Source organism: Rhinoderma darwinii, assembly GCF_050947455.1.
Source record: "Rhinoderma darwinii isolate aRhiDar2 chromosome 2 unlocalized genomic scaffold, aRhiDar2.hap1 SUPER_2_unloc_23, whole genome shotgun sequence".
NCBI lineage: Eukaryota > Metazoa > Chordata > Amphibia > Anura > Rhinodermatidae > Rhinoderma > Rhinoderma darwinii.
Window position 1 is genome coordinate 7,599 of NW_027461689.1, and position 576,716 is coordinate 584,314.

The 576,716-nt window shown below is 40.4% G+C and overlaps 1 long non-coding RNA gene across 1 annotated transcript; it reads left to right on the plus strand.

The window, feature by feature from the left end:
• The first annotated feature begins 201,248 nt into the window (after positions 1 to 201,248).
• Positions 201,249 to 201,960, plus strand: LOC142674970 (uncharacterized). Its single transcript, XR_012852024.1, has 3 exons — positions 201,249 to 201,338; positions 201,527 to 201,618; positions 201,842 to 201,960. It is a non-coding gene; the product is annotated as an uncharacterized LOC142674970 (long non-coding RNA).
• The last annotated feature ends 374,756 nt before the right edge of the window (positions 201,961 to 576,716 follow it).

Below are 576,716 nucleotides of genomic sequence, written 5' to 3' on the forward strand. Positions count from 1 at the left end.
TAGTGGGTACATGAAGAATTTGGAAAAAAAGATAGCGAGCTATGGGAAACTTACTAGATAAGACTTTTGAACATAACAACACAAGAATTGTTATCTTCAAATAAAGGCCTCCTCCTCCCCTTCAGCCTTTCCTCTCCATCTCCAAAATTGGTGTCTTTACCAATTCTTTACGTTACTTATTATAAAAATCAGCAGACAGTAAAGTTCCCATAGCCTAAGACCTCATCATCCAGGAAACCAGTCAGTCCAGAATTCTTAAAAAAATAGTTTCAAATCCCTGCCTATGAGATATCACATACTACTCTGGGACAAATAAGTAGAGACTGGTGGCAAATTTAATCAAAAAACAAGTCCCTATGGAGTCACTGGCTTCAAAGACTAAAATAACATAATGAACACCATCATGTAAAATAAACTCATATGACTTCCTAACAAGCAAATGGTGCAATACCACGACACCTACATGGAATTTTGAAAAAAAAATATGTCTCTATTCCCAATACCTTCCTATGGGAAACTTACTAGATAAGACTTTTGAACATAACAACACAAGAATTGTTATCTTCAAATAAAGGCCTCCTCCTCCCCTTCAGCCTTGCCTCTCCATCTCCAAAATTGGTGTCTTTACCAATCTTATGTGTCACTTATTGTAAATAGCAGCAAATACTAAAGTTCCTATAGCCTAGGACCTCATAATCCGGAAATCCAGTCAGTACAGAATTCTTAAAAAAATAGTTTCAAACCCCTGGCTATCAGATATCACATACTACTCTGGTACACAGAAGTAGAGACTGGTGACAAATTTACCAAAACCAAGTCCCTGTGGAGTCACTGGTTTCAAAGACTAAAAAAACACAGTGAACATCATCACTAAAATCAAATCAGATGACTTCCTAACCAGCAAATGGCGCCATACTATGACACCTACACAGAATTTTGAAAAAAGCAGACCTCTTTATTCCCAATACCTTTCAAGGTTATTGGTCTGTGGTATTTCTCCAAAACAAACATGATACCATCTCAGACCACACAATTTTACCTTGAGAGAGAGGAGCAATAACATAAGCATTACATCTCTCTTTATTGCCCTCACCAAATCCAGCAAAAGGGACCTACCCTAAGTAATTCCACATCACATGAAGCACCAATATCCAAGGAGGGCCCAGCAACTGAACCAAACAAACCACTTCTGACCAGACATCTCCATTGGAAATTAGATGAACATAATGGAAATGACACAGTGATATGATAGCAATCTCACCATATTACCAATGTAACTATAATGATTTGAGGTACATCTAACTTCAATGTAACAGAATAACATATAAAATATATTAAAAGAATCTAGATAAAATCTCCATGATTATACACAGCCAATCAAAATCAAATGAGAGTACAACATTAACATGAAATGTGTGCAAGTATAAAACAAAATTGAAAACTATACCAAAAAATCCCAACTTTTTTACAGTAAACAGGAAAACACAGAATTAATTCACCCAGAAGTGTATACCCCTTTACAAGCACTTTTTTTTTACAAAATGTATCGATTCTATAGTACAACACATGATAGCTATGCATTGGAAAACGTACAAGGTCTGGATATCCTAAGTCTACACAATTTATCATCACACAAAAGCTCTCAAAATCTGCTTCAGTCCTGGTTCTTTATCTAAACCTATGGCACCACTACAGGCATTGGCTTTAAGCCCAATATACATATGAGTCTCCAAACATTTGTAAAACAGCTCTTGGTATATTAGGTGAGTAAATAATGCTACTTCTATTATATTTGTCAGATAGTGGGTACATGAAGAATTTGGAAAAAAAGATAGCGAGCTATGGGAAACTTACTAGATAAGACTTTTGAACATAACAGCACAAGAATTGTTATCTTCAAATAAAGGCCTCCTCCTCCCCTTCAGCCTTTCCTCTCCATCTCCAAAATTGGTGTCTTTACCAATTCTTTGCGTTACTTATTATAAAAATCAGCAGACAGTAAAGTTCCCATAGCCTAAGACCTCATCATCCAGGAAACCAGTCAGTCCAGAATTCTTAAAAAAATAGTTTCAAATCCCTGCCTATGAGATATCACATACTACTCTGGGACAAATAAGTAGAGACTGGTGGCAAATTTAATAAAAAAACAAGTCCCTATGGAGTCACTGGCTTCAAAGACTAAAATAACATAATGAACACCATCATGTAAAATAAACTCATATGACTTCCTAACAAGCAAATGGTGCCATACCACGACACCTACATGGAATTTTGAAAATAAAAATATGTCTCTATTGCCAATACCTTCCTATGGGAAACTTACTAGATAAGACTTTTGAACATAACAACACAAGAATTGTTATCTTCAAATAAAGGCCTCCTCCTCCCCTTCAGCCTTGCCTCTCCATCTCCAAAATTGGTGTCTTTACCAATCTTATGTGTCACTTATTGTAAATAGCAGCAAATACTAAAGTTCCTATAGCCTAGGACCTCATAATCCGGAAATCCAGTCAGTACAGAATTCTTAAAAAAATAGTTTCAAACCCTTGGCTATCAGATATCACATACTACTCTGGTACACAGAAGTAGAGACTGGTGACAAATTTACCAAAACCAAGTCCCTGTGGAGTCACTAGTTTCAAAGACTAAAAAAAAACAGTGAACACCATCACTAAAATAAAATCAGATGACTTCCTAACCAGCAAATGGCGCCATACTATGACACCTACACAGAATTTTGAAAAAAGCAGACCTCTTTATTCCCAATACCTTTTAAGGTTATTGGTCTGTGGTATTTCTCCAAAACAAACATGATACCATCTCAGACCACACAATTTTACCTTGAGAGAGAGGAGCAATAACATAAGCATTACATCTCTCTTTATTGCCTTGACCAAATCCAGCAAAAGGGACCTACCCTAAGTTATTCCACTTCACATGAAGCACCAATATCCAAGGAGGGCCCAGCAACTGAACCAAACAAACCACTTCTGACCAGACATCTCCATTGGAAATTAGATGAACATAATGGAAATGACACAGCGATATGATAGCAATCTCACCATATTACCAATGTAACTATAATGATTTGAGGTACATCTAACTTCAATGTAACAGAATAACATATAAAATATAGTAAAAGAATCTAGATAAAATCTCCATGATTATACACAGCCAATCAAAATCAAATTAGAGTACAACATTAACATGAAATGTGTGCAAGCATAAAACAAAATTGAAAACTATACCAAAAAATGTCCAACTTTTTTACAATAAACAGGAAAACACAGAATTAATTCACCCAGAAGTGTATACCCCTTTACAAGCACTTTTTTTTTAACAAAATGTATTGATTCTATAGTACAACACATGATAGCTACGCATTGGAAAACGTACAAGGTCTGGATATCCTAAGTCTACACAATTTATCATCACACAAAAGCTCTCAAAATCTGCTTCAGTCCTGGTTCTTTATCTAAACCTATGGCACCACTACAGGCATTGGCTTTAAGCTCAATATACATATGAGTCTCCAACCATTTGTAAAACAGCTCTTGGAATATTAGGTGAGTAAATAATGCTACTTCTATTATATTTGTCAGATAGTGGGTACATGAAGAATTTGGAAAAAAAGATAGCGAGCTATGGGAAACTTACTAGATAAGACTTTTGAACATAACAACACTAGAATTGTTATCTTCAAATAAAGGCCTCCTCCTCCCCTTCAGCCTTTCCTCTCCATCTCCAAAATTGGTGTCTTTACCAATTCTTTGCGTTACTTATTATAAAAATCAGCAGACAGTAAAGTTCCCATATCCTAAGACCTCATCATCCAGGAAACCAGTCAGTCCAGAATTCTTAAAAAAATAGTTTCAAATCCCTGCCTATGAGATATCACATACTACTCTGGGACAAATAAGTAGAGACTGGTGGCAAATTTAATCAAAAAACAAGTCCCTATGGAGTCACTGGCTTCAAAGACTAAAATAACATAATGAACACCATCATGTAAAATAAACTTATATGACTTCCTAACAAGCAAATGGTGCCATACCACGACACCTACATGGAATTTTGAAAAAAAAATATGTCTCTATTCCCAATACCTTCCTATGGGAAACTTACTAGATGAGACTTTTGAACATAACAACACAAGAATTGTTATCTTCAAATAAAGGCCTCCTCCTCCCCTTCAGCCTTTCCTCTCCATCTCCAAAATTGGTGTCTTTACCAATTCTTTGCGTTAATTATTATAAAAATCAGCAGACAGTAAATTTCCCATAGCCTAAGACCTCATCATCCAGGAAACCAGTCAGTCCAGAATTCTTAAAAAAATAGTTTCAAATCCCTGCCTATGAGATATCACATACTACTCTGGGACAAATAAGTAGAGACTGGTGGCAAATTTAATCAAAAAACAAGTCCCTGTGGAGTCACTGGCTTCAAAGACTAAAATAACATAATGAACACAATCATGTAAAATAAACTCATATGACTTCCTAACAAGCAAATGGTGCCATACCACGACACCTACATGGAATTTTGAAAAAAAAATATGTCTCTATTCCCAATACCTTCCTATGGGAAACTTACTAGATAAGACTTTTGAACATAACAACACAAGAATTGTTATCTTCAAATAAAGGCCTCCTCCTCCCCTTCAGCCTTGCCTCTCCATCTCCAAAATTGGTGTCTTTACCAATCTTATGTGTCACTTATTGTAAATAGCAGCAAATACTAAAGTTCCTATAGCCTAGGACCTCATAATCCGGAAATCCAGTCAGTACAGAATTCTTAAATAAATAGTTTCAAACCCCTGGCTATCAGATATCACATACTACTCTGGTACACAGAAGTAGAGACTGGTGACAAATTTACCAAAACCAATTCCCTGTGGAGTCACTGGTTTCAAAGACTAAAAAAAAAACAGTTAACACCATCACTAAAATAAAATCAGATGACTTCCTAACCAGCAAATGGTGCCATACTATGACACCTACACAGAATTTTGAAAAAAGCAGACCACTTTATTCCCAATACCTTTTAAGGTTATTGGTCTGTGGTATTTCTCCAAAACAAACATGATACCATCTCAGACCACACAATTTTACCTTGAGAGAGAGGAGCAATAACATAAGCATTACATCTCTCTTTATTGCCCTGACCAAATCCAGCTAAAGGGACCTACCCTAAGTTATTCCACTTCACATGAAGCACCAATATCCAAGGAGGGCCCAGCAACTGAACCAAACAAACCACTTCTGACCAGACATCTCCATTGGAAATTAGATGAACATAATGGAAATGACACAGTGATATGATAGCAATCTCACCATATTACCAATGTAACTATAATGATTTGAGGTACATCTAACTTCAATGTAACAGAATAACATATAAAATATAGTAAAAGAATCTAGATAAAATCTCCATGATTATACACAGCCAATCAAAATCAAATGAGAGTACAACATTAACATGAAATGTGTGCAAGTATAAAACAAAATTGAAAACTATACCAAAAAATGTCCAACTTTTTTTACAATAAACAGGAAAACACAGAATTAATTCACCCAGAAGTGTATACCCCTTTACAAGCACTTTTTTTTACAAAATGTATTGATTCTATAGTACAACACATGATAGCTACGCATTGGAAAACGTACAAGGTCTGGATATCCTAAGTCTACACAATTTATCATCACACAAAAGCTCTCAAAATCTGCTTCAGTCCTGGTTCTTTATCTAAACCTATGGCACCACTACAGGCATTGGCTTTAAGCCCAATATACATATGAGTCTCCAACCATTTGTAAAACAGCTCTTGGAATATTAGGTGAGTAAATAATGCTACTTCTATTATATTTGTCAGATAGTGGGTACATGAAGAATTTGGAAAAAAAGATAGCGAGCTATGGGAAACTTACTAGATAAGACTTTTGAACATAACAACACAAGAATTGTTATCTTCAAATAAAGGCCTCCTCCTCCCCTTCAGCCTTTCCTCTCCATCTCCAAAATTGGTGTCTTTACCAATTCTTTGCGTTACTTATTATAAAAATCAGCAGACAGTAAAGTTCCCATAGCCTAAGACCTCATCATCCAGGAAACCAGTCAGTCCAGAATACTTAAAAAAATAGTTTCAAATCCCTGCCTATGAGATATCACATACTACTCTGGGACAAATAAGTAGAGACTGGTGGCAAATTTAATCAAAAAACAAGTCCCTATGGAGTCACTGGCTTTAAAGTCTAAAATAACATAATGAACACCATCATGTAAAATAAATTAATATGACTTCCTAACATGCAAATGGTGCCATACCACGACACCTACATGGAATTTTGAAAAAAAAATATGTCTCTATTCCCAATACATTCCTATGGGAAACTTACTAGATAAGACTTTTGAACATAACAACACAAGAATTGTTATCTTCAAATGAAGGCCTCCTCCTCCCCTTCAGCCTTGCCTCTCCATCTCCAAAATTGGTGTCTTTACCAATCTTATGTGTCACTTATTGTAAATAGCAGCAAATACTAAAGTTCCTATAGTCTAGGACCTCATAATCCGGAAATCCAGTCAGTACAGAATTCTTAAAAAAATAGTTTCAAACCCCTGGCTATCAGATATCACATACTACTCTGGTACACAGAAGTAGAGACTGGTGACAAATTTACCAAAACCAAGTCCCTGTGGAGTCACTGGTTTCAAAGACTAAAAAAACACAGTGAACACCATCACTAAAATCAAATCAGATGACTTCCTAACCAGCAAATGGCGCCATACTATGACACCTACACAGAATTTTGAAAAAAGCAGACCTCTTTATTCCCAATACCTTTCAAGGTTATTGGTCTGTAGTATTTCTCCAAAACAAACATGATACCATCTCAGACCACACAATTTTACCATGAAAAAGAGGAGCAATAACATAAGCATTACATCTCTCTGTATTGCCCTGACCAAATCTAGCTAAAGGGACCTACCCTAAGTTAATCCACTTCACATGAAGCACCAATATCCAAGGAGGGCCCAGCAACTGAACCAAACAAACCACTTCTGACCAGACATCTCCATTGGAAATTAGATGAACATAATGGAAATGACACAGTGATATGATAGCAATCTCACCATATTACCAATGTAACTATAATGATTTGAGGTACATCTAACTTCAATGTAACAGAATAACATATAAAATATAGTAAAAGAATCTAGATAAAATCTCCATGATTATACACAGCCAATCAAAATCAAATGAGAGTACAACATTAACATGAAATGTGTGCAAGTATAAAACAAAATTGAAAACTATACCAACAAATCCCAACTTTTTTACAGTAAACAGGAAAACACAGAATTAATTCACCCAGAAGTGTATACCCCTTTACAAGCACTTTTTTTTCCAAAATGTATTGATTCTATAGTACAACACATGATAGCTACGCATTGGAAAACGCACAAGAACTGGATATCCTAAGTCTACACAATTTATCATCACACAAAAGCTCTCAAAATCTGCTTCAGTCCTGGTTCTTTATCTAAACCTATGGCACCACTACAGGCATTGGCTTTAAGCCCAATATACATATGAGTCTCCAACCATTTGTAAAACAGCTCTTGGTATATTAGGTGAGTAAATAATGCTACTTCTATTATATTTGTCAGATAGTGGGTACATGAAGAATTTGGAAAAAAAGATAGCGAGCTATGGGAAACTTACTAGATAAGACTTTTGAACATAACAACACAAGAATTGTTATCTTCAAATAAAGGCCTCCTCTTCCCCTTCAGCCTTTCCTCTCCATCTCCAAAATTGGTGTCTTTACCAATTCTTTGCGTTACTTATTATAAAAATCAGTAGACAGTAAAGTTCCCATAGCCTAAGACCTCATCATCCAGGAAACCAGTCAGTCCAGAATTCTTAAAAAAATAGTTTCAAATCCCTGCCTATGAGATATCACATACTACTCTGGGAAAAATAAGTAGAGACTGGTGGCAAATTTAATCAAAAAACAAGTCCCTATGGAGTCACTGGCTTCAAAGACTAAAATAACATAATGAACACCATCATGTAAAATAAACTCATATGACTTCCTAACAAGAAAAGGGTGCCATACCACGACACCTACATGGAATTTTGAAAAAAAAATATGTCTCTATTTCCAATACCTTCGTATGGGAAACTTACTAGATAAGACTTTTGAACATAACAACACAAGAATTGTTATCTTCAAATAAAGGCCTCCTCCTCCCCTTCAGCCTTGCCTCTCCATCTCCAAAATTGGTGTCTTTACCAATCTTATGTGTCACTTATTGTAAATAGCAGCAAATACTAAAGTTCCTATAGCCTAGGACCTCATAATCCGGAAATCCAGTCAGTACAGAATTCTTAAATAAATAGTTTCAAACCCCTGGCTATCAGATATCACATACTACTCTGGTACACAGAAGTAGAGACTGGTGACAAATTTACCAAAACCAAGTCCCTGTGGAGTCACTGGTTTCAAAGACTAAAAAAACACAGTGAACACCATCGCTAAAATCAAATCAGATGACTTCCTAACCAGCAAATGGCGCCATACTATGACACCTACACAGAATTTTGAAAAAAGCAGACCTCTTTATTCCCAATTCCTTTCAAGGTTATTATTCTGTGGTATTTCTCCAAAACAAACATGATACCATCTCAGACCACACAATTTTACCTTGAGAGAGAGGAGCAATAACATAAGCATTACATCTCTCTTTATTGCCCTGACCAAATCCAGCTAAAGGGACCTACCCTAAGTTATTCCACTTCACATGAAGCACCAATATCCAAGGAGGGCCCAGCAACTGAACCAAACAAACCACTTCTGACCAGACATCTCCATTGGAAATTAGATGAACATAATGGAAATGACACAGTGATATGATAGCAATCTCACCATATTACCAATGTAACTATAATGATTTGAGGTACATTTAACTTCAATGTAACAGAATAACATATAAAATATAGTAAAAGAATCTAGATAAAATCTCCATGATTATACACAGCCAATCAAAATCAAATGAGAGTACAACATTAACATGAAATGTGTGTAAGTATAAAACAAAATTGAAAACTATACCAAAAAATCCCAACTTTTTTACAGTAAACAGGAAAACACAGAATAAATTCACCCAGAAGTGTATACCCCTTTACAAGCACTTTTTTTTACAAAATGTATTGATTCTATAGTACAACACATGATAGCTATGCATTGGAAAACGTACAAGGTCTGGATATCCTAAGTCTACACAATTTATCATCACACAAAAGCTCTCAAAATCTGCTTCAGTCCTGGTTCTTTATCTAAACCTATGGCACCACTACAGGCATTGGCTTTAAGCCCAATATACATATGAGTCTCCAACCATTTGTAAAACAGCTCTTGGTATATTAGGTGAGTAAATAATGCTACTTCTATTATATTTGTCAGATAGTGGGTACATGAAAAATTTGGAAAAAAAGATAGCGAGCTATGGGAAACTTACTAGATAAGACTTTTGAACATAACAACACAAGAATTGTTATCTTCAAATAAAATCCTCCTCCTCCCCTTCAGCCTTTCCTCTCCATCTCAAAAATTGGTGTCTTTACCAATTCTTTGCGTTACTTATTATAAAAATCAGCAGACAGTAAAGTTCCCATAGCCTAAGACCTCATCATCCAGGAAACCAGTCAGTCCAGAATTCTTAAAAAAATAGTTTCAAATCCCTGCCTATGAGATATCACATACTACTCTGGGAAAAATAAGTAGAGACTGGTGGCAAATTTAATCAAAAAACAAGTCCCTATGGAGTCACTCGCTTCAAAGACTAAAATAACATAATGAACACCATCATGTAAAATAAACTCATATGACTTCCTAACAAGCAAATGGTGCCATACCACGACACCTACATGGAATTTTGAAAAAAAAATATTTCCCTATTCCCAATACCTTCCTATGGGAAACTTACTAGATAAGACTTTTGAACATAACAACACAAGAATTGTTATCTTCAAATAAAGGCCTCCTCCTCCCCTTCAGCCTTGCCTCTCCATCTCCAAAATTTGTGTCTTTACCAATCTTATGTGTCACTTATTGTAAATAGCAGCAAATACTAAAGTTCCTATAGCCTATGACCTCATAATGCGGAAATCCAGTCAGTACAGAATTCTTAAAAAAATAGTTTCAAACCCCTGGCTATCAGATATCACATACTACTCTGGTACACAGAAGTAGAGACTGGTGACAAATTTACCAAAACCAAGTCGCTGTGGAGTCACTGGTTTCAAAGACTAAAAAAACACAGTGAACACAATCACTAAAATCAAATCAGGTGACTTCCTAACCAGCAAATGGCGCCATACTATGACACCTACACAGAATTTTGAAAAAAGCAGACCTCTTTATTCCCAATACCTTTCAAGGTTATTGGTCTGTGGTATTTCTCCAAAACAAACATGATACCATCTCAGACCACACAATTTTACCTTGAGAGAGAGGAGCAATAACATAAGCATTACATCTCTCTTTATTGCCCTGACCAAATCCAGTTAAAGGGACCTACCCTAAGTTATTCCACTTCACATGAAGCACCAATATCCAAGGAGGGCCCAGCAACTGAACCAAACAAACCACTTCTGACCAGACATCTCCATTGGAAATTAGATGAACATAATGGAAATGACACAGTGATATGACAGCAATCTCACCATATTACCAATGTAACTATAATGATTTGAGGTACATCTAACTTCAATGTAACAGAATAACATATAAAATATAGTAAAGTAATCTAGATAAAATCTCCATGATTATACACAGCCAATCAAAATCAAATGAGAGTACAACATTAACATGAAATGTGTGCAAGTATAAAACAAAATTGAAAACTATACCAAAAAAATCCCAACTATTTTACAGTAAACAGGAAAACACAGAATTAATTCACCCAGAAGTGTATACCCCTTTACAAGCACTTTTTTTTTTACAAAATGTATTGATTCTATAGTACAACACATGATAGCTATGCATTGGAAAACGTACAAGGTCTGGATATCCTAAGTCTACACAATTTATCATCACATAAAAGCTCTCAAAATCTGCTTCAGTCCTGGTTCTTTATCTAAACATATGGCACCACTACAGGCATTGGCTTTAAGCCCAATATACATATGAGTCTCCAACCATTTGTAAAACAGCTCTTGGTATATTAGGTGAGTAAATAATGCTACTTCTATTATATTTGTCAGATAGTGGGTACATGAAGAATTTGGAAAAAAAAGATAGCGAGCTTTGGGAAACTTACTAGATAAGACTTTTGAAAATAACAACACAAGAATTTTTATCTTCAAATAAAGGCCTCCTCCTCCCCTTCAGCCTTCCCTCTCCATCTCCAAAATTGGTGTCTTTACCAATTCTTTGCGTTACTTATTATAAAAATCAGCAGACAGTAAAGTTCCCATAGCCTAAGACCTCATCATCCAGGAAACCAGTCAGTCCAGAATTCTTAAAAAAATTGTTTCAAATCCCTGCCTATGAGATATCACATACTACTCTGGGACAAATAAGTAGAGACTGGTGGCAAATTTAATCAAAAAACAAGTCCCTATGGAGTCACTGGCTTCAAAGACTAAAATAACATAATGAGCACCATCATGTAAAATAAACTTATATAACTTCCTAACAAGCAAATGGTGCCATACCACGACACCTACATGGAATTTTGAAAAAAAAATATGTCTCTATTCCCAATACCTTCCTATGGGAAACTTACTAGATAAGACTTTTGAACATAACAACACAAGAATTGTTATCTTCAAATAAAGGCCTCCTCCTCCCCTTCAGCTTTGCCTCTCCATCACCAAAATTGGTGTCTTTACCAATCTTATGTATCACGTATTCTAAATAGCAGCAAATACTAAAGTTCCTATAGCCTAGGACCTCATAATCCGGAAATCCAGTCAGTACAGAATTCTTAAAAAAATAAACCCCTGGCTATCAGATATCACACACTACTCTGGTACACAGAAGTAGAGACTGGTGACAAATTTACCAAAACCAAGTCCCTGTGGAGTCACTGGTTTCAAAGACTAAAAAAACACAGTGAACACCATCACTAAAATCAAATCAGATGACTTCCTAACCAGCAAATGGCGCCATACTATGACACCTACACAGAATTTTGAAAAAAGCAGACCTCTTTATTCCCAATACCTTTCAAGGTTATTGGTCTGTGGTATTTCTCCAAAACAAACATGATACCATCTCAGACCACACAATTTTACCTTGAGAGAGAGGAGCAATAACATAAGCATTACATCTCTCTGTATTGCCCTGACCAAATCCAGCTAAAGGGACCTACCCTAAGTTATTCCACTTCACATGAAGCACCAATATCCAAGGAGGGCCCAGCAACTGAACCAAACAAACCACTTCTGACCAGACATCTCCATTGGAAATTAGATGAACATAATGGAAATGACACAGTGATATGATAGCAATCTCACCATATTACCAATGTAACTATAATGATTTGAGGTACATCTAAATTCAATGTAACAGAATAACATATAAAATATAGTAAAAGAATCTAGATAAAATCTCCATGATTATACACAGCCAATCAAAATCAAATGACAGTACAACATTAACATGAAATGTGTGCAAGTATAAAACAAAATTGAAAACTATACCAAAAAATTTCCAACTTTTTTACAATAAACAGGAAAACACGGAATTAATTCACCCAGAAGTGTATACCCCTTTACAAGCACTTTTTTTTTTACAAAATGTATTGATTCTATAGTACAACACATGATAGCTACGCATTGGAAAACGTACAAGGTCTGGATATCCTAAGTCTACACGATTTATCATCACACAAAAGCTCTCAAAATCTGCTTCAGTCCTGGTTCTTTATCTAAACCTATGGCACCACTACAGGCATTGGCTTTAAGTCCAATATACATATGAGTCTCCAACCATTTGTAAAACAGCTCTTGGTATATTAGGTGAGTAAATAATGCTACTTCTATTATATTTGTCAGATAGTGGGTACATGAAGAATTTGGAAAAAAAGATAGCGAGCTATGGGAAACTTACTAGATAAGATTTTTGAACATAACAACACAAGAATTGTTATCTTCAAATAAAGGCCTCCTCCTCCCCTTCAGCCTTTCCTCTCCATCTCCAAAATTGGTGTCTTTACCAATTCTTTGCGTTACTTATTATAAAAATCAGCAGACAGTAAAGTTCCCATAGCCTAAGACCTCATCATCCAGGAAACCAGTCAGTCCAGAATTCTTAAAAAAATAGTTTCAAATCCCTGCCTATGAGATATCACATACTACTCTGGGACAAATAAGTAGAGACTGGTGGCAAATTTAATCAAAAAACAAGTCCCTATGGAGTCACTGGCTTCAAAGACTAAAATAACATAATGAACACCATCATGTAAAATAAACTCATATGACTTCCTAACAAGCAAATGGTGCCATACCACCACACCTACATGGAATTTTGAAAAATAAATATGTCTCTATTCCCAATACCTTCCTATGTGAAACTTACTAGATAAGAATTTTGAACATAACAACACAAGAATTGTTATCTTCAAATATAGGCCTCCTCCTCCCCTTCAGCCTTTCCTCTCCATCTCCAAAATTGGTGTCTTTACCAATCCTATGTGTCACTTATTGTAAATAGCAGCAAATACTAAAGTTCCTATAGCCTAGGACCTCATAATGCGGAAATCCAGTCAGTACAGAATTCTTAAAAAAATTGTTTCAAACCCCTGGCTATCAGATATCACATACTACTCTGGTACACAGAAGTAGAGACTGGTGACAAATTTACCAAAACCAAGTCCCTGTGGAGTCACTGGTTTCAAAGACTAAAAAAACACAGTGAACACCATCACTAAAATCAAATCAGATGACTTCCTAACCAGCAAATGGCGCCATACTATGACACCTACACAGAATTTTGAAAAAAGCAGACCTCTTTATTCCCAATTCCTTTCAAGGTTATTATTCTGTGGTATTTCTCCAAAACAAACATGATACCATCTCAGACCACACAATTTTACCTTGAGAGAGAGGAGCAATAACATAAGCATTACATCTCTCTTTATTGCCCTGACCAAATCCAGCTAAAGGGACCTACCCTAAGTTATTCCACTTCACATGAAGCACCAATATCCAAGGAGGGCCCAGCAACTGAACCAAACAAACCACTTCTGACCAGACATCTCCATTGGAAATTAGATGAACATAATGGAAATGACACAGTGATATGATAGCAATCTCACCATATTACCAATGTAACTATAATGATTTGAGGTACATTTAACTTCAATGTAACAGAATAACATATAAAATATAGTAAAAGAATCTAGATAAAATCTCCATGATTATACACAGCCAATCAAAATCAAATGAGAGTACAACATTAAAGGGGTTGTCCGAGATATATTTTTATTTAAAAGTTAAACACACAATACACACATTAACTATTCCCTAATATACTTACCTGTGCAATCTTGCTTCTGTTCTCCGTTCTGGCAGCTCTTTTCTGCCGATCACATGTCTTCTGACGTCACGTTTTCTTCCTCCTCCACTGTCGTGTCGTGTCCCGATCACATGGTCTCGCCCCAGCGAGACCTCGGATGGGACACGACACGTCACTGGAGATGTGTCGTTTCTGCGGGTGCCCGCCCAGCCTATGCAGCTTTTTTTCACTGTGAGCGCGCCTATGCGTGTTCACAGTGAAAAAAGTGAAGAGGGACGGCACCCGCGGACTAGAGAGGTACAGTGACCTCTGTACTTTTAGTTCTTCCCCTATCAAAGTCTACACATAGTAGGCTTTGATAGGGGATCAGACAACTCGATGCAGTACACGGGTCGCATGCAGCCCTTGAGGCTGTTATCTGCGGCCCGCGGGACACCGTTGCGCCGTAGCACCGAGCAGGCCCAAGGAGGAGCCGCACTACGCTATTATAGGCTCTGCTACGATGTCAGGAGTCCCGGAGCAGAGCGTATAATATTAAACTGTAAAAGATCTTCTGGGGTCCTGTATCTAAGCCTACATTGTTAGGCTTAGATACAGTGGCTAAAAAAAATTGTCACACATGGAGCCTGTATCTAAGCCTAACACAATGTATGCTTAGATACAGGACCCCAGATGACATTCTTTTTATTCCTGTATAAGATTTGTGTTTTGGGGCCCTGTATCTAAGCCTAACATGTATTCTTAGATACATGGCCCATGTGTGACACTGTCTGCTTGGGTAATGTATCTAAGGCTACCTTGTGGTAGGCTTAGATACATGGTCAAACAGACAGTATCACACATGAGCAGTGTATCTAAGCATCACTTTTTTTTTCTTAGTTATGTGTTTTTTACAGTTCAAGGACTACTTCAATGACACCCTTTTTTATTTTTAATAAAATCGTTAACCAGTGTTGTGTGTGTTATTTCATTACAATATTTTTTCTATGTCCTCATTTATTTTAAAATGTATTACTAGTTCATTACTGTCTAACAGCGTCCATTAGTAAGGCTTCATGCACACGAGCGTGTGTATTTTACACGCGTGAAAAACTTGCGTCAATCATGTCTGTGTGTGCGTTACGGCGGATTTACACGAACGTGCTATACGTCCGTGCAACCCGCGTGGTTTTCACGCGGGTCGCACGGACCTATGCAAGTCTACGGGGGCATGCAGACTGTCCGTGAGTTTTGCCCAGCGTAAGTCCGCTGCGTAAAACTCGCGACATGTTCTATATTTCTGCGTTTTTCGAGCATCACGCACCCATTGAAGTCAATGGGTGCGTAAAAATCACGCGCACCACACAGAAGCACTTCCGTGGGACGTGCGTGATTCGCGCAACAGCAGTAAAAAGTATGAATGTAAACAGGAAAGCACCACATGCTTTTCTGTTTACAAACATCCAAACGTAGTGTCATAATGATGGTGGCTGCGCGAAAAGCACGCAGCTGCGCACCATATGAACATGACACGGAGCTGTCAAGTGCATTTTGTGCACGCAAAACGCCACTGTATTTGCGTGCGCAAAACGCACACGCTCGTGTAAATCCGCCCTTATGCATCAGTGTGCTTTTCGATTGTCATGTGTTATTCACGCACTCACAAAGCCAGCACATTTTTTTCATCTAACAAATTGTGTAAATCACGCACCAAACACGTGTGTGCGGTGCGTGGTTTTCACGCATGCATTGACTTCAATGTGAGTGTAGGTGCAGGATAACGCACCAATAGAGGACATGCAGTATGTTTCACGCAGCGGACTCTCGCTGCGTGAAAAGTCACGCATGTGTCAACGGCCCCATTGAAATAAATGGGTCGCGTGTGTTGTGCGTTTTTTCAAAGCACAGCACACGGACGTGATTCACGCTTGTGTAAATCGTGCCTAAGGCCCCATTCTCAACAGGGTGAATCTCGCCCGTGTGCTGATTGTGAAAACCACGCACAGCACACGCGACCCATTATTTTAAATTGGCCTGTTTTCATATGCGTTTCTCACGGGCGTCAATCTTACACGCAAGTGTGCATGAGGCATAAGACGGGGCTGGACGAACGCAAAAAAAGCCGCAAACAACGCCGCAAAAAACAATAAAAAAACAACGCCAAAAAGGCTACGATAAACGCGGGGAAAAACATTAAAAAAAAAACGTGAAAAAAACAGCAAACAAAGAGGCAAAGAACGCCACGAAAAACGACAGGGAAAACGCCACGAAAGACGCAACGAAAAACGCAGAAATGAAAAACCCCCCAAAAATACGCGAAAAGCGTAGAAAAAAAGGCTATGATAAACGACACGCAAAACGACGAAAAAAATATAGTGGAAAATGACGCGAAAAAAGCCGCAAACAAAGAGGCAAAGAAGGCTGCGAAAAAAAACGGGGAAAACCACACGAAAGACGCAACGAAAAACGCATAAAAAATTTCCGACAACAACGACGCAAAAAAAGAAACGATAAACGACGCGAAAAAAAGGATACGATAAACGAAACGGAAAACACATTCAAAAACATCGCAAAAAAAGACGCAAACAAACAAGCAAAAAACGCCAAGATAAAGTAAGCGAACAACGCCCCGAAAAAAATCGGCAAAGAAAAACGCAAACAGCGCACAAAAAACGCCGGGAAAAACGACGCAAAAAACAGCGTGCAGGGAGAGGTAAATCTGCCGCAATCTTCAAGACGGAATTTTGAGGCAGATATTGTTCCTGCCAAAAAACTCTGTGTGAACATAGCCTTAGTGGAGAGAGACATGAGATAGAGGAGGGCGGACAAGGGTTAGGGTATGTTCACACGAGGGCGTCCGTAACGGCTGAAATTACGGGGATGTTTCAGCCTGAAAACATCACCGTAATTTCAGCCATAACGGCATGTGCAGGCGCTTGAACGCCGCGTCCATTAGGGGCGTAATTGGCGCTGCTATTCATTGGAGTCAATGAGTAATGGCTCCAATTATGCCCAAAGAAGTGACAGGTCACTTCTTTGACGCGGGCGTCTATTTACGCGCCGTCATTTGACAGCGGCGCATAAATATACGCCTCGTGTGAACAGACAAACGTCTGCCCATTGCTTTCAATGGGCAGATGTTTGTCAACGCTATTGAGGCGCTATTTTCGGACGTAATTCGGGGCAAAAACGCCCGAATTATGTCCGTAATTAGTGCGTGTGAACATACCCTTAGGGTAGACACGAAGAGGTGAAAAGAGAAATAAAACATAAATGTGAAAAACATAATGGGGGGGAGAACATTTGCTCATCATCCTTCAAGAATGTCATCAAGAAGACAAGTGCAGTGAAGGAGGTCAGCGGGAGGAGCAAGGACAGCTCACGTGAACTCTTGGAAGGTACGTGCACGCTCATTGCAGCCTGCAATGAGCGTGCACGTGAAAAAAGTTTCATCACAAGGAAAGATCAACAAACCAGAGCTGAACTGCATGTAAACAAACTGTGCTGAATTCAAAGAAGAAATGTGTTAAGTAGAATTTTTTTAAAAAATAATGCTTTATTTAGGTTGTCTGTATAAGGGGTAATGTATGACAGAGTTTTTGAAAAAATGTTGGGATCTCGGACAACCCCTTTAACATGAAATGTGTGTAAGTATAAAACAAAATTGAAAACTATACCAAAAAATCCCAACTTTTTTACAGTAAACAGGAAAACACAGAATAAATTCACCCAGAAGTGTATACCCCTTTACAAGCACTAAAAAATTTATTGATTCTATAGTACAACACATGATAGCTATGCATTGGAAAACGTACAAGGTCTGGATATCCTAAGTCTACACAATTTATCATCACACAAAAGCTCTCAAAATCTGCTTCAGTCCTGGTTCTTTATCTAAACCTATGGCACCACTACAGGCATTGGCTTTAAGCCCAATATACATATGAGTCTCCAACCATTTGTAAAACAGCTCTTGGTATATTAGGTGAGTAAATAATGCTACTTCTATTATATTTGTCAGATAGAGGGTACATGAAAAATTTGGAAAAAAAGATAGCGAGCTATGGGAAACTTACTAGATAAGACTTTTGAACATAACAACACAAGAATTGTTATCTTCAAATAAAATCCTCCTCCTCCCCTTCAGCCTTTCCTCTCCATCTCCAAAATTGGTGTCTTTACCAATTCTTTGCGTTACTTATTATAAAAATCAGCAGACAGTAAAGTTCCCATAGCCTAAGACCTCATCATCCAGGAAACCAGTCAGTCCAGAATTCTTAAAAAAATAGTTTCAAATCCCTGCCTATGAGATATCACATACTACTCTGGGAAAAATAAGTAGAGACTGGTGGCAAATTTAATCAAAAAACAAGTCCCTATGGAGTCACTCGCTTCAAAGACTAAAATAACATAATGAACACCATCATGTAAAATAAACTCATATGACTTCCTAACAAGCAAATGGTGCCATACCACGACACCTACATGGGATTTTGAAAAAAAAATATTTCCCTATTCCCAATACCTTCCTATGGGAAACTTACTAGATAAGACTTTTGAACATAACAACACAAGAATTGTTATCTTCAAATAAAGGCCTCCTCCTCCCCTTCAGCCTTGCCTCTCCATCTCCAAAATTGGTGTCTTTACCAATCTTATGTGTCACTTATTGTAAATAGCAGCAAATACTAAAGTTCCTATAGCCTAGGACCTCATAATCCGGAAATCCAGTCAGTACAGAATTCTTAAAAAAATAGTTTCAAACCCCTGGCTATCAGATATCACATACTACTCTGGTACACAGAAGTAGAGACTGGTGACAAATTTACCAAAACCAAGTCCCTGTGGAGTCACTGGTTTCAAAGACTAAAAAAACACAGTGAACACCATCACTAAAATCAAATCAGATGACTTCCTAACCAGCAAATGGCGCCATACTATGACACCTACACAGAATTTTGAAAAAAGCAGACCTCTTTATTCCCAATACCTTTCAAGGTTATTGGTCTGTGGTATTTCTCCAAAACAAACATGATACCATCTCAGACCACACAATTTTACCTTGAGAGAGAGGAGCAATAACATAAGCATTACATCTCTCTGTATTGCCCTGACCAAATCCAGCTAAAGGGACCTACCCTAAGTTATTCCACTTCACATGAAGCACCAATATCCAAGGAGGGCCCAGCAACTGAACCAAACAAACCACTTCTGACCAGACATCTCCATTGGAAATTAGATGAACATAATGGAAATGACACAGTGATATGATAGCAATCTCACCATATTACCAATGTAACTATAATGATTTGAGGTACATCTAAATTCAATGTAACAGAATAACATATAAAATATAGTAAAAGAATCTAGATAAAATCTCCATGATTATACACAGCCAATCAAAATCAAATGACAGTACAACATTAACATGAAATGTGTGCAAGTATAAAACAAAATTGAAAACTATACCAAAAAATTTCCAACTTTTTTACAATAAACAGGAAAACACGGAATTAATTCACCCAGAAGTGTATACCCCTTTACAAGCACTTTTTTTTTTACAAAATGTATTGATTCTATAGTACAACACATGATAGCTACGCATTGGAAAACGTACAAGGTCTGGATATCCTAAGTCTACACGATTTATCATCACACAAAAGCTCTCAAAATCTGCTTCAGTCCTGGTTCTTTATCTAAACCTATGGCACCACTACAGGCATTGGCTTTAAGTCCAATATACATATGAGTCTCCAACCATTTGTAAAACAGCTCTTGGTATATTAGGTGAGTAAATAATGCTACTTCTATTATATTTGTCAGATAGTGGGTACATGAAGAATTTGGAAAAAAAGATAGCGAGCTATGGGAAACTTACTAGATAAGACTTTTGAACATAACAACACAAGAATTGTTATCTTCAAATAAAGGCCTCCTCCTCCCCTTCAGCCTTTCCTCTCCATCTCCAAAATTGGTGTCTTTACCAATTCTTTGCGTTACTTATTATAAAAATCAGCAGACAGTAAAGTTCCCATAGCCTAAGACCTCATCATCCAGGAAACCAGTCAGTCCAGAATTCTTAAAAAAATAGTTTCAAATCCCTGCCTATGAGATATCACATACTACTCTGGGACAAATAAGTAGAGACTGGTGGCAAATTTAATAAAAAAACAAGTCCCTATGGAGTCACTGGCTTCAAAGACTAAAATAACATAATGAACACCATCATGTAAAATAAACTCATATGACTTCCTAACAAGCAAATGGTGCCATACCACGACACCTACATGGAATTTTGAAAAAAAAATATGTCTCTATTCCCAATTCCTTCCTATGGGAAACTTACTAGATAAGACTTTTGAACATAACAACACAAGAATTGTTATCTTCAAATAAAGGCCTCCTCCTCCCCTTCAGCCTTGCCTCTCCATCTCCAAAATTGGTGTCTTTACCAATCTTATGTGTCACTTATTGTAAATAGCAGCAAATACTAAAGTTCCTATAGCCTATGACCTCATAATGCGGAAATCCAGTCAGTACAGAATTCTTAAAAAAATAGTTTCAAACCCCTGGCTATCAGATATCTCATACTACTCTGGTACACAGAAGTAGAGACTGGTGACAAATTTACCAAAACCAAGTCCCTGTGGAGTCACTGGTTTCAAAGACTAAAAAAACACAGTGAACACCATCACTAAAATCAAATCAGATGACTTCCTAACCAGCAAATGGCGCCATACTATGACACCTACACAGAATTTTGAAAAAAAGCAGACCTCTTTATTCCCAATACCTTTCAAGGTTATTGGTCTGTGGTATTTCTCCAAAACAAACATGATACCATCTCAGACCACACAATTTTACCTTGAGAGAGAGGAGCAATAACATAAGCATTACATCTCTCTTTATTGCCCTGATCAAATCCAGCTAAAGGGACCTACCCTAAGTTATTCCACTTCACATGAAGCACCAATATCCAAGGAGGGCCCAGCAACTGAACCAAACAAAGCACTTCTGACCAGACATCTCCATTGGAAATTAGATGAACATAATGGAAATGACACAGTGATATGATAGCAATCTCACCATATTACCAATTTAACTATAATGATTTGAGGTACATCTAACTTCAATGTAACAGAATAACATATAAAATATAGTAAAAGAATCTAGATAAAATCTCCATGATTATACACAGCCAATCAAAATCAAATGAGAGTACAACATTAACATGAAATGTGTGCAAGTATAAAACAAAATTGAAAACTATACCAAAAAATTTCCAACTTTTTTACAATAAACAGGAAAACACAGAATTAATTTACCCAGAAGTGTATACCCCTTTACAAGCACTTTTTTTTTTACAAAATGTATTGATTCTATAGTACAACACATGATAGCTATGCATTGGAAAATATACAAGGTCTGGATATCCTAAGTCTACACAATTTATCATCACACAAAAGCTCTCAAAATCTGCTTCAGTCCTGGTTCTTTATCTAAACCTATGGCACCACTACAGGCATTGGCTTTAAGCCCAATATACATATGAGTCTCCAACCATTTGTAAAACAGCTCTTGGTATATTAGGTGAGTAAATAATGCTACTTATATTATATTTGTCAGATAGTGGGTACATGAAGAATTTGGAAAAAAAGATAGCGAGCTATGGGAAACTTACTAGATAAGACTTTTGAACATAACAACACAAGAATTGTTATCTTCAAATAAAGGCCTCCTCTTCCCCTTCAGCCTTTCCTCTCCATCTCCAAAATTGGTGTCTTTACAAATTCTTTGCGTTACTTATTATAAAAATCAGTAGACAGTAAAGTTCCCATAGCCTAAGACCTCATCATCCAGGAAACCAGTCAGTCCAGAATTCTTAAAAAAATAGTTTCAAATCCCTGCCTATGAGATATCACATACTACTCTGGGAAAAATAAGTAGAGACTGGTTTATAATTTAATCAAAAAACAAGTCCCTATGGAGTCACTCGCTTCAAAGACTAAAATAACATAATGAACACCATCATGTAAAATAAACTCATATGACTTCCTAACAAGCAAATGGTGCCATACCACGACACCTACATGGAATTTTGAAAAAAAAATATTTCTCTATTCCCAATACCTTCATATGGGAAACTTACTAGATAAGACTTTTGAACATAACAACACAAGAATTGTTATGTTCAAATAAAGGCCTCCTCCTCCCCTTCAGCCTTGCCTCTCCATCTCCAAAATTGGTGTCTTTACCAATCTTATGTGTCACTTATTGTAAATAGCAGCAAATACTAAAGTTCCTATAGCCTATGACCTCATAATGCGGAAATCCAGTCAGTACAGAATTCTTATAAAAATAGTTTCAAACCCCTGGCTATCAGATATCACATACTACTCTGGTACACAGAAGTAGAGACTGGTGACAAATTTACCAAAACCAAGTCGCTGTGGAGTCACTGGTTTCAAAGACTAAAATAACACAGTGAACACCATCACTAAAATCAAATCAGGTGACTTCCTAACCAGCAAATGGCGCCATACTATGACACCTACACAGAATTTTGAAAAAAGCAGACCTCTTTATTCCCAATACCTTTCAAGGTTATTGGTCTGTGGTATTTCTCCAAAACAAACATGATACCATCTCAGACCACACAATTTTACCTTGAGAGAGAGGAGCAATAACATAGGCATTACATCTCTCTTTATTGCCCTGACCAAATCCAGCTAAAGGGACCTACCCTAAGTTATTCCACTTCACATGAAGCACCAATATCCAAGGAGGGCCCAGCAACTGAACCAAACAAACCACTTCTGACCAGACATCTCCATTGGAAATTAGATGAACATAATGGAAATGACACAGTGATATGATAGCAATCTCACCATATTACCAATGTAACTATAATGATTTGAGGTACATCTAACTTCAATGTAACAGAATAACATATAAAATATAGTAAAAGAATCTAGATAAAATCTCCATGATTATACACAGCCAATCAAAATCAAATGAGAGTACAACATTAACATGAAATGTGTGCAAGTATAAAACAAAATTGAAAACTATACCAAAAAATTTCCAACTTTTTTACAATAAACAGGAAAACACAGAATTAATTCACCCAGAAGTGTATACCCCTTTACAAACACTTTTTTTTTTACAAAATGTATTGATTCTATAGTACAACACATGATAGCTACGCATTGGAAAACGTACAAGGTCTGGATATCCTAAGTCTACACAATTTATCATCACATAAAAGCTCTCTAAATCTGCTTCAGTCCTGGTTCTTTATCTAAACATATGGCACCACTACAGGCATTGGCTTTAAGCCCAATATACATATGAGTCTCCAACCATTTGTAAAACAGCTCTTGGTATATTAGGTGAGTAAATAATGCTACTTCTATTATATTTGTCAGATAGTGGGTACATGAAGAATTTGGAAAAAAAGATAGCGAGCTATGGGAAACTTACTAGATAAGACTTTTGAACATAACAACACAAGAATTGTTATCTTCAAATAAAGGCCTCCTCCTCCCCTTCAGCCTTTCCTCTCCATCTCAAAAATTGGTGTCTTTACCAATTCTTTGCGTTACTTATTATAAAAATCAGCAGACAGTAAAGTTCCCATAGCCTAAGACCTCATCATCCAGGAAACCAGTCAGTCCAGAATTCTTAAAAAAATAGTTTCAAATCCCTGCCTATGAGATATCACATACTACTCTGGGACAAATAAGTAGAGACTGGTGGCAAATTTAATCAAAAAACAAGTCCCTATGGAGTCACTGGCTTCAAAGACTAAAATAACATAATGAGCACCATCATGTAAAATAAACTCATATGACTTCCTAACAAGCAAATGGTGCCATACCACGACACCTACATGGAATTTTGAAAAAAAAATATGTCTCTATTCCCAATACCTTCCTATGGGAAACTTACTAGATAAGACTTTTGAACATAACAACACAAGAATTGTTATCTTCAAATAAAGGCCTCCTCCTCCCCTTCAGCCTTTCCTCTCCATCTCCAAAATTGGTGTCTTTACCAATCTTATGTGTCACTTATTGTAAATAGCAGCAAATACTAAAGTTCCTATAGCCTAGGACCTCATAATGCGGAAATCCAGTCAGTACAGAATTCTTAAAAAAATTGTTTCAAACCCCTGGCTATCAGATATCACATACTACTCTGGTACACAGAAGTAGAGACTGGTGACAAATTTACCAAAACCAAGTCCCTGTGGAGTCACTGGTTTCAAAGACTAAAAAAACACAGTGAACACCATCACTAAAATCAAATCAGGTGACTTCCTAACCAGCAAATGGCGCCATACTATGACACCTACACAGAATTTTGAAAAAAGCAGACCTCTTTATTCCCAATACCTTTCAAGGTTATTGGTCTGTGGTATTTCTCCAAAACAAACATGATACCATCTCAGACCACACAATTTTACCTTGAGAGAGAGGAGCAATAACATAGGCATTACATCTCTCTTTATTGCCCTGACCAAATCCAGCTAAAGGGACATACCCTAAGTTAATCCACTTCACATGAAGCACCAATATCCAAGGAGGGCCCAGCAACTGAACCAAACAAACCACTTCTGACCAGACATCTCCATTGGAAATTAGATGAACATAATAGAAATGACACAGTGATATGATAGCAATCTCACCATATTACCAATGTAACTATAATGATTTGAGGTACATCTAACTTCAATGTAACAGAATAACATATAAAATATAGTAAAATAATCTAGATAAAATCTCCATGATTATACACAGCCAATCAAAATCAAATGAGAGTACAACATTAACATGAAATGTGTGCAAGTATAAAACAAAATTGAAAACTATACCAAAAAATCCCAACTTTTTTACAGTAAACAGGAAAACACAGAATTAATTCACCCAGAAGTGTATACCCCTTTACAAGCACTTTTTTTTTTACAAAATGTATTGATTCTATAGTACAACACATGATGGCTATGCATTGGAAAACGTACAAGGTCTGGATATCCTAAGTCTACACAATTTATCATCACATAAAAGCTCTCTAAATCTGCTTCAGTCCTGGTTCTTTATCTAAACATATGGCACCACTACAGGCATTGGCTTTAAGCCCAATATACATATGAGTCTCCAACCATTTGTAAAACAGCTCTTGGTATATTAGGTGAGTAAATAATGCTACTTCTATTATATTTGTCAGATAGTGGGTACATGAAGAATTTGGAAAAAAAGATAGCGAGCTATGGGAAACTTACTAGATAAGACTTTTGAAGATAACAACACAAGAATTGTTATCTTCAAATAAAGGCCTCCTCCTCCCCTTCAGCCTTTCCTCTCCATCTCCAAAATTGGTGTCTTTACCAATTCTTTGCGTTACTTATTATAAAAATTAGCAGACAGTAAAGTTCCCATAGCCTAAGACCTCATCATCCAGGAAACCAGTCAGTCCAGAATTCTTAAAAAAATAGTTTCAAATCCCTGCCTATGAGATATCACAAACTACTCTGGGACAAATAAGTAGAGACTGGTGGCAAATTTAATCAAAAAACAAGTCCCTATGGAGTCACTGGCTTCAAAGACTAAAATAACATAATGAACACCATCATGTAAAATAAACTCATATGACTTCCTAACAAGCAAATGGTGCCATACCACGACACCTACATGGAATTTTGAAAAAAAAATATGTCTCTATTCCCAATACCTTCCTATGGGAAACTTACTAGATAAGACTTTTGAACATAACAACACAAGAATTGTTATCTTCAAATAAAGGCCTCCTCCTCCCCTTCAGCCTTTCCTCTCCATCTCCAAAATTGGTGTCTTTACCAATCTTATGTGTCACTTATTGTAAATAGCAGCAAATACTAAAGTTCCTATAGCCTAGGACCTCATAATGCGGAAATCCAGTCAGTACAGAATTCTTAAAAAAATAGTTTCAAACCCCTGGCTATCAGATATCACATACTACTCTGGTACACAGAAGTAGAGACTGGTGACAAATTTACCAAAACCAAGTCCCTGTGGAGTCACTGGTTTCAAAGACTAAAAAAACACAGTGAACACCATCACTAAAATCAAATCAGGTGACTTCCTAACCAGCAAATGGCGCCATACTATGACACCTACACAGAATTTTGAAAAAAGCAGACCTCTTTATTCCCAATACCTTTCAAGGTTATTGGTCTGTGGTATTTCTCCAAAACAAACATGATACCATCTCAGACCACACATTTTTACCTTGAGAGAGAGAGAGGAGCAATAACATAAGCATTACATCTCTCTTTATTGCCCTGACCAAATCCAGCTAAAGGGACCTACCCTAAGTTATTCCACTTCACATGAAGCACCAATATCCAAGGAGGGCCCAACAACTGAACCAAACAAACCACTTCTGACCAGACATCTCCATTGGAAATTAGATGAACATAATGGAAATGACACAGTGATATGATAGCAATCTCACCATATTACCAATGTAACTATAATGATTTGAGGTACATCTAACTTCAATGTAACAGAATAACATATAAAATATAGTAAAAGAATCTAGATAAAATCTCCATGATTATACACAGCCAATCAAAATCAAATGAGAGTACAACATTAACATGAAATGTGTGCAAGTATAAAACAAAATTGAAAACTATACCAAAAAATGTCCAACTTTTTTACAATAAACAGGAAAACACAGAATTAATTCACCCAGAAGTGTATACCCCTTTACAAGCACTTTTTTTTTTACAAAATGTATTGATTCTATAGTACAACACATGATAGCTACGCATTGGAAAACGTACAAGGTCTGGATATCCAAAGTCTACACAATTTATCATCACACAAAAGCTCTCAAAATCTGCTTCAGTCCTGGTTCTTTATCGAAACATATGGCACCACTACAGGCATTGGCTTTAAGCCCAATATACATATGAGTCTCCAACCATTTGTAAAACAGCTCTTGGTATATTAGGTGAGTAAATAATGCTACTTCTATTATATTTGTCAGATAGTGGGTACATGAAGAATTTAGAAAAAAAGATAGCGAGCTATGGGAAACTTACTAGATAAGACTTTTGAACATAACAACACAAGAATTGCTATCTTCAAATAAAGGCCTCCTCCTCCCCTTCAGCCTTTCCTCTCCATCTCCAAAATTGGTGTCTTTACCAATTCTTTGCGTTACTTATTATAAAAATCAGCAGACAGTAAAGTTCCCATAGCCTAAGACCTCATCATCCAGGAAACCAGTCAGTCCAGAATTCTTAAAAAAATAGTTTCAAATCCCTGCCTATGAGATATCACATACTACTCTGGGACAAATAAGTAGAGACTGGTGCAAATTTAATCAAAAAACAAGTCCCTATAGAGTCACTGGCTTCAAAGACTAAAATAACATAATGAACACCATCATGTAAAATAAACTCATATGACTTCCTAACAAGCAAATGGTGCCATACCACGACACCTACATGGAATTTTGAAAAAAAAATATGTCTCTATTCCCAATTCCTTCCTATGGGAAACTTACTAGATAAGACTTTTGAACATAACAACACAAGAATTGTTATCTTCAAATAAAGGCCTCCTCCTCCCCTTCAGCCTTGCCTCTCCATCTCCAAAATTGGTGTATTTACCAATCTTATGTGTCACTTATTGTAAATAGCAGCAAATACTAAAGTTCCTATAGCCTAGGACCTCATAATCCGGAAATCCAGTCAGTACAGAATTCTTAAAAAAATAGTTTCAAACCCCTGGCTATCAGATATCACATACTACTCTGGTACACAGAAGTAGAGACTGGTGACAAATTTACCAAAACCAAGTCCCTGTGGAGTCACTGGTTTCAAAGACTAAAAAAACACAGTGAACACCATCACTAAAATCAAATCAGGTGACTTCCTAACCAGCAAATGGCGCCATACTATGACACCTACACAGAATTTTGAAAAAAGCAGACCTCTTTATTCCCAATACCTTTCAAGGTTATTGGTCTGTGGTATTTCTCCAAAACAAACATGATACCATCTCAGACCACACAATTTTACCTTGAGAGAGAGAGGAGCAATAACATAAGCATTACATCTCTCTTTATTGCCCTGACCAAATCCAGCTAAAGGGACCTACCCTAAGTTATTCCACTTCACATGAAGCACCAATATCCAAGGAGGGCCCAGCAACTGAACCAAACAAACCACTTCTGACCAGACATCTCCATTGGAAATTAGATGAACATAATGGAAATGACACAGTGATATGATAGCAATCTCACCATATTACCAATGTAACTATAATGATTTGAGGTACATCTAACTTCAATGTAACAGAATAACATATAAAATATAGTAAAATAATCTAGATAAAATCTCCATGATTATACACAGCCAATCAAAATCAAATGAGAGTACAACATTAACATGAAATGTGTGCAAGTATAAAACAAAATTGAAAACTATACCAAAAAATTCCCAACTTTTTTACAGTAAACAGGAAAACACAGAATTAATTCACCCAGAAGTGTATACCCCTTTACAAGCACTTTTTTTTTTACAAAATGTATTGATTCTATAGTACAACACATGATGGCTACGCATTGGAAAACGTACAAGGTCTGGATATCCTAAGTCTACACAATTTATCATCACATAAAAGCTCTCTAAATCTGCTTCAGTCCTGGTTCTTTATCTAAACATATGGCACCACTACAGGCATTGGCTTTAAGCCCAATATACATATGAGTCTCCAACCATTTGTAAAACAGCTCTTGGTATATTAGGTGAGTAAATAATGCTACTTCTATTATATTTGTCAGATAGTGGGTACATGAAGAATTTGGAAAAAAAGATAGCGAGCTATGGGAAACTTACTAGATAAGACTTTTGAACATAACAACACAAGAATTGTTATCTTCAAATAAAGGCCTCCTCCTCCCCTTCAGCCTTTCCTCTCCATCTCCAAAATTGGTGTCTTTACCAATTCTTTGCGTTACTTATTATAAAAATCAGCAGACAGTAAAGTTCCCATAGCCTAAGACCTCATCATCCAGGAAACCAGTCAGTCCAGAATTCTTAAAAAAATAGTTTCAAATCCCTGCCTATGAGATATCACATACTACTCTGGGACAAATAAGTAGAGACTGGTGGCAAATTTAATCAAAAAACAAGCCCCTATGGAGTCACTGGCTTCAAAGACTAAAATAACATAATGAACACCATCATGTAAAATAAACCCATATGACTTCCTAACAAGCAAATGGTGCCATACCACGACATCTACATGGAATTTTGAAAAAAAATATGTCTCTATTCCCAATACCTTCCTATGGGAAACTTACTAGATAAGACTTTTGAACATAACACAAGAATTGTTATCTTCAAATAAAGGCCTCCTCCTCCCCTTCAGCCTTTCCTCTCCATCTCCAAAATTGGTGTCTTTACCAATCTTATGTGTCACTTATTGAAAATAGCAGCAAATACTAAAGTTCCTATAGCCTATGACCTCATAATGCGGAAATCCAGTCAGTACAGAATTCTTAAAAAAATAGTTTCAAACCCCTGGCTATCAGCTATCACATACTACTCTGGTACACAGAAGTAGAGACTGGTGACAAATTTACCAAAACCAAGTCCCTGTGGAGTCACTGGTTTCAAAGACTAAAAAAACACAGTGAACACCATCACTAAAATCAAATCAGGTGACTTCCTAACCAGCAAATGGCGCCATACTATGACACCTACACAGAATTTTGAAAAAAGCAGACCTCTTTATTCCCAATACCTTTCAAGGTTATTGGTCTGTGGTATTTCTCCAAAACAAACATGATACCATCTCAGACCACACAATTTTACCTTGAGAGAGAGAGAGGAGCAATAACATAAGCATTACATCTCTCTTTATTGCCCTGACCAAATCCAGCTAAAGGGACCTACCCTAAGTTATTCCACTTCACATGAAGCACCAATATCCAAGGAGGGCCCAGCAACTGAACCAAACAAACCACTTCTGACCAGACATCTCCATTGGAAATTAGATGAACATAATGGAAATGACACAGTGATATGATAGCAATCTCACCATATTACCAATGTAACTATAATGATTTGAGGTACATCTAACTTCAATGTAACAGAATAACATTTTAAAATATAGTAAAATAATCTAGATAAAATCTCCATGATTATACACAGCCAATCAAAATCAAATGAGAGTACAACATTAACATGAAATGTGTGCAAGTATAAAACAAAATTGAAAACTATACCAAAAAAATCCCAACTTTTTTACAGTAAACAGGAAAACACAGAATTAATTCACCCAGAAGTGTATACCCCTTTACAAGCACTTTTTTTTTACAAAATGTATTGATTCTATAGTACAACACATGATAGCTATGCATTGGAAAACGTACAAGGTCTGGATATCCTAAGTCTACACAATTTATCATCACACAAAAGCTTTCAAAATCTGCTTCAGTCCTGGTTCTTTATCTAAACCTATGGCACCACTACAGGCATTGGCTTTAAGCCCAATATACATATGAGTCTCCAACCATTTGTAAAACAGCTCTTGGAATATTAGGTGAGTAAATAATGCTACTTCTATTATATTTGTCAGATAGTGGGTACATGAAGAATTTGGAAAAAAAGATAGCGAGCTATGGGAAACTTACTAGATAAGACTTTTGAACATAACAACACAAGAATTGTTATCTTCAAATAAAGGCCTCCTCCTCCCCTTCAGCCTTGCCTCTCCATCTCCAAAATTGGTGTCTTTACCAATCTTATGTGTCACTTATTGTAAATAGCAGCAAATACTAAAGTTCCTATAGCCTAGGACCTCATAATCCGGAAATCCAGTCAGTACAGAATTCTTAAAAAAATAGTTTCAAACCCCTGGCTATCAGATATTACATACTACTCTGGTACACAGAAGTAGAGACTGGTGACAAATTTACCAAAACCAAGTCCCTGTGGAGTCACTGGTTTCAAAGACTAAAAAAACACAGTGAACACCATCACTAAAATCAAATCAGATGACTTCCTAACCAGCAAATGGCGCCATACCATGACACCTACTCAGAATTTTGAAAAAAGCAGACCTCTTTATTCCCAATACCTTTCAAGGTTATTGGTCTGTTGTATTTCTCCAAAATAAACATGATACCATCTCAGGCCACACAATTTTACCTTGAGAGAGAGGAGCAATAACATAAGCATTACATCTCTCTTTATTGCCCTGATCAAATCCAGCTACAGGGACCTACCCTAAGTTATTCCACTTCACATGAAGCACCAATATCCAAGGAGGGCCCAGCAACTGAACCAAACAAACCACTTCTGACCAGACATCTCCATTGGAAATTAGATGAACATAATGGAAATGACACAGTGATATGATAGCAATCTCACCATATTACCAATGTAACTATAATGATTTGAGGTACATCTAACTTCAATGTAACAGAATAACATATAAAATATAGTAAAATAATCTAGATAAAATCTCCATGATTATACACAGCCAATCAAAATCAAATGAGAGTACAACATTAACATGAAATGTGTGCAAGTATAAAACAAAATTGAAAACTATACCAAAAAATCCCAACTTTTTTACAGTAAACAGAAAAACACAGAATTAATTCACCCAGAAGTGTATACCCCTTTACAAGCACTTTTATTTTCACAAAATGTATTGATTCTATAGTACAACACATGATAGCTACGCATTGGAAAACGTACAAGGTCTGGATATCCTAAGTCTACACAATTTATCATCACACAAAAGCTCTCAAAATCTGCTTCAGTCCTGGTTCTTTATCTAAACCTATGGCACCACTACAGGCATTGGCTTTAAGCCCAATATACATATGAGTCTCCAACCATTTGTAAAACAGCTCTTGGAATATTAGGTGAGTAAATAATGCTACTTCTATTATATTTGTCAGATAGTGGGTACATGAAGAATTTGGAAAAAAAGATAGCGAGCTATGGGAAACTTACTAGATAAGACTTTTGAACATAACAACACATAAATTGTTATCTTCAAATAAAGGCCTCCTCCTCCCCTTCAGCCTTTCCTCTCCATCTCCAAAATTGGTGTATTTACCAATTCTTTGCGTTACTTATTATAAAAATCAGCAGACAGTAAAGTTCCCATAGCCTAAGACCTCATCATCCAGGAAACCAGTCAGTCCAGAATTCTTAAAAAAATAGTTTCAAATCCCTGCCTATGAGATATCACATACTACTCTGGGACAAATAAGTAGAGACTGGTGGCAAATTTAATAAAAAAACAAGTCCCTATGGAGTCACTGGCTTCAAAGACTAAAATAACATAATGAACACCATCATGTAAAATAAACTCATATGACTTTCTAACAAGCAAATGGTGCCATACCACGACACCTGTATGGAATTTTGAAAATAAAAAAGAGTGTCTCTATTCCCAATACCTTCCTATGGGAAAATTACTAGATAAGACTTTTGAACATAACAACACAAGAATTGTTATCTTAAAATAAAGGCCTCCTCCTCCCCTTCAGCCTTGCCTCTCCATCTCCAAAATTGGTGTCTTTACCAATCTTATGTGTCACTTATTTTAAATAGCAGCAAATACTAAAGTTCCTATAGCCTAGGATCTCATAATCCGGAAATCCAGTCAGTACAGAATTCTTAAAAAAAACAGTTTCAAACCCCTGGCTATCAGATATCACATACTACTCTGGTACACAGAAGTAGGGACTGGTGACAAATTTACCAAAACCAAGTCCCTGTGGAGTCACTGGTTTCAAAGACTAAAAAAACACAGTGAACACCATCACTAAAATCAAATCAGATGACTTCCTAACCAGCAAATGGTGCCATACTATGACACCTATACAGAATTTTGAAAAAAGCAGAACTCTTTATTCCCAATACCTTTCAAGGTTATTGGTCTGTGGTATTTCTCCAAAACAAACCTGATACCATCTCAGACCACACAATTTTACCTTGAGAGAGAGAGGAGCAATAACATAAGCATTACATCTCTCTTTATTGCCCTGATCAAATCCAGCTAAAGGGACCTACCCTAAGTTATTCCACTTCACATGAAGCACCAATATCCAAGGAGGGCCCAGCAACTGAACCAAACAAACCACTTCTGACCAGACATCTCCATTGGAAATTAGATGAACATAATGGAAATGACACAGTGATATGATAGCAATCTCACCATATTACCAATGTAACTATAATGATTTGAGGTACATCTAACTTCAATGTAACAGAATAACATATAAAATATAGTAAAATAATCTAGATAAAATCTCCATGATTATACACAGCCAATCAAAATCAAATGAGAGTACAACTTTAACATGAAATGTGTGCAAGTATAAAACAAAATTGAAAACTATACCAAAAAATCCCAACTTTTTTACAATAAACAGGAAAACACAGAATAAATTCACCCCGAAGTGTATACCCCTTTACAAGCACTTTTTTTTTACAAAATGTATTAATTCTATAGTGCAACACATGATAGCTATGCATTGGAAAACATACAAGGTCTGGATATCCTAAGTCTACACAATTTATCATCACACAAAAGCTCTCAAAATCTGCTTCAGTCCTGGTTCTTTATCAAAACCTATGGCACCACTACAGGCATTGGCTTTAAGCCCAATATACATATGAGTCTCCAACCATTTGTAAAACAGCTCTTGGAATATTAGGTGGGTAAATTATGCTACTTCTATTATATTTGTCAGATAGTGGGTACATGAAGAAATTGGAAAAAAAGATAGCGAGCTATGGGAAACTTACTAGATAAGACTTTTGAACATAACAACACAAGAATTGTTATCTTCAAATAAAGGCCTCCTCCTCCCCTTCAGCCTTTCCTCTCCATCTCCAAAATTGGTGTCTTTACCAATTCTTTGCGTTACTTATTATAAAAATCAGCAGACAGTAAAGTTCCCATAGCCTAAGACCTCATCATCCAGGAAACCAGTCAGTCCAGAATTCTTATAAAAATAGTTTCAAATCCCTGCCTATGAGATATCACATACTACTCTGGGACAAATAAGTAGAGACTGGTGGCAAATTTAATCAAAAAACAAGTCCCTATGGAGTCACTGGCTTCAAAGACTAAAATAACATAATGAACACCATCATTAACTATTTCATAACTCTATAGGTAGAAAATGTATAGATTCTCTAGTAACACAGATGATAGCTACACATTGGAAAACAAACAAGCCCTGGATATCCTAAATCTACACAATTTATCATCACACAAAAGCTCTACTTATCTGCTTCAGTCCTGGCTCTTTATCTCTAAACCCATGGCACCACTACAGGAATTGGCTTTTAGTACAATATACATATGAGTCTCCAAACATTTGTAAAACAGCTCTTGGAATATTAGGTGATTAAATAATGCTTTTTCTATTATATTATTTAGATAGTGGGTAATTAAAGAATTTGGACAAAAAGATAGCGAGCTATCAAAAACCTTTGTTAGGGCCTATTCACATCACCGTTCATTTCCGTGCCGGGGTTCCATCGGAGGGTTCCGTCGGGTGAACCCCGCAACGGAAAGTGAAACTGACAGCACAGCTTCCGTTTCACTTTCCGTTGCGGGGTTCACCCGACGGAACCCTCTGACGGAACCCCGGAACGGAAATGAACGGTGATGTGAACAGGCCCTTAATAAGACTTTTGAACATAACAACACAAGTATTGTTATGTTCAAATAAAGGCCTCCTCCTCCCCTTCAGCCTTTCCTCTCCATCTCCAAAATTGGTGTCTTTACAAATGTTTCGTGCCACTTATTGTAAATAGTAGAAAATAGTAGAAAATAGTAACGTTCCCATAGTACAGTGGTACTCAGAAGTAGTCTGGTCGCAAATTTACTAAAACCAAGTAACTGTTGATTCACTGGATTGAAAGACTAAAAGAAACTTACTGAACACCATCACATAAAATAAACTCATATGACTTCCTAACCAGCAAATGGTGCCATACCACGACAGCTACATGGTATTTTGAAAAAAGAAGATATCTGTAAAGGGAATTGTTTTATATATTTATATCTATGTACATGTAGTATAGATATATATATATATATATGTATTTGTCACTCCAGAAAGGTATCATCTAATCAGACACCCTGGATGTAAAACAAACAATGAACTAATCCAGGAAGCAGGAAGTTCCAACTGCCCTTCCATCCCCCTACTAGATAATGGAATTCCATGAGGCCCAGGCTCCCTCCCTTTCACGTGCATGAGCCTGTGAGGTCACACAGATGTGCACGGGGGGTGGGGGTTTAAAAGGACAAACAGTCTCAAAGTTCTCGCTCTTGTTCCTGCTCCCTGGCTCCACTAAGGGTCTCCTCTTCCCTCCTGGCCTGCTCTTGCCTCATGGCCCTTCCTGAGAGACCACACCAACTTGTACCACATGAAGCGCTAGTTAGTGTATAAGTGATTAAACATTGTTCTAATTTTTTTAATTTTTTTCACGAGTCAGGAAATATTATAAATTAGATTCTAATTTATAACATTTCCCAGTGCTGGTCACTAGATGGAGCAATTCCCAAAATTGAAGCATTGGCATGTGGTAAAGCAACCACATTGCTTTATGCTGCAAAATTTGAGAATACTCACTCGCTCTAGTGAGCTCACAGAATCCCCCCTCTTTTATCCTGGCTAGTGCCAGGAGAAAGGAGGGGATTGAACGGTCAAACCTCCTACACTGTGTGTCGCCATTTTTTGAGCTAACACACAGTGTAGTAGGTTTACATACAGTAGTAATCACACACTAAAACACCTGCATACACAGACCTAACTTACCTGCTCCTGCCGCCGCCGCTCCCTCTGGTCCGTCCGCTCCGTCTGCTCCCTCCGCTCCAAGTGCACAAGTCCGGAAGCCGCGACCGGAAGTAGTAATCTTACTGTCCGGCCGCGGCTTCCGGTCCACAAGAAAATGGCGCCGGACATCTTTTGGCCGAAAACCTTCAATTTGGACTGTGTGGCATGCGCCGCTCCCACACAGACGGCGTACAGCATAGTGGATGGAACGGGCCCTGTTCGCATTCACTATGGGGCTGTATGTGCCGTATTCCATGTCTGTATGTGTCGTTAATCGACACATACAGAGATGGAAAAAAAAATGGCTGCACCCATAGACAAGAAAAAGTTACAAAATAAAAAAAAGTAAAACACAAACACACAAATAAATAAAACATTTTTTAATAAAACATTAAAAGCAAATTGATATAAAAAAATTTTTTTTCGCGACACTCGTCCTTTAAAAGGATATTCTCATCTTAGATATTTATGGCATATCCAGAGTATGTGTCTCATGGATGTGGATAATAGCTGTAGGACCCGCACTTATTTTGAGGATGGGAGATCCCTGATAGCATACCTGTCGCCTAATATATGTCATAAATATACAAATAAACCATCATCCATTTCTCAAACAGAATTGCTGTCATTATTAAGTCTTTTCAAACAGTAAATTTGCAATAGCCTAGAATCAAAACTCAGTAATTCTGTTAATCCATAATTGAAACAGGCTAAAAAAAAAATTCAAACAACTTGCATAGGTATAACAAAATAAATGTAGCAACACTCACCTTACCAATAAAATTGAAAAAATATAATAATACTCACCTTACCAATAATAAAAAAAACAGTAATCCAAATTTTTTTGATCCCTTTTTCTCCCATGCTAGCGTGTCCCTGGTTGCCTGCTACTCCCTGTTCTTCTGACCTCAGCAATGATGTGTCGACACGACATGTGACCGCTGTAGTCAATTACTGGCTGTAGTGGTGATATGTCCACACCACTGGGTTTACCTTTGCAGTCAGTGATTGTCTGCAGCAGCCACATGTCTTGTCAACACATTAATGACACGAGCGCTGTGTGCGTAGTTTTTCACGTCCGAGGTGCATCTGTGCTCTGCGCTGTGGGACGTGATGTCACGCATCCCCCATAGATTAGGCCTTATTCACATGAATGTGATAAACGTCCGTGTGTCGGCCGTTGAAACAACGGCCGTCACACGGACCTATATAATTCAATGTGGCCGTTCACACGTCAGTTGTTTCAACAGACCATGTGAAGGGTCAGTGAGAAAATAGGACATGTCCTATTTTTTCACGCTTCACGCATCCCTCCATAGGCTCTAATCTATGGGGGATGCGTGACATCGCATCCCGCACCGCAGAACTGTAGTTTTTCACGTCCGAGATGCGCATTGCTCGTGTGAATAATGCCTTAGAGTCTATGGAGGGATGCGTGAAGTGTGAAAAAATAGGTCATGTCCTATTTTCTCATGGACCCTTACCACGGTCCGTTTAAACAACTGACGTGTGAACGGCCACATTGAATTATATAGGTCCGTGTGACGGCCATTGTTTTAACGGCCGACACACGGACGTTTATCACGTTCGTGTGAATAAGGCCTAAAGCTAAACAGATATCAGCGGGGGACAATGAAAGTGTCGGAACAGGAGTGGCAGGGTATTGGTAAGGTGAGTATTACTTCTTTTGTTATTGTAAACACATGTAAGCTATTTGGAAAAATTGTCATTGGGTTGGACGACCACATTATTATTACAGTGTAACCTCTACATTGTTACATGTAATGGTTGTTTACCTATCATAATTACTGGCATATCTCTAGGACATGCCAACAAATATAATGTCTGACCGCCTAAACTAATACTGATCAAGAGATGCCAGACATAGCGGAAGGAGCAGCGTCAATCCAACCAGTGCCGATACAGCATTATTCTCTTCACAGGCGGCAGTCCTAGCAGTCACACCGGCACTAAGTACATCTTCACGACATGATGTAGCAATATCAATCAATCCTGATACGTTGTTTTTTTTTTACTTTTCATCGAACACAGAATAATTGAGGGAACAAGGATTTGTTGACTTAAAACTCAAAGGAAGTAGATTAAAGGGAATGTGTTGCCAGAAAAACATGTTTTTTTTTTTAAAAATTAAACATTTAGTGTGTGGGTGATTAAACATTGTTCAAATTTTTTTTATTTTTTTCGCGAGTCAGGAAATATTATAAATTTTTTCTAATTTATAATACTACCCATTTTTGGTCACTAGATGGAGCTAGTTCCCAAAATTGCAGCATTGCAACATTGGGTTAAAAGCCCTCGCTCTAGTGAGCTCTCAGCATCCCCCCCTCCTTTATCCTGGCTAGTGCCGGGATAAACGAGGGGTTTGAAAGGTTTAACCTCCTACACTGTGTGTCGCCATTTTTTGAGGTAACCCACAGTGTAGTAGGTTTACATACAGTAGTAAACACACACAAACACTAACATACATTGAAATCTCTTACCTGCTCCTGCCGCCGCGGCTCCCTCCGGCCCGTCCACTCCCTTTGCTGCCGCTGTTCCATGTGCACAAGTCCGGAAGCCGCGACCGGAAGTAGTAATATTACTGTCCGGCCGCGACTTCCGGTCCACAGGAAAATGGCGCCGGACGGCGCCAATTTCGAATAGGACTGTGTGGGAGCGGCGCATGCGCAGTTCCCACACAGACGCCGTACACGGCAGTCAATGGGACGGGAGCCGTTCGCAGTCCCTATGGGACTGTGGCTGCCGTATTCCATGTCTGTGTGTGTCGTTAATCGACACACACAGAAATGGAACAAAAAATGGCAGCCCCCATAGGGAAGAAAAAGTGTAAAAATAAGAAACAGTAAAACACAAACACACAAATGAATATAAACGTTTTTATTAAAGCACTAACATCTTTAACATATAAAAAATTTATTTGTGATGACACTGTTCCTTTAAGGTTATTCTGTTCTTTTTGTAGCTGCTATATGGAGCAAAATTTCAATACGATGTATATTACAAAGTAACTTTAATTTATATTATTACAAAATTCATTTAGCTGGGCGGTATTACAGCACTTCCTTGTGGCTTTATTTGGGCATTTTGAGTTGGTTTTACTCTAGAAATGTAAGGCCTTACTATAAAGTGCCCATTTTTGGCCTTCTATAGCAGTATCATTTTGGCATGGGATGGTGATATTATTTGATTTCTGAGTTGAGGTGTTACAAAATGCAGTCCTAGTAAGTGACTAGGACACTGCTGCTTGGTTACTGAATGGCAGTATTAGTTGAAGTGGTTCTGTACTAATGCTAAATAAATGTTAAAAAGTGTCAGCACCTAAAGTGATAAGTAATATACAATGTATTAAAATTCTGCCTCTGTAAATAGATACTCTACTGAGATACCAATGAGCTACAAGCATCTTCTTTCTAGGGAATGGTGGGTGGTATCAGAGACTACACCCCAGTGATGAAAACCTCTGATATGTCTACATATAGGTTTTCTATACTGGACGTGTTGTTTAAAGGGGTTGTCTTATGAAGACATGTATATGAAGAAGATATAGAAGGTGATTAGACGCTCAGGAACCCCCAGTCTATGAGCCAAAATGGAGAGACAATATGTTAAAGCGGTTCCTGTTCTGGAGGACTGGAGTCGTCTATACATAACATAAATAGCCATTCATTTGACTTGTCACTATGTAATATTACATTTCCCTTCCTCCTTTCTCGTCTCTGATGGGACAATCCTTTAATGAACTTGTGTTGGCTGATGTTCTTCTCTCTTACATGCAGTTGAGGATCGCAGTTATAAATGATTTCTACTTTTCAGTTTTACGCTACAGTACATTTACATAAAAAGGTTTTTCCATTGATGTTTTACTAAATTACATTTCTAGATTATATACAAATGGACTGGCCATTTCCAATTATACCATAGACTGGCCAAATAAAGAGATATAAAGGGCATCATCACAATGCAGACCAGGCATATCATAATGATTATAATATTGATCATGTGAAGGGAAAGGCACAGTAAAACAATAAATATAAAAACATTAAAGGGGCTGTCTGGGCATGGGACGGTTTTCCATACTGATGACCTATCCACAAGATAGGTTATCAGTATGTGATGGGTGGGGGACCGACACCCAGACCCCGAACGAGGCATCGGATGTTATGCAGTTTCCGGTGTTGGAAGCAGATGGCTTGTACACTGTATTGCAGCTGTGCTATAGTACTGCAGCTCTGCTCCTATTCACTTGAATAAGAGCAGAGCTGCAGTTCTGCAGCATGGCCGTTATCCTGTGAATGAAGCCATCTGCTTCTGGCACTGACCACTGCATAACTTCCAGAGGCAGCCAAAACAGCTGATCGTTGTGGGGTCTGGGTGTTGGGCCCCCGCCGATCATATGCTGATAACCAATCTTGTGGATAGGTCGTTAGTATAAAAAAATGCATACGGACAACTCCTTTAAATCCAGTGACTTACGGCTGAGGTGGTTCGCTTTACTTTTCATTTTTGTCAGGGCTAGACCATTGTGAAGTGTTCTTACAGCTACGACTTTACTCTTCAGCAAATGAAAGTCTCGGCTCTAGCAGGGCACAAAAAAATAAATTTTTTAGATGCCATAGTAACCCAGTTGCATTACCATGGTATACATTGTCTACCACATTGCCTACCAGCTGCCACATAAAAAGTGGCTGTTAACCCCATAAACAGTGTCAGCCCTGCTGCTACTTTAAAAAAAAAAAATGGCCAGCTGGGCCGATGCATAGTGCCAGCCATGGTGCTCAAATGCTGTGAAACAAAAATATCATGCCATTTCCTAACAGCATTGTCTGGCCTAATTCTACCTTAATTTCATGATTTGCACACAGATTCATGGCGCTGAGGTTCATACATTGGTGTAACTATAGCCGTAACAGCCATAGCAGCTGCAATAGGGCCCAGAGGTCTAGAGGGCTCAATCAGGTGCAAGAACATTGTTCCTTTTTGTGGAGATTACAAAGTTGGTGGCTTTCTGCTATCTAGCACCACTATGTGGGTTCTCTGATATACGGGACTATTATCCATTTCTTCAAGTCTCGCTACTTATGCTGCTTTGTTCGCTCTCAGCCATATCCATCACTCAGCTGAACTGACGGTTTGGCTGAGAGTGGGTCCTGTGTGTCTCTAACAACTTAGATGTGATCAACACCCGCTCTTAGCTGAGCCATCATTTCAGCTGAGTGACAGATTTGGGTGTTAGTGAATGATGCAGCTTCTAAGTATAGAGGATATATGAAGGCCGCATCTGAAAAATTATAGAACCTTTTTTTAATAAAAGTCAATATAAAATAACAGCTAAAACATACATTTAATAAAAATAAATAAAGTTGCAACACAAGGATGTCACAAGAGGGAGCAAACTGAATACAGATTTATACAAGCTCACTGGGCAATGTAAAGTGGAGCAGTTGTCCATAGTAACCAATGAGGTCATTGCTTTCATTTTATAAAGAGCCACTGAGAAATGGCAGCTGGAATTTTGATTGGTTGCCATGGGCAACTGCTTCACATTTCCCTTGCACTAGTCTTAATAAATCTCAGTGATCCTGTATAAATCATTACTCACTTTGCTCCCTCTAATTATAAATGATCTCCGAATTTTATCTCTGGCGGTTCTGCGGTGGTCTTTCCCTATTGAAGATGAGCAGTCAGTGACCGGCATTATAACCATAACATTTCTGTTTTTATATGAAAATGAAAGTAGAGCAATGAGGGTGATAAAAAACATGTTTAAAAAAAAAAAGGTTTTGTTTTTATTTCTGAAAAAAGACATACAAAATATGAGCTATAGGGAATCACATGAGACCTTATAAATGTTTTCTTTTCCTGTGAAGGACATTTAAGGGAGATTAATTTGATATGTGTTTCATTGGTGGGAGTCTGACCAATGGGACCCCACTGGTCCCTAGGATGGAGCATGCTCAGCTGTTGCCGTTTCTCCCATAGACATTAATGGAGGGTGACTTCCCATGCTTGGCCACTTTTACACTGGATGACGGGGTCTGGAATATTTAGTAGTGAAATGAGGGCACTTACCTCTGTACCAACACTTTTAGTAGACATGCTGGTGTCTGGGTGGCATCTGTATTCACCTTACAGTCCAGAAACAGGGTAGAGTGAGAAACAGCATCATCTCCATACAATTCGTGGGGCCACAGCACTGGTCTTGCAATGGTCTTCAAGCGGTCTGTAGGGTGGCAGTTGAACTGACCAGTGCTGCAGCATAACAGTTGTCATAGCAACTGAGCCCAACTCTGCCAACAAACAGTGGAATGTACCACTACAAAAACAGGTAAGAGTCACCAAAATGAAAAATATGATATAGAAAGGCAGCCATACAATTAAAAACATGAAAAAGTGAAAGTTCTGCGTCTCACTGCTGTCTTCTCTTTTTTTTTTAAGCATATTGCTGCAGTTTACCTGCTCTTTTATTTTATCCACCCATCTATGGTTCAGTCCGTTGTTTGATTACCGACGAGTTGCTTTAAAATAAAAAATTGTACCTATAAAAGTATAATTAAAGGGCAAGTTACGATTTATTTTTCAAGACTGTTTTTAAAAACGCAATAGTTACTTATGCTGTTTACATGTAATGAAATTGCTGCAGATTTTCCTTCTGGATTTGTGGGCGGAAAATCTGCAGAGTATTACAGTAGCAGCAAAGTGGATGAGATTCAACAAATCTCATCTACATGCTGCAGAAAATGTATGTGCAGAAATTGAACTGCGGTGCAGAATTTTTAATCTGCAACATGTCAATTTATGCTGCATAATGGTTGCGCATTTGTTTCAGATTTCTCCATTGAGTTCAATGAGAAAGGAAAAATCTGCAGCAAATGATCAGTGTCGGGAGTTTCCCTGCAGAAAAGCTGAGACGTCGCAGGAAAAATAACAAGCAAGAAAAAGGATTTTTTTTTACTCTAAAATAAAAACAAAACAGACTTCTCCCCCTGGCGCTCTAGTAGCAATGCCTCACTGCTCTCCTGGGTTCTTCTCTGTACAGCCAGCCTCCTGGGATGACAGGAGTAGGTGAGTATGGACTTTTTTTTTTAATCCCCTATTCCCCCCTGATCTTCTCTGCAGCGGCAAATCTGGTCAAAAATCTGCACCAAATCAAACACGATTTGGAGTGGATTTACAGTATCTAAATCGGATTTACTGCATTGTTTTCCGCAGCAAATCCAACCTGTGTAAACTTACTATAAAAATGGACAATATACAATCAACTGTCTGATGAGAGTAATAATTAATTAATAATTTTATCATACTTTGTCAACTACACCCAAAGTTATGGTAAATATTTTAGTAGAGAATGTCCTAAATTCAACATAATGTAAAACACTAAATAAAGAATGTATTCACTTGTGGACTCACAAGATTGTCCAAATAAAAGATATACAATGCATATGGTTGTATGGTTTATACAACATTTATTTGCAAATAACATTTATAACATTTATTTGCAAATAACAGCTCAGGTGTGACTTGTGTGTTCAGTGCGGATATGGAAACAATAATCTCAAGAATATTTTGTGCCCCTCAAAAAACTACCCAATGCTAAGACGTTAGCTACCTTGTTTGTCAAACACATCCTGCGTCTCCATGGGGTCCCTGTCAATATTGTTTCGGACAGAGGGGTACAATTTGTTTCATTGTTTTGGAGAGCCTTCTGTAAAAAGTTGGAGATTAATCTGTCCTTCTCCTCTGCCTTCCATCCTGAAACTAATGGTCAAACTGAGAGGACTAATCAATCTCTAGAACAATATTTAAGGTGTTTTATCTCTGACTGTCAATATAATTTGGTCTCATTCATTCCCCTTGCCGAATTTTCCCTTAATAACCGGGTCAGTAACTCGTCAGGGGTCTCACCCTTTTTCTGTAATTTTGGGTTTAATCCACGGTTCTCCTCCGTCTCACCTGGTAGTTCCAACAATCCCGAGGTAGAGGTCGTTCATCGAGAACTGTGCACAGTCTGGGCCCAGGTTCAGAAGAACCTAGAGGCGTCCCAGAGCGTACAAAAAACTCAGGCTGATAGAAGACGTTCTGCTAACCCCTTGTTTATGGTCGGGGATCTGGTGTGGTTATCGTCTAGGAACTTGCGCCTTAAGGTCCCGTCCAAGAAGTTTGCTCCCCGGTTTATTGGGCCGTATAAGGTCATTGAAGTCCTCAATCCTGTCTCCTTCCGACTGGAGTTGCCCCATCTTTTCGAATACACGACGTGTTTCATGCCTCCCTCCTTAAACGATGCTCCTCATCCTTGGCTCCCTCGAGGAAACCTCCTGTTCCCGTTCTCACCCCTGAGGGGGTGGAATTCGAGGTGGCCAAGATTGTGGACAGCAAGATGGTCCAAGGCTCCCTCCAGTACCTGGTCCATTGGCGAGGATACGGGCCTGAGGAGAGGACTTGGGTACCCGCCCGGGATGTTCACGCTGGGGTATTGGTCAGGAGGTTCCACCTTCGTTTCCCCAATAAACCAGGTCCACTTAGAAAGGGTCCGGTGGCCCCTCATAAAAAGGGGGGGGTACTGTAAAGGATCTGCCAGGCACAACTTCTGTGTATACGCCCATAGGTAATCAGTCTGCACCTGAGTCTATGTCTCTGAGACTGACTCCAGCTTCCACCACTCAGGATGGCAGGCTGAGGAGTGGGAGAGCCTATCGCAGCCTGGCCAGACGGAGCTAGCTCCCGCCCTCTGTCTATTTATACCTGCCTTTCCTGTTCCTCCTTTGCTTGTGATTCTTCTCGTGTGGTTTCCTGGCCCAGCTACAGCTTCTGACTATTTGATCCTGCTCCATACTGACCCTGGCTTTCTGACTACTCTCCTGCTCTGCGTGTGGTTACTCGTGCACTCCTGGTTTGACTCGACTCGTTCACCACTCTTGTTGCTCACGTTGTTGCCGTGGGCAACTGCCCCATTTCCCTTTGCTTTGTGTTCCCTTGTCTGTTTGTCTCTTGCACTTACTGAGCGTACCGCCGACCTGTTGTACCCCGTCGCCTAGGGCGGGTCGTTGCAAGTAGGCAGGGACAGAGTGGCGGGTAGATTAGGGCTCACTTGTCCGTTTCCCTACCCCCGTCATTACATATATATATATATTGTAGCAGTGCAGCTAATGACAGTACAGAAACTGTCCGGTTTTAAGCGACCAGGGAATATGTACAGCAGAGAGGGTTTTCTCTGCTGTTGCTTGGGTATAAAACTCAGAATAGGGCCTGGTTTGCTGGAGTGTGAAGGAGAAGGGCGGGCTTCCACTTCATACAGACTGTCCGTGTCTTGGGCTGTCTGATGAGCCTACTAAGGCTTCTCCTGCGGCGGCTCTTTAACCCCTTCCCTCTTTGGCCACTTTTGATTTTCCTGACAGAGCCTCATTTTTCAAATCTGACATGTTTCACTTTATGTGGTAATAACTTCGGAATGCTTTTACCTATCCAAGCGATTCTGAGATTGTTTTCTTGTGACACATTGGACTTTATGTTACTGACAAAATTTGCTCGATACATTCCGTATTTAATTGTGAAAAACACCAAAATTTAGTGAAAAATTGCGAAAATTCAAAGTTTTTCTAAATTTTAATGTATCTGCTTGTAAGACAGGCAGTTATACCACACAAAATAGTTTCTAATTAACATCCCCCATATGTCTACTTTAGATTGACATAGTTTTTTGAACATCCTTTCATTTTTCTAGGACGTTACAAGGCTTTGAACTTTAGCAGCAATTTCTCACATTTTCAAGAAAATTTCAAAAGGCTATTTTTTCAGGGACCAGTTCAGTTGTGAAGTGGCTTTGAGGGCCTTATATATTAGAAACCCCCAATAAGTCACCCCATTTTAAAAACTTGACCCCTCAAAGTATTCAAAAAAGCATTTAGAAAGTTTTGTTTTTTGTTTTTTTAAATGCTTTATTTGGTTTTTTATCTATATAAAAAAACAACTCAACTCGCGGGTGGAATTTTGTATAAACATACATTTATATTGACAAAAGAGATATTTGAAATATACTTTACCCCCCCCCCCCTATCCATGATCCGTGCTCATCCACTTTCCTTTCTTTTTATTTTAATTTATGTGCATCTCTTTAAACTCTGCTCTAGATAATATTCTATTAACAATTGGCTCCCATTTTGTTTTCCATCTAGCTGGATTATTCTCTCTTTTTAATTTTTTTTTGTCGATCCACTGCTAATATAATATTTTTTTCCATAATCTCTTAACCTGCAGAAATGACGGAATGTGCTTTGATACCCACTCTGATAGAATAACTTTTTTCACTGAAAGTGTCATTAAATGAATTAGATCAGAAAGATAGTCATCGTTTTCACCCGGTTTAAACTGGACCAAAACACATCCATTCGTCTAGTTTTACCTCTTTATTTAGTACATAGCTAATATATTTTTCTGCCAAAACCCACAACCTTCTGATTGCCGGGCATAGCCAGAAACAATGGATCAATCCTGCGTTAATCTCCCCGCATTTTGAGCATCGTCGTGTATAATTAGACAGATGCAGATCAGCAGCACAGGACAATTTTTCTAAAGCGGGTGCACGCCTCCTAGGTCACAGTCCAAGAGTGACCCCTCAATCAGGACAAAAAGAAATTGAGGCAGCACTACCAAATATTTGGATAAAAATCCTTTTATTCCACGTGTGTGCAACGTTTCAGCTTGTTGTGCTTGAGAAAGGCTCACACCGAGCTGAAACGTTGCACACACGTGGAATAAAAGGATCTTCATCCAAATATTTGGTAGTGCTGCCTCAATTTCTTTTTGTCGTGTATAATTAGGTACATATTTTTCGTAAAGCAGATTAAATGAATTATAAAGTCTAGCCCCTACCTTCCACTGCATCTCCATTAAATTTTCAGATGACGTTGCCCTCCTAACCCAGGCCCATCCTTTTACCAGGCGTTCTTCTACTTCTTCATCCGAGATATGTGTATCCAGATCTCATTTGCATTTTTTTATTATATTTTTTATACCTTTCCTATCCTCCTTAACTGAGATATTTATTCTAATAAATGCAATCGATGGACTCCCCTGCATACCTCTCATCATATCTCCGAATTCTTTTTGTTTGATACCCAGTCATTTTTTTTAAATCCCCTTGTTTTTGTATTATGTGGCATATTTGAATTTGTTGCAAGAAAAACCCTTGCTCAAGACAACATTTTTCTTTTATTTGGCCAAAGGTTTTAAGTTTTCTATTTTGTTCATCCATCAAATCAGAGATTCTGCATATACCTTTTTTAGCCCATTTTTTTTCCATTCTATATAATTCTGATAGCCTTTAGATTGTAAATATTCCCTAATGGTCAGAAACCCTGACAAGCTATAGGATAAATCAAAGCTTTTTCTTAGCATTCTCCATATTATTTTAGAGTCTCTCAACAAAACCGAAGATCCTGTCCTCAAGGGACCCCCACCCGGTGATTGATGGAGATATGAATGGAAAGAAGTTTGAAACTGTTTATTGTTTTTCGATTTTAGAAATAACAAATATATTATTATCATTAACCTCTTAACGACGAAGGACGGATATATCCGTCCTCAGCAGCTGCTAGTTCGCGCAGGAGGACGGATATATCCGTCCTGTGATGGCGTGGGTACTGTCACTGTAGCCACGCGATCAGCAGCAGGAGCACGGCTGTTATACACAGCCTGGCTCCTGCTGCAACTGCCGGAATCGAAGCGCGCTCCGATTCCGGCAGTTTAACCCATTAAATGCCGCTGTCAATAGTGACAGCGGCATCTAATGTGTTTGACAGAGGGAGGGAGCTCCCTCTGTCACCCGATCGGCGCCCCCGCAAACAAATCGCGGGTCGCCGTCGGGTTTCCATGGCAGCCGGTGGTCTAACAAAGAACCCCAGGTCTGTCTTCCGCAACTGCCTGTTAGGCGATGCCGGAGGCATGTCCTAACAGGTTGCCTGTCAGTTTTACACTGACAGGCAATAATGCTTTGGTATACTAAGTATACCAAAGCATTATATATGCGATCGGCACATCGCATAGTGAAGTCCCCTAGTGGGACTAAAAAAAAATATGTCAATCAGTTAAATAAAGTTTGTGAAAGAAAAAAATAAAATAAAAATTACAGTGAAAATCAAATAAAACTACTTTTTTTGCCCAAAAAGTGGTTTTATTTAGTAAAAGTGTCAAAACAAATCACACATACACATACAGTGAAGGAAATACGTATTTGATCCCTTGCTGATTTAGTAAGTTTGCCCACTGTCAAAGACATGAACAGTCTCGAATTTTTAGGCTAGGTTAATTTTACCAGTGAGAGATAGATTATATAAAAAAAAAAAAAAAGAAAATCAAATTGTCAAAATTATATATATTTATTTGCAATGTGCACAGAGAAATAAGTATTTGATCCCCTACCAACCATTAAGAGTTCAGCCTCCTCCAGACCAGTTACACGCTCCAAATCAACTTGGTGCCTGCATTAAAGACAGCTGTCTTAAATGGTCACCTGTATAAAAGACTCCTGTCCACAGACTCAATTAATCAGTCTGACTCTAAGGGTATGTTCACACGGCCAAATTTCAGACGTATACGAGGCGTATTATGCCTCGTTTTACGTCTGAAAATAGGGCTGCAATACGTCGGCAAACATCTGCCCATTCATTTGAATGGGTTTGCCGACGTACTGTGCAGACGACCTGTAATTTACGCGTCGTCGTTTGACAGCTGTCAAACGACGACACGTAAATTTACTGCCTCGGCAAAGAAGTGCAGGGCACTTCTTTGCCACGTAATTTGAGCCGTTCTTCATTGAAATCAATGAAGCACGGCTCAAGGTTTACGAGCGTCTCAGACGCCTCGTAAATTACGAGGAGGAGCTTTTACGTGTGAAACGAGGCAGCTGTTAACAGTCTGTCTTTTCACACGTAACTGCCTCTCAGCGTGTGAACATACCCTAACCTCTACAACATGGGCAAGACCAAAGAGCTTTCTAAGGGTATGTGCACACGTAGTGACCAAAAACGTCTGAAAATCCAGAGCTGTTTTCAAGGGAAAACAGACCCTGCTTTTCAGACGTTTTTTTACCAACTCGCATTTTTCGCTGCGTTTTCACGCCGTTTTCGCTGCGTTTTTTACGTCCGTTTTTGGAGCTGTTTTCATTGGAGTCTATGAGAAAACAGCTCCAAAAACGTCCAAAGAAGTGTCCTGCACTTCTTTTGACGAGGCTGTATTTTTACGCGTCGTCGTTTGACAGCTGTCAAACGACGACGCGTAAATAACAGGTCGTCTGCACAGTACGTCGGCAAACCCATTCAAATGAATGGGCAGATGTTTGCCGACGTATTTGAGACGTATTTCCAGACGAAAAACGAGGCAAAATACGCCTCGTATACGTCTGAAATTTGGCCGTGTGAACATACCCTAAGGCTGGGTTCACACGACCATGTTACGTCCGTAATGTACGAAACGTATTTCGGCCGGAAGACCCGGACCGAACACAGTGCAGGGAGCCGGGCTCCTAGCATTATAGTGATGTACGATGCTAGGAGTCCCTGCCTCGCTGCAGGACAACTGTCCCGTACTGTAATCATGATTACAGCACAGGACAGTAGTTCCACGCAGAGGCAGGGACTCCTAGCATGGTACATCACTATGATGCTAGGAGCCCGGCTCCCTGCACTGTGTTCGGTCCGGGTCTTCCGGCCGAAATACGTTCCGTACATTACGGACGTAACATGGTCGTGTGAACCCAGCCTTAGGATGTCAGGGACAAGATCATAGACCTGCACAAGGCTGGAATGGGCTACAAAACCATAAGTAAGACGCTGGGTGAGAAGGAGACAACTGTTGGTGCAATAGTAAGAAAATGGAAGACATACAAAATGACTGTCAATCGACATAGATCTCGGGCTCCATGCAAAATCTCACCTCGTGGGGTATCCTTGATCCTGAGGAAGGTGAGAGCTCAGCCGAAAACTACACGGGGGGAACTTGTTAATGATCTCAAGGCAGCTGGGACCACAGTCACCAAGCAAACCATTGTTAACACATTACGTCGTAATGGATTCAAATCCTGCAGTGCCCGCAAGGTCCCCCTGCTCAAGAAGGCACATGTACAGGCCCATCTGAAGTTTGCAAATGAACATCTGGATGATTCTAAGAGTGATTGGGAGAAGGTGCTGTGGTCAGATGACACTAAAATTGAGCTCTTTAGCATTAACTAAACTCGCCATGTTTGGAGGAAAAGAAATGCTGCCTATGACCCAAAGAACACCGTCCCCACTGTCAAGCATGGAGGTGGAAACATTATGTTTTGGGGGTGTTTCTCTGCTAAGGGCACAGGACTACTTCACCGCATCAATGGGAGAATGGATGGAGCCATGTACCGTCAAATCCTGAGTGACAACCTCCTTCCCTCCACCAGGACATTAAAAATGGCTCGTGGCTGGGTCTTCCAGCACGACAATGACCCGAAACATACAGCCAAGGCAACAAAGGAGTGGCTCAAAAGGAAGCACATTAAGGTCATGGAGTGGCCTAGCCAGTCTCCAGACCTTAATCCCATCGAAAACTTATGGAGGGAGCTGAAGATCTGAGTTGCCAAGCGACAGCCTCGAAATCTTAATGATTCTCAGATGATCTGCAAAGAGGAGTGGGCCAAAATTCCATCTAACATGTGTGCAAACCTTATCATCAACTACCAAAAATGTCTGACTGTTGTGCTTGCCAACAAGGGTTTTGCCACCAAGTATTAAGTCTTGTTTGCCAAAGGGATCAAATACTTATTTCTCTGTGCACAATGCAAATAAATATATATAATTTTTATAATGTGATTTTCTTTTTTTTTTTATATATATAATCTATCTCTCACTGGTAAAATTAACCTAGCCTAAAAATTCTAGACTGTTCATGACTTTGACAGTGGGCAAACTTACAAAATCAGCGAGGGATCAAACACTTATTTCCTCCACTGTATATGGTATCCCCGCGTTCGTAACAACTTGACCAATAAAATGAACACATTAATTAAACCGCCGGATGAACGGTGTCCAAAAAAACCTCAAAAAACAACGGCAAAATTCGCTCTTTTCTCCCATTCCCCCCATAAAAAATTAAATAAAAATTAATCTATAAGTCCTATGTACCCCAAAATAGTACTAATGAAAACATAAATGATCGCTTTCGATCGCTGCATCTAAGGGGTTAATGGCAGGGATCGGAGCTAGCTCCAGTTCCTGCCATTACAGGTGGATTGTCAGCTGTAACATACGGCTGACATCCACTGCTGATAACGCCGGCTCAGCTCCAGAGCCAGCGCCATCTTGCCGTCAGCTACGAAAGCCTTTCAAGCTCCGCCTCTGGGCGGGGCCTGGAAGATTTCTGTGCTAGGCAGACCGAGAGGCCTGTATTAGGCCTCCGGTTGCCATTGCAATCACTGGAACCCCTGCAATTTAATTCGCTTTTGACAGCTAGCTGCATTTAAGGGGTTAATGGTGGGGATCGAAGCTCATTTTGGTCCCCGCCATTACAGCTGGATGTTAGCTGTAATGCACCGCTGACATCCGGCGATGATGACACCGCTTCTGAGACGGCGCCATGCATTTGTCGTATAGATACGGAAAAATGCGGGAAGCACTAGCATTCCATGACATATCCATTAGGCAAATGTCGGGAATGGGTTAATGATTCATGATTAAAAAAATTAATAACTCATGATACATGATTCATGATAAACGATTAATGAATTATGATGCATGATTCATGATTACTGGTTATCCACAAGATAGGGGATACATGTGTGATCGCTGGCACTGATAAGGAGAACGGGGGACCGAAAGTCCCTCGAAGTTCTCCATGACTAACCTCTGACTTCCGGAGTCTGCACAGCTCAATAAAAATGAAAGGAGCGCTGGTCACGCATGCGCACAAGCGCGACCGGCGCTCCATTCATTTCTACGGAGCTGCTGACACAGACCCCGGAAGTCCGAGGTTTGTGATGGAGAACTTCAGGGGACTTTCGGTCCCCCGTTCTCCCTGTCGATGCCAGCAATCACACATGTATCCCCTATCCTGTGGATAGGGGATACATGTCTTATGTAGGAACAACCCCTTTAATGGCAGAGCGGGGAGATACCTCCCTGCTCTGCCATAGTGTATAGTGGTGTCGCGCTGTAGCAGCCATAGCGGCAGCTAGCGAAGCCTCCGGCCATGGAGGGGGCCCGTGCCGGCAGGCGACTCGGGCCCCCTCATGCCGCGGGCCCCGTAGCAGCCGTTACGGCTGCTATAGAGGTAGTTACGCCACTGGAATCATTTATCATGAATCATGAATCATAAATCAAATCATGAATCATAAATCATGTATCATTAATCATGAATTATACATCTTAAATCATAAATCATGAATTATTAATCATGAATTATTCATCATGAATAATGTATCATGAATCATGTATTATGAATTATTAATAATAAATCATTTATTATGTATCATTAATCGGAAATCATGAATAATGTATCATCAATCATTAAACATGTATTATGAATAATAAATCATGAATCATTTATCATGAATCATGTATTATGAATCATGTTACATGATTCATGATTAATTATTCATGATTAAATGATTCATGTTTAATGATTCATTATATATTATTCATAATTAATGATTAATGTTTCATGATTCATGATTCATAATACATGATTCACGATTCACGATTATTGATTCATAATACATGATTCATAATACAATATTAGTGATTCATGACACATTATTCATGATTAATAATTCATGATCAATAACTCGTGATTAATGATTAAGGATACACGATTTATGATTCAAGATTCATGATACATAATACATTATTAATTATTCATAATACATGTTTAATGATACACAATTCATATAACTTTTTATTTTTTTTAAATGAACATTTTTATTCAACACAGTGTAAAAATTTGACAGGAATAGAATAAATTTTAACAGAATATTGCAATACACACTTTATAATACAAAATTACTTTTAAAACTTTTACCATAACCCTTGACAACCCCCCACCCCCCATAATGCCCCTCCGCCCTTATCCACCTTTAGAAAGGCATAGAATCAGACTACTTGAAAATTACTAGAAATTACACAGGAATAGGATCACTACCATTGACCCCAGTAGCAATTTTTAAGGTTACTCCAGGAGGTACTATTGTTGTTTATTTTTTCATAACTTATGATTTTTTCACATTATGGATCCATGCTTTTACACCTTAGGAGTGTTAGAGATCCATTTTCTAATGATCTGAAGTTTGGCGATAAACAATAACTTTATTACACCATTTTTCCAGTGTCTAGGTACATTTAAGGCAGAATCATCTCCCTGTAATACTAATTGGGGAGAGAAAAGAATATCCACTTCCTGACGGTCCAACATTTCTTTAGAAATTGCTACCAAAAATGTTATAACTGTCGGACAGCACCATAGGATGTGCAAATAGTCGGCCTTCACTACCATACATCTGGGACAGTTAGATGACTTTTTTTTAATAGATTCTGTTCAGGAACACTGGAGTGTAATAAAGTCTTTGAACTATATTGAATTGTATCAATTGGTGATTCCTGTTTAATGAGGCTCTACTAATGTTTTTATATATAATATCCCATTTTAACTTGCCTACACATTTCAAATAATTTTCCCATTTTTCAATATTCCTAAATTGAAATTGATCTGAATTAACCTCTAACAATGTTTTATAGATATTAGAGCCTTGACCCCTACTTCTTGGATGAAAAATCTTGAATAGAAGCCATTCGTAACATCCTTGTAAAGGAGCAATTTATTGTCCAAGTGATTAAGGGCAGGTTTTAATTGAGCAAAGGAGAACCTTTCCTTTGAGGATAGACCAAAAACTGCAGAAAGTTGCTGCCATGATTTAATTTTTCCCTCCTCCCCTACGTCTAGTATACGCCTTATTTCTTTTTGTCTTAGGAGAGGATGCTCTGAGATATCCTTGAGCTGCTTGAACCATGAATTATGCCATAAAGGCGAGAATTATATTGAACTTTTCCTTCCTATAATTTTACCCATGAGAGTACAACAGTCATGTAGATGACGGGCTGTTGGCACAATTGCTAGTACACCGGATAGTAATTGGCCTGACTCTAACACTTAAAAAAAATTGGAGTATTAACCTTTGGTCTTAGACATAACCCACAGCAAATCCTTGTTCCATTCCTTAATGTAAAGTAGTTGGGCTGCTAAAAAATACAAGCGGATCTCAGCGAATGCCAAACCTCCACTTGTCTTTGGAAGGCATAAAAAGTCTAATTTTATCCGAACCCTTTTCCTCCCCCATATAAGTTCATTGGACATAATAATTATTATTTTGAAGTGCTTATCATGGATCCCGACTGGGCATACTCCAAAAATAAACAATAATTTAGGTAATAAACTGCTTTTATCAGAATAATTCTGTCAGCTTTTGATATAAGTAGTTTACACCAAATTTTTGTTTTTTCCCCAGTTATTTTATCATACAGGTAAGGTTAAGAGCCCCAAAATATTCTATCTTATTGTAGATTTAAACTCCTAGGTATTAAAATGTTTGACCCGGGTAAAATCACTTATTTTATTTTGTAGTATTACATTTCTTTTATGAAGGGACAACAACGTGGCTTTCGCCCAATTAATTTCAAGACCAGAGAAAAAAAAAAACTTCTGAATTTTGGCTATTACATACTGCAATTTACCCTCTGGATCTTTCACAAACAGGAGTAAGTAATCCGTGTAGAGGCCAATTTTGTCCTCTCTCTCCCCCGCACCAAATCCCTCAATGTACTGGCCTGTCCTGACTAGATTGGCCAAGGGTTCAACCGCCAAGGTAAATAACAGGGTGAGGGAGGGGACAGCCTTGCCTCATACCCCGCTTTAAGAAAAAAACTCTGAATTCTTCCCATTGACCCGGATTTTAGCTCTGGGAGCGGTATATAGTAATCTAAAAAATCCAATAAAAAAATAGCCAAATCCTATTTTCCTCAACACTGCCCAAAGGTATCCCCACTCCACCCTGTTGAACGCTTTAACTGCGACAAAAGACCGGATGGAGCGGGGATCCCACCCAGATGTCACTTGAATATTACCAAACACTCGTCAGACACTTTGCCGCACCGTTCTGCCTGGAATAAAACCTTTTTGATCCTCATGAATTACCGTTGTGATTATTTTTGCCAATCTAATTGCCAAGACTTTTGCAAAAAGTTTAACGCTTGTATTTAACAGTGAGCTTGGTCTTAATGAGTCCACCTTTACTAAGCACTTATCTTTTTTTAATATTAAAATAATTTTTGCTTCTGTCATGGTAGTTGGCAGTTTACATGCCTTTTGTCACGTTGGGTATGTGGACCCACTGGACCGTACCGCCTTGACGGTATGGCAGCTGGCCAACAGGACACGGGTCACAGTCTATAGTTCGTATAGTGTACCTGTGGTAGCTCAGACAGTAGCAAGACAGGCTCGGCTGGGACTAGGCAGCAGGCAGGCTCCAGGCGTGGTGTAGCAGGACAGGCGTGGTACACAGCACATCACAACTTCAGCTCAACCTGGTGGGTTGCAGGGCAGGGCACAGCCCTTCTTATAGCCCAGGGTGGACTGGGAAAAATCAGCTCAATCTCCCACCTGTGTGCGCTTTGGCTCTTTAAATCAGGACTGAGCTTGCGAGCACACCCTGGTGATCACTGTGGAACAGGACGGCCGCATGTGCAGACATCTCTGGAGAGAAGGGCGTCGACTGGATGGAAGGAGATCGTGGTCAGTGACCACAGACGTTACAGTATCCCCCCTCTTACGCCCCCTCCTCTTGTGGCCAGAGCGAGAGAGAAACCTCTTAATGAGGGTAGGAGAATTAAGATTCTCTTCTGGCTCCCAGGACCTCTCTTCAAGACCAAACCCCTTCCAATCAACTTTTTTAGTGTCCAGGATCTCCTTAACCTCAAAAGTCTCTGATGTACCACTGGGAGCCACTGCAGGAGTGGAAGTCTTGGAGTAGCGGTTCAAGATCACCGGCTTCAGCAGGGAGATATGTAAGGAGTTGGGGATCTTGAGGGCATGAGGCAGCCGAAGCTTGTAGGAAACAGGGTTGATTTGTTGCAAAATCTCGAAGGGTCCAAGGAACCTGGGAGCAAACTGGTACGATGGCATCCTCAGCTGGATATTCCTAGAGGACAGCCAGATCTTAGTACCTGGAAGGAACTGGGGAGGCTCTCGTCTTCTTGTGTCTGCCTTTCTCTTCATGTGGTCGACTGCCAGAAGAAAAGAAGATCGAGTCTGCTGCCAGATTTGTAGAAAGTCTCTGTATGCAGGGTCAGCTGCAGGCACATGGGACGTAGTGGAAACAGGAAGAGGTATACGAGGGTATTGCACCCAGTATTCATGCTGCCTGAAGACAAAGTGTCGTAGATAGTTCTCCATAATCTGGTTTATTCTCTAAAATTGACCATTGGACTGGGGATGGTAGACATAGGAAAAGTCCAACTTCACACCGAGAAGTAGGCAGAGGGCTCTCCAGAACTTAGAGGTGAACTGAACCCCCTGATCCGACACAATATGTAGAGGCAAGCCGTGCAGACGGAACATGTGTTGGACAAAGAGATTGGCCAGTTGGGAAGCGGACGGTAGGCCGGTCAGTGGAATGAAATTAGCCATTTTGGAGAATCGGACAACCACCACCCAGACCGTACTGCAACCAGCAGAGAGAGGCAGGTCCGTGACAAAGTCCATAGCAATATGTTGCCAGGGGGCATCGGGCACAGGCAACAGCTGGAGCAGGCCTGCCAGTTTGGAGTGGGCAACCTTATTTGCTGCTCACACCGTGCAGGAGACAAAGACCATGATGTCTTTGGGCAAGGTGGGCCACCAGAACTGACGAGCAATCAGGTCTCGGGTCTTACGGGCGCCCGCGTGACCTGCCCATTTGGAACGGTGTTCCCAGTGGAGGATTCTTCTTCTGTCCGACAGACGCACAAAAGTCCTCCCTAGGGGAATGTCTCTAACTCGCAGAGGGTTAACAGGGATGATGCAGGATGGGTTAATGATACTCTGTGGAGACTCCATAGTGTCCTCTGTCTTAAATGACCTGGACAAGGCATCGGCTGGATGGTAGTGGAGCTCAAATTAGAACCGGGTAAAGAACAGCAACCACCTGGCCTGACCAGGATTCAGTCGTTGGGCCGTCTGGAGATAAGTGAGGTTCTTGTGGTCCGTAAATATCAAGATAGGATGAACTGCACCCTCTAATAGATGTCTCCACTCCTCCAGAGCCAATTTGATGGCCAGTAACTCCCGATCCCCAATCGAGTAGTTGCGTTCTGCGGAAGAGAAGAGCTTATAGTAATAGCCACATACCATTGACTTGCCCTTGGAACCTTTTTGGAACAGGAGTGCTCCAGCACCAACAGAGTAGGCGTCCACCTCCAACGAGAACTGTCGAGAAACATTTGGATGATGGATGATACAGCTTGACGTGAAGTCACTCTTCAGACTATTAAATGTGAACTCTGCTTCTGGAGTCCACAACTTGGCGTTCATGCCTTTCTTGGTGAGGTTAGAGATAGGAAATGTCAGTGAGGAGAAGTTTGGAATGAACGGTCTGTAGAAATTGGCGAAGCGCTCTATGGCCCTCAAGCCTTGAGGGCGTGGCCATTCCAGAACAGACTTTACCTTTTCAAGATCCATCTTGAGACCTTGATTCGAGATGATGTAGCCCAGGAAGGGTAGAGCATCTTTCTCAAACATGCACTTCAACTTGGCATACAGGCGATTCTCCCTCAACCGCAGCAAAACTTGACGGACATGTCTCTGATGAGTCATTGGATCAGGAAAAAAAAAATCAAGATGTCATCAAGATAGACCACAACACAAACATTGGAGGAGGTCGCGGAAGACGTCATTAACGAACTCCTGGAAGACCGCAGGAGCACTACACAGGCTGAAGGGCATTACTAGATATTCATAGTGTCCGTCACGGGTGTTAAATGCAGTCTTCCATTCCTCACCCCGGCTAATCCGAATTAGGTTGTAAGCCCCATGCAGGTCTAGTTTAGAAAAAATCTTGGCACCACGTATACGATCAAACAGTTCAGAGATCAATGGCAACGGATACCTATTTTTCACCGTGATCTGGTTGAGACCCTGGTAGTCGATGCAAGGACGAAGAGAACCATCCTTTTTCTTGACGAAGAAGAACCCGGCTTCTGCCGGGGTGGAACACTTCCGTGTGAAGCCCCTCTCTAAGTTCTCTTTAACATAGGCGGACATGGACAGAGTCTCTGGCAAAAGAGAGGATATACCCTACCATGGGGAAGGGAAGCACCAGGAACTAGGTTGATAGGAAAGTCATACGCACGGTGTGGGGGCAGCATCTCAGCCCCTTTCTTGCTGAAGACGTCCAAAAATGCAAAATAATGACCAGGCAATCCTGCCAAGGACCGAGGCAGAGGAGGCTGAATTGAACTAATCTGTACCAGGCAACGATTGAGACACTCAGGCCCCACTGGAAAACCTCTCCAGAATTCCAGTCCAGGACTGGGGCATGCAGTCAGAAACCAAGGGAGACCCAACAGCACGGGTTGACGGCCTTAGGCAGGACAAAGAACCAGAGGAGCTCGGAGTGGAGGGCTCCCACTTGGAGCCTCAGCAGCTTGGTCACAGCTATAATTGGGTCTGGCAGAGGTAGTCGATTTACAGAAGCAACCATCAACGGCCTCTCCAGAGGGGTAGTGGGCAATTGGAGAAGATCCACCAGGTCTCTACGAATGAAATTAGCGGTGGATCCAGAGTCCAGATACGCAGAGACCTGATGCGTTTTCTCGTCGGACACTATGGTCACGGGAATGCACAATTTAGATGAAAGTCCTTCTTTACCCAAGGTTGTCTCTCCCACCAACCCTAGGCTCTGGGGCTTTTGGGGACACAGACGCACAAGATGGGCTCCGAGGCAGCAATATAGACAGAGTCCCGAGATGCGTCTGTGTTGTCTCTCCTGGATAGATAGCTTAAACTGGTCCGTTCCCACAGATATCTTAGGAGAATCGGCATCTGAGGACAGCAGGGGTTGCTGCAAAGTAGGGACCGGACTAGGGAGTCCTTTCTCCCAACGACCTACTTGGAGCTGTTCTCGGATCCTTATATCAATCTGGGTGGCCAGAAGGATGAGGTCATCTAGGGTAGATGGTAGATCTCGGGCGGCAAGCTCGTCCTTAATCTCAGGAGACAGTCTCTGCCAGAATGTAGCAACCAGGGCCTCATTGTTCCACAACAGTTCTCCCGCCAGGGTGCGGAAGCGGATGGCATACTCGACCACGGAGGTGTCTCCCTGGCGTAGGTTCAGCAGGCGGCGGCTGCAGACAAGACTCATCCAGGCTACTCAAACACTGTGCAAAATGTCTGGAGGAACCCTTGGAAGTCACGTGTCTCTGGTCCTTGTCTCTCCTAGATAGGATTCGCCCATGCAAGGGCCCTGCCAGTGAGGAGAGAGACGATGAAAGCGACCCTTGCGCCATCAGACATATATGCCCTTGCATACAGGCTAAAGTGGATCTGGCACTGGTTCAAAAATCCATGGCAGGTCCTTGCGTCTCCATCATAGTGGTCAGGTAGTGGCAAAGAAAATCTGGGATCAGCACTGCCAGGAGGTGTTAGTCAGACGATCGGCAGCTTGCACCTCCAGCCGACGTGCAATAATGTTCAAGGTCTGGAGGAGTTGGTCCTGTTGAGACTGGAGGTCTAGCATATCCGCCCCCATCTCTTGTGACGTCATCATGGTCTTGTATTGACCAGCGGGGTCCATGTCCTGAGCCTACTGTCACGTTGGGTACGTGGACCCACTGGACCGTAACGCCTTGACAGCTGTCAAACTTCAGCTCAACCTGGTACTTGACCAGGACAGCACGGGATACAGGTTACAGGTGGCAGGAACGGGAAGCACTGGGAACTGGGAAACACTAGGAGACCATTTGCTTAGACAGACTAGGGTAGACAAAAAGGCTCAAGCACTGCAGGGAGGGGCACAGCCCTTCTTATAGCCCAGGGTGATCTGGGAAAAAGCAACTCAATCTCCCACCTGTGTGCGCTTTGGCTCCTTAAGTCTGGACTGAGCTCGCGAGCACACCCTGGTGTTCACCATGGAACAGGACGGCCGCATGTGCAGACATCTCTAGAGAAAAGGGCATCGACTGGATGGAAGGAGTTCGTGGTCAGTGACCATGGACATTACACCTTTATTGATGAGCACAGTGTCCTATATAGTGCTGTAAGCAATTCCTCCTTGTATTTTCTGTACAGCTCAAAGGGAAACCCATCCAAACCTGGGGCTGAATTACCCTTTCCCCCTTTAAAGCACTGGGAGTAACTGGGAGGTCTAAATGTTCCCTTTGAGTGCATGATATTTGAGTCCAGGGGATAGAGTCCAAATGCTCCTCTAACTGTACCTTGCTATACTTTACCTTGGACTTATATAAATTTGAATAGTATTCAAAGAATTAATCTCTAATCATAGAGTCATCTATAATTATTAAGCATGCCCTGTTCCTCAACGCTGAAACATTATTACCCTTATTTTGATTTTTAATAATGTTTATTAACATCTTATTCGGGCTACCTGCTTCACAGAAACTTTTTTTCCTTAACCCCTTAGTGACCAAGCTTGTTTGGACCTTAATGACCAAGCCAAATTTGTCAAATCTGGTATGTGTGACTTTATCAGAGAATAACTCTGTGAAAGTTTTGAATATCCAAGTAATTCTGACAATGTTTTTTCGTCACATGTTGTACTTTATTTTAGTGGTAAAAGTAGACTGATACGATTTGCGGAAATAACTTAAAAAATAGAAAAATTTAAGAAATTTTGTAAAAATTATCATTTTCCCCTATTTTTAACTGCAATATGTCACATATGTACACACATACTGTACAATTTTTTTTATTAAATATATATTTCCATCTCTTTACTCTATTTTGGCAGCACTTTTGAATAAAAAAAAATATTTTTTGAGCAATTTAGAAGACTTACAAGTTAAGTAATAATTGTATCAATTTTGTAGTACATTTTGTTTTCCTGCACCAAGCCAGGTTTTCATAGGCTCATAGGTGTCAGAATGGTGGAAACCCCCACAAGTGACCCCATTTTGAAAACTAGACCCCTTAAGGTATTTATTAAGGGGTGTTGTAAGTATTTTGACCCCACAGTTTTTTTGTAAGAATTCATGCAAAGCAGGCATAAAAAAATATAATTTAACTTTTTTCATAAAAGTATCACTTTGGGGGGGCGTGGCTTGGCAGCCGAGAGACATGGCAGCTTAAATCCAGAGCTCCGGCAACATCAAAGCTACTTGCAAAGCTAAGCTCTTTTAAAAAGTGATTTCGGCACCAGAAAAGTAGTTATAACTACTCATGATGACGAGGGGCAAGAGAAGCCTTAAACAACAAGGCAAATTAGACTTCTACTTTGAGAAAGACCGGGAGGGAGAAGACGGGGCTGCTGGCCTCACCTCACATCCCTCTCCTTCAAGCCCGGGAAACCCAGCTTCACCTCACACTGCCAGCTCTTCCCAGGGTATGAGAAGATCCATACTAACCTCAACGGAAACCAGGAGGCAGACGCAGAAGAGAATTCCGGGATCCCGATACAGTCCTTTGGCAGCGGAGTCTCTGGAAGAGGTTAGTGATGAGGGCGCCACGAGGTCGACGCCATCTTCCCCTTCACTAAGCCCAGAGAAACAGCGCTTCAAACTACAGGCGCAGTCAGGCCAAGACAATGAGGTAAAGGAGAGAGACTCCCACTCCCGGGGTTCATCGACGGGAATAAAAACATTCAGAGACATCCCCACTAATGATAGCCCAGCATCGGGCACTCTGATAAAGGAGATGCTGACGGTGTTTAGCACCTCTATACATTCAGAATTCACCGCCTTACTAGCCCCCATTACTGCTACATTGCAGGGACTGGGACAGAGAACACAACATATGGAGCACAAAATGGGGGAGTTTGCAACGTCCCATAACAACTTAGTGGACTCACATTCAGACATGGCGGCAGAAATTGAAAGCTTACAAGCTAAAGTAATAGATCTGGAAGATCGTTCTAGACGGAACAATGTGAAGATTAGAGGAGTATCAGAAGACATTCAAAATGCAGATCTCACCAAATATGTACAAGCACTCATGATGGCAGTACTACCAACAAGCTCAGCTATTGACATCATAATTGATAGGGCACATAGAGTGCCAAAGCCGAAACACCTACCAGAAACCTTGCCTAGGGATGTCCTCATAAGGATTCACTACTATCACGTCAAAGACGCATTGATGGCCGCGGTACGGTCGATGGGAGATATACCAGCACCATATCAGCATATTAAACTATATGCGGACCTATCCTTAGCAACCCTTCGCATGCGTAAAAGCTTGTCACCAATAACAGCAACTTTACGTGATCATAACATCGCTTATAGATGGGGTTTCCCTGTTAAAATTCTGATACGCCACAATGGAACATTTCATGCTATTTCGAACCTGGTAGAAGGAAGAAAGTTTTTACAATCCAGGAACCTTCCTTGCCCGGAGATGATGGAGGATCAAGAGCTGTTACAGAACCGCATAGGACAAGAATGGCAGGTGGTGCCACCTCGGAAGAGACTTCCTCGCTAAAGAGTCACTGATACAGCGTGATATAGTTGCCGTTCAGAGTTCTGGCATGTCTCTGGGATTTGAGCCCTGAGAAATTGTCCCGGTATCCATCAACAGCTTATTTAGCTGTATATGTGTTTAAAATGTATGTGTGGTTGGTGCGACTCTACTTGGGTCATGAGGCACCTCAATATGTTGGTTTGTTACCTATGCCTTTTGAACAGTGAAATGCTAAAGCTAGAAGATGTAACATTGGATATATCTATGCATAAACTAAGAAATATAATGTCACCTTTTGCAAGTCTGGGAACATACATCGTTCCCCGCAGATTAGATAAACATATAGGTTCCAAAGGGACACGGGAATATCAAGTGATATCTCAGTTCCATACTCTCGTTGCTATACTATTTAGTAATGGTTAAGTTTGTTTCTATAAATGTGAAAGGCTTGAACAGCCCTCACAAAAGAGCGTTTATGTGGAAAGAAGCTCTGACCCTGAAAGGGGATATACTGTGTGCACAAGAGACTCATATAGTAGAACAGGATGCTCATAGAATAAAACACCCCCAATTCCCTAACATCATCCTTTCTCATTATACTAAAAAGCAGAGAGGGGTACTCCTAGCAATACGAAACACAGTTGCTTTTACTCCAATATCGTCCTTATCGGATCCAGGAGGGAGATATATTATCCAGATAGGAGAACTTAATAATATGTTATTTACAATAGTGGTAGCTTACGCCCCAAATACACACCAAATTCGCTTCATTAATAAATTATTTAACAAGATTAACAAGGTTAGACGGGGAGAACTAGTGGTATGTGGGGACTTCAATACCATCCATGACCCCATAATGGACTCCACGAGCGATAATAAAACCCACTACCAATCTTTAGCTCCTGTCCTACTCCGAGAAGACATATATGACATATGGCGTATTCAACACGACATAGAAAGGGATTATTCCTTTTATTCTCTGGTACACAAGTCTTATTCTCGTATAGATTTATTTTTAGTTGGTCGTTCTTTGATACAAAAAGTAGAAAAGTCGTCTATTGAACTGATTAAATGGTCAGATCATGCCGCTATAACTATGTGTGTTAAGGATGTTCATAACACAACTTCTCATTTTTTATGGAGAAATAATGTATATTTGATGTCCCATCCTAAGTATAAAGAAGAGTTGCGTAAAGGTATAGATGAATATTTTCTGCTGAATGTTAATTCTGTAAATGACCCCTTTGTGTTGTGGAACGCACATAAAGCGTATATAAGAGGTCTTTTTATAAAGTGGGGACATAGAGCAAAGAAGGAAAGGGAGAGTCAAGTTGAGGAAACAATAACACAATTGCGTCAAGTAGAAACTCAGAACAAAATGAATGTATCCCAGGCCAACACTGAGAAGATAAGAAATCTTCGGATTAAATTAAAAGATTGTTTAATGTATAAATATGAAAAAAACCTGCAATCTATTAAGGCACAATACTATTCTCAGGATAATAAAGCTAGTAAGCTTTTGGCGCATAGATTGAAAGTGAGGGCGGTGAAGAGTAAGATACCATTCCTAAAAGAACCCCTAAGTAATACTAAAACATACTCACCTGAAGGTATAGCACAGAAATTTAAAGAATACTACGAATCCCTATACAATTTAAAGTCACATACGGCCAATCCGCAATCAACCCAACAAGTCATCAAAGATTTCTTGACTGACTTAAAACTGCCACGTTTATCACCACATCAATTAGAAGATCTCAATCTTCCCCTGTCCATGATAGAGGTCTCCAAAATAATCAAGGCTCTCCCGCTTCATAAAGCTCCTGGCCCTGATGGCTTATCTGGAGCCACTTGTTTGAAGTCTTGAAGCACGCGTTGAAGAAAGGATCTTTCCCGAAAGAAATGCTAAGTGCAGTAATAGTGACACTCCCGAAACCAGGGAAGACACCTGATTCACCGCAAAATTTCAGGCCCATATCCCTCCTTAATTCTGACCTAAAAATATACGCCAAAATCTTGGCAAACCGTCTGACAGATGTGATCCCATTCTTGGTCAATAGGGACCAGGTGGGTTTTGTTAAAGGGAGGCAGGCAACAGAAAATACCAGGAGGGTACTTAATATTTTAGATTATGTAGATAGGAAAGGGACTAAAGCAGTTATGGTAACTCTAGACGCTGAAAAAGCCTTCGATAGGGTTAATTGGTCATTTGTCTTTACAGTCCTAGAGGAAATGGGATTTGAAGGTCCTATTACAAATGCAATCAAGGCTTTATATACTGTTCCGTCGGCAAGAGTTTTTGTCAATGGGGCTATATCTAAGGAATTTGAGATAACAAACGGGACAAGGCAAGGATGTCCATTGTCACCTCTGATTTTTGTCCTATCAATAGAACCATTAGCACAAGCTATCAGACTTCACCAAGAGATTCAAGGGATAAAAATAGGAGGCCGTGAGCATTGCATATCCCTATATGCAGATGACATAATATTAACTTTAGGAAAACCAGAAAAGTCATTAGCAGCTGCATTTCAGATCATACAGAAATTTGGACAAATGGCGTTTTACAAAGTTAATATGGGTAAATCCCAAGCTATAGCCTTGAATTGCTCATCGTTGGACATCAGATCTATGAGGGGGAAATTCCAGTTGGATTGGCAACAATCACACATAAAATACTTGGGGATTAATATCACCTCTAAAATGTCACAGTTATATCAAGTCAATTACTATACTATGTTATCTCAAATAGAAATAGAATTGAAACAATTAGCAGCACATGAAGTCTCGTGGATAGGCCGCATAGCCGCTTTTAAAATGTTAGTACTTCCGAAATTATTATACTTGTTCCGAACATTGCCGATAAAAATGCCCCTTTCCTTTTTCAATAAGGCAAATAAATTGGTAAACACATATATCTGGCAGAAGAGAAGACCGCGAATAGCAGCTAGAATACTGAATAAAGGGAAAAAACACGGGGGCTTGAGTTTACCAAATATTCAACATTACTACCTAGCTACCCAGGTATCTCAATTGAAAGATTGGTGGGAGGGAGACATCTCCAAAAATTGGGTACACATTGAAACATCAATATCCCCTATTCATAATCTAAAAGCTCTTCTAATAGTAAAATTACATTCCAAAACCCATGACTCTCATCTGCCATATTTCCTAGATACTTCCCTACAGAATTGGGCAAAATTCCATACGTTAAGTGGTACATCTGCATTCTCTATACTCCCAATATCACCGGTAGACGCTTTAGAGTTCCTTATACCTGACCTGGACCTCAGGTCTTGGAAGAAGCAGGGTCTGACACAGATGTCTTCCTTGATAGAGCACAGCCATTTGGTACAATTTAATTCCTTACATACCAAATATGGTATCCCGAACAATGAATTTTACAAATTTCTAAGAATCAGACATTTTTTGCAAGCGGAGGGTCAGTTTGAGGTTACAGCTAATGCGGACATATTCCGATTGTGGACCCAAACGGGGTTACATTCTAGAGGATTACGGCCTTTATATGATCTCTTGGGATCCAAAAACACATTTGCAAAGTCTTCATCTTTTCTGGCATGGGAGAAGGAACTCACGAAAGAATATACTGAGCAGGATTGGACAAATGCACTTACTTTCATAGCAAAAAATTTGAAATGCACTCTGCATTATGAATCAGTGATAAAAACGATGCTTCGTTGGTATTACACGCCGGATAAACTTCAACGCATATACCCAAATGCCTCTCACTATTGCTGGAGGAACTGCGGAGGTAGAGGAACCTTGATTCATATTTTATGGAAATGTCCACTACTCAAAAATCTGTGGAAAGCCACATTCCTTCTATTGTCAGACATCATAGGGATTACAATAGTCCCCTCCCCTTCACTTGCTTTACTTTTTCTAAACATTGAAGAGATTCCGAGGGAATTTAGAATAATAACGGCGCATATACTTCTTGCGACCAAAATAACCATAACTAGGTACTGGAAAAGTCCAACAATCCCCGCACTAACGGAAATTATTGCACATGTTAACAGCACATGCTCGCATGAAAAAATGATGGCACATAAGAACCATTCAATACCTAAATATGAGACAGAATGGGATACATGGTTGAGTAGCGCCCATAACCTTAAGTTTTGAGGGGAAACAAAAAGGACAGGGGAGTATAGTAAGAAGGAGACAAAGTAGTCATATTCCAAGAGGAATGACAAGATAGTAATCTATAAGTAAGGGAATTTATCATATGTATGGTGTTATTTTAACTGAAGATTCTATTTCATAGGTACTGTTTTATTTTTGGTTTTATTTCTTTGTACTACATGTTTGTATTAGGTTTGTCTGATAATGCAAGTATTACATATCCTATGCAACGGAAAGCAAATGTATGTTAATTCTGTGTTGAAAAAAATATCAATAAAAACTTATTGAGTTAAAAAAAAAAAGTATCACTTTGAAGACCGATTTCTTTGTAAAGCGACCATGAGAATGAAGAAATACACCCCAAAATCTATCACCCTGTTTCTCCTGTTTTCAAAAATACCCCCATTGTGACACAAATGCGTTGCCTGGACACACGGTAGGGCCCGAAAGGGAGGGAGCACCCGGAAGCTTTCAGGACTCATATTTTGCTTGAAAATGTTTTAGGCCCCACTGTACATTTGGAGAGGTTTTGAACTACCAGAACGATAGAAACTCCCCATAAACGACCCCATTTAGAAAACTAGACCCCTTAAGGTATTTATCTAGGGGTGTAGTGAGTATTTCGACCCCACAGTTTTTTGCTAAATTGAATGCATAGCTGGTGAAATTTAAAAAAAAAACACTTTTTATATAAAAGTATCACTTTGAAGACCGATTTCTTTGTAAAGCGACCATGAGAATGAAGAAACACACCCCAAAATCTATCACCCTGTTTCTCCTGTTTTAAAAAATGCCCCCATTGTGACCCTAATGCGTTGCCTGGACACACGGCAGGGCCCGAAAGGGAGGGAGCACCCGGAGGCTTTCATGACTCATATTTTGCTTGAAAATGTTTTAGGCCCCACTGTTAATTTGGAGAGGTTTTGAACTACCAGAACTATAGAAACTCCCCATAAACGACCCCATTTAGAAAACTAGACCCCTTAAGGTATTTATCTAGGGGTGTAGTGAGTATTTTGACCCCACAGTTTTTTGCTAAATTTAATGCATAGCTGGTGAAATTTAAAAAAAAATCACTTTTTATATAAAAGTATCACTTTGAAGACCGATTTCTTTGTAAAGCGACCATGAGAATGAAGAAACACACCCCAAAATCTATCACCCGGTTTATCCTGTTTTCAAAAATACTCCCATTGTTGCCCCAATCTGCTTATTAGACGTGTGGCTGGGCCAAAAAGAGAGGGAGCACCCTTTGGCTTTCAGGGCACAATTGAATAAATTCTAGGCCCCATATCATGCATTTAGAGGCTTTGAGCTGCCTGAACAAAAAAAAAAACACGCAGAAATGACCCCATTTTAAAAACTAAACCCCTAAAGGTATTCATCTAGTGGTGTAGTGGGCATGCGGACCAAAAATTTTTTAAAGGAGGAAATAATGGGTATCATTTCAGACACTATGGGTATATAATGTTTTCTTCAAGCTTTTATTACGTTTCCACATGAAATAGAGGAGACGTGGTAGAAGGTTATTTTGTTAGAAATATGCCACATTAATAAATTTGTGCGGCACAGAATAGAAGTGAAGCCGTGTATTCATAATGGATACATGTTGCTATAGGCGTATTTGCCTGTACTTATGACTATGTCTTGCTGAAGAAGCAGTTGGTGCCATTATGATGTCATTGTGGACAGAATTCTGTCCTAATATAAAATCAGTCAGAGAGGAAAAAATAAACTGTACTGGAGTGACGGGCAATATCTTCAAACAAATGGAGGAAAATGTATCCAACTATGTTGCAAACTCGAGTCTGTTCACTAGATAGAAGAACACCTGCAGGGCTGTCATGACAAGGATTTTTTTTTTCAGTGACTGGTTGTACAACGTCTCTTTAGCTCCATCAATCCTTATGAGGGACGAATGTGCCAAGTGACGCGGTACACCATAACAGACCCCTGCCCGGCAAGGTAGGAACTGCTATGTGCACAAAACAACCAATCACCTACAGAATATATAAAAGGACAGTGTCCAAAACCATCTATAGGAACAGTAAAGGATCACTAATCCCCAAAATGATCTCAGTATTTCCAGAAGAACCGTAACAAAGCCCATGGTGTATTGATAAGGAACAGCTCAATTATTAGAGATCCTCCAAATAAAAAAAAAAGATCATGCCCGTATCACGGTACAGAATTAGGAATGTAACAGCTGTATGTGGCAGGACATAGTCATAAGAACAGTCAAAATAAAAAAATTGTGGATGTGGGATTTTGTACTGGACAATTAATTCCAGCACTTGATCACCCACAAATAAATAAAAAAAATCATAAGGGGTAAAATTAGTTTCACGGTCTGAAAAAAATGTGCTCTACAACCTCTCCCACAAGAAATAATCCCTACTTGGAAAGCCCACAAACTAAAAAGAAAATATAAAGAAATTGACTCCCTAAAAAGGCCCCCAACCCATTTTTTTTTTTTTTGTGTTAAATTCTAGTAATTTGCAACCATGTGAAAGGTTTCGAAACAGGGGTAGTTACAAAGGGCTGGTTTTGATGGACACATGGGGCAATAAAAGTGGGTATCCCTCCTCCTGCCATGCTTGCTACATACCCGACACCTTTTTTGGGGATATTTTTGGGTCTCAGAGGAAGGAATAGGGTGTAAAAAGTGGCGCTCTGAAAGCCTGCGCACATCCTCAGATTCGCAGGATTGTGCCGGTATAGTGGACTCAAAAAGGAGATGCTCAATGACCTTCTCCTGAAATTGAAGGAAAGTGAGCGTTCCTTGGGCTTTTTTGAAAATAACAAAACTGTTATAGGTAGCAACCTGGATGAGGTAGATTGCTACCTTTTTGTACCAGGCATGATTTTTGCGCTTCACCAGGTAAGGCTGAAGCACCTGGTCGGAAAGGTCTACACCCCCCATAAATTTGTTGTAGTCTGTTACACAGACAGGTTTCTGCTTTGCAGTGGTAGCCCCCCTCTCCGTAATTGCCACAGTGGTGTCCGTGTGTACGGTGGACAGCATGTAGACATCCTTCTTGTCGGCCCACTTCACTGCAAGCAATTCCTGACTTGCAAGGGCCATGGATGTTCCTTTTCCCAAACGCCTGGACACCAACTGTTGTGGGAGTCCCACTCTGTTCTTCCGTACTCTCCCACAGGCCCCTGTATTTGCAGCATGGAGGGCTTTATAAAGGGCAACGCTGGTATAAAAATTGTCTGTATAGAAGTAATTTGCAACCATGTGAAAGGTTTCGAAACAGGGGTAGTTACAAAGGGCTGGTTTTGATGGACACATGGGGCAATAAAAGTGGGTATCCCTCCTCCTGCCATGCTTGCTACATACCCGACACCTTTTTTGGGGATATTTTTGGGTCTCAGAGGAAGGAATAGGGTGTAAAAAGTGGCGCTCTGAAAGCCTGCGCACATCCTCAGATTCGCAGGATTGTGCCGGTATAGTGGACTCAAAAAGGAGATGCTCAATGACCTTCTCCTGAAATTGAAGGAAAGTGAGCGTTCCTTGGGCTTTTTTGAAAATAACAAAACTGTTATAGGTAGCAACCTGGATGAGGTAGATTGCTACCTTTTTGTACCAGGCATGATTTTTGCGCTTCACCAGGTAAGGCTGAAGCACCTGGTCGGAAAGGTCTACACCCCCCATAAATTTGTTGTAGTCTGTTACACAGACAGGTTTCTGCTTTGCAGTGGTAGCCCCCCTCTCCGTAATTGCCACAGTGGTGTCCGTGTGTACGGTGGACAGCATGTAGACATCCTTCTTGTCGGCCCACTTCACTGCAAGCAATTCCTGACTTGCAAGGGCCATGGATGTTCCTTTTCCCAAACGCCTGGACACCAACTGTTGTGGGAGTCCCACTCTGTTCTTCCGTACTCTCCCACAGGCCCCTGTATTTGCAGCATGGAGGGCTTTATAAAGGGCAACGCTGGTATAAAAATTGTCTGTATAGAAGTGGTACCCCTTGTGCAGAAATGGCTCCATTAGGTTCCACACAATTTTGCCAGAGGTGCCAATAGTTTCTGGGCAGCCTGGGGTATGAATTTGGCAGTCCCTGCCTTCATAGATTTTGAAACCGCAGGTGTAACCCGTTGTGCTCTCGCACACTTTGTACAATTTCACCCCATATCTGGCTCGTTTAAAAGGGATGAATTGACGAAAGGAAAGACGCCCTTTGAAGCTCATGAGCGATTCATCTGCAGACAAATTTTTGTCAGGGGTGTACAACTTTAAAAATAAATCATTTAGAAGGGTGATTAATGGCCTTAATTTATTAAGCCGATCATAGGCTGGGTCGCTTCTTGGGGGGACTTGGGAATTGTCAGTAAAATGCATGAATCGCATTAGGGCCTCATAGCGGTTTCTGGACATCACTGCTGCAAATACAGGGGTAGCGTGGACAGCACTACAAGTCCAGTAGGACCGGACAGAGGGTTTTTTAACCAAACCCATATTGAGGGTAATGCCTAAAAACTTTTTTATTTCTGGGACACTTGTGGGTCTCCACATTCTGGAGTACATAGACGCAGGCTTTTGTAGAACAAACTGCCTAGAATACAGATTAGTCTGCTGGACTATCAAGTCTAGGACCGTATCACATATAAATAAATTAAAAAAATTATAGGGGGTAAAATTTTGGATGTCGACACTAATTCCTGGGGTCGCTTCAAATTGGGGTACTTGGGGGGAAAATGATAGTGCAGGATCCCACATCACGGGAGGGACTGCAACACTCGGCCCTGCACTTGACACCTCTACAGCGACTGACGTATCCACCACCATAGGACTATGGGGTTCAGCGGTGGAATTAGAATCATCACTGTCACTGTCTGGAACAAATTCTGAAGCGGTGTCTGTTTCGCTTTCAGGAGTGTTGGAACATAGCAAGGCGTAGGCTTGCTCCGCGCTGTACATACGCTGAGACATATTTTATAGATGTGTATGTATATATATATATATATATATATATATATATATATATATGCCCTATAAGTCCTAACCCTAAAGTAAACCTAAAATCCTAAAAACGACACAAATTATTATTATTTTTTTTTATATATATATATTTTTTTATATATATATTTTTTTTTATATAACAGACGTAAAATTAATTCTAAACGGCCCTAAACACGAACGCTAAACTAGCCCTAACCCTAAAGTAACGCTAAACTAGCACTAAACCTAAACTAACGCTAAACTAGCACTAACGCTAAACTAGAACTAACGCTAAACTAGCACTAACGCTAAACTAGCGCTGACGCTAATCTAGCGCTGACGATAATATAGATTTGATATATTATATATATATATATGTGTGTGTATAAGAACGATGATTTTTTTTCACTTTTTCTTTCTTCACAGCACAGGACTTAGACTGATTTCTCTCTCCTCTCAGAACAACTACAATGGGAGGAGAGAGAAACACAGCCCATGTCCTGGCTGTGTTATGAAAATAACTGTCAGTGATCTCTGTGATAGGTTTTATCACAGAGATCACCTGATCAGGGACCAGTCACAACGGTCCCTGATTGTTGCTGTGCCAGATGACGACACAGGTAAGATATGCAAAGCGCACTCGGGCGCAATTTTGGGGGGGGAATCGGACCGTGGGGGCGGATCTGACCGGGGGGGGGGAATCGGACATGAAGGGGAATCGGACGGGGGGGATCGGACGTGGGAGGGGGGGCGCACTAATTACCCATTCTCTCTCCTCTCTAAGGAGTTATTCCATGAGAGGAGAGAGAAATGGCGATTATCTGCCGCTTTAGCGTGAACGCCGTGAAATAGCGATTCACGGCGATCACTTGACCAGAGACCACTCGTTATGGTCTCTGGTCGTTGCCCCGAACTCTCAGCTACCTCCGGTAGCTGAGAGAACGGAGCTCCGATCTTTAATTTCGGCGCTACTTTAGGCTAATGCGATCACGTTAAAAGGCGTCGCATTAGCCTAAAGCCCATTAGTGAGGAACGTAAAAAGGCGTACTGTTGGTCACTAAGGGGTTAATAATTATGTATATAATAATAATAATAATAATAATAATAATAACAATAAAAAAGATAACAATAAAAAGTATTTATTACTAACTCCAATTACTTAGGTTCTAAATTCTGGTTATCAATTAATATAAAAAAAAATTCAACCCTTTAAAATGCCATATGGTCAATTTAACAACCAATACATTGTTTCAGCTTCCAAACCTAATGCAATGTTATCAACAGGGGCTCCCAGGTCATGTGATCCTCTGACACTTATGATTGACAATATTCTGTTATAGGAATACCCTATTTAATAACTAATTTTTCCAGCTAGTTTCATCACAAGTAACGACTCCCTTATAGTTTTCTGGTCTTTCTAGGTCTTGCTGTTGGATTGACACTGTGTTACTTACTGTGTTGCTTATACGGTTAGCGATTTGTCCTATTTTCGGAGAACTAGAGGCGATTAGTCAAATTCTATCTTGACTGTCTCCTGGTTTTCTACCAAGGACATTGGTGCAGTTTTGCACCCGGGCATTAAACAACCATGCCTTTTTGGAAAAAATCTAAGAAATATCATGTCTCCCAAATTCCTGATGAAGGAAATCTGATGGGAGACATACCAACTATGGAGGAGCCTAACATCTTGCTCCAGAAGTTTTCTGTCATCAAAGATATGGCAGATGAAAAATCCAGCGATCTTAGTCACAGCAAATATTGTGACATTACGTCAAAGAACACCAAGAAGAGCGCATTCAGCCTGCTGACCCGCCTGCGCTCCAAAAATATCCGTAAAAGGTATGTAACTAATAATTCTCATACATTGCTCAGATATCCAGAGCTGTGGTATAACAGTCACTAGATCTTTAATTCTCCCCATATCTTCACAGAAACTTTGGCAGCAGCGCTGTGATCGGCGCTAGAGAACTGGATCGCTATTTCCCAGATAGACGGTTGAGACTATATGTTGCCACCTGGAATATGGAGGGAAAGGTGAGAAGTAATGTACAATATTTATTGTGACCCATCAGTATGCCCGAGCTCAAGTTGGATGAAATGGGCCAGTAACCATGTCTCTTTAGTTTGTAGTTGAATATCACATAGACAGGTTATATTCTACCCTATGTCAGTTGAGTTGGCGCTCTTTGTATACAATATTAATGTTTGTATATTTTGAACAGGATTACCCGCAAAATGTGGAGGATCTGCTGTTACCATCAGATGATACGAAAGACATTTATGTTATTGGCGTTCAGGAAGGATGTCCAAACAGGTAAGTCTTCTCAGGTTGTCTTACACCAGCCTATGACTGCAGATGGACAGCAGGTCGGCTGATACAAATTCTCTCTCAATGCTCTACTTATTATATTATCACTCCTTAATTTTCAAAATTCAACACCAGAGGTTATTATATTGAGTGTTGATACAGATGAGTTGAGTATCTTAATCTTGTGTCATTTATTAATATGTAAATCTGAAATTGTGTCTTCTTGTAGACGGGAATGGGAGATAAAATTACAGGAGACCCTTGGACCACACTATGTATTATACCACTCCTCCGGGCTCGGAGTCCTGTATCTCACCATCTTTGTTCGACGGGAACTAATCTGGTTCTGCTCAGGTAAGATTCACATTCCTACATCTACATAAGAAGTCTTGAATGTAGTCATTAGCTGGAACATCTTATTTAGTTATTAGAATTAGATGCCTAAGAGCTTGGCTCTCAGATTCTTGACTTCTGAGTATTGGAGATCTAAAAGTTCACACCACAGTTACAAAGTATGAAATTATGTTCTAGTAATATTTCCATAGTTTAATTGGAAATAATTTCTATTCCATTGTTGCATGTAGTACTCTTAACCACTGACCCGTCTTTTTGTGTTTAATTTCTTATACAGAGGTAGAGCACACCCATGTAACAACCAGGCTATTCCACCATGTGAAAACTAAAGGAGCCTTGGGTGTTGCCTTCACCGTCTTTGGAACATCTTTCCTTTTTATTAATTCACATCTGAGATGTAAGTATTTACAATATTAATATATGACCATGTACAGTTTTACTTTGTATAAAATTGCTGCTATTTAATAATTAACTGAAATATATGGGATGATATGAAGAGATCTGTACTTATAATGTTTTGGTAAAAATAAAAGGTTTGTTCCAGTTTGATCAAACTTTTTCTAATCTATCAATCTCATTCTATGTTGTGAGTGGCCAGTAATACAGATACACGCAGGTACAATTAGTGCAGGAGGGGGTGGCGGCGGCTGGTTTCAGTTGCGCCGCCTCCCCCTCAGAGAGGCAGCAGGGCGGACGGTGCGGCTGTATAATCCCTCACACCCACCCCTCCTCTCCATTAGCGGCAGTGGCACGCTGCAATGTGTTTTTTTGAAAATAATATGCGATTCGGGCCGCCCATATGATCATCTGCCACTGCTAATATGTATTTTTTTGTTGGCAGTTGGGGCAGTCAACAAGAGGATCCAGGACTATAAAACCATCACTGAGGGTCTGCGTCTGCCTCAAATTATTCCGGAAAGAATCAACTCCAATGCCTGTGAGTATTACTTATGTGGTTGAACCTATGGATCCTTTTATCTCTAAATTTGTCTCAGTTCAGTCTAATGCAGTCATGTGCTATAATTTTTTTATTTTTTTTTATTCTACAGTGGACGTCACCAGCCGCTTTGATCGGGTGTTTTGGTTTGGAGACCTCAATTTTCAGCTTAAAGAGGACAGAAAAAATGTGGAATCTCTTCTGCAGAAGATCGAAGGAAAAGATATATCCAGTCTCCTCAAACACGACCATCTGAATGAAGCCAAGAACAATGGTATATTTACTAGTAGACAGATCTCTATCACTCCTCAACCTTCATTAAAGGGGTTCTCCACCTTCTGACAACTGATGACCTATCCACCGGATAGCTCATCAGTATATCATCGGTGCGGGTCCGACACCTGGACGCTGCACCGTTAAGCTGCTCCAGTGGCCTGCGGGCACCGGATGTTATGGCACACAATGCTATTTACGGAGCCAGAAGCAGTTGGCTCCTTACATAGCATAGCTGCCATGATGCATAACTGCGGGTCTGCCTCCTATTCACTTGAATAGGAGCAGAGTTGCAGTACTGCAGCTCGGTAGCAATTCCGTGGCCGGTGCCAACTGCATCCGGCATGTACGTCCAGTGCTCAAAGGCACCGGACCAGCTGATTAGTGCAGGGTCCGGGTGTCGGACCACCACAGATCATGTACTGATGACCTATCTGGTGAGTATGTCATTAGTTGTTAGAAGTTGGAAAACCCCTTTAATACCACAACCACTTCCACAGATTAATACAAATCACTGACATGATGGTTGATATGTTCCCCAAATTCTTATATAGTGCTAAAATTATCAATTGCTCCTTTTTTTTTTTAATACTGACAACTTTTTTTTCTTTCAACTTAAGGGTCCATATTTCTAGGGTTCAAGGAGCACACCATTGATTTCCTTCCTACATATAAGTTTGACATTGGCACAGACACCTATGATACATCAGCAAAGCAGAGAATTCCATCATATACGGTAAGATATCTTATTTCCAGGTCTACAGAGCTTGAGAGACAATAGAATCCATGGGCCAGAGCACCCATTATATAATGAATCCCCTCCCCCAATGTAATGAATTGTTATTATTATAGCTGGAAGAGTAATTTCTTATGAACAAAGCTTTCAGTTAATTTTACTTTTATGTAGTGAGTTTGTCATCACAGTTTCCCAGTGTAATATGTCGTTGCCCAGCATGGGTCAAGGATACTTATTTAATGAAATCTGTGTGACCAAGTCAAACCTAAAATACAATAAAGTCTCAATATTCTGCAATATAAATAAAGTAGGCCCAACATTTAGGTCTGTGTTGTTTTGCAGTTTAATAATATATTATAATATGATTTCACTAATGATATTTGTTATTTTCATGACCTCTACAGGACAGGGTGTTGTTTAAAAGCCAATGTGAGGGAGATGTGCGAGTCCTGAGATACGACTCTTGCCCTGTTTTGAAGACCTCAGACCACCGACCTGTTTTTGGCATCTTTGAAGTAAAGATCAGGCCCGGTTCAGATGAGTAAGTCATGTTTTCCTCCATGTTGTTGGTATGATATTTTCAGTAGCCGTCATTACTACATGGTCCTTATAGCCAGAGCTCACACTTTGGGGAAGGTGGCTGTACACCTTGGTGACAGTACTGGAGGATTATAGGATGTGAAACTAAGCAAAGTGTGGTTACCTGCTAACATTATCATATGTCTTACATAAATATATTTCTCATTCCAGCATCCCCTTGGCTGGTGGACGCTTTGATCGTAAAATCTATGTAACGGGCATTAGGAGGAAAGGACAAAAAAAGTAGCTGCATCTGTTCATGTCCTTACAGGTAAGAGCTTTGTAGTTGTCTATTATGTTTGCGGTGAAAATGTTCTTCCATCTCTTAGGTTTTCCTCTGTATCTGTAATTTATTTTATCAACTAATTTAACTAAAGTGTAAATAAGTATTTTCAATCTTAAAATTCCAACTCCTTGTATTCAGACACGTTTTCATTTCTGAATGAAGGTTGTGGGCTTTGAGGAACAACTTCCCCAACTGTAAGCATGTATGTAGTATAGTACAATGAGTTTCCTAAAGGAACCTGTCATCTGAATGGATGGAACAACTGGATTTTATGATGCATTAGCTTCTAAGCAAAAATGATGGATACAAGGAACATTGCTATTGATGGAAGACATTACTTGGCATCTTGCAGGACTCCTAAGGAACAGTTACAATCTCCGGGGCATAAAACATCGGAACATTAGAAAGTTCCCGTAACATGCTGAAGAACGCAGCTCTAGGTCAGACCCACTGCTTGCATCAACCATCTTCAAGGTTTGTAGTGTGACGCCAAGGATCAATTAAGAAATGTATTTACCTCAAATCACCTTAAAAAGTCTTCTAGATTTTGTGTCTGCTAAGAAACACACATTATAGAACATTAATAGCAAATATTTGTCTTGCAGCATAAACATCAATTCCGCAGTACATCTGGCGAGAATAGCGCTCCCTGTCACCGGAGGAGCCACCATCAATGCTGATAGAAAGGTAAGTTCCTCTGGATGTGTCCCCTCTCTATATTTATCAAGCAGCCTGAATGATCAATATTTAATAGGGTTGTGTGCTTCTCCCCCCAGAACAAGTCAGCAGATATCAACAGAACATCAACACTAATAACAACCAAGGGCAGAATCCGCCATCTTACAAGAATTCCAATGGCGAGACTTAACATTTCTACAACATCTGTCACAGAAGAGACATCAATGTGGTCACCAGGGCATCAATATCACCCAGAAGACCAGGTTCAGAACAGGACAATATGTCATCTCTTCTTGTGTCTGTGGAATCCAGATTTTCCACCCCTTACTGATACTACAGTATATACTGTGACATATTCCGTCGTTTTTGCTGGATCTTGTATTACCATCATCTTTACCATTATATATTTTGATCTACAAAAACCTTAAATAAATCTTTAACATCAATCCATAAGTGTGACTGGTAATTGTTATGTGCGCGGCTGCAACTTACCACAGTGTATACATTTCACCTAACCGACCCTTCACAGCGCTATTTGTGTGACATCGCGTTTAATCCAGTGGTAGGTGACAGGACATTGTATCATATGTACACAATACAGAGTGTATGGAACGTGCCGCCATATGTACTGGATTATATACTGTAGGACAAAGAGTGACAGGAGAAGTAAAACATTGATATATTTGATAGTTGCTTAACCCCTTAAGGACGCAGCCTAGTTTGGGCCTTAGGGCTCAGAGCTCATTTTTCAAATCTCATTGGTGTGCAAGAGCAGTAATGATCCCAATTTCCCAGCTGCTATTGAGTTGTTGAATTTATTAAAATGTAACTTTTATTATTTTAATTTAGAAATGAAGCGCAGCAGAGAGAAGAAAGACGTACAACATTGAGGTGAGTTAAAATGGTTCCAAGTCGGTTAGCGTAACGTTTGAGATCCAATGTGTATTAGGGTCTCATAAGAATAAAGTGGCAGGCGCAGTCAGCAGCTGCAGACTGCTAGAGAGCCTCTTTGTCACACAGAGAATTGAAAGAGAAAAGCACGGCGCCACATAGTGTGAGTAAGCCCAGGAAAAAACAAACTATGTTTGACAGATGGAGGCTTACCACAGGTGGAAAGGTCAGGAGCGTGTAGTAGGTAGATAAGTATTGGATGAGTGCTGCTGCCGAGATCCCAGCCGGTCAATCCTGAAGGACCACCGCAATAGATAATGTGTAAATTCTTTGAAAAAACGGGACCCCATACGGCGCTGCTACTCAGGAAGGATACAGTGGTAGTTATAAATGATACTTTATTGTAGGCTACGCGTTTCAATGCCGCACCGGCATCTTCCTCAGGCCACACACATTGCAGTCTGAACAACAGCCCTTTAAATACACCACGCGGGAGAAAAAACCGCCAATGTAAACAGGGTTAAAGTGCAAGGTGATGTAATCACCGGGAGAAGTTCAAACTTAACAGATACAAGAAGGACATTCAATTGTATATACTGCTAATTTAAACTAAAATCGGCAGAGTTGAATTAAAATGCGGTATGGGATCTTAACATAAAAAAGGGGACAATTGCAGACAATCTATAAAACATTAATATCCATATCGATGAATTTAAACAGTTGCTAAAACATAATAAAATATACAGAAGTTTAGCGATGTATCGTACTTGCAATATTTTGTGGTAATTCACCAATTAATTAAAATGAAAACGAATTAAAGGAAAATAAACTGAATGGGTGAAAATAATAAAAACTGCTATGGAACCCATATTACTGGGAACTCAACTGAACGTGACCCTTTGGCCAATTCAGGAGAGTGAGGAAGAATTGCTCGTCTGAAATTAATTTTTTAAGGGAATGTGAGACTTTAGAAAGTAGATTTAAGGTGAAAAATTTCCCTACACAACTGATTAAAGGTGCACGTTTAAAAGCAGCAGAATTGACCCAAAAGTCCTGTGTTAACCAAACAAAAAAGACAGAGGATACTACCGATTGCACTAATAAAAATGGAAAAACTAATACCAACAAGATTAAGTTTACAAATAATTTTATTACATCATATAACAGTGGACATAAATTGGTGAGATCTATTTTGTCCAAACATTGGCATATCTTGAAAAATGATCCTTTCCTCAAAAATTCTCTACCCGACAAACCAAATATCACCTTTAGACGGTCAGCTAATTTGAAGATTATATTGGCCCCTAGTCTTATCAATAACCTTAAACCTTCTATTCCAAGAGTTTTACCAGTTTTGAATGGATCCTATAAGTGTAGCCAAGGACGTTGTCTGTGTTGTAACAATATCTCACACAAAAAACTGACCTTCTGTTCCAATACAACCAAAGAAATTTTCCCAATTAAGGCTTTCCTTAATTGTGGTAGTAATTTTGTAATTTACCTCCTTGAGTGTTCGTGCCGCTTACAGTACATTGGGAGGACCATCCAATGTTTGAGAAGCAGAATCAACAAACATAGATATAATGTTCTAAAGGGGTTTTTAAAACACAGTGTTTCGAGACACTGTGCTTCTTCCCATAACTGCCAGTTTAATAGAATTACCATTACGCCTATTGAACAAATTCCTTGTGACGTTCCCAACCGGTTCCAAAAACTCAAGCAAAGAGAAAATGTTTGGATTTTTAAACTATTGACCCTACATCCAAACGGTTTGAATGACATCACGGAAACTAGTCTTGATTAATGCTTCTTTTATTACAGATGAATTTGTGTTTTTTTAGCATATAGTACTCACTTTTGACTTATACATGTATACCTAATACTTATATATATTTGTTCATGTTAGAAATCTTTAGTGAATTTTCCACAATTTATTAAAAAGGTTAACCACTGTTAATAATATCAAGATCATCGTAAAGGATGAGCAGTGGTTCTATTAAAATCAACATCATTGGGTGGAATTTCCCTGATTAGTTGAGTTCTGGCCGTTATGGGTTTTATGGTATTTTTAATCATTTTCTCTTCCTGAATCCATTTTTCTCTAAATTCGTTTTGATTGCAAATCATTGGTGAATTACCGCAAAATATCGCTGTTTTGATACAGCATAAACTTCTGTATATTCTTTTGAGCTTTTAAACTTTTATCTTAATTCATAGATAAATATTTGAGATTGTCTTAAATAGTCCTCTCTTTTATTCAAATTAATTTTACTCAACACCCATACTCTTTTATGATGGAATGTCCTCACTTTATTCCAAAGGATAACTACTGAAAATGAAAATATAAATGACATTTAGATCAACTTAATGGTTGATTGTTGTTTTTTTACCAAAATATACATCATTTTATATGTTTTCCACGTTCAGTTGAGTTCCCAGTAATATGGGTTCCATAGCAGTTTTTATTATTTTCACCCATTCAGTTTATTTTCCTTTAATTCGTTTTCATTTTAATTAATTGGTGAATTACCGCAAAATATTGCAAGTACGATACATCGCTAAACTTCTGTATATTTTATTATGTTTTAGCAACTGTTTAAATTCATCGATATGGTTATTAATGTTTTATAGATTGTCTGCAATTGTCCCCTTTTTTATGTTAAGATCCCATACCCCATTTTAATTCAACTCTGCCGATTTTAGTTTAAATTAGCAGTATATACAATTGAATGTCCTTCTTGTATCTGTTAAGTTTGAACTTCTCCCGGTGATTACGTAACCTTGCACTTTAACCCTGTTTACATTGGCGGATTTTTCTCCCGCGTGGTGTATTTAAAGGGCTGTTGTTCAGACTGCAATGTGTGTGGCCTGAGGAAGATGCCGGTGCGGCATTGAAACGCGTAGCCTACAATAAAGTATCATTTATAACTACCACTGTATCCTTCCTGAGTAGCAGCGCCGTATGGGGTCCCGTCTTTGTCACACAGGGTAAGATGCAGTAGCTTGTGCCGACTAGGATTATTAAAAGAGCGCTAGCCCCCCCGACATGTTTCGCTGCTTCAGCAGCATCCTCAGGGGATAAATTCGGGGCTAATGGTCTGAAGCAGCGAAACATGTCGGGGGGGGGGGTAGCGCTCTTTTAATAATCCTTTTAACTCACCTCAATGTTGTACGTCTTTCTTCTCTCTGCTGCGCTTCATTTCTAAATTCAAATAATAAGGGTATGTGCACACACACTGATTACGTCCGTAATTGACGGACGTATTTCGGCCGCAAGTACAGGACCGAACACAGTGCAGGGAGCCGGGCTCCTAGCATCATACTTATGTACGATGCTAGGAGTCCCTGCCTCGCTGCAGGACAACTGTCCCGTACTGTAATCATGTTTTCAGTATGGGACAGTTGTCCTGCAGCGAGGCAGGGACTCCTAGCATCGTACATAAGTATGATGCTAGGAGCCCGGCTCCCTGCACTGCGTTCGGTCCGGTACTTGCGGCCGAAATACGTCCGTCAATTACGGACGTAATTAGTGTGTGTGCACATACCCTAAAAGTTACATTTTAATAAGTTCAACAACTTAATAGCAGCTGGGAAATTGGGATCATTACTGCTCTTGCACACCAATTTGCTTTTGTATATAATCCATTCCTGCCAGCTACTAGGGTCTGCGCTATTTCTTTTGACATTTTTTAACGTCGGAATGCTTAAACCTATCCAAGCGATTCTGAGACTGTTTTCTCGTGAGACATTGGGCTTTATATTAGCTGTAGAATTTTGTTGATATGTTCAATGTTTATTAGTGAAAAATTGCAAAATTTAGAGAAAATTTAGAAAAGATAGAATTTTTCTAAAGTAAAAAATGCATCTGCTTGTAAAACAGATGGTTATACCACCCAAAATAGTTACTAGTTCACATTTCCCATAATTCTACTTTAGATTGGCATCATTTTTTGAACATTCTTTGATTTTTCTTGGACGTTACAAGGCTTAGAACATAAACAGCAATTTCTCATATTTTTAAGAAAATTTCAAAAGCCTTTTTTTTAAGGTACCTGTTCAGTTCTGAAGTGGCTTTGAGGCACCTATGTATTAGAAACACCCACAAAACTCCCCATTTTAAAAACTAGACCCCTCAAAGTATTCAAAACAGCATTTAGAAAGTTTTTTTTAACCCTTTAGGCATTTCACAGGAATTAAAGCAAAGTGGAGGTGAAATTTGCAAATTTCATTTTTCTTGCTGAATTTAACTTTATTCTATTTTTTTCTGTAACACAGAAGGTTTTACCAGAGAAACACTACTAAATATGTATTTTACAGATTCTGCCGTTTTTAGAAATGTCCCACATGTGGCTCTAGTGTGCTCTTGGACTAAAACTCAAGCCCCAGAAGCAAAGAAGCACCTAGTGCATTTTGGGGCCTCATTTTTATTAGAATATATTTTAGGCAGCATGCCAGGTTTGAAGAGGTGTTGAGGTGGCAAAAAAGTAGGAATCCCTTAAAAGTGACCCCATTTTGGAAACTGCACCCCTCAAGGAATTCACTAATGGTTGTTGTTACCATTTTCACCCCACAGTTTCTTCACAGAGCGTCTTTGAATTGGGCTGTGAAATTAAAAAGATGACATTTTTTCCAATAAGATGTCATTTTGATCAAAATTTCTTATTTTCGCATGGAACAAAATGCCCCATTTTGTTGCCCAATTTGTCCTGAGTGCGGTAATATCCCATTTGTGGTGATAAAATGCCGTTTGGGCCCATGGGAGGTCTCAGAAGGAAAGAAGCGCTATGTGTTCTTTGGAGTCCAGATTTTGCTGGATTGGTTTTCGGGTGCCATGTCAAATTTGCAGAGCCCCAGACAGTGGCGTAGCTATAGGGTTTGCAGCGGTCGCAATTGCGACCGGGCCCCTAAGCCTGGGGGGCCCACGGGCCCCCGTTGCCATACGGCATGTTTTCTAACTGAATCTTCTGTCCGTGAAGCCGGCACTTCCTGGTTACGGTCACATGGTACACTTAGTGTACCATGTGACCGTGTTGTCACGTGACACGGCTTCCAGACAGAGCAGAAGAGGCGGTGCGGAGGACTCCAGGTAAGCTGCAGTGTAATGTAATGTATATTGTAATGTAATGTATTGTGTTGTAACGTTATGTATTGTAATGTAATGTGTTGTGATGCCTTGTAATGTATTGTGTTGTTTGCAGTGGAGAGGGGGGGGCGTTAAGTCACAGCCCCCCCCTCCTCCACCGCAAACTGCACAATACAACACAATACAGTATAGTACGAGTGTATGAGAGCGGGGCTGCGGCTGTGTAATACAGTCACTGCCCCGCTCCTGAGTCCTGACATCTGCGCGCCGTCAAGATGATGTGATGCGGCCGGCGCTGCACTAATGAGCGTCGGCACTGAAGACAGAACATGGTGGGCGCGCTACAAAACACCCCCATGTTCTGTCCTCAATGCCTGAACCGCCGCTCATTAGTAGGAGCAGGGGCAATGGCTGTATTACACAGCCGCAGCCCTGCTCTATAACGGCGGAGATCAGAGAAACCGCTCATCTCCGCCGCTATTCTCCTGAATGCTGCGATCAAAGCTGACAGCAGCATTCAGGGGAAAATGAGAAGGGGGGATGCCCCTGGATCGCGTCACAGGGAATTCCTGTGACGCGATTAAGGGACATCCCATATATGGGCAGACAGCCCAGGGTCTATTGAAGGACCCCAGGGCTGTCCTACCATATTTCCTGTTGTTAGGGCATACTGAGGTATGTCCTAACAACTGCCTGTGTACTATCAGTACACAGGCTAATGTACTAGCATATAGCTATATGCCAGTACATTGAAGTTTTAAAATAAAGTAAAAACAAAGTAATGTTAAATAAAAAAAATACACATACACCTTTTTTATAATAAACATTAAAATAAGTCTCAATACATAAAACATACACATAATCGGTATTGGCGCAGCCGTAATAACCTGCACAACAATTTTTTTGCATCATTTATGATGTGTACTCTGTAAAAAAATAAAATAAAAATTGCTTTCTATCACTTAGGCCCCATTCACACGACCGTGCCCGCAATCACGGCCCGCGATTGCGGGCACGGCCGGCCGCCCACTGCCACCCGCATTTTCGGGCCGTGCTCCCATACAAAGTATGTGAGAACGGCCCGCAAAATGCAAAAGGACGGACATCTTCCATAATTTTCGGAACATTTCTACGGCACGGACAACCATCCGTAGCGCTACGGAAATGTGTCCGCGCTCAATGAAAGTGAACGGAGGTTATTTACGGTCGTGTGCATGGGGCCTAATTATGAGGCACAAGGTGCGATGATGAATTTAACCTCCATGTGCCTCACATTAATAGTAATTAACTCCATCATGTACCTTACATATTAACCCATTATGACTGAGAAACATAATGGGGTTAATTACTATTAATGTGAGGCACATTCAAAATTCATAATCACACCTCCTGCCTCACATCAGAAAATGGAAGAACTTTTTTTTATTTTTATTACTGTTGGCAAAGTAAACGAAATATCGGTATCGAAGTTCAAATTTTGGTATCGTGACATCCCTACACTGTGGGTCGCGTCCCCCTGGGGGTTCGTGAGTCACTCACCGAGGTCCCGGTTCCAATCAATGCTGGAGCAAGGAGCTGACATCTCCTTGATCCAGCATTCCCTGTGCCGTGAGTGGCTCGACACAGGCAGGCGGGATGTAGCGACATCATCGCGCCTGCCTGCGCTGAGTCACTCATAGTACACACCGGAGGAGGCGAAGGATCCTCCACTCAACGTGGGAATGGGGATAGGTAAGTAATTATGCACATATGGGGGCATTATACTGTATGGGGGGGCTGATATTGTGGGGGGGCATTATACTGTATGGGGGGCTGATATGGGGAGCATTATACGGTATGGGGCTATTATGGGGGGGCAGTATACGTTATGGGGCATTATACTGTGTGGGGGCAGCTATGGGAGCATTAACTGTGTGGGGGCATTATACTATGGGGGCTGTTGGGCAAGGCATCTGGGCATAGGAGCGCGCAGGGGTCTGATGATGATGGTGGTGCTGGGGAGGAGTAGGGGGGCCCAAGCTGAATTCTTGCACCCGGGCCCATGAGCCTTTAGCTACGCCCCTGGCCCCAGAGGTATCAAAGCAATGGAAACCCACCAGAGGTGACCCCATTTTGGAAACTAAACCCCTCAAGGAATTCATTTATGGGTTTTGTGACCATTTAGACCCCACAGTTTATTCTCTGAATTTATTTGAAATGGGCTGTGAATTAAAAAAAATGTGTGATAAACTGGGCCCATGGGAGGGCTAAGAAGGAAAGGACTACCATTTGGCCTACTGGGGATTCTCTGGTACTAAGTCATGTATGCAGAAGCCCCTGAGGTACCAGTACAGTTGAAACCCCCGAGAAGTGACCCCGTTTTAAAAACTACACCCCTTAAGGCATTCATCTAGAGGTGTAGTGAGCATTTTGACCCCACAGGTATTGTGTAAAAGATAATGCGCAGCAGATAGTGCAGAGTGAGATTTGCAATTTTCTATACATATATGCCATTTCAGTGTCCGCTATATTGTGCCCAGCATGCGCCACCGGAGACATACATCCCATAAACTGTAATGTGGGTTCTCACGGGTACGGCAATACCCTACATGTGGATGTTAACAGCTGCCTGGGCACACAGCAGGGCCCAGAGTGTAAAGATGAGGGGGATAAGCTGTGCGGCGTGCATCATGGTAAGTAAAACTGGGGTAGATTGAAAATCAAGGGATGTATGATAAATTTTAAAACACTTTCATACAGAGCCCTGGTTTTTCGGGACACGTGTCATATTGATATATTGTGTCTTACCTTATCCCCCTCTTATAGCAGACTTTGCACTTCTTTTGACTTTTTCCCTTCTTGCCAGTTTGGGGAACTTCTCCTGGAAAGTGTTGCCCTGGTACGATGCGTGTGGGCTCGCTTCCAGAAGTACTTGGTGCCCCCCCTTCATGGTCCCTAAAGATTAGGTTCTTGATAACCACCTCTTGAAATTCCAGGAAAGTTCCCGTCTGGCCTTTACATCGATGTAATACGTACGCATTGTACAATGCAATCTGAATGATGTGCGCGGCCAGCTTCTTATACCACACCGCATGGCACTGTAGGGCTTCAGGACTTGATCTGACAAATCCACCCCTCCTATGTACCTATTGTAGTCCAGGATGCAGTCTGGTTTGGGGTTCTCTGTACTGGTACCTCGTACAGGTACATGGGCACTGGTGTGGCCATGTATTGTTGTCAATACAACGACATCTCTCTTGTCCTTGTACTTAACACACAATATGTTGCTGCTAGAATGTGCCCTGCTTCCACCCCTTCTTGTTTGCCCAAGCAGTGTCTTAGGGAGTTGTAATGTCAGGATAGGGAGACAGACAGGTGAGCCCTAATCTACCCGCCACTCAGACCCTGCCTACTTTCACAGCCCGTCCTAGGCGACGGCGTACAAATGGGCGACGGTCCATACGCTCAATATATGCACGACAGACAAACAAGACAAGGGTACACAAAAGCAAAGGGAAGTGGGGCAGTTGCCCACGGCAAAACCGTGAGCAACAAAGTAGTGGATGAGCCGAGTCAAACCAGGAGGGTACGTGGTAACAATTGCAGAGCAGGAGAATAGTCAGTCAAGCCAGGGTCAATATGAAGCAGAGGTCAATGGTAACAGCAGGAACAGCAGAGCCAGGAAACAAGAGAATCACAGGCAAAGGACAAGCATCAAATGAAGTTATAAGTAGACCAAGGGCGGGAGCTAGAACCGTCTGGCCAGGCTGCGATAGGCTCTCCCACTCCTCAGCCTACCAGCCAGAGTTGTAGCAGATCGAGTCACTCTAGCAGACCTAGACACAGATGCAGGCTTATTAACCACGGGCGTTGACACAGAAGCTGTGTCAGGCAAATCCTTCACAGGAGGCCTCTGCGATTTCTTCTAGCAGTGCCGCATGCCACAGTACTTCTGGAAGCGAGGCACTTGAAGAGTAGGATGCTGGTATAAAAATTATCCAGTTAGAGGTGGTAAACCTGGTCCAGCAGTGGGTGCACCAAATCCCACCCAATTTTTGCGTTAACTCCCAGTAAGGGGGGGGCATTCTAAGGGCTGAATACTGCTGTCCTTGTAAGTATACCCTGATGCACTCTCACACAACTTATACATCTTCACGCCATACCTTGCCCTCTTACACGGCAGGTACTGGTGGAATTGAAGCCTCCCTTTAAAATGGACCAGGGACTCATCAATAGAAATACAATTCTCGGGGGTGTATGCTTTGGAAAACCGGGCACTAAAATGGTCTAATAGGGGTCTCCGTTTATACAAACGGTCAAAACTGGGGTCATCTCAGGTGGGCGCTGCTCATTATCAGTATAATGTAAGAAGCGAAGTATTGCCTCATAACGCATCCTGGACACGGCCATACGGTACATCGGGGTGTGGTATAAGAAAAAGCCTCTTTTTTTTTTAGTTACCAGTTTAGTTCTGAAGTGGCTTTGGGGGGGCCTATATATTAGAAACCCCTATAAAACACCCCATTTTAGAAACTAGGCCCCTCAAAATATTCAAAACAGCATTCAGAAAGTTTATTAACCTTTTAGGTGTTTCACAGGAATTTAAAGCAAAGTAGAGGTGCAATTTACATATTTCAGTTTTTTTGTAAGAAAATTGTTTTTATTCCTTTTTTTTTTCTGTAAAACAGAAGGTTTTACCCCGAGAAACACTACTCAATACTTATTGCCCAGATTCTGCAGTTTTGAGAAATATCCCAGATGTGGTCCTAGTGTGGTAATGGACTGAAGCACCGGCCTCCGAAGCAAAGGAGCACCTAGAGGATTATGAGGCCTCCTTTTTATTAGGCACCATGTCCGGTTTGAAGAGGTCTTGTGGTGCCAAAACAGTGGAAAGCCCCCAAAAGTGACACTATTTTGGAAACTAGACCCCTTGAGGAATTCATTGTAGTTTTCATGGGGTGCATGTGACTTTTTGATCAGTTTTTGTTCTACTTTTAAGAGGCGTGGTGACTAAAAAACAGCAATTCTTCTATTGTTTTTTATTCTATTTTTTTTACAGCGTTCACCGTGCGCTATAAACGACATATTCACTTTATTCAGCATGGCGATACGATTACGGCGATACCAAATGTTTATAGGTTTTTTTTATGCCTTATGGTGTTTGCACAATAAAATAATTTTTATTAACAATCATTTACTTTTTGTGTTGCCTTATTCTAGGAGCCATACAGTTTTTGTCTTTTTTTCCATCAGGAAAGCCGTGTGAGGACTTGTTTTTGCGTAACGAACGGTAGTTTAGATCAGTACCATTTTTAGGTACATGCGACTTTTTGATCTCTTTTTATTCCATTTTTTGAGAAGTGAAGTGACCAAAAAACTGTGATTCTGGTATGGTTTATTATTATTTTCTTTTACGGCGTTCACCGCGCGGGATAAATAACTAAATACTTTTGTAGTTCAGGCCGTTACGGATGCGGCGATATCAATTATGTATAGTTTATTTGTTTATTTATTTATTTTTATTAATAATAAAAGACTGATAAGGGAAAAAGGGGGATTTTTACTTTTGTTACTTTTAAAACGTTTATTTTCTTATTTTTACAAAACCTTTTTTTAACTTTTTTTAACTTTATTACTTTGTCCCACTAGTGTACTTGAGGGCAGGAGGCCCTGATCCCTATTCTAATACACTGCACTATATGCGGAGTTCAGTGTATTACAGCTGTTAGCTACTCACTGACAGCAAGGCTTCCATAAATGGCATAGCTGGATGCCATTGTTAGGTGTCCGGTTGCTATAGCCACCATCGCCGGCCGCTATCGTGTAGCGGGCCGATGTAGCAGCTTAACCCCTAAGAAGCCGCTATCGCTATTGAAAGCGGCTTTCAAGGGGTTAATCAGCGGGGACACAGCGATCAGTCTCCGCAGAAGGAGCTGCGGCGACTGCTGTACGAGAAAGCAGCTGTTACAGCTCCTGTATGTGTCGGGAAGACGGCCGAAATGGCCGTTCCTCCCGTGACATACTATTCCAGCGCTGAGCGCGAACGATGCACTTAGCACGAAGGAATAGTACGTCGCTGAGCGCGAAGGGGTTAAGCATCAGTTTCCTAAAATGTAATATTAGACTCCCTTTACAAGCGGAGACAATACGATTAAGCAAATATTTTCTTTACGTTTCCCAGTATATAATATGGTACAATAAATGGTGCCGTGAAAAAGTACAACTTGTCCTTCAAAAAACAATCCCTCATACGTTTTTTTTGGACCAAAAAATAAAAACTTATGGCTTCTGGAAGTTGGGGAGGAAAGAGCGAAAATGAAAAACCAAAAATAACTGTAAAAGTCAGGGGTTAAATATGAGGTTATAGGTAACATAAGTAATAATTCATGGCGTGATATATTTAGTAAAGTCCAGTTCATCTCATTCCACTATTGGACAGGAATAGTTGGTACACTGAAACTTGTAGAATTTCTAATTCTCTTGATGTAGGGATAGGAATCTTGGACAATATGGGTGTAAGTATTAAAGGGGTTCTCTGCAAATAAACCTTGATCACTGTAAAATAAAAAATGTTATACAACTTTATAATATCCTTTGTGCTAAAATTTCTGTTTTAACTTTTGCTGTAATGGGATGAAAACACGGAGTGAAAACCCAAAGAAGCCAAATACTTCTCATGGATAGTAATATGCTACAATTGTATCCAGCCTAAGCAATCATCTGTAAACTAAACAGCATGGACTCTAAGGCCTCATGCACACGACTGTAATGGCTTTTATTCTACTCAAATACGGATCCCTAGTCATCCAAACTCATCTGCGACTCATTCGCATATAGGCACGCTGTCCGCAAATACGTACCGTCATGCATCCTTAGTACATCCGCATTTACGGATCCGCAAAAAAAAGAAATGGGAGTCTACAAATGATGTCACCACTATGTCGCAACCCCTTGAAAAGGTCACATGATCGCTCTGGCACCATTTTCTCTGGCATTTGTGCTTTGTGAGAGCTCTGTTGGAATCCTCGGCTGATATAACTTTGGTTTCTGGCATTTCTTTCGTTGCAAGGATGCACTACCCACGTGTGGTTCATGCTCTCATGCTCTTCTGGACTGGCTCGTCTCTCGGCGATTCGGACAGTAAGCTATGCTGGAAGAAGAACCGAAGAGGAGGAGGAGGTACTGGGTTCACCCCATTGTCTCCCAACAGCCCAGAAAGGTGCATTTCCATACCCTGTATGCAGACCTGCGGCAGCACCCGGACAAGTTTCACAACTTCTGCTACATGTCGATTTCCAGCTTTGACCGACGGTGCATCTCGGAGGAACGGCTCATCGTTTCTCTCAGGTAAGAACACCAAATGTCCCTTTTGTCCATTGCTGCCATGTCACCTTGCTACAGGTAGTATAACCGTAGTTGTCCCCTGTGCCCATTGCCGCCATGTCTCCCTGCTACAAGTAGTATGTATATAATTGTAGTTGTCCCCTGTGCACATTGCCGCCATGTCATAATGCTACAAGTAGTATATAACCGTAGTTGCCCCTGTGCCCATTGCCGCCATGTCACTCTGCTACAAGTACTATATAACCCTGGTTGTAGCCTTTGCCCATTGCCACCATGTCACCCTGGTACTGCTAGCACTAATTATTCGAAATATTTTTTTCACAGATTCCTGGCAACAGGGAACTAATTTGCATCACTGCATTTTGAATTTCTACTTGGGTGTTCCACCATTTCACAGATCATCTGTCTGACCTGCGAAGTCATCTGGCAGCGACTGAGAGCGACGATGATGCCACAGCCCAAGGCACAAGACTGGTTTCGGATTGCCGTGGGCTTTTACCAACAATCACAGTTTGCCAACTGTGTTGGCGCACTGGATGGTAAACACATTAGTGTGAAGAAGCCACCTCACTCATGGTACCTAGATTTCAATTACAAGCAGTATTTATTGGTGATGCTGTTCGCCTTGGCTGACAGCAACTACCAGTTTGTAATTGTAGATATAGGGGCCTATGGGAGCTCTACAGATGCTGGCATCTTCAGGGCTTCCAGAATGGGTGAACGGCTTCAGTCCAAACAGCTCTCCGTTCCAGAACCGAGACAACTGCCTGGATCTACTGGACCTCCTGCCCCATTTCTCATCGTGGCAGATGAAGGATTTGGACCATAAATTCTACGTACAGCACACATCGAGCTGAGCCTGCACCATAACCAATGGGCTGAAACTCTCCTGTAGCGGCAGGGACCAGACTGAGGTCTGATCTCCGCCGATTAACTCCCTAAATGGTGCGGTCAATTGCAACCGCAGCATTTGGTTGGTTTGTACGCTATCTGGATCCCTGTGACGCAATTGCGGGGGTGGCGATGTTTGCTATGGCAACTGTAGGCCTAACAATAGCCTACTGCTTGCCAAGTACAGAAGCCTATTAGGACCAGCTTAGATGCGGGACCTAATAAGCTTGCTGTCAGTTTATGACGGACAGGTCTAATACACTGCACTATGTATGTAGTGCAGTGTATTAGAATAGCGATCAGGTCTTCAGGCTTTCAAGTCCCCTAGTAGAAAGAAATATTTGAAAAAGTTATTAAAAATGTTGAATAAAAAAAAAAATAGTTTCACGTTACATAAACAAAAAAAAGCCTTTTTTCCCATAATAAAAGTTTTATTATAGGAAAAAATTTAATACATTAACCCCTTCCCGCTCCTTGACGTACTATTACGTCATGGCAGCTGTATCGTTCGCGCTCCATGCCGTAATAGTACGTCACGGGAGTAACGGCCGTTTCGGCCGTCCTCCCGACACATACAGGAGCTGTGCCGCTGCTGTCTTGTTCAGCAGCTGTCACAGCTCCTGCAGCGGGGACCGATCGCTGTGTCCCCGCTGATTAACCCCTTAAAAGCCGCGTTCTATAGAGATCGCGGCTTTTTAGGGGTTAAGCTGCCATCGCCGGCCTGCTACGCGATAGCGGCCGGCGATGGTGACTATGGCAACCGGACACCAAACAATGGCGTCCGGCTATGCCATAGACGGAAGCCTAGTGGGTCCTGACATCGTCAGGACCCACTATGCTTGCTGTCAGTGAGTAGCTGACAGTTCTAATACACTGCACTACGCATGTAGTGCAGTGTATTAGAATAGCGATCAGGGCCTCCTGCCCTCATGTCCCCTAGTGGGACAAAGTAATACAGTAAAAAAAAAGTTAAAAAAAGATGTGTAAAAATAAGAAAATAAAAGATTTAAAAGTAATAAAAGTAAAAATCCCCCTATTTCCCTTATCAGTCATTTATTATTAATAAAAATATATAAACAAACAAATAAACTATACATAATTGGTATCGCCGCGTCCGTAACGACCTGAACTACAAAATTATTTCGTTATTTATCCCGCGCGGTGAACGCCGTAAAATAAAATAATAATAAACCGAACCACAATCACAATTCTTTGGTCACTTCACCTCCCAAAAAATGGAATAAAAAGAGATCAAAAAGTCGCATGTACCTAAAAATGGTACTGATGGAAACTACAGTTCGTTACGCAAAAAAAAAGTCCTTGCACGGCTTTATTGATTGAAAAATAAAAACGTTCTGGCTCTTAGAATAAGGTAACACAAAAAGTGAATGATTGTTTACAAAACGTATTTTATTGTGCAAACGCCATAAGACATAAAAAAAATCTATAAACATCTGGTATCGCCGTAATCGTATCGCCGCGCAGAATAAAGTGAATGTGTCATTTATAGCGCACGGTGAACGCTGTAAAAAAAATAGAATAAAAAAACAATAGTAGAATTGCTGTTTTTTAGTCACCACGCCACCTAAAAATAGAATAAAAACTGATCAAAAAGCCGCATGCACCCCAAGAAAACTACAATGCATTCCTCAAGGGGTCTAGTTTCCAAATTGGGGTCACTTTTGGGGGGTTTCCAATGTTTTGGCACCACAAGACCTCTTCAAACCGGACATGGTGCCTAATAAAAAAGAGGCCTCAAAATCCACTGGGTGCTCCTTTGCTTCGGAGGCCGGCGCTTCCGTCCATTACCGCCCGAGGGCCACACGTGGGATATTTCTCTAAACTGCAGAATCTGGGCAATAAATATTGAGTTGCGTTTCTCTGATAAATCCTTTTGTGTTATAAAAAAAATGGTATAAAAAGGATTTTCTGACAAAAAAAAAAATGTAAACTTCACCTCTACTTTGCTCTAAATTTTTGTGAAACACCTAAAGGGTTCATAAAATTTCTAAATGCTGTTGTGAATACTTTGAGGGGTCTAGTTTCTAAAATGGGGTATTTCATAGGGGTTTCTAATATATGGGCCCCTCAAAGCAACTTCAGAACTGAACTGGAACCTAAAACAATAAATAAATGAGGCAATACTTCGCTTCTTACATTATACTGATAATGAGCCGTGCCCACCCCGAGATGACCCCAGTTTTGACCGTTTGTATAAACGGAGACCCCTATTAGACCGTTCCAGTGCCCGGTTTTCCCAAGCATACACCCCCGAGAAGTGTATTTCTATTGAGGAGTCCCTGGTACATTTTAAAGGGAGGGTTCAATTCCGCGAGTACCTGCCGGGTAAGAGGGCAAGGTATGGCGTGAAGATGTATAAGCTGCGAGAGTGCATCAGGGTATACCTACAGTTTTAGGATATATGAAGGAAAGGCCACCCCCAAACCAGACTGCATCCTGGGCTACAATAGGTACATGGGAGGGATGGACTTGTAAGATAAAGCCCTGAAGCCCTACAGCGCCATGCGGTGTGGTATAAGAAGCTGGCCGGGCACATCATACAGATGGCATTGTACAATGCGTACGTGCTACGTCGATGTGCAGGCCAGACGGGAACTTTCCTGGAATTTCAAGAGGTGATTATCAAGAACCTAATCTTTAGGGATCAAGAAGGGGGGGCACCCAGTACTTCTGGAAGCGAGGCCACACGCATCGTACCAGGGCAACACTTTCCAGAAGTTCCCCAAACTGGCAAGAAGGGAAAAAGTCAAAAGAGGTGCAAAGTCTGCTATAAGAGGGCGATAACGGATGACACAATATATCAATATGACGCATGTCCCGAATAACCAGAGCTCTGTATGAAAGAGTGTTTTAAAATTTATCATCCATCCCTTGGTTTATAATTTACCCCAATTTTACATACCCTGATGCACTCCGCACATCTTATCCCCCCTCGTCTTTCCCCTCTGAGCCCTGCTGTGTGCCCAGGCAGCTGATAACAGCCACATGTAGGGTATTGCCGTACCCGGGAGAACCCACATTACAGTTTATGGGGTGTAGGTCTCCGGTCAAAATGCTCACTACACCTCTAGATGAATGCCTTAAGGGTGTCGTTTTTAAAACGGGGACACTTCTTGCGGGTTTCAACTGTACTGGTACCTCAGGGGCTTCTGCATACATGACTTCGCACTAGAAAATCCCCAGTAGGCCAAATGGTGGTCCTTTCCTTCTGAGCCCTCCCATGGGCCCAAACGGCAGTTTATCACAACAAATGGGGTATTGCGGCACTCAGAACAAATTGCGCAACAGAATGGGGTATTTTGTTTCTTGTGAAAATAAGAAATTTTCAGCCAAAACTACATATTATTTGAAAAAAATAATTTTGTTTTCATTCCCAGCCCAATTCAAATAAGTTCTGTGAAAAAACTATGGGGTCAAAATGGTCACAACACCCATAAATGAATTACTTGAGGGGTGTAGTTTCCAAAATGGGGTCATTTGTGGTTGGTTTCTATTGCTTTGATACCTCTGTGGCTCTGCAAATGCGACATGGCACCCGAAAACCAAACCAGCAAAATCTGTACTCCAACAAACACATAGCGCCCCTTTCCTTCTGAGCCCTCCCATGGGCCCAAACGGCAGTTTATCACCACAAATGGGGTATTGCCGCACTCAGGACAAATTGGGCAACAAAATGGAGTATTTTATTTCTTGTGAAAATAAGAATTTTTGAGCTAAAATGACATATTATTGGAAAAAATATATATTTTTTTTAATTCCCAGCCCAATTCAAATAAGTTCTGTGAAGAAACTATGGAGTCTAAATTGTCACATTACCCATAAATGAATTCCTTGAGGGGTGTAGTTTCCAAAATGGGGTCACTTCTGGTGGGTTTCCATTGCTTTGATACCTCTGGGGCTCTGCAAATGCGACATGGCACCCGAAAACCAAACCAGCAAAATCTGTACTCCAAAGAACACACAGCGCTCCTTCCCTTCTGAGGCCTCCCATGGGCCCAAACGGCAGTTTATTGCCACAAATGGGGTATTGATGCACTCAGGAGAAATTGGGCAACAAAATTGAGTATTTTGTTCCCTGTGAAAATAAGAAATTTTGGTAAAAAATTACATCTTATTGGAAAAAATGTCATTTTTTTAATGTCACAGCCCAATTGAAATAGGTGCTGTGAAAAAACTGTGTGGTCAAAATGCTAACAACAACCATAAATGAATTCCTTGAGGGGTGTAGTTTCCAAAATGGGGTCACTTTTGGTGGGTTTCCATTGCTTTGATACCTCTGAGGCTCTGCAAATGCGACATGGCACCCGAAAACCAATCCAACAAAATCTGGACTCCAACAAACATATAGCGCTCCTTTCCTTCTGAGCCCTCCCATGGGCCCAAACGGCAGTTTATCACCACAAATGGGGTATTGCCACACTAAGGACAAATTGGGCAACAAAATGGGGTATTTTGTTCCCTGTGAAAATAAGAAATTTTGATCACAAATGACATTTTATTGGAGAAAATTACATTTTTTTCATTTCAGTGCCCAATTCAAATACGTGCTGTGAAAAAACTGTGCGGTCAAAATGGTAACAACAACCCTAAATGAATTCCTTGAGGGGTGTAGTTTCCAAAATGGGGTCACTATTGGGGGATTCCTACTGTTTTGACACCTCAACACCTCTTCAAACCTGGCATGCTGCCTAAAATATATTCTAATAAAAAAGAGAACTCAAAATGCACTAGGTGCTTCTTTGCTTCTAGGGCTTGTGTTTTAGTCCACGAGCGCACTAGAGACACATGTGGGACATTTCTAAAAACTGCAGAATCTGGACAATACATATTTAGTAGTGTTTCTCTGGTAAAACCTTCTGTGTTACAGGAAAAAAAATGAATAAAATTGAAATTCAGCAAGAAAAATGAAATTTGCAAATTTCACCTCCACTTTGCTTTAATTCCTGTGAAATGCCTGAAGGGTTAAAAAACTTTCTAAATGCTGTTTTGAATACTTTGAGGGGTCTAGTTTTTAAAATGGGGTGTTTTATCAGGGTTTATAATACATAGGCCCCTCAAAGCCACTTCAGAACTGAACAGGTACCTTAAAAAAAAGGCTTTTGAAATTTTCTTAAAAATATGAGAAATTGCTGTTTATGTTCTAAGCGTTGTAACGTCCAAGAAAAATAAAAGAATGTTCAAAAAACACTGCCAATCTAAAGTAGACATATGGGAAATGTGAACTAGTGACTATTTTGGGTGGTATAACCGTCTGTTTTACAAGCAGATGCATTTAAATTCTGAAAAATGCAATTTTTTCAAAATTTTCTCTAAATTTTGCAATTTTTCACCAATAAACACTGAATATATCGACCAAATTTTACCACGAACATGAAGCCCAATGTGTCACGAGAAAACAATCTCAGAATCGCTTGGGTAGGTTTAAGCATTCCGACGTTATTACCACATAAAGTGAAATATGTCAGATTTGAAAAATGGGCTCTGAGCCTTAAGGCCAAAACAAGGCTGCGTCCTTAAGGGGTTAAAAAAGTACACGTATTTGGTATCGCCGCTTCCTTAACGTCCCCAACTATAAAGCTTTAACTTTAACTGATTGTGACTAGAGATGAGCGAACCGGGACAACCGAACCCGGTTTCCGTCCGAACTTCCCGAAAAGTTCGGTTCGCAGCGAATCCGAACTTCACCGGGTTCGGCCGAACCCGTTTTGACCGAACCCGGCTACGTTTTGGCACCTGCCACATGTTACATCTAAAATGGAGGATTTCACAAGATCACCTGACATCAGGCTACCCCATAATGCCTTGCAAACGGCTCTCCCAGCAAATCGGGAGGCAGCATAGGGGCGGGCTCAAGCCTGCAATAAAAGTCTATGCACGGAGCTCAGCGGCCATTTTACAGACAGGAGCTGTAGCGATAGCATCTCTGTGCAGTAAGGGAAAGCTTTAGGAATCTAAAAGGCAGGAATCCAGAAATCTAAGGGGCTCATCCACTACTCACTACTCAGCCAGTGTGTGAATACGCTTTTATAAGGGGCTCATCCCCATTGCATCCAACTTGCAATACAGGCAGGCTTTGTAGTACTACAACACCCAGCATTCCCTGAGTCAGTGCACAGTGGCTAATAGAAATTCTCATTCATTGCCATTTGCCAAGCCAGTGTCAGTGTGTGAATACGCTTTTAGAAGGGGCTCATCCCCGGCCGTTAACATAACAAACAATCCAACTTGCAATACAGGCAGCCTAGTAGTACTACAACGCCCAGCATTCCCTGAGTGCACTGCAGCGAGGCTGATAGAAATTCTCATTCATTGCCATTTGCCAAGCCAGTGTAAGTGTGTGAATACGCTTTTAGAAGGGGCTCATCCCCGGGCGTTAACATAACAAACAATCCAACTTGCAATACAGGCAGCCTAGTAGTACTACAAGGCCCAGCATTTCCTGAGTGCACTGCAGCGAGGCTGATAGAAATTCTCATTCATTGCCATTTGCCAAGCCAGTGTCAGTGTGTGAATACGCTTTTAGAAGGGGCTCATCCCCGGCCGTTAACATAACAAACAATCCAACTTGCAATACAGGCAGCCTAGTAGTACTACAAGGCCCAGCATTCCCTGAGTGCACTGCAGCGAGGCTGATAGAAATTCTCATTCATTGCCATTTGCCAAGCCAGTGTCAGTGTGTGAATACGCTTTTAGAAGGGGCTCTGATATGTCTGGGAAAAAAAAGGTTGTGAAAGGACGGGGTAGAGGAAAACACCCATGCCGTCTCCTCTTCCAGTTGTTGGATCTGTTGGTGCCAGACCCAGTACCAGCATTTGTGGCACAATACATGTGCCCAGTTCCACTAGTAGCAGCTGCCATGTGCCTGCTGGTAGTAGTAGCACCAAGTCAGACTTGTCCATCTCCTCCGGTGGGCGGGTTTCTTTAGACAATACGGCCATTGTGGACTGGTTGGCTGGCTCGCGGTCATCTCAGCAGGCAGACTCTGACGATCTGGCTTCAAGCCAGGTTTCGTTGGATTCCAGATCCTCTACAGTTCCTTGGCACAGTGACAGTAGTAATATAGGTATTTCTAGTGTTTCCATTCCATCATCTATGTCTTCGCTCCCCCTTCCTAGCGGGAAGCCATCTTTCCTGAGAGTCCTAAGAGACATCTCCTCGGGTGCGAAGGAAGATACTGAACAACATAGTGATGATGATGATTTGTTTTCCACGAGTCAGCCAACGGAGTGTGTTGCGGCGGTGGTGGAGGTGGAAGCGGTGTCCGAGACACATAGCTGCGGTAGTGGGGGTGTTGGTGGTGGTAGCCGTGGTGGCAGACGCAGTAATGAGGGGGGGCATGGAGCCCGCCATGATGTCACATCACATTCACAACACAGTGACAGAAGTGGCGGGGATGATGAGGAAGGCTATGATGATGATGTTGTTTTAGACAGGACGTGGGAACCAGGTGACGAGGTGATGACGGCGTCAGAGGAGGAGGGTAGTAGCGGCGACACTGGCCATGATAAACAGCCAAGCCGAGGTAAGGGCAGAAGTCAATCTGCAAAACGTTGCAGCGGTAGGGTCAGCTCAGGAGCCGGTGACGGCGACACTGATGCTGGTGTAGGCTCCCGAAAAAAGCCTGCCAGACAAGGGGCAAGCTCGGGTGGTGGTGGTGGTTGTGGTGGTGGTGGTGGACATGGTACTACCTCTTTACGGTACTCTGCATTGTGGCAATTTTTCTGTACCTTCCCGGAGGACGAAAACATGGCACAGTGCCGTATCTGCAAGCAGAAAGTAAGGCGTGGGCAGGGCAGCAATGTAGGAACTACCGCTCTACGTAAACACATGGAGCGGCATCACAAGGCCATGTGGGACAATCGACATGCCCCACCATTATCATGTACATCTAATGAAGACCCCTCTGCCGCTGCTGCTCCGAGTCCCTGTCATCTAAGTAGCAGCCAGGCCTTATCCACCATGTCGTTGTCATCATCATCATCACTGTCATCTAGTGCTCCTCCTACGTCCCGTCAGTTATCCATTACGGAATCGTTGTCCAATAAGCAACAATATATACCCAGTCATCCACTTGTCGTGTGGCTTAATTCACACCTGGCTAAGTTGTTGGTGGTGCAGTCGCTGCCATACCACCTGGTCGACTCCACCGGCTTCAAGCAATTGATGGCGTGCGCTCAGCCTAGGTGGCGAATACCTAGCCGACATTACTTCTCCAAAACAGCTGTCCCTGCCTTGCACAAGCATGTGGAGGAAAAGGTGTGCCAGTCCTTCCAATTATCTGTGTGCAGCAGGGTACATGCCACCGTCGACACGTGGAGCAGCAACTATGCACAGGGACAGTACATGTCTTTCACGGCCCACTGGGTCAATATTTTGCAGTCCGATGCACCACCGCAGCAATGCCAGGCATTACCACCTCCACGCTTGTATCTTTCTGGTTCAACTCCGGACACCAGGCGCCTACCATCCTCCTCCTCCTACTCCTCCTCCTTGCCTTCCTCCTTGGAGGTCTTCCCGTCCCCGACAGGACACAGCGTATCTTCCACTCCTCCTCCCTCCTCTTTTCATAGGTGCAAGGTGAAGCGCCACAACGCTGTCTTACACCTGCTGAGCCTGGGCGAGAAAAGCCACACAGGGCAGGAGCTGCTGCTGTGCATCAAGGAGGAAATCGCACGCTGGCTGTCTCCTCTGAAACTCACAATGGGCAATGTTGTCTCTGATAACGGCAAGAACGTTGTGGCTGCACTGCGTCTAGGTCACCTGACACACGCTCCTTGCATGGCACATGTGATCAATCTGGTCATAACACGCTTCTTAAAGTCATATGTTGGTTTGAAGGGTGTGCTGGCCATGTCCAGGAGGGTTTGCGTTCGCTTTAGATGTTCGTATGCATTTAAGCACGCCCTCCTGGACTTGCAGCGTCAAAACAATCTCCCAGAACACAGCCTGATTTGCGACGTTCCAACACGCTGGAATTCCACCCTGCACATGTTGGACCGTCTGTACGAACAGCGGAAAGCCGTGAATGATTTCCTGATGCAGCAGACGGGCAGCGTTTGGAGCCAGTGTAATTTCGAGCTCAGGCACTGGCAGCTGGTTAGAGACGCATGTCGCGTTTTGAGGCCCTTTGAAGAGGCCACACGATTTGTGAGCCGCGACGCTAGCGGAATGAACGATGTTATGCCGCTGATATTCATTATGGAGCAAACGCTCACAGCGATGATTCAGCAAAGGATGGAGGAAGGATCACATCTGGCTATGGATGTTGAGGAGGAGGAGGAGGAGGATGAGGATGAGGAAACAGGACCTGAAGAGGAGCTGGATTTGGAGATGGAATCACAGGAAGGGATAGGGGACGAGGCAGCCGCACAACATGACAGTGATGGTGGTGATGACGAGTCTGACGACGACCTTGATGATGGACAACCATGGCAGTATGGGGCGGAGATGGAACCAACCGGGCCCTCTGAAACGCTGGCCAGGATGGCGAGCTGTATGCTTCGTTACTTGTGCGCTGACTGTCGTATTGTTAGCATGAAGCAAAGAGATGAGTACTGGATAGGCACACTTTTAGACCCTTGTTATAATCCAGAATGGGGGAGTTTTTTGCGCCTTCCGAGAGGGAGGCAAAATTGGCTTATTATCGAGAGAAGCTATGCAGCCAGCTTGTCACGGCTTTCAAACGGCAAACACCTGCTGCAAGCATGTCTGACCGGGGGGCCACTCTCCGCTCCCCACTGTCTCATCGTTCCACCGCCTCTGGCAGAGCTACCTCTGCAATAGGCGGCAGCCGCGGCAGCAGCGGCAGCAGCAGCAGCAGTAGCAGCCAATTCAGTTTGGAAAATATGATGACAACATTTTTACATCCAATACCCCGACCTGACACACATCGTAGTCACCAAAGGGATGTTCACCATCACCAGGTGCAGCACCTAAACAACCAGGTTCACTTGTACCTGGACTGTGCCCTTTCTCCGTCAGAAATGCTGATCCCAGACCCCATGGACTTCTGGGTCAGCAGATTGGATCATTGGCAAGAACTGGCCCAGTTTGCCATGGGTGTACTGTCTTGTCCACACTCCAGTGTAGCGTCAGAGAGGGTATTCAGCGCGGCAGGGGGCTTCGTCACCCCTAAGCGAACATGACTTGGATAAGTAGAGTCGAGTGCTCCATAAAACTTCCTTACTCTTTTAGGGATAAACACACCACACCAGATTGGATTTTAATGGCCACAGCAGCTGTTTATTAATACAAATTTTATGAAAATAAAATTTTTATAACCAAACATTAAATAACCCAGAATTCCCCAAAATTGGAATTCTTCCGAAATACACATAACAGACCCTTAACAGGGTCAATATAAATAACATCAATAACATGACGAGGGGAAGCCCTTGAGGTTACCGCCACTTAGAAAAATAGCCATCTGCCACCACCACTTGCTTTTACCTCCAGCCGTAACTCGGCTCGAAGGCACCGCTCTCTCCTGCAGATGGCTTTGCCCATAAAGCGCTTCAAAGGGGTAACACCCTAAGAAGCCTTCCACATATTTTGGGGGACGCATACCCCTGATGCGACCCCCCCACCAGTTTTACTGACCAACCTCAAGGACTCCCCCCCGCCACTGCGACATGTGCCTTGACCACCTCAAGCCCATGAGCTCCTCCACACCAACACATCTCTTTCAATCCCGTCTGCCAGGGCCAAACTCCACAAATCCATCCCCACCTCATTCAAATGCACCCCATCCTGCCTCCAGTAACACCCCACACCAGGTCCCTGTGCCTGACCACCACACCTCCATTTTTTGCCACAAATGCCGACACCGCCCTATTGACCTTTATCCTGGCTTTATTCAGCCTCTCCACGGATCGGGCCAAACGCCAGGTCCTTCTGGGCACAATATCCGACCAAACTATAAGAATCCTCGGGTGTAATGCCCATAAGCACAACAAATCGTGCTTAATGTCCCTAACTAAATCCCGAAAAGGGCGAACACCTAAATCGTTCCCCCCAACATGCAACACTAATATCTCAGGAACCCTATCTAGCTGTGTGTACACCTGAAATTCCTGCAACACCCTAGACCAAACCATCCCTCGAAAACCTAACCAATGCAGCACAGCATCATCCCGCGGAATCCTCAGTTGGCGTCCATCCGGGCGAACGTCCGCCCTCAGTGCGCCCCAATAAACAAAGGAATGCCCCAAGATCCAAACCAGACACGGGCGTGAACCTGTAAAAGAAAACACATACCACTTACCACCACCTATCACACTTCATCAACCCAGGCAGAACATACCCAAGCCATCTTCTAACAGACTTACAGCAATTGAGGCCGAACGTAAGAGCGGAAACGGTTAGACTCCCATCTCCCAATGCGCCTAACCCCCGCCTCATCCAACTCCCATCTCACCTCTTCAGTCGCTGCGCCAATGCGAAAAGAATGGGAAGAGTAATCCGTCGCCCGTATCCCACTTGCCAGTAGACAGCGCTTGAACACCGCCCCAAACTGAAACCTAGATAAAAAAGACCCATCCTCATGTCTCAATAAGGGAACCCCCGGTACCCCCACCCGTATCCCCAAGGCAGAAATGCAAAGTACCGGACACATCACCGAACCCTCAGTTGCAAACAAGACCACCCGCCTTCCCCTGCCTGTCTGGTCAGTTTTAGACCTGCGCAGCACGATCTCCGCAAAAAGCTCCACATCATCCTGACAAATGCCTCCCGCACGCGACACGCTCGGCGACACAAATTCACCCACTCTGAAAGCCCCAAAAAAAGCTAACGAAAAAGCTAAGCGAAACAATCGAGCCTCGAAACCCGAAGTACACACCCCCTCCACCGCCGTACCCAACAAACAAAGAATCCGTAACGAAACTGGCCGCCGCCTGTCAACCGACGCTCTCCCCCTTCGCAACCCTTTTAACGCTTGCACCGCTAGAAATTCTTTTGTCACATCCGAGAACCCATTCAACTTCAGACCGAACGCCACTGCAGACACAAACTTGTTCACTTTAGCCACTGACACACCTGAGTCATACGCGTCCCCCAGCCAATACAACAAAGCCACCAATCTGTCCCAGTCAGACCGGACGTCACCTAGTGCCCCCAACCAACGCTCCCATTGAGCCCAGCCAGCCCGATATGCTGCCCACGTAGAACTCGTCAAAGATCGCTCAATCAATGTTTCGGCTGCAGAGAGACCAAATCCCACAGATGATCCGGGCACACCTTGCCGATCCGATCTGCTGCCGGCGCCAGCTGGCGAAAACGATCCCACTGCGAGCGAGAAAGGGCATCAGCAACACAATTGTCCACCCCCGGCACATGCACCGCCACCACCCAAGCATTCAATGATAAACAAACGAACACAAAATGCCGCAACAGTTGAACCACCGGAGGAGACGACGCCGAGATATTATTGATAGCCAAAACAACCCCCATATTATCACAGTGGAAACGGATGTTCTTGTCCCTGAGCCTATCCCCCCAAATGGTCACAGCGACCACGATGGGAAATAGCTTTTTGTCAGACCGTGCTCCACCCAGCTATCAGGCCACCCCCTAGCACACCACTGTCCTCCACAATAGGCCCCAAAGCCGCCCCCTCCCGCGGCGTCCGTAAACAAATCCAAGTCCACGGAATCCAGAGCCCCAGCCATCCAAAGAGACCGACCGTTGTATTGCCCCAAAAACCGATGCCATACTAACAAATAAGCCCGATGTTCACCGCTCAACCTCACAAAATGATGTGGGGCCACCACCCCCGCAGTTGCCGCCGCCAAACGCCTACTAAAAACCCTGCCCATGGGCAATATCCGGCACACGAAATTCAACTTCCCCAAAACCGACTGCAAACTGCGTAACGTAACCTTCTTAAGCCGAGACAACGCCTGAACCTCCGCCCGCAGAGCCGTCAATTTGTCCTCCGGGAGCCTACATTCCATCAACACCAAGTCAATTTCAATGCCCAAAAAACGAATAACCGTGACCGGCCCCTCTGTTTTTTCCGGAGCCAAAGGGACACCAAACTCTCGCATCACGCCCTGCAAAGCATACAAAACATTAGCGCACACACCAGAATCACCCGGGCCAACACACAGAAAATCATCCAGGTAATGAATGACAGATCGTACACATGCAACTTCCCGAACTACCCACTCTAAAAACGAACTGAAAGCCTCAAAATAGGCGCAAGATAGGGAGCAACCCATAGGCAGACAACGATCCACAAAAAATTCCCCTTCCCAAAAACAGCCCAACAACCTTTGACTCTTGGCATGAACCGGCAATAGCCGAAACGCTGCCTCAATGTCTGTTTTAGCTAACAAGGCACCTTCCCCCGCCTCCCGAACCAAAAGTACCGCCTTATCAAACGACGCATACACATCTGAACACAACTCCGGATCAATCCCATCGTTCACTGAAGCCCCCCGGGGAAAAGAAAGATGATGTATTAAGCGAAACTTGTTCGGCTCACGCTTAGCCACCACACCCAACGGGGAAACAACAAGATCCAGTACCGGGAGTTCTACAAAAGGTCCCGCCATGCGGCCCAAAATCACTTCTTTACGCAGCTTATCCGACACCACCCTAGAGTGTTGATAAGCAGACCGAAGATTGCGACGAGTGACCGGAACAACATAAGGAGGGGGAGGAATCACAAAACCCACACTAAAACCGTCTGCAAGCAACTGCGCCCCAGCCCTATCCGGATACCTACTTAGAAAGGGGGCCAGCTTTTCCAACTTCACCGGCATCACCCCCTTGACCAGCTGTACCCCCTGTTCCACTTCCCTTTTTTCCTTTTCGCATACATTTTGACGCGCCACGGGACGACCCGCTGCAATGGGAACACACGTGTTTAAACTTGCATGTTGCCCCAAATTTACATTGGCCGTCGTTGAACTGCCAGCAAAAACCGAGCTTAGAACCAGCCCCTTGACCGGACTGACCGACCTGCCCTGCAGACCCCCCGCTCCCTGGAAAGGATTGTCCCGTCTTAACTGGAGCCGTCACCCTTAACCACAAACGCAATGTCTTTTTGATCCCATCTAATGCTGGGCCGCACCGCCTTCCTCTGCCGGAATTGCTCATCATACCGCAGCCAAGCCACCCCGCCGTACACCCGATGCGCCTCACCGATGGCATCCATATAGCAAAAAAGAGCAGGACAATGCTCCGTAGCCTTCTCCCCCACAACGCTAGCCAATATCGCAAAAGCCTGCAACCAATTCACAAACGTTTGCGGAATGAGCCTATATCGCCGCCGTTCCTCCTCCTCTTTCTTACTCTCATCCCTTTTTCCTTTATCCAAATTAAATTTTGCCAAAGGAAGAAGAGAAAAAATCTCCACATATTCATCCTTCCATATACGCTCGAGGCACCTCCTGTTTCAAATGCGCCCCCAACGGGCCCTCAAAGCATACATAAACCTCCCCCCTTGCCCTATCATCCAACCGCACCCTGTCACCCTCTTGCGACCCATCCGTTTGCACCGACACCGCCACAGCCCCCCCTGAACTACCTACAGGCACCCTGTCTTGAGGCTGTCCGATAACCGCCGGCGCCGCCACCCCCCCCAAACCGCGACCGGAGCCACTCCCGCCGCCCCCGGGGCCCGCGACCCGTACAATTTATTTACCAGCTCGCGCAAGCAACCCACTAGATCCCTGAAACTACTACCACTTACCCCGGCCGACCCGCCGACATCCCTATTGCCCGACGCACCCCCCGCCATGTAAGTATTAGCAAAAGAGACAGAAGAGAAACACCCACCTGGCTGCTCAGGCGCTGTGATCCCGCCAGCCGGACGAACTTGAACACGCTGAAGCTCCTCCACCGCTCCTTCTTCAAACGCAACCACCGTCTGCGACCGCTGCCCACATCCACAATTTGAGCACGGAGATCCTTGCACAGATTGTCACGAAGGGCCGTCTTCCCTCTAGGCCCTGTTGCTGAAAGGGCCAGCCGCCTGCTGCCCGGTCCACGGTATCCAAACTTCGGACTGCACGCCACGGCCCACCGGACTCACCGTCCCCCTTGTAGAAGACCCAGCAACAGCCAGCCCCCTGATTGGCGCATCACCAGGCGGGGCTGCCGACATCCCAGGTACCTGCAATACGCCAGACGGCGGGGGGTATTTGGGAAGCCAGGAGCCAACCCCCCCTTACCGCCAAGCACCGCCGCGGCTGGGGATTTCTGCCAGACCGGGGTCCTTTAGGGGATGCAGCTCTCCCTGGAGACCGGCCTGCAGTGACCCTGGAGGGGCTTCCCCTGCGGCGCCGTGCCCGCCGGATTTCCTCAGGGCTTAATCTAGCTGGAGGGCGGGCATGCCGTGACCTGTGAGCAGGCACGGCATCAGACTGACCAGACTCAGGGATAATCCCCCCACTAGCCGGGGGGCTGAACAGCAGAGGGCTGCCCAGTGCTAACTCTATCACAGCAGGGGATGACATTGCAGGGGACGACAGTGCAGAAGCCACCCCTCCCCTCTCCCCGGACACCGCGCTATGTGAGCGCCGGAGCCCAGATGTCGGCGGCACAGCCATCCCTAATAGGCTCATCACTGCCTCTTCAAACCACCCTGCCTCCTGACCATCAGCCGCCACCCGGAGCCGCTCCACGAGTCCCTCAAAGGAAGACATCAGCCAGGTAAGATTGCAGCCGACTTCTGCTGCTGTTGCTTCCTACGCTGTCTGTCTCGATCTGAGGAAAACAGCTGGAAGCCGCGCTACTCACTCCCCCCTCCCCTCCCAGTCACTCCTCTTCCCTCCCCTAACAACCGTTTACTACCACCTATTAACTCCTTCCTGACACTCCCTCCTATCCCGTCATGGCGGCCTCCCTTTAGTCTTTCAGGGCGGCAGTGCGGCCGCTCCTAGATTGTCCGCCAACAGCTTGGAAAATCTCACGTTTCTGAAAATGAATCAAGCGTGGATGGGTGAGGATTTTAAAACCCCTGTTCCTGATGCCACTGATTAGATCTGACATTGCTGCTGCTGCCGCTGCCGCCTATTACTGCCGCCTGCTACTACGGGATTCTGTCCTGTCCACTCTTTTTTTAATGTTTCGCTGTTGGTGCTGCTACTACTTCTACCACCAATCCACCCCCAGTGCCGTCTGCTACAAGCAGGCCTGCCCCACCACAGGGCTTTGTCCTGTGACTGTTGTCCAGTCTCTTTTTTTAATGTGCTGCTACTACTACTACCACCCTTGCTGTCTGTGTTGGCTACCTCTACTTCCACCAATACACCTCCACTGCCGTCTGCTACAAGCAGGCCTGAGGCCTGCCCCACCACAGGGCTTTGTCCTCCTGTGACTGTCCAGTCTCTTTTTTTAATGTGCTGCTGCTACTACCAGTCTACCACCCTTGCTGTCTGTGTTGGCTACCTCTACTACCACCAATACACCTCCACTGCCGCCCGTCTGCTACAAGCAGGCCTGCCCCACCACAGGGCTTTGTCCTGTGACTGTTGTCCAGTGTCTTTTAATGTGCTGCTACTACTCACCCTTGCCAATAAAAAGGGTCAATTTTTGGAGGGCTTGTGAAAAGCCATTGCTTGTTACTTTTACATTCATGTATGGAAGAACCCCGGCAGGCATCTGCCAATAAAAAGGGTCAAGTTTTGGAGGGCTTGTCAAAAGCCATTGCTTGTTGCTTTTACATTCATGTATGGAAGAACACCGGCAGGCATCTGCCAATAAAAAGGGTCAATTTTTGAAGGGCTTGTCAAAAGCCATTGCTTGTTGCTTTTACATCTATGTATGGAAGAACCCCGGCAGGCATCTGCCAATAAAAAGGGTCAAGTTTTGGAGGGCTTGTCAAAAGCCATTGCTTGTTGCTTTTACATTCATGTATGGAAGAACACCGGCAGGCATCTGCCAATAAAAAGGGTCAATTTTTGAAGGGCTTGTCAAAAGCCATTGCTTGTTGCTTTTACATCTATGTATGGAAGAACCCCGGCAGGCATCTGCCAAAAAAAAGGATCAATTTTTGGAGGGCTTGTCAAAAGCCATTGCTTGTTGCTTTTACATCTATGTATGGAAGAACTCCGGCAGGCATCTGCCAATAAAAAGGGTCAATTTTTGGAGGGCTTGTCAAAAGCCATTGCTTGTTGCTTTTACATTCATGTATGGAAGAACCCCGGCAGGCATCTGCCAATAAAAAGGGTAAATTTTTGGAGGGCTTGTCAAAAGCCATTGCTTGTTGCTTTTACATCTATGTATGGAAGAACCCCGGCAGGCATCTGCCAATAAAAAGGGTCAATTTTTGGAGGGCTTGTCAAAAGCCATTGCTTTTTGCTTTTACATCTATGTATGGAAGAACCCCGGCAGGCATCTGCCAAAAAAAAGGGTACATTTTTGGAGGGCTTGTCAAAAGCCATTGCTTGTTGCTTTTACATCCATGTATGGAAGAACCCCGGCAGGCATCTGCCACTAAAAAGGGTCAATTTTTGGAGGGCTTGTCAAAAGTCATTGCTTGTTGCTTTTACATCTATGTATGGAAGAACCCCGGCAGGCATCTGCCAAAAAAAGGGTCAATTTTTGGAGGGCTTGTCAAAAGCCATTGCTTGTTGCTTTTACATCTATGTATGGAAGAACCCCGGCAGGCATCTGCCAAAAAAAGGGTCAATTTTTGGAGAGCTTGTCAAAAGCCATTGCTTGTTGCTTTTACATTCATGTATGGAAGAACCCCGGCAGGCATCTGGCAAAAAAAAGGGTCAATTTTTGGAGGGCTTGTCAAAAGCCATTGCTTGTTGCTTTTACATCTATGTATGGAAGAACCCCGGCAGGCATCTGCCAAAAAAAAGGGTCAATTTTTGGATGGCTTGTCAAAAGCCATTGCTTGTTGCTTTTACATCCATGTATGAAAGAACCCCGGCAGGCATCTGCCAATAAAAAGGGTAAATTTTTGGAGGGCTTGTCAAAAGCCATTGCTTTTTGCTTTTACATCTATGTATGGAAGAACCCCGGCAGGCATCTGCCAAAAAAAAGGATACATTTTTGGAGGGCTTGTCAAAAGCCATTGCTTGTTGCTTTTACATCCATGTATGGAAGAACCCCGGCAGGCATCTGCCACTAAAAAGGGTCAATTTTTGGAGGGCTTGTCAAAAGTCATTGCTTGTTGCTTTTACATCTATGTATGGAAGAACCCCGGCAGGCATCTGCCAAAAAAAGGGTCAATTTTTGGAGGGCTTGTCAAAAGCCATTGCTTGTTGCTTTTACATCTATGTATGGAACAACCCCGACAGGCATCTGCCAATAAAAAGGGTCAATTTTTGGAGGGCTTGTCAAAAGCCATTGCTTGTTGCTTTTACATCTATGTATGGAAGAACCCCGGCAGGCATCTGCCAAAAAAAGGGTCAATTTTTGGAGGGCTTGTCAAAAGCCATTGCTTGTTGCTTTTACATCCATGTATGGAAGAACCCCAGCAGGCATCTGCCAATAAAAAGGGTCAATTTTTGGAGGGCTTGTCAAAAGCCATTGCTTGTTGCTTTTACATCCATGTATGGAAGAACCCCGGCAGGCATCTGCCAATAAAAAGGGTGAATTTTTGGAGGGCTTGTCAAAAGCCATTGCTTGTTGCTTTTACATCCATGTATGGAAGGACCCCGGCAGGCATCTGCCAAAAAAAAGGGTCAATTTTTGGAGGGCTTGTCAAAAGCCATTGCTTGTTGCTTTTACATTCATGTATGGAAGAACGCCGGCAGGCATCTGCCATTAAAAAGGGTCAATTTTTGGAGGGCTTGTCAAAAGCCATTGCTTGTTGCTTTTACATCCATGTATGGAAGAACCCCGGCAGGCATATGCCAATAAAAAGGGTCAATTTTTGGAGGGCTTGTCAAAAGCCATTGCTTGTTGCTTTTACATCCATGTATGGAAGAACCACGGCAGGCATCTGCCAAAAAAAAGGGTCAATTTTTGGAGGGCTTGTCAAAAGCCATTGCTTGTTGCTTTTACATTCATGTATGGAAGAACCCCGGCAGGCATCTGCCAAAAAAAGGGTCAATTTTTGGAGGGCTTGTCAAAAGCCATTGCTTGTTGCTTTTACATCTATGTATGGAAGAACCCCGGCAGGCATCTGCCAATAAAAAGGGTCAATTTTTGGAGGGCTTGTCAAAAGCCATTGCTTGTTGCTTTTACATCTATGTATGGAAGAACCCCGGCAGGCATCTGCCAATAAAAAGGGTCAATTTTTGGAGGGCTTGTCAAAAGCCATTGCTTGTTGCTTTTACATCCATGTATGGAAGAACCCCGGCAGGCATCTGCCAATAAAAAGGGTCAATTTTTGGAGGGCTTGTCAAAAGCCATTGCTTGTTGCTTTTACATCCATGTATGGAAGAACCCCGGCAGGCATCTGCCAATAAAAAGGGTCAATTTTTGGAGGGCTTGTCAAAAGCCATTGCTTGTTGCTTTTACATCCATGTATGGAAGAACCCCGGCAGGCATCTGCCAATAAAAAGGGTCAATTTTTGGAGGGCTTGTCAAAAGCCATTGCTTGTTGCTTTTACATTCATGTATGGAAGAACCCCGGCAGGCATCTGCCATTAAAAAGGGTCAATTTTTGGAGGGCTTGTCAAAAGCCATTGCTTGTTGCTTTTACATCCATGTATGGAAGAACCCCGGCAGGCATATGCCAATAAAAAGGGTCAATTTTTGGAGGGCTTGTCAAAAGCCATTGCTTGTTGCTTTTACATCCATGTATGGAAGAACCCCGGCAGGCATCTGCCAATAAAAAGGGTCAATTTTTGGAGGGCTTGTCAAAAGCCATTGCTTGTTGCTTTTACATCCATGTATGGAAGAACCCCGGCAGGCATCTGCCAAAAACAGGGTAAATTTTTGGAGGGCTTGTCAAAAGCCATTGCTAGTTGCTTTTACATTCATGTATGGAAGAACCCCGGCAGGCATCTGCCAATAAAAAGGGTACATTTTTGGAGGGCTTGTCAAAAGCCATTGCTTGTGGCTTTTACATTCATGTATGGAAGAACCCCGGCAGGCATCTGCCACTAAAAAGGGTACATTTTTGGAGGGCTTGTCAAAAGCCATTGCTTGTTGCTTTTACATCTATGTATGGAAGAACCCCGGCAGGCATCTACCAATAAAAAGGGTACATTTTTGGAGGGCTTGTGAAAAGCCATTGCTTGTTGCTTTTACATCCATGTATGGAAGAACCCCGGCAGGCATCTGCCAATAAAAAGGGTAAATTTTTGGAGGGCTTGTCAAAAGCCATTGCTTGTTGCTTTTACATCTATGTATGGAAGAACCCCGGCAGGCATCTGCCAATAAAAAGGGTCAATTTTTGGAGGGCTTGTCAAAAGCCATTGCTTTTTGCTTTTACATCTATGTATGGAAGAACCCCGGCAGGCATCTGCCAAAAAAAAGGATACATTTTTGGAGGGCTTGTCAAAAGCCATTGCTTGTTGCTTTTACATCCATGTATGGAAGAACCCCGGCAGGCATCTGCCACTAAAAAGGGTCAATTTTTGGAGGGCTTGTCAAAAGTCATTGCTTGTTGCTTTTACATCTATGTATGGAAGAACCCCGGCAGGCATCTGCCAAAAAAAGGGTCAATTTTTGGAGGGCTTGTCAAAAGCCATTGCTTGTTGCTTTTACATCTATGTATGGAACAACCCCGACAGGCATCTGCCAATAAAAAGGGTCAATTTTTGGAGGGCTTGTCAAAAGCCATTGCTTGTTGCTTTTACATCTATGTATGGAAGAACCCCGGCAGGCATCTGCCAAAAAAAGGGTCAATTTTTGGAGGGCTTGTCAAAAGCCATTGCTTGTTGCTTTTACATCCATGTATGGAAGAACCCCGGCAGGCATCTGCCAATAAAAAGGGTCAATTTTTGGAGGGCTTGTCAAAAGCCATTGCTTGTTGCTTTTACATCCATGTATGGAAGAACCCCGGCAGGCATCTGCCAATAAAAAGGGTCAATTTTTGGAGGGCTTGTCAAAAGCCATTGCTTGTTGCTTTTACCTCCATGTATGGAAGAACCCCGGCAGGCATCTGCCATTAAAAAGGGTCAATTTTTGGAGGGCTTGTCAAAAGCCATTGCTTGTTGCTTTTACATCCATGTATGGAAGAACCCCGGCAGGCATATGCCAATAAAAAGGGTCAATTTTTGGAGGGCTTGTCAAAAGCCATTGCTTGTTGCTTTTACATCCATGTATGGAAGAACCCAGGCAGGCATCTGCCAATAAAAAGGGTCAATTTTTGGAGGGCTTGTCAAAAGCCATTGCTTGTTGCTTTTACATCCATGTATGGAAGAACCCCGGCAGGCATCTGCCAAAAACAGGGTAAATTTTTGGAGGGCTTGTCAAAAGCCATTGCTAGTTGCTTTTACATTCATGTATGGAAGAACCCCGGCAGGCATCTGCCAATAAAAAGGGTACATTTTTGGAGGGCTTGTCAAAAGCCATTGCTTGTGGCTTTTACATTCATGTATGGAAGAACCCCGGCAGGCATCTGCCACTAAAAAGGGTACATTTTTGGAGGGCTTGTCAAAAGCCATTGCTTGTTGCTTTTACATCTATGTATGGAAGAACCCCGGCAGGCATCTACCAATAAAAAGGGTAAATTTTTGGAGGGCTTGTGAAAAGCCATTGCTTGTTGCTTTTACATCCATGTATGGAAGAACCCCGGCAGGCATCTGCCAATAAAAAGGGTAAATTTTTGGAGGGCTTGTCAAAAGCCATTGCTTGTTGCTTTTACATCTATGTATGGAAGAACCCCGGCAGGCATCTGCCAATAAAAAGGGTCAATTTTTGGAGGGCTTGTCAAAAGCCATTGCTTGTTGCTTTTACATCTATGTATGGAAGAACCCCGGCAGGCATCTGCCAAAAAAAGGGTCAATTTTTGGGGGGCTTGTCAAAAGCCATTGCTTGTTGCTTTTACATCCATGTATGGAAGAACCCCGGCAGGCATCTGCCAATAAAAAGGGTCAATTTTTGGAGGGCTTGTCAAAAGCCATTGCTTGTTGCTTTTACATCCATGTATGGAAGAACCCCGGCAGGCATCTGCCAATAAAAAGGGTCAATTTTTGGAGGGCTTGTCAAAAGCCATTGCTTGTTGCTTTTACATCCATGTATGGAAGAACCCCGGCAGGCATCTGCCAATAAAAAGGGTCAATTTTTGGAGGGCTTGTCAAAAGCCATTGCTTGTTGCTTTTACATTCATGTATGGAAGAACCCCGGCAGGCATCTGCCATTAAAAAGGGTCAAATTTTGGAGGGCTTGTCAAAAGCCATTGCTTGTTGCTTTTACATCCATGTATGGAAGAACCCCGGCAGGCATATGCCAATAAAAAGGGTCAATTTTTGGAGGGCTTGTCAAAAGCCATTGCTTGTTGCTTTTACATCCATGTATGGAAGAACCCCGGCAGGCATCTGCCAATAAAAAGGGTCAATTTTTGGAGGGCTTGTCAAAAGCCATTGCTTGTTGCTTTTACATCCATGTATGGAAGAACCCCGGCAGGCATCTGCCAAAAACAGGGTAAATTTTTGGAGGGCTTGTCAAAAGCCATTGCTTGTTGCTTTTACATTCATGTATGGAAGAACCCCGGCAGGCATCTGCCAATAAAAAGGGTCAATTTTTGGAGGGCTTGTCAAAAGCCATTGCTTGTTGCTTTTACATCTATGTATGGAAGAACCCCGGCAGGCATCTGCCAAAAAAAGGGTCAATTTTTTGGGGGCTTGTCAAAAGCCATTGCTTGTTGCTTTTACATCCATGTATGGAAGAACCCCGGCAGGCATCTGCCAATAAAAAGGGTCAATTTTTGGAGGGCTTGTCAAAAGCCATTGCTTGTTGCTTTTACATCCATGTATGGAAGAACCCCGGCAGGCATCTGCCAATAAAAAGGGTCAATTTTTGGAGGGCTTGTCAAAAGCCATTGCTTGTTGCTTTTACATCCATGTATGGAAGAACCCCGGCAGGCATCTGCCAATAAAAAGGGTCAATTTTTGGAGGGCTTGTCAAAAGCCATTGCTTGTTGCTTTTACATTCATGTATGGAAGAACCCCGGCAGGCATCTGCCATTAAAAAGGGTCAAATTTTGGAGGGCTTGTCAAAAGCCATTGCTTGTTGCTTTTACATCCATGTATGGAAGAACCCCGGCAGGCATATGCCAATAAAAAGGGTCAATTTTTGGAGGGCTTGTCAAAAGCCATTGCTTGTTGCTTTTACATCCATGTATGGAAGAACCCCGGCAGGCATCTGCCAATAAAAAGGGTCAATTTTTGGAGGGCTTGTCAAAAGCCATTGCTTGTTGCTTTTACATCCATGTATGGAAGAACCCCGGCAGGCATCTGCCAAAAACAGGGTAAATTTTTGGAGGGCTTGTCAAAAGCCATTGCTAGTTGCTTTTACATTCATGTATGGAAGAACCCCGGCAGGCATCTGCCAATAAAAAGGGTACATTTTTGGATGGCTTGTCAAAAGCCATTGCTTGTGGCTTTTACATTTATGTATGGAAGAACCCCGGCAGGCATCTGCCAAAAAAAAGGGTCAATTTTTGGAGGGCTTGTCAAAAGCCATTGCTTGTTGCTTTTACATCTATGTATGGAAGAACCCCGGCACACATCTGCCAAAAAAAGGGTCAATTTTTGGAAGGCTTGTCAAAAGCCATTGCTTGTTGCTTTTACATCTATGTATGGAAGAACCCCGGCAGGCATCTGCCAAAAAAAAGGGTCAATTTTTGGAGGGCTTGTCAAAAGCCATTGCTTGTTGCTTTTACATTACATCCATGTATGGAAGAACCCCGGCAGGCATCTGCCAAAAAAAAGGGTACATTTTTGGAGGGCTTGTCAAAAGCCATTGCTTGTTGCTTTTACCTCCATGTATGGAAGAACCCCGGCAGGCATCTACCAATAAAAAGGGTAAATTTTTGGAGGGCTTGTCAAAAGCCATTGCTTTTTGCTTTTACATCCATGTATGGAAGAACCCCGGCAGGCATCTGCCAAAAAAAAGGGTCAATTTTTGGAGGGCTTGTCAAAAGCCATTGCTTGTTGCTTTTACCTCCATGTATGGAAGAACCCCGGCAGGCATCTACCAATAAAAAGGGTAAATTTTTGGAGGGCTTGTCAAAAGCCATTGCTTGTTGCTTTTACCTCCATGTATGGAAGAACCCCGGCAGGCATCTACCAATAAAAAGGGTAAATTTTTGGAGGGCTTGTCAAAAGCCATTGCTTTTTGCTTTTACATCTATGTATGGAAGAACCCCGGCACACATCTGCCAAAAAAAGGGTCAATTTTTGGAGGGCTTGTCAAAAGCCATTGCTTGTTGCTTTTACATCTATGTATGGAAGAACCCCGGCAGGCATCTGCCATTAGAAAGGGTCAATTTTTGGAGGCCTTGTCAAAAGCCATTGCTTGTTGCTTTTACATCCATGTATGGAAGAACCCCGGCAGGCATATGCCAATAAAAAGGGTCAAATTTTGGAGGGCTTGTCAAAAGCCATTGCTTGTTGCTTTTACATCTATGTATGGAAGAACCCCGGCAGGCATCTGCCAAAAACAGGGTCAATTTTTGGAGGGCTTGTCAAAAGCCATTGCTTGTTGCTTTTACATCTATGTATGGTAGAACCCCGGCAGGCATCTGCCAATAAAAAGGGTCAATTTTTGGAGGGCTTGTCAAAAGCCATTGCTTGTTGCTTTTACATCTATGTATGGAAGAACCCCGGCAGGCATCTGCCAATAAAAAGGGTACATTTTTGGAGGGCTTGTCAAAAGCCATTGCTTGTGGCTTTTACATTCATGTATGGAAGAACCCCGGCAGGCATCTGCCAAAAAAAAGGGTCAATTTTTGGAGGGCTTGTCAAAAGCCATTGCTTGTTGCTTTTACATCTATGTATGGAAGAACCCCGGCACACATCTGCCAAAAAAAGGGTCAATTTTTGGAGGGCTTGTCAAAAGCCATTGCTTGTTGCTTTTACATCTATGTATGGAAGAACCCCGGCAGGCATCTGCCAAAAAAAAGGGTCAATTTTTGGAGGGCTTGTCAAAAGCCATTGCTTGTTGCTTTTACCTCCATGTATGGAAGAACCCCGGCAGGCATCTACCAATAAAAAGGGTAAATTTTTGGAGGGCTTGTCAAAAGCCATTGCTTTTTGCTTTTACATCTATGTATGGAAGAACCCCGGCAGGCATCTGCCAATAAAAAGGGTCAATTTTTGGAGGGCTTGTCAAAAGCCATTGCTTGTTGCTTTTACCTCCATGTATGGAAGAACCCCGGCATGCATCTGCCAAAAAAAAGGGTAAATTTTTGGAGGGCTTGTCAAAAGCCATTGCTTGTTGCTTTTACCTCCATGTATGGAAGAACCCCGGCAGGCATCTACCAATAAAAAGGGTAAATTTTTGGAGGGCTTGTGAAAAGCCATTGCTTGTTGCTTTTACATCCATGTATGGAAGAACCCCGGCAGGCATCTGCCAAAAAAAGGGTCAATTTTTGGAGGGCTTGTCAAATGCCATTGCTTGTTGCTTTTACATCCATGTATGGAAGAACCCCGGCAGGCATCTGCCAATAAAAAGGGTCAATTTTTGGAGGGCTTGTCAAAAGCCATTGCTTGTTGCTTTTACATCTATGTATGGAAGAACCCCGGCAGGCATCTGCCAAAAACAGGGTCAATTTTTGGAGGGCTTGTCAAAAGCCATTGCTTGTTGCTTTTACATCCATGTATGGAAGAACCCCGGCAGGCATCTGCCAATAAAAAGGGTCAATTTTTGGAGGGCTTGTCAAAAGCCATTGCTTGTTGCTTTTACATTCATGTATGGAAGAACCCCGGCAGGCATCTGCCATTAAAAAGGGTCAATTTTTGGAGGGCTTGTCAAAAGCCATTGCTTGTTGCTTTTACATCCATGTATGGAAGAACCCCGGCAGGCATCTGCCAAAAACAGGGTCAATTTTTGGAGGGCTTGTCAAAAGCCATTGCTTGTTGCTTTTACATCCATGTATGGAAGAACCCCGGCAGGCATCTGCCAATAAAAAGGGTACATTTTTGGAGGGCTTGTCAAAAGCCATTGCTAGTTGCTTTTACAGTCATGTATGGAAGAACCCCGGCAGGCATCTGCCAATAAAAAGGGTACATTTTTGGAGGGTTTGTCAAAAGCCATTGCTTATGGCTTTTACATTCATGTATGGAAGAACCCCGGCACACATCTGCCAAAAAAAGGGTCAATTTTTGGAGGGCTTGTCAAAAGCTATTGCTTGTTGCTTTTACATCCATGTATGGAAGAACCCCGGCAGGCATCTGCCAACAAAAAGGGTCAATTTTTGGAGGGCTTGTCAAAAGCCATTGCTTGTTGCTTTTACATCTATGTATGGAAGAACCCCGGCAGGCATCTGCCAATAAAAAGGGTCAATTTTTGGAGGGCTTGTCAAAAGCCATTACTTGTTGCTTTTACCTCCATGTATGGAAGAACCCCGGCAGGCATCTACCAATAAAAAGGGTAAATTTTAGGAGGGCTTGTGAAAAGCCATTGCTTGTTGCTTTTACATCCATGTATGGAAGAACCCCGGCAGGCATCTGCCAAAAAAAAGGGTCAATTTTTGGAGGGCTTGTCAAAAGCCATTGCTTGTTGCTTTTACATCTATGTATGGAAGAACCCCGGCACACATCTGCCAAAAAAAGGGTCAATTTTTGGAGGGCTTGTCAAAAGCCATTGCTTGTTGCTTTTACATCCATGTATGGAAGAACCCCGACAGGCACCTGCCAATAAAAAGGGTCAATTTTTGGAGGGCTTGTCAAAAGCCATTGCTTGTTGCTTTTAAATCTATGTATGGAAGAACCCCGGCAGGCATCTGCCAAAAAAAAGGGTCAATTTTTGGAGGGCTTGTCAAAAGCCATTGCTTGTTGCTTTTACATTCATGTATGGAAGAACCCCGGCAGGCATCTGCCAAAAAAAAGGGTCAATTTTTGGAGGGCTTGTCAAAAGACATTGCTTGTTGCTTTTACATCTATGTATGGAAGAACCCCGGCAGGCATCTGCCAAAAAAAAGGGTCAATTTTTGGATGGCTTGTCAAAAGCCATTGCTTGTTGCTTTTACATTCATGTATGGAAGAACCCCGGCAGGCATCTGCCAAAAAAAGGGTCAATTTTTGGAGGGCTTGTCAAAAGCCATTGCTTGTTGCTTTTACATCCATGTATGGAAGAACCCCGGCAGGCATCTGCCAATAAAAAGGGTCAATTTTTGGAGGGCTTGTCAAAAGCCATTGCTTGTTGCTTTTACATTCATGTATGGAAGAACCCCGGCAGGCATCTGCCAAAAAAAGGGTCAATTTTTGGAGGGCTTGTCAAAAGCCATTGCTTGTTGCTTTTACATCCATGTATGGAAGAACCCCGGCAGGCATCTGCCAATAAAAAGGGTCAATTTTTGGAGGGCTTGTCAAAAGCCATTGCTTGTTGCTTTTACATTCATGTATGGAAGAACCCCGGCAGGCATCTGCCAATAAAAAGGGTCAATTTTTGGAGGGCTTGTCAAAAGCCATTGCTTGTTGCTTTTACATCCATGTATGGAAGAACCCCCGGCAGGCATCTGCCAAAAAAAGGGTCAATTTTTGGAGGGCTTGTCAAAAGCCATTGCTTGTTGCTTTTACATCTATGTATGGAAGAACCCCGGCAGGCATCTGCCAAAAAAAGGGTCAATTTTTGGAGGGCTTGTCAAAAGCCATTGCTTGTTGCTTTTACATCTATGTATGGAAGAACCCCGGCAGGCATCTGCCAAAAAAAAGGGTCAATTTTTGGAGGGCTTGTCAAAAGCCATTGCTTGTTGCTTTTACATTCATGTATGGAAGAACCCCGGCAGGCATCTGCCCAAAAAAGGGTCAATTTTTGGAGGGCTTGTCAAAAGCCATTGCTTGTTGCTTTTACATTCATGTATGGAAGAACCCTGGCAGGCATCTGCCAAAAAAAAGGGTCAAATTTTGGAGGGCTTGTCAAAAGCCATTGCTTGTTGCTTTTACATCTATGTATGGAAGAACCCCGGCAGGCATCTGCCAAAAAAAAGGGTAAATTTTTGGATGGCTTGTCAAAAGCCATTGCTTGTTGCTTTTACATCCATGTATGGAAGAACCCCGGCAGGCATCTGCCAATAAAAAGGGTCAATTTTTGGAGGGCTTGTCAAAAGCCATTGCTTGTTGCTTTTACATCTATGTATGTAAGAACCCCGGCAGGCATCTGCCAATAAAAAGGGTCAATTTTTGGAGGGCTTGTCAAAAGCCATTGCTTGTTGCTTTTACATCAATGTATGGAAGAACCCCGGCAGGCATCTGCCAATAAAAAGGGTCAATTTTTGGAGGGCTTGTCAAAAGCCATTGCTTGTTGCTTTTACATCTATGTATGGAAGAACCCCGGCAGGCATCTGCCAAAAAAAGGGTCAATTTTTGGAGGGCTTGTCAAAAGCCATTGCTTGTTGCTTTTACATCCATGTATGGAAGAACCCCGGCAGGCATCTGCCAATAAAAAGGGTCAATTTTTGGAGGGCTTGTCAAAAGCCATTGCTTGTTGCTTTTACATCCATGTACGGAAGAACCCCCGGCAGGCATCTGCCAATAAAAAGGGTCAATTTTTGGAGGGCTTGTCAAAAGCCATTGCTTGTTGCTTTTACATCCATGTATGGAAGAACCCCGGCAGGCATCTGCCAATAAAAAGGGTCAATTTTTGGAGGGCTTGTCAAAAGCCATTGCTTGTTGCTTTTACATCCATGTATGGAAGAACCCCCGGCAGGCATCTGCCAATAAAAAGGGTCAATTTTTGGAGGGCTTGTCAATAGCCATTGCTTGTTGCTTTTACGTTCATGTATGGAAGAACCCCGGCAGGCATCTGCCATTAAAAACGGTCAATTTTTGGAGGGCTTGTCAAAAGCCATTGCTTGTTGCTTTTACATCCATGTATGGAAGAACCCCGGCAGGCATATGCCAATAAAAAGGGTCAATTTTTGGAGGGCTTGTCAAAAGCCATTGCTTGTTGCTTTTACATCCATGTATGGAAGAACCCCGGCAGGCATATGCCAATAAAAAGGGTCAATTTTTGGAGGGCTTGTCAAAAGCCATTGCTTGTTGCTTTTACATCCATGTATGGAAGAACCCCGGCAGGCATCTGCCAAAAACAGGGTCAATTTTTGGAGGGCTTGTCAAAAGCCATTGCTTGTTGCTTTTACATCTATGTATGGAAGAACCCCGGCACACATCTGCCAAAAAAAGGGTCAATTTTTGGAGGGCTTGTCAAAAGCCATTGCTTGTTGCTTTTACATCCATGTATGGAAGAACCCCGACAGGCACCTGCCAATAAAAAGGGTCAATTTTTGGAGGGCTTGTCAAAAGCCATTGCTTGTTGCTTTTAAATCTATGTATGGAAGAACCCCGGCAGGCATCTGCCAAAAAAAAGGGTCAATTTTTGGAGGGCTTGTCAAAAGCCATTGCTTGTTGCTTTTACATTCATGTATGGAAGAACCCCGGCAGGCATCTGCCAAAAAAAAGGGTCAATTTTTGGAGGGCTTGTCAAAAGCCATTGCTTGTTGCTTTTACATCTATGTATGGAAGAACCCCGGCAGGCATCTGCCAAAAAAAAGGGTCAATTTTTGGATGGCTTGTCAAAAGCCATTGCTTGTTGCTTTTACATCCATGTATGGAAGAACCCCGGCAGGCATCTGCCAATAAAAAGGGTCAATTTTTGGAGGGCTTGTCAAAAGCCATTGCTTTTTGCTTTTACATCTATGTATGGAAGAACCCCGGCAGGCATCTGCCAAAAAAAAGGGTAAATTTTTGGAGGGCTTGTCAAAAGCCATTGCTTGTTGCTTTTACATCCATGTATGGAAGAACCCCGGCAGGCATCTGCCACTAAAAAGGGTCAATTTTTGGAGGGCTTGTCAAAAGTCATTGCTTGTTGCTTTTACATCCATGTATGGAAGAACCCCCGGCAGGCATCTGCCACTAAAAAGGGTCAATTTTTGGAGGGCTTGTCAAAAGTCATTGCTTTTTGCTTTTACATCTATGTATGGAAGAACCCCGGCAGGCATCTGCCAAAAAAAGGGTCAATTTTTGGAGGGCTTGTCAAAAGCCATTGCTTGTTGCTTTTACATCTATGTATGGAAGAACCCCGACAGGCATCTGCCAATAAAAAGGGTCAATTTTTGGAGGGCTTGTCAAAAGCCATTGCTTGTTGCTTTTACATTCATGTATGGAAGAACCCCGGCAGGCATCTGCCAAAAAAAGGGTCAATTTTTGGAGGGCTTGTCAAAAGCCATTGCTTGTTGCTTTTACATCCATGTATGGAAGAACCCCCGGCAGGCATCTGCCAATAAAAAGGGTCAATTTTTGGAGGGCTTGTCAAAAGCCATTGCTTGTTGCTTTTACATCTATGTATGGAAGAACCCCGGCACACATCTGCCAAAAAAAGGGTCAATTTTTGGAGGGCTTGTCAAAAGCCATTGCTTGTTGCTTTTACATCCATGTATGGAAGAACCCCGACAGGCACCTGCCAATAAAAAGGGTCAATTTTTGGAGGGCTTGTCAAAAGCCATTGCTTGTTGCTTTTAAATCTATGTATGGAAGAACCCCGGCAGGCATCTGCCAAAAAAAAGGGTCAATTTTTGGAGGGCTTGTCAAAAGCCATTGCTTGTTGCTTTTACATTCATGTATGGAAGAACCCCGGCAGGCATCTGCCAAAAAAAAGGGTCAATTTTTGGAGGGCTTGTCAAAAGCCATTGCTTGTTGCTTTTACATCTATGTATGGAAGAACCCCGGCAGGCATCTGCCAAAAAAAAGGGTCAATTTTTGGATGGCTTGTCAAAAGCCATTGCTTGTTGCTTTTACATCCATGTATGGAAGAACCCCGGCAGGCATCTGCCAATAAAAAGGGTCAATTTTTGGAGGGCTTGTCAAAAGCCATTGCTTTTTGCTTTTACATCTATGTATGGAAGAACCCCGGCAGGCATCTGCCAAAAAAAAGGGTAAATTTTTGGAGGGCTTGTCAAAAGCCATTGCTTGTTGCTTTTACATCCATGTATGGAAGAACCCCGGCAGGCATCTGCCACTAAAAAGGGTCAATTTTTGGAGGGCTTGTCAAAAGTCATTGCTTGTTGCTTTTACATCCATGTATGGAAGAACCCCCGGCAGGCATCTGCCACTAAAAAGGGTCAATTTTTGGAGGGCTTGTCAAAAGTCATTGCTTTTTGCTTTTACATCTATGTATGGAAGAACCCCGGCAGGCATCTGCCAAAAAAAGGGTCAATTTTTGGAGGGCTTGTCAAAAGCCATTGCTTGTTGCTTTTACATCTATGTATGGAAGAACCCCGACAGGCATCTGCCAATAAAAAGGGTCAATTTTTGGAGGGCTTGTCAAAAGCCATTGCTTGTTGCTTTTACATTCATGTATGGAAGAACCCCGGCAGGCATCTGCCAAAAAAAGGGTCAATTTTTGGAGGGCTTGTCAAAAGCCATTGCTTGTTGCTTTTACATCCATGTATGGAAGAACCCCCGGCAGGCATCTGCCAATAAAAAGGGTCAATTTTTGGAGGGCTTGTCAAAAGCCATTGCTTGTTGCTTTTACATTCATGTATGGAAGAACCCCGGCAGGCATCTGCCAAAAAAAAGGGTACATTTTTGGAGGGCTTGTCAAAAGCCATTGCTTGTTGCTTTTACATCCATGTATGGAAGAACCCCGGCCGGCATCTGCCACTAAAAAGGGTCAATTTTTGGAGGGCTTGTCAAAAGTCATTGCTTGTTGCTTTTACATCTATGTATGGAAGAACCCCGGCAGGCATCTGCCAAAAAAAGGGTCAATTTTTGGAGGGCTTGTCAAAAGCCATTGCTTGTTGCTTTTACATCTATGTATGGAAGAACCCCGGCAGGCATCTGCCAAAAAAAAGGGTCAATTTTTGGAGGGCTTGTCAAAAGCCATTGCTTGTTGCTTTTACATTCATGTATGGAAGAACCCCGGCAGGCATCTGCCAATAAAAAGGGTCAATTTTTGGAGGGCTTGTCAAAAGTCATTGCTTGTTGCTTTTACATCTATGTATGGAAGAACCCCGGCAGGCATCTGCCAAAAAAAGGGTCAATTTTTGGAGGGCTTGTCAAAAGCCATTGCTTGTTGCTTTTACATCTATGTATGGAAGAACCCCGGCAGGCATCTGCCAAAAAAAAGGGTACATTTTTGGAGGGCTTGTCAAAAGCCATTGCTTGTCGCTTTTACATCTATGTATGGAAGAACCCCGGCAGGCATCTGCCCAAAAAAGGGTCAATTTTTGGAGGGCTTGTCAAAAGCCATTGCTTGTTGCTTTTACATTCATGTATGGAAGAACCCCGGCAGGCATCTGCCAAAAAAAAGGGTCAATTTTTGGAGGGCTTGTCAAAAGCCATTGCTTGTTGCTTTTACATCTATGTATGGAAGAACCCCGGCAGGCAATTGCCAAAAAAAAGGGTAAATTTTTGGATGGCTTGTCAAAAGCCATTGCTTGTTGCTTTTACATCCATGTATGGAAGAACCCCGGCAGGCATCTGCCAAAAAAAGGGTCAATTTTTGGAGGGCTTGTCAAAAGCCATTGCTTTTTGCTTTTACATCTATGTATGGAAGAACCCCGACAGGCATCTGCCAATAAAAAGGGTCAATTTTTGGAGGGCTTGTCAAAAGCCATTGCTTGTTGCTTTTACATCCATGTATGGAAGAACCCCGACAGGAATCTGCCAATAAAAAGGGTCAATTTTTGGAGGGCTTGTCAAAAGCCATTGCTTGTTGCTTTTACATCTATGTATGGAAGAACCCCGGCAGGCATCTGCCAATAAAAAGGGTAAATTTTTGGAGGGCTTGTCAAAAGTCATTGCTTGTTGCTTTTACATCTATGTATGGAAGAACCCCGGCAGGCATCTGCCACTAAAAAGGGTCAATTTTTGGAGGGCTTGTGAAAAGCCATTGCTTGTTGCTTTTACATCTATGTATGGAAGAACCCCGGCAGGCATCTGCCCAAAAAAAGTGTCCATTTTTGGAGGGCTTGTCAAAAGCCATTGCTTGTTGCATTTACATCCATGTATGGAAGAACCCCGGCAGGCATCTGCCAATAAAAAGGGTCAATTTTTGGAGGGCTTGTCAAAAGCCATTGCTTGTTGCTTTTACATTCATGTATGGAAGAACCCCGGCAGGCATCTGCCAAAAAAAAGGGTCAATTTTTGGAGGGCTTGTCAAAAGTCATTGCTTGTTGCTTTTACATCTATGTATGGAAGAACCCCGGCAGGCATCTGCCAAAAAAAAGGGTCAATTTTTGGAGGGCTTGTCAAAAGCCATTGCTTGTTGCTTTTACATCCATGTATGGAAGAACCCCGGCAGGCATCTGCCAATAAAAAGGGTCAATTTTTGGAGGGCTTGTCAAAAGCCATTGCTTGTTGCTTTTACATCCATGTATGGAAGAACCCCGGCCGGCATCTGCCACTAAAAAGGGTCAATTTTTGGAGGGCTTGTCAAAAGTCATTGCTTGTTGCTTTTACATCTATGTATGGAAGAACCCCGGCAGGCATCTGCCAAAAAAAGGGTCAATTTTTGGAGGGCTTGTCAAAAGCCATTGCTTGTTGCTTTTACATCTATGTATGGAAGAACCCCGGCAGGCATCTGCCAAAAAAAAGGGTCAATTTTTGGAGGGCTTGTCAAAAGCCATTGCTTGTTGCTTTTACATTCATGTATGGAAGAACCCCGGCAGGCATCTGCCAATAAAAAGGGTCAATTTTTGGAGGGCTTGTCAAAAGTCATTGCTTGTTGCTTTTACATCTATGTATGGAAGAACCCCGGCAGGCATCTGCCAAAAAAAGGGTCAATTTTTGGAGGGCTTGTCAAAAGCCATTGCTTGTTGCTTTTACATCTATGTATGGAAGAACCCCGGCAGGCATCTGCCAAAAAAAAGGGTACATTTTTGGAGGGCTTGTCAAAAGCCATTGCTTGTCGCTTTTACATCTATGTATGGAAGAACCCCGGCAGGCATCTGCCCAAAAAAGGGTCAATTTTTGGAGGGCTTGTCAAAAGCCATTGCTTGTTGCTTTTACATTCATGTATGGAAGAACCCCGGCAGGCATCTGCCAAAAAAAAGGGTCAATTTTTGGAGGGCTTGTCAAAAGCCATTGCTTGTTGCTTTTACATCTATGTATGGAAGAACCCCGGCAGGCAATTGCCAAAAAAAAGGGTAAATTTTTGGATGGCTTGTCAAAAGCCATTGCTTGTTGCTTTTACATCCATGTATGGAAGAACCCCGGCAGGCATCTGCCAAAAAAAGGGTCAATTTTTGGAGGGCTTGTCAAAAGCCATTGCTTTTTGCTTTTACATCTATGTATGGAAGAACCCCGACAGGCATCTGCCAATAAAAAGGGTCAATTTTTGGAGGGCTTGTCAAAAGCCATTGCTTGTTGCTTTTACATCCATGTATGGAAGAACCCCGACAGGAATCTGCCAATAAAAAGGGTCAATTTTTGGAGGGCTTGTCAAAAGCCATTGCTTGTTGCTTTTACATCTATGTATGGAAGAACCCCGGCAGGCATCTGCCAATAAAAAGGGTAAATTTTTGGAGGGCTTGTCAAAAGTCATTGCTTGTTGCTTTTACATCTATGTATGGAAGAACCCCGGCAGGCATCTGCCACTAAAAAGGGTCAATTTTTGGAGGGCTTGTGAAAAGCCATTGCTTGTTGCTTTTACATCTATGTATGGAAGAACCCCGGCAGGCATCTGCCCAAAAAAAGTGTCCATTTTTGGAGGGCTTGTCAAAAGCCATTGCTTGTTGCATTTACATCCATGTATGGAAGAACCCCGGCAGGCATCTGCCAATAAAAAGGGTCAATTTTTGGAGGGCTTGTCAAAAGCCATTGCTTGTTGCTTTTACATTCATGTATGGAAGAACCCCGGCAGGCATCTGCCAAAAAAAAGGGTCAATTTTTGGAGGGCTTGTCAAAAGTCATTGCTTGTTGCTTTTACATCTATGTATGGAAGAACCCCGGCAGGCATCTGCCAAAAAAAAGGGTCAATTTTTGGAGGGCTTGTCAAAAGCCATTGCTTGTTGCTTTTACATCCATGTATGGAAGAACCCCGGCAGGCATCTGCCAATAAAAAGGGTCAATTTTTGGAGGGCTTGTCAAAAGCCATTGCTTGTTGCTTTTACATCCATGTATGGAAGAACCCCGGCCGGCATCTGCCACTAAAAAGGGTCAATTTTTGGAGGGCTTGTCAAAAGTCATTGCTTGTTGCTTTTACATCTATGTATGGAAGAACCCCGGCAGGCATCTGCCAAAAAAAGGGTCAATTTTTGGAGGGCTTGTCAAAAGCCATTGCTTGTTGCTTTTACATCTATGTATGGAAGAACCCCGGCAGGCATCTGCCAAAAAAAAGGGTCAATTTTTGGAGGGCTTGTCAAAAGCCATTGCTTGTTGCTTTTACATTCATGTATGGAAGAACCCCGGCAGGCATCTGCCAATAAAAAGGGTCAATTTTTGGAGGGCTTGTCAAAAGTCATTGCTTGTTGCTTTTACATCTATGTATGGAAGAACCCCGGCAGGCATCTGCCAAAAAAAGGGTCAATTTTTGGAGGGCTTGTCAAAAGCCATTGCTTGTTGCTTTTACATCTATGTATGGAAGAACCCCGGCAGGCATCTGCCAAAAAAAAGGGTACATTTTTGGAGGGCTTGTCAAAAGCCATTGCTTGTCGCTTTTACATCTATGTATGGAAGAACCCCGGCAGGCATCTGCCCAAAAAAGGGTCAATTTTTGGAGGGCTTGTCAAAAGCCATTGCTTGTTGCTTTTACATTCATGTATGGAAGAACCCCGGCAGGCATCTGCCAAAAAAAAGGGTCAATTTTTGGAGGGCTTGTCAAAAGCCATTGCTTGTTGCTTTTACATCTATGTATGGAAGAACCCCGGCAGGCAATTGCCAAAAAAAAGGGTAAATTTTTGGATGGCTTGTCAAAAGCCATTGCTTGTTGCTTTTACATCCATGTATGGAAGAACCCCGGCAGGCATCTGCCAAAAAAAGGGTCAATTTTTGGAGGGCTTGTCAAAAGCCATTGCTTTTTGCTTTTACATCTATGTATGGAAGAACCCCGACAGGCATCTGCCAATAAAAAGGGTCAATTTTTGGAGGGCTTGTCAAAAGCCATTGCTTGTTGCTTTTACATCCATGTATGGAAGAACCCCGACAGGAATCTGCCAATAAAAAGGGTCAATTTTTGGAGGGCTTGTCAAAAGCCATTGCTTGTTGCTTTTACATCTATGTATGGAAGAACCCCGGCAGGCATCTGCCAATAAAAAGGGTAAATTTTTGGAGGGCTTGTCAAAAGTCATTACTTGTTGCTTTTACATCTATGTATGGAAGAACCCCGGCAGGCATCTGCCACTAAAAAGGGTCAATTTTTGGAGGGCTTGTGAAAAGCCATTGCTTGTTGCTTTTACATCTATGTATGGAAGAACCCCGGCAGGCATCTGCCCAAAAAAAGTGTCCATTTTTGGAGGGCTTGTCAAAAGCCATTGCTTGTTGCATTTACATCCATGTATGGAAGAACCCCGGCAGGCATCTGCCAATAAAAAGGGTCAATTTTTGGAGGGCTTGTCAAAAGCCATTGCTTGTTGCTTTTACATTCATGTATGGAAGAACCCCGGCAGGCATCTGCCAAAAAAAAGGGTCAATTTTTGGAGGGCTTGTCAAAAGTCATTGCTTGTTGCTTTTACATCTATGTATGGAAGAACCCCGGCAGGCATCTGCCAAAAAAAAGGGTCAATTTTTGGAGGGCTTGTCAAAAGCCATTGCTTGTTGCTTTTACATCCATGTATGGAAGAACCCCGGCAGGCATCTGCCAATAAAAAGGGTCAATTTTTGGAGGGCTTGTCAAAAGCCATTGCTTGTTGCTTTTACATCCATGTATGGAAGAACCCCGGCAGGCATCTGCCAATAAAAAGGGTCAATTTTTGGAGGGCTTGTCAAAAGCCATTGCTTGTTGCTTTTACATCCATGTATGAAAGAACCCCGGCAGGCATCTGCCAATAAAAAGGGTCAATTTTTGGAGGGCTTGTCAAAAGCCATTGCTTGTTGCTTATACATCTATGTATGGAAGAACCCCGGCAGGCATCTGCCAAAAAAAAGGGTTCATTTTTGGAGGGCTTGTCAAAAGCCATTGCTTGTTGCTTTTACATCCATGTATGGAAGAACCCCGGCAGGCATCTGCCAATAAAAAGGGTCAATTTTTGGAGGGCTTGTCAAAAGCCAATGCTTGTTGCTTTTACATCTATGTATGGAAGAACACCGGCAGGCATCTGCCAATAAAAAGGGTCAATTTTTGGAGGGCTTGTCAAAAGCCATTACTTGTTGCTTTTACCTCCATGTATGGAAGAACCCCGGCAGGCATCTACCAATAAAAAGGGTAAATTTTAGGAGGGCTTGTGAAAAGCCATTGCTTGTTGCTTTTACATCCATGTATGGAAGAACCCCGGCAGGCATCTGCCAATAAAAAGGGTCAATTTTTGGAGGGCTTATAAAAAGCCATTGCTTGTTGCTTTTACATCTATGTATGTAAGAACCCCGGCAGGCATCTGCCAATAAAAAGGGTCAATTTTTGGAGGGCTTGTCAAAAGCCATTGCTTGTTGCTTTTACATCCATGTATGGAAGAACCCCGGCAGGCATATGCCAATAAAAAGGGTCAATTTTTGGAGGGCTTGTCAAAAGCCATTGCTTGTTGCTTTTACATCCATGTATGGAAGAACCCCGGCAGGCATATGCCAATAAAAAGGGTCAATTTTTGGAGGGCTTGTCAAAAGCCATTGCTTGTTGCTTTTACATCCATGTATGGAAGAACCCCGGCAGGCATCTGCCAAAAACAGGGTCAATTTTTGGAGGGCTTGTCAAAAGCCATTGCTTGTTGCTTTTACATCCATGTATGGAAGAACCCCGGCAGGCATCTGCCAATAAAAAGGGTCAATTTTTGGAGGGCTTGTCAAAAGCCATTGCTAGTTGCTTTTACATTCATGTATGGAAGAACCCCAGCAGGCATCTGCCAATAAAAAGGGTACATTTTTGGAGGGCTTATCAAAAGCCATTGCTTGTTGCTTTTACATCTATGTATGGAAGAACCCCGGCACACATCTGCCAAAAAAAGGGTCAATTTTTGGAGGGCTTGTCAAAAGCCATTGCTTGTTGCTTTTACATCCATGTATGGAAGAACCCCGACAGGCACCTGCCAATAAAAAGGGTCAATTTTTGGAGGGCTTGTCAAAAGCCATTGCTTGTTGCTTTTAAATCTATGTATGGAAGAACCCCGGCAGGCATCTGCCAAAAAAAAGGGTCAATTTTTGGAGGGCTTGTCAAAAGCCATTGCTTGTTGCTTTTACATTCATGTATGGAAGAACCCCGGCAGGCATCTGCCAAAAAAAAGGGTCAATTTTTGGAGGGCTTGTCAAAAGCTATTGCTTGTTGCTTTTACATCTATGTATGGAAGAACCCCGGCAGGCATCTGCCAAAAAAAAGGGTCAATTTTTGGATGGCTTGTCAAAAGCCATTGCTTGTTGCTTTTACATCCATGTATGGAAGAACCCCGGCAGGCATCTGCCAATAAAAAGGGTCAATTTTTGGAGGGCTTGTCAAAAGCCATTGCTTTTTGCTTTTACATCTATGTATGGAAGAACCCCGGCAGGCATCTGCCAAAAAAAAGGGTAAATTTTTGGAGGGCTTGTCAAAAGCCATTGCTTGTTGCTTTTACATCCATGTATGGAAGAACCCCGGCAGGCATCTGCCACTAAAAAGGGTCAATTTTTGGAGGGCTTGTCAAAAGTCATTGCTTGTTGCTTTTACATCTATGTATGGAAGAACCCCGGCAGGCATCTGCCAAATAAAGGGTCAATTTTTGGAGGGCTTGTCAAAAGCCATTGCTTGTTGCTTTTACATCTATGTATGGAAGAACCCCGACAGGCATCTGCCAATAAAAAGGGTCAATTTTTGGAGGGCTTGTCAAAAGCCATTGCTTGTTGCTTTTACATTCATGTATGGAAGAACCCCGGCAGGCATCTGCCAAAAAAAGGGTCAATTTTTGGAGGGCTTGTCAAAAGCCATTGCTTGTTGCTTTTACATCCATGTATGGAAGAACCCCGGCAGGCATCTGCCAAAAAAAAGGGTCAATTTTTGGAGGGCTTGTCAAAAGCCATTGCTTGTTGCTTTTACATTCATGTATGGAAGAACCCCGGCAGGCATCTGCCCAAAAAAGGGTCAATTTTTGGAGGGCTTGTCAAAAGCCATTGCTTGTTGCTTTTACATTCATGTATGGAAGAACCCCGGCAGGCATCTGCCAAAAAAAAGGGTCAATTTTTGGAGGGCTTGTCAAAAGCCATTGCTTGTTGCTTTTACATCTATGTATGGAAGAACCCCGGCAGGCATCTGCCAATAAAAAGGGTCAATTTTTGGAGGGCTTGTCAAAAGCCATTGCTTTTTGCTTTTACATCTATGTATGGAAGAACCCCGGCAGGCATCTGCCAAAAAAAAGGGTAAATTTTTGGAGGGCTTGTCAAAAGCCATTGCTTGTTGCTTTTACATCCATGTATGGAAGAACCCCGGCAGGCATCTGCCACTAAAAAGGGTCAATTTTTGGAGGGCTTGTCAAAAGTCATTGCTTGTTGCTTTTACATCTATGTATGGAAGAACCCCGGCAGGCATCTGCCAATAAAAAGGGTCAATTTTTGGAGGGCTTGTCAAAAGCCATTGCTTGTTGCTTTTACATCCATGTATGGAAGAACCCCGACAGGAATCTGCCAATAAAAAGGGTCAATTTTTGGAGGGCTTGTCAAAAGCCATTGCTTGTTGCTTTTACATCTATGTATGGAAGAACCCCGGCAGGCATCTGCCAAAAAAAAGGGTCAATTTTTGGAGGGCTTGTCAAAAGCCATTGCTTGTTGCTTTTACATTCATGTATGGAAGAACCCCGGCAGGCGTCTGCCACTAAAAAGGGTCCATTTTTGGAGGGCTTGTCAAAAGTCATTGCTTGTTGCTTTTACATCTATGTATGGAAGAACCCCGGCAGGCATCTGCCACTAAAAAGGGTCAATTTTCGGAGGGCTTGTGAAAAGCCATTGCTTGTTGCTTTTACATCTATGTATGGAAGAACCCCGGCAGGCATCTGCCACTAAAAAGGGTCCATTTTTGGAGGGCTTGTCAAAAGCCATTGCTTGTTGCTTTTACATCCATGTATGGAAGAACCCCGGCAGGCATCTGCCAATAAAAAGGGTCAATTTTTGGAGGGCTTGTCAAAAGCCATTGCTTGTTGCTTTTACATTCATGTATGGAAGAACCCCGGCAGGCATCTGCCAAAAAAAAGGGTCAATTTTTGGAGGGCTTGTCAAAAGCCATTGCTTGTTGCTTTTACATCCATGTATGGAAGAACCCCGGCAGGCATCTGCCAAAAAAAGGGTCAATTTTTGGAGGGCTTGTCAAAAGCCATTGCTTGTTGATTTTACATTCATGTATGGAAGAACCCCGGCAGGCATCTGCAAAAAAAAAGGGTCAATTTTTGGAGGGCTTGTCAAAAGCCATTGCTTGTTGCTTTTAGATCCATGTATGGAAGAACCCCGGCAGGCATCTGCCACTAAAAAGGGTAAATTTTTGGAGAGCTTGTCAAAAGCCATTGCTTGTTGCTTTTACATTCATGTATGGAAGAACCCCGGCAGGCATCTGCCAATAAAAAGGGTCAATTTTTGGAGGGCTTGTCAAAAGTCATTGCTTGTTGCTTTTACATCTATGTATGGAAGAACCCCGGCAGGCATCTGCCAAAAAAAAGGGTCAATTTTTGGAGGGCTTGTCAAAAGCCATTGCTTGTTGCTTTTACATCCATGTATGGAAGAACCCCGGCAGGCATCTGCCAATAAAAAGGGTCAATTTTTGGAGGGCTTGTCAAAAGCATTTGCTTGTTGCTTATACATCTATGTATGGAAGAACCCCGGCAGGCATCTGCCAAAAAAAGGGTAAATTTTTGGAGGGCTTGTCAAAAGCCATTGCTTGTTGCTTTTACATTCATGTATGGAAGAACCCCGGCAGGCATCTGCCAAAAAAAAGGGTCCATTTTTGGAGGGCTTGTCAAAAGTCATTGCTTGTTGCTTTTACATCTATGTATGGAAGAACCCCGACAGGCATCTGCCAATAAAAAGGGTCAATTTTTGGAGGGCTTGTCAAAAGCCATTGCTTGTTGCTTTTACATCCATGTATGGAAGAACCCCGACAGGAATCTGCCAATAAAAAGGGTCAATTTTTGGAGGGCTTGTCAAAAGCCATTGCTTGTTGCTTTTACATCTATGTATGGAAGAACCCCGGCAGGCATCTGCCAAAAAAAAGGGTCAATTTTTGGAGGGCTTGTCAAAAGCCATTGCTTGTTGCTTTTACATTCATGTATGGAAGAACCCCGGCAGGCATCTGCCACTAAAAAGGGTCCATTTTTGGAGGGCTTGTCAAAAGCCATTGCTTGTTGCTTATACATCTATGTATGGAAGAACCCCGGCAGGCATCTGCCAATAAAAAGGGTAAATTTTTGGAGGGCTTGTCAAAAGTCATTGCTTGTTGCTTTTACATCTATGTATGGAAGAACCCCGGCAGGCATCTGCCACTAAAAAGGGTCAATTTTTGGAGGGCTTGTGAAAAGCCATTGCTTGTTGCTTTTACATCTATGTATGGAAGAACCCCGGCAGGCATCTGCCCAAAAAAAGTGTCCATTTTTGGAGGGCTTGTCAAAAGCCATTGCTTGTTGCATTTACATCCATGTATGGAAGAACCCCGGCAGGCATCTGCCAATAAAAAGGGTCAATTTTTGGAGGGCTTGTCAAAAGCCATTGCTTGTTGCTTTTACATTCATGTATGGAAGAACCCCGGCAGGCATCTGCCAAAAAAAAGGGTCAATTTTTGGAGGGCTTGTCAAAAGTCATTGCTTGTTGCTTTTACATCTATGTATGGAAGAACCCCGGCAGGCATCTGCCAAAAAAAAGGGTCAATTTTTGGAGGGCTTGTCAAAAGCCATTGCTTGTTGCTTTTACATCCATGTATGGAAGAACCCCGGCAGGCATCTGCCAATAAAAAGGGTCAATTTTTGGAGGGCTTGTCAAAAGCCATTGCTTGTTGCTTTTACATCCATGTATGGAAGAACCCCGGCAGGCATCTGCCAATAAAAAGGGTCAATTTTTGGAGGGCTTGTCAAAAGCCATTGCTTGTTGCTTTTACATCCATGTATGAAAGAACCCCGGCAGGCATCTGCCAATAAAAAGGGTCAATTTTTGGAGGGCTTGTGAAAAGCCATTGCTTGTTGCTTTTACATCTATGTATGGAAGAACCCCGGCAGGCATCTGCCAATAAAAAGGGTCAATTTTTGGAGGGCTTGTCAAAAGCCATTGCTTGTTGCTTATACATCTATGTATGGAAGAACCCCGGCAGGCATCTGCCAAAAAAAAGGGTTCATTTTTGGAGGGCTTGTCAAAAGCCATTGCTTGTTGCTTTTACATCCATGTATGGAAGAACCCCGGCAGGCATCTGCCAATAAAAAGGGTCAATTTTTGGAGGGCTTGTCAAAAGCCATTACTTGTTGCTTTTACCTCCATGTATGGAAGAACCCCGGCAGGCATCTACCAATAAAAAGGGTAAATTTTAGGAGGGCTTGTGAAAAGCCATTGCTTGTTGCTTTTACATCCATGTATGGAAGAACCCCGGCAGGCATCTGCCAATAAAAAGGGTCAATTTTTGGAGGGCTTATAAAAAGCCATTGCTTGTTGCTTTTACATCTATGTATGTAAGAACCCCGGCAGGCATCTGCCAAAAAAAAGGGTCAATTTTTGGAGGGCTTGTCAAAAGCCATTGCTTGTTGCTTTTACATCCATGTATGGAAGAACCCCGGCAGGCATATGCCAATAAAAAGGGTCAATTTTTGGAGGGCTTGTCAAAAGCCATTGCTTGTTGCTTTTACATCCATGTATGGAAGAACGCCGGCAGGCATATGCCAATAAAAAGGGTCAATTTTTGGAGGGCTTGTCAAAAGCCATTGCTTGTTGCTTTTACATCCATGTATGGAAGAACCCCGGCAGGCATCTGCCAAAAACAGGGTCAATTTTTGGAGGGCTTGTCAAAAGCCATTGCTTGTTGCTTTTACATCCATGTATGGAAGAACCCCGGCAGGCATCTGCCAATAAAAAGGGTCAATTTTTGGAGGGCTTGTCAAAAGCCATTGCTAGTTGCTTTTACATTCATGTATGGAAGAACCCCAGCAGGCATCTGCCAATAAAAAGGGTACATTTTTGGAGGGCTTATCAAAAGCCATTGCTTGTTGCTTTTACATCTATGTATGGAAGAACCCCGGCACACATCTGCCAAAAAAAGGGTCAATTTTTGGAGGGCTTGTCAAAAGCCATTGCTTGTTGCTTTTACATCCATGTATGGAAGAACCCCGACAGGCACCTGCCAATAAAAAGGGTCAATTTTTGGAGGGCTTGTCAAAAGCCATTGCTTGTTGCTTTTAAATCTATGTATGGAAGAACCCCGGCAGGCATCTGCCAAAAAAAAGGGTCAATTTTTGGAGGGCTTGTCAAAAGCCATTGCTTGTTGCTTTTACATTCATGTATGGAAGAACCCCGGCAGGCATCTGCCAAAAAAAAGGGTCAATTTTTGGAGGGCTTGTCAAAAGCTATTGCTTGTTGCTTTTACATCTATGTATGGAAGAACCCCGGCAGGCATCTGCCAAAAAAAAGGGTCAATTTTTGGATGGCTTGTCAAAAGCCATTGCTTGTTGCTTTTACATCCATGTATGGAAGAACCCCGGCAGGCATCTGCCAATAAAAAGGGTCAATTTTTGGAGGGCTTGTCAAAAGCCATTGCTTTTTGCTTTTACATCTATGTATGGAAGAACCCCGGCAGGCATCTGCCAAAAAAAAGGGTAAATTTTTGGAGGGCTTGTCAAAAGCCATTGCTTGTTGCTTTTACATCCATGTATGGAAGAACCCCGGCAGGCATCTGCCACTAAAAAGGGTCAATTTTTGGAGGGCTTGTCAAAAGTCATTGCTTGTTGCTTTTACATCTATGTATGGAAGAACCCCGGCAGGCATCTGCCAAATAAAGGGTCAATTTTTGGAGGGCTTGTCAAAAGCCATTGCTTGTTGCTTTTACATCTATGTATGGAAGAACCCCGACAGGCATCTGCCAATAAAAAGGGTCAATTTTTGGAGGGCTTGTCAAAAGCCATTGCTTGTTGCTTTTACATTCATGTATGGAAGAACCCCGGCAGGCATCTGCCAAAAAAAGGGTCAATTTTTGGAGGGCTTGTCAAAAGCCATTGCTTGTTGCTTTTACATCCATGTATGGAAGAACCCCGGCAGGCATCTGCCAAAAAAAAGGGTCAATTTTTGGAGGGCTTGTCAAAAGCCATTGCTTGTTGCTTTTACATTCATGTATGGAAGAACCCCGGCAGGCATCTGCCCAAAAAAGGGTCAATTTTTGGAGGGCTTGTCAAAAGCCATTGCTTGTTGCTTTTACATCTATGTATGGAAGAACCCCGGCAGGCATCTGCCAGTAAAAAGGGTCAATTTTTGGAGGGCTTGTCAAAAGCCATTGCTTTTTGCTTTTACATCTATGTATGGAAGAACCCCGGCAGGCATCTGCCAAAAAAAAGGGTAAATTTTTGGAGGGCTTGTCAAAAGCCATTGCTTGTTGCTTTTACATCCATGTATGGAAGAACCCCGGCAGGCATCTGCCAATAAAAAGGGTCAATTTTTGGAGGGCTTGTCAAAAGCCATTGCTTGTTGCTTTTACATTCATGTATGGAAGAACCCCGGCAGGCATCTGCCCAAAAAAGGGTCAATTTTTGGAGGGCTTGTCAAAAGCCATTGCTTGTTGCTTTTACATTCATGTATGGAAGAACCCCGGCAGGCATCTGCCACTAAAAAGGGTCAATTTTTGGAGGGCTTGTCAAAAGTCATTGCTCGTTGCTTTTACATCTATGTATGGAAGAACCCCGGCAGGCATCTGCCAATAAAAAGGGTCAATTTTTGGAGGGCTTGTCAAAAGCCATTGCTTGTTGCTTTTACATCCATGTATGGAAGAACCCCGACAGGAATCTGCCAATAAAAAGGGTCAATTTTTGGAGGGCTTGTCAAAAGCCATTGCTTGTTGCTTTTACATCTATGTATGGAAGAACCCCGGCAGGCATCTGCCAAAAAAAAGGGTCAATTTTTGGAGGGCTTGTCAAAAGCCATTGCTTGTTGCTTTTACATTCATGTATGGAAGAACCCCGGCAGGCATCTGCCACTAAAAAGGGTCCATTTTTGGAGGGCTTGTCAAAAGTTATTGCTTGTTGCTTTTACATCTATGTATGGAAGAACCCCGGCAGGCATCTGCCACTAAAAAGGGTCAATTTTTGGAGGGCTGCTTGTGAAAAGCCATTGCTTGTTGCTTTTACATCTATGTATGGAAGAACCCCGGCAGGCATCTGCCACTAAAAAGGGTCCATTTTTGGAGGGCTTGTCAAAAGCCATTGCTTGTTGCTTTTACATCCATGTATGGAAGAACCCCGGCAGGCATCTGCCAATAAAAAGGGTCAATTTTTGGAGGGCTTGTCAAAAGCCATTGCTTGTTGCTTTTACATTCATGTATGGAAGAACCCCGGCAGGCATCTGCCAAAAAAAAGGGTCAATTTTTGGAGGGCTTGTCAAAAGCCATTGCTTGTTGCTTTTACATCCATGTATGGAAGAACCCCGGCAGGCATCTGCCAATAAAAAGGGTCAATTTTTGGAGGGCTTGTCAAAAGCCATTGCTTGTTGATTTTACATTCATGTATGGAAGAACCCCGGCAGGCATCTGCAAAAAAAAAGGGTCAATTTTTGGAGGGCTTGTCAAAAGCCATTGCTTGTTGCTTTTAGATCCATGTATGGAAGAACCCCGGCAGGCATCTGCCAAAGAAAGGGTTAATTTTTGGAGGGCTTGTCAAAAGCCATTGCTTGTTGCTTTTACATCCATGTATGGAAGAACCCCGGCAGGCATCTGCCAATAAAAAGGGTCAATTTTTGGAGGGCTTGTCAAAAGTCATTGCTTGTTGCTTTTACATCTATGTATGGAAGAACCCCGGCAGGCATCTGCCAAAAAAAAGGGTCAATTTTTGGAGGGCTTGTCAAAAGCCATTGCTTGTTGCTTTTACATCCATGTATGGAAGAACCCCGGCAGGCATCTGCCAATAAAAAGGGTCAATTTTTGGAGGGCTTGTCAAAAGCCATTGCTTGTTGCTTATACATCTATGTATGGAAGAACCCCGGCAGGCATCTGCCAAAAAAAGGGTCAATTTTTGGAGGGCTTGTCAAAAGCCATTGCTTGTTGCTTTTACATTCATGTATGGAAGAACCCCGGCAGGCATCTGCCAAAAAAAAGGGTCAATTTTTGGAGGGCTTGTCAAAAGTCATTGCTTGTTGCTTTTACATCTATGTATGGAAGAACCCCGGAAGGCATCTGCCAAAAAAAAGGGTAAATTTTTGGAGGGCTTGTCAAAAGCCATTGCTTGTTGCTTTTACATCCATGTATGGAAGAACCCCGGCAGGCATCTGCCAATAAAAAGCGTCAATTTTTGGAGGGCTTGTCAAAAGCCATTGCTTGTTGCTTTTACATCCATGTATGGAAGAACCCCGGCAGGTATCTTCCAATAAAAGGGGTAAATTTTTGGAGGTCTTGTCAAAAGCCATTGCTTGTTGCTTTTACATCCATGTATGGAAGAACCCCGGCAGGTATCTTCCAATAAAAGGGGTAAATTTTTGGAGGGCTTGTCAAAAGCCATTGCTTGTTGCTTTTACATCCATGTATGGAAGAACCCCGGCAGGCATCTGCCAATAAAAAGGGTCAATTTTTGGAGGGCTTGTCAAAAGCCATTGCTTGTTGCTTTTACATCCATGTATGGAAGAACCCCGGCAGGCATCTGCCACTAAAAAGGGTCAATTTTTGGAGGGCTTGTGAAAAGCCATTGCTTGTTGCTTTTACATCTATGTATGGAAGAACCCCGGCAGGCAAAAAAAAGGGTCAATTTTTGGAGGGCTTGTCAAAAGCCATTGCTTGTTGCTTTTACATCCATGTATGGAAGAACCCCGGCAGGCATCTGCCAATAAAAAGGGACAATTTTTGGAGGGCTTGTCAAAAGCCATTGCTTGTTGCTTTTACATTCATGTATGGTAGAACCCCGGCAGGCATCTGCCAAAAAAAGGGTAGATTTTTGGAGGGCTTGTCAAAAGCCATTGCTTGTTGCTTTTACATCCATGTATGGAAGAACCCCGGCAGGCATCTGCCAATAAAAAGGGTCAATTTTTGGAGGGCTTGTCAAAAGCCATTGCTTGTTGCTTTTACATCCATGTATGGAAGAACCCCGGCAGGCATCTGCCAATAAAAAGGGTCAATTTTTGGAGGGCTTGTCAAAAGCCATTGCTTGTTGCTTTTACATCTATGTATGGAAGAACCCCGGCAGGCATCTGCCACTAAAAAGGGTCAATTTTTGGAGGGCTTGTCAAAAGCCATTGCTTGTTGCTTTTACATCCATGTATGGAAGAACCCCGGCAGGCATCTGCCAATAAAAAGGGTAAATTTTTGGAGGGCTTGACAAAAGCCATTGCTTGTTGCTTTTACATCTATGTATGGAAGAACCCCGGCAGGCATCTGCCAAAAAAAAGGGTCCATTTTTGGAGGGCTTGTCAAAAGCCATTGCTTGTTGCTTTTACATCCATGTATGGAAGAACCCCGGCAGGCATCTGCCAAAAAAAAGGGTCAATTTTTGGAGGGCTTGTCAAAAGCCATTGCTTGTTGCTTTTACATCCATGTATGGAAGAACCCCGACAGGCATCTGCCAAAAAAAGGGTAAATTTTTGGAGGGCTTGTCAAAAGCCATTGCTTGTTGCTTTTACATCCATGTATGGAAGAACCCCGGCAGGCATCTGCCAATAAAAAGGGTCAATTTTTGGAGGGCTTGTCAAAAGCCATTGCTTGTTGCTTTTACATCTATGTATGGAAGAACCCCGGCAGGCATCTGCCACTAAAAAGGGTAAATTTTTGGAGGGCTTGTCAAAAGCCATTGCTTGTTGCTTTTACATCTATGTATGGAAGAACCCCGGCAGGCATCTGCCAAAAAAAGGGTCAATTTTTGGAGGGCTTGTCAAAAGCCATTGCTGGTTGCTTTTACATCCATGTATGGAAGAACCCCGGCAGGCATCTGCCAATAAAAAGGGTCAATTTTTGGAGGGCTTGTCAAAAGCCATTGCTTGTTGCTTTTACATCTATGTATGGAAGAACCCCGGCAGGCATCTGCCAATAAAAAGGGTCAATTTTTGGAGGGCTTGTGAAAAGCCATTGCTTGTTGCTTTTACATTCATGTATGGAAGAACCCCGGCAGGCATCTGCCAAAAAAAGGGTCAATTTTTGGAGGGCTTGTCAAAAGCCATTGCTTGTTGCTTTTACATCCATGTATGGAAGAACCCCGGCAGGCATCTGCCAATAAAAAGGGTCAATTTTTGGAGGGCTTGTCAAAAGCCATTGCTTGTTGCTTTTACATCTATGTATGGAAGAACCCCGGCAGGCATCCGCCAATAAAAAGGGACAATTTTTGGAGGGCTTGTCAAAAGCTATTGCTTGTTGCTTTTACATCTATGTATGGAAGAACCCCGGCAGGCATCTGCCAATAAAAAGGGTCAATTTTTGGAGGGCTTTTCAAAAGCCATTGCTTTTTGCTTTTACATCTATGTATGGAAGAACCCCGGCAGGCATCTGCCACTAAAAAGGGTAAAATTTTTGGAGGGCTTGTCAAAACCCATTGCTTATTGCTTTTACATCTATGTATGGAAGAACCCCGGCAGGCATCTGCCAATAGAAAGGGTAAATTTTTGGAGGGCTTGTGAAAAGCCATTGCTTGTTGCTTTTACATTCATGTATGGAAGAACCCCGGCAGGCATCTGCCAATAAAAGGGGTAAATTTTTGGAGGGCTTGTCAAAAGCCATTGCTTGTTGCTTTTACATCCATGTATGGAAGAACCCCGGCAGGCATCTGCCAATAAAAAGGGTCAATTTTTGGAGGGCTTGTCAAAAGCCATTGCTTGTTGCTTTTACATCTATGTATGGAAGAACCCCGGCAGGCATTTGCCAAAAAAGGGTACATTTTTGGAGGGCTTGTCAAAAGCCATTGCTTGTTGCTTTTACATCTATGTATGGAAGAACCCCGGCAGGCATCTGCCAAAAAAAAGGGTCAATTTTTGGAGGGCTTGTCAAAAGCCATTGCTTGTTGCTTTTACATCCATGTATGGAAGAACCCCGGCAGGCATCTGCCACTAAAAAGGGTCAATTTTTGGAGGGCTTGTCAAAAGCCATTGCTTGTTGCATTTACATCTATGTATGGAAGAACCCCGGCAGGCATCTGCCAATAAAAAGGGTACATTTTTGGAGGGCTTGTGAAAAGCCATTGCTTGTTGCTTTTACATTAATTTATGGAAGAACCCCGGCAGGCATCTGCCAAAAAAAGGGTAAATTTTTGGAGGGCTTGTCAAAAGCCATTGCTTGTTGCTTTTACATCCATGTATGGAAGAACCCCGGCAGGCATCTGCCAATAAAAAGGGTCAATTTTTGGAGGGCTTGTCAAAAGCCATTGCTTTTTGCTTTTACATCTATGTATGGAAGAACCCCGGCAGGCATCTGCCAAAAAAAGGGTACATTTTTGGAGGGCTTGTCAAAGCCATTGCTTGTTGCTTTTACATCCATGTATGGAAGAACCCCGGCAGGCATCTGCCACTAAAAAGGGTCAATTTTTGGAGGGCTTGTCAAAAGCCATTGCTTGTTGCTTTTACATCCATGTATGGAAGAACCCCGGCAGGCATCTGCCAATAAAAAGGGTAAATTTTTGGAGGGCTTGTGAAAAGCCATTGCTTGTTGCTTTTACATTAATTTATGGAAGAACCCCGGCAGGCATCTGTCAATAAAAAGGGTCAATTTTTGGAGGGCTTGTCAAAAGCCATTGCTTGTTGCTTTTACATCTATGTATGGAAGAACCCCGGCAGGCATCTGCCAAAAAAAGGGTCAATTTTTGGAGGGCTTGTCAAAAGCCATTGCTTGTTGCTTTTACATCCATGTATGGAAGAACCCCGGCAGGCATCTGCCACTAAAAAGGGTACATTTTTGGGGGGCTTGTCAAAAGCCATTGCTTGTTGCTTTTACATCCATGTATGGAAGAACCCCGGCAGGCATCTGCCACTAAAAGGGGTCAATTTTTGGAGGGCTTGTCAAAAGCCATTGCTTGTTGCTTTTACATCTATGTATGGAAGAACCCCGGCAGGCATCTGCCAAAAAAAAGGGTCAATTTTTGGAGGGCTTGTCAAAAGCCATTGCTTGTTGCTTTTACATCCATGTATGGAAGAACCCCGGCAGGCATCTGCCACTAAAAAGGGTCAAGTTTTGGAGGGCTTGTCAAAAGCCATTGCTTGTTGCTTTTACATCTATGTATGGAAGAACCCCGGCAGGCATCTGCCAAAAAAAGGGTAAATTTTTGGAGGGCTTGTCAAAAGCCATTGCTTGTTGCTTTTACAACTATGTATGGAAGAACCCCGGCAGGCATCTGCCAATAGAAAGGGTCAATTTTTGGAGGGCTTGTGAAAAGCCATTGCTTGTTGCTTTTACATTCATGTATGGAAGAACCCCGGCAGGCATCTGCCAATAAAGGGGGTAAATTTTTGGAGGGCTTGTCAAAAGCCATTGCTTGTTGCTTTTACATCTATGTATGGAAGAACCCCGGCAGGCATTTGCCAAAAAAAGGGTAAATTTTTGGAGGGCTTGTCAAAAGCCATTGCTTGTAGCTTTTACATCCATGTATGGAAGAACCCCGGCAGGCATCTGCCAATAAAAAGGGTCCATTTTTGGAGGGCTTGTCAAAAGCCATTGCTTGTTGCTTTTACATCTATCTATGGAAGAACCCCGGCAGGCATCTGCCACTAAAAAGGGTCAATTTTTGGAGGGCTTGTCAAAAGCCATTGCTTGTTGCTTTTACATCCATGTATGGAAGAACCCCGGCAGGCATCTGCCACTAAAAAGGGTCAATTTTTGGAGGGCTTGTCAAAAGCCATTGCTTGTTGCTTTTACATCTATGTATGGAAGAACCCCGGCAGGCATCTGCCAAAAAAAGGGTACATTTTTGGAGGGCTTGTGAAAAGCCATTGCTTGTTGCTTTTACATCTATGTATGGAAGAACCCCGGCAGGCATCTGCCAAAAGAAAGGGTCAATTTTTGGAGGGCTTGTGAAAAGCCATTGCTTGTTGCTTTTACATCTATGTATGGAAGAACCACGGCAGGCATCTGCCAAAAAAAAGGGTCAATTTTTGGAGGGCTTGTCAAAAGCCATTGCTTGTTGCTTTTACATCTATGTATGGAAGAACCCCGGCAGGCATCTGCCAAAAAAAGGGTCAATTTTTGGAGGGCTTGTCAAAAGCCATTGCTTGTTGCTTTTACAACTATGTATGGAAGAACCCCGGCAGGCATCTGCCAAAAGAAAGGGTCAATTTTTGGAGGGCTTGTGAAAAGCCATTGCTTGTTGCTTTTACATTCATGTATGGTAGAACCCCGGCAGGCATCTGCCAAAAAAAGTGTACATTTTTGGAGGGCTTGTCAAAAGCCATTGCTTGTTGCTTTTACATCCATGTATGGAAGAACCCCGGCAGGCATCTGCCAATAAAAAGGGTCAATTTTTGGAGGGCTTGTCAAAAGCCATTGCTTGTTGCTTTTACATCTATGTATGGAAGAACCCCGGCAGGCATCTGCCACTAAAAAGGGTCAAGTTTTGGAGGGCTTGTCAAAAGCCATTGCTTGTTGCTTTTACATCTATGTATGGAAGAACCCCGGCAGGCATCTGCCAAAAAAAAAGGGTCCATTTTTGGAGGGCTTGTCAAAAGCCATTGCTTGTTGCTTTTACATCCATGTATGGAAGAACCCCGGCAGGCATCTGCCACTAAAAAGGGTCAATTTTTGGAGGGCTTGTCAAAAGCCATTGCTTGTTGCTTTTACATCTATGTATGGAAGAACCCCGGCAGGCATCTGCCAAAAAAAGGGTCAATTTTTGGAGGGCTTGTCAAAAGCCATTGCTTGTTGCTTTTACAACTATGTATGGAAGAACCCCGGCAGGCATCTGCCAATAGAAAGGGTCAATTTTTGGAGGGCTTGTGAAAAGCCATTGCTTGTTGCTTTTACATTCATGTATGGAAGAACCCCGGCAGGCATCTGCCAATAAAAGGGGTACATTTTTGGAGGGCTTGTCAAAAGCCATTGCTTGTTGCTTTTACATCTATGTATGGAAGAACCCCGGCAGGCATTTGCCAAAAAAAGGGTAAATTTTTGGAGGGCTTGTCAAAAGCCATTGCTTGTTGCTTTTACATCCATGTATGGAAGAACCCCGGCAGGCATCTACCAATAAAAAGGGTCAATTTTTGGAGGGCTTGTAAAAAGCCATTGCTTGTTGCTTTTACATCTATCTATGGAAGAACCCCGGCAGGCATCTGGCACTAAAAAGGGTCAATTTTTGGAGGGCTTGTCAAAAGCCATTGCTTGTTGCTTTTACATCCATGTATGGAAGAACCCCGGCAGGCATCTGCCACTAAAAAGGGTACATTTTTGGAGGGCTTGTCAAAAGCCATTGCTTGTTGCTTATAAATCTATGTATGGAAGAACCCCGGCAGGCATCTGCCAAAAAAAGGGTCAATTTTTGGAGGGCTTGTCAAAAGCCATTGCTTGTTGCTTTTACATCTATGTATGGAAGAACCCCGGCAGGCATCTGCCAAAAAAAGGGTACATTTTTGGAGGGCTTGTCAAAAGCCATTGCTTGTTGCTTTTACATCTATGTATGGAAGAACCCCGGCAGGCATCTGCCAATAAAAAGGGTCAATTTTTGGAGGGCTTGTCAAAAGCCATTGCTTGTTGCTTTTAAATCTATGTATGGAAGAACCCCGGCAGGCATCTGCCAATAAAAAGGGTCAATTTTTGGAGGGCTTGTCAAAAGCAATTGCTTGTTGCTTTTACATCTATGTATGGAAGAACCCCGGCAGGCATCTTCCAATAAAAAGGGACAGTTTTTGGAGAGCTTGTCAAAAGCCATTGCTTGTTGCTTTTACATCCATGTATGGAAGAACCCCGGCAGGCATCTACCAATAAAAAGGGTCAATTTTTGGAGGGCTTGTGAAAAGCCATTGCTTGTTGCTTTTACATCCATGTATGGAAGAACCCCGGCAGGCATCTGCCAAAAAAAAGGGTCAATTTTTGGAGGGCTTGTCAAAAGTCATTGCTTGTTGCTTTTACATCCATGTATGGAAGAACCCCGGCAGGCATCTGCCAATAAAAAGGGTCAATTTTTGGAGGGCTTGTCAAAAGCCATTGCTTGTTGCTTTTACATTCATGTATGGTAGAAGAACCCCGGCAGGCATCTGCCAATAAAAAGGGTCAATTTTTGGAGGGCTTGTCAAAAGCCATTGCTTGTTGCTTTTACATTCATGTATGGAAGAACCCCGGCAGGCATCTGCCGCTAAAAAGGGTCAATTTTGGGAGGGCTTGTCAAAAGCCATTGCTTATTGCTTTTACATCCATGTATGGAAGAACCCCGGCAGGCATCTGCCAATAAAAAGGGTCAATTTTTGGAGGGTTTGTCAAAAGCCATTGCTTGTTGCTTTTACATCCATGTATGGAAGAACCCCGGCAGGCATCTGCCAATAAAAAGGGTCAATTTTTGGAGGGCTTGTCAAAAGCCATTGCTTGTTGCTTTTACATCCATGTATGGAAGAACCCCGGCAGGCATCTGCCAATAAAAAGGGTCAATTTTTGGAGGGCTTGTCAAAAGCCATTGCTTGTTGCTTTTACATTCATGTATGGTAGAAGAACCCCGGCAGGCATCTGCCAATAAAAAGGGTCAATTTTTGGAGGGCTTGTCAAAAGCCATTGCTTGTTGCTTTTACATTCATGTATGGAAGAACCCCGGCAGGCATCTGCCGCTAAAAAGGGTCAATTTTGGGAGGGCTTGTCAAAAGCCATTGCTTATTGCTTCTACATCCATGTATGGAAGAACCCCGGCAGGCATCTGCCAATAAAAAGGGTCAATTTTTGGAGGGCTTGTCAAAAGCCATTGCTTGTTGCTTTTACATTCATGTATGGTAGAACCCCGGCAGGCATCTGCCAAAAAAAGGGTACATTTTTGGAGGGCTTGTCAAAAGCCATTGCTTGTTGCTTTTACATCCATGTATGGAAGAACCCCGGCAGGCATCTGCCAAAAAAAGGGTAAATTTTTGGAGGACTTGTCAAAAGCCATTGCTTGTTGCTTTTACATCCATGTATGGAAGAACCCCGGCAGGCATCTGCCAATAAAAAGGGTCAATTTTTGGAGGGCTTGTCAAAAGCCATTGCTTGTTGCTTTTACATCTATCTATGGAAGAACCCCGGCAGGCATCTGCCAAAAAAAGGGTAAATTTTTGGAGGGCTTGTCAAAAGCCATTGCTTGTTGCTTTTACATCCATGTATGGAAGAACCCCGGCAGGCATCTGCCAATTAAAAGGGTACATTTTTGGAGGGCTTGTCAAAAGCCATTGCTTGTTGCTTTTACATCTATGTATGGAAGAACCACGGCAGGCATCTGCCAATAAAAAGGGTCAATTTTTGGAGGGCTTGTGAAAAGCCATTGCTTGTTGCTTTTACATTCATGTATGGAAGAACCCCGGCAGGCATCTGCCAAAAAAAGGGTAAATTTTTGGAGGGCTTGTCAAAAGCCATTGCTTGTTGCTTTTACATCCATGTATGGAAGAACCCCGGCAGGCATCTGCCAATAAAAAGGGTCAATTTTTGGAGGGCTTGTCAAAAGCCATTGCTTGATGCTTTTACATCTATGTATGGAAGAACCCCGGCAGGCATCTGCCAAAAAAAGGGTAAATTTTTGGAGGGCTTGTCAAAAGCCATTGCTTGTTGCTTTTACATCTATGTATGGAAGAAACCCGGCAGGCATTTGCCAAAAAAAGGGTAAATTTTTGGAGGGCTTGTCAAAAGCCATTGCTTGTTGCTTTTACATCCATGTATGGAAGAACCCCGGCAGGCATCTGCCACTAAAAAGGGTCAATTTTTGGAGGGCTTGTCAAAAGCCATTGCTTGTTGCTTTTACATCTATGTATGGAAGAACCCCGGGAAAGGCATCTGCCACTAAAAAGGGTCAATTTTTGGAGGGCTTGTCAAAAGCCATTGCTTGTTGCTTTTACATCTATGTATGGAAGAACCCCGGCAGGCATCTGCCAAAAAAAGGGTACATTTTTGGAGGGCTTGTCAAAAGTCATTGCTTGTTGCTTTTACATCCATGTATGGAAGAACCCCGGCAGGCATCTGCTAATAAAAAGGGTCAATTTTTGGAGGGCTTGTCAAAAGCCATTGCTTGTTGCTTTTACATCCATGTATGGAAGAACCCCGGCAGGCATCTGCCAAAAAAAGGGTAAATTTTTGGAGGACTTGTCAAAAGCCATTGCTTGTTGCTTTTACATCCATGTATGGAAGAACCCCGGCAGGCATCTGCCAATAAAAAGGGTCAATTTTTGGAGGGCTTGTCAAAAGCCATTGCTTGTTGCTTTTACATCTATCTATGGAAGAACCCCGGCAGGCATCTGCCAATAAAAAGGGTAAATTTTTGGAGGGCTTGTCAAAAGCCATTGCTTGTTGCTTTTACATCCATGTATGGAAGAACCCCGGCAGGCATCTGCCACTAAAAAGGGTCAATTTTTGGAGGGCTTGTCAAAAGCCATTGCTTGTTGCTTTTACATCCATGTATGGAAGAACCCCGGCAGGCATCTGCCAAAAAAAGGGTAAATTTTTGGAGGACTTGTCAAAAGCCATTGCTTGTTGCTTTTACATCCATGTATGGAAGAACCCCGGCAGGCATCTGCCAATAAAAAGGGTAAATTTTTGGAGGGCTTGTCAAAAGCCATTGCTTGTTGCTTTTACATCTATGTATGGATGAACCCCGGCAGGCATCTACCAATAAAAAGGGTCAATTTTTGGAGGGCTTGTCAAAATCCATTGCTTTTTGCTTTTACATCTATGTATGGAAGAACACCGGCAGGCATCTACCAATAAAAAGGGTCAATTTTTGGAGGGCTTGACAAAATCCATTGCTTTTTGCTTTTACATCTATGTATGGAAGAACACCGGCAGGCATCTGCCAAAAAAAAGGGTACATTTTTGGAGGGCTTGTCAAAAGCCATTGCTTGTTGCTTTTACATCCATGTATGGAAGAACCCCGGCAGGCATCTGCCAAAAAAAGGGTAAATTTTTGGAGGGCTTGTCAAAAGCCATTGCTTGTTGCTTTTACATCAATGTATGGAAGAACCCCGGCAGGCATCTGCCAATAAAAAGGGTCAATTTTTGGAGGGCTTGTCAAAAGCCATTGCTTTTTGCTTTTACATCTATGTATGGAAGAACCCCGGCAGGTATCTGCCACTAAAAAGGGTCAATTTATGGAGGGCTTGTCAAAAGCCATTGCTTGTTGCTTTTACATCTATGTATGGAAGAACCCCGGCAGGCATCTACCAAAAAAAGGGTCAATTTTTGGAGGGCTTGTCAAAAGCCATTGCTTGTTGCTTTTACATTCATGTATGGAAGAACCCCGGCAGGCATCTGCCACTAAAAAGGGTCCATTTTTGGAGGGCTTGTCAAAAGCCATTGCTTGTTGCTTTTACATCCATGTATGGAAGAACCCCGGCAGGCATCGCCAATAAAAAGGGTCAATTTTTGGAGGGCTTGTCAAAAGCCATTGCTTGTTGCTTTTACATCTATCTATGGAAGAACCCCGGCAGGCATCTGCCAATAAAAAGGGTAAATTTTTGGAGGGCTTGTCAAAAGCCATTGCTTGTTGCTTTTACATCCATGTATGGAAGAACCCCGGCAGGCATCTGCCAAAAAAAGGGTAAATTTTTGGAGGGCTTGTCAAAAGCCATTGCTTGTTGCTTTTACATCCATGTATGGAAGAACCCCGGCAGGCATCTGCCAATAAAAAGGGTCAATTTTTGGAGGGCTTGTCAAAAGCCATTGCTTGTTGCTTTTACATCCATGTATGGAAGAACCCCGGCAGGTATCTGCCACTAAAAAGGGTAAATTTTTGGAGGGCTTGTCAAAAGCCATTGCTTGTTGCTTTTACATCTATGTATGGAAGAACCCCGGCAGGCATCTGCCAAAAAAAAGGGTCAATTTTTGGAGGGCTTGTCAAAAGCCATTGCTTGTTGCTTTTACATCCATGTATGGAAGAACCCCGGCAGGCATCTGCCAAAAAAAGGGTAAATTTTTGGAGGGCTTGTCAAAAGCCATTGCTTGTTGCTTTTACATCCATGTATGGAAGAACCCCGGCAGGCATCTGCCAATAAAAAGGGTAAATTTTTGGAGGGCTTGTCAAAAGCCATTGCTTGTTGCTTTTACATCCATGTATGGAAGAACCCCGGCAGGCATCTGCCACTAAAAAGGGTCAATTTTTGGAGGGCTTGTCAAAAGCCATTGCTTGTTGCTTTTACATCCGTGTATGGAAGAACCCCGGCAGGCATCTGCCACTAAAAAGGGTTTATTTTTGGAGGGCTTGTCAAAAGCCATTGCTTGTTGCTTTTACATCTATCTATGGAAGAACCCCGGCAGGCATCTGCCAATAAAAAGGGTCAATTTTTGGGGGGCTTGTCAAAAGCCATTGCTTGTTGCTTTTACATCCATGCATGGAAGAACCCCGGCAGGCATCTACCACTAAAAAGGGTCAATTTTTGGAGGGCTTGTCAAAAGCCATTGCTTGTTGCTTTTACATTCATGTATGGAAGAACCCCGGCAGGCATCTGCCAATAAAAAGGGTCAATTTTTGGAGGGCTTGTCAACAGCCATTGCTTGTTGCTTTTACATCCATGTATGGAAGAACCCCGGCAGGCATCTGCCAAAAAAAAGGGTACATTTTTGGAGGGCTTGTCAAAAGCCATTGCTTCTTGCTTTTACATCCATGTATGGAAGAACCCCGGCAGGCATCTGCCAATAAAAAGGGTAAATTTTTGGAGGGCTTGTGAAAAGCCATTACTTGATGCTTTTACATTATTTTATGGAAGAACCCCGGCAGGCATCTGCCAATAAAAAGGGTCAATTTTTGGACGGCTTGTCAAAAGCCATTGCTTGTTGCTTTTACATCTATGTATGGAAGAACCCCGGCAGGCATCTGCCAAAAAAAAGGGTCAATTTTTGGAGGGCTTGTCAAAAGCCATTGCTTGTTGCTTTTACATCCATGTATGGAAGAACCCCGGCAGGCATCTGCCACTAAAAAGGGTAAATTTTTGGAGGGCTTGTCAAAAGCCATTGCTTGTTGCTTTTACATCTATGTATTGAAGAACCCCGGCAGGCATCTGCCACTAAAAAGGGTCAATTTTTGGAGGGCTTGTCAAAAGCCATTGCTTGTTGCTTTTACATCCATGTATGGAAGAACCCCGGCAGGCATCTGCCAAAAAAAAGGGTCAATTTTTGGAGGGCTTGTGAAAAGCCATTGCTTGTTGCTTTTACATCTATGTATGGAAGAACCCCGGCAGGCATCTGCCAATAAAAAGGGTCAATTTTTGGAGGGCTTGTCAAAAGCCATTGCTTGTTGCTTTTACATCTATGTATGGAAGAACCCCGGCAGGCATCTGCCAATAAAAAGGGACAGTTTTTGGAGGGCTTGTCAAAAGCCATTGCTTGTTGCTTTTACATCTATGTATGGAAGAACCCCGGCAGGCATCTGCCAATAAAAAGGGTACATTTTTGGAGGGCTTGTGAAAAGCCATTGCTTGTTGCTTTTACATTCATGTATGGAAGAACCCCGGCAGGCATCTGCCCAAAAAATGGGTCAATTTTTGGAGGGCTTGTCAAAAGCCATTGCTTGTTGCTTTTACATCCATGTATGGAAGAACCCCGGCAGGTATCTGCCAATAAAAAGGGTAAATTTTTGGAGGGCTTGTCAAAAGCCATTGCTTGTTGCTTCTACATCCATGTATGGAAGAACCCCGGCAGGCATCTGCCAATAAAAAGGGTCAATTTTTGGAGGGCTTGTCAAAAGCCATTGCTTGTTGCTTTTACATTCATGTATGGTAGAACCCCGGCAGGCATCTGCCAAAAAAAGGGTACATTTTTGGAGGGCTTGTCAAAAGCCATTGCTTGTTGCTTTTGCATTCATGTATGGAAGAACCCCGGCAGGCATCTGCCAATAAAAAGGGTCAATTTTTGGAGGGCTTGTCAAAAGCCATTGCTTGTTGCTTTTACATCCATGTATGGAAGAACCCCGGCAGGTATCTGCCAATAAAAAGGGTAAATTTTTGGAGGGCTTGTCAAAAGCCATTGCTTGTTGCTTTTACATCCATGTATGGAAGAACCCCGGCAGGCATCTGCCACTAAAAAGGGTACATTTTTGGAGGGCTTGTCAAAAGCCATTGCTTGTTGCTTTTACATCCGTGTATGGAAGAACCCCGGCAGGCATCTGCCAATAAAAAGGGTACATTTTTGGAGGGCTTGTCAAAAGCCATTGCTTGTTGCTTTTACATCTATGTATGGAAGAACCCCGGCAGGCATCTGCCAATAAAAAGGGTCAATTTTTGGAGGGCTTGTCAAAAGCCATTGCTTGTTGCTTTTACATCCATGTATGGAAGAACCCCGGCAGGCATCTGCCACTAAAAAGGGTCAATTTTTGGAGGGCTTGTCAAAAGCCATTGCTTGTTGCTTTTACATCTATGTATGGAAGAACCCCGGCAGGCATCTGCCAAAAAAAGGGTAAATTTTTGGAGGGCTTGTCAAAAGCCAATGCTTGTTGCTTTTACATCCATGTATGGAAGAACCCCGGCAGGCATCTGCCAATAAAAAGGGTCAATTTTTGGAGGGCTTGTCAAAAGCCATTGCTTGTTGCTTTTACATCCATGTATGGAAGAACCCCGGCAGGCATCTGCCAATAAAAAGGGTCAATTTTTGGAGCGCTTGTGAAAAGCCATTGCTTGTTGCTTTTACATTAATGTATGGAAGAACCCCGGCAGGCATCTGCCGATAAAAAGGGTCAATTTTTGGAGGGCTTGTCAAAAGCCATTGCTTGTTGCTTTTACATCTATGTATGGAAGAACCCCGGCAGGCATCTGCCAATAAAAAGGGTCAATTTTTGGAGGGCTTGTGAAAAGCCATTGCTTGTTGCTTTTACATTCATGTATGGAAGAACCCCGGCAGGCATCTGCCAAAAAAAAGGGTCAATTTTTGGAGGGCTTGTCAAAAGCCATTGCTTGTTGCTTTTACATCCATGTATGGAAGAACCCCGGCAGGCATCTGCCACTAAAAAGGGTCAATTTTTGGAGGGCTTGTCAAAAGCCATTGCTTGTTGCTTTTACATCTATGTATGGAAGAACCCCGGCAGGCATCTGCCAATAAAAAGGGTCAATTTTTGGAGGGCTTGTGAAAAGCCATTGCTTGTTGCTTTTACATCTATGTATGGAAGAACCCCGGCAGGCATCTGCCAATAAAAAGGGTCAATTTTTGGAGGGCTTGTCAAAAGCCATTGCTTGTTGCTTTTACATCCATGTATGGAAGAACCCCGGCAGGCATCTGCCAAAAAAAAGGGTCAATTTTTGGAGGGCTTATCAAAAGCCATTGCTTGTTGCTTTTACATCTATGTATGGAAGAACCCCGGCAGGCATCTGCCAAAAAAAAGGGTCAATTTTTGGAGGGCTTGTCAAAAGCCATTGCTTGTTGCTTTTACATTCATGTATGGAAGAACCCAGGCAGGCATCTGCCAAAAAAAGGGTAAATTTTTGGAGGGCTTGTCAAAAGCCATTGCTTGTTGCTTTTACATCCATGTATGGAAGAACCCCGGCAGGCATCTGCCAATAAAAAGGGTCAATTTTTGGAGGGCTTGTCAATAGCCATTGCTTGTTGCTTTTACATCTATGTATGGAAGAACCCCGGCAGGCATCTGCCAAAAAAAAGGGTCAATTTTTGGAGGGCTTGTCAAAAGCCATTGCTTGTTGCTTTTACATCCATGTATGGAAGAACCCCGGCAGGCATCTGCCACTAAAAAGGGTCAATTTTTGGAGGGCTTGTCAAAAGTCATTGCTTGTTGCTTTTACATCTATGTATGGAAGAACCCCGGCAGGCATCTGCCATTAAAAAGGGTCAATTTTTGGAGGGCTTGTCAAAAGCCATTGCTTGTTGCTTTTGCATTCATGTATGGAAGAACCCCGGCAGGCATCTGCCAATAAAAAGGGTCAATTTTTGGAGGGCTTGTCAAAAGCCATTGCTTGTTGCTTTTACATCCATGTATGGAAGAACCCCGGCAGGTATCTGCCAATAAAAAGGGTAAATTTTTGGAGGGCTTGTCAAAAGCCATTGCTTGTTGCTTTTACATCCATGTATGGAAGAACCCCGGCAGGCATCTGCCACTAAAAAGGGTACATTTTTGGAGGGCTTGTCAAAAGCCATTGCTTGTTGCTTTTACATCCATGTATGGAAGAACCCCGGCAGGCATCTGCCAATAAAAAGGGTACATTTTTGGAGGGCTTGTCAAAAGCCATTGCTTGTTGCTTTTACATCTATGTATGGAAGAACCCCGGCAGGCATCTGCCAATAAAAAGGGTCAATTTTTGGAGGGCTTGTCAAAAGCCATTGCTTGTTGCTTTTACATCCATGTATGGAAGAACCCCGGCAGGCATCTGCCACTAAAAAGGGTCAATTTTTGGAGGGCTTGTCAAAAGCCATTGCTTGTTGCTTTTACATCTATGTATGGAAGAACCCCGGCAGGCATCTGCCAAAAAAAGGGTAAATTTTTGGAGGGCTTGTCAAAAGCCAATGCTTGTTGCTTTTACATCCATGTATGGAAGAACCCCGGCAGGCATCTGCCAATAAAAAGGGTCAATTTTTGGAGGGCTTGTCAAAAGCCATTGCTTGTTGCTTTTACATCCATGTATGGAAGAACCCCGGCAGGCATCTGCCAATAAAAAGGGTCAATTTTTGGAGCGCTTGTGAAAAGCCATTGCTTGTTGCTTTTACATTAATTTATGGAAGAACCCCGGCAGGCATCTGCCGATAAAAAGGGTCAATTTTTGGAGGGCTTGTCAAAAGCCATTGCTTGTTGCTTTTACATCTATGTATGGAAGAACCCCGGCAGGCATCTGCCAATAAAAAGGGTCAATTTTTGGAGGGCTTGTGAAAAGCCATTGCTTGTTGCTTTTACATTCATGTATGGAAGAACCCCGGCAGGCATCTGCCAAAAAAAAGGGTCAATTTTTGGAGGGCTTGTCAAAAGCCATTGCTTGTTGCTTTTACATCCATGTATGGAAGAACCCCGGCAGGCATCTGCCACTAAAAAGGGTCAATTTTTGGAGGGCTTGTCAAAAGCCATTGCTTGTTGCTTTTACATCTATGTATGGAAGAACCCCGGCAGGCATCTGCCAATAAAAAGGGTCAATTTTTGGAGGGCGTGTGAAAAGCCATTGCTTGTTGCTTTTACATCTATGTATGGAAGAACCCCGGCAGGCATCTGCCAATAAAAAGGGTCAATTTTTGGAGGGCTTGTCAAAAGCCATTGCTTGTTGCTTTTACATCCATGTATGGAAGAACCCCGGCAGGCATCTGCCAAAAAAAAGGGTCAATTTTTGGAGGGCTTATCAAAAGCCATTGCTTGTTGCTTTTACATCTATGTATGGAAGAACCCCGGCAGGCATCTGCCAAAAAAAAGGGTCAATTTTTGGAGGGCTTGTCAAAAGCCATTGCTTGTTGCTTTTACATTCATGTATGGAAGAACCCAGGCAGGCATCTGCCAAAAAAAGGGTAAATTTTTGGAGGGCTTGTCAAAAGCCATTGCTTGTTGCTTTTACATCCATGTATGGAAGAACCCCGGCAGGCATCTGCCAATAAAAAGGGTCAATTTTTGGAGGGCTTGTCAATAGCCATTGCTTGTTGCTTTTACATCTATGTATGGAAGAACCCCGGCAGGCATCTGCCAAAAAAAAGGGTCAATTTTTGGAGGGCTTGTCAAAAGCCATTGCTTGTTGCTTTTACATCCATGTATGGAAGAACCCCGGCAGGCATCTGCCACTAAAAAGGGTCAATTTTTGGAGGGCTTGTCAAAAGTCATTGCTTGTTGCTTTTACATCTATGTATGGAAGAACCCCGGCAGGCATCTGCCATTAAAAAGGGTCAATTTTTGGAGGGCTTGTCAAAAGCCATTGCTTGTTGCTTTTACATCTATGTATGGAAGAACCCCGGCAGGCATCTGCCAATAAAAAGGGTCAATTTTTGGAGGGCTTGTCAAAAGCCATTACTTGTTGCTTTTACATCTATGTATGGAAGAACCCCGGCAGGCATCTGCCAAAAAAAAGGGTCAATTTTTGGAGGGCTTGTCAAAAGCCATTGCTTGTTGCTTTTACATCCATGTATGGAAGAACCCCGGCAGGCATCTGCCACTAAAAAGGGTCAATTTTTGGAGGGCTTGTCAAAAGTCATTGCTTGTTGCTTTTACATCTATGTATGGAAGAACCCCGGCAGGCATCTGCCATTAAAAAGGGTCAATTTTTGGAGGGCTTGTCAAAAGCCATTGCTTGTTGCTTTTACATCTATGTATGGAAGAACCCCGGCAGGCATCTGCCAATAAAAAGGGTCAATTTTTGGAGGGCTTGTCAAAAGCCATTACTTGTTGCTTTTACATCTATGTATGGAAGAACCCCGGCAGGCATCTGCCAAAAAAAAGGGTCAATTTTTGGAGGGCTTGTCAAAAGCCATTGCTTGTTGCTTTTACATCTATGTATGGAAGAACCCCGGCAGGCATCTGCCAATAAAAAGGGTAAATTTTTGGAGGGCTTGTGAAAAGCCATTGCTTGTTGCTTTTACATTAATGTATGGAAGAACCCCGGCAGGCATCTGCCAATACAAAGGGTAAATTTTTGGAGGGCTTGTCAAAAGCCATTGCTTTTTGCTTTTACATCTATGTATGGAAGAACCCCGGCAGGCATCTGCCAAAAAAAAGGGTACATTTTTGGAGGGCTTGTCAAAAGCCATTGCTTGTTGCTTTTACATCCATGTATGGAAGAACCCCGGCAGGCATCTGCCACTAAAAAGGGTCAATTTTTGGAGGGCTTGTCAAAAGTCATTGCTTGTTGCTTTTACATCTATGTATGGAAGAACCCCGGCAGGCATCTGCCATTAAAAAGGGTCAATTTTTGGAGGGCTTGTCAAAAGCCATTGCTTGTTGCTTTTACATCTATGTATGGAAGAACCCCGGCAGGCATCTGCCAATAAAAAGGGTCAATTTTTGGAGGGCTTGTCAAAAGCCATTACTTGTTGCTTTTACATCTATGTATGGAAGAACCCCGGCAGGCATCTGCCAAAAAAAAGGGTCAATTTTTGGAGGGCTTGTCAAAAGCCATTGCTTGTTGCTTTTACATCTATGTATGGAAGAACCCCGGCAGGCATCTGCCAATAAAAAGGGTAAATTTTTGGAGGGCTTGTGAAAAGCCATTGCTTGTTGCTTTTACATTAATGTATGGAAGAACCCCGGCAGGCATCTGCCAATACAAAGGGTAAATTTTTGGAGGGCTTGTCAAAAGCCATTGCTTTTTGCTTTTACATCTATGTATGGAAGAACCCCGGCAGGCATCTGCCAAAAAAAAGGGTACATTTTTGGAGGGCTTGTCAAAAGCCATTGCTTGTTGCTTTTACATCCATGTATGGAAGAACCCCGGCAGGCATCTGCCCAAAAAATGGGTCAATTTTTGGAGGGCTTGTCAAAAGCCATTGCTTGTTGCTTTTACATCCATGTATGGAAGAACCCCGGCAGGTATCTGCCAATAAAAAGGGTAAATTTTTGGAGGGCTTGTCAAAAGCCATTGCTTGTTGCTTCTACATCCATGTATGGAAGAACCCCGGCAGGCATCTGCCAATAAAAAGGGTCAATTTTTGGAGGGCTTGTCAAAAGCCATTGCTTGTTGCTTTTACATTCATGTATGGTAGAACATCGGCAGGCATCTGCCAAAAAAAGGGTACATTTTTGGAGGGCTTGTCAAAAGCCATTGCTTGTTGCTTTTGCATTCATGTATGGAAGAACCCCGGCAGGCATCTGCCAATAAAAAGGGTCAATTTTTGGAGGGCTTGTCAAAAGCCATTGCTTGTTGCTTTTACATCCATGTATGGAAGAACCCCGGCAGGTATCTGCCAATAAAAAGGGTAAATTTTTGGAGGGCTTGTCAAAAGCCATTGCTTGTTGCTTTTACATCCATGTATGGAAGAACCCCGGCAGGCATCTGCCACTAAAAAGGGTACATTTTTGGAGGGCTTGTCAAAAGCCATTGCTTGTTGCTTTTACATCCATGTATGGAAGAACCCCGGCAGGCATCTGCCAATAAAAAGGGTCAATTTTTGGAGGGCTTGTCAAAAGCCATTGCTTGTTGCTTTTACATCCATGTATGGAAGAACCCCGGCAGGCATCTGCCACTAAAAAGGGTCAATTTTTGGAGGGCTTGTCAAAAGCCATTGCTTGTTGCTTTTACATCTATGTATGGAAGAACCCCTGCAGGCATCTGCCAAAAAAAGGGTAAATTTTTGGAGGGCTTGTCAAAAGCCATTGCTTGTTGCTTTTACATCCATGTATGGAAGAACCCCGGCAGGCATCTGCCACTAAAAAGGGTCAATTTTTGGAGGGCTTGTCAAAAGCCATTGCTTGTTGCTTTTACATCTATGTATGGAAGAACCCCGGCAGGCATCTGCCAAAAAAAGGGTAAATTTTTGGAGGGCTTGTCAAAAGCCAATGCTTGTTGCTTTTACATCCATGTATGGAAGAACCCCGGCAGGCATCTGCCAATAAAAAGGGTCAATTTTTGGAGGGCTTGTCAAAAGCCATTGCTTGTTGCTTTTACATCCATGTATGGAAGAACCCCGGCAGGCATCTGCCAATAAAAAGGGTCAATTTTTGGAGCGCTTGTGAAAAGCCATTGCTTGTTGCTTTTACATTAATTTATGGAAGAACCCCGGCAGGCATCTGCCAATAAAAAGGGTCAATTTTTGGAGGGCTTGTCAAAAGCCATTGCTTGTTGCTTTTACATCTATGTATGGAAGAACCCCGGCAGGCATCTGCCAATAAAAAGGGTCAATTTTTGGAGGGCTTGTGAAAAGCCATTGCTTGTTGCTTTTACATTCATGTATGGAAGAACCCCGGCAGGCATCTGCCAAAAAAAAGGGTCAATTTTTGGAGGGCTTGTCAAAAGCCATTGCTTGTTGCTTTTACATCCATGTATGGAAGAACCCCGGCAGGCATCTGCCACTAAAAAGGGTCAATTTTTGGAGGGCTTGTCAAAAGCCATTGCTTGTTGCTTTTACATCTATGTATGGAAGAACCCCGGCAGGCATCTGCCAATAAAAAGGGTCAATTTTTGGAGGGCTTGTGAAAAGCCATTGCTTGTTGCTTTTACATCTATGTATGGAAGAACCCCGGCAGGCATCTGCCAATAAAAAGGGTCAATTTTTGGAGGGCTTGTCAAAAGCCATTGCTTGTTGCTTTTACATCCATGTATGGAAGAACCCCGGCAGGCATCTGCCAAAAAAAGGGTAAATTTTTGGAGGGCTTGTCAAAAGCCAATGCTTGTTGCTTTTACATCCATGTATGGAAGAACCCCGGCAGGCATCTGCCAATAAAAAGGGTCAATTTTTGGAGGGCTTGTCAAAAGCCATTGCTTGTTGCTTTTACATCCATGTATGGAAGAACCCCGGCAGGCATCTGCCAATAAAAAGGGTCAATTTTTGGAGCGCTTGTGAAAAGCCATTGCTTGTTGCTTTTACATTAATTTATGGAAGAACCCCGGCAGGCATCTGCCGATAAAAAGGGTCAATTTTTGGAGGGCTTGTCAAAAGCCATTGCTTGTTGCTTTTACATCTATGTATGGAAGAACCCCGGCAGGCATCTGCCAATAAAAAGGGTCAATTTTTGGAGGGCTTGTGAAAAGCCATTGCTTGTTGCTTTTACATTCATGTATGGAAGAACCCCGGCAGGCATCTGCCAAAAAAAAGGGTCAATTTTTGGAGGGCTTGTCAAAAGCCATTGCTTGTTGCTTTTACATCCATGTATGGAAGAACCCCGGCAGGCATCTGCCACTAAAAAGGGTCAATTTTTGGAGGGCTTGTCAAAAGCCATTGCTTGTTGCTTTTACATCTATGTATGGAAGAACCCCGGCAGGCATCTGCCAATAAAAAGGGTCAATTTTTGGAGGGCTTGTGAAAAGCCATTGCTTGTTGCTTTTACATCTATGTATGGAAGAACCCCGGCAGGCATCTGCCAATAAAAAGGGTCAATTTTTGGAGGGCTTGTCAAAAGCCATTGCTTGTTGCTTTTACATCCATGTATGGAAGAACCCCGGCAGGCATCTGCCAAAAAAAAGGGTCAATTTTTGGAGGGCTTATCAAAAGCCATTGCTTGTTGCTTTTACATCTATGTATGGAAGAACCCCGGCAGGCATCTGCCAAAAAAAAGGGTCAATTTTTGGAGGGCTTGTCAAAAGCCATTGCTTGTTGCTTTTACATTCATGTATGGAAGAACCCAGGCAGGCATCTGCCAAAAAAAGGGTAAATTTTTGGAGGGCTTGTCAAAAGCCATTGCTTGTTGCTTTTACATCCATGTATGGAAGAACCCCGGCAGGCATCTGCCAATAAAAAGGGTCAATTTTTGGAGGGCTTGTCAATAGCCATTGCTTGTTGCTTTTACATCTATGTATGGAAGAACCCCGGCAGGCATCTGCCAAAAAAAAGGGTCAATTTTTGGAGGGCTTGTCAAAAGCCATTGCTTGTTGCTTTTACATCCATGTATGGAAGAACCCCGGCAGGCATCTGCCACTAAAAAGGGTCAATTTTTGGAGGGCTTGTCAAAAGTCATTGCTTGTTGCTTTTACATCTATGTATGGAAGAACCCCGGCAGGCATCTGCCATTAAAAAGGGTCAATTTTTGGAGGGCTTGTCAAAAGCCATTGCTTGTTGCTTTTACATCTATGTATGGAAGAACCCCGGCAGGCATCTGCCAATAAAAAGGGTCAATTTTTGGAGGGCTTGTCAAAAGCCATTACTTGTTGCTTTTACATCTATGTATGGAAGAACCCCGGCAGGCATCTGCCAAAAAAAAGGGTCAATTTTTGGAGGGCTTGTCAAAAGCCATTGCTTGTTGCTTTTACATCTATGTATGGAAGAACCCCGGCAGGCATCTGCCAATAAAAAGGGTAAATTTTTGGAGGGCTTGTGAAAAGCCATTGCTTGTTGCTTTTACATTAATGTATGGAAGAACCCCGGCAGGCATCTGCCAATACAAAGGGTAAATTTTTGGAGGGCTTGTCAAAAGCCATTGCTTTTTGCTTTTACATCTATGTATGGAAGAACCCCGGCAGGCATCTGCCAAAAAAAAGGGTACATTTTTGGAGGGCTTGTCAAAAGCCATTGCTTGTTGCTTTTACATCCATGTATGGAAGAACCCCGGCAGGCATCTGCCACTAAAAAGGGTCAATTTTTGGAGGGCTTGTCAAAAGTCATTGCTTGTTGCTTTTACATCTATGTATGGAAGAACCCCGGCAGGCATCTGCCATTAAAAAGGGTCAATTTTTGGAGGGCTTGTCAAAAGCCATTGCTTGTTGCTTTTACATCTATGTATGGAAGAACCCCGGCAGGCATCTGCCAATAAAAAGGGTCAATTTTTGGAGGGCTTGTCAAAAGCCATTACTTGTTGCTTTTACATCTATGTATGGAAGAACCCCGGCAGGCATCTGCCAAAAAAAAGGGTCAATTTTTGGAGGGCTTGTCAAAAGCCATTGCTTGTTGCTTTTACATCTATGTATGGAAGAACCCCGGCAGGCATCTGCCAATAAAAAGGGTAAATTTTTGGAGGGCTTGTGAAAAGCCATTGCTTGTTGCTTTTACATTAATGTATGGAAGAACCCCGGCAGGCATCTGCCAATACAAAGGGTAAATTTTTGGAGGGCTTGTCAAAAGCCATTGCTTTTTGCTTTTACATCTATGTATGGAAGAACCCCGGCAGGCATCTGCCAAAAAAAAGGGTACATTTTTGGAGGGCTTGTCAAAAGCCATTGCTTGTTGCTTTTACATCCATGTATGGAAGAACCCCGGCAGGCATCTGCCCAAAAAATGGGTCAATTTTTGGAGGGCTTGTCAAAAGCCATTGCTTGTTGCTTTTACATCCATGTATGGAAGAACCCCGGCAGGTATCTGCCAATAAAAAGGGTAAATTTTTGGAGGGCTTGTCAAAAGCCATTGCTTGTTGCTTCTACATCCATGTATGGAAGAACCCCGGCAGGCATCTGCCAATAAAAAGGGTCAATTTTTGGAGGGCTTGTCAAAAGCCATTGCTTGTTGCTTTTACATTCATGTATGGTAGAACATCGGCAGGCATCTGCCAAAAAAAGGGTACATTTTTGGAGGGCTTGTCAAAAGCCATTGCTTGTTGCTTTTGCATTCATGTATGGAAGAACCCCGGCAGGCATCTGCCAATAAAAAGGGTCAATTTTTGGAGGGCTTGTCAAAAGCCATTGCTTGTTGCTTTTACATCCATGTATGGAAGAACCCCGGCAGGTATCTGCCAATAAAAAGGGTAAATTTTTGGAGGGCTTGTCAAAAGCCATTGCTTGTTGCTTTTACATCCATGTATGGAAGAACCCCGGCAGGCATCTGCCACTAAAAAGGGTACATTTTTGGAGGGCTTGTCAAAAGCCATTGCTTGTTGCTTTTACATCCATGTATGGAAGAACCCCGGCAGGCATCTGCCAATAAAAAGGGTCAATTTTTGGAGGGCTTGTCAAAAGCCATTGCTTGTTGCTTTTACATCCATGTATGGAAGAACCCCGGCAGGCATCTGCCACTAAAAAGGGTCAATTTTTGGAGGGCTTGTCAAAAGCCATTGCTTGTTGCTTTTACATCTATGTATGGAAGAACCCCGGCAGGCATCTGCCAAAAAAAGGGTAAATTTTTGGAGGGCTTGTCAAAAGCCATTGCTTGTTGCTTTTACATCCATGTATGGAAGAACCCCGGCAGGCATCTGCCACTAAAAAGGGTCAATTTTTGGAGGGCTTGTCAAAAGCCATTGCTTGTTGCTTTTACATCCATGTATGGAAGAACCCCGGCAGGCATCTGCCAATAAAAAGGGTCAATTTTTGGAGCGCTTGTGAAAAGCCATTGCTTGTTGCTTTTACATTAATTTATGGAAGAACCCCGGCAGGCATCTGCCAATAAAAAGGGTCAATTTTTGGAGGGCTTGTCAAAAGCCATTGCTTGTTGCTTTTACATCTATGTATGGAAGAACCCCGGCAGGCATCTGCCAATAAAAAGGGTCAATTTTTGGAGGGCTTGTGAAAAGCCATTGCTTGTTGCTTTTACATTCATGTATGGAAGAACCCCGGCAGGCATCTGCCAAAAAAAAGGGTCAATTTTTGGAGGGCTTGTCAAAAGCCATTGCTTGTTGCTTTTACATCCATGTATGGAAGAACCCCGGCAGGCATCTGCCACTAAAAAGGGTCAATTTTTGGAGGGCTTGTCAAAAGCCATTGCTTGTTGCTTTTACATCTATGTATGGAAGAACCCCGGCAGGCATCTGCCAATAAAAAGGGTCAATTTTTGGAGGGCTTGTGAAAAGCCATTGCTTGTTGCTTTTACATCTATGTATGGAAGAACCCCGGCAGGCATCTGCCAATAAAAAGGGTCAATTTTTGGAGGGCTTGTCAAAAGCCATTGCTTGTTGCTTTTACATCCATGTATGGAAGAACCCCGGCAGGCATCTGCCAAAAAAAAGGGTCAATTTTTGGAGGGCTTATCAAAAGCCATTGCTTGTTGCTTTTACATCTATGTATGGAAGAACCCCGGCAGGCATCTGCCAAAAAAAAGGGTCAATTTTTGGAGGGCTTGTCAAAAGCCATTGCTTGTTGCTTTTACATTCATGTATGGAAGAACCCAGGCAGGCATCTGCCAAAAAAAGGGTAAATTTTTGGAGGGCTTGTCAAAAGCCATTGCTTGTTGCTTTTACATCCATGTATGGAAGAACCCCGGCAGGCATCTGCCAATAAAAAGGGTCAATTTTTGGAGGGCTTGTCAATAGCCATTGCTTGTTGCTTTTACATCTATGTATGGAAGAACCCCGGCAGGCATCTGCCAAAAAAAAGGGTCAATTTTTGGAGGGCTTGTCAAAAGCCATTGCTTGTTGCTTTTACATCCATGTATGGAAGAACCCCGGCAGGCATCTGCCACTAAAAAGGGTCAATTTTTGGAGGGCTTGTCAAAAGTCATTGCTTGTTGCTTTTACATCTATGTATGGAAGAACCCCGGCAGGCATCTGCCATTAAAAAGGGTCAATTTTTGGAGGGCTTGTCAAAAGCCATTGCTTGTTGCTTTTACATCTATGTATGGAAGAACCCCGGCAGGCATCTGCCAATAAAAAGGGTCAATTTTTGGAGGGCTTGTCAAAAGCCATTACTTGTTGCTTTTACATCTATGTATGGAAGAACCCCGGCAGGCATCTGCCAAAAAAAAGGGTCAATTTTTGGAGGGCTTGTCAAAAGCCATTGCTTGTTGCTTTTACATCTATGTATGGAAGAACCCCGGCAGGCATCTGCCAATAAAAAGGGTAAATTTTTGGAGGGCTTGTGAAAAGCCATTGCTTGTTGCTTTTACATTAATGTATGGAAGAACCCCGGCAGGCATCTGCCAATAAAAAGGGTCAATTTTTGGAGGGCTTGTGAAAAGCCATTGCTTGTTGCTTTTACATCTATGTATGGAAGAACCCCGGCAGGCATCTGCCAATAAAAAGGGTCAATTTTTGGAGGGCTTGTCAAAAGCCATTGCTTGTTGCTTTTACATCCATGTATGGAAGAACCCCGGCAGGCATCTGCCAAAAAAAAGGGTCAATTTTTGGAGGGCTTATCAAAAGCCATTGCTTGTTGCTTTTACATCTATGTATGGAAGAACCCCGGCAGGCATCTGCCAAAAAAAAGGGTCAATTTTTGGAGGGCTTGTCAAAAGCCATTGCTTGTTGCTTTTACATTCATGTATGGAAGAACCCAGGCAGGCATCTGCCAAAAAAAGGGTAAATTTTTGGAGGGCTTGTCAAAAGCCATTGCTTGTTGCTTTTACATCCATGTATGGAAGAACCCCGGCAGGCATCTGCCAATAAAAAGGGTCAATTTTTGGAGGGCTTGTCAATAGCCATTGCTTGTTGCTTTTACATCTATGTATGGAAGAACCCCGGCAGGCATCTGCCAAAAAAAAGGGTCAATTTTTGGAGGGCTTGTCAAAAGCCATTGCTTGTTGCTTTTACATCCATGTATGGAAGAACCCCGGCAGGCATCTGCCACTAAAAAGGGTCAATTTTTGGAGGGCTTGTCAAAAGTCATTGCTTGTTGCTTTTACATCTATGTATGGAAGAACCCCGGCAGGCATCTGCCATTAAAAAGGGTCAATTTTTGGAGGGCTTGTCAAAAGCCATTGCTTGTTGCTTTTACATCTATGTATGGAAGAACCCCGGCAGGCATCTGCCAATAAAAAGGGTCAATTTTTGGAGGGCTTGTCAAAAGCCATTACTTGTTGCTTTTACATCTATGTATGGAAGAACCCCGGCAGGCATCTGCCAAAAAAAAGGGTCAATTTTTGGAGGGCTTGTCAAAAGCCATTGCTTGTTGCTTTTACATCTATGTATGGAAGAACCCCGGCAGGCATCTGCCAATAAAAAGGGTAAATTTTTGGAGGGCTTGTGAAAAGCCATTGCTTGTTGCTTTTACATTAATGTATGGAAGAACCCCGGCAGGCATCTGCCAATACAAAGGGTAAATTTTTGGAGGGCTTGTCAAAAGCCATTGCTTTTTGCTTTTACATCTATGTATGGAAGAACCCCGGCAGGCATCTGCCAAAAAAAAGGGTACATTTTTGGAGGGCTTGTCAAAAGCCATTGCTTGTTGCTTTTACATCCATGTATGGAAGAACCCCGGCAGGCATCTGCCACTAAAAAGGGTAAATTTTTGGAGGGCTTGTGAAAAGCCATTGCTTGTTGCTTTTACATCTATGTATGGAAGAACCCCGGCAGGCATCTGCCAAAAAAAAGGGTCAATTTTTGGAGGGCTTGTCAAAAGCCATTGCTTGTTGCTTTTACATCTATGTATGGAAGAACCCCGGCAGGCATCTGCCAAAAAAAAGGGTCAATTTTTGGAGGGCTTGTCAAAAGCCATTGCTTGTTGCTTTTACATTAATGTATGGAAGAACCCCGGAAGGCATCTGCCAATAAAAAGGGTCAATTTTTGGAGGGCTTGTGAAAAGCCATTGCTTGTTACTTTTACATCCATGTATGGAAGAACCCCGGCAGGCATCTGCCACTAAAAAGGGTCAATTTTTGGAGGGCTTGTGAAAAGCCATTGCTTGTTGCTTTTACATCTATGTATGGAAGAACCCCGGCAGGCATCTGCCAAAAAAAAGGGTCAATTTTTGGAGGGCTTGTCAAAAGCCATTGCTTGTTGCTTTTACATTAATGTATGGAAGAACCCCGGCAGGCATCTGCCAATAAAAAGGGTCAATTTTTGGAGGGCTTGTGAAAAGCCATTGCTTGTTACTTTTACATCTATGTATGGAAGAACCCCGGCAGGCATCTGCCAAAAAAAAGGGTACAATTTTGGAGGGCTTGTCAAAAGCCATTGCTTGTTGCTTTTACATCCATGTATGGAAGAACCCCGGCAGGCATCTGCCACTAAAAAGGGTCAATTTTTGGAGGGCTTGTGAAAAGCCATTGCTTGTTGCTTTTACATCTATGTATGGAAGAACCCCGGCAGGCATCTGCCAATAAAAAGGGTCAATTTTTGGAGGGCTTGTGAAAAGCCATTGCTTGTTGCTTTTACATCCATGTATGGAAGAACCCCGGCAGGCATCTGCCAATAAAAAGGGTCAATTTTTGGAGGGCTTGTCAAAAGCCATTGCTTGTTGCTTTTACATCCATGTATGGAAGAACCCCGGCAGGCATCTGCCAATAAAAGGGGTAAATTTTTGGAGGGCTTGTCAAAAGCCATTGCTTGTTGCTTTTACATCCATGTATGGAAGAACCCCGGCAGGCATCTGCCAAAAAAAAGGGTCAATTTTTGGAGGGCTTATCAAAAGCCATTGCTTGTTGCTTTTACATCTATGTATGGAAGAACCCCGGCAGGCATCTGCCAAAAAAAAGGGTCAATTTTTGGAGGGCTTGTCAAAAGCCATTGCTTGTTGCTTTTACATTCATGTATGGAAGAACCCCGGCAGGCATCTGCCAATAAAAGGGGTAAATTTTTGGAGGGCTTGTCAAAAGCCATTGCTTGTTGCTTTTACATCTATGTATGGAAGAACCCCGGCAGGCATCTGCCACTAAAAAGGGTCAATTTTTGGAGGGCTTGTGAAAAGCCATTGCTTGTTACTTTTACATCTATGTATGGAAGAACCCCGGCAGGCATCTGCCAAAAAAAAGGGTACAATTTTGGAGGGCTTGTCAAAAGCCATTGCTTGTTTCTTTTACATCCATGTATGGAAGAACCCCGGCAGGCATCTGCCACTAAAAAGGGTCAATTTTTGGAGGGCTTGTCAAAAGCCATTGCTTGTTGCTTTTACATCTATGTATGGAAGAACCCCGGCAGGCATCTGCCAATAAAAAGGGTCAATTTTTGGAGGGCTTGTGAAAAGCCATTGCTTGTTGCTTTTACATCTATGTATGGAAGAACCCCGGCAGGCATCTGCCAATAAAAAGGGTCAATTTTTGGAGGGCTTGTCAAAAGCCATTGCTTGTTGCTTTTACATCCATGTATGGAAGAACCCCGGCAGGCATCTGCCAAAAAAAAGGGTACATTTTTGGAGGGCTTATCAAAAGCCATTGCTTGTTGCTTTTACATCTATGTATGGAAGAACCCCGGCAGGCATCTGCCAAAAAAAAGGGTCAATTTTTGGAGGGCTTATCAAAAGCCATTGCTTGTTGCTTTTACATCTATGTATGGAAGAACCCTGGCAGGCATCTGCCAATAAAAAGGGTCAATTTTTGGAGGGCTTGTCAAAAGCCATTGCTTGTTGCTTTTACATCTATGTATGGAAGAACCCCGGCAGGCATCTGCCAATAAAAAGGGTAAATTTTTGGAGGGCTTGTCAATAGCCATTGCTTGTTGCTTTTACATTAATGTATGGAAGAACCCCGGCAGGCATCTGCCAATACAAAGGGTAAATTTTTGGACGGCTTGTGAAAAGCCATTGCTTGTTGCTTTTACATCCATGTATGGAAGAACCCCGGCAGGCATCTGCCAATAAAAAGGGTAAATTTTTGGAGGGCTTGTCAAAAGCCATTGCTTTTTGCTTTTACATCTATGTATGGAAGAACCCCGGCAGGCATCTGCCAAAAAAAAGGGTACATTTTTGGAGGGCTTGTCAAAAGCCATTGCTTGTTGCTTTTACATCCATGTATGGAAGAACCCCGGCAGGCATCTGCCACTAAAAAGGGTAAATTTTTGGAGGGCTTGTGAAAAGCCATTGCTTGTTGCTTTTACATCCATGTATGGAAGAACCCCGGCAGGCATCTGCCAAAAAAAAGGGTCAATTTTTGGAGGGCTTATCAAAAGCCATTGCTTGTTGCTTTTACATCTATGTATGGAAGAACCCCGGCAGGCATCTGCCAAAAAAAAGGGTCAATTTTTGGAGGGCTTATCAAAAGCCATTGCTTGTTGCTTTTACATCTATGTATGGAAGAACCCTGGCAGGCATCTGCCAATAAAAAGGGTCAATTTTTGGAGGGCTTGTCAAAAGCCATTGCTTGTTACTTTTACATCCATGTATGGAAGAACCCCGGCAGGCATCTGCCAATAAAAAGGGTAAATTTTTGGAGGGCTTGTCAAAAGCCATTGCTTTTTGCTTTTACATCTATGTATGGAAGAACCCCGGCAGGCATCTGCCAAAAAAAAGGGTACATTTTTGGAGGGCTTGTCAAAAGCCATTGCTTGTTGCTTTTACATCCATGTATGGAAGAACCCCGGCAGGCATCTGCCACTAAAAAGGGTAAATTTTTGGAGGGCTTGTGAAAAGCCATTGCTTGTTGCTTTTACATCCATGTATGGTAGACCCCCGGCAGGCATCTGCCAAAAAAAAGGGTACAATTTTGGAGGGCTTGTCAAAAGCCATTGCTTGTTGCTTTTACATTCATGTATGGAAGAACCCCGGCAGGCATCTACCAATAAAAAGGGTACATTTTTGGAGGGCTTGTCAAAAGCCATTGCTTTTTGCTTTTACATCTATGTATGGAAGAACCCCGGCAGGCATCTGCCAATAAAAAGGGTCAATTTTTGGAGGGCTTGTCAAAAGCCATTGCTTGTTACTTTTACATCTATGTATGGAAGAACCCCGGCAGGCATCTGCCAATAAAAAGGGTCAATTTTTGGAGGGCTTGTCAAAAGCCATTGCTTGTTGCTTTTACATCTATGTATGGAAGAACCCCGGCAGGCATCTGCCAAAAAAAAGGGTCAATTTTTGGAGGGCTTGTCAAAAGCCATTGCTTGTTGCTTTTACATCTATGTATGGAAGAACCCCGGCAGGCATCTGCCAAAAAAAAGGGTCAATTTTTGGAGGGCTTGTCAAAAGCCATTGCTTGTTGCTTTTACATTAATGTATGGAAGAACCCCGGCAGGCATCTGCCAATAAAAAGGGTCAATTTTTGGAGGGCTTGTGAAAAGCCATTGCTTGTTACTTTTACATCTATGTATGGAAGAACCCCGGCAGGCATCTGCCACTAAAAAGGGTCAAGTTTTGGAGGGCTTGTCAAAAGCCATTGCTTGTTACTTTTACATCCATGTATGGAAGAACCCCGGCAGGCATCTGCCAATAAAAAGGGTCAATTTTTGGAGGGCATGTCAAAAGCCATTGCTTGTTGCTTTTACATCCATGTATGGAAGAACCCCGGCAAGCATCAGCCGCCAAAAATGGTTAATTTTTGTACCTTTTTTAACAATGCATTAAGCATACAACATGCACAAGTGCAGTGGTTTCTGTTCGTTATCACCGTGTCCCATCCGTTTTCCTAGAGCCATACATGTTGGCGTAACTTTGACACTAACTTTGCCTTAACCCCTTCCCTCTTTAGCCACTTTTGACCTTCCTGACAGAGCCTCATTTTTCAAATCTGACATGTGTCACTTTATGTGGTAATAACTCCGGAATGCTTTTACCTATCCAAGCGATTCTGAGATTGTTTTCTCGTGACACATTGGACTTTATGTTACTGGAAAAATTTGCTCGATATGTTCAGTATTTAATTGTGAAAAACACCAAAAATTTGGGAAAAATTGCAAAAATTAGCATTTTTCTCAATTTAAATGTATCTGCTTGTAAGACAGGCAGTTATACCACACAAAATTGTTGCTAATTAACATCACCCATATGTCTACTTTAGATTGGCATCGTTTTTTGAACATCCTTTTATTTTTCTATGACCTCACAAGGCTTAGAACTTTAGCAGCAATTTCTCACATTTTCAAGAAAATTTCAAAAGGCTATTTTTACAGGGGCCAGTTCAGTTGTGAAGTGGTTTTGAGGGCCTTATATATTAGAAACCCCAAAAAAGTCACCCCATTTTAAAAACTTCACCCCTCCAAGTATTCAAAACAGCATTTAGAAAATGTCTTAACCCTTTACACATTTCACAGGAATTAAAGCAAAGTAGAGGTGAAATGTACAAATTTCATATTTTTCTGCAGAAATACATTTTTAATAAAAATTTTTTTATAAAACAGAAGGTTTTACCAGAGAAATGCAACTCAATATTTGTTGCCCAGTTTCTGCAGTTTTAGGAAATATCCCACATGTGGCCGTAGCGTGCTACTGGACTGAAGCACCGGCCTCAGAAGCAAAGGAGCACCTAGTGGATTTTGGGGCCTTATTTTTGTTAGAATATATTTTAGGCACCATGTCAGGTTTGAAGGGCTCTTGCGGTGCCAAAACAGTCAAAATCAACCAAAAGTGACCCCATCTGGGAAACTAGACACCTCAAGGAAATTATCTAGGGGTGTAGTGAGCATTTTGACCGCACAGGTTTTTTTACAGAAATTATTGGAAGTAGGCCGTGAAAATTAAAATCAACATTTCTTCAAAGAAAATGTAGGTTTAGCGATTTTTTTTCTCATTTCCACAAGGACTAAAGGAGAAAAAGCACCACAAAATTTGTAAAGCAATTTCTCCCGAGTAAAACAATACCTCACATGTGGTAATAAACGGTTGTTTGGAGACACGGCGTGGCTGAGAAGGGAAAGAGCGCTATTTGGCTTTTGGAGTTCACATTTAGCAGGAATGGTTTGCGGAGGCCATGTCACATTTACAAAGCCCCTGAGGTGACAAAACAGTGGAAAACCCCAACAAGTGACCCCATTTTGGAAACTATACCCCTTGAGGAAATTATCTAGGGGTGTAGTGAGCATTTTGACCCCACAGGTTTTTTGCAGAAATTTTTGCAAGTAGGCTGTGAAAATGAAAATCTACATTTTTTCAAATAAAATGTAGGTTTAGCTAATTTTTTTTTATTTCCACAAGGACTAAAGGAGAAAAAGCACCATAAAATTTGTAAAGAAATTTCTCCCGAGTAAAACAATACCCCACATGTGGTAATAAACGGCTGTTTGGAGACACGGCGAGGCTGAGAAGGGAAAGAGCGCTATTTGGCTTTTGGAGTTCACATTAAGCAGGAATGGTTTTCGGAGGCCATGTCACATTTACAAAGCCCCTGAGGGGATAAAACAGTGGAAACCCCCCACAAGTGACCCCATTTTGGAAACTACACCCATTGAGGAAATTATCTAGGGGTATAGTGAGCGATTTGACACCACAGTTTTTTTGCAGAAATTATTGGAAGTAGGCCCTGAAAATAATAATCTACATTTTTTCAAAGAAAATGTAGGTTTAGCTAATTTTTTCTCATTTCCAGAAGGACTGAAGGAGAAAAAGCACCACAAAATCTGTAAAGCAATTTCTCCCGAGTAAAACAATACCCCACATGTGGTAATAAACGGCTGTTTAGACACACGGCAGGGCTTAGAAGGGAAAGAGCACTATTTGGCTTTTTGAGATCACATTTAGCAGGAATGGTTTGCGGAGGCCATGTCACATTTACAAAGCCCCTGAGGGGACAAAACAATGAAAACGCCCAAAAAGGGACTCCATTTAGGAAACTACACCTCTTGAGGAATGCATCTAGGGGTGTAGTGAGCATTTTGACCCCACAGATGTTTCATAGAATTTATTAGAATTAGGCAGTGAAAATAAAAACAATCCTTTTTCTTCAATAAGACGTAGCTTTAGCGCAATTTTTTTCATTTTCTCAACAAATAAAGGAAAAAAAGAACCCAACATTTGTAAAGCTATTTCTCCCGAGTACGGCAATACCCCATATGTGGTCATAAACTGCTGTTTGGGCAAACCGCAGGGCTCAGATGGGAAGGACCGCCATTTGGAGTGCAGATGTTGCTGGATTGGTTTCTGGGCACCTGTGGGCCCAAAACAGTGGAAACCCCCCAGAAGTGACCCCATTTTGGAAACTACACCCCTCAATGCATTTACCAAGGGGTGTAGTAAGCATTTTAACCCTGCAGGTGTTTTGTAGAAATTAGTGTGCGCTCAATGTTGCAGAGTGAAAATGGGATTTTTTTCCATAGATATGCCAATATGTGGTGCCCGGCTTGTGCCACCATAACAAGACAGCTCTCTAATTATTATGCGGTGTTTCCCGGTTTTAGAAACACCCTACATGGGGCACTAATCTTTTGTCTGGACATATGACAGGGCTCAGAAGTGAAGAGTACCATGCGGAGTGGAGGCCTAATTTGGCGATTTACTAAGTATTGGTTCACAACTGCAGACGCTCAGATGTGAAATAATAAAAAGAAACCCCTGATAAGTGACCCCCACTATGGAACTGCACCCCTCAAGGCATTTATTAAGGGGTGTAGTGAGCATTTTCAACCCACAGGTCTTTTCCATAAATGAATGCGCTGTGGATGGTGCAAATTAAAAATGTATATTTTTCCCTAGATATGCCATTCAGGGGCAAATATGTCATGCCCAGCTTATGACGCTGGAGACACACACCCCAAAAATTGTTAAAAGGGTTCTCCCGGGTATGACGATGCCATATATGTTGAAGGAAACTGCTGTTTGGGGACGCTGCAGGGTTCAGGGCCGAGGGAGCACCATTTGGCTTTTGGAGAGCGGATTTTGCTTGGTACTATATTTGTTTGAGTATTGCTGGTGTTTTATAATGTGGGGGTACATGTAAGCGGGGCGGAGTATATAAGGGGCATAGTCAGGTGGTATAAAAAAATAAAAATAATCCATAGATGTGTGTTACGCTGTGAAGCAATCCTTTCTGCACAGGCCAGTGTCGCACTGATAAATGGTGTCATTTCTTATCCCCCTTTTGGTCCACACTCCGCACCTTTGTAGTTTGGGGAATTTTGCTGGGAAAGTATTATCCTGGTATAATACGGGCACCGTCGCTTCCAGCGGATATGTTTGGGCCCTCCCCTTCCTGGTTCCCTAATTTTAGGTCCTTGATAAATCGCCTCTTGAAACTGAAGAAATGTTCCCCTCGGGCACAACTGCATATTTTTTTATTTCCTGACTTATTGGAGCCATAACTAATTTTATTTTTTAAACAGGGGAGTTGGATCCAGCGCTGAGAGTGCAATATCTGTTAAAACGGGAGTCTGATCCCAAGTTTTATTTCGTCTTAATTAAAATCGTAGCAGAGAAGCTACGAGCAGCGGTTAGTGACAAGTGGGTATCGTCCAAAGTGCAGAGGGAATAAGAAAAGATAGGCGGTAGCCTACGCGTTTCAGACCTTCTCTAGGTCCTTAGTCATAAGCCATGACTAAGGACCTAGAGAAGGTCTGAAACGCGTAGGCTACCGCCTATCTTTTCTTATTCCCTCTGCACTTTGGACGATACCCACTTGTCACTAACTGCTGCTCGTAGCTTCTCTGCTACGATTTTAATTAAGACGAAATAAAACTTGGGATCAGACTCCCGTTTTAACAGATATTGCACTCTCAGCGCTGGATCCAACTCCCCTGTTTACGAAGTATCTCTTGCGTGTGCCGACACGAGGATCCGTGTGCTGATTCCCATACCCTTCTTGTGACAAGGTGAGCTGGAGGATTTTTTTTTCACATTTTTTTCTGTAATTTTATTTTTCATAGACGTAGCGGTATGAGGGCTGGTTTGTTGCGGGACGAGCTGTAGTTATTATTGGTACCATTTTGGGGTACATGCGACTTTTTGATCACCTTTTATCCTATTTTTTGGGATGCCAGGTAAACAAAAAAACGCAATTCTGGCACAGCTTTTTTTGTTTTTTTTATACAGCGTTCACCACGCATTATAAACTACATGTTAACTTTATTCTGTGGGTCAGTACGAGTCCGGCGATACCTAATTTATAGCACTTTTTTATGTTTTACAACTTTTTGCACAATAAAATTACTTTTGTAAAAAGAATGTATTTTTTCTGTCGCCAAGTTGTGAGAACCATAACTTTTTAATTTTTTTGTCGACGGACGTGTATGAGGGCTTGTTTTTTGCGGGACGAGCTATAGTTTTTATAGGTACCATTTTTGGATACGTGCGACTTTTTGATCACTTTTTATTGTAATATTTGTAGGGCAAAGTGACCAAAAAACAGAAACTCTGGTAACGTTTTTTACGGGTTTTTTTTACACTGTTCACCGCGTGCAATAAATAATATAATATTTTGATACCTCCGGTCGTTACGGTCGTGGCGATACCAAATACATATGGTTTATTATTATTTTTCAATAATAAAGGACTTGATAAGAGTAAAAGGGGGATTGTGTTTTATTTGATTACTTGAAACTTTTATTGTTTTCAAACTTTTATTTTTTGCACTTTTTTTTACACTTTTTTATACTTTTTTTACACTTTTTCTCAAGTCCCACTAGGGGACTTGAAGGTCCAACGGTCAGATTATTTTTTTTCTAATACATTGCACTACCTATGTAGTGCAATGTATTAGATCTGTCAGTCATTCACTGACAGCAAGCCGTTTAGGCTTCGCCTCCCGGCGGGGCCTAGATCGGCTTCCGTAATGGCAGAGCAGGAGACCATTGTGTCTCCTGTTGCCATAACAGCAGTCGCCAGTCCCGATTGCCTGTCAGGGCTGGCGATCTGCTAGTAACCGCTACGATGCAGCAATCGCTTTCGATTGCTGCATCGAAGGGGTTAATGGCAGGGATCGGAGCTAGCTCCGGTTCCTGCCGTTACAGGTGGATGTCAGCTGTACAGTACAGCTGACCTCCACCGCTGATGACGCCGGATCAGCTCCTGACCCGGCGCCATCTTGCCGGCAGCTACGGAAGCCGATCAGGCTCCGCCGCCGGGCGGATCTTGACCGGCTTCGGTGCTAGGCAGACCGGGAGGCCAGTATTAGGCCTCCGGTTGCCATTGCAGCCACCGGAACCCCGGCAATTTCATTGCTGGGGCTCCGATGAGCTGCAAACACCTTAAGTGCAGCGATCGCGTTTGAGCGCTGCACTTAAGGGGTTAATGGCGGGGATCGAAGCTAATTTCGGTCCCCGCCGTTACAGCCGGATGTCAGCTGTAAGATACAGCTGAGATCCGGTGATGATGGCACCGACTCAGCTTCTGAGCCGGTTCCAAACGTTTGACGTACATGTACGGCATTTTGCGGGAAGTCAATGCTTTCCATGACGTACATGTACGTCAAATGTCGGGAAGGGGTTAAAGACAGCTCAAAAGTACTTGGATACAGTCATGGGTGACCTAAGAGTTTTATACAGGGCTTCTAGGGCTTTTAACCGGTTAGTGACCGACCCATCGTGTTTCTACGTCGGTCACTAACGGGCCTTATTCCGATGCCATAGACTTTTTACGTCGCGGCATCGGAATAAGTAAACAGAGCAGGGAACTGTCAGATCTCCCTGCTCTCAGCTGCTAGAGGCAGCTGAGGGCTGGGAGCGTCCCTGCTCTGCCGTGTGAGATCGATATTAGTATCGATCTCACACGTTTAACCCCTCAGATGCGGTGCTCAATAGCGAGCACCGCATCGGAGTGGTTTTGGAGAGAGGGAGGGAGCTCCCTCTCTCCCTCACCGACACCCAGCGATACGATCGCCGAGTGTCTGTGTCTGTAATGGCAGCCGGGGGTCTAATAAAGGCCCCCAGGCTGCCTGGAGTGAATGCCTGCTAGATAATGCCGCAGGCATGACCTAGCAGATGCCTGTCCGTGTTAAACGGCCAGGCAGTAATACACTGCAATACAAAAGTATTGCAGTGTATTATAATAGCGATCGCAGAATCGCATATTATAGTCCCCTAATGGGACTAGTAAAAAAGTGAAAAAAAAGTTAAATAAAGTTAATAAAAAAAAAAATGTGAAAAAAAATGAAAAACCCAGCTTTTCCCCTTACAAACTGCTTTACTATTAAAAAAACAAAATAAAGTTAAAAAGTTACACATATTTGGTATCGCCGCGTCCGTAACGACCCCGACTATAAATCTACTACATTATTTAACCCGCACAGTGAACGCCGTAAAAAAAATAATAAAAAACTATGGAAAAATTGCTGTTTTCTGTGAATACTGACTTTAAAAAAATTTAATAAAAAGTGAGCAAAAAGTCGCATCTACTCCAAAATGGTACCAATAAAAACTACAAGCCGTCCCGCAAAAAAACATGGAGACACAAAAACAAATAATTTTGAAAAAAAAGCGTTTTTACTGTGTAAAAGTAGTAAAACATACAAAAACTATACAAATTTGGTATTGTTGCAATCGTAACAACCCGCTGAATAAAGTTATTGTGTTATTTATACCACACGGTAAACGGCGTAGATGTAGGACGCAAAAAAGAGTGGCAAAATGTCCGATTTTTTCTATTCCCCCCAAAAAAAAAGTTAATAAAAGTTAATCAATAAATAATATGTACCTAAAAATGGTGCTATTAAAAAGTGCAACTTGTCCCGCAAAAAACAAGACCTTATACAGCGATGTCGACGCAAAAATAAGAAGGTTATAGCTCTTGGAATGCGACGATTGAAAAACGTAAAAAATAGCTTGGTCATTAAGGTCCAAAATAGGCCGGTCATTAAGGGGTTAAACAGTGTTATACACAATTTTTAGGGGCTTTCTTGTATTACAGGTTCGGTCAGAACTAGTTCGGTCCAAATCGAACTTTTTCACGAAATTCGGCGAATCTGCCGAACCGAACTTTTCATAAGTTCGCTCATCTCTAATTGTGACTAAAGAGTAAAATGTATATACTTTATTAATATCTCGCTAAAATCAGGGGTACAATCACCACCGTGACAAAACCCCAATGTGCTCAAAAATGTATTTGAAAATGATTTTATATTTTATTCACTGATTCTATTGTAAACCCTGCAAAATGAATATTTTCGTATGATATATGGTGTTAGAACGTTTAAACATTGGTGTAACAGTGAATCACTCCCAGACATGTACTGGAGTAACCAGGAAAAGGATTCCTGAGAACCACAGTGTCAGGGTAAAGATATCGATAACACTGCCACCTACGCTAAATTCCCCTTCTCATATTGAACCTACATGTTTCTATCTCAACATTTCATCAGGGGTCTTATTCATTATAGAGCTAGCTACTAAGCCAGCAACATTAAATTGTGCAAACATTTCATTCCATATGCACAAACACAAAGCGTACTCACATTGATATTAGCGGCACTCTTCTCTCTGGACTCGGAGTATATATAACTTATACTCCGCCCCCTATGCTGAGGCCAAGCCCCCATATCGACCAATCATCGTCACATGCGCAAGCAGTGACTTGCGGATATTTAATGCCGGGCGCGTCATGTGACATGCCCACCATACACATCCACCATACACGCATGCGCAGAGTAGGGGAGCGGGGCGTATCTGGCTGCAGCCTCAAGCCTTTCCTATCTAGAAGGAGGAGTAACCTATTCCTATGGGAACAAAGGACGCTGCCCAGCTCCAGACAGCGTCCTGGCACACCACTATAATCCGTGCATAAGTAATCCGGCACTATAGGAAGTGAATTAAGAAAGGTATTAAATTGACCACCAGTAGATTAATCACAAGTTGATTAACCACTAGTATTGGGGAACCTAGAAGATAGACATAGATAAAGCCCCAAAACCAATACAGAAGGATAGGCAAATATATAAATGACTGGACTCATATAGATATGAGTTTAGATAAAGCATGTATAATTTATCTGCTCGTTTAGCCCATCTGGTTGTATACATGCTAACCTATAGATCCACTGGGCTTCTTTTCGCAGGATCAAGTTGTCCCAATCCCCACCTCGTTTAGGTGGACACACCAATTCTATTGCCTGAAAATGAAGACATTCAGCGTTTCCTTGATTTTTCTCATGTACATGTTTGGATACGGGGGTGTCACTTGTATTTTTCACGTGCCCTACATGTTCTCTAATACGCCAATGAAATTGCCAAATGGTCTTACCTACATAATTCAGTGGGCATGGACACGTGATCAAATACACAACCCCCGCTGTTCTACAATTAACAAAGTCCTGAATGTCGTATTCAATTAAGGTGGCGACACTTTGGAATTTCTTACAAGTCTGAATAAAGTTACAGGCTGTGCAATCCCCACATCTATATGTGCCCAGAACCTTCCGGTCCAACCATGTTCCATAGACCAGAGTGTCATCACCGCTGCTGATGGAAAATGCGATCTTCGAAGACAAACATGTTCCTTTCCAACACCAAGTGCAGTAGTTGAAGGACAAAGTCATTTTGAGCCACATATTGAGTGCCTCTTTACATAAGAAAATAGCCCACTGCTTGGCAGCCCAGCCCATGTGGTATCGAGGAATATAATGCCTCTACATCCAAGCTTGCCAGCATAGTTCCTCTTTCCAAAGTAATACCATCAATTTGTTTAAGTACGTCCATCGTATCACGTACATAAGATGTCAGACTAAAAACAAAAGGACGCAGGACTACATCAATATATGTGCTGACATCCTGGGTTAGATTATTAATGCCTAACACAATAGGCCTACCACGTAACGGGGGATAACCCTTGTGGATTTTTGATAGACTATAGAAACATGCCATAGTTGGAAATTGTGGAAGGAGAAAACTAAGTTCACTGGGATTTATCAGTGCATTACTTTTTGAGTTGAGTAGTATGTCCTCACACATCTTTTTTGTAATCCTCCCTAATCATAATCACGATATTCCCACCCTTATCGGATGCTTTTAAAATTATACTTTGCTTCTTCTCTAACACAGTTAAAGCCTCACGTCGCAACCCAAATTTTTTTTATAAAAAGTGACCAAAAAGTTACATGTAGCCCAATAAAAACTACAGCTTGTCCCGCAAGTAACAAGCCCTTGCACAGCTTTGTAGATGAAAAAATAAAAAAGTTATGGCTCTTAGAATATGGCAGCCTAAAAAAGATACGATTTATGTGGTAACGCTGTAAAACATTAAAACCGATATACATGGTATTGCCGTAATCCTATCAACCCGCAGAATAAACTTAATATGTCATTTGTAGCGCATGGTGAACGCCATAAAAACAAATAAAAAACATTGCCAGAATTGCTATTTTTTGGTTACCTTGCTCGCAAAAAATTAAATAAAAACTGATCAAAAAAATCGCATGTACCCCAAAATGGTACAAGTGAAATCCACAAATTGACCCACAATAAATTAGCCCTCACACAGCCCGGTGGAGAAAAAATAAACAAGTTCTGGCTCTCAGAATATGAAGACACAAAAAGTGCAAAGTATATTCTAAAAGCGGATAAGATCGGGCACCATTTATCAGTGCGACACTGGCCAAACATCTATTAATTATTTATTTACCGCATTATTATACCCTCTTATTAAATACTGATGTACTCCGCAAAGCTCACATATGCCCCCACATTATAAAATGAAATGTCAGAAAAACCCCAAACAGAACAACTACCAAGCAAAATCTGCACTCTAAATGCCAAATGGTGCTCCCTCCCTTCTGAACCCTACAGTGTGCCCAAACATCAGTTTACGTCCACATATATTAAATCGCCATACCTGGGAGAACCCGATTAATAGTTTATGAAGTATTTGACTTCAGTGGGACAAACTGGGCACAACATATTGTGCACTTAAATGGAATTAGTGGCCATTTTCACTTTGCACTATCTGCTACGCATTAATTCCTACTTGATAAATGCCAAGAGGGGAGTAGTTTCCGAAACTGGGTCACTTCTTGGGGGTTTGTTTTACTATTTGACCTCGGATCCCTGAAATTGTGGAACATTGCTGTGAAAATAACCAATAAAGAACTCCAATGTGCATGGTGCTCTTTCAATTCTGAGCCCTGTCATACTTCTAGGCAAATTCTAAATGCCTTCAGCGGTGTGGTTTCCAAAATTGGCTCACTTCTCGGGGCTTTTATCACTGTACTCTGGTACCTCAGGGGCTTTAAAAATATTGTATGGCGCTCGAAAGCTATCCAGTAAAATGTGAGCTCCAAATGCCAAATAGCGCTCCTTCCTTTCTGAGCCCTGCCATGTGCCCTACTGCCATACTCGGGAGATATTGCGTAACATATCTTGGGGTGTTTTTCTCCTATTACCCCTTGTGAAAAGGAAAAATTAGGAGCTAAATCTAGATATTTTTGGAAAAAATAAAAATTTTAATTTTCAATGCCTAATTCTAATCAACCTAGGAAACACCTCTGGGGTCAAAATGCTAACTACACCCCTAGATGAATGCCCTGAGGAGTGCAGTTTCAAAAATTGAGTCACTTCTCTGTGTTTTCTACTGTACTTGTACCTCAATGGTTCTGCAAATATGACATGTCGCCTAAAAAACAATCCTGCAAAATCTGCAGGCAAAATAGTGCTCCTGCACTTCTGAACTCTACCGTGTGTCCAAACAGCACTTTAAAACCACATATGGGGTATTAACGTACTAGGGAGAGATTGATTTACAAATGTGTGGGAGGTTTTTCTCCTTTATGCCTTGTAAAAATGAAGAAATTCTACAATTTAGTGGAAAAAGTGTAGAGTTACATTTTCACGACCTAATTCCAATAAATTCTGCAAAAGACATGTGGGGTGCTCACTATATCCCTGGATAGATTTCTTGTGGGTGTAGTTTCCCAAATGGGGTTACTATAGTTAAATACACAAATGGGACCAGGTTTATCGGTTGCAGTATTTTAGCTGGAACAGACCTTGGCGGTTACAGTTTCAAAGTGGTACAGGCGGTTTTTGAACTGTAAATACGCATGGCGCAACTCATTTCATTTTCGTTACACAGACTCACGACACGTGAGACACTCTCCTTGACTGAGCTTCTGGCCACTCTCTATTCGACAAGTATCCACAGCCTCCGCCTGCCTTAGTTCAGGAGCTCTTTCCCTTAGGAGGAGGTCCGTAACCACATGCAGCAGACACAAGATCTCCCAATCAAAAGTCACTCGGATCAGCCGGTTTTGGTCAAGGTTACTGGTGCATACCGCCCAGCAGGATTTTATCAGCAATAAAAGCTTGCACAACTAACTCCTTCCAAAATCCTTTCTGCTGTTTCGGTTCCGCCGCCAGTCCCATGCAGTATTTCATCCTCACAGTTGACAGAATGCTCCACTGTACTCTCTCAATCAAGAACCATCACTCTCCACTGACGTGCTCTCTGCAGCCAACAACAACAATGAAGCATGGCACACACTAAATCACCTCCTTATATAGAATTAGCTCTGCCTACTTACAAAGTCTGTGCAGCATTATCTCAGGTGTCCACATCAAGACAAGAGTCTACCAACATCTCTCACATGCCTACCATATTGCCAAATCATCACAGCTTTAACCCCTTCCCGACATTTGTCGTATGGATACGTTATGGAAAGCCAGTGCTTCCCGCAAATTGCCATATCCATATGACAAATGGATGGCACGCTTTTAGAAGTTGAGTCAGTGCTATCATCCCTGGTTGTCAGCTGTATGTTACAGCTGACACCATGATATAATGGCGGGGACCGAAATGAGCTCTGATGTCCGCCGTTAACCCCTTAAATGCAGCAGTCAAAAGTGACCGCTGCATTTAAGGTGTTTGTAGCCAATTGCCTCCCCACGTGGCGAAATTGCCAGGGGGCAGATGGCTGCAATGCCAACCGGAGGCCTAACACTGGCCTCCCGATCTGCCTAGTACGGAAGCCTCATAGGCCCCACCTGGAGGCGGGTCCTAAATGGCTTCCGGTACTGATGGGAAGAAAGAGTTGGCTCAGAAGCTGAGCCTGCGTCATCAGTCGTGGGTGTTAGCCTAATCGGCTTGCTATCAGTGAACGACTGACTGTTTTAATACATTGCGCTACATAGGTAGTGCTATGTGTTAGAAGATAAATCAGAAATTAGACCTTCAAGTCCCATAGTGGGTCTAAAAATAAATGTAAAAAAAGTACAAAAAAAGTTGTAAAAAATAAAATAAAAGTTTCAAGTAATAAAATAAAACACAATAGCCTATTTTCCCTTATTAAGTCCTTTATTATTGAAAAAATATATAAACCATACATATTTTGTATCGCCGCGTCCGTAACGGCCTGAACTGTAAAAATATTATGTTATTTATTCTATGTGGTGAATGCCGTAAAAAAATTAATATAAAGAACAATACCAGAATTGCTTTTTTTTGGTCACTTTGCCTACCAAAAATTGGAATAAAAAGTGCTTAAAAAGTCGCATGTATGCAAAAATGATATGAAAACTATAAAAACTATAGCTCAGCTTGCAAAAAACAAGCCCTCATATAGCTCCATCAACGAAAAATTAAAACGTTATGGCTCTCAGAACATGGTGACAGAAAAAATATTTTTACTAAACTAACTTATTTTGCAAAAAGTTGTAAAACAGAAACAAAGTGCTACAAATTTGGTATCGCCGGAATCGTACTGACCCGCACAATAAACGTAACATGTAATTTATAATGCATGGTGAACGCTGCATAAAAAAAAGGAGAAAACTCTGCCAGAATTGCTGTTTTTTGGTCACCTTGCCTCCCAAAAATAGGATAAAAAGTGATCAAAAAGTCTCATGTACCTCAAAATGGTAGCAGTAAAAATGGCAGCTGGTCCCGCAACAAAACAGCCCTCATCCACTACGTCTATAATAAAAATAAAATAAAATTAGGGAAACAGGAATGGGAGGGCCCAAACATATCTTCTGGAAGCGAGGACACCTGCATTATACCAGAACACTTCCCAGCAAAATTCCCCAAACTGCAGAGGTGCAGAGTGTGTACCAAAATGGGGATAAGAAATGACACCATTTATGAGTGCGACACTGGCCTGTGCATAAAAGATTACTTGACAGCGTAACACACATCTATGGATTATTGTTTTTCTATTTTTTACCCAATTATTATGCCCTGATGTACTCCGCACAGCTTTCATGTACCCCCACGTTATAAACTGAAACACCAGTAATACTCCAAACAAAACTACTACCAAGAAAATTTCAAATGGGCGCTCCCTCCCTTCTGAGCCCTACAGTGTGCCCAAAAAGCAGTTTACTTACACAAATATACCCGGGAGAACCCATTTAACAATTTTTGGGTTGTGTGTCTCCAGTGGCACAAGCTGGGCACAACATATTTGCCACTGAAATGGCATATCTAGGGAAAAATTGCAATTTTACTTTGCACCATTTGTAGCGCATTAATTTATAGAAAAGACCTGTGGGTAAAAATGCTCACTACTTTACTACTTTGTAAATCGCCAAATTAGGCCTCAATTTTGCATTGTACTCTTTCCGTCCTGAGCTCTGTCGAATGTCCAAGGAAAAGATTAGGGCCAGATGTAGGATATTTCTAAATCTGGGAATCACAGCATAATAGTTAGAGAGCTGTCTTTTCATGGTGGCACAAGCTGGGTACCACATATTGGCATAGCTATGGAAAAATTGCCATTTTCACTCTGCAACATTGAGTGTACACTAATTTCTGGAAAACACCTGCAGGGCTAACATGCTGACTACATAACTAGGTGAATAACTTGAGTGGTGTCATTTCCAAAATGAGGTCACTTCTGGTGGGTTTCCACTGTTTTGGTACCATAGAGGCTTTGCAAATGCGACATTGCGCCCCGATACCAATCCAGCAAAATCTGCACTCCAAAAGCCAAATGGCGCTCCTTCACTTCTGAGCCCTACCATGTACCCAAACAGTAGTTTATTACCACATATTAGGTATTGCCATATTCGGGAGAACTTGCTTTACAAAGGTTGAGGTATTTTTTCTCCATTTTTTGTTAAGAAAATAAAAATGTTGCGCTAAATCTAAGTCTTATTGGAAAAAAATGAAATTTTTATTTTCACTGCCCAATTCTAATAAAATCTATAAAAGTCCTTTGGGGTCAAAATGCTCACTACACCCCTAGATAAATTTGTAAAGGGGTATAGCTTCCAAAATGGAGTCACTTTTGGGAAGTTTCCAAAGTTTTGGTCCCACAGGGACTTTGGAAAAGCAACATGGTCCCAAGAAAACAATCCAGCAAAATCTGCGCTACAAAAGCCAAATCGCACACCTTCCCTTCTGAGCCCTGCTGTCTGCCCAAACAGCAGTTTATTACCACATATGGGGTATTTCCATACTCTGGAGAAGTTGTTTTACAAATCTTGGGGGCTTTTTCTTCTTTATTCCTTGTCTAAATTGGTTTTTTTTCAGCAAAAATGACATCTTTATTTTCACGTCCAAATTCTAACAAATTCTATGAAGCACCTTTGGGGTAAAAATGCTAGATGAATTTCTCAAGGCGTGTAGTTTCCCAAATGAAGTCACTTTTGGGAAGTTTCCATTGTACTGTAACCTTAAGGGGCTTTGCAAATGCGACATGGCACCAAGAAACCAATCCAGCAAAATCTGCACTTAGTAACTATTTTGTGTGGTATAACCATATGTATTACAAACAGATACATAGAAATTTGTAAAAATGCTAATTTTTCGCAAAATTTTGGTGTTTTTCACAAATAAATACTGAATGTATCTACCAAGTTTTACCAGTAACAAAGTCAAATGTGTCACGAGAGAAGAATCTTACAATCGCTTGGATAGGTAAAAGCATACAAATATTTGCTAAAATTGACATGTTTGGAGGATTGACATGTCCTCATTAAATCCAGTGACTCACAGGTGACGTCTTCGCTGATTGTAGACGTTCTCTTTCCGTTTCTTCCCTTTCCAGCCAAGATTGTTATGACGACTTGCCATAATAAATGCAGAGTCTGCTGCCCAGACTATTTTGGCCGATTGCTTCTGCAGCAATTCCCAGCATTTTAAGTAACAAGAATAAACTCAGACCCCAGACCAAACACCAAAATTAATTCATACCCCAGACCAGACCCCTATATAAATTCAGAATTTAAACAGGACTCCTATATAAATTAAGATTCCAAACCTTACCGCTTTTATAATCCAATTCCTAACAAGACCCCTTAATTTTAATGGGACAGGGGTGCAATACCGTGCATAGCCACTAGAAATGTAACAGCACGTGCTAATACGAACGAGAAGGTAAACCATGAAAACAATGAAGAGGCTGCAGCTCTCATACAAGGGTTGCAGACCCTTCAAATAGCTGATCGGCGAGGGTGACAAGAGTCGAACCCACCCCGCTCTAATATTGACAGCCTATCCTAAGTACAGGCCATCAGTTTTAAAAACCCAGATAACCCCTTTGAATAATAAAATTCCTGCTTTCTGCAGCTGTCACTGTGTACTGTTTGCTGTATATAAATTTATATAACTTCCACTTAGTGCAATGCAACATGCAGTAAATCCATATACAGAAAGCTGCCCTAGTTGTACCTGCAGGCACCCAGAATTTTATTATTTCAATAAAGCTGTGTAAAGGGAAGCAGGGAATAAACTCTCTATCAGAAAAACGAAGCTTGGCTTAAAAAGATAATTGGTGCATTTCTGGGATCACATATAACACCGCTAACTTGAGAAATATAGAAACATTTATGCCCGATAAACATTATTATGACAAATTATTCACTTAATTAATGACTAATAAAAGAAACACCTTGAACCTTCTACATGCTGTGGATTTCTCAGGTATTAATGGGTTTCATACATACTGTAGTTATATGAGGTTCACTGGCAACCATTGGATGATGAGGACATGAGACATTTGTAAATCACTTAAGCATTTCTTGATGTCGCTCCCTGTCTTTACAGTTTACCTAATGGGCCAGCAATGGTTTTAGGAGTGACCCGGATTAAGGGACCAGGCAGGAATTCTTTGGTCCTCTTGACTTCAAATGCTGCAGAGAATGTGGTATCCATAAAATTATCATGCAGCCATTTTTCATGAATACATCTGGGTGTTGGTCTTCTACCCCCTCTGGGAGGCCTATGATTAGAGATGAGCGAACTTATCAAAAGTTTGGTTCGGCTAGTTCGCCAAATTTCACTAAAAAGTTCGATTCGGACCGAACTAGTTCGGACCGAACCTGTTATTTCCGTGCGCCGAGCATAGTACTGTCCAGGGTGCTGATAGAGTTAATGGGCTGCACTAACTCTTTCAGCAACCTTGACAGTACATGCTCGGCGCGCGGAAAATAAAATTTTAATGTAATAAAAAAAAAAATAATACGTTCATACTTACTTTCCTCCTGTCCGGCCTCCAGCGATGACGTTCCATCCATGTCGCCGCTGCAGCCAATCACCGGCTGTAGTGGCGGTCACGCACGTCAGGATGACGTCAGAAGGCCGGCCTCCAGGGATGACGCTTCATCCCACGTGACCGCCTCTGCAGCCAATCACAGGCTGCAGCGCACTCTACACTACACTACACTACACTACATTACAAATCTTCGTGGGAATGTCTTAGGTGAGTTTATGTATGTATGTTTGCATGTATGTATGTTTGCATGTATGTATGTTGTCATGTATGTATGTTGTCATTTATGTATGTGTATATGTGCATGTATGTTGTCATGTATGTATGTTGTCATGTATGTATGTTGTCATGTATGTATGTGTATATGTGCATGTATGTTTGCATGTATGTATGTTTGCATGTATGTATGTTTGCATGTATGTATGTATGTTGGCATGTATGTATGTTGTGATGTATGTTTGTATGTATGTTGTCATGTATGAATGTATGTATGTTTGCATGTATATATTTGCATGTATGTATGTATGTTTGCATGTATGTATGTTTGTATGTATGTTTGCATGTATGTATGTTGGCATGTATGTATGTTGGCATGTATGTATGTTGTCATGTATGTATGTATATATGTGCATGTATTTTTGCATGTATGTTGGCATGTATGTATATATGTGCATGTTTGCATGTATATATTTGCATGTATATATTTGCATGTATGTTTGCATGTATGTATGTATGTTGTCATGTATGTATGTTGTCATGTATGTATGAGTATATGTGCATGTATGTTTGCATGTATGTATGTTGTCATGTATGTATGTGTATAGGTGCATGTATGTTTGCATGTATGTATGTTGGCATGTATGTATGTTGGCATGTATGTATGTTGTCATGTATGTATGTATGTATGCATGTTGTCATGTATGTATGTATATATGTGCATGTATGTTTGCATGTATGTTGGCATGTATGTATATATGTGCATGTATGTATGTATATTTGCATGTAAATATTTGCACGAATATATTTGCATGTATGTATGTATGTATGTTTGCATGTATGTATGTTTGTATGTATGTTTACATGTATGTATGTTTGCATGTATGTATGTTGGCATGTATGCATGTATGTTGGCACGTACGTACGTACGTACGTACGTACGTACGTACGTACGTACGTACGTACGTACGTACGTACGTACGTTGTCATGTATGTATTTATGTATATATGTGCATGTATGTTTGCATGCATGTTGGCATGTATGTATATATGTGCATCTTTGTATGTATATTTGCATGTATATATTTGCATGTATGCATTTGCATGTATGTATGTATGTATGTATGTTTGCATGTAAGTATGTTTGCATGTATGTATGTTGGCATGTATGTATGTTGGCATGTATGTATGTTGTCATGCATGTATGTATGTATGTTGTCATGTATGTATGTATATATGTGCATGTATGTTTGCATGTATGTTGGCATGTATGTATATATGTGCATGTATGTATGTATATTTGCATGTAAATATTTGCACGAATATATTTGCATGTATGTATGTTTACATGTATGTATGTTTGCATGTATTTACGTTGGCATGTATGTATGTATGTATGTATGTATATATGTGCATGTATGTTTGCATGCATGTTGGCATGTATGTATATATGTGCATGTTTGTATGTATATTTGCATGTATATATTTGCATGTATGCATTTGCATGTATGTATGTATGTTTGCATGTAAGTATGTTTGCATGTATGTATGTTGGCATGTATGTATGTTGGCATGTATGTATGTATGTATGTATGTTTGCATGTATGTTGGCATGTATGTATATATGTGCATGTTTGTATGTATATTTGCATGTATATATTTGCATGTATATATTTGCATGTATATATTTGCATGTATGTATGTTTGCATGTATGTATGTTTGCATGTATGTATGTATGTATGTTTGCATGTATGTATGTTTGCATGTATGTATGTTGGCATGTATGTATGTTGGCATGTATGTATATATGTGCATGTATGTAATTATGTTTGCATGTATGTATGTTTGCATGTATGTATGTTGTCATGTATGTATGTTGTCATTTATGTATGTGTATATGTGCATGTATGTTGTCATGTATGTATGTTGTCATGTATGTATGTTGTCATGTATGTATGTGTATATGTGCATGTATGTTTGCATGTATGTATGTTTGCATGTATGTATGTTTGCATGTATGTATGTATGTTGGCATGTATGTATGTTGTGATGTATGTTTGTATGTATGTTGTCATGTATGTATGTATGTATGTTTGCATGTATATATTTGAATGTATGTATGTATGTTTGCATGTATGTATGTTTGTATGTATGTTTGCATGTATGTATGTTGGCATGTATGTATGTTGGCATGTATGTATGTTGGCATGTATGTATGTTGTCATGTATGTATGTATATATGTGCATGTATTTTTGCATGTATGTTGGCATGTATGTATATATGTGCATGTTTGTATGTATATTTGCATGTATATATTTGCATGTATGTTTGCATGTATGTATGTTGTCATGTATGTATGTTGTCATGTATGTATGAGTATATGTGCATGTATGTTTGCATGTATGTATGTTGTCATGTATGTATGTGTATAGGTGCATGTATGTTTGCATGTATGTATGTTGGCATGTATGTATGTTGGCATGTATGTATGTTGTCATGTATGTATGTATGTATGTATGTATGTATGCATGTTGTCATGTATGTATGTATATATGTGCATGTATGTTTGCATGTATGTTGGCATGTATGTATATATGTGCATGTATGTATGTATATTTGCATGTAAATATTTGCACGAATATATTTGCATGTATGTATGTTTGCATGTATGTATGTTTGTATGTATGTTTACATGTATGTATGTTTGCATGTATGTATGTTGGCATGTATGTATGTATGTTGGCACGTACGTACGTACGTACGTACGTACGTACGTACGTACGTACGTACGTACGTTGTCATGTATGTATTTATGTATATATGTGCATGTATGTTTGCATGCATGTTGGCATGTATGTATATATGTGCATCTTTGTATGTATATTTGCATGTATATATTTGCATGTATGCATTTGCATGTATGTATGTATGTATGTATGTTTGCATGTAAGTATGTTTGCATGTATGTATGTTGGCATGTATGTATGTTGGCATGTATGTATGTTGTCATGCATGTATGTATGTATGTATGTTGTCATGTATGTATGTATATATGTGCATGTATGTTTGCATGTATGTTGGCATGTATGTATATATGTGCATGTATGTATGTATATTTGCATGTAAATATTTGCACGAATATATTTGCATGTATGTATGTTTACATGTATGTATGTTTGCATGTATTTACGTTGGCATGTATGTATGTATGTATGTATATATGTGCATGTATGTTTGCATGCATGTTGGCATGTATGTATATATGTGCATGTTTGTATGTATATTTGCATGTATATATTTGCATGTATGCATTTGCATGTATGTATGTATGTTTGCATGTAAGTATGTTTGCATGTATGTATGTTGGCATGTATGTATGTTGGCATGTATGTATGTATGTATGTATGTTTGCATGTATGTTGGCATGTATGTATATATGTGCATGTTTGTATGTATATTTGCATGTATATATTTGCATGTATATATTTGCATGTATATATTTGCATGTATGTATGTTTGCATGTATGTATGTTTGCATGTATGTATGTATGTTTGCATGTATGTATGTTTGCATGTATGTATGTTGGCATGTATGTATGTTGGCATGTATGTATATATGTGCATGTTTGTATGTTTGCATGTTTTTATTTTTGCATGTATATTTGCATGTATGTTTATATATATGTGCATGTATGTAATTATGTTTGCATGTATTTACGTTTGCATGTATATTTGTGCATGCTTGTATATATGTATGTATGTATGTATGTATGTATGTATGTATCTTTGCATGTTTGTTTGTATGTATGTTTTCATGTGTGTGTGTGTATGCATGTATGTATGTATGATAGTTTGCATGTATGTATGTATATATGTTTATGTTTGCATGTATGTATATTTGCATGTATATATGTGCATGCTTGTATATATATATGTATGTTTGTATATATGTATGTATGTATGTTTGCATGTATGCTTGTTTGTTTGTTTGTATATATGTCTGTATGGCCATGTATGATACTGTCTGCTGGCGCCCTGTATCTAAGTCAACTTCGCGGCAGGCTTCTATACATGGTATAACAGTCAGTATCACACATTAAACTGAATCTAAGAATAAGACATGTTTTATTTCATTTTTTTTTATTTATTTTTTTACAGGTTTGGTGTTTGGACTACGTCGGTTTCGAGGACTACTTAGATGATGGTTTTTTTTTCTACAATAAAATGGTTAATGAGGGTTGTGTTGGGGGTGCTGTATTTCAATAAAATATTTTATCTATATCTTTGCCTTTTTCTTTTCAAATTTTATTGCTACCACTTTAGTAATGGCCGCTGTCTGAGTGACAACATCCATTACTAAGGCGAGGCTTAGTGTTAGCCGGTGCAGAGGCTAACACTAACCACCATTATTACCCCGGTACCCACCACCACCAGGGGTGCCGGGAAGAGCCAGGTACGATCCAGTACCCGACCATCTGTTGTGATGGCTGGGATCTGGGGCGGCCGCAGGCTGGTATTATGAGGCTGGGAAGTGCCAAAAACAGTGGATCTTCACACCCTTGTAATGCTAGGCTGCTGCTGCTGTGTTGTATCTGGCTGGTTATAAAAGTGGGGGGGACCCCACGTCATTTTTTAAAATAATTTATTTATTTTTTTTATTTTTTTTTAAAAAAAGACATGGGGTTCCACCCAATTTATCATAACCAGCCACATACAACACAGTGTTATTAGCCTGGGAATGGACAAAACCAGTGGCCCTTCCCACTCATGTAATGCCAGACTGCTGCGGCCTTGTATATGGCTGGTTATTAAAAATGTGTGGGACACGTCTATTGTTAAATTTAAAAAAAAAAACGACGTGGGGGTCCCTCCCATTTTTATAACCAGCCCGATACAACACAGCAGCAGCAGCCTAGCATTACAAGGGTGGGAAGGTCCACTGTTTTTGGCCCTTCCCAGCCTCATAATACCAGCCTACGGCCGCCCCAGTACCCGACCATCACAACAGATGGTCGGGTACTGGATCGTACCAAGCTCTTCCCGGCACCCCTGGTGGTGGTGGGTACCGGGGTAATAATGGGTGGTTAGTGCTAGCCTCTGCACCGGCTAACACTAAGTACCGCCTTAATAATGGACGCTGTCAATCAGCCAACTGCCATTATCTAGGCACTAATAAAGTTTTAAAAAAACCACAAAGACAATTCTTTTTTATTGAAATAAGAAATCCCCAACAAAACCCTCGTTAACCATTTTATTAAAATTTGAAAAATGTAGATCTACGCAGTAGTCCAACGTATCGAAGATGTAGTCCAATCGGTACATCAAAATCTGCAACAACATAAAAAAAACAGTTATCAATGTGAACAATACCAATACTTCTACTCACCTACACACATATATACACGCACACACAAACAAACAACCATACACAAACATACACATATATACACAAACACAACAAGATATACACACACACACACACACACACACACACACATATAAACAGACAAACACACACACATATACACGAACTAACACATATACAAACAAAAACACACATATCCAAACACACACATATACACGAACACACACATATACACAAACACACACACACATATACACAAACACACACACATATATACACAAACACACACACACACACACACACACACACATACACAAACACATATACACAGTTATACACAAACACAACAAGATATACACAAACACACACACATATACACGAACTAACACATATACACAAACACATATACAAACAAAAACACACATACCCAAACACACACATATACACAAACACACACATATACACAAACACATATACACAAAAACACCCATATATACACAAACACACACACATAAACACACACCCATATACACACATATACACAAACACACACATATAAAAACACACACACACAAACATATACACAAACACACCCATATATACACACACATATACACAAACATATACACACACACATATACACAAACACACATATAAAAACAAAAACAGACAAAGACACATACCCAAACACACATATATACACAAACACACACATACACAAACACACACACACACTGTTTCTTTTAAATGCTGCTGGGGAACCCGCTCGATCCACTATATAAGGCTGCGCTACAGTGCAGCATTTAAAAGAAACAGGATCCTGACCTGTCCATAGAGTTTAAGGCAGCACAGAGTATTTCAGGAGATGAGCGTGCAGATTCAGTGCTCCTGTGAACTCTGCTCTTACCATTACGTAGCTCTCAGTCTGTTACCTCTCCTCCACTCCTGTCCTCAAGAACACCTTCACATGATTGGCAAGTCACCACGTAATGGTAAGAGCAGAGTTCACAGCAGCACAGAGTATTTCAGGAGATGAGCGTGCGGATCTTGTGCGGGGTGGTGACTTGCCAATCATGAGAAGGTGTTATTGAGGACAGCAGTGGAGGAGAGGTAACAGACTGAGCTACGTAATGGTAAGAGCAGAGTTCACAGCAGCACAGAGTATTTCATCAGAGGAGCGTGCAGATTCTGTGCTGATGTGAACTCTGCTCTTACCATTACGTAGCTCTCAGTCTGTTACCTCTCCTCCACTCCTGTCCTCAATAACACCTTCACATGATTGGCAAGTCACCACGTAATGGTAAGAGCAGAGTTCACAGCAGCACAGAGTATTTCAGGAGATGAGCGTGCGGATCTTGTGCGGGGTGGTGACTTGCCAATCATGAGAAGGTGTTATTGAGGACAGCAGTGGAGGAGAGGTAACAGACTGAGCTACGTAATGGTAAGAGCAGAGTTCACAGCAGCACAGAGTATTTCATCAAAGGAGCGTGCAGATTCTGTGCTGCTGTGAACTCTGCTCTTACCATTACGTAGCTCTCAGTCTGTTACCTCTCCTCCACTCCTGTCCTCAATAACACCTTCACATGATTGGCAAGTCACCACGTAATGGTAAGAGCCGAGTTCACAGCAGCACAGAGTATTTCAGGAGATGAGCATGCGGATCTTGTGCGGGGTGGTGACTTGCCAATCATCTGAAGGTGTTATTGAGGACAGGAGTGGAGGAGAGGTAACAGACTGAGCTACGTAATGGTAAGAGCAGAGTTCACAGCAGCACAGAATCTGCATGCTCATCTCCTGAAATACCCTGTGCTGCTGTGAACTCTGCTCTTACCGTTACGTGGTGACTTGCCAATCATGAAGGTGTTATTGAGGACAGTAGTGGAGGAATCGAAAGGAATAAAGGAGAAAAATCACCCCAGCATTTGTAAAACAATTTCTCCTGATTACGTAAATACACCATATGTGGTAATAAACTGCTGTTTGGACCCACACCAGGGCTTTTGGAGCTCAAATTTAGCTGGAATAGTTTTTGGGTGTCATGTCGAATTTGCAAAGCCCCTGAGGTACTAAAACCGTGGAAACCGCCCAAAAGTAACCCCATTTGGGAAACGACACCACTTAAGGAATCTATCTAGGGGTATAGTGAGCATTTAGGCCCCACACGTCTTTTGCAGAATTTATTAGAATTAGGCCGTGAAAATTAATATCAACATTATTTCCACTAAAATGTTTAATTTTTTCAATTTCACAAAGGATAAAGGAGAAAATGCACCCCAACATTTGTAAAGCAATTTCTCCCGAGTACGGCAATACCCCACATGTGGTCATAAATGTTTTTTCATTAGAAAATAAATTAACCCTTTCCGGACTGATCCATGTTTTGCTTTTTCTTTTTCGTTTTTCCTCCCCGCTTTCCGAGAGCCACAACGTCTTTATTTTTCCGTCAATAGAGCGGTGTGGGCGCTTATTTTTTGCGGGACGAGCTGTAGTTTTTATTGGTACCATTTTTTGGTACAGAAGACTTTTTAAGCACTTTTTATTACATTTTTTGGTAGAGCGAAGGTGACCAAAAAACGGCGATTTTGCCATTTAAAATTCTTTATTTTTCACGGCGTTCACCGTGTGAGTTAAATAATGGTATATTGTAATAGCTTGGACTTTTACGGACGCAGCAATACCAATTTTGTGTATTTTTTTACATTACTTTAGAGAAAAAATATGAAAAGGGTTTATTTTTGGACTTTAAATATTTATTTCATTTTTTCCACTAATAATAACTATTTACTTTTGTTTTTACACATTTTATTAGTCCCGCTGGGAGACTTGAACCAGCAATCATTAGATCACTGGGAGAATACACTGCAATACTAATGTATTGCAGTATATTGTGATTTTTACATGATCCTGTAACAGCGCGATCGCTGTTTCTGTCCGTTAGTCCCGGGTATCAGCTGTAATATACAGCTGACACCCGCAGCGTATGGCGCGGGCTCAGCGCGTGAGACGCTCCATATATCACCCCCCACACCACGACATGCTATTAAGTCATGGTGCGCGAAGGGTCTAATGCGCAGCCGATGGTGGAAAGTGAAAATTACAATTTTCCACTGATGTGCCATTTTAGTGCACTATATGTTGTGCCCAGTTTGTGCCACTAATACCACAAATAAAATATTAACAGTGTTCTCCCGGGTATGGCGATGCCATATCGGTGGACGTAAACGGCTGTTTGGGCACGCTGTAGGGCTCAGAAGGGAGGGACGCCATTTGGCTTTTGGAGCGCAGATTTTGCCTGGTAGAAGCTCTGGCGTTTTGCTGGTATTTCAGTTTATAATGTGGGGGCAAATGTAGGTTGGGCAGAGTACATCATGGGCATAATAAGAGGGTATAATAATGGGGTAAATAAATAATAATCCGCAGATATGTGGCCAGTGTTGCACTTATATTATAAATGGCGCCCGATCTTATCCGCTATTGGAACGCTCTGCACATTTTGCATCGCCATATTCTGGGAGCTGGAACTTTTTTTCTTTTTTCACCACCGGAGCCGTGTGAGGGCTTATTTGTTGCGGGACAATCTGTAATTTTCATTGGTACCATTTTGGGGTACATGCGATTTTGTTGATCACTTTTTATTCCATTTTTCGGCAAGCAAGGTGACCAAAAACCATCAATTCTGACAATGATTTTTATTTATTTTTTACAGCGTTCACCCTGGGCTATAAATGACCGTTATATTTTATTCTGCGGGTCGGTTCGATTACGGCGATACCATATGTATATAGGGTTTTTTATGTTTTGCAGCGTTTGCGCAATAAAATAACTTATTTAGAAAATTATTTATTTTCTGTGTCACCATATTCTGAGAGCCGTAACATTTTTATTTTTCAGTCAAAAAAGCTGTGTAAGGGCTTGTTTTTTGCGGGACGGGTTGTAGTTTGTATCGGTATAATTTTGCCGTACATGCGACTTTTTGATCACTTTTTATTGTATATTTTGTGAGGGGTGGTGACCAAAAAATAGTGATTTTCGCATTGTTTTCCATTTATTTTTTTTGCGGTGTTCACCGTGCAGGATAAATAATATTATAGTTTTATAGTTGGGGTCGTTACGAACGCGGTGATACCAAATATGTTTACTTTTTTTTTACGTGTTCATTTTTTTTCCTATAATGAAAGACTTATTATAGGAAAAAAAGCAGTTCATGTTTATGTCACTTATAACTTTTATTTTTACACTTTTTTTAAAACATTTTTATCCTTTTTTTTACTTTCTTCACTTGTCCCACTAGGGGACACTTAGACTTGCAGCTCTGATCGCTGCTGGAATACATTACACTAGACACGAAGTGTAATGCATTCCAACTGTCATTGTGACGTAACAGTCACACTGACAGGAAGCCTACGACGACCACCCTCGGGGTGGTCCTCATAGGCTTCTGTACATGGCAACCCGGAAGCCATTGTCTGGCGTCCGGTTGCCATGGGTACGATCGCCAGCCCCCGTGATTTCACATGGGGGCTGCCGATCGAGGCTAAACACCTTAATTGTGGCGTTCAAATCGAACGCCGCAATTAAGGGGTTAACTGACGAAATCAGCTGCGACAGGCCGCTGATCGGCAACGGGGAATGCAGGGCAGACGCCCTGCACAGTTAACCGCCGCTGCGGTGTAGCGCCCATTATGCACGCGACCGTAAAAACACCCGTTATTGCGGGTCGTAATTACGACCCGCAATAACGGGCTCATAGACTTCTGTTACCCATGGGTACCTTCCCGTTTTCTCACGGGAAGGTGCCCGTGCCGTTAAAAAAATAGAACATGTTCTATTTTTCTATTTTACGTGCCGTGCTGCTATACATTATAATGGAAGCACGGCTCTCAAAAGCGGCTGGCTGCCCGTGGCCGGCCGTCCCCGGCCGTGCTCGTAATTACGAGTCGTAATTACGAGCATGGCCCGTAAAATAAAAAAATACAACATGTTCTATCTTTTTAACGGTACGGGCACCTTCCCGTGAGAAAACGGGAAGGTACCCGTGGCTAACAGAAGTCTATTGGCCCGCTATTTCGGGTCGTAATTACGACCCATAATAACAGGTTTTTCTACAGTCGTGTGCATGAGGCCCCGTAATGACGGGTGACTACATGTGTGCACCCGCATTACGGCAGCGTTGCTAGTCGACGTCAGTAAATAGTCACTGTCCAGGGTGCTGAAAGAGTTAACTGATCGGCAGTAACTGCTTCAGCACCCTGGATAGTGACTACCGATCACAATATAGAGTAACCTGTAAAAAAAAAAACACGTTCATACTTACCGAGAACTTTCTGCTTCCTCCAGTCCGGTCTCCTGGCCGTTGCCTTGGTGACGCGTCCCTCTCGACATCCGGCCCGACATTCCTTGATGACGATGCAGCCCATGTGAGCGCTGCAGCCAAGCACAGAATGCAGAGGCCTCTGCAGCCAATCACAGGCTGCAGAGGCCTCTGCAGCCAATCACAGGCTGCCGCGTCAGAAAAGAAGGTCGGACAGGAGGAAGAAGAGGGACTCGTCACCAAGACAACGACCAGGTACGTATGAAATGCTTTTTATTTTATTTTTAATCAGCAGCCTCTTTTCTCTATCAGTGATTGATAGAGACAAGTGGCTGCCGATTTTTATAATATTTTTGACCGGGTTCGGTCAAAACGGGTTCGGCCAAACCCGGTAAAGTTCGGATTCGCTGCAAACAGAACTTTTCCGGAAGTTCGGACCGAAACCGGGTTCGGTTGTCCCGGTTCGCTCATTTCTACCTATGATCTATATACTATTCCAACTTAGTTGGTTCCTGAAGTTATCCGCCTTCTGGTGCCACAGATCTACTTTTTAGAACAGGAGAGCAACTGGCAGAGATTATGTGCAGTTATCTCTGAGCTATTTATGCTGAATACGTTCACATCAGGTCTGACCGTCTCCTCTCAGGATGAATAGATCAATTCTTACCACCTCTTTATTCCCTCGAGAGCTGAGCACAGGAGATGCAGCATGTAGGATGTTCTTACTGGTGCAGAGCCCCAGCACCTTATGAGGGTCTTCAGGTTTTTAGTCATATTTATTACAAAGATTATGTATTTTAATATAATATTAATTGTTTCCTCAATGTCACACAGACAGAAATTATTATCTATCAGATGTTCAGCAGCTGCAGATCCGTCCAGATTGTAATAACTAGACACACACTAAACCAACTGTGAGAGATGAACATTACAAGTTCCATGCACCAAGACTGAACCATATCTCCGACTTTTACAATTTATTATGGGTTTTAATTCTATCCCTGATCTCCTTTCTTGGCAGTACTGGGTAAGAGTCTGTCCACAGAAACATTATGAATATAGAAACTACATTCAAAATATAAATAACAATCAAACATTAAAAATATTGTTAAAGCCATACTGAAATATGCAAATTATGTGTGTGGTCATAAAAGCAGCTCACGCCGGGTATATCTATTGTGATGTCACTAATATTAATGATGGTAAATCTATAATTGAAATATGCAAATTATGGGTGAGGTCATAAAAGCATCTATTGTGATGTCATAGAGCTTGTGTATATGCAATGATGCTGGTCACAGAGCTGTCACTCAGTTGGATGTGACCGGTAAGTTCTCTATCATTTCTCTATCTGTACCTGACTCTGATCGATCCATTATATTAGGAACATTGAATCCATGTCTTCAAGATATGGTTTATTAGAGGTTGTAATATCTTTTTTTGTTTCATTATACAATTGAATTGCTTAAATATCATAGAAAGAACACAGGCTGTAAGAAATGGCAGCCTACATTCAGCCGATAATAGATTTGCAGGGTAACAGCACATAATTTTGGTTCCCTGCAGCCCTGAGAACTTATTTTGTCTCTCGATTGTAAAGGAGAAATTACAGGATGGTCATATTAGGGGACTGTTATGTAGTAAGTCCTTATATTAGTGTAAATTCCCTAAAAAGAATTCCATAAATTAACACAATGTAATAAAATTCAGAATTTTGATCAAGTAATATAAAAAAAACATGTAAAAGCCATTGAAAATGCCATATTAAGATCTGTAAGTTATAACGAGTGTAGTTAGGTAATCCACCTACACTATATGGCCAATAGTATTTGGACACCTCTCCTAATTATTGAGCCAAGAATCAGCTGGATGGGTGTAAAACACGTCGCCGTTGAATTTTGGAGCATGGGAAACATGTTCTGTTGAGTAATAAATCACGGTTCACTATCTGGCCATCTAATGGACGAATTTGCGTTTTGTGCCTGCCCGGGAAATGCTACCTACTGGACTGTATAGTGCCTATTATAAAATGGAGTGAAGTTTGTATAATGGTCTGGATTGTTTGTAAGGGGTTGGATTAAATCCCCATTTTTCCAGTAGGGGTTAATAAGACTTTTAAACAATTGTATGATTCCAACTTTGTGGTAATAGTTTGGGTAAGACCCTTTCCTGACCTAGTATGACTGTGCCCCTGTGCACAAAGAGGGTCCCTAAAGACATGGTTTGACAAGTTCGATGTGGAGGAACTTGCGTATCTGCACAGAACCCGGACCTCAATCCCAACAAGACCTTTGGAGTGAATTGGAAAGGCAATTGCGAGCCAGACCTTTTTGCCCAACATCAGTGTCTCAACCATTGGTGTCCATATACTTTTGGCCATATACTGTAGTGTACCGAGTGTATATCTATTGTGATGTCACCGAGCTTAGGTATAAAGTATAGTGCTGGCCAGAGGGCTGTCATTTATCAGGTGGATGTGATCGGTACGGTAAGTACTTTATCATTGCTACGTCTCTAGAACAGTCTCATCTATCAGTCTCTTTATGAATATTGGATTCTTACATGTAATTCTAGTGTTTGTCGTGTTATTTGTGTTTTTTATTTGGCATACTTATACACTAGGAAATTGCTTAAATAGCAATATTGTGGCCTGTCACATCTGCTCCATAGACAGAATGCAGATTGCAGACAGAAATTGGTGTCTGTATTCTGCTGGTAGATTCATAAAGCAACCACAAAGCAAAGAATGTGAATCTCTGGGAACTTATTATCACACCCTCCAGTTTATAACACCAGTAATTCTCATAATAAATGTTTATAAGGGAATTCATATTTATGAATTTTAGGTTTTCTGTCTGTAGACTATACTATTTATATATCAGGTCAATCCTGAATATTAGCTGGTATGGCTATGCAACCAACCTACATCAGGTGCCGCTATTGTGATGTCTTGAGATGAGTCTAGATAGCCGTGTTTCTTACTGCGTCTATGGTAGTATTGGTTTTATTACAAGATTTAAACTATTTGATGTTTGAATCATGTACATAAATAAATGATTATAAGGAGTATTGCTTTTTTTTAAAAAAAATTTTAGTAATAAAATATTAGTAAGTCCAGGAATAAACAGTCTAATAGCATTTGTCAGACTAAATTGTAGAAGGATAGTGCTAATCCCCTGGAAACGCGTCCTTATTAACAATTGAAATGAATAATTATGTATATAATAATAATAATAATAATAATAATAATAATAATAATAACAATAAAAAAGCTAACAATAAAAAGTATTTATTACTAACTCCAATTACTTAGGTTCTAAATTCTGGTTATCAATTAATATAAAAAAAAATTCAACCCTTTAAAATGCCATATGGTCAATTTAACAACCAATACATTGTTTCAGCTTCCAAACCTAATACAATGTTATCAACAGGGGCTCCCAGGTCATGTGATCCTCTGACACTTTTGATTGACAATATTCTGTTATAGGAATACCCTATTTAATAACTAATTTTTCCAGCTAGTTTCATCACAAGTAACGACTCCCTTATAGTTGTCTGGTCTTTCTAGGTCTTGCTGTTGGATTGACACTGTGTTACTTACTGTGTTGCTTATACGGTTAGCGATTTGTCCTATTTTCGGAGAACTAGAGGCGATTAGTCAAATTCTATCTTGACTGTCTCCTGGTTTTCTACCAAGGACATTGGTGCAGTTTTGCACCCGGGCATTAAACAACCATGCCCTTTTGGAAAAAATCTAAGAAATATCATGTCTCCCAAATTCCTGATAAAGGAAATCTGATGGGAGACATACCAACTATGGAGGAGCCTAACATCTCGCTCCAGAAGTTTTCTGTCATCAAAGATATGGCAGATGAAAAATCCAGCGATCTTAGTCACAGCAAATATTGTGACATTACGTCAAAGAACACCAAGAAGAGCGCATTCAGCCTGCTGACCCGCCTGCGCTCCAAAAATATCCGTAAAAGGTATGTAACTAATAATTCTCATACATTGCTCAGATATCCAGAGCTGTGGTATAACAGTCACTAGATCTTTAATTCTCCCCATATCTTCACAGAAACTTTGGCAGCAGCGCTGTGATCGGCGCTAGAGAACTGGATCGCTATTTCCCAGATAGACGGTTGAGACTATATGTTGCCACCTGGAATATGGAGGGAAAGGTGAGAAGTAATGTACAATATTTATTGTGACCCATCAGTGTGCCCGAGCTCAAGTTGGATGAAATGGGCCAGTAACCATGTCTCTTTAGTTTGTAGTTGAATATTACATAGACAGGTTATATTCTACCCTATGTCAGTTGAGTTGGCGCTCTTTGTATACAATATTAATGTTTGTATATTTTGAACAGGATTACCCGCAAAATGTGGAGGATCTGCTGTTACCATCAGATGATACGAAAGACATTTATGTTATTGGCATTCAGGAAGGATGTCCAAACAGGTAAGTCTTCTCAGGTTGTCTTACACCAGCCTATGACTGCAGATGGACAGCAGGGCGGCTGATACAAATTCTCTCTCAATGCTCTACTTACTGTATTATCACTCCTTAATTTTCAAAATTCAACACCAGAGGTTATTATATTGAGTGTTGATACAGATGAGTTGAGTATCTTAATCTTGTGTCATTTATTAATATGTAAATCTGAAATTGTGTCTTCTTGTAGACGGGAATGGGAGATAAAATTACAGGAGACCCTTGGACCACACTATGTATTATACCACTCCTCCGGGCTCGGAGTCCTGTATCTCACCATCTTTGTTCGACGGGAACTAATCTGGTTCTGCTCAGGTAAGATTCACATTCCTACATCTACATAAGAAGTCTTGAATGTAGTCATTAGCTGGAACATCTTATTTAGTTATTAGAATTAGATGCCTAAGAGCTTGGCTCTCAGATTCTTGACTTCTGAGTATTGGAGATCTAAAAGTTCACACCACAGTTACAAAGTATGAAATTATGTTCTAGTAATATTTCCATAGTTTAATTGGAAATAATTTCTATTCCATTGTTGCAAGTAGTACTCTTAACCACTGACCCGTCTTTTTGTGTTTAATTTCTTATACAGAGGTAGAGCACACCCATGTAACAACCAGGCTATTCCACCATGTGAAAACTAAAGGAGCCTTGGGTGTTGCCTTCACCGTCTTTGGAACATCTTTCCTTTTTATTAATTCACATCTGAGATGTAAGTATTTACAATATTAATATATGACCATGTACAGTTTTACTTTGTATAAAATTGCTGCTATTTGATAATTAACTGAAATATATGGGATGATATGAAGAGATCTGTACTTATGTTTTGGTAAAAATAAAAGGTTTGTTCCAGTTTGATCAAACTTTTTCTAATCTATCAATCTCATTCTATGTTGTGAGTGGCCAGTAATACAGATACACGCAGGTACAATTAGTGCAGGAGGGGGTGGCGGCGGCTGGTTTCAGTTGCGCCGCCTCCCCCTCTGAGAGGCAGCAGGGCGGACGGTGCGGCCGTATAATCCCTCACACCCACCCCTCCTCTCCATTAGCGGCGGTGGCGCGCTGCAATGTGTTTTTTTGAAAATAATATGCGATTCGGGCCGCCCATATGATCATCCGCTACTGCTAATATGTATTTTTTTGTTGGCAGTTGGGGCAGTCAACAAGAGGATCCAGGACTATAAAACCATCACTGAGGGTCTCCGTCTGCCTCAAATTATTCCGGAAAGAATCAACTCCAATGCCTGTGAGTATTACTTATGTGGTTGAACCTATGGATCCTTTTATCTCTCTATTTGTCTCCGTTGAGTCTAATGCAGTCATGTGCTATAATTTTTTTATTTATTTTTATTCTACAGTGGACGTCACCAGCCGCTTTGATCGGGTGTTTTGGTTTGGAGACCTCAATTTTCAACTTAAAGAGGACAGAAAAAATGTGGAATCTCTTCTGCAGAAGATCCAAGGAAAAGATATGTCCAGTCTCCTCAAACACGACCATCTGAATGAAGCCAAGAACAATGGTATATTTACTAGTAGACCAGTATATCATCGGTGCGGGTCCGACACCTGGACGCTGCACCGTTAAGCTGCTCCAGTGGCCTGCGGGCACCGGATGTTATGCCACACAATGCTATGTACGGAGCCGGAAGCAGTTGGCTCCTTATATAGCATAGCTGCCATGATGCATAACTGCAGGTCTGCCTCCTATTCACTTGAATAGGAGCAGAGTTGCAGTACTGCAGCTCGGCTGCAATTCCGTGGCCGGCGCCAACTGCATCCGACATGTACATCCGGTGCTCAAAGGCACCGGACCAGCTGATTAGTGCAGGGTCCGGGTGTCGGACCACCACAGATCATGTACTGATGACCTATCTGGTGAGTATGTCATCAGTTGTCAGAAGTTGGAAAACCCCTTTAATACCACAACCACTTCCACAGATTAATACAAATCACTGACATGATGGTTGATATGTTCCCCAAATTCTTATATAGTGCTAAAATTATCAATTGCTCCTTTTTTTTTTTAATACTGACAACTTTTTTTTCTTTCAACTTAAGGGTCCATATTTCTAGGGTTCAAGGAGCACACCATTGATTTCCTTCCTACATATAAGTTTGACATTGGCACAGACACCTATGATACATCAGCAAAGCAGAGAATTCCATCATATACGGTAAGATATCTTATTTCCAGGTCTACAGAGCTTGAGAGACAATAGAATCCATGGGCCAGAGCACCCATTATATAATGAATCCCCTCCCCCAATGTAATGAATTGTTATTATTATAGCTGGAAGAGTAATTTCTTATGAACAAAGCTTTCAGTTAATTTTACTTTTATGTAGTGAGTTTGTCATCACAGTTTCCCAGTGTAATATGTCGTTGCCCAGCATGGGTCAAGGATACTTATTTAATTAAATCTGTGTGACCAAGTCAAACCTAAAATGCAATAAAGTCTCAATATTCTGCAATATAAATAAAGTAGGCCCAACATTTAGGTCTGTGTTGTTTTGCAGTTTAATAATATATTATAATATGATTTCACTAATGATATTTGTTATTTTCATGACCTCTACAGGACAGGGTGTTGTTTAAAAGCCAATGTGAGGGAGATGTACGAGTCCTGAGATACGACTCTTGCCCTGTTTTGAAGACCTCAGACCACCGACCTGTTTTTGGCATCTTTGAAGTAAAGATCAGGCCCATTTCAGATGAGTAAGTCATGTTTTCCTCCATGTTGTTGGTATGATACTTTCAGTAGCCGTCATTACTACATGGTCCTTATAGCCAGAGCTCACACTTTGGGGCAGGTGGCTGTACACCTTGGTAACAGTACTGGAGGACTATAGGATGTGAAACTAAGCAAAGTGTGGTTACCTGCTAACATTATCATATGTCTTACATAAATATATTTCTCATTCCAGCATCCCCTTGGCTGGTGGACGCTTTGATCGTAAAATCTATGTAAAGGGCATTAGGAGGAAAGGACAAAAAAAGTAGCTGCATCTGTTCATGTCCTTACAGGTAAGAGCTTTGTAGTTGTCTATTATGTTTGCGGTGAAAATGTTCTTCCATCTCTTAGGTTTTCCTCTGTATCTGTAATTTATTTTATCAACTAATTTAACTAAAGTGTAAATAAGTATTTTCAATCTTAAAATTCCAACTCCTTGTATTCAGACACGTTTTCATTTCTGAATGAAGGTTGTGGGCTTTGGGGAACAACTTCCCCAACTGTAAGCATGTATGTAGTATAGTACAATGAGTTTCCTAAAGGAACCTGTCATCTGAATGGATGGAACAACTGGATTTTATGATGCATTAGCTTCTAAGCAAAAATGATGGATACAAGGAACATTGCTATTGATGGAAGACATTACTTGGCATCTTGCAGGACTCCTAAGGAACAGTTACAATCTCCGGGGCATAAAACATCGGAACATTAGAAAGTTCCCGTAACATGCTGAAGAGCGCAGCTCTAGGTCAGACCCACTGCTTGCATCAACCATCTTCAAGGTTTGTAGTGTGACGCCAAGGATCAATTAAGAAATGTATTTACCTCAAATCACCTTAAAAAGTCTTCTAGATTTTGTGTCTGCTAAGAAACACACATTATAGAACATTAATAGCAAATATTTGTCTTGCAGCATAAACATCAATTCCGCAGTACATCTGGCGAGAATAGCGCTCCCTGTCACCGGAGGAGCCACCATCAATGCTGATAGAAAGGTAAGTTCCTCTGGATGTGTCCCCTCTCTATATTTATCAAGCAGCCTGAATGATCAATATTTAATAGGGTTGTGTGCTTCTCCCCCCAGAACAAGTCAGCAGATATCAACAGAACATCAACACCAATAACAACCAAGGGCAGAATCCGCCATCTTACAAGAATTCCAATGGCGAGACTTAACATTTCTACAACATCTGTCACAGAAGAGACATCAATGTGGTCACCAGGGCATCAATATCACCCAGAAGACCAGGTTCAGAACAGGACAATATGTCATCTCTACTTGTGTCTGTGGAATCCAGATTTTCCACCCCTTACTGATACTACAGTATATACTGTGAGATATACCGTAGTTTTTGCTGGATCTTGTATTACCATCATCTTTACCATTATATATTTTGATCCACAAAAACCTTAAATAAATCTTTAACATCAATCCATAAGTGTGACTGGTAATTGTTATGTGCGCGGCTGCAACTTAACACAGTGTATACATTTCACCTAACCGACCCTTCACAGCGCTATTTGTGTGACATCGCGTTTAATCCAGTGGTAGGTGACAGGACATTGTATCATATGTACACAATACAGAGTGTATGGAACGTGCCGCCATATGTACTGGATTATATACTGTAGGACAAAGAGTGACAGGAGATGTAAAACATTGATATATTTGATAGTTGCTTAACCACTTAAGGACGCAGCCTAGTTCGGGACTTAGGGCTCAGAGCCCATTTTTCAAATCTGACATATTTAACTTTATGTGGTAATAATGTCGAAATGCTTAAACCTATCCAAGCGATTCGGAGATTGTTTTCTTGTGAGACATTGGGCTTTATGTTAGCTGTAAAATTGTGTTGATATGTTCAGTGTTTATTAGTGAAAAATTGCAAAATGTAGAGAAAATTTAGAAAAAATAGAATTTTTCTAAAGTAAAAAATGCATCTGCTTGTAAAACAGATGGTTATACCAACCAAAATATTTACTAGTTCACATTTCCCATAATTCTACTTTAGATTGGCATGATTTTTTGAACATAAACAGCAATTTCTCATATTTTTAAGAAAATTTCAAAAGCCTTTTTTTTAAGGTACCTGTTCAGTTCTGAAGTGGCTTTGAGGCACCTATGTATTAGAAACACCCACAAAACTTCCAGTTTTAAAAACTAGACCCCTCAAAGTATTCAAAACAGCATTTAGACAGTTTTTTTTTAACCCTTTAGGCATTTCACAGGAATTAAAGCAAAGTGGAGGTGAAATTTGCAAATTTCATTTTTCTTGCTGAATTTAATTTTATTCGATTTTTTTCTGTAACACAGAAGGTTTTACCAGAGAAACACTACTAAATATGTATTTTACAGATTCTGCCGTTTTTAGAAATGTCCCACATGTGGCTCTAGTGTGCTCTTGGACTAAAACACAAGCCCCAGAAGCAAAGAAGCACCTAGTGCATTTTGGGGCCTCATTTTTATTAGAATATATTTTAGGCAGCATGCCAGGTTTGAAGAGGTGTTGAGGTGCCAAAAAAGTAGGAATCCCTCAAAAGTGACCCCATTTTGGAAACTGCACCCCTCAAGGAATTCATTTATGGTTGTTGTTACCATTTTGACCCCACAGTTTTTTCACAGAGCGTCTTTGAATTTGGCTGTGAAATTAAAAAGATGAAATTTTTTACAATAAGATGTCATTTTTGATCAAAATTTCTTATTTTCGCATGGAACAAAATGCCCCATTTTGTTGCCCAATTTGTCCTGAGTGCAGTAATATCCCATTTGTGGTGATAAACTGCCGTTTGGGCCCATGGGAGGTCTCAGAAGGAAAGAAGCGCTATGTGTTCTTTGGAGTCCAGATTTTGCTGGATTGGTTTTCGGGTGCCATGTCGAATTTGCAGAGCCCCAGAGGTATCAAAGCAATGGAAACCCACCAGAAGTGACCCCATTTTGGAAACTAAACCCCTCAAGGAATTCATTTATGGGTGTTGTGACCATTTGGACCCCACAGTTTATTCTCAGAATTTATTTGAAATGGGCTGTGAATTAAAAAAAATGTGTGATAAACTGGGCCCATGGGAGGGCTAAGAAGGAAAGGACCACCATTTGGCCTACTGGGGATTTTCTGGTACTAAGTCATGTATGCAGAAGCCCCTGAGGTACCAGTACAGTTGAAACCCCCGAGAAGTGACCCCGTTTTAAAAACTACACCCCTTAAGGCATTCATCTAGAGGTGTAGTGAGCATTTTGACCCCACAGGTATTGTTTAAAAGATAATGCGCAGCAGATAGTGCAGAGTGAGATTTGCAATTTTCTATACATATATGCCATTTCAGTGTCCGATATATTGTGCCCAGCATGCGCCACCGGAGACATACATCCCATAAACTGTAATGTGGGTTCTCACGGGTACAGCAATACCCTACATGTGGATGTTAACAGCTGCCTGGGCACACAGCATGGCCCAGAGTGTAAAGATGAGCGGGATAAGCTGTGCGGAGTGCATCATGGTAAGTAAAACTGGGGTAGATTGAAAATCAACGGACGTATGATACATTTTAAAACACTTTCATACAGAGCCCTGGTTTATCGGGACACGTGTTATATTGATATATTGTGTCTTACCTTATCCCCCTCTTATAGCAGACTTTGCACTTCTTTTGACTTTTTCCCTTCTTGCCAGTTTGGGGAACTCCTCCTGGAAAGTATTGCCCTGGTACGATGCGTGTTGCCCTGCTTCCAGAAGTACTTGGTGCCCCCCTTCATGGTCCCTAAAGATTAGGTTCTTGATAACCACCTCTTGAAATTCCAGGAAAGTTCCCGCCTGGCCTTTACATCGATGTAGTACGTACGCATTGTACAATGCAATCTGAATGATGTGCATGGCCAGCTTCTTATACCACACCGCATGGCACTGTAGGGCTTCAGGACTTGACCTGACAAGTCCACCCCTCCCATGTACCTATTGTAGTCCAGGATGCAGTCTGGTTTGGGGTTCTCTGTACTGGTACCTCGTACAGGTACATGGGCACTGGTATGGCCATGTATTGTTGTCAATACAACGACATCTCTCTTGTCCTTGTACTTAACACACAATATGTTGCTGCTAGAATGTGCCCTGCTTCCACCCCTTCTTGTTTGCCCAAGCAGTGTCTTAGGGAGGTGTAATGTCAGGATAGGGAGACAGACAGGTGAGCCCTAATCTATCCGCCACTCAGACCCTGCCTACTTTCACAGCCCGTCCTAGGCGACGGCGTACAAATGGGCGACGGTCCATACGCTCAATATGTGCACGACAGACAAACAAGACAAGGGTACACAAAAGCAAAGGGAAGTGGGGCAGTTGCCCACGGCAAAACCGTGAGCAACAGAGTAGTGGATGAGCCGAGTCAAACCAGGAGTGTACGTGGTAACAAATGCAGAGCAGGAGAATAGTCAGTCAAGCCAGGGTCAATATGAAGCAGAGGTCAATGGTAACAGCAGGAACAGCAGAGCCAGGAAACAAGAGAATCACAGGCAAAGGACAAGCATCAAATTAAGTTATAAGTAGACCAAGGGCGGGAGCTAGAACCGTCTGGCCAGGCTGCGATAGGCTCTCCCACTCCTCAGCCTACCAGCCTGAGTGGTAGCAGATCGAGTCACTCTAGCAGACCTAGACACAGATGCAGGCTTATTAACCACGGGCGTTGACACAGAAGCTGTGTCAGGCAAATCCTTCACAGGAGGCCTCTCCGATTTCTTCTAGCAGTGCCGCATGCCACAGTACTTCTGGAAGCGAGGCACTTGAAGAGTAGGACGCTGGTATAAAAATTATCCAGTTAGAGGTGGTAAACCTGGTCCAGCAGTGGGTGCACCAAATCCCACCCAATTTTTGCGTTAACTCCCAGTAAGGGGAGGCATTCTAAGGGCTGAATACTGCTGTCCTTGTAAGTATACCCTGATGCACTCTCGCACAACTTATACATCTTCACGCCATACCTTGCCCTCTTACACGGCAGGTACTGGTGGAATTGAAGCCTCCCTTTAAAATGGACCAGGGACTCATCAATAGAAATACAATTCTCGGGGGTGTATGCTTTGGAAAACCGGGCACTAAAATGGTCTAATAGGGGTCTCCGTTTATACAAACGGTCAAAACTGGGGTCATCTCGGGGTGGGCGCTGCTCATTATCAGTATAATGTTAGAAGCGAAGTATTGCCTCATAACGCATCCTGGACACGGCCATACAGTACATTGGGGTATGGTATAAGAAAAAGCCTCTTTTTTTTTATTTTTAGTTACCAGTTTAGTTCTGAAGTGGCTTTGGGGGGGCCTATATATTAGAAACCCCTATAAAACACCCCATTTTAGAAACTAGGCCCCTCAAAATATTCAAAACAGCATTCAGAAAGTTTATTAACCTTTTAGGTGTTTCACAAGAATTTAAAGCAAAGTAGAGGTGAAATTTACATATTTCTGTTTTTTTGTAAGAAAATTGTTTTTATTCCTTTTTTTTCTGTAAAACAGAAGGTTTTACCCCGAGAAACACTACTCAATACTTATTGCCCAGATTCTCCAGTTTAGAGAAATATCACAGATGTGGTCCTAGTGTGGTAATGGACTGAAGCACCGGCCTCCGAAGCAAAGAACCACCTAGAGGATTATGAGGCCTCCTTTTTATTAGGCACCATGTCCGGTTTGAAGAGGTCTTGTGGTGCCAAAACAGTGGAAACCCCCCAAAAGTGACACTATTTTGGAAACTAGACCCCTTGAGGAATTCGTTGTAGTTTTCATGGGGTGCATGTGACTTTTTGATCAGTTTTTGTTCTATTTTTTTTATTTTTTTAAAACAATCCAATTTTATTGATACGAACACAGAAATGAAATAACACATTAACATTCACATTACAATTTTCCAACATCGTATACAATAGTGACAGCATATCAGGAAATCCCCAACTTCCCCCCTTTCCCCCCTCCCTGCACAGCCCCCCACTATATCTCCGCCCTTTGTTTCTAGTACCATTCCTGGTCAGAGCACATGTCTCTTATCAAGTTTCCCCACCACCCCTTCTTTGCTCCAGACTCTATCACCTCCAGTTCCTCAGACGACTCTCGCACTTAGTCTGCTCAGTTCAGGTGACAGCACCTCAGGACAGGCCAACCATCTGCTCCATTGTTTCTCAATTTTTTTTTCCGTGCCCCTTTTAGAAAATATCTTATGCTCCATCAGGATATTATAGTTCAACATTCCTACAATTTCCCTCATCCTTGGTGGCTCCGCGTCCAGCCAGTGTTTAGCAATGCATTTCCTCGTTTGATATAATATCTTGGCAATTGCCAGGCTTGCCATTCTGTCACTCTCCAATTCTCCCACCGCTCCCAACAACATAACTTTAGGGTCTGCCGCCAATTCCCGACCATACACCTGCTTTATCAGGTCCAATATTTCCCCCCATAGGGTCCTCAGGGCCTCACATGACCAAAACATATGCAATATGTCTGCCTTCTCCTCCGTGCACCTAGGACATTTAGCATCCGCTCTAATACCCATCTGTTTTAATACCCACGGGGTGCGGTACACTCTGTGTATCAGGAAGAGTTGTGATCTCCTCTGCGCCAGACTGAGCGTTAAGTGACATGTGGACGCTAATATCTCCTCCCACTCCTCCTCGGTCAATGGACCGACATCCTGTTCCCATTTCGCTTTTACCAGCACCATTGGGTTTCCCAAGTGTTTGGACAGTAAGCTCCTGTACGCCATTGAGATCAGGCCTTTGGTCGTGTCAGCCTGTCCCACATACTCTAGGACCCCAAGAGCACAGACCGTCAGGTCCACCACATGCGCCTGCGCCTGTAGGGCATGATGGATCTGCAAATATTGGTAAAACATATTGTGCTCCAGTGGAAATAGGTCTTTCAACTGCTGAAATGATCTCAGCCCGTTATCATCATACAGGTGTTGTAATCGCCTAACCCCTGCCGATTCCCATTTTTGCATGCCCTCTAATTGGTATAATTCCCACAAGACCGGATTATGCCATAGGGGAGTATATTTGGTACACATTCCCACTCCCAGTATCTGTTTGCACTGCCACCATATTTTATGTATCAGGAGTAACGTTGGTTTAGCACTCGCCAATCTCTTAAAGGTATGCGCTTCCAGACCCTCTAGTGGGTTGAGTCCTCCCCCCAAATATGACAATAAACGTGCACTGGAGCCCCAGGTCTCTGTGTCCTCCCACCCCTTAAATTGTTGGCTCTGGGCAGCCAGGTAATATATCCAGGCATTTGGCAGCGCTACCCCCCCTTCGTCTTTAGGCAATTGCAATTTCTCCAATTTAATCCTTGGAACCCATTTTTTCCAGACCAGATCCCGAAAGAGATTGTGCAATCGTCTGAACCAGTGCTTAGGTATCCATACTGGGGAGTTATGAAGAATATATAAAACTTGAGGCATAAGGATCATCTTGATTAGATTAGTCCTCCCCAGAGCAGAGAGCGGGAGCCTGTTCCAGGCATCCACCTTATGTTTCACCTTGAGCAGCAGTGGTGAAACATTCAAAGACATATAGTATTGGACCCTAGCCGTCACCTTATCCCCTAGGTACGTAAATTCAGAGACTATCGGAATCCGGGGTCCCACTCCAGTATCTACCATATTCACCGTGTCAAGTGGCATCAGAGCAGACTTGGTCCAGTTAATATTTAATCCCGAGAACTCCCCAAACCTTGTGATCGTATCCATTACTACCTTCAGTGTATTCTCAGTGTCCGTCATATATATTAAAATATCGTCTGCATATAGTGAAATTTTTTCCTCCATTTCTCCATATTGCAAGCCTCTTATATGCTCCTCCTGCCTTATGAGGCACGCCAGTGGCTCTACCGCCAAGGCGAATAGCAATGGTGACAGTGGGCACCCCTGGCGCGTACCCCGGGCCAGTGAAAATTTCTCGGACATTTCACCATTTACCCGTATGCGGGCTTTAGGGGCCACATACAACAACTGTACCCACTTCACGAAGTTAGGGCCGAATCCCATCTTTTCTATTACTCGCCATAGGTACCCCCATTCTACGCAGTCAAACGCTTTTGCGGCGTCTAACGTTAGCACCGCCCTTCCTCCTTGATCATCCAGTGTCGCCTGAAGTTTTAAAAACAGCCGCCTGAGGTTGACAGCCGTCGATTTGGAGGGCATGAACCCCGATTGGTCTTCATGCACAACATGCTGTACCACCCTGTTCAGCCGCAGGACCAATATCTTTGCCAAAATCTTGACATTCGATGTCAACAAGGATATTGGTCTGTAGGACTCTGGTAATTGACTGTCTTTCCCCTCTTTTGGGAGAACCACTATCGTAGCCTCATATATGGAGTCTGGTATTTTACCTCTGTCAAAACTATCCTGCAAAGTACTCAAGTATTCTGGCGCTAGTTCCGTCCCATATTCCTTATAGATTTCCCCCGGTAACCCATCTGGACCCGGAGCTTTCTCATTTGCCATATCCCTTATCGCCTGTTCCAACTCCTCCAGTGAAATAGGTGCCTCCAAGCTTTCACAGTCCTCCCGGCCCAAGGTAGGCAAATTAATGTTTCCCAGGTACTCGTCCAATTGCTGTGTGTCGTAATGCACTTTGGATGTATACAGGTCAGTATAAAACCGCTGAAATATTTGCAAGATTTGCCCCGTGTGTGTCTCCACCCTCCCCCCTCCCCCCTAAGGCCATGAATGAAATTATTACTCCCATGCGGCTTTGCCATCCTAGCGAGTATTCTCCCCTGTCGTTTCCCCTTCTTCATAATATTTCTGTTTAAGGAATAATCGTTTATTATCCACCATTGTTAGTTGGTGATTTTTTAACAACGTCTGTGCCTCCACCCAATGTCTAAGTGTCTCCTCGGACCCCTCTTCTACATGTCTCCCTTCTGTTTCTGTCACCCGAACCTCTAAACTTTCTCCCAATTGCCTAGATTTAGTTTTAATTCGTTTAATATGTTGAATGAATACTCCCCTCAACCATGCTTTCATGGCATCCCATAACACCCCTCGCAGCACTGACTCAGTATTAAAATTTAAATATTCTTTAACCAGGTTCCGTATTTCCCCGCCATCTATCAATCTTAGCCAAAACGCATTCAGCTTCCAATTCCCGGGGTTCCTGGTATGCCTTACACCCACTTCCATCGTCACCGCCATCGGAGAGTGGTCTGACAACGCCCTCTGTAGGTATTCAATTTGCGCTATGTACGGCACTGCTGAAGCTGAGCATGCTACCAAGTGCATTCGCGAAAGTGACTGAAATGTGGATGATGCACACGAGTACTACCTCACCCCTGGAAGTTTATCTCTCCAAATATCCCGCAGACCCAATTCCTCCATTAATCTTCCAAAGGCAGTCAGGTCTCCTCTTTGCCCCCCTCCTCCCCTATGAAACCTATCCAACCCTTCAGACATCACTGCATTAAAATCCCCCATCACGATTAGCGGTACCTCAGGCCACCTGGAGAGTTTCTCCGTAACTCGTTTCAGTACAGTGCTAGAATAAGGCGGAGGGATATACAGCACTACTAGAATACAGTTTTTGTTCTATTTTTAAGAGGCGTGGTGACTAAAAAGCAGCAATTCTTCTATTGTTTTTTATTCTATTTTTTTTACAGCGTTCACCGTGCGCTATAAACGACATATTCACTTTATTCAGCATGGCGATACGATTACGGCGATACCAAATGTTTATAGTTTTTTTTTATGTCTTATGGTGTTTGCACAATAAAATAATTTTTATTAAAAATCATTTACTTTTTGTGTTGCCTTATTCTAGGAGCCATACAGTTTTTGTCTTTTTTTCCATCAGGAAAGCCGTGTGAGGACTTGTTTTTGCGTAACGAACGGTAGTTTCGATCAGTACCATTTTTAGGTACATGCGACTTTTTGATCTCTTTTTTTTCCATTTTTTGAGAAGTGAAGTGACCAAAAAACTGTGATTCTGGTATGGTTTATTATTATTTTCTTTTACGGCGTTCACCGCGCGGGATAAATAACTAAATACTTTTGTAGTTCAGGCGGTTACGGATGCGGCGATATCAATTATGTATAGTTTATTTGTTTATTTATTTATTTTTATTAATAATAAAAGACTGATAAGGGAAAAAGGGGGATTTTTACTTTTGTTACTTTTAAAACTTTTATTTTCTTATTTTTACACAACTTTTTTTTAACTTTTTTTAACTTTATTACTTTGTCCCACTAGTGTACTTGAGGGCAGGAGGCCCTGATCCCTATTCTAATACACTGCACTATATGCGGAGTTCAGTGTATTACAGCTGTCAGCTACTCACTGACAGCAAGGCTTCCATAAATGGCATAGCTGGATGCCATTGTTAGGCGTCCGGTTGCTATAGCCACCATCGCCAGCCGCTATCGTGTAGCGGGCCGATGATGGCAGCTTAACCCCTATAAGCCGCTATCGCTACTGAAAGCGGCTTCCAAGGGGTTAATCAGCGGGGACACAGCGATCAGTCTCCGCAGAAGGAGCTGCGGCGACTGCTGTACGAGTTAGCAGCTGTTGCAGCTCCTGTATGTGTCGGGAAGACGGCCGAAATGGCCGTTCCTCCCGCGACATACTATTCCAGTGCTGAGCGCGAACGATGCACTTAGCACGAAGGAATAGTACGTCGCTGAGCGCGAAGGGGTTAAGCATCAGTTTCCTAAAATGTAATATTAGACTCCCTTTACAAGCGGCGACAATACGATTAAGCAAATATTTTCTTTACGTTTCCCAGTATATAATATGGTACAATAAATGGTGCCGTGAAAAAGTACAACTTGTCCTTCAAAAAACAATCCCTCATACGTTTTTTTGGGACCAAAAAATAAAAACTTATGGCTTCTGGAAGTTGGGGAGGAAAGAGCGAAAATGAAAAACCAAAAATAACTGTAAAAGTCAGGGGTTAAATATGAGGTTATAGGTAACATAAGTAATAATTCATGGCGTGATATATTTAGTAAAGTCCAGTTCATCTCATTCCACTATTGGACAGGAATAGTTGGTACACTGAAACTTGTAGAATTTCTAATTCTCTTGATGTAGGGATAGGAATCTTGGACAATATGGGTGTAAGTATTAAAGGGGTTCTCTGCAAATAAACCTTGATCACTGTAAAATAAAAAATGTTATACAACTTTATAATATCCTTTGTGCTAAAATTTCTGTTTTAACTTTTGCTGTAATGGGATGAAAACACGGAGTGAAAACCCAAAGAAGCCAAATACTTCTCATGGATAGTAATATGCTACAATTGTATCCAGCCTAACCAATAATCTGTAAACTAAACAGCATGGACTCTAAGGCCTCATGCACACGACTGTAATGGCTTTTATTCTACTCAAATACGCATCCCTATTCATCCAAAGTCATCTGCGACTCATTCGCATATAGGCACGCTGTCCGCAAATACGTACCGTCATGCATCCTTAGTACATCCGCATTTACGGATCCGCAAAAAAAAGAAATGGGAGTCTACAAATGATGTCACCACTATGTCGCAACCCCTTGAAAAGGTCACATGATCGCTCTGGCACCATTTTCTCTGGCATTTGTGCTTTGTGAGAGCTCTGTTGGAATCCTCGGCTGATATAACTTTGGTTTCTGGCATTTCTTTCGTTGCAAGGATGCACTACCCACGTGTGGTTCATGCTCTCATGCTCTTCTGGACTGGCTCGTCTCTCGGCGATTCGGACAGTAAGCTATGCTGGAAGAAGAACCGAAGAGGAGGAGGAGGTACTGGGTTCACCCCATTGTCTCCCAACAGCCCAGAAAGGTGCATTTCCATACCCTGTATGCAGACCTGCGGCAGCACCCGGACAAGTTTCACAACTTCTGCTACATGTCGATTTCCAGCTTTGACCGACGGTGCATCTCGGAGGAACGGCTCATCGTTTCTCTCAGGTAAGAACACCAAATGTCCCTTTTGTCCATTGCTGCCATGTCACCTTGCTACAGGTAGTATAACCGTAGTTGTCCCCTGTGCCCATTGCCGCAATGTCTCACTGCTACAAGTAGTATATAATTGTAGTTGTCCCCTGTGCACATTGCCGCCATGTCATAATGCTACAAGTAGTATATAACCGTAGTTGCCCCTGTGCCCATTGCCGCCATGTCACTCTGCTACAAGTACTATATAACCCTGGTTGTAGCCTTTGCCCATTGCCACCATGTCACCCTGGTACTGCTAGCACTAATTATTATAAATATTTTTTTCACAGATTCCTGGCAACAGGGAACTCATTTGCATCACTGCATTTTGAATTTCTACTTGGGTGTTCCACCATTTCACAGATCATCTGTCTGACCTGCGAAGTCATCTGGCAGCGACTGAGAGCGACGATGATGCCACAGCCCAAGGCACAAGACTGGTTTCGGATTGCCGAGGGCTTTTACCAACAATCACAGTTTGCCAACTGTGTTGGCGCACTGGATGGTAAACACATTAGTGTGAAGAAGCCACCTCACTCATGGTACCTAGATTTCAATTACAAGCAGTATTTATTGGTGATGCTGTTCGCCTTGGCTGACAGCAACTACCAGTTTGTAATTGTAGATATAGGGGCCTATGGGAGCTCTTCAGATGCTGGCATCTTCAGGGCTTCCAGAATGGGTGAACGGCTTCAGTCCAAACAGCTCTCCATTCCAGAACCGAGACAACTGCCTGGATCTACTGGACCTCCTGCCCCATTTCTCATCGTGGCAGATGAAGGATTTGGACCATATATTCTACGTACAGCACACATGGAGCTGAGCCTGCACCATAACCAATGGGCTGAAACTCTCCTGTAGCGGCAGGGACCAGACTGAGGTCTGATCTCCGGCAATTAACTCCCTAAATGGTGCGGTCAATTGCAACCGCAGCATTTGGTTGGTTTGTACGCTATCTGGATCCCTGTGACGCAATTGCGGGGGTGGCGATGTTTGCTATGGCAACTGTAGGCCTAACAATAGCCTACTGCTTGCCAAGTACAGAAGCCTATTAGGACCTGCTTAGATGCGGGACCTAATAAGCTTGCTGTCAGTTTATGACTGACAGGTCTAATACACTGCACTATGTATGTAGTGCAGTGTATTCGAATAGCGATCAGGTCTTCAGGCTTTCAAGTCCCCTAGTAGAAAAAAATATTTGAAAAAAAATAGTTTAAAGTTGCATAAACTAAAAAAACGCCTTTTTTCCCATAATAAAAGTTTTATTATAGGAAAAAATTGAAAGCATTAAAAAAGTACACGTATTTGGTATCGCCGCTTCCTTAACGTCCCCAACTATAAAACTTTAACATTCATTTTCCTGCATGGTGAACGCCATAAGTTTTTTTTATAGAAAACAATGCCAGAATCACAGATCAGCTCGCCACCCAATTCACTGATTGTGACTAAAGAGTAAAATGTATATACTTTATTAATATCTCGCTAAAATCAGGGGTACATTCACCACCGTGACAAAAGCCCAATGTGCTCAAAAATTTATTTGAAAATGATTTTATATTTTATTCACTGATTCTATTGTAAACCCTGCAAAATGAATATTTTCGTATGATATATGGTGTTAGAGCGTTTAAACATTGGTGTAACAGTGAATCACTCCCAGACATGTACTGGAGTAACCAGGAAAAGGATTCCTGAGAACCAGAGTGTCAGGGTAAAGATATCGATAACACTGCCACCTACGCTAAATTCCCCTTCTCATATTGAACCTACATGTTTCTATCTCAACATTTCATCAGGGGTCTTATTCATTATAGAGCTAGCTACTACGCCAGCAACATTAAATTGTGCAAACATTTCATTCCATATGCACAAACACAAAGCGTACTCACATTGATATTAGCGGCACGCTTCTCTCTGGACTCGGAGTATATATAACTTATACTCCGCCCCCTATGCTGAGGCCAAGCCCCCATATCGACCAATCATCGTCACATGCGCAAGCAGTGACTTGCGGATATTTAATGCCGGGCGCGTCATGTGACATGCCCACCATACACATCCACCATACACGCATGCGCAGAGTAGGGGAGCGGGGCGTATCTGGCTGCAGCCTCAAGCCTTTCCTATCTAGAAGGAGGAGTAACCTATTCCTATGGGAACAAAGGACGCTGCCCAGCTCCAGACAGCGTCCTGGCACACCACTATAATCCATGCATAAGTAATCCGGCACTATAGGAAGTGAATTAAGAAAGGTATTAAATTGACCACCAGTAGATTAATCACAAGTTGATTAACCACTAGTATTGGGGAACCTAGAAGATAGACATAGATAAAGCCCCAAAACCAATACAGAAGGATAGGCAAATATATAAATGACTGGACTCATATAGATATGAGTTTAGATAAAGCATGTATAATTTATCTGCTCGTTTAGCCCATCTGGTTGTATACATGCTAACCTATAGATCCACTGGGCATCTTTTCGCAGGATCAAGTTGTCCCAATCCCCACCTCGTTTAGGTGGACACACCAATTCTATTGCCTGAAAATGAAGACATTCAGCGTTTCCTTGATTTTTCTCATGTACATGTTTGGATACGGGGGTATCACTTGTATTTTTCACGTGCCCTACATGTTCTCTAATACGCCAATGAAATTGCCGAATGGTCTTACCTACATAATTCAGTGGGCATGGACACGTGATCAAATACACAACCCCCGCTGTTCTACAATTAACAAAGTCCTGAATGTCGTATTCAATTAACAGGTTCCCGACCGCTGGCCGTAAATATACGGCCAGCGGTCAGGGTCTCTAAAGTCCGGCGTATAGTATATATACGGCCGCACTTCAGAGACTGTGCACGCGCGATCGCGTGCACACAGCTCTATGCCCTGGCTGTTGCTAACAGCCATGGGCACTGGGCAGAATGTCAGGGGTCAATCTTTTGGCCCCTGAACATGTGATCGCTGTGACAGCCAATCACAGCGATCACATGCATTTCTGCATAGAAAACAGTGTGCACGCGATCGCGTGCACACAGCCCTATGCCCTCGCTGTTACCAACAGCTCTGGGCACTGGGCAGAGTATCAGGGACCAATCTGATGGTCCCTGAACATGTGGTCGCTGTGACAACCAATCACAGCGATCACATGCATTCCTGCTTATAAAACAGTGTGCACGCGATCGCGTGCACACAGCCCTGTGCCCTCGCTGTTACCAACAGCTCTGGGCACTGGGCAGAGTATCAGGGACCAATCTGATGGTCCCTGAACATGTGGTCGCTGTGAAAACCTATCACAGCGACCACATTTGTTTTATTTTGACTTTTCTGGCAGTAAATCTCCTGCCTCTTTTCTTCTCCTCAAACATTGTTTCAGTTTGAGGAGAAGAAGAGACTCGGGAGAATTGCTGCCAGAAGAATACAGTTACAGTTACAAAAAAATACAGTTACACTCTAAAACATTCTCTGTATAGATAGATTTCTATCTATCTATACAATCTATCTATCCATCTATCTTTTTTTCTATCTATGTACCTTTCTTTCTTTTATTCTATTAGAATAGGCAGGTAGGGAGTATATAATTATATATATATCCACATATATATAATATATATAGCAATAGCGGTTTATTTTTTTGTTAGCGGTAGTGTAGATATATATAGCAGTTAGTTTGTGTGTTTTATAAAAAAAAAAAAAAAAAATTTGTTTAGTTAGTGTTAGTGTTAGTTACGTTATGGCGAGGAAGTTGTTTAGCGCCGAGGAGGCATACGCCATGCTGTGGTCTGAGTCGGAGACCGCATCAGAGATGGCGTCCGAGATGGAACCTGTTTTAGGTAGTGACGATGACAGCGTCACTTCAGGTTCATCTTCAGGGGACGTTGTCCCTGATGCAGTCGAAACTGCAGAACATGAAAGCGCAGGGCCAAGTAGCGCTGTGGCACGGGAGAGCCTGGTCCCTCCAGTCCAGGCTCTTGTATGGGCACCTGCCCCATCTTTTGGGCCTAGAATCCACGGATTTACGGCCACTCCTGGCATAACCGTGGACAATACAAATTTTGTCCAAATGGATTACTTCCATTTATTTATAACGGACGACATCCTAAATCAGATTGTCCACGAAACAAATTTATATGCCACGCAATATATAAGGCAGAAACCTTCATCCACCCATGCCAGAGATTGGACGCCCACCAATTTGCAGGAATTAAAAAAAATTTTGGGGCTCACCCTAAATATGGGTATTGTCAAAAAGCCCTCCATTAGGTCTTACTGGTCAACAAGACCCGCCCAAGCCACCCCAGTATATTCTGCAGTAATGCCCAGGTCTCGTTATGAGACAATAATGAGGTTCCTCCACTTCAATGACAACGCACAGGCCCCCCCAAGTACCGATGCAAACCGGGATCGGTTGTTCAAAATAAGACCGCTAATAAATTCCCTGAATAATTTATTTCTGCAACTCTACACCCCTGAGCAGAATGTAAGTGTGGACGAATCCCTCCTCAACTTTCATGGCAGACTTAGCTTTCGCCAATATCTACCTTCCAAAAGGGCAAGATATGGCGTTAAGCTCTACAAATTGTGTGAAAGCGGGTCAGGATATACCACCGCCTTCAGGATTTATGAAGGGCGGGACCGCACAATAAATGTTCCTGGATGCCCCCCTGATCTTTCCACCAGCAGTAAGATTGTGTGGGAGATAATGCAGCCTCTGCTTCACAAGGGGTACCACCTGTACTGTGATAATTTTTATTCTAGTGTGCCCCTGTTTAGGCATTTGCATGCTGCAAGGACTGGGGCATGTGGTACCATGCGCAAAAACCGAATTGGTTTTCCACAGCAATTAGTGGGGAAGCGCATGGTAAAGGGGGACTCCTGTGCTTATGCATCTGAAGAATTGCTGGCGGTCAAGTTCAGGGATCGCAAAGATGTGTATGTGCTAAGCACGATTCATACCGCAGGAACAGTGGCAGTGAGGGAAAGGGGGGCAACATCGGACAAGCACAAACCAGTGAGCGTGTCCGAATATAACAAGTACATGGGGGGGGTGGATTTAAGCGACCAGGTTTTACAGCCCTATTTAGTAAAACGCAAAACTAAAACCTGGTACAAAAAGGTGGCCATTTATTTGTTACAGGTGGCCATCCACAATTCATTTGTGCTGTATAAAAAAAACAGAGGCAGAGACACATACCTGGATTTCCAGGAAAAAATTATTGAAGGCCTCATTTTTGATGTTCAGGACACCCGAGAATGCCCCCAGTCTGAGGATGTCACGCGACTGACTGAAAGACACTTCATCAGTCGCATTCCCCCAACAGCAACCAGAAGCAACCCCCAGAAACAGTGCCGCGTCTGCAGAAAAGACGGGCACCGCAAAGATTCCCGATATTTCTGTCCCTCATGTCCCTCGCAACCAGGCCTGTGCATTGAGCCATGTTTTAAAAAATACCACACTGTTCTGAATTATTAGATTTTAGTTAATTTGTTGAAAATATATTTGCCCTACATTACGTTTTTATTTTTCCCATGATTTTACTCCAAGGGTGAGGGAGGGAATGGGTGGGTGGGGGGTGGATGTCATGTTTGCATATTCTCTAAAGTTCATCTGCTAGAGAGCTCCATTTGCATTAACCTGAAATTTCTTATTTTAGAAAACCCCAAAAAATAAATTCCCATTATACCCCTAGATGAATATTTTGGGATTTCTGCTTCAAGAGCAGATATTTTGGAAGTGTTATAGAAACTCTGTTGAGTTTTGTAAAACCAGCTTTGAAAAAAAGCGATATGTGAAATAATCTTCTTCTATCCTCCGCCCTCCTACATCTCTATGTGATAAATAAGGCCACATATTTGGTATCCCCATGCACGGGAGAAGAGGAAGAATGTGAACGGAGATGAATTTTGTCCGTGGTCTATGCTGTGTGTGAAAAATGCTAGCATAAACTGACGCATTTGCTAAAAAAAAAAGCTAATTTTATTTTGATCCATCTTATTCAAGAAACTTTCAGAAGAAAACTGGACTGTCTAAAAATATGATAAACCCCTTGAAGAAAACCTTGTGGGGTCTACTTGTGTGAATGAAGTCATTTATGGGGTGTTTCTAATCTTTCAGCAGCATTACGCCCACCAGAAAACAGTATGCTGCTATAAAATCAAGTGCAGAATTCCTGGACCAAAAAGCCTCCTTTTATGCCAAGCCCTGGCACATGCCCGCACAGTGAATAAGGCACACATATTTGGTATCCCCATGCACGGGAGAAGTGGAAGAACGTGAAAGGAGATGAATTTTGGCCGTGGTCTATACCGTGTGTGAAAAATACTAGCCTAAACTGACGCATTTGCTAAAAAAGTGCTGATTTTATTTTGTTCCATCTTATTCAAGAAACTTTCAGAAGAAAACTGGACTTGCTAAAAATATGATAAACCCCTTGAAGGAAACCTTGTGGGGTCTACTTGTGTGAATGAAGTCATTTATGGGGTGTTTCTAATGTTTCAGCAGCATTAGGCCCCCCAGAAAACAGTATGCGGCTATAAAATCAAATGCAAAATTCCTGGACCGAAAAGGCCAAAAAGCCTCCTTTTATGCCAAGCCCTGGCACATGCCCGCACAGTGAATAAGGCACACATATTTGGTATCCCCATGCACGGGAGAAGTGGAAGAACGTGAAAGGAGATGAATTTTGGCCGTGGTCTATACCGTGTGTGAAAAATACTAGCCTAAACTGACGCATTTGCTAAAAAAGTCCTGATTTTATTTTGTTCCATCTTATTCAAGAAACTTTCAGAAGAAAACTGGACTTGCTAAAAATATGATAAACCCCTTGAAGGAAAACTTGTGGGGTCTACTTGTGTGAATGAAGTCATTTATGGGGTGTTTCTAATGTTTCAGCAGCATTACGCCCCCCAGAAAACAGTATGCTGCTATAAAATCAAATGCAAAATTCCTGGACCGAAAAGGCCAAAAAGCCTCCTTTTATGCCAAGCCCTGGTACATGCCCGCACAGCGAATAAGGCACACATATTTGGTATCCCCATGCACGGGAGAAGTGGAAGAACGTGAAAGGAGATGAATTTTGGCCGTGGTCCATACCGTGTGTGAAAAATGCAAGCATAAACTGGCGCAATTGCTAAATTCTTGCATTTTTTTCCAATTTTGCCCACTTTAGAGAAAAAAATAAAAATGATATATACTGACAAATGCCACTAAAACAAAGCCCTATCTGTCCTTTAAAAAGAGTGTAAAATTCAAAGATGAACTTTATTCACCTGCAGAGTTATAGTCATCTAAAGAAGCGCATAGCAAAATTGTGAAATTTGCTCTGGTCATTTAGCTGTAAAACAGCCTAGTCCTTAACCGGTTAAGGTGGCGACACTTTGGAATTTCTTACAAGTCTGAATAAAGTTACAGGCTGTGCAACCCCCACATCTATATGTGCCCAGAACCTTCCGGTCCAACCATGTTCCATGACCAGAGTGTCCTCCCACCAGCCGAGGTACAGATTAGCATAAGTAGGTGCTGCTGGACTCCCCATCGCCGTACCCCGCTGCTGATGGAAAATTCGATCTTCGAAGACAAACATGTTCCTTTCCAACACCAAGTGCAGTAGTTGAAGGACAAAGTCATTTTGAGCCACATATTGAGTGCCTCTTTACATAAGAAAATAGCCCACTGCTTGGCAGCCCAGCCCATGTGGTATCGAGGAATATAATGCCTCTACATCCAAGCTTGCCAGCATAGTTCCTCTTTCCAAAGTAATACCATCAATTTGTTTAAGTACGTCCATCATATCACGTACATAAGATGTCAGACTAAGAACAAAAGGACGCAGGACTACATCAATATATGTGCTGACATCCTGGGTTAGATTATTAATGCCTAACACAATAGGCCTACCACGTAACGGGGGATAACCCTTGTGGATTTTTGATAGACTATTGAAACATGCCATAGTTGGAAATAAGTTCACTGGGATTTATCAGTGCATTACTTTTTGAGTTGAGTAGTATGTCCTCACACATCTTTTTTGTAATCCTCCCTAATCATAATCACGATATTCCCACCCTTATCGGATGCTTTTAAAATTATATTTTGCTTCTTCTCTAACGCAGTTAAAGCCTCACGTCGCAAACCAAATTTTTTTTATAAAAAGTGATCAAAAAGTTACATGTAGCCCAATAAAAACTACAGCTTGTCCCGCAAGTAACAAGCCCTTGCACAGCTTTGTCGATGAAAAAATAAAAAAGTTATGGCTCTTAGAATATGGCAGCCTAAAAAAGATACGATTTATGTGGTAACGCTGTAAAACATTAAAACCGATATACATGGTATTGCCGTAATCCTATCAACCCGCAGAATAAACTTAATATGTCATTTATAGCGCATGGTGAACGCCATAAAAACAAATAAAAAACATTGCCAGAATTGCCATTTTTTGGTTACCTTGCTCGCAAAAAATTAAATAAAAACTGATCAAAAAAATCGCATGTACCCCAAAATGGTACAAGTGAAATCCACAAATTGACCCACAATAAATTAGCCCTCACACAGCCCGGTGGAGAAAAAATAAACAAGTTCTGGCTCCCAGAATATGAAGACACAAAAAGTGCAAAGTATATTCCAAAAGCGGATAAGATCGGGCACCATTTATCAGTGCGACACTGGCCAAACATCTATGAATTATTTATTTACTGCATTATTATACCCTCTTATTATATACTGATGTACTCCGCACAGCTCACATATGCCCCCACATTATAAAATGAAATGTCAGAAAAACCCCAAACAGGGGGGCGGAGCTAGCTGTGCTTTGTGATGGTCGCTTGATCCCGGAGCTCCTCACAGAGACACTGACTTCTACAGCTGGAGGGCGATTAAACTGCACAAAATGGTCCGTACGAATAGAGAAAAGTCGTGTGAACCCCGGGGGATACCGAAAGTCGGAAAATCTCAAGCGGAGATGGAGAGATTTCTCCAAAAGAAACATGCTTCCCCGGCGGGTAAAAGCAAGATGGTGCCGGCACCGCTGAACCCGTCAGAAGAGATCAGGGGAGAGGACTCTGATGAAGACAGCTCAGGTACGCAATCTGATGCCGCATGCAGGGTAGACCCTCTCCCTATCACTAGAACCTTTTTCAAAAAAGCCCTGGCCAGTGCAATGTCTCCGATCCTGAAATAATTATTCTCTATTAAGATGGACATTCAACACGTGGGGCAGAGGGTAGCGATATTGGAGGACACTCAGTCGGCCATTATACAGCAGGCAGATGCCTTACAGACCGTAGTGGCCTCGCAGTTCACCCACATGAACCAGGCATACTTGCAGTTAGAGGATCAGGAAAACCGCAGCAGGCGGAAGAATATCAGGCTGCGCGGCATTCCGGAGTCTATCACTGCAGAGGATATTTTACCCACAGTGAGAAACATATTTACGTTGTTATTGGGACAAGACAAGGCAGCGCAAGTTATAATTGAGCGTGCTCACAGAGCACTGAGACCTAAACCGGCAAAGGAAGAACCGCCTAGAGATGTTATATGTGGGCTGCTTAATTTTCTGGATACGGCGGCCATTTTGACGGCTGCGAGAGGGTCTTCGGACCTGAAATTTCCGGACCACAAGATCATGGTCTTTCAGGATTTGGCGGCTAGTACCTTGGCCAAGCGACGAATGTTGAAACCCCTGACCGAAGCCCTGAGATTGCAGAAGATTCCCATTCGTTGGCTGTTCCCATTTGGATTGGCAATTTTAAAAGAGGGAAGGCAAATTACTATCCGCACTCCGGAGGATCTTGATAAGGCCTGGTCCAAATTGGACATGGAGAAAATTGTTGTACCAGATTGGATGCCGATACAAAGGGACACTCTCTCGCTAAAGGTACCCGACCCACATGGGTGGCAAAAACCCCAGAAATTCAAAGCCCCGCGCAGCAGGAAGAGAACGGTACCTCAGTCTGGGGATTGAATTGCATACCCGGAGCTCCTTGAAATGGGACTACCTCATTGATATTATTTTCAGCGTTGGTGATGTACGATTGATGCACTGAAAATGCAGTTTAAATTCCTGTGGTGGGATTCCTCCCACATGGTAATGGGAGAAGCTTCAAGACTCGGACGGGTTTGTTGTTATGTGCTCATCACCGGGGACGTTATCTGTTGCAATTTAGTATTGTGTGGGTCCCTTCTGGGTCACTTTTCTCTGCTCTCATCCCTCCATATATTGCTTTACCGCTATATTGCTATATTGTTATGTTTTCATTTAATTTCTATATTCACTTATACATAGAAGTCAGTGTTCTCCATACCTATCTCAAAAGGCTGGGTACCTACTCCCCCCCCCCCCCCCACTATGTCACTCGTGGGCTGTCATGTAATGGCTTGAACAGCGGCCTCTATGGGATAAGAGGCGCATTATTTATACCACATTTCACAGGATATGGTGCAGCCTCACTTTCTTCTCTCAAGTTCTCTATGTATATAGTTGATTGTATGTTTTATTTGTGTCCGGTACTACTCTCTTCACCACGATCAGTAGCTGACAAGGTCAGACGGGTAATATGTCACCACTTACTTACTTGACGCTTAATGTAAATGGGTTTAGCACACCCCAAAAAAGGTCCCAGGTCTTCTCTATGCTGAGACAGGATACGCCAGGGGTATTAATGCTTCAGGAGACACACTTTAGACACAACCTTGTACCCACTTTGCCTAGGTCCACATACAGTCAATGGTTCCACAGCACTCACACATCTGCCTCGAGGGGGGTCTCCATAGGTATTCAAAAAGACCTACCTTTTCAGGTAGAGTCCTCGAAAATTGATCAACAGGGCAGATATGTCTTCCTGAAAGGGTCCCTATGCAATACAAAAATGACCATTGCCAGTTTGTATGCTCCTAACGACAAACAAATAGCCTGGCTGCTAAAGGTTCTACGTTTATTTAAGAGGTTTGGAGAAGGTGGTTTGAGGGGATCTGAACTTAGTGTTAGATTCTGATTTCGACTGATTTCGACTGTTGTCTGACCCCTTCTCTATAAAAAACAGCACTCGTCAGGGCTGCCCGCTCTCCCCAGCTCTTTTCATACTGACGATGGAACCTCTATTGTTGACTATGAGACAAATTGATGAAGTCAGAGGATTAAAAGTAGGAGATGTAGAACATAAAATTGTGGCTTTTGCTGATGACCTCCTTTTGTTAATTTCTAACCCACTATCAGCAATACCCCATATAGTTGCTCTATTTGACAAATTTGGTTTTATATCAAATTTTAAAATTAACCTTAGTAAATCAGAAGCACTTAACATTAACGTCTCGTCGCAGACTATCTCACAACTGCAAAGTTGCACTCCATTCAAGTGGCCTCCCAAAGCCATAAAATTTTTGGGGATTATGATCCCAGCTGACCTTGGGGAATTGTTCTCCATTAATTACAAACCCCTCTTTATCAAAATTCGTTCACAAATAGGGTCCCTTAAGTTGCCATTCCTCTCGTGGTTTGGTAGGAAAAACTTATTGACTACGTATATACTTCCACAGATCATGTACCTGCTGACTTCCTTGCCCATTGGGGTCCCGAGAAGCTACTTTCGGAACTTTAAATCCTTGTTTACATCCTTCTTATGGCATCCTAAACGCCCCAGACTAGCCTATAGCCTTCTCTCACAGAAAAGAGAACAGGGAGGTATTTCGCTTCCTGACTTGGAACTGTATTTCTATGCTAATCATCTCTCACGATGGACGCAGTTATCTAAAAGGGGGGATTTGAGTCCTATCACTAAGGGGATGGTTCGTGTATGTCATACTGCAGGAGCTCTGAACATGACGGGGAAACTCCTCTCCCCACTGGCGCCACTGAGTGTTCTACCGTCCTTCCTGGGTAGAAAGTCTGATAGAACGGCAGACTTTTGGAGGAGGCTGAACAACGTCAAGATATCGGTTCTCTTGGACCCATTGGGTCCTCCAAGCCTTGCACAGCTATTTGAGGAACAGGGGTTGAGGCGTCCGAATGCATTACAAGTTGCGGATTATGTAGCAACAACAGATATGTTCAAGGCTGTCTCCAGGACGCCTCAGGCTGATCCGACATGGTTAGAAAATTACATCCTATTACCAACTACCCCTGCAAAGATTCTGTCCAAATTATATAGAGGTCTTCTAATGGGTAAGTCTGAACAGAAACCCCATTATTTGGGGGCTTGGGAGAGGGAATTGGGGAAATTCTTTTCCAAACTTGAATTGGAATATGTATTGAAACATGCTCACGGTTTCTCCAGATGTGTGCGTATACAGGAGAATTCTTACAAACTTGTCATGAGATGGTATCGGACGCCTGAATCCCTTGCCTCTATAGGTCTAGTGAATGTCAATACCTGTTGGAGATGTCATGAGGGGCCAGGTTCTTACCCACATATATGGTGGAGCTGTCCTAGAATAATTAGTTTCTGGAAGGGGATTGAGAGTGCTATCAACACTATCTGCTCTACGCAGATTAAGTTAACGGCAGAGTTAGTGTTCTTATGGCTGCCTCAGCCTGGCTTTACACCCTCCATATACAACTTGCCGACACAGATGATCTCGGCAGCTAAATTGCTCATTCCCACATTTTGGAGACAGACTAACCCACCTACAGAAGAACTATGGTCGGATAAAATGCAACATATTTGCCGCATGGAGGAGTTGGCAGCTTGGGTAACTCAAACCAGGGACCGTTTTCTAAAAGTGTGGAGCCCATGGCTGTCCCAGTGCATAGGCAAGACGGGTTCTACGTAATGTTTAGACAACTCTCCACATTTCTTTACATCTAATGTCCATCCCTTCCGTAAGTCATTTGCCGGGCCGATATGCTGAATCTTGGGGTAGCATGAAGCATGAAGTGAGTTTTCCTTTATACAGAATTGATTAAAGGTGCTGTAGTACTGGAATTGTTATTTAATTGTTATTCATTTGTTATTCATTGTTTAATGAATTGTATGTGCTCTCACTCACAGTTATTAGATTATTAATATTCGTAAAGTGCAAGATTTAGTAAATTTCATGAGGGTAGTCTTGTTTGTCAGGATTCTATTGCCTTCGCGTCACCGACTGGTGATTTATTATTCTTTTGTCTTTACCCACATGCTAAACAATGTAAAGTTTGCAATCTTTGTTTATCTGCTTCTGGTCATGCACAATAATAACTGTTTGTTATGTATTATTTACTGTTTAATAAAAAGAGATTTTTCAAAAAAGAAAAACTCCAAACAGAACAACTACCAAGCAAAATCTGCACTCCAAATGCCAAATGGTGCACCCTCCCTTCTGAACCCTACAGTGTGCCCAAACATCAGTTTACGTCCACATATATTAAATTGCCATACCCGGGAGAACCCGATTAATAGTTTATGAAGTATTTGACTTCAGTGGCACAAACTGGGCACAACATATTGTGCACTTAAATGGAATCAGTGGCCATTTTCACTTTGCACTATCTGCTACGCATTAATGCCTACTTGATAAATGCCAAGAGGGGAGTAGTTTCCGAAACTGGGTCACTTCTTGGGGGTTTGTTTTACTATTTGACCTCGGATCCCTGAAATTGTGGAACATTGCTGTGAAAATAACCAATAAAGAACTCCAATGTGCATGGTGTTCTTTCAATTCTGAGCCCTGTCATACTTCTAGGCAAATGATAAATGCCTTCAGCGGTGTGGTTTCCAAAATTGGCTCACTTCTCGGGGCTTTTATCACTGTACTCTGGTACCTCAGGGGCTTTGAAAATATTGTATGGCGCTCGAAAGCTATCCAGTAAAATGTGAGCTCCAAATGCCAAATAGCACTCCTTCCTTTCTGAGCCCTGCCATGTGCCCTACTGCCATACTCGGGAGATATTGCGTAACATATCTTGGGGTGTTTTTCTCCTATTACCCCTTGTGAAAAGGAAAAATTAGGAGCTAAATCTAGATATTTTTGGAAAAAATAAAAATTTTAATTTTCACTGCCTAATTCTAATCAACCTAGGAAACACCTGTGGGGTCAAAATGCTAACTACACCCCTAGATGAATGCCCTGAGGAGTGTAGTTTCAAAAATTGAGTGACTTCTCGGTGTTTTCTACTGTACTTGTACCTCAATGGTTCTGCAAATATGACATGTCGCCTAAAAAACAATCCTGCAAAATCTGCAGGAAAAATAGTGCTCCTGCCCTTCTGTACCCTACCGTGTGTCCAAACAGCAGTTTAAAACCACATATGGGGTATTTCCGTACTAGGGAGAGATTGCTTTACAAATGTGTGGGAGGTTTTTCTCCTTTATGGATTGTAAAAATGAAGAAATTCTACAATTTAGTGGAAAAAGTGTAGAGTTACATTTTCACGACCTAATTCCAATAAATTCTGCAAAAGACATGTGGGGTGCTCACTATATCCCTGGATAGATTTCTTGTGGGTGTAGTTTCCCAAATGGGGTTACTATAGTTAAATACACAAATGGGACCAGGTTTATCGGTTGCAGTCTTTTAGCTGGAACGGACCTTGGCGGTTACAGTTTCAAAGTGGTACAGGCGGTTTTTGAACTGTAAATGCGCACGGCGCAACTCATTTCATTTTCGTTACACAGACTCACGACACGTGAGACATTCTCCTTGACTGAGCTTCTGGCCACTCTCTATTCGACAAGTATCCACAGCCTCCACCTGCCTTAGTTCAGGAGCTCTTTCCCTTAGGAGGAGGTCCGTAACCACATGCAGCAGACACAAGATCTCCCAATCAAAAGTCACTCGGATCAGCCGGTTTTGGTCAAGGTTACTGGTGCATACCGCCCAGCAGGATCTTAACAGCAATAAAAGCTTGCACAACTAACTCCTCTCCAAAATCCTTTCTGCTGTTTCGGTTCCGCCGCCAGTCCCATGCAGTATTTCGTCCTCACAGTTGACAGAATGCTCCACTGTACTCTCTCAATCAAGGACCATCACTCTCCACTGACGTGCTCTCTGCAGCCAACAACAACAATGAAGCATGGCACACACTAAATCACCTCCTTTTATAGAATTAGCTCTGCCTACTTACAAAGTCTGTGCAGCATTATCTCAGGTGTCCACATCAAGACAAGAGTCTACCAACATCTCTCACATACCTACCATATTGCCAAATCATCACAGCTTTAACCCCTTCCCGACATTTGTCGTATGGATACGTTATGGAAAGCCAGTGCTTCCCGCAAATTGCCATATCCATATGACAAATGGATGGCACGGATTTAGAAGCTGAGTCAGTGCTATCGTCAGCTGTATGTTACAGCTGACACCCTGATATAATGGTGGGGACCAAAATTAGCTCTGATGTCCGCCGTTAACCCCTTAAATGCAGCAGTCAAAAGTGACCGCTGCATTTAAGGTGTTTGTAGCCAATTGCCTCCCCAGGTGGCGAAATTGCCAGGGGGCAGATGGCTGCAATGCCAACCGGAGGCCTAACACTGGCCTCCCGATCTGCCTAGTACGGAAGACTCCTAGGCCCCACCTGGAGGCGGGTCCTAAATGGCTTCCGGTACTGATGGGAAGAAAGAGCTGGCTCAGAAGCTGAGCCTGCGTCATCAGTCGTGGGTGTTAGCCTAATCGGCTTGCTGTCAATGAACGACTGACTGTTTTAATACATTGCGCTACATAGGTAGTGCTATGTGTTAGAAGATAAATCAGAAATTAGACCTTCAAGTCCCATAGTGGGTCTAAAAATAAATGTAAAAAAAGTTAAAAAAAAGTTGTAAAAAATAAAATAAAAGTTTCAAGTAATAAAATAAAACACAATAGCCTATTTTCCCTTATTAAGTCCTTTATTATTGAAAAAATATATAAACCATACATATTTTGTATCGCCGCGTCCGTAACGGCCTGAACTGTAAAAATATTATGTTATTTATTCTATGTGGTGATAGGAAGAAATTGAGACAGCACTCCAAAATATTCAAAAAATAAAGATCCTTTTATTCCACGTGTGTGCAACATTTCAGCTCAGTACGAGCCTTTCTCAAGCATGAGAAAGGCTCGTACTGAGCTGAAACGTTGCACACACGTGGAATAAAAGGATCTTTATTTTTTGAATATTTTGGAGTGCTGTCTCAATTTCTTCCTATCCTGACTGAGGGGTCACTCTTGGACTGTGACCTAAGAGAGAAATTATTGTCCTGTGCTGCTGATTTGTTTCTATCTATTCTATGTGGTGAATGCCGTAAAAAATTAACATAAAGATCAATGCCAGAATTGCTTTTTTTTGGTCACTTTGCCTACCAAAAATTGGAATAAAAAGTGCTTAAAAAGCCGCATTTATGCAAAAATGATATGAAAACTATAAAAACTATAGCTCAGCTTGCAAAAAACAAGCCCTCATATAGCTCCATCAACGAAAAAATGAAAACGTTATGGCTCTCAGAACATGGTGACAGAAAAAATATTTTTACTAAACAGAAAAAAAGTGCTATAAATTTGGTATCGCCGGAATCGTACTGACCCGCACAATAAACGTAACATGTAATTTATAATTCATGGCGAACGCTGCATAAAAAAAATTAGAAAACTCTGCCAGAATTGCTGTTTTTTGGTCACCTTGCCTCCCAAAAATAGGATAAAAAGTGATCAAAAAGTCTCATGTACCTCAAAATGGTAGCAGTAAAAATGACAGCTGGTCCCGCAACAAAACAGCCCTCATCCACTACGTCTCTAATAAAAGTAAAATAAAATTAGGGAACCAGGAATGGGAGGGCCCAAACATATCTTCTGGAAGCGAGGACACCTGCATTATACCAGAACACTTCCCAGCAAAATTCCCCAAACTGCAGAGGTGCAGAGTGTGTACCAAAATGGGGATAAGAAATGACACCATTTATCAGTGCGACACTGGCCTGTGCATAAAAGATTACTTGACAGCGTAACACACATCTATGGATTATTGTTTTTTTCTTTTTTACCCAATTATTATGCCCTGATGTACTCCGCACAGCTTTCATGTACCCCCACGTTATAAACTGAAACACGAGTAATACTCCAAACAAAACTACTACCAAGAAAACTCCAAATGGGCGCTCCCTCCCTTCTGAGCCCTACAGTGTGCCCAAAAAGCAGTTTACTTACACAAATATACCCGAGAGAACCCTTTTAACAATTTTTGGGTTGTGTGTCTCCAGTGGCACAAGCTGGGCACAACATATTTGCCACTGAAATGGCATATCTAGGGAAAAATTGCAATTTTACTTTGCACCATTTGTAGCGCATTAATTTATAGAAAAGACCTGTGGGTAAAAATGCTCACTACTTTGTCGACAAATTAGGCCTCAATTTTGCATTGTACATTTTCCGTCCTGAGCTCTGTCGAATGTCCAAGCAAAAGATTAGGGCCAGATGTAGGATATTTCTAAATCTGGGAATCACAGCATAATAGTTAGAGAGCTGTCTTTTCATGGTGGCACAAGCTGGGTACCACATATTGGCATAGCTATGGAAAAATTGCCATTTTCACTCTGCAACATTGAGTGTACACTAATTTCTGGAAAACACCTGCAGGGCTAACATGCTGACTACATCACTAGGTGAATAACTTGAGGGGTGTAATTTCCAAAATGAGGTCACTTCTGGTGGGTTTCCACTGTTTTGGTACCATAGAGGCTTTGCAAATGCGACATTGCGTCCCGAAACCAATCTAGCAAAATCTGCACTCCAAAAGCCAAATGGTGCTCCTTCACTTCTGACCTCTACCATGTACCCAAACAGTAGTTTATTACCACATATTAGGTATTGCCATATTCGGGAGAACTTGCTTTACAAATGTTGAGGTGTTTTTTCTCCATTTTTCGTTAAGAAAATAAAAATGTTGCGCTAAATCTAAGTCTTATTGGAAAAAAATTAAATTTTTATTTTCACTGTCCAATTCTAATAAAATCTATAAAAGTCCTCTGGGGTCAAAATGCTCACTACACCCCTAGATAAATTCGTCAAGGGGTATAGCTTCCAAAATGGAGTCACTTTTGGGAAGTTTCCAAAGTTTTGGTCCCACAGGGGCTTTGGAAAAATAAAAATGCATATTATCTGCCCAAAAAGCAGTTTATTACCACATATGGGGTATTTCCATACTCTGGAGAAGTTGTTTTACAAATCTTGGGGGCTTTTTCTTCTTTATTCCTTCCTCGTTTTTTTTTCAGCGAAAATGACATCTTATTGGAAAAAAATTAGTTTTTTATTTTCACGTCCAAATTCTAACAAAATCTATGAAGCACCTTTGGGGTAAAAATGCTAGATGAATTTCTCAAGGCGTGTAGTTTCCCAAATGAAGTCACTTTTGGGAAGTTTCCATTGTACTGTTACCTTAAGGGGCTTTGCAAATGCGACATGGCACCAAGAAACCAATCCAGCAAAATCTGCACTCCAAAAGCCAAATGGCGCTTCTTCCCTTCTGAGCCCTGCCATGTGCCCAAACTGCAGTTTATGACGACATATGGGGTATTTCCATACTGGAGAAGTTGCTTTACAAATGTTGGTGGCTTTTTCTTCTTTATTCCTTGTGGAAATTGATTTTCTTTTTAGCTAAATAACATCTTATTGGAAAATAATATGCATTTTTTATTTTGACATACAAATTCTAATAAAATCTGTGGGGTCAAAATTAGAGATGAGCGAACTTATCAAAAGTTCGGTTCGGCTAGTTCGCCGAATTTCACTAAAAAGTTCGATTCGGACCGAACTAGTTCGGACCAAACCTGTCACTTCCGTGCGCCGAGCATGCTACTGTCCAGGGTGCTGATAGAGTTAATGGGCTGCACTAACTCTTTCAGCAACCTTGACAGTACATGCTCGGCGCGCGGAAAATACAATTTTAATGTAATAAAAAAATAAAAATAATACGTTCGTACTTACTTTCCTCCTGTCCGGACTCCAGCGATGACGTTTTATCCCTTTCGCCGCTGCACAGGCTGTAGTGGCGGTCACGCACGTCAGGATGATGCTTCATCCCACGTGACCGCCTCTGCAGCCAATCACAGGCTGCAGCGGCGACATGGATGAAACATCATCGCTGGAGGCCGGACAGGAGGAAAGTAAGTATGAACGTATTTTTTTTTTTTTGGCATGTATGTATGTATGTTGGCATGTATGTATGTTGTCATGTATGTATGTATGCAGTATGTATGTATGTATGTTGTCATGTATGCATGTATAAACACCGAAAAAGGCCATACTTACAAATGGACACAGCCAGGTCAGAAACACTGATGAAGGCGAGTGAGCAGGTGCTTTAAATAATAATAGCCACTCCCACTAGTCTTGAGAGGAGTGGTATGTGGTGCATGGGATGTGTAGTAAGAAATAATAAATGAATAGTGTATGTGCAAGTGTAATAATGTAAGTGAAATATAGGGGGCAGTAATGAGTAAAGTGCCTAAAAAATAAATGAATAATGGGATGCAAGTGTGTGAAACATGGAGGGATAGTGTGTAAGTCATGAGGCGCAACGTGTCTAGCCAGGTAGAAGCCTATTTGTGACGCCTTGATAATTCATAGAGCGGGCTACCCTGCTTGCTAGGCCAAACAACAACACACCATGCTCTCCCAGCATCAAAGACCTGGCTGTTTCCAAAAGAAGCGAATATAAGTAATAATGAAAAATACCTGGGGTATTAGTGATCATTTTGGCCAAAAGGACGCAAGCTCGCAATCCACGACAAGGATCCCCAGACTTGCGAGTCCCTAACTGGAGCGAAAAGCTCCTGATGTACAGACAAAACAGATAAAAACAAGGACATTTATGCAAAAACACCGAAAAAGGCCATACTTACAAATGGACACAGCCAGGTCAGAAACGCTGATGAAGGCGAGTGAGCAGGTGCTTTAAATAATAATAGCCACTCCCACTAGTCTTGAGGGGAGTGGTATGTGGTGCATGGGATGTGTAGTAAGAAATAATAAATGAATAGTGTATGTGCAAGTGTAATAATGTAAGTGAAATATAGGGGGCAGTAATGAGTAAAGTGCCTAAAAAATAAATGAATAATGGGATGCAAGTGTGTGAAACATGGAGGGATAGTGTGTAAGTCATGAGGCGCAACGTGTCTAGCCAGGTAGAAGCCTATTTGTGACGCCTTGATAATTCATAGAGCGGGCTACCCTGCTTGCTAGGCCAAACAACAACACACCATGCTCTCCCAGCATCAAAGACCTGGCTGTGTCCAAAAGAAGCGAATATAAGTAATAATGAAAAATACCTGGGGTGTTAGTGATCATTTTGGCCAAAAGGACGCAAGCTCGCAATCCACGACAAGGATCCCCAGACTTGCGAGTCCCTAACTGGAGCGAAAAGCTCCTGATGTACAGACAAAACAGATAAAAACAAGGACATTTATGCAAAAACACCGAAAAAGGCCATACTTACAAATGGACACAGCCAGGTCAGAAACGCTGATGAAGGCGAGTGAGCAGGTGCTTTAAATAATAATAGCCACTCCCACTAGTCTTGAGGGGAGTGGTATGTGGTGCATGGGATGTGTAGTAAGAAATAATAAATGAATAGTGTATGTGCAAGTGTAATAATGTAAGTGAAATATAGGGGGCAGTAATGAGTAAATATTACTGCCTGAATTGAACGATTAAAATAAATTTATTTGGATAATCTTAAAATGGGCCCTAATAGCCAAAATAACAGGCTCAATCAGAAGGTCAGCAGCAGAGACCTAACCTGAGGGTAAAAGATAATAACTACCCACAGACCAGTCTCTCCTATTATTATAAAAATCCATAAAGGACTGGAGCCATTAAAGGGTAGACCAATTGTCTCTGGCATAAATAGTCTATCGCAAAATGCCAGCCTGTACATTGACAGGATCTTAAGACCATTTGTGGTGTCACTCCCATCATATATTAGAGATACGATGGATGCTCTAAGGAAATTGGATGGCATTAGATGTGAACAGGACGTTCTACTGGCCTCCCTAGATGTCGAGGCACTATACAGCTCTATCCCACATGATCAGGGATGTCTAGCAATTCAACATTTCCTTAGGGGGAAAGGAACCCAATTTGCAGCTCATAATGAATTTGTCATCTCTCTTCTTAAATTTGTCCTTGAGCACAATTTCTTCCTATTTGACCAGAAATATTACCACCAACTCAGGGGAGTGGCGATGGGGAGCCCTTGTGCACCCACGTATGCGAACTTATACCTGGGTTGGTGGGAGGAACTATGTGTTTTCTGTGAAAAAATGGAACAATGGGTACCGCACATCATACTATGGATAAGATTCATTGATGACATTTTAATACTATTACCGTAGCTTTCCGGCAGCTAACCAAAATTTACAAGGACCATATAAGAGCCTGGTGGGAAATTCAGACACTAGAGACATATATTAAAAATCAAATTGTTCCGAGGGGACTGAGAATCTCTTTAATACCAGCAGCGAGAATTAGATCACCGGAACTCCTGAAAAAGTGGGAAAAGGAGTCCATAGAATCCTCTCTGAGATTCATGAATATTTTACTAGAGGAGGAGAGTAGGTGTATTACTAAAAGCAGTCAAGAACTGAAAGATAGTATAATTTCTGCTCAGAGATTCGCAAGTAACCTTGAATATGAGAGGAAAGAAAGTACCCTACAACTGGCAATAGAGAAGTTTACTGGACATATAAAGGAGAGGAAGCACTTTCAATTTGTACGCGACACCCTTGATTTTAAGGAGGGGAGAGTGTTTGATTATAGTGCTAGAATGACAGCACCACACAACCCTGACACTGACATTTCTTCATCAGAGCAAGAGTGCTCAGACTCTGAATTAGGTAGAAACCATCAAAGAAGACAAAGAGGTGGGATGGGACCTAGCAGATACCCTACTCGGGTCAACTCAAGAGGTAGAGGGAGGGGCAAAGGTCCTAATAGGGGGGCTGTTTTTTTAGCCAAAAGCCACCCCATCTCAGAGTACCTCTTGAGGGACAGGAGAGAACTATAAGGTCCAGCTTGAGTGGGGTTGACGAGGAATCACAGGTTATCAACCTATCCTCACGTGTTTTATCAATGGATGAGGTGGCCATACTCAAGAGGGGTCTATCATTTGTCCCAACAGGTAGATTTAACCTATTCACATGGGTGAAGGACCTGAATTTATTTGGTAGAAAATTAAAATGGAAAAAATTTTTTAGGACACATGATAGACGTAAATGTCTTGAGTTAGGTCTAACGGAGGATGAACTTCCTGATCTCAGAATTTTGGAGGGGTTATGGGAAGAAGGCCAAAGGGAGGAAGGAAAAGGTCCATTTACGGATCTAAGGGTTCCTTCGAGTAAATTTGCGCCTCTCAACGACAATACCCCGATCGATGTATTCATCAAGGTTGTGGAGGATCAACTCCGGTTATTAGATAACTCTAAATGTGGCCGATTCAATACAACCAGAGAGGAAATGGTAGGACTTAGATCGCTGGAAAATGATGACAGTATTATTATCAAACCATCTGATAAGGGTGGGAATACTGTGGTCATGGACCGGATCAAATACAAGGCGATGTGTCATAAAATACTACAGGATAAACATTGTTATAGGGTGTTACAATCAGATCCGACGACTATTTTCAGAAACCAATTGAAGGGAATTTTAGGTCCTGCAAAAACTTTGGATCTTATCAGTGAGAAGGAGATGAGCTTCATGTTGATTGATTTTCCCCAAATTGCTACTTTTTATGGTTTGCCAAAAATCCATAAAGGACTGGAGCCATTAAAGGGTAGACCAATTGTCTCTGGCATAAATAGTCTATCGCAAAATGCCAGCCTGTACATTGACAGGATCTTAAGACCATTTGTGGTGTCACTCCCATCATATATTAGAGATACGATGGATGCTCTAAGGAAATTGGATGGCATTAGATGTGAACAGGACGTTCTACTGGCCTCCCTAGATGTCGAGGCACTATACAGCTCTATCCCACATGATCAGGGATGTCTAGCAATTCAACATTTCCTTAGGGGGAAAGGAACCCAATTTGCAGCTCATAATGAATTTGTCATCTCTCTTCTTAAATTTGTCCTTGAGCACAATTTCTTCCTATTTGACCAGAAATATTACCACCAACTCAGGGGAGTGGCGATGGGGAGCCCTTGTGCACCCACGTATGCGAACTTATACCTGGGTTGGTGGGAGGAACTATGTGTTTTCTGTGAAAAAATGGAACAATGGGTACCGCACATCATACTATGGATAAGATTCATTGATGACATTTTAATACTATGGAAAGGGACCCAGGTGGATTTTGAGGAATTTGTTGCTATACTAAATGTAAATGATAAAGGTTTATTTTTCACATCAGAGATTAGTGTCAATAAAATTACATTTTTGGATATAGTGATATCTAAGACCGAGGGTGGAAATATTCATACCAACATGTTTCGCAAAGAGACGGCCACAAATAGTTTGCTTAGGTGGGAGAGCTGTCACCCTATGAATTTAAAACGGGGAATACCAAAGGGTCAATACTTGAGGGCACGACGAAACTGCTCCACTGTATCTGACTTTAAAACATCAGCACGCGAACTGGAAAACAGATTTATTAATAGAGGATACCCGAGGCATATTCTAAAAGGGGCTTATCAGAACGCCCTAGGATGTAACCGTGATGATCTGTTGAATCCCAGACCAAAGCAAAGTGATGACAATACTATCAGAGTCATTGGCACGTTTGATTCAGCTAGTTTGGAGGTTAGAGAAATCCTCCAACGCTATTGGGGGATTCTAGAGGCTGATCCGGATATTGGTGAGCTGGTGGGACATTCCCCCCTAATTACGTTCAGGAGGGGTAGGAATGTCAAGGATCATGTGGTGCATAGCCATATGGGAAGACAGGACCCCTCTACTACATGGCTCAATAGTAACATCAAAGGGACATATAGATGTGGATCGTGTAAGGCTTGTGTCTCTATTCAATGTGGCACGACTTTCAAGAGCATGAGTACGGGTAGAATTTTTGAGAACAGGACTTATATCAATTGTCGAACTAAGGGCATTGTATATATGATTACCTGTATATGCGAAAAACAGTATATTGGTAAAACCATTAGAGAGTTCAGGAGGAGGATACGGGATCATATAGGGGACTGCAGAAGGAAGGAGGATACCCCGATATCTCGGCACATATGGGAATTTCATAATGGGGATAGCTCCTTGCTCAGATTCCAAGGCATTGAATATGTGAGACCCAATATGAGAGGAGGGGATATGAATAAAATTATCCTCCAAAAGGAAGCACAGTGGATTTTTCGACTGCGCACCATTGCTCCCCTGGGCCTGAACGAACAAATTTCGTATGCCTGTTTCCTATGATACCGCTTTTGTCATCTAGAACGCTAACATCTAGAAACCTATGTACCCTGGAATTACAGGGTGGTTCAACATGCCCCGGTCACCATATATATTTTGAGGCAAATCTGAGTCCTTGTATAGGTTTAACACTGTAAGGATACATGATTGATGTCCTATTATCCTTCAAAACCATGGTAGTTGTCCGATAACTTCTTAATATGGATGTATTCTACTCCGATTTAGCAATGAGTACACCCTAGTAGATGTGAGGTTTTGTTGACAACATTAAATCATATTAAGGTCTACATCTAATCCATAGTTATTAGATGTCTTTGTTTAATTTAACATCTTGATACCGATGAAGAGCAGCGTTACATGATTGTAACCTGCCCATAGATTTGTATGAGCCCGGCTGGTCGCCATAACAACGAGACGCTATTGTGGTGTCACTCAGACGATCGAGTGCCCTGCACTTGGTAAACTTTGCATTTTGGTAATAGAGGGGTTTTGTGCTGGATGTTCGGCACATTGTCCTCTGCATAGGGCATTGCTCCCACTTCTAATGTATTATTCCCCATTGGAGTACTGGATCCGCTTCTCGGATCTCCAGCGTTACTAGGGACGCTAGTCGTCCTATTTATACCCGATTGGCTGCCGAAAATGGGAGGCGTGCCACAGTCCTGACAGGTCCAGAGTGACGTGTCGGATGTGGATTGGTGGCACGCTGGGGGCATGTCAATATGGAGGGCGGGCTCTAGCTGTTTAAAAGACCGGCGCCTCGCCGGCTCGTGTGCGACCATTATATCTTGATCGTGCACGGGCCGAGAGGTTCATTAATGCACACAACCGTGCGATCCGGCATCTGTATTAAAGATTATCGTTTACACTAATAATCCCTGATGATGTTCCACCAGAAACGGTGGTTCTGAAACGCGTAGGATTAACGATAGAGCATTATAACTTACAATTTAACCTTGAGTGAATACTGGTCAGTGATCTTGCAACAGGGGGCTTGCTACCGAACATTGGAGGCCTTGACCCTATTGCTGACCATAGTACTTAACGTGGCTTCAATGAGCCGGACGAGCGCAACATAGCGCAAGGTATAGCGTGGTACGGCGCTATTACTAATCAATCATTAGGAATAAGCTCTTATATATAATAATAGGAGAGACTGGTCTGTGGGTAGTTATTATCTTTTACCCTCAGGTTAGGTCTCTGCTGCTGACCTTCTGATTGAGCCTGTTATTTTGGCTATTAGGGCCCATTTTAAGATTATCCAAATAAATTTATTTTAATCGTTCAATTCAGGCAGTAATAATTATAATTTAACGGAACGAAAACCCAGTTATCAGAGAGATATCAGTATATCAGTAATGAGTAAAGTGCCTAAAAAATAAATGAATAATGGGATGCAAGTGTGTGAAACATGGAGGGATAGTGTGTAAGTCATGAGGCGCAACGTGTCTAGCCAGGTAGAAGCCTATTTGTGACACCTTGATAATTCATAGAGCGGGCTACCCTGCTTGCTAGGCCAAACAACAACACACCATGCTCTCCCAGCATCAAAGACCTGGCTGTGTCCAAAAGAAGCGAATATAAGTAATAATGAAAAATACCTGGGGTATTAGTGATCATTTTGGCCAAAAGGACGCAAGCTCGCAATCCACGACAAGGATCCCCAGACTTGCGAGTCCCTAACTGGAGCGAAAAGCTCCTGATGTACAGACAAAACAGATAAAAACAAGGACATTTATGCAAAAACACAGAAAAAGGCCATACTTACAAATGGACACAGCCAGGTCAGAAACGCTGATGAAGGCGAGTGAGCAGGTGCTTTAAATAATAATAGCCACTCCCACTAGTCTTGAGGGGAGTGGTATGTGGTGCATGGGATGTGTAGTAAGAAATAATAAATGAATAGTGTATGTGCAAGTGTAATAATGTAAGTGAAATATAGGGGGCAGTAATGAGTAAAGTGCCTAAAAAATAAATGAATAATGGGATGCAAGTGTGTGAAACATGGAGGGATAGTGTGTAAGTCATGAGGCGCTTGTATGCATGTATGTATATATGTGCATGTATGTTTGCATGTATGTTGGCATGTATGTATATATGTGCATGTTTGTATGTATATTTGCAGGTATATACAGTGAAGGAAATAAGTATTTGATCCCTTGCTGATTTTGTAAGTTTGCCCACTGTCAAAGACATGAACAGTCTAGAATTTTTAGTCTGTATTGGTTCAGAGCGCACAAGATAGAAGGAGGTGCACGGATAGGGTCCCAACCCAACTGTATATGTAGAAATATCCGGCACACAAACAAATGTGGTTCAATTTTCCGATTTTATTAAAGTTGATGCCATGGGCAATGTGCGTGCAACGTTTCGGTTCAACGACCTTCGTCAGGCACTAGATCCCACTTGGCGTATGATTCTTGAGTTATATCGCGCTGCAGTCAGTATGGCGGCTTGCTGCTTTGTTTTGGCGCTCAAAACAAAGCGGCAAGCCGCCATACTGACTGCAGCTCGATATAACTCAAGAATCATACGCCAAGTGGGATCTAGTGCCTGACGAAGGTCGTTGAACCGAAACGTTGCACGCACATTGCCCATGGCATCAAATTTTATAAAATCGGAAAATTGAACCACATTTGTTTGTGTGCCGGATATTTCTACATAGTCTAGAATTTTTAGGCTAGGTTAATTTTACCAGTGAGAGATAGATTATATAAAAAAAAAAAAAAGAAAATCACATTGTCAAAATTATATATATTTATTTTCATTGTGCACAGAGAAATAAGTATTTGATCCCTTTGTCAAACAAGACTTAATACTTGGTGGCAAAACCCTTGTTGGCAAGCACAGTCAGACGTTTTTTGTAGTTGATGATGAGGTTTGCACACAAGTTAGATGGAATTTTGGACCACTTCTCTTTGCAGATCATCTGTCGCTTGGCAACTCGGATCTTCAGCTCCCTCCATAAGTTTTCGATGGGATTGAGGTCTGGAGACTGGCTAGGCCACTCCATGACCTTAATTTGCTTCTTTTTGAGCCACTCCTTTGTTGCCTTGGCTGTATGTTTCGGGTCATTGTCGTGCTGGAAGACCCAGCCACGAGCCATTTTTAACCCCTTCCCTCTTTAGCCACTTTTGACCTTCCTGACAGAGCCTCATTTTTCAAATCTGACATGTGTCACTTTATGTGGTAATAACTCCGGAATGCTTTCACCTATCCAAGCGATTCTGAGATTGTTTTCTCGTGACACATTGGACTTTATGTTACTGGCAAAATTTGCTCGATATGTTCAGTATTTAATTGTGAAAAACACCAAAAATTAGCGAAAAATTGCAAAAATTAGCATTTTTCTCAATTTAAATGTATCTGCTTGTAAGACAGGCAGTTATACCACACAAAATTGTTGCTAATTAACATCACCCATATGTCTACTTTAGATTGGCATCGTTTTTTGAACATCCTTTTATTTTTCTATGACCTCACAAGGCTTAGAACTTTAGCAGCAATTTCTCACATTTTCAAGAAAATTTCAAAAGGCTATTTTTACAGGGGCCAGTTCAGTTGTGAAGTGGTTTTGAGGGCCTTATATATTAGAAACCCAAAAAAAGTCACCCCATTTTAAAAACTTCACCCCTCAAAGTATTCAAAACAGCATTTAGAAAATGTCTTAACCCTTTAAACATTTCACAGGAATTAAAGCAAAGTAGAGGTGAAATTTACAAATTTCATATTTTTCTGCAGAAATACATTTTTAATACAATTTTTTTTATAACACAGAAGGTTTTACCAGAGAAATGCAACTCAATATTTGTTGCCCAGTTTCTGCAGTTTTAGGAAATATCCCACATGTGGCCGTAGCGTGCTACTGGACTTAAGCACCGGCCTCAGAAGCAAAGGAGCACCTAGTGGATTTTGGGGCCTTATTTTTGTTAGAATATATTTTAGGCACCATGTCAGGTTTGAAGGGCTCTTGCGGTGCCAAAACAGTCAAAATCCCCCAAAAGTGACCCCATCTGGGAAACTAGACACCTCAAGGAAATTATCTAGGGGTGTAGTGAGCATTTTGACCGCACAGGTTTTTTACAGAAATTATTGGAAGTAGGCCGTGAAAATTAAAATCAACATTTCTTCAAAGAAAATGTAGGTTTAGCGATTTTTTTTCTCATTTCCACAAGGACTAAAGGAGAAAAAGCACCGCAAAATTTGTAAAGCAATTTCTCCCGAGTAAAACAATACCTCACATGTGGTAATAAACGGTTGTTTGGAGACACGGCGTGGCTGAGAAGGGAAAGAGCACTATTTGGCTTTTGGAGTTCACATTTAGCAGGAATGGTTTGCGGAGGCCATGTCACATTTACGAAGTCCCTGAGGGGACAAAACAGTGGAAACCCCCCACAAGTGACCCCATTTTGGAAACTATACCCCTTGAGGAAATTATCTAGGGGTATAGTGAGCATTTTGACCCCACAGGTTTTTTGCAGAAATTTTTGCAAGTAGGCTGTGAAAATGAAAATCTACATTTTTTCAAATAAAATGTAGGTTTAGCTAATTTTTTTTCATTTCCACAAGGACTAAAGGAGAAAAATCACCATAAAATTTGTAAAGAAATTTCTCCCGAGTAAAACAGTACCCCACATGTGGTAATAAACGGCTGTTTGGACACACGGCGAGGCTGAGAAGGGAAAGAGCGCCATTTGGCTTTTGGAACTCAAATTTAGCAGGAATGGTTTGCGGAGGCCATGTCACATTTACAAAGCCCCTGAGGGGATAAAACAGTGGAAACCCCCCACAAGTGACCCCATTTTGGAAACAACACCCATTGAGGAAATTATCTAGGGGTATAGTGAGCGATTTGACACCACAGTTTTTTTGCAGAAATTATTGGAAGTAGGCCCTGAAAATAATAATCTACATTTTTTCAAAGAAAATGTAGGTTTAGCTAATTTTTTCTCATTTCCAGAAGGACTAAAGGAGAAAAAGCACCACAAAATTTGTAAAGCAATTTCTCCCGAGTAAAACAATACCCCACATGTGGTAATAAACGGCTGTTTGGACACACGGCAGGGCTTAGAAGGGAAAGAGCACTATTTGACTTTTTGAGATCACATTTAGCAGGAATGATTTGCGGAGGCCAGGTCACATTTGCAAAGCCCCTGAGGGGACAAAACAATGAAAACGCCCAAAAAGTGACTCCATTTAGGAAACTACACCTCTTGAGGAATTCATCTAGGGGTGTAGTGAGCATTTTGACCCCACAGATGTTTCATAGAATTTATTAGAATTAGGCAGTGAAAATAAAAACAGTCCTTTTTCTTCAATAAGACGTAGCTTTAGCGCAATTTTTTTCATTTTCTCAACAAATAAAGGAAAAAAAGAACCCAACATTTGTAAAGCTATTTCTCCCGAGTACGGCAATACCCCATATGTGGTCATAAACTGCTGTTTGGGCAAACCGCAGGGCTCAGATGGGAAGGACCGCCATTTGGAGTGCAGATGTTGCTGGATTGGTTTCTGGGCACCTGTGGGCCCAAAACAGTGGAAACCCCCCAGAAGTGACCCCATTTTGGAAACTACACCCCTCAATGCATTTACCAAGGGGTGTAGTAAGCATTTTAACCCTGCAGGTGTTTTGTAGAAATTAGTGTGCGCTCAATGTTGCAGAGTGAAAATGGGATTTTTTTCCATAGATATGACAATATGTGGTGCCCGGCTTGTGCCACCATAACAAGACAGCTCTCTAATTATTATGCGGTGTTTCCCGGTTTTAGAAACACCCTACATGTGGCCCTAATCTTTTGTCTGGACATATGACAGGGCTCAGAAGTGAAGAGTACCATGCGGAGTGGAGGCCTAATTTGGCGATTTACAAAGTATTGGTTCACAACTGCAGAGGCTCTGATGTGAAATAATAAAAAGAAACCCCTGATAAGTGACCCCCACTATGGAACTGCACCCCTCAAGGCATTAATTAAGGGGTGAAGTGAGCATTTTCACCCCACAGGTCTTTTCCATAAATGAATGCGCTGCGGATGGTGCAAATTAAAAATTAATATTTTTCCCTAGATATGCCATTCAGTGGCAAATATGTCATGCCCAGCTTATGACGCTGGAGACACACACCCCAAAAATTGTTAAAAGGGTTCTCCCGGGTATGACGATGCCATATATGTTGAAGGAAACTGCTGTTTGGGGACGCTGTAGGGTTCAGGGCCGAGGGAGCACCATTTGGCTTTTGGAGAGCGGATTTTGCTTGGTACTATATTTGTTTGAGTATTGCTGGTGTTTTATAATGTGGGGGTACATGTAAGCGGGGCGGAGTATATAAGGGGCATAGTCAGGTGGTATAAAAAATAAAAATAATCCATAGATGTGTGTTACGCTGTGAAGCAATCCTTTCCGCACAGGCCAGTGTCGCACTGATAAATGGTGTCATTTCTTATCCCCCTTTTGGTCCACACTCCGCGCCTTTGTAGTTTGGGGAATTTTGCTGGGAAAGTATTATCCTGGTATAATACGGGCACCGTCGCTTCCAGCGTATATGTTTGGGCCCTCCCCTTCCTGGTTCCCTAATTTTAGGTCCTTGATAAATCGCCTCTTCAAACAGAAGAAATGTTCCCCTCGGGCACAACTGCATATTTTTTTATTTCCTGACTTATTGGAGCCATAACTAATTTTATTTTTCATAGACGTAGCGGTATGAGGGCTGGTTTGTTGCGGGACGAGCTGTAGTTATTATTGGTACCATTTTGGGGTACATGCAACTTTTTGATCACCTTTTATCCTATTTTTTGGGATGCCAGGTAAACAAAAAAACGCAATTCTGGCACAGCTTTTTTTGGTTTTTTTATACAGCGTTCACCACGCATTATAAACTACATGTTAACTTTATTCTGCGGGTCAGTACGATTCCGGCGATACCTATTTTATAGCACTTTTTTATGTTTTACAACTTTTTGCACAATAAAATTACTTTTGTAAAAAGAATGTATTTTTTCTGTCGCCAAGTTGTGAGAACCATAACGTTTTAATTTTTTTGTCGACTGAGTTGTATGAGGGCTTGTTTTTTGCGGGACGAGCTATAGTTTTTATAGGTACCATTTTTGGATACGTGCGACTTTTTGATCACTTTTTATTGTAATATTTGTAGGGCAAAGTGACCAAAAAACAGAAACTCTGGTAACGTTTTTTCCGGGTTTTTTTTACGCTGTTCACCGCGTGCAATAAATGATATAATATTTTGATACCTCCGGTCGTTACGGTCGCGGCGATACCAAATACATATGGTTTATTATTATTTTTCAATAATAAAGGACTTGATAAGAGTAAAAGGGGGATTGTGTGTTATTTGATTACTTGAAACTTTTATTGTTTTCAAACTTTTATTTTGTGCACTTTTTTTTACACTTTTTTATACTTTTTTTACACTTTTTCTCAAGTCCCACTAGGGGACTTGAAGGTCCAACGGTCAGATTTTTTTTTTTCTAATACATTGCACTACCTATGTAGTGCAATGTATTAGATCTGTCAGTCATTCACTGACAGCAAGCCGTTTAGGCTTCGCCTCCCGGCGGGGCCTAATTCGGCTTCCGTAATGGCAGAGCAGGAGACCATTGTGTCTCCTGTTGCCATAACAGCAGTCGCCAGTCCCGATTGCCTGTCAGGGCTGGCGATCTGCTTGTAACCGCTACGATGCAGCAATCGCTTTCGATTGCTGCATCGAAGGGGTTAATGGCAGGGATCGGAGCTAGCTCCGGTTCCTGCCGTTACAGGTGGATGTCAGCTGTACAGTACAGCTGACCTCCACCGCTGATGACGCCGGATCAGCTCCTGACCCGGCGCCATCTTGCCGGCAGCTACGGAAGCCGATCAGGCTCCGCCGCCGGGCGGATCTTGACCGGCTTCGGTGCTAGGCAGACCGGGAGGCCAGTATTAGGCCTCCGGTTGCCATTGCAGCCACCGGAACCCCGGCAATTTCATTGCTGGGGCTCCGATGAGCTGCAAACACCTTAAGTGCAGCGATCGCGTTTGAGCGCTGCACTTAAGGGGTTAATGGCGGGGATCGAAGCTAATTTCGGTCCCCGCCGTTACAGTCGGATGTCAGCTGTAAGATACAGCTGAGATCCGACGATGATGGCACCGACTCAGCTTCTGAGCCGGTGCCAAACGTTTGACGTACATGTACGGCATTTTGCGGGAAGTCAATGCTTTCCATGACGTACATGTACGTCAAATGTCGGGAAGGGGTTAATGTCCTGGTGGAGGGAAGGAGGTTGTCACTCAGGATTTGACGGTACATGGCTCCATCCATTCTCCTATTGATGCGGTGAAGTAGTCCAGTACCCTTAGCAGAGAAACACCCCCAAAACATAATGTTTCCACCTCCATGCTTGACAGTGGGGATGGTGTTCTTTGGGTCATAGGCAGCATTTCTCTTCCTCCAAACACGGCGAGTTGAGTTAATGCCAAAGAGCTCAATTTTAGTCTCATCTGACCACAGCACCTTCTCCCAATCACTCTCAGAATCATCCAGATGTTCATTTGCAAACTTCAGACGGGCCTGTTCATGTGCCTTCTTTAGCAGGGGGACCTTGTGGGCACTGCAGGATTTTAATCCATTACGGCGTAATGTGTTACCAATGGTTTTCTTGGTGACTGTGGTCCCAGCTGCCTTGAGATCATTAACAAGTTCCCCCCGTGTAGTTTTTGGCTGAGCTCTCACCTTCCTCAGGATCAAGGATACCCCACGAGGTGAGATTTTGCATGGAGCCCCAGATCGATGTCGATTGACAGTCATTTTGTATGTCTTCCATTTTCTTACTATTGCACAAACAGTTGTCTCCTTCTCACCCAGCGTCTTACTTATGGTTTTGTAGCCCATTCCAGCCTTGTGCAGGTCTATGATCTTGTCCCTGACATCCTTAGAAAGCTCTTTGGTCTTGCCCATGTTGTAGATGTTAGAGTCAGACTGATTAATTGAGTCTGTGGACAGGAGTCTTTTATACAGGTGACCATTTAAGACAGCTGTCTTTAATGCAGGCGCCAAGTTGATTTGGAGCGTGTAACTGGTCTGGAGGAGGCTGAACTCTTAATGGTTGGTAGGAGATCAAATACTTATTTCTCTGTGCACAATGCAAATAAATATATATCATTTTGACTATGTTATTTTTTTTATTTTTTTTTATATAATCTATCTCTCACTGGTAAAATTAACCTAGCCTAAAAATTCTAGACTGTTCATGACTTTGACAGTGGGCAAACTTACAAAATCAGCAAGGGATCAAATACTTATTTCCTTCACTGTATATGTATGTATGTATGTTTGCATGTGTGTATGTTTGCATGTATGTATGTTTGCATGTATGTATGTTTGCATTCATGTATGTTTGCATGTATGTATGTTGTCATGTATGTATGTATGTATGTATGTATGTGCATGTATGTTTGCATGTATGTTGGCATGTATGTATATATGTGCATGTGTGTATGTATATTTGCATGTATATATTTGCATGTATGTATATATGTTTGCATGTATGTATGTTTGCATGAATGTATGTTTGTATGTATGTTTGCATGTATGTATGTTTGCATATAGTTACATAGTTACATAGTTACATAGTTTGTACGGTTGAAAAAAGACACATGTCCATCAAGTTCAACCAAGGGATGGGAAAGGGGAAGTGGGATGGGAAAGGGGAAGTAAAAAATTTCTACACATAGCAGTTAATATTTTTTTGTTCTAGGAAATTATCTAAGCCTTTTTTAAAGCCATCTACTGTCCCTGCTGCGACCAGCTCCTGCGGTAGACTATTCCATAGATTCACAGTTCTCACAGTAAAGAAGGCTTGTCGCCTCTGCAAGTTAAACCTTTTTTTCTCCAGACGGAGGGAGTGCCCCCTTGTTTTTTGAGGGGGTTTTACATGGAACAGGATTTCACCATATTTTTTGTATGCGCCATTCATATATTTATATAAGTTAATCATGTCCCCCCTTAGTCGTCTTTTCTCAAGGCTAAATAGGTTTAGTTCTTTTAATCTTTCCTCATAACTTAGATTCTCCATGCCCCTTATTAGCTTCGTTGCTCTTCTTTGTATTTTTTCCAACTCCAGGGCATCCTTTCTATGAACTGGAGCCCAGAACTGGACTGCATATTCTAGATGAGGCCTCACTAATGCTTTGTAAAGTGGTAATATTACATCCCTGTCCCGCGAGTCCATGCCTCTTTTGATACACGACAATATTTTGCTGGCCTTTGAAGCAGCTGATTGACACTGCATGCTGAAATTTAGTTTATGATTTACAAGTACACCCAGATCCTTCTCAACAATTGACTCCCCCAGTGTAGCTCCCCCTAGGACATATGATGCTTGCAGGTTTTTCGTACCCAGATGCATAACTTTACATTTATCTACATTAAACTTCATTTGCCAAGTGGACGCCCAAACACTTAGTTTGTTTAAATCTGCCTGCAATTCACAAACATCTTCCATAGTCTGAACTATATTGCATAGCTTGGTGTCATCTGCAAAAATAGAAATAGTGCTATTAATCCCATCCTCTATATCATTAATAAATAAGTTGAATAATAGTGGTCCCAGCACTGAACCCTGGGGTACACCACTTATAACTGGGGACCCTTCAGAGTAGGAATCATTGACCACAACTCTCTGGATACGGTCCTTGAGCCAATTCTCAATCCAATTACAAACTATACTTTCTAAACCTATAGTCCTTAATTTACCCATTAGACGTCTATGAGGGACAGTGTCAAATGCCTTTGCAAAGTCCAAAAACACTATATCCACAGCGGCCCCTCTGTCTAGGCTTCTGCTTACCTCTTCATAAAAACAAATCAGGTTGGTTTGACAGCTTCTGTCCTTTGTAAAACCATGCTGGCTGTCACTTATAATACTATTTATTGTCACATAATTCTGTATATAGTCCCTCAATAGCCCCTCAAACATTTTCCCCACAATTGATGTTAAGCTTACTGGTCTATAATCACCCGGCGAAGACCTAGAGCCCTTTTTGAAAATAGGCACCACATTTGCCCTGCGCCAGTCCCTTGGCACTATACCACTCATGAGAGACTCTCTAAATATTATTAAGAGGGGGACAGAAATAACTGAACTAAGCTCTTTAAGAACTCTAGGGTGTAACCCATCTGGTCCCGGGGCCTTGTGTACATTTATTTTATTTCATTTAGCTTGGACCATATCTACATTCATCCAATTCAGTATATCAACTGATATATTAACAGCACCGGCAGCGGCTACATCAGCTGCTCCTTCTTCTGTTGTATATACAGAGCGGAAGAACCCATTTAGTAACTCTGCCTTCTCTTGATCCCCTGTGACCAACTCCCCATTACCACTATCTAAGGGTCCTACATGTTCAGACCTGGGCTTTTTTGCATTTATATGCTTGAAGAATTTTTTAGGATTTGTTTTACTGTCCTTGGCCACCTGCCTTTCATTTTGTATTTTTGCTGATTTTATTATCTTTTTACAGATTTTATTAAGCTCTTTATATTTTACAAAGGCTGCAGATGTACCCTCAGATTTGTATTTTTTAAATGCCCTTTTTTTGTCATGTATTGCCCTTTTTACAGAAGGTGTAAGCCATGTGGGGTTTAATTTTAGTCGTTTATACTTGTTACCTGTAGGAATACATTTTGCACTATAATAACTCAAAGTAGATTTGAAAATCTCCCATTTATCATTTGTCCCATTATTTGACATTAGTTCTTCCCAGTCTATATCCTGAATTGCAGCCCTCATCCTGGGGAAATTGGCTTTCTTAAAATTAAATGTTTTTGCCCTCCCAGCCTGCGTTTGTTTTTTACAGTATAGGTAAAATATAACTATATTATGATCACTGTTACCAAGGTTTTCACAAACATTGACATTCCCAACAAGCTCTGCATTATTAGAAATGACCAGATCCAACAGAGCTTCACCTCTAGTCGGGTCTTCCACAAACTGGCACATAAAATTTTCCTGCAACAGGTTGAGGAAATGTCTCCCCTTTGCAGTTGAAGCCGAACCATGACACCAATTAATATCCCGATAATTAAAATCTCCCATTATCACAACAGTACCCGCCTGTGCAGCCCGCTCCATTTGTTTATATATTTGACCTTCTATCTCTTCAGTTATATTGGGGGGTCTATAGATTACACCAAAGTAATTTTTTCAGTGTTTACTTCCCTTTGTAATTCCACCCACAAGGTTTCAACCTCCTCACAGTCTTCACCCTCTAATGTCTCATTTACACTCACCTTCATATCGCTTCTCACATACAGACATACACCACCGCCTTTCCTATTTGCCCTGTCTTTCCGAAACAGTGTAAAACCCTGTAGATTTACAGCCCAGTCATGTGAAGAGTCCAGCCATGTTTCAGCAACACCAACTATATCTATATCTTCTTCCAGTATTAAGGCCTCCAGCTCCCCCATTTTGCTTGCTAGACTTCTGGCATTTGTGAACATACACTTTAAAGAGGCTCTGTCACCAGATTTTGCAACCCCTATCTGCTATTGCAGCAGATAGGCGCTGCAATGTAGATTACAGTAACGTTTTTATTTTTTAAAAACGAGCATTTTTGGCCAAGTTATGACCATTTTTGTAGTTATGCAAATGAGGCTTGCAAAAGTCCAAGTGGGTGTGTTTAAGGGTATGTTCACATGGCCTATTTACGGACGTAAATCGGGCGTTTTTGCCCCGAATTACGTCTGAAAATAGCGCCTCAATAGCGCTGACAAACATCTGCCCATTGAAAGCAATGGGCAGACGTTTGTCTGTTCACACGAGGCGTATATTTACGCGCCGCTGTCAAATGACGGCGCGTAAATAGACGCCCGCGTCAAAGAAGTGACCTGTCACTTCTTTGGCCGTAATTGGAGCCGTTATTCATTGACTCCAATGAATAGCAGCGCTAATTACGGCCGTAATGGACACGGCATTCAAGCGCCTGCACATGCCGGTACGGCTGAAATTACGGGGATGTTTTCAGGCTGAAACATCCCCGTAATTTCAGCCGTAACGGATGCCCTCATGTGAACATACCCTAAAAGTAAAAGTCCAAGTGGGCGTGTATTATGGGCGTACATCGGGGCGTTTTTAATACTTTTGCTAGCTGGGCGTTCTGATGAGAAGTGTCATCCACTTCTCTTCAGAACGCCCAGCTTCTGGCAGTGCAGACACAGCGTGTTCTCGAGAGATCACGCTGTGACGTCACTTCCCCAGGTCCTGCATCGTGTCAGACGAGCGAGGACACATCGGCACCAGAGGCTACAGATGATTCTGCAGCAGCATCAGCAGGTAAGTAGCTACATCGACTTACCTGCTAACGCTGATGCTGCTGCAGAATCAACTGAAGCCTCTGGTGCCGATGTGTCCTCGCTCGTCTGACACGATGCAGGACCTGTGAGTGACGTCACAGATCTGCACTGCCAGAAGCTGGGCGTTCTGAAGAGAAGTGGATGATACTTCTCATCAGAGCGCCCAGCTAGTAAAAGTATTAAAAACGCCCCGATGTACGCACATAATACACGCCCACTTGGACTTTTACTTTTAAACACACCCACTTGGACTTTTGCAAGCCTCATTTGCATAACTACAAAAATGGTCATAACTTGGCCAAAAATGCTCGTTTTTTAAAAATAAAAACGTTACTGTAATCTACATTGCAGCGCCTATCTGCTGCAATAGCAGATAGGGGTTGCAAAATCTGGTGACAGAGCCTCTTTAACTTGCCTTTAAATGTTTCACTTTCAGTATCAGAAATGTGATTATTTGACATTTGGGCCTTTTTATTTTCACTGCTGTTTTGTAACGAAAGGATCTCCTTATCTTGTTGCCTAGTCCTCTCCCCACCGTCTGTTTCTCCCCCCACCAATATAGTCTGACCCCTCTCTAACCTAACTACCCCTTTATTTCTTACATTGGCCTCCCTCCTCAGCCCTAGTTTAAATACTCCGCCACCCCAGCTAGAATTCTCTCCCCCAGCACAGCGGACCCCCTTCCATTTAGGTGCAAATCATCTGCAGAATACAGCTTGTACCCCAATGATGCATGAATGTATGTTTGCATGTATGGTTGCATGTATGTATGTATGTATGTATGTATGTATGTTGTCATGTATGTATGTATGTATATATGTGCATGCATGTTTGCATGTATGTATATATGTGCATGTTTGTATGTATATTTGCATGAATATATATGTATGTATGTATGTTTGCATGTGTGTATGTTTGCATGTATGTAGGTTTGCATGTATGTATGTATGTATGTATGTTTGCATTTATGTATGTTTGTATGTATGTTGTCATAGATGTATGTATGTATGTATGTATGGATGTATGTTGTCATGTATGCATGTATGTATATATGTGCATGTATGTTTGCATGTATGTTGGCATGTATGTATGTATGTTTGCATGTATGTATGTTTGCATGAATGTATGTTTGTATGTATGTTTGCATGTATGTGTGTTTGCATGTATGTATGTATGTATGTATGTATGTTGTCATGTATGTATGTATGTATGTATGTTGTTATGTATGTATTTATGTATGTATGTATATATGTGCATGTATGTTGGCATGTATGTATATATGTGCATGTGTGTATGTATATTTGCATGTATATATTTGCATGTAAGTATGTATGTTTGCATGTGTGTATGTTTGCATGTATGTATGTTTGCATGTTTGTATGTATGTTTGCATGTATGTATGCATGTTTGCATGTATGTATGTTTGCATGTATGTATGTTTGCATGTATGTATGTATGTTGTCATGTATGTATGTATATATGTGAATGTATGTATGTTTGCATTTTTTTTTGCATGTATGTTTGCATGTATGTTTATATATATATGTGCATGTATGTAATTATGTTTGCATGTATTTATGTTTGCATGTATATTTGTGCATGCTTGTATATATGCATGTATGTATGTTTGTTTGTTTGTATGTATGTATGTTTTCATGTGTGTGTGTGTATGCATGTATGTATGTATGATAGTTTGCATGTATGTATGTATATATGTGTGTATGTTTGCATGTATGTATATTTGCATGTATATATGTGCATGCTTGTATGTATGTTTGTATATATGCATGTATGTATGTATGTTTGCATGTATGTTTGTTTGTATATATGTCTGTATGGCCATGTATGATACTGTCTGCTGGCGCCCTGTATCTAAGTCAACTTCGCGGCAGGCTTCTATACATGGTATAACCGTCAGTATCACACATTAAACTGAATCTAAGCCTGACAGGTTTGGTGTTTGGACTACGTCGTTTTCGAAGACTACTTAGATGACGGTTTTTTTTTCTACAATAAAATGGTTAATGAGGGTTGTGTTGGGGGTGCTTTATTTCAATAAAATATTTTATCTATATCTTTGTCTTTTTCTTTTCAAATTTTATTACTACCACTTTAGTAATGGCCGCTGTCTGAGTGACAACATCCATTACTAAGGCGAGGCTTAGTGTTAGCCGGTGCAGAGGCTAACACTAACCACCATTATTACCCCGGTACCCACCACCACCAGGGGTGCCGGGAAGAGCCAGGTACGATCCAGTACCCGACCATCTGTTGTGATGGTCGGGCTCTGGGGTGGCCGCAGGCTGGTATTATGAGGCTGGGAAGGGCCAAAAACAGTGGACCTTCCCACCCTTGTAATGCTAGGCTGCTGCTTCTGTGTTGTATCTGGCTGGTTATAAAAGTGGGAGGGACCCCACGTCATTTTTTTTTATTTTTTTATTTTTTTTTAAAGACGTGGGGTTCCACCCAATTTATCATAACCAGCCACATACAACAGTGTTATTAGCCTGGGAATGGACAAACCCAGTGGCCCTTCCCACCCATGTAATGCTAGACTGCTGCGGCCTTGTATATGGCTGGTTATTAAAAATGTGGGGGACCCGTCTATTGTTAAATTTGTTAAATTAAAAAAAAAAACGACGTGGGGGTCCCCCCCATTTTTATAACCAGCCCGATACAACACAGCAGCAGCAGCCTAGCATTACAAGGGTGGGAAGGACCACTGTTTTTGGCCCTTCCCAGCCTCATAATACCAGCCTACGGCCGCCCCAGTACCCGACCATCACAACAGATGGTCGGGTACTGGATCGTACCAAGATCTTCCCGGCACCCCTGGTGGTGGTGGGTACCGGGGTAATAATAGGTGGTTAGTGCTAGCCTCTGCACCGGCTAACACTAAGTACCGCCTTAATAATGGACGCTGTCAATCAGCCAACTGCCATTATCTAGGCACTAATAAAGTTTAAAAAAAACACAAAGACAATTCTTTTTTATTGAAATAAGAAATCCCCAACAAAACCCTCGTTAACCATTTTATTAAAATTTGAAAAAACGTAGATCTACGCAGTAGTCCAACGAATCGAAGATGTAGTCCAATCGGTACATCAAAATCTGCAACAACATAAAAAAAACAGTTATCAATGTGAACAATACCAATACTTCTACTCACCTACACACATATATACACGCACACACAAACAAACAACCATACACAAACACACACATATATACACAAACACAACAAGATACACACACACACACACACACACACACACACACACACACACACACACACACACATAAACAGACAAACACACACACATATACACAAACTCACACATATACAAACAAAAACACACATATCCAAACACACACATATACACGAACACACTCATATACACAAACACACACACACATATACACAAACACATATACACAGTTATACACAAACACAACAAGATATACACAAACACACACATATACACGAACTAACACATATACACAAACACATATACAAACAAAAACACACATACCCAAACACACACATATACACAAATACACACATATACACAAACACATATACACAAACACACCCATATATACACAAACACACACACATAAACACACACCCATATACACACATATACACAAACACACACATATACAAAAACACACACACACAAACATCTACACATAAACATATACACAAATACACCCATAAATACACACACATATACACAAACATATACACAAACACATATACACAAACACACATAAATACACACACACATATACACAAACACACATATAAAAACAAAAACAGACAAAGACACATACCCAATCACACATATATACACAAACACACACATACACAAACACACACACTGTTTCTTTTAAATGCTGCTGGGGAACCCGCTCGATCCACTATATAAGGCTGCGCTACAGTGCAGCATTTAAAAGAAACAGGATCCTGACCTGTCCATAGAGTTTAAGGCAGCACAGAGTATTTCAGGAGATGAGCGTGCAGATTCAGTGCTGCTGTGAACTCTGCTCTTACCATTACGTATCTCTCAGTCTGTTACCTCTCCTCCACTCCTGTCCTCAAGAACACCTTCACATGATTGGCAAGTCACCACGTAATGGTAAGAGCAGAGTTCACAGCAGCACATAGTATTTCAGGAGATGAGCGTGCGGATCTTGTGCGGGGTGGTGACTTGCCAATAATGTGAAGGTGTTATTGAGGACAGGAGTGGAGGAGAGGTAACAGACTGAGCTACGTAATGGTAAGAGCAGAGTTCACAGCAGCACAGAGTATTTCATTAGAGGAGCGTGCAGATTCTATGCTGCTGTGAATTCTGCTCTTACCATTACGTAGCTCTCAGTCTGTTACCTCTCCTCCACTCCTGTCCTCAATAACACCTTCACATGATTGGCAAGTCACCACGTAATGGTAAGACCAGAGTTCACAGCAGCACAGAGTATTTCAGGAGATGAGCATGCGGATCTTGTGCGGGGTGGTGACTTGCCAATCATGTGAAGGTGTTATTGAGGACAGGAGTGGAGGAGAGGTAACAGACTGAGCTACGTAAGGGTAAGAGCAGAGTTCACAGCAGCACAGAATCTGCACGCTCCTCTCCTGAAATATTCTGTGCTGCTGTGAACTCTGCTCTTACCATTACGTAGCTCTCAGTCTGTTACCTCTCCTCCACTCCTGTCCTCAAGAACACCTTTAAATGATTGGCAAGTCACCACCCCGCACAAGATCCGCACGCTCATCTCCTGAAATATTCTGTGCTGCTGTGGACTCTGCTCTTACCGTTACGTGGTGACTTGCCAATCATGAAGGTGTTATTGAGGACAGTAGTGGAGGAGAGGTAACAGACTGAGAGCTACGTAATGGTAAGAGCAGAGTTCACAGCAGCACTGAATCTGCACGCTCATCTCCTGAAATACTCTGTGCTGCCTTAAACTCTGTGGACAGGTCAGGATCCTGTTTCTTTTAAATGCTGCACTGTAGCGCAGCCTTATATAGTGGATCGAGCGGGTTGCCTAGCAGCATTTAAAAGAAACAGGATCCTGACCTGTCCACAAAGTTTAAGGCAGCACAGAGTATTTCAGGAGATGAGCACGGCCGGCCACGGGCAGCCATTCATTTTTGCGAGCCGTGCTCCCATTATGCACACGACCGTAAAAACACCCATTATTGCGGGTCGTAATTACGACCCGCAATAACGGGCTCATAGACTTCTGTTACCCACGGGTACCTTCCCGTTTTCTCACGGGAAGGTGCCCGTTCCATTAAAAAAAATAGAACATGTTCTATTTTACGGGCCGTGCTGCTATAATTATAATGACAGCACGGTTCGCAAAAGCGGCCGGCTGCCCGTGGCCGGCCGTGCCCGGCCGTGCTCGTAATTACGAGTCGTAATTACGAGCACGGCCTGTAAAATGAAAAAATAGAACATGTTCTATGTTTTTAACGGCACGGGCACCTTCCCGTGAGAAAACGGGAAGGTACCCGTGGCTAACAGAAGTCTATGGGCCCGCTATTTCGGGTCGTAATTACGACCCGTAATAACAGGTGTTTTTACGGTCGTGTGCATGAGGCCCCGTAATGACGGGTGGCTACATGTGTGCACCCGTCATTACGACAGCGTTGCTAGGCGACGTCAGTAAATAGTCACTGTCCAGGGTGCTGAAAGAGTTAACTGATCGGCAGTATATGTTTCAGCACCCTGGACAGTGACTACCGATCACAATATAGAGTAACCTGTAAAAAAAAAGACGTTCAAACTTACCGGGAACTCCCTGCTTCCTCCAGTCCGGTCTCCTGGCCGTTGCCTTGGTGACGCGTCCCTCTCGACATCCGGCACGACATTCCTTGATGACGATGCAGCCCATGTGAGCGCTGCAGCCAATCACAGGATGCCGCGTCAGAAAAGAAGGTCGGACTGGAGGAAGAAGAGGGACTCGTCCCCAAGACAACGACCAGGTACGTATGAAATGCTTTTTATTTTATTTTTAATCAGCAGCCTCTTTTCTCTATCAGTGATTGATAGAGACAAGTGGCTGCCGATTTGTATAATATTTTTGACCGGGTTCGGTCAAAACGGGTTCGGCCGAACCCGGTGAAGTTCGGATTCGCTGCGAACCAAACTTTTCCAGAAGTTCGGACCGAAACCGGGTTCGGTTGTCCCGGTTCGCTCATCTCTAGTCAAAATGCTCACTATATGCCAAGATGAATTCCTTGTTAGGTGTAGGTTCCAAAATGGGGACTTTTTTGGGGTGTTTCCGTTGTTTTGGCATCGCACCTCTTCAAACCTGACATGGTACATAAAATATAATCTAATAATAAGAAGGCCCCAAGATCCTCTAGGCACTATATTGCTTCTCAGGCCTGTGCTTCAGTAAATTAGCACACTAAAAACTGCAGAATCTGGGCAATAAATATTAAGTTGTGTTTATCTCGTAAAACCTTCCGTGTTACAGAGAAAAAAGGATTAAAAATGTATTTCTGCAAAAAAACCTGAAATTTGTAAATTTCACCCCTACGTTGCTCTAATTCTTGTGAAAGGTCTGTAGAGTTAAGAAAATCTCTAAATGCTGTTTTGAATACTTTGAGGGGTACTGTTTTTAAAATGGAGTGCTTTATGGGGGGTTGTATTGTATGGGCCCCTCAAAGCCACTTCAGAACTGAACTGGTCCCTGTAAAAACAGCCTTTTGAAATTTGTGTGAGAATGTCTGCTAAAGTTCTAAGCCTTGTAACGTCCTAGAAAAATAAAAGGATGTTCAAAAAACTATGCCAATCTAAAATAGAGATATGGGAAATGTTAATTAGTAACTATTTTGTGTGGTATATCCATATGTATTACAAACAGATACATAGAAATTTGTAAAAATTCGCAATTTTCGCAAAATTTTAGTGTTTTTCACAAATAAATACTGAATGTATCTACCAAGTTTTACCAGTAACAAAGTCCAATGTGTCACGAGAGAAGAATCTTACAATCGCTTGGATAGGTAAAAGCATACAAACATTTGCTAAAATAGACATGTTTGGAGGATTGACATGTCCTCATTAAATCCAGTGACTCACAGGTGACGTCTTCGCTGATTGTAGACGTTCTCTTTCCTTTTCTTCCCTTTCCAGCCAAGATTGTTATGACGACTTGCCATAATAAATGCAGAGTCTGCTGCCCAGACTATTTTGGCCGATTGCTTCTGCAGCAATTCCCAGCATTTTAAGTAACAAGAATTAATTCATACCCCAGACCAGACCCCTATATAAATTCAGAATTTAAACAGGACTCCTATATAAATTAAGATTCCAAACCTTACAGCTTTTATAATTCAATTACTAACAAGACCCCTTAATTTTAATGGGACAGGGGTGCAATACCGTGCATAGCCACTAGAAATGTAACAGCACGTGCTAATACGAATGAGAAGGTAAACCATGAAAACAATGAAGAGGCTGCAGCTCTCATACAAGGGTTGCAGACCCTTCAAATAGCTGATCGGCGAGGGTGACAAGAGTCGAACCCACCCCGCTCTAATATTGACAGCCTATCCTAAGTACAGGCCATCAGTTTTAAAAACCCAGATAACCCCTTTGAATAATAAAATTCCTGCTTTCTGCAGCTGTCACTGTGTACTGTTTGCTGTATATAAATTTATATAACTTCCACTTAGTGCAATGCAACATGCAGTAAATCCATATACAGAAAGCTGCCCTAGTTGTACCTGCAGGCACCCAGAATTTTATTATTTCAATAAAGCTGTGTAAAGGGAAGCAGGGAATGAACTCTCTATCAGAAAAACGGAGCTTGGCTTAGAAAGATAATTGGTGCATTTCTGGGATCACATATAACACCACTAACTTGAGAAATATAGAAACATTTATGCCCGATAAACATTATTATGACAAATTATTCACTTAATTAATGACTAATAAAAGAAACACCTTGAACCTTCTACATGCTGTGGATTTCTCAGGTATTAATGGGTTTCATACATACTGTAGTTATATGAGGTTCACTGGCAACCATTGGATGATGAGGACATGAGACATTTGTAAATCACTTAAGCATTTCTTGATGTCGCTCCCTGTCTTTACAGTTTACCTAATGGGCCAGCAATGGTTTTAGGAGTGACCCGGATAAAGGAACCAGGCAGGAATTCTTTGGTCCTCTTGACTTCAAATGCTGCAGAGAATGTGGTATCCATAAAAATATCATGCAGCCATTTTTCATGAATACATCTGGGTGTTGGTCTTCTACCCCCTCTTGGGAGGCCTATGATCTATATACTATTCCAACTTAGTTGGTTCCCGAAGTTATCCGCCTTCTGGTGCCACAGATCTACTTTTTAGAACAGGAGAGCAACTGGCAGAGATTATGTGCAGTTATCTCTGAGCTATTTATGCTGAATACGTTCACATCAGGTCTGACCGTCTCCTCTCAGGATGAATAGATCGATTCTTACCACCTCTTTATTCCCTCGAGAGCTGAGCACAGGAGATGCAGCATGTAGGATGTTCTTACTGGTGCAGAGCCCCAGCACCTTATGAGGGTCTTCAGGTTTTTAGTCATATTTATTACAAAGATTATGTATTTTAATATAATATTAATTGTTTCCTCAATGTCACACAGACAGAAATTATTATCTATCAGATGTTCAGCAGCTGCAGATCCGTCCAGATTGTAATAACTAGACACACACTAAACCAACTGTGAGAGATGAACATTACAAGTTCCATGCACCAAGACTGAACCATATCTCCGACTTTTACAATTTATTATGGGTTTTAATTCTATCCCTGATCTCCTGTCTTGGCAGTACTGGGTAAGAGTCTGTCCACGGAAACATTATGAATATAGAAACTACATTCAAAATATAAATAACAATCAAACATTAAAAATATTGTTAAAGCCATACTGAAATATGCAAATTATGTGTGTGGTCATAAAAGCAGCTCACGCCGGGTATATCTATTGTGATGTCACTACTATTAATGATGGTAAATCTATAATTGAAATATGCAAATTATGGGTGAGGTCATAAAAGCATCTATTGTGATGTCATAGAGCTTGGGTATATGCAATGATGCTGGTCACAGAGCTGTCACTCAGTTGGATGTGACCGGTAAGTTCTCTATCATTTCTCTATCTGTACCTGACTCTGATCGATCCATTATATTAGGAACATTGAATCCATGTCTTCAAGATATGGTTTATTAGAGGTTGTAATATCTTTTTTTGTTTCATTATACAATTGAATTGCTTAAATATCATAGAAAGAACACAGGCTGTAAGAAATGGCAGCCTACATTCAGCCGATAATAGATTTGCAGGGTAACAGCACATCATTTTGGTTCCCTGCAGCCCTGAGAACTTATTTTGTCTCTCGATTGTAAAGGAGAAATTACAGGATGGTGATATTAGGGGACTGTTATGTAGTAAGTCCTTATATTAGTGTAAATTCCCTAAAAATAATTCCATAAATTAACACATTAACACAATGTAATAACATTCAGAATTTTGATCAAGTAATATAAAAAAAACATGTAAAAGCCATTGAAAATGCCATATTAAGATCTGTAAGTTATAACGAGTGTAGTTAGGTAATCCACCTACACTATATGGCCAATAGTATTTGGACACCTCTCCTAATTATTGAGCCAAGAATCAGCTGGATGGGTGTAAAACACGTCGCCGTTGAATTTTGGAGCATGGGAAACATGTTCTGTTGAGTAATAAATCACGGTTCACTATCTGGCCATCTAATGGACGAATTTGCGTTTTGTGCCTGCCCGGAGAATGCTACCTACTGGACTGTATAGTGCCTATTATAAAATGGAGTGAAGTTTGTATAATGGTCTGGATTGTTTGTAAGGGGTTGGATTAAATCCCCATTTTTCCAGTAGGGGTTAATAAAACTATTTAAACAATTGTATGCTTCCAACTTTGTGGTAATAGTTTGGGTAAGACCCTTTCCTGTCCTAGTATGACTGTGCCCCTGTGCACAAAGAGGCTCCCTAAAGACATGGTTTGACAAGTTCGATGTGGAGGAACTTGCGTATCTGCACAGAACCCGGACCTCAATCCCAACAAAACCTTTGGAGTGAATTGGAAAGGCAATTGCGAGCCAGACCTTTTTGCCCAACATCAGTGTCTCAACCATTGGTGTCCATATACTTTTGGCCATATACTGTAGTGTACCGAGTGTATATCTATTGTGATGTCACCGAGCTTAGGTATAAAGTATAGTGCTGGCCAGAGGGCTGTCATTTATCAGGTGGATGTGATCGGTACGGTAAGTACTTTATCATTGCTACGTCTCTAGAACAGTCTCATCTATCAGTCTCTTTATGAATATTGGATTCTTACATGTAATTCTAGTGTTTGTCGTGTTATTTGTGTTTTTTATTTGGCATACTTATACACTAGGAAATTGCTTAAATAGCAATATTGTGGCCTGTCACATCTGCTCCATAGACAGAATGCAGATTGCAGACAGAAATTGGTGTCTGTATTCTGCTGGTAGATTCATAAAGCAACCACAAAGCAAAGAATGTGAATCTCTGGGAACTTATTATCACACCCTCCAGTTTATAACACCAGTAATTCTCATAATAAATGTTTATAAGGGAATTCATATTTATGAATTTTAGGTTTTCTGTCTGTAGACTATACTATTTATATATCAGGTCAATCCTGAATATTAGCTGCTATGGCTATGCAACCAACCTACATCAGGTGCCGCTATTGTGATGTCTTGAGATGAGTCTAGATAGCCGTGTTTCTTACTGCGTCTATGGTAGTATTGGTTTTATTACAAGATTTAAACTATTTGATGTTTGAATCATGTACATAAATAAATGATTATAAGGAGTATTGCTTTTTTTTTATTTTTTATTTTTTTTAGTAATAAAATATTAGTAAGTCCAGGAATAAACAGCCTAATAGCATTTGTCAGACTAAATTGTAGAAGGATAGTGCTAATCCCCTGGAAACGTGTCCTTATTAACAATTGAAATTAATAATTATGTATATAATCATAATAATAATAATAATAACAATAAAAAAGATAACAATAAAAAGTATTTATTACTAACTCCAATTACTTAGGTTCTAAATTCTGGTTATCAATTAATATTAAAAAAAATTCAACCCTTTAAAATGCCATATGGTCAATTTAACAACCAATACATTGTTTCAGCTTCCAAACCTAATACAATGTTATCAACAGGGGCTCCCAGGTCCAAGACCCCAAGTCATGTGATCCTCTGACACTTATGATTGACAATATTCTGTTATAGGAATACCCTATTTAATAACTAATTTTTCCAGCTAGTTTCATCACAAGTAACGACTCCCTTATAGTTTTCTGGTCTTTCTAGGTCTTGCTGTTGGATTGACACTGTGTTACTTACTGTGTTGCTTATACGGTTAGCGATTTGTCCTATTTTCGGAGAACTAGAGGCGATTAGTCAAATTCTATCTTGACTGTCTCCTGGTTTTCTACCAAGGACATTGGTGCAGTTTTGCACCCGGGCATTAAACAACCATGCCCTTTTGGAAAAAATCTAAGAAATATCACGTCTCCCAAATTCCTGATGAAGGAAATCTGATGGGAGACATACCAACTATGGAGGAGCCTAACATCTCGCTCCAGAAGTTTTCTGTCATCAAAGATATGGCAGATGAAAAATCCAGCGATCTTAGTCACAGCAAATATTGTGACATTACATCAAAGAACACCAAGAAGAGCGCATTCAGCCTGCTGACCCGCCTGCGCTCCAAAAATATCCGTAAAAGGTATGTAACTAATAATTCTCATACATTGCTCAGATATCCAGAGCTGTGGTATAACAGTCACTAGATCTTTAATTCTCCCCATATCTTCACAGAAACTTTGGCAGCAGCGCTGTGATCGGCGCTAGAGAACTGGATCGCTATTTCCCAGATAGACGGTTGAGACTATATGTTGCCACCTGGAATATGGAGGGAAAGGTGAGAAGTAATGTACAATATTTATTGTGACCCATCAGTGTGCCCGAGCTCAAGTTGGATGAAATGGGCCAGTAACCATGTCTCTTTAGTTTGTAGTTGAATATTACATAGACAGGTTATATTCTACCCTATGTCAGTTGAGTTGGCGCTCTTTGTATACAATATTAATGTTTGTATATTTTGAACAGGATTACCCGCAAAATGTGGAGGATCTGCTGTTACCATCAGATGATACGAAAGACATTTATGTTATTGGCGTTCAGGAAGGATGTCCAAACAGGTAAGTCTTCTCAGGTTGTCTTACACCAGCCTATGACTGCAGATGGACAGCAGGGCGGCTGATACAAATTCTCTCTCAATGCTCTACTTATTGTATTATCACTCCTTAATTTTCAAAATGTATCCCCAGAGGTTATTATTATATGGAGTGTTGATACAGATGAGTTGAGTATCTTAATCTTGTGTCATTTATTAATATGTAAATCTGAAATTGTGTCTTCTTGTAGACGGGAATGGGAGATAAAATTACAGGAGACCCTTGGACCACACTATGTATTATACCACTCCTCCGGGCTCGGAGTCCTGTATCTCACCATCTTTGTTCGACGGGAACTAATCTGGTTCTGCTCAGGTAAGATTCACATTCCTACGTCTACATAAGAAGTCTTGAATGTAGTCATTAGCTGGAACATCTTATTTAGTTATTAGACTTAGATGCCTAAGAGCTTGGCTCTCAGATTCTTGACTTCTGAGTATTGGAGATCTAAAAGTTCACACCACAGTTACAAAGTATGAAATTATGTTCTAGTAATATTTCCATAGTTTAATTGGAAATAATTGCTATTCCATTGTTGCATGTAGTACTCTTAACCACTGACCCGTCTTTTTGTGTTTAATTTCTTATACAGAGGTAGAGCACACCCATGTAACAACCAGGCTATTCCACCATGTGAAAACTAAAGGAGCCTTGGGTGTTGCCTTCACCGTCTTTGGAACATCTTTCCTTTTTATTAATTCACATCTGAGATGTAAGTATTTACAATATTAATATATGACCATGTACAGTTTTACTTTGTATAAAATTGCTGCTATTTGATAATTAACTGAAATATATGGGATGATATCAAGAGATCTGTACTTATGTTTTGGTAAAAATAAAAGGTTTGTTCCAGTTTGATCAAACTTTTTCTAATCTATCAATCTCATTCTATGTTGTGAGTGGCCAGTAATACAGATACACGCAGGTACAATTAGTGCAGGAGGGGGTGGCGGCGGCTGGTTTCAGTTGCGCCGCCTCCCCCTCTGAGAGGCAGCAGGGCGGACGGTGCGGCCGTATAATCCCTCACACCCACCCCTCCTCTCCATTAGCGGCGGTGGCGCGCTGCAATGTGTTTTTTTGAAAATAATATGCGATTGGGGCCGCCCATATGATCATCCGCCACTGCTAATATGTATTTTTTTGTTGGCAGTTGGGGCAGTCAACAAGAGGATCCAGGACTATAAAACCATTACTGAGGGTCTCCGTCTGCCTCAAATTATTCCGGAAAGAATCAACTCCAATGCCTGTGAGTATTACTTATGTGGTTGAACCTATGGATCCTTTTATCTCTCTATTTGTCTCCGTTGAGTCTAAAGCAGTCATGTGCTATAATTTTTTTATTTATTTTTATTCTACAGTGGACGTCACCAGCCGCTTTGATCGGGTGTTTTGGTTTGGAGACCTCAATTTTCAACTTAAAGAGGACAGAAAAAATGTGGAATCTCTTCTGCAGAAGATCGAAGGAAAAGATATGTCCAGTCTCCTCAAACACGACCATCTGAATGAAGCCAAGAACAATGGTATATTTACTAGTAGACAGATCTCTATCACTCCTCAACCTTCATTAAAGGGGTTCTCCACCTTCTGACAACTGATCACCTATCCACCGGATAGGTCATCAGTATATCATCGGTGCGGGTCCGACACCTGGACGCTGCACCGTTAAGCTGCTCCAGTGGCCTGCGGGCACCGGATGTTATGCCACACAATGCTATGTACGGAGCCGGTAGCAGTTGGCTCCTTACATAGCATAGCTGCCATGATGCATAACTGCAGGTCTGCCTCCTATTCACTTGAATAGGAGCAGAGTTGCAGTACTGCAGCTCGGCTGCAATTCCGTGGCCGGCGCCAACTGCATCCGGCATGTACGTCCGGTGCTCAAAGGCACCGGACCAGCTGATTAGTGCAGGGTCCGGGTGTCGGACCACCACAGATCATGTACTGATGACCTATCTGGTGAGTATGTCATTAGTTGTTAGAAGTTGGAAAACCCCTTTAATACCACAACCACTTCCACAGATTAATACAAATCACTGACATGATGGTTGATATGTTCCTCAAATTCTTATATAGTGCTAAAATTATCAATTGCTCCTTTTTTTTTTTAATACTGACTACTTTTTTTTCTTTCAACTTAAGGGTCCATATTTCTAGGGTTCAAGGAGCACACCATTGATTTCCTTCCTACATATAAGTTTGACATTGGCACAGACACCTATGATACATCAGCAAAGCAGAGAATTCCATCATATACGGTAAGATATCTTATTTCCAGGTCTACAGAGCTTGAGAGACAATAGAATCCATGGGCCAGAGCACCCATTATATAATGAATCCCCTCCCCCAATGTAATGAATTGTTATTTTTATAGCTGGAAGAGTAATTTCTTATGAACAAAGCTTTCAGTTAATTTTACTTTTATGTAGTGAGTTTGTCATCACAGTTTCCCAGTGTAATATGTCGTTGCCCAGTATGGGTCAAGGATACTTATTTAATGAAATCTGTGTGACCAAGTCAAACCTAAAATGCAATAAAGTCTCAATATTCTGCAATATAAATAAAGTAGGCCCAACATTTAGGTCTATGTTGTTTTGCAGTTTAATAATCTATTATAATATGATTTCACTAATGATATTTGTTATTTTCATGACCTCTACAGGACAGGGTGTTGTTTAAAAGCCAATGTGAGGGAGATGTGCGAGTCCTGAGATACGACTCTTGCCCTGTTTTGAAGACCTCAGACCACCGACCTGTTTTTGGCATCTTTGAAGTAAAGATCAGGCCCGGTTCAGATGAGTAAGTCATGTTTTCCTCCATGTTGTTGGTATGATACTTTCAGTAGCCGTCATTACTACATGGTCCTTATAGCCAGAGCTCACACTTTGGGCAGGTGGCTGTACACCTTGGTGACAGTACTGGAGGATTATAGGATGTGAAACTAAGCAAAGTGTGGTTACCTGCTAACATTATCATATGTCTTACATAAATATATTTCTCATTCCAGCATCCCCTTGGCTGGTGGACGCTTTGATCGTAAAATCTATGTAACGGGCATTAGGAGGAAAGGACAAAAAAAGTAGCTGCATCTGTTCATGTCCTTACAGGTAAGAGCTTTGTAGTTGTCTATTATGTTTGCGGTGAAAATGTTCTTCCATCTCTTAGGTTTTCCTCTGTATCTGTAATTTATTTTATCAACTAATTTAACTAAAGTGTAAATAAGTATTTTCAATCTTAAAATTCCAACTCCTTGTATTTAGACACGTTTTCATTTCTGAATGAAGGTTGTGGGCTTTGGGGAACAACTTCCCCAACTGTAAGCATGTATGTAGTATAGTACAATGAGTTTCCTAAAGGAACCGGTCATCTGAATGGATGGAACAACTGGATTTTATGATGCATTAGCTTCTAAGCAAAAATGATGGATACAAGGAACATTGCTATTGATGGAAGACATTACTTGGCATCTTGCAGGACTCCTAAGGAACAGTTACAATCTCCGGGGCATAAAACATCGGAATATTAGAAAGTTCCGGTAACATGCTGAAGAGCACAGCTCTAGTATTCGGCACACAGACAAATATGATTCAAAACTTCTTTCGTTTTATTTGTATTGTATTCAAATGCCATGGGCGGAGTGCAACGTTTCGGTCCTAGAAGACCTTCGTCAGGCACTGGAACCCTGTTGGCGTGGATGTATCCTGCTGATGAGCACTGCTGTTCATATCGCGGCTTACCGCTCGTTTTTGGCGCGGTAAGCCGCGATATGAACAGCAGTGCTCATCAGCAGGATACATCCACGCCAACAGGGTTCCAGTGCCTGACGAAGGTCTTCTAGGACCGAAACGTTGCACTCCGCCCATGGCATTTGAATACAATACAAATAAAACAAAAGAAGTTTTGAATCATATTTGTCTGTGTGCCGAATACTTCTCTACATACGATTGGGTTGGGACCCTATTTGTGCACCTCCTATAGGTCTTGTGCACTCTGAACCAATACCGAGCACAGCTCTAGGTCAGACCCACTGCTTGCATCAACCATCTTCAAGGTTTGTAGTGTGACGCCAAGGATCAATTAAGAAATTTATTTACCTCAAATCACCTTAAAAAGTCTTCTAGATTTTGTGTCTGCTAAGAAACACACATTATAGAACATTAATAGCAAATATTTGTCTTGCAGCATAAACATCAATTCCGCAGTACATCTGGCGAGAATAGCGCTCCCTGTCACCGGAGGAGCCACCATCAATGCTGATAGAAAGGTAAGTTCCTCTGGATGTGTCCCCTCTCTATATTTATCAAGCAGCCTGAATGATCAATATTTAATAGGGTTGTGTGCTTCTCCCCCCAGAACAAGTCAGCAGATATCAACAGAACATCAACACCAATAACAACCAAGGGCAGAATCCGCCATCTTACAAGAATTCCAATGGCGAGACTTAACATTTCTACAACATCTGTCACAGAAGAGACATCAATGTGGTCACCAGGGCATCAATATCACCCAGAAGACCAGGTTCAGAACAGGACAATATGTCATCTCTTCTTGTGTCTGTCGAATCCAGATTTTCCACCCCTTACTGATACTACAGTATATACTGTGACATATTCCGTAGTTTTTGCTGGATCTTGTATTACCGTCATCTTTACCATTATATATTTTGATCCACAAAAACCTTAAATAAATCATTAACATCAATCCATAAGTGTGACTGGTAATTGTTATGTGCGCGGCTGCAACTTACACAATACAGAGTGTATGGAACGTGCCGCCATATGTACTGGATTATATACTTTAGGACAAAGAGTGCTAGGAGATGTAAAACATTGATATATTTGATAGTTGCTTAACCACTTAAGGACGCAGCCTAGTTCGGGACTTAGGGCTCAGAGCCCATTTTTCAAATCTGACATATTTAACTTTATGTGGTAATAATGTCGAAATGCTTAAACCTATCCAAGCGATTCTGAGAATGTTTTCTCGTGAGACATTGGGCTTTATGTTAGCTGTAAAATGTTGTTGATATGTTCAGTGTTTATTAATGAAAAATTGCAAAATTTAGAGAAAATGTAGAAAAAATAGAATTTTTCTAAAGTAAAAAATGCATCTGCTTGTAAAACAGATGGTTATACCAACCAAAATATTTACAAGTTCACATTTCCCATAATTCTACTTTAGATTGGCATGATTTTTTGAACATAAACAGCAATTTCTCATATTTTTAAGAAAATTTCAAAAGCCTTTTTTTTTAAGGTACCTGTTCAGTTCTGAAGTGGCTTTGAGGCACCTATGTATTAGAAACACCCACAAAACTTCCCGTTTTAAAAACTAGACCCCTCAAAGTATTCAAAACAGCATTTAGAAAGTTTTTTTTAACCCTTTAGGCATTTCACAGGAATTAAAGCAAAGTGGAGGTGAAATTTGCAAATTTCATTTTTCTTGCTGAATTTAATTTTATTCTATTTTTTTCTGTAACACAGAAGGTTTTACCAGAGAAACACTACTAAATATGTATTTTACAGATTCTGCCGTTTTTAGAAATGTCCCACATGTGGCTCTAGTGTGCTCTTGGACTAAAACACAAGCCCCAGAAGCAAAGAAGCACCTAGTGCATTTTGGGGCCTCATTTTTATTAGAATATATTTTAGGCAGCATGCCAGGTTTGAAGAGGTGTTTAGGTGCCAAAAAAGTAGGAATCCCTCAAAAGTGACCCCATTTTGGAAACTGCACCCCTCAAGGAATTCATTTATGGTTGTTGTTACCATTTTGACCCCACAGTTTTTTCACAGAGCGTCTTTGAATTGGGCTGTGAAATTAAAAAGATGAAATGTTTTCCAATAAGATGTCATTTTTGATCAAAATTTCTTATTTTCGCATGGAAAATGCCCCATTTTGTTGCCCAATTTGTCCTGAGTGCGGTAATATCCCATTTGTGGTGATAAACTGCCGTTTGGGCCCATGGGAGGTCTCAGAAGGAAAGAAGCGCTATGTGTTCTTTGGAGTCCAGATTTTGCTGGATTGGTTTTCGGGTGCCATGTCGAATTTGCAGAGCCCCAGAGGTATCAAAGCAATGGAAACCCACCAGAAGTGACCCCATTTTGGAAACTAAACCCCTCAAGGAATTCATTTATGGGTGTTGTGACCATTTAGACCCCACAGTTTATTCTCAGAATTTATTTGAAATGGGCTGTGAATTAAAAAAAATGTGTGATAAACTGGGCCCATGGGAGGGCTAAGAAGGAAAGGACCACCATTTGGCCTACTGGGGATTTTCTGGTACTAAGTCATGTATGCAGAAGCCCCTGAGGTACCAGTACAGTTGAAACCCCCGAGAAGTGACCCCGTTTTAAAAACTACACCCCTTAAGGCATTCATCTAGAGGTGTAGTGAGCATTTTGACCCCACAGGTATTGTTTAAAAGATAATGCGCAGCAGATAGTGCAGAGTGAGATTTGCAATTTTCTATACATATATGCCATTTCAGTGTCCGATATATTGTGCCCAGCTTGCGCCACCGGAGACATACATCCCATAAACAGTAATGTGGGTTCTCACGGGTACAGCAATACCCTACATGTGGATGTTAACAGCTGCCTGGGCAGACAGCAGGGCCCAAAGTGTAAAGATGAGGGGGATAAGCTGTGCGGAGTGCATCATGGTAAGTAAAACTGGGGTAGATTGAAAATCAAGGGATGTATGATACATTTTAAAACACTTTCATACAGAGCCCTGGTTTTTCGGGACACGTGTCATATTGATATATTGTGTCTTACCCTATCCCCCTCTTATAGCATACTTTGCACTTCTTTTGACTTTTTCCCTTCTTGCCAGTTTGGGGAACTCCTCCTGGAAAGTATTGCCCTGGTACGATGTGTGTTGCCTTGCTTCCAGAAGTACTTGGTGCCCCCCTTCATGGTCCCTAAAGATTAGGTTCTTGATAACCACCTCTTGAAATTCCAGGAAAGTTCCCATCTGGCCTTTACATCGATGTAGTAGGTACGCATTAAACAATGCAATCTGAATGATGTGCACGGCCAGCTTCTTATACCACACCGCATGGCGCTGTAGGGCTTCAGGACTTGATCTGACAAGTCCACCCCTCCCATGCACCTATTGTAGTCCAGGATGCAGTCTGGTTTGGGGTTCTCTGTACTGGTACCTCGTACAGGTACATGGGCACTGGTATGGCCATGTATTGTTGTCAATACAACGACATCTCTCTTGTCCTTGTACTTAACACACAATATGTTGCTGCTAGAATGTGCCCTGCTTCCACCCCTTCTTGTTTGCCCAAGCAGTGTCTTAGGGAGGTGTAATGTCAGGATAGGGAGACAGACAGGTGAGCCCTAATCTATCCGCCACTCAGACCCTGCCTACTTTCACAGCCCGTCCTAGGCGACGGTGTACAAATGGGCGACGGTCCATATGCTCAATATGTGCACGACAGACAAACAAGACAAGGGTACACAAAAGCAAAGGGAAGTGGGGCAGTTGTCCACGGCAAAACCGTGAGCAACAGAGTAGTGGATGAGCCGAGTCAAACCAGGAGTGTACGTGTTAACAAATGCAGAGCAGGAGAATAGTCAGTCAAGCCAGGGTCAATATGAAGCAGAGGTCAATGGTAACAGCAGAAACAGCAGAGCCAGGAAACAAGAGAATCACAGGCAAAGGACAAGCATCAAATGAAGTTATAAGTAGACCAAGGGCGGGAGCTAGAACCGTCTGGCCAGGCTGCGATAGGCTCTCCCACTCCTCAGCCTACCAGCCTGAGTGGTAGCAGATCGAGTCACTCTAGCAGACCTAGACACAGATGCAGGCTTATTAACCACGGGCATTGACACAGAAGCTGTGTCAGGCAAATCCTTCACAGGAGGCCTCTCCGATTTCTTCTAGCAGTGCCGCATGCCACAGTACTTCTGGAAGCGAGGCACTTGAAGAGTAGGACGCTGGTATAAAAATTATCCAGTTAGAGGTGGTAAACCTGGTCCAGCAGTGGGTGCACCAAATCCCACCCAATTTTTGCGTTAACTCCCAGTAAGGGGGGGCATTCTAAGGGCTGAATACTGCTGTCCTTGTAAGTATACCCTGATGCACTCTCGCACAACTTATACATCTTCACGCCATACCTTGCCCTCTTACACGGCAGGTACTGGTGGAATTGAAGCCTCCCTTTAAAATGGACCAGGGACTCATCAATAGAAATACAATTCTCGGGGGTGTATGCTTTGGAAAACCGGGCACTAAAATGGTCTAATAGGGGTCTCCGTTTATACAAACGGTCAAAACTGGGGTCATCTCGGGGTGGGCGCTGCTCATTATCAGTATAATGTAAGAAGCGAAGTATTGCCTCATAACGCATCCTGGACACGGCCATACAGTACATTGGGGTGTGGTATAAGAAAAAGCCTCTTTTTTTTTTTTTTTTAAGTTACCAGTTTAGTTCTGAAGTGGCTTTGGGGGGGCCCATATATTAGAAACCCCTATAAAACACCCCATTTTAGAAACTAGGCCCCTCAAAATATTCAAAACAGCATTCAGAAAGTTTATTAACCTTTTAGGTGTTTCACAAGAATTTAAAGCAAAGTAGAGGTGAAATTTACATATTTCAGTTTTTTTGTAAGAAAATTGTTTTTATTCCTTTTTTTTTTCTGTAAAACAGAAGGTTTTACCCCGAGAAACATTACTCAATACCTATTGCCCAGATTCTCCAGTTTTGAGAAATATCACAGATGTGGTCCTAGTGTGGTAATGGACTGAAGCACCGGCCTCCGAAGCAAAGAACCACCTAGAGGATTATGAGGCCTCCTTTTTATTAGGCACCATGTCCAGTTTGAAGAGGTCTTGTGGTGCCAAAACAGTGGAAACCCCCCAAAAGTGACACTATTTTGGAAACTAGACCCCTTGAGGAATTCATTGTAGTTTTCATGGGGTGCATGTGACTTTTTGATCAGTTTTTGCTCTATTTTTTTTTTTTTTTTTTTTTAAAACAATCCAATTTTATTGATACGAACACAGAAATGAAATAACACATTAACATTCACATTACAATTTTCCAACATCGTATACAATAGTGACAGCATATCAGGAAATCCCCAACTTCCCCCCTTTCCCCCCTTTCCCCCCTCCCCGCACAGCCCCCCACTATATCTCCGCCGTTTGTTTCTAGTACCATTCCTGGTCAGAGCACATGTCTCTTATCAAGTTTCCCCACCACCCCTTCTTTACTCCAGACTCTATCACCTCCAGTTCCTCAGACGACTCTCGCCCTTAGTCTGCTCAGTTCAGGTGTCAGCACCTCAGGACAGGCCATCCATCTGCTCCATTGTTTCTCAAATTTTTTTTCCGTGCCCCTTTTAGAAAATATCTTATGCTCCATCAGGATATTATAGTTCAACATTCCTACAATTTCCCTCATCCTTGGTGGCTCCGCGTCCAGCCAGTGTTTAGCAATGCATTTCCTCGTTTGATATAATATCTTGGCAATTGCCAGGCTTGCCATTCTGTCACTCTCCAATTCTCCCACCGCTCCCAACAACATAACTTTAGGGTCTGCCGCCAATTCCCAACCATACACCTGCTTTATCAGGTCCAATATTTCCCCCCATAGGGTCCTCAGGGCCTCACATGACCAAAACATATGCAATATGTCCGCCTTCTCCTCCGTGCACCTACGACATTTAGCATCCGCTCTAATACCCATCTGTTTTAATACCCACGGGGTGCGGTACACTCTGTGTATCAGGAAGAGTTGTGATCTCCTTTGCGCCAGACTGAGCGATAAGTGACATGTGGACGCTAATATCTCCCACTCCTCCTCGGTCAATGGACCGACATCCTGTTCCCATTTCGCTTTTACCAGCACCATTGGGTTTCCCAAGTGTTTGGACAGTAAGCTCCTGTACGCCATTGAGATCAGGCCTTTGGTCGTGTCAGCCCGTCCCACATACTCTAGGACCCCAAGAGCACAGACCGTCAGGTCCACCACATGCGCCTGCGCCTGTAGGGCATGATGGATCTGCAAATATTGGTAAAACATATTGTGCTCCAGTGGAAATAGGTCTTTCAACTGCTGAAATGATCTCAGCCCGTTATCATCATACAGGTGTTGTAATCGCCTAACCCCTGCCGATTCCCATTTTTGCATGCCCTCTAATTGGTATAATTCCCACAAGACCGGATTATGCCATAGGGGAGTATATTTGGTACACATTCCCACTCCCAGGATCTGTTTGCACTGCCACCATATTTTATGTATCAGGAGTAACGTTGGTTTAGCACTCGCCAATCTCTTAAAGGTATGCGCTTCCAGACCCTCTAGTGGGTTGAGTCCTCCCCCCAAATATGACAATAAACGTGCACTGGAGCCCCAGGTCTCTGTGTCCTCCCACCCCTTAAATTGTTGGCTCTGGGCAGCCAGGTAATATATCCAGGCATTTGGCAGCGCTACCCCCCCTCCCTTCGTCTTTAGGCAATTGCAATTTCTCCAATTTAATCCTTGGAACCCATTTTTTCCAGACCAGATCCCGAAAGAGATTGTGCAATCGTCTGAACCAGTGCTTAGGTATCCATACTGGGGAGTTATGAAGAATATATAAAACTTAAGGCATAAGGATCATCTTGATTAGATTAGTCCTCCGCAGAGCAGAGAGCGGGAGCCTGTTCCAGGCATCCACCTTATGTTTCACCTTGAGCAGCAGTGGTGAAACATTCAAAGACATATAGTTTTGGACCCTAGCCGTCACCTTAACCCCTAGGTACGTAAATTCAGAGACTATCGGAATCCGGGGTCCCACTCCAGTATCTACCATATTCACCGTGTCAAGTGGCATCAGAGCAGACTTGGTCCAGTTAATATTTAATCCTGAGAACTCCCCAAACCTTGTGATCGTATCCATTATTACCTTCAGTGTATTCTCAGTGTCCGTCATATATATTAAAATATCGTCTGCATATAGTGAAATTTTTTCCTCCATTTCCCCATATTGCAAGCCTCTTATATGCTCCTCCTGTCTTATGAGGCACGCCAGTGGCTCTACCGCCAAGGCGAATAGCAATGGTGACAGTGGGCACCCCTGGCGCGTACCCCGGGCCAGTGAAAATTTCTCGGACATTGCACTATTCACCCGTATGCGGGCTGTAGGGGCCACATACAACAACTGTACCCACTTCACGAAGTTAGGGCCGAATCCCATCTTTTCTATTACTCGCCATAGGTACCCCCATTCTACGCAGTCAAACGCTTTTGCGGCGTCTAACGTTAGCACCGCCCTTCCTCCTTGATCATCCGGTGTCGCCTGAAGTTTTAAAAACAGCCGCCTGAGGTTGACAGCCGTCGATTTGGAGGGCATGAACCCCGATTGGTCTTCATGCACAACATGCTTTACCACCCTGTTCAGCCGCAGCACCAATATCTTTGCCAAAATCTTGACATCCGATGTCAACAAGGATATTGGTCTGTAGGACTCCGGTAATTGACTGTCTTTCCCCTCTTTTGGGAGAACCACTATCGTAGCCTCATATAGGGAGTCTGGTATTTTACCTCTGTCAAAACTATCCTGCAAAGTACTCAAGTATTCTGGCGCTAGTTCCGTCCCATATTCCTTATAGATTTCCCCCGGTAACCCATCTGGACCCGGAGCTTTCTCATTTGCCATATCCCTTATCGCCTGTTCCAACTCCTCCAGTGAAATAGGTGCCTCCAAGCTTTCACAGTCCTCCCGGCCCAAGGTAGGCAAATTAATGTTTCCCAGGTACTCGTCCAATTGCTGTGTGTCGTAATGCACTTTGGATGTATATAGGTCAGTATAAAACCGCTGAAATATTTGCAAGATTTGCCACGTGTGTGTGTCTCCACCCTCCCCCCCTCCCCCCTAAGGCCATGAATGAAATTATTACTCCCATGCGGCTTTGCCATCCTAGCGAGTATTCTCCCCGCCGTTTCCCCTTCTTCATAATATTTCTGTTTAAGGAATAATCGTTTATTATCCACCATTGTTAGTTAGTTTAACAACGTCTGTGCCTCCACCCAATGTCTAAGTGTCTCCTCGGACCCCTCTTCTACATGTCTCCCTTCTGTTTCTGTCACCCGAACCTCTAAACTTTCTCCCAATTGCCTAGATTTAGTTTTAATTCGTTTAATATGTTGAATGAATACTCCCCTCAACCATGCTTTCATGGCATCCCATAACACCCCTCGCAGCACTGACTCAGTATTAAAATTTAAATATTCTTTAACCAGGTTCCGTATTTCCCCGCCATCCATCAATCTTAGCCAAAACGCATTCAGCTTCCAATTCCCGGGGTTCCTGGTATGCCTTACACCCACTTCCATCGTCACCGCCATCGGAGAGTGGTCTGACAACGCCCTCTGTAGGTATTCAATTTGCGCTATGTACGGCACTGCTGAAGCTGAGCATGCTACCAAGTCTATTCGCGAAAGTGACTGAAATGTGGATGATGCACACGAGTACTGCCTCACCCCTGGAAGTTTATCTCTCGGAATATCCCGCAGACCCAATTCCTCATTTAATCTTCCAAAGGCAGTCAGGTCTCCTCTTTGCCCCCCTCCTCCCCTATGAAACCTATCCAACCCTTCAGACATCACTGCATTAAAATCCCCCATTACGATTAGCGGTACCTCAGGCCACCTAGAGAGTTTCTCCGTAACTCGTTTCAGTACAGTGCTAGAATAAGGCGGAGGGATATACAGCACTACTAGAATACAGTTTTTGTTCTATTTTTAAGAGGCGTGGAGACTAAAAAGCAGCAATTCTTCTATTGTTTTTTATTCTATTTTTTTTACAGCGTTTACCGTGCGCTATAAACAACATATTCACTTTATTCAGCATGGCGATACGATTACGGCGATACCAAATGTTTATAGTTTTTTTTTATGTCTTATGGTGTTTGCACAATAAAATAATTTTTATTAAAAATCATTTACATTTATGTTGCCTTATTCTAGGAGCCATACAGTTTTTGTCTTTTTTTCCATCAGGAAAGCCGTGTGGGGACTTGTTTTTGCGTAACGAACGGTAGTTTAGATCAGTACCATTTTTAGGTACATGCGACTTTTTGATCTCTTTTTATTCCATTTTTTGAGAAGTGAAGTGACCAAAAAACTGTGATTCTGGTATGGTTTATTATTATTTTCTTTTACGGCGTTCACCGGGCGGGATAAATAACGAAATACTTTTGTAGTTCAGGCCGTTACGGATGCGGCGATATCAATTATGTATAGTTTATTTGTTTATTTATTTATTTTTATTAATAATAAAAGACTGATAAGGGAAAAAGGGGGATTTTTACTTTTGTTACTTTTAAAACTTTTATTTTCTTATTTTTACACAACTTTTTTTTAACTTTTTTTAACTTTATTACTTTGTCCCACTAGTGTACTTGAGGGCAGGAGGCCCTGATCCCTATTCTAATACACTGCACTATATGCGTAGTTCAGTGTATTACAGCTGTCAGCTACTCACTGACAGCAAGGATTCCATAAATGGCACAGCTGGATGCCATTGTTAGGCGTCCGGTTGCTATAGCCACCATCGCCGGCCGCTATCGTGTAGCGGGCCGATGATGGCAGCTTAACCCCTAAGAAGCCGCTATCGCTATTGCAAGCGGCTTCCAAGGGGCTAATCAGCGGGGACACAGCGATCAGTCTCCGCAGAAGGAGCTGCGGCGACTGTTGTACGAGAAAGCAGCTGTTACAGCTCCTGTATGTGTCGGGAAGATGGCCGAAATGGCCGTTCCTCCCGCGACATACTATTCCAGCGCTGAGCGCGAACGATGCACTTAGCACGAAGGAATAGTATGTCGCTGAGCGCGAAGGGGTTAAGCATCCGTTTCCTAAAATGTAATATTAGACTCCCTTTACAAGCGGAGACAATACGATTAAGCAAATATTTTCTTTACGTTTCCCAGTATATAATATGGTACAATAAATGGTGCCGTGAAAAAGTACAACTTGTACTTCAAAAAACAATCCCTCATACGTTTTTTTTGGACCAAAAAATAAAAACTTATGGCTTCTGGAAGTTGGGGAGGAAAGAGCGAAAATGAAAAACCAAAAATAACTGTAAAAGTCAGGGGTTAAATATGAGGTTATAGGTAACATAAGTAATAATTCATGGCGTGATATATTTAGTAAAGTCCAGTTCATCTCATTCCACTATTGGACAGGAATAGTTGGTACACTGAAACTTGTAGAATTTCTAATTCTCTTGATGTAGGGATAGGAATCTTGGACAATATGGGTGTAAGTATTAAAGGGGTTCTCTGCAAATAAACCTTGATCACTGTAAAATAAAAAATGTTATACAACTTTATAATATCCTTTGTGCTAAAATTTCTGTTTTAACCTTTGCTGTAATGGGATGAAAACACGGAGTGAAAACCCAAAGAAGCCAAATACTTCTCATGGATAGTAATATTCTACAATTGTATCCAGCCTAAGCAATAATCTGTAAACTAAACAGCATGGACTCTAAGGCCTCATGCACACGACTGTAATGGCTTTTATTCTACTCAAATACGCATCCCTATTCATCCAAAGTCATCTGCGACTCATTCGCATATAGGCACGCTGTCCACAAATACGTACCGTCATGCATCCTTAGTTCAGGTCTAATACACTGCACTATGTATGTAGTGTAGTGCAGTGTATTAGAATAGCGATCAGGCTTTCAAGTCCCCTAGTAGAAAAAAATATTTGAAAAAGTTATTAAAAATGTTGAATAAAAAAAAATTGTTTCAAGTTACATAAACAAAAAAACGCCTTTTTCCCCATAATAAAAGTTTTATTATAGGGAAAAATTTAAAACATTAAAAAAGTACACGTATTTGGTATCGCCGCTTCCTTAACGTTCCCAACTATAAAACGTTAACATTAATTTTCCTGCATGGTGAACGCCATAAGTTTTTTTTATAGAAAACAATGCCAGAATCACAGATCACCTTGCCACCCAATTCACTGATTGTGACTAAAGAGTAAAATTTGTAAACTTTATTAATATCTCGTTAAAATCAGGGGTACAATCACCACCGTGACAAAAGCCCAATGTGCTCAAAAATTTCTTTGAAAATGATTTTATATTTTATTCACTGATTCTATTGTAAACCCTGCAAAATGAATATTTTCGTATGATATATGGTGTTAGAACGTTTAAACATTGGTGTAACTGTAAAGGATCTGTCAGGCACAACTTCTGTGTATACGCCCATGGGTAATCAGTCTGCACCTCGTTCTATGTCTCTGAGACTGACTCCATCTTCCACCACTCAGGATGGCAGGCTTAGGAGTGGGAGAGCCTATCACAGCCTGGCCAGACGGAGCTAGCTCCCACCATCTGTCTATTTATACCTGCCTTTCCTGTTCCTCCTTTGCTTGTGATTCTTCTCGTGTGGTTTCCTGGCCTTGCTGCAGCTCCTAGCTATTTGACCTTGCTTCATACTGACCCCGGCTTACTGACTACTCTCCTGCTCTGCGTTTAATACCTCGTACATTCCTGGTTTGACTCGGCTCGTTCACCTCTCTTGTTGCTCACGGTGTTGCCGTGGGCAACTGCCCCATTTCCCTTTGCTTGTGTCCCCTTGTCTGTTTGTCTGTCGTGCACCTACTGAGCGTAGGGACCGTCGCCCGGTTGTACCCCGTCGCATGGGGCGGGTCGTTGCAAGTAGGCAGGGACTGAGTGGTGGGTAGATTAGGGCTCACTGTCTGTTTCCCTACCCCCCTGCCATTACATAATCACAAGCCCATATACCTAGGCTACCCTGGTCCCTCACTCTATTATGGACCCCCTTGAGACCCTGGCTCAGCAAATGCAGGGTCTCTCCCTACAGGTCCAGGCCCTGGCTCAGAGGGTCAACCAGCGTGACGCTACCATGGTAGTGCCCCTCACCTCACCTCTTGAACCCCACCTCAAGTTGCCTGACCGGTTCTCAGGGGACCGGAGGACTTTTCTCTCCTTTCGGGAGAGTTGTAGGCTCTATTTTCACTTAAAGCCTCACTCCTCAGGTTCTGAGAGCCAGCGGGTGGGTATAATTATGTCCCGGCTCCAGGAAGGGCCCCAAGAGTGGGCCTTCTCCTTGGCTCCTGACGCCCCTGAACTTTCCTCCGTTGATCGTTTCTTTTCTGCTCTCGGACTCATTTATGACGAGACTGACAGGACTGCCTTTGCCGAGAGTCAGCTGGTGACCTTACGTCAGGGTAAGAGACCTGTTGAGGAGTATTGTTCTGACTTTAGGAAGTGGTGCGTAGCTTCTCGGTGGAATGACCCTGCCTTAAGGTGCCAGTTTAGGTTGGGTCTGTCGACCGCCCTGAAAGACCTGCTAGTTAACTATCCCTCTTCTGACTCCCTAGACCAGGTTATGGCTTTAGCGGTACGACTAGACCGACGTCTCAGGGAACGACAACTTGAACGTTTTTGTGTTTTCCCCTCTGACTCCCCCATGATGCCTCCCGAGGTTCCGTTGCTTCGCTCTTCCACGGAAGACTCGGAGGTACCTATGCAACTCGGGGCCTCTGTGTCCCCCCGACAACGTAGAGAGTTCCGCAGGAAGAATGGTCTCTGCTTCTATTGTGGGGATGACAAGCATCAAGTGAACAACTGTCTTAGGCGTAAGAATAAGCAGCCGGAAATACTTCCACGCCTAAGTGATCATCGGGGAGGTCACTTGGGCGCACAGGTATTTCCCGTAAATATGAAACGTAATAAAATCTTGCTTCCCTTTCAGGTCTCTTTTGGTGGTAGGTCTGCTACCGGCAGTGCCTTCGTGGATTCAGGGTCTTCTGCTAATATCATGTCTGTGGAATTTGCTATGTCTCTAGCTATGCCTTTGATTGATTTGCCTAAACCTGTCCCGGTAGTGGGTATCGACTCCACTCCTCTTGCTAATGGTTATTTTACACAGCATACCCCTGTTTTTGAACTCCTTGTTGGCTCCATGCATTTGGAGCAGTGCTCTGTACTGTTGATGCAGGGATTATCGTCCGATTTGGTTTTAGGCTTTCCCTGGTTGCAGTTGCATAATCCCATGTTTGACTGGAATACTGGGGAGCTTACCAAATGGGGTAATGAATGCTTGACGTCATGTTTTTCTGTTAATTCTATTTCTCCCCCTGAGGAGGTGAACACGCTACCTGAGTTTGTTCAGGACTTCGCTGATGTTTTCTCTAAGGAGGCCTCTGAAGTGTTACCTCCTCATAGAGAATACGATTGCGCTATCGAGTTGGTACCAGGAGCTAAGCTCCCTAAGGGTAGGATATTTAATCTTTCTTGTCCCGAAAGTGAAGCCATGAGAGAGTATATCCAGGAATGCCTGGCCAAGGGTTACATTCGCCCCTCTACTTCTCCGGTAGGTGCTGGCTTCTTCTTCATAGGGAAGAAGGATGGTGGTCTTAGGCCATGCATTCACTACCGTAACTTGAATAAGGTCACTGTAAGGAACCAGTATCCCCTTCCTTTGATTCCTGATCTCTTTAATCAGGTCCAGGGGGCCCAATGGTTCTCTAAGTTTGATCTACGGGGGGCGTATAACCTTATCCGCATCAAAGAGGGGGATGAGTGGAAGACTGCGTTCAACACGCCCGAAGGTCATTTCGAATACCTCGTCATGCCCTTTGGGTTGTGTAATGCTCCCGCGGTCTTCCAGAATTTCATAAATGAGATTTTAAGAGATTACCTGGGGGTATTTCTTGTAGTGTACCTTGATGACATACTGGTGTTTTCCAAGGACCTGTCCTCCCACATTGAGCATGTCAGGAAGGTGCTCCAGGTCCTTCGGGAAAACAAACTGTTTGCGAAAACCGAAAAATGTGTGTTTGGGGTCCAGGAGATAGCATTTTTGGGTCAAATCCTCACTCCTCATGAATTCCGCATGGACCCCGCCAAGGTCCAGGCTGTGGCGGAATGGGTCCAACCTGCCTCCCTGAAGGCGTTACAGTGTTTCTTGGGGTTCGCTAATTATTACAGAAGATTTATTGCTAACTTCTCGGTCATCGCTAAGCCTCTTACGGACCTCACTCGCAAAGGTGCTGATCTCCTCCACTGGCCTCCTGAGGCTGTCCAGGCTTTTGAGGTCCTTAAGAAGTGCTTTATCTCGGCCCCGGTGCTGGTTCAGCCCAACCAAATGGAGCCATTTATCGTGGAGGTTGACGCATCCGAGGTGGGAGTGGGGGCTGTCTTGTCCCAGGGTACCAGGTCCCTCACCCATCTCCGTCCCTGTGCCTACTTCTCCAGGAAGTTTTCTTCCACTGAGAGTAACTATGATATTGGCAACCGCGAACTCTTAGCCATTAAATGGGCATTTGAAGAGTGGCGCCACTTCCTGGAGGGGGCTAGGCACCAGGTAACGGTCCTTACCGACCACAAGAATCTGGTTTTCCTAGAATCTGCCCGGAGGCTAAATCCGAGACAAGCTCGATGGGCGCTATATTTTACCAGATTCAACTTTTTGGTTACCTATAGGGCTGGGTCTAAAAATATTAAGGCCGATGCACTGTCGCGTAGCGGAGGAAGATCCTGCTTGTATTTTGCCTCCTGGTATAATCATTTCTTCTATTGATTCTGATTTTGTCTCTGAAATTGCGGCTGATCAAGGTTCAGCTCCCGGGAACCTTCCTGAGGACAAGCTGTTTGTTCCCCTGCAATTCCGGCTAAGGGTACTTAGGGAAAATCATGACTCCGCACTATCTGGTCATCCAGGCGTCCTGGGTACCAAACACCTCATTGCCAGAAACTATTGGTGGCCTGGGTTACCTAAAGATGTTAAGGCCTACGTCGCCGCTTGTGAGGTTTGTGCTAGGTCCAAGGCTCCCAGGTCCCGACCAGCGGGTTTACTACGTTCTTTGCCAATTCCCCAGAGACCTTGGACCCATATCTCCATGGATTTTATCACCGATTTGCCTCCGTCTCAAGGCAAGTCGGTGGTGTGGGTTGTAGTAGACCGCTTCAGTAAGATGTGCCACTTTGTGCCCCTCAAGAAACTACCCAATGCCAAGACGTTAGCTACCTTGTTTGTCAAACACATCCTGCGTCTCCATGGGGTCCCTGTCAATATTGTTTCGGACAGAGGGGTAAAATTTGCTTCATTGTTTTGGAGAGCCTTCTGTAAAAAGTTGGAGATTGATCTGTCCTTCTCCTCTGCCTTCCATCCTGAAACTAATGGCCAAACCGAGAGGACTAATCAATCTCTAGAACAATATTTAAGGTGTTTTATCTCTGACTGTCAATATGATTGGGTGTCATTCATTCCCCTCGCCGAATTTTCCCTTAATAACCGGGTCAGTAACTCGTCAGGGGTCTCCCCCTTTTTCTGTAATTTTGGGTTTAATCCACGGTTCTCCTCCATTTCACCTGGTAGTTCCAACAATCCCGAGGTAGAGGTCGTTCATCGGGAACTGTGCACAGTCTGGGCCCAGGTTCAGAAGAACCTAGAGGGGTCCCAGAGCGTACAAAAAACTCAGGCTAAAAGAAGACGTTCTGCTAATCCCTTGTTTATGGTCGGGGATCTGGTGTGGTTATCGTCTAGGAACTTGCGCCTTAAGGTCCCGTCCAAGAAGTTTGCTCCCCGGTTTATAGGGCCGTATAAGGTCATTGAAGTCCTCAATCCTGTGTCCTTCCGACTGGAGTTGCCCCCATATTTTCGAATACACGACGTGTTTCATGCCTCCCTCCTTAAACGCTGCTCCCCGTCCTTGGCTCCCTCGAGGAAACCTCCTGTTCCCGTTCTCACCCCTGAGGGGGTGTAATTCGAGGTGCCCAAGATTGTGGACAGCAAGATGGTCCAATGCTCCCTCCAGTACCTGGTCCATTGGAGAGGATACGGGCCTGAGGAGAGGACTTGGGTACCTGCCCGGGATGGTCACGCTGGGGTATTGGTCAGGAAGTTCCACCTTCGTTTCCCCAATAAACCAGGTCCGCTTAGAAAGGGTCCGGTGGCCCCTCATAAAAGGGGGGGTACTGTAAAGGATCTGCCAGGCACAACTTCTGTGTATACGCCCATAGGTAATCAGTCTGCACCTGAGTCTATGTCTCTGAGACTGACTCCATCTTCCACCACTCAGGATCGCAGGCTTAGGAGTGGGAGAGCCTATCGCAGCCTGGCCAGACGGAGCTAGCTCCCGCCCTCTGTCTATTTATATCCTGCCTTTCCTGTTCCTCCTTTGCTTGTGATTCTTCTCGTGTGGTTTCCTGGCCCTGCTACAGCTTCTAACTATTTGACCCTGCTCCATACTGACCCTGGCTTACTGACTACTCTCCTGCTCTGCGTTTTGTACCTCGTACACTCCTGGTTTGACTCGGCTCGTTCACCAATCTTGTTGCTCACGGTGTTTCCGTGGGCAACTGCCCCATTTCCCTTAGCTTTGTGTACCCTTGTCTGTTTGTCTCGTGCACTTACTGAGCGTAGGGACTGTCGCCCAGTTGTACCCCGTCGCCTAGGGCGGGTCGTTGCAAGTAGGCAGGGACAGAGTGGCGGGTAGATTAGGGCTCACTTGTCCGTTTCCCTTCCCCCATCATTACAGCTTGGTTCTGATGCTGTAATTACTTAGGATATATTTATAATAACAAAATTGCAGGGCAGATGGAATTGTTTTGAATTTATTGTATATTTAATGGGAACCTGTCAGGTAGTTTTACCCCCTTAAACCGCCGCCATGATGTAATACATGACCTGTCAATATTTCCAAACATTCCCCCGTATGTTTTTTTCAGATGCAGCAAAATCCATAAACTTTTAAAACGACACACATTATATGCTAATTACCCATTAAAGGGTCATGTGGTGGTGCCGCTATCTTGAAAAATCACGTAGTCCTGCCTCCAAACCCATATTTCCATGCTTGATTGACATCCCTCTAGCTGTTACACATCACTACCAGTCTCTTCCAACTTTCTCTTATGAGCCATTGCCTTGTACTCCTTGGGCACGCACTGTGCAGCGATGTGTACTCTGCCCAGCTGCACCGCACATGCCAGAACAAGGCAACGGCGGATCTATAAGAGTTGGAGGAGGCTGCTAGTGATGTAGAACAGCCAGGAGGATGTGAATCAAAATCTGGGAAGCGCCATTTCAATTTTCACCTCAGGCAGCAGAAAAGCTAGAATTGGCCCTGGGGGAGGGACAGCATTTGCAGGGCGGGATAGGGCTAGCAGGCATGTGTCACGATAGGCACATCTGCTAGTGGTAGAAGTTAGAACACGCCTCTTAGACGATGCAGGCACCCCCAGAGAGGAACAGGAAAGCAGGGTGGTGGTCATGCGATGTGGTTAGTGTGGTACTCGACTCCTAACTTTAAACTGATCAGCCGACGCTAGGGAGGGATTAATTATACACCAAGGGGGGGTCCATCTAACTTACTGCTGAGGACTCTATGGGGGATAATAATTTCCCCCCTTAGAGCACTCAACAGTCAGACGCTGAACCCCCCTACTGTATAATAAATAATAATAATACTGAGGACTCTATGGGGGATGGGGGGATTATTCCCCCCTTCATAGTGTCCTCTGCAGTCACTTATATGGTTAAACCCCCTATTCAGAATAATCCCCCTCTTCCCACAGACGTCAGAGTCAGACACTCAGACCCCCCTATAGAGCCCCAAGCAGACAGTCAGACAATCTGACCTCCCCTTGAAATATAATCCCCCCCATACAGCCCTCAGTAGTTATTTTACTACAAGGGGACGGCTGTCTGACTACTTAAAAGGGTTTTTTCATGAGGGACATTTATGACATATCCACAGCATATGTCCTAAATCCTAAATGTCAGATAGATGCGGGTCCCACCTCTGGGACTTGCACCTATCTCTAGAACGGGGCCCCCTAAACCCCGTGCTACATCTTTCTGCTCTCGCTGCCTCCCGGCCACTTTCTTACTTCATGGTCGGGAGTTACGAAACCCTAAATTAATAGGTGAGTAAATAATGCTTCTTTTATTACATAGGTCAGATAATGGGTACGTGAAGAATTTGGAGAATAATATAGCGAGCTATGGTAAATTTACTAGATAAGACTTTTGAACATAACAACACAAGTATTGTTAAGTTCAAATAAAGGCCTCCTCCTCCCCTTCAGCCTTGCCTCTCCATCTCCAAAATTAGTGTCTTTACCAATATATCTTTTGTGTCACTTATTGTAAATAGCAGCAAATAGTAAAGTTCCCATAGTCTAGGACCACATCATCTAGAAAACAAGTCAGTCCAGAATTCTTAAATAAATAATTTTGAAACCCCTGTTGAAATCACATACTACTCTGTCTGGTACACAGAAGTAGAGACTGGTGGCAAATTTACCAACACCAAGTTCCCGTAGAGTCACTGGTTTCAAACACTAAAAAAAAGCTAGTGAACACCATCATGTAAAATCAACTCAGATGACTTCCTAACCAGCAAATGGTGTCATACCACGACACCTACACAGAATTTTGAAAAAAGCAGACCTCTATACTCCCAATACCTTCCCAAGGTTATTGGTCTCTGGCATTTCCCTAAAACAAACATGATACCATCTCAGACCACACAAATGCACCTCGAGAGAGGAGCAATAACATAAGCATTACATCTCTCTTTATTGTCCTGACCAAATCCAGCTAAGGGGACCTGCCCTAAGTCATTCCACTACACATGCAGCACCAATATCCAAGAAGGGCATAATAATTGAACAAAACAAACCACTTCTGACCAGACATCTCTATTGGAAATTAGGTGAAAATAATGGAAATGACACAGTGACATGATAGCAATCTCATAATATTACCATTTTGACCATCATGATTTGAGGTACATCTAACTTCAATGTAACAGAATAACGTAAAGAAAATCTATAAAAAAAAATCTAATCACAGAAGAATTAGTTCACCCAGTAGTGTACAATCTAACTGTTTTATAGCTCTACAGATATAAAATGTATTGCTTCTTTAGTAACACACATGATAGCTACTCATTGGAAAACGTACAAGGCCTGGATATCCTAAATCTACAAAATTTATTTTCACACATAAGCTCTACTAATCTTCTTCAGTCCGGCTCCTTTATCTCTAAACCTATTGAACCACTAGAGGCATTGGCTTTAAAGAGACTCTGTCACCACATTATAAGTGCCCTATCTCCTACATAAGGAGATGGGCGCTGTAATGTAGGTGACAGCAGTGCTTTTTATTTAAAAAAACGATCTTTTTTCACAAAGTTAGGAGCGATTTAAGTTTATGCTAATGAGCTTTCTTAATGCCCAAGAGGGCGTACTTTTACTTTTGACCAAGTGGGTGTTGTACAGAGGAGTGCATGACGCTGACCAATCGGCATCATGCACTCCTCTCCATTCATTTACACTGCACTAGCTATATAGATATATCGCTATGTGCAGCCTCATACACAAACCCTAACATTACTACAGTGTCCTGATAATGAATACACATGAAATTCAGCCTGGACATCATGTGTACTCAGAATCCTGACACTTCTGAATCTTTTTTTGTGAGATTCCAGCAACGGATACGAAATCTCGAGAGATCACGGAGCTAAACGAGATTTGGTTTCACTTGCCGGAATCTCACAAAAAAAGAGTCAGAAGTGTCAGGATTCTGAGTACAAATGACGTCCAGGCTGGATTTCATGTGTATTCATTATCAGGACACTGTAGTAATGTTAGGGTTTGTGTATGAGGCTGCACATAGCGATATATCTATATCGCTAGTGCAGTGTAAATTAATGGAGAGGAGTGCATGATGCTGATTGGTCAGCGTCATGCACTCCTCTGTACAACGCCCACTTGGTCGAAAGTAAAAGTACGCCCACTTGGGCATTAAGAAAGCTCGTTAGCATAAACTTAAATCGCTCCTAACTTTGTGAAAAAAGATTGTTTTTTTTAAATAAAAAGCATTACTGTCACCTACATTACAGCGCCCATCTCCTTATGTAGGAGATAGGGCACTTATAATGTGGTGACAGAGTCTCTTTAAGCACAATATACATATGTGTCTCTAACCATTTATAAAACAGCTCTTGGAATATTAGGTGAATAAATAATGCTACTTCTATTATATTGGTCAGATAGTCGGTACGTAAAAAATTTGGGCAAAGAGATAGCGAGCTATGGGAAATTTACTAAATAAGACTTTTGAACATAACAACACAAGAATTGTTATCTTCAAATAAAGGCCTCCTCCTCCCCTTCAGCCTTGCCTCTCCATCTCCAAAATTGGTGTCTTTACCAATCCTTTGCGTTACTTATTATAAAAAGCAGCAAACAGTAAAGTTCCCATAGCCTAGGACCTTGTCATCCAGTAAACCAGTCAGTCCAGAATTCTTAAAAAAATAGTTTCAAATCAGATATCACATACTACTCTGGTACAAATAAGTAGAGACTGGTGGCAAATTTACTAAAACCAAGTCCCTATGGAGTCACTGGTTTCAAAGACTAAAATAACATAGTGAAGACCATCATGTAAAATAAACTCATATGACTTCTTAACAAGCAAATGGTGCCATACCACGACAGCTACATGGAATTTTGAAAAAAACATGTCTCTATTCCCAATACCTTCTGTTACGTCTATGGCCGGGGGTCGTCGTTCTGACTTAGCCCTTGACGATCCCTGCCAAGGACGTCTCTCTTCTCTGCGTTCGCTCCCTCCAGTGAGACGCCGGCACTCTCTTCCCGGTCCTCAGACTGTGTCCCGCAGGGAGCGCGCGTTCGCGCGTGCACGGCCTTAAAGGGCCAGTACGCGTCCAGCTGTCTAAGATCAATTATCAGCCCAAATGGCTGCTGCACTATAATAAGGGGCCCTGCCCACTGGTTCCTTGCCTGAGCGTTGTTGTATACCCTAGTTTGTCTTGCTAAAGTTCTCCCAGTGTCTTCCAGTTCCCAGTGTTACCCGTTCCTGCTGCCTGTACCCTGTATCCCAAGCTATCGTTACCTGCTGTGAAAGTCAAGTCGTGTCTTCCCGCTGCATCCGCGGCATCACCTGCTGTGAAAGTCAAGTCATGTCTTCCCGCTGCATCCGTGGCGTCACCTGCTGTGAAAGTCAAGTCTTGTCTTCCCGCTGCATCCGCGGCGTCACCTGCTGTGAAAGTCAAGTCGTGCTCCTGCCACTGTCTACATTGCCTCAGGTACCCATTCAGAACTATAGACATTGTTTTGTACCTTGTTGGCCAGCTGCTACCCCGCTACGCGGTACAGCCCAGTGGGTCCACACCCCGCGCCGTGACACCTTCCAAGTTTATTGGTCTTGCATTTCTCCAAAACAAACATGAAACCATCTCAGACCACACAATTGTACCTTGAGAGAGAAGCAATAACATAAGCATTACATCTCTCTTTATTGCCCTGACCAAATCCAGCTAAAGGGACCTACCCTAAATTATTCCACTACACATGCAGCACCAATATCCAAGAAGGGCCCAATAACTGAACCAAACAAACCACTTCTGACCGGACACTGTCCTCACTCTGACACTTAGTCCGCACTGAGCGACTGCTTTATAGCAACGTGTCAATCAGTCCTCTCACTGTCAGTGAACATTGGCGAAATTTTAAAAGTGTGTATGTTTTCCTTTCATTGTCCTTTTAGGAATAATTAATAAAAGTTATATTTTAGCCTACACTAATGCAGCTAGCCGTAAAATAGGGCTTTTGTTTGCTTTAATAGCAAATATGTTTACAATTTTGTGGCAATACCCAAGAAGGGCCCAATAACTGAACCAAACAAACCTGTTCTGACCAGACACCTCCTTTGGAAATTAGGTGAAAAAAATGGAAGTTACACAGTGACGTGATAGCAATTTCATCATATTACTAATGTGACCATCATGATTTGAGGTACATCTAACTTCAACGTAACAGAATAACATATACAAATATAATTTAAAAAATCTGAAATATGTGCAAGTTTAAAACAAAATTGAAAACTATACAAAAAAATCTCAACTTTTTTACAGTACACAGGAAAATGCAGATGAATTAATTTAGCCAGAAGAGTACACCCCTTTACAATCTAACTTTTTTTTATAGCTCTACAGATACAAAATGTATTGATTCTTTAGTAACACACATGATAGCTACACATTGGAAAACAAACAAGGCCTGGATATCCTAAATCTACACAATTTATCATCACACAAAAGCTCTCAAAATCTGCTTCATTCCTGGTTCATTATCTGTAAACCTATGACACCACTACAGGCATTGTCTTTAAGCACAATATACATATGTGCCTCTAACCATTTGTAAAACAGCTCTTGGAATATTAGCTGAGAAAATAATGCTACTTCTATTATATTGGACAGATAGTGGGTACGTAAAAAATATGGACAAAGAGATAGCGAGCTATGGGAAATTTACTAGGTAAGACTTTTGAACATAAAAACACAATTATTGTTATGTTCAAATAAAGGCCTCCTCCTCCCCTTCAGCCTTTCCTATCCATCTCCAAAATTGGTGTCTTTACCAATCTTTTGTGTCACTTATTGTAAATAGCAGCAAATATTAAAGTTCCTATAGCCTAGGACCTCATAATCCAGAAATCCAGTCAGTACAGAATTCTTAAAAAAATCGTTTCAAACCCCTGGCTATCAGATATCACACACTACTCTGGTACACAGAAGTAGAGACTGGTAACAAATTTACCAAAACCAAGTACCTGTGGAGTCACTGGTTTCAAAGACTAAACAAACACAGTGAACACCATCACTAAAATCAAATCAGATGACTTACTAACGAGCAAATGGTGCCATACTATGACACCTACACAGAATTTTGAAAAAAGCACACCTCTTTATTCCCAATACCTTACAAGGTTATTGGTCTGTGGCATTTCTCCAAAACAAACCTGATACCATCTCAGACCACACAATTTTACAGAGAGAGAGAGAGTGAGAGAGAGAGAGAGAGAGAGAGAGGAGCAATAACATAAGCATTACATCTCTCTTTATTGCCCTGAACAAATCCAGCTAAAGGGACCTGCCATAAGTTATTCCACTACACAAGAAGTACCAATATCCAAGGAGTGCCCAGCAACTGAACCAAACAAACCACTTCTGACCAGACATCTCCATTGGAAATTAGATGAACATAATGGAAATGACACAGTGATATGATAGCAATCTCACCATATTACCAATGTAACTATAATGATTTGAGGTACATCTAACTTCAACATAACAGAATAACTTATAAAAATATAGTAAAAGAATCTAGATAAAATCTCCATGATTATATACAACCAATCAAAACCAAATGAGAGGACAACATTAACATAAAATGTGTGCAAGTATAAAACAAAATTGAAAACTATACCAAAAAATCCCTACTTTTTTACAGTAAACAGGAAAATGCAGAAGAATTAATTCAGCCAGAAGTGTACACCCCTTTACAATATAACTTTTTATAGCTCTACAGATACAAAATGTATTGATTCTTTAGTAACACACATGATAGCTACACATTATAAAACTTACAAGGCCTGGATAACCTAAATCTACACAATTGATCATCACACAAAAGCTCTCCCAATCTGCTTCAGTCCGGGCTCTGTATGTCTAAATCTATGGCACCACTACAGGCCAATGCTTTAAGCACAATATACATATGAGTTTCCAAACATTTGTAAAACAGCTCTTGGAATATTAGCTGAGTAAATAATGCTTCTTCTATTATATTGGTCAGATAGTGGGTACGTGAAGAATGTGGACAAAAAGATAGCGAGCTACGGGATATTTACTAGATAAGACTTTTGAACATAACAACACAACTATTGTTATGTTCAAATAAAGGCCTCCTCCTCCCCTTCAGCCTTGCCTCTCCATCTCTAAAATTGGTGTATTTTCCAATCCTCTGGGTCACTTATTGTAAACAGCAGCAAACAGTGTCACGTTGGGTGCGTGGACCCACTGAGCCGTACCGCATTGATGGAATAGCAGCTAGCCAACAGGATACCAAGTCAAAGTCTATAGTTCGGATAGGTGTACCTGTGGTAACTTCAGACAGTAGCGAAGATTGGCTCGGATGGGACATTGGTAGTTGGCCCTTTAAGACCGGGCACGAGCTTGCGCGCACACCCTATGGGACACAGCAGAGTGAAGCAGAAGTGAGTGCTGGTGTCTCGCTAGTAGGAGATGCGGGCCAGAGCTCACTGATCCATGGCTGCGGCCATCAGGAAGTGAGTAATCCTGACGGTCCGTGGCCATGGGTGTTACAAAACGTGGGTTTTACAAACATGGGTGTAAATTTCCCATAGCCTAGGACCTCATTATTCAGGAAACCAGTCAGTCCAGAATTCTTAAAAAAATGATGGCCACGACCGCAGACCTCTCTTCTCCTGCCAAAGTCTCCCTCCCCGGAGACGCCAGCACATGCATTTGCCCTGCCCTGCAGATCAACCTGGACTTTTAAAAGGGCCCTTCTCTTTCATTCCTTGCCTGAGCGTTGTTGTGTATTCCCATGTTAGTCTTAGCAAGTGGTCCCTTAGTCGTATCCTATTACCAGTGTTTCTGTGCCCTGCTACCTGTATCCTGTATCCCATGCTGTGTTTGCTCCTGAGCCTTATTTAGTGTTGGAGTCGTGTTGTGCCACCTGTCACGCCTGCTGTCATACACCATGTATGGTGTCATCTGCCACACTTGATATCATTCGCCACATGTGGCGTCATCTACCTTCAACTTCCATCTGTGCCTACTGTCTGGACTATTTCAGGTAAACTTGTGCTGGGACTTTGTATAGACTGTTGTTTGGCCAGCTTCTACTCTGCTACGGCGGTGCGGCCTAGTGAGTCCACATACCCACATATCGTGGCAGTACACTCAGGCTATGGACCCCACTGGTCAACCGTATAGCATGACGACGTCACAAGTCATGCAGGCAGACATGCGAGACCTCCGGTCATGACAGGATCAAACCATTTAGGCGGTAAATGCCATTTCACATCGGTTGGATGCGCAAGCTGCAGTCTTCACAGCAACTGCTTCTATTGCTCCTGCTGTTCCTCTTGCTATGCCTCATGTCAGTACCAGTGTTTATCCCTTATTCTCTCTGCCACTAGCTCCTTGCTATGACAGAGACCCGAGGACCTGCAGGGGATTTCTGAACCAATGCCAGATCCAATTCAGACTGCATGCAAGACCTTTGCTTCTGATGATTCAAGGATCGCCTTCATAATCTCTCTCCTTACTGGCAAGGCCCTGGTATGGGCGAAACCCATTTGGGAATGTCAGGGACCAGAGACCCATGACTTACAGTGTTTCTTACAGACTTTTCATACAGTATTTGAGGAACCTGGGAGAGTCTCTTCTGCAGCTGCATCTCTGCTGACCCTTCGCCAGGGAGACATCTCCGTGGGTGAGTACTCCATTCAGTTCCGTACCCTGGCTGCAGAACTAACCTGCAACAACTAGGCCTTGCTGGCTAACATTTTGGCAGGGACATTCTTCAGGCCACCTGGATTGACATGAGGATCCAGTAACGGTCCCAAGAGGTTGGCCGGGAAATAAAATCCCCTCTGTTGGCTCCTACTTTCCAGCAACCCCTGCTGCCCTCATCCGTTGTTCCACCAGAGGAGCCTATGCAAGTGGACCTCCCCAAATTGTCAGTCCAGGAGAGACAACACGGACACACTTCGAGACTCTGTCTGTATTTCGGCCTCGGGGGCCATTATGTGCATTTGTGTCCCCAGAAGCCAAAAAACTCCAGTGCCTAGAATTGGTTGGAGAGACAACTGTAGGCGGAATGGCGCTAAATGAATAAAAATTGCTCCCAAACTGTCCATTCCCGTAACCATAGTGTCCGGCGAGAAGACGCACCGGGTCTCTGCCTACCTGGACTCAGGGTCCGTGGCAAACTTTATCCAACAAGACCTAGTGTATCATCTCCTGTTACCCACAATCCCTTTGGAGATGTCTCTGGCTGTTGCCTCAGTGAAAGGACTTCCTCTGCCTGATACGATCGTGTCTGAGACCAAGCCACTGAAGCTCCAAGTTGGAGCCGTTTATACTGAACTGATTCAATTTCTTGTCTTGCCTAAAGCCGTCAATCCTATTTTGCTGGATCTGCCTTGGCTCCGGTTGCATGCCCCAGCCCTGGACTGGAATTCCGGAGAAGTTCTCTAATGGGGCTCCAAATGTCTCCACCGCTGCCTGTTACAGATTCACCCTGTCCAGCCTCCTCTGTCTCATTCATTAGCAGCATTACCTCCTCATTTTGCTTAGTTTGCAGATGTCTTCAGCAAGAAGGAAGCTGAGATGCTTCCCCCAAATCAGTCTTACGACTGTCCGATTGAACTGGTCCCAGATGCTTCACCTTCCCGTGGATGGGTATACCCTCTCTCCTTGCCGGAGACCCAGTCCATGTCAGCCTTTGTCAAGGAGAATCTGGAGAGGGGCTTCATAGGAGAATCCTTCTCCCCGGCCGGGGCTGGGTTCTTCTTCGTTAAAAATAAAGACGGATCTCTTCGACCCTGCATTGACTACCGTAGTCTCAACCAGTTCACGGTCAAGAATAAATACCCATTGCCACTGATCGCCTCCTCTTACCTGCTGCTGGCCGTGACCACAGACCTCTCTCCTCCTGCCGACGTCTCCCTCCCCAGAGACACCAGCACATGCATCCGCTCTGACCTGCAGTGACTACTAGGGTGCGCGCTCTCGTTCCCGACTTTAAAGGGCCAGCGTGCGCACATGTAATTAATTATCCCCAGATCACCCTAGATTTTAAAAAGGGCCTTGCCCTTTCACTCCTTGCCTGAGCATTGCTGTGTATTCCCATGTTAATTTTAACAAATGGTCCCTTAGTCGTATCCTGTTCCCAGTCTTCCGGTGCCCTGCTACCTGTATCCTTTTGTTCTTGAGCCTTATTTAGTGTTGGAGTTGTGTTGTGCCACCTGTCAAGTCTGGTGTCATCTGCCATGCCTGATATCATCCTCCATGTGTGGCGTGATCTACCTTCAAGTTTGATCTGTGCCTAAGTATCTGCTACTTTCTGGACTATTTTAGGTAATCTTGTGCTAGGACTTTGTATAGACTGTTGTTTGGCCAGCTGCTACTCCACTACTGCAGTGCGGCCTAGTGGGAACACATACCCACAAATTGTGACAACTATCACGTAAATTCAAATCATATGACTTCCTAAATAGCAAAAGGTGTCATGCCACGAAAACTACATGCAATTTTGAAAAAAGCAGACATCTCTATTCCCAATACGTTCCAAGGTTATTGGTCTTGGACATTTCTCTGGCAAATTTCTATGATTATACACAACTAATCACAATCAAATGAGAGGTCAACATTAACATGAAATGTGTGCAAGTTTAAAACAAAATTGAAAACTATACCAAAAATCTCAACTTTTTTACAGTAAATAGGAAAATGCAGATGAATTAATTAAGCCAGAAGAGTACACCCCTTTCTAACCCCAATCTAACTTTTTTTTTATAGCTCTACAGATACAAAATGTATTGATTCTTTAGTAACAAACATGATAGCTACACAATGGAAAACAAACAAGGCCTGGATATGCTAAATCTACACAATTTATCATCACACAAAAGCTCTACAAATCTGCTTCAGTCCGGGTTCTTTATCTATAAACCTATGGCACCACTACAGGCATTGGCTTTAAGCCCAATATACATATGAGTCTCTAACCATTTGTAAAAATGCTCTTGGAATATTAGCTGAGTAAATAATAATTATTTTATTATATTGGTCAGATAGTGGGTACATAAAGAATTTGGGCAAAGAGATAGTGAGCTATGGGAAATTTACTAGATAAGACTTTTGAACATTAAAACCCAATTATTGTTATGTTCAAATCAAGGCCTCCTCCTCCCCTTCAGCCTTGCCTCTCCATCTCCAAAATTTGTGTCTTTACCAATTCTTTGCGTTACTTATTATAAAAATCAGGAGACAGTAAAGTTCCCATAGCCTAAGACCTCATCATCCAGGAAACCAGTCAGTCCAGAATTCTTAAAAAAATAGTTTAAAATCCCTGCCTATGAGATATCACATACTACTCTGGGACAAATAAGTAGAGACTGGTGGCAAATTTAATCAAAAAACAAGTCCCTATGGAGTCACTGGCTTCAAAGACTAAAATAACATAATGAACACCATCATGTAAAATAAACTCATATGACTTCTTAACAAGCAAATGGTGCCATACCACGACACCTACATGGAATTTTGACAAAAAAAATATGTCTCTATTCCCAATACCTTCCTATATAAAACTTACTAGATAAGACTTTTGAACATAACATAAGAATTGTTATCTTCAAATAAAGGCCTCCTCCTCCCCTTCAGCCTTGCCTCTCCATCTCCAAAATTGGTGTCTTTACCAATCTTTTGTGTCACTTATTGTAAATAGCAGCAAATACTAAAGTTCCTATAGCCTAGGACCTCATAATCCGGAAATCCAGTCAGTACAGAATTCTTAAAAAAATAGTTTCAAACCCCTGGCTATCAGATATCACATGCTACTCTGGTACACAGAAGTAGAGACTGGTGACAAATTTATCAAAACCAAGTCCCTGTGGAGTCACTGGTTTCAAAGACTAAAAAAACACAGTGAACACCATCACTAAAATCAAATCAGATGACTTCCTAACCAACAAATGGCGCCATACTATGACACCTACACAGAATTTTGAAAAAAGCAGACCTCTTTATTCCCAATACCTTTCAAGGTTATTGGTCTGTGGTATTTCTCCAAAACAAACATGATACCATCTCAGACCACACAATTTTACTTTGATAGAGAGGAGCAATAACATAAGCATTACATCTCTCTTTATTGCCCTGAGTTGACCAAATCCAGCTAAAGGGACCTACCCTAAGTTATTCCACTTCACATGAAGCACCAATATCCAAGGAGGGCCCAGCAACTGAACCAAACAAACCACTTCTGACCAGACATTTCCATTGGAAATTAGATGAACATAATGGAAATGACAGTGATATGATAGCAATCTCACCATATTACCAATGTAACTATAATGATTTGAGGTACATCTAACTTCAATGTAACAGAATAACATATAAAATATAGTAAAAGAATCTAGATAAAATCTCCATGATTATACACAGCCAATCAAAATCAAATGAGAGTACAACATTAACATGAAATGTGTGCAAGTATAAAACAAAATTGAAAACTATACCAAAAAATCACAACTTTTTTACAGTAAACAGGAAAACACAGAATTAATTCACCCAGAAGTGTATACCCCTTTACAAGCACTTTTTTTTTACAAAATGTATTGATTCTATAGTACAACACATGATAGCTACGCATTGGAAAACGTACAAGGTCTGGATATCCTAAGTCTACACAATTTATCATCACACAAAAGCTCTCAAAATCTGCTTCAGTCCTGTTTCTTTATCTAAACCTATGGCACCATTACAGGCATTGGCTTTAAGCCCAATATACATATGAGTCTCCAACCATTTGTAAAACAGCTCTTGGAATATTAGGTGAGTAAATAATGCTACTTCTATTATATTTGTCAGATAGTGGGTACATGAAGAATTTGGAAAAAAAGATAGCGAGCTATGGGAAACTTACTAGATAAGACCTTTGAACATAACAACACAAGAATTGTTATCTTCAAATAAAGGCCTCCTCCTCCCCTTCAACCTTTCCTCTCCATCTCCAAAATTGGTGTCTTTACCAATTCTTTGCGTTACTTATTATAAAAATCAGCAGACAGTAAAGTTCCCATAGCCTAAGACCTCATCATCCAGGAAACCAGTCAGTCCAGAATTCTTAAAAAAATAGTTTCAATTCCCTGCCTATGAGATTTCACATACTACTCTGGGACAAATAAGTAGAGACTGGTGGCAAATTTAATAAAAAAACAAGTCCCTATGGAGTCACTGGCTTCAAAGACTAAAATAACATAATGAACACCATCATGTAAAATAAACTCATATGACTTCCTAACAAGCAAATGGTGCCATACCACGACACCTACATGGAATTTTGAAAAAAAAATATGTCTCTATTCCCAATACCTTCCTATGGAAAACTTACTAGATAAGACTTTTGAACATAACAACACAAGAATTTTTATCTTCAAATAAAGGCCTCCTCCTCCCCTTCAGCCTTGCCTCTCCATCTCCAAAATTGGTGTCTTTACCAATCTTATCTGTCACTTATTGTAAATAGCAGCAAATACTAAAGTTCCTATAGCCTAGGACCTCATAATGCGGAAATCCAGTCAGTACAGAATTCTTAAAAAAATAGTTTCAAACCCCTGGCTATCAGATATCACATACTACTCTGGTACACAGAAGTAGAGACTGGTGACAAATTTACCAAAACCAAGTTCCTGTGGAGTCACTGGTTTCAAAGACTAAAAAAACACAGTGAACACCATCACTAAAATCAAATCAGATGACTTCCTAACCAGCAAATGGCGCCATACTATGACACCTACACAGAATTTTGAAAAAAGCAGACCTCTTTATTCCCAAAACCTTTCAAGGTTATTATTCTGTGGTATTTCTCCAAAACAAACATGATACCATCTCAGACCACACAATTTTACCTTGAGAAAGAGGAGCAATAACATAAGCATTACATCTCTCTTTATTGCCCTGACCAAATCCAGCTAAAGGGACCTACCCTAAGTTATTCCACTTCACATGAAGCACCAATATCCAAGGAGGGCCCAGCCACTGAACCAAACAAACCACTTCTGACCAGACATCTCCATTGGAAATTAGATGAACATAATGGAAATGACACAGTGATATGATAGCAATCTCACCATATTACCAATGTAACTATAATGATTTGAGGTACATCTAACTTCAATGTAACAGAATAACATATAAAATATAGTAAAATAATCTAGATAAAATCTCCATGATTATACACAGCCAATCAAAATCAAATGAGAGTACAACTTTAACATGAAATGTGTGCAAGTATAAAACAAAATTGAAAACTATACCAAAAAATCCCAACTTTTTTACAGTAAACAGGAAAACACAGAATTAATTCACCCAGAAGTGTATACCCCTTTACAAGCCATTTTTTTTTACAAAATGTATTGATTCTATAGTACAACACATGATAGCTACGCATTGGAAAACGTACAAGGTCTGGATATCCTAAGTCTACACAATTTATCATCACACAAAAGCTCTCAAAATCTGCTTCAGTCCTAGTTCTTTATCTAAACCTATGGCACCACTACAGGCATTGGCTTTAAGCCCAATATACATATGAGTCTCCAACCATTTGTAAAACAGCTCTTGGAATATTAGGTGAGTAAATAATGCTACTTCTATTATATTTGTCAGATAGTGGGTACATGAAGAATTTGGAAAAAAAGATAGCGAGCTATGGGAAACTTACTAGATAAGACTTTTGAACATAACAACACAAGAATTGTTATCTTCAAATAAAGGCCTCCTCCTCCCCTTCAGCCTTGCCTCTCCATCTCCAAAATTGGTGTCTTTACCAATTCTTTTCGTTACTTATTATAAAAATCAGCAGACAGTAAAGTTCCCATAGCCTAAGACCTCATCATCCAGGAAACCAGTCAGTCCAGAAATCTTTAAAAAAATAGTTTAAAATCCCTGCCTATGAGATATCACATACTACTCTGGGACAAATAAGTAGAGACTGGTGGCAAATTTAATCAAAAAACAAGTCCCTATGGAGTCACTGGCTTCAAAGACTAAAATAACATAATGAACACCATCATGTAAAATAAACTCATATGACTTCCTAACAAGCAAATGGTGCCATACCACGACACCTACATGGAATTTTGAAAAAAAAAATATGTCTCTATTCCCAATACCTTCCTATGGAAAACTTACTAGATAAGACTTTTGAACATAACAACACAAGAATTGTTATCTTCAAATAAAGGCCTCCTCCTCCTCTTCAGCCTTTCCTCTCCATCTCCAAAATTGGTGTCTTTACCAATTCTTTGCGTTACTTATTATAAAAATCAGCAGACAGTAAAGTTCCAATAGCCTAAGACCTCATCATCCAGGAAACCAGTCAGTCCAGAATTCTTAAAAAAATAGTTTCAAATCCCTGCCTATGAGATATCACATACTACTCTGGGACAAATAAGTAGAGACTGGTGGCAAATTTAATCAAAAAACAAGTCCCTATGGAGTCACTGGCTTCAAAGACTAAAATAACATAATGAACACCATCATGTAAAATAAACTCATATGACTTCCTAACAAGCAAATGGTGCCATACCACCACACCTACATGGAATTTTTAAAAATAAATATGTCTCTATTCCCAATACCTTCCTATGGGAAACTTACTAGATAAGACATTTGAATAGAGATGAGCGAATCGGGACAACCGAACCCGGTTTCGGTCCGAACTTCAGGAAAAGTTCGGTTCGCAGCGAATCCGAACTTCACCGGGTTCGGCCAAACCCGTTTTGACCAAACCCGGCTACATTTTTGGCGCCTGCCACATGTTACATCTAAAATGGAGGATTTCACAAGATCACCTGACATCAGGCTACCCCATAATGCCTTGCAAACGGCTCTCCCAGCCAATCGGGAGGCAGCATAGGGGCGGGCTCAAGCCTGCAATAAAAGTCTATGCACGGAGCTCAGCGGCCATTTTACAGACAGGAGCTGTAGCGATAGCATCTCTGTGCTGTAAGGGAAAGCTTTAGGAATCTAAAAGGCAGGAATCCAGAAATCGAAGGGGCTCATCCACTACTCACTACTCAGCCAGTGTGTGAATACGTTTTTATAAGGGGCTCATCCCTGTTGCATCCAACTTGCAATACAGGCAGCCTTTGTAGTAGTGGTAGTAGTAGTACTACAAGGCCCAGCATTCCCTGAGTGCACTGCAGCGAGGCTGATTGAAATTCTCATTCATTGCCATTTGCCAAGCCAGTGTCAGTGTGTGAATACGCTTTTAGAAGGGGCTCATCCCCGGCCGTTAACATAACAAACAACCCAACTTGCGATACAGGCAGCCTAGTAGTAATACAAGGCCCAGCATTCCCTGAGTGCACTACAGCGAGGCTGATTGAAATTCTCATTCATTGGCATTTGCCAAGCCAGTGTCAGTGTGTGAATACGCTTTTAGAAGGGGCTCATCCCTGGCCGATAACAGGAATAACAATCCAACTTGCGATACAGGCAGCCTAGTAGTACTACAAGACCCAGCATTCCCTGAGTGCACTGCAGCGAGGCTGATTGAAATTCTCATTCATTGCCATTTGCCAAGCCAGTGTCAGTGTGTGAATACGCTTTTAGAAGGGGCTCATCCCTGGCCGTTAACAGGAATAACAATCCAACTTGCGATACAGGCAGCTTAGTAGTACTACAAGGCCCAGCATTCCCTGAGTGCACTGCAGCGAGGCTGATTGAAATTCTCATTCATTGCCATTTGCCAAGCCAGTGTCAGTGTGTGAATACGCTTTTAGAAGGGGCTCATCCCCGGCCGTTAACATAACAAACAACCCAACTTGCGATACAGGCAGCCTAGTAGTAATACAAGGCCCAGCATTCCCTGAGTGCACTGCAGCGAGGCTGATTGAAATTCTCATTCATTGCCATTTGCCAAGCCAGTGTCAGTGTGTGAATACGCTTATAGAAGGGGCTCATCCCCGGCCGTTAACATAACAAACAACCCAACTTGCGATACAGGCAGCCAAGTAGTAATACAAGGCCCAGCATTCCCTGAGTGCACTGCAGCGAGGCTGATTGAAATTCTCATTCATTGCCATTTGCCAAGCCAGTGTTAGTGTGTGAATACGCTTTTAGAAGGGGCTCTGAAATGTCTGGGAAAAAAAAGGTTGTGAAAGGACGGGGTAGAGGAAAAAACACTCATGCCGTCTCCTCTTCCAGTCCAAATGTTGGATCTGTTGGTGCCACACCCAGTACCAGCATTTGTGGCACAAGACATGTGCCCAGTTCCACTAGTAGCAGCTGCCATGTGCCTGCTGGTAGTAGTATCAGCAAGCCAGACTTGTCCATCTCCTCCGGTGGGCAGGTTACTTTAGACAATACGGCCATTGTGGACTGGTTGAATGGCTCGCGGTCATCTCAGCAGGAAGACTCTGACGATCTGGCTTCAAGCCAGGTTTCGTTGGATTCCAGATCCTCTACAGTTCCTTGGCACGGTGACAGTAGTAATATAGGTATTTCTAGCGTTTCCATTCCTTCATCTATGTCTTCGCTCCCCCTTCCTAGCGGGAAGCCATCTTTCCTGAGAGTCCTAAGAGACATCTCCTCGGGTGCGAAGGAAGATACTGAACAACATAGTGATGATGATGATGATTTGTTTTCCGCGAGTCAGCCAACGGAGTGTGTTGCAGCGGTGGTGGAGGTGGAAGCGGTGACCGAGACGCATAGCTGCGGTAGTGGGGGTGTTGGTGGTGGTAGCCGTGGTGGCAGACGCAGTAATGAGGGGGGGCATGGAGCCCGCCATGATGTCACATCACATTCACAACACAGTGACAGAAGTGGCGGGGATGATGAGGAAGGCTATGATGATGATGTTTTTTAGACAGGACGTGGGAACCAGGTGACGAGGTGATGACGGCGTCAGAGGAGGAGGGTAGTAGTGGCGGCACTGGACGTGATAAACAGCCAAGCCGAGGTAGGGGCAGAAGTCAATCTGCAAAACGTTGCAGCGGTAGGGTCAGCTCAGGAGCCGGTGACGGCGACACAGATGCTGGTGTAGGCTCCCGAAAAAAGCCTGCCAGACAAGGGGCAAGCTTGGGTGGTTGTGGTGGTGGTGGTGGTGGTGGACGTGGTACTACCTCTTTACGGTACTCTGCCGTGTGGCAATTTTTCTGTACCTTCCCGGAGGACGAAAACATGGCACAGTGCCGTATCTGCAAGCAGAAAGTAAGGCGTGGGCAGGGCAGCAATGTAGGAACTACTGCTCTACGTAAACACATGGAACGGCATCACAAGGCCATGTGGGACAATCAACATGCCCCACCATCATGTACATCTAATGAAGACCCCTCTTCCGCTGCTGCTGCTGCTGCTCCGCGTCCCTGTCATCTAAGTAGTAGCCAGGCCTTATCCACCATGTCGTTGTCATCATCATCATCACTGTCATCTAGTGCTCCTCCTACGTCCCGTCACTTATCCATTATGGAATCGTTGTCCAATAAGCAACAATATATACCCAGTCATCCACTTGTCGTGCGGCTTAATTCACACCTGGCTAAGTTGTTGGTGGTGCAGTCGCTGCTGTACCACCTGGTCGACTCCGCCGGCTTCAAGCAATTGATGGCGTGCGCTCAGCCTAGGTGGCGAATACCTAGCCGACATTACTTCTCCAAAACAGCTGTCCCTGCCTTGCACAAGCATGTGGAGGAAAAGGTGTGCCAGTCCTTGCAATTATCCGTGTGCAGCAGGGTACATGCCACCGTCGACACGTGGAGCAGCAACTATGGGCAGGGACAGTACATGTCTTTCACGGCCCACTGGGTCAATATTTTGCAGTCCGATGCACCACCGCAGCAATGCCAGGCATTACCACCTCCACGCTTGTATCTTTCTGGTTCAACTCCGGACACCAGGCGCCTACCATCCTCCTCCTCCTACTCCTCCTCCTCCTCCTTCCCGTCCCCGACAGGACACAGCGTATCTTCCACTCCTCCTCCCTCCTCTTTTCATAGGTGCAAGGTGAAGCGCCACAACGCTGTCTTACACCTGCTGAGCCTGGGCGAGAAAAGCCACACAGGGCAGGAGCTGCTGCTCTGCATCAAGGAGGAAATCGCACGCTGGCTGTCTCCTCTGAAACTCACACTGGGCAATGTTGTCTCTGATAACGGCAAGAACGTTGTGGCTGCACTGGGCCTAGGTCACCTGACACACGCTCCTTGCATGGCACATGTGATCAATCTGGTCATAACACGCTTCTTAAAGTCATATGTTGGTTTGAAGGGTGTGCTGGCCATGTCCAGGAAGGTTTGCGTTCGCTTTAGACGTTAGTATGCATTTAAGCACGCCCTCCTGGACTTGCAGCGTCAAAACAATCTCCCAGAACACAGCCTGATTTGCGACGTTCCAACACGCTGGAATTCCACACTGCACATGTTGGACCGTCTGTACGAACAGCAGAAAACCGTGAATGATTTCCTGATGCAGCAGACGGGCAGCGTTTGGAGCCAGTGTAATTTCGAGCTCAGGCACTGGCAGCTGGTTAGAGACGCATGTCGCGTTTTGAGGCCCTTTGAAGAGGCCACACGATTTGTGAGCCGTGACGCTAGCGGAATGAACGATGTTATACCGCTGATATTCATTATGGAGCAAACGCTCACAGTGATGATTCAGCAAAGGATGGAGGAAGGATCACATCTGGCTATGGATGTTGAGGAGGAGGAGGAGGATGAGGATGAGGAAACAGGACCTGAAGAGGAGCCGGATTTGGAGATGGAATCACAGGAAGGGATAGGGGACGAGGAAGCCGCACAACATGACAGTGATGGTGGTGATGACGAGTCTGACGACGAACTTGATGATGGACAACCATGGCAGTATGGGGCGGAGAAGGAACCAACCGGGCCCTCTGAAACGCTGGCCAGGATGGCAAGCTGTATGCTTCGTTACTTGCGCGCTGACTGTCGTATTGTTAGCATGAAGCAAAGAGATGAGTACTGGATAGCCACATTTTTAGACCCTCGGTATGAAGCCAGAATGGGGGAGTTTTTTGTGCCTTCCGAGAGGGAGGCAAAATTGGCTTATTATCGAGAGAAGCTATGCAGCCAGCTTGTCACGGCTTTCAAACGGCAAACACCTGCTGCAAGCATGTCTGACCGGGGGGCCACTCTCCGCTCCCCACTGTCTCATCGTTCCACCGCCTCTGGCAGAGCTACCTCTGCAATAGGCGGCAGCCGCGGCAGCAGCAGCAGCAGCAGCCAATTCAGTTTGGAAAATATGATGACAACATTTTTACATCCAATACCCCGACCTGACACACATCGTAGTCACCAAAGGGATGTTCACCATCACCAGGTGCAGCACCTAAACAACCAGGTTCACTCGTACCTGGACTGTGCCCTTTCTCCGTCAGAAATGCTAATCCCAGACCCCATGGATCATTGGCAAGAACTGGCCCAGTTTGCCATGGGTGTACTGTCTTGTCCACCCTCCAGTGTAGCGTCAGAGAGGGTATTCAGCCTTGCCTCTCCATCTCCAAAATTGGTGTCTTTACCAATCTTTTGTGTCACTTATTGTAAATAGCAGCAAATACTAAAGTTCCTATAGCCTAGGACCTCATAATCCGGAAATCCAGTCAGTACAGAATTCTTAAAAAAATAGTTTCAAACCCCTGGCTATCAGATATCACATACTACTCTGGTACACAGAAGTAGAGACTGGTGACAAATTTACCAAAACCAAGTCCCTGTGGAGTCACTGGTTTCAAAGACTAAAAAAATACAGTGAACACCATCACTAAAATCAAATCAGATGACTTCCTAACCAGCAAATGGCGCCATACTATGACACCTACACAGAATTTAGAAAAAAGCAGACCTCTTTATTCCCAATACCTTTCAAGGTTATTGGTCTGTGGTATTTCTCCAAAACAAACATGATACCATCTCAGACCACACAATTTTACCTTGAGAGAGAGGAGCAATAACATAAGCATTACATCTCTCTTTAGTGTCCTGACCAAATCCAGCTAAAGGGACCTACCCTAAGTTATTCCACTTCACATGAAGCACCAATATCCAAGGAGGGCCCAGCAACTGAACCAAACAAACCACTTCTGACCAGACATCTCCATTGGAAATTAGATGAACATAATGGAAATGACACAGTGATATGATAGCAATCTCACCATATTACCAATGTAACTAGAATGATTTGAGGTACATCTAACTTCAATGTAACAGAATAACATATAAAATATAGTAAAATAATCTAGATAAAATCTCCATGATTATACACAGCCAATCAAAATCAAATGAGAGTACAACATTAACATGTAATGTGTGCAAGTATAAAACAAAATTGAAAACTATACCAAAAAATCCCAACTTTTTTACAGTAAACAGGAAAACACAGAATTAATTCACCCAGAATTTTATATCCCTTTACAAGCACTTTTTTTTTACAAAATGTATTGATTCTATAGTACAACACATGATAGCTATGCATTGGAAAACGTACAAGGTCTGGATATCCTAAGTCTACACAATTTATCATCACACAAAAGCTCTCAAAATCTGCTTCAGTCCTGGTTCTTTATCTAAACCTATGGCACCACTACAGGCATTGGCTTTAAGCCCAATATACATATGATTCTCCAACCATTTGTAAAACAGCTCTTGGAATATTAGGTGAGTAAATAATGCTACTTCTATTATATTTGTCAGATAGTGGGTACATGAAGAGTTTGGAAAAAAAGATAGCGAGCTATGGGAAACTTACTAGATAAGACTTTTGAACATAACAACACAAGAATTGTTATCTTCAAATAAAGGCCTCCTCCTCCCCTTCAGCCTTTCCTCTCCATCTCCAAAATTGGTGTCTTTACCAATTCTTTGCGTTACTTATTATAAAAATCAGCAGACAGTAAAGTTCCCATAGCCTAAGACCTCATCATCCAGGAAACCAGTCAGTCCAATATTCTTAAAAAAATAGTTTCAAATCCCTGCCTATGAGATATCACATACTACTCTGGGACAAATAAGTAGAGACTGGTGGCAAATTTAATCAAAAAACAAGTCCCTATGGAGTCACTGGCTTCAAAGACTAAAATAACATAATGAACACCATCATGTAAAATAAACTCATATGACTTCCTAACAAGCAAATGGTGCCATACCACGACACCTACATGGAATTTTGAAAAATAAATATGTCTCTATTCCCAATACTTTCCTATGGAAAACTTACTAGATAAGACTTTTGAACATAACAACACAAGAATTGTTATCTTCAAATAAAGGCCTCCTCCTCCCCTTCAGCCTTGCCTCTCCATCTCCAAAATTGGTGTCTTTACCAATCTTTTGTGTCACTTATTGTAAATAGCAGCAAATACTAAAGTTCCTATAGCCTAGGACCTCATAATCCAGAAATCCAGTCAGTACAGAATTCTTAAAAAAATAGTTTCAAACCCCTGGCTATCAGATATCACATACTACTCTGGTACACAGAAGTAGAGACTGGTGACAAATTTACCAAAACCAAGTCCCTGTTGAGTCACTGGTTTCAAAGACTAAAAAAACACAGTGAACACCATCACTAAAATCAAATCAGATGACTTCCTAACCAGCAAATGGCGCCATACTATGACACCTACACAGAATTTAGAAAAAAGCAGACCTCTTTATTCCCAATAGCTTTCAAGGTTATTGGTCTGTGGTATTTCTCCAAAACAAACATGATACCATCTCAGACCACACAATTTTACCTTGAGAGAGAGGAGCAATAACATAAGCATTACATCTCTCTTTATTGCCCTGACCAAATCCAGCTAAAGGGACCTACCCTAAGTTATTCCACTTCACATGAAGCACCAATATCCAAGGAGGGCCCAGCAACTGAACCAAACAAACCACTTCTGACCAGACATCTCCATTGGAAATTAGATGAACATAATGGAAATGACACAGTGATATGATAGCAATCTCACCATATTACCAATGTAACTATAATGATTTGAGGTACATCTAACTTCAATGTAACAGAATAACATATAAAATATAGTAAAAGAATCTAGATAAAATCTCCATGATTATACACAACCAAACAAAATCAAATGAGAGTACAACATTAACATGAAATGTGTGCAAGTATAAAACAAAATTGAAAACTATACCAAAAAATCCCAACTTTTTTACAGTAAACAGGAAAACACAGAATTAATTCACCCAGAAGTGTATACTCCTTTACAAGCACTTTTTTTACAAAATGTATTGATTCTATAGTACAACACATGATAGCTACGCATTGGAAAACGTACAAGGTCTGGATATCCTAAGTCTACACAATTTATCATCACACAAAAGCTCTCAAAATCTGCTTCAGTCCTAGTTCTTTATCTAAACCTATGGCACCACTACAGGCATTGGCTTTAAGCCCAATATACATATGAGTCTCCAACCATTTGTAAAACAGCTCTTGGAATATTAGGTGAGTAAATAATGCTACTTCTATTATATTTGTCAGATAGTGGGTACATGAAGAATTTGGAAAAAAAGATAGCGAGCTATGGGAAACTTACTAGATAAGACTTTTGAACATAACAACACAAGAATTGTTATCTTCAAATAAAGGCCTCCTCCTCCCCTTCAGCCTTTCCTCTCCATCTCCAAAATTGGTGTCTTTACCAATTCTTTGCGTTACTTATTATAAAAATCAGCAGACAGTAAAGTTCCCATAGCCTAAGACCTCATCATCCAGGAAACCAGTCAGTCCAGAATTCTTAAAAAAATAGTTTCAAATCCCTGCCTATGAGATATCACATACTACTCTGGGACAAATAAGTAGAGACTGGTGGCAAATTTAATCAAAAAACAAGTCCCTATGGAGTCACTGGCTTCAAAGACTAAAATAACATAATGAACACCATCATGTAAAATAAACTCATATGACTTCCTAACAAGCAAATGGTGCCATACCACGACACCTACATGGAATTTTGAAAAAAATATGTCTCTATTCCCAATGCCTTCCTATGGGAAACTTACTAGATAAGACGTTTGAACATAACAACACAAGAATTGTTATCTTCCAATAAAGGCCTCCTCCTCCTCTTCAGCCTTGCCTCTCCATCTCCAAAATTGGTGTCTTTACCAATCTTTTGTGTCACTTATTGTAAATAGCAGCAAATACTAAAGTTCCTATAGCCTAGGACCTCATAATCTGGAAATCCAGTCAGTACAGAATTCTTAAAAAAATAGTTTCAAACCCCTGGCTATCGGGGCGTGGCCTAGCGCTGATGGTGGAAAGACGTGTTGAGTGAGAGCTCCGACCACGAGAAAGAAATCTCACTTCATCCGTCCAAGGAAATCACCCCCGGTGTTCCAGATACAACATGACATCTCCCTACCACCATATAACACCATTGCTGGGCCCATAGGAGAAAGTCTTACAACTTACCGCATAAGATTGAAACGGCAGCCTACTCCACACGCGGCTGTGGTAGTGGACTTCTGCGGACGCCAGACACTCGGGTCTCTGCAGCCATCCCCTCCTCCCCGGCAGCTGGTCCCGTCCAACCGGAGGTACACTAGATAAGGACATAGTCCCAGCCTAGCGACAGCACACAGAAACGGGCCGGCACGCGTTGCAGGACTTTTCCGGTGAGTGGGGGAAGGGGACTGTAACCGGCGGCCATCTTACAGAGCGGCTGATTTGATTTACCTTGCTCTATACTACAACACTGTCACAAGCTCTAATACAGTGCATTAGCCTTTATACCATAAATCTCTGTGAGAGATTAATCCTGTAAACTTTGCTATACAGATGCTGGCTTGAATACTTACCTGTTACTGAAACTGCCAGAACATTTGCTTACTCAGACCTTATTACGCCATAATGGTTAAAACGTCAAAATATAAAATCCGAGAAGCAGCGCCTACCCCTAAGTCCCATAAAACGCAAGCAGATCTTGATAAATTCTTAAGAAAAAAGATAACAGCTTCACCAGCTAGTAAATCTAAGCAAGCACAGTTACTATCTGATGATAATCCTATGGAGGACGACTCCGATATGGATAGCACAGGCGGTAACTCTGATACTGGGGATGACTCTCGTGTGGTTCCAGCATCAAGAGGCTTTATAAAAAGGACACTATACCAAGCTCTTACGCCACTAGTAAAAGACCTTGCAAATCTGATCTTCGTAGCATGGGCACCAGGGTTGAAACTGTGGAAGATACGCAAAATGCTCTACTGCATTATAATGCAAAAGTCAAATGTGTTCTCGACCATCAACAAGATTGTATTAACGAATCTCTACTACGTATTGAAGACCAGGAAAACCGAAGCCGCAGAAATAACATCAGGCTCAGGGGACTTCCAGAATCAATTCTACACGATAATTTACCTCAACTAGCTCTGGATATCTTTTCTGACCTGTTAAGCCCTGAGGCGGCCAAATCCATCATAATTGAACGTATTCACAGAGCACTACGGGCCAAACCTCGCCCCAATGACCCTCCAAGAGATATAGTGTGCGGTTTGCTAAGTTATACAGATACCGCTGCAATTTTGAAAGCTGCAAGAAATAAGAACACATTGACCTATGGAACCTCTACGATTCAAATATTCCAAGATATTGCTCCTTCAACTCTAGCAAAGAGGAGAGTGCTCAAACCATTATTAGATGCTCTGAGAGAGAAAAAAATGCAATTTAAGTGGCTCTTTCCGTTTGGCATTGCCATATCCAAAGATGGTCACCAAATTATCATTAGAAAACCTGCGGATTTGGCAGCTGCGTGGGAGAAACTGGACATCCCACCCATAGATATCCCGTCGTGGCTTCCGTCTACTATGATGGCCTTACCACCTTTGCCAAGTCCCTCATTTTGGAACCAAACCTCAAAAGCCTCTTCGCCCAAAACCAAGAAAGCCCAAACCCGTGCTAGACAACTGGACACCTGACTGTCTTCACAAAAGCCACCGAATGGATTCCTGACCGACCCGCTTCCGCGCTAAGTTTGTGGGAGAAGTGTGGTGAGTGACTCTCTTCCATACTATTTCACATTAAGTTTATGGTTCTCCTTCTCTGTTTCTCTTCTACATAATGTGATTTGAGTTTATACATGCATTAATATGTAACCTTTTACCATATGTTCTGGTATGTTCTTTCAGTGTAAGGTATACTTGTTGGTATATGACTAACGTGTATTCAGTTCCACAGGATTTCTATGTACCTCACGATTTTCTACTGTGGATAAGGACTAGCTACAATTTTACTATGTATTATTATTCTTGCAAATTGTTGCTGTCCTTAGGGGTGCTGACAACCCCTGTATTATTTTTCTTTTGTTTATATTCTTCTCCACTGATTCCTTCCCTCCCCTCCTTTCCTACCCCTTTTTTCCTATCAAAGTCAATAGGTGATTTCTACCATAAGACTATTGGTTATAGGTGCCGATCTGTTATTTCATTTACAAAGAACTCATGGCGGAACTAAAAATTACTTCATTTAATGTAAGAGGTCTGAACTATCCAAGGAAAAGAAGCCAAATTTTACACCAAATTCTTGTAGATAAAACAAAAATCGCCCTGTTACAAGAAACACATATTAGACATAACAAAATTCCAAATTTAAGGAAAAAAGTTTTTTCGAATGTTTACCATAGCACCTACTCATCCTCGCGTAGAGGAGTAAGTATACTTTTCCATACAAGTGTACCTTTCAAATGGGTTGCTGAAATGGTTGACCCAGAAGGACGCTATTTATTTGTTAAGAGCATCATAGGTAATACCCTTTACACGATTGCAAATTTATATGCACCTAACTCCCAACAAACCCAATGGATAGTTCAGACCTTACAACTGTTCAAACAATTTGCTGAGGGTGTTTTAGTAGTGGGAGGTGACCTTAATGTTCCCATAGACCCACTCTTGGATACCACAGGGAATCCTTCCACTTCATACCGATATACGACTAAATTACGTAAGACTTTAAATGCATTACACCTGTCAGATACTTGGAGACTACTACATCCCTCTGACCGGGACTACACCTATTTCTCTCATACGCACCATAGATACCACAGGTTGGACTATATCTTCATTTCTCAATCCCAAGTTCCTTTTATAATACGTACTGATATAGGAAATATTTTACTCTCAGATCACGCACCGATTCATACTACTCTGACATTAGCAGACATTCCTAAAGGCCAATGGTGTTGGAGGATCAATGATACTCTGTTGGCTGATCCCTCTCACCAATCTTCTATAAAGACACATATACAAAATTACTTTAACACCAATATTACAGCAGATGTCTCACCTGCTATCACTTGGGAAGCACACAAATCAGTTTTAAGGGGGGAGCTTATTTCATTATGTACATATATTAAAAAACAGAAGTCAGAGCTCTTAAATGCTCTCTTCTCACAAATCTCCTCGTTAGAAAACCTTCACAAGCGTACCCAAGCGGAAACCACTAAAGACAAATTATACTCTTTACGTAATAAAGTTAAAGATCTACTGAACATTAAATCAGCCAGACTGTTACAAATATCGAAGTTTACATTTTATGCACATGGGGACAAAGGCAACCAGACGATGTCCGCTCTCCTTAAAACTTATCAAGATAAAGCATTCATTCACCGTATTGCACAAAAGCCAGGGAATTTTGTTACGGATACAACCTCCATTGCCACGGCATTCCAGAAATTTTATATGAACCTGTATAATCTTACAGATTCTACAGTAGCTGACACATCATCTACACCCACCAAACATGCTATACATTCATTTTTAGACTCCATTGACATTCCACGCATATCAGATGATAATGCCCAAGAACTGCTGGCACCTTTTTTCCCTGCAGAGCTGCTAAAAGTCCTTCATTCTATCCCGTCAGGTAAAAGCCCGGGCCCAGATGGTTACACCATAAACTACTATAAACAATTTAAAGACTTATTAATAGCACCATTTACTTCTCTCTGTAACTCACTTCTCACTGGCTCGAAACTTCCTGGTCAAGCCCTAGAAGCACATATTACTCTTATCCCTAAAGAGGGTAAGGATGCCTCACAATGTGGAAGCTATAGACCAATATCGCTCCTTAATACTGATATAAAATGGTGGGCTAAAGCTCTGGCAGCTCGTCTCAGTCCCATGTTATCTAGCATTATTGGACCTGAACAGACCGGATTTGTCAAGGGAAGACAAGGATCAGATAACTCCTCAAGGGTTTTAAGGTTGGTACAATACGCTTTAAAATCTCGAACACCCTTAGTCCTGCTCAGTACAGATGCAGAAAAGGCGTTTGATAGGGTGGATTGGCCTTATATGATCGCTTCCCTGGAGAAATTTGGGATACCTCTTGCTTTTATACAAGCAAATCTTTCCCTATATAGTGCAAAGGTGAGAGTTAATGGGGTGCTGTCAAATTCCTTTACCATCACTAATGGTACAAGACAAGGATGTCCTCTATCGCCGACACTATTCATGTTAGTCATGGAGACGCTGATCCAGAAAATTCGACAGGATCCTATTATTCATGGCTTGTCAATAGGCTCATTCACACACAAAACGGCGGCATTTGCAGATGACCTGCTGATACTCACTACTAACCCTGAGAGATCACTCCCACAGATCACAGATATCTTCTCAAAATTTGGAGAAATTTCTAATTTTAAAATAAACTTTAGTAAGTCAGAAGCCCTCAACATTTCGGTACCGCAAGATATTATTCTTTGCTTAAAAAAGAGTTCCCCCTACCTGTGGTCAGAAATGTCTATTAAATACTTAGGTATCCGCATTCCTAAAAACCCCTCTCTACTTTATAAACTTAATTATCTCAATTTGCTAGCTGACATTAAAACTTACTTACATTCCTTACACGTTCCCTTGATGTCATGGATGGGCAGGAGAAATCTTCTCAAAACATATATTGTCCCTAAACTCTTATATGTTCTTCAAACTGTACCTATCTGGCTTCCTAAGTCTTTCTTCCTATTAGTCAAGAAAACTTTCTTGGAATTTATTTGGAACAACAAACGTCCTAGGTTAGCATATAAATACATTATAGCAAACTCCCGCTTGGGAGGCTTTGGCCTCTCCGATTTAATGTCCTACTATAGGGCTAACCATTTACGTCGGTGGATCATCTTAGCACATCATGACTTGAAAAATATCTATGCTTCTATGGAACGCTCTCTAATGTCAATAGAAGAAAAACAGGCCTTCTGGGGTTTGCATCCTGCTACTGCAGGCAAATTTTACAATGAATCTTTACTCAAAGGCACCATATTAACTTGGCAAGAGGTGAATAAATCATCTGCGTTGTTATCCTCCCCATCCCCGCTAATGACACTAAATTTACTGCCATGCCTTCAATGTAACTCTAACTCCTCACCCTCGGCCCCTTGGGATATTCCACATACTCTAACTATATCAGATGCTCAAAAGCTTTCAGGAAATACTGAAATAATGGATCTAATTGTGAAAGCTAATGTTCCTCCAGGGAATTTTTTATTAACACATCATATTCTTAAAGAATGCCAAAAATTAGGGACACCTCATACAATACCTCACACTAATACCTGGCTAGAAGATTTGATGGCGGTGACTCCATACACTACACCGAAACTATCCCAATTATATCAACAGGTTCTGATGATGCGAATGGACTGCAAACCAAGATATATTGGGAGATGGGAGGAAGAATTGGGGATGCAGCTCACTGAACCTGAACTGCGTTTTGTACTAGCAAATTCACATGGTTTCTCTAGATGTACGAGAATTCAAGAGAACTCCTTTAAACTTACAACAAGGTGGTATAAAACACCGATAATACTTCATGCTATAAATAACTCAGTTTCAGATCAATGTTGGAGGTGTAAAAGGGACATCGGATCATTATCACATATCTGGTGGCATTGCCCCCTTATTCAGCCATATTGGATTCATGTAGGGAAAGCCATAAATACTATATGCTCTCTCAATATCACATTGACTCCAGAATTGGTACTACTATGGAAACCTATAAGTGGCTTTATACCAAAAAAAAATAATCTACCAACGCACATGATAGCTGCAGCAAAACTACTGATTCCAATATTGTGGAAAGACACAGCTCCCCCTACTTTTACACAATGGTTAGATAAAGTATTTGAAATCCAGCGATTCGAAGAAATGGCACACTGTGAATCAAAGACAAGGGGCAAATATTTAGCTACCTGGTCCCCATGGCTAGATTTCCCTGACATCACTAGACTATGATGGTATCCCAAAAGGTAGAAATACAGAATCGACCAAGACCTAGCTACCTAGTGCAGAAGAAGAGTCATAACAAGGTACAAAATACAGATCACAATACCGTATAATGCTTTTACCAACAATTCATATACTCCAACAGAATTGCCTACTGACACACCCAAACTACCTACCCTCCCTTACTTTCCCCTCTCCCCCTTCGCATTTCTATATTTTTTGTTTTTCCCTTGTGTTATGTTATATTGTATTATTTTGTATTACCTGCTTATCCTTATGGATGATTAGCAAGGGCTCTGCGTAGCCAATGTTATAACAATTTGTTATATTCGCTTGTTCAAATTTATATAACAATAAAAACAGATTTGAAACAAACAAACCCCTGGCTATCAGATATCACATACTACTCTGGTACACAGAAGTAGAGACTGTTGACAAATTTACCAAAACCAAGTCCCTGTGGAGTCACTGGTTTCAAAGACTAAAAAAACACAGTGAACACCATCACTGAAATCATATCAGATGACTTCCTAACCAGCAAATGGCGCCATACTATGACACCTACACAGAATTTTGAAAAAAGCAGACCTCTTTATTCCCAATAACTTTCAAGGTTATTGGTCTGTGGTATTTCTCCAAAACAAACATGATACCATCTCAGACCACACAATTTTACCTTGAGAGAGAGGAGCAATAACATAAGCATTACATCTCTCTTTATTGCCCTGACCAAATCCAGCTAAAGGGACCTACCCTAAGTTATTCCACTTCACATGAAGCACCAATATCCAAGGAGGGCCCAACAACTGAACCAAACAAACCACTTCTGACCAGACATCTGCATTGGAAATTAGATGAACATAATGGAAATGACACAGTGATATGATAGCAATCTCACCATATTACCAATGTAACTACTATGATTTGAGGTACATCTAACTTCAATGTAACAGAATAACATATAAAATATAGTAAAAGAATCTAGATAAAATCTCCATGATTATACACAGCCAATCAAAATCAAATGAGAGTACAACATTAACATGAAATGTGTGCAAGTATAAAACAAAATTGAAAACTATACCAAAAAATCCCAACTTTTTTACAGTAAACAGGAAAACACAGAATTAATTCACCCAGAAGTGTATACCCCTTTACAAGCCCTTTTTTTTACAAAATGTATTGATTCTATAGTACAACACATGATAGCTATGCATTGGAAAACGTACAAGGTCTGGATATCCTAAGTCTACACAATTTATCATCACACAAAAGCTCTCAAAATCTGCTTCAGTCCTGGTTCTTTATCTAAACCTATGGCACCACTACAGGCATTGGCTTTAACCCCAATATACATATGAGTCTCCAACCATTTGTAAAACAGCTCTTGGAATATTAGGTGAGTAAATAATGCTACTTCTATTATATTTGTCAGATAGTGGGTACATGAAGAATTTGGAAAAAAAGATAGCGAGCTATGGGAAACTTACTAGATAAGACTTTTGAACATAACAACACAAGAATTGTTATCTTCAAATAAAGGCCTCCTCCTCCCCTTCAGCCTTTCCTCTCCATCTCCAAAATTGGTGTCTTTAGCAATTCTTTGCGTTACTTATTATAAAAATCAGCAGACAGTAAAGTTCCCATAGCCTAAGACCTCATCATCCAGGAAACCTCTCAGTCCAGAATTCTTAAAAAAATTGTTTCAAATCCCTGCCTATGAGATATCACATACTACTCTGGGACAAATAAGTAGAGACTGGTGGCAAATTTAATCAAAAAACAAGTCCCTATGGAGTCACTGGCTTCAAAGACTAAAATAACATAATGAACACCATCATGTAAAATAAACTCATATGACTTCCTAACAAGCAAATGGTGCCATACCACGACACCTACATGGAATTTTGAAAAAAAAATATGTCTCTATTCCCAATACCTTCCTATGGAAAACTTACTAGATAAGACTTTTGAACATAACAACACAAGAATTGTTATCTTCAAATAAAGGTCTCCTCCTCCCCTTCAGCCTTGCCTCTCCATCTCAAAAATTGGTGTCTTTACCAATCTTTTGTGTCACTTATTGTAAATAGCAGCAAATACTAAAGTTCCTATAGCCTAGGACCTCATAATCCGGAAATCCAGTCAGTACAGAATTCTTAAAAAAATAGTTTCACACCCCTGGCTATCAGATATCACATACTACTCTGGTACACAGAAGTAGAGACTGGTGACAAATTTACCAAAACCAAGTCCCTGTGGAGTCACTGGTTTCAAAGACTAAAAAAACACAGTGAACACCATCACTAAAATCAAATCAGATGACTTCCTAACCAGCAAATGGCGCCATACTATGACACCTACACAGAATTTTGAAAAAAGCAGACCTCTTTATTCCCAATGCCTTTCAAGGTTATTGGTCTGTGGTATTTCTCCAAAACAAACATGATATCATCTCAGACCACACAATTTTACCTTGAGAGAGAGGAGCAATAACATAAGCATTACATCTCTCTTTATTGCCCTGACCAAATCCAGCTAAAGGGACCTAACCTAAGTTATTCCACTTCACATGAAGCACCAATATCCAAGGAGGGCCCAGCAACTGAACCAAACAAACCACTTCTGACCAGACATCTCCATTGGAAATTAGATGAGCATAATGGAAATGACACAGTGATATGATAGCAATCTCACCATATTACCAATGTAACTATAATGATTTGAGGTACATCTATATTCAATGTAACAGAATAACATATAAAATATAGTAAAATAATCTAGATAAAATCTCCATGATTATACACAGCCAATCAAAATCAAATGAGAGTACAACATTAACATGAAATGTGTGTAAGTATAAAACAAAATTGAAAACTATACCAAAAAATCACAACTTTTTTACAGTAAACAGGAAAACACAGAATTAATTCACCCAGAAGTGTATACCCCTTTACAAGCACTTTTTTTTTACAAAATGTATTGATTCTATAGTACAACACATGATAGCTATGCATTGGAAAACGTACAAGGTCTGGATATCCAAAGTATACACAATTTATCATCACACAAAAGATCTCAAAATCTGCTTCAGTCCTGGTTCTTTATCTAAACCTATGGCACCACTACAGGCATTGGCTTTAAGCCCAATATACATATGAGTCTCCAACCATTTGTAAAACAGCTCTTGAAATATTAGGTGAGTAAATAATGCTACTTCTATTATATTTGTCAGATAGTGGGTACATGAAGAATTTGGAAAAAAAGATAGCGAGCTATGGGAAACTTACTAGATAAGACTTTTGAACATAACAACACAAGAATTGTTATCTTCAAATAAAGGCCTCCTCCTCCCCTTCAGCCTTTCCTCTCCATCTCCAAAATTGGGGTCTTTACCAATTCTTTTCGTTACTTATTAGAAAAATCAGCAGACAGTAAAGTTCCCATAGCCTAAGACCTCATCATCAAGAAAACCAGTCAGTCCAGAATTCTTAAAAAAATAGTTTCAAATCCCTGCCTATGAGATATCACATACTACTCTGGAACAAATAAGTAGAGACTGGTGGCAAATTTAATCAAAAAACAAGTCCCTATGGAGTCACTGGCTTCAAAGACTAAAATAACATAATGAACACCATCATGTAAAATAAACTCATATGACTTCCTAACAAGCAAATGGTGCCATACCACGACACCTACATGGAATTTTGAAAATAAAAAAAAGTGTCTCTATTCCCAATACCTTCCTATGGGAAACTTACTAGATAAGACTTTTGAACATAACAAAACAAGAATTGTTATCTTCAAATAAAGGCCTCCTCCTCCCCTTCAGCCTTGCCTCTCCATCTCCAAAATTGGTGTCTTTACCAATCTTACGTGTCACTTTTTGTAAATAGCAGCAAATACTAAAGTTCCTATAGCCTAGGACCTCATAATCCGGAAATCCAGTCAGTACAGAATTCTTAAAAAAATAGTTTCAAACCCCTGGCTATCAGATATCACATACTACTCTGGTACACAGAAGTAGAGACTGGTGACAAATTTACCAAAACCAAGTCCCTGTGGAGTCACTGGTTTCAAAGACTAAAAAAACATAGTGAACACCATCACTAAAATCAAATCAGATGACTTCCTAACCAGCAAATGGCGCCATACTATGACACCTACACAGAATTTTGAAAAAAGCAGGCCTCTTTATTCCCAATACTTTTCAAGGTTATTGGTCTGTGGTATTTCTCCAAAACAAACATGATACCATCTGAGACCACACAATTTTACCTTGAGAGAGAGGAGCAATAACATAAGCATTACATCTCTCTTTATTGCCCTGACCAAATCCAGCTAAAGGGACCTACCCTAAGTTATTCCACTTCACATGAAGCACCAATATCCAAGGAGGGCCCAGCAACTGAACCAAACAAACCACTTCTGACCAGACATCTCCATTGGAAATTAGATGAACATAATGGAAATGACACAGTGATATGATAGCAATCTCACCATATTACCAATGTAACTATAATGATTTGAGGTACATCTAACTTCAATGTAACAGAATAACATATAAAATATAGTAAAAGAATCTAGATAAAATCTCCATGATTATACACAGCCAATCAAAATCAAATGAGAGTACAACATTAACATGAAATGTGTGTAAGTATAAAACAAAATTGAAAACTATACCAAAAAATCCCAACTTTTTTACAATAAACAGGAAAACACAGAATTAATTCACCCAGAAGTGTATACCCCTTTACTAGTACTTTTTTTTTACAAAATGTATTAATTCTATAGTACAACACATGATAGCTACGCATTGGAAAACGTACAAGGTCTGGATATCCTAAGTCTACACAATTTATTATCACACAAAAGCTCTCAAAATCTGCTTCAGTCCTGGTTCTTTATCTTAACCTATGGCACCACTACAGGCATTGGCTTTAAGCCCAATATACATATGAGTCTCCAACCATTTGTAAAACAGCTCTTTGAATATTAGGTGAGTAAATAATGCTACTTCTATTATATTTGTCAGATAGTGGGTACAAGAAGAATTTGGAAAAAAAGATAGCGAGCTATGGGAAACTTACTAGATAAGACTTTTGAACATAACAACACAAGAATTGTTATCTTCAAATAAAGGCCTCCTCCTCCCCTTCAGCCTTTCCTCTCCATCTCCAAAATTGGTGTCTTTACCAATTATTTGCGTTACTTATTATAAAAATCAGCAGACAGTAAAGTTCCCATAGCCTAAGACCTCATCATCAAGGAAACCAGTCAGTCCAGAATTCTTAAAAAAATTGTTTCAAATCCCTGCCTATGAGATATCACATACTACTCTGGAACAAATAAGTAGAGACTGGTGGCAAATTTAATCAAAAAACAAGTCCCTATGGAGTCACTGGCTTCAAAGACTAAAATAACATAATGAACACCATCATGTAAAATAAACTCATATGACTTCCTAACAAGCAAATGGTGCCATACCACGACACCTACATGGAATTTTGAAAATAAAAAAAGTGTCTCTATTCCAAATACCTTCCTATGGGAAACTTACTAGATAAGACTTTTGAACATAACAACACAAGAATTGTTATCTTCAAATAAAGGCCTCCTCCTCCCCTTCAGCCTTGCCTCTCCATCTCCAAAATTGGTGTCTTTACCAATCTTATGTGTCACTTATTGTAAATAGCAGCAAATACTAAAGTTCCTATAGCCTAGGACCTCATAATCCGGAAATCCAGTCAGTACAGAATTCTTAAAAAAATAGTTTCAAACCCCTGGCTATCAGATATCACATACTACTCTGGTACACAGAAGTAGAGACTGGTGACAAATTTACCAAAACCAAGTCCCTGTGGAGTCACTGGTTTCAAAGACTAAAAAAACACAGTGAACACCATCACTAAAATCAAATCAGATGACTTCCTAAACAGCAAGTGGCGCCATACTATGACACCTACACAGAATTTTGAAAAAAGCAGACCTCTTTATTCCCAATACCTTTCAAGGTTATTGGTCTGTGGTATTTCTCCAAAACAAACATGATACCATCTCAGACTACACAATTTTACCTTGAGAGAGAGGAGCAATAACATAAGCATTACATCTCTCTTTATTGCCCTGACCAAATCCAGCTAAAGGGACCTACCCTAAGTTATTCCACTTCACATGAAGCACCAATATCCAAGGAGGGCCCAGCAACTGAACCAAACAAACCACTTCTGACCAGACATCTCCATTGGAAATTAGATGAACATAATGGAAATGACACAGTGATATGATAGCAATCTCACCATATTACCAATGTAACTATAATGATTTGAGGTACATCTAACTTCAATGTAACAGAATAACATATAAAATATAGTAAAAGAATCTAGATAAAATCTCCATGATTATACACAGCCAATCAAAATCAAATGAGAGTACAACATTAACATGAAATGTGTGTAAGTATAAAACAAAATTGAAAACTATACCAAAAAATCCCAACTTTTTTACAGTAAACAGGAAAACACAGAATTAATTCACCCAGAAGTGTATACCCCTTTACAAGCACTTTTTTTTTACAAACTGTATTGATTCTATAGTACAACACATGATAGCTATGCATTGGAAAACGTACAAGGTCTGGATATCCTAAGTCTACACAATTTATCATCACACAAAAGCTCTCAAAATCTGCTTCAGTCCTGGTTCTTTATCTAAACCTATGGCACCACTACAGGCATTGGCTTTAAGCCCAATATACATATGAGTCTCCAACCATTTGTAAAACAGCTCTTGGTATATTAGGTGAGTAAATAATGCTACTTCTATTATATTTGTCAGATAGTGGGTACATGAAGAATTTGGAAAAAAAGATAGCGAGCTATGGGAAACTTACTAGATAAGACTTTTGAACATAACAACACAAGAATTGTTATCTTCAAATAAAGGCCTCCTCCTCCCCTTCAGCCTTTCCTCTCCATCTCCAAAATTGGTGTCTTTACCAATTCTTTGCGTTACTTATTATAAAAATCAGCAGACAGTAAAGTTCCCATAGCCTAAGACCTCATCATCCAGGAAACCAGTCAGTCCAGAATTCATAAATAAAATAGTTTCAAATCCCTGCCTATGAGATATCACATACTACTCTGGGACAAATAAGTAGAGACTGGTGGCAAATTTAATCAAAAAACAAGTCCCTATGGAGTCACTGGCTTCAAAGACTAAAATAACATAATGAACACCGTCATGTAAAATAAACTCATATGACTTCCTAACAAGCAAATGGTGCCATACCACGACACCTACATGGAATTTTGAAAAAAATATATGTCTCTATTCCCAATGCCTTCCTATGGGAAACTTACTAGATAAGACTTTTGAACATAACAACACAAGAATTGTTATCTTCAAATAAAGGCCTCCTCCTCCCCTTCAGCCTTGCCTCTCCATCTCCAAAATTGGTGTCTTTACCAATTTTATGTTTCACTTATTTTAGATAGCAGCAAATACTAAAGTTCCTATAGCCTAGGACCTCACAATGCGGAAATCCAGTCAGTACAGAATTCTTAAAAAAATAGTTTCAAACCCCTGGCTATCAGATATCACATACTACTCTGGTACACAGAAGTAGAGACTGGTGACAAATTTACCAAAACCAAGTCCCTGTGGAGTCACTGGTTTCAAAGACTAAAAAAACATAGTGAACACCATCACTAAAATCAAATCAGATGACTTCCTAACCAGCAAATGGCGCCATACTATGACACCTACACAGAATTTTGAAAAAAGCAGGCCTCTTTATTCCCAATACTTTTCAAGGTTATTGGTCTGTGGTATTTCTCCAAAACAAACATGATACCATCTGAGACCACACAATTTTACCTTGAGAGAGAGAGGAGCAATAACATAAGCATTACATCTCTCTTTATTGCCCTGACCAAATCCAGCTAAAGGGACCTACCCTAAGTTATTCCACTTCACATGAAGCACCAATATCCAAGGAGGGCCCAGCAACTGAACCAAACAAACCACTTCTGACCAGACATCTCCATTGGAAATTAGATGAACATAATGGAAATGACACAGTGATATGATAGCAATCTCACCATATTACCAATGTAACTATAATGATTTGAGGTACATCTAACTTCAATGTAACAGAATAACATATAAAATATAGTAAAAGAATCTAGATAAAATCTCCATGATTATACACAGCCAATCAAAATCAAATGAGAGTACAACATTAACATGAAATGTGTGTAAGTATAAAACAAAATTGAAAACTATACCAAAAAATCCCAACTTTTTTACAGTAAACAGGAAAACACAGAATTAATTCACCCAGAAGTGTATACCCCTTTACAAGCACTTTTTTTTTACAAACTGTATTGATTCTATAGTACAACACATGATAGCTATGCATTGGAAAACGTACAAGGTCTGGATATCCTAAGTCTACACAATTTATCATCACACAAAAGCTCTCAAAATCTGCTTCAGTCCTGGTTCTTTATCTAAACCTATGGCACCACTACAGGCATTGGCTTTAAGCCCAATATACATATGAGTCTCCAACCATTTGTAAAACAGCTCTTGGTATATTAGGTGAGTAAATAATGCTACTTCTATTATATTTGTCAGATAGTGGGTACATGAAGAATTTGGAAAAAAAGATAGCGAGCTATGGGAAACTTACTAGATAAGACTTTTGAACATAACAACACAAGAATTGTTATCTTCAAATAAAGGCCTCCTCCTCCCCTTCAGCCTTTCCTCTCCATCTCCAAAATTGGTGTCTTTACCAATTCTTTGCGTTACTTATTATAAAAATCAGCAGACAGTAAAGTTCCCATAGCCTAAGACCTCATCATCCAGGAAACCAGTCAGTCCAGAATTCATAAATAAAATAGTTTCAAATCCCTGCCTATGAGATATCACATACTACTCTGGGACAAATAAGTAGAGACTGGTGGCAAATTTAATCAAAAAACAAGTCCCTATGGAGTCACTGGCTTCAAAGACTAAAATAACATAATGAACACCATCATGTAAAATAAACTCATATGACTTCCTAACAAGCAAATGGTGCCATACCACGACACCTACATGGAATTTTGAAAAAAATATATGTCTCTATTCCCAATGCCTTCCTATGGGAAACTTACTAGATAAGACTTTTGAACATAACAACACAAGAATTGTTATCTTCAAATAAAGGCCTCCTCCTCCCCTTCAGCCTTGCCTCTCCATCTCCAAAATTGGTGTCTTTACCAATTTTATGTTTCACTTATTTTAGATAGCAGCAAATACTAAAGTTCCTATAGCCTAGGACCTCACAATGCGGAAATCCAGTCAGTACAGAATTCTTAAAAAAATAGTTTCAAACCCCTGGCTATCAGATATCACATACTACTCTGGTACACAGAAGTAGAGACTGGTGACAAATTTACCAAAACCAAGTCCCTGTGGAGTCACTGGTTTCAAAGACTAAAAAAACATAGTGAACACCATCACTAAAATCAAATCAGATGACTTCCTAACCAGCAAATGGCGCCATACTATGACACCTACACAGAATTTTGAAAAAAGCAGGCCTCTTTATTCCCAATACTTTTCAAGGTTATTGGTCTGTGGTATTTCTCCAAAACAAACATGATACCATCTGAGACCACACAATTTTACCTTGAGAGAGAGAGGAGCAATAACATAAGCATTACATCTCTCTTTATTGCCCTGACCAAATCCAGCTAAAGGGACCTACCCTAAGTTATTCCACTTCACATGAAGCACCAATATCCAAGGAGGGCCCAGCAACTGAACCAAACAAACCACTTCTGACCAGACATCTCCATTGGAAATTAGATGAACATAATGGAAATGACACAGTGATATGATAGCAATCTCACCATATTACCAATGTAACTATAATGATTTGAGGTACATCTAACTTCAATGTAACAGAATAACATATAAAATATAGTAAAAGAATCTAGATAAAATCTCCATGATTATACACAGCCAATCAAAATCAAATGAGAGTACAACATTAACATGAAATGTGTGTAAGTATAAAACAAAATTGAAAACTATACCAAAAAATCCCAACTTTTTTACAGTAAACAGGAAAACACAGAATTAATTCACCCAGAAGTGTATACCCCTTTACAAGCACTTTTTTTTTACAAACTGTATTGATTCTATAGTACAACACATGATAGCTATGCATTGGAAAACGTACAAGGTCTGGATATCCTAAGTCTACACAATTTATCATCACACAAAAGCTCTCAAAATCTGCTTCAGTCCTGGTTCTTTATCTAAACCTATGGCACCACTACAGGCATTGGCTTTAAGCCCAATATACATATGAGTCTCCAACCATTTGTAAAACAGCTCTTGGTATATTAGGTGAGTAAATAATGCTACTTCTATTATATTTGTCAGATAGTGGGTACATGAAGAATTTGGAAAAAAAGATAGCGAGCTATGGGAAACTTACTAGATAAGACTTTTGAACATAACAACACAAGAATTGTTATCTTCAAATAAAGGCCTCCTCCTCCCCTTCAGCCTTTCCTCTCCATCTCCAAAATTGGTGTCTTTACCAATTCTTTGCGTTACTTATTATAAAAATCAGCAGACAGTAAAGTTCCCATAGCCTAAGACCTCATCATCCAGGAAACCAGTCAGTCCAGAATTCATAAATAAAATAGTTTCAAATCCCTGCCTATGAGATATCACATACTACTCTGGGACAAATAAGTAGAGACTGGTGGCAAATTTAATCAAAAAACAAGTCCCTATGGAGTCACTGGCTTCAAAGACTAAAATAACATAATGAACACCGTCATGTAAAATAAACTCATATGACTTCCTAACAAGCAAATGGTGCCATACCACGACACCTACATGGAATTTTGAAAAAAATATATGTCTCTATTCCCAATGCCTTCCTATGGGAAACTTACTAGATAAGACTTTTGAACATAACAACACAAGAATTGTTATCTTCAAATAAAGGCCTCCTCCTCCCCTTCAGCCTTGCCTCTCCATCTCCAAAATTGGTGTCTTTACCAATTTTATGTTTCACTTATTTTAGATAGCAGCAAATACTAAAGTTCCTATAGCCTAGGACCTCACAATGCGGAAATCCAGTCAGTACAGAATTCTTAAAAAAATAGTTTCAAACCCCTGGCTATCAGATATCACATACTACTCTGGTACACAGAAGTAGAGACTGGTGACAAATTTACCAAAACCAAGTCCCTGTGGAGTCACTGGTTTCAAAGACTAAAAAAACATAGTGAACACCATCACTAAAATCAAATCAGATGACTTCCTAACCAGCAAATGGCGCCATACTATGACACCTACACAGAATTTTGAAAAAAGCAGGCCTCTTTATTCCCAATACTTTTCAAGGTTATTGGTCTGTGGTATTTCTCCAAAACAAACATGATACCATCTGAGACCACACAATTTTACCTTGAGAGAGAGAGGAGCAATAACATAAGCATTACATCTCTCTTTATTGCCCTGACCAAATCCAGCTAAAGGGACCTACCCTAAGTTATTCCACTTCACATGAAGCACCAATATCCAAGGAGGGCCCAGCAACTGAACCAAACAAACCACTTCTGACCAGACATCTCCATTGGAAATTAGATGAACATAATGGAAATGACACAGTGATATGATAGCAATCTCACCATATTACCAATGTAACTATAATGATTTGAGGTACATCTAACTTCAATGTAACAGAATAACATATAAAATATAGTAAAAGAATCTAGATAAAATCTCCATGATTATACACAGCCAATCAAAATCAAATGAGAGTACAACATTAACATGAAATGTGTGTAAGTATAAAACAAAATTGAAAACTATACCAAAAAATCCCAACTTTTTTACAATAAACAGGAAAACACAGAATTAATTCACCCAGAAGTGTATACCCCTTTACTAGTACTTTTTTTTTACAAAATGTATTAATTCTATAGTACAACACATGATAGCTACGCATTGGAAAACGTACAAGGTCTGGATATCCTAAGTCTACACAATTTATCATCACACAAAAGCTCTCAAAATCTGCTTCAGTCCTGGTTCTTTATCTTAACCTATGGCACCACTACAGGCATTGGCTTTAAGCCCAATATACATATGAGTCTCCAACCATTTGTAAAACAGCTCTTTGAATATTAGGTGAGTAAATAATGCTACTTCTATTATATTTGTCAGATAGTGGGTACAAGAAGAATTTGGAAAAAAAGATAGCGAGCTATGGGAAACTTACTAGATAAGACTTTTGAACATAACAACACAAGAATTGTTATCTTCAAATAAAGGCCTCCTCCTCCCCTTCAGCCTTTCCTCTCCATCTCCAAAATTGGTGTCTTTACCAATTATTTGCGTTACTTATTATAAAAATCAGCAGACAGTAAAGTTCCCATAGCCTAAGACCTCATCATCAAGGAAACCAGTCAGTCCAGAATTCTTAAAAAAATTGTTTCAAATCCCTGCCTATGAGATATCACATACTACTCTGGAACAAATAAGTAGAGACTGGTGGCAAATTTAATCAAAAAACAAGTCCCTATGGAGTCACTGGCTTCAAAGACTAAAATAACATAATGAACACCATCATGTAAAATAAACTCATATGACTTCCTAACAAGCAAATGGTGCCATACCACGACACCTACATGGAATTTTGAAAATAAAAAAAGTGTCTCTATTCCCAATACCTTCCTATGGGAAACTTACTAGATAAGACTTTTGAACATAACAACACAAGAATTGTTATGTTCAAATAAAGGCCTCCTCCTCCCCTTCAGCCTTGCCTCTCCATCTCCAAAATTGGTGTCTTTACCAATCTTATGTGTCACTTATTGTAAATAGCAGCAAATACTAAAGTTCCTATAGCCTAGGACCTCATAATCCGGAAATCCAGTCAGTACAGAATTCTTAAAAAAATAGTTTCAAACCCCTGGCTATCAGATATCACATACTACTCTGGTACACAGAAGTAGAGACTGGTGACAAATTTACCAAAACCAAGTCCCTGTGGAGTCACTGGTTTCAAAGACTAAAAAAACACAGTGAACACCATCACTAAAATCAAATCAGATGACTTCCTAACCAGCAAGTGGCGCCATACTATGACACCTACACAGAATTTTGAAAAAAGCAGACCTCTTTATTCCCAATACCTTTCAAGGTTATTGGTCTGTGGTATTTCTCCAAAACAAACATGATACCATCTCAGACCACACAATTTTACCTTGAGAGAGAGGAGCAATAACATAAGCATTACATCTCTCTTTATTGCCCTGACCAAATCCAGCTAAAGGGACCTACCCTAAGTTATTCCACTTCACATGAAGCACCAATATCCAAGGAGGGCCCAGCAACTGAACCAAACAAACCACTTCTGACCAGACATCTCCATTGGAAATTAGATGAACATAATGGAAATGACACAGTGATATGATAGCAATCTCACCATATTACCAATGTAACTATAATGATTTGAGGTACATCTAACTTCAATGTAACAGAATAACATATAAAATATAGTAAAAGAATCTAGATAAAATCTCCATGATTATACACAGCCAATCAAAATCAAATGAGAGTACAACATTAACATGAAATGTGTGTAAGTATAAAACAAAATTGAAAACTATACCAAAAAATCCCAACTTTTTTACAGTAAACAGGAAAACACAGAATTAATTCACCCAGAAGTGTATACCCCTTTACAAGCACTTTTTTTTTACAAACTGTATTGATTCTATAGTACAACACATGATAGCTATGCATTGGAAAACGTACAAGGTCTGGATATCCTAAGTCTACACAATTTATCATCACACAAAAGCTCTCAAAATCTGCTTCAGTCCTGGTTCTTTATCTAAACCTATGGCACCACTACAGGCATTGGCTTTAAGCCCAATATACATATGAGTCTCCAACCATTTGTAAAACAGCTCTTGGTATATTAGGTGAGTAAATAATGCTACTTCTATTATATTTGTCAGATAGTGGGTACATGAAGAATTTGGAAAAAAAGATAGCGAGCTATGGGAAACTTACTAGATAAGACTTTTGAACATAACAACACAAGAATTGTTATCTTCAAATAAAGGCCTCCTCCTCCCCTTCAGCCTTTCCTCTCCATCTCCAAAATTGGTGTCTTTACCAATTCTTTGCGTTACTTATTATAAAAATCAGCAGACAGTAAAGTTCCCATAGCCTAAGACCTCATCATCCAGGAAACCAGTCAGTCCAGAATTCATAAATAAAATAGTTTCAAATCCCTGCCTATGAGATATCACATACTACTCTGGGACAAATAAGTAGAGACTGGTGGCAAATTTAATCAAAAAACAAGTCCCTATGGAGTCACTGGCTTCAAAGACTAAAATAACATAATGAACACCATCATGTAAAATAAACTCATATGACTTCCTAACAAGCAAATGGTGCCATACCACGACACCTACATGGAATTTTGAAAAAAATATATGTCTCTATTCCCAATGCCTTCCTATGGGAAACTTACTAGATAAGACTTTTGAACATAACAACACAAGAATTGTTATCTTCAAATAAAGGCCTCCTCCTCCCCTTCAGCCTTGCCTCTCCATCTCCAAAATTGGTGTCTTTACCAATTTTATGTTTCACTTATTTTAGATAGCAGCAAATACTAAAGTTCCTATAGCCTAGGACCTCACAATGCGGAAATCCAGTCAGTACAGAATTCTTAAAAAAATAGTTTCAAACCCCTGGCTATCAGATATCACATACTACTCTGGTACACAGAAGTAGAGACTGGTGACAAATTTACCAAAACCAAGTCCCTGTGGAGTCACTGGTTTCAAAGACTAAAAAAACATAGTGAACACCATCACTAAAATCAAATCAGATGACTTCCTAACCAGCAAATGGCGCCATACTATGACACCTACACAGAATTTTGAAAAAAGCAGGCCTCTTTATTCCCAATACTTTTCAAGGTTATTGGTCTGTGGTATTTCTCCAAAACAAACATGATACCATCTGAGACCACACAATTTTACCTTGAGAGAGAGAGGAGCAATAACATAAGCATTACATCTCTCTTTATTGCCCTGACCAAATCCAGCTAAAGGGACCTACCCTAAGTTATTCCACTTCACATGAAGCACCAATATCCAAGGAGGGCCCAGCAACTGAACCAAACAAACCACTTCTGACCAGACATCTCCATTGGAAATTAGATGAACATAATGGAAATGACACAGTGATATGATAGCAATCTCATCATATTACCAATGTAACTATAATAATTTGAGGTACATCTAACTTCAATGTAACAGAATAACATATAAAATATAGTAAAATAATCTAGATAAAATCTCCATGATTATACACAGCCAATCAAAATCAAATCAGAGTACAACATTAACATGAAATGTGTGCAAGTATAAAACAAAATTGAAAACTATACCAAAAAATGTCCAACTTTTTTACAATAAACAGGAAAACACAGAATTAATTCACCCAGAAGTGTATACCCCTTTACTAGTACTTTTTTTTTACAAAATTTATTGATTCTATAGTACAACACATGATAGCTACGCATTGGAAAACGTACAAGGTCTGGATATCCTAAGTCTACACAATTTATCATCACACAAAAGCTCTCAAAATCTGCTTCAGTCCTGGTTCTTTATCTAAACCTATGGCACCACTACAGGCATTGGCTTTAAGCCCAATATACATATGAGTCTCCAACCATTTGTAAAACAGCTCTTGGAATATTAGGTGAGTAAATAATGCTACTTCTATTATATTTGTCAGATAGTGGGTACAAGAAGAATTTGGAAAAAAAGATAGCGAGCTATGGGAAACTTACTAGATAAGACTTTTGAACATAACAACACAAGAATTGTTATCTTCAAATAAAGGCCTCCTCCTCCCCTTCAGCCTTTCCTCTCCATCTCCAAAATTGGTGTCTTTACCAATTCTTTGTGTTACTTATTATAAAAATCAGCAGACAGTAAAGTTCCCATAGCCTAAGACCTCATCATCAAGGAAACCAGTCAGTCCAGAATTCTTAAAAAAATAGTTTCAAATCCCTGCCTATGAGATATCACATACTACTCTGGAACAAATAAGTAGAGACTGGTGGCAAATTTAATCAAAAAACAAGTCCCTATGGAGTCACTGGCTTCAAAGACTAAAATAACATAATGAACACCATCATGTAAAATAAACTCATATGACTTCCTAACAAGAAAATGGTGCCATACCACGACACCTACATGGAATTTTGAAAATAAAAAAAGTGTCTCCATTCCCAATACCTTCCTATGGGAAACTTACTAGATAAGACTTTTGAACATAACAACACAAGAATTGTTATCTTCAAATAAAGGCCTCCTCCTCCCCTTCAGCCTTGCCTCTCCATCTCCAATATTGGTGTCTTTACCAATCTTATGTGTCACTTATTGTAAATAGCAGCAAATACTAAAGTTCCTATAGCCTAGGACCTCATAATCCGGAAATCCAGTCAGTACAGAATTCTTAAAAAAATAGTTTCAAACCCCTGGCTATCAGATATCACATACTACTCTGGTACACAGAAGTAGAGACTGGTGACAAATTTACCAAAACCAAGTCCCTGTGGAGTCACTGGTTTCAAAGACTAAAAAAACACAGTGAACACCATCACTAAAATCAAATCAGATGACTTCCTAACCAGCAAGTGGCGCCATACTATGACACCTACACAGAATTTTGAAAAAAGCAGACCTCTTTATTCCCAATACCTTTCAAGGTTATTGGTCTGTGGTATTTCTCCAAAACAAACATGATACCATCTCAGACCACACAATTTTACCTTCAGAGAGAGGAGCAATAACATAAGCATTACATCTCTCTTTATTGCCCTGACCAAATTCAGCTAAAGGGACCTACCCTAAGTTATTCCACTTCACATGAAGCACCAATATCCAAGGAGGGCCCAGCAACTGAACCAAACAAACCACTTCTGACCAGACATCTCCATTGGAAATTAGATGAACATAATGGAAATGACACAGTGATATGATAGCAATCTCACCATATTACGAATGTAACTATAATGATTTGAGGTACATCTAACTTCAATGTAACAGAATAACATATAAAATATAGTAAAAGAATCTAGATAAAATCTCCATGATTATACACAGCCAATCAAAATCAAATGAGAGTACAACATTAACATGAAATGTGTGTAAGCATAAAACAAAATTGAAAACTATACCAAAAAATCCCAACTTTTTTACAGTAAACAGGAAAACACAGAATTAATTCACCCAGAAGTGTATACCCCTTTACTAGTACTTTTTTTTTACAAAATGTATTGATTCTATAGTACAACACATGATAGCTACGCATTGGAAAACGTACAAGGTCTGGATATCCTAAGTCTACACAATTTATCATCACACAAAAGCTCTCAAAATCTGCTTCAGTCCTGGTTCTTTATCTAAACCTATGGCACCACTACAGGCATTGGCTTTAAGCCCAATATACATATGAGTCTCCAACCATTTGTAAAACAGCTTTTGGTATATTAGGTGAGTAAATAATGCTACTTCTATTATATTTGTCAGATAGTGGGTACATGAAAAATTTGGAAAAAAAGATAGCCAGCTATGGGAAACTTACTAGATAAGACTTTTGAACATAACAACACAAGAATAGTTATCTTCAAATAAAGGCCTCCTCCTCCCCTTCAGCCTTTCCTCTCCGTCTCCAAAATTGGTGTCTTTACCAAATCTTTGCGTTACTTATTATAAAAATCAGCAGACAGTAAAGTTCCCATAGCCTAAGACCTCATCATCCAGGAAACCAGTCAGTCCAGAATTCTTAAAAAAATAGTTTCAAATCCCTGCCTATGAGATATCACATACTACTCTGGGACAAATAAGTAGAGACTGGTGGCAAATTTAATCAAAAAACACGTCCCTATGGAGTCACTGGCTTCAAAGACTAAAATAACATAATGAACACCATCATGTAAAATAAACTCATATGACTTCCTAACAAGCAAATGGTGCCATACCAAGACACCTACATGGAATTTTGAAAAACAAATATGTCTCTATTCCCAATACCTTCCTATGGGAAACTTACTAGATAAGACTTTTGAACATAACAACACAAGAATTGTTATCTTCAAATAAAGGCCTCCTCCTCCCCTTCAGCCTTGCCTCTCCATCTCCAAAATTGGTGTCTTTACCAATCTTATGTGTCACTTATTGTAAATAGCAGCAAATACTAAAGTTCCTATAGCCTAGGACCTCATAATCCGGAAATCCAGTCAGTACAGAATTCTTAAAAGAATAGTTTCAAACCCCTGGCTATCAGATATCACATACTACTCTGGTACACAGAAGTAGAGACTGGTGACAAATTTACCAAAACCAAGTCCCTGTGGAGTCACTGGTTTCAAAGACTAAAAAAACACAGTGAACACCATCGCTAAAATCAAATCAGATGACTTCCTAACCAGCAAATGGCGCCATACTATGACACCTACACAGAATTTTGAAAAAAGCAGACCTCTTTATGCCCAATACCTTTCAAGGTTATTGGTCTGTGGTATTTCTCCAAAACAAACATGATACCATCTCAGACCACACAATTTTACCTTGAGAGAGAGGAGCAATAACATAAGCATTACATCTCTCTTTATTGCCCTGACCAAATCCAGCTAAAGGGACCTACCCTAAGTTATTCCACTTCACATGAAGCACCAATATCCAAGGAGGGCCCAGCAACTGAACCAAACAAACCACTTCTGACCAGACATCTCCATTGGAAATTAGATGAACATAATGGAAATGACACAGTGATATGATAGCAATCTCACCATATTACCAATGTAACTATAATGATTTGAGGTACATCTAACTTCAATGTAACAGAATAACATATAAAATATAGTAAAAGAATCTAGATAAAATCTTCATGATTATACACAGCCAATCAAAATCAAATGAGAGTACAACATTTACATGAAATGTGTGTAAGTATAAAACAAAATTGAAAACTATACCAAAAAATCCCAACTTTTTTACAGTAAACAGGAAAACACAGAATTAATTCACCCAGAAGTGTATACCCCTTTACAAGCACTTTTTTTTACAAAATGTATTGATTCTATAGTACAACACATGATAGCTACGCATTGGAAAACGTACAAGGTCTGGATATCCTAAGTCTACACAATTTATCATCACACAAAAGCTCTCAAAATCTGCTTCAGTCCTGGTTCTTTATCTAAACCTATGGCACCACTACAGGCATTGGCTTTAAGCCCAATATACATATGAGTCTCCAACCATTTGTAAAACAGCTCTTGGAATATTAGGTGAGTAAATAATGCTACTTCTATTATATTTGTCAGATAGTGGGTACATGAAGAATTTGGAAAAAAAGATAGCGAGCTATGGGAAACTTACTAGATAAGACTTTTGAACATAACAACACAAGAATTGTTATCTTCAAATAAAGGCCTCCTCCTCCCCTTCAGCCTTTCCTCTCCATCTCCAAAATTGGTGTCTTTACCAATTCTTTGCGTTACTTATTATAAAAATCAGCAGACAGTAAAGTTCCCATAGCCTAAGACCTCATCATCCAGGAAACCAGTCAGTCCAGAATTCTTAAAAAAATAGTTTCAAATCCCTGCCTATGAGATATCACATAATACTCTGGGACAAATAAGTAGAGACTGGTGGCAAATTTAATAAAAAAACAAGTCCTTATGGAGTCACTGGCTTCAAAGACTAAAATAACATAATGAACACCATCATGTAAAATAAATTCATATGACTTCCTAACATGCAAATGGTGCCATACCACGACACCTACATGGAATTTTGAAAAAAAAATATGTCTCTATTCCCAATACCTTCCTAAGGAAAACTTACTAGATAAGACTTTTGAACATAACAACACAAGAATTGTTATGTTCAAATAAAGGCCTCCTCCTCCCCTTCAGCATTGCCTCTCCATCTCCAAAATTGGTGTCTTTACCAATCTTATGTGTCACTTATTGTAAATAGCAGCAAATACTAAAGTTCCTATAGCCTAGGACCTCATAATCCGGAAATCCAGTCAGTACAGAATTCTTAAAAAAATAGTTTCAAACCCCTGGCTATCAGATATCACATACTACTCTGGTACACAGAAGTAGAGACTGGTGACAAATTTACCAAAACCAAGTTCCTGCGGAGTCACTGGTTTCAAAGACTAAAAAAACACAGTGAACACCATCACTAAAATCAAATCAGATGACTTCCTAACCAGCAAATTGCGCCATACTATGACACCTACACAGAATTTTGAAAAAAGCAGACCTCTTTATTCCCAATACCTTTCAAGGTTATTGGTCTGTGGTATTTCTCCAAAACAAACCTGATACCATCTCGGACCACACAATTTTACCTTGAGAGAGAGGAGCAATAACATAAGCATTACATCTCTCTTTATTGTCCTGACCAAATCCAGCTTAAGGGACCTACCCTAAGTTATTCCACTTCACATGAAGCACCAATATCCAAGGAGGGCCCAGCAACTGAACCAAACAAACCACTTCTGACCAGACATCTCCATTGGAAATAAGATGAACATAATGGAAATGACACAGTGATATGATAGCAATCTCACCATATTACCAATGTAACTATAATGATTTGAGGTACATGTAACTTCAATGTAACAGAATAACATATAAAATATAGTAAAAGAATCTAGATAAAATCTCCATGATTATACACAGCCAATCAAAATCAAATGAGAGTACAACATTAACATGAAATGTGTGCAAGTATAAAACAAAATTGAAAACTATACCAAAAAATGTCCAACTTTTTTACAATAAACAGGAAAACACAGAATTAATTCACCCAGAAGTGTATACCCCTTTACAAGCACTTTTTTTCCAAAATGTATTGATTCTATACTACAACACATGATAGCTACGCAGTGGAAAACGTACAAGGTCTGAATATCCTAAGTCTACACAATTTATCATCACACAAAAGCTCTCAAAATCTGCTTCAGTCCTGGTTCTTTATCTAAACCTATGGCACCACTACAGGCATTGGCTTTAAGCCCAATATACATATGAGTCTCCAACCAATGGTAAAACAGCTCTTGGAATATTAGGTGAGTAAATAATGCTACTTCTATTATATTTGTCAGATAGTGGGTACATGAAGAATTTGGAAAAAAAGATAGCGAGCTATGGGAAACTTACTAGATAAGACTTTTGAACATAACAACACAAGAATTGTTATCTTCAAATAAAGGCCTCCTCCTCCCCTTCAGCCTTTCCTCTCAATCTCCAAAATTGGTGTCTTTACCAATTCTTTGCGTTACTTATTATAAAAATCAGCAGACAGTAAAGTTCCCATAGCCTAAGACCTCATCATCCAGGAAACCAGTCAGTCCAGAATTCTTAAAAAAATAGTTTCAAATCCCTGCCTATGAGATATCACATACTACTCTGGGACAAATAAGTAGAGACTGGTGGCAAATGTAATAAAAAAACAAGTCCCTATGGAGTCACTGGCTTCAAAGACTAAAATAACATAATGAACACCATTATGTAAAATAAACTCATATGACTTCCTAACAAGCAAATGGTGCCATACCATGACACCTACATGGAATTTTGAAAAAAAAATATGTCTCTATTCCCAATACCTTCCTATGGGAAACTTACTAGATAAGACATTTGAACATAACAACACAAGAATTGTTATCTTCAAATAAAGGCCTCCTCCTCCCCTTCAGCCTTGCCTCTCCATCTCCAAAATTGGTGTCTTTACCAATCTTATGTGTCACTTATTGTAAATAGCAGCAAATACTAAAGTTCCTATAGCCTAGGACCTCATAATCCGGAAATCCAGTCAGTACAGAATTCTTAAAAAAATAGTTTCAAACCCCTGGCTATCAGATATCAGATACTACTCTGGTACACAGAAGTAGAGACTGGTGACAAATTTACCAAAACCAAGTCCCTGTGGAGTCACTGGTTTCAAAGACTAAAAAAACACAGTGAACACCATCACTAAAATCAAATCAGATGACTTCCTAACCAGCAAATGGCGCCATACTATGACACCTACACAGAATTTTGAAAAAAGCAGACCTCTTTATTCCCAATACCTTTCAAGGTTATTGGTCTGTGGTATTTCTCCAAAACAAACCTGATACCATCTCAGACCACACAATTTTACCTTGAGAGAGAGGAGCAATAACATAAGCATTACATCTCTCTTTATTGCCCTGATCAAATCCAGCTAAAGGGACCTACCCTAAGTTATTCCACTTCACAGGAAGCACCAATATCCAAGGAGGGCCCAGCAACTGAACCAAACAAACCACTTCTGACCAGACAGCTCCATTGGAAATTAGATGAACATAATGGAAATGACACAGTGATATGATAGCAATCTCACCATACTACCAATGTAACTATAATGATTTGAGGTACATCTAACTTCAATGTAACAGAATAACATATAAAATATAGTAAAATAATCTAGATAAAATCTCCATGATTATACACAGCCAATCAAAATCAAATGAGAGTACAACATTAACATGAAAAGTGTGTAAGCATAAAACAAAATTGAAAACTATACCAAAAAATTTCCAACTTTTTTACAATAAACAGGAAAACACAGAATTAATTCACCCAGAAGTGTATACCCCTTTACAAGCACTTTTTTTTTACAAAATGTATTGATTCTATAGTACAACACATGATAGCTACACATTGGAAAACGTACAAGGTCTGGATATCCTAAGTCTACACAATTTATCATCACACAAAAGCTCTCAAAATCTGCTTCAGTCCTGGTTCTTTATCTAAACCTATGGCACCACTACAGGCATTGGCTTTAAGCCCAATATACATATGAGTCTTCAACCATTTGTAAAACAGCTCTTGGAATATTAGGTGAGTAAATAATGCTACTTCTATTATATTTGTCAGAATGTGGGTACATGAAGAATTTGGAAAAAAAGATAGCGAGCTATGGGAAACTAACTAGATAAGACTTTTGAACATAACAACACAAGAATTGTTATCTTCAAATAAAGGTCTCCTCCTCCCCTTCAGCCTTTCCTCTCCATCTCCAAAATTGGTGTCTTTACCAATTCTTTGCGTTACTTATTATAAAAATCAGCAGATAGTAAAGTTCCCATAGCCTAAGACCTCATCATACAGGAAACCAGTCAGTCCAGAATTCTTAAAAAAATAGTTTCAAATCCCTGCCTATGAGATATCACTTACTACTCTGGGACAAATAAGTAGAGACTGGTGGCAAATTTAATCAAAAAACAAGTCCCTATGGAGTCTCTGGCTTCAAAGACTAAAATAACATAATGAACACCATCATGTAAAATAAACTTATATGACTTCCTAACAAGCAAATGGTGCCATACCACGACACCTATATGGAATTTTGAAAAAAAAATATGTCTCTATTCCCAATACCTTCCTATGGGAAACTTACTAGATAAGACTTTTGAACATAACAACACAAGAATTGTTATCTTCAAATAAAGGCCTCCTCCTCCCCTTCAGCCTTGCCTCTCCATCTCCAAAATTGGTGTCCTTACCAATCTTATGTGTCACTTATTGTAAATAGCAGCAAATACTAAAGTTCCTATAGCCTAGGACCTCATAATCCGGAAATCCAGTCAGTACAGAATTCTTAAAAAAAATAGTTTCAAACCCCTGGCTATCAGATATCACATACTACTCTGGTACACAGAAGTAGAGACTGGTGACAAATTTACCAAAACCAAGTCCCTGTGGAGTCACTGGTTTCAAAGACTAAAAAAATACAGTGAACACCATCACTAAAATCAAATCAGATGACTTCCTAACCAGCAAATGGTGCCATACTATGACACCTGCACAGAATTTTGAAAAAAGCACACCTCTTTATTCGCAATACCTTTCAAGGTTATTGGTCTGTAGTATTTCTCCAAAACAAACATGATACCATCTCAGACCACACAATTTTACCTTGAGAGAGAGGAGCAATAACATAAGCATTACATCTCTCTTTATTGCCCTGATCAAATCCAGCTAAAGGGACCTACCCTAAGTTATTCCACTTCACATGAAGCACCAATTTCCAAGGAGGGCCCAGCAACTGAACCAAACAAACCACTTCTGACCAGACATCTCCATTGGAAATTAGATGAATATAATGGAAATGACACAGTGATATGATAGCAATCTCACCATATTACCAATGTAACTATAATGATTTGAGGTACATCTAACTTCAATGTAACAGAATAACATATAAAATATAGTAAAATAATCTAGATTAAATCTCCATGATTATACACAGCCAATCAAAATCAAATGAGAGTACAACATTAACATGAAATGTGTGCAAGTATATAACAAAATTGAAAACTATACCAAAAAATCCCAACTTTTTTACAATAAACAGGAAAACACAGAATTAATTCACCCAGAAGTGTATACCCATTTACAAGCACTTTTTTTTTTACAAAATGTATTGATTCTATAGTACAACACATGATAGCTACGCATTGGAAAACGTACAAGGTCTGGATATCCTAAGTCTACACAATTTATCATCACACAAAAGCTCTCAAAATCTGCTTCAGTCATGGTTCTTTATCTAAACCTATGGCACCACTACAGGCATTGGCTTTAAGCCCAATATACATATGAGTCTCCAACCATTTGTAAAACAGCTCTTGGAATATTAGGTGAGTAAATAATGCTACTTCTATTATATTTGTCAGATAGTGGGTACATGAAGAATTTGGAAAAAAAGATAGCGAGCTATGGGAAACTTACTAGATAAGACTTTTGAACATAACAACACAAGAATTGTTATCTTCAAATAAAGGCCTCCTCCTCCCCATCAGCCTTTCCTCTCCATCTCCAAAATTGGTGTCTTTACCAATTCTTTGCGTTACTTATTATAAAAATCAGCAGACAGTAAAGTTCCCATAGCCTAAGACCTCATCATCCAGGAAACCAGTCAGTCCAGAATTCTTAAAAAAATAGTTTCAAATCCCTGCCTATGAGATATCACATACTACTCTGGGACAAATAAGTAGAGACTGGTGGCAAATTTAATCAAAAAACAAGTCCCTATGGAGTCACTGGCTTCAAAGACTAAAATAACATAATGAACACAATCATGTAAAATAAACTCATATGACTTCCTAACAAGCAAATGGTGCCATACCATGACACCTACATGGAATTTTGAAAAAAAAAATATGTCTCCATTCCCAATACCTTCCTATGGGAAACTTACTAGATAAGACTTTTGAACATAACAACACAAGAATTGTTATGTTCAAATAAAGGCCTCCTCCTCCCCTTCAGCCTTTCCTCTCCATCTCCAAAATTGGTGTCTTTACCAATCTTTTGTGTCACTTATTGTAAATAGCAGCAAATACTAAAGTTCCTATAGCCTAGGACCTCATAATCCGGAAATCCAGTCAGTACAGAATTCTTAAAAAAATAGTTTCAAACCCCTGGCTATCAGATATCACAATACTACTCTGGTACACAGAAGTAGAGACTGGTGACAAATTTACCAAAACCAAGTCCCTGTGGAGTCACTGGTTTCAAAGACTAAAAAAATACAGTGAACACCATCACTAAAATCAAATCAGATGACTTCCTAACCAGCAAATGGTGCCATACTATGACACCTGCACAGAATTTTGAAAAAAGCACACCTCTTTATTCCCAATACCTTTCAAGGTTATTGGTCTGTAGTATTTCTCCAAAACAAACATGATACCATCTCAGACCACACAATTTTACCTTGAGAGAGAGGAGCAATAACATAAGCATTACATCTCTCTTTATTGCCCTGATCAAATCCAGCTAAAGGGACCTACCCTAAGTTATTCCACTTCACATGAAGCACCAATATCCAAGGAGGGCCCAGCAACTGAACCAAACAAACCACTTCTGACCAGACATCTCCATTGGAAATTAGATGAACATAATGGAAATGACACAGTGATATGATAGCAATCTCACCATATTACCAAAGTAACTATAATGATTTGAGGTACATCTAACTTCAATGTAACAGAATAACATATAAAATATAGTAAAAGAATCTAGATAAAATCTCCATGATTATACACAGCCAATCAAAATCAAATGAGAGTACAACATTATCATGAAATGTGTGCAAGTATAAAACAAAATTGAAAACGATACCAAAAAATCCCAACTTTTTTACAGTAAACAGGAAAACACAGAATTAATTCACCCAGAAGTGTATACCCCTTTACAAGCACTTTTTTTTTTTTACAAAATGTATTGATTCTATAGTACAACACATGATAGCTACGCATTGGAAAACGTACAAGGTCTGGATATCCTAAGTCTACACAATTTATCATCACACAAAAGCTCTCAAAATCTGCTTCAGTCCTGGTTCTTTATCTAAACCTATGGCACCACTACAGGCATTGGCTTTAAGCCCAATATACATATGAGTCTCCAACCATTTGTAAAACAGCTCTTGGTATATTAGGTGAGTAAATAATGCTACTTCTATTATATTTGTCAGATAGTGGGTACATGAAGAATTTGGAAAAAAAGATAGCGAGCTATGGGAAACTTACTAGATAAGACTTTTGAACATAACAACACAAGAATTGTTATCTTCAAATAAAGGCCTCCTCCTCCCCTTCAGCCTTTCCTCTCCATCTCCAAAATTGGTGTCTTTACCAATTCTTTGCGTTAGTTATTATAAAAATCAGCAGACAGTAAAGTTCCCATAGCCTAAGACCTCATCATCCAGGAAACCAGTCAGTCCAGAATTCTTAAAAAAATTGTTTCAAATCCCTGCCTATGAGATATCACATACTACTCTGGGACAAATTAGTAGAGACTGGTGGCAAATTTAATCAAAAATCAAGTCCCTATGGAGTCACTGGCTTCAAAAACTAAAATAACATAATGAACACCATCATGTAAAATAAACTCATATGACTTCCTAACAAGCAAATGGTGCCATACCATGACACCTACATGGAATTTTGAAAAAAAAATATGTCTCCATTCCCAATACCTTCCTATGGGAAACTTACTAGATAAGACTTTTGAACATAACAACACAAGAATTGTTGTGTTCAAATAAAGGCCTCCTCCTCCCCTTCAGCCTTTCCTCTCCATCTCCAAAATTGGTGTCTTTACCAATCTTTTGTGTCACTTATTGTAAATAGCAGCAAATACTAAAGTTCCTATAGCCTAGGACCTCCTAATCCGGAAATCCAGTCAGTACAGAATTCTTAAAAAAATAGTTTCAAACACCTGGCTATCAGAAATCACATACTACTCTGGTACACAGAAGTAGAGACTGGCGACAAATTTACCAAAACCAAGTCCCTGTGGAGTCACTGGTTTCAAAGACTAAAAAAACACAGTGAACACCATCACTAAAATCAAATCAGATGACTTCCTAACCAGCAAATGGCGCCATACTATGACACCTACACAGAATTTTGAAAAAAGCAGACCTCTTTATTCCCAATACCTTTCAAGGTTATTGGTCTGTGGTATTTCTCCAAAACAAACGTGATACCATCTCAGACCACACAATTTTACCTTGAGAGAGAGGAACAATAACATAAGCATTACATCTCCTCTTTACTGCCCTGACCAAATCCAGCTAAAGGGACCTACCCTAAGTTATTCCACTTCACATGAAGCACCAATATCCAAGGAGGGCCCAGCAACTGAACCAAACAAACCACTTCTGACCAGACATCTCCATTGGAAATTAGATGAACATAATGGAAATGACACAGTGATATGATAGCAATCTCACCATATTACCAATGTAACTATAATGATTTGAGGTACATCTAACTTCAATGTAACAGAATAACATATAAAATATAGTAAAATAATCTAGATAAAATCTCCATGATTATACACAGCCGATCAAAATCAAATGAGAGTACAACATTAACATGAAATGTGTGCAAGTATAAAACAAAATTGAAAACTATACCAAAAAATCCCAACTTTTTTACAGTAAACAGGAAAACACAGAATTAATTCACCCAGAAGTGTATACCCCTTTACAAGCACTTTTTTTTTACAAAATGTATCGATTCTATAGTACAACACATGATAGCTATGCATTGGAAAACGTACAAGGTCTGGATATCCTAAGTCTACACAATTTATCATCACACAAAAGCTCTCAAAATCTGCTTCAGTCCTGGTTCTTTATCTAAACCTATGGCACCACTACAGGCATTGGCTTTAAGCCCAATATACATATGAGTCTCCAACCATTTGTAAAACAGCTCTTGGAATATTAGGTGAGTAAATAATGCTACTTCAATTATATTTGTCAGATAGTGGGTACATGAAGAATTTGGAAAAAAAGATAGCGAGCTATGGGAAACTTACTAGATAAGACTTTTGAAAATAACAGCACAAGAATTGTTATCTTCAAATAAAGGCCTCCTCCTCCCCTTCAGCCTTTCCTCTCCATCTCCAAAATTGGTGTCTTTACCAATTCTTTGCGTTACTTATTATAAAAATCAGCAGACAGTAAAGTTCCCATAGCCTAAGACCTCATCATCCAGGAAACCAGTCAGTCCAGAATTCTTAAAAAAATAGTTTCAAATCCCTGCCTATGAGATATCACATACTACTCTGGGACAAATAAGTAGAGACTGGTGGCAAATTTAATAAAAAAACAAGTCCCTATGGAGTCACTGGCTTCAAAGACTAAAATAACATAATGAACACCATCATGTAAAATAAACTCATATGACTTCCTAACAAGCAAATGGTGCCATACCACGACACCTACATGGAATTTTGAAAAAAAAAAATGTCTCTATTCCCAATACCTTCCTATGGGAAACTTACTAGATAAGACTTTTGAACATAACAACACAAGAATTGTTATGTTCAAATAAAGGCCTCCTCCTCCCCTTCAGCCTTGCCTCTCCATCTCCAAAATTGGTGTCTTTAACAATCTTATGTGTCACTTATTGTAAATAGCAGCAAATACTAAAGTTCCTATAGCCTAGGACCTCATAATCCGGAAATCCAGTCAGTACAGAATTCTTAAAAAAATAGTTTCAAACCCCTGGCTATCAGTTATCACATACTACTCTGGTACACAGAAGTAGAGACTGGTGACAAATTTACCAAAACCAAGTCCCTGTGGAGTCACTGGTTTCAAAGACTAAAAAAACACAGTGAACATCATCACTAAAATCAAATCAGATGACTTCCTAACCAGCAAATGGCGCCATACTATGACACCTACACAGAATTTTGAAAAAAGCAGACCTCTTTATTCCCAATACCTTTCAAGGTTATTGGTCTGTGGTATTTCTCCAAAACAAACATGATACCATCTCAGACCACACAATTTTACCTTGAGAGAGAGAGGAGCAATAACATAAGCATTACATCTCTCTTTATTGCCCTGACCAAATCCAGCTAAAGGGACCTACCCTAAGTTATTCCACTTCACATGAAGCACCAATATCCAAGGAGGGCCCAGCAACTGAACCAAACAAACCACTTCTGACCAGACATCTCCATTGGAAATTAGATGAACATAATGGAAATGACACAGTGATATGATAGCAATCTCACCATATTACCAATGTAACTATAATGATTTGAGGTACATCTAACTTCAATGTAACAGAATAACATATAAAATATAGTAAAATAATCTAGATAAAATCTCCATGATTATACACAGCCAATCAAAATCAAATGAGAGTACAACATTAACATGAAATGTGTGCAAGTATAAAACAAAATTGGAAACTATACCAAAAAATTTCCAACTTTTTTACAATTAACAGGAAAACACAGAATTAATTCACCCAGAAGTGTATACCCCTTTACAAGCACTTTTTTTTACAAAATGTATTGATTCTATAGTACAACACATGATAGCTACGCATTGGAAAACGTACAAGGTCTGAATATCCTAAGTCTACACAATTTATCATCACACAAAAGCTCTCAAAATCTGCTTCAGTCCTGGTTCTTTATCTAAACCTATAGCACCACTACAGGCATTGGCTTTAAGCCCAATATACATATGAGTCTCCAACCATTTGTAAAACAGCTCTTGGTATATTAGGTGAGTAAATAATGCTACTTCAATTAAATTTGTCTCATAGTGGGTACATGAAGTATTTGGAAAAAAAGATAGCGAGCTATGGGAAACTTACTAGATAAGACTTTTGAACATAACAGCACAAGAATTGTTATCTTCAAATAAAGGCCTCCTCCTCCCCTTCAGCCTTTCCTCTCCATCTCCAAAATTGGTGTCTTTACCAATTCTTTGCGTTACTTATTATAAAAATCAGCAGACAGTAAAGTTCCCATAGCCTAAGACCTCATCATCCAGGAAACCAGTCAGTCCAGAATTCTTAAAAAAATAGTTTCAAATCCCTGCCTATGAGATATCACATACTAATCTGGGACAAATAAGTAGAGACTGGTGGCAAATTTAATCAAAAAACAAGTCCCTATGGAGTCACTGGCTTCAAAGACTAAAATAACATAATGAACAACATCATGTAAAATAAACTCATATGACTTCCTAACAAGCAAATGGTGCCATACCACGACACCTACATGGAATTTTGAAAAAAAAATATGTCTCTATTCCCAATACCTTCCTATGGGAAACTTACTAGATAAGACTTTTGAACATAACAACACAAGAATTGTTATCTTCAAATAAAGGCCTCCTCCTCCCCTTCAGCCTTGCCTCTCCATCTCCAAAATTGGTGTCTTTACCAATCTTATGAGTCACTTATTGTAAATAGCAGCAAATACTAAAGTTCCTATAGCCTAGGACCTCATAATCCGGAAATCCAGTCAGTACAGAATTCTTAAAAAAATAATTTCAAACCCCTGGCTATCAGATATCACATACTACTCTGGTACACAGAAGTAGAGACTGGTGACAAATTTACCAAAACCAAGTCCCTGTGGAGTCACTAGTTTCAAAGACTAAAAAAAAAACAGTGAACACCATCACTAAAATAAAATCAGATGACTTCCTAACCAGCAAATCGCGCCATACTATGACACCTACACAGAATTTTGAAAAAAGCAGACCTCTTTATTCCCAATACCTTTTAAGGTTATTGGTCTGTGGTATTTCTCCAAAACAAACATGATACCATCTCAGACCACACAATTTTACCTTGAGAGAGAGGAGCAATAACATAAGCATTACATCTCTCTTTATTGCCTTGACCAAATCCAGCAAAAGGGACCTACCCTAAGTTATTCCACTTCACATGAAGCACCAATATCCAAGGAGGGCCCAGCAACTGAACCAAACAAACCACTTCTGACCAGACATCTCCATTGGAAATTAGATGAACATAATGGAAATGACACAGTGATATGATAGCAATCTCACCATATTACCAATGTAACTACTATGATTTGAGGTACATCTAACTTCAATGTAACAGAATAACGTATAAAATATAGTAAAATAATCTAGATAAAATCTGCATGATTATACACAGCCAATCAAAATCAAATGAGAGTACAACATTAACATGAAATGTGTGCAAGTATAAAACAAAATTGAAAACTATACCAAAAAATCCCAACTTTTTTACAGTAAACAGGAAAACACAGAATTAATTCACCCAGAAGTGTATACCCCTTTACAAGCACTTTTTTTTTACAAAATGTATTGATTCTATAGTACAACACATGATAGCTATGCATTGGAAAACGTACAAGGTCTGGATATCCTAAGTCTACACAATTTATCATCACACAAAAGCTCTCAAAATCTGCTTCAGTCCTGGTTCTTTATCTAAACCTATGGCACCACTACAGGCATTGGCTATAAGCCCAATATACATATGAGTCTCCAACCATTTGTAAAAAAGCTCTTGGTATATTAGGTGAGTAAATAATGCTACTTCAATTATATTTGTCAGATAGTGGGTACATGAAGAATTTGGAAAAAAAGATAGCGAGCTATGGGAAACTTACTAGATAAGACTTTTGAACATAACAGCACAAGAATTGTTATCTTCAAATAAAGGCCTCCTCCTCCCCTTCAGCCTTTCCTCTCCATCTCCAAAATTGGTGTCTTTACCAATTCTTTGCGTTACTTATTATAAAAATCAGCAGACAGTAAAGTTTCCATAGCCTAAGACCTCATCATCCAGGAAACCAGTCAGTCCAGAATTCTTAAAAAAATAGTTTCAAATCCCTGCCTATGAGATATCACATACTACTCTGGGACAAATAAGTAGAGACTGGTGGCAAATTTAATAAAAAAACAAGTCCCTATGGAGTCACTGGCTTCAAAGACTAAAATAACATAATGAACAACATCATGTAAAATAAACTCATATGACTTCCTAACAAGCAAATGGTGCCATACCACGACACCTACATGGAATTTTGAAAAAAAAATATGTCTCTATTCCCAATACCTTCCTATGGGAAACTTACTAGATAAGACTTTTGAACATAACAACACAAGAATTGTTATCTTCAAATAAAGGCCTCCTCCTCCCCTTCAGCCTTGCCTCTCCATCTCCAAAATTGGTGTCTTTACCAATCTTATGTGTCACTTATTGTAAATAGCAGCAAATACTAAAGTTCCTATAGCCTAGGACCTCATAATCCGGAAATCCAGTCAGTACAGAATTCTTAAATAAATAATTTCAAACCCCTGGCTATCAGATATCACATACTACTCTGGTACACAGAACTAGAGACTGGTGACAAATTTACCAAAACCAAGTCCCTGTGGAGTTACTAGTTTCAAAGACTAAAAAAAAAACAGTGAACACCATCACTAAAATAAAATCAGATGACTTCCTAACCAGCAAATGGCGCCATACTATGACACCTACACAGAATTTTGAAAAAAGCAGACCTCTTTATTCCCAATACCTTTTAAGGTTATTGGTCTGTGGTATTTCTCAAAAACAAACATGATACCATCTCAGACCACACAATTTTACTTTGAGAGAGAGGAGCAATAACATAAGCATTACATCTCTCTTTATTGCCCTGACCAAATCCAGCTAAAGGGACCTACCCTAAGTTATTCCACTTCACATGAAGCACCAATATCCAAGGAGGTCCCAGCAACTGAACCAAACAAACCACTTCTGACCAGACATCTCCATTGGAAATTAGATGAACATAATGGAAATGACACAGTGATATAATAGCAATCTCACCATATTACCAATGTAACTATAATGATTTGAGGTACATCTAACTTCAATGTAACAGAATAACATATAAAATATAGTAAAAGAATCTAGATAAAATCTCCATTATTATACACAGCCAATCAAAATCAAATAAGAGTACAACATTAACATGAAATGTGTGTAAGCATAAAACAAAATTGAAAACTATACCAAAAAATCCCAACTTTTTTACAGTAAACAGGAAAACACAGAATTAATTCACCCAGAAGTGTATACCCCTTTACAAGCACTTTTTTTTACAAAATGTATTGATTCTATAGTACAACACATGATAGCTACGCATTGGAAAACGTACAAGGTCTGGATATCCTAAGTCTACACAATTTATCATCACACAAAAGCTCTCAAAATCTGCTTCAGTCCTGGTTCTTTATCTAAACCTATGGCACCACTACAGGCATTGCCTTTAAGCCCAATATACATATGAGTCTCCAACCATTTGTAAAACAGCTCTTGGTATATTAGGTGAGTAAATAATGCTACTTCAATTAAATTTGTCAGATAGTGGGTACATGAAGTATTTGGAAAAAAAGATAGCGAGCTATGGGAAACTTACTAGATAAGACTTTTGAACATAACAACACAAGAATTGTTATCTTCAAATAAAGGCCTCCTCCTCCCCTTCAGCCTTTCCTCTCCATCTCCAAAATTGGTGTCTTTACCAATTCTTTGCGTTACATATTATAAAAATCAGCAGACAGTAAATTTCCCATAGCCTAAGACCTCATCATCCAGGAAACCAGTCAGTCCAGAATTCTTAAAAAAATAGTTTCAAATCCCTGCCTATGAGATATCACATACTACTCTGGGACAAATAAGTAGAGACTGGTGGCAAATTTAATCAAAAAACAAGTCCCTGTGGAGTCACTGGCTTCAAAGACTAAAATAACATAATGAACACAATCATGTAAAATAAACTCATATGACTTCCTAACAAGCAAATGGTGCCATACCACGACACCTACATGGAATTTTGAAAAAAAAATATGTCTCTATTCCCAATACCTTCCTATGGGAAACTTACTAGATAAGACTTTTGAACATAACAACACAAGAATTGTTATCTTCAAATAAGGCCTCCTCCTCCCCTTCAGCCTTGCCTCTCCATCTCCAAAATTGGTGTCTTTACCAATCTTATGTGTCACTTATTGTAAATAGCAGCAAATACTAAAGTTCCTATAGCCTAGGACCTCATAATCCGGAAATCCAGTCAGTACAGAATTCTTAAAAAAATAATTTCAAACCCCTGGCTATCAGATATCACATACTACTCTGGTACACAGAAGTAGAGACTGGTGACAAATTTACCAAAACCAAGTCCCTGTGGAGTTACTAGTTTCAAAGACTAAAAAAAAAACAGTGAACACCATCACTAAAATAAAATCAGATGACTTCCTAACCAGCAAATGGCGCCATACTATGACACCTACACAGAATTTTGAAAAAAGCAGACCTCTTTATTCCCAATACCTTTTAAGGTTATTGGTCTGTGGTATTTCTCCAAAACAAACATGATACCATCTCAGACCACACAATTTTACCTTGAGAGAGAGGAGTAATAACATAAGCATTACATCTCTCTTTATTGCCTTGACCAAATCCAGCAAAAGGGACCTACCCTAAGTTATTCCACTTCACATGAAGCACCAATATCCAAGGAGGGCCCAGCAACTGAACCAAACAAACCACTTCTGACCAGACATCTCCATTGGAAATTAGATGAACATAATGGAAATGACACAGTGATATGATAGCAATCTCACCATATTACCAATGTAACTACTATGTTTTGAGGTACATCTAACTTCAATGTAACAGAATAACATATAAAATATAGTAAAAGAATCTAGATAAAATTTTCATGATTTTACACAGCCAATCAAAATCAAATGAGAGTACAACATTAACATGAAATGTGTGCAAGTATAAAACAAAATTGAAAACTATACCAAAAAATTTCCAACTTTTTTACAATAAACAGGAAAACACAGAATTAATTCACCCAGAAGTGTATACCCCTTTACAAGCACTTTTTTTTACAAAATGTATTGATTCTATAGTACAACACATGATAGCTACGCATTGGAAAACGTACAAGGTCTGGATATCCTAAGTCTACACAATTTATCATCACACAAAAGCTCTCAAAATCTGCTTCAGTCCTGGTTCTTTATCTAAACCTATGGCACCACTACAGGCATTGGCTTTAAGCCCAATATACATATGAGTCTCCAACCATTTGTAAAACAGCTCTTGGAATATTAGGTGAGTAAATAATGCTACTTCTATTATATTTGTCAGATAGTGGGTACATGAAGAATTTGGAAAAAAAGATAGCGAGCTATGGGAAACTTACTAGATAAGACTTTTGAACATAACAACACAAGAATTGTTATCTTCAAATAAAGGCCTCCTCCTCCCCTTCAGCCTTTCCTCTCCATCTCCAAAATTGGTGTCTTTACCAATTCTTTGCGTTACTTATTATAAAAATCAGCACACAGTAAAGTTCCCATAGCCTAAGACCTCATCATCCAGGAAACCAGTCAGTCCAGAATTCTTAAAAAAATAGTTTCAAATCCCTGCCTATGAGATATCACATACTACTCTGGGACAAATAAGTAGAGACTGGTGGCAAATTTAATAAAAAAACAAGTCCCTATGGAGTCACTGGCTTCAAAGACTAAAATAACATAATGAACAACATCATGTAAAATAAACTCATATGACTTCCTAACAAGCAAATGGTGCCATACCACGACACCTACATGGAATTTTGAAAAAAAAATATGTCTCTATTCCCAATACCTTCCTATGGGAAACTTACTAGATAAGACTTTTGAACATAACAACACAAGAATTGTTATCTTCAAATAAAGGCCTCCTCCTCCCCTTCAGCCTTGCCTCTCCATCTCCAAAATTGGTGTCTTTACCAATCTTATGTGTCACTTATTGTAAATAGCAGCAAATACTAAAGTTCCTATAGCCTAGGACCTCATAATCCGGAAATCCAGTCAGTACAGAATTCTTAAATAAATAGTTTCAAACCCCTGGCTATCAGATATCACATACTACTCTGGTACACAGAACTAGAGACTGGTGACAAATTTACCAAAACCAAGTCCCTGTGGAGTTACTAGTTTCAAAGACTAAAAAAAAAACAGTGAACACCATCACTAAAATAAAATCAGATGACTTCCTAACCAGCAAATGGCGCCATACTATGACACCTACACAGAATTTTGAAAAAAGCAGACCTCTTTATTCCCAATACCTTTTAAGGTTATTGGTCTGTGGTATTTCTCAAAAACAAACATGATACCATCTCAGACCACACAATTTTACTTTGAGAGAGAGGAGCAATAACATAAGCATTACATTTCTCTTTATTGCCCTGACCAAATCCAGCTAAAGGGACCTACCCTAAGTTATTCCACTTCACATGAAGCACCAATATCCAAGGAGGTCCCAGCAACTGAACCAAACAAACCACTTCTGACCAGACATCTCCATTGGAAATTAGATGAACATAATGGAAATGACACAGTGATATGATAGCAATCTCACCATATTACCAATGTAACTATAATGATTTGAGGTACATCTAACTTCAATGTAACAGAATAACATATAAAATATAGTAAAAGAATCTAGATAAAATCTCCATGATTATACACAGCCAATCAAAATCAAATAAGAGTACAACATTAACATGAAATGTGTGTAAGCATAAAACAAAATTGAAAACTATACCAAAAAATCCCAACTTTTTTACAGTAAACAGGAAAACACAGAATTAATTCACCCAGAAGTGTATACCCCTTTACAAGCACTTTTTTTTACAAAATGTATTGATTCTATAGTACAACACATGATAGCTACGCATTGGAAAACGTACAAGGTCTGGATATCCTAAGTCTACACAATTTATCATCACACAAAAGCTCTCAAAATCTGCTTCAGTCCTGGTTCTTTATCTAAACCTATGGCACCACTACAGGCATTGGCTTTAAGCCCAATATACATATGAGTCTCCAACCATTTGTAAAACAGCTCTTGGAATATTAGGTGAGTAAATAATGCTACTTCTATTATATTTGTCAGATAGTGGGTACATGAAGAATTTGGAAAAAAAGATAGCGAGCTATGGGAAACTTACTAGATAAGACTTTTGAACATAACAACACAAGAATTGTTATCTTCAAATAAAGGCCTCCTCCTCCCCTTCAGCCTTTCCTCTCCATCTCCAAAATTGGTGTCTTTACCAATTCTTTGCGTTACTTATTATAAAAATCAGCAGACAGTAAAGTTCCCATAGCCTAAGACCTCATCATCCAGGAAGCCAGTCAGTCCAGAATTCTTAAAAAAATAGTTTCAAATCCCTGCCTATGAGATATCACATACTACTCTGGGACAAATAAGTAGAGACTGGTGGCAAATTTAATCAAAAAACAAGTCCCTATGGAGTCACTGGCTTCAAAGACTAAAATTACATAATGAACACCATCATGTAAAATAAACTTATATGACTTCCTAACAAGCAAATGGTGCCATACCACGACACCTACATGGAATTTTGAAAAAAAAATATGTCTCTATTCCCAATACCTTCCTATGGGAAACTTACTAGATAAGACTTTTGAACATAACAACACAAGAATTGTTATCTTCAAATAAAGGCCTCCTCCTCCCCTTCAGCCTTGCCTCTCCATCTCCAAAATTGGTGTCTTTACCAATCTTATGTGTCACTTATTGTAAATAGCAGCAAATACTAAAGTTCCTATAGCCTAGGACCTCATAATCCGGAAATCCAGTCAGTACAGAATTCTTAAAAAAATAGTTTCAAACCCCTGGCTATCAGATATCACATACTACTCTGGTACACAGAAGTAGAGACTGGTGACAAATTTACCAAAACCAAGTCCCTGTGGAGTCACTGGTTTCAAAGACTAAAAAAAAAACAGTGAACACCATCACTAAAATAAAATCAGATGACTTCCTAACCAGCAAATGGCGCCATACTATGACACCTTCACAGAATTTTGAAAAAAGCAGACCTCTTTATTCCCAATACCTTTTAAGGTTATTGGTCTGTGGTATTTCTCCAAAACAAACATGATACCATCTCAGACCACACAATTTTACCTTGAGAGAGGAGCAATAACATAAGCATTACATCTCTCTTTATTGCCCTCACCAAATCCAGCAAAAGGGACCTACCCTAAGTTATTCCACTTCACATGAAGCACCAATATCCAAGGAGGGCCCAGCAACTGAACCAAACAAACCACTTCTGACCAGACATCTCCATTGGAAATTAGATGAACATAATGGAAATGACACAGTGATATGATAGCAATCTCACCATATTACCAATGTAACTACTATGATTTGAGGTACATCTAACTTCAATGTAACAGAATAACATATAAAATATAGTAAAATAATCTAGATAAAATCTCCATGATTATACACAGCCAATCAAAATCAAATGAGAGTACAACATTAACATGAAATGTGTGCAAGTATAAAACAAAATTGAAAACTATACCAAAAAATCCCAACTTTTTTACAGTAAACAGGAAAACAGAATTAATTCACCCAGAAGTGTATACCCCTTTACAAGCACTTTTTTTTTACAAAATGTATCGATTCTATAGTACAACACATGATAGCTATGCATTGGAAAACGTACAAGGTCTGGATATCCTAAGTCTACACAATTTATCATCACACAAAAGCTCTCAAAATCTGCTTCAGTCCTGGTTCTTTATCTAAACCTATGGCCCCACTACAGGCATTGGCTTTAAGCCCAATATACATATGAGTCTCCAACCATTTGTAAAACAGCTCTTGGAATATTAGGTGAGTAAATAATGCTACTTCAATTATATTTGTCAGATAGTGGGTACATGAAGAATTTGGAAAAAAAGATAGCGAGCTATGGGAAACTTACTAGATAAGACTTTTGAACATAACAACACAAGAATTGTTATCTTCAAATAAAGGCCTCCTCCTCCCCTTCAGCCTTTCCTCTCCATCTCCAAAATTGGTGTCTTTACCAATTCTTTGCGTTACTTATTATAAAAATCAGCAGACAGTAAATTTCCCATAGCCTAAGACCTCATCATCCAGGAAACCAGTCATTCCAGAATTCTTAAAAAAATAGTTTCAAATCCCTGCCTATGAGATATCACATACTACTCTGGGACAAATAAGTAGAGACTGGTGGCAAATTTAATCAAAAATCAAGTCCCTGTGGAGTCACTGGCTTCAAAGACTAAAATAACATAATGAACACAATCATGTAAAATAAACTCATATGACTTCCTAACAAGCAAATGGTGCCATACCACGACACCTACATGGAATATTGAAAAAAAAATATGTCTCTATTCCCAATACCTTCCTATGGGAAACTTACTAGATAAAACTTTTGAACATAACAACACAAGAATTGTTATCTTCAAATAAAGGCCTCCTCCTCCCCTTCAGCCTTGCCTCTCCATCTCCAAAATTGGTGTCTTTACCAATCTTATGTGTCACTTATTGTAAATAGCAGCAAATACTAAAGTTCCTATAGCCTAGGAACTCATAATCCGGAAATCCAGTCAGTACAGAATTCTTAAAAAAATAGTTTCAAACCCCTGGCTATCAGATATCACATACTACTCTGGTACACAGAAGTAGAGACTGGTGACAAATTTACCAAAACCAAGTCCCTGTGGAGTCACTAGTTTCAAAGACTAAAAAAAAAACAGTGAACACCATCACTAAAATAAAATCAGATGACTTCCTAACCAGCAAATGGCGCCATACTATGACACCTACACAGAATTTTGAAAAAAGCAGACCTCTTTATTCCCAATACCTTTTAAGGTTATTGGTCTGTGGTATTTCTCCAAAACAAACATGATACCATCTCAGACCACACAATTTTACCTTGAGAGAGAGGAGCAATAACATAAGCATTACATTTCTCTTTATTGCCTTGACCAAATCCAGCAAAAGGTACCTACCCTAAGTTATTCCACTTCACATGAAGCACCAATATCCAAGGAGGGCCCAGCAACTGAACCAAACAAACCACTTCTGACCAGACATCTCCATTGGAAATTAGATGAACATAATGGAAATGACACAGTGATATGATAGCAATCTCACCATATTACCAATGTAACTACTATGATTTGAGGTACATCTAACTTCAATGTAACAGAATAACATATAAAATATAGTAAAATAATCTAGATAAAATCTCCATGATTATACACAGCCAATCAAAATCAAATGAGAGTACAACATTAACATGAAATGTGTGCAAGTATAAAACAAAATTGAAAACTATACCAAAAAATCCCAACTTTTTTACAGTAAACAGGAAAACAGAATTAATTCACCCAGAAGTGTATACCCCTTTACAAGCACTTTTTTTTTACAAAATGTATCGATTCTATAGTACAACACATGATAGCTATGCATTGGAAAACGTACAAGGTCTGGATATCCTAAGTCTACACAATTTATCATCACACAAAAGCTCTCAAAATCTGCTTCAGTCCTGGTTCTTTATCTAAACCTATGGCCCCACTACAGGCATTGTCTTTAAGCCCAATATACATATGAGTCTCCAACCATTTGTAAAACAGCTCTTGGAATATTAGGTGAGTAAATAATGCTACTTCAATTATATTTGTCAGATAGTGGGTACATGAAGAATTTGGAAAAAAAGATAGCGAGCTATGGGAAACTTACTAGATAAGACTTTTGAACATAACAACACAAGAATTGTTATCTTCAAATAAAGGCCTCCTCCTCCCCTTCAGCCTTTCCTCTCCATCTCCAAAATTGGTGTCTTTACCAATTCTTTGCGTTACTTATTATAAAAATCAGCAGACAGTAAATTTCCCATAGCCTAAGACCTCATCATCCAGGAAACCAGTCATTCCAGAATTCTTAAAAAAATAGTTTCAAATCCCTGCTTATGAGATATCACATACTACTCTGGGACAAATAAGTAGAGACTGGTGGCAAATTTAATCAAAAATCAAGTCCCTGTGGAGTCACTGGCTTCAAAGACTAAAATAACATAATGAACACAATCATGTAAAATAAACTCATATGACTTCCTAACAAGCAAATGGTGCCATACCACGACACCTACATGGAATATTGAAAAAAAAATATGTCTCTATTCCCAATACCTTCATATGGGAAACTTACTAGATAAAACTTTTGAACATAACAACACAAGAATTGTTATCTTCAAATAAAGGCCTCCTCCTCCCCTTCAGCCTTGCCTCTCCATCTCCAAAATTGGTGTCTTTACCAATCTTATGTGTCACTTATTGTAAATAGCAGCAAATACTAAAGTTCCTATAGCCTAGGACCTCATAATCCGGAAATCCAGTCAGTACAGAATTCTTAAAAAAATAGTTTCAAACCCCTGGCTATCAGATATCACATACTACTCTGGTACACAGAAGTAGAGACTGGTGACAAATTTACCAAAACCAAGTCCCTGTGGAGTCACTAGTTTCAAAGACTAAAAAAAAAACAGTGAACACCATCACTAAAATAAAATCAGATGACTTCCTAACCAGCAAATGGCGCCATACTATGACACCTACACAGAATTTTGAAAAAAGCAGACCTCTTTATTCCCAATACCTTTTAAGGTTATTGGTCTGTGGTATTTCTCCAAAACAAACATGATACCATCTCAGACCACACAATTTTACCTTGAGAGAGAGGAGCAATAACATAAGCATTACATTTCTCTTTATTGCCTTGACCAAATCCAGCAAAAGGGACCTACCCTAAGTTATTCCACTTCACATGAAGCACCAATATCCAAGGAGGGCCCAGCAACTGAACCAAACAAACCACTTCTGACCAGACATCTCCATTGGAAATTAGATGAACATAATGGAAATGACACAGTGATATGATAGCAATCTCACCATATTACCAATGTAACTACTATGATTTGAGGTACATCTAACTTCAATGTAACAGAATAACATATAAAATATAGTAAAATAATCTAGATAAAATCTCCATGATTATACAGAGCCAATCAAAATCAAATGAGAGTACAACATTAACATGAAATGTGTGCAAGTATAAAACAAAATTGAAAACTATACCAAAAAATCCCAACTTTTTTACAGTAAACAGGAAAACAGAATTAATTCACCCAGAAGTGTATACCCCTTTACAAGCACTTTTTTTTTACAAAATGTATCGATTCTGTAGTACAACAAATGATAGCTATGCATTGGAAAACGTACAAGGTCTGGATATCCTAAGTCTACACAATTTATCATCACACAAAAGCTCTCAAAATCTGCTTCAGTCCTGGTTCTTTATCTAAACCTATGGCCCCACTACAGGCATTGGCTTTAAGCCCAATATACATATGAGTCTCCAACCATTTGTAAAACAGCTCTTGGAATATTAGGTGAGTAAATAATGCTACTTCAATTATATTTGTCAGATAGTGGGTACATGAAGAATTTGGAAAAAAAGATAGCGAGCTATGGGAAACTTACTAGATAAGACTTTTGAACATAACAACACAAGAATTGTTATCTTCAAATAAAGGCCTCCTCCTCCCCTTCAGCCTTTCCTCTCCATCTCCAAAATTGGTGTCTTTACCAATTCTTTGCGTTACTTATTATAAAAATCAGCAGACAGTAAATTTCCCATAGCTTAAGACCTCATCATCCAGGAAACCAGTCATTCCAGAATTCTTAAAAAAATAGTTTCAAATCCCTGCCTATGAGATATCACATACTACTCTGGGACAAATAAGTAGAGACTGGTGGCAAATTTAATCAAAAAACAAGTCCCTGTGGAGTCACTGGCTTCAATGACTAAAATAACATAATGAACACAATCATGTAAAATAAACTCATATGACTTCCTAACAAGCAAATGGTGCCATACCACGACACCTACATGGAATTTTGAAAAAAAAATATGTCTCTATTCCCAATACCTTCCTATGGGAAACTTACTAGATAAAACTTTTGAACATAACAACACAAGAATTGTTATCTTCAAATAAAGGCCTCCTCCTCCCCTTCAGCCTTGCCTCTCCATCTCCAAAATTGGTGTCTTTACCAATCTTATGTGTCACTTATTGTAAATAGCAGCAAATACTAAAGTTCCTATATCCTAGGACCTCATAATCCGGAAATCCAGTCAGTACAGAATTCTTAAAAAAATAATTTCAAACCCCTGGCTATCAGATATCACATACTACTCTGGTACACAGAAGTAGAGACTGGTGACAAATTTACCAAAACCAAGTCCCTGTGGAGTCACTAGTTTCAAAGACTAAAAAAAAAACAGTGAACACCATCACTAAAATAAAATCAGATGACTTCCTAACCAGCAAATGGCGCCATACTATGACACCTATACAGAATTTTGAAAAAAGCAGACCTCTTTATTCCCAATACCTTTTAAGGTTATTGGTCTGTGGTATTTCTCCAAAACAAACATGATACCATCTCAGACCACACAATTTTACCTTGAGAGAGAGGAGCGATAACATAAGCATTACATCTCTCTTTATTGCCTTGACCAAATCCAGCAAAAGGGACCTACCCTAAGTTATTCCACTTCACATGAAGCACCAATATCCAAGGAGGGCCCAGCAACTGAACCAAACAAACCACTTCTGACCAGACATCTCCATTGGAAATTAGATGAACATAATGGAAATGACACAGTGATATGATAGCAATCTCACCATATTACCAATGTAACTATAATGATTTGAGGTACATCTAACTTCAATGTAACAGAATAACATATAAAATATAGTAAAATAATCTAGATAAAATCTCCATGATTATACACAGCCAATCAAAATCAAATGAGAGTACAACATTAACATGAAATGTGTGCAAGTATAAAACAAAATTTTAAAACTATACCAAAAAATCCCAACTTTTTTACAGTAAACAGGAAAACAGAATTAATTCACCCAGAAGTGTATACCCCTTAACAAGCACTTTTTTTTTACAAAATGTATCGATTCTATAGTACAACACATGATAGCTATGCATTGGAAAACATACAAGGTCTGGATATCCTAAGTCTACACAATTTATCATCACACAAAAGCTCTCAAAATCTGCTTCAGTCCTGGTTCTTTATCTAAACCTATGGCCCCACTACAGGCATTGGCTTTAAGCCCAATATACATATGAGTCTCCAACCATTTGTAAAACAGCTCTTGGAATATTAGGTGAGTAAATAATGCTACTTCAATTATATTTGTCAGATAGTGGGTACATGAAGAATTTGGAAAAAAAGATAGCGAGCTATGGGAAACTTACTAGATAAGACTTTTGAACATAACAACACAAGAATTGTTATCTTCAAATAAAGGCCTCCTCCTCCCCTTCAGCCTTTCCTCTCCATCTCCAAAATTGGTGTCTTTACCAATTCTTTGCGTTACTTATTATAAAAATCAGCAGACAGTAAAGTTCCCATAGCCTAAGACCTCATCATCCAGGAAACCAGTCATTCCAGAATTCTTAAAAAAATAGTTTCAAATCCCTGCCTATGAGATATCACATACTACTCTGGGACAAATAAGTAGAGACTGGTGGCAAATTTAATAAAAAAACAAGTCCCTATGGAGTCACTGGCTTCAAAGACTAAAATAACATAATGAACACCATCATGTAAAATAAACTCATATGACTTCCTAACAAACAAATGGTGCCTTACCACGACACCTACATGGAATTTTGAAAAACAAATATGTCTCTATTCCCAATACCTTCCTATGGGAAACTTACTAGATAAGACTTTTGAACATAACAACACAAGAATTGTTATCTTCAAATAAAGGCCTCCTCCTCCCCTTCAGCCTTGCCTCTCCATCTCCAAAATTGGTGTCTTTACCAATCTTATGTGTCACTTATTGTAAATAGCAGCAAATACTAAAGTTCCTATAGCCTAGGACCTCATAATCCGGAAATCCAGTCAGTACAGAATTCTTAAATAAATAGTTTCAAACCCCTGGCTATCAGATATCACATACTACTCTGGTACACAGAACTAGAGACTGGTGACAAATTTACCAAAACCAAGTCCCTGTGGAGTCACTGGTTTCAAAGACTAAAAAAACACAGTGAACACCATCACTAAAATCAAATCAGATGACTTCCTAACCAGCAAATGGCGCCATACTATGACACCTACACAGAATTTTTAATAAAGCAGACCTCTTTATTCCCAATACCATCCAAGGTTATTGGTCTGTGGTATTTCTCCAAAACAAACATGATACCATCTCAGACCACACAATTTTACCTTGAGAGAGAGGAGCAATAACATAAGCATTACATCTCTCTTTATTGCCCTGACCAAATCCAGCTAAAGGGACCTACCCTAAGTTAATCCACTTCACATGAAGCACCAATATCCAAGGAGGGCCCAGCAACTGAACCAAACAAACCACTTCTGACCAGACATCTCCATTGGAAATTAGATGAACATAATGGAAATGACACAGTGATATGATAGCAATCTCACCATATTACCAATGTAACTATAATGATTTGAGGTACATCTAACTTCAATGTAACAGAATAACGTATAAAATATAGTAAAATAATCTAGATAAAATCTCCATGATTATACACAGCCAATCAAAATCAAATGAGAGTACAACATTAACATAAAATGTGTGCAAGTATAAAACAAAATTGAAAACTATACCAAAAAATCCCAACTTTTTTACAGTAAACAGGAAAACACAGAATTAATTCACCCAGAAGTGTATACCCCTTTACAAGCACTTTTTTTTTACAAAATGTATCGATTCTATATTACAACACATTATAGCTATGCATTGGAAAACGTACAAGGTCTGAATATCCTAAGTCTACACAATTTATCATCACACAAAAGCTCTCAAAATCTGCTTCAGTCCTGGTTCTTTATCTAAACCTATGGCCCCACTACAGGCATTGGCTTTAAGCCCAATATACATATGAGTCTCCAACCATTTGTAAAACAGCTCTTGGAATATTAGGTGAGTAAATAATGCTACTTCAATTATATTTGTCAGATAGTAAGTACATGAAGAATTTGGAAAAAAAGATAGCGAGCTATGGGAAACTTACTAGATAAGACTTTTGAACATAACAACACAAGAATTGTTATCTTCAAATAAAGGCCTCTTCCTCCCCTTCAGCCTTTCCTCTCCATCTCCAAAATTGGTGTCTTTACCAATTCTTTGCGTTACTTATTATAAAAATCAGCAGACAGTAAATTTCCCATAGCCTAAGACCTCATCATCCAGGAAACCAGTCATTCCAGAATTCTTAAAAAAATAGTTTCAAATCCCTGCCTATGAGATATCACATACTACTCTGGGACAAATAAGTAGAGACTGGTGGCAAATTTAATCAAAAAACAAGTCCCTGTGGAGTCACTGGCTTCAAAGACTAAAATAACATAATGAACACAATCATGTAAAATAAACTCATATGACTTCCTAACAAGCAAATGGTGCCATACCACGACACCTACATGGAATTTTGAAAAAAAAATATGTCTCTATTCCCAATACCTTCCTATGGGAAACTTACTAGATAAAACTTTTGAACATAACAACACAAGAATTGTTATCTTCAAATAAAGGCCTCCTCCTCCCCTTCAGCCTTGCCTCTCCATCTCCAAAATTGGTGTCTTTACCAATCTTATGTGTCACTTATTGTAAATAGCAGCAAATACTAAAGTTCCTATAGCCTAGGACCTCATAATCCGGAAATCCAGTCAGTACAGAATTCTTAAAAAAATAATTTCAAACCCCTGGCTATCAGATATCACATACTACTCTGGTACACAGAAGTAGAGACTGGTGACAAATTTACCAAAACCAAGTCCCTGTGGAGTCACTAGTTTCAAAGACTAAAAAAAAAACAGTGAACACCATCACTAAAATCAAATCAGATGACTTCCTAACCAGCAAATGGCGCCATACTATGACACCTACACAGAATTTTTAATAAAGCAGACCTCTTTATTCCCAATACCATCCAAGGTTATTGGTCTGTGGTATTTCTCCAAAACAAACATGATACCATCTCAGACCACACAATTTTACCTTGAGAGAGAGGAGCAATAACATAAGCATTACATCTCTCTTTATTGCCCTGACCAAATCCAGCTAAAGGGACCTACCCTAAGTTAATCCACTTCACATGAAGCACCAATATCCAAGGAGGGCCCAGCAACTGAACCAAACAAACCACTTCTGACCAGACATCTCCATTGGAAATTAGATGAACATAATGGAAATGACACAGTGATATGATAGCAATCTCACCATATTACCAATGTAACTATAATGATTTGAGGTACATCTAACTTCAATGTAACAGAATAACGTATAAAATATAGTAAAATAATCTAGATAAAATCTCCATGATTATACACAGCCAATCAAAATCAAATGAGAGTACATCATTAACATGAAATGTGTGCAAGTATAAAACAAAATTGAAAACTATACCAAAAAATCCCAACTTTTTTACAGTAAACAGGAAAACACAGAATTAATTCACCCAGAAGTGTATACCCCTTTACAAGCACTTTTTTTTTACAAAATGTATCGATTCTATATTACAACACATTATAGCTATGCATTGGAAAACGTACAAGGTCTGGATATCCTAAGTCTACACAATTTATCATCACACAAAAGCTCTCAAAATCTGCTTCAGTCCTGGTTCTTTATCTAAACCTATGGCCCCACTACAGGCATTGGCTTTAAGCCCAATATACATATGAGTCTCCAACCATTTGTAAAACAGCTCTTGGAATATTAGGTGAGTAAATAATGCTACTTCAATTATATTTGTCAGATAGTAAGTACATGAAGAATTTGGAAAAAAAGATAGCGAGCTATGGGAAACTTACTAGATAAGACTTTTGAACATAACAACACAAGAATTGTTATCTTCAAATAAAGGCCTCCTCCTCCCCTTCAGCCTTTCCTCTCCATCTCCAAAATTGGTGTCTTTACCAATTCTTTGCGTTACTTATTATAAAAATCAGCAGACAGTAAATTTCCCATAGCCTAAGACCTCATCATCCAGGAAACCAGTCATTCCAGAATTCTTAAAAAAATAGTTTCAAATCCCTGCCTATGAGATATCACATACTACTCTGGGACAAATAAGTAGAGACTGGTGGCAAATTTAATCAAAAAACAAGTCCCTGTGGAGTCACTGGCTTCAAAGACTAAAATAACATAATGAACACAATCATGTAAAATAAACTCATATGACTTCCTAACAAGCAAATGGTGCCATACCACGACACCTACATGGAATTTTGAAAAAAAAATATGTCTCTATTCCCAATACCTTCCTATGGGAAACTTACTAGATAAAACTTTTGAACATAACAACACAAGAATTGTTATCTTCAAATAAAGGCCTCCTCCTCCCCTTCAGCCTTGCCTCTCCATCTCCAAAATTGGTGTCTTTACCAATCTTATGTGTCACTTATTGTAAATAGCAGCAAATACTAAAGTTCCTATAGCCTAGGACCTCATAATCCGGAAATCCAGTCAGTACAGAATTCTTAAAAAAATAATTTCAAACCCCTGGCTATCAGATATCACATACTACTCTGGTACACAGAAGTAGAGACTGGTGACAAATTTACCAAAACCAAGTCCCTGTGGAGTCACTAGTTTCAAAGACTAAAAAAAAAACAGTGAACACCATCACTAAAATAAAATCAGATGACTTCCTAACCAGCAAATGGCGCCATACTATGACACCTACACAGAATTTTGAAAAAAGCAGACCTCTTTATTCCCAATACCTTTTAAGGTTATTGGTCTGTGGTATTTCTCCAAAACAAACATGATACCATCTCAGACCACACAATTTTACCTTGAGAGAGAGGAGCAATAACATAAGCATTACATCTCTCTTTATTGCCTTGACCAAATCCAGCAAAAGGGACCTACCCTAAGTTATTCCACTTCGCATGAAGCACCAATATCCAAGGAGGGCCCAGCAACTGAACCAAACAAACCACTTCTGACCAGACATCTCCATTGGAAATTAGATGAACATAATGGAAATGACACAGTGATATGATAGCAATCTCACCATATTACCAATGTAACTACTATGATTTGAGGTAAATCTAACTTCAATGTAACAGAATAACATATAAAATATAGTAAAATAATCTAGATAAAATCTCCATGATTATACACAGCCAATCAAAATCAAATGAGAGTACAACATTAACATGAAATGTGTGCAAGTATAAAACAAAATTGAAAACTATACCAAAAAATCCCAACTTTTTTACAGTAAACAGGAAAACAGAATTAATTCACCCAGAAGTGTATACCCCTTTACAAGCACTTTTTTTTTACAAAATGTATCGATTCTATAGTACAACACATGATAGCTATGCATTGTAAAACGTACAAGGTCTGGATATCCTAAGTCTACACAATTTATCATCACACAAAAGCTCTCAAAATCTGCTTCAGTCCTGGTTCTTTATCTAAACCTATGGCCCCACTACAGGCATTGGCTTTAAGCCCAATATACATATGAGTCTCCAACCATTTGTAAAACAGCTCTTGGAATATTAGGTGAGTAAATAATGCTACTTCTATTATATTTGTCAGATAGTGGGTACATGAAGAATTTGGAAAAAAAGATAGCGAGCTATGGGAAACTTACTAGATAAGACTTTTGAACATAACAGCACAAGAATTGTTATCTTCAAATAAAGGCCTCCTCCTCCCCTTCAGCCTTTCCTCTCCATCTCCAAAATTGGTGTCTTTACCAATTCTTTGCGTTACTTATTATAAAAATCAGCAGACAGTAAAGTTCCCATAGCCTAAGACCTCATCATCCAGGAAACCAGTCAGTCCAGAATTCTTAAAAAAATAGTTTCAAATCCCTGCCTATGAGATATCACATACTACTCTGGGACAAATAAGTAGAGACTGGTGGCAAATTTAATCAAAAAACAAGTCCCTATGGAGTCACTGGCTTCAAAGACTAAAATAACATAATGAACACCATCATGTAAAATAAACTCATATGACTTCCTAACAAGCAAATGGTGCCATACCACGACACCTACATGGAATTTTGAAAAAAAAATACGTCTCTATTCCCAATACCTTCCTATGGGAAACTTACTAGATAAGACTTTTGAACATAACAACACAAGAATTGTTATCTTCAAATAAAGGCCTCCTCCTCCCCTTCAGCCTTGCCTCTCCATCTCCAAAATTGGTGTCTTTACCAATCTTATGTGTCACTTATTGTAAATAGCAGCAAATACTAAAGTTCCTATAGCCTAGGACCTCATAATCCGGAAATCCAGTCAGTACAGAATTCTTAAAAAAATAGTTTCAAACCCTTGGCTATCAGATATCACATACTACTCTGGTACACAGAAGTAGAGACTGGTGACAAATTTACCAAAACCAAGTCCCTGTGGAGTCACTGGTTTCAAAGACTAAAAAAAACAGTGAACACCATCACTAAAATCAAATCAGATGACTTCCTAACCAGCAAATGGCGCCATACTATGACACCTACACAGCATTTTGAAAAAAGCAGACCTCTTTATTCCCAATACCTTTCAAGGTTATTGGTCTGTGGTATTTCTCAAAAACAAACATGATACCATCTCAGACCACACAATTTTACTTTGAGAGAAAGGAGCAATAACATAAGCATTACATCTCTCTTTATTGCCCTGACCAAATCCAGCAAAAGGGACCTACCCTAAGTAATTCCACATCACATGAAGCACCAATATCCAAGGAGGGCCCAGCAACTGAACCAAACAAACCACTTCTGACCAGACATCTCCATTGGAAATTAGATGAACATAATGGAAATGACACAGTGATATGATAGCAATCTCACCATATTACCAATGTAACTATAATGATTTGAGGTACATCTAACTTCAATGTAACAGAATAACATATAAAATATAGTAAAAGAATCTAGATAAAATCTCCATGATTATACACAGCCAATCAAAATCAAATGAGAGTACAACATTAACATGAAATGTGTGCAAGTATAAAACAAAATTTAAAACTATACCAAAAAATCCCAACTTTTTTACAGTAAACAGGAAAACAGAATTAATTCACCCAGAAGTGTATACCCCTTTACAAGCACTTTTTTTTTACAAAATGTATCGATTCTATAGTACAACACATGATAGCTATGCATTGGAAAACGTACAAGGTCTGGATATCCTAAGTCTACACAATTTATCATCACACAAAAGCTCTCAAAATCTGCTTCAGTCCTGGCTCTTTATCTAAACCTATGGCACCACTACAGGCACTGGCTATTAGCCCAATATACATATGAGTCTCCAACCATTTGTAAAACAGCTCTTGGTATATTAGGTGAGTAAATAATGCTACTTCAATTATATTTGTCAGATAGTGGGTACATGAAGAATTTGGAAAAAAAGATAGCGAGCTATGGGAAACTTACTAGATAAGACTTTTGAACATAACAACACAAGAATTGTTATCTTCAAATAAAGGCCTCCTCCTCCCCTTCAGCCTTTCCTCTCCATCTCCAAAATTGGTGTCTTTACCAATTCTTTGCGTTACTTATTATAAAAATCAGCAGACAGTAAAGTTCCCATAGCCTAAGACCTCATCATCCAGGAAACCAGTCAGTCCAGAATTCTTAAAAAAATAGTTTCAAATCCCTGCCTATGAGATATCACATACTACTCTGGGACAAATAAGTAGAGACTGGTGGCAAATTTAATCAAAAAACAAGTCCCTATGGAGTCACTGGCTTCAAAGACTAAAATAACATAATGAACACCATCATGTAAAATAAACTCATATGACTTCCTAACAAGCAAATGGTGCCATACCACGACACCTACATGGAATTTTGAAAAAAAAATATGTCTCTATTCCCAATACCTTCCTATGGGAAACTTACTAGATAAGACTTTTGAACATAACAACACAAGAATTGTTATCTTCAAATAAAGGCCTCCTCCTCCCCTTCAGCCTTGCCTCTCCATCTCCAAAATTGGTGTCTTTACCAATCTTATGTGTCACTTATTGTAAATAGCAGCAAATACTAAAGTTCCTATAGCCTAGGACCTCATAATCCGGAAATCCAGTCAGTACAGAATTCTTAAAAAAATAGTTTCAAACCCTTGGCTATCAGATATCACATACTACTCTGGTACACAGAAGTAGAGACTGGTGACAAATTTACCAAAACCAAGTCCCTGTGGAGTCACTGGTTTCAAAGACTAAAAAAAAACAGTGAACACCATCACTAAAATCAAATCAGATGACTTCCTAACCAGCAAATGGCGCCATACTATGACACCTACACAGAATTTTGAAAAAACCAGACCTCTTTATTCCCAATACCTATCAAGGTTATTGGTCTGTGGTATTTCTCAAAAACAAACATGATACCATCTCAGACCACACAATTTTACTTTGAGAGAAAGGAGCAATAACATAAGCATTACATCTCTCTTTATTGCCCTGACCAAATCCAGCAAAAGGGACCTACCCTAAGTTATTCCACATCACATGAAGCACCAATATCCAAGGAGGGCCCAGCAACTGAACCAAACAAACCACTTCTGACCAGACATCTCCATTGGAAATTAGATGAACATAATGGAAATGACACAGTGATATGATAGCAATCTCACCATATTACCAATGTAACTACTATGATTTGAGGTACATCTAACTTCAATGTAACAGAATAACATATAAAATATAGTAAAAGAATCTAGATAAAATCTCCATGATTATACACAGCCAATCAAAATCAAATGAGAGTACAACATTAACATGAAATGTGTGCAAGTATAAAAATAAATTGAAAACTATACCAAAAAATTTCCAACTTTTTTACAATAAACAGGAAAACACAGAATTAATTCACCCAGAAGTGTATACCCCTTTACAAGCACTTTTTTTTACAAAATGTATTGATTCTATAGTACAACACATGATAGCTATGCATTGGAAAACGTACAAGGTCTGGATATCCTAAGTCTACACAATTTATCATCACACAAAAGCTCTCAAAATCTGCTTCAGTCCTGGTTCTTTATCTAAACCTATGGCACCACTACAGGCATTGGCTTTAAGCCCAATATACATATGAGTCTCCATCCATTTGTAAAACAGCTTTTGGAATATTAGGTGAGTAAATAATGCTACTTCTATTATATTTGTCAGATAGTGGGTACAAGAAGAATTTGGAAAAAAAGATAGCGAGCTATGGGAAACTTACTAGATAAGACTTTTGAACATAACAACACAAGAATTGTTATCTTCAAATAAAGGCCTCCTCCTCCCCTTCAGCCTTTCCTCTCCATCTCCAAAATTGGTGTCTTTACTAATTCTTTGTGTTACTTATTATAAAAATCAGCAGACAGTAAAGTTCCCATAGCCTAAGACCTCATCATCCAGGAAACCAGTCAGTCCAGAATTCATAAAAAAAATAGTTTCAAATCCCTGCCTATGAGATATCACATACTACTCTGGGACAAATAAGTAGAGACTGGTGGCAAATTTAATAAAAAAACTAGTCCCATGGAGTCACTGGCTTCAAAGACTAAAATAACATAATGAACACCATCATGTAAAATAAACTCATATAACTTCCTAACAAGCAAATGGTGCCATACCACGACACCTACATGGAATTTTGAAAAAAATATATGTCTCTATTCCCAATACCTTCCTATGGGAAACTTACTAGATAAGACTTTTGAACATAACAACACAAGAATTGTTATCTTCAAATAAAGGCCTCCTCCTCCCCTTCAGCCTTGCCTCTCCATCTCCAAAATTGGTGTCTTTACCAATCTTATGTTTCAATTATTGTAAATAGCAGCAAATACTAAAGTTCCTATAGCCTAGGACCTCATAATCCGGAAATCCAGTCAGTACAGAATTCTTAAAAAAATAGTTTCAAACCCCTGGCTATCAGATATCACATACTACTCTGGTACACAGAAGTAGAGACTGGTGACAAATTTACCAAAACCAAGTCCCTGTGGAGTCACTGGTTTCAAAGACTAAAAAAACACAGTGAACACCATCACTAAAATCAAATCAGATGACTTCCTAACCAGCAAGTGGCGCCATACTATGACACCTACACAGAATTTTGAAAAAAGCAGACCTCTTTATTCCCAATACCTTTCAAGGTTATTGGTCTGTGGTATTTCTCCAAAACAAACATGATACCATCTCAGACCACACAATTTTACCTTGAGAGAGAGGAGCAATAACATAAGCATTACATCTCTCTTTATTGCCCTGACCAAATCCAGCTAAAGGGACCTACCCTAAGTTATTCCACTTCACATGAAGCACCAATATCCAAGGAGGGCCCAGCAACTGAACCAAACAAACCACTTCTGACCAGACATCTCCATTGGAAATTAGATGAACATAATGGAAATGACACAGTGATATGATAGCAATCTCACCATATTACCAATGTAACTATAATGATTTGAGGTACATCTAACTTCAATGTAACAGAATAACATATAAAATATAGTAAAAGAATCTAGATAAAATCTCCATGATTATACACAGCCAATCAAAATCAAATGAGAGTACAACATTAACATGAAATGTGTGTAAGTATAAAACAAAATTGAAAACTATACCAAAAAATCCCAACTTTTTTACAGTAAACAGGAAAACACAGAATTAATTCACCCAGAAGTGTATACCCCTTTACAAGCACTTTTTTTTTTACAAAATGTATTGATTCTATAGTACAACACATGATAGCTATGCATTGGAAAACGTACAAGGTCTGGATATCCTAAGTCTACACAATTTATCATCACACAAAAGCTCTCAAAATCTGCTTCAGTCCTGGTTCTTTATCTAAACCTATGGCACCACTACAGGCATTGGCTTTAAGCCCAATATACATATGAGTCTCCAACCATTTGTAAAACAGCTCTTGGTATATTAGGTGAGTAAATAATGCTACTTCTATTATATTTGTCAGATAGTGGGTACATGAAGAATTTGGAAAAAAAGATAGCGAGCTATGGGAAACTTACTAGATAAGACTTTTGAACATAACAACACAAGAATTGTTATCTTCAAATAAAGGCCTCCTCCTCCCCTTCAGCCTTTCCTCTCCATCTCCAAAATTGGTGTCTTTACCAATTCTTTGCGTTACTTATTATAAAAATCAGCAGACAGTAAAGTTCCCATAGCCTAAGACCTCATCATCCAGGAAACCAGTCAGTCCAGAATTCATAAAAAAAATAGTTTCAAATCCCTGCCTATGAGATATCACATACTACTCTGGGACAAATAAGTAGAGACTGGTGGCAAATTTAATCAAAAAACAAGTCCCTATGGAGTCACTGGCTTCAAAGACTAAAATAACATAATGAACACCATCGTGTAAAATAAACTCATATGACTTCCTAACAAGCAAATGGTGCCATACCACGACACCTACATGGAATTTTGAAAAAAATATATGTCTCTATTCCCAATACCTTCCTATGGGAAACTTACTAAATAAGACTTTTGAACATAACAACACAAGAATTGTTATGTTCAAATAAAGGCCTCCTCCTCCCCTTCAGCCTTTCCTCTCCATCTCCAAAATTGGTGTCTTTACCAATCTTATGTTTCATTTATTGTAGATAGCAGCAAATACTAAAGTTCCTATAGCCTAGGACCTCATAATCCAGAAATCCAGTCAGTACAGAATTCTTAAAAAAATAGTTTCAAACCCCTGGCTATCAGATATCACATACTTCTCTGGTACACAGAAGTAGAGACTGGTGACAAATTTACCAAAACCAAGTCCCTGTGGAGTCACTGGTTTCAAAGACTAAAAAAACATAGTGAACACCATCACTAAAATCAAATCAGATGACTTCCTAACCAGCAAATGGCGCCATACTATGACACCTACACAGAATTTTGAAAAAAGCAGACCTCTTTATTCCCAATACTTTTCAAGGTTATTGGTCTGTGGTATTTCTCCAAAACAAACATGATACCATCTGAGACCACACAATTTTACCTTGAGAGAGAGAGGAGCAATAACATAAGCATTACATCTCTCTTTATTGCCCTGACCAAATCCAACTAAAGGGACCTACCCTAAGTTATTCCACTTCACATGAAGCACCAATATCCAAGGAGGGCCCAGCAACTGAACCAAACAAACCACTTCTGACCAGACATCTCCATTGGAAATTAGATGAACATAATGGAAATGACACAGTGATATGATAGCAATCTCACCATATTACCAATGTAACTATAATAATTTGAGGTACATCTAACTTCAATGTAACAGAATAACATATAAAATATAGTAAAATAATCAAGATAAAATCTCCATGATTATACACAGCCAATCAAAATCAAATGAGAGTACAACATTAACATGAAATGTGTGCAAGTATAAAACAAAATTGAAAACTATACCAAAAAATGTCCAACTTTTTTACAATAAACAGGAAAACACAGAATTAATTCACCCAGAAGTGTATACCCCTTTACTAGTACTTTTTTTTTACAAAATGTATTGATTCTATAGTACAACACATGATAGCTACGCATTGGAAAACGTACAAGGTCTGGATATCCTAAGTCTACACAATTTATCATCACACAAAAGCTCTCAAAATCTGCTTCAGTCCTGGTTCTTTATCTAAACCTATGGCACCACTACAGGCATTGGCTTTAAGCCCAATATACATATGAGTCTCCAACCATTTGTAAAACAGCTCTTTGAATATTAGGTGAGTAAATAATGCTACTTCTATTATATTTGTCAGATAGTGGGTACAAGAAGAATTTGGAAAAAAAGATAGCGAGCTATGGGAAACTTACTAGATAAGACTTTTGAACATAACAACACAAGAATTGTTATCTTCAAATAAAGGCCTCCTCCTCCCCTTCAGCCTTTCCTCTCCATCTCCAAAATTGGTGTCTTTACCAATTCTTTGCGTTACTTATTATAAAAATCAGCAGACAGTAAAGTTCCCATAGCCTAAGACCTCATCATCAAGGAAACCAGTCAGTCCAGAATTCTTAAAAAAATAGTTTCAAATCCCTGCCTATGAGATATCACATACTACTCTGGAACAAATAAGTAGAGACTGGTGGCAAATTTAATAAAAAAACAAGTCCCTATGGAGTCACTGGCTTCAAAGACTAAAATAACATAATGAACACCATCATGTAAAATAAACTCATATGACTTCCTAACAAGCAAATGGTGCCATACCACGACACCTACATGGAATTTTGAAAATAAAAAAAGTGTCTCTATTCCCAATACCTTCCAATGGGAAACTTACTAGATAAGACTTTTGAACATAACAACACAAGAATTGTTATGTTCAAATAAAGGCCTCCTCCTCCCCTTCAGCCTTGCCTCTCCATCTAAAAAATTGGTGTCTTTACCAATCTTTTGTGTCACTTATTGTAAATAGCAGCAAATACTAAAGTTCCTATAGCCTAGGACCTCATAATCCTGAAATCCAGTCAGTACAGAATTCTTAAAAAAATAGTTTCAAACCCCTAGCTATCAGGTATCACATTCTACTCTGGTACACAGAAGTAGAGACTGGTGACAAATTTTCCAAAACCAAGTCCCTGTGGAGTCACTGGTTTCAAAGACTATAAAAACACAGTGAACACCATCACTAAAATCAAATCAGATGACTTCCTAACCAGCAAATGGTGCCATACTATGACACCTACACAGAATTTAAAAAAAAGCAGACCTCTTTATGCCCAATACCTTTCAAGGTTATTGGTCTGTGGTATTTCTCCAAAACAAACATGATACCATCTCAGACCACACAATTTTACCTTGAGAGAGAGGAGCAATAACATAAGCATTACATCTCTCTTTATTGCCCTGACCAAATCCAGCTAAAGGGACCTACCCTAAGTTGTTCCACTTCACATGAAGCACCAATATCCAAGGAGGGCCCAGCAACTGAACCAGTGGCGGACACAGACTGCAAAAGGCCCCTGTGCAGATAATGTGCCAGGGCCCCCCCGCCCCCCCCCCAATACCGACAAAGTTACCTAAACATATATATGCATATAAAAATAAACCTTACTAATAAAAATTATGAAGGAAGATTTATATTGTACATTTTATTACCAGTTTAGAACACAAGTAACACATTTTTTTCCGGGTTAAATTCTTATCTAAACTAAGTCCCTAAATGTGGGCAAAGAAAATGAAAAACCTATACTCACCTCCTCCGGCGCCTCCGTTCCCCCTCCGCAGCCCCTATCCCTTTCTGTGTTTACAAAGCTGCTGTGGTGACGCGCGGTCGATGGCACATGACCGCTGCAGCCAATCAATGCCCTCAACAGCGATTTGCTGTGGAACTACTGTCCTCAGCAGCACACCAATGAGGAGTTATTGGCAGCAGCGGTCACGTGCCATCGGCAGCGCGTCACCAGTGCAGCCTTGTACACTTGTAACACAGACCGAGACAGGAGGATGGGGGCTGCGGCGGGTGAACGGAGGCGAGGGAGGAGGTGAGTATAGTTTTTTTATTTTCTTTGCCCACATTTAGAGACTTAGGTTAAATTGAATCATTGAATATAACACAAAGCACTCATGCAACTGAGATGCAATAATTTAGATGATCTTATCATGCTTAGCTTACTGCACTGTTACCTATCAAGCAGGACTGAATCTCAAGATATCTACAGAGGGGGCTGTATGGCGTTATCTACAGGGGGGACTGTATGGCGCTATCAACAGAGGGGGCTGTATGGCGTTATCTACAGGGGGGACTGTATGGCGCTATCTACAGAGGGGTCTGTATGGCGCTATCTACAGGGGGGTCTGTATGGCGCTATCTACAGGGGGGACTGTATGGCGCTATCTACAGGGGGGACTGTATGGCGCTATCTACAGGGGGGACTGTATGGCGCTATCTACAGGGGGGACTGTATGGCGCTATCTACAGGGGGGACTGTATGGCGCTATCTACAGAGGGGGCTGTATGGCGCTATCTACAGAGGGGGCTGTATGGCGTTATCTACAGGGGGGCTGTATGGCGTTATCTACAGGGGGCTGTATGGTGTTATCTACAGGGGGGACTTTATGGCGTTATCTACAGTGGGGTCTGTATGGCGTTATCTACAGGGGTTCTGTATGGCGTTCCCTACAGGGGGGGTCTGTAGGGAAAGTCATACAGCCCCCCCCTGTAGGGAACGCCATACAGACCCCCCTTTAGGGAACGCCATACAGACCCCCCTGTAGGGAACGCTATACAGCCCCCCCTGTAGGGAACGCTATACAGCCCCCCCTGTAGGGAACGCTATACAGCCCCCCCTGTAGGGAACGCCTTACAGCCCCCCCCTGTAGGGAACGCTATACAGCCCCCCCCCTGTAGGGAACGCCATACACCCCCAATCACTCAAAAAAATGCGACCTACAGTGTGAAAAGACAAAAGACATGTATCCCCTATCCACAGGATAGGGGATACATGTGTGATCGCTGGCATTGATAGGGAGAGCGGGGGACCGAAAGTCCCCCGAAGTTCTCCATCACTCACCTCTGACTTCCGGTGTCTGCGCAGCTCAAGTGTGACCGGCGCTCCATTCATTTCTACGGAGCTGCCGACACAGACCCCGGAAGTCCGAGGTTTGTGATGGAGAACTTCAGGGGACTTTCGGTCCCCCGTTCTCCCTATCAATGCCAGCGATCACACACGTATCCCCTATCCTGTGGATAGGGGATACATGTCTTATGTTTAATGGCAGAGCGGGGAGATACTCCCTGCTCTGCCGTAGTGTTCCGTGGCATCGCGCTGTAGCAGCCATAGCGGCAGCTAGCGGAGATTCCGGCCAAGGTGGGGGCCCGTGCCGGCAGGTGACGCGGGCCCCCTCATGCCGCGGCCCCGTAGCAGCCGCTACGGCTGCTATAGCAGTAGTTACGCCCCTGTGTTAGGGGGAGTTCACACTGAGGTTTTTTTCGCGAAAAACGTCAGAAAGTGCCTCCCATTGAAATCCATGAAATTTTTCCTGCGAGCAGTAAAAACCGCATGCGGGAAAAAGAAGCGCAATGCCCTTTCTTCGGGCGTTTCTGTCTCTGACTTCCCATTGACAACAATGGCAGGCAGAAAATGCGTTTTTTGCTGCGTTTCCCTGCCCACGGCCCGATGGCCGAAAAACGCCACAAAAAAACGCAATGAAAAACGCGGGAAGTGTTCTACCGGCAGGTCAAAATATGCCTCAAAATTCCGGAAGGAATTATGAGGCAGATTTTTCTACATAAAAACTTCTCCCTTCTGACATGAACTTTTTAACTTCATCTACCTGTCCTCTGCAGTCTGCACGTCCTCCACTCGTCCTGTGTCTGTCCTCCGCTCATCCTATGAGTTCTCCGGCAGTCCTGACTGTACTGTCCAGCCGCCCGAAGTCTTACGTCGCACCGCCCCCTGTCCTCTCCCCTGCCTGAGCGCTCCTCCTACCACCAGCATCGCCGTCCTGTCCTATTCATCTGTGCCAGATTGGCAGTGCAGTGTAGCGGCTATCACCGGGCCCGGGCACCCGCCCCCTCCCTCCCGATTGGTAGTGCAGTGTGGCGGCTATCACCGGGCCCCCGCCCCCTCCCTCCCCTCATGCCTAGTGTTGTGATGCTACTAGGCATGAGGGGGCCCGTGCCGCCAGGCCTGGTACATAAAATGTAATGTGCCTGTCAGGGCGACACGGGCCCCCCCATGCCGCGGGCCCCGTAGCAGCTGCTACGGCTGCTACTGTGGTAGTTACGCCACTGAACGGGCCCCCTTCCCACGCGGGGCCCTTGTGCAGCTGCACCGGCTGCACATGCGGTATGTCCGCCCCTGAACTGAACCAAACAAACCACTTCTGACCAGACATCTCCATTGGAAATTAGATGAACATAATGGAAATGACACAATGATATGATAGCAATCTCACCATATTACCAATGTAACTATAATGATTTGAGGTACATCTAACTTCAATGTAACAGAATAACATATAAAATATAGTAAAATAATCTAGATAAAATCTCCATGATTATACACAGCCAATCAAAATCAAATGAGAGTACAACATTAACATGAAATGTGTGTAAGTATAAAACAAAATTGAAAGCTATACCAAAAAATCTCAGCTTTTTTACAGTAAACAGGAAAACACAGAATTAATTCACCCAGAATTGTATACCCCTTTACAAGCACTTTTTTTTTTACAAAATGTATTGATTCTATAGTACAACACATGATAGCTATGCATTGGAAAACGTACAAGGTCTGGATATCCTAAGTCTACACAATTTATCATCACACAAAAGCTCTCAAAATCTGCTTCAGTCCTGGTTCTTTATCTAAACCTATGGCACCACTACAGGCATTGGCTTTAAGCCCAATATACATATGAGTCTCCAACCATTTGTAAAACAGCTCTTGGAATATTAGGTGAGTAAATAATGCTACTTCTATTATATTTGTCAGATAGTGGGTACATGAAGAATTTGGAAAAAAGATAGCGAGCTATGGGAAACTTACTAGATAAGACTTTTGAACATAACAACACAAGAATTGTTATCTTCAAATAAAGGCCTTCTCCTCCCCTTCAGCCTTTCCTCTCCATCTCCAAAATTGGTGTCTTTACCAATTCTTTGCGTTACTTATTATAAAAATCAGCAGACAGTAAAGTTCCCATAGCCTAAGACCTCATCATCCAGGAAACCAGTCAGTCCAGAATTCTTAAAAAAATAGTTTCAAATCCCTGCCTATGAGATATCACATACTACTCTGGGACAAATAAGTAGAGACTGGTGGCAAATTTAATAAAAAAACAAGTCCCTATGGAGTCACTGGCTTCAAAGACTAAAATAACATAATGAACACCATCATGTAAAATAAATTCATATGACTTCCTAACATGCAAATGGTGCCATACCACGACACCTACATGGAATTTTGAAAAAAATATATGTCTCTATTCCCAATACCTTCCTATGGGAAACTTGCTAGATAAGACTTTTGAACATAACAACACAAGAATAGTTATCTTCAAATAAAGGCCTCCTCCTCCCCTTCAGCCTTGCCTCTCCATCTCCAAAATTGGTGTCTTTACCAATTTTATGTGTCACTTATTGTAAATAGCAGCCAATACTAAAGTTCCTATAGCCTAGGACCTCATAATCCAGAAATCCAGTCAGTACAGAATTCTTAAAAAAATAGTTTCAAACCCCTGGCTATCAGATATCACATACTACTCTGGTACACAGAAGTAGAGACTGGTGACAAATTTACCAAAACCAAGTCCCTGTGGAGTCACTGGTTTCAAAGACTAAAAAAACACAGTGAACACCATCACTAAAATCAAATCAGATGACTTCCTAACCAGCAAGTGGCGCCATACTATGACACCTACACAGAATTTTGAAAAAAGCAGACCTCTTTATTCCCAATACCTTTCAAGGTTATTGGTCTGTGGTATTTCTCCAAAACAAACATGATACCATCTCAGACCACACAATTTTACCTTGCGAGAGAGGAGCAATAACATAAGCATTACATCTCTCTTTATTGCCCTGATCAAATCCAGCTAAAGGCACCTACCCTAAGTTATTCCACTTCACATGAAGCACCAATATCCAAGGAGGGCCCAGCAACTGAACCAAACAAACCACTTCTGACCAGACATCTCCATTGGAAATTAGATGAACATAATGGAAATGACACAGTGATATGATAGCAATCTCACCATATTACCAATGTAACTATAATGATTTGAGGTACATCTAACTTCAATGTAACAGAATAACATATAACATATAGTAAAAGAATCTAGTTAAAATCTCCATGATTATACACAGCCAATCAAAATCAAATGAGAGTACAACATTAACATGAAATGTGTGCAAGTATAAAACAAAATTGAAAACTATACCAAAAAATCCCAACTTTTTTACAATAAACAGGAAAAACACAGAATTAATTCACCCAGAAGTGTATACCCCTTTACAAGCACTTTTTTTTTACAAAATGTATCGATTCTATAGTACAACACATGATAGCTATGCATTGGAAAACGTACAAGGTCTGGATATCCTAAGTCTACACAATTTATCATCACACAAAAGCTCTCAAAATCTGCTTCAGTCCTGGTTCTTTATCTAAACCTATGGCACCACTACAGGCATTGGCTATAAGCCCAATATACATATGAGTCTCCAACCATTTGTAAAACAGCTCTTGGTATATTAGGTGAGTAAATAATGCTACTTCAATTATATTTGTCAGATAGTGGGTACATGAAGAATTTGGAAAAAAAGATAGCGAGCTATGGGAAACTTACTAGATAAGACTTTTGAACATAACAGCACAAGAATTGTTATCTTCAAATAAAGGCCTCCTCCTCCCCTTCAGCCTTTCCTCTCCATCTCCAAAATTGGTGTCTTTACCAATTCTTTGCGTTACTTATTATAAAAATCAGCAGACAGTAAAGTTCCCATAGCCTAAGACCTCATCATCCAGGAAACCAGTCAGTCCAGAATTCTTAAAAAAATAGTTTCAAATCCCTGCCTATGAGATATCACATACTACTCTGGGACAAATAAGTAGAGACTGGTGGCAAATTTAATCAAAAAACAAGTCCCTATGGAGTCACTGGCTTCAAAGACTAAAATAACATAATGAACACCATCATGTAAAATAAACTCATATGACTTCCTAACAAGCAAATGGTGCCATACCACGACACCTACATGGAATTTTGAAAAAAAAATACGTCTCTATTCCCAATACCTTCCTATGGGAAACTTACTAGATAAGACTTTTGAACATAACAACACAAGAATTGTTATCTTCAAATAAAGGCCTCCTCCTCCCCTTCAGCCTTGCCTCTCCATCTCCAAAATTGGTGTCTTTACCAATCTTATGTGTCACTTATTGTAAATAGCAGCAAATACTAAAGTTCCTATAGCCTAGGACCTCATAATCCGGAAATCCAGTCAGTACAGAATTCTTAAAAAAATAGTTTCAAACCCTTGGCTATCAGATATCACATACTACTCTGGTACACAGAAGTAGAGACTGGTGACAAATTTACCAAAACCAAGTCCCTGTGGAGTCACTGGTTTCAAAGACTAAAAAAAACAGTGAACACCATCACTAAAATCAAATCAGATGCCTTCCTAACCAGCAAATGGCGCCATACTATGACACCTACACAGCATTTTGAAAAAAGCAGACCTCTTTATTCCCAATACCTTTCAAGGTTATTGGTCTGTGGTATTTCTCAAAAACAAACATGATACCATCTCAGACCACACAATTTTACTTTGAGAGAAAGGAGCAATAACATAAGCATTACATCTCTCTTTATTGCCCTGACCAAATCCAGCAAAAGGGACCTACCCTAAGTAATTCCACATCACATGAAGCACCAATATCCAAGGAGGGCCCAGCAACTGAACCAAACAAACCACTTCTGACCAGACATCTCCATTGGAAATTAGATGAACATAATGGAAATGACACAGTGATATGATAGCAATCTCACCATATTACCAATGTAACTATAATGATTTGAGGTACATCTAACTTCAATGTAACAGAATAACATATAAAATATAGTAAAAGAATCTAGATAAAATCTCCATGATTATACACAGCCAATCAAAATCAAATGAGAGTACAACATTAACATGAAATGTGTGCAAGTATAAAACAAAATTTAAAACTATACCAAAAAATCCCAACTTTTTTACAGTAAACAGGAAAACAGAATTAATTCACCCAGAAGTGTATACCCCTTTACAAGCACTTTTTTTTTACAAAATGTATCGATTCTATAGTACAACACATGATAGCTATGCATTGGAAAACGTACAAGGTCTGGATATCCTAAGTCTACACAATTTATCATCACACAAAAGCTCTCAAAATCTGCTTCAGTCCTGGCTCTTTATCTAAACCTATGGCACCACTACAGGCACTGGCTATTAGCCCAATATACATATGAGTCTCCAACCATTTGTAAAACAGCTCTTGGTATATTAGGTGAGTAAATAATGCTACTTCAATTATATTTGTCAGATAGTGGGTACATGAAGAATTTGGAAAAAAAGATAGCGAGCTATGGGAAACTTACTAGATAAGACTTTTGAACATAACAACACAAGAATTGTTATCTTCAAATAAAGGCCTCCTCCTCCCCTTCAGCCTTTCCTCTCCATCTCCAAAATTGGTGTCTTTACCAATTCTTTGCGTTACTTATTATAAAAATCAGCAGACAGTAAAGTTCCCATAGCCTAAGACCTCATCATCCAGGAAACCAGTCAGTCCAGAATTCTTAAAAAAATAGTTTCAAATCCCTGCCTATGAGATATCACATACTACTCTGGGACAAATAAGTAGAGACTGGTGGCAAATTTAATCAAAAAACAAGTCCCTATGGAGTCACTGGCTTCAAAGACTAAAATAACATAATGAACACCATCATGTAAAATAAACTCATATGACTTCCTAACAAGCAAATGGTGCCATACCACGACACCTACATGGAATTTTGAAAAAAAAATATGTCTCTATTCCCAATACCTTCCTATGGGAAACTTACTAGATAAGACTTTTGAACATAACAACACAAGAATTGTTATCTTCAAATAAAGGCCTCCTCCTCCCCTTCAGCCTTGCCTCTCCATCTCCAAAATTGGTGTCTTTACCAATCTTATGTGTCACTTATTGTAAATAGCAGCAAATACTAAAGTTCCTATAGCCTAGGACCTCATAATCCGGAAATCCAGTCAGTACAGAATTCTTAAAAAAATAGTTTCAAACCCTTGGCTATCAGATATCACATACTACTCTGGTACACAGAAGTAGAGACTGGTGACAAATTTACCAAAACCAAGTCCCTGTGGAGTCACTGGTTTCAAAGACTAAAAAAAAACAGTGAACACCATCACTAAAATCAAATCAGATGACTTCCTAACCAGCAAATGGCGCCATACTATGACACCTACACAGAATTTTGAAAAAACCAGACCTCTTTATTCCCAATACCTATCAAGGTTATTGGTCTGTGGTATTTCTCAAAAACAAACATGATACCATCTCAGACCACACAATTTTACTTTGAGAGAAAGGAGCAATAACATAAGCATTACATCTCTCTTTATTGCCCTGACCAAATCCAGCAAAAGGGACCTACCCTAAGTTATTCCACATCACATGAAGCACCAATATCCAAGGAGGGCCCAGCAACTGAACCAAACAAACCACTTCTGACCAGACATCTCCATTGGAAATTAGATGAACATAATGGAAATGACACAGTGATATGATAGCAATCTCACCATATTACCAATGTAACTACTATGATTTGAGGTACATCTAACTTCAATGTAACAGAATAACATATAAAATATAGTAAAAGAATCTAGATAAAATCTCCATGATTATACACAGCCAATCAAAATCAAATGAGAGTACAACATTAACATGAAATGTGTGCAAGTATAAAAATAAATTGAAAACTATACCAAAAAATTTCCAACTTTTTTACAATAAACAGGAAAACACAGAATTAATTCACCCAGAAGTGTATACCCCTTTACAAGCACTTTTTTTTACAAAATGTATTGATTCTATAGTACAACACATGATAGCTATGCATTGGAAAACGTACAAGGTCTGGATATCCTAAGTCTACACAATTTATCATCACACAAAAGCTCTCAAAATCTGCTTCAGTCCTGGTTCTTTATCTAAACCTATGGCACCACTACAGGCATTGGCTTTAAGCCCAATATACATATGAGTCTCCATCCATTTGTAAAACAGCTTTTGGAATATTAGGTGAGTAAATAATGCTACTTCTATTATATTTGTCAGATAGTGGGTACAAGAAGAATTTGGAAAAAAAGATAGCGAGCTATGGGAAACTTACTAGATAAGACTTTTGAACATAACAACACAAGAATTGTTATCTTCAAATAAAGGCCTCCTCCTCCCCTTCAGCCTTTCCTCTCCATCTCCAAAATTGGTGTCTTTACTAATTCTTTGTGTTACTTATTATAAAAATCAGCAGACAGTAAAGTTCCCATAGCCTAAGACCTCATCATCCAGGAAACCAGTCAGTCCAGAATTCATAAAAAAAATAGTTTCAAATCCCTGCCTATGAGATATCACATACTACTCTGGGACAAATAAGTAGAGACTGGTGGCAAATTTAATAAAAAAACTAGTCCCATGGAGTCACTGGCTTCAAAGACTAAAATAACATAATGAACACCATCATGTAAAATAAACTCATATAACTTCCTAACAAGCAAATGGTGCCATACCACGACACCTACATGGAATTTTGAAAAAAATATATGTCTCTATTCCCAATACCTTCCTATGGGAAACTTACTAGATAAGACTTTTGAACATAACAACACAAGAATTGTTATCTTCAAATAAAGGCCTCCTCCTCCCCTTCAGCCTTGCCTCTCCATCTCCAAAATTGGTGTCTTTACCAATCTTATGTTTCAATTATTGTAATTAGCAGCAAATACTAAAGTTCCTATAGCCTAGGACCTCATAATCCGGAAATCCAGTCAGTACAGAATTCTTAAAAAAATAGTTTCAAACCCCTGGCTATCAGATATCACATACTACTCTGGTACACAGAAGTAGAGACTGGTGACAAATTTACCAAAACCAAGTCCCTGTGGAGTCACTGGTTTCAAAGACTAAAAAAACACAGTGAACACCATCACTAAAATCAAATCAGATGACTTCCTAACCAGCAAGTGGCGCCATACTATGACACCTACACAGAATTTTGAAAAAAGCAGACCTCTTTATTCCCAATACCTTTCAAGGTTATTGGTCTGTGGTATTTCTCCAAAACAAACATGATACCATCTCAGACCACACAATTTTACCTTGAGAGAGAGGAGCAATAACATAAGCATTACATCTCTCTTTATTGCCCTGACCAAATCCAGCTAAAGGGACCTACCCTAAGTTATTCCACTTCACATGAAGCACCAATATCCAAGGAGGGCCCAGCAACTGAACCAAACAAACCACTTCTGACCAGACATCTCCATTGGAAATTAGATGAACATAATGGAAATGACACAGTGATATGATAGCAATCTCACCATATTACCAATGTAACTATAATGATTTGAGGTACATCTAACTTCAATGTAACAGAATAACATATAAAATATAGTAAAAGAATCTAGATAAAATCTCCATGATTATACACAGCCAATCAAAATCAAATGAGAGTACAACATTAACATGAAATGTGTGTAAGTATAAAACAAAATTGAAAACTATACCAAAAAATCCCAACTTTTTTACAGTAAACAGGAAAACACAGAATTAATTCACCCAGAAGTGTATACCCCTTTACAAGCACTTTTTTTTTTACAAAATGTATTGATTCTATAGTACAACACATGATAGCTATGCATTGGAAAACGTACAAGGTCTGGATATCCTAAGTCTACACAATTTATCATCACACAAAAGCTCTCAAAATCTGCTTCAGTCCTGGTTCTTTATCTAAACCTATGGCACCACTACAGGCATTGGCTTTAAGCCCAATATACATATGAGTCTCCAACCATTTGTAAAACAGCTCTTGGTATATTAGGTGAGTAAATAATGCTACTTCTATTATATTTGTCAGATAGTGGGTACATGAAGAATTTGGAAAAAAAGATAGCGAGCTATGGGAAACTTACTAGATAAGACTTTTGAACATAACAACACAAGAATTGTTATCTTCAAATAAAGGCCTCCTCCTCCCCTTCAGCCTTTCCTCTCCATCTCCAAAATTGGTGTCTTTACCAATTCTTTGCGTTACTTATTATAAAAATCAGCAGACAGTAAAGTTCCCATAGCCTAAGACCTCATCATCCAGGAAACCAGTCAGTCCAGAATTCATAAAAAAAATAGTTTCAAATCCCTGCCTATGAGATATCACATACTACTCTGGGACAAATAAGTAGAGACTGGTGGCAAATTTAATAAAAAAACTAGTCCCATGGAGTCACTGGCTTCAAAGACTAAAATAACATAATGAACACCATCATGTAAAATAAACTCATATAACTTCCTAACAAGCAAATGGTGCCATACCACGACACCTACATGGAATTTTGAAAAAAATATATGTCTCTATTCCCAATACCTTCCTATGGGAAACTTACTAGATAAGACTTTTGAACATAACAACACAAGAATTGTTATCTTCAAATAAAGGCCTCCTCCTCCCCTTCAGCCTTGCCTCTCCATCTCCAAAATTGGTGTCTTTACCAATCTTATGTTTCAATTATTGTAAATAGCAGCAAATACTAAAGTTCCTATAGCCTAGGACCTCATAATCCGGAAATCCAGTCAGTACAGAATTCTTAAAAAAATAGTTTCAAACCCCTGGCTATCAGATATCACATACTACTCTGGTACACAGAAGTAGAGACTGGTGACAAATTTACCAAAACCAAGTCCCTGTGGAGTCACTGGTTTCAAAGACTAAAAAAACACAGTGAACACCATCACTAAAATCAAATCAGATGACTTCCTAACCAGCAAGTGGCGCCATACTATGACACCTACACAGAATTTTGAAAAAAGCAGACCTCTTTATTCCCAATACCTTTCAAGGTTATTGGTCTGTGGTATTTCTCCAAAACAAACATGATACCATCTCAGACCACACAATTTTACCTTGAGAGAGAGGAGCAATAACATAAGCATTACATCTCTCTTTATTGCCCTGACCAAATCCAGCTAAAGGGACCTACCCTAAGTTATTCCACTTCACATGAAGCACCAATATCCAAGGAGGGCCCAGCAACTGAACCAAACAAACCACTTCTGACCAGACATCTCCATTGGAAATTAGATGAACATAATGGAAATGACACAGTGATATGATAGCAATCTCACCATATTACCAATGTAACTATAATGATTTGAGGTACATCTAACTTCAATGTAACAGAATAACATATAAAATATAGTAAAAGAATCTAGATAAAATCTCCATGATTATACACAGCCAATCAAAATCAAATGAGAGTACAACATTAACATGAAATGTGTGTAAGTATAAAACAAAATTGAAAACTATACCAAAAAATCCCAACTTTTTTACAGTAAACAGGAAAACACAGAATTAATTCACCCAGAAGTGTATACCCCTTTACAAGCACTTTTTTTTTTACAAAATGTATTGATTCTATAGTACAACACATGATAGCTATGCATTGGAAAACGTACAAGGTCTGGATATCCTAAGTCTACACAATTTATCATCACACAAAAGCTCTCAAAATCTGCTTCAGTCCTGGTTCTTTATCTAAACCTATGGCACCACTACAGGCATTGGCTTTAAGCCCAATATACATATGAGTCTCCAACCATTTGTAAAACAGCTCTTGGTATATTAGGTGAGTAAATAATGCTACTTCTATTATATTTGTCAGATAGTGGGTACATGAAGAATTTGGAAAAAAAGATAGCGAGCTATGGGAAACTTACTAGATAAGACTTTTGAACATAACAACACAAGAATTGTTATCTTCAAATAAAGGCCTCCTCCTCCCCTTCAGCCTTTCCTCTCCATCTCCAAAATTGGTGTCTTTACCAATTCTTTGCGTTACTTATTATAAAAATCAGCAGACAGTAAAGTTCCCATAGCCTAAGACCTCATCATCCAGGAAACCAGTCAGTCCAGAATTCATAAAAAAAATAGTTTCAAATCCCTGCCTATGAGATATCACATACTACTCTGGGACAAATAAGTAGAGACTGGTGGCAAATTTAATCAAAAAACAAGTCCCTATGGAGTCACTGGCTTCAAAGACTAAAATAACATAATGAACACCATCATGTAAAATAAACTCATATGACTTCCTAACAAGCAAATGGTGCCATACCACGACACCTACATGGAATTTTGAAAAAAATATATGTCTCTATTCCCAATACCTTCCTATGGGAAACTTACTAAATAAGACTTTTGAACATAACAACACAAGAATTGTTATCTTCAAATAAAGGCCTCCTCCTCCCCTTCAGCCTTGCCTCTCCATCTCCAAAATTGGTGTCTTTACCAATCTTATGTTTCATTTATTGTAGATAGCAGCAAATACTAAAGTTCCTATAGCCTAGGACCTCATAATCCAGAAATCCAGTCAGTACAGAATTCTTAAAAAAATAGTTTCAAACCCCTGGCTATCAGATATCACATACTTCTCTGGTACACAGAAGTAGAGACTGGTGACAAATTTACCAAAACCAAGTCCCTGTGGAGTCACTGGTTTCAAAGACTAAAAAAACATAGTGAACACCATCACTAAAATCAAATCAGATGACTTCCTAACCAGCAAATGGCGCCATACTATGACACCTACACAGAATTTTGAAAAAAGCAGACCTCTTTATTCCCAATACTTTTCAAGGTTATTGGTCTGTGGTATTTCTCCAAAACAAACATGATACCATCTGAGACCACACAATTTTACCTTGAGAGAGAGAGGAGCAATAACATAAGCATTACATCTCTCTTTATTGCCCTGACCAAATCCAACTAAAGGGACCTACCCTAAGTTATTCCACTTCACATGAAGCACCAATATCCAAGGAGGGCCCAGCAACTGAACCAAACAAACCACTTCTGACCAGACATCTCCATTGGAAATTAGATGAACATAATGGAAATGACACAGTGATATGATAGCAATCTCACCATATTACCAATGTAACTATAATAATTTGAGGTACATCTAACTTCAATGTAACAGAATAACATATAAAATATAGTAAAATAATCTAGATAAAATCTCCATGATTATACACAGCCAATCAAAATCAAATGAGAGTACAACATTAACATGAAATGTGTGCAAGTATAAAACAAAATTGAAAACTATACCAAAAAATGTCCAACTTTTTTACAATAAACAGGAAAACACAGAATTAATTCACCCAGAAGTGTATACCCCTTTACTAGTACTTTTTTTTTACAAAATGTATTGATTCTATAGTACAACACATGATAGCTACGCATTGGAAAACGTACAAGGTCTGGATATCCTAAGTCTACACAATTTATCATCACACAAAAGCTCTCAAAATCTGCTTCAGTCCTGGTTCTTTATCTAAACCTATGGCACCACTACAGGCATTGGCTTTAAGCCCAATATACATATGAGTCTCCAACCATTTGTAAAACAGCTCTTTGAATATTAGGTGAGTAAATAATGCTACTTCTATTATATTTGTCAGATAGTGGGTACAAGAAGAATTTGGAAAAAAAGATAGCGAGCTATGGGAAACTTACTAGATAAGACTTTTGAACATAACAACACAAGAATTGTTATCTTCAAATAAAGGCCTCCTCCTCCCCTTCAGCCTTTCCTCTCCATCTCCAAAATTGGTGTCTTTACCAATTCTTTGCGTTACTTATTATAAAAATCAGCAGACAGTAAAGTTCCCATAGCCTAAGACCTCATCATCAAGGAAACCAGTCAGTCCAGAATTCTTAAAAAAATAGTTTCAAATCCCTGCCTATGAGATATCACATACTACTCTGGAACAAATAAGTAGAGACTGGTGGCAAATTTAATAAAAAAACAAGTCCCTATGGAGTCACTGGCTTCAAAGACTAAAATAACATAATGAACACCATCATGTAAAATAAACTCATATGACTTCCTAACAAGCAAATGGTGCCATACCACGACACCTACATGGAATTTTGAAAATAAAAAAAGTGTCTCTATTCCCAATACCTTCCAATGGGAAACTTACTAGATAAGACTTTTGAACATAACAACACAAGAATTGTTATGTTCAAATAAAGGCCTCCTCCTCCCCTTCAGCCTTGCCTCTCCATCTAAAAAATTGGTGTCTTTACCAATCTTTTGTGTCACTTATTGTAAATAGCAGCAAATACTAAAGTTCCTATAGCCTAGGACCTCATAATCCGGAAATCCAGTCAGTACAGAATTCTTAAAAAAATAGTTTCAAACCCCTAGCTATCAGGTATCACATTCTACTCTGGTACACAGAAGTAGAGACTGGTGACAAATTTTCCAAAACCAAGTCCCTGTGGAGTCACTGGTTTCAAAGACTATAAAAACACAGTGAACACCATCACTAAAATCAAATCAGATGACTTCCTAACCAGCAAATGGTGCCATACTATGACACCTACACAGAATTTTAAAAAAAGCAGACCTCTTTATGCCCAATACCTTTCAAGGTTATTGGTCTGTGGTATTTCTCCAAAACAAACATGATACCATCTCAGACCACACAATTTTACCTTGAGAGAGAGGAGCAATAACATAAGCATTACATCTCTCTTTATTGCCCTGACCAAATCCAGCTAAAGGGACCTACCCTAAGTTGTTCCACTTCACATGAAGCACCAATATCCAAGGAGGGCCCAGCAACTGAACCAAACAAACCACTTCTGACCAGACATCTCCATTGGAAATTAGATGAACATAATGGAAATGACACAATGATATGATAGCAATCTCACCATATTACCAATGTAACTATAATGATTTGAGGTACATCTAACTTCAATGTAACAGAATAACATATAAAATATAGTAAAATAATCTAGATAAAATCTCCATGATTATACACAGCCAATCAAAATCAAATGAGAGTACAACATTAACATGAAATGTGTGTAAGTATAAAACAAAATTGAAAGCTATACCAAAAAATCTCAGCTTTTTTACAGTAAACAGGAAAACACAGAATTAATTCACCCAGAATTGTATACCCCTTTACAAGCACTTTTTTTTTTACAAAATGTATTGATTCTATAGTACAACACATGATAGCTATGCATTGGAAAACGTACAAGGTCTGGATATCCTAAGTCTACACAATTTATCATCACACAAAAGCTCTCAAAATCTGCTTCAGTCCTGGTTCTTTATCTAAACCTATGGCACCACTACAGGCATTGGCTTTAAGCCCAATATACATATGAGTCTCCAACCATTTGTAAAACAGCTCTTGGAATATTAGGTGAGTAAATAATGCTACTTCTATTATATTTGTCAGATAGTGGGTACATGAAGAATTTGGAAAAAAGATAGCGAGCTATGGGAAACTTACTAGATAAGACTTTTGAACATAACAACACAAGAATTGTTATCTTCAAATAAAGGCCTTCTCCTCCCCTTCAGCCTTTCCTCTCCATCTCCAAAATTGGTGTCTTTACCAATTCTTTGCGTTACTTATTATAAAAATCAGCAGACAGTAAAGTTCCCATAGCCTAAGACCTCATCATCCAGGAAACCAGTCAGTCCAGAATTCTTAAAAAAATAGTTTCAAATCCCTGCCTATGAGATATCACATACTACTCTGGGACAAATAAGTAGAGACTGGTGGCAAATTTAATAAAAAAACAAGTCCCTATGGAGTCACTGGCTTCAAAGACTAAAATAACATAATGAACACCATCATGTAAAATAAATTCATATGACTTCCTAACATGCAAATGGTGCCATACCACGACACCTACATGGAATTTTGAAAAAAATATATGTCTCTATTCCCAATACCTTCCTATGGGAAACTTGCTAGATAAGACTTTTGAACATAACAACACAAGAATAGTTATCTTCAAATAAAGGCCTCCTCCTCCCCTTCAGCCTTGCCTCTCCATCTCCAAAATTGGTGTCTTTACCAATTTTATGTGTCACTTATTGTAAATAGCAGCCAATACTAAAGTTCCTATAGCCTAGGACCTCATAATCCAGAAATCCAGTCAGTACAGAATTCTTAAAAAAATAGTTTCAAACCCCTGGCTATCAGATATCACATACTACTCTGGTACACAGAAGTAGAGACTGGTGACAAATTTACCAAAACCAAGTCCCTGTGGAGTCACTGGTTTCAAAGACTAAAAAAACACAGTGAACACCATCACTAAAATCAAATCAGATGACTTCCTAACCAGCAAATGGCGCCATACTATGACACCTACACAGAATTTTGAAAAAAGCAGACCTCTTTATTCCCAATACCTTTCAAGGTTATTGGTCTGTGGTATTTATCCAAAACAAACCTGATACCATCTCAGACCACACAATTTTACCTTGAGAGAGAGGAGCAATAACATAAGCATTACATCTCTCTTTATTGCCCTGATCAAATCCAGCTAAAGGCACCTACCCTAAGTTATTCCACTTCACATGAAGCACCAATATCCAAGGAGGGCCCAGCAACTGAACCAAACAAACCACTTCTGACCAGACATCTCCATTGGAAATTAGATGAACATAATGGAAATGACACAGTGATATGATAGCAATCTCACCATATTACCAATGTAACTATAATGATTTGAGGTACATCTAACTTCAATGTAACAGAATAACATATAACATATAGTAAAAGAATCTAGTTAAAATCTCCATGATTATACACAGCCAATCAAAATCAAATGAGAGTACAACATTAACATGAAATGTGTGCAAGTATAAAACAAAATTGAAAACTATACCAAAAAATCCCAACTTTTTTACAATAAACAGGAAAAACACAGAATTAATTCACCCAGAAGTGTATACCCCTTTACAAGCACATTTTTTTCCCAAAATGTATTGATTCTATAGTACAACACATGATAGCTATGCATTGGAAAACGTACAAGGTCTGTATATCCTAAGTCTACACAATTTATCATCACACAAAAGCTCTCAAAATCTGCTTCAGTCCTGGTTCTTTATCTAAACCTATGGCACCACTACAGGCATTGGCTTTAAGCCCAATATACATATGAGTCTCCAACCATTTGTAAAACAGCTCTTGGAATATTAGGTGAGTAAATAATGCTACTTCTATTATATTTGTCAGATAGTGGGTACATGAAGAATTTGGAAAAAAAGATAGCGAGCTATGGGAAACTTACTAGATAAGACTTTTGAACATAACAACACAAGAATTGTTATCTTCAAATAAAGGCCTTCTCCTCCCCTTCAGCCTTTCCTCTCCATCTCCAAAATTGGTGTCTTTACCAATTCTTTGCGTTACTTATTATAAAAATCAGCAGACAGTAAAGTTCCCATAGCCTAAGACCTCATCATCCAGGAAACCAGTCAGTCCAGAATTCTTAAAAAAATAGTTTCAAATCCCTGCCTATGAGATATCACATACTACTCTGGGACAAATAAGTAGAGACTGGTGGCAAATTTAATAAAAAAACAAGTCCCTATGGAGTCACTGGCTTCAAAGACTAAAATAACATAATGAACACCATCATGTAAAATAAATTCATATGACTTCCTAACATGCAAATGGTGCCATACCACGACACCTACATGGAATTTTGAAAAAAATATATGTCTCTATTCCCAATACCTTCCTATGGGAAACTTGCTAGATAAGACTTTTGAACATAACAACACAAGAATAGTTATCTTCAAATAAAGGCCTCCTCCTCCCCTTCAGCCTTGCCTCTCCATCTCCAAAATTGGTGTCTTTACCAATTTTATGTGTCACTTATTGTAAATAGCAGCCAATACTAAAGTTCCTATAGCCTAGGACCTCATAATCCAGAAATCCAGTCAGTACAGAATTCTTAAAAAAATAGTTTCAAACCCCTGGCTATCAGATATCACATACTACTCTGGTACACAGAAGTAGAGACTGGTGACAAATTTACCAAAACCAAGTCCCTGTGGAGTCACTGGTTTCAAAGACTAAAAAAACACAGTGAACACCATCACTAAAATCAAATCAGATGACTTCCTAACCAGCAAATGGCGCCATACTATGACACCTACACAGAATTTTGAAAAAAGCAGACCTCTTTATTCCCAATACCTTTCAAGGTTATTGGTCTGTGGTATTTATCCAAAACAAACCTGATACCATCTCAGACCACACAATTTTACCTTGAGAGAGAGGAGCAATAACATAAGCATTACATCTCTCTTTATTGCCCTGATCAAATCCAGCTAAAGGCACCTACCCTAAGTTATTCCACTTCACATGAAGCACCAATATCCAAGGAGGGCCCAGCAACTGAACCAAACAAACCACTTCTGACCAGACATCTCCATTGGAAATTAGATGAACATAATGGAAATGACACAGTGATATGATAGCAATCTCACCATATTACCAATGTAACTATAATGATTTGAGGTACATCTAACTTCAATGTAACAGAATAACATATAACATATAGTAAAAGAATCTAGTTAAAATCTCCATGATTATACACAGCCAATCAAAATCAAATGAGAGTACAACATTAACATGAAATGTGTGCAAGTATAAAACAAAATTGAAAACTATACCAAAAAATCCCAACTTTTTTACAATAAACAGGAAAAACACAGAATTAATTCACCCAGAAGTGTATACCCCTTTACAAGCACATTTTTTTCCCAAAATGTATTGATTCTATAGTACAACACATGATAGCTATGCATTGGAAAACGTACAAGGTCTGTATATCCTAAGTCTACACAATTTATCATCACACAAAAGCTCTCAAAATCTGCTTCAGTCCTGGTTCTTTATCTAAACCTATGGCACCACTACAGGCATTGGCTTTAAGCCCAATATACATATGAGTCTCCAACCATTTGTAAAACAGCTCTTGGAATATTAGGTGAGTAAATAATGCTACTTCTATTATATTTGTCAGATAGTGGGTACATGAAGAATTTGGAAAAAAAGATAGCGAGCTATGGGAAACTTACTAGATAAGACTTTTGAACATAACAACACAAGAATTGTTATCTTCAAATAAAGGCCTCCTCCTCCCCTTCAGCCTTTCCTCTCCATCTCCAAAATTGGTGTCTTTACCAATTCTTTGCGTTACTTATTATAAAAATCAGCAGACAGTAAAGTTCCCATAGCCTAAGACCTCATCATCCAGGAAACCAGTCAGTCCAGAATTCTTAATAAAATAGTTTCAAATCCCTGCCTATGAGATATCACATACTACTCTGGGACAAATAAGTAGAGACTGGTGACAAATTTTATCAAAAAACAAGTCCCTATGGAGTCACTGGCTTCAAAGACTAAAATAACATAATGAACACCATCATGTAAAATAAACTCATATGACTTCCTAACAAGCAAATGGTGCCATACCAGGACACCTACATGGAATTTTGAAAAAAAAATATGTCTCTATTTCCAATACCTTCCTATGGGAAACTTACTAGGTAAGACTTTTGAACATAACAACACAAGAATTGTTATCTTCAAATAAAGGCCTCCTCCTCCCCTTCAGCCTTGCCTCTCCATCTCCAAAATTGGTGTCTTTACCAATCTTATGTGTCACTTATTGTAAATAGCAGCAAATACTAAAGTTCCTATAGCCTAGGACCTCATAATGCGGAAATCCAGTCAGTACAGTATTCTTAAAAAAATAGTTTCAAACCCCTGGCTATCAGATATTACATACTACTCTGGTACACAGAAGTAGAGACTGGTGATAAATTTACAAAAACCAAGTCCCTGTGGAGTCACTGGTTTCAAAGACTAAAAAAACACAGTGAAAACCATCGCTAAAATCAAATCAGATGACTTCCTAAGCAGCAAATGGCGCCATACTATGACACCTACACAGAATTTTGAAAAAAGCAGACGTCTTTATTCCCAATACCTTTCAAGGTTATTGGTCTGTGGTATTTCTCCAAAACAAACATGATACCATCTCAGACCACACAATTTTACCTTGAGAGAGAGGAGCAATAACATAAGCATTACATCTCTCTTTATTGCCCTGACCAAATCCAGCTAAAGGGTCCTACCCTAAGTTATTCCACTTCACATGAAGCACCAATATCCAAGGAGGGCCCAGCAACTGAACCAAACAAATCACTTCTGACCAGACATCTCCATTGGAAATTAGATGAACATAATGGAAATGACACAGTGATATGATAGCAATCTCACCATATTACCAATGTAACTATAATGATTTGAGGTACATCTAACTTCAATGTAACAGAATAACATATAAAATATAGTAAAAGAATCTAGATAAAATCTCCATGATTATACACAGCCAATCAAAATCAAATGAGAGTACAACATTAACATGAAATGTGTGCAAGTATAAAACAAAATTGAAAACTATACCAAAAAATCCCAACTTTTTTACAATAAACAGGAAAACACAGAATTAATTCACCCAGAAGTGTATAACCCTTTACAAGCACTTTTTTTTCCCAAAATGTATTGATTCTATAGTACAACACATGATAGCTACGCATTGGAAAATGTACAAGGTCTGGATATCCTAAGTCTACACAATTTATCATCACACAAAAGCTCTCAAAATCTGCTTCAGTCCTGGTTCTTTATCTAAACCTATGGCACCACTACAGGCATTGGCTTTAAGCCCAATATACATATGAGTCTCCAACCATTTGTAAAACAGCTCTTGAAATATTAGGTGAGTAAATAATGCTACTTCTATTATATTTGTCAGATAGTGGGTACATGAAGAATTTGGAAAAAAAGATAGCGAGCTATGAGAAACTTACTAGATAAGACTTTTGAACATAACAACACAAGAATTGTTATCTTCAAATAAAGGCCTCCTCCTCCCCTTCAGCCTTTCCTCTCCATCTCCAAAATTGGTGTCTTTACCAATTCTTTGCGTTACTTATTATAAAAATCAGCAGACAGTAAAGTTCCCATAGCCTAAGACCTCATCATCAAGGAAACCAGTCAGTCCAGAATTCTTTAAAAAATAGTTTCAAATCCCTGCCTATGAGATATCACATACTACTCTGGAACAAATAAGTAGAGACTGGTGGCAAATTTAATCAAAAAACAAGTCCCTATGGAGTCACTGGCTTCAAAGACTAAAATAACATAATGAACACCATCATGTAAAATAAACTCATATGACTTCCTAACAAGCAAATGGTGCCATACCACGACACCTACATGGAATTTTGAAAATAAAAAAAAGTGTCTCTATTCCCAATACCTTCCTATGGGAAACTTACTAGATAAGACTTTTGAACATAACAACACAAGAATTGTTATCTTCAAATAAAGGCCTCCTCCTCCCCTTCAGCCTTGCCTCTCCATCTCCAAAATTGGTGTCTTTACCAATCTTATGTGTCACTTATTGTAAATAGCAGCAAATACTAAAGTTCCTATAGCCTAGGACCTCATAATCCGGAAATCCAGTCAGTACAGAATTCTTAAAAAAATAGTTTCAAACCCCTGGCTATCAGATATCACATACTTCTCTGGTACACAGAAGTAGAGACTGGTGACAAATTTACCAAAACCAAGTCCCTGTGGAGTCACTGGTTTCAAAGACTAAAAAAACACAGTGAACACCATCACTAAAATCAAATCAGATGACTTCCTAACCAGCAAGTGGCGCCATACTATGACACCTACACAGAATTTTGAAAAAAGCAGACCTCTTTATTCCCAATACTTTTCAAGGTTATTGGTCTGTGGTATTTCTCCAAAACAAACATGATACCATCTGAGACCACACAATTTTACCTTGAGAGAGAGGAGCAATAACATAAGCATTACATCTCCTCGTTACTGCCCTGACCAAATCCAGCTAAAAGGACCTACCCTAAGTTATTCCACTTCACATGAAGCACCAATATCCAAGGAGGGCCCAGCAACTGAACCAAACAAACCACTTCTGACCAGACATCTCCATTGGAAATTAGATGAATATAATGGAAATGACACAGTGATATGATAGCAATCTCACCATATTACCAATGTAACTATAATAATTTGAGGTACATCTAACTTCAATGTAACAGAATAACATATAAAATATAGTAAAATAATCTAGATAAAATCTCCATGATTATACACAGCCAATCAAAATCAAATGAGAGTACAACATTAACATGAAATGTGTGCAAGTATAAAACAAAATTGAAAACTATACCAAAAAATGTCCAACTTTTTTACAATAAACAGGAAAACACAGAATTAATTCACCCAGAAGTGTATACCCCTTTACTAGTACTTTTTTTTTACAAAATGTATTGATTCTATAGTACAACACATGATAGCTACGCATTGGAAAACGTACAAGGTCTGGATAGCCTAAGTCTACACAATTTATCATCACACAAAAGCTCTCAAAATCTGCTTCAGTCCTGGTTCTTTATCTAAACCTATGGCACCACTACAGGCATTGGCTTTAATCCCAATATACATATGAGTCTCCAACCATTTGTAAAACAGCTCTTGGAATATTAGGTGAGTAAATAATGCTACTTCTATTATATTTGTCAGATAGTGGGTACATGAAGAATTTGGAAAAAAAGATAGCGAGCTATGGGAAACTTACTAGATAAGACTTTTGAACATAACAACACAAGAATTGTTATCTTCAAATAAAGGCCTCCTCCTCCCCTTCAGCCTTTCCTCTCCATCTCCAAAATTGGTGACTTTACCAATTCTTTGCATTACTTATTATAAAAATCAGCAGACAGTAAATTTCCCATAGCCTAAGAACTCATCATCCAGGAAACCAGTCAGTCCATAATTCTTAAAAAAATAGTTTCAAATCCCTGCCTATGAGATATCACATACTACTCTGGGACAAATAAGTAGAGACTGGTGGCAAATTTAATCAAAAAACAAGTCCCTATGGAGTCACTGGCTTCAAAGACTAAAATAACATAATGAACACCATCATGTAAAATAAACTCATATGACTTCCTAACAAGCAAATGGTGCCATACCACGACACCTACATGGAATTTTGAAAATAAAAAAAAGTGTCTCTATTCCCAATACCTTCCTATGGGAAACTTACTAGATAAGACTTTTGAACATAACAACACAAGAATTGTTATCTTCAAATAAAGGCCTCCTCCTCCCCTTCAGCCTTGCCTCTCCATCTCCAAAATTGGTGTCTTTACCAATCTTATGTGTCACTTATTGTAAATAGCAGCAAATACTAAAGTTCCTATAGCCTAGGACCTCATAATCCGGAAATCCAGTCAGTACAGAATTCTTAAAAAAATAGTTTCAAACCCCTGGCTATCAGATATCACATACTACTCTGGTACACAGAAGTAGAGACTGGTGACAAATTTACCAAAACCAAGTCCCTGTGGAGTCACTGGTTTCAAAGACTAAAAAAACACAGTGAACACCATCACTAAAATCAAATCAGATGACTTCCTAACCAGCAAGTGGCGCCATACTATGACACCTACACAGAATTTTGAAAAAAGCAGACCTCTTTATTCCCAATACCTTTCAAGGTTATTGGTCTGTGGTATTTCTCCAAAACAAACATGATACCATCTCAGACCACACAATTTTACCTTGAGAGAGAGGAGCAATAACATAAGCATTACATCTCCTCGTTACTGCCCTGACCAAATCCAGCTAAAAGGACCTACCCTAAGTTATTCCACTTCACATGAAGCACCAATATCCAAGGAGGGCCCAGCAACTGAACCAAACAAACCACTTCTGACCAGACATCTCCATTGGAAATTAGATGAATATAATGGAAATGACACAGTGATATGATAGCAATCTCACCATATTACCAATGTAACTATAATAATTTGAGGTACATCTAACTTCAATGTAACAGAATAACATATAAAATATAGTAAAATAATCTAGATAAAATCTCCATGATTATACACAGCCAATCAAAATCAAATGAGAGTACAACATTAACATGAAATGTGTGCAAGTATAAAACAAAATTGAAAACTATACCAAAAAATGTCCAACTTTTTTACAATAAACAGGAAAACACAGAATTAATTCACCCAGAAGTGTATACCCCTTTACTAGTACTTTTTTTTTACAAAATGTATTGATTCTATAGTACAACACATGATAGCTACGCATTGGAAAACGTACAAGGTCTGGATAGCCTAAGTCTACACAATTTATCATCACACAAAAGCTCTCAAAATCTGCTTCAGTCCTGGTTCTTTATCTAAACCTATGGCACCACTACAGGCATTGGCTTTAATCCCAATATACATATGAGTCTCCAACCATTTGTAAAACAGCTCTTGGAATATTAGGTGAGTAAATAATGCTACTTCTATTATATTTGTCAGATAGTGGGTACATGAAGAATTTGGAAAAAAAGATAGCGAGCTATGGGAAACTTACTAGATAAGACTTTTGAACATAACAACACAAGAATTGTTATCTTCAAATAAAGGCCTCCTCCTCCCCTTCAGCCTTTCCTCTCCATCTCCAAAATTGGTGACTTTACCAATTCTTTGCATTACTTATTATAAAAATCAGCAGACAGTAAATTTCCCATAGCCTAAGAACTCATCATCCAGGAAACCAGTCAGTCCATAATTCTTAAAAAAATAGTTTCAAATCCCTGCCTATGAGATATCACATACTACTCTGGGACAAATAAGTAGAGACTGGTGGCAAATTTAATCAAAAAACAAGTCCCTATGGAGTCACTGGCTTCAAAGACTAAAATAACATAATGAACACCATCATGTAAAATAAACTCATATGACTTCCTAACAAGCAAATGGTGCCATACCACGACACCTACATGGAATTTTGAAAATAAAAAAAAGTGTCTCTATTCCCAATACCTTCCTATGGGAAACTTACTAGATAAGACTTTTGAACATAACAACACAAGAATTGTTATCTTCAAATAAAGGCCTCCTCCTCCCCTTCAGCCTTGCCTCTCCATCTCCAAAATTGGTGTCTTTACCAATCTTATGTGTCACTTATTGTAAATAGCAGCAAATACTAAAGTTCCTATAGCCTAGGACCTCATAATCCGGAAATCCAGTCAGTACAGAATTCTTAAAAAAATAGTTTCAAACCCCTGGCTATCAGATATCACATACTACTCTGGTACACAGAAGTAGAGACTGGTGACAAATTTACCAAAACCAAGTCCCTGTGGAGTCACTGGTTTCAAAGACTAAAAAAACACAGTGAACACCATCACTAAAATCAAATCAGATGACTTCCTAACCAGCAAGTGGCGCCATACTATGACACCTACACAGAATTTTGAAAAAAGCAGACCTCTTTATTCCCAATACCTTTCAAGGTTATTGGTCTGTGGTATTTCTCCAAAACAAACATGATACCATCTCAGACCACACAATTTTACCTTGAGAGAGAGGAGCAATAACATAAGCATTACATCTCCTCGTTACTGCCCTGACCAAATCCAGCTAAAAGGACCTACCCTAAGTTATTCCACTTCACATGAAGCACCAATATCCAAGGAGGGCCCAGCAACTGAACCAAACAAACCACTTCTGACCAGACATCTCCATTGGAAATTAGATGAATATAATGGAAATGACACAGTGATATGATAGCAATCTCACCATATTACCAATGTAACTATAATAATTTGAGGTACATCTAACTTCAATGTAACAGAATAACATATAAAATATAGTAAAATAATCTAGATAAAATCTCCATGATTATACACAGCCAATCAAAATCAAATGAGAGTACAACATTAACATGAAATGTGTGCAAGTATAAAACAAAATTGAAAACTATACCAAAAAATGTCCAACTTTTTTACAATAAACAGGAAAACACAGAATTAATTCACCCAGAAGTGTATACCCCTTTACTAGTACTTTTTTTTTACAAAATGTATTGATTCTATAGTACAACACATGATAGCTACGCATTGGAAAACGTACAAGGTCTGGATAGCCTAAGTCTACACAATTTATCATCACACAAAAGCTCTCAAAATCTGCTTCAGTCCTGGTTCTTTATCTAAACCTATGGCACCACTACAGGCATTGGCTTTAATCCCAATATACATATGAGTCTCCAACCATTTGTAAAACAGCTCTTGGAATATTAGGTGAGTAAATAATGCTACTTCTATTATATTTGTCAGATAGTGGGTACATGAAGAATTTGGAAAAAAAGATAGCGAGCTATGGGAAACTTACTAGATAAGACTTTTGAACATAACAACACAAGAATTGTTATCTTCAAATAAAGGCCTCCTCCTCCCCTTCAGCCTTTCCTCTCCATCTCCAAAATTGGTGACTTTACCAATTCTTTGCATTACTTATTATAAAAATCAGCAGACAGTAAATTTCCCATAGCCTAAGAACTCATCATCCAGGAAACCAGTCAGTCCATAATTCTTAAAAAAATAGTTTCAAATCCCTGCCTATGAGATATCACATACTACTCTGGGACAAATAAGTAGAGACTGGTGGCAAATTTAATCAAAAAACAAGTCCCTATGGAGTCACTGGCTTCAAAGACTAAAATAACATAATGAACACCATCATGTAAAATAAACTCATATGACTTCCTAACAAGCAAATGGTGCCATACCACGACACCTACATGGAATTTTGAAAATAAAAAAAAGTGTCTCTATTCCCAATACCTTCCTATGGGAAACTTACTAGATAAGACTTTTGAACATAACAACACAAGAATTGTTATCTTCAAATAAAGGCCTCCTCCTCCCCTTCAGCCTTGCCTCTCCATCTCCAAAATTGGTGTCTTTACCAATCTTATGTGTCACTTATTGTAAATAGCAGCAAATACTAAAGTTCCTATAGCCTAGGACCTCATAATCCGGAAATCCAGTCAGTACAGAATTCTTAAAAAAATAGTTTCAAACCCCTGGCTATCAGATATCACATACTACTCTGGTACACAGAAGTAGAGACTGGTGACAAATTTACCAAAACCAAGTCCCTGTGGAGTCACTGGTTTCAAAGACTAAAAAAACACAGTGAACACCATCACTAAAATCAAATCAGATGACTTCCTAACCAGCAAGTGGCGCCATACTATGACACCTACACAGAATTTTGAAAAAAGCAGACCTCTTTATTCCCAATACCTTTCAAGGTTATTGGTCTGTGGTATTTCTCCAAAACAAACATGATACCATCTCAGACCACACAATTTTACCTTGAGAGAGAGGAGCAATAACATAAGCATTACATCTCTCTTTATTGCCCTGACCAAATCCAGCTAAAGGGACCTACCCTAAGTTATTCCACTTCACATGAAGCCCCCATATCCAAGGAGGGCCCAGCAACTGAACCAAACAAACCACTTCTGACCAGACATCTCCATTGGAAATTAGATGAACATAATGGAAATGACACAGTGATATGATAGCAATCTCACCATATTACCAATGTAACTATAATGATTTGAGGTACATCTAACTTCAATGTAACAGAATAACATATAAAATATAGTAAAATAATCTAGATAAAATCTCCATGATTATACACAGCCAATCAAAATCAAATGAGAGTACAACATTAACATGAAATGTGTGTAAGTATAAAACAAAATTGAAAACTATACCAAAAAATCCCAACTTTTTTACAGTAAACAGGAAAACACAGAATTAATTCACCCAGAAGTGTATACCCCTTTACAAGCACTTTTTTTTTACAAAATGTATTGATTCTATAGTACAACACATGATAGCTATGCATTGGAAAACGTACAAGGTCTGGATATCCTAAGTCTACACAATTTATCATCACACAAAAGCTCTCAAAATCTGCTTCAGTCCTGGTTCTTTATCTAAACCTATGGCACCACTACAGGCATTGGCTTTAAGCCCAATATACATATGAGTCTCCAACCATTTGTAAAACAGCTCTTGGTATATTAGGTGAGTAAATAATGCTACTTCTATTATATTTGTCAGATAGTGGGTACATGAAGAATTTGGAAAAAAAGATAGCGAGCTATGGGAAACTTACTAGATAAGACTTTTGAACATAACAACACAAGAATTGTTATCTTCAAATAAAGGCCTCCTCCTCCCCTTCAGCCTTTCCTCTCCATCTCCAAAATTGGTGTCTTTACCAATTCTTTGCGTTACTTATTATAAAAATGAGCAGACAGTAAAGTTCCCATAGCCTAAGACCTCATCATCCAGGAAACCAGTCAGTCCAGAATTCATAAAAAAAATAGCTTCAAATCCCTGCCTATGAGATATCACATACTACTCTGGGACAAATAAGTAGAGACTGGTGGCAAATTTAATCAAAAAACAAGTCCCTATGGAGTCACTGGCTTCAAAGACTAAAATAACATAATGAACACCATCATGTAAAATAAACTCATATGACTTCCTAACAAGCAAATGGTGCCATACCACGACACCTACATGGAATTTTGAAAAAAATATATGTCTCTATTCCCAATACCTTCCTATGGGAAACTTACTAAATAAGACTTTTGAACATAACAACACAAGAATTGTTATCTTCAAATAAAGGCCTCCTCCTCCCCTTCAGCCTTGCCTCTCCATCTCCAAAATTGGTGTCTTTACCAATCTTATGTGTCACTTATTGTAAATAGCAGCAAATACTAAAGTTCCTATAGCCTAGGACCTCATAATCCGGAAATCCAGTCAGTACAGAATTCTTAAAAAAATAGTTTCAAACCCCTGGCTATCAGATATCACATACTACTCTGGTACACAGAAGTAGAGACTGGTGACAAATTTACCAAAAGTAAGTACCTGTGGAGTCACTGGTTTCAAAGACTAAAAAAACACAGTGAACACCATCACTAAAATCAAATCAGATGACTTCCTAACCAGCAAATGGTGCCATACTATGACACCTACACAGAATTTTGAAAAAAGCAGACCTCTTTATGCCCAATACCTTTCAAGGTTATTGGTCTGTGGTATTTCTCCAAAACAAACATGATACCATCTCAGACCACACAATTTTACCTTGAGAGAGAGGAGCAATAACATAAGCATTACATCTCTCTTTATTGCCCTGACCAAATCCAGCTAAAGTGACCTACCCTAAGTTATTCCACTTCACATAAAGCACCAATATCCAAGGAGGGCCCAGCAACTGAACCAAACAAACCACTTCTGACCAGACATCTCCATTGGAAATTAGATGAACATAATGGAAATGACACAGTGATATGATAGCAATCTCACCATATTACCAATGTAACTATAATGATTTGAGGTACATCTAACTTCAATGTAACAGAATAACATATAAAATATAGTAAAAGAATCTAGATAAAATCTCCATGATTATACACAGCCAATCAAAATCAAATGAGAGTACAACATTAACATGAAATGTGTGTAAGTATAAAACAAAATTGAAAACTATACCAAAAAATCCCAACTTTTTTACAGTAAACAGGAAAACACAGAATTAATTCACCCAGAAGTGTATACCCCTTTACAAGCACTTTTTTTTTACAAAATCTATTGATTCTATAGTACAACACATGATAGCTACGCATTGGAAAACGTACAAGGTCTGGATATCCTAAGTCTACACAATTTATCATCACACAAAAGCTCTCAAAATCTGCTTCAGTCCTGGTTCTTTATCTAAGCCTATGGCACCACTACAGGCATTGGCTTAAGCCCAATATACATATGAGTCTCCAACCATTTGTAAAACAGCTTTTGGTATATTAGGTGAGTAAATAATGCTACTTCTATTATATTTGTCAGATAGTGGGTACATGAAGAATTTGGAAAAAAAGATAGCGACCTATGGGAAACTTACTAGATAAGACTTTTGAACATAACAACACAAGAATTGTTATCTTCAAATAAAGGCCTCCTCCTCCCCTTCAGCCTTTCCTCTCCATCTCCAAAATTGGTGTTTTTACCAATTTTTTGCGTTACTTATTATAAAAATCAGCAGACAGTAAAGTTCCCATAGCCTAAGACCTCATCATCCAGGAAACCAGTCAGTCCAGAATTCTTAAAAAAATAGTTTCAAATCCCTGCCTATGAGATATCACATACTACTCTGGGACAAATAAGTAGAGACTGGTGGCAAATTTAATCAAAAAACAAGTCCCTATGGAGTCACTGGCTTCAAAGACTAAAATAACATAATGAACACCATCATGTAAAATAAACTCATATGACTTCCTAACAAGCAAATGGTGCCATACCACGACACCTACATGGAATTTTGAAAAAAATATGTCTCTATTCCCAATACCTTCCTATGGGAAACTTACTAGATAAGACTTTTGAACATAACAACACAAGAATTGTTATCTTCAAATAAAGGCCTCCTCCTCCCCTTCAGCCTTGCCTCTCCATCTCCAAAATTGGTGTATTTACCAATCTTATGTGTCACTTATTGTAAATAGCAGCAAATACTAAAGTTCCTATAGCCTAGGACCTCATAATCCGGAAATCCGGTCAGTACAGAATTCTTAAAAAAAATAGTTTCAAACCCCTGGCTATCAGATATCACATACTACTCTGGTACACAGAAGTAGAGACTGGTGACAAATTTACCAAAACCAAGTCCCTGTGGAGTCACTGGTTTCAAAGACTAAAAAAACACAGTGAACACCATCACTAAAATCAAATCAGATGACTTCCTAACCAGCAAATGGCGCCATACTATGACATCTACACAGAATTTTGAAAAAAGCAGAAATCTTTATTCCCAATACCTTTCAAGGTTATTGGTCTGTGGTATTTCTCCAAAACAAACCTGATACCATCTCAGACCACACAATTTTACCTTGAGAGAGAGGAGCAATAACATAAGCATTACATCTCTCTTTATTGCCCTGACCAAATCCAGCTAAAGGGACCTACGCTTAGGTTATTCCACTTCACATGAAGCACCAATATCCAAGGAGGGCCCAGCAACTGAACCAAACAAACCACTTCTGACCAGACATCTCCATTGGAAATTAGATGAACATAATGGAAATGACACAGTGATATGATAGCAATCTCACCATATTACCAATGTAACTATAATGATTTAAGGTGCGTCTAACTTCAATGTAACAGAATAACATATAAAATATAGTAAAAGAATCTAGATAAAATCTCCATGATTATACACAGCCAATCAAAATCAAATGAGAGTACAACATTAACATGAAATGTGTGCAAGTATAAAACAAAATTGAAAACTATACCAAAAAATCCCAACTTTTTTACAATAAACAGGAAAACACAGAATTAATTCACCCAGAAGTGTATACCCCTTTACAAGCACTTTTTTTTCCAAAATGTATTGATTCTATAGTACAACACATGATAGCTACACATTGGAAAACGTACAAGGTCTGGATATCCTAAGTCTACACAATTTATCATCACACAATAGCTCTCAAAATCTGCTTCAGTCCTGGTTCTTTATCTAAACCTATGGCACCACTACAGGCATTGGATTTAAGCTCAATATACATATGAGTCTCCAACCATTTGTAAAACAGCTCTTGGTATATTAGGTGAGTAAATAATGCTACTTCTATTATATTTGTCAGATAGTGGGTACATGAAGAATTTGGAAAAAAAGATAGCGAGCTATGGGAAACTTACTAGATAAGACTTTTGAACATAACAACACAAGAATTGTTATCTTCAAATAAAGGCCTCCTCCTTTCCTTCAGCCTTTAATCTCCATCTCCAAAATTGGTGTCTTTACCAATTCTTTGCGTTACTTATTATAAAAATCAGCAGACAGTAAAGTTCCCATAGCCTAAGACCTCATCATCCAGGAAACCAGTCAGTCCAGAATTCTTAAAAAAATAGTTTCAAATCCCTGCCTATGAGATATCACATACTACTCTGGGACAAATAAGTAGAGACTGGTGGCAAATTTAATCAAAAAACAAGTCCCTATGGAGTCACTGGCTTCAAAGACTAAAATAACATAATGAACACCATCATGTAAAATAAATTCATATGACTTCCTAACATGCAAATGGTGCCATACCAAGACACCTACATGGAATTTTGAAAAACAAATATGTCTCTATTCCCAATACCTTCCTATGGGAAACTTACTAGATAAGACTTTTGAACATAACAACACAAGAATTGTTATCTTCAAATAAAGGCCTCCTCCTCCCCTTCAGCCTTGCCTCTCCATCTCCAAAATTGGTGTCTTTACCAATCTTATGTGTCACTTATTGTAAATAGCAGCAAATACTAAAGTTCCTATAGCCTAGGACCTCATAATCCGGAAATCCAGTCAGTACAGAATTCTTAAAAAAATAGTTTCAAACCCCTGGCTATCAGATATCACATACTACTCTGGTACACAGAAGTAGAGACTGGTGACAAATTTACCAAAACCAAGTCCCTGTGGAATCACTGGTTTCAAAGACTAAAAAAACACAGTGAACACCATCGCTAAAATCAAATCAGATGACTTCCTAACCAGCAAATGGCGCCATACTATGACACCTACACAGAATTTTGAAAAAAGCAGACCTCTTTATGCCCTATACCTTTCAAGGTTATTGGTCTGTGGTATTTCTCCAAAACAAACATTATACCATTTCAGACCACACAATTTTACCTTGAGAGAGAGGAGCAATAACATAAGCATTACATCTCTCTTTATTGCCCTGACCAAATCCAGCTAAAGGGACCTACCCTAAGTTATTCCACTTCACATGAAGCACCAATATCCAAGGAGGGCCCAGCAACTGAACCAAACAAACCACTTCTGACCAGACATCTCCATTGGAAATTAGATGAACATAATGGAAATGACACAGTGATATGATAGCAATCTCACCATATTACCAATGTAACTATAATGATTTGAGGTACATCTAACTTCAATGTAACAGAATAACATATAAAATATAGTAAAAGAATCTAGATAAAATCTCCATGATTATACACAGCCAATCAAAATCAAATGAGAGTACAACATTTACATGAAATGTGTGTAAGTATAAAACAAAATTGAAAACTATACCAAAAAATCCCAACTTTTTTACAATAAACAGGAAAACACAGAATTAATTCACCCAGAAGTGTATACCCCTTTACAAGCGCTTTTTTTTACAAAATGTATTGATTCTATAGTACAACACATGATAGCTACGCATTGGAAAACGTACAAGGTCTGGATATCCTAAGTCTACACAATTTATCATCACACAAAAGCTCTCAAAATCTGCTTCAGTCCTGGTTCTTTATCTAAGCCTATGGCACCACTACAGGTATTGGCTTAAGCCCAATATACATATGAGTCTCCAACCATTTGTAAAACAGCTTTTGGTATATTAGGTGAGTAAATAATGCTACTTCTATTATATTTGTCAGATAGTGGGTACATGAAGAATTTGGAAAAAAAGATAGCGAGCTATGGGAAACTTACTAGATAAGACTTTTGAACATAACAACACAAGAATTGTTATCTTCAAATAAAGGCCTCCTCCTCCCCTTCAGCCTTTCCTCTCCATCTCCAAAATTGTGTCTTTACCAATTCTTTGCGTTACTTATTATAAAAATCAGCAGACAGTAAAGTTCCCATAGCCTAAGACCTCATCATCCAGGAAACCAGTCAGTCCAGAATTCTTAAAAAAATAGTTTCAAATCCCTGCCTATGAGATATCACATACTACTCTGGGACAAATAAGTAGAGACTGGTGGCAAATTTAATAAAAAAACAAGTCCCTATGGAGTCACTGGCTTCAAAGACTAAAATAACATAATGAACACCATCATGTAAAATAAATTCATATGACTTCCTAACATGCAAATGGTGCCATACCACGACACCTACATGGAATTTTGAAAAAAACATATGTCTCTATTCACAATACCTTCCTATGGGAAACTAACGAGATAAGACTTTTGAACATAACAACACAAGAATAGTTATCTTCAAATAAAGGCCTCCTCCTCCCCTTCAGCCTTGCCTCTCCATCTCCAAAATTGGTGTCTTTACCAATCTTATGTGTCACTTATTGTAAATAGCAGCCAATACTAAAGTTCCTATAGCCTAGGACCTCATAATCCAGAAATCCAGTCAGTACAGAATTCTTAAAAAAATAGTTTCAAACCCCTGGCTATCAGATATCACATACTACTCTGGTACACAGAAGTAGAGACTGGTGACAAATTTACCAAAACCAAGTCCCTGTGGAGTCACTGGTTTCAAAGACTAAAAAAACACAGTGAACACCATCACTAAAATCAAATCAGATGACTTCCTAACCAGCAAATGGCGCCATACTATGACACCTACACAGTATTTTGAAAAAAGCAGACCTCTTTATTCCCAATACCTTTCAAGGTTATTGGTCTGTGGTATTTCTCCAAAAGAAACCTGATACCATCTCAGACCACACAATTTTACCTTGAGAGAGAGGAGCAATAACATAAGCATTACATCTCTCTTTATTGCCCTGATCAAATCCAGCTAAAGGGACCTACCCTAAGTTATTCCACTTCACATGAAGCACCAATATCCAAGGAGGGCCCAGCAACTGAACCAAACAAACCACTTCTGACCAGACATCTCCATTGGAAATTAGATGAACATAATGGAAATGACACAGTGATATGATAGCAATCTCACCATATTACCAATGTAACTATAATGATTTAATGTACATCTAACTTCAATGTAACAGAATAACATATAAAAAATAGTAAAAGAATCTAGATAAAATCTCCATGATTATACACAGCCAATCAAAATCAAATGAGAGTACAACATTAACATGAAATGTGTGCAAGTATAAAACAAAATTGAAAACTATACCAAAAAATCCCAACTTTTTTACAGTAAACAGGAAAACACAGAATTAATTCACCCAGAAGTGTATACCCCTTTACAAGCACTTTTTTTTTTACAAAATGTATTGATTCTATAGTAAAACACATGATAGCTACGCATTGGAAAACGTACAAGGTCTGGATATCCTAAGTCTACACAATTTATCATCACACAAAAGCTCTCAAAATCTGCTTCAGTCCTGGTTCTTTATCTAAACCTATGGCACAACTACAGGCATTGGCTTTAAGCCCAATATACATATGAGTCTCCAACCATTTGTAAAACAGCTCTTGGAATATTAGGTGAGTAAATAATGCTACTTCTATTAAATTTGTCAGATAGTGGGTACATGAAGAATTTGGAAAAAAAGATAGCGAGCTATGGGAAACTTCATAGATAATCTTTTGAACATAACAACACAAGAATTGTTATCTTCAAATAAAGGCCTCCTCCTCCCATTTAGCCTTTCCTCTCCATCTCCAAAATTGGTGTCTTTACCAATTCTTTGCGTTACTTATTATAAAAATCAGCAGACAGTAAAGTTCCCATAGCCTAAGACCTCATCAGCCAGGAAACCAGTCAGTCCAGAATTCTTAAAAAAATAGTTTCAAATCCCTGCCTATGAGATATCACATACTACTCTGGGACAAATAAGTAGAGACTGGTGGCAAATTTAATCAAAAAACAAGTCCCTATGGAGTCACTGGCTTCAAAGACTAAAATAACATAATGAACACCATCATGTAAAATAAACTCATATGACTTCCTAACAAGCAAATGGTGCCATACCACGACACCTACATGGAATTTTGAAAAAAATATTTGTCTCTATTCCCAATACCTTCCTATGGGAAACTTACTAGATAAGACTTTTGAACATAACAACACAAGAATTGTTATCTTCAAATAAAGGCCTCCTCCTCCCCTTCAGCCTTGCCTCTCCATCTCCAAAATTGGTGTCTTTACCAATCTTATGTGTCACTTATTGTAAATAGCAGCAAATACTAAAGTTCCTATAGCCTAGGACCTCATAATCCGGAAATCCAGTCAGTACAGAATTCTTAAAAAAATAGTTTCAAACCCCTGGCTATCAGATATCACATACTACTCTGGTACACAGAAGTAGAGACTGGTGACAAATTTACCAAAACCAAGTTCCTGCGGAGTCACTGGTTTCAAAGACTAAAAAAACACAGTGAACACCATCACTAAAATCAAATCAGATGACTTCCTAACCAGCAAATGGCGCCATACTATGACACCTACACAGAATTTTGAAAAAAGCAGACCTCTTAATTCCCAATACCTTTTAAGGTTATTGGTCTGTGGTATTTCTCCAAAACAAACCTGATACCATCTCAGACCACACAATTTTACCTTGAGAGAGAGGAGCAATAACATAAGCATTACAGCTCTCTTTATTGCCCTGACCAAATCTAGCTAAAGGGACCTACCCTAAGTTATTCCACTTCACATGAAGCACCAATATCCAAGGAGGGCCCAGCAACTGAACCAAACAAACCACTTCTGACCAGACATCTCCATTGGAAATTAGATGAACATAATGGAAATGACACAGTGATATGATAGCAATCTCACCATATTACCTATGTAACTATAATGATTTAAGGTGCGTCTAACTTCAATGTAACAGAATAACATATAAAATATAGTAAAAGAATCTAGATAAAATCTCCATGATTATACACAGCCAATCAAAATCAAATGAGAGTACAACATTAACATGAAATGTGTGCAAGTATAAAACAAAATTGAAAACTATACCAAAAAATCCCAACTTTTTTACAATAAACAGGAAAACACAGAATTAATTCACCCAGAAGTGTATACCCCTTTACAAGCACTTTTTTTTTTTTCCAAAATATATTGATTCTATAGTACAACACATGATAGCTACACATTGGAAAACGTACAAGGTCTGGATATCCTAAGTCTACACAATTTATCATCACACAAAAGCTCTCAAAATCTGCTTCAGTCCTGGTTCTTTATCTAAACCTATGGCACCACTACAGGCATTGGCTTTAAGCCCAATATACATATGAGTCTTCAACCATTTGTAAAACAGCTCTTGGAATATTAGGTGAGTAAATAATGCTACTTCTATTATATTTGTCAGATAGTGGGTACATGAAGAATTTGGAAAAAAAGATAGCGAGCTATGGGAAACTAACTAGATAAGACTTTTGAACATAACAACACAAGAATTGTTATCTTCAAATAAAGGCCTCCTCCTCCCCTTCAGCCTTTCCTCTCCATCTCCAAAATTGGTGTCTTTACCAATTCTTTGCGTTACTTATTATAAAAATCAGCAGACAGTAAAGTTCCCATAGCCTAAGACCTCATCATCCAGGAAACCAGTCAGTCCAGAATTCTTAAAAAAATAGTTTCAAATCCCTGCCTATGAGATATCACATACTACTCTGGGACAAATAAGTAGAGACTGGTGGCAAATTTAATCAAAAAACAAGTCCCTATGGAGTCACTGGCTTCAAAGACTAAAATAACATAATGAACACCATCATGTAAAATAAACTCATATGACTTCCTAACAAGCAAATGGTGCCATACCACGACACCTACATGGAATTTTGAAAAAAAAATATGTCTCTATTCCCAATACCTTCCTATGGGAAACTTACTAGATAAGACTTTTGAACATAACAACACAAGAATTGTTATCTTCAAATAAAGGCCTCCTCCTCCCCTTCAGCCTTGCCTCTCCATCTCCAAAATTGGTGTCTTTACCAATCTTATGTGTCACTTATTGTAAATAGCAGCAAATACTAAAGTTCCTATAGCCTAGGACCTCATAATTCGGAAATCCAGTCAGTACAGAATTCTTAAAAAAATAGTTTCAAACCCCTGGCTATCAGATATCACATACTACTCTGGTACACAGAAGTAGAGACTGGTGACAAATTTACCAAAACCAAGTCCCTGTGGAGTCACTGGTTTCAAAGACTAAAAAAAAACAGTGAACACCATCACTAAAATCAAATCAGATGACTTCCTAACCAGCAAATGGCGCCATACTATGACACCTACACAGAATTTTGAAAAAAGCAGACCTCTTAATTCCCAATACCTTTTAAGGTTATTGGTCTGTGGTATTTCTCCAAAACAAACCTGATACCATCTCAGACCACACAATTTTACCTTGAGAGAGAGGAGCAATAACATAAGCATTACATCTCTCTTTATTGTCCTGACCAAATCCAGCTTAAGGGACCTACCCTAAGTTTTTCCACTTCACATGAAGCACCAATAACCAAGGAGGGCCCAGCAACTGAACCAAACAAACCACTTCTGACCAGACATCTCCATTGGAAATTAGATGAACATAATGGAAATGACACAGTGATATGATAGCAATCTCACCATATTACCAATGTAACTATAATGATTTGAGGTACATCTAACTTCAATGTAACAGAATAACATATAAAATATAGTAAAATAATCTAGATAAAATCTCCATGATTATACACAGCCAATCAAAATCAAATGAGAGTACAACATTAACATGAAATGTGTGCAAGTATATAACAAAATTGAAAACTATACCAAAAAATCCCAACTTTTTTACAATAAACAGGAAAACACAGAATTAATTCACCCAGAAGTGTATACCCCTTTACAAGCACTTTTTTTTTCCAAAATGTATTGATTCTATAGTACAACACATGATAGCTACGCATTGAAAAACTTACAAGGTCTGGATATCGTAAGTCTACACAATTTATCATCACACAAAAGCTCTCAAAATCTGCTTCAGTCCTGGTTCTTTATCTAAACCTATGGCACCACTACAGGCATTGGCTTTAAGCCCAATATACATATGAGTCTCCAACCATTTGTAAAACAGCTCTTGGAATATTAGGTGAGTAAATAATGCTACTTCTATTATATTTGTCAGATAGTGGGTACATGAAGAATTTGGAAAAAAAGATAGCGAGCTATGGGAAACTTACTAGATAAGACTTTTGAACATAACAACACAAGAATTGTTATCTTCAAATAAAGGCCTCCTCCTCCCCTTCAGCCTTTCCTCTCCATCTCCAAAATTGGTGTCTTTACCAATTCTTTGCGTTACTTATTATAAAAATCAGCAGATAGTAAAGTTCCCATAGCCTAAGACCTCATCATCCAGGAAACCAGTCAGTCCAGAATTCTTAAAAAAATAGTTTCAAATCCCTGCCTATGAGATATCACTTACTACTCTGGGACAAATAAGTAGAGACTGGTGGCAAATTTAATCAAAAAACAAGTCCCTATGGAGTCTCTGGCTTCAAAGACTAAAATAACATAATGAACACCATCATGTAAAATAAACTTATATGACTTCCTAACAAGCAAATGGTGCCATACCACGACACCTATATGGAATTTTGAAAAAAAAATATGTCTCCATTCCCAATACCTTCCTATGGGAAACTTACTAGATAAGACTTTTGAACATAACAACACAAGAATTGTTATGTTCAAATAAAGGCCTCCTCCTCCCCTTCAGCCTTTCCTCTCCATCTCCAAAATTGGTGTCTTTACCAATCTTTTGTGTCACTTATTGTAAATAGCAGCAAATACTAAAGTTCCTATAGCCTAGGACGTCATAATCCGGAAATCCAGTCAGTACAGAATTCTTAAAAAAATAGTTTCAAACCCCTGGCTATCAGATATCACATACTACTCTGGTACACAGAAGTAGAGACTGGTGAAAAATTTACCAAAACCAAGTCCCTGTGGAGTCACTGGTTTCAAAGACTAAAAAAACACAGTGAACACCATCACTAAAATCAAATCAGGTGACTTCCTAACCAGCAAATGGCGCCATACTATGACACCTACACAGAATTTTGAAAAAAGCAGACCTCTTTATTCCCAATACCTTTAAGGTTATTGGTCTGTGGTATTTCTACAAAACAAACCTGATACCATCTCAGACCACAAAATTTTACCTTGAGAGAGAGGAGCAATAACATAAGCATTACATCTCTCTTTATTGCCCTGATCAAATCCAGCTAAAGGGACCTACCCTAAGTTATTCCACTTCACATGAAGCACCAATATCCAAGGAGGGCCCAGCAACTGAACCAAACAAACCACTTCTGACCAGACATCTGCATTGGAAATTAGATGAACTTAATGGAAATGACACAGTGATATGATAGCAATCTCACCATATTACCAATGTAACTATAATGATTTGAGGTACATCTAACTTCAATGTAACAGAATAACATATAAAATATAGTAAAAGAATCTAGATAAAATCTCCATGATTATACACAGCCAATCAAAATCAAATGAGAGTACAACATTATCATGAAATGTGTGCAAGTATAAAACAAAATTGAAAACGATACCAAAAAATCCCAACTTTTTTACAGTAAACAGGAAAACACAGAATTAATTCACCCAGAAGTGTATACCCCTTTACAAGCACTTTTTTTTTTACAAAATGTATTGATTCTATAGTACAACAAATGATAGCTACGCATTGGAAAACGTACAAGGTTTGGATATCCTAAGTCTACACAATTTATCATCACACAAAAGCTCTCAAAATCTGCTTCAGTCCTTGTTCTTTATCTAAACCTATGGCACCACTACAGGCATTGGCTTTAAGCCCAATATACATATGAGTCTCCAACCATTTGTAAAACAGCTCTTGGTATATTAGGTGAGTAAATAATGCTACTTCTATTATATTTGTCAGATAGTGGGTACATGAAGAATTTGGAAAAAAAGATAGCGAGCTATGGGAAACTTACTAGATAAGACTTTTGAACATAACAACACAAGAATTGTTATCTTCAAATAAAGGCCTCCTCCTCCCCTTCAGCCTTTCCTCTCCATCTCCAAAATTGGTGTCTTTACCAATTCTTTGCGTTACTTATTATAAAAATCAGCAGACAGTAAAGTTCCCATAGCCTAAGACCTCATCATCCAGGAAACCAGTCAGTCCAGAATTCTTAAAAAAATAGTTTCAAATCCCTGCCTATGAGATATCACATACTACTCTGGGACAAATAAGTAGAGACTGGTGGCAAATTTAATCAAAAAACAAGTCCCTATGGAGTCACTGGCTTCAAAGACTAAAATAACATAATGAACACAATCATGTAAAATAAACTCATATGACTTCCTAACAAGCAAATGGTGCCATACCATGACACCTACATGGAATTTTGAAAAAAAAATATGTCTCCATTCCCAATACCTTCCTATGGGAAACTTACTAGATAAGACTTTTGAACATAACAACACAAGAATTGTTATGTTCAAATAAATGCCTCCTCCTCCCCTTCAGCCTTTCCTCTCCATCTCCAAAATTGGTGTCTTTACCAATCTTTTGTGTCACTTATTGTAAATAGCAGCAAATACTAAAGTTCCTATAGCCTAGGACCTCATAATCCGGAAATCCAGTCAGTACAGAATTCTTAAAAAAATAGTTTCAAACCCCTGGCTATCAGATATCACAATACTACTCTGGTACACAGAAGTAGAGACTGGTGACAAATTTACCAAAACCAAGTCCCTGTGGAGTCACTGGTTTCAAAGACTAAAAAAACACAGTGAACACCATCACTAAAATCAAATCAGGTGACTTCCTAAGCAGCAAATGGCGCCATACTATGACACCTACACAGAATTTTGAAAAAAGCAGACCTCTTTATTCCCAATACCTTTAAGGTTATTGGTCTGTGGTATTTCTACAAAACAAACCTGATACCATCTCAGACCACACAATTTTACCTTGAGAGAGAGGAGCAATAACATAAGCATTACATCTCTCTTTATTGCCCTGATCAAATCCAGCTAAAGGGACCTACCCTAAGTTATTCCACTTCACATGAAGCACCAATATCCAAGGAGGGCCCAGCAACTGAACCAAACAAACCACTTCTGACCAGACATCTGCATTGGAAATTAGATGAACATAATGGAAATGACACAGTGATATGATAGCAATCTCACCATATTACCAATGTAACTATAATGATTTGAGGTACATCTAACTTCAATGTAACAGAATAACATATAAAATATAGTAAAAGAATCTAGATAAAATCTCCATGATTATACACAGCCAATCAAAATCAAATGAGAGTACAACATTATCATGAAATGTGCGCAAGTATAAAACAAAATTGAAAACGATACCAAAAAATCCCAACTTTTTTACAGTAAACAGGAAAACACAGAATTAATTCACCCAGAAGTGTATACCCCTTTACAAGCACTTTTTTTTTTACAAAATGTATTGATTCTATAGTACAACACATGATAGCTACGCATTGGAAAACGTACAAGGTCTGGATATCCTAAGTCTACACAATTTATCATCACACAAAAGCTCTCAAAATCTGCTTCAGTCCTGGTTCTTTATCTAAACCTATGGCACCACTACAGGCATTGGCTTTAAGCCCAATATACATATGAGTCTCCAACCATTTGTAAAACAGCTCTTGGAATATTAGGTGAGTAAATAATGCTACTTCTATTATATTTGTCAGATAGTGGGTACATGAAGAATTTGGAAAAAAAGATAGCGAGCTATGGGAAACTTACTAGATAAGACTTTTGAACATAACAACACAAGAATTGTTATCTTCAAATAAAGGCCTCCTCCTCCCCTTCAGCCTTTCCTCTCCATCTCCAAAATTGGTGTCTTTACCAATTCTTTGCGTTACTTATTATAAAAATCAGCAGATAGTAAAGTTCCCATAGCCTAAGACCTCATCATCCAGGAAACCAGTCAGTCCAGAATTCTTAAAAAAATAGTTTCAAATCCCTGCCTATGAGATATCACTTACTACTCTGGGACAAATAAGTAGAGACTGGTGGCAAATTTAATCAAAAAACAAGTCCCTATGGAGTCTCTGGCTTCAAAGACTAAAATAACATAATGAACACCATCATGTAAAATAAACTCATATGACTTCCTAACAAGCAAATGGTGCCATACCACGACACCTATATGGAATTTTGAAAAAAAAATATGTCTCTATTCCCAATACCTTCCTATGGGAAACTTACTAGATAAGACTTTTGAACATAACAACACAAGAATTGTTATCTTCAAATAAAGGCCTCCTCCTCCCCTTCAGCCTTGCCTCTCCATCTCCAAAATTGGTGTCCTTACCAATCTTATGTGTCACTTATTGTAAATAGCAGCAAATACTAAAGTTCCTATAGCCTAGGACCTCATAATCCGGAAATCCAGTCAGTACAGAATTCTTAAAAAAATAGTTTCAAACCCCTGGCTATCAGATATCACATACTACTCTGGTACACAGAAGTAGAGACTGGTGACAAATTTACCAAAACCAAGTCCCTGTGGAGTCACTGGTTTCAAAGACTAAAAAAACACAGTGAACACCATCACTAAAATCAAATCAGGTGACTTCCTAACCAGCAAATGGCGCCATACTATGACACCTACACAGAATTTTGAAAAAAGCAGACCTCTTTATTCCCAATACCTTTAAGGTTATTGGTCTGTGGTATTTCTACAAAACAAACCTGATACCATCTCAGACCACACAATTTTACCTTGAGAGAGAGGAGCAATAACATAAGCATTACATCTCTCTTTATTGCCCTGATCAAATCCAGCTAAAGGGACCTACCCTAAGTTATTCCACTTCACATGAAGCACCAATATCCAAGGAGGGCCCAGCAACTGAACCAAACAAACCACTTCTGACCAGACATCTGCATTGGAAATTAGATGAACATAATGGAAATGACACAGTGATATGATAGCAATCTCACCATATTACCAATGTAACTATAATGATTTGAGGTACATCTAACTTCAATGTAACAGAATAACATATAAAATATAGTAAAAGAATCTAGATAAAATCTCCATGATTATACACAGCCAATCAAAATCAAATGAGAGTACAACATTATCATGAAATGTGTGCAAGTATAAAACAAAATTGAAAACGATACCAAAAAATCCCAACTTTTTTACAGTAAACAGGAAAACACAGAATTAATTCACCCAGAAGTGTATACCCCTTTACAAGCACTTTTTTTTTTACAAAATGTATTGATTCTATAGTACAACACATGATAGCTACGCATTGGAAAACGTACAAGGTCTGGATATCCTAAGTCTACACAATTTATCATCACACAAAAGCTCTCAAAATCTGCTTCAGTCCTGGTTCTTTATCTAAACCTATGGCACCACTACAGGCATTGGCTTTAAGCCCAATATACATATGAGTCTCCAACCATTTGTAAAACAGCTCTTGGTATATTAGGTGAGTAAATAATGCTACTTCTATTATATTTGTCAGATAGTGGGTACATGAAGAATTTGGAAAAAAAGATAGCGAGCTATGGGAAACTTACTAGATAAGACTTTTGAACATAACAACACAAGAATTGTTATCTTCAAATAAAGGCCTCCTCCTCCCCTTCAGCCTTTCCTCTCCATCTCCAAAATTGGTGTCTTTACCAATTATTTGCGTTACTTATTATAAAAATCAGCAGACAGTAAAGTTCCCATAGCCTAAGACCTCATCATCCAGGAAACCAGTCAGTCCAGAATTCTTAAAAAAATAGTTTCAAATCCCTGCCTATGAGATATCACATACTACTCTGGGACAAATAAGTAGAGACTGGTGGCAAATTTAATCAAAAAACAAGTCCCTATGGAGTCACTGGCTTCAAAGACTAAAATAACATAATGAACACAATCATGTAAAATAAACTCATATGACTTCCTAACAAGCAAATGGTGCCATACCATGACACCTACATGGAATTTTGAAAAAAAAGTATGTCTCCATTCCCAATACCTTCCTATGGGAAACTTACTAGATAAGACTTTTGAACATAACAACACAAGAATTGTTATGTTCAAATAAAGGCCTCCTCCTCCCCTTCAGCCTTTCCTCTCCATCTCCAAAATTGGTGTCTTTACCAATCTTTTGTGTCACTTATTGTAAATAGCAGCAAATACTAAAGTTCCTATAGCCTAGGACCTCATAATGCGGAAATCCAGTCAGTACAGAATTCTTAAAAAAATAGTTTCAAACCCCTGGCTATCAGATATCACATACTACTCTGGTACACAGAAGTAGAGACTGGTGACAAATTTACCAAAACCAAGTCCCTGTGGAGTCACTGGTTTCAAAGACTAAAAAAACACAGTGAACACCATCACTAAAATCAAATCAGGTGACTTCCTAACCAGCAAATGGCGCCATACTATGACACCTACACAGAATTTTGAAAAAAGCAGACCTCTTTATTCCCAATACCTTTAAGGTTATTGGTCTGTCGTATTTCTACAAAACAAACATGATACCATCTCAGACCACACAATTTTACCTTGAGAGAGAGGAGCAATAACATAAGCATTACATCTCTCTTTATTGCCCTGATCAAATCCAGCTAAAGGGACCTACCCTAAGTTATTCCACTTCACATGAAGCACCAATATCCAAGGAGGGCCCAGCAACTGAACCAAACAAACCACTTCTGACCAGACATCTGCATTGGAAATTAGATGAACATAATGGAAATGACACAGTGATATGATAGCAATCTCACCATATTACCAATGTAACTATAATGATTTGAGGTACATCTAACTTCAATGTAACAGAATAACATATAAAATATAGTAAAAGAATCTAGATAAAATCTCCATGATTATACACAGCCAATCAAAATCAAATGAGAGTACAACATTATCATGAAATGTGTGCAAGTATAAAACAAAATTGAAAACGATACCAAAAAATCCCAACTTTTTTACAGTAAACAGGAAAACACAGAATTAATTCACCCAGAAGTGTATACCCCTTTACAAGCACTTTTTTTTTTTTTACAAAATGTATTGATTCTATAGTACAACACATGATAGCTACGCATTGGAAAACGTACAAGGTCTGGATATCCTAAGTCTACACAATTTATCATCACACAAAAGCTCTCAAAATCTGCTTCAGTCCTGGTTCTTTATCTAAACCTATGGCACCACTACAGGCATTGGCTTTAAGCCCAATATACATATGAGTCTCCAACCATTTGTAAAACAGCTCTTGGTATATTAGGTGAGTAAATAATGCTACTTCTATTATATTTGTCAGATAGTGGGTACATGAAGAATTTGGAAAAAAAGATAGCGAGCTATGGGAAACTTACTAGATAAGACTTTTGAACATAACAACACAAGAATTGTTATCTTCAAATAAAGGCCTCCTCCTCCCCTTCAGCCTTTCCTCTCCATCTCCAAAATTGGTGTCTTTACCAATTCTTTGCGTTAGTTATTATAAAAATCAGCAGACAGTAAAGTTCCCATAGCCTAAGACCTCACCATCCAGGAAACCAGTCAGTCCAGAATTCTTAAAAAAATAGTTTCAAATCCCTGCCTATGAGATATCACATACTACTCTGGGACAAATAAGTAGAGACTGGTGGCAAATTTAATAAAAAAACAAGTCCCTATGGAGTCACTGGCTTCAAAGACTAAAATAACATAATGAACACAATCATGTAAAATAAACTCATATGACTTCCTAACAAGCAAATGGTGCCATACCATGACACCTACATGGAATTTTGAAAAAAAAATATGTCTCCATTCCCAATACCTTCCTATGGGAAACTTACTAGATAAGACTTTTGAACATAACAACACAAGAATTGTTATGTTCAAATAAAGGCCTCCTCCTCCCCTTCAGCCTTTCCTCTCCATCTCCAAAATTGGTGTCTTTACCAATCTTTTGTGTCACTTATTGTAAATAGCAGCAAATACTAAAGTTCCTATAGCCTAGGACCTCATAATCCGGAAATCCAGTCAGTACAGAATTCTTAAAAAAATAGTTTCAAACCCCTGGCTATCAGATATCACAATACTACTCTGGTACACAGAAGTAGAGACTGGTGACAAATTTACCAAAACCAAGTCCCTGTGGAGTCACTGGTTTCAAAGACTAAAAAAATACAGTGAACACCATCACTAAAATCAAATCAGATGACTTCCTAATCAGCAAATGGTGCCATACTATGACACCTGCACAGAATTTTGAAAAAAGCACACCTCTTTATTCCCAATACCTTTCAAGGTTATTGGTCTGTAGTATTTCTCCAAAACAAACATGATACCATCTCAGACCACACAATTTTACCTTGAGAGAGAGGAGCAATAACATAAGCATTACATCTCTCTTTATTGCCCTGATCAAATCCAGCTAAAGGGACCTACCCTAAGTTATTCCACTTCACATGAAGCACCAATATCCAAGGAGGTCCCAGCAACTGAACCAAACAAACCACTTCTGACCAGACATCTCCATTGGAAATTAGATGAATATAATGGAAATGACACAGTGATATGATAGCAATCTCACCATATTACCAATGTAACTATAATGATTTGAGGTACATCTAACTTCAATGTAACAGAATAACATATAAAATATAGTAAAATAATCTAGATTAAATCTCCATGATTATACACAGCCAATCAAAATCAAATGAGAGTACAACATTAACATGAAATGTGTGCAAGTATAAAACAAAATTGAAAACAATACCAAAAAATCCCAACTTTTTTACAGTAAACAGGAAAACACAGAATTAATTCTCCCAGAAGTGTATACCCCTTTACAAGCACTTTTTTTTTTACAAAATGTATTGATTCTATAGTACAACACATGATAGCTATGCATTGGAAAACGTACAAGGTCTGGATATCCTAAGTCTACACAATTTATCATCACACAAAAGCTCTCAAAATCTGCTTCAGTCCTGGTTCTTTATCTAAACCTATGGCACCACTACAGGCATTGGCTTTAAGCCCAATATACATATGAGTCTCCAACCATTTGTAAAACAGCTCTTGGTATATTAGGTGAGTAAATAATGCTACTTCTATTATATTTGTCAGATAGTGGGTACATGAAGAATTTGGAAAAAAAGATAGCGAGCTATGGGAAACTTACTAGATAAGACTTTTGAACATAACAACACAAGAATTGTTATCTTCAAATAAAGGCCTCCTCCTCCCCTTCAGCCTTTCCTCTCCATCTCCAAAATTGGTGTCTTTACCAATTCTTTGCGTTACTTATTATAAAAATCAGCAGACAGTAAAGTTCCCATAGCCTAAGACCTCATCATCCAGGAAACCAGTCAGTCCAGAATTCTTAAAAAAAATAGTTTCAAATCCCTGCCTATGAGATATCACATACTACTCTGGGACAAATAAGTAGAGACTGGTGGCAAATTTAATCAAAAAACAAGTCCCTATGGAGTCACTGGCTTCAAAGACTAAAATAACATAATGAACACAATCATGTAAAATAAACTCATATGACTTCCTAACAAGCAAATGGTGCCATACCATGACACCTACATGGAATTTTGAAAAAAAAGTATGTCTCCATTCCCAATACCTTCCTATGGGAAACTTACTAGATAAGACTTTTGAACATAACAACACAAGAATTGTTATGTTCAAATAAAGGCCTCCTCCTCCCCTTCAGCCTTTCCTCTCCATCTCCAAAATTGGTGTCTTTACCAATCTTTTGTGTCACTTATTGTAAATAGCAGCAAATACTAAAGTTCCTATAGCCTAGGACCTCATAATGCGGAAATCCAGTCAGTACAGAATTCTTAAAAAAATAGTTTCAAACCCCTGGCTATCAGATATCACATACTACTCTGGTACACAGAAGTAGAGACTGGTGACAAATTTACCAAAACCAAGTCCCTGTGGAGTCACTGGTTTCAAAGACTAAAAAAACACAGTGAACACCATCACTAAAATCAAATCAGGTGACTTCCTAACCAGCAAATGGCGCCATACTATGACACCTACACAGAATTTTGAAAAAAGCAGACCTCTTTATTCCCAATACCTTTAAGGTTATTGGTCTGTGGTATTTCTACAAAACAAACCTGATACCATCTCAGACCACACAATTTTACCTTGAGAGAGAGGAGCAATAACATAAGCATTACATCTCTCTTTATTGCCCTGATCAAATCCAGCTAAAGGGACCTACCCTAAGTTATTCCACTTCACATGAAGCACCAATATCCAAGGAGGGCCCAGCAACTGAACCAAACAAACCACTTCTGACCAGACATCTCCATTGGAAATTAGATGAACATAATGGAAATGACACAGTGATATGATAGCAATCTCACCATATTACCAATGTAACTATAATGATTTGAGGTACATCTAACTTCAATGTAACAGAATAACATATAAAATATAGTAAAATAATCTAGATAAAATCTCCATGATTATACACAGCCAATCAAAATCAAATGAGAGTACAACATTATCATGAAATGTGTGCAAGTATAAAACAAAATTGAAAACGATACCAAAAAATCCCAACTTTTTTACAGTAAACAGGAAAACACAGAATTAATTCACCCAGAAGTGTATACCCCTTTACAAGCACTTTTTTTTTTACAAAATGTATTGATTCTATAGTACAACACATGATAGCTACGCATTGGAAAACGTACAAGGTCTGGATATCCTAAGTCTACACAATTTATCATCACACAAAAGCTCTCAAAATCTGCTTCAGTCCTGGTTCTTTATCTAAACCTATGGCACCACTACAGGCATTGGCTTTAAGCCCAATATACATATGAGTCTCCAACCATTTGTAAAACAGCTCTTGGTATATTAGGTGAGTAAATAATGCTACTTCTATTATATTTGTCAGATAGTGGGTACATGAAGAATTTGGAAAAAAAGATAGCGAGCTATGGGAAACTTACTAGATAAGACTTTTGAACATAACAACACAAGAATTGTTATCTTCAAATAAAGGCCTCCTCCTCCCCTTCAGCCTTTCCTCTCCATCTCCAAAATTGGTATCTTTACCAATTCTTTGCGTTAGTTATTATAAAAATCAGCAGACAGTAAAGTTCCCATAGCCTAAGACCTCATCATCCAGGAAACCAGTCAGTCCAGAATTCTTAAAAAAATAGTTTCAAATCCCTGCCTATGAGATATCACATACTACTCTGGGACAAATAAGTAGAGACTGGTGGCAAATTTAATCAAAAAACAAGTCCCTATGGAGTCACTGGCTTCAAAGACTAAAATAACATAATGAACACAATCATGTAAAATAAACTCATATGACTTCCTAACAAGCAAATGGTGCCATACCATGACACCTACATGGAATTTTGAAAAAAAAATATGTCTCCATTCCCAATACCTTCCTATGGGAAACTTACTAGATAAGACTTTTGAACATAACAACACAAGAATTGTTGTGTTCAAATAAAGGCCTCCTCCTCCCCTTCAGCCTTTCCTCTCCATCTCCAAAATTGGTGTCTTTACCAATCTTTTGTGTCACTTATTGTAAATAGCAGCAAATACTAAAGTTCCTATAGCCTAGGACCTCCTAATCCGGAAATCCAGTCAGTACAGAATTCTTAAAAAAATAGTTTCAAACCCCTGGCTATCAGAAATCACATACTACTCTGGTACACAGAAGTAGAGACTGGCGACAAATTTACCAAAACCAAGTCCCTGTGGAGTCACTGGTTTCAAAGACTAAAAAAACACAGTGAACACCATCACTAAAATCAAATCAGATGACTTCCTAACCAGCAAATGGTGCCATACTATGACACCTACACAGAATTTTGAAAAAAGCAGACCTCTTTATTCCCAATACCTTTCAAGGTTATTGGTCTGTGGTATTTCTCCAAAACAAACATGATACCATCTCAGACCACACAATTTTACCTTGAGAGAGAGGAACAATAACATAAGCATTACATCTCCTCTTTACTGCCCTGACCAAATCCAGCTAAAGGGACCTACCCTAAGTTATTCCACTTCACATGAAGCACCAATATCCAAGGAGGGCCCAGCAACTGAACCAAACAAACCACTTCTGACCAGACATCTCCATTGGAAATTAGATGAACATAATGGAAATGACACAGTGATATGATAGCAATCTCACCATATTACCAATGTAACTATAATGATTTGAGGTACATCTAACTTCAATGTAACAGAATAACATATAAAATATAGTAAAAGAATCTAGATAAAATCTCCATGATTATACACAGCCAATCAAAATCAAATGAGAGTACAACATTAACATGAAATGTGTGCAAGTATAAAACAAAATTGAAAACTATACCAAAAAATCCCAACTTTTTTACAGTAAACAGGAAAACACAGAATTAATTCACCCAGAAGTGTATACCCCTTTACAAGCACTTTTTTTTACAAAATGTATTGATTCTATAGTACAACACATGATAGCTACGCATTGGAAAACGTACAAGGTCTGGATATCCTAAGTCTACACAATTTATCATCACACAAAAGCTCTCAAAATCTGCTTCAGTCCTGGTTCTTTATCTAAACCTATGGCACCACTACAGGCATTGGCTTTAAGCCCAATATACATATGAGTCTCCAACCATTTGTAAAACAGCTCTTGGAATATTAGGTGAGTAAATAATGCTACTTCTATTATATTTGTCAGATAGTGGGTACATGAAGAATTTGGAAAAAAAGATAGCGAGCTATGGGAAACTTAATAGATAAGACATTTGAACATAACAACACAAGAATTGTTATCTTCAAATAAAGGCCTCCTCCTCCCCTTCAGCCTTTCCTCTCCATCTCCAAAATTGGTGTCTTTACCAATTCTTTGCGTTACTTATTATAAAAATCAGCAGACAGTAAAGTTCCCATAGCCTAAGACCTCATTATCCAGGAAATCAGTCAGTCCAGAATTCTTAAAAAAATTGTTTCAAATCCCTGCCTATGAGATATCACATTCTACTCTGGGACAAATTAGTAGAGACTGGTGGCAAATTTAATCAAAAAACAAGTCCCTATGGAGTCACTGGCTTCAAAGACTAAAATAACATAATGAACACCATCATGTAAAATAAACTCATATGACTTCCTAACAAGCAAATGGTGCCATACCACGACACCTACATGGAATTTTGAAAAAAAAATATGTCTCTATTCCCAATACCTTCCTATGGGAAACTTACTAGATAAGACTTTTGAACATAACAACACAAGAATTGTTATCTTCAGATAAAGGCCTCCTCCTCCACTTCAGCCTTGCCTCTCCATCTCCAAAATTGGTGTCTTTACCAATCTTATGTGTCACTTATTGTAAATAGCAGCAAATACTATAGTTCCTATAGCCTAGGACCTTATAATCCTGAAATCCAGTCAGTACAGAATTCTTAAAAAAATAGTTTCAAACCCCTGGCTATCAGATATCACATACTACTCTGGTACATAGAAGTAGAGACTGGTGACAAATTTACCAAAATCAAGTCCCTGTGGAGTCACTGGTTTCAAAGACTAAAAAAACACAGTGAACACCATCACTAAAATCAAATCAGATGACTTCCTAACCAGCAAATGGCGCCATACTATGACACCTACACAGAATTTTGAAAAAAGCAGACCTCTTTATTCCCTATACCTTTCAAGGTTATTGGTCTGTGGCATTTCTCCAAAACAAACATGATACCATCTCAGACCACACAATTTTACCTTGAGAGAGAGGAGCAATAACATAAGCATTACATCTCTCTTTACTGCCCTGACCAAATCCAGCTAAAGGGACCTACCCTAAGTTATTCCACTTCACATGAAGCACCAATATCCAAGGAGGGCCCAGCAACTGAACCAAACAACCACTTCTGACCAGACATCTCCATTGGAAATTAGATGAACATAATGGAAATGACACAGTAATATGATAGCAATCTCACCATATTACCAATGTAACTATAATGATTTGAGGTACATCTAACTTCAATGTAACAGAATAACATATAAAATATAGTAAAAGAATCTAGATAAAGTCTCCATGATTATACACAGCCAATCAAAATCAAATTAGAGTACAACATTAACATCAAATGTGTGCAAGTATAAAACAAAATTGAAAACTATACCAAAAAATTTCCAACTTTTTTACAATAAACAGGAAAACACAGAATTAATTCACCCAGAAGTGTATACCCCTTTACAAGCACTTTTTTTTACAAAATGTATTGATTCTATAGTACAACACATGATAGCTACGCATTGGAAAACATACAAGGTGTGGATTTCCTAAGTCTGCACAATTTATCATCACACAAAAGCTCTCAAAATCTGCTTCAGTCCTGGTTCTTTATCTGAACCTATGGCACCACTACAGGCATTGGCTTTAAGCCCAATATACATATGAGTCTCCAAACATTTGTAAAACAGCTCTTGGAATATTAGGTGAGTAAATAATGCTACTTCTATTATATTTGTCAGATAGTGGGTACATGAAGAATTTGGAAAAAAAGATAGCGAGCTATGGGAAACTTACTAGATAAGACTTTTGAACATAACAACACAAGAATTGTTATCTTCAAATAAAGGCCTCCTCCTCCCCTTCAGCCTTTCCTCTCCATCTCCAAAATTGGTGTCTTTACCAATTCTTTGCGTTACTTATTACAAAAATCAGCAGACAGTAAAGTTCCCATAGCCTAAGACCTCATCATCCAGGAAACCAGTCAGTCCAGAATTCTTAAAAAAATTGTTTCAAATCCCTGCCTATGAGATATCACATACTACTCTGGGACAAATAAGTAGAGACTGGTGGCAAATTTAATCAAAAAACAAGCCCCTATGGAGTCACTGGCTTCAAAGACTAAAATAACATAATGAACACCATCATGTAAAATAAACTCATATGACTTCCTAACAAGCAAATGGTGCCATACCACGACACCTACATGGAATTTTGAAAAAAAAATATGTCTCTATTCCCAATACCTTCCTATGGGAAACTTACTAGATAAGACTTTTGAACATAACAACACAAGAATTGTTATCTTCAAATAAAGGCCTCCTCCTCCCCTTCAGCCTTGCCTCTCCATCTCCAAAATTGGTGTCTTTACCAATCTTATGTGTCACTTATTGTAAATAGCAGCAAATACTAAAGTTCCTATAGCCTAGGACCTCATAATCCGGAAATCCAGTCAGTACAGAATTCTTAAAAAAATAGTTTCAAACCCCTGGCTATCAGATATCACATACTACTCTGGTACACAGAAGTAGAGACTGGTGACAAATTTACCAAAACCAAGTCCCTGTGGAGTCACTGGTTTCAAAGACTAAAAAAACACAGTGAACATCATCACTAAAATCAAATCAGATGACTTCCTAACCAGCAAATGGCGACATACTATGACACCTACACAGAATTTTGAAAAAAGCAGACCTCTTTATTCCCAATACCTTTAAAGGTTATTGGTCTGTGGTATTTCTCCAAAACAAACATGATACCATCTCAGATCACACAATTTTACCTTGAGAGAGAGGAGCAATAACATAAGCATTACATCTCTCTTTATTGCCCTGACCAAATCCAGCTAAAGGGACCTACCCTAAGTTATTCCACTTCACATGAAGCACCAATATCCAAGGAGGGCCCAGCAACTGAACCAAACAAAAGACTTCTGACCAGACATCTCCATTGGAAATTAGATGAACATAATGGAAATGACACAGTGATATGATAGCAATCTCACCATATTACCAATGTAACTATAATGATTTGAGGTACATCTAACTTCAATGTAACAGAATAACATATAAACTATAGTAAAAGAATCTAGATAAAATCTCCATGATTATACACAGCCAATCAAAATCAAATGAGAGTACAACATTAAAATGAAATGTGTGTAAGCATAAAACAAAATTGAAAACTATACCAAAAAATCCCAACTTTTTTACAGTAAACAGGAAAACACAGAATTAATTCACCCAGAAGTGTATACCCCTTTACAAGCACTTTTTTTTAACAAAATGTATTGATTCTATAGTACAACACATGATAGCTACGCATTGGAAAACGTACAAGGTCTGGATATCCTAAGTCTACACAATTTATCATCACACAAAAGCTCTCAAAATCTGCTTCAGTCCTGGTTCTTTATCTAAACCTATGGCACCACTACAGGCATTGGCTTTAAGCACAATATACATATGAGTCTCCAACCATTTGTAAAACAGCTCTTGGTATATTAGGTGAGTAAATAATGCTACTTCAATTAAATTTGTAAGATAGTGGGTACATGAAGTATTTGGAAAAAAAGATAGCGAGCTATGGGAAACTTACTAGATAAGACTTTTGAACATAACAACACAAGAATTGTTATCTTCAAATAAAGGCCTCCTCCCCCCCTTCAGCCTTTCCTCTCCATCTCCAAAATTGGTGTCTTTACCAATTCTTTGCGTTACTTATTATAAAAATCAGCAGACAGTAAATTTCCCATCGCCTAAGACCTCATCATCCAGGAAACCAGTCAGTCCAGAATTCTTAAAAAAATAGTTTCAAATCCCTGCCTATGAGATATCACATACTACTCTGGGACAAATAAGTAGAGACTGGTGGCAAATTTAATAAAAAAACAAGTCCCTATGGAGTCACTGGCTTCAAAGACTAAAATAACATAATGAACACAATCATGTAAAATAAACTCATATGACTTCCTAACAAGCAAATGGTGCCATACCACGACACCTCCATGGAATTTTGAAAAAAAAATATGTCTCTATTCCCAATACCTTCCTATGGGAAACTTACTAGATAAGACTTTTGAACATAACAACACAAGAATTGTTATCTTCAAATAAAGGCCTCCTCCTCCCCTTCAGCCTTGCCTCTCCATCTCCAAAATTGGTGTCTTTACCAATCTTATGTGTCACTTATTGTAAATAGCAGCAAATACTAAAGTTCCTATAGCCTAGGACCTCATAATCCGGAAATCCAGTCAGTACAGAATTCTTAAAAAAATAGTTTCAAACCCCTGGCTATCAGATATCACATACTACTCTGGTACACAGAAGTAGAGACTGGTGACAAATTTACCAAAACCAAGTCCCTGTGGAGTCACTAGTTTCAAAGACTAAAAAAAAACCAGTGAACACCATCACTAAAATAAAATCAGATGACTTCCTAACCAGCAAATGGCGCCATACTATGACACCTACACAGAATTTTGAAAAAAGCAGACCTCTTTATTCCCAATACCTTTTAAGGTTATTGGTCTGTGGTATTTCTCCAAAACAAACATGATACCATCTCAGACCACACAATTTTACCTTCAGAGAGAGGAGCAATAACATAAGCATTACATCTCTCTTTATTGCCCTGACCAAATCCAGCAAAAGGGACCTACCCTAAGTTATTCCACTTCACATGAAGCACCAATATCCAAGGAGGGCCCAGCAACTGAACCAAACAAACCACTTCTGACCAGACATCTCCATTGGAAATTAGATGAACATAATGGAAATGACACAGTGATATGATAGCAATCTCACCATATTACCAATGTAACTACTATGATTTGAGGTACATCTAACTTCAATGTAACAGAATAACATATAAAATATAGTAAAATAATCTAGATAAAATCTCCATGATTATACACAGCCAATCAAAATCAAATGAGAGTACAACATTAACATGAAATGTGTGCAAGTATAAAACAAAATTGAAAACTATACCAAAAAATGTCCAACTTTTTTACAATAAACAGGAAAACACAGAATTAATTCACCCAGAAGTGTATACCCCTTTACAAGCACTTTTTTTTACAAAATGTATTGATTCTATAGTACAACACATGATAGCTACGCATTGGAAAACGTACAAGGTCTGGATATCCTAAGTCTACACAATTTATCATCACACAAAAGCTCTCAAAATCTGCTTCAGTCCTGGTTCTTTATCTAAACCTATGGCACCACTACAGGCATTGGCTTTAAGCCCAATATACATATGCGTCTCCAACCATTTGTAAAACAGCTCTTGGTATATTAGGTGAGTAAATAATGCTACTTCAATTATATTTGTCAGATAGTGGGTACATGAAGAATTTGGAAAAAAAGATAGCGAGCTATGGGAAACTTACTAGATAAGACTTTTGAACATAACAACACAAGAATTGTTATCTTCAAATAAAGGCCTCCTCCTCCCCTTCAGCCTTGCCTCTCCATCTCCAAAATTGGTGTCTTTACCAATCTTATGTGTCACTTATTGTAAATAGCAGCAAATACTAAAGTTCCTATAGCCTAGGACCTCATAATCCGGAAATCCAGTCAGTACAGAATTCTTTAAAAAATTGTTTCAAACCCCTGGCTATCAGATATCACATACTACTCTGGTACACAGAAGTAGAGACTGGTGACAAATTTACCAAAACCAAGTCCCTGTGGAGTCACTGGTTTCAAAGACTAAAAAAACACAGTGAACACCATCACTAAAATCAAATCAGATGACTTCCTAACCAGCAAATGGCGCCATACTATGACACCTACACAGAATTTTGAAAAAAAACAGACCTCTTTATTCCCAATACCTTTCAAGGTTATTGGTCTGTGGTATTTCTCCAAAACAAACATGATACCATCTCAGACCACACAATTTTACCTTGAGAGAGAGGAGTAATAACATAGGCATTACATCTCTCTTTATTGCCCTGACCAAATCCAGCTAAAGGGACCTACCCTAAGTTATTCCACTTCACATGAAGCACCAATATCCAAGGAGGGCCCAGCAACTGAACCAAACAAACCACTTCTGACCAGACATCTCCATTGGAAATTAGATGAACATAATGGAAATGACACAGTGATATGATAGCAATCTCACCATATTACCAATGTAACTATAATGATTTGAGGTACATCTAACTTCAATGTAACAGAATAACATATAAAAAATAGTAAAATAATCTAGATAAAATCTCCATGATTATACATAGCCAATCAAAATCAAATGAGAGTTCAACATTAACATGAAATGTGTGCAAGTATAAAACAAAATTGAAAACTATACCAAAAAATCCCAACTTTTTTACAATAAACAGGAAAACACAGAATTAATTCACCCAGAAGTGTATACCGTTATACAAGCACTTTTTTTTTTCCAAAATGTATTGATTCTATAGTACAACACATGATAGCTACGCATTGGAAAACGTACAAGGTCTGGATATCCTAAGTCTACACAATTTATCATCACACAAAAGCTCTCAAAATCTGCTTCAGTCCTGGTTCTTTATCTAAACCTATGGCACCACTACAGGCATTGGCTTTAAGCCCAATATACATATGAGTCTCCAACCATTTGTAAAACAGCTCTTGGAATATTAGGTGAGTAAATAATGCTACTTCTATTATATTTGTCAGATAGTGGGTACATGAAGAATTTGGAAATAAAGATAGCGAGCTATGGGAAACTTACTAGATAAGACTTTTAAACATAACAACACAAGAATTGTTATCTTCAAATAAAGGCCTCCTCCTCCCCTTCAGCATTTCCTCTCCATCTCCAAAATTGGTGTCTTTACCAATTCTTTGCGTTACTTATTATAAAAATCAGCAGACAGTAAAGTTCCCATAGCCTAAGACCTCATCATCCAGGAAACCAGTCAGTCCAGAATTCTTAAAAAAATAGTTTCAAATCCCTGCCTATGAGATATCACATACTACTCTGGGACAAATAAGTAGAGACTGGTGGAAATTTAATCAAAAAACAAGTCCCTATGGAGTCACTGGCTTCAAAGACTAAAATAACATAATGAACACCATCATGTAAAATAAACTCATATGACTTCCTAACAAGCAAATGGTGCCATACCACGACACCTACATGGAATTTTGAAAAAAAAATATGTCTCTATTCCCAATACCTTCCTATAGGAAACTTACTAGATAAGACTTTTGAACATAACAACACAAGAATTGTTATGTTCAAATAAAGGCCTCCTCCTCCCCTTCAGCCTTGCCTCTCCATCTCCAAAATTTGTGTCTTTACCAATTTTTTGTGTCACTTATTGTAAATAGCAGCAAATACTAAAGTTCCTATAGCCTAGGACCTCATAATCCGGAAATCCAGTCAGTACAGAATTCTTAAAAAAATAGTTTCAAACCCCTGGCTATCAGATATCACATACTACTCTGGTACACAGAAGTAGAGACTGGTGACAAATTTACCAAAACCAAGTCCCTGTGGAGTCACTGGTTTCAAAGACTAAAAAAAACACAGTGAACACCATCACTAAAATCAAATCAGGTGACTTCCTAACCAGCAAATGGCGCCATACCATGACACCTACACAGAATTTTGAAAAAAGCAGACCTCTTTATTCCCAATACCTTTCAAGGTTATTGGTCTGTGGTATTTCTCCAAAACAAACCTGATACCATCTCAGACCACACAATTTTACCTTGAGAGAGAGGAGCAATAACATAAGCATTACATCTCTCTTTATTGCCCTGACCAAATCCAGCTAAAGGGACCTACCCTAAGTTATTCCACTTCACATGAAGCACCAATATCCAAGGAGGGCCCAGCAACTGAACCAAACAAACCACTTCTGACCAGACATCTCCATTGGAAATTAGATGAACATAATGGAAATGACACAGTGATATGATAGCAATCTCACCATATTACCAATGTAACTATAATGATGTGAGGTACATCTAACTTCAATGTAACAGAATAACATATAAAATATAGTAAAATAATCTAGATAAAATCTCCATGATTATACACAGCCAATCAAAATCAAATGAGAGTACAACATTAACATGAAATGTGTGCAAGTATAAAACAAAATTGAAAACTATACCAAAAAATCCCAACTTTTTTACAGTAAACAGGAAAACACAGAATTAATTCACCCAGAAGTGTATACCCCTTTACAAGCACTTTTTTTTTAATAAAATGTATTGATTCTATAGTACAACACATGATAGCTACGCATTGGAAAACGTACAAGGTCTGGATATCCTAAGTCTACACAATTTATCATCACACAAAAGCTCTCAAAATCTGCTTCAGTCCTGGTTCTTTATCTAAACCTATGGCACCACTACAGGCATTGGCTATAAGCCCAATATACATATGAGTCTCCAACCATTTGTAAAACAGCTCTTGGTATATTAGGTGAGTAAATAATGCTACTTCTATTATATTTGTCAGATAGTGGGTACATGAAGAATTTGAAAAAAAATATAGCGAGCTATGGGAAACTTACTAGATAAGACTTTTGAACATAACACAAGAATTGTTATCTTCAAATAAAGGCCTCCTACTCCCCTTCAGCCTTTCCTCTCCATCTCCAAAATTGGTGTCTTTACCAATTCTTTGCGTTACTTATTATAAAAATCAGCAGACAGTAAAGTTCCCATAGCCTAAGACCTCATCATCCAGGAAACCAGTCAGTCCAGAATTCTTAAAAAAATAGTTTCAAATCCCTGCCTATGAGATATCACATACTACTCTGGGACAAATAAGTAGAGACTGGTGGCAAATGTAATCAAAAAACAAGTCCCTATGGAGTCACTGGCTTCAGAGACTAAAATAACATAATGAACACCATCATGTAAAATAAACTTATATGACTTCCTAACAAGCAAATGGTGCCATACCACGACACCTACATGGAATTTTGAAAAAAAAAATATGTCTCTATTCCCAATACCTTTCTATGGGAAACTTACTAGATAAGACTTTTGAACATACCAACACAAGAATTGTTGTCTTCAAATAAAGGCCTCCTCCTCCCCTTCAGCCTTGCCTCTCCATCTCCAAAATTGGTGTCTTTACCAATCTTATGTGTCACTTATTGTAAATAGCAGCAAATACTAAAGTTCCTATAGCCTAGGACCTCATAATCCGGAAATCCAGTCAGTACAGAATTCTTAAAAAAATAGTTTCAAACCCCTGGCTATCAGATATCACAGACTACTCTGGTACACAGAAGTAGAGACTGGTGACAAATTTACCAAAACCAAGTCCCTGTGGAGTCACTAGTTTCAAAGACTAAAAAAACACAGTGAACACCATCACTAAAATCAAATCAGATGACTTCCTAACCAGCAAATGGCGCCATACTATGACACCTACACAGAATTTTGAAAAAAGCAGACCTCTTTATTCCCAATACCTTTCAAGGTTATTGGTCTGTGGTATTTCTCCAAAACAAACATGATACCATCTCAGATCACACAATTTTTACCTTGAGAGAGAGGAGCAATAACATAAGCATTACATCTCTCTTTATTGCCCTGACCAAATCCAGCTAAAGGGACCTACCCTAAGTTATTCCACTTCACATGAAGCACCAATATCCAAGGAGGGCCCAGCAACTGAACCAAACAAACCACTTCTGACCAGACATCTCCATTGGAAATTAGATGAACATAATGGAAATGACACAGTGATATGATAGCAATCTCACCATATTGCCAATGTAACTATAATGATTTGAGGTACATCTAACTTCAATGTAACAGAATAACATATATAATATAGTAAAAGAATCTAGATAAAATCTCCATGATTATACACAGCCAATCAAAATCAAATAAGAGTACAACATTAACATGAAATGTGTGTAAGCATAAAACAAAATTGAAAACTATACCAAAAAATCCCAACTTTTTTACAGTAAACAGGAAAACACAGAATTAATTCACCCAGAAGTGTATACCCCTTTACAAGCACTTTTTTTTACAAAATGTATTGATTTTATAGTACAACACATGATAGCTATGCATTGGAAAACGTACAAGGTCTGGATATCCTAAGTCTACACAATTTATCATCACACAAAAGCTCTCAAAATCTGCTTCAGTCCTGGTTCTTTATCTAAACCTATGGCACCACTACAGGCATTGGCTTTAAGCCCAATATACATATGAGTCTCCAACCATTTGTAAAACAGCTCTTGGAATATTAGGTGAGTAAATAATGCTACTTCTATTATATTTGTCAGATAGTGGGTACATGAAGAATTTGGAAAAAAAGATAGCGAGCTATGGGAAACTTACTAGATAAGACTTTTGAACACAACAACACAAGAATTGTTATCTTCAAATAAAGGCCTCCTCCTCCCCTTCAGCCTTTCCTCTCCATCTCCAAAATTGGTGTCTTTACCAATTCTTTGCGTTACTTATTATAAAAATAAGCAGACAGTAAAGTTCCCATAGCCTAAGACCTCATCATCCAGGAAACCAGTCAGTCCAGAATTCTTAAAAAAATAGTTTCAAATCCCTGCCTATGAGATATCACATACTACTCTGGGACAAATAAGTAGAGACTGGTGGCAAATTTAATAAAAAAACAAGTCCCTATGGAGTCACTGGCTTCAAAGACTAAAATAACATAATGAACACCATCATGTAAAATAAACTCATATGACTTCCTAACAAGCAAATGGTGCCATACCACGACACCTACATGGAATTTTGAAAAAAAAATATGTCTCTATTCCCAATACCTTCCTATGGGAAACTTACTAGATAAGACTTTTGAACATAACAACAAAGGATTTGTTATCTTCAAATAAAAGCCTCCTCTTCCTCTTCAGCCTTGCCTCTCCATCTCCAATATTGGTGTCTTTACCAATCTTATGTGTCACTTATTGTAAATAGCAGCAAATACTAAAGTTCCTATAGCCTAGGACCTCATAATCCGGAAATCCAGTCAGTACAGAATTCTTAAAAAAATAGTTTCAAACCCCTGGCTATCAGATATCACATACTACTCTGGTACACAGAAGTAGAGACTGGTGACAAATTTACCAAAACCAAGTCCCTGTGGAGTCACTGGTTTCAAAGACTAAAAAAACACAGTGAACACCATCACTAAAATCAAATCAGATGACTTCCTAACCAGCAAATGGCGCCATACTATGACACCTACACAGAATTTTGAAAAAAGCAGACGTCTTTATTCCCAATACCTTTCAAGGTTATTGGTCTGTGGTATTTCTCCAAAACAAACATGATACCATCTCAGACCACACAATTTTACCTTGAGAGAGAGGAGCAATAACATAAGCATTACATCTCTCTGTATTGCCCTGACCAAATCCAGCTAAAGGGACCTACCCTAAGTTATTCCACTTCACATGAAGCACCAATATCCAAGGAGGGCCCAGCAACTGAACCAAACAAACCACTTCTGACCAGACATCTCCATTGGAAATTAGATGAACATAATGGAAATGACACAGTGATATGATAGCAATCTCACCATATTACCAATGTAACTATAATGATTTGAGGTACATCTAACTTCAATGTAACAGAATAACATATAAAATATAGTAAAATAATCTAGATAAAATCTCCATGATTATACACAGCCAATCAAAATCAAATGAGAGTACAACATTAACATGAAATGTGTGCAAGTATAAAACAAAATTGAAAACTATACCAAAAAATCCCAACTTTTTTACAATAAACAGGAAAACACAGAATTAATTCACCCAGAAGTGTATACCCCTTTACAAGCACTTTTTTTTCCAAAATTTATTGATTCTATAGTACAACACATGATAGCTACGCATTGGAAAACGTACAAGGTCTGGATATCCTAAGTCTACACAATTTATCATCACACAAAAGCTCTCAAAATCTGCTTCAGTCCTGGTTCTTTATCTAAACCTATGGCACCACTACAGTCATTGGCTTTAAGCCCAATATACATATGAGTCTCCAACCATTTGTAAAACAGCTCTTGATATATTAGGTGAGTAAATAATGATACTTCAATTATATTTGTCAGATAGTGGGTACATGAAGAATTTGGAAAAAAAGATAGCGAGCTATGGGAAACTTACTAGATAAGACTTTTGAACATAACAACACAAGAATTGTTATCTTCAAATAAAGGCCTCCTCCTCCCCTTCAGCCTTTCCTCTCCATCTCCAAAATTGGTGTCTTTACCAATTCTTTACGTTACTTATTATAAAAATCAGCAGACAGTAAAGTTCCCATAGCCTAAGACCTCATCATCCAGGAAACCAGTCAGTCCAGAATTCTTAAAAAAATAGTTTCAAATCCCTGCCTATGAGATATCACATACTACTCTGGGACAAATAAGTAGAGACTGGTGGCAAATGTAATCAAAAAACAAGTCCCTATGGAGTCACTGGCTTCAAAGACTAAAATAACATAATGAACACAATCATGTAAAATAAACTAATATGACTTCCTAACAAGCAAATGGTGCCATACCACGACACCTACATGGAATTTTGAAAAAAAAAAATGTCTCTATTCCCAATACCTTCCTATGGGAAACTTACTAGATAAGACTTTTGAACATAACAACACAAGAATTGTTATCTTCAAATAAAGGCCTCCTCCTCCCCTTCAGCCTTGCTTCTCCATCTCCAAAATTGGTGTCTTTACCAATCTTATGTGTCACTTATTGTAAATAGCAGCAAATACTAAAGTTCCTATAGCCTAGGACCTCATTATCCGGAAATCCAGTCAGTACAGAATTCTTAAAAAAATAGTTTCAAACCCCTGGCTATCAGATATCACATACTACTCTGGTACACAGAAGTAGAGACTGGTGACAAATTTACCAAAACCAAGTCCCTGTGGAATCACTGGTTTCAAAGACTAAAAAAACACAGTGAACACCATCACTAAAATCAAATCAGATGACTTCCTAACCAGCAAATGGCGCCATACTATGACACCTACACAGAATTTTGAAAAAAGCAGACCTCTTTATTCCCAATACCTTTCAAGGTTATTGGTCTGTGGTATTTCTCCAAAACAAACATGATACCATCTCAGACCACAAAATTTTACCTTGAGAGAGATGAGCAATAACATAAGCATTACATCTCTCTTTATTGCCCTGACCAAATCCAGCTAAAGGGACCTACCCTAAGTTATTCCACTTCACATGAAGCACCAATATCCAAGGAGGGCCCAGCAACTGAACCAAACAAACCATTTCTGACCAGACATCTCCATTGGAAATTAGATGAACATAATGGAAATGACACAGTGATATGATAGCAATCTCACCATATTACCAATGTAACTATAATGATTTGAGGTACATCTAACTTCAATGTAACAGAATAACATATAAAATATAGTAAAAGAATCTAGATAAAATCTCCATGATTATACACAGCCAATCAAAATCAAATAAGAGTACAACATTAAAATGAAATGTGTGTAAGCATAAAACAAAATTGAAAACGATACCAAAAAATCCCAACTTTTTTACAGTAAACAGGAAAACACAGAATTAATTCACCCAGAAGTGTATACCCCTTTACAAGCACTTTTTTTTTTACAAAATGTATTGATTCTATAGTACAACACATGATAGCTACGCATTGGAAAACGTACAAGGTCTGGATATCCTAAGTCTACACAATTTATCATCACACAAAAGCTCTCAAAATCTGCTTCAGTCCTGGTTCTTTATCTAAACCTATGGCACCACTACAGGCATTGGCTTTAAGCCCAATATACATATGAGTCTCCAACCATTTGTAAAACAGCTCTTGGTATATTAGGTGAGTAAATAATGCTACTTCAATTATATTTGTCAGATAGTGGGTACATGAAGAATTTGGAAAAAATGATAGCGAGCTATGGGAAACTTACTAGATAAGACTTTTGAACATAACAACACAAGAATTGTTATCTTCAAATAAAGGCCTCCTCCTCCCCTTCAGCCTTGCCTCTCCATCTCCAAAATTGGTGTCTTTACCAATCTTATGTGTCACTTATTGTAAATAGCAGCAAATACTAAAGTTCCTATAGCCTAGGACCTCATAATCCGGAAATCCAGTCAGTACAGAATTCTTTAAAAAATAGTTTCAAACCCCTGGCTATCAGATATCACATACTACTCTGGTACACAGAAGTAGAGACTGGTGACAAATTTACCAAAACCAAGTCCCTGTGGAGTCACTGGTTTCAAAGACTAAAAAAACACAGTGAACACCATCACTAAAATCAAATCAGATGACTTCCTAACCAGCAAATGGCGCCATACTATGACATCTACACAGAATTTTGAAAAAAGCAGAAATCTTTATTCCCAATACCTTTCAAGGTTATTGGTCTGTGGTATTTCTCCAAAACAAACATGATACCATCTCAGACCACACAATTTTACCTTGAGAGAGAGGAGCAATAACATAAGCATTACATCTCTCTTTATTGCCCTGACCAAATCCAGCTAAAGGGACCTACCCTAAGTTATTCCACTTCACATGAAGCACCAATATCCAAGGAGGGCCCAGCAACTGAACCAAACAAACCACTTCTGACCAGACATCTCCATTGGAAATTAGATGAACATAATGGAAATGACACAGTGATATGATAGCAATCTCACCATATTACCAATGTAACTATAATGATTTGAGGTACATCTAACTTCAATGTAACAGAATAACATATAAAATATAGTAAAATAATCTAGATAAAATCTCCATGATTATACACAGCCAATCAAAATCAAATAAGAGTACAACATTAACATGAAATGTGTGTAAGCATAAAACAAAATTGAAAACTATACCAAAAAATCCCAACTTTTTTACAGTAAACAGGAAAACACAGAATTAATTCACCCAGAAGTGTATACCCATTTACAAGCACTTTTTTTTACAAAATGTATTGATTCTATAGTACAACACATGATAGCTACGCATTGGAAAACGTACAAGGTCTGGATATCCTAAGTCTACACAATTTATCATCACACAAAAGCTCTCAAAATCTGCTTCAGTCCTGGTTCTTTATCTAAACCTATGGCACCAGTACAGGCATTGGCTATAAGCCCAATATACATATGAGTCTCCAACCATTTGTAAAAAAGCTCTTGGTATATTAGGTGAGTAAATAATGCTACTTTTATTATATTTGTCAGATAGTGGGTACATGAAGAATTTGGAAAAAAAAGATAGCGAGCTATGGGAAACTTACTAGATAAGACTTTTGAACATAACAGCACAAGAATTGTTACCTTCAAATAAAGGCCTCCTCCTCCCCTTCAGCCTTTCCTCTCCATCTCCAAAATTGGTGTCTTTACCAATTCTTTGCGTTACTTATTATAAAAATCAGCAGACAGTAAAGTTCCCATAGCCTAAGACCTCATCATCCAGGAAACCAGTCAGTCCAGAATTCTTAAAAAAATAGTTTCAAATCCCTGCCTATGAGATATCACATACTACTCTGGGACAAATAAGTAGAGACTGGTGGCAAATTTAATCAAAAAACAAGTCCCTATGGAGTCACTGGCTTCAAAGACTAAAATAACATAATGAACACCATCATGTAAAATAAACTCATATGACTTCCTAACAAGCAAATGGTGCCATACCACGACACCTACATGGAATTTTGAAAATAAAAATATGTCGCTATTGCCAATACCTTCCTATGGGAAACTTACTAGATAAGACTTTTGAACATAACAACACAAGAATTGTTATCTTCAAATAAAGGCCTCCTCCTCCCCTTCAGCCTTGCCTCTCCATCTCCAAAATTGGTGTCTTTACCAATCTTATGTGTCACTTATTGTAAATAGCAGCAAATACTAAAGTTCCTATAGCCTAGGACCTCATAATCCGGAAATCCAGTCAGTACAGAATTCTTAAAAAAATAGTTTCAAACCCTTGGCTATCAGATATCACATACTACTCTGGTACACAGAAGTAGAGACTGGTGACAAATTTACCAAAACCAAGTCCCTGTGGAGTCACTGGTTTCAAAGACTAAAAAAAAACAGTGAACACCATCACTAAAATCAAATCAGATGACTTCCTAACCAGCAAATGGCGCCATACTATGACACCTACACAGAATTTTGAAAAAAGCAGACCTCTTTATTCCCAATACCTTTCAAGGTTATTGGTCTGTGGTATTTCCCAAAAACAAACATGATACCATCTCAGACCACACAATTTTACTTTGAGAGAGAGGAGCAATAACATAAGCATTACATCTCTCTTTATTGCCCTGACCAAATCCAGCTAAAGGGACCTACCCTAAGTTATTCCACTTCACATGAAGCACCAATATCCAAGGAGGTCCCAGCAACTGAACCAAACAAACCACTTCTGACCAGACATCTCCATTGGAAATTAGATGAACATAATGGAAATGACACAGTGATATGATAGCAATCTCACCATATTACCAATATAACTATAATGATTTGAGGTACATCTAACTTCAATGTAACAGAATAACATATAAAATATAGTAAAATAATCTAGATAAAATCTCCATGATTATACACAGCCAATCAAAATCAAATGAGAGTACAACATTAACATGAAATGTGTGCAAGTATAAAACAAAATTGAAAACTATACCAAAAAATCCCAACTTTTTTACAGTAAACAGGAAAACAGAATTAATTCACCCAGAAGTGTATACCCCTTTACAAGCACTTTTTTTTTTTACAAAATGTATCGATTCTATAGTACAACACATGATAGCTATGCATTGGAAAACGTACAAGGTCTGGATATCCTAAGTCTACACAATTTATCATCACACAAAAGCTCTCAAAATCTGCTTCAGTCCTGGTTCTTTATCTAAACCTATGGCCCCACTACAGGCATTGGCTTTAAGCCCAATATACATATGAGTCTCCAACCATTTGTAAAACAGCTCTTGGAATATTAGGTGAGTAAATAATGCTACTTCAATTATATTTGTCAGATAGTGGGTACATGAAGAATTTGGAAAAAAAGATAGCGAGCTATGGGAAACTTACTAGATAAGACTTTTGAACATAACAACACAAGAATTGTTATCTTCAAATAAAGGCCTCCTCCTCCCCTTCAGCCTTTCCTCTCCATCTCCAAAATTGGTGTCTTTACCAATTCTTTGCGTCACTTATTATAAAAATCAGCAGACAGTAAATATCCCATAGCCTAAGACCTCATCATCCAGGAAACCAGTCAGTCCAGAATTCTTAAAAAAATAGTTTCAAATCCCTGCCTATGAGATATCACATACTACTCTGGGACAAATAAGTAGAGACTGGTGGCAAATTTAATCAAAAAACAAGTCCCTGTGGAGTCACTGGCTTCAAAGACTAAAATAACATAATGAACACAATCATGTAAAATAAACTCATATGACTTCCTAACAAGCAAATGGTGCCATACCACGACACCTACATGGAATTTTGAAAAAAAAAAAATGTCTCTATTCCCAATACCTTCCTATGGGAAACTTACTAGATAAGACTTTTGAACATAACAACACAAGAATTGTTATCTTCAAATAAAGGCCTCCTCCTCCCCTTCAGCCTTGCCTCTCCATTTCCAAAATTGGTGTCTTTACCAATCTTATGTGTCACTTATTGTAAATAGCAGCAAATACTAAAGTTCCTATAGCCTAGGACCTCATAATCCGGAAATCCAGTCAGTACAGAATTCTTAAATTAATAGTTTCAAACCCCTGGCTATCAGATATCACACACTACTCTGGTACACAGAAGTAGAGACTGGTGACAAATTTACCAAAACCAAGTCCCTGTGGAGTCACTGGTTTCAAAGACTAAAAAAACACAGTGAACACCATCACTAAAATCAAATCAGATGACTTCCTAACCAGCAAATGGAACCATACTATGACACCTACACAGAATTTTGAAAAAAGCAGACCTCTTTATTCCCAATACCTTTCAAGGTTATTGGTCTGTGGTATTTCTCCAAAACAAACATGATACCATCTCAGACCACACAATTTTACCTTGAGAGAGAGGAGCAATAACATAAGCATTACATCTCTCTGTATTGCCCTGACCAAATCCAGCTAAAGGGACCTACCCTAAGTTATTCCACTTCACATGAAGCACCAATATCCAAGGAGGGCCCAGCAACTGAACCAAACAAACCACTTCTGACCAGACATCTCCATTGGAAATTAGATGAACATAATGGAAATGACACAGTGATATGATAGCAATCTCACCATTTTACCAATGTAACTATAATGATTTGAGGTACATCTAAATTCAATGTAACAGAATAACATATAAAATATAGTAAAAGAATATAGATAAAATCTCCATGATTATACACAGCCAATCAAAATCAAATGACAGTACAACATTAACATGAAATGTGTGCAAGTATAAAACAAAATTGAAAACTATACCAAAAAATTTCCAACTTTTTTACAATAAACAGGAAAACACGGAATTAATTCACCCAGAAGTGTATACCCCTTTACAAGCACTTTTTTTTTTACAAAATGTATCGATTCTATAGTACAACACATGATAGCTACGCATTGGAAAACGTACAAGGTCTGGATATCCTAAGTCTACACGATTTATCATCACACAAAAGCTCTCAAAATCTGCTTCAGTCCTGGTTCTTTATCTAAACCTATGGCACCACTACAGGCATTGGCTTTAAGTCCAATATACATATGAGTCTCCAACCATTTGTAAAACAGCTCTTGGTATATTAGGTGAGTAAATAATGCTACTTCTATTATATTTGTCAGATAGTGGGTACATGAAGAATTTGGAAAAAAAGATAGCGAGCTATGGGAAACTTACTAGATAAGACTTTTGAACATAACAACACAAGAATTGTTATCTTCAAATAAAGGCCTCCTCCTCCCCTTCAGCCTTTCCTCTCCATCTCCAAAATTGGTGTCTTTACCAATTCTTTGCGTTACTTATTATAAAAATCAGCAGACAGTAAAGTTCCCATAGCCTAAGACCTCATCATCCAGGAAACCAGTCAGTCCAGAATTCTTAAAAAAATAGTTTCAAATCCCTGCCTATGAGATATCACATACTACTCTGGGACAAATAAGTAGAGACTGGTGGCAAATTTAATCAAAAAACAAGTCCCTATGGAGTCACTGGCATCAAAGACTAAAATAACATAATGAACACCATCATGTAAAATAAACTCATATGACTTCCTAACAAGCAAATGGTGCCATACCACGACACCTACATGGAATTTTGAAAAATAAATATGTCTCTATTCCCAATACCTTCCTATGGGAAACTTACTAGATAAGACTTTTGAACATAACAACACAAGAATTGTTATCTTCAAATATAGGCCTCCTCCTCCCCTTCAGCCTTTCCTCTCCATCTCCAAAATTGGTGTCTTTACCAATCCTATGTGTCACTTATTGTAAATAGCAGCAAATACTAAAGTTCCTATAGCCTAGGACCTCATAATGCGGAAATCCAGTCAGTACAGAATTCTTAAAAAAATTGTTTCAAACCCCTGGCTATCAGATATCACATACTACTCTGGTACACAGAAGTAGAGACTGGTGACAAATTTACCAAAACCAAGTCCCTGTGGAGTCACTGGTTTCAAAGACTAAAAAAACACAGTGAACACCATCACTAAAATCAAATCAGATGACTTCCTAACCAGCAAATGGCGCCATACTATGACACCTACACAGAATTTTGAAAAAAGCAGACCTCTTTATTCCCAATACCTTTCAAGGTTATTGGTCTGTGGTATTTCTCCAAAACAAACATGATACCATCTCAGACCACACAATTTTACCTTGAGAGAGAGGAGCAATAACATAGGCATTACATCTCTCTTTATTGCCCTGACCAAATCCAGCTAAAGGGACCTACCCTAAGTTAATCCACTTCACATGAAGCACCAATATCCAAGGAGGGCCCAGCAACTGAACCAAACAAACCACTTCTGACCAGACATCTCCATTGGAAATTAGATGAACATAATGGAAATGACACAGTGATATGATAGCAATCTCACCATATTACCAATGTAACTATAATGATTTGAGGTTCATCTAACTTCAATGTAACAGAATAACATATAAAATATAGTAAAAGAATCTAGATAAAATCTCCATGATTATACACAGCCAATCAAAATCAAATGAGAGTACAACATTAACATGAAATGTGTGCAAGTATAAAACAAAATTGAAAACTATACCAAAAAATTTCCAACTTTTTTACAATAAACAGGAAAACACAGAATTAATTCACCCAGAAGTGTATACCCCTTTACAAGCACTTTTTTTTTTACAAAATGTATTGATTCTATAGTACAACACATGATAGCTACGCATTGGAAAACGTACAAGGTCTGGATATTCTAAGTCTACACAATTTATCATCACACAAAAGCTCTCAAAATCTGCTTCAGTCCTGGTTCTTTATCTAAACCTATGGCACCACTACAGGCATTGGCTTTAAGCCCAATATACATATGAGTCTCCAACCATTTGTAAAACAGCTCTTGGTATATTAGGTGAGTAAATAATGCTACGTCAATTATATTTGTCAGATAGTGGGTACATGAAGAATTTGGAAAAAAAGATAGCGAGCTATGGGAAACTTACTAGATAAGACTTTTGAACATAACAACACAAGAATTGTTATCTTCAAATAAAGGCCTCCTCCTCCCCTTCAGCCTTTCCTCTCCATCTCAAAAATTGGTGTCTTTACCAATTCTTTGCGTTACTTATTATAAAAATCAGCAGACAGTAAAGTTCCCATAGCCTAAGACCTCATCATCCAGGAAACCAGTCAGTCCAGAATTCTTAAAAAAATAGTTTCAAATCCCTGCCTATGAGATATCACATACTACTCTGGGACAAATAAGTAGAGACTGGTGGCAAATTTAATCAAAAAACAAGCCCCTATGGAGTCACTGGCTTCAAAGACTAAAATAACATAATGAACACCATCATGTAAAATAAACCCATATGACTTCCTAACAAGCAAATGGTGCCATACCACGACACCTACATGGAATTTTGAAAAAAAAATATGTCTCTATTCCCAATACCTTCCTATGGGAAACTTACTAGATAAGACTTTTGAACATAACAACACAAGAATTGTTATGTTCAAATAAAGGCCTCCTCCTCCCCTTCAGCCTTGCCTCTCCATCTCCAAAATTGGTGTCTTTACCAATCTTATGTGTCACTTATTGTAAATAGCAGCAAATACTAAAGTTCCTATAGCCTAGGACCTCATAATCCGGAAATCCAGTCAGTACAGAATTCTTAAAAAAATTGTTTCAAACCCCTGGCTATCAGATATCACATACTACTCTGGTACACAGAAGTAGAGACTGGTGACAAATTTACCAAAACCAAGTCCCTGTGGAGTCACTGGTTTCAAAGACTAAAAAAACACAGTGAACACCATCACTAAAATCAAATCAGATGACTTCCTAACCAACAAATGGCGCCATACTATGACACCTACACAGAATTTTGAAAAAAGCAGACCTCTTTATTCCCAATACCTTTCAAGGTTATTGGTCTGTGGTATTTCTCCAAAACAAACCTGATACCATCTCAGACCACACAATTTTACCTTGAGAGAGAGGAGCAATAACATAAGCATTACATCTCTCTTTATTGCCCTTACCAAATCCAGCTAAAGGGACCTACCCTAAGTTATTCCACTTCACATGAAGCACCAATATCCAAGGAGGGCACAGCAACTGAACCAAACAAACCACTTCTGACCAGACATCTCCATTGGAAATTAGATGAACATAATGGAAATGACACAGTGATATGATAGCAATCTCACCATATTACCAATGTAACTATAATGATTTGAGGTACATCTAACTTCAATGTAACAGAATAACATATAAAATATAGTAAAAGAATCTAGATAAAATCTCCATGATTATACACAGCCAATCAAAATCAAATGAGAGTACAACATTAACATGAAATGTGTGTAAGCATAAAACAAAATTGAAAACTATACCAAAAAATCCCAACTTTTTTACAGTAAACAGGAAAACACAGAATTAATTCACCCAGAAGTGTATACCCCTTTACAAGCACTTTTTTTTACAAAATGTATTGATTCTATAGTACAACACATGATAGCTACGCATTGGAAAACGTACAAGGTCTGGATATCCTAAGTCTACACAATTTATCATCACACAAAAGCTCTCAAAATCTGCTTCAGTCCTGGTTCTTTATCTAAACCTATGGCACCACTACAGGCATTGGCTTTAAGCCCAATATACATATGAGTCTCCAACCATTTGTAAAACAGCTCTTGGTATATTAGGTGAGTAAATAATGCTACTTCAATTATATTTGTCAGATAGTGGGTACATGAAGAATTTGGAAAAAAAGATAGCGAGCTATGGGAAACTTACTAGATAAGACTTTTGAACATAACAACACAAGAATTGTTATCTTCAAATAAAGGCCTCCTCCTCCCCTTCAGCCTTTCCTCTCCATCTCCAAAATTGGTGTCTTTACCAATTCTTTGCGTTACTTATTATAAAAATCAGCAGACAGTAAAGTTCCCATACAAGAGTAGGTAAAAAAAGGAAGAGACACCTCCAGCTCACCTTAGTTGCTGATGTAGTACCAGAGAAAGTCGTGCACGGATCTATGTGTCGGCGCACAATGGACAAGACCAGAAAAAAAAGGGAGTTTGGATCCAGCACAGACGGTTCAGTAAAATGGAAGGGATTTTTCCAAGTTTAATGGGCCAAAATTTTTGGCTAGTAAAAACGGGGGTGAAGAACACAGCGTGTCATCCTGATGGTGTAGGGAAAAATGGTTGGTAATGATAGGTAGAAAGCCTACGCGTTTCAGACGCTTCGAGCGTCCTTAATCATGGCTGAAGCTAGCTGACTAAGAGGGATGTGTGCCATATATACTGTGTTGCACAGGTGTTGGTAGGTGGCGCTAATTGGTGTCTACGTGAGTTCATAGTTTTCCGTATGTTTCTATGATTAACAGAATATGTATGTATGATTTATAATATATTTTATTTTGAAGGAAGATCAGGTATAGTACAAGCGTAAAAATATCTCAATTTGAGCATAAGTTCATTGATAGTTTATTACGCAGTGGTTATGTTCATTGATCCCTGTATTTCAGGCACTTCCGGTTTATTGTGTCATTCTTATTTATGTTTGCGTTCCATAGAGCATGGTAACGGTGGACCGCAATACCGGAAGTGTCCCTGTCGGCGTTGGAAACCTGATAGGAACAACGCTGATCGATCGTAAGTATAAGACCTATTTATTGATTACTAACAAAGTGTATAGAACCAACTATATTGTATTATCGCCAAGATAATTAGTTAATCCTTTTTGATTTAGTTTTTACATATATGTGTTTACATGAAAATTGGACCGCTGCCCGGACCAAGATCTAGTACAACTTATGTTCTGATTGGATGAAATCTACGGGAGACATTTAACCCTCTTGTGCTTGGTAGTCAGCTGCTGGGTGTAAGTTATGGAGGGTGCAAAATTGTGATAAAAACAACTCTAAATTGAAGATGAATGAAAACAAAAGGAAAATTGGAGTGGCAGAAATTAAATTAAATGAATAAACTTATATTAAACTAGGTGACTTTAAAAGATGTTGCCGTGTAATAAGCATATGACATACACTTAACATCGTTAGAACATTGTACACATTTAAACAAGGAAAGAAAAGTATGTTTTTATATGCATATTCAGTGTAGTATATCTGATTGTGGCTAATTGATAGCAACCGGATGACTCCTACCCATCAGTTATATTATTAGTTTAGTCATTCGGGACGGAATATTATTTATGAGTTAAATATTTATTCTTTGTTTATTATATTTATAGTTTTTTATATTTAACTTTTTGGCTTTTTTGGTTTTATTTAAGGGCAGAATGAGTACTTATGGCTTTACAACTTAGGTTTAATCAGTCCCGGTTATTAGACATCACGCTATAAACAAAAATAGCAAAAATATCTTGCATCAATTGTTGCTGTGTTGGTTTTATTACTGATGGTTTTGACTCTGTAGTATAAATGTATGTCTTGTATGTTACCATTATATGCATTTATACAGTAAGGATTTGAATCACATCTTGTGTTTTAGTAATGGAAGTTTAGATCGTGTCTTATATTGAGGCCATTGGGGGATCGTGTATTCAATTTGAAAATCCAATGGGCTTCACGTTGATATATTTTATATTGGAGGTCACCCCCTCTTTTAGGTAGATGGACTTTTTCTATCGCTTGGCATTGGAAAAAATTGGTTGTCCTATGATGTTGATGAATGAAATGTTTAGCAGCGTTTGACACATTTACAATATTAGGGTTACGAATATAACTTAGATGTTCCAATATTCGAATTTTCAATTTCCTACTTGTGCAGCCCACATATTTCAGTTTACATTGCGTACATTCTATAGTATAGATGACTGCACTTGTATTACAATTAATGTAATTTTGTACTGCAAATGTCAAAGTGTTATCTGCATTCGAAAATTTTTTACTTGGATACGCATATGTACACATTTTGCATGGGTGTTGCCCACATCTAAAAAAACCCTTATTTTCTAGCCATGTAGATTTGGAATTATTGGATGAAAACAATGACGGAGAAAGTGAGCTACCGAGAGAAGGAGCCTTGCGAGCAACAATTCTAACTCCATCTTGGAGAATGGAGCGTAGACTGTCATCTTCAAATAATACAGGTAAATATCTATGTATTATCTTTTTGATTTCAGAAAATTGGTTGCTTTGTTGTAGTATTAGTGTAGGTATCTGTTGTTTGGATTCATTCTCCTTCATATTCTCTTTGTCATAATTCAGAAGATCTTTTCTTGCGATTTTCGTTGTAATATTGGTGGCTCTTTTCAGAGACCAGCTCGGATAACCTCGTTTTTGTAACCTAGAGCATATTTGTTTCTGTTCTGTATTAAATTGTTCATTAGAACTGCAATTCCTTCTTGCCCGGTACATTTCTCCTATCGGGATATTCATAATGGTTTTTTTAGCATGGTTACTCTTTGCATGCAAAATAGTGTTTGCCGAGGTGGGTTTACGATGTGTACTTGATTCAATAATTTTTCCTTCAATGCCTTTTAATTCCAAATCTAGAAAGATAATGTCTGATTTGTTGTGGCTATGGGTAAATCTGAGATTATGCACATTATCATTAAGATGTTCCAAGAATTTGGGGATTAAATGAGCATCTCCCTTCCAAATAATTAACAAGTCGTCAATGTACCTCTTGTACCATTCAATATGGTGTCCAAATGGGTTGTTGGTAGAAAAAATTGTATGTTCCTCCCACCAGGCCATGACTATATTGGCTATGGAGGGGGAGAACTTGGCTCCCATGGAGACCCCCTTAAGCTGTAGGTAGAACACTCCATTAAACAGAAAATAGTTATGAGTCATGAGGAAGTTTAGCACCTGAAGGATATACATTTGAAATTTACTCGTATATGCGCTATTTGCGGCCAGATAATATTCTAAGGCATTGTGTGCAGTTTGGTGAGGGATCGAAGTGTAAAGCGATATTACATCGCATGTGAGCCATGTGTAATCATTTTTCCATACTTTGTATTGAAAAGATCGTAGAACGTCCCTTGTGTCTCTTAGGAACGCTGGAGTTTGCTGGACTATTGGCTGTAATAATGTGTCCAGCCATTCTGATAGCCTTTCTAGGATGGAACCAATTCCAGACACAATGGGACGCATGGGTGGGGGTTTTGTAGATTTATGGATTTTGGGGAGGGCGTGGAATATGGGTGTAATCGGCTGTTCTATGTAAATATATTTTAGTTGTTTTTGGCTGATATGCCCATTGTCCAGGCCTTCATTTAGGAGCTGTTTCAGTTTCTTTTGAATTATCTCAATTGGATTATTATCTAACCTTTTGTACGTTTGGTTGTCTGATAGGAGGTTCAATATGGATGTTTTATAATCAGATTTGTCCATTAGAGCTACTCCTCCGCCTTTGTCTGCCATCTTTATTATTATTTCTTGGTTATTTTCCAGAGATATTTTTGCCTCTCTGAGTCTTTTAGACAGATTTGATTTATGTGTGGTTCGGTTGGTCTTGTTCCATAAGGCCTGAAGTTCTTTTTCTAATAGATTTTGGAAAGTATCCATAGAATCAGTCCTTGATTTAGTTGGATAAAAGAGGTTATTTGTTGTAGAAAAATTAGATAATTGATTGGTAGTATTGTTTTCCTGGTTGTAGTTATCTCTTCTAAGGCTATCCAAACACGAGATGGTTTGTAATTCCTGAAAGGAAAGAGCCAATATCGATTGGTGAGTATTATTTGATAGTGGTATAGCTATATCTGTATTTTCCTTTAGGGTATGAATGGAGGCCTCCATGTCCAGACTTAGATTATTCTGTTTAGTGATTAGACCAGGCAGTATAGAGATATGATTCTCTGATAAGTTTCCATCATTATTAGATATAAGGTCTGGCAAAATCTCCATGTTTGTATCTTGAGAGTCAGACATAAGAAAATGTCGTTTTACAGTTAGATTCCTTATAAATTTATTGATGTCTAATATCGTATGGAAGATATCAAATTTGTTGGTTGGTGCGAAATTTAAGCCCAGAGATAAAACTTCGTTCTGTGCCGGAGTGAGTACAAGTGAAGATAAGTTGACCACGTTGGGTATTAAAGTTGGTATTTCCGTGATCGGAGGTGACGGCTCTGGTTTGTTTCCAGCCTTCCTATGCTTCCTGCCGCCCCTCCTTCCTCGTTTTTTGATAGCATGTACTGGTTGGCATCAGATCTTTGTGGGTATTTTGGACGAGCTCCAAAGTTTTCGTCTTCCGAGAATCCCTCAGTAGATTCCGGCTCAGTGGAGCTGAAACTCACTCTGCTTGATGTGGTCCTGTATCTGTTTTGTTTTTGGTAGTTTTGTTTTTTCAGGATTGGTTTAGGTCTGGTACGGTAAAGTTCCCATAGCCTAAGACCTCATCATCCAGGAAACCAGTCAGTCCAGAATTCTTAAAAAAATAGTTTCAAATCCCTGCCTATGAGATATCACATACTACTCTGGGACAAATAAGTAGAGACTGGTGGCAAATTTAATCAAAACACAAGTCCCTATGGAGTCACTGGCTTCAAAGACTAAAATAACATAATGAACACCATCATGTAAAATAAACTCATATGACTTCCTAACAAGCAAATGGTGCCATACCACGACACCTACATGGAATTTTGAAAAAAAAAATATGTTTCTATTCCCAATACCTTCCTATGGGAAACTTACTACATAAGACTTTTGAACATAACAACACAAGAATTGTTATCTTCAAATAAAGGCCTCCTCCTCCCCTTCAGCCTTGCCTCTCCATCTCCAAAATTGGTGTCTTTACCAATCTTATGTGTCACTTATTGTAAATAGCAGCAAATACTAAAGTTCCTATAGCCTAGGACCTCATAATCCGGAAATCCAGTCAGTACAGAATTCTTAAAAAAATAGTTTCAAACCCATGGCTATCAGATATCACATACTACTCTGGTACACAGAAGTAGAGACTGGTGACAAATTTACCAAAACCAAGTCCCTGTGGAGTCACTGGTTTCAAAGACTAAAAAAAAACAGTGAACACCATAACTAAAATCAAATCAGATGACTTCCTAACCAGCAAATGGCGCCATACTATGACACCTATACAGAATTTTGAAAAAAGCAGACCTCTTTATTCCCAATATCTTTCAAGGTTATTGGTCTGTGGTATTTCTCAAAAACAAACATGATACCATCTCAGACCACACAATTTTACCTTGAGAGAGAGGAGCAATAACATAAGCATTACATCTCTCTTTATTGCCCTGACCAAATCCAGCTAAAGGGAAAGGGACCTACCCTAAGTTATTCCACTTCACATGAAGCACCAATATCCAAGGAGGGCCCAGCAACTGAACCAAACAAACCACTTCTGACCAGACATCTCCATTGGAAATTAGATGAACATAATGGAAATGACACAGTGATATGATAGCAATCTCACCATATTACCAATGTAACTATAATGATTTGAGGTACATCTAACTTCAATGTAACAGAATAACATATAAAATATATTAAAAGAATCTAGATAAAATCTCCATGATTATACACAGCCAATCAAAATCAAATGAGAGTACAACATTAACATGAAATGTGTGCAAGTATAAAACAAAATTGAAAACTATACCAAAAAATGTCCAACTTTTTTACAATAAACAGGAAAACACGGAATTAATTCACGCAGAAGTGTTTACCCCTTTACAAAGCACTTTTTTTTTTACAAAATGTATTGATTCTATAGTACAACACATGATAGCTATGCATTGGAAAACGTACAAGGTCTGGATATCCTAAGTCTACACAATTTATCATCACACAAAAGCTCTCAAAATCTGCTTCAGTCCTGGTTCTTTATCTAAACCTATGGCACCACTACAGGCATTGGCTTTAAGCCCAATATACATATGAGTCTCCAACCATTTGTAAAACAGCTCTTGGTATATTAGGTGAGTAAATAATGCTACTTCTATTATATTTGTCAGATAGTGGGTACATGAAGAATTTGGAAAAAAAGATAGCGAGCTATGGGAAACTTACTAGATAAGACTTTTGAACATAACAACACAAGAATTGTTATCTTCAAATAAAGGCCTCCTCCTCCCCTTCAGCATTTCCTCTCCATCTCCAAAATTGGTGTCTTTACCAATTCTTTGCGTTACTTATTATAAAAATCAGTAGACAGTAAAGTTCCCATAGCCTAAGACCTCATCATCCAGGAAACCAGTCAGTCCAGAATTCATAAAAAAATAGTTTCAAATCCCTGCCTAAGAGATATCACATACTACACTGGGACAAATAAGTAGAGACTGGTGGCAAATTTAATAAAAAAACAAGTCCCTACGGAGTCACTGGCTTCAAAGACTAAAATAACATAATGAGCACCATCATGTAAAATAAACTTATATGACTTCCTAACAAGAAAATGGTGCCATACCACGACACCTACATGGAATTTTGAAAAAAAAATATGTCTCTATTCCCAATACCTTCCTATGGGAAACTTACTAGATGAGACTTTTGAACATAACAACACAAGAATTGTTATCTTCAAATAAAGGCCTCCTCCTCCCCTTCAGCCTTTCCTCTCCATCTCCAAAATTGGTGTCTTTACCAATCTTATGTGTCACGTATTGTAAATAGCAGCAAATACTAAAGTTCCTATAGCCTAGGACCTCATAATCCGGAAATCCAGTCAGTACAGAATTCTTAAAAAAATAGTTTCAAACCCCTGGCTATCAGATATCACATACTTCTCTGGTACACAGAAGTAGAGACTGGTAAAAAAATGTACCAAAACCAAGTCCCTGTGGAGTCACTGGTTTCAAAGACTAAAAAAACACAGTGAACACCATCACTAAAATCAAATCAGATGACTTCCTAACCAGCAAATGGCGCCATACTATGACACCTACACAGAATTTTGAAAAAAGCAGACCTCTTTATTCCCAATACCTTTCAAGGTTATTGGTCTGTGGTATTTCTCCAAAACAAACATGATACCATCTCAGACCACAAAATTTTACCTTGAGAGAGAGGAGCAATAACATAAGCATTACATCTCTCTTTATTGCCCTGACCAAATCCAGCTAAAGGGACCTACCCTAACTTATTCCACTTCACATGAAGCACCAATATCCAAGGAGGGCCCAGCAACTGAACCAAACAAACCACTTCTGACCAGACATCTCCATTGGAAATTAGATGAACATAATGGAAATGACACAGTGATATGATAGCAATCTCACCATATTACCAATGTAACTATAATGATTTGAGGTACATCTAACTTCAATGTAACAGAATAACATATCAAATATAGTAAAAGAATCTAGATAAAATCTCCATGATTATACACAGCCAATCAAAATCAAATAAGAGTACAACATTAACATGAAATGTGTGCAAGTATAAAACAAAATTGAAAACTATACCAAAAAATCCCAACTTTTTTACAGTAAACAGGAAAACACAGAATTAATTCACCCAGAAGTGTATACCCCTTTACAAGCACTTTTTTTTTACAAAATGTATCGATTCTATAGTACAACACATGATAGCTATGCATTGGAAAACGTACAAGGTCTGGATATCCTAAGTCTACACAATTTATCATCACACAAAAGCTCTCAAAATCTGCTTCAGTCCTGGTTCTTTATCTAAACCTATGGCACCACTACAGGCATTGGCTATAAGCCCAATATACATATGAGTCTCCAACCATTTGTAAAACAGCTCTTGGAATATTAGGTGAGTAAATAATGCAACTTCTATTATATTTGTCAGATAGTGGGTACATGAAGAATTTGGAAAAAAAGATAGCGAGCTATGGGAAACTTACTAGATAAGACTTTTGAACATAACAACACAAGAATTGTTATCTTCAAATAAAGGCCTCCTCCTCCCCTTCAGCCTTTCCTCTCCATCTCCAAAATTGGTGTCTTTACCAATTCTTTGCGTTACTTATTATAAAAATCAGCAGACAGCAAAGTTCCCATAGCCTAAGACCTCATCATCCAGGAAACCAGTCAGTCCAGAATTCTTAAAAAAATAGTTTCAAATCCCTGCCTATGAGATATCACATACTACTCTGGGACAAATAAGTAGAGACTGGTGGCAAATGTAATCAAAAAACAAGTCCCTATGGAGTCACTGGCTTCAGAGACTAAAATAACATAATGAACACCATCATGTAAAATAAACTTATATGACTTCCTAACAAGCAAATGGTGCCATACCACGACACCTACATGGAATTTTGAAAAAAAAATATGTCTCTATTCCCAATACCTTTCTATGGGATACTTACTAGATAAGACTTTTGAACATAACAACAAAGGAATTGTTATCTTCAAATAAAGGCCTCCTCCTCCCCTTCAGCCTTGCCTCTCCATCTCCAATATTGGTGTCTTTACCAATCTTATGTGTCACTTACTGTAAATAGCAGCAAATACTAAAGTTCCTATAGCCTAGGACCTCATAATCCGGAAATCCAGTCAGTACAGAATTCTTAAAAAAATAGTTTCAAACCCCTGGCTATCAGATATCACATACTACTCTGGTACACAGAAGTAGAGACTGGTGACAAATTTACCAAAACAAAGTCCCTGTGGAGTCACTGGTTTCAAAGACTAAAAAAAACACAGTGAACACCATCACTTAAATCAAATCAGATGACTTCCTAACCAGCAAATGGCGCCATACTATGACACCTACACAGAATTTTGAAAAAAGCAGACCTCTTTATTCCCAATACCTTTCAAGGTTATTGGTCTGTGGTATTTCTCCAAAACAAACCTGATACCATCTCAGACCACACAATTTTACCTTGAGAGAGAGGAGCAATAACATAAGCATTACATCTCTCTTTATTGCCCTGACCAAATCCAGCTAAAGGGACCTACCCTAAGTTATTCCACTTCACATGAAGCACCAATATCCAAGGAAGGCCCAGCAACTGAACCAAACAAACCACTTCTGACCAGACATCTCCATTGGAAATTAGATGAACATAATGGAAATGACACAGTGATATGATAGCAATCTCACCATATTACCAATGTAACTATAATGATTTGAGGTACATCTAACTTCAATGTAACAGAATAACATATAAAATATAGTAAAAGAATCTAGATAAAATCTCCATGATTATACACAGCCAATCAAAATCAAATGAGAGTACAACATTAACATGAAATGTGTGCAAGTATAAAACAAAATTGAAAACTATACCAAAAAATGTCCAACTTTTTTTACAATAAACAGGAAAACACAGAATTAATTCACCCAGAAGTGTATACCCCTTTACAAGCACTTTTTTTTACAAAATGTATTGATTCTATAGTACAACACATGATAGCTACGCATTGGAAAACGTACAAGGTCTGGATATCCTAAGTCTACACAATTTATCATCACACAAAAGCTCTCAAAATCTGCTTCAGTCCTGGTTCTTTATCTAAACCTACGGCACCACTACAGGCATTGGCTTTAAGCCCAATATACATATGAGTCTCCAACCATTTGTAAAACAGCTCTTGGAATATTAGGTGAGTAAATAATGCTACTTCTATTATATTTGTCAGATAGTGGGTACATGAAGAATTTGGAAAAAAAGATAGCGAACTATGGGAAACTTACTAGATAAGACTTTTGAACATAACAACACAAGAATTGTTATCTTCAAATAAAGGCCTCCTCCTCCCCTTCAGCCTTTCCTCTCCATCTCCAAAATTGGTGTCTTTACCAATTCTTTGCGTTACTTATTATAAAAATAAGCAGACAGTAAAGTTCCCATAGCCTAAGACCTCATCATCCAGGAAACCAGTCAGTCCAGAATTCTTAGAAAAATAGTTTCAAATCCCTGCCTATGAGATATCACATACTACTCTGGGACAAATAAGTAGAGACTGGTGGCAAATTTAATAAAAAAACAAGTCCCTATGGAGTTACTGGCTTTAAAGACTAAAATAACATAATGAACACCATCATGTAAAATAAATTCATATGACTTCCTAACATGCAAATGGTGCCATACCACGACACCTACATGGAATTTTGAAAAAAAAATATGTCTCTATTCCCAATACCTTCCTATGGGAAACTTACTAGGTAAGACTTTTGAACATAACAACACAAGAATTGTTATGTTCAAATAAAGGCCTCCTCCTCCCCTTCAGCCTTGCCTTTCCATCTCCAAAATTGGTGTCTTTACCAATCTTTTGTGTCACTTATTGTAAATAGCAGCAAATACTAAAGTTCCTATAGCCTAGGACCTCATAATCCGGAAATCCAGTCAGTACAGAATTCTTAAAAAAATAGTTTCAAACCCCTGGCTATCAGATATCACATACTACTCTGGTACACAGAAGTAGAGACTGGTGACAAATTTACCAAAACCAAGTCCCTGTGGAGTCACTGGTTTCAAAGACTAAAAAAAACACAGTGAACACCATCACTAAAATCAAATCAGATGACTTCCTAACCAGCAAATGGCGCCATACTATGACACCTACACAGAATTTTGAAAAAAGCAGACCTCTTTATTCCCAATACCTTTCAAGGTTATTGGTCTGTAGTATTTCTCCAAAACAAACATGATACCATCTCAGACCACACAATTTTACCTTGAGAGAGAGGAGCAATAACATAAGCATTACATCTCTCTTTATTGCCCTGACCAAATCTAGCTAAAGGGACCTACCCTAAGTTATTCCACTTCACATGAAGCACCAATATCCAAGGAGGGCCCAGCAACTGAACCAAACAAACCACTTCTGACCAGACATCTCCATTGGAAATTAGATGAACATAATGGAAATGACACAGTGATATGATAGCAATCTCACCATATTACCAATGTAACTATAATGATTTGAGGTACATCTAACTTCAATGTAACAGAATAACATATAAAATATAGTAAAATAATCTAGATAAAATCTCCATGATTATACACAGCCAATCAAAATCAAATGAGAGTACAACATTAACATGAAATGTGTGCAAGTATAAAACAAAATTGAAAACTATACCAAAAAATGTCCAACTTTTTTTACAATAAACAGGAAAACACAGAATTAATTCACCCAGAAGTGTATACCCCTTTACAAGCACTTTTTTTTACAAAATGTATTGATTCTATAGTACAACACATGATAGCTACGCATTGGAAAACGTACAAGGTCTGGATATCCTAAGTCTACACAATTTATCATCACACAAAAGCTCTCAAAATCTGCTTCAGTCCTGGTTCTTTATCTAAACCTATGCACCACTACAGGCATTGGCTTTAAGCCCAATATACATATGAGTCTCCAACCATTTGTAAAACAGCTCTTGGAATATTAGGTGAGTAAATAATGCTACTTCTATTATATTTGTCAGATAGTGGGTACATGAAGAATTTGGAAAAAAAGATAGCGAACTATGGGAAACTTACTAGATAAGACTTTTGAACATAACAACACAAGAATTGTTATCTTCAAATAAAGGCCTCCTCCTCCCCTTCAGCCTTTCCTCTCCATCTCCAAAATTGGTGTCTTTACCAATTCTTTGCGTTACTTATTATAAAAATAAGCAGACAGTAAAGTTCCCATAGCCTAAGACCTCATCATCCAGGAAACCAGTCAGTCCAGAATTCTTAGAAAAATAGTTTCAAATCCCTGCCTATGAGATATCACATACTACTCTGGGACAAATAAGTAGAGACTGGTGGCAAATTTAATAAAAAAACAAGTCCCTATGGAGTTACTGGCTTTAAAGACTAAAATAACATAATGAACACCATCATGTAAAATAAATTCATATGACTTCCTAACATGCAAATGGTGCCATACCACGACACCTACATGGAATTTTGAAAAAAAAATATGTCTCTATTCCCAATACCTTCCTATGGGAAACTTACTAGGTAAGACTTTTGAACATAACAACACAAGAATTGTTATGTTCAAATAAAGGCCTCCTCCTCCCCTTCAGCCTTGCCTTTCCATCTCCAAAATTGGTGTCTTTACCAATCTTTTGTGTCACTTATTGTAAATAGCAGCAAATACTAAAGTTCCTATAGCCTAGGACCTCATAATCCGGAAATCCAGTCAGTACAGAATTCTTAAAAAAATAGTTTCAAACCCCTGGCTATCAGATATCACATACTACTCTGGTACACAGAAGTAGAGACTGGTGACAAATTTACCAAAACCAAGTCCCTGTGGAGTCACTGGTTTCAAAGACTAAAAAAAACACAGTGAACACCATCACTAAAATCAAATCAGATGACTTCCTAACCAGCAAATGGCGCCATACTATGACACCTACACAGAATTTTGAAAAAAGCAGACCTCTTTATTCCCAATACCTTTCAAGGTTATCGGTCTGTAGTATTTCTCCAAAACAAACATGATACCATCTCAGACCACACAATTTTACCATGAAAAAGAGGAGCAATAACATAAGCATTACATCTCTCTGTATTGCCCTGACCAAATCTAGCTAAAGGGACCTACCCTAAGTTAATCCACTTCACATGAAGCACCAATATCCAAGGAGGGCCCAGCAACTGAACCAAACAAACCACTTCTGACCAGACATCTCCATTGGAAATTAGATGAACATAATGGAAATGACACAGTGATATGATAGCAATCTCACCATATTACCAATGTAACTATAATGATTTGAGGTACATCTAACTTCAATGTAACAGAATAACATATAAAATATAGTAAAAGAATCTAGATAAAATCTCCATGATTATACACAGCCAATCAAAATCAAATGAGAGTACAACATTAACATGAAATGTGTGCAAGTATAAAACAAAATTGAAAGCTATACCAACAAATCCCAACTTTTTTACAGTAAACAGGAAAACATTAATTCACCCAGAAGTGTATACCCCTTTACAAGCACTTTTTTTTTGACAAAATTTATTGATTCTATAGTACAACACATGATAGCTATGCATTGGAAAACATACAAGGTGTGGATTTCCTAAGTCTACACAATTTATCATCACACAAAAGCTCTCAAAATCTGCTTCAGTCCTGGTTCTTTATCTAAACCTATGGCACCACTACAGGCATTGGCTTTTAGCCCAATATACATATGAGTCTCCAACCATTTGTAAAACAGCTCTTGGTATATTAGGTGAGTAAATAATGCTACTTCTATTATATTTGTCAGATAGTGGGTACATGAAGAATTTGGAAAAAAAGATAGCAAGCTATGGGAAACTTACTAGATAAGACTTTTGAACATAACAACACAAGAATTGTTATCTTCAAATAAAGGCCTCCTCCTCCCCTTCAGCCTTTCCTCTCCATCTCCAAAATTGGTGTCTTTACCAATTCTTTGCGTTACTTATTATAAAAATCAGCAGACAGTAAAGTTCCCATAGCCTAAGACCTCATCATCCAGGAAACCAGTCAGTCCAGAATTCTTAAAAAAATAGTTTCAAATCCCTGCCTATGAGAGATCACATACTACTCTGGGACAAATAAGTAGAGACTGGTGGCAAATTTAATCAAAAAACAAGTCCCTATGGAGTCACTGGCTTTAAAGACTAAAATAACATAATGAACACCATCATGTAAAATAAACTCATATGACTTCCTAACATGCAAATGGTGCCATACCACGACACCTACATGGAATTTTGAAAAAAAAATATGTCTCTATTCCCAATACATTCCTATGGGAAACTTACTAGATAAGACTTTTGAACATAACAACACAACAATTGTTATCTTCAAATGAAGGCCTCCTCCTCCCCTTCAGCCTTGCCTCTCCATCTCCAAAATTGGTGTCTTTACCAATCTTATGTGTCACTTATTGTAAATAGCAGCAAATACTAAAGTTCCTATAGCCTAGGACCTCATAATCCGGAAATCCAGTCAGTACAGAATTCTTAAAAAAATAGTTTCAAACCCCTGGCTATCAGATATCACATACTACTCTGGTACACAGAAGTAGAGACTGGTGACAAATTTACCAAAACCAAGTCCCTGTGGAGTCACTGGTTTCAAAGACTAAAAAAACACAGTGAACACCATCACTAAAATCAAATCAGATGACTTCCTAACCAGCAAATGGCGCCATACTATGACACCTACACAGAATTTTGAAAAAAGCAGACCTCTTTATTCCCAATACCTTTCAAGGTTATCGGTCTGTAGTATTTCTCCAAAACAAACATGATACCATCTCAGACCACACAATTTTACCATGAAAAAGAGGAGCAATAACATAAGCATTACATCTCTCTGTATTGCCCTGACCAAATCTAGCTAAAGGGACCTACCCTAAGTTAATCCACTTCACATGAAGCACCAATATCCAAGGAGGGCCCAGCAACTGAACCAAACAAACCACTTCTGACCAGACATCTCCATTGGAAATTAGATGAACATAATGGAAATGACACAGTGATATGATAGCAATCTCACCATATTACCAATGTAACTATAATGATTTGAGGTACATCTAACTTCAATGTAACAGAATAACATATAAAATATAGTAAAAGAATCTAGATAAAATCTCCATGATTATACACAGCCAATCAAAATCAAATGAGAGTACAACATTAACATGAAATGTGTGCAAGTATAAAACAAAATTGAAAACTATACCAACAAATCCCAACTTTTTTACAGTAAACAGGAAAACACAGAATTAATTCACCCAGAAGTGTATACCCCTTTACAAGCACTTTTTTTTTTACAAAATGTATTGATTCTATAGTACAACACATGATAGCTATGCATTGGAAAACATACAAGGTGTGGATTTCCTAAGTCTACACAATTTATCATCACACAAAAGCTCTCAATATCTGCTTCAGTCCTGGTTCTTTATCTAAACCTATGGCACCACTACAGGCATTGGCTTTTAGCCCAATATACATATGAGTCTCCAACCATTTGTAAAACAGCTCTTGGAATATTAGGTGAGTAAATAATGCTACTTCTATTATAATTGTCAGATAGTGGGTACATGAAGAATTTGGAAAAAAAGATAGCGAGCTATGGGAAACTTACTAGATAAGACTTTTGAACATAACAACACAAGAATTGTTATCTTCAAATAAAGGCCTCCTCCTCCCCTTCAGCCTTTCCTCTCCATCTCCAAAATTGGTGTCTTTACCAATTCTTTACGTTACTTATTATAAAAATCAGCAGACAGTAAAGTTCCCATACCCTAAGACCTCATCATCCAGGAAACCAGTCAGTCCAGAATTCTTAAAAAAATAGTTTCAAATCCCTGCCTATGAGATATCACATACTACTCTGGGACAAATAAGTAGAGACTGGTGGCAAATTTAATCAAAAAACAAGTCCCTATGGAGTCACTGGCTTTAAAGACTAAAATAACATAATGAACACCATCATGTAAAATAAATTCATATGACTTCCTAACATGCAAATGGTGCCATACCACGACACCTACATGGAATTTTGAAAAAAAAATATATCTCTATTCCCAATACATTCCTATGGGAAACTTACTAGATAAGACTTTTGAACATAACAACACAAGAATTGTTATCTTCAAATGAAGGCCTCCTCCTCCCCTTCAGCCTTGCCTCTCCATCTCCAAAATTGGTGTCTCTACCAATCTTATGTGTCACTTATTGTAAATAGCAGCAAATACTAAAGTTCCTATAGCCTAGGACCTCATAATCCGGAAATCCAGTCAGTACAGAATTCTTAAAAAAAATAGTTTCAAACCCCTGGCTATCAGATATCACATACTACTCTGGTACACAGAAGTAGAGACTGGTGACAAATTTACCAAAACCAAGTCCCTGTGTAGTCACTGGTTTCAAAGACTAAAAAAACACAGTGAACACCATCACTAAAATCAAATCAGATAACTTCCTAACCAGCAAATGGCGCCATACTATGACACCTACACAGAATTTTGAAAAAAGCAGACCTCTTTATTCCCAATACCTTTCAAGGTTATTGGTCTGTAGTATTTCTCCAAAACAAACATGATACCATCTCAGACCACACAATTTTACCTTGAGAAAGAGGAGCAATAACATAAGCATTACATCTCTCTTTATTGCCCTGACCAAATCCAGCTAAAGGGACCTACCCTAAGTTATTCCACTTCACATGAAGCACCAATATCCAAGGAGGGCCCAGCAACTGAACCAAACAAACCACTTCTGACCAGACATCTCCATTGGAAATTAGATGAACATAATGGAAATGACACAGTGATATGATAGCAATCTCACCATATTACCAATTTAACTATAATGATTTGAGGTACATCTAACTTCAATGTAACAGAATAACATATAAAATATAGTAAAAGAATCTAGATAAAATCTCCATGATTATACACAGCCAATCAAAATCAAATGAGAGTACAACATTAACATGAAATGTGTGCAAATATAAAACAAAATTGAAAACTATACCAAAAAATCACAACTTTTTTACAATAAACAGGAAAACACAGAATTAATTCACCCAGAAGTGTATACCCCTTTACAAGCACTTTTTTTTCCAAAATGTATTGATTCTATAGTACAACACATGATAGCTACGCATTGGAAAACGCACAAGAACTGGATATCCTAAGTCTACACAATTTATCATCACACAAAAGCTCTCAAAATCTGCTTCAGTCCTGGTTCTTTATCTAAACCTATGGCACCACTACAGGCATTGGCTTTAAGCCCAATATACATATGAGTCTCCAACCATTTGTAAAACAGCTCTTGGTATATTAGGTGAGTAAATAATGCTACTTCTATTATATTTGTCAGATAGTGGGTACATGAAGAATTTGGAAAAAAAGATAGCGAGCTATGGGAAACTTACTAGATAAGACTTTTGAACATAACAACACAAGAATTGTTATCTTCAAATAAAGGCCTCCTCTTCCCCTTCAGCCTTTCCTCTCCATCTCCAAAATTGGTGTCTTTACCAATTCTTTGCGTTACTTATTATAAAAATCAGTAGACAGTAAAGTTCCCATAGCCTAAGACCTCATCATCCAGGAAACCAGTCAGTCCAGAATTCTTAAAAAAATAGTTTCAAATCCCTGCCTATGAGATATCACATACTACTCTGGGAAAAATAAGTAGAGACTGGTGGCAAATTTAATCAAAAAACAAGTCCCTATGGAGTCACTGGCTTCAAAGACTAAAATAACATAATGAACACCATCATGTAAAATAAACTCATATGACTTCCTAACAAGAAAAGGGTGCCATACCACGACACCTACATGGAATTTTGAAAAAAAAATATGTCTCTATTTCCAATACCTTCCTATGGGAAACTTACTAGATAAGACTTTTGAACATAACAACACAAGAATTGTTATCTTCAAATAAAGGCCTCCTCCTCCCCTTCAGCCTTGCCTCTCCATCTCCAAAATTGGTGTCTTTACCAATCTTATGTGTCACTTATTGTAAATAGCAGCAAATACTAAAGTTCCTATAGCCTAGGACCTCATAATCCGGAAATCCAGTCAGTACAGAATTCTTAAATAAATAGTTTCAAACCCCTGGCTATCAGATATCACATACTACTCTGGTACACAGAAGTAGAGACTGGTGACAAATTTACCAAAACCAAGTCCCTGTGGAGTCACTGGTTTCAAAGACTAAAAAAACACAGTGAACACCATCACTAAAATCAAATCAGATGACTTCCTAACCAGCAAATGGCGCCATACTATGACACCTACACAGAATTTTGAAAAAAGCAGACCTCTTTATTCCCAATTCCTTTCAAGGTTATTATTCTGTGGTATTTCTCCAAAACAAACATGATACCATCTCAGACCACACAATTTTACCTTGAGAGAGAGGAGCAATAACATAAGCATTACATCTCTCTTTATTGCCCTGACCAAATCCAGCTAAAGGGACCTACCCTAAGTTATTCCACTTCACATGAAGCACCAATATCCAAGGAGGGCCCAGCAACTGAACCAAACAAACCACTTCTGACCAGACATCTCCATTGGAAATTAGATGAACATAATGGAAATGACACAGTGATATGATAGCAATCTCACCATATTACCAATGTAACTATAATGATTTGAGGTACATTTAACTTCAATGTAACAGAATAACATATAAAATATAGTAAAATAATCTAGATAAAATCTCCATGATTATACACAGCCAATTAAAATCAAATGAGAGTACAACATTAACATGAAATGTGTGTAAGTATAAAACAAAATTGAAAACTATACCAAAAAATCCCAACTTTTTTACAGTAAACAGGAAAACACAGAATAAATTCACCCAGAAGTGTATACCCCTTTAACAAGCACTTTTTTTTACAAAATGTATTGATTCTATAGTACAACACATGATAGCTATGCATTGGAAAACGTACAAGGTCTGGATATCCTAAGTCTACACAATTTATTATCACACAAAAGCTCTCAAAATCTGCTTCAGTCCTGGTTCTTTATCTAAACCTATGGCACCACTACAGGCATTGGCTTTAAGCCCAATATACATATGAGTCTCCAACCATTTGTAAAACAGCTCTTGGTATATTAGGTGAGTAAATAATGCTACTTCTATTATATTTGTCAGATAGTGGGTACATGAAAAATTTGGAAAAAAAGATAGCGAGCTATGGGAAACTTACTAGATAAGACTTTTGAACATAACAACACAAGAATTGTTATCTTCAAATAAAATCCTCCTCCTCCCCTTCAGCCTTTCCTCTCCATCTCAAAAATTGGTGTCTTTACCAATTCTTTGCGTTACTTATTATAAAAATCAGCAGACAGTAAAGTTCCCATAGCCTAAGACCTCATCATCCAGGAAACCAGTCAGTCCAGAATTCTTAAAAAAATAGTTTCAAATCCCTGCCTATGAGATATCACATACTACTCTGGGAAAAATAAGTAGAGACTGGTGGCAAATTTAATCAAAAAACAAGTCCCTATGGAGTCACTCGCTTCAAAGACTAAAATAACATAATGAACACCATCATGTAAAATAAACTCATATGACTTCCTAACAAGCAAATGGTGCCATACCACGACACCTACATGGAATTTTGAAAAAAAAATATTTCCCTATTCCCAATACCTTCCTATGGGAAACTTACTAGATAAGACTTTTGAACATAACAACACAAGAATTGTTATCTTCAAATAAAGGCCTCCTCCTCCCCTTCAGCCTTGCCTCTCCATCTCCAAAATTTGTGTCTTTACCAATCTTATGTGTCACTTATTGTAAATAGCAGCAAATACTAAAGTTCCTATAGCCTATGACCTCATAATGCGGAAATCCAGTCAGTACAGAATTCTTAAAAAAATAGTTTCAAACCCCTGGCTATCAGATATCACATACTACTCTGGTACACAGAAGTAGAGACTGGTGACAAATTTACCAAAACCAAGTCGCTGTGGAGTCACTGGTTTCAAAGACTAAAAAAACACAGTGAACACAATCACTAAAATCAAATCAGGTGACTTCCTAACCAGCAAATGGCGCCATACTATGACACCTACACAGAATTTTGAAAAAAGCAGACCTCTTTATTCCCAATACCTTTCAAGGTTATTGGTCTGTGGTATTTCTCCAAAACAAACATGATACCATCTCAGACCACACAATTTTACCTTGAGAGAGAGGAGCAATAACATAAGCATTACATCTCTCTTTATTGCCCTGACCAAATCCAGCTAAAGGGACCTACCCTAAGTTATTCCACTTCACATGAAGCACCAATATCCAAGGAGGGCCCAGCAACTGAACCAAACAAACCACTTCTGACCAGACATCTCCATTGGAAATTAGATGAACATAATGGAAATGACACAGTGATATGATAGCAATCTCACCATATTACCAATGTAACTATAATGATTTGAGGTACATCTAACTTCAATGTAACAGAATAACATATAAAATATAGTAAAATAATCTAGATAAAATCTCCATGATTATACACAGCCAATCAAAATCAAATGAGAGTACAACATTAACATGAAATGTGTGCAAGTATAAAACAAAATTGAAAACTATACCAAAAAAATCCCAACTTTTTTACAGTAAACAGGAAAACACAGAATTAATTCACCCAGAAGTGTATACCCCTTTACAAGCACTTTTTTTTTTACAAAATGTATTGATTCTATAGTACAACACATGATAGCTATGCATTGGAAAACGTACAAGGTCTGGATATCCTAAGTCTACACAATTTATCATCACATAAAAGCTCTCAAAATCTGCTTCAGTCCTGGTTCTTTATCTAAACATATGGCACCACTACAGGCATTGGCTTTAAGCCCAATATACATATGAGTCTCCAACCATTTGTAAAACAGCTCTTGGTATATTAGGTGAGTAAATAATGCTACTTCTATTATATTTGTCAGATAGTGGGTACATGAAGAATTTGGAAAAAAAAGATAGCGAGCTATGGGAAACTTACTAGATAAGACTTTTGAACATAACAACACAAGAATTTTTATCTTCAAATAAAGGCCTCCTCCTCCCCTTCAGCCTTCCCTCTCCATCTCCAAAATTGGTGTCTTTACCAATTCTTTGCGTTACTTATTATAAAAATCAGCAGACAGTAAAGTTCCCATAGCCTAAGACCTCATCATCCAGGAAACCAGTCAGTCCAGAATTCTTAAAAAAATTGTTTCAAATCCCTGCCTATGAGATATCACATACTACTCTGGGACAAATAAGTAGAGACTGGTGGCAAATTTAATCAAAAAACAAGTCCCTATGGAGTCACTGGCTTCAAAGACTAAAATAACATAATGAACACCATCATGTGAAATAAACTCATATGACTTCCTAACAAGCAAATGGTGCCATACCACGACACCTACATGGAATTTTGAAAAAAAAATATGTCTCTATTCCCAATACCTTCCTATGGGAAACTTACTAGATAAGACTTTTGAACATAACAACACAAGAATTGTTATCTTCAAATAAAGGCCTCCTCCTCCCCTTCAGCCTTGCCTCTCCATCTCCAAAATTGGTGTCTTTACCAATCTTATGTGTCACTTATTGTAAATAGCAGCAAATACTAAAGTTCCTATAGCCTATGACCTCATAATGCGGAAATCCAGTCAGTACAGAATTCTTAAAAAAATAGTTTCAAACCCCTGGCTATCAGATATCTCATACTACTCTGGTACACAGAAGTAGAGACTGGTGACAAATTTACCAAAACCAAGTCCCTGTGGAGTCACTGGTTTCAAAGACTAAAAAAACACAGTGAACACCATCACTAAAATCAAATCAGATGACTTCCTAACCAGCAAATGGCGCCATACTATGACACCTACACAGAATTTTGAAAAAAGCAGACCTCTTTATTCCCAATACCTTTCAAGGTTATTGGTCTGTGGTATTTCTCCAAAACAAACATGATACCATCTCAGACCACACAATTTTACCTTGAGAGAGAGGAGCAATAACATAAGCATTACATCTCCGCTTTATTGCCCTGATCAAATCCAGCTAAAGGGACCTACCCTAAGTTATTCCACTTCACATGAAGCACCAATATCCAAGGAGGGCCCAGCAACTGAACCAAACAAAGCACTTCTGACCAGACATCTCCATTGGAAATTAGATGAACATAATGGAAATGACACAGTGATATGATAGCAATCTCACCATATTACCAATTTAACTATAATGATTTGAGGTACATCTAACTTCAATGTAACAGAATAACATATAAAATATAGTAAAAGAATCTAGATAAAATCTCCATGATTATACACAGCCAATCAAAATCAAATGAGAGTACAACATTAACATGAAATGTGTGCAAGTATAAAACAAAATTGAAAACTATACCAAAAAATTTCCAACTTTTTTACAATAAACAGGAAAACACAGAATTAATTTACCCAGAAGTGTATACCCCTTTACAAGCACTTTTTTTTTTACAAAATGTATTGATTCTATAGTACAACACATGATAGCTACGCATTGGAAAACATACAAGGTCTGGATATCCTAAGTCTACACAATTTATCATCACACAAAAGCTCTCAAAATCTGCTTCAGTCCTGGTTCTTTATCTAAACCTATGGCACCACTACAGGCATTGGCTTTAAGCCCAATATACATATGAGTCTCCAACCATTTGTAAAACAGCTCTTGGTATATTAGGTGAGTAAATAATGCTACTTCTATTATATTTGTCAGATAGTGGGTACATGAAGAATTTGGAAAAAAAGATAGCGAGCTATGGGAAACTTACTAGATAAGACTTTTGAACATAACAACACAAGAATTGTTATCTTCAAATAAAGGCCTCCTCCTCCCCTTCAGCCTTTCCTCTCCATCTCCAAAATTGGTGTCTTTACCAATTCTTTGCATTACTTATTATAAAAATCAGCAGACAGTAAAGTTCCCATAGCCTAAGACCTCATCATCCAGGAAACCAGTCAGTCCAGAATTCTTAAAAAAATAGTTTCAAATCCCTGCCTATGAGATATCACATACTACTCTGGGACAAATAAGTAGAGACTGGTGGAAAATTTAATCAAAAAACAAGTCCCTATGGAGTCACTGGCTTCAAAGACTAAAATAACATAATGAACTCCATCATGTAAAATAAACTCATATGACTTCCTAACAAGCAAATGGTGCCATACCACGACACCTACATGGAATTTTGAAAAAAAAATATGTCTCTATTCCCAATACCTTCCTATGGGAAACTTACTAGATAAGACTTTTGAACATAACAACACAAGAATTGTTATCTTCAAATAAAGGCCTCCTCCTCCCCTTCAGCCTTTCCTCTCCATCTCCAAAATTGGTGTCTTTACCAATCTTATGTGTCACTTATTGTAAATAGCAGCAAATACTAAAGTTCCTATAGCCTAGGACCTCATAATGCGAAAATCCAGTCAGTACAGAATTCTTAAAAAAATTGTTTCAAACCCCTGGCTATCAGATATCACATACTACTCTGGTACACAGAAGTAGAGACTGGTGACAAATTTACCAAAACCAAGTCCCTGTGGAGTCACTGGTTTCAAAGACTAAAAAAACACAGTGAACACCATCACTAAAATCAAATCAGGTGACTTCCTAACCAGCAAATGGCGCCATACTATGACACCTACACAGAATTTTGAAAAAAGCAGACCTCTTTATTCCCAATACCTTTCAAGGTTATTGGTCTGTGGTATTTCTCCAAAGCAAACATGATACCATCTCAGACCACACAATTTTACCTTGAGAGAGAGGAGCAATAACATAGGCATTACATCTCTCTTTATTGCCCTGACCAAATCCAGCTAAAGGGACCTACCCTAAGTTAATCCACTTCACATGAAGCACCAATATCCAAGGAGGGCCCAGCAACTGAACCAAACAAACCACTTCTGACCAGACATCTCCATTGGAAATTAGATGAACATAATGGAAATGACACAGTGATATGATAGCAATCTCACCATATTACCAATGTAACTATAATGATTTGAGGTACATCTAACTTCAATGTAACAGAATAACATATAAAATATAGTAAAAGAATCTAGATAAAATCTCCATGATTATACATAGCCAATCAAAATCAAATGAGAGTACAACATTAACATGAAATGTGTGCAAGTATAAAACAAAATTGAAAACTATACCAAAAAATTTCCAACTTTTTTACAATAAACAGGAAAACACAGAATTAATTCACCCAGAAGTGTATACCCCTTTACAAGCACTTTTTTTTTTACAAAATGTATTGATTCTATAGTACAACACATGATGGCTATGCATTGGAAAACGTACAAGGTCTGGATATCCTAAGTCTACACAATTTATCATCACATAAAAGCCCTCAAAATCTGCTTCAGTCCTGGTTCTTTATCTAAACCTATGGCACCACTACAGGCATTAGCTTTAAGCCCAATATACATATGAGTCTCCAACCATTTGTAAAACAGCTCTTGGTATATTAGGTGAGTAAATAATGCTACTTCTATTATATTTGTCAGATAGTGGGTACATGAAGAATTTGGAAAAAAAGATAGCGAGCTATGGGAAACTTACTAGATAAGACTTTTGAACATAACAACACAAGAATTTTTATCTTCAAATAAAGGCCTCCTCCTCCCCTTCAGCATTTCCTCTCCATCTCCAAAATTGGTGTCTTTACCAATTCTTTGCGTTACTTATTATAAAAATCAGCAGACAGTAAAGTTCCCATAGCCTAAGACCTCATCATCCAGGAAACCAGTCAGTCCAGAATTCTTAAAAAAATAGTTTCAAATCCCTGCCTATGAGATATCACATACTACTCTGGGACAAATAAGTAGAGACTGGTGGCAAATTTAATCAAAAAACAAGTCCCTATGGAGTCACTGGCTTCAAAGACTAAAATAACATAATGAGCACCATCATGTAAAATAAACTTATATAACTTCCTAACAAGCAAATGGTGGCATACCACGACACCTACATGGAATTTTGAAAAAAAAATATGTCTCTATTCCCAATACCTTCCTATGGGAAACTTACTAGATAAGACTTTTGAACATAACAACACAAGAATTGTTATCTTCAAATAAAGTCCTCCTCCTCCCCTTCAGCTTTGCCTCTCCATCTCCAAAATTGGTGTCTTTACCAATCTTATGTGTCACGTATTGTAAATAGCAGCAAATACTAAAGTTCCTATAGCCTAGGACCTCATAATCCGGAAATCCAGTCAGTACAGAATTCTTAAAAAAATAGTTTAAAACCCCTGGCTATCAGATATCACACACTACTCTGGTACACAGAAGTAGAGACTGGTGACAAATTTACCAAAACCAAGTCCCTGTGGAGTCACTGGTTTCAAAGACTAAAAAAACACAGTGAACACCATCACTAAAATCAAATCAGGTGACTTCCTAACCAGCAAATGGCGCCATACTATGACACCTACACAGAATTTTGAAAAAAGCAGACCTCTTTATTCCCAATACCTTTCAAGGTTATTGGTCTGTGGTATTTCTCCAAAACAAACATGATACCATCTCAGACCACACATTTTTACCTTGAGAGAGAGAGGAGCAATAACATAAGCATTACATCTCTCTTTATTGCCCTGACCAAATCCAGCTAAAGGGACCTACCCTAAGTTATTCCACTTCACATGAAGCACCAATATCCAAGGAGGGCCCAGCAACTGAACCAAACAAACCACTTCTGACCAGACATCTCCATTGGAAATTAGATGAACAAAATGGAAATTACACAGTGATATGATAGCAATCTCACCATATTACCAATGTAACTATAATGATTTGAGGTACATCTAACTTCAATGTAACAGAATAACATATAAAATATAGTAAAATAATCTAGATAAAATCTCCATGATTATACACAGCCAATCAAAATCAAATGAGAGTACAACATTAACATGAAATGTGTGCAAGTATAAAACAAAATTGAAAACTATACCAAAAAAATCCCAACTTTTTTACAGTAAACAGGAAAACACAGAATTAATTCACCCAGAAGTGTATACCCCTTTACAAGCACTTTTTTTTTTTACAAAATGTATTGATTCTATAGTACAACACATGATGGCTACGCATTGGAAAACGTACAAGGTCTGGATATCCTAAGTCTACACAATTTATCATCACATAAAAGCTCTCTAAATCTGCTTCAGTCCTGGTTCTTTATCTAAACATATGGCACCACTACAGGCATTGGCTTTAAGCCCAATATACATATGAGTCTCCAACCATTTGTAAAACAGCTCTTGGTATATTAGGTGAGTAAATAATGCTACTTCTATTATATTTGTCAGATAGTGGGTACATGAAGAATTTGGAAAAAAAGATAGCGAGCTATGGGAAACTTACTAGATAAGACTTTTGAACATAACAACACAAGAATTGTTATCATCAAATAAAGGCCTCCTTCTCCCCTTCAGCCTTTCCTCTCCATCTCCAAAATTGGTGTCTTTACCAATTCTTTGCGTTACTTATTATAAAAATCAGCAGACAGTAAAGTTCCCATAGCCTAAGACCTCATCATCCAGGAAACCAGTCAGTCCAGAATTCTTAAAAAAATAGTTTCAAATCCCTGCCTATGAGATATCACATACTACTCTGGGACAAATAAGTAGAGACTGGTGGCAAATTTAATCAAAAAACAAGTCCCTATGGAGTCACTGGCTTCAAAGACTAAAATAACATAATGAACACCATCATGTAAAATAAACTCATATGACTTCCTAACAAGCAAATGGTGCCATACCACGACACCTACATGGAATTTTGAAAAAAAAATATGTCTCTATTCCCAATACCTTCCTATGGGAAACTTACTAGATAAGACTTTTGAACATAACACAAGAATTGTTATCTTCAAATAAAGGCCTCCTCCTCCCCTTCAGCCTTTCCTCTCCATCTCCAAAATTGGTGTCTTTACCAATCTTATGTGTCACTTATTGTAAATAGCAGCAAATACTAAAGTTCCTATAGCCTAGGACCTCATAATGCAGAAATCCAGTCAGTACAGAATTCTTAAAAAAATTGTTTCAAACCCCTGGCTATCAGATATCACATACTACTCTGGTACACAGAAGTAGAGACTGGTGACAAATTTACCAAAACCAAGTCCCTGTGGAGTCACTGGTTTCAAAGACTAAAAAAACACAGTGAACACCATCACTAAAATCAAATCAGGTGACTTCCTAACCAGCAAATGGCGCTATACTATGACACCTACACAGAATTTTGAAAAAAGCAGACCTCTTTATTCCCAATACCTTTCAAGGTTATTGGTCTGTGGTATTTCTCCAAAACAAACATGATACCATCTCAGACCACACAATTTTACCTTGAGAGAGAGGAGCAATAACATAGGCATTACATCTCTCTTTATTGCCCTGACCAAATCCAGCTAAAGGGACCTACCCTAAGTTAATCCACTTCACATGAAGCACCAATATCCAAGGAGGGCCCAGCAACTGAACCAAACAAACCACTTCTGACCAGACATCTCCATTGGAAATTAGATGAACATAATGGAAATGACACAGTGATATGATAGCAATCTCACCATATTACCAATGTAACTATAATGATTTGAGGTACATCTAACTTCAATGTAACAGAATAACATATAAAATATAGTAAAAGAATCTAGATAAAATCTCCATGATTATACACAGCCAATCAAAATCAAATGAGAGTACAACATTAACATGAAATGTGTGCAAGTATAAAACAAAATTGAAAACTATACCAAAAAATGTCCAACTTTTTTACAATAAACAGGAAAACACAGAATTAATTCACCCAGAAGTGTATACCCCTTTACAAGCACTTTTTTTTTTAAAAAAATGTATTGATTCTATAGTACAACAAATGATAGCTACGCATTGGAAAACGTACAAGGTCTGGATATCCTAAGTCTACACAATTTATCATCACACAAAAGCTCTCAAAATCTGCTTCAGTCCTGGTTCTTTATCTAAACCTATGGCACCACTACAGGCATTGGCTTTAAGTCCAATATACATATGAGTCTCCAACCATTTGTAAAACAGCTCTTGGAATATTAGGTGAGTAAATAATGCTACTTCAATTATATTTGTCAGATAGTGGGTACATGAAGAATTTGGAAAAAAAGATAGCGAGCTATGGGAAACTTACTAGATAAGACTTTTGAACATAACAACACAAGAATTGTTATCTTCAAATAAAGGCCTCCTCCTCCCCTTCAGCCTTTCCTCTCCATCTCCAAAATTGGTGTCTTTACCAATTCTTTGCGTTGCTTATTATAAAAATCAGCAGACAGTAAAGTTCCCATAGCCTAAGACCTCATCATCCAGGAAACCAGTCAGTCCAGAATTCTTAAAAAAATAGTTTCAAATCCCTGCCTATGAGATATCACATACTACTCTGGGACAAATAAGTAGAGACTGGTGGCAAATTTAATCAAAAAACAAGTCCCTATGGAGTCACTGGCTTCAAAGACTAAAATAACATAATGAGCACCATCATGTAAAATAAACTCATATGACTTCCTAACAAGCAAATGGTGCCATACCACGACACCTACATGGAATTTTGAAAAAAAAATATGTCTCTATTCCCAATACCTTCCTATGGGAAACTTACTAGATAAGACTTTTGAACATAACAACACAAGAATTGTTATCTTCAAATAAAGGCCTCCTCCTCCCCTTCAGCCTTTCCTCTCCATCTCCAAAATTGGTGTCTTTACCAATCTTATGTGTCACTTATTGTAAATAGCAGCAAATACTAAAGTTCCTATAGCCTAGGACCTCATAATGCGGAAATCCAGTCAGTACAGAATTCTTAAAAAAATTGTTTCAAACCCCTGGCTATCAGATATCACATACTACTCTGGTACACAGAAGTAGAGACTGGTGACAAATTTACCAAAACCAAGTCCCTGTGGAGTCACTGGTTTCAAAGACTAAAAAAACACAGTGAACACCATCACTAAAATCAAATCAGGTGACTTCCTAACCAGCAAATGGCGCCATACTATGACACCTACACAGAATTTTGAAAAAAGCAGACCTCTTTATTCCCAATACCTTTCAAGGTTATTGGTCTGTGGTATTTCTCCAAAACAAACATGATACCATCTCAGACCACACAATTTTACCTTGAGAGAGAGAGAGGAGCAATAACATAAGCATTACATCTCTCTTTATTGCCCTGACCAAATCCAGCTAAAGGGACCTACCCTAAGTTATTCCACTTCACATGAAGCACCAATATCCAAGGAGGGCCCAGCAACTGAACCAAACAAACCACTTCTGACCAGACATCTCCATTGGAAATTAGATGAACATAATGGAAATGACACAGTGATATGATAGCAATCTCACCATATTACCAATGTAACTATAATGATTTGAGGTACATCTAACTTCAATGTAACAGAATAACATTTTAAAATATAGTAAAATAATCTAGATAAAATCTCCATGATTATACACAGCCAATCAAAATCAAATGAGAGTACAACATTAACATGAAATGTGTGCAAGTATAAAACAAAATTGAAAACTATACCAAAAAAATCCCAACTTTTTTACAGTAAACAGGAAAACACAGAATTAATTCACCCAGAAGTGTATACCCCTTTACAAGCACTTTTTTTTTTTACAAAATGTATTGATTCTATAGTACAACACATGATGGCTACGCATTGGAAAACGTACAAGGTCTGGATATCCTAAGTCTACACAATTTATCATCACATAAAAGCTCTCTAAATCTGCTTCAGTCCTGGTTCTTTATCTAAACATATGGCACCACTACAGGCATTGGCTTTAAGTCCAATATACATATGAGTCTCCAACCATTTGTAAAACAGCTCTTGGTATATTAGGTGAGTAAATAATGCTACTTCTATTATATTTGTCAGATAGTGGGTACATGAAGAATTTGGAAAAAAAGATAGCGAGCTATGGGAAACTTACTAGATAAGACTTTTGAACATAACAACACAAGAATTGTTATCATCAAATAAAGGCCTCCTTCTCCCCTTCAGCCTTTCCTCTCCATCTCCAAAATTGGTGTCTTTACCAATTCTTTGCGTTACTTATTATAAAAATCAGCAGACAGTAAAGTTCCCATAGCCTAAGACCTCATCATCCAGGAAACCAGTCAGTCCAGAATTCTTAAAAAAATAGTTTCAAATCCCTGCCTATGAGATATCACATACTACTCTGGGACAAATAAGTAGAGACTGGTGGCAAATTTAATCAAAAAACAAGTCCCTATGGAGTCACTGGCTTCAAAGACTAAAATAACATAATGAACACCATCATGTAAAATAAACTCATATGACTTCCTAACAAGCAAATGGTGCCATACCACGACACCTACATGGAATTTTGAAAAAAAAATATGTCTCTATTCCCAATACCTTCCTATGGGAAACTTACTAGATAAGACTTTTGAACATAACACAAGAATTGTTATCTTCAAATAAAGGCCTCCTCCTCCCCTTCAGCCTTTCCTCTCCATCTCCAAAATTGGTGTCTTTACCAATCTTATGTGTCACTTATTGTAAATAGCAGCAAATACTAAAGTTCCTATAGCCTAGGACCTCATAATGCAGAAATCCAGTCAGTACAGAATTCTTAAAAAAATTGTTTCAAACCCCTGGCTATCAGATATCACATACTACTCTGGTACACAGAAGTAGAGACTGGTGACAAATTTACCAAAACCAAGTCCCTGTGGAGTCACTGGTTTCAAAGACTAAAAAAACACAGTGAACACCATCACTAAAATCAAATCAGATGACTTCCTAACCAGCAAATGGCGCTATACTATGACACCTACACAGAATTTTGAAAAAAGCAGACCTCTTTATTCCCAATACCTTTCAAGGTTATTGGTCTGTGGTATTTCTCCAAAACAAACATGATACCATCTCAGACCACACAATTTTACCTTGAGAGAGAGGAGCAATAACATAGGCATTACATCTCTCTTTATTGCCCTGACCAAATCCAGCTAAAGGGACCTACCCTAAGTTAATCCACTTCACATGAAGCACCAATATCCAAGGAGGGCCCAGCAACTGAACCAAACAAACCACTTCTGACCAGACATCTCCATTGGAAATTAGATGAACATAATGGAAATGACACAGTGATATGATAGCAATCTCACCATATTACCAATGTAACTATAATGATTTGAGGTACATCTAACTTCAATGTAACAGAATAACATATAAAATATAGTAAAAGAATCTAGATAAAATCTCCATGATTATACACAGCCAATCAAAATCAAATGAGAGTACAACATTAACATGAAATGTGTGCAAGCATAAAACAAAATTGAAAACTATACCAAAAAATTTCCAACTTTTTTACAATAAACAGGAAAACACAGAATTAATTCACCCAGAAGTGTATACCCCTTTACAAGCACTTTTTTTTTTTTACAAAATGTATTGATTCTATAGTACAACAAATGATAGCTACGCATTGGAAAACGTACAAGGTCTGGATATCCTAAGTCTACACAATTTATCATCACACAAAAGCTCTCAAAATCTGCTTCAGTCCTGGTTCTTTATCTAAACCTATGGCACCACTACAGGCATTGGCTTTAAGTCCAATATACATATGAGTCTCCAACCATTTGTAAAACAGCTCTTGGAATATTAGGTGAGTAAATAATGCTACTTCAATTATATTTGTCAGATAGTGGGTACATGAAGAATTTGGAAAAAAAGATAGCGAGCTATGGGAAACTTACTAGATAAGACTTTTGAACATAACAACACAAGAATTGTTATCTTCAAATAAAGGCCTCCTCCTCCCCTTCAGCCTTTCCTCTCCATCTCCAAAATTGGTGTCTTTACCAATTCTTTGCGTTACTTATTATAAAAATCAGCAGACAGTAAAGTTCCCATAGCCTAAGACCTCATCATCCAGGAAACCAGTCAGTCCAGAATTCTTAAAAAAATAGTTTCAAATCCCTGCCTATGAGATATCACATACTACTCTGGGACAAATAAGTAGAGACTGGTGGCAAATTTAATCAAAAAACAAGTCCCTATGGAGTCACTGGCTTCAAAGACTAAAATAACATAATGAACACCATCATGTAAAATAAACTCATATGACTTCCTAACAAGCAAATGGTGCCATACCACGACACCTACATGGAATTTTGAAAAAAAAAATATGTCTCTATTCCCAATACCTTCCTATGGGAAACTTACTAGATAAGACTTTTGAACATAACACAAGAATTGTTATCTTCAAATAAAGGCCTCCTCCTCCCCTTCAGCCTTTCCTCTCCATCTACAAAATCGGTGTCTTTACCAATCTTATGTGTCACTTATTGTAAATAGCAGCAAATACTAAAGTTCCTATAGCCTAGGACCTCATAATGTGGAAATCCAGTCAGTACAGAATTCTTAAAAAAATAGTTTCAAACCCCTGGCTATCAGCTATCACATACTACTCTGGTACACAGAAGTAGAGACTGGTGACAAATTTACCAAAACCAAGTCCCTGTGGAGTCACTGGTTTCAAAGACTAAAAAAACACAGTGAACACCATCACTAAAATCAAATCAGGTGACTTCCTAACCAGCAAATGGCGCCATACTATGACACCTACACAGAATTTTGAAAAAAGCAGACCTCTTTATTCCCAATACCTTTCAAGGTTATTGGTCTGTGGTATTTCTCCAAAACAAACATGATACCATCTCAGACCACACAATTTTACCTTGAGAGAGAGAGAGGAGCAATAACATAAGCATTACATCTCTCTTTATTGCCCTGACCAAATCCAGCTAAAGGGACCTACCCTAAGTTATTCCACATCACATGAAGCACCAATATCCAAGGAGGGCCCAGCAACTGAACCAAACAAACCACTTCTGACCAGACATCTCCATTGGAAATTAGATGAACATAATGGAAATGACACAGTGATATGATAGCAATCTCACCATATTACCAATGTAACTATAATGATTTGAGGTACATCTAACTTCAATGTAACAGAATAACATATAAAATATAGTAAAATAATCTAGATAAAATCTCCATGATTATACACAGCCAATCAAAATCAAATGAGAGTACAACATTAACATGAAATGTGTGCAAGTATAAAACAAAATTGAAAACTATACCAAAAAAATCCCAACTTTTTTACAGTAAACAGGAAAACACAGAATTAATTCACCCAGAAGTGTATACCCCTTTACAAGCACTTTTTTTTTTACAAAATGTATTGATTCTATAGTACAACACATGATGGCTATGCATTGGAAAACGTACAAGGTCTGGATATCCTAAGTCTACACAATTTATCATCACATAAAAGCTCTCTAAATCTGCTTCAGTCCTGGTTCTTTATCTAAACATATGGCACCACTACAGGCATTGGCTTTAAGCCCAATATACATATGAGTCTCCAACCATTTGTAAAACAGCTCTTGGTATATTAGGTGAGTAAATAATGCTACTTCTATTATATTTGTCAGATAGTGGGTACATGAAGAATTTGGAAAAAAAGATAGCGAGCTATGGGAAACTTACTAGATAAGACTTTTGAACATAACAACACAAGAATTTTTATCTTCAAATAAAGGCCTCCTCCTCCCCTTCAGCCTTTCCTCTCCATCTCCAAAATTGGTGTCTTTACCAATTCTTTGCGTTACTTATTATAAAAATCAGCAGACAGTAAAGTTCCCATAGCCTAAGACCTCATCATCCAGGAAACCAGTCAGTCCAGAATTCTTAAAAAAAATAGTTTCAAATCCCTGCCTATGAGATATCACATACTACTCTGGGACAAATAAGTAGAGACTGGTGGCAAATTTAATCAAAAAACAAGTCCCTATGGAGTCACTGGCTTCAAAGACTAAAATAACATAATGAACACCATCATGTAAAATAAACTCATATGACTTCCTAACAAGCAAATGGTGCCATACCACGACACCTACATGGAATTCTGAAAAATAAATATGTCTCTATTCCCAATTCCTTCTTATGGGAAACTTACTAGATAAGACTTTTGAACATAACAACACAAGAATTGTTATCTTCAAATAAAGGCCTCCTCCTCCCCTTCAGCCTTTCCTCTCCATCTCCAAAATTGGTGTCTTTACCAATCTTATGTGTCACTTATTGTAAATAGCAGCAAATACTAAAGTTCCTATAGCCTAGGACCTCATAATGCGGAAATCCAGTCAGTACAGAATTCTTAAAAAAATAGTTTCAAACCCCTGGCTATCAGATATCACATACTACTCTGGTACACAGAAGTAGAGACTGGTGACAAATTTACCAAAACCAAGTCCCTGTGGAGTCACTGGTTTCAAAGACTAAAAAAACACAGTGAACACCATCACTAAAATCAAATCAGGTGACTTCCTAACCAGCAAATGGCGCCATACTATGACACCTACACAGAATTTTGAAAAAAGCAGACCTCTTTATTCCCAATACCTTTCAAGGTTATTGGTCTGTGGTATTTCTCCAAAACAAACATGATACCATCTCAGACCACACATTTTTACCTTGAGAGAGAGAGGAGCAATAACATAAGCATTACATCTCTCTTTATTGCCCTGACCAAATCCAGCTAAAGGGACCTACCCTAAGTTATTCCACTTCACATGAAGCACCAATATCCAAGGAGGGCCCAGCTACTGAACCAAACAAACCACTTCTGACCAGACATCTCCATTGGAAATTAGATGAACATAATGGAAATGACACAGTGATATGATAGCAATCTCACCATATTACCAATGTAACTATAATGATTTGAGGTACATCTAACTTCAATGTAACAGAATAACATATAAAATATAGTAAAAGAATCTAGATAAAATCTCCATGATTATACACAGCCAATCAAAATCAAATGAGAGTACAACATTAACATGAAATGTGTGCAAGTATAAAACAAAATTGAAAACTATACCAAAAAATGTCCAACTTTTTTACAATAAACAGGAAAACACAGAATTAATTCACCCAGAAGTGTATACCCCTTTACAAGCACTTTTTTTTTTACAAAATGTATTGATTCTATAGTACAACACATGATAGCTACGCATTGGAAAACGTACAAGGTCTGGATATCCAAAGTCTACACAATTTATCATCACACAAAAGCTCTCAAAATCTGCTTCAGTCCTGGTTCTTTATCGAAACATATGGCACCACTACAGGCATTGGCTTTAAGCCCAATATACATATGAGTCTCCAACCATTTGTAAAACAGCTCTTGGTATATTAGGTGAGTAAATAATGCTACTTCTATTATATTTGTCAGATAGTGGGTACATGAAGAATTTAGAAAAAAAGATAGCGAGCTATGGGAAACTTACTAGATAAGACTTTTGAACATAACAACACAAGAATTGCTATCTTCAAATAAAGGCCTCCTCCTCCCCTTCAGCCTTTCCTCTCCATCTCCAAAATTGGTGTCTTTACCAATTCTTTGCGTTACTTATTATAAAAATCAGCAGACAGTAAAGTTCCCATAGCCTAAGACCTCATAATCCAGGAAACCAGTCAGTCCAGAATTCTTAAAAAAATAGTTTCAAATCCCTGCCTATGAGATATCACATACTACTCTGGGACAAATAAGTAGAGACTGGTGGCAAATTTAATCAAAAAACAAGTCCCTATAGAGTCACTGGCTTCAAAGACTAAAATAACATAATGAACACCATCCTGTAAAATAAACTCATATGACTTCCTAACAAGCAAATGGTGCCATACCACGACACCTACATGGAATTTTGAAAAAAAAATATGTCTCTATTCCCAATACCTTCCTATGGGAAACTTACTAGATAAGACTTTTGAACATAACAACACAAGAATTGTTATCTTCAAATAAAGGCCTCCTCCTCCCCTTCAGCCTTGCCTCTCCATCTCCAAAATTGGTGTCTTTACCAATCTTATGTGTCACTTATTGTAAATAGCAGCAAATACTAAAGTTCCTATAGCCTAGGACCTCATAATCCGGAAATCCAGTCAGTACAGAATTCTTAAAAAAATAGTTTCAAACCCCTGGCTATCAGATATCACATACTACTCTGGTACACAGAAGTAGAGACTGGTGACAAATTTACCAAAACCAAGTCCCTGTGGAGTCACTGGTTTCAAAGACTAAAAAAAAAACAGTGAACACCATCACTAAAATAAAATCAGATGACTTCCTAACCAGCAAATGGCGCCATACTATGACACCTACACAGAATTTTGAAAAAAGCAGACCTCTTTATTCCCAATACCTTTTAAGGTTATTGGTCTGTGGTATTTCTCCAAAACAAACATGATACCATCTCAGACCACACAATTTTTCCTTGAGAGAGAGGAGCAATAACATAAGCATTACATCTCTCTTTATTGCCCTGACCAAATCCAGCAAAAGGGACCTACCCTAAGTAATTCCACTTCACATGAAGCACCAATATCCAAGGAGGGCCCAGCAACTGAACCAAACAAACCACTTCTGACCAGACATCTCCATTGGAAATTAGATGAACATAATGGAAATGACACAGTGATATGATAGCAATCTCACCATATTACCAATGTAACTATAATGATTTGAGGTACATCTAACTTCAATGTAACAGAATAACATATAAAATATAGTAAAAGAATCTAGATAAAATCTCCATGATTATACACAGCCAATCAAAATCAAATGAGAGTACAACATTAACATGAAATGTGTGCAAGTATAAAACAAAATTGAAAACTATACCAAAAAATGTCCAACTTTTTTACAATAAACAGGAAAACACAGAATTAATTCACCCAGAAGTGTATACCCCTGTACAAGCACTTTTTTTTTACAAAATGTATTGATTCTATAGTACAACACATGATAGCTACGCATTGGAAAACGTACAAGGTCTGGATATCCAAAGTCTACACAATTTATCATCACACAAAAGCTCTCAAAATCTGCTTCAGTCCTGGTTCTTTATCTAAACCTATGGCACAACTACAGGCATTGGCTTTAAGCCCAATATACATATGAGTCTCCAACCATTTGTAAAACAGCTCTTGGTATATTAGGTGAGTAAATAATGCAACTTCTATTATATTTGTCAGATAGTGGGTACATGAAGAATTTAGAAAAAAAGATAGCGAGCTATGGGAAACTTACTAGATAAGACTTTTGAACATAACAACACAAGAATTGCTATCTTCAAATAAAGGCCTCCTCCTCCCCTTCAGCCTTTCCTCTCCATCTCCAAAATTGGTGTCTTTACCAATTCTTTGCGTTACTTATTATAAAAATCAGCAGACAGTAAAGTTCCCATAGCCTAAGACCTCATCATCCAGGAAACCAGTCAGTCCAGAATTCTTAAAAAAATAGTTTCCAATCCCTGCCTATGAGATATCACATACTACTCTGGGACAAATAAGTAGAGACTGGTGGCAAATGTAATCAAAAAACAAGTCCCTATAGAGTCACTGGCTTCAAAGACTAAAATAACATAATGAACACCATCATGTAAAATAAACTCATATGACTTCCTAACAAGCAAATGGTGCCATACCACGACACCTACATGGAATTTTGAAAAAAAAAATATGTCTCTATTCCCAATACCTTCCTATGGGAAACTTACTAGATAAGACTTTTGAACATAACAACACAAGAATTGTTATCTTCAAATAAAGGCCTCCTCCTCCCCTTCAGCCTTGCCTCTCCATCTCCAAAATTGGTGTCTTTACCAATCTTATGTGTCACTTAGTGTAAATAGCAGCAAATACTAAAGTTCCTATAGCCTAGGACCTCATAATCCGGAAATCCAGTCAGTACAGAATTCTTAAAAAAATTGTTTCAAACCCCTGGCTATCAGATATCACATACTACTCTGGTACACCGAAGTAGAGACTGGTGACAAATTTACCGAAACCAAGTCCCTGTGGAGTCACTGGTTTCAAAGACTAAAAAAACACAGTGAACACCATCACTAAAATCAAATCAGATGACTTCCTAACCAGCAAATGGTGCCATACTATGACACCTACACAGAATTTTGAAAAAAGCAGAACTCTTTATTCCCAATACCTTTCAAGGTTATTGGTCTGTGGTATTTCTCCAAAACAAACCTGATACCATCTCAGACCACACAATTTTACCTTGAGAGAGAGAGGAGCAATAACATAAGCATTACATCTCTCTTTATTGCCCTGATCAAATCCAGCTAAAGGGACCTACCCTAAGTTATTCCACTTCACATGAAGCACCAATATCCAAGGAGGGCCCAGCAACTGAACCAAACAAACCACTTCTGACCAGACATCTCCATTGGAAATTAGATGAACATAATGGAAATGACACAGTGATATGATAGCAATCTCACCATATTACCAATGTAACTATAATGATTTGAGGTACATCTAACTTCTATGTAACAGAATAACATATAAAATATAGTAAAAGAATCTAGATAAAATCTCCATTATTATACACAGCCAATCAAAATCAAATGAGAGTACAACATTAACATGAAATGTGTGCAAGTATAAAACAAAATTGAAAACTATACCAAAAAAATCCCAACTTTTTTACAATAAACAGGAAAACACTGAATTAATTCACCCAGAAGTGTATACCCCTTTACAAGCACTTTTTTTTTTACAAAATGTATTGATTCTATAGTACAACACATGATAGCTACGCATTGGAAAACGTACAAGGTCTGGATATCCTAAGTCTACACAATTTATCATCACACAAAAGCTCTCAAAATCTGCTTCAGTCCTGGTTCTTTATCTAAACCTATGGCACCACTACAGGCATTGGCTTTAAGCCCAATATACATATGAGTCTCCAACCATTTGTAAAACAGCTCTTGGAATATTAGGTGAGTAAATAATGCTACTTCTATTATATTTGTCAGATAGTGGGTACATGAAGAATTTGGAAAAAAAGATAGCGAGCTATGGGAAACTTACTAGATAAGACTTTTGAACATAACAACACAAGAATTGTTATCTTCAAATAAAGGCCTCCTCCTCCCCTTCAGCCTTTCCTCTCCATCTCCAAAATTGGTGTCTTTACCAATTCTTTGCGTTACTTATTATAAAAATCAGCAGACAGTAAAGTTCCCATAGCCTAAGACCTCATCATCCAGGAAACCAGTCAGTCCAGAATTCTTAAAAAAATAGTTTCAAATCCCTGCCTATGAGATATCACATACTACTCTGGGACAAATAAGTAGAGACTGGTGGCAAATGTAATCAAAAAACAAGTCCCTATAGAGTCACTGGCTTCAAAGACTAAAATAACATAATGAACACCATCATGTAAAATAAACTCATATGACTTCCTAACAAGCAAATGGTGCCATACCACGACACCTACATGGAATTTTGAAAAAAAAATATGTCTCTATTCCCAATACCTTCCTATGGGAAACTTACTAGATAAGACTTTTGAACATAACAACACAAGAATTGTTATGTTCAAATAAAGGCCTCCTCCTCCCCTTCAGCCTTGCCTCTCCATCTCCAAAATTGGTGTCTTTACCAATCTTATGTGTCACTTATTGTAAATAGCAGCAAATACTAAAGTTCCTATAGCCTAGGACCTCATAATCCGGAAATCCAGTCAGTACAGAATTCTTAAAAAAATAGTTTCAAACCCCTGGCTATCAGATATCACATACTACTCTGGTACACAGAAGTAGAGACTGGTGACAAATTTACCAAAACCAAGTCCCTGTGGAGTCACTGGTTTCAAAGACTAAAAAAAAAAACAGTGAACACCATCACTAAAATAAAATCAGATGACTTCCTAACCAGCAAATGGCGCCATACTATGACACCTACACAGAATTTTGAAAAAAGCAGACCTCTTTATTCCCAATACCTTTCAAGGTTATTGGTCTGTGGTATTTCTCCAAAACAAACATGATACCATCTCAGACCACACAATTTTACCTTGAGAGAGAGGAGCAATAACATAAGCATTACATCTCTCTTTATTGCCCTGACCAAATCCAGCAAAAGGGACCTACCCTAAGTAATTCCACTTCACATGAAGCACCAATATCCAAGGAGGGCCCAGCAACTGAACCAAACAAACCACTTCTGACCAGACATCTCCATTGGAAATTAGATGAACATAATGGAAATGACACAGTGATATGATAGCAATCTCACCATATTACCAATGTAACTATAATGATTTGAGGTACATCTAACTTCAATGTAACAGAATAACATATAAAATATAGTAAAAGAATCTAGATAAAATCTCCATGATTATACACAGCCAATCAAAATCAAATGAGAGTACAACATTAACATGAAATGTGTGCAAGTATAAAACAAAATTGAAAACTATACCAAAAAATGTCCAACTTTTTTACAATAAACAGGAAAACACAGAATTAATTCACCCAGAAGTGTATACCCCTTTACAAGCACTTTTTTTTTACAAAATGTATTGATTCTATAGTACAACACATGATAGCTACGCATTGGAAAACGTACAAGGTCTGGATATCCAAAGTCTACACAATTTATCATCACACAAAAGCTCTCAAAATCTGCTTCAGTCCTGGTTCTTTATCGAAACATATGGCACCACTACAGGCATTGGCTTTAAGCCCAATATACATATGAGTCTCCAACCATTTGTAAAACAGCTCTTGGTATATTAGGTGAGTAAATAATGCAACTTCTATTATATTTGTCAGATAGTGGGTACATGAAGAATTTAGAAAAAAAGATAGCGAGCTATGGGAAACTTACTAGATAAGACTTTTGAACATAACAACACAAGAATTGCTATCTTCAAATAAAGGCCTCCTCCTCCCCTTCAGCCTTTCCTCTCCATCTCCAAAATTGGTGTCTTTACCAATTCTTTGCGTTACTTATTATAAAAATCAGCAGACAGTAAAGTTCCCATAGCCTAAGACCTCATCATCCAGGAAACCAGTCAGTCCAGAATTCTTAAAAAAATAGTTTCAAATCCCTGCCTATGAGATATCACATACTACTCTGGGACAAATAAGTAGAGACTGGTGGCAAATGTAATCAAAAAACAAGTCCCTATAGAGTCACTGGCTTCAAAGACTAAAATAACATAATGAACACCATCATGTAAAATAAACTCATATGACTTCCTAACAAGCAAATGGTGCCATAACACGACACCTACATGGAATTTTGAAAAAAAAAATATGTCTCTATTCCCAATACCTTCCTATGGGAAACTTACTAGATAAGACTTTTGAACATAACAACACAAGAATTGTTATCTTCAAATAAAGGCCTCCTCCTCCCCTTTAGCCTTGCCTCTCCATCTCCAAAATTGGTGTCTTTACCAATCTTATGTGTCACTTATTGTAAATAGCAGCAAATACTAAAGTTCCTATAGCCTAGAACCTCATAATCCGGAAATCCAGTCAGTACAGAATTCTTAAAAAAATAGTTTCAAACCCCTGTCTATCAGATATCACATACTACTCTGGTACACCGAAGTAGAGACTGGTGACAAATTTACCGAAACCAAGTCCCTGTGGAGTCACTGGTTTCAAAGACTAAAAAAACACAGTGAACACCATCACTAAAATCAAATCAGATGACTTCCTAACCAGCAAATGGTGCCATACTATGACACCTACACAGAATTTTGAAAAAAGCAGAACTCTTTATTCCCAATACCTTTCAAGGTTATTGGTCTGTGGTATTTCTCCAAAACAAACCTGATACCATCTCAGACCACACAATTTTACCTTGAGAGAGAGAGGAGCAATAACATAAGCATTACATCTCTCTTTATTGCCCTGATCAAATCCAGCTAAAGGGACCTACCCTAAGTTATTCCACTTCACATGAAGCACCAATATCCAAGGAGGGCCCAGCAACTGAACCATACAAACCACTTCTGACCAGACATCTCCATTGGAAATTAGATGAACATAATGGAAATGACACAGTGATATGATAGCAATCTCACCATATTACCAATGTAACTATAATGATTTGAGGTACATCTAACTTCAATGTAACAGAATAACATATAAAATATAGTAAAATAATCTAGATAAAATCTCCATGATTATACACAGCCAATCAAAATCAAATGAGAGTACAACATTAACATGAAATGTGTGCAAGTATAAAACAAAATTGAAAACTATACCAAAAAATCCCAACTTTTTTACAATAAACAGGAAAACACAGAATTAATTCACCCAGAAGTGTATACCCCTTTACAAGCACTTTTTTTTCCAAAATGTATTGATTCTATAGTACAACACATGATAGCTACGCATTGGAAAACGTACAAGGTCTGGATATCCTAAGTCTACACAATTTATCATCACACAAAAGCTCTGAAAATCTGCTTCAGCCCTGGTTCTTTATCTAAACCTATGGCACCACTACAGGCATTGGCTTTAAGCCCAATATACATATGAGTCTCCAACCATTTGTAAAACAGCTCTTGGAATATTAGGTGAGTAAATAATGCTACTTCTATTATATTTGTCAGATAGTGGGTACATGAAGAATTTGGAATAAAAGATAGCGAGCTATGGGAAACTTACTAGATAAGACTTTTGAACATAACAACACAAGAATTGTTATCTTCAAATAAAGGCCTCCTCCTCCCCTTCAGCCTTTCCTCTCCATCTCCAAAATTGGTGTCTTTACCAATTCTTTGCGTTACTTATTATAAAAATCAGCAGACAGTAAAGTTCCCATAGCCTAAGACCTCATCATCCAGGAAACCAGTCTGTCCAGAATTCTTAAAAAAATAGTTTCAAATCCCTGCCTATGAGATATCACATACTACTCTGGAACAAATAAGTAGAGACTGGTGGCAAATTTAATAAAAAAACAAGTCCCTATGGAGTCACTGGCTTCAAAGACTAAAATAACATAATGAACACCATCATGTAAAATAAACTCATATGACTTCCTAACAAGCAAATGGTGCCATACCACGACACCTACATGGAATTTTGAAAAAAAAAAATGTCTCTATTCCCAATACCTTCCTATGGGAAACTTACTAGATAAGACTTTTGAACATAACAACACAAGAATTGTTATTTTCAAATAAAGGCCTCCTCCTCCCCTTTAGCCTTGCCTCTCCATCTCCAAAATTGGTGTCTTTACCAATCTTATGTGTCACTTATTGTAAATAGCAGCAAATACTAAAGTTCCTATAGCCTAGGACCTCATAATCCGGAAATCCAGTCAGTACAGAATTCTTAAAAAAATAGTTTCAAACCCCTGGCTATCAGATATCACATACTACTCTGGTACACAGAAGTAGAGACTGGTGACAAATTTACCAAAACCAAGTCCCTGTGGAGTCACTGATTTCAAAGACTAAAAAAACACAGTGAACACCATCAGTAAAATCAAATCAGATGACTTCCTAACCAGCAAATGGCGCCATACTATGACACCTACACAGAATTTTGAAAAAAGCAGACCTCTTTATTCCCAATACCTTTCAAGGTTATTGGTCTGTGGTATTTCTCCAAAACAAACATGATACCATCTCAGACGACACAATTTTACCTTGAGAGAGAGGAGCAATAACATAAGCATTACATCTCTCTTTATTGCCCTGACCAAATCCAGCTAAAGGGACCTACCCTAAGTTATTCCACTTCACATGAAGCACCAATATCCAAGGAGGGCCCAGCAACTGAACCAAACAAACCACTTCTGACCAGACATCTCCATTGGAAATTAGATGAACATAATGGAAATGACACAGTGATATGATAGCAATCTCACCATATTACCAATGTAACTATAATGATTTGAGGTACATCTAACTTCAATGTAACAGAATAACATATAAAATATAGTAAAATAATCTAGATAAAATCTCCATGATTATACACAGCCAATCAAAATCAAATGAGAGTACAACTTTAACATGAAATGTGTGCAAGTATAAAACAAAATTGAAAACTATACCAAAAAATCCCAACTTTTTTACAATAAACAGGAAAACACAGAATAAATTCACCCCGAAGTGTATACCCCTTTACAAGCACTTTTTTTTTACAAAATGTATTGATTCTATAGTGCAACACATGATAGCTATGCATTGGAAAACATACAAGGTCTGGATATCCTAAGTCTACACAATTTATCATCACACAAAAGCTCTCAAAATCTGCTTCAGTCCTGGTTCTTTATCAAAACCTATGGCACCACTACCGGCATTGGCTTTAAGCCCAATATACATATGAGTCTCCAACCATTTGTAAAACAGCTCTTGGAATATTAGGTGGGTAAATTATGCTACTTCTATTATATTTGTCAGATAGTGGGTACATGAAGAAATTGGAAAAAAAGATAGCGAGCTATGGGAAACTTACTAGATAAGACTTTTGAACATAACAACACAAGAATTGTTATCTTCAAATAAAGGCCTCCTCCTCCCCTTCAGCCTTTCCTCTCCATCTCCAAAATTGGTGTCTTTACCAATTCTTTGCGTTACTTACTATAAAAATCAGCAGACAGTAAAGTTCCCATAGCCTAAGACCTCATCATCCAGGAAACCAGTCAGTCCAGAATTCTTATAAAAATAGTTTCAAATCCCTGCCTATGAGATATCACATACTACTCTGGGACAAATAAGTAGAGACTGGTGGCAAATTTAATCAAAAAACAAGTCCCTATGGAGTCACTGGCTTCAAAGACTAAAATAACATAATGAACACCATCATTAACTATTTCATAACTCTATAGGTAGAAAATGTATCGATTCTCTAGTAACACAGATGATAGCTACACATTGGAAAACAAACAAGCCCTGGATATCCTAAATCTACACAATTTATCATCACACAAAAGCTCTACTTATCTGCTTCAGTCCTGGCTCTTTATCTCTAAACCCATGGCACCACTACAGGAATTGGCTTTTAGTACAATATACATATGAGTCTCCAAACATTTGTAAAACAGCTCTTGGAATATTAGGTGAGTAAATAATGCTTTTTCTATTATATTATTTAGATAGTGGGTAATTAAAGAATTTGGACAAAAAGATAGCGAGCTATCAAAAACCTTTGTTAGGGCCTATTCACATCACCGTTCATTTCCGTGCCGGGGTTCCATCGGAGGGTTCCGTCGGGTGAACCCCGCAACGGAAAGTGAAACTGACAGCACAGCTTCCGTTTCACTTTCCGTTGCGGGGTTCACCCGACGGAACCCTCTGACGGAACCCCGGAACGGAAATGAACGGTGATGTGAACAGGCCCTTAATAAGACTTTTGAACATAACAACACAAGTATTGTTATGTTCAAATAAAGGCCTCCTCCTCCCCTTCAGCCTTGCCTCTCCATCTCCACAATTGGTGTCTTTACAAATGTTTCGTGCCACTTATTGTAAATAGTAGAAAATAGTAGAAAATAGTAACGTTCCCATAGTACAGTGGTACTCAGAAGTAGTCTGGTCGCAAATTTACTAAAACCAAGTAACTGTTGATTCACTGGATTGAAAGACTAAAAGAAACTTACTGAACACCATCACATAAAATAAACTCATATGACTTCCTAACCAGCAAATGGTGCCATACCACGACAGCTACATGGTATTTTGAAAAAAGAAGATATCTGTAAAGGGAATTGTTTTATATATTTATATCTATGTACATGTAGTATAGATATATATATATATATATATATATATATATATGTATTTGTCACTCCAGAAAGGTATCATCTAATCAGACACCCTGGATGTAAAACAAACAATGAACTAATCCAGGAAGCAGGAAGTTCCAACTGCCCTTCCATCCCCCTACTAGATAATGGAATTCCATGAGGCCCAGGCTCCCTCCCTTTCACGTGCATGAGCCTGTGAGGTCACACAGATGTGCACGGGGGGTGGGGGTTTAAAAGGACAAACAGTCTCAAAGTTCTCGCTCTTGTTCCTGCTCCCTGGCTCCACTAAGGGTCTCCTCTTCCCTCCTGGCCTGCTCTTGCCTCATGGCCCTTCCTGAGAGACCACACCAACTTGTACCACATGAAGCGCTAGTTAGTGTATAAGTGATTAAACATTGTTCTAATTTTTTTAATTTTTTTCACGAGTCAGGAAATATTATAAATTAGATTCTAATTTATAACATTTCCCAGTGCTGGTCACTAGATGGAGCAATTCCCAAAATTGAAGCATTGGCATGTGGTAAAGCAACCACATTGCTTTATGCTGCAAAATTTGAGAATACTCACTCGCTCTAGTGAGCTCACAGAATCCCCCCTCTTTTATCCTGGCTAGTGCCAGGAGAAAGGAGGGGATTGAACGGTCAAACCTCCTACACTGTGTGTCGCCATTTTTTGAGCTAACACACAGTGTAGTAGGTTTACATACAGTAGTAATCACGCACTAAAACACCTGCATACACAGACCTAACTTACCTGCTCCTGCCGCCGCCGCTCCCTCTGGTCCGTCCGCTCCGTCTGCTCCCTCCGCTCCAAGTGCACAAGTCCGGAAGCCGCGACCGGAAGTAGTAATCTTACTGTCCGGCCGCGGCTTCCGGTCCACAAGAAAATGGCGCCGGACATCTTTTGGCCGAAAACCTTCAATTTGGACTGTGTGGCATGCGCCGCTCCCACACAGACGGCGTACAGCATAGTGGATGGAACGGGCCCTGTTCGCATTCACTATGGGGCTGTATGTGCCGTATTCCATGTCTGTATGTGTCGTTAATCGACACATACAGAGATGGAAAAAAAAATGGCTGCACCCATAGACAAGAAAAAGTTACAAAATAAAAAAAAGTAAAACACAAACACACAAATAAATAAAACATTTTTTAATAAAACATTAAAAGCAAATTGATATAAAAAAAAATTTTTTCGCGACACTCGTCCTTTAAAAGGATATTCTCATCTTAGATATTTATGGCATATCCAGAGTATGTGTCTCATGGATGTGGATAATAGCTGTAGGACCCGCACTTATTTTGAGGATGGGAGATCCCTGATAGCATACCTGTCGCCTAATATATGTCATAAATATACAAATAAACCATCATCCATTTCTCAAACAGAATTGTTGTCATTATTAAGTCTTTTCAAACAGTAAATTTGCAATAGCCTAGAATCAAAACTCAGTAATTCTGTTAATCCATAATTGAAACAGGCTAAAAAAAAAAATTCAAACAACTTGCATAGGTATAACAAAATAAATGTAGCAACACTCACCTTACCAATAAAATTGAAAAAATATAATAATACTCACCTTACCAATAATAAAAAAAACAGTAATCCAAATTTTTTTGATCCCCTTTTCTCCCATGCTAGCGTGTCCCTGGTTGCCTGCTACTCCCTGTTCTTCTGACCTCAGCAATGATGTGTCGACACGACATGTGACCGCTGTAGTCAATTACTGGCTGTAGTGGTGATATGTCCACACCACTGGGTTTACCTTTGCAGTCAGTGATTGTCTGCAGCAGCCACATGTCTTGTCAACACATTAATGACACGAGCGCTGTGTGCGTAGTTTTTCACGTCCGAGGTGCATCCGTGCTCTGCGCTGTGGGACGTGATGTCACGCATCCCCCATAGATTAGGCCTGATTCACATGAATGTGATAAACGTCCGTGTGTCGGCCGTTGAAACAACGGCCGTCACACGGACCTATATAATTCAATGTGGCCGTTCACACGTCAGTTGTTTCAACAGACCATGTGAAGGGTCAGTGAGAAAATAGGACATGTCCTATTTTTTCACGCTTCACGCATCCCTCCATAGGCTCTAATCTATGGGGGATGCGTGACATCGCATCCCGCACCGCAGAACTGTAGTTTTTCACGTCCGAGATGCGCATTGCTCGTGTGAATAATGCCTTAGAGTCTATGGAGGGATGCGTGAAGTGTGAAAAAATAGGTCATGTCCTATTTTCTCATGGACCCTTACCACGGTCCGTTTAAACAACTGACGTGTGAACGGCCACATTGAATTATATAGGTCCGTGTGACGGCCATTGTTTTAACGGCCGACACACGGACGTTTATCACGTTCGTGTGAATAAGGCCTAAAGCTAAACAGATATCAGCGGGGGACAATGAAAGTGTCGGAACAGGAGTGGCAGGGTATTGGTAAGGTGAGTATTACTTCTTTTGTTATTGTAAACACATGTAAGCTATTTGGAAAAATTGTCATTGGGTTGGACGACCACATTATTATTACAGTGTAACCTCTACATTGTTACATGTAATGGTTGTTTACCTATCATAATTACTGGCATATCTCTAGGACATGCCAACAAATATAATGTCTGACCGCCTAAACTAATACTGATCAAGAGATGCCAGACATAGCGGAAGGAGCAGCGTCAATCCAACCAGTGCCGATACAGCATTATTCTCTTCACAGGCGGCAGTCCTAGCAGTCACACCGGCACTAAGTACATCTTCACGACATGATGTAGCAATATCAATCAATCCTGATACGTTGTTTTTTTTTTACTTTTCATCGAACACAGAATAATTGAGGGAACAAGGATTTGTTGACTTAAAACTCAAAGGAAGTAGATTAAAGGGAATGTGTTGCCAGAAAAACATGTTTTTTTTAAAAAAATTAAACATTTAGTGTGTGGGTGATTAAACATTGTTCAAATTTTTTTTATTTTTTTCGCGAGTCAGGAAATATTATAAATTTTTTCTAATTTATAATACTACCCATTTTTGGTCACTAGATGGAGCTAGTTCCCAAAATTGCAGCATTGCAACATTGGGTTAAAAGCCCTCGCTCTAGTGAGCTCTCAGCATCCCCCCTCCTTTATCCTGGCTAGTGCCGGGATAAACGAGGGGTTTGAAAGGTTTAACCTCCTACACTGTGTGTCGCCATTTTTTGAGGTAACCCACAGTGTAGTAGGTTTACATACAGTAGTAAACACACACAAACACTAACATACATTGAAATCTCTTACCTGCTCCTGCCGCCGCGGCTCCCTCCGGCCCGTCCACTCCCTTTGCTGCCGCTGTTCCATGTGCACAAGTCCGGAAGCCGCGACCGGAAGTAGTAATATTACTGTCCGGCCGCGACTTCCGGTCCACAGGAAAATGGCGCCGGACGGCGCCAATTTCGAATAGGACTGTGTGGGAGCGGCGCATGCGCAGTTCCCACACAGACGCCGTACACGGCAGTCAATGGGACGGGAGCCGTTCGCAGTCCCTATGGGACTGTGGCTGCCGTATTCCATGTCTGTGTGTGTCGTTAATCGACACACACAGAAATGGAACAAAAAATGGCAGCCCCCATAGGGAAGAAAAAGTGTAAAAATAAGAAACAGTAAAACACAAACACACAAATGAATATAAACGTTTTTATTAAAGCACTAACATCTTTAACATATAAAAAATTTATTTGTGATGACACTGTTCCTTTAAGGTTATTCTGTTCTTTTTGTAGCTGCTATATGGAGCAAAATTTCAATACGATGTATATTACAAAGTAACTTTAATTTATATTATTACAAAATTCATTTAGCTGGGCGGTATTACAGCACTTCCTTGTGGCTTTATTTGGGCATTTTGAGTTGGTTTTACTCTAGAAATGTAAGGCCTTACTATAAAGTGCCCATTTTTGGCCTTCTATAGCAGTATCATTTTGGCATGGGATGGTGATATTATTTGATTTCTGAGTTGAGGTGTTACAAAATGCAGTCCTAGTAAGTGACTAGGACACTGCTGCTTGGTTACTGAATGGCAGTATTAGTTGAAGTGGTTCTGTACTAATGCTAAATAAATGTTAAAAAGTGTCAGCACCTAAAGTGATAAGTAATATACAATGTATTAAAATTCTGCCTCTGTAAATAGATACTCTACTGAGATACCAATGAGCTACAAGCATCTTCTTTCTAGGGAATGGTGGGTGGTATCAGAGACTACACCCCAGTGATGAAAACCTCTGATATGTCTACATATAGGTTTTCTATACTGGACGTGTTGTTTAAAGGGGTTGTCTTATGAAGACATGTATATGAAGAAGATATAGAAGGTGATTAGACGCTCAGGAACCCCCAGTCTATGAGCCAAAATGGAGAGACAATATGTTAAAGCGGTTCCTGTTCTGGAGGACTGGAGTCGTCTATACATAACATAAATAGCCATTCATTTGACTTGTCACTATGTAATATTACATTTCCCTTCCTCCTTTCTCGTCTCTGATGGGACAATCCTTTAATGAACTTGTGTTGGCTGATGTTCTTCTCTCTTACATGCAGTTGAGGATCGCAGTTATAAATGATTTCTACTTTTCAGTTTTACGCTACAGTACATTTACATAAAAAGGTTTTTCCATTGATGTTTTACTAAATTACATTTCTAGATTATATACAAATGGACTGGCCATTTCCAATTATACCATAGACTGGCCAAATAAAGAGATATAAAGGGCATCATCACAATGCAGACCAGGCATATCATAATGATTATAATATTGATCATGTGAAGGGAAAGGCACAGTAAAACAATAAATATAAAAACATTAAAGGGGCTGTCTGGGCATGGGACGGTTTTCCATACTGATGACCTATCCACAAGATAGGTTATCAGTATGTGATGGGTGGGGGACCGACACCCAGACCCCGAACCAGGCATCGGATGTTATGCAGTTTCCGGTGTTGGAAGCAGATGGCTTGTACACTGTATTGCAGCTGTGCTATAGTACTGCAGCTCTGCTCCTATTCACTTGAATAAGAGCAGAGCTGCAGTTCTGCAGCATGGCCGTTATCCTGTGAATGAAGCCATCTGCTTCTGGCACTGACCACTGCATAACTTCCAGAGGCAGCCAAAACAGCTGATCGTTGTGGGGTCTGGGTGTTGGGCCCCCGCCGATCATATGCTGATAACCAATCTTGTGGATAGGTCGTTAGTATAAAAAAATGCATACGGACAACTCCTTTAAATCCAGTGACTTACGGCTGAGGTGGTTCGCTTTACTTTTCATTTTTGTCAGGGCTAGACCATTGTGAAGTGTTCTTACAGCTACGACTTTACTCTTCAGCAAATGAAAGTCTCGGCTCTAGCAGGGCACAAAAAAATAAATTTTTTAGATGCCATAGTAACCCAGTTGCATTACCATGGTATACATTGTCTACCACATTGCCTACCAGCTGCCACATAAAAAGTGGCTGTTAACCCCATAAACAGTGTCAGCCCTGCTGCTACTTTAAAAAAAAAAAATGGCCAGCTGGGCCGATGCATAGTGCCAGCCATGGTGCTCAAATGCTGTGAAACAAAAATATCATGCCATTTCCTAACAGCATTGTCTGGCCTAATTCTACCTTAATTTCATGATTTGCACACAGATTCATGGCGCTGAGGTTCATACATTGGTGTAACTATAGCCGTAACAGCCATAGCAGCTGCAATAGGGCCCAGAGGTCTAGAGGGCTCAATCAGGTGCAAGAACATTGTTCCTTTTTGTGGAGATTACAAAGTTGGTGGCTTTCTGCTATCTAGCACCACTATGTGGGTTCTCTGATATACGGGACTATTATCCATTTCTTCAAGTCTCGCTACTTATGCTGCTTTGTTCGCTCTCAGCCATATCCATCACTCAGCTGAACTGACGGTTTGGCTGAGAGTGGGTCCTGTGTGTCTCTAACAACTTAGATGTGATCAACACCCGCTCTTAGCTGAGCCATCATTTCAGCTGAGTGACAGATTTGGGTGTTAGTGAATGATGCAGCTTCTAAGTATAGAGGATATATGAAGGCCGCATCTGAAAAATTATAGAACCTTTTTTTAATAAAAGTCAATATAAAATAACAGCTAAAACATACATTTAATAAAAATAAATAAAGTTGCAACACAAGGATGTCACAAGAGGGAGCAAACTGAATACAGATTTATACAAGCTCACTGGGCAATGTAAAGTGGAGCAGTTGTCCATAGTAACCAATGAGGTCATTGCTTTCATTTTATAAAGAGCCACTGAGAAATGGCAGCTGGAATTTGATTGGTTGCCATGGGCAACTGCTTCACATTTCCCTTGCACTAGTCTTAATAAATCTCAGTGATCCTGTATAAATCATTACTCACTTTGCTCCCTCTAATTATAAATGATCTCCGAATTTTATCTCTGGCGGTTCTGCGGTGGTCTTTCCCTATTGAAGATGAGCAGTCAGTGACCGGCATTATAACCATAACATTTCTGTTTTTATATGAAAATGAAAGTAGAGCAATGAGGGTGATAAAAAACATGTTTAAAAAAAAAAAGGTTTTGTTTTTATTTCTGAAAAAAGACATACAAAATATGAGCTATAGGGAATCACATGAGACCTTATAAATGTTTTCTTTTCCTGTGAAGGACATTTAAGGGAGATTAATTTGATATGTGTTTCATTGGTGGGAGTCTGACCAATGGGACCCCACTGGTCCCTAGGATGGAGCATGCTCAGCTGTTGCCGTTTCTCCCATAGACATTAATGGAGGGTGACTTCCCATGCTTGGCCACTTTTACACTGGATGACGGGGTCTGGAATATTTAGTAGTGAAATGAGGGCACTTACCTCTGTACCAACACTTTTAGTAGACATGCTGGTGTCTGGGTGGCATCTGTATTCACCTTACAGTCCAGAAACAGGGTAGAGTGAGAAACAGCATCATCTCCATACAATTCGTGGGGCCACAGCACTGGTCTTGCAATGGTCTTCAAGCGGTCTGTAGGGTGGCAGTTGAACTGACCAGTGCTGCAGCATAACAGTTGTCATAGCAACTGAGCCCAACTCTGCCAACAAACAGTGGAATGTACCACTACAAAAACAGGTAAGAGTCACCAAAATGAAAAATATGATATAGAAAGGCAGCCATACAATTAAAAACATGAAAAAGTGAAAGTTCTGCGTCTCACTGCTGTCTTCTCTTTTTTTTTTAAGCATATTGCTGCAGTTTACCTGCTCTTTTATTTTATCCACCCATCTATGGTTCAGTCCGTTGTTTGATTACCGACGAGTTGCTTTAAAATAAAAAATTGTACCTATAAAAGTATAATTAAAGGGCAAGTTACGATTTATTATTCAAGACTGTTTTTAAAAACGCAATAGTTACTTATGCTGTTTACATGTAATGAAATTGCTGCAGATTTTCCTTCTGGATTTGTGGGCGGAAAATCTGCAGAGTATTACAGCAGCAGCAAAGTGGATGAGATTCAACAAATCTCATCTACATGCTGCAGAAAATGTATGTGCAGAAATTGAACTGCGGTGCAGAATTTTTAATCTGCAACATGTCAATTTATGCTGCATAATGGTTGCGCATTTGTTTCAGATTTCTCCATTGAGTTCAATGAGAAAGGAAAAATCTGCAGCAAATGATCAGTGTCGGGAGTTTCCCTGCAGAAAAGCTGAGACGTCGCAGGAAAAATAACAAGCAAGAAAAAGGATTTTTTTTTACTCTAAAATAAAAACAAAACAGACTTCTCCCCCTGGCGCTCTAGTAGCAATGCCTCACTGCTCCCCTGGGTTCTTCTCTGTACAGCCAGCCTCCTGGGATGACAGGAGTAGGTGAGTATGGACTTTTTTTTTTAATCCCCTATTCCCCCCTGATCTTCTCTGCAGCGGCAAATCTGGTCAAAAATCTGCACCAAATCAAACACGATTTGGAGTGGATTTACAGTATCTAAATCGGATTTACTGCATTGTTTTCCGCAGCAAATCCAACCTGTGTAAACTTACTATAAAAATGGACAATATACAATCAACTGTCTGATGAGAGTAATAATTAATTAATAATTTTATCATACTTTGTCAACTACACCCAAAGTTATGGTAAATATTTTAGTAGAGAATGTCCTAAATTCAACATAATGTAAAACACTAAATAAAGAATGTATTCACTTGTGGACTCACAAGATTGTCCAAATAAAAGATATACAATGCATATGGTTGTATGGTTTATACAACATTTATTTGCAAATAACATTTATAACATTTATTTGCAAATAACAGCTCAGGTGTGACTTGTGTGTTCAGTGCGGATATGGAAACAATAATCTCAAGAATATTTTGTGCCCCTCAAAAAACTACCCAATGCTAAGACGTTAGCTACCTTGTTTGTCAAACACATCCTGCGTCTCCATGGGGTCCCTGTCAATATTGTTTCGGACAGAGGGGTACAATTTGTTTCATTGTTTTGGAGAGCCTTCTGTAAAAAGTTGGAGATTAATCTGTCCTTCTCCTCTGCCTTCCATCCTGAAACTAATGGTCAAACTGAGAGGACTAATCAATCTCTAGAACAATATTTAAGGTGTTTTATCTCTGACTGTCAATATAATTTGGTCTCATTCATTCCCCTTGCCGAATTTTCCCTTAATAACCGGGTCAGTAACTCGTCAGGGGTCTCACCCTTTTTCTGTAATTTTGGGTTTAATCCACGGTTCTCCTCCGTCTCACCTGGTAGTTCCAACAATCCCGAGGTAGAGGTCGTTCATCGAGAACTGTGCACAGTCTGGGCCCAGGTTCAGAAGAACCTAGAGGCGTCCCAGAGCGTACAAAAAACTCAGGCTGATAGAAGACGTTCTGCTAACCCCTTGTTTATGGTCGGGGATCTGGTGTGGTTATCGTCTAGGAACTTGCGCCTTAAGGTCCCGTCCAAGAAGTTTGCTCCCCGGTTTATTGGGCCGTATAAGGTCATTGAAGTCCTCAATCCTGTCTCCTTCCGACTGGAGTTGCCCCCATCTTTTCGAATACACGACGTGTTTCATGCCTCCCTCCTTAAACGATGCTCCTCGTCCTTGGCTCCCTCGAGGAAACCTCCTGTTCCCGTTCTCACCCCTGAGGGGGTGGAATTCGAGGTGGCCAAGATTGTGGACAGCAAGATGGTCCAAGGCTCCCTCCAGTACCTGGTCCATTGGCGAGGATACGGGCCTGAGGAGAGGACTTGGGTACCCGCCCGGGATGTTCACGCTGGGGTATTGGTCAGGAGGTTCCACCTTCGTTTCCCCAATAAACCAGGTCCACTTAGAAAGGGTCCGGTGGCCCCTCATAAAAAGGGGGGGGTACTGTAAAGGATCTGCCAGGCACAACTTCTGTGTATACGCCCATAGGTAATCAGTCTGCACCTGAGTCTATGTCTCTGAGACTGACTCCAGCTTCCACCACTCAGGATGGCAGGCTGAGGAGTGGGAGAGCCTATCGCAGCCTGGCCAGACGGAGCTAGCTCCCGCCCTCTGTCTATTTATACCTGCCTTTCCTGTTCCTCCTTTGCTTGTGATTCTTCTCGTGTGGTTTCCTGGCCCAGCTACAGCTTCTGACTATTTGATCCTGCTCCATACTGACCCTGGCTTTCTGACTACTCTCCTGCTCTGCGTGTGGTTACTCGTGCACTCCTGGTTTGACTCGACTCGTTCACCACTCTTGTTGCTCACGTTGTTGCCGTGGGCAACTGCCCCATTTCCCTTTGCTTTGTGTTCCCTTGTCTGTTTGTCTCTTGCACTTACTGAGCGTACCGCCGACCTGTTGTACCCCGTCGCCTAGGGCGGGTCGTTGCAAGTAGGCAGGGACAGAGTGGCGGGTAGATTAGGGCTCACTTGTCCGTTTCCCTACCCCCGTCATTACATATATATATATATTGTAGCAGTGCAGCTAATGACAGTACAGAAACTGTCCGGTTTTAAGCGACCAGGGAATATGTACAGCAGAGAGGGTTTTCTCTGCTGTTGCTTGGGTATAAAACTCAGAATAGGGCCTGGTTTGCTGGAGTGTGAAGGAGAAGGGCGGGCTTCCACTTCATACAGACTGTCCGTGTCTTGGGCTGTCTGATGAGCCTACTAAGGCTTCTCCTGCGGCGGCTCTTTAACCCCTTCCCTCTTTGGCCACTTTTGATTTTCCTGACAGAGCCTCATTTTTCAAATCTGACATGTTTCACTTTATGTGGTAATAACTTCGGAATGCTTTTACCTATCCAAGCGATTCTGAGATTGTTTTCTTGTGACACATTGGACTTTATGTTACTGACAAAATTTGCTCGATACATTCCGTATTTAATTGTGAAAAACACCAAAATTTAGTGAAAAATTGCGAAAATTCAAAGTTTTTCTAAATTTTAATGTATCTGCTTGTAAGACAGGCAGTTATACCACACAAAATTGTTTCTAATTAACATCCCCCATATGTCTACTTTAGATTGACATAGTTTTTTGAACATCCTTTCATTTTTCTAGGACGTTACAAGGCTTTGAACTTTAGCAGCAATTTCTCACATTTTCAAGAAAATTTCAAAAGGCTATTTTTTCAGGGACCAGTTCAGTTGTGAAGTGGCTTTGAGGGCCTTATATATTAGAAACCCCCAATAAGTCACCCCATTTTAAAAACTTGACCCCTCAAAGTATTCAAAAAAGCATTTAGAAAGTTTTGTTTTTTGTTTTTTTAAATGCTTTATTTGGTTTTTTATCTATATAAAAAAACAACTCAACTCGCGGGTGGAATTTTGTATAAACATACATTTATATTGACAAAAGAGATATTTGAAATATACTTTACCCCCCCCCCCCTATCCATGATCCGTGCTCATCCACTTTCCTTTCTTTTTATTTTAATTTATGTGCATCTCTTTAAACTCTGCTCTAGATAATATTCTATTAACAATTGGCTCCCATTTTGTTTTCCATCTAGCTGGATTATTCTCTCTTTTTAATTTTTTTTTGTCGATCCACTGCTAATATAATATTTTTTTCCATAATCTCTTAACCTGCAGAAATGACGGAATGTGCTTTGATACCCACTCTGATAGAATAACTTTTTTCACTGAAAGTGTCATTAAATGAATTAGATCAGAAAGATAGTCATCGTTTTCACCCGGTTTAAACTGGACCAAAACACATCCATTCGTCTAGTTTTACCTCTTTATTTAGTACATAGCTAATATATTTTTCTGCCAAAACCCACAACCTTCTGATTGCCGGGCATAGCCAGAAACAATGGATCAATCCTGCGTTAATCTCCCCGCATTTTGAGCATCGTCGTGTATAATTAGACAGATGCAGATCAGCAGCACAGGACAATTTTTCTAAAGCGGGTGCACGCCTCCTAGGTCACAGTCCAAGAGTGACCCCTCAATCAGGACAAAAAGAAATTGAGGCAGCACTACCAAATATTTGGATAAAAATCCTTTTATTCCACGTGTGTGCAACGTTTCAGCTTGTTGTGCTTGAGAAAGGCTCACACCGAGCTGAAACGTTGCACACACGTGGAATAAAAGGATCTTCATCCAAATATTTGGTAGTGCTGCCTCAATTTCTTTTTGTCGTGTATAATTAGGTACATATTTTTCGTAAAGCAGATTAAATGAATTATAAAGTCTAGCCCCTACCTTCCACTGCATCTCCATTAAATTTTCAGATGACGTTGCCCTCCTAACCCAGGCCCATCCTTTTACCAGGCGTTCTTCTACTTCTTCATCCGAGATATGTGTATCCAGATCTCATTTGCATTTTTTTATTATATTTTTTATACCTTTCCTATCCTCCTTAACTGAGATATTTATTCTAATAAATGCAATCGATGGACTCCCCTGCATACCTCTCATCATATCTCCGAATTCTTTTTGTTTGATACCCAGTCATTTTTTTTAAATCCCCTTGTTTTTGTATTATGTGGCATATTTGAATTTGTTGCAAGAAAAACCCTTGCTCAAGACAACATTTTTCTTTTATTTGGCCAAAGGTTTTAAGTTTTCTATTTTGTTCATCCATCAAATCAGAGATTCTGCATATACCTTTTTTAGCCCATTTTTTTTCCATTCTATATAATTCTGATAGCCTTTAGATTGTAAATATTCCCTAATGGTCAGAAACCCTGACAAGCTATAGGATAAATCAAAGCTTTTTCTTAGCATTCTCCATATTATTTTAGAGTCTCTCAACAAAACCGAAGATCCTGTCCTCAAGGGACCCCCACCCGGTGATTGATGGAGATATGAATGGAAAGAAGTTTGAAACTGTTTATTGTTTTTCGATTTTAGAAATAACAAATATATTATTATCATTAACCTCTTAACGACGAAGGACGGATATATCCGTCCTCAGCAGCTGCTAGTTCGCGCAGGAGGACGGATATATCCGTCCTGTGATGGCGTGGGTACTGTCACTGTAGCCACGCGATCAGCAGCAGGAGCACGGCTGTTATACACAGCCTGGCTCCTGCTGCAACTGCCGGAATCGAAGCGCGCTCCGATTCCGGCAGTTTAACCCATTAAATGCCGCTGTCAATAGTGACAGCGGCATCTAATGTGTTTGACAGAGGGAGGGAGCTCCCTCTGTCACCCGATCGGCGCCCCCGCAAACAAATCGCGGGTCGCCGTCGGGTTTCCATGGCAGCCGGTGGTCTAACAAAGAACCCCAGGTCTGTCTTCCGCAACTGCCTGTTAGGCGATGCCGGAGGCATGTCCTAACAGGTTGCCTGTCAGTTTTACACTGACAGGCAATAATGCTTTGGTATACTAAGTATACCAAAGCATTATATATGCGATCGGCACATCGCATAGTGAAGTCCCCTAGTGGGACTAAAAAAAAATATGTCAATCAGTTAAATAAAGTTTGTGAAAGAAAAAAATAAAATAAAAATTACAGTGAAAATCAAATAAAACTACTTTTTTTGCCCAAAAAGTGGTTTTATTTAGTAAAAGTGTCAAAACAAATCACACATACACATACAGTGAAGGAAATACGTATTTGATCCCTTGCTGATTTAGTAAGTTTGCCCACTGTCAAAGACATGAACAGTCTCGAATTTTTAGGCTAGGTTAATTTTACCAGTGAGAGATAGATTATATAAAAAAAAAAAAAAAGAAAATCACATTGTCAAAATTATATATATTTATTTGCAATGTGCACAGAGAAATAAGTATTTGATCCCCTACCAAACATTAAGAGTTCAGCCTCCTCCAGACCAGTTACACGCTCCAAATCAACTTGGTGCCTGCATTAAAGACAGCTGTCTTAAATGGTCACCTGTATAAAAGACTCCTGTCCACAGACTCAATTAATCAGTCTGACTCTAAGGGTATGTTCACACGGCCAAATTTCAGACGTATACGAGGCGTATTATGCCTCGTTTTACGTCTGAAAATAGGGCTGCAATACGTCGGCAAACATCTGCCCATTCATTTGAATGGGTTTGCCGACGTACTGTGCAGACGACCTGTAATTTACGCGTCGTCGTTTGACAGCTGTCAAACGACGACACGTAAATTTACTGCCTCGGCAAAGAAGTGCAGGGCACTTCTTTGCCACGTAATTTGAGCCGTTCTTCATTGAAATCAATGAAGCACGGCTCAAGGTTTACGAGCGTCTCAGACGCCTCGTAAATTACGAGGAGGAGCTTTTACGTGTGAAACGAGGCAGCTGTTAACAGTCTGTCTTTTCACACGTAACTGCCTCTCAGCGTGTGAACATACCCTAACCTCTACAATAGAGATGAGCGAACTTATCAAAAGTTCGGTTCGGCTAGTTCGCCGAATTTCACAAAAAAGTTCGGTTCGGACCGAACTAGTTCTGACCGAACCTGTCACTTCCGTGCGCCGAGCATGCTACTGTCCGGGGTGCTGATAGAGTTAATGGGCTGCACTAACTCTTTCAGCAACCTTCACAGTACATGCTCGGCGCGCGGAAAATACCATTTAAATGTAATAAAAAAATAAAAATTATACGTTCGTACTTACTTTCCTCCTGTCCGGCCTCCAGCGATGACGTTTCATCCCTTTCGCCGCTGCAGCCAATCACAGGCTGTAGTGGCGGTCACGCACGTCAGGATGACGCTTCATCCCACGTGACCGCCTCTGCAGCCAATCACAGGCTGCAGCGGCGACATGAATGAAACGTCATCGCTGGAGGCCGGACAGGAGGAAAGTAAGTATGAACGTATTATTATTATTTTTTGGCATGTATGTATGTTGGCATGTATGTATGTATGTATATCTGTGCATGTATGTTTGCATGTATGTTGGCATGTATGTATATTTGCATGTATATATTTGCATGTATGTATGTTTGCATGTATGTATTTTTGCATGTATGTTGTCATGTATGTATGTATGTATGTTGTCATGTATGTATATATGTGCATGTGTGTATGTATATTTGTATGTATGTATGTATGTTTGCATGTATGTTTGCATGAATGTATGTATATTTGCATGTGTGTATATATATATATGTATGTATGTTGTCATGTATGTATGTATGTATGTTGTCATGTATGTATATATGTGCATGTATGTTGGCATGTATGTATATATGTGCATGTGTGTATGTATGTATATTTGCATGTATGTATGTTGTCATGTATGTATATATGTGCCTGTATGTTTGCATGTATGTTGGCATGTATGTATACATGTGCATGTTTGTATGTATATTTGCATGTATATATGTTTGCATGTGTGTATGTATGTTTGCATGTATGTATGTTTGCATGTATGTATGTTGTCATGTATGTTTGTATGTATGTTGTCATGTATGTATGTATATATGTGCATGTATGTATGTTTGCATGTTTTTATTTTTGCATGTATGTTTGCATGTATGTTTATATATGTGCATGTATGTAATTATGTTTGCATGTATTTATGTTTGCATGTATATTTGTGCATGCTTGTATATATGTATGTATGTATCTTTGCATGTTTGTTTGTATGTATGTATGTTTTCATGTGTGTGTGTGTATGCATGTATGTATGATAGTTTGCATGTATATATGTGTGTATGTTTGCATGTATGTATATTTGCATGTATATATGTGCATGCTTGTATATATGTATGTATGTTTGTATATATGTATGTATATTTGTATATATGTATGTATGGCCATGTATGATACTGTCTGCTGGCGCCCTGTATCTAAGTCAACTTCGCGGCAGGCTTCTATACATGGTATAACAGTCAGTATCACACATTAAACTGAATCTAAGCCTACAACATGTTTTATTTCATTATTTTATTTTTTTACAGGTTTGGTGTTTGGACTACGTCGGTTTCGAGGACTACTTCGATGACGGTTTTTTTTCTACAATAAAATGGTTAATGAGGGTTGTGTTGGGGGTGCTTTATTTCAATAAAATATTTTATCTATATCTTTGTCTTTTTCTTTTCAAATTTTATTATTACCACTTTAGTAATGGCCGCTGTCTGAGTGACAACATCCATTACTAATGCGAGGCTTAGGGTATGTTCACACGGCGGGGGTCCGTAACGGCTGAAATACGGGGATGTTTCAGCCTGAAAACATCCCCGTAAATTCAGCCGTACCGGCATGTGCAGGCGCTTGAACGCCGCGTCAATTACGGCCGTAATTAGCGCTGCTATTCATTGGAGTCAATGAATAGCGGCTCCAAATACGGCCAAAGAAGTGACAGGTCACTTCTTCTACGCGGGCGTCTATTTACGCGCCGTCATTTGACAGCGGCGCGTAAATATACGCCTCGTGTGAACAGACAAACGTCTGCCCATTGCTTTCAATGGGCAGATGTTTGTCAGCGCTATTGAGGCGCTATTTTCAGACGTAATTCGGGGCAAAAACGCCCGAATTACGTCCGTAAATAGGCCGTGTGAACATACCCTTAGTGTTAGCCGGTGCAGAGGCTAACACTAACCACCATTATTACCCCGGTACCCAAAACCACCAGGGGTGCCGGGAAGAGCCAGGTACGATCCAGTACCCGACCATCTGTTGTGATGGTCGGGCCCTGGGGCGGCCGCAGGCTGGTATTATGAGGCTGGGAAGGGCCAAAAACAGTGGACCTTCCCACCCTTGTAATGCTAGGCTGCTGCTGCTGTGTTGTATCTGGCTGGTTATAAAAGTGGGGGGGACCCCACGTCATTTTTTTAAATTATTTATTTATTTACATTTTTTTTTTAAAAAAGACATGGGGTTCCACCCAATTTATCATAACCAGCCACATACAACACAGTGTTATTAGCCTGGGAATGGACAAAACCAGTGGCCCTTCCCACCCATGTAATGCCAGACTGCTGCGGCCTTGTATATGGCTGGTTATTAAAAATGTGGGGGACCCGTCTATTGCTAAATTTGTTAAATTCCAAAAAAAAAACGACGTGGGGGTCCCCCCCATTTTTATAACCAGCCCGATACAACACAGCAGCAGCAGCCTAGCATTACAAGGGTGGGAAGGTCCACTGATTTTGGCCCTTCCCAGCCTCATAATACCAGCCTACGGCCGCCCCAGTACCCGACCATCACAACAGATGGTCGGGTACTGGATCGTACCAAGCTCTTCCCGGCACCCCTGGTGGTGGTGGGTACCGGGGTAATAATGGGTGGTTAGTGCTAGCCTCTGCACCGGCTAACACTAAGTACCGCCTTAATAATGGACGCTGTCAATCAGCCAACTACCATTATCTAGGCACTAATAAAGTTTGAAAAAAAAAACACAAAGACAATTCTTTTTTATTGAAATAAGAAATCCCCAACAAAACCCTCGTTAACCATTTTATTAAAATTTGAAAAAACGCAGATCTACGCAGTAGTCCAACGAATCGTAGATGTAGTCCAATCGGTACATCAAAATCTGCAACAACATAAAAAAACAGTTATCAATGTGAACAATACCAATACTTCTACTCACCTACACACATATATACACGCACACACAAACAAACAACCATACACAGACACACACATATATACACAAACACAACAAGATATACACACACACATAAACAGACAAACACACACATATACACGAACTCACACATATACAAACAAAAACACACATATCCAAACACACACACACACAGTTATACACACATACACGAACACATATACACAAACACATATACACAAACACATATACAAACAAAAACACACATACCCAAACACACATATACACAAACACATATACACAAACACACCCATATATACACACAAACACACACCCATATACACACATATACACATATACAAAAACACACACAAACATCTACACAAATACACCCATATATACACAAACATATACACAAAACACATATACACAAACACACCCATATATACACACACACATATAAAAACAAAAACAGACAAAGTCACATACCCAAACACACATATATACACAAACACACATACACAAACACGGTTTCTTTTAAATGCTGCTGGGGAACCCGCTCGATCCACTATATACGGCTGCGCTACAGTGCAGCATTTAAAAGAAACAGGATCCTGACCTGTCCATAGAGTTTAAGGCAGCACAGAGTATTTCAGGAGATGAGCGTGCAGATTCAGTGCTGCTGCGAACTCTGCTCTTACCATTACGTAGCTCTCAGTCTGTTACCTCTCCTCCACTCCTGTCCTCCAGAACACCTTCACATGATTGGCAAGTCACCACGTAATGGTAAGAGCAGAGTTCACAGCAGCACAGAGTATTTCAGGAGATGAGCGTGCGGATCTTGTGCGGGGTGGTGACTTGCCAATCACGTGAAGGTGTTATTGAGGACAGGAGTGGAGGAGAGGTAACAGACTGAGCTACGTAATGGTAAGAGCAGAGTTCACAGCAGCACTGAATCTGCACGCTCCTCTCCTGAAATACTCTGTGCTGCTGTGAACTCTGTTCTTACCATTACGTAGCTCAGTCTGTTACATCTCCTCCACTCCTGTCCTCTATAACACGTTCACATGATTGGCAAGTCACCACCACGCACAAGATCCGCACGCTCATCTCCTGAAATACTCTGTGCTGCCTTAAACTCTGTGGACAGGTCAGGATCCTGTTTCTTTTAAATGCTGCACTGTAGCGTAGCCTTATATAGTGGATCGAGCGGGTTCCCTAGCAGCATTTAAAAGAAACAGGATCCTGACCTGTCCACAGAGTTTAAGGCAGCACAGATTATTTCAGGAGATGAGCACGGGCAGCCGTTCGTTTTTCCGAGCCGTGCTCCCATCATGCACACGACCGTAAAAACACCCGTTATTGCGGGTCGTAATTACGACCCGCAATAACGGGCTCATAGACTTCTGTTACCCACGGGTACCTTTCCGTATTCTCACGGGAAGGTGCCCGTGCCGTTAAAAAAATAGAACATGTTCTATTTTTCTATTTTACGGGCCGTGCTGCTATAATTATAATGACAGCACGGTTCGCAAAAGCGGCCAGCTGCCCGTGGCCGGCCGGCCGTGCTCGTACTTACGAGTCGTAATTACGAGCACGGCCCGTAAAATAAAAAAATAGAACATGTTCTATCTTTTTAACGGCACGGGCACCTTCCCGTGAGAAAACGGGAAGGTACCCGTGGCTAACAGAAGTCTATGGGCCCGCTATTTCGGGTCGTAATTACGACCCGTGATAACGGGTGTTTTTATGGTCGTGTGCATGAGGCCCCGTAATGATGGGTGGCTACATGTGTGCACCCGTCATTACGGCAGCGTTGCTACTCGACGTCAGTAAGGGTATGTGCACACACACTAATTACGTCCGTAATTGACGGACGTATTTCGGCCGCAAGTACCGGACCGAACACCCTGCAGGGAGCCGGGCTCCTAGCATCATATTTATGTACGATGCTAGGAGTCCCTGCCTCTCCGTGGAACTACTGTCCCGTACTGAAAACATGATTACAGTACGGGACAGTTGTCCTGCAGAGAGGCAGGGACTCCTAGCATCGTACATAAGTATGATGCTAGGAGCCCGGCTCCCTGCACTGTGTTCGGTCCGGTACTTGCGGCCGAAATACGTCCGTCATTTACGGACGTAATTAGTGTGTGTGCACATACACTAAATAGTCACTGTTCAGGGTGCTGAAAGAGTTAACTGATCGGCAGTAACTGTTTCAGTACCCTGGACAGTGACTACCGATCACAGTACCTGTAAAAAAAAAGACGTTCATACTTACCGAGAACTTTCTGCTTCCTCCAGTCCGGTCTCCTGGCCGTTGCCTTGGTGACGCGTCCCTCTCGACATCCGGCCCGACATTCCTTGATGACGATGCAGCCTTGTGAGCGCTGCAGCCAATCACAGGCTGCCGCGGCCTCTGCAGCCAATCACAGGCTGCAGAGGCCTCTGCAGCCAATCACAGGCTGCCGCGTCAGAAAAGGTCGGACTGGAGGAAGAAGAGGGACTCGTCAACAAGACAACGACCGGGTACGTATGAAATGCTTTTTATTTTATTTTTAATCAGCAGCCTCTTTTCTCTATCAGTGATTGATAGAGATAAGTGGCTCCCGATTTGTATAATGTTTTTGACCGGGTTCGGTCAAAACGGGTTCGGCCGAACCCGGTGAAGTTCGGATTCGCTGCGAACCGAACTTTACCGGAAGTTCGGACCGAAACCGGGTTCGGTTGTCCCGGTTCGCTCATCTCTACTCTACAACATGGGCAAGACCAAAGAGCTTTCTAAGGGTATGTGCACACGTAGTGACCAAAAACGTCTGAAAATCCAGAGCTGTTTTCAAGGGAAAACAGACCCTGCTTTTCAGACGTTTTTTTACCAACTCGCATTTTTCGCTGCGTTTTCACGCCGTTTTCGCTGCGTTTTTTACGTCCGTTTTTGGAGCTGTTTTCATTGGAGTCTATGAGAAAACAGCTCCAAAAACGTCCAAAGAAGTGTCCTGCACTTCTTTTGACGAGGCTGTATTTTTACGCGTCGTCGTTTGACAGCTGTCAAACGACGACGCGTAAATAACAGGTCGTCTGCACAGTACGTCGGCAAACCCATTCAAATGAATGGGCAGATGTTTGCCGACGTATTTGAGACGTATTTCCAGACGAAAAACGAGGCAAAATACGCCTCGTATACGTCTGAAATTTGGCCGTGTGAACATACCCTAAGGCTGGGTTCACACGACCATGTTACGTCCGTAATGTACGAAACGTATTTCGGCCGGAAGACCCGGACCGAACACAGTGCAGGGAGCCGGGCTCCTAGCATTATAGTGATGTACGATGCTAGGAGTCCCTGCCTCGCTGCAGGACAACTGTCCCGTACTGTAATCATGATTACAGCACAGGACAGTAGTTCCACGCAGAGGCAGGGACTCCTAGCATGGTACATCACTATGATGCTAGGAGCCCGGCTCCCTGCACTGTGTTCGGTCCGGGTCTTCCGGCCGAAATACGTTCCGTACATTACGGACGTAACATGGTCGTGTGAACCCAGCCTTAGGATGTCAGGGACAAGATCATAGACCTGCACAAGGCTGGAATGGGCTACAAAACCATAAGTAAGACGCTGGGTGAGAAGGAGACAACTGTTGGTGCAATAGTAAGAAAATGGAAGACATACAAAATGACTGTCAATCGACATAGATCTCGGGCTCCATGCAAAATCTCACCTCGTGGGGTATCCTTGATCCTGAGGAAGGTGAGAGCTCAGCCGAAAACTACACGGGGGGAACTTGTTAATGATCTCAAGGCAGCTGGGACCACAGTCACCAAGCAAACCATTGTTAACACATTACGTCGTAATGGATTCAAATCCTGCAGTGCCCGCAAGGTCCCCCTGCTCAAGAAGGCACATGTACAGGCCCATCTGAAGTTTGCAAATGAACATCTGGATGATTCTAAGAGTGATTGGGAGAAGGTGCTGTGGTCAGATGACACTAAAATTGAGCTCTTTAGCATTAACTAAACTCGCCATGTTTGGAGGAAAAGAAATGCTGCCTATGACCCAAAGAACACCGTCCCCACTGTCAAGCATGGAGGTGGAAACATTATGTTTTGGGGGTGTTTCTCTGCTAAGGGCACAGGACTACTTCACCGCATCAATGGGAGAATGGATGGAGCCATGTACCGTCAAATCCTGAGTGACAACCTCCTTCCCTCCACCAGGACATTAAAAATGGCTCGTGGCTGGGTCTTCCAGCACGACAATGACCCGAAACATACAGCCAAGGCAACAAAGGAGTGGCTCAAAAAGAAGCACATTAAGGTCATGGAGTGGCCTAGCCAGTCTCCAGACCTTAATCCCATCGAAAACTTATGGAGGGAGCTGAAGATCTGAGTTGCCAAGCGACAGCCTCGAAATCTTAATGATTCTCAGATGATCTGCAAAGAGGAGTGGGCCAAAATTCCATCTAACATGTGTGCAAACCTTATCATCAACTACCAAAAATGTCTGACTGTTGTGCTTGCCAACAAGGGTTTTGCCACCAAGTATTAAGTCTTGTTTGCCAAAGGGATCAAATACTTATTTCTCTGTGCACAATGCAAATAAATATATATAATTTTTATAATGTGATTTTCTTTTTTTTTTTATATATATAATCTATCTCTCACTGGTAAAATTAACCTAGCCTAAAAATTCTAGACTGTTCATGACTTTGACAGTGGGCAAACTTACAAAATCAGCGAGGGATCAAACACTTATTTCCTCCACTGTATATGGTATCCCCGCGTTCGTAACAACTTGACCAATAAAATGAACACATTAATTAAACCGCCGGATGAACGGTGTCCAAAAAAACCTCAAAAAACAACGGCAAAATTCGCTCTTTTCTCCCATTCCCCCCATAAAAAATTAAATAAAAATTAATCTATAAGTCCTATGTACCCCAAAATAGTACTAATGAAAACATAAATGATCGCTTTCGATCGCTGCATCTAAGGGGTTAATGGCAGGGATCGGAGCTAGCTCCAGTTCCTGCCATTACAGGTGGATTGTCAGCTGTAACATACGGCTGACATCCACTGCTGATAACGCCGGCTCAGCTCCAGAGCCAGCGCCATCTTGCCGTCAGCTACGAAAGCCTTTCAAGCTCCGCCTCTGGGCGGGGCCTGGAAGATTTCTGTGCTAGGCAGACCGAGAGGCCTGTATTAGGCCTCCGGTTGCCATTGCAATCACTGGAACCCCTGCAATTTAATTCGCTTTTGACAGCTAGCTGCATTTAAGGGGTTAATGGTGGGGATCGAAGCTCATTTTGGTCCCCGCCATTACAGCTGGATGTTAGCTGTAATGCACCGCTGACATCCGGCGATGATGACACCGCTTCTGAGACGGCGCCATGCATTTGTCGTATAGATACGGAAAAATGCGGGAAGCACTAGCATTCCATGACATATCCATTAGGCAAATGTCGGGAATGGGTTAATGATTCATGATTAAAAAAATTAATAACTCATGATACATGATTCATGATAAACGATTAATGAATTATGATGCATGATTCATGATTACTGGTTATCCACAAGATAGGGGATACATGTGTGATCGCTGGCACTGATAAGGAGAACGGGGGACCGAAAGTCCCTCGAAGTTCTCCATGACTAACCTCTGACTTCCGGAGTCTGCACAGCTCAATAAAAATGAAAGGAGCGCTGGTCACGCATGCGCACAAGCGCGACCGGCGCTCCATTCATTTCTACGGAGCTGCTGACACAGACCCCGGAAGTCCGAGGTTTGTGATGGAGAACTTCAGGGGACTTTCGGTCCCCCGTTCTCCCTGTCGATGCCAGCAATCACACATGTATCCCCTATCCTGTGGATAGGGGATACATGTCTTATGTAGGAACAACCCCTTTAATGGCAGAGCGGGGAGATACCTCCCTGCTCTGCCATAGTGTATAGTGGTGTCGCGCTGTAGCAGCCATAGCGGCAGCTAGCGAAGCCTCCGGCCATGGAGGGGGCCCGTGCCGGCAGGCGACTCGGGCCCCCTCATGCCGCGGGCCCCGTAGCAGCCGTTACGGCTGCTATAGAGGTAGTTACGCCACTGGAATCATTTATCATGAATCATGAATCATAAATCAAATCATGAATCATAAATCATGTATCATTAATCATGAATTATACATCTTAAATCATAAATCATGAATTATTAATCATGAATTATTCATCATGAATAATGTATCATGAATCATGTATTATGAATAATTAATAATAAATCATTTATTATGTATCATTAATCGGAAATCATGAATAATGTATCATCAATCATTAAACATGTATTATGAATAATAAATCATGAATCATTTATCATGAATCATGTATTATGAATCATGTTACATGATTCATGATTAATTATTCATGATTAAATGATTCATGTTTAATGATTCATTATATATTATTCATAATTAATGATTAATGTTTCATGATTCATGATTCATAATACATGATTCACGATTCACGATTATTGATTCATAATACATGATTCATAATACAATATTAGTGATTCATGACACATTATTCATGATTAATAATTCATGATCAATAACTCGTGATTAATGATTAAGGATACACGATTTATGATTCAAGATTCATGATACATAATACATTATTAATTATTCATAATACATGTTTAATGATACACAATTCATATAACTTTTTATTTTTTTTAAATGAACATTTTTATTCAACACAGTGTAAAAATTTGACAGGAATAGAATAAATTTTAACAGAATATTGCAATACACACTTTATAATACAAAATTACTTTTAAAACTTTTACCATAACCCTTGACAACCCACCCCCCCCCCATAATGCCCCTCCGCCCTTATCCACCTTTAGAAAGGCATAGAATCGACTACTTGAAAATTACTAGAAATTACACAGGAATAGGATCACTACCATTGACCCCAGTAGCAATTTTTAAGGTTACTCCAGGAGGTACTATTGTTGTTTATTTTTTCATAACTTATGATTTTTTCACATTATGGATCCATGCTTTTACAGCCTTAGGAGTGTTAGAGATCCATTTTCTAATGATCTGAAGTTTGGCGATAAACAATAACTTTATTACACCATTTTTCCAGTGTCTAGGTACATTTAAGGCAGAATCATCTCCCTGTAATACTAATTGGGGAGAGAAAAGAATATCCACTTCCTGACGGTCCAACATTTCTTTAGAAATTGCTACCAAAAATGTTATAACTGTCGGACAGCACCATAGGATGTGCAAATAGTCGGCCTTCACTACCATACATCTGGGACAGTTAGATGACTTTTTTTTAATAGATTCTGTTCAGGAACACTGGAGTGTAATAAAGTCTTTGAACTATATTGAATTGTATCAATTGGTGATTCCTGTTTAATGAGGCTCTACTAATGTTTTTATATATAATATCCCATTTTAACTTGCCTACACATTTCAAATAATTTTCCCATTTTTCAATATTCCTAAATTGAAATTGATCTGAATTAACCTCTAACAATGTTTTATAGATATTAGAGCCTTGACCCCTACTTCTTGGATGAAAAATCTTGAATAGAAGCCATTCGTAACATCCTTGTAAAGGAGCAATTTATTGTCCAAGTGATTAAGGGCAGGTTTTAATTGAGCAAAGGAGAACCTTTCCTTTGAGGATAGACCAAAAACTGCAGAAAGTTGCTGCCATGATTTAATTTTTCCCTCCTCCCCTACGTCTAGTATACGCCTTATTTCTTTTTGTCTTAGGAGAGGATGCTCTGAGATATCCTTGAGCTGCTTGAACCATGAATTATGCCATAAAGGCGAGAATTATATTGAACTTTTCCTTCCTATAATTTTACCCATGAGAGTACAACAGTCATGTAGATGACGGGCTGTTGGCACAATTGCTAGTACACCGGATAGTAATTGGCCTGACTCTAACACTTAAAAAAAATTGGAGTATTAACCTTTGGTCTTAGACATAACCCACAGCAAATCCTTGTTCCATTCCTTAATGTAAAGTAGTTGGGCTGCTAAAAAATACAAGCGGATCTCAGCGAATGCCAAACCTCCACTTGTCTTTGGAAGGCATAAAAAGTCTAATTTTATCCGAACCCTTTTCCTCCCCCATATAAGTTCATTGGACATAATAATTATTATTTTGAAGTGCTTATCATGGATCCCGACTGGGCATACTCCAAAAATAAACAATAATTTAGGTAATAAACTGCTTTTATCAGAATAATTCTGTCAGCTTTTGATATAAGTAGTTTACACCAAATTTTTGTTTTTTCCCCAGTTATTTTATCATACAGGTAAGGTTAAGAGCCCCAAAATATTCTATCTTATTGTAGATTTAAACTCCTAGGTATTAAAATGTTTGACCCGGGTAAAATCACTTATTTTATTTTGTAGTATTACATTTCTTTTATGAAGGGACAACAACGTGGCTTTCGCCCAATTAATTTCAAGACCAGAGAAAAAAAAAAACTTCTGAATTTTGGCTATTACATACTGCAATTTACCCTCTGGATCTTTCACAAACAGGAGTAAGTAATCCGTGTAGAGGCCAATTTTGTCCTCTCTCTCCCCCGCACCAAATCCCTCAATGTACTGGCCTGTCCTGACTAGATTGGCCAAGGGTTCAACCTCCAAGGTAAATAACAGGGTGAGGGAGGGGACAGCCTTGCCTCATACCCCGCTTTAAGAAAAAAACTCTGAATTCTTCCCATTGACCCGGATTTTAGCTCTGGGAGCGGTATATAGTAATCTAAAAAATCCAATAAAAAAATAGCCAAATCCTATTTTCCTCAACACTGCCCAAAGGTATCCCCACTCCACCCTGTTGAACGCTTTAACTGCGACAAAAGACCGGATGGAGCGGGGATCCCACCCAGATGTCACTTGAATATTACCAAACACTCGTCAGACACTTTGCCGCACCGTTCTGCCTGGAATAAAACCTTTTTGATCCTCATGAATTACCGTTGTGATTATTTTTGCCAATCTAATTGCCAAGACTTTTGCAAAAAGTTTAACGCTTGTATTTAACAGTGAGCTTGGTCTTAATGAGTCCACCTTTACTAAGCACTTATCTTTTTTTAATATTAAAATAATTTTTGCTTCTGTCATGGTAGTTGGCAGTTTACATGCCTTTTGTCACGTTGGGTATGTGGACCCACTGGACCGTACCGCCTTGACGGTATGGCAGCTGGCCAACAGGACACGGGTCACAGTCTATAGTTCGTATAGTGTACCTGTGGTAGCTCAGACAGTAGCAAGACAGGCTCGGCTGGGACTAGGCAGCAGGCAGGCTCCAGGCGTGGTGTAGCAGGACAGGCGTGGTACACAGCACATCACAACTTCAGCTCAACCTGGTGGGTTGCAGGGCAGGGCACAGCCCTTCTTATAGCCCAGGGTGGACTGGGAAAAATCAGCTCAATCTCCCACCTGTGTGCGCTTTGGCTCTTTAAATCAGGACTGAGCTTGCGAGCACACCCTGGTGATCACTGTGGAACAGGATGGCCGCATGTGCAGACATCTCTGGAGAGAAGGGCGTCGACTGGATGGAAGGAGATCGTGGTCAGTGACCACAGACGTTACAGTATCCCCCCTCTTACGCCCCCTCCTCTTGTGGCCAGAGCGAGAGAGAAACCTCTTAATGAGGGTAGGAGAATTAAGATTCTCTTCTGGCTCCCAGGACCTCTCTTCAAGACCAAACCCCTTCCAATCAACTTTTTTAGTGTCCAGGATCTCCTTAACCTCAAAAGTCTCTGATGTACCACTGGGAGCCACTGCAGGAGTGGAAGTCTTGGAGTAGCGGTTCAAGATCACCGGCTTCAGCAGGGAGATATGTAAGGAGTTGGGGATCTTGAGGGCATGAGGCAGCCGAAGCTTGTAGGAAACAGGGTTGATTTGTTGCAAAATCTCGAAGGGTCCAAGGAACCTGGGAGCAAACTGGTACGATGGCATCCTCAGCTGGATATTCCTAGAGGACAGCCAGATCTTAGTACCTGGAAGGAACTGGGGAGGCTCTCGTCTTCTTGTGTCTGCCTTTCTCTTCATGTGGTCGACTGCCAGAAGAAAAGAAGATCGAGTCTGCTGCCAGATTTGTAGAAAGTCTCTGTATGCAGGGTCAGCTGCAGGCACATGGGACGTAGTGGAAACAGGAAGAGGTATACGAGGGTATTGCACCCAGTATTCATGCTGCCTGAAGACAAAGTGTCGTAGATAGTTCTCCATAATCTGGTTTATTCTCTAAAATTGACCATTGGACTGGGGATGGTAGACATAGGAAAAGTCCAACTTCACACCGAGAAGTAGGCAGAGGGCTCTCCAGAACTTAGAGGTGAACTGAACCCCCTGATCCGACACAATATGTAGAGGCAAGCCGTGCAGACGGAACATGTGTTGGACAAAGAGATTGGCCAGTTGGGAAGCGGACGGTAGGCCGGTCAGTGGAATGAAATTAGCCATTTTGGAGAATCGGACAACCACCACCCAGACCGTACTGCAACCAGCAGAGAGAGGCAGGTCCGTGACAAAGTCCATAGCAATATGTTGCCAGGGGGCATCGGGCACAGGCAACGGCTGGAGCAGGCCTGCCAGTTTGGAGTGGGCAACCTTATTTGCTGCTCACACCGTGCAGGAGACAAAGACCATGATGTCTTTGGGCAAGGTGGGCCACCAGAACTGACGAGCAATCAGGTCTCGGGTCTTACGGGCGCCCGCGTGACCTGCCCATTTGGAACGGTGTTCCCAGTGGAGGATTCTTCTTCTGTCCGACAGACGCACAAAAGTCCTCCCTAGGGGAATGTCTCTAACTCGCAGAGGGTTAACAGGGATGATGCAGGATGGGTTAATGATACTCTGTGGAGACTCCATAGTGTCCTCTGTCTTAAATGACCTGGACAAGGCATCGGCTGGATGGTAGTGGAGCTCAAATTAGAACCGGGTAAAGAACAGCAACCACCTGGCCTGACCAGGATTCAGTCGTTGGGCCGTCTGGAGATAAGTGAGGTTCTTGTGGTCCGTAAATATCAAGATAGGATGAACTGCACCCTCTAATAGATGTCTCCACTCCTCCAGAGCCAATTTGATGGCCAGTAACTCCCGATCCCCAATCGAGTAGTTGCGTTCTGCGGAAGAGAAGAGCTTATAGTAATAGCCACATACCATTGACTTGCCCTTGGAACCTTTTTGGAACAGGAGTGCTCCAGCACCAACAGAGTAGGCGTCCACCTCCAACGAGAACTGTCGAGAAACATTTGGATGATGGATGATACAGCTTGACGTGAAGTCACTCTTCAGACTATTAAATGTGAACTCTGCTTCTGGAGTCCACAACTTGGCGTTCATGCCTTTCTTGGTGAGGTTAGAGATAGGAAATGTCAGTGAGGAGAAGTTTGGAATGAACGGTCTGTAGAAATTGGCGAAGCGCTCTATGGCCCTCAAGCCTTGAGGGCGTGGCCATTCCAGAACAGACTTTACCTTTTCAAGATCCATCTTGAGACCTTGATTCGAGATGATGTAGCCCAGGAAGGGTAGAGCATCTTTCTCAAACATGCACTTCAACTTGGCATACAGGCGATTCTCCCTCAACCGCAGCAAAACTTGACGGACATGTCTCTGATGAGTCATTGGATCAGGAAAAAAAAATCAAGATGTCATCAAGATAGACCACAACACAAACATTGGAGGAGGTCGCGGAAGACGTCATTAACGAACTCCTGGAAGACCGCAGGAGCACTACACAGGCTGAAGGGCATTACTAGATATTCATAGTGTCCGTCACGGGTGTTAAATGCAGTCTTCCATTCCTCACCCCGGCTAATCCGAATTAGGTTGTAAGCCCCATGCAGGTCTAGTTTAGAAAAAATCTTGGCACCACGTATACGATCAAACAGTTCAGAGATCAATGGCAACGGATACCTATTTTTCACCGTGATCTGGTTGAGACCCTGGTAGTCGATGCAAGGACGAAGAGAACCATCCTTTTTCTTGACGAAGAAGAACCCGGCTTCTGCCGGGGTGGAAGACTTCCGTGTGAAGCCCCTCTCTAAGTTCTCTTTAACATAGGCGGACATGGACAGAGTCTCTGGCAAAAGAGAGGATATACCCTACCATGGGGAAGGGAAGCACCAGGAACTAGGTCGATAGGAAAGTCATACGCACGGTGTGGGGGCAGCATCTCAGCCCCTTTCTTGCTGAAGACGTCCAAAAATGCAAAATAATGACCAGGCAATCCTGCCAAGGACCGAGGCAGAGGAGGCTGAATTGAACTAATCTGTACCAGGCAACGATTGAGACACTCAGGCCCCACTGGAAAACCTCTCCAGAATTCCAGTCCAGGACTGGGGCATGCAGTCAGAAACCAAGGGAGACCCAACAGCACGGGTTGACGGCCTTAGGCAGGACAAAGAACCAGAGGAGCTCGGAGTGGAGGGCTCCCACTTGGAGCCTCAGCAGCTTGGTCACAGCTATAATTGGGTCTGGCAGAGGTAGTCGATTTACAGAAGCAACCATCAACGGCCTCTCCAGAGGGGTAGTGGGCAATTGGAGAAGATCCACCAGGTCTCTACGAATGAAATTACCGGTGGATCCAGAGTCCAGATACGCAGAGACCTGATGCGTTTTCTCGTCGGACACTATGGTCACGGGAATGCACAATTTAGATGAAAGTCCTTCTTTACCCAAGGTTGTCTCTCCCACCAACCCTAGGCTCTGGGGCTTTTGGGGACACAGACGCACAAGATGGGCTCCGAGGCAGCAATATAGACAGAGTCCCGAGATGCGTCTGTGTTGTCTCTCCTGGATAGATAGCTTAAACTGGTCCGTTCCCACAGATATCTTAGGAGAATCGGCATCTGAGGACAGCAGGGGTTGCTGCAAAGTAGGGACCGGACTAGGGAGTCCTTTCTCCCAACGACCTACTTGGAGCTGTTCTCGGATCCTTATATCAATCTGGGTGGCCAGAAGGATGAGGTCATCTAGGGTAGATGGTAGATCTCGGGCGGCAAGCTCGTCCTTAATCTCAGGAGACAGTCTCTGCCAGAATGTAGCAACCAGGGCCTCATTGTTCCACAACAGTTCTCCCGCCAGGGTGCGGAAGCGGATGGCATACTCGACCACGGAGGTGTCTCCCTGGCGTAGGTTCAGCAGGCGGCGGCTGCAGACAAGACTCATCCAGGCTACTCAAACACTGTGCAAAATGTCTGGAGGAACCCTTGGAAGTCACGTGTCTCTGGTCCTTGTCTCTCCTAGATAGGATTCGCCCATGCAAGGGCCCTGCCAGTGAGGAGAGAGACGATGAAAGCGACCCTTGCGCCATCAGACATATATGCCCTTGCATACAGGCTAAAGTGGATCTGGCACTGGTTCAAAAATCCATGGCAGGTCCTTGCGTCTCCATCATAGTGGTCAGGTAGTGGCAAAGAAAATCTGGGATCAGCACTGCCAGGAGGTGTTAGTCAGACGATCGGCAGCTTGCACCTCCAGCCGACGTGCAATAATGTTCAAGGTCTGGAGGAGTTGGTCCTGTTGAGACTGGAGGTCTAGCATATCCGCCCCCATCTCTTGTGACGTCATCATGGTCTTGTATTGACCAGCGGGGTCCATGTCCTGAGCCTACTGTCACGTTGGGTACGTGGACCCACTGGACCGTAACGCCTTGACAGCTGTCAAACTTCAGCTCAACCTGGTACTTGACCAGGACAGCACGGGATACAGGTTACAGGTGGCAGGAACGGGAAGCACTGGGAACTGGGAAACACTAGGAGACCATTTGCTTAGACAGACTAGGGTAGACAAAAAGGCTCAAGTACTGCAGGGAGGGGCACAGCCCTTCTTATAGCCCAGGGTGATCTGGGAAAAAGCAACTCAATCTCCCACCTGTGTGCGCTTTGGCTCCTTAAGTCTGGACTGAGCTCGCGAGCACACCCTGGTGTTCACCATGGAACAGGACGGCCGCATGTGCAGACATCTCTAGAGAAAAGGGCATCGACTGGATGGAAGGAGTTCGTGGTCAGTGACCATGGACATTACACCTTTATTGATGAGCACAGTGTCCTATATAGTGCTGTAAGCAATTCCTCCTCGTATTTTCTGTACAGCTCAAAGGGAAACCCATCCAAACCTGGGGCTGAATTACCCTTTCCCCCTTTAAAGCACTGGGAGTAACTGGGAGGTCTAAATGTTCCCTTTGAGTGCATGATATTTGAGTCCAGGGGATAGAGTCCAAATGCTCCTCTAACTGTACCTTGCTATACTTTACCTTGGACTTATATAAATTTGAATAGTATTCAAAGAATTAATCTCTAATCATAGAGTCATCTATAATTATTAAGCATGCCCTGTTCCTCAACGCTGAAACATTATTACCCTTATTTTGATTTTTAATAATGTTTATTAACATCTTATTCGGGCTACCTGCTTCACAGAAACTTTTTTTCCTTAACCCCTTAGTGACCAAGCTTGTTTGGACCTTAATGACCAAGCCAAATTTGTCAAATCTGGTATGTGTGACTTTATCAGAGAATAACTCTGTGAAAGTTTTGAATATCCAAGTAATTCTGACAATGTTTTTTCGTCACATGTTGTACTTTATTTTAGTGGTAAAAGTAGACTGATACGATTTGCGGAAATAACTTAAAAAATAGAAAAATTTAAGAAATTTTGTAAAAATTATCATTTTTCCCTATTTTTAACTGCAATATGTCACATATGTACACACATACTGTACAATTTTTTTTATTAAATATATATTTCCATCTCTTTACTCTATTTTGGCAGCACTTTTGAATAAAAAAAAATATTTTTTGAGCAATTTAGAAGACTTACAAGTTAAGTAATAATTGTATCAATTTTGTAGTACATTTTGTTTTCCTGCACCAAGCCAGGTTTTCATAGGCTCATAGGTGTCAGAATGGTGGAAACCCCCACAAGTGACTCCATTTTGAAAACTAGACCCCTTAAGGTATTTATTAAGGGGTGTTGTAAGTATTTTGACCCCACAGTTTTTTTGTAAGAATTCATGCAAAGCAGGCATAAAAAAATATAATTTAACTTTTTTCATAAAAGTATCACTTTGGGGGGGCGTGGCTTGGCAGCCGAGAGACATGGCAGCTTAAATCCAGAGCTCCGGCAACATCAAAGCTACTTGCAAAGCTAAGCTCTTTTAAAAAGTGATTTCGGCACCAGAAAAGTAGTTATAACTACTCATGATGACGAGGGGCAAGAGAAGCCTTAAACAACAAGGCAAATTAGACTTCTACTTTGAGAAAGACCGGGAGGGAGAAGACGGGGCTGCTGGCCTCACCTCACATCCCTCTCCTTCAAGCCCGGGAAACCCAGCTTCACCTCACACTGCCAGCTCTTCCCAGGGTATGAGAAGATCCATACTAACCTCAACGGAAACCAGGAGGCAGACGCAAAAGAGAATTCCGGGATCCCGATACAGTCCTTTGGCAGCGGAGTCTCTGGAAGAGGTTAGTGATGAGGGCGCCACGAGGTCGACGCCATCTTCCCCTTCACTAAGCCCAGAGAAACAGCGCTTCAAACTACAGGCGCAGTCAGGCCAAGACAATGAGGTAAAGGAGAGAGACTCCCACTCCCGGGGTTCATCGACGGGAATAAAAACATTCAGAGACATCCCCACTAATGATAGCCCAGCATCGGGCACTCTGATAAAGGAGATGCTGACGGTGTTTAGCACCTCTATACATTCAGAATTCACCGCCTTACTAGCCCCCATTACTGCTACATTGCAGGGACTGGGACAGAGAACACAACATATGGAGCACAAAATGGGGGAGTTTGCAACGTCCCATAACAACTTAGTGGACTCACATTCAGACATGGCGGCAGAAATTGAAAGCTTACAAGCTAAAGTAATAGATCTGGAAGATCGTTCTAGACGGAACAATGTGAAGATTAGAGGAGTATCAGAAGACATTCAAAATGCAGATCTCACCAAATATGTACAAGCACTCATGATGGCAGTACTACCAACAAGCTCAGCTATTGACATCATAATTGATAGGGCACATAGAGTGCCAAAGCCGAAACACCTACCAGAAACCTTGCCTAGGGATGTCCTCATAAGGATTCACTACTATCACGTCAAAGACGCATTGATGGCCGCGGTACGGTCGATGGGAGATATACCAGCACCATATCAGCATATTAAACTATATGCGGACCTATCCTTAGCAACCCTTCGCATGCGTAAAAGCTTGTCACCAATAACAGCAACTTTACGTGATCATAACATCGCTTATAGATGGGGTTTCCCTGTTAAAATTCTGATACGCCACAATGGAACATTTCATGCTATTTCGAACCTGGTAGAAGGAAGAAAGTTTTTACAATCCAGGAACCTTCCTTGCCCGGAGACGATGGAGGATCAAGAGCTGTTTCAGAACCGCATAGGACAAGAATGGCAGGTGGTGCCACCTCGGAAGAGACTTCCTCGCTAAAGAGTCACTGATACAGCGTGATATAGTTGCCGTTCGGAGTTCTGGCATGTCTCTGGGATTTGAGCCCTGAGAAATTGTCCCGGTATCCATCAACAGCTTATTTAGCTGTATATGTGTTTAAAATGTATGTGTGGTTGGTGCGACTCTACTTGGGTCATGAGGCACCTCAATATGTTGGTTTGTTACCTATGCCTTTTGAACAGTGAAATGCTAAAGCTAGAAGATGTAACATTGGATATATCTATGCATAAACTAAGAAATATAATGTCACCTTTTGCAAGTCTGGGAACATACATCGTTCCCCGCAGATTAGATAAACATATAGGTTCCAAAGGGACACGGGAATATCAAGTGATATCTCAGTTCCATACTCTCGTTGCTATACTATTTAGTAATGGTTAAGTTTGTTTCTATAAATGTGAAAGGCTTGAACAGCCCTCACAAAAGAGCGTTTATGTGGAAAGAAGCTCTGACCCTGAAAGGGGATATACTGTGTGCACAAGAGACTCATATAGTAGAACAGGATGCTCATAGAATAAAACACCCCCAATTCCCTAACATCATCCTTTCTCATTATACTAAAAAGCAGAGAGGGGTACTCCTAGCAATACGAAACACAGTTGCTTTTACTCCAATATCGTCCTTATCGGATCCAGGAGGGAGATATATTATCCAGATAGGAGAACTTAATAATATGTTATTTACAATAGTGGTAGCTTACGCCCCAAATACACACCAAATTCGCTTCATTAATAAATTATTTAACAAGATTAACAAGGTTAGACGGGGAGAACTAGTGGTATGTGGGGACTTCAATACCATCCATGACCCCATAATGGACTCCACGAGCGATAATAAAACCCACTACCAATCTTTAGCTCCTGTCCTACTCCGAGAAGACATATATGACATATGGCGTATTCAACACGACATAGAAAGGGATTATTCCTTTTATTCTCTGGTACACAAGTCTTATTCTCGTATAGATTTATTTTTAGTTGGTCGTTCTTTGATACAAAAAGTAGAAAAGTCGTCTATTGAACTGATTAAATGGTCAGTTCATGCCGCTATAACTATGTGTGTTAAGGATGTTCATAACACAACTTCTCATTTTTTATGGAGAAATAATGTATATTTGATGTCCCATCCTAAGTATAAAGAAGAGTTGCGTAAAGGTATAGATGAATATTTTCTGCTGAATGTTAATTCTGTAAATGACCCCTTTGTGTTGTGGAACGCACATAAAGCGTATATAAGAGGTCTTTTTATAAAGTGGGGACATAGAGCAAAGAAGGAAAGGGAGAGTCAAGTTGAGGAAACAATAACACAATTGCGTCAAGTAGAAACTCAGAACAAAATGAATGTATCCCAGGCCAACACTGAGAAGATAAGAAATCTTCGGATTAAATTAAAAGATTGTTTAATGTATAAATATGAAAAAAACCTGCAATCTATTAAGGCACAATACTATTCTCAGGATAATAAAGCTAGTAAGCTTTTGGCGCATAGATTGAAAGTGAGGGCGGTGAAGAGTAAGATACCATTCCTAAAAGAACCCCTAAGTAATACTAAAACATACTCACCTGAAGGTATAGCACAGAAATTTAAAGAATACTACGAATCCCTATACAATTTAAAGTCACATACGGCCAATCCGCAATCAACCCAACAAGTCATCAAAGATTTCTTGACTGACTTAAAACTGCCACGTTTATCACCACATCAATTAGAAGATCTCAATCTTCCCCTGTCCATGATAGAGGTCTCCAAAATAATCAAGGCTCTCCCGCTTCATAAAGCTCCTGGCCCTGATGGCTTATCTGGAGCCTATTATAAAACTTTTGAAGAAGCTCTCCTCCCCCACTTGTTTGAAGTCTTGAAGCACGCGTTGAAGAAAGGATCTTTCCCGAAAGAAATGCTAAGTGCAGTAATAGTGACACTCCCGAAACCAGGGAAGACACCTGATTCACCGCAAAATTTCAGGCCCATATCCCTCCTTAATTCTGACCTAAAAATATACGCCAAAATCTTGGCAAACCGTCTGACAGATGTGATCCCATTCTTGGTCAATAGGGACCAGGTGGGTTTTGTTAAAGGGAGGCAGGCAACAGAAAATACCAGGAGGGTACTTAATATTTTAGATTATGTAGATAGGAAAGGGACTAAAGCAGTTATGGTAACTCTAGACGCTGAAAAAGCCTTCGATAGGGTTAATTGGTCATTTGTCTTTACAGTCCTAGAGGAAATGGGATTTGAAGGTCCTATTACAAATGCAATCAAGGCTTTATATACTGTTCCGTCGGCAAGAGTTTTTGTCAATGGGGCTATATCTAAGGAATTTGAGATAACAAACGGGACAAGGCAAGGATGTCCATTGTCACCTCTGATTTTTGTCCTATCAATAGAACCATTAGCACAAGCTATCAGACTTCACCAAGAGATTCAAGGGATAAAAATAGGAGGCCGTGAGCATTGCATATCCCTATATGCAGATGACATAATATTAACTTTAGGAAAACCAGAAAAGTCATTAGCAGCTGCATTTCAGATCATACAGAAATTTGGACAAATGGCGTTTTACAAAGTTAATATGGGTAAATCCCAAGCTATAGCCTTGAATTGCTCATCGTTGGACATCAGATCTATGAGGGGGAAATTCCAGTTGGATTGGCAACAATCACACATAAAATACTTGGGGATTAATATCACCTCTAAAATGTCACAGTTATATCAAGTCAATTACTATACTATGTTATCTCAAATAGAAATAGAATTGAAACAATTAGCAGCACATGAAGTCTCGTGGATAGGCCGCATAGCCGCTTTTAAAATGTTAGTACTTCCGAAATTATTATACTTGTTCCGAACATTGCCGATAAAAATGCCCCTTTCCTTTTTCAATAAGGCAAATAAATTGGTAAACACATATATCTGGCAGAAGAGAAGACCGCGAATAGCAGCTAGAATACTGAATAAAGGGAAAAAACACGGGGGCTTGAGTTTACCAAATATTCAACATTACTACCTAGCTACCCAGGTATCTCAATTGAAAGATTGGTGGGAGGGAGACATCTCCAAAAATTGGGTACACATTGAAACATCAATATCCCCTATTCATAATCTAAAAGCTCTTCTAATAGTAAAATTACATTCCAAAACCCATGACTCTCATCTGCCATATTTCCTAGATACTTCCCTACAGAATTGGGCAAAATTCCATACGTTAAGTGGTACATCTGCATTCTCTATACTCCCAATATCACCGGTAGACGCTTTAGAGTTCCTTATACCTGACCTGGACCTCAGGTCTTGGAAGAAGCAGGGTCTGACACAGATGTCTTCCTTGATAGAGCACAGCCATTTGGTACAATTTAATTCCTTACATACCAAATATGGTATCCCGAACAATGAATTTTACAAATTTCTAAGAATCAGACATTTTTTGCAAGCGGAGGGTCAGTTTGAGGTTACAGCTAATGCGGACATATTCCGATTGTGGACCCAAACGGGGTTACATTCTAGAGGATTACGGCCTTTATATGATCTCTTGGGATCCAAAAACACATTTGCAAAGTCTTCATCTTTTCTGGCATGGGAGAAGGAACTCACGAAAGAATATACTGAGCAGGATTGGACAAATGCACTTACTTTCATAGCAAAAAATTTGAAATGCACTCTGCATTATGAATCAGTGATAAAAACGATGCTTCGTTGGTATTACACGCCGGATAAACTTCAACGCATATACCCAAATGCCTCTCACTATTGCTGGAGGAACTGCGGAGGTAGAGGAACCTTGATTCATATTTTATGGAAATGTCCACTACTCAAAAATCTGTGGAAAGCCACATTCCTTCTATTGTCAGACATCATAGGGATTACAATAGTCCCCTCCCCTTCACTTGCTTTACTTTTTCTAAACATTGAAGAGATTCCGAGGGAATTTAGAATAATAACGGCGCATATACTTCTTGCGACCAAAATAACCATAACTAGGTACTGGAAAAGTCCAACAATCCCCGCACTAACGGAAATTATTGCACATGTTAACAGCACATGCTCGCATGAAAAAATGATGGCACATAAGAACCATTCAATACCTAAATATGAGACAGAATGGGATACATGGTTGAGTAGCGCCCATAACCTTAAGTTTTGAGGGGAAACAAAAAGGACAGGGGAGTATAGTAAGAAGGAGACAAAGTAGTCATATTCCAAGAGGAATGACAAGATAGTAATCTATAAGTAAGGGAATTTATCATATGTATGGTGTTATTTTAACTGAAGATTCTATTTCATAGGTACTGTTTTATTTTTGGTTTTATTTCTTTGTACTACATGTTTGTATTAGGTTTGTCTGATAATGCAAGTATTACATATCCTATGCAACGGAAAGCAAATGTATGTTAATTCTGTGTTGAAAAAAATATCAATAAAAACTTATTGAGTTAAAAAAAAAAAGTATCACTTTGAAGACCGATTTCTTTGTAAAGCGACCATGAGAATGAAGAAATACACCCCAAAATCTATCACCCTGTTTCTCCTGTTTTCAAAAATACCCCCATTGTGACACAAATGCGTTGCCTGGACACACGGTAGGGCCCGAAAGGGAGGGAGCACCCGGAAGCTTTCAGGACTCATATTTTGCTTGAAAATGTTTTAGGCCCCACTGTACATTTGGAGAGGTTTTGAACTACCAGAACGATAGAAACTCCCCATAAACGACCCCATTTAGAAAACTAGACCCCTTAAGGTATTTATCTAGGGGTGTAGTGAGTATTTTGACCCCACAGTTTTTTGCTAAATTTAATGCATAGCTGGTGAAATTTAAAAAAAAAACACTTTTTATATAAAAGTATCACTTTGAAGACCGATTTCTTTGTAAAGCGACCATGAGAATGAAGAAACACACCCCAAAATCTATCACCCTGTTTCTCCTGTTTTAAAAAATGCCCCCATTGTGACCCTAATGCGTTGCCTGGACACACGGCAGGGCCCGAAAGGGAGGGAGCACCCGGAGGCTTTCATGACTCATATTTTGCTTGAAAATGTTTTAGGCCCCACTGTTAATTTGGAGAGGTTTTGAACTACCAGAACTATAGAAACTCCCCATAAACGACCCCATTTAGAAAACTAGACCCCTTAAGGTATTTATCTAGGGTTGTAGTGAGTATTTTGACCCCACAGTTTTTTGCTAAATTTAATGCATAGCTGGTGAAATTTAAAAAAAAATCACTTTTTATATAAAAGTATCACTTTGAAGACCGATTTCTTTGTAAAGCGACCATGAGAATGAAGAAACACACCCCAAAATCTATCACCCGGTTTATCCTGTTTTCAAAAATACTCCCATTGTTGCCCCAATCTGCTTATTAGACGTGTGGCTGGGCCAAAAAGAGAGGGAGCACCCTTTGGCTTTCAGGGCACAATTGAATAAATTCTAGGCCCCATATCATGCATTTAGAGGCTTTGAGCTGCCTGAACAAAAAAAAAAAACACGCAGAAATGACCCCATTTTAAAAACTAAACCCCTAAAGGTATTCATCTAGTGGTGTAGTGGGCATGCGGACCAAAAATTTTTTAAAGGAGGAAATAATGGGTAGAGGAAATAGAGGAGACGTGGTAGAAGGTTATTTTGTTAGAAATATGCCACATTAATAAATTTGTGCGGCACAGAATAGAAGTGAAGCCGTGTATTCATAATGGATACATGTTGCTATAGGCGTATTTGCCTGTACTTATGACTATGTCTTGCTGAAGAAGCAGTTGGTGCCATTATGATGTCATTGTGGACAGAATTCTGTCCTAATATAAAATCAGTCAGAGAGGAAAAAATAAACTGTACTGGAGTGACGGGCAATATCTTCAAACAAATGGAGGAAAATGTATCCAACTATGTTGCAAACTCGAGTCTGTTCACTAGATAGAAGAACACCTGCAGGGCTGTCATGACAAGGATTTTTTTTTTCAGTGACTGGTTGTACAACGTCTCTTTAGCTCCATCAATCCTTATGAGGGACGAATGTGCCAAGTGACGCGGTACACCATAACAGACCCCTGCCCGGCAAGGTAGGAACTGCTATGTGCACAAAACAACCAATCACCTACAGAATATATAAAAGGACAGTGTCCAAAACCATCTATAGGAACAGTAAAGGATCACTAATCCCCAAAATGATCTCAGTATTTCCAGAAGAACCGTAACAAAGCCCATGGTGTATTGATAAGGAACAGCTCAATTATTAGAGATCCTCCAAATAAAAAAAAAAGATCATGCCCGTATCACGGTACAGAATTAGGAATGTAACAGCTGTATGTGGCAGGACATAGTCATAAGAACAGTCAAAATAAAAAAATTGTGGATGTGGGATTTTGTACTGGACAATTAATTCCAGCACTTGATCACCCACAAATAAATAAAAAAAATCATAAGGGGTAAAATTAGTTTCACGGTCTGAAAAAAATGTGCTCTACAACCTCTCCCACAAGAAATAATCCCTACTTGGAAAGCCCACAAACTAAAAAGAAAATATAAAGAAATTGACTCCCTAAAAAGGCCCCCAACCCATTTTTTTTTTTTGTGTTAAATTCTAGTAATTTGCAACCATGTGAAAGGTTTCGAAACAGGGGTAGTTACAAAGGGCTGGTTTTGATGGACACATGGGGCAATAAAAGTGGGTATCCCTCCTCCTGCCATGCTTGCTACATACCCGACACCTTTTTTGGGGATATTTTTGGGTCTCAGAGGAAGGAATAGGGTGTAAAAAGTGGCGCTCTGAAAGCCTGCGCACATCCTCAGATTCGCAGGATTGTGCCGGTATAGTGGACTCAAAAAGGAGATGCTCAATGACCTTCTCCTGAAATTGAAGGAAAGTGAGCGTTCCTTGGGCTTTTTTGAAAATAACAAAACTGGATGAGGTAGATTGCTACCTTTTTGTACCAGGCATGATTTTTGCGCTTCACCAGGTAAGGCTGAAGCACCTGGTCGGAAAGGTCTACACCCCCCATAAATTTGTTGTAGTCTGTTACACAGACAGGTTTCTGCTTTGCAGTGGTAGCCCCCCTCTCCGTAATTGCCACAGTGGTGTCCGTGTGTACGGTGGACAGCATGTAGACATCCTTCTTGTCGGCCCACTTCACTGCAAGCAATTCCTGACTTGCAAGGGCCATGGATGTTCCTTTTCCCAAACGCCTGGACACCAACTGTTGTGGGAGTCCCACTCTGTTCTTCCGTACTCTCCCACAGGCCCCTGTATTTGCAGCATGGAGGGCTTTATAAAGGGCAACGCTGGTATAAAAATTGTCTGTATAGAAGTAATTTGCAACCATGTGAAAGGTTTCGAAACAGGGGTAGTTACAAAGGGCTGGTTTTGATGGACACATGGGGCAATAAAAGTGGGTATCCCTCCTCCTGCCATGCTTGCTACATACCCGACACCTTTTTTGGGGATATTTTTGGGTCTCAGAGGAAGGAATAGGGTGTAAAAAGTGGCGCTCTGAAAGCCTGCGCACATCCTCAGATTCGCAGGATTGTGCCGGTATAGTGGACTCAAAAAGGAGATGCTCAATGACCTTCTCCTGAAATTGAAGGAAAGTGAGCGTTCCTTGGGCTTTTTTGAAAATAACAAAACTGTTATAGGTAGCAACCTGGATGAGGTAGATTGCTACCTTTTTGTACCAGGCATGATTTTTGCGCTTCACCAGGTAAGGCTGAAGCACCTGGTCGGAAAGGTCTACACCCCCCATAAATTTGTTGTAGTCTGTTACACAGACAGGTTTCTGCTTTGCAGTGGTAGCCCCCCTCTCCGTAATTGCCACAGTGGTGTCCGTGTGTACGGTGGACAGCATGTAGACATCCTTCTTGTCGGCCCACTTCACTGCAAGCAATTCCTGACTTGCAAGGGCCATGGATGTTCCTTTTCCCAAACGCCTGGACACCAACTGTTGTGGGAGTCCCACTCTGTTCTTCCGTACTCTCCCACAGGCCCCTGTATTTGCAGCATGGAGGGCTTTATAAAGGGCAACGCTGGTATAAAAATTGTCTGTATAGAAGTGGTACCCCTTGTGCAGAAATGGCTCCATTAGGTTCCACACAATTTTGCCAGAGGTGCCAATAGTTTCTGGGCAGCCTGGGGTATGAATTTGGCAGTCCCTGCCTTCATAGATTTTGAAACCGCAGGTGTAACCCGTTGTGCTCTCGCACACTTTGTACAATTTCACCCCATATCTGGCTCGTTTAAAAGGGATGAATTGACGAAAGGAAAGACGCCCTTTGAAGCTCATGAGCGATTCATCTACAGACAAATTTTTGTCAGGGGTGTACAACTTTAAAAATAAATCATTTAGAAGGGTGATTAATGGCCTTAATTTATTAAGCCGATCATAGGCTGGGTCGCTTCTTGGGGGGACTTGGGAATTGTCAGTAAAATGCATGAATCGCATTAGGGCCTCATAGCGGTTTCTGGACATCACTGCTGCAAATACAGGGGTAGCGTGGACAGCACTACAAGTCCAGTAGGACCGGACAGAGGGTTTTTTAACCAAACCCATATTGAGGGTAATGCCTAAAAACTTTTTTATTTCAGGGACACTTGTGGGTCTCCACATTCTGGAGTACATAGACGCAGGCTTTTGTAGAACAAACTGCCTAGAATACAGATTAGTCTGCTGGACTATCAAGTCTAGGACCGTATCACATATAAATAAATTAAAAAAATTATAGGGGGTAAAATTTTGGATGTCGACACTAATTCCTGGGGTCGCTTCAAATTGGGGTACTTGGGGGGAAAATGATAGTGCAGGATCCCACATCACGGGAGGGACTGCAACACTCGGCCCTGCACTTGACACCTCTACAGCGACTGACGTATCCACCACCATAGGACTATGGGGTTCAGCGGTGGAATTAGAATCATCACTGTCACTGTCTGGAACAAATTCTGAAGCGGTGTCTGTTTCGCTTTCAGGAGTGTTGGAACATAGCAAGGCGTAGGCTTGCTCCGCGCTGTACATACGCTGAGACATATTTTATAGATGTGTATGTATATATATATATATATATATATATATATATGCCCTATAAGTCCTAACCCTAAAGTAAACCTAAAATCCTAAAAACGACACAAATTATTATTATTTTTTTTTATATATATATATTTTTTTATATATATATATTTTTTTATATAACAGACGTAAAATTAATTCTAAACGGCCCTAAACACGAACGCTAAACTAGCCCTAACCCTAAAGTAACGCTAAACTAGCACTAAACCTAAACTAACGCTAAACTAGCACTAACGCTAAACTAGAACTAACGCTAAACTAGCACTAACGCTAAACTAGCGCTGACGCTAATCTAGCGCTGACGATAATATAGATTTGATATATTATATATATATATATGTGTGTGTATAAGAACGATGATTTTTTTTCACTTTTTCTTTCTTCACAGCACAGGACTTAGACTGATTTCTCTCTCCTCTCAGAACAACTACAATGGGAGGAGAGAGAAACACAGCCCATGTCCTGGCTGTGTTATGAAAATAACTGTCAGTGATCTCTGTGATAGGTTTTATCACAGAGATCACCTGATCAGGGACCAGTCACAACGGTCCCTGATTGTTGCTGTGCCAGATGACGACACAGGTAAGATATGCAAAGCGCACTCGGGCGCAATTTTGGGGGGGGAATCGGACCGTGGGGGCGGATCTGACCGGGGGGGGGGAATCGGACATGAAGGGGAATCGGACGGGGGGGATCGGACGTGGGAGGGGGGGCGCACTAATTACCCATTCTCTCTCCTCTCTAAGGAGTTATTCCATGAGAGGAGAGAGAAATGGCGATTATCTGCCGCTTTAGCGTGAACGCCGTGAAATAGCGATTCACGGCGATCACTTGACCAGAGACCACTCGTTATGGTCTCTGGTCGTTGCCCCGAACTCTCAGCTACCTCCGGTAGCTGAGAGAACGGAGCTCCGATCTTTAATTTCGGCGCTACTTTAGGCTAATGCGATCACGTTAAAAGGCGTCGCATTAGCCTAAAGCCCATTAGTGAGGAACGTAAAAAGGCGTACTGTTGGTCACTAAGGGGTTAATAATTATGTATATAATAATAATAATAATAATAATAATAATAACAATAAAAAAGATAACAATAAAAAGTATTTATTACTAACTCCAATTACTTAGGTTCTAAATTCTGGTTATCAATTAATATAAAAAAAAATTCAACCCTTTAAAATGCCATATGGTCAATTTAACAACCAATACATTGTTTCAGCTTCCAAACCTAATGCAATGTTATCAACAGGGGCTCCCAGGTCATGTGATCCTCTGACACTTATGATTGACAATATTCTGTTATAGGAATACCCTATTTAATAACTAATTTTTCCAGCTAGTTTCATCACAAGTAACGACTCCCTTATAGTTTTCTGGTCTTTCTAGGTCTTGCTGTTGGATTGACACTGTGTTACTTACTGTGTTGCTTATACGGTTAGCGATTTGTCCTATTTTCGGAGAACTAGAGGCGATTAGTCAAATTCTATCTTGACTGTCTCCTGGTTTTCTACCAAGGACATTGGTGCAGTTTTGCACCCGGGCATTAAACAACCATGCCTTTTTGGAAAAAATCTAAGAAATATCATGTCTCCCAAATTCCTGATGAAGGAAATCTGATGGGAGACATACCAACTATGGAGGAGCCTAACATCTCGCTCCAGAAGTTTTCTGTCATCAAAGATATGGCAGATGAAAAATCCAGCGATCTTAGTCACAGCAAATATTGTGACATTACGTCAAAGAACACCAAGAAGAGCGCATTCAGCCTGCTGACCCGCCTGCGCTCCAAAAATATCCGTAAAAGGTATGTAACTAATAATTCTCATACATTGCTCAGATATCCAGAGCTGTGGTATAACAGTCACTAGATCTTTAATTCTCCCCATATCTTCACAGAAACTTTGGCAGCAGCGCTGTGATCGGCGCTAGAGAACTGGATCGCTATTTCCCAGATAGACGGTTGAGACTATATGTTGCCACCTGGAATATGGAGGGAAAGGTGAGAAGTAATGTACAATATTTATTGTGACCCATCAGTATGCCCGAGCTCAAGTTGGATGAAATGGGCCAGTAACCATGTCTCTTTAGTTTGTAGTTGAATATCACATAGTCAGGTTATATTCTACCCTATGTCAGTTGAGTTGGCGCTCTTTGTATACAATATTAATGTTTGTATATTTTGAACAGGATTACCCGCAAAATGTGGAGGATCTGCTGTTACCATCAGATGATACGAAAGACATTTATGTTATTGGCGTTCAGGAAGGATGTCCAAACAGGTAAGTCTTCTCAGGTTGTCTTACACCAGCCTATGACTGCAGATGGACAGCAGGTCGGCTGATACAAATTCTCTCTCAATGCTCTACTTATTATATTATCACTCCTTAATTTTCAAAATTCAACACCAGAGGTTATTATATTGAGTGTTGATACAGATGAGTTGAGTATCTTAATCTTGTGTCATTTATTAATATGTAAATCTGAAATTGTGTCTTCTTGTAGACGGGAATGGGAGATAAAATTACAGGAGACCCTTGGACCACACTATGTATTATACCACTCCTCCGGGCTCGGAGTCCTGTATCTCACCATCTTTGTTCGACGGGAACTAATCTGGTTCTGCTCAGGTAAGATTCACATTCCTACGTCTACATAAGAAGTCTTGAATGTAGTCATTAGCTGGAACATCTTATTTAGTTATTAGAATTAGATGCCTAAGAGCTTGGCTCTCAGATTCTTGACTTCTGAGTATTGGAGATCTAAAAGTTCACACCACAGTTACAAAGTATGAAATTATGTTCTAGTAATATTTCCATAGTTTAATTGGAAATAATTTCTATTCCATTGTTGCATGTAGTACTCTTAACCACTGACCCGTCTTTTTGTGTTTAATTTCTTATACAGAGGTAGAGCACACCCATGTAACAACCAGGCTATTCCACCATGTGAAAACTAAAGGAGCCTTGGGTGTTGCCTTCACCGTCTTTGGAACATCTTTCCTTTTTATTAATTCACATCTGAGATGTAAGTATTTACAATATTAATATATGACCATGTACAGTTTTACTTTGTATAAAATTGCTGCTATTTAATAATTAACTGAAATATATGGGATGATATGAAGAGATCTATACTTATAATGTTTTGGTAAAAATAAAAGGTTTGTTCCAGTTTGATCAAACTTTTTCTAATCTATCAATCTCATTCTATGTTGTGAGTGGCCAGTAATACAGATACACGCAGGTACAATTAGTGCAGGAGGGGGTGGCGGCGGCTGGTTTCAGTTGCGCCGCCTCCCCCTCAGAGAGGCAGCAGGGCGGACGGTGCGGCTGTATAATCCCTCACACCCACCCCTCCTCTCCATTAGCGGCAGTGGCACGCTGCAATGTGTTTTTTTGAAAATAATATGCGATTCGGGCCGCCCATATGATCATCTGCCACTGCTAATATGTATTTTTTTGTTGGCAGTTGGGGCAGTCAACAAGAGGATCCAGGACTATAAAACCATCACTGAGGGTCTCCGTCTGCCTCAAATTATTCCGGAAAGAATCAACTCCAATGCCTGTGAGTATTACTTATGTGGTTGAACCTATGGATCCTTTTATCTCTCTATTTGTCTCCGTTGAGTCTAATGCAGTCATGTGCTATAATTTTTTTATTTTTTTTTATTCTACAGTGGACGTCACCAGCCGCTTTGATCGGGTGTTTTGGTTTGGAGACCTCAATTTTCAGCTTAAAGAGGACAGAAAAAATGTGGAATCTCTTCTGCAGAAGATCGAAGGAAAAGATATATCCAGTCTCCTCAAACACGACCATCTGAATGAAGCCAAGAACAATGGTATATTTACTAGTAGACAGATCTCTATCACTCCTCAACCTTCATTAAAGGGGTTCTCCACCTTCTGACAACTGATGACCTATCCACCGGATAGCTCATCAGTATATCATCGGTGCGGGTCCGACACCTGGACGCTGCACCGTTAAGCTGCTCCAGTGGCCTGCGGGCACCGGATGTTATGGCACACAATGCTATTTACGGAGCCAGAAGCAGTTGGCTCCTTACATAGCATAGCTGCCATGATGCATAACTGCGGGTCTGCCTCCTATTCACTTGAATAGGAGCAGAGTTGCAGTACTGCAGCTCGGTAGCAATTCCGTGGCCGGTGCCAACTGCATCCGGCATGTACGTCCAGTGCTCAAAGGCACCGGACCAGCTGATTAGTGCAGGGTCCGGGTGTCGGACCACCACAGATCATGTACTGATGACCTATCTGGTGAGTATGTCATCAGTTGTCAGAAGTTGGAAAACCCCTTTAATACCACAACCACTTCCACAGATTAATACAAATCACTGACATGATGGTTGATATGTTCCCCAAATTCTTATATAGTGCTAAAATTATCAATTGCTCCTTTTTTTTTTTTAATACTGACAACTTTTTTTTCTTTCAACTTAAGGGTCCATATTTCTAGGGTTCAAGGAGCACACCATTGATTTCCTTCCTACATATAAGTTTGACATTGGCACAGACACCTATGATACATCAGCAAAGCAGAGAATTCCATCATATACGGTAAGATATCTTATTTCCAGGTCTACAGAGCTTGAGAGACAATAGAATCCATGGGCCAGAGCACCCATTATATAATGAATCCCCTCCCCCAATGTAATTAATTGTTATTATTATAGCTGGAAGAGTAATTTCTTATGAACAAAGCTTTCAGTTAATTTTACTTTTATGTAGTGAGTTTGTCATCACAGTTTCCCAGTGTAATATGTCGTTGCCCAGCATGGGTCAAGGATACTTATTTAATGAAATCTGTGTGACCAAGTCAAACCTAAAATACAATAAAGTCTCAATATTCTGCAATATAAATAAAGTAGGCCCAACATTTAGGTCTGTGTTGTTTTGCAGTTTAATAATATATTATAATATGATTTCACTAATGATATTTGTTATTTTCATGACCTCTACAGGACAGGGTGTTGTTTAAAAGCCAATGTGAGGGAGATGTGCGAGTCCTGAGATACGACTCTTGCCCTGTTTTGAAGACCTCAGACCACCGACCTGTTTTTGGCATCTTTGAAGTAAAGATCAGGCCCGGTTCAGATGAGTAAGTCATGTTTTCCTCCATGTTGTTGGTATGATATTTTCAGTAGCCGTCATTACTACATGGTCCTTATAGCCAGAGCTCGCACTTTGGGGCAGGTGGCTGTACACCTTGGTAACAGTACTGGAGGATTATAGGATGTGAAACTAAGCAAAGTGTGGTTACCTGCTAACATTATCATATGTCTTACATAAATATATTTCTCATTCCAGCATCCCCTTGGCTGGTGGACGCTTTGATCGTAAAATCTATGTAACGGGCATTAGGAGGAAAGGACAAAAAAAGTAGCTGCATCTGTTCATGTCCTTACAGGTAAGAGCTTTGTAGTTGTCTATTATGTTTTCGGTGAAAATGTTCTTCCATCTCTTAGGTTTTCCTCTGTATCTGTAATTTATTTTATCAACTAATTTAACTAAAGTGTAAATAAGTATTTTCAATCTTAAAATTCCAACTCCTTGTATTCAGACACGTTTTCATTTCTGAATGAAGGTTGTGGGCTTTGAGGAACAACTTCCCCAACTGTAAGCATGTATGTAGTATAGTACAATGAGTTTCCTAAAGGAACCTGTCATCTGAATGGATGGAACAACTGGATTTTATGATGCATTAGCTTCTAAGCAAAAATGATGGATACAAGGAACTTTGCTATTGATGGAAGACATTACTTGGCATCTTGCAGGACTCCTAAGGAACAGTTACAATCTCCGGGGCATAAAACATCGGAACATCAGAAAGTTCCCGTAACATGCTGAAGAACGCAGCTCTAGGTCAGACCCACTGCTTGCATCAACCATCTTCAAGGTTTGTAGTGTGACGCCAAGGATCAATTAAGAAATGTATTTACCTCAAATCACCTTAAAAAGTCTTCTAGATTTTGTGTCTGCTAAGAAACACACATTATAGAACATTAATAGCAAATATTTGTCTTGCAGCATAAACATCAATTCCGCAGTACATCTGGCGAGAATAGCGCTCCCTGTCACCGGAGGAGCCACCATCAATGCTGATAGAAAGGTAAGTTCCTCTGGATGTGTCCCCTCTCTATATTTATCAAGCAGCCTGAATGATCAATATTTAATAGGGTTGTGTGCTTCTCCCCCCAGAACAAGTCAGCAGATATCAACAGAACATCAACACCAATAACAACCAAGGGCAGAATCCGCCATCTTACAAGAATTCCAATGGCGAGACTTAACATTTCTACAACATCTGTCACAGAAGAGACATCAATGTGGTCACCAGGGCATCAATATCACGCAGAAGACCAGGTTCAGAACAGGACAATATGTCATCTCTTCTTGTGTCTGTGGAATCCAGATTTTCCACCCCTTACTGATACTACAGTATATACTGTGACATATTCCGTCGTTTTTGCTGGATCTTGTATTACCATCATCTTTACCATTATATATTTTGATCTACAAAAACCTTAAATAAATCTTTAACATCAATCCATAAGTGTGACTGGTAATTGTTATGTGCGCGGCTGCAACTTACTACAGTGTATACATTTCACCTAACCGACCTTTCACAGCGCTATTTGTGTGACATCGCGTTTAATCCAGTGGTAGGTGGCAGGACATTGTATCATATGTACACAATACAGAGTGTATGGAACGTGCCGCCATATGTACTGGATTATATACTGTAGGACAAAGAGTGACAGGAGAAGTAAAACATTGATATATTTGATAGTTGCTTAACCCCTTAAGGACGCAGCCTAGTTTGGGCCTTAGGGCTCAGAGCTCATTTTTCAAATCTCATTGGTGTGCAAGAGCAGTAATGATCCCAATTTCCCAGCTGCTATTGAGTTGTTGAATTTATTAAAATGTAACTTTTATTATTTTAATTTAGAAATGAAGCGCAGCAGAGAGAAGAAAGACGTACAACATTGAGGTGAGTTAAAATGGTTCCAAGTCGGTTAGCGTAACGTTTGAGATCCAATGTGTATTAGGGTCTCATAAGAATAAAGTGGCAGGCGCAGTCAGCAGCTGCAGACTGCTAGAGAGCCTCTTTGTCACACAGAGAATTGAAAGAGAAAAGCACGGCGCCACATAGTGTGAGTAAGCCCAGGAAAAAACAAACTATGTTTGACAGATGGAGGCTTACCACAGGTGGAAAGGTCAGGAGCGTGTAGTAGGTAGATAAGTATTGGATGAGTGCTGCTGCCGAGATCCCAGCCGGTCAATCCTGAAGGACCACCGCAATAGATAATGTGTAAATTCTTTGAAAAAACGGGACCCCATACGGCGCTGCTACTCAGGAAGGATACAGTGGTAGTTATAAATGATACTTTATTGTAGGCTACGCGTTTCAATGCCGCACCGGCATCTTCCTCAGGCCACACACATTGCAGTCTGAACAACAGCCCTTTAAATACACCACGCGGGAGAAAAAACCGCCAATGTAAACAGGGTTAAAGTGCAAGGTGACGTAATCACCGGGAGAAGTTCAAACTTAACAGATACAAGAAGGACATTCAATTGTATATACTGCTAATTTAAACTAAAATCGGCAGAGTTGAATTAAAATGCGGTATGGGATCTTAACATAAAAAAGGGGACAATTGCAGACAATCTATAAAACATTAATAACCATATCGATGAATTTAAACAGTTGCTAAAACATAATAAAATATACAGAAGTTTAGCGATGTATCGTACTTGCAATATTTTGTGGTAATTCACCAATTAATTAAAATGAAAACGAATTAAAGGAAAATAAACTGAATGGGTGAAAATAATAAAAACTGCTATGGAACCCATATTACTGGGAACTCAACTGAACGTGACCCTTTGGCCAATTCAGGAGAGTGAGGAAGAATTGCTCGTCTGAAATTAATTTTTTAAGGGAATGTGAGATTTTAGAAAGTAGATTTAAGGTGAAAAATTTCCCTACACAACTGATTAAAGGTGCACGTTTAAAAGCAGCAGAATTGACCCAAAAGTCCTGTGTTAACCAAACAAAAAAGACAGAGGATACTACCGATTGCACTAATAAAAATGGAAAAACTAATACCAACAAGATTAAGTTTACAAATAATTTTATTACATCATATAACAGTGGACATAAATTGGTGAGATCTATTTTGTCCAAACATTGGCATATCTTGAAAAATGATCCTTTCCTCAAAAATTCTCTACCCGACAAACCAAATATCACCTTTAGACGGTCAGCTAATTTGAAGATTATATTGGCCCCTAGTCTTATCAATAACCTTAAACCTTCTATTCCAAGAGTTTTACCAGTTTTGAATGGATCCTATAAGTGTAGCCAAGGACGTTGTCTGTGTTGTAACAATATCTCACACAAAAAACTGACCTTCTGTTCCAATACAACCAAAGAAATTTTCCCAATTAAGGCTTTCCTTAATTGTGGTAGTAATTTTGTAATTTACCTCCTTGAGTGTTCGTGCCGCTTACAGTACATTGGGAGGACCATCCAATGTTTGAGAAGCAGAATCAACAAACATAGATATAATGTTCTAAAGGGGTTTTTAAAACACAGTGTTTCGAGACACTGTGCTTCTTCCCATAACTGCCAGTTTAATAGAATTACCATTACGCCTATTGAACAAATTCCTTGTGACGTTCCCAACCGGTTCCAAAAACTCAAGCAAAGAGAAAATGTTTGGATTTTTAAACTATTGACCCTACATCCAAACGGTTTGAATGACATCACGGAAACTAGTCTTGATTAATGCTTCTTTTATTACAGATGAATTTGTGTTTTTTTAGCATATAGTACTCACTTTTGACTTATACATGTATACCTAATACTTATATATATTTGTTCATGTTAGAAATCTTTAGTGAATTTTCCACAATTTATTAAAAAGGTTAACCACTGTTAATAATATCAAGATCATCGTAAAGGATGAGCAGTGGTTCTATTAAAATCAACATCATTGGGTGGAATTTCCCTGATTAGTTGAGTTCTGGCCGTTATGGGTTTTATGGTATTTTTAATCATTTTCTCTTCCTGAATCCATTTTTCTCTAAATTCGTTTTGATTGCAAATCATTGGTGAATTACCGCAAAATATCGCTGTTTTGATACAGCATAAACTTCTGTATATTCTTTTGAGCTTTTAAACTTTTATCTTAATTCATAGATAAATATTTGAGATTGTCTTAAATAGTCCTCTCTTTTATTCAAATTAATTTTACTCAACACCCATACTCTTTTATGATGGAATGTCCTCACTTTATTCCAAAGGATAACTACTGAAAATAAAAATATAAATGACATTTAGATCAACTTAATGGTTGATTGTTGTTTTTTTACCAAAATATACATCATTTTATATGTTTTCCACGTTCAGTTGAGTTCCCAGTAATATGGGTTCCATAGCAGTTTTTATTATTTTCACCCATTCAGTTTATTTTCCTTTAATTCGTTTTCATTTTAATTAATTGGTGAATTACCGCAAAATATTGCAAGTACGATACATCGCTAAACTTCTGTATATTTTATTATGTTTTAGCAACTGTTTAAATTCATCGATATGGTTATTAATGTTTTATAGATTGTCTGCAATTGTCCCCTTTTTTATGTTAAGATCCCATACCCCATTTTAATTCAACTCTGCCGATTTTAGTTTAAATTAGCAGTATATACAATTGAATGTCCTTCTTGTATCTGTTAAGTTTGAACTTCTCCCGGTGATTACGTAACCTTGCACTTTAACCCTGTTTACATTGGCGGATTTTTCTCCCGCGTGGTGTATTTAAAGGGCTGTTGTTCAGACTGCAATGTGTGTGGCCTGAGGAAGATGCCGGTGCGGCATTGAAACGCGTAGCCTACAATAAAGTATCATTTATAACTACCACTGTATCCTTCCTGAGTAGCAGCGCCGTATGGGGTCCCGTCTTTGTCACACAGGGTAAGATGCAGTAGCTTGTGCCGACTAGGATTATTAAAAGAGCGCTAGCCCCCCCGACATGTTTCGCTGCTTCAGCAGCATCCTCAGGGGATAAATTCGGGGCTAATGGTCTGAAGCAGCGAAACATGTCGGGGGGGGGGGGTAGCGCTCTTTTAATAATCCTTTTAACTCACCTCAATGTTGTACGTCTTTCTTCTCTCTGCTGCGCTTCATTTCTAAATTCAAATAATAAGGGTATGTGCACACACACTGATTACGTCCGTAATTGACGGACGTATTTCGGCCGCAAGTACAGGACCGAACACAGTGCAGGGAGCCGGGCTCCTAGCATCATACTTATGTACGATGCTAGGAGTCCCTGCCTCGCTGCAGGACAACTGTCCCGTACTGTAATCATGTTTTCAGTATGGGACAGTTGTCCTGCAGCGAGGCAGGGACTCCTAGCATCGTACATAAGTATGATGCTAGGAGCCCGGCTCCCTGCACTGCGTTCGGTCCGGTACTTGCGGCCGAAATACGTCCGTCAATTACGGACGTAATTAGTGTGTGTGCACATACCCTAAAAGTTACATTTTAATAAGTTCAACAACTTAATAGCAGCTGGGAAATTGGGATCATTACTGCTCTTGCACACCAATTTGCTTTTGTATATAATCCATTCCTGCCAGCTACTAGGGTCTGCGCTATTTCTTTTGACATTTTTCAACGTCGGAATGCTTAAACCTATCCAAGCGATTCTGAGACTGTTTTCTCGTGAGACATTGGGCTTTATATTAGCTGTAGAATTTTGTTGATATGTTCAATGTTTATTAGTGAAAAATTGCAAAATTTAGAGAAAATTTAGAAAAGATAGAATTTTTCTAAAGTAAAAAATGCATCTGCTTGTAAAACAGATGGTTATACCACCCAAAATAGTTACTAGTTCACATTTCCCATAATTCTACTTTAGATTGGCATCATTTTTTGAACATTCTTTGATTTTTCTTGGACGTTACAAGGCTTAGAACATAAACAGCAATTTCTCATATTTTTAAGAAAATTTCAAAAGCCTTTTTTTAAGGTACCTGTTCAGTTCTGAAGTGGCTTTGAGGCACCTATGTATTAGAAACACCCACAAAACTCCCCATTTTAAAAACTAGACCCCTCAAAGTATTCAAAACAGCATTTAGAAAGTTTTTTTTAACCCTTTAGGCATTTCACAGGAATTAAAGCAAAGTGGAGGTGAAATTTGCAAATTTCATTTTTCTTGCTGAATTTAACTTTATTCTATTTTTTTCTGTAACACAGAAGGTTTTACCAGAGAAACACTACTAAATATGTATTTTACAGATTCTGCCGTTTTTAGAAATGTCCCACATGTGGCTCTAGTGTGCTCTTGGACTAAAACTCAAGCCCCAGAAGCAAAGAAGCACCTAGTGCATTTTGGGGCCTCATTTTTATTAGAATATATTTTAGGCAGCATGCCAGGTTTGAAGAGGTGTTGAGGTGGCAAAAAAGTAGGAATCCCTTAAAAGTGACCCCATTTTGGAAACTGCACCCCTCAAGGAATTCACTAATGGTTGTTGTTACCATTTTCACCCCACAGTTTCTTCACAGAGCGTCTTTGAATTGGGCTGTGAAATTAAAAAGATGACATTTTTTCCAATAAGATGTCATTTTGATCAAAATTTCTTATTTTCGCATGGAACAAAATGCCCCATTTTGTTGCCCAATTTGTCCTGAGTGCGGTAATATCCCATTTGTGGTGATAAAATGCCGTTTGGGCCCATGGGAGGTCTCAGAAGGAAAGAAGCGCTATGTGTTCTTTGGAGTCCAGATTTTGCTGGATTGGTTTTCGGGTGCCATGTCAAATTTGCAGAGCCCCAGACAGTGGCGTAGCTATAGGGTTTGCAGCGGTCGCAATTGCGACCGGGCCCCTAAGCCTGGGGGGCCCACAGGCCCCCGTTGCCATACAGCATGTTTTCTAACTGAATCTTCTGTCCGTGAAGCCGGCACTTCCTGGTTACGGTCACATGGTACACTTAGTGTACCATGTGACCGTGTTGTCACGTGACACGGCTTCCAGACAGAGCAGAAGAGGCGGTGCGGAGGACTCCAGGTAAGCTGCAGTGTAATGTAATGTATATTGTAATGTAATGTATTGTGTTGTAACGTTATGTATTGTAATGTAATGTGTTGTGATGCCTTGTAATGTATTGTGTTGTTTGCAGTGGAGAGGGGGGGGCGTTAAATCACAGCCCCCCCCTCCTCCACCGCAAACTGCACAATACAACACAATACAGTATAGTACGAGTGTATGAGAGCGGGGCTGCGGCTGTGTAATACAGTCACTGCCCCGCTCCTGAGTCCTGACATCTGCGCGCCGTCAAGATGATGTGATGCGGCCGGCGCTGCACTAATGAGCGTCGGCACTGAAGACAGAACATGGTGGGCGCGCTACAAAACACCCCCATGTTCTGTCCTCAATGCCTGAACCGCCGCTCATTAGTAGGAGCAGGGGCAATGGCTGTATTACACAGCCGCAGCCCTGCTCTATAACGGCGGAGATCAGAGAAACCGCTCATCTCCGCCGCTATTCTCCTGAATGCTGCGATCAAAGCTGACAGCAGCATTCAGGGGAAAATGAGAAGGGGGGATGCCCCTGGATCGCGTCACAGGGAATTCCTGTGACGCGATTAAGGGACATCCCATATATGGGCAGACAGCCCAGGGTCTATTGAAGGACCCCAGGGCTGTCCTACCATATTTCCTGTTGTTAGGGCATACTGAGGTATGTCCTAACAACTGCCTGTGTACTATCAGTACACAGGCTAATGTACTAGCATATAGCTATATGCCAGTACATTGAAGTTTTAAAATAAAGTAAAAACAAAGTAATGTTAAATAAAAAAAATACACATACACCTTTTTTATAATAAACATTAAAATAAGTCTCAATACATAAAACATACACATAATCGGTATTGGCGCAGCCGTAATAACCTGCACAACAATTTTTTTGCATCATTTATGATGTGTACTCTGTAAAAAAATAAAATAAAAATTGCTTTCTATCACTTAGGCCCCATTCACACGACCGTGCCCGCAATCACGGCCCGCGATTGCGGGCACGGCCGGCCGCCCACTGCCACCCGCATTTTCGGGCCGTGCTCCCATACAAAGTATGTGAGAACGGCCCGCAAAATGCAAAAGGACGGACATCTTCCATAATTTTCGGAACATTTCTACGGCACGGACAACCATCCGTAGCGCTACGGAAATGTGTCCGCGCTCAATGAAAGTGAACGGAGGTTATTTACGGTCGTGTGCATGGGGCCTAATTATGAGGCACAAGGTGCGATGATGAATTTAACCTCCATGTGCCTCACATTAATAGTAATTAACTCCATCATGTACCTTACATATTAACCCATTATGACTGAGAAACATAATGGGGTTAATTACTATTAATGTGAGGCACATTCAAAATTCATAATCACACCTCCTGCCTCACATCAGAAAATGGAAGAACTTTTTTTTATTTTTATTACTGTTGGCAAAGTAAACGAAATATCGGTATCGAAGTTCAAATTTTGGTATCGTGACATCCCTACACTGTGGGTCGCGTCCCCCTGGGGGTTCGTGAGTCACTCACCGAGGTCCCGGTTCCAATCAATGCTGGAGCAAGGAGCTGACATCTCCTTGATCCAGCATTCCCTGTGCCGTGAGTGGCTCGACACAGGCAGGCGGGATGTAGCGACATCATCGCGCCTGCCTGCGCTGAGTCACTCATAGTACACACCGGAGGAGGCGAAGGATCCTCCACTCAACGTGGGAATGGGGATAGGTAAGTAATTATGCACATATGGGGGCATTATACTGTATGGGGGGGCTGATATTGTGGGGGGGCATTATACTGTATGGGGGGCTGATATGGGGAGCATTATATGGTATGGGGCTATTATGGGGGGGCAGTATACGTTATGGGGCATTATACTGTGTGGGGGCAGCTATGGGAGCATTAACTGTGTGGGGGCATTATACTATGGGGGCTGTTGGGCAAGGCATCTGGGCATAGGAGCGCGCAGGGGTCTGATGATGATGGTGGTGCTGGGGAGGAGTAGGGGGGCCCAAGCTGAATTCTTGCACCCGGGCCCATGAGCCTTTAGCTACGCCCCTGGCCCCAGAGGTATCAAAGCAATGGAAACCCACCAGAGGTGACCCCATTTTGGAAACTAAACCCCTCAAGGAATTCATTTATGGGTTTTGTGACCATTTAGACCCCACAGTTTATTCTCTGAATTTATTTGAAATGGGCTGTGAATTAAAAAAAATGTGTGATAAACTGGGCCCATGGGAGGGCTAAGAAGGAAAGGACTACCATTTGGCCTACTGGGGATTCTCTGGTACTAAGTCATGTATGCAGAAGCCCCTGAGGTACCAGTACAGTTGAAACCCCCGAGAAGTGACCCCGTTTTAAAAACTACACCCCTTAAGGCATTCATCTAGAGGTGTAGTGAGCATTTTGACCCCACAGGTATTGTGTAAAAGATAATGCGCAGCAGATAGTGCAGAGTGAGATTTGCAATTTTCTATACATATATGCCATTTCAGTGTCCGCTATATTGTGCCCAGCATGCGCCACCGGAGACATACATCCCATAAACTGTAATGTGGGTTCTCACGGGTACGGCAATACCCTACATGTGGATGTTAACAGCTGCCTGGGCACACAGCAGGGCCCAGAGTGTAAAGATGAGGGGGATAAGCTGTGCGGCGTGCATCATGGTAAGTAAAACTGGGGTAGATTGAAAATCAAGGGATGTATGATAAATTTTAAAACACTTTCATACAGAGCCCTGGTTTTTCGGGACACGTGTCATATTGATATATTGTGTCTTACCTTATCCCCCTCTTATAGCAGACTTTGCACTTCTTTTGACTTTTTCCCTTCTTGCCAGTTTGGGGAACTTCTCCTGGAAAGTGTTGCCCTGGTACGATGCGTGTGGGCTCGCTTCCAGAAGTACTTGGTGCCCCCCCTTCATGGTCCCTAAAGATTAGGTTCTTGATAACCACCTCTTGAAATTCCAGGAAAGTTCCCGTCTGGCCTTTACATCGATGTAATACGTACGCATTGTACAATGCAATCTGAATGATGTGCGCGGCCAGCTTCTTATACCACACCGCATGGCACTGTAGGGCTTCAGGACTTGATCTGACAAATCCACCCCTCCTATGTACCTATTGTAGTCCAGGATGCAGTCTGGTTTGGGGTTCTCTGTACTGGTACCTCGTACAGGTACATGGGCACTGGTGTGGCCATGTATTGTTGTCAATACAACGACATCTCTCTTGTCCTTGTACTTAACACACAATATGTTGCTGCTAGAATGTGCCCTGCTTCCACCCCTTCTTGTTTGCCCAAGCAGTGTCTTAGGGAGTTGTAATGTCAGGATAGGGAGACAGACAGGTGAGCCCTAATCTACCCGCCACTCAGACCCTGCCTACTTTCACAGCCCGTCCTAGGCGACGGCGTACAAATGGGCGACGGTCCATACGCTCAATATATGCACGACAGACAAACAAGACAAGGGTACACAAAAGCAAAGGGAAGTGGGGCAGTTGCCCACGGCAAAACCGTGAGCAACAGAGTAGTGGATGAGCCGAGTCAAACCAGAAGGGTACGTGGTAACAATTGCAGAGCAGGAGAATAGTCAGTCAAGCCAGGGTCAATATGAAGCAGAGGTCAATGGTAACAGCAGGAACAGCAGAGCCAGGAAACAAGAGAATCACAGGCAAAGGACAAGCATCAAATGAAGTTATAAGTAGACCAAGGGCGGGAGCTAGAACCGTCTGGCCAGGCTGCGATAGGCTCTCCCACTCCTCAGCCTACCAGCCAGAGTTGTAGCAGATCGAGTCACTCTAGCAGACCTAGACACAGATGCAGGCTTATTAACCACGGGCGTTGACACAGAAGCTGTGTCAGGCAAATCCTTCACAGGAGGCCTCTGCGATTTCTTCTAGCAGTGCCGCATGCCACAGTACTTCTGGAAGCGAGGCACTTGAAGAGTAGGATGCTGGTATAAAAATTATCCAGTTAGAGGTGGTAAACCTGGTCCAGCAGTGGGTGCACCAAATCCCACCCAATTTTTGCGTTAACTCCCAGTAAGGGGGGGGCATTCTAAGGGCTGAATACTGCTGTCCTTGTAAGTATACCCTGATGCACTCTCGCACAACTTATACATCTTCACGCCATACCTTGCCCTCTTACACGGCAGGTACTGGTGGAATTGAAGCCTCCCTTTAAAATGGACCAGGGACTCATCAATAGAAATACAATTCTCGGGGGTGTATGCTTTGGAAAACCGGGCACTAAAATGGTCTAATAGGGGTCTCCGTTTATACAAACGGTCAAAACTGGGGTCATCTCAGGGTGGGCGCTGCTCATTATCAGTATAATGTAAGAAGCGAAGTATTGCCTCATAACGCATCCTGGACACGGCCATACGGTACATCGGGGTGTGGTATAAGAAAAAGCCTCTTTTTTTTTTAGTTACCAGTTTAGTTCTAAAGTGGCTTTGGGGGGGCCTATATATTAGAAACCCCTATAAAACACCCCATTTTAGAAACTAGGCCCCTCAAAATATTCAAAACAGCATTCAGAAAGTTTATTAACCTTTTAGGTGTTTCACAGGAATTTAAAGCAAAGTAGAGGTGCAATTTACATATTTCAGTTTTTTTGTAAGAAAATTGTTTTTATTCCTTTTTTTTTTCTGTAAAACAGAAGGTTTTACCCCGAGAAACACTACTCAATACTTATTGCCCAGATTCTCCAGTTTAGAGAAATATCACAGATGTGGTCCTAGTGTGGTAATGGACTGAAGCACCGGCCTCCGAAGCAAAGGAGCACCTAGAGGATTATGAGGCCTCCTTTTTATTAGGCACCATGTCCGGTTTGAAGAGGTCTTGTGGTGCCAAAACAGTGGAAAGCCCCCAAAAGTGACACTATTTTGGAAACTAGACCCCTTGAGGAATTCATTGTAGTTTTCATGGGGTGCATGTGACTTTTTGATCAGTTTTTGTTCTACTTTTAAGAGGCGTGGTGACTAAAAAACAGCAATTCTTCTATTGTTTTTTATTCTATTTTTTTTACAGCGTTCACCGTGCGCTATAAACGACATATTCACTTTATTCAGCATGGCGATACGATTACGGCGATACCAAATGTTTATAGGTTTTTTTTATGCCTTATGGTGTTTGCACAATAAAATAATTTTTATTAACAATCATTTACTTTTTGTGTTGCCTTATTCTAGGAGCCATACAGTTTTTGTCTTTTTTTCCATCAGGAAAGCCGTGTGAGGACTTGTTTTTGCGTAACGAACGGTAGTTTAGATCAGTACCATTTTTAGGTACATGCGACTTTTTGATCTCTTTTTATTCCATTTTTTGAGAAGTGAAGTGACCAAAAAACTGTGATTCTGGTATGGTTTATTATTATTTTCTTTTACGGCGTTCACCGCGCGGGATAAATAACTAAATACTTTTGTAGTTCAGGCCGTTACGGATGCGGCGATATCAATTATGTATAGTTTATTTGTTTATTTATTTATTTTTATTAATAATAAAAGACTGATAAGGGAAAAAGGGGGATTTTTACTTTTGTTACTTTTAAAACGTTTATTTTCTTATTTTTACAAAACCTTTTTTTAACTTTTTTTAACTTTATTACTTTGTCCCACTAGTGTACTTGAGGGCAGGAGGCCCTGATCCCTATTCTAATACACTGCACTATATGCGTAGTTCAGTGTATTACAGCTGTTAGCTACTCACTGACAGCAAGGCTTCCATAAATGGCATAGCTGGATGCCATTGTTAGGTGTCCGGTTGCTATAGCCACCATCGCCGGCCGCTATCGTGTAGCGGGCCGATGTAGCAGCTTAACCCCTAAGAAGCCGCTATCGCTATTGAAAGCGGCTTTCAAGGGGTTAATCAGCGGGGACACAGCGATCAGTCTCCGCAGAAGGAGCTGCGGCGACTGCTGTACGAGAAAGCAGCTGTTACAGCTCCTGTATGTGTCGGGAAGACGGCCGAAATGGCCGTTCCTCCCGTGACATACTATTCCAGCGCTGAGCGCGAACGATGCACTTAGCACGAAGGAATAGTACGTCGCTGAGCGCGAAGGGGTTAAGCATCAGTTTCCTAAAATGTAATATTAGACTCCCTTTACAAGCGGAGACAATACGATTAAGCAAATATTTTCTTTACGTTTCCCAGTATATAATATGGTACAATAAATGGTGCCGTGAAAAAGTACAACTTGTCCTTCAAAAAACAATCCCTCATACGTTTTTTTTGGACCAAAAAATAAAAACTTATGGCTTCTGGAAGTTGGGGAGGAAAGAGCGAAAATGAAAAACCAAAAATAACTGTAAAAGTCAGGGGTTAAATATGAGGTTATAGGTAACATAAGTAATAATTCATGGCGTGATATATTTAGTAAAGTCCAGTTCATCTCATTCCACTATTGGACAGGAATAGTTGGTACACTGAAACTTGTAGAATTTCTAATTCTCTTGATGTAGGGATATGAATCTTGGACAATATGGGTGTAAGTATTAAAGGGGTTCTCTGCAAATAAACCTTGATCACTGTAAAATAAAAAATGTTATACAACTTTATAATATCCTTTGTGCTAAAATTTCTGTTTTAACTTTTGCTGTAATGGGATGAAAACACGGAGTGAAAACCCAAAGAAGCCAAATACTTCTCATGGATAGTAATATGCTACAATTGTATCCAGCCTAAGCAATCATCTGTAAACTAAACAGCATGGACTCTAAGGCCTCATGCACACGACTGTAATGGCTTTTATTCTACTCAAATACGGATCCCTAGTCATCCAAAGTCATCTGCGACTCATTCGCATATAGGCACGCTGTCCGCAAATACGTACCGTCATGCATCCTTAGTACATCCGCATTTACGGATCCGCAAAAAAAAGAAATGGGAGTCTACAAATGATGTCACCACTATGTCGCAACCCCTTGAAAAGGTCACATGATCGCTCTGGCACCATTTTCTCTGGCATTTGTGCTTTGTGAGAGCTCTGTTGGAATCCTCGGCTGATATAACTTTGGTTTCTGGCATTTCTTTCGTTGCAAGGATGCACTACCCACGTGTGGTTCATGCTCTCATGCTCTTCTGGACTGGCTCGTCTCTCGGCGATTCGGACAGTAAGCTATGCTGGAAGAAGAACCGAAGAGGAGGAGGAGGTACTGGGTTCACCCCATTGTCTCCCAACAGCCCAGAAAGGTGCATTTCCATACCCTGTATGCAGACCTGCGGCAGCACCCGGACAAGTTTCACAACTTCTGCTACATGTCGATTTCCAGCTTTGACCGACGGTGCATCTCGGAGGAACGGCTCATCGTTTCTCTCAGGTAAGAACACCAAATGTCCCTTTTGTCCATTGCTGCCATGTCACCTTGCTACAGGTAGTATAACCGTAGTTGTCCCCTGTGCCCATTGCCGCCATGTCTCCCTGCTACAAGTAGTATGTATATAATTGTAGTTGTCCCCTGTGCACATTGCCGCCATGTCATAATGCTACAAGTAGTATATAACCGTAGTTGCCCCTGTGCCCATTGCCGCCATGTCACTCTGCTACAAGTACTATATAACCCTGGTTGTAGCCTTTGCCCATTGCCACCATGTCACCCTGGTACTGCTAGCACTAATTATTCGAAATATTTTTTTCACAGATTCCTGGCAACAGGGAACTCATTTGCATCACTGCATTTTGAATTTCTACTTGGGTGTTCCACCATTTCACAGATCATCTGTCTGACCTGCGAAGTCATCTGGCAGCGACTGAGAGCGACGATGATGCCACAGCCCAAGGCACAAGACTGGTTTCGGATTGCCGTGGGCTTTTACCAACAATCACAGTTTGCCAACTGTGTTGGCGCACTGGATGGTAAACACATTAGTGTGAAGAAGCCACCTCACTCATGGTACCTAGATTTCAATTACAAGCAGTATTTATTGGTGATGCTGTTCGCCTTGGCTGACAGCAACTACCAGTTTGTAATTGTAGATATAGGGGCCTATGGGAGCTCTACAGATGCTGGCATCTTCAGGGCTTCCAGAATGGGTGAACGGCTTCAGTCCAAACAGCTCTCCGTTCCAGAACCGAGACAACTGCCTGGATCTACTGGACCTCCTGCCCCATTTCTCATCGTGGCAGATGAAGGATTTGGACCATAAATTCTACGTACAGCACACATCGAGCTGAGCCTGCACCATAACCAATGGGCTGAAACTCTCCTGTAGCGGCAGGGACCAGACTGAGGTCTGATCTCCGCCGATTAACTCCCTAAATGGTGCGGTCAATTGCAACCGCAGCATTTGGTTGGTTTGTACGCTATCTGGATCCCTGTGACGCAATTGCGGGGGTGGCGATGTTTGCTATGGCAACTGTAGGCCTAACAATAGCCTACTGCTTGCCAAGTACAGAAGCCTATTAGGACCAGCTTAGATGCGGGACCTAATAAGCTTGCTGTCAGTTTATGACGGACAGGTCTAATACACTGCACTATGTATGTAGTGCAGTGTATTAGAATAGCGATCAGGTCTTCAGGCTTTCAAGTCCCCTAGTAGAAAGAAATATTTGAAAAAGTTATTAAAAATGTTGAATAAAAAAAAAAATAGTTTCACGTTACATAAACAAAAAAAAGCCTTTTTTCCCATAATAAAAGTTTTATTATAGGAAAAAATTTAATACATTAACCCCTTCCCGCTCCTTGACGTACTATTACGTCATGGCAGCTGTATCGTTCGCGCTCCATGCCGTAATAGTACGTCACGGGAGTAACGGCCGTTTCGGCCGTCCTCCCGACACATACAGGAGCTGTGCCGCTGCTGTCTTGTTCAGCAGCTGTCACAGCTCCTGCAGCGGGGACCGATCGCTGTGTCCCCGCTGATTAACCCCTTAAAAGCCGCGTTCTATAGAGATCGCGGCTTTTTAGGGGTTAAGCTGCCATCGCCGGCCTGCTACGCGATAGCGGCCGGCGATGGTGACTATGGCAACCGGACACCAAACAATGGCGTCCGGCTATGCCATAGACGGAAGCCTAGTGGGTCCTGACATCGTCAGGACCCACTATGCTTGCTGTCAGTGAGTAGCTGACAGTTCTAATACACTGCACTACGCATGTAGTGCAGTGTATTAGAATAGCGATCAGGGCCTCCTGCCCTCATGTCCCCTAGTGGGACAAAGTAATACAGTAAAAAAAAAGTTAAAAAAAGATGTGTAAAAATAAGAAAATAAAAGATTTAAAAGTAATAAAAGTAAAAATCCCCCTATTTCCCTTATCAGTCATTTATTATTAATAAAAATATATAAACAAACAAATAAACTATACATAATTGGTATCGCCGCGTCCGTAACGACCTGAACTACAAAATTATTTCGTTATTTATCCCGCGCGGTGAACGCCGTAAAATAAAATAATAATAAACCGAACCACAATCACAATTCTTTGGTCACTTCACCTCCCAAAAAATGGAATAAAAAGAGATCAAAAAGTCGCATGTACCGAAAAATGGTACTGATGGAAACTACAGTTCGTTACGCAAAAAAAAAGTCCTTGCACGGCTTTATTGATTGAAAAATAAAAACGTTCTGGCTCTTAGAATAAGGTAACACAAAAAGTGAATGATTGTTTACAAAACGTATTTTATTGTGCAAACGCCATAAGACATAAAAAAAATCTATAAACATCTGGTATCGCCGTAATCGTATCGCCGCGCAGAATAAAGTGAATGTGTCATTTATAGCGCACGGTGAACGCTGTAAAAAAAATAGAATAAAAAAACAATAGTAGAATTGCTGTTTTTTAGTCACCACGCCACCTAAAAATAGAATAAAAACTGATCAAAAAGCCGCATGCACCCCAAGAAAACTACAATGCATTCCTCAAGGGGTCTAGTTTCCAAATTGGGGTCACTTTTGGGGGGTTTCCAATGTTTTGGCACCACAAGACCTCTTCAAACCGGACATGGTGCCTAATAAAAAAGAGGCCTCAAAATCCACTAGGTGCTCCTTTGCTTCGGAGGCCGGTGCTTCCGTCCATTACCGCCCGAGGGCCACACGTGGGATATTTCTCTAAACTGCAGAATCTGGGCAATAAATATTGAGTTGCGTTTCTCTGATAAATCCTTTTGTGTTATAAAAAAAATGGTATAAAAAGGATTTTCTGACAAAAAAAAAAATGTAAACTTCACCTCTACTTTGCTCTAAATTTTTGTGAAACACCTAAAGGGTTCATAAAATTTCTAAATGCTGTTGTGAATACTTTGAGGGGTCTAGTTTCTAAAATGGGGTATTTCATAGGGGTTTCTAATATATGGGCCCCTCAAAGCAACTTCAGAACTGAACTGGAACCTAAAACAATAAATAAATGAGGCAATACTTCGCTTCTTACATTATACTGATAATGAGCCGTGCCCACCCCGAGATGACCCCAGTTTTGACCGTTTGTATAAACGGAGACCCCTATTAGACCGTTCCAGTGCCCGGTTTTCCCAAGCATACACCCCCGAGAAGTGTATTTCTATTGAGGAGTCCCTGGTACATTTTAAAGGGAGGGTTCAATTCCGCGAGTACCTGCCGGGTAAGAGGGCAAGGTATGGCGTGAAGATGTATAAGCTGCGAGAGTGCATCAGGGTATACCTACAGTTTTAGGATATATGAAGGAAAGGCCACCCCCAAACCAGACTGCATCCTGGGCTACAATAGGTACATGGGAGGGATGGACTTGTAAGATAAAGCCCTGAAGCCCTACAGCGCCATGCGGTGTGGTATAAGAAGCTGGCCGGGCACATCATACAGATGGCATTGTACAATGCGTACGTGCTACGTCGATGTGCAGGCCAGACGGGAACTTTCCTGGAATTTCAAGAGGTGATTATCAAGAACCTAATCTTTAGGGATCAAGAAGGGGGGGCACCCAGTACTTCTGGAAGCGAGGCCACACGCATCGTACCAGGGCAACACTTTCCAGAAGTTCCCCAAACTGGCAAGAAGGGAAAAAGTCAAAAGAGGTGCAAAGTCTGCTATAAGAGGGCGATAACGGATGACACAATATATCAATATGACGCATGTCCCGAATAACCAGAGCTCTGTATGAAAGAGTGTTTTAAAATTTATCATCCATCCCTTGGTTTATAATTTACCCCAATTTTACATACCCTGATGCACTCCGCACATCTTATCCCCCCTCGTCTTTCCCCTCTGAGCCCTGCTGTGTGCCCAGGCAGCTGATAACAGCCACATGTAGGGTATTGCCGTACCCGGGAGAACCCACATTACAGTTTATGGGGTGTAGGTCTCCGGTCAAAATGCTCACTACACCTCTAGATGAATGCCTTAAGGGTGTCGTTTTTAAAACGGGGTCACTTCTTGCGGGTTTCAACTGTACTGGTACCTCAGGGGCTTCTGCATACATGACTTCGCACTAGAAAATCCCCAGTAGGCCAAATGGTGGTCCTTTCCTTCTGAGCCCTCCCATGGGCCCAAACGGCAGTTTATCACAACAAATGGGGTATTGCGGCACTCAGAACAAATTGCGCAACAGAATGGGGTATTTTGTTTCTTGTGAAAATAAGAAATTTTCAGCCAAAACTACATATTATTTGAAAAAAATAATTTTGTTTTCATTCCCAGCCCAATTCAAATAAGTTCTGTGAAAAAACTATGGGGTCAAAATGGTCACAACACCCATAAATGAATTACTTGAGGGGTGTAGTTTCCAAAATGGGGTCATTTGTGGTTGGTTTCTATTGCTTTGATACCTCTGTGGCTCTGCAAATGCGACATGGCACCCGAAAACCAAACCAGCAAAATCTGTACTCCAACAAACACATAGCGCCCCTTTCCTTCTGAGCCCTCCCATGGGCCCAAACGGCAGTTTATCACCACAAATGGGGTATTGCCGCACTCAGGACAAATTGGGCAACAAAATGGAGTATTTTATTTCTTGTGAAAATAAGAATTTTTGAGCTAAAATGACATATTATTGGAAAAAATATATATTTTTTTTAATTCCCAGCCCAATTCAAATAAGTTCTGTGAAGAAACTATGGAGTCTAAATTGTCACATTACCCATAAATGAATTCCTTGAGGGGTGTAGTTTCCAAAATGGGGTCACTTCTGCTGGGTTTCCATTGCTTTGATACCTCTGGGGCTCTGCAAATGCGACATGGCACCCGAAAACCAAACCAGCAAAATCTGTACTCCAAAGAACACACAGCGCTCCTTCCCTTCTGAGGCCTCCCATGGGCCCAAACGGCAGTTTATTGCCACAAATGGGGTATTGATGCACTCAGGAGAAATTGGGCAACAAAATTGAGTATTTTGTTCCCTGTGAAAATAAGAAATTTTGGTAAAAAATTACATCTTATTGGAAAAAATGTCATTTTTTTAATGTCACAGCCCAATTGAAATAGGTGCTGTGAAAAAACTGTGTGGTCAAAATGCTAACAACAACCATAAATGAATTCCTTGAGGGGTGTAGTTTCCAAAATGGGGTCACTTTTGGTGGGTTTCCATTGCTTTGATACCTCTGAGGCTCTGCAAATGCGACATGGCACCCGAAAACCAATCCAACAAAATCTGGACTCCAACAAACATATAGCGCTCCTTTCCTTCTGAGCCCTCCCATGGGCCCAAACGGCAGTTTATCACCACAAATGGGGTATTGCCACACTAAGGACAAATTGGGCAACAAAATGGGGTATTTTGTTCCCTGTGAAAATAAGAAATTTTGATCACAAATGACATTTTATTGGAGAAAATGAAATTTTTTTCATTTCAGTGCCCAATTCAAATACGTGCTGTGAAAAAACTGTGCGGTCAAAATGGTAACAACAACCCTAAATGAATTCCTTGAGGGGTGTAGTTTCCAAAATGGGGTCACTATTGGGGGATTCCTACTGTTTTGACACCTCAACACCTCTTCAAACCTGGCATGCTGCCTAAAATATATTCTAATAAAAAAGATAACTCAAAATGCACTAGGTGCTTCTTTGCTTCTAGGGCTTGTGTTTTAGTCCACGAGCGCAGTAGGGCCACATGTGGGACATTTATAAAAACTGCAGAATCTGGACAATACATATTTAGTAGTGTTTCTCTGGTAAAACCTTCTGTGTTACAGGAAAAAAAATGAATAAAATTGAAATTCAGCAAGAAAAATGAAATTTGCAAATTTCACCTCCACTTTGCTTTAATTCCTGTGAAATGCCTGAAGGGTTAAAAAACTTTCTAAATGCTGTTTTGAATACTTTGAGGGGTCTAGTTTTTAAAATGGGGTGTTTTATCAGGGTTTATAATACATAGGCCCCTCAAAGCCACTTCAGAACTGAACAGGTACCTTAAAAAAAAGGCTTTTGAAATTTTCTTAAAAATATGAGAAATTGCTGTTTATGTTCTAAGCGTTGTAACGTCCAAGAAAAATAAAAGAATGTTCAAAAAACACTGCCAATCTAAAGTAGACATATGGGAAATGTGAACTAGTGACTATTTTGGGTGGTATAACCGTCTGTTTTACAAGCAGATGCATTTAAATTCTGAAAAATGCAATTTTTTCAAAATTTTCTCTAAATTTTGCAATTTTTCACCAATAAACACTGAATATATCGACCAAATTTTACCACGAACATGAAGCCCAATGTGTCACGAGAAAACAATCTCAGAATCGCTTGGGTAGGTTTAAGCATTCCGACGTTATTACCACATAAAGTGAAATATGTCAGATTTGAAAAATGGGCTCTGAGCCTTAAGGCCAAAACAAGGCTGCGTCCTTAAGGGGTTAAAAAAGTACACGTATTTGGTATCGCCGCTTCCTTAACGTCCCCAACTATAAAGCTTTAACTTTAACTGATTGTGACTAGAGATGAGCGAACCGGGACAACCGAACCCGGTTTCCGTCCGAACTTCCCGAAAAGTTCGGTTCGCAGCGAATCCGAACTTCACCGGGTTCGGCCGAACCCGTTTTGACCGAACCCGGCTACGTTTTGGCACCTGCCACATGTTACATCTAAAATGGAGGATTTCACAAGATCACCTGACATCAGGCTACCCCATAATGCCTTGCAAACGGCTCTCCCAGCAAATCGGGAGGCAGCATAGGGGCGGGCTCAAGCCTGCAATAAAAGTCTATGCACGGAGCTCAGCGGCCATTTTACAGACAGGAGCTGTAGCGATAGCATCTCAGTGCAGTAAGGGAAAGCTTTAGGAATCTAAAAGGCAGGAATCCAGAAATCTAAGGGGCTCATCCACTACTCACTACTCAGCCAGTGTGTGAATACGCTTTTATAAGGGGCTCATCCCCATTGCATCCAACTTGCAATACAGGCAGGCTTTGTAGTACTACAACACCCAGCATTCCCTGAGTCAGTGCACAGTGGCTAATAGAAATTCTCATTCATTGCCATTTGCCAAGCCAGTGTCAGTGTGTGAATACGCTTTTAGAAGGGGCTCATCCCCGGCCGTTAACATAACAAACAATCCAACTTGCAATACAGGCAGCCTAGTAGTACTACAACGCCCAGCATTCCCTGAGTGCACTGCAGCGAGGCTGATAGAAATTCTCATTCATTGCCATTTGCCAAGCCAGTGTAAGTGTGTGAATACGCTTTTAGAAGGGGCTCATCCCCGGGCGTTAACATAACAAACAATCCAACTTGCAATACAGGCAGCCTAGTAGTACTACAAGGCCCAGCATTTCCTGAGTGCACTGCAGCGAGGCTGATAGAAATTCTCATTCATTGCCATTTGCCAAGCCAGTGTCAGTGTGTGAATACGCTTTTAGAAGGGGCTCATCCCCGGCCGTTAAGATAACAAACAATCCAACTTGCAATACAGGCAGCCTAGTAGTACTACAAGGCCCAGCATTCCCTGAGTGCACTGCAGCGAGGCTGATAGAAATTCTCATTCATTGCCATTTGCCAAGCCAGTGTCAGTGTGTGAATACGCTTTTAGAAGGGGCTCTGATATGTCTGGGAAAAAAAAGGTTGTGAAAGGACGGGGTAGAGGAAAACACCCATGCCGTCTCCTCTTCCAGTTGTTGGATCTGTTGGTGCCAGACCCAGTACCAGCATTTGTGGCACAATACATGTGCCCAGTTCCACTAGTAGCAGCTGCCATGTGCCTGCTGGTAGTAGTAGCACCAAGTCAGACTTGTCCATCTCCTCCGGTGGGCGGGTTTCTTTAGACAATACGGCCATTGTGGACTGGTTGGCTGGCTCGCGGTCATCTCAGCAGGCAGACTCTGACGATCTGGCTTCAAGCCAGGTTTCGTTGGATTCCAGATCCTCTACAGTTCCTTGGCACAGTGACAGTAGTAATATAGGTATTTCTAGTGTTTCCATTCCATCATCTATGTCTTCGCTCCCCCTTCCTAGCGGGAAGCCATCTTTCCTGAGAGTCCTAAGAGACATCTCCTCGGGTGCGAAGGAAGATACTGAACAACATAGTGATGATGATGATTTGTTTTCCACGAGTCAGCCAACGGAGTGTGTTGCGGCGGTGGTGGAGGTGGAAGCGGTGTCCGAGACGCATAGCTGCGGTAGTGGGGGTGTTGGTGGTGGTAGCCGTGGTGGCAGACGCAGTAATGAGGGGGGGCATGGAGCCCGCCATGATGTCACATCACATTCACAACACAGTGACAGAAGTGGCGGGGATGATGAGGAAGGCTATGATGATGATGTTGTTTTAGACAGGACGTGGGAACCAGGTGACGAGGTGATGACGGCGTCAGAGGAGGAGGGTAGTAGCGGCGACACTGGCCATGATAAACAGCCAAGCCGAGGTAAGGGCAGAAGTCAATCTGCAAAACGTTGCAGCGGTAGGGTCAGCTCAGGAGCCGGTGACGGCGACACTGATGCTGGTGTAGGCTCCCGAAAAAAGCCTGCCAGACAAGGGGCAAGCTCGGGTGGTGGTGGTGGTTGTGGTGGTGGTGGTGGACATGGTACTACCTCTTTACGGTACTCTGCATTGTGGCAATTTTTCTGTACCTTCCCGGAGGACGAAAACATGGCACAGTGCCGTATCTGCAAGCAGAAAGTAAGGCGTGGGCAGGGCAGCAATGTAGGAACTACCGCTCTACGTAAACACATGGAGCGGCATCACAAGGCCATGTGGGACAATCGACATGCCCCACCATTATCATGTACATCTAATGAAGACCCCTCTGCCGCTGCTGCTCCGAGTCCCTGTCATCTAAGTAGCAGCCAGGCCTTATCCACCATGTCGTTGTCATCATCATCATCACTGTCATCTAGTGCTCCTCCTACGTCCCGTCAGTTATCCATTACGGAATCGTTGTCCAATAAGCAACAATATATACCCAGTCATCCACTTGTCGTGTGGCTTAATTCACACCTGGCTAAGTTGTTGGTGGTGCAGTCGCTGCCATACCACCTGGTCGACTCCACCGGCTTCAAGCAATTGATGGCGTGCGCTCAGCCTAGGTGGCGAATACCTAGCCGACATTACTTCTCCAAAACAGCTGTCCCTGCCTTGCACAAGCATGTGGAGGAAAAGGTGCGCCAGTCCTTCCAATTATCTGTGTGCAGCAGGGTACATGCCACCGTCGACACGTGGAGCAGCAACTATGCACAGGGACAGTACATGTCTTTCACGGCCCACTGGGTCAATATTTTGCAGTCCGATGCACCACCGCAGCAATGCCAGGCATTACCACCTCCACGCTTGTATCTTTCTGGTTCAACTCCGGACACCAGGCGCCTACCATCCTCCTCCTCCTACTCCTCCTCCTTGCCTTCCTCCTTGGAGGTCTTCCCGTCCCCGACAGGACACAGCGTATCTTCCACTCCTCCTCCCTCCTCTTTTCATAGGTGCAAGGTGAAGCGCCACAACGCTGTCTTACACCTGCTGAGCCTGGGCGAGAAAAGCCACACAGGGCAGGAGCTGCTGCTGTGCATCAAGGAGGAAATCGCACGCTGGCTGTCTCCTCTGAAACTCACAATGGGCAATGTTGTCTCTGATAACGGCAAGAACGTTGTGGCTGCACTGCGTCTAGGTCACCTGACACACGCTCCTTGCATGGCACATGTGATCAATCTGGTCATAACACGCTTCTTAAAGTCATATGTTGGTTTGAAGGGTGTGCTGGCCATGTCCAGGAGGGTTTGCGTTCGCTTTAGATGTTCGTATGCATTTAAGCACGCCCTCCTGGACTTGCAGCGTCAAAACAATCTCCCAGAACACAGCCTGATTTGCGACGTTCCAACACGCTGGAATTCCACCCTGCACATGTTGGACCGTCTGTACGAACAGCGGAAAGCCGTGAATGATTTCCTGATGCAGCAGACGGGCAGCGTTTGGAGCCAGTGTAATTTCGAGCTCAGGCACTGGCAGCTGGTTAGAGACGCATGTCGCGTTTTGAGGCCCTTTGAAGAGGCCACACGATTTGTGAGCCGCGACGCTAGCGGAATGAACGATGTTATGCCGCTGATATTCATTATGGAGCAAACGCTCACAGCGATGATTCAGCAAAGGATGGAGGAAGGATCACATCTGGCTATGGATGTTGAGGAGGAGGAGGAGGAGGATGAGGATGAGGAAACAGGACCTGAAGAGGAGCTGGATTTGGAGATGGAATCACAGGAAGGGATAGGGGACGAGGCAGCCGCACAACATGACAGTGATGGTGGTGATGACGAGTCTGACGACGACCTTGATGATGGACAACCATGGCAGTATGGGGCGGAGATGGAACCAACCGGGCCCTCTGAAACGCTGGCCAGGATGGCGAGCTGTATGCTTCGTTACTTGTGCGCTGACTGTCGTATTGTTAGCATGAAGCAAAGAGATGAGTACTGGATAGGCACACTTTTAGACCCTTGTTATAATCCAGAATGGGGGAGTTTTTTGCGCCTTCCGAGAGGGAGGCAAAATTGGCTTATTATCGAGAGAAGCTATGCAGCCAGCTTGTCACGGCTTTCAAACGGCAAACACCTGCTGCAAGCATGTCTGACCGGGGGGCCACTCTCCGCTCCCCACTGTCTCATCGTTCCACCGCCTCTGGCAGAGCTACCTCTGCAATAGGCGGCAGCCGCGGCAGCAGCGGCAGCAGCAGCAGCAGTAGCAGCCAATTCAGTTTGGAAAATATGATGACAACATTTTTACATCCAATACCCCGACCTGACACACATCGTAGTCACCAAAGGGATGTTCACCATCACCAGGTGCAGCACCTAAACAACCAGGTTCACTTGTACCTGGACTGTGCCCTTTCTCCGTCAGAAATGCTGATCCCAGACCCCATGGACTTCTGGGTCAGCAGATTGGATCATTGGCAAGAACTGGCCCAGTTTGCCATGGGTGTACTGTCTTGTCCACACTCCAGTGTAGCGTCAGAGAGGGTATTCAGCGCGGCAGGGGGCTTCGTCACCCCTAAGCGAACATGACTTGGATAAGTAGAGTCGAGTGCTCCATAAAACTTCCTTACTCTTTTAGGGATAAACACACCACACCAGATTGGATTTTAATGGCCACAGCAGCTGTTTATTAATACAAATTTTATGAAAATAAAATTTTTATAACCAAACATTAAATAACCCAGAATTCCCCAAAATTGGAATTCTTCCGAAATACACATAACAGACCCTTAACAGGGTCAATATAAATAACATCAATAACATGACGAGGGGAAGCCCTTGAGGTTACCGCCACTTAGAAAAATAGCCATCTGCCACCACCACTTGCTTTTACCTCCAGCCGTAACTCGGCTCGAAGGCACCGCTCTCTCCTGCAGATGGCTTTGCCCATAAAGCGCTTCAAAGGGGTAACACCCTAAGAAGCCTTCCACATATTTTGGGGGACGCATACCCCTGATGCGACCCCCCCACCAGTTTTACTGACCAACCTCAAGGACTCCCCCCCGCCACTGCGACATGTGCCTTGACCACCTCAAGCCCATGAGCTCCTCCACACCAACACATCTCTTTCAATCCCGTCTGCCAGGGCCAAACTCCACAAATCCATCCCCACCTCATTCAAATGCACCCCATCCTGCCTCCAGTAACACCCCACACCCGATTCCAGGTCCCTGTGCCTGACCACCACACCTCCATTTTTTGCCACAAATGCCGACACCGCCCTATTGACCTTTATCCTGGCTTTATTCAGCCTCTCCACGGATCGGGCCAAACGCCAGGTCCTTCTGGGCACAATATCCGACCAAACTATAAGAATCCTCGGGTGTAATGCCCATAAGCACAACAAATCGTGCTTAATGTCCCTAACTAAATCCCGAAAAGGGCGAACACCTAAATCGTTCCCCCCAACATGCAACACTAATATCTCAGGAACCCTATCTAGCTGTGTGTACACCTGAAATTCCTGCAACACCCTAGACCAAACCATCCCTCGAAAACCTAACCAATGCAGCACAGCATCATCCCGCGGAATCCTCAGTTGGCGTCCATCCGGGCGAACGTCCGCCCTCAGTGCGCCCCAATAAACAAAGGAATGCCCCAAGATCCAAACCAGACACGGGCGTGAACCTGTAAAAGAAAACACATACCACTTACCACCACCTATCACACTTCATCAACCCAGGCAGAACATACCCAAGCCATCTTCTAACAGACTTACAGCAATTGAGGCCGAACGTAAGAGCGGAAACGGTTAGACTCCCATCTCCCAATGCGCCTAACCCCCGCCTCATCCAACTCCCATCTCACCTCTTCAGTCGCTGCGCCAATGCGAAAAGAATGGGAAGAGTAATCCGTCGCCCGTATCCCACTTGCCAGTAGACAGCGCTTGAACACCGCCCCAAACTGAAACCTAGATAAAAAAGACCCATCCTCATGTCTCAATAAGGGAACCCCCGGTACCCCCACCCGTATCCCCAAGGCAGAAATGCAAAGTACCGGACACATCACCGAACCCTCAGTTGCAAACAAGACCACCCGCCTTCCCCTGCCTGTCTGGTCAGTTTTAGACCTGCGCAGCACGATCTCCGCAAAAAGCTCCACATCATCCTGACAAATGCCTCCCGCACGCGACACGCTCGGCGACACAAATTCACCCACTCTGAAAGCCCCAAAAAAAGCTAACGAAAAAGCTAAGCGAAACAATCGAGCCTCGAAACCCGAAGTACACACCCCCTCCACCGCCGTACCCAACAAACAAAGAATCCGGAACGAAACTGGCCGCCGCCTGTCAACCGACGCTCTCCCCCTTCGCAACCCTTTTAACGCTTGCACCGCTAGAAATTCTTTTGTCACATCCGAGAACCCATTCAACTTCAGACCGAACGCCACTGCAGACACAAACTTGTTCACTTTAGCCACTGACACACCTGAGTCATACGCGTCCCCCAGCCAATACAACAAAGCCACCAATCTGTCCCAGTCAGACCGGACGTCACCTAGTGCCCCCAACCAACGCTCCCATTGAGCCCAGCCAGCCCGATATGCTGCCCACGTAGAACTCGTCAAAGATCGCTCAATCAATGTTTCGGCTGCAGAGAGACCAAATCCCACAGATGATCCGGGCACACCTTGCCGATCCGATCTGCTGCCGGCGCCAGCTGGCGAAAACGATCCCACTGCGAGCGAGAAAGGGCATCAGCAACACAATTGTCCACCCCCGGCACATGCACCGCCACCACCCAAGCATTCAATGATAAACAAACGAACACAAAATGCCGCAACAGTTGAACCACCGGAGGAGACGACGCCGAGATATTATTGATAGCCAAAACAACCCCCATATTATCACAGTGGAAACGGATGTTCTTGTCCCTGAGCCTATCCCCCCAAATGGTCACAGCGACCACGATGGGAAATAGCTTTTTGTCAGACCGTGCTCCACCCAGCTATCAGGCCACCCCCTAGCACACCACTGTCCTCCACAATAGGCCCCAAAGCCGCCCCCTCCCGCGGCGTCCGTAAACAAATCCAAGTCCACAGAATCCAGAGCCCCAGCCATCCAAAGAGACCGACCGTTGTATTGCCCCAAAAACCGATGCCATACTAACAAATAAGCCCGATGTTCACCACTCAACCTCACAAAATGATGTGGGGCCACCACCCCCGCAGTTGCCGCCGCCAAACGCCTACTAAAAACCCTGCCCATGGGCAATATCCGGCACACGAAATTCAACTTCCCCAAAACCGACTGCAAACTGCGTAACGTAACCTTCTTAAGCCGAGACAACGCCTGAACCTCCGCCCGCAGAGCCGTCAATTTGTCCTCCGGGAGCCTACATTCCATCAACACCAAGTCAATTTCAATGCCCAAAAAACGAATAACCGTGACCGGCCCCTCTGTTTTTTCCGGAGCCAAAGGGACACCAAACTCTCGCATCACGCCCTGCAAAGCATACAAAACATTAGCGCACACACCAGAATCACCCGGGCCAACACACAGAAAATCATCCAGGTAATGAATGACAGATCGTACACCTGCAACTTCCCGAACTACCCACTCTAAAAACGAACTGAAAGCCTCAAAATAGGCGCAAGATAGGGAGCAACCCATAGGCAGACAACGATCCACAAAAAATTCCCCTTCCCAAAAACAGCCCAACAACCTTTGACTCTTGGCATGAACCGGCAATAGCCGAAACGCTGCCTCAATGTCTGTTTTAGCTAACAAGGCACCTTCCCCCGCCTCCCGAACCAAAAGTACCGCCTTATCAAACGACGCATACACATCTGAACACAACTCCGGATCAATCCCATCGTTCACTGAAGCCCCCCGGGGAAAAGAAAGATGATGTATTAAGCGAAACTTGTTCGGCTCACGCTTAGCCACCACACCCAACGGGGAAACAACAAGATCCAGTACCGGGAGTTCTACAAAAGGTCCCGCCATGCGGCCCAAAATCACTTCTTTACGCAGCTTATCCGACACCACCCTAGAGTGTTGATAAGCAGACCGAAGATTGCGACGAGTGACCGGAACAACATAAGGAGGGGGAGGAATCACAAAACCCACACTAAAACCGTCTGCAAGCAACTGCGCCCCAGCCCTATCCGGATACCTACTTAGAAAGGGGGCCAGCTTTTCCAACTTCACCGGCATCACCCCCTTGACCAGCTGTACCCCCTGTTCCACTTCCCTTTTTTCCTTTTCGCATACATTTTGACGCGCCACGGGACGACCCGCTGCAATGGGAACACACGTGTTTAAACTTGCATGTTGCCCCAAATTTACATTGGCCGTCGTTGAACTGCCAGCAAAAACCGAGCTTAGAACCAGCCCCTTGACCGGACTGACCGACCTGCCCTGCAGACCCCCCGCTCCCTGGAAAGGATTGTCCCGTCTTAACTGGAGCCGTCACCCTTAACCACAAACGCAATGTCTTTTTGATCCCATCTAATGCTGGGCCGCACCGCCTTCCTCTGCCGGAATTGCTCATCATACCGCAGCCAAGCCACCCCGCCGTACACCCGATGCGCCTCACCGATGGCATCCATATAGCAAAAAAGAGCAGGACAATGCTCCGTAGCCTTCTCCCCCACAACGCTAGCCAATATCGCAAAAGCCTGCAACCAATTCACAAACGTTTGCGGAATGAGCCTATATCGCCGCCGTTCCTCCTCCTCTTTCTTACTCTCATCCCTTTTTCCTTTATCCAAATTAAATTTTGCCAAAGGAAGAAGAGAAAAAATCTCCACATATTCATCCTTCCATATACGCTCGAGGCACCTCCTGTTTCAAATGCGCCCCCAACGGGCCCTCAAAGCATACATAAACCTCCCCCCTTGCCCTATCATCCAACCGCACCCTGTCACCCTCTTGCGACCCATCCGTTTGCACCGACACCGCCACAGCCCCCCCTGAACTACCTACAGGCACCCTGTCTTGAGGCTGTCCGATAACCGCCGGCGCCGCCACCCCCCCCAAACCGCGACCGGAGCCACTCCCGCCGCCCCCGGGGCCCGCGACCCGTACAATTTATTTACCAGCTCGCGCAAGCAACCCACTAGATCCCTGAAACTACTACCACTTACCCCGGCCGACCCGCCGACATCCCTATTGCCCGACGCACCCCCCGCCATGTAAGTATTAGCAAAAGAGACAGAAGAGAAACACCCACCTGGCTGCTCAGGCGCTGTGATCCCGCCAGCCGGACGAACTTGAACACGCTGAAGCTCCTCCACCGCTCCTTCTTCAAACGCAACCACCGTCTGCGACCGCTGCCCACATCCACAATTTGAGCACGGAGATCCTTGCACAGATTGTCACGAAGGGCCGTCTTCCCTCTAGGCCCTGTTGCTGAAAGGGCCAGCCGCCTGCTGCCCGGTCCACGGTATCCAAACTTCGGACTGCACGCCACGGCCCACCGGACTCACCGTCCCCCTTGTAGAAGACCCAGCAACAGCCAGCCCCCTGATTGGCGCATCACCAGGCGGGGCTGCCGACATCCCAGGTACCTGCAATACGCCAGACGGCGGGGGGTATTTGGGAAGCCAGGAGCCAACCCCCCCTTACCGCCAAGCACCGCCGCGGCTGGGGATTTCTGCCAGACCGGGGTCCTTTAGGGGATGCAGCTCTCCCTGGAGACCGGCCTGCAGTGACCCTGGAGGGGCTTCCCCTGCGGCGCCGTGCCCGCCGGATTTCCTCAGGGCTTAATCTAGCTGGAGGGCGGGCATGCCGTGACCTGTGAGCAGGCACGGCATCAGACTGACCAGACTCAGGGATAATCCCCCCACTAGCCGGGGGGCTGAACAGCAGAGGGCTGCCCAGTGCTAACTCTATCACAGCAGGGGATGACATTGCAGGGGACGACAGTGCAGAAGCCACCCCTCCCCTCTCCCCGGACACCGCGCTATGTGAGCGCCGGAGCCCAGATGTCGGCGGCACAGCCATCCCTAATAGGCTCATCACTGCCTCTTCAAACCACCCTGCCTCCTGACCATCAGCCGCCACCCGGAGCCGCTCCACGAGTCCCTCAAAGGAAGACATCAGCCAGGTAAGATTGCAGCCGACTTCTGCTGCTGTTGCTTCCTACGCTGTCTGTCTCGATCTGAGGAAAACAGCTGGAAGCCGCGCTACTCACTCCCCCCTCCCCTCCCAGTCACTCCTCTTCCCTCCCCTAACAACCGTTTACTACCACCTATTAACTCCTTCCTGACACTCCCTCCTATCCCGTCATGGCGGCCTCCCTTTAGTCTTTCAGGGCGGCAGTGCGGCCGCTCCTAGATTGTCCGCCAACAGCTTGGAAAATCTCACGTTTCTGAAAATGAATCAAGCGTGGATGGGTGAGGATTTTAAAACCCCTGTGCCTGATGCCACTGATTAGATCTGACATTGCTGCTGCTGCCGCTGCCGCCTATTACTGCCGCCTGCTACTACGGGATTCTGTCCTGTCCACTCTTTTTTTAATGTTTCGCTGTTGGTGCTGCTACTACTTCTACCACCAATCCACCCCCAGTGCCGTCTGCTACAAGCAGGCCTGCCCCACCACAGGGCTTTGTCCTGTGACTGTTGTCCAGTCTCTTTTTTTAATGTGCTGCTACTACTACTACCACCCTTGCTGTCTGTGTTGGCTACCTCTACTTCCACCAATACACCTCCACTGCCGTCTGCTACAAGCAGGCCTGAGGCCTGCCCCACCACAGGGCTTTGTCCTCCTGTGACTGTCCAGTCTCTTTTTTTAATGTGCTGCTGCTACTACCAGTCTACCACCCTTGCTGTCTGTGTTGGCTACCTCTACTACCACCAATACACCTCCACTGCCGCCCGTCTGCTACAAGCAGGCCTGCCCCACCACAGGGCTTTGTCCTGTGACTGTTGTCCAGTGTCTTTTAATGTGCTGCTACTACTCACCCTTGCCAATAAAAAGGGTCAATTTTTGGAGGGCTTGTGAAAAGCCATTGCTTGTTGCTTTTACATTCATGTATGGAAGAACCCCGGCAGGCATCTGCCAATAAAAAGGGTCAAGTTTTGGAGGGCTTGTCAAAAGCCATTGCTTGTTGCTTTTACATTCATGTATGGAAGAACACCGGCAGGCATCTGCCAATAAAAAGGGTCAATTTTTGAAGGGCTTGTCAAAAGCCATTGCTTGTTGCTTTTACATCTATGTATGGAAGAACCCCGGCAGGCATCTGCCAATAAAAAGGGTCAAGTTTTGGAGGGCTTGTCAAAAGCCGTTGCTTTTACATTCATGTATGGAAGAACACCGGCAGGCATCTGCCAATAAAAAGGGTCAATTTTTGAAGGGCTTGTCAAAAGCCATTGCTTGTTGCTTTTACATCTATGTATGGAAGAACCCCGGCAGGCATCTGCCAAAAAAAAGGATCAATTTTTGGAGGGCTTGTCAAAAGCCATTGCTTGTTGCTTTTACATCTATGTATGGAAGAACTCCGGCAGGCATCTGCCAATAAAAAGGGTCAATTTTTGGAGGGCTTGTCAAAAGCCATTGCTTGTTGCTTTTACATTCATGTATGGAAGAACCCCGGCAGGCATCTGCCAATAAAAAGGGTAAATTTTTGGAGGGCTTGTCAAAAGCCATTGCTTGTTGCTTTTACATCTATGTATGGAAGAACCCCGGCAGGCATCTGCCAATAAAAAGGGTCAATTTTTGGAGGGCTTGTCAAAAGCCATTGCTTTTTGCTTTTACATCTATGTATGGAAGAACCCCGGCAGGCATCTGCCAAAAAAAAGGGTACATTTTTGGAGGGCTTGTCAAAAGCCATTGCTTGTTGCTTTTACATCCATGTATGGAAGAACCCCGGCAGGCATCTGCCACTAAAAAGGGTCAATTTTTGGAGGGCTTGTCAAAAGTCATTGCTTGTTGCTTTTACATCTATGTATGGAAGAACCCCGGCAGGCATCTGCCAAAAAAAGGGTCAATTTTTGGAGGGCTTGTCAAAAGCCATTGCTTGTTGCTTTTACATCTATGTATGGAAGAACCCCGGCAGGCATCTGCCAAAAAAAGGGTCAATTTTTGGAGAGCTTGTCAAAAGCCATTGCTTGTTGCTTTTACATTCATGTATGGAAGAACCCCGGCAGGCATCTGGCAAAAAAAAGGGTCAATTTTTGGAGGGCTTGTCAAAAGCCATTGCTTGTTGCTTTTACATCTATGTATGGAAGAACCCCGGCAGGCATCTGCCAAAAAAAAGGGTCAATTTTTGGATGGCTTGTCAAAAGCCATTGCTTGTTGCTTTTACATCCATGTATGAAAGAACCCCGGCAGGCATCTGCCAATAAAAAGGGTAAATTTTTGGAGGGCTTGTCAAAAGCCATTGCTTTTTGCTTTTACATCTATGTATGGAAGAACCCCGGCAGGCATCTGCCAAAAAAAAGGATACATTTTTGGAGGGCTTGTCAAAAGCCATTGCTTGTTGCTTTTACATCCATGTATGGAAGAACCCCGGCAGGCATCTGCCACTAAAAAGGGTCAATTTTTGGAGGGCTTGTCAAAAGTCATTGCTTGTTGCTTTTACATCTATGTATGGAAGAACCCCGGCAGGCATCTGCCAAAAAAAGGGTCAATTTTTGGAGGGCTTGTCAAAAGCCATTGCTTGTTGCTTTTACATCTATGTATGGAACAACCCCGACAGGCATCTGCCAATAAAAAGGGTCAATTTTTGGA